Below are 557,252 nucleotides of genomic sequence, written 5' to 3' on the forward strand. Positions count from 1 at the left end.
GAGGCACCGCGCCTCTGGAGTTCCAGGGGCGGAGTCTGTTCCCTGAGGGCGGGGCCACAGCCTAGAACGGGCGGAGCTTGAGTGGTCGGAGGGCAGCGTAGCAACTCCCTCTGGCGGGACTCACTGTTCGGAGTTGCAACGCAAATTCGCCCATCTGACAGGGTCGGTTCCAGGCAAGGGAAGAGGTGCTCTGAGAGAAGGAGCTCTTTACTTGGTCCCTCTCCGCAAAAGAATGGGGCTCTCGAGTTGGAAGGTCTAGGAATGAGGCCACCGCTACAGGACTCTCCCCAGTCCTAAAAGCCTTTAATCATAATTTTTATCACATTTCTGGTCATCTTACTAATACCTGATGTCTGTAAGAGCGTCACAGTTTGCACAATGAATTCACAGACCCGTTTTGGACCGGGTGGTATAAGCAGAGTATATATGAGCTCTGTTTCATTGGTGGTGAAACTGAACCTTGGTTAAGTTCCTCAGATAAAAACTGGCAGATCCAGATCTAAGGAAACCAGATCATATTCTTTTTCTCTGGACCTTGCTGCCTAACACTTTCTTCCTTATCAGCTTCGTACAATTAGAGCTATTTATGCAATAGCTTTTCTCTCCTACCAGACTGTAAGGACTAAGATAGCATCTAATTTCTTCAGGTTTCATGTTGTGCCCTGTATGTTATAGGGACACAGTGATGTTGCATGAACAACATGGATTCTGCTGACTAGCTTAAGCCAGTTGCTTGTCACTTTGAGGAAGCAAGTTCAGATCAGTGGTTTGAAACCAGGGACGATTTTGCCCCTTTCCCACTCTCCTCGGACATTTGTCAACATCTGAATAAATTTTTGGTTGTTACACCTAGGGTGGGGTGGAGGTGGGAGTGCTGCTGGTGGATAAAGACCAGGAGGATTGTTCAACATCCAGCAATGAACAAGACAGTCCCCACAAGTTATCCAGCCCAAAATGTCAGTAGTGCTAACGTTGAGAAACCCCAGGTTAGATGATTTCTAAGTGCTTTTCAGATAGGTCTATGACTTGTCCTTTGTACTGGGGTTTAACCCAAGTTAAAAGTTAGTGCTGGAACAGTGCAATGATAAAGATTCCTTCTTTGAAGTCAGAAACCAACCCAGCTTTGAATCCAATCTTTACTACCTACTGCCCATGTGATGCAGAACCAGCGATGACTTAAGAATTTTTAAACTGAAGGGAATTAGAACCAGCAGTCTGGTTGCAGGGAGGACTGGTGGCCTTATCTTGAAGCTGAATTTTCATAGAAGGCACATTGTTTTAACTAGGCTGTGTTATAGACCAATAAAAATAGTCAAGTTTTAGCTCTGCCACTCACAAGTCATGGTACTTTGTAAAAGCTACTTAGCCTTTCTATGTCTTCATCTGAAAACTTAAGACCTTCCTAAAAGGACTATTGTGAGGGTTTAAATGAGTTATCATTATCACACATTAAGAACTTTGAACAGATGGACCTAAGAGAAGCACTCAATAAATAGTAAGAATATATCAGTATCACTACCACTGTGTGCATGCTAAGTCGCTTCAGTGGTGTCCAACTCTTTGCAACCCTATGAACTGTAGCCCCTCAGACTCCTCTGTCTGTGGGAGTCTCCAAGCAAGAATACAGAAGTGGGTTCCCATGCCCTCCTCCAAGGTATCTTCTTGACCTAGGGATCAAGTCCATATCACTTACATTTCCTGCATTGGCAGGTAAGTTCTTTACCACTACCGCCATCACTACCATTGTTTTTTTAACTTTTGTCTTATTTTTGTCTTGGCTGCATTGCAAGGTATGTGGGCTCTTGGTTCCCGACCAGGGATCAAACCCATGCACCTTGCAGTGGAAGTGTGGAGTCTTAACCACTGGACTGCAAGGAAAGTCCCATCACTGGGTTTTTTTAATTCTTAAGGTGACTTTGTGAGGCTGTTAGAGATTAAGATGGGCAGACCAGACTCCTCAAATCAACCTTTTGTACAGTGACTGTTGGGCAAATTGCGTCTTTTCACCAAGCCTTCAGTTCCTTATTTGTAGGTGACAATAATAGTGACAGTGTTGTTCTAAGGATTAAACGAGACAAAATAAAGCACCTAGCATAGCACTCAACAGATAGTAACTGTTTAATAAGTGGCAAATATTTATCATATAATTCGTTTTGTGACAGTAAGCTACTGGCAGGGACCCCTGGGGTTGGAGAGAGGAGTCTAGGCATCTCTTCATACTGCTAATTGGGCCACTGTGTTGGGAATCCAAGTGCCTGCAAGCTTATTCTTGAGCTGAGTTAGGCAACTCCGCAGCAGATGGAGCTTCATCCTGTCCAACCAAGTGTTCCGAATTTGAAGTAAAACCAGGATGTTTTCTGATAGCCTATGAAACAATGGCTTAAAAAAAAAAAAAAAAAAGCTAGGGACATCAGTGTTTGATTTTCCAAAAAAAGTTTACTTTCTAGACTGGCATCTTAAGAATTCTTTTCCCCTCTCAACTCACCTTAACACTGGAATCTAAATGCTGCTAGGTCCTTCCTGGGCTGCTCCATGACCCAGAAAAAAAATAAGATTTGGGATCAGGGCTATTTGTGCCTCAAATTATTGTTATTCCAGTAGTGTGCCTGACCCTAAGAAGTAGAGCAATGTGGTATGGTTATGTTTGAATGACCAGGCAAAATAAAGAGAAATTGGACCCTGCTCTGTAAACACACATTAAGCATTTAGGGAGGGAGAGAACAGAAGCCTATAAATAGTGGCCAAATGCACCCATGGCAGCACAAAGACCAGGATCATTACTTTCATACACATCTGCAGCTACCTGTTGGTGGACAGGTGGCTACAAACCATTACATAGAAAAAGGAAAATTTTTAAATATTTCCCTAGGAAGAATTTTGAGCTGCATAAACTACTGAAGTCCTAACACTTATTCATTTATCTATTCAACAAACTATGGGCAGGAGTCTGGGATACCAAAACAAATAAGTAGCTCACAGTCCAGGGAAGAAGGGATGAACAAATAAAAAGGCAATTGCAATGCATCACGTTGAGGAAGTAACCTCTCATAATGGTCAAGATCATGGACTCTGGCCTCAGACATGGGTTTGAATCTGACATGGCCATCTATCTGATCTTGGACAAAAGAGATCCTTAGCATCTCTAAGGCCCAGTTTTTTCATTTATGTGACAAGCATAGGTAGCAACCCATTCTCCTCTTATTCTTTACTAGCAAAACCTTAATTTTGTTCAGGCCAGAAATCTGCCTCGCTTAAAAGAAAAAGAAAAAAGGGCTTCCCTGGTGGTTTAGTGGTTAAGAATCCACCTGCTGGTGCAGGAGACACAGGTTCGATCCCCAGTCCGGAAAGATCCCACATGCTGTGGAGCGACTAAGCCTGTATACTACAGCTACTGAGCCAGAGCTCTAGAGCCCTCAAGCCACAGCTAATGAGCCCACATGCTGCAACTACTGAAGCCCAACACCTAGAGCCCAGGCTCCGAAACAAGAGAAACCCCTGCAATGAGAAGCCCAACCACTACAATAAAGAGTAGTCCCACGTTTGTCGCTACTAGAGAGAAAGCCCATTGCGAAGCAACAAAGACCCAGTGCAGGCCAGAAAAAAAAAAGAGGGAGAGAGAATTCTCAGGCTCCCTGGCAGGTAAATGTGGCCACCTGACACAGTTCTGGTCAGAGAGATGTAGACAAGGAAGAAGTATACCTTCTGGGCTAATAAAAACCACAAGAGGGAAAGGCTCTTTGCCCTTCACCTTTTGCTTTTTTGTCATTTATCCTTCCTCCCTCCTGGAACACAGACTGGCAAAATGACAGCCCTCTGGTGTCCACAGTAACAAAAACCAAAAACTACATGCTAAGAATGGTACCATGGTGTCACTATAGCAGCCCTAGCCCATTGTTATTTGAGCAAAATAAGTTTCCATTCACTTAAAGCACTATGGACAGGTTTCTGCGTGCAAACTCAACTCCTCACTGATACAATCTGTAAACTGAGGATAATAATAGTATCTCCCCCTGGGGTTCTTTTGAGCATTAAATAATGCATGTAAAGCACTTAGCATGACACCTGGCTCATAGACACACTCAATAAACAGTAACTTAGACCTTTTTACTACTATTATTACTCCTATTATCCTTATTAATATGGTTAGTAAATGTGCCAACAGCTCTAGAAGCCTATAGGAAGATGTAACTCCCCCTGCCTCAGGGAAACAGAACAAGCTTACCCTATAATGTTGTTTGATCTGGGTCTTTCAAAATGAGGAGTTTCCCACGATGTGGTTTCTGATCAAAAAGTGAGCACATTCCTGGGTGCCTGCAAGGGCTTAGGAGATGTTCATTAGTGTTCACCAGGAGAAAACTCTGATAAGGGGGTAATAGCGCTGGGCTGGAGGTCAGAGGGCCAGAGCTAGATTCAGTGGTCTTCAAACTGAGACTGGGAGAAGTAAGTAGGTGCAGGAGCACCCAGCCACAGGGCCATTGTGAGCCCATAGGAGATAACAGATCGTAATTCAAATACCAGTTATTGTTAACCCTGTACCCTGGTTCCCAACCACCATCAGAGGAGCTGATGTCACAAATCTCTGTATTTATAGGCTCTTTGAGAACACGAGTGCTTTCTTAATCCTCTCCTTGATTTCTGTGTATCCCTAGCTCCAAGCATACAGCTTGACACAAAACATGTGGCTATTCCAACAACCTTGAAAATATTCAGAACCACAGCCCTACATCTCACATCCCCCTGAAGACCAGATGAAGACCCAGAGCAGAGCAGAGGCTCTTAGAAATGCTGTCTTAACCGTGCACTTTCTAAATAGAGAACTGAAGTCCATCCCCAAACTGTATCATCTCTTTAATCAGAGGGAAAAGAGTAGATATAAATAGAAGAGAACGTTTTCTACTCCAAAACTTTCCTTTCCCAAAAAAGAAAGGTAGAGAATACCCTTGATAATTCATCAGCCGGATGAAGGGGAAACCACTCCTGCCATGTGGCTGGCTGATCCTGGAGCAGATACGGAGCCTAATCAGAAACCAAGTTCATCGCAGGAGGAACGTGTGATGTTTAAGCCTCATTAGGACTATAATACCAGCCGTCCAGACACAAACCCCACCGTTGACTTTGACCTCACTTCCCTACCTCCTGCTGCTCATGGCATTATTGAACCTGGGTTTTTCCTGTAGGCCAGAACCTTGCCAACCCCTTTGCCCTTCACATAGTGTGTTTGTCTGGTTTCTATTTCTGCAGCGTGATGAAGGATGATAGCAGGGTATTGAATGGTTGTTTTCATTTAGTGCCGTCGCCGCCCTAACTCTGTCCCTTACCCTCCGCCCTCCTCTCAAGTTGGCTTTTCATTGTCCATTTTGTGCTTTGTCCTCGGTTTTTATTGTTTCCTTACAGAGTAGGGAAGGCATTTTATTTTATTTTCCAGGCCCTGGTATACATAGCCTCCTGTATGCATCTTTCCCACAAAGAATCATCATGTTTTGAAAGTGGAAATGACCTCAGATGGGAAAGACAGGAAAGGTTCAGATATTCACTGAGCCCCTAATGTGTGCCAGGCCCTGAACCAGGGCTTTTTTTTTTTTTTTTTTTGCATTTAATCCTCACAACAAGTCTGTGAAGCAGGTAGTATTACATCTCATTTTACAGATGAGAAAACTGAGACCCAGAGAGGTGAAACGACAAGTTCAAGGTTGTATTGAATGGTTACTGACAAAGGAACTCCCATTTCCCCTACTCCAAGCCTACCCCCCCTTCCATGCCTTAGCTTGTCTTTGAGGACTTTTTAGGGTGTTTTAAAGTATAACATTTTTTGTTTTCTGAAACAGAAGGCAACTATCTTAAGCCTGCATTTGCCCAGGGTATAAACTCCTAGACCTCTGTTGGTCAATCAAGACATTGGGTCTTCACTGTCTCTGGCATCTGCTCAGGTGTCTTCTTCCAGGTCCTTGTCTGCCTGTGGATACCATGCCAGCTGGCCTCCGCTGAGCTGCCCTGTCTGGTCCTCCGTGGTTGATCCACAGAAAGAGCAGTTTACCCAGGGCCTCTACAGGCAAGGCTGTGTCTTGTCAGCTTCACATCTCTGTCAAGGGCAATGGAAAACCTCAGCTGTTCCCACACTGCTGCGGGGCCTTGGGAATCTCCCAGAGGCTGTCTCGAGTCCCTGCTGTATAAACATGGAGGAGGCATCCCTACCTCTCACACCCTTGCTGGAGATTGTTGTTGTTGTTTAGTTGATAAGTCATGTCCAGTTCTTGCAACCCTATGGACTGCAGCCCGCTAGGCTCCTCATTCCAGCAAGAATACTGGAATGGGTTGCCATTTCTCCAGGGGATCTTCCCAACCTAGGGATCGAACCCAGTCTCCTATATTACAGGGAGGTTCTTTGCTGCTGAGCCACTAGAGAAGCCCCCACCTTTGTTGGAGGGGAACCCTGCAAAGAAGACAAGACACAGACCTCCTCTCCTATCAGATGCCACAGTGACCCAGAGCTGCTTCTCCCTGTCTCTTCCCCAGGACTCCATCCAGGAGGAGGTAGGAGGCAGGGATCCTCAGAGAGCCACATCAGGCTCCTGCTCTGATCTCCTCAGGGTTAGCCTCTCTCTTCTCAACCCTTAACACATTTGCCTCTCCTGGGTTAGGGCAAGAGACTAGTCCTGGCTGAATCCAATTCTGGAAAAAGCCTCTAGATTTTGCAGGGTATAGATTTCATTACTGAGTCATTCAGGATTTAGAATTAGGGAATTAAAAAGACCAGGCTTTTAAGTCACAGAGATTTTTTTCTCAAGCTATATGTTTCAAAAGTCTTTTGAAGTTGAAAAGCTTAGTCTGGACTCTTCTTTCTCTTTGCTTTTCCACTGAAATAGCTGTGTTCCTGAAAGGAAGGGAGGGTGGGAATAGTGGAAGATACCAGGGAGATGGGGGAGAGAGAATATGAGTTAGTATTTTTGTGGCAAAGACAGTTGCTGCACTGTGTCTTCATCCTGGGAACCTAGAAACTGATCTCAACCTCTTCTGCAGTTAGGATGGGGACATATGACAACATTCTGGTCAATGGAATGTGGGTAAAAGTTTCAAGGCTGGCCTCTGAAAACATCCCAGTTGATCCTGTTGCCCCTCCACAGCAGCAGTGGAGACCATGAGCTAAAGAGAGTAACCTCAAAGGAGGAAAAAGGAGCCTGGATGCCCAAGTCATCAACTGAGGAGAGCTGCAAAAGAATGCAATGTGAGCAGAAATGAAACTTAATTGTACTGAGGCACTGAGCTTTACTTAGGTTTTTGTGTGGGGGTGTGTGTGTATCTTCTACAGCAGCTTACATTACTCACCCTAACAAAATAAGTAAATGTTGTTCTACCTCAGCACCAATGTGTAAAAAGATCAGAGATGGAGAATCAGAAATTTGAGCATTTTGATTAAAATCTGTTAAGCCGAAGTTATTTAAAATGACGCCAGCTTTAATAAAACATTATCTTTGGACAATATTCAAAGCTTGACATTGAAGAAGAAGTGATGGGAAAGAAAATAAGAATGAATAGATTAATAACAAGGACTAACTGCATAGCACAGGGAACTATATTCAATATCTTATAATAACTTATAATGGAAAATAATCTAAAAAAGAATGCATATAATATATATAGTATATAATTGTATATATGTAATATATAATGTTACATATAGCATATACATATTATATATATTACATAATATAATGTATAATACATAATGTATTATGTACAAATTATTATTATGTTATATATGTTGTATATATTATATATAGTATATATTTTATAATAGGGTTTCCCAGGTGGCTCAAGTGGTAAAGAACCTGCCTGCCAGTGCAGGGGAAGCAGGAGACACAAGTTTGATCCCTGGGTTGGGAAGATCCCCTGGAGGAGGGCATAGCAACCCACTCCAGTATTCTTGGCTGGAGAATCCCGTGGACAGAGGAGCCTGGTGTGCTACAGTCCACAGGGTCACAAACAGCTGGACATGATTGAAGTGACTTAGCATGCACATGCACATATTTTATAATATAATATACAATATAATGCTGCTGTTTAGTTGCTAAGTCATATTCAACTCTTTGTGACCCCATTGACTATGGCCCAGGCCCTCTGTCCATGGGATTTCCCAAGCAAGAGTACTGGAGTGTGTTGCCATTTCCTTCTCCAACACAATATAATATTATTAATATATTGTATATCATATACTATGTTGTATTGTATATATTATATACATTATATTATAGATAGTGTATATATTGTATATTACATATATATATATATCACTGAATCACTTTGCTGTATACCTGAAACATTGTAAATCAACTATACTTCAATTTTAAAAGTTTTTTTTAAATACCACAGTAAAAAAGTGATATCTCGAACCCTTTGTTTTGACCAGCCTGGCATAAATCCTGGCATACTGAAATGCTTAATAAGTAATGATTGAATGAATAAAAAATTCATTAACCTATCAACTCTGCTTACATCCAGAGTTTGATAGGGAAGAGGAAAGGAGGTAGAGATAAAGAAAACAGATGAAGAGGGAAAAAAAGTTGGGACTAGTGAGAAGGTGAAGTGGAAATAACTTTCCACAAGGCGGGCATCCTCCCCATCCCCACTGTGGGACTTAACATACTGCTTATCATCGAGAACTCCCTGTAACTTTGCTCTCTTCATGCTCACAGACACACAAAAGTAAGGTTACAATTCCTGTGTATTATTGATGTTAACATACAAAACGGCAAGTGCCACAATGAAAGGCAGCCAGAAGCTGTGGGTCACGGGAGGCGGGAATCTATTTTATCTCTGAGATTTGGAATCATGTACAAAGGCTTCTGAGGTTTGATGAAAGTGAAAGTGAAATTCGCTCAGTTGTGTCCCACTCTTTGCAACCTCATGGACTACACAGTCCATGGAATTCTCCAGGCCAGAATACTGGAGTGAGTAGCTGTTCCCTCCTCCAGGGGATCTTCCCAACCCAGGGACTGAACCCAGGTCTACCACATTGCAGGCAGACTCTTTACCAGCTGAGCCACCAGGGAAGCCCATAGGGCTCAATAAATTGTGAAAGTGTCAGTCGCTTCAGTTGTGTCCTATTCTTTGTGACCGCATGGACTGTAGCCCTCCAGGTTCTTCTGTCCATGGAATTCTCCAGGCAAGAATACTGGAGTGGATAGCCATTCCCTTCTCCAGGAGGTCTTCCTGACCAGGAGATCGAACCTGGGTCTCCTACATTGCGGGTAGATTTTTTTTTACTGTCTAAGCCACCAGGGAAACTCTTCCCTATCAAGTCAGGAACTGATTCACAGAAACATAGAGAAGAAATCAAAACCTTTATTACTGGTAAACACTAGGTTTGAGTGTGCAGCCAAACCTAGGGAGTGCTGGGAACCTCCACCCTTGAATTAGACAGACTCAACCACCAAGCCACTGGCATAGCTGGAAAGCCACAAGCTGCCCCCAGTAGGGACAGGCTCCCTACTGCACGGCTTGACCCTCTCAGACTCAAGCAGATTTGAAGAGAGAGTAAGGAAGTTGCTGAGTCATGTCCAGTTCTTCTTCCCAAATCACTAATAAGAGAAATCAGTCTCTGTCCAGTCGGCTTTGGCTAAGATATGTGACAGGAACAAATGCTTCTGATTTCTCAGGGGTGTAGAATTACAAGGATCTCTTGTTCACACATCCCTATGTGAACTATAGTGAAGTCGCTCAGTCGTGTCCGACTCTTTGCGACCCCATGGACCGAAATCTACCAGGCTCTCTGTCTATGGGATTTTCCAGGCAAGAGTACTGGAGTGGGTTGCCATTTCCTTCTCCAGGGGAATCTTCCCGACCCAGTGATCGAACCTGGGTCTCCCGCATTGCAGGCAGATGCTTTACCGTCTGAGCCACCAGGGAAGCCCATATTGGAAAAGACCCTGATGCTGAGAAAGATTGAGGGCAGGAGGAGAAGGGGGCAACAGAGGATGAGATGGTTGGATGACATCATCAGGTCAATGGACATGAGTTTGAGCAAGCTCCAGGAGATGGTGAAGGAGACGGGGAAGCCTGGTGTGCTGCAGTCCATGGGGTCACAAAGAGTCAGACACCACTGAGTGACTGATCAACAACAACAACAAAGCTGACTCACTTTGATGTACAGCAAAAACCAATACAACATTGTAAAGCAATTATACTCCAATTAAAAATAAAATTTAAAAAGCTGAATATAAACTCAGTGTAAACAAAAAATAAAATAACCATGTGAAGCTGGTACCATTATTATCATCCCTACTTTGTGGATGAGGAAACCAAGGCTCACGGAGGAGAGCCACCTCCCCCAGCACTTGCAGGGAAGCTTCTGACGCCTTGTCCAACCGCCATGACTCTGTGGCCATCTCAGCTGGTGTCAGCTGGTCTCCGACTTAGACATCTTGGTGCCTCTCTTTCTTTCCAGCCTGTAATTTAGGATTTCTCAATTGTCTCTGTGCAGCCACCATCGTGCCTCAGACACAGTTCATTCACATTCAGCAAGTGTTAGGCGGCTCCTAAGTGGCAGGATTGTTGTAAACACAGGGAATACGACAGTGAAGGTGACAGGCCAGGTCTCTGCTCTCCTAGGGCTTATTTTCTGGTGAGGAAAGAGGGAAAATCAGCTCTAGAAATGTTAGCTGGTGGTAAATGCTACTCAGAGAATCAGACCAGACTGATGGGATCGAGGGAGAGAAGGTGGCTAATTTTTTGCTGGGAGACCAGAGACGGCTGCTTTTCTGAGAGGGTCACTTTTAAGCCAAGAGCTGCATCACAAGAAGGTGTCAGCCACGGAAAGATATGGTGGAAGAATATTCCACGCAGACAGCACAGCATAAGCTGCTGCTGCTGCTAAGTCGCTTCAGTCGTGTCCGACTCTGTGCGACCCCATAGACGGCAGCCCACCAGGCTCCCCCATCCCTGGGATTCTCCAGGCAAGAACACTGGAGTGGGTTGCCATTTCCTTCTCCAATGCATGAAAGTGAAAAGTCAAAGTGAAGTCGTTCAGTCGTGTCCAACTCTTAGCGACCCCATGGACTGCAGCCCACCAGGCTCCTCCACCCATGGGATTTTCCAGGCAAGAGTACCGGAGTGGGCTGCCATCGCCATCCCCGCACAGCATAAGAGAAGTCCCTAAAGGGACTAGTGGCCCGAGGAGAGTGTCAATAAATAATAACCACTGACTCTGGCGGCTTAGCAGTCAAGAATCCACCAGTCAACACAGGAGTTGCAGGTTTGATCACTGGGTTGGGAATATCCCCTGGAGAAGGAAATGGCAATCCACTCCAGTATTCTTGCTGGGAAATCCCATGGGCAGAGAAGATTGGCAGGCTACAGTCCATGGGGTTGCAAAAGAGTCAGACGACTGAACAACAACAATAAATAATAACACTTGTTCAGGGCGTGTATGTTCTTTAAAATGTATTTTATTGCAGTATAGTTGATTTACAATGTTGTGTTAATTTCTGGTATACAGCAGAGTGATTTTATATACATATATATATTTTCATATTCTTTTCCATTCTGGTTTATCACAGGATATTGAATGCAGTTCCCTGTGCCATACAGTAAGACCTTGTTGTCTATCCATTCTGTATATAGTAGTTTGCGTCTGCTAATCTCAAACTCCCAACCCCTCCCTCTTCCACATGCTTTGGCAACCACCAGGCTATTTCTGTCTGTAAGTCTGTTTCTACTCCATAGAGCTTCCCAGGTGGCGCTAGTGGGAGATGCAAATTCCATCCCTGGGTCAGAAAGATCCCCTGGAGGAGGGCATGGCAACCCACGCCAGTATTCTTGCCTGGGGAATCCTCATAGACAGAGAAGCCTGACAGGCTACAGTTAGTAGGGTTGCAAAGAGTTGGACATGACTGAAGCGACCGAGCATGCATGCACATAAGTGACACGGAATTTGCCTTCTGTTTCTTGCTTCACTTGGCATGTAATCTCTAGGTCCATCCATGTTGCTGCAAATGGCATTATTTCATTCCTTTTTATGGCTCTGTATAGATATACTACATTTTCTTTACCCATTCCTCTGTCTGTGGGTATTTAGGTCGCTTCTGTGTCTTGGCTATCGTATATAGCGCTGCAGTGAACATTAGAGTGTATTTATCTTCTCAAGTCATAGTTTCGTCCTGACATATGCCCAGGAATGGAATTGCAGGATCACACGGCAACTCTATTTTTAGTTTTACTTTTGAAGAATGTCCATACCCTTTTCCATAGTGACTGCACCAATTTACATTCCCAGTAATAGCATAGGAGGGTTCCCTTTTCTTCATACCTCAAGAGGGTCACTTTTAAGCCTACAACTGAATCACAAGAAGGTTTGGGCCATGGAAGGGTGTGGGGGAAGAGCATTCCACACAGAGAGAGGAGCATCAGAGAAGGTCCTAAAGGGAGTAGTGGCTTGAAGAGGATATAAGTAGGTGGATGTTAATAAATAATAATACTTGCCTTCAGTGGGTATATGTTTATCAGAGGCAAGCCACACTGGAGTCCTGTGCTTTGAAGAATTAACACAGAGAGGGCAGACTCCCAGCTTAATCTGCCTCCCAACCCCTCCTGGTTTCCCCACCTGTTTCAGCTGATTCTCTGTCAACACTGCTTGGAATCTGGTCCAGTTCCTGACTTAGGTGAAATGAACTGTTTCTTCAAGACTCCACCAGGGCACCAGAGCACATGCCACAGACAGGGTACTGGACTTCTACATTAACTCCCGGCCGCCCTCCTACACCAGGGACTCGGAGGGAGCTGGAATCTCTCCCTCCCTCTCTCTTTTCCTCCCTCCCTCTCTCTTTTCCTCCCTCCCTCTCTCCTTCCCTCCCTCCCTACCCTTCCTGGTTGTGCAGCACTCACAGAAAATGTGCTAAGCATGTCCTCTTAGCACTTCGCAACAGTTCCAGTGAGTCTTTAACACATGGTTACTTATTAACCTAACTTCCTCTCCAGCTGTTCATCAAGGGTGGCAGACCCAAATGCCCAGAGGGACCAGGCGGGGAAGGGACATGACCCTAAGGACTGAAGGCTATTGGGAGGCAATGGCAAACTCACTTTCCTGGAATTCTGGAAACTTGGATTCTTAATGTGAACTCTCCAGATATTTACATGTTGACAATTATTTATTTGGAAAAGAAATGAGCTCTCAAGTGCATTTTAAGTGCATTTAAAATAAAATGCATATAGGTGCATTTTATTCATAAGGGTTTTCTCAGTATCTCACATACCAGATGACAAATAATATCTGCTCGATAATATTTGTTGAATGAATGAATGAAAAAGATAAACTTAATGGGAATTAATCAGATCTGCTCTTCTCATTGGAGTCCAAATTATCACTGACAATTTGTCACTGACACTCAAATTGTCATCAGCTGCCTTAGTCAAAACTGGATTCCAGATGAAATGTAGGGTGGGCTTAGTTTTCTTTGTTATATCATGTGTTGGGATCAAGTATGTTTACTTGATTGCTTTACTATACTAAATGACTCCAATGGCCCTGGGCTTTCTGGACAGGAGATCAAACATCTCCAAAGCAGGCTTATTTCCACACATGGCTCAGCTGGGTTCATACACTAATCAAAGAGACAACTGATAACTAAGTGCTTAGGATCCAGAAATGTTGACATAAGTAGAACTGTAGAATATTAACACTGGAAGCATCACCTAAGGTCTAGCCTCTAGGCAAGGAGCCCCACTGAGCAGAGGAAGAAACTCATTTGAAAACTGACCTCCTCAAGGTCACATGCTTCTCGGGCCTGAGGCATCCCTCTTCTTGCTTTCTCTGGCTCTGCTCAGAAGCCCCATGGACTCATCTTTCCCCATTTCTAACACAGTAGCCAGTCTCCGTGAGAAACACCAGCATACGTCATAGTCCTCCAGACTAGTTAACAGTATGGGCTGGCTGGACTAATCCCAGGACTGCTGCCTGAACAGTGATTCTAGAGAAACAGAATTAGATTGAATGTAAATATTCTACTAACAGAAGCCCAGAAGGCATCTGAGAGATGTGATTCAAGGAGAAGGATTAGGTCTTTCCTACTTTTGTATCCCCAGGAGCACCTAACAGAGGGTGTTCTGTGTAACAGACACTAGGTACATATTTGAGTGGTGCCAACTCTGTGCTGGGGTTTCCCAGGTGACTCAGTGGTAGAGAATCTATCTGCCAAGCAGGAGATGCAGGTTTGATCCCCGGGTCAGGAAGATCCTCCAGAGAAGGAAATGGCAACCCATTTTAGTATTCTTGCTTGGGAAATCCCATGGACAGAGGAGCCTGGTGGGCTACAGTCCATGGGGTCGAAAAGAGTAGGACATGACTTAGCAACTAAACCAACCAACAACTCTGTGCTGGGCATTGTTCCAAACAGTAGTTCTCAAAGCAGAGTTCTTGGCACTACGGGGGCCCCTAAAGCCCTTTCAGGGGGTCCTCAAGGTCAAAAGTGTTTTCATAACAATACCAAATGATATTTACCTCTGCATCCTCATTTTTTTCATGACTGTACAGTATTTTCCAGAATCTACATGATGTCTGACAGATTACAGAACGTGTGCTTGTGATCCTTGGGTTTTGAAAACTTCTCAGTGTTAACTTCAAATATAGTAAATATCAATAGATACAACCCACATAAGAGTGTTTTGAAGTTCAATAATATTTAAGAGCATAAAACAGATCTTGGAACCCCAAATTCTGAGATTCATTATTCCAGAGGATGTAAGAAGCTAATAAGTACCAAGAAAAAAAAGAAAGAAAAAGTAGAGCAGGCTAAAGGGAATTGGAAGAGCCTGAGGATGGGGGTGGGCGCAGGTGATGGAGGCAAGTAAGGGGTGATGGGTGAGGAGGGGCAGCTTCCAGTATTAAATGGGAATGATACAAGTTGGCCTAATTGAGAAATAAATCTACAAATCAAACATCTGACAACTCTGAGTTGCCATTTAAAATCCCTTCATTTACCCTGAATTTAAAATATTTATTGAAAATTGAATCATGAATATAGGACTTCCCTGATGGCTCAGCAGGTAAAGAATCTGCCTGCAAAGCGGGAGACACATGAGACTCCGTTCAATCCCTGGGTCAGGAAGATCCCCTGGAGGAGGAAATGGCAGCCGATTCTGGTATTCTTGCCTGGAAAATCCCATGGACGGAGGAGCCGGTAGGCTATAGTCCCAAGGGTTGCAAAGCACTGGACATGACTGGGCCATTAAGCAGCAATTATGTGCATGTGATTTAAAGAAATAGGTTAAGAAATAAGAATACTTCCAGTAGCTTTAAAATTCTACTGTGAAGATAGTGTCAGTCTCCTCACCAGGGAAAGCCTTATCCTATTTTTTTTTAATTGAAGTATAGTTGATATACCAGGTTGCGTTAGTTTCTGATATACAGCAAAGTGATTCAGTTATACATATACATATTCTTCTGATTTTTGAGTGAAGTATTCTTTCATATATTTTGGCAGTGTTACCATCTGCATAGGATATAGGATCTATACAATAAAGGAGGTCTTGTTTAATTTTGGAAAACCAAGAAGCAAACCAGCCCAAACCACTGTAAGGGAAGAGCAGTATTATTGCTAATAGATGAAGTCTTCCGGGAGAAAATGAACTGGACCAAGCAAGGCATCACAGAGTATTTCCTGTTATTTATAAGAGCTGCTTCCAGAGCAGTGAGCGAGTAACATCAGGGTGTCTGCAAGGACTGTAGGGCAAGCCATGCACCGTAGTCTGGCAAAAATACATTCACAGGGAGAGGGCTACTTCCTTTTTCACTTTATTTTGATTTGTTTTCATTTTTCAGCTCCACGATCTATCTCTAGGAGTGGGTCAAATCTGAACACATGCGAAGTTGAAGCAATTGCAACGCACCATTGGGAGGGCAGAGACTCCACCAACACCCAGTCAAAACAAGATCTAGAAAAGAATCAGGGCTCTGCGTATCTGGGCAGGCATTCTCTTCCTTCAGCTGGGATCTTGGTAATAATGCCCAAACATATCTGTCTTTATGCTCTAAGTTCCAGGTCTCCCTTGGGACTGGTTGAACTGGTTGCCTGCTGAGTCTGGGGCACAGCTGTCACTCAGTAGATCTCTGATTTACTGAACGCACACCTTTCTATTTAGTGATTTACATTCCGTTTTGGTGGAATTTAGCCCTGGGCACCCCGCTCCAGAACTCTTGCCTGGAAAATCCCATGGACAGAGGAGCCTGGTAGGCTGCAGTCCATGGGGTGGCTAAGAGTCGGGTACGACTGAGCGACTTTACTTTCACTTTTCACTTTCATGCATTGGAGAAGGAAATGGCAACCCACTCCAGTGTTCTTGCCTGGAGAATCCCGGGGATGGGGGAGCCTGGTGGGCTGCCATCTATGCGGTCGCACAGAGTTGGACACGACTGAAGCGACTTAGCAGCAGCAGCAGCAGCTGCTTGCTGAGACGAAGAAGGTAATGGCAACCCACTCCAGTACTCTTGCCTGGCAAATCCCATGGACGGAGGAGCCTGGTGGGCTGCCATCTCTGGGGTCACACAGAGTGGGACATGACTGAATCGACTTGGCAGCAGCAGCAGCTTGCTGAGAAAGGCTACACGGAAAAGAATTGGGATCTTAGCAATTTGAAAATGTTTCTGCCAAAACATCGTATGTGGCTAATACCTTCACTGAGAATAGAATTCTATTTTGAAGATTATTTTCATTCGGACTTCTGAAAGCATGGGGCCATCAGTACTGCTATGAGAAGTCTGAAGCTGTTCTAATTCTGTTTTAGTCTTTTATTATGTTTTTTTGTTTCTCTCCTGAAAATCATGAATCTTTCTTTTTTAAATCTCAGTGATCTGAAATTTTAGCAATATGCCTTGATTTGAGTATATTTTCATCCATTATAACAAGCTCTTGGCTCTTTCATTTTGGAAATTGGTTTCTGCAGGATTTCTTGAGTATTTTGTAAATAGTTTCCTCCTCTCCATTTTCTCTGTTCTCTTCTTCTGGAATACCAATTATTCTGATGTTAGGTCTCCTGGTCTCTCCTGGTCTGGACTTCCTTTCTTTTTTTTTTTTTCCTTTCCTGTTTTCAATCTATCTTTTTGCTCTAATTTCTAAATTGTTTCCTTAACTTGATTTTCCAACTCTTTTATGGACTTAAAAAAAATTCAACTATCCTATCTTTAGTATCTGAAGCTCTTCCTAAATCTTGGAATGTTTTCTGATGGTATCCTGTTTTTGCTTCAGTTCAGGGATGCATGAATGCTTTCTTACTTCTCTGAAAACAAAATATATTTTTAAAAACTCCCTGCACGTTATCTGTTTCTCCCAGGTTGCTTTATCCTGTTTGTTTTGGTCTCTCTGTCTTCCATGTTAAAGGTATTTAATCTGAGGCATTTCTTAGGTCTACTGTCAATGAAATACTAAAAAAAAAAAAGAAAAAAGAAAAAAAAATTGGAAGCTTTGGGTGCAAGAGAGATTGTCCACTTGGAGCTTCCCAGTAGGGTGATCTGCGGGTCTGCTGCTGCTAAGTCGCTTCAGTTGTGTCCGACTCTGTGTGCAGCCCACCAGGCTTCCCCATCCCTGGGATTCTCCAGGCAAGAACACTGGAGTGGGTTGCCATTTCCTTCTCCGATCTGTGGGTCTAGGTATTGGTAAATCCAGTATGTCAGTGTTTTTAAGTCTTTTCCTTATGCTAAACATCTTCCAACCTACTCCCTGGAGGGCAAGGTTTGATTTCAGGACTCTAGGAACCCAGCTGAGGGTGAAGGTTGGAGCCATGGGGGTGTGCTGTTTCCACATTCAGCATAAAAACACATGCTGTGTTGCTGTTGTTGTTTAGGCTCTAAGTCATGTCTGACTCTTTTGCAAACCTCTGGAATGTAGCCTGCGTCCATGAGATTCTCCAGGCAAGAATACTGGAGGGGGTTGCCATTTCCTTCTCCAGGGGATCTTTCTGACCCAGGGATCAAATCCTTATTTTCTGTGAAATGCCCATGCCTTAACTGTGCCTGGCATCTACCAATCCGGAGAAGATGTGCTTTACCATCTTCCAGGTGGCACTAGTGGTAAAGAACCCACCTGCAAACGCAGGAGGCTAAGAGACACAGGTCGGATCCCTGGGTCGGGAAGCTCTCCTGGAGGAGGGCATGGCAACCCATGCCAGTATTCTTGCCTGAAAAATCCCAAGGACAAAGAAGCCTGGTGGGCCACAGTCCATGGGGTCGCACAGAGTCAGACACCACTGAAGCTATTTAGCATGCACGCACCCTCTCCTGAGAATAATCTTGCAGACTTCTTCCAGTCTGAGGGAAAATCAGCTGCAAGGAAGTTGTGGGTAGGGAGGTTCGCCTGGAGTGGGGGTGGACCCAGGATCTAATTTCTTCTTAGATACTCCCTTAGTCCTTCCTATCTAGCCTCCGCCCCTCCCCCACCCGTTCACCCACAGAGAAACCTGGTACAGCCAGTTTCTTTGTCTTGGGCTGAGTCTACTGTGTAAATCTGGCTTGTGCTCCACCCTCCCCTTGACTGCCTTGGACTCTGCTTTCCCAGGACTGCACAGTAAATTACCACTGTCCTTTTCTTGCGGCTGTGGTTTCTGTTTTCTCAACATTGTGGGTTTCTTTTAAATTTTTGAAAAAATTCCTCTTCCGGAAATTCTAATGGGGTTTCAGGAAGAAGCAAAATTGGAGGCGTGTGTTCAATCTGTCCTTGTAACCTGAACACTACCCTAGACTTCTGAAGTCCAATCTGCTCCTTAAAATTTGGTGTGGGAGCTCCCTGTAGAGTTAAGGAAAAGTCATAAATTCCACTTATTCTGCAGACCTTGCTGTGTGCAGGCACTTTGTTGGAATCTGGGAATACAGATGTGTTTAGGACATGGTAGCATCCTCATGGATGTCAGTTAAGCAGAAGAGACACACTCACGGGAACATAGTGCTAGTCCACAATCCCTCACCCCAAACCCTCAGGAACCCAGTGGGTTTTGGATTTCAGAATTTATTAGAGTTTAGAAAGATGCATGCATTCTAAGTCACTTCAGTCATGTCCAACTCGCCAGGCTCCTCTGTCCATGGGATTCTCTAGGCAAGAATACTGGAGTGGGTTGCCATTTCCTTCTCCAGGGGATCTTCCTGATCAGGGACTGAACCGGCATCTCTTACTTCTGCGTTACATCTACTGCATTAACAGGTGGGTTCTTCACCACCAGTGCCACCTGCGATAACACAGGGCGCATATCGTAATTCCCATAGCACCCCAGTGGGTCCTGCAGCAATATCTGGGAATCAAACACATGTATATTGCTGCCATGAAGCATGCTGATATTTGTATTAAGTAGGGTAAAAAAAATAAGACTATAAATAGTCTCATGTACAACCAGGGCAGATTTTAAAAGTGAATGATTTAACAAACCAAGTCCAGTTTTCCGTTTGGGGGTTTCTGAGTTGATGAGGCCCTGTGACCCTCTACAGTGTACCAAGTTCTATAAATGAAGTATACCAAGTACTATGGATACAGGCTGGAGGGCTCAGGGAAGGCTTCACTGAGGAGGTGGTATTTGAGCTGGACCTTGAAGAATGAATAGGAGCTCCCCAGAAAAGAAAGGGGCTCTCACACTGATGGTGGGAATGTAAACTGGTACAGCCACTATGGAAAACAACATGGAGGTTTCTCAAAAAACAAAAACTAGAGTTACCAAATGACCCAGTAATCCCACGCCTGGGCACATACCCAGACACAACTCTAATTCAAAGATATACGCGCTCCTAGGTTCACTGCAGCACTATTTACAATAGCCAAGACATGGAAGCAAGCTAAATGCTCCTAGACAGAGGGATGGGTAAAGAAGATGCGGTACAGACATAATGGAATATTACTCAGCCACAAAAGTGATACAATGTCATTTGCAGGAACATGGATAGACCTAGAGATTATTGTACTAAGTGATGTAAGTCAGAAAGAGAAAGACACATGCCATATGACATCACTCACGTGTGGAATCTAAAATGCGACACAAATGAACATATCTGTGAAGAAGAAACAGACTCACAGAAGAAGACAACAGTTTTGTGGTTGCCAAGGGGAAGAGAAATGGGGGAGAGGTTGGGAGCTTGGGATTAGCAGATGTAAACTAGTATCTAGAGAATGGATAAACAGCAAGTTCCTACTGTATAGCACAGGAAACTATATTCAATATTCTGTGATAAACCAGAGCAGAAAAAAAAATATATATGTATAAGTGAGTCACTTTGGTGTACAGAAAATAACACTATATTATAAATCAGCTATACTTCAATAAAATTTTAAAACACGCACACACACACACACAAAGGAAAGGGAATTCTAGGCAGTGAGCAGTTCAAGCAAAGGCCCCAAGGTTGGAAGGATGAAAGAAAGTCACTTTGTTTCCTGCTCCAGGAGAAAATGAGCAGCTAGGCACCTTGGTTTGGGTTCTAGAGCCAGGTCTCTTCCCCTACAGGATGAACCCACTCTTACTTCAGCAGGGGTGGAACAATATGAGAGGGGACTGACGTTAGCAGGGGCAGTTCATGGACAGCTGTCTGGGCCACACCAAGAAGTTCAGGCTTCACTCTATAGGACAGCATTTCTCAAAGTGCTCCCCAAACCCTTTCAAGCTGTCTAAGAGGTCAAAAGCATTATCATAGTAACACGAACACATGATTTGCCTTTTTCGGGAAAAAAACAAAAACAAAACCAAAAGCTGTTGACATGTACAATGATGTGAAGCAATGTTGAATAAAACTGCTGACACCTTAAGCAGGAATCATGGTACCAAACTGCACTGTTAGTTATTATACGGTTCACCACAGGGCCCCTGCAAACATCATCACCATCAGCATCATCATTATTATTATCTTTTTGTGGTTGTGTTATGGCACATGATGTCTTAGTTTCCTGACCAGGGATTGAACCAGGCCCCTTGTAGTGGAAGCTTGGAGTCTTAACCAACAGGGAAGTCCCTGGGTCCCTTGCAATTAAAAAACAACAAAAAAGCTTCCTTTACTTACAAACATCCTTGCTGAAACAGTAAAATTATCATTTTTATTAAGGCTTGACTCTTGATTTTATGACTTTTCTAAATTCTGTTTGATGGAATGGGATATATCCATCAGGTAATTCTGTTCCATTAAGGTACCGTGGTTATTTCTAGGAAAAGCATTTAGACAGTTGTTTGAGTTGCACATGAAACCAGCTGTGTTTCAGGGAACACCATGTTTACTTGAAAGAACAACCACCAGTTTGGGTATTTGGCAGACATTTTCTTGAAAATGAAGGCAATGACTCTGTCACTTCAAGGAAAAAAAGTGACAGTACTTGATGCCAATAATAAAATTCAAGCTTCTGAGCAAAGATTAAAATGTTGGAAATTTCACAACATGGATTTGACAGCTTCCCATTGTTAAAATAACTTGCTGATGAGATCAATGGTAATAATATCAGTGATAATATTAATAATGAGATTTTTCATTATAGTATAAAGAAACATGTCAGTGTTTCAAAGATTTGCATATGTCAGTAACCCAGCATTTTTTACAGGATCGATGTATAATGTTACAAAATCATAGAGGGATAAAAGAACTACTGAACATGCAAGATAGATCAATGGATTTTAATGTAACAGAGTAAGAAAAGTTCATTGATATGGTTTCAGATTCCACATTACAACCCTTAAGAAACTATCACTCATTGAATTTTCATGTAGTATTAAAGAAGAATATTCAAAATTATTTGAAAGGACTATTAAAATACTATTAAATCCTTTTCCCACGTACATAGTTGTATGAGGTTCAATTTTCTTCATAAAATTCAACCGAAACAATATACTGCTACATACTGACTGTGGAAGCAAAGATGAGAATCAAGCTGTTTTCTATTTAAACAAGCAAGTAAAAAGATTTGCAAAGCTGTAAAACATTGCCACACTGCTCATTGGTAATTTTTGTTTGGGGAAATTTAGCCATTTTTTTCCTAAAAAAAAAAAATCATATGTAATGGGTTTGCTACTTTTGTTTTTTAATTACCAAAAAGTATTTTAAATATTCTCATTTTTAATTTCTAATATGGTAACTGTTGAGACATATAACCCACACTGATCTTTGGGATCTCAGTAAGTTTTAAGACTGCAAAGAGGACCTGCCTGAGGCCAAAAAATTTGAGAACATTGCTGCAAGTCAAGAGAAGTCACTGGCAGACTGGAACAAGAGGAGAGATTTTGTTAGAAAGACTTCTAAAAGCAGTGTGGAAGTGGGCTAGAGTGAAGCCAGGTTGCAGGTAGGTGCTTCTGTCAGGGAGTCAGAAGTGACAAAGAGAATGGGTGTGGCAATGGGGATGGGAGAGAAAAGGGTTTTTGCAGGAAACATTCCAGGAGTAGAAGTATCAAGATGTGTTGATTGTCTGCTCATCCTTGCCCCACCATTTCTCTTACTTCAGTGAGCATCACTTTCATCTACATTCCTTTTAGTCTTGGCTGATCGGCCTAATGGGCATCACGTTTCATGTTCTGCAAAATAGGCTCTTGGTTTCCCCAAACCCCAACCTGCTTGTCTTACAGATGAGGAAACTGAGGCTCACAGAACTTAAGAGCTAGCCAGGGTCATGGGTATAAACAGACAAGATTCCACTCTAGTTTCAGCTCAGCTTGTTTCTGAAACTCCAGTTAACTCCTTCCCTGACCCCAGCCTGGCTCTCTTCAAGCATAGAGTAGCCTCTGGGATCTGACTGGGGTGCACCATTCTCCTGAACTCATTGAAAGCCCCCTAGGGTCAGGGAATCCGGACTTCCTGTTGATCTCCCAGGCAGGACTGGAGTCTGAGGACACCAGCTTGGTCCAGAAACGCTGACTGGGGAGTTGGTAAAGGGGGAAGAATTTTTAACATAGTTCCAAGTAGTGTCCCTTTTTATCCTGATCTTTCCTATCTCTCCAGCTTGCTCTGGCCAGTGTCAGTCACTGCCACGTAAGTTAAACCTCATTAGCAGAGAGGCCGGCCAGAGATCCCCAAGTAATTTAACATAATAGCAGAGTCCTTTAAACACCAGACCCTGCGACCTGAACTCACAAGGGCTGCTTTCCAATCAGGCATCTCAGTGCGGTCTGTGGAGGCTAAATGAAGCTCCCTCCTACATCAGGGAAAAGGGAGACAGGCACAATCAAATCTAAAGACGTGCTTATTCAGGGACTAAAGTGAAGTGGGACAGAGGTCCAGCAATCCAAGAGACTCACAGCCCAGTTGGAAAACGGGACAGACTCACGTGACTGGTGTCCGTCTTCCGCCACCCCCCCACGCCATCCTCTTCCCACTTCGCCTCCCCTACCCCCTGGCTGCCAGTGCAATGAAATCGCGACCACAATAATACCCTGAATCACAAGTTCTCGAGGTCCCCACCCATTTCATCACAGGAAATGCAGTATTTTCCGTGAGGTTTCCAAGAACGCTCAGGGCTGCGGACACGTGCCCGAATTCTGCGAGCGGCGCGCCCTCTAGAGGCGGCCGGCTGACGGCTCCTTCCCACTGTGGACAGAGGTGCTGGGGCTCCACCTCTGTTTAGAGCGCCTGGTAGCCCAGAAAGCACCTTCCAAAAGACATCTTTTAAAGTGAATGCGAAAAGAAAACGTCTTTTCTTTGCGTTACTCTCTGTCCCATAGCAAAGCGGCTAGGGTCTCAAACCACTTTCCTTTCAGTTCCCTCTATTTCCTCTGGGGGGCGCGCGCTGCCAGGATTGGTTTGAGAGTGAGCTGTCCACTTGCTTAATGTCTGTTCTCCAGGCCTCTGGGCTGGCCTTGTGATGCTCAGACAGGGAAATCTACAGGCTCCTCTTAAGGGTGGTTGGAGATCTGGGAGCAGCCATCTCAACCACGCTGAAAGACCCGAGTTCCTGCATCCAGCATGGGGAGAGAGCACTAGAGAATATTTACTGAACCCTCGGTGTCCACCATCGTTCTAAGCACTGTTGCATGTTCTTGCCACTTTGATCCTGGTAGCAACCATGTGAGGCAGACACTATTATTATCCCCATTTCACAGTCGGACTTGGGAAGGTTTAGTTATCTGCCCAACGATCTATATAGCTCCTGATGGCAGGCCATGCTGTGCTGGGTTGTGAGGAGATGCACTGAACTGAGACACCCCAGGAGGCTGGTGGGGAGGATGGCTAGAGTGGAAATGATGATGGTGATGGTCAGATTTCTGCGTCAGTGGAAGGCTGTGGTCTCCGGTTAACCAAACACTAGATATTGCTATGAAGGTATTTTGTACATGTGGTTTGTCTATAATCGGTTTACTTGAGGAAGAGGAGATTACCCTATGTAATCTGAATGGACCTGACTTGATTAATTGAAAAGCTTTAAAAGCAGAACTGAAACTCCCTGAAGAAGAAATTGCGCCTGTGGAAGGTAGTTTCAGCTCACACTTGAGAGTTTCAGCCTTTCTGACAAACCTTCCCTGCAGATTTGGAACTTGCCTATCAGCTCTTGCGGGCTTCCCAGGTGGCTCAGTGGTAAAGAATCCACCTGCCAGTGCAGGAGATCTGCGCTTGATCCCTGGAGAAGAAAATGGCAACCCACCCCAATATTTGTGCCTGGGAAATCCCATGGACAGAGGAGCCTGGAGGGGTGCATGGGGTCGCAAAAAAGTCAGATACAACTCAGTGACTAAACAACAGCAACCAGCTCTCACAATTGCATAAACTAATTTCTTGCAATAAACCTCTTAGTATCTCCTACTGGTAATGTTTTTCCAGTTGAACCCTACCTGATACAAGGAATGAAGACCAGGCAGAGGCCTACGAGGGTGGATAATGATGCCCCTCCCTAGGACCTGATTCAGTGTGAGTCCCCTTCAATGGGTAGCTGCCATACTGAGACAGCTGGAAAATTCCAAATCGAATGAAATAGAAAAAAAATCTAGCTCACATATTGCACGATGAAGAAAGAGACATTTTTGCACTCCCAAGTGTATGCATGACGTAGATCCACACCTATGACACTTGTTAACAGCCTAGATCTCCTTCAGGGAGCACAGAAGAACAGAGACACAGTAACACTAACCAGACTCTCATACTAAGAGTTATAACTACCTTATGGTAAGAGATTACTGGGTGTCCGATATTGCACTTTGCGTACATTATCTAACTTAATGCTGGCAACGACCTTGTGAACTAGGGATGGTTGTTTTGTTGTTTAGTAGTTCAGTCACATCTGACTCTCTGCTTCCCCATGGACTGTGGTCTGCCAGGCTCCTCTGTCCATGGGATTTCCCAAGCAAGAAAACTGAATTGGGTTGCCATTTCCTTCTTCAGAACTCGGGGTGCTTAGGAATCCCGTATATAAAAGACAAACTGAGACCTGGAAAGATGAAATGATTACCCCAATGTTCCATGGCTGGTGAATGAGGGTCAAGATTCAACACCCCACCTGTTTGCCTTCGAGGTTGCACTTTAACTCTGATGCTATGCTGGTCTCTGGCATGAAGGATTGGAATTCCCTCTTTAGACCCACAATTTCTCCTTCAAAACTCCTGGAGACTTACAGGTTTTTTTCAGCTACGACCAGCAACCTCTTTTTCTCCCGCTTGTCTTCTGTCCTGTGTCCTTTGATCATCCCCACTGGGATGTGACCAGACTCTGTCAGTGTCTCTGCTCCAAGTTGAAGATGCTGTTTGCGTCATTGCCTACGGACTGCTTTCCTGCCGCTGCTCAACTGGGCTCCAGCCGTCTTAGCCAGTGATCACTCCCTCCTCATTCTTCCTGGCTAGCAGCATTATCCACAATAGCCAAAAGGTAAAGGAAACACGGACATCCATCAGCTGATGAGTGGATGAAGAAAAATGTGACCTGTTCACACTATTCAACCATAAAAAGGCATGAAGGACAGATACATGCCACAACGTGGATGAATCTCAGTGAAGGAAGTCAGACCCCAAGTGCCACATATCATATGATTCCGCTTGTATGAAATATCCAGAATATGTACATCAACAGAGAAAGAATGTAGACTAATGATTGCTAAATACCAGCAGGAGGAGGGTATGGGGCGTGATTGCTTCATGGTTACAAGGTGTCCTTTGGGGGTGATGAAAATGCTTTGGAACCAGAGATGATGGTTACACAACTGTGATCGTACTGAATGCCGCTCAACTGTATATTTTAAAAAGGACTAATTTTATGTTGTGTGATGTTGCCTCAGTAAAAATACATGCACACAGAAATAGATCAGCAATGCTAGTGTCTATCCAGTTATATCACCATGTCATCTGACTTTCTTTTATCTTCATGTCAGCCATCCTTATGAGATCCTGAGCTGGGGCTGGCCTGGCAGCATTGCCCTGGTCAGCCTGATGCTCCCCTCCCGCTAGTCCCCATTGTGTCAAGTGGGGAAAACTGCTCCTTCAAGGGACCTCTCCCATCTGGTGGCTGCCAAGGGTATCAGAGTATCTGTTAGCCAGGACTCTTTGCTACAAGTGGTAGAAACACACTCTGGCTGATTAGGCAGAAAAGGAACTTATTGAAAGGGTATGAACTCACGGAATTGGTTGAGGGGCTGGCAGACCTGACTTGAGGCTGTTTCCTGGATTGATGTCCCAAAATATCCGCTGCTGCAGCTCCTCAAGGACATTTTTGCACCAAAATTTCACCCTAAAGCTGAGCGACTGGAGCCACTCACCACTCAGAGCATCCTTCCTTTGCCTCATCTCCCCAGGTGAATCTGATTGGTAGAAACAGGTCACATGCTGGTACCTTAGCTGCAAGGAAGGCTGGGAAGTCAACATTTCTGTCTTCTGCCATGGCGGTGATGGGGCTCATAAGGTTGGAAATTTCTCAGATATTGCAAGGTGTTGAAAATGTGGCAGAAAACATGACAAACAGCAGACACAACGTTTATGATTCCTGAGCTGTTTGAAGGACTATGTGGCAGCCATAGCTCATTTGACGTCATCTTGAGGCAGCTGCAAGCTGCAAGCTGAGTCGTCTGCAAGCTGAGACCCAGCCTGGTGCATTCTGGTTTTTGACTGTCCAAAAACGTTACACCTTCCCCTTCACCTCCCATGAAGGGAGGTCTCATGGGGCTGTCGGTTATAAAGACCACTCATATCACTGACCCCTAGTTATGGGGTAGGTAAATAACTCAGACTGGATCAGCCTTTGTATCCCACTTCCTAAGAAGAGTGGTTGGTCCAAGGGGCCCATAATCAAAATCCCTAGGACTGATACAATGTTGTACCTATGGGTGGAGAAGCTCTCTTTTGCCCTGGAGTTGTTAATCTGGGAGAAATTTATTTATTGCAGCTGGTGGCTATCTTCCCTGGCCATTAAAAAACTATATGCAATAGGAGAAAACTAGTTCAGCCTAGAGTGAAGCAGAGATGAGAGATGATGAGACAGCTAGGAAAATATGGTTTCATCTCCTGGATCCAGCTAAGCCTGAAGTCATTTCATCTCTGTTTTTTAATTAAATGAGCCCATAAGTTCCTTTGTACAGCTTAAGCTACTTGGAGTTGGATTTCTATTATAACTGAGTATGTAATAAACCATCTAATCCCTAGTGGGAAATTTACTATGAAGCACTTTTCTGTCCATTATATTATTTGATTATGGATTTTAGAGTAAGGAGGAGAGAGTTTTAGTAAGAAAAAATAATGTTATTATCATCTCAATTTTACATAGAGGAAAATATGAGCTCAGAGAGGTTAAGGGACCTTGGGGTCACAGAGCTAATTGTGGTCTGACTTGAATTTGAACTTGGTTCTTTCTGCCTTAGTGTTCAGCACTTGTCTTACAATGTCTAGAGTCAAATTTTATTTTTAGAAATAATTCCATTCCTCACAGTTTTCTCTAAACCTTGGTACACTTGGGCCTTTCAAAGTCAGATCTCAGCTCCTGATAATGTGAAAAACTGAAAGAATTTATGAAGTTATTCTTCTTGGGGTGTTTTTATTTTCAAAACGTTGTAAAGGCCAAGATACAAAGCTTCAAAGGAGAAATTTCAGTCATTGATTGTGTGTGGACAAGAGGGACTCAGAGCCTCCAGAAACTCATTCCCCATATCAATAATTATGGGACATCCTGGCCTTTTCCTTAGGCCTTTTCCTAGATATAAGATTTTTTTTTTCCCCTGGCAAACCTAAGACTTTCTAGACAATGGGAAGACACAGTGTCAACATGTCTTTGTAGCCTGATATAATTCATGGGACCCTACTCTCACCAAATCAGGTCATCACCTGGAGGTTAGTTAGTTATTTGGGAAGGAAAGGTGATAGAGAAGCATCATGGGAATTAATATTCATTGAACTCATGCCAAGGATGGCAAACAGAGTTCATTTCCACCCTCAACTTCACTCATGCATTAACAAGAATGCCGAAGCAGCCTCTAGGCTCAATTAGTAATGTCTGCCCTGGGTGTAGAAAAGGACCTGGTAGCCCGGCTGCCAGTAATGTGCCCTTTCTGGCTATAAGCCCGGCTGCCAGTAATGTGCCCTTTCTGGCTATAAGCCAGGCTCTTTACCTCATTAACCCCACATTCTCACAACAGCCTCTGAGCTGGGAGTTACTTATTTTCCAGAGGAGGAAATTTGAGGTTTAGAGAGATTGTTGCTTACCCCTTGGGAAAGCTGTTAAGTGGGTGAGTCATTAAGAACTCACAAATAAAATAACACACCACCCCGACACACACAGCAACGTTATGTTTCCTTTACCGTGTGCTTTCTACATGCAAGACACTGCAATAAGCCTGTTGTATGTATTATCTTAGTTCGTGTCCCAAAAGGTTGATGGGGTAATGCGCTGTTTGACAGATGAGGACGCCAGGAAACAGAATCCAAGTGTCATGTCTAACGTCACCGGCTCATTGGAAGCAGAGCGGAGGTGGGTGCCGGGTGTGCCCGAGGCTCTGTTACATCACACTGGGTGATTTTCATCATGAGTTGGGGTTTGGTTGGGGAGGGATTTCTGAGAATGTGATGGACTAAAACACAACAATCGTGGCAAAAGCTGGCTCAAGTCACCTCTGGAGAGGTTTTCTAATAAATCCTACTGCAGGGACGGTTTCTGCACGTCAGGCTTGTTCAGAACCCACCCCTGTGGCCAGCCACCCCTTCAGGTTTTTCGAGCACCCGACTCCCCACCATGGTGCCCTCTGCCCTGCCTGCCCCAGCTTTTCCCCATCTGGGTGAGTCAGAGGCCTCTAGAACTTTCTGCATGAGGTGCGTGCCTTGGGGAAAATCTTCCAGCATTTTGTATCCAAAACACGCAGCAGCTTGGTACTGTGGCAGGAGTGAGGCCACTGCTCCTGGCTGGGTGGCCTTGAGCCAATGGAAGTCTCCTCCTCTAGAAAGCAAGAAGGGTGGCCAACATGACCACAAGTGACTCGGTTTCTCTAAACTATGTGAAAGGCCTGAGTCCACGGACCCTCTCTGTGGCCACACTCAGACCCTGTTCATCCTGTTCTCTCTCCTTCTCCCCTCCCCCAACACATGCTAATTTTTCCAACATCTTATTAAGAAAATTTTCAAATGAACACCAGAGTTAAAGCCATTTTACCCTGAGCACTCATAGACCCACCCATGGGATTCCATCTGGTTCTCTTCAGTTCGTTTCCCTGGTGACCACAGAGGCAGAAAGCCCCCCAGATGCACCTCCCTGAGCACAGGGAGGGATTCAGAACCCCTTCTTTCCCCAGAGTTCATATGTCTCACACATCCCCCTTGCTCCTGACTCCTTTCTCTGATGGTAGCGTCTCTGCTGCTAAGTCGCTTCAGTTGTGTCCGACACTTTGCGACCCCGTGGACTGTAGCCCGCCAGGCTTCTCTGTCCATGGGATTCTCCAGACAAGAATACTGAAGTGGGTTGCCATTTCCTTCTTCAGGGGATCTTTCCGCCCTAGGGATTGAACCTGAATCTCTTACGTCTCCTGCATTGGCAGGTGGGTTCTTTATCGCCACCAAGCTTCTCTCTGGCCAGCAGCAGTGACTTTGGATGAGACCCTGGGGGCCCTTCTCGCCGGGCTTCAGAGGGAAGGGCTTGCCAGCCGGGAGGTGGGGTGGGGTAATAGGTACCTATTTCTTAAGAGGTGACTTTGCACCGGGCACCTTCCCTATGCTTCTATTTGTATAACGTTTCTCCCCCAGAGATGCAGAAGTAATACATAATTGATGTAGAAACCTTGGGAAATCCCACAAAAGTCTAATAAAAACCTGAAAACCACCCATGAGCACCGTCCACAAACGCAGTACTTGCGGGCCCCTTATTGAGGGCCTGCTGTGTGTTGGGCATTGCGTGTCTTACCTGTATTTCCTCAGCAACCGTATTCAGTAGGTTGTTGTGGTCGTTTAGTCACTAGGTCATGTCTGACTCTTTTGTGACCCTGTGGACTGTAGCCCACCAGGCTCCTTCTGTCCATGGGATTTCCCAGGTAAAAATACTGGAGTGAGTAGCATTTCCCTTCTCTCTTTCTATTCATATATTAATCCTCAAAGTCACCCTCTGAAAATAGACAGTGTTATTCACATTTATAGATGAGAAAATGAAAGGCTACAGAATTAAAGATGGAAAGTAGAAATTCAGAGAGGGAAATTACTTTTCCAAGGCCGTGGTAAGCGATGTGATGGGGTTCAAATATTGGACTAAAGCTGGTAATCCTCACCCTTGCACCCCTGCCTCCCACACCCAGGGGTGGGGTGCAGCCTGCAGGTGGTTGAGGAATGCAACCGCAAATCATTTTCTTCAAACCTCCCTGTATTAGATCATGCTTAATTGCCAGCTGAAGCCTGGTTGCTTGCTTTCTCCTTCTCTCTGGAAGCTGCTTTGCTTGAAGTCTGTCCATCCAGGGAGGACACTTGCATGTCTGCCGGAGATGGAGGTAGGTCATTTCCCAGCAGAAAAAAAGACGAGTGCAAAAATTAAATGGAGGAATGTATCTATAAATTCTAACAGTGTAGGAGCGCAATAAATGATATCTAATCATCCTTATCATCATCATCACCATCACTGTGACAATAACAAAACTGGTCAGAACTGTGTCCGAGAGGGTGTCTTTATAAATTTCGCCACAAGGTGGCAGGTTGCTATCAGACTGCATATTTGCCAAAAGATAAAGTGAAAGTGAAGTCCCTCAGTCGTGCCCGACCCTTAGGCCCCATGGACTGCAGCCTACCAGGCTCCTCCGCCCATGGGATTTTCCAGGCAAGAGTACTGGAGTCGGGTGCCACTGCCTTCTCCAGCGAATTCACTAGTTTAGTATGCAATAAAATAACAGAGGCTTTGAATAAGTTAAACTGGCTAGTAACAACTAATCAGTTTTCTTCAGTGATTACTCTTCCTCTATATAGGCAGGATAATTAATTCACGGCTGGTCTTTCTGATCTATCTGCAACTATTCTTACACTACGTAATCAATTAGGGACATCTTTTTACAGATATATGAAGAGAACACAGGTAGCTTTACGTAAGCTGAGTCTGTTAAATCTATTTGTTATGAGAGGGGATTTCTGACACAAAACTTGCTCGCTGCACACTGAACCCCAGAGAAGTGCTGAAACAGGACAGCTGATGTTAGGAGGTATATGGGGGTGCGGTAGGGTGAGAAGTCATGGATAAATTAAAAACTGGCAAGTATCTGCTGAAGCAGAGCCACTTTTTAGGGGGCATAAGAATAACTGATAAGTCACCATTTTGGTCTCTTTACAGAAATCCATTTGTTGTTAAGAACTTAAGGCCATTTACTACCACTCACGCTACAAAATGCAGTAGTCACACTATTTCCAAAAGGATCCTAAAAACTGCAGTGCAAAAGAAATCTGAGAAAATAAATAATTACAAAACCATCAACAGTTTTCAAAGAAACGTGCTCAAAACCGTGACTTTTACAAAACATGTGAATTTGTTTTAAATGAAAAAAGAACAAGCCAGGCTTCAGCAATACGTGAACCGTGAACTTTCTGATGTTCAAGCTGGTTTTAGAAAAGGCAAAGGAACCAGAGATCAAATTGCCAACATCCGCTGGATCATCGAAAAAACAAGAGAGGTCCAGAAACACATCTATTTCTGCTTTATTGACTATGCCAAAGTCTTTGACTGTGTGGATCACAAGAAACTATGGAAAATGCTGAAAGAGATGGGAATACAAGACCACCTGACCTGCCTCTTGAGAAACCTATATGCAGGTCAGGAAGCAACAGTTAGAACTGGACATGGAACAACAGACTGGTTCCAAACAGGAAAAGGAGTATGTCAAGGCTGTATATTGTCACCCTGCTTATTTAACTTACATGCAGAGTACATCATGAGAAACGCTGGACTGGAAGAAGCACAAGCTGGAATCAAGATTGCCAAGAGAAATATCAATAACCTCAGGTATGCAGATGACACCACCCTTATGGCAGAAAGTGAAGAGGAACTAAAGAGCCTCTTGATGAAAGTGAAAGAGAGTGAAAAAGTTGGCTTAAAGCTCAACATTCAGAAAACGAAGATCATGGCATCTGGTCCTATCACTTCATGGGAAATAGATGGGGAAACAGGGGAAATAGATGGGGAAAGAGTGGAAACAGTGTCAGACTTTATTTTTCTGGGCTCCAAAATCACTGCAGATGGTGACTGCAGCCATGAAATTAAAAGATGCTTACTCCTTGGAAGGAAAGATATGACCAACCTAGATAGCATATTAAAAAGCAGAGACATTACTTTGCCAACAAATGTCCGTCTAGTCAAGGCTGTGGTTTTTCCAGTGGTCATGTATGGATGTGAGAGTTGGACTGTGAAGAAAGCTGAGTGCCGAAGAATTGATGCTTTTGAACTGTGGTGTTGGAGAAGACCCTTGAGAGTCCCTTGAACTGCAAGGAGACCCAACCAGTCCATCCTAAAGGAGATTAGTCCTGGGTGTTCATTGGAAGGACTGATGCTGAAGCAGAAACTCCAATACTTTGGCCACCTCATGAGAAGAGTTGACTCATTGGAAAAGACTCTGATGCTGGGAGGGATTGGGGGCAGGAGGAGAAGGGGACGACAGAGGATGAGATGGCTGGATGGCATCACTGACTCGATGAACATGAGTTTGGGTAAACTCTGGGAGTTGGTGATGGACAGGGAGGCCTGGCGTGCTGTGATTCATGGGGTCGCAAAGAGTCGGACACGACTGAGCGACTTGAACTGAACTGAACTGAAGCACGTGTGCATAGCAGTCTCTATGGGTCATCTGCGAAAGGGTGGGGGGCATATAAAAAATAACCTCACAATTATTATGTTGGGATTTAGCTCTTACTTCTCTTGGCCTGACTGGCTCCTGCTGGCCCCACTACATGTAGTTTTGAAAGCTTTCTCATGCCTCCCTGCCTTTGCTTAAGCTTTTCCTCTGCTTCCATTCTACTCTCGTCAGATCTGACATCATTCTGGAAACCTCTCCTGACCCCTCCACCTAGACCCCAGGTAGCAGACCCCAGGTAGCGTAGGCTCTGCCATCCATGCTCTCCACCATCACAGCCTTTGATTCCACCCCCTGTAGACTTCGATCTGCAGTAGGACTCGGGGGGCTGATGGTCATTCTATAAACATTTATTGTTCTCCCCCTCTGCACGAGGAATTAGGTGCCAGGGATCTGCTGGTGTTTTCTTTGAATAAAACAAACCAGGCCTGAAAAAGAGAGACTGCCAGGGGAAATCATCAGTGTTTGAAAATCAGAAGGACTCTGTTCCTCTTTTCCCTTCTTTATAGATGCAATATATAAGACATATTAAATAATAAAATAATAGGTCCTAAATATTTTTTTCTGTGTAATTAAAAAAAACTTTTGCACTGTAGGTAAAATGTGCATAAGATTTACCATTTTAACCATTTTCAAGTGTACAGTTCAATAGCATTAAGCACATTCACTTTGTGTACAGCTATCACTGCTATCCATCTCCAGAACTTGATTTCATCACCCCAAACTCAAACTCTGTACCCATTAAACAGTAACTCCCCGTTCATCCCCCCACCCCCCAGTCCTTGGTAACCACTATTCCACCTGCTGATGTGTATTTTATGACTATTCCACATACCTCATCTAAATGGAATCATGCAATAAATATTGTCTATATTCCATATAAGTGGAATAATAAAATAAGTATTACATATATGTCTTCTCATGTCTGCCTTATTTCACTTAGCATGATGCCCTGGAAGGTCGTCCATGTTGTAACTGTCTCGAGATTTTATTTCTTCTGAAGCCGAGAGCGCTTCATTGTTTGTATATGCTACGTTTCACGTATTATTTCATCAGTTGATGGGTATTAGGTTGTCTCCACTGTTTGGCTATATGAATAATGGTGCCATGTACATTCATGTACAAATTTTTGTGTTCAGACATCTGTTTTCATTTTTCTTGGGTTTATCCCTAGGAGTGGAACTGGTTAGTCATTTGGTGACATATGTTTTGCTTTTTGAACAACTGCCAAACTGCTTTCTATAGCAGCTGTATCATTTTTCTTTCCCAACAGCAATGTAAGAGAATTCCAATTTCTCCACATCCTCACCAACATTTGTTATTGTTCATTTGTTCCCCAGTGGGTATGAAGTATTATCTCATTGTGGTTTTGATTTGTGTATCCCTAAAGACTAATGATGTTGAGCATCTTCTCATATGCTTGTTGGCCGTTATCTCGATTAACATTTTAATTTTCGTGTTGATTTTTTTTTTGTTTGCTACATTTTCAAAGTCTTTTTTTAGAAGTTCTTCTGAGGATTATATTTAACATCTCAAAAACAATCTAGTTCAGATTAGTACTAACTTAATTTTAATCATAGACAAAAACTTTACTTCACTGTAGATCTATTCTCTCTCTCCACCCTTGTGGCATTGTTGTCATACAAATGACATCTTTATGCATTTTAAGTCAGTCTATAAACATAGCTTTATAATTGTTGCTTTTTGCATTTGTCTTTTAAGTCAATTAGAAGAAAATTGTTACAGATGAAAAAGTATGTATGCTGTCTTTCATATTCACCTACAGTTACTCATACTGGTTCTCTTAATCTCTCCTGCCTGCTCCAATCTGCTGTTGAGCTCCTCTTATGAAACTATTTCAGTGATTATGCTTTTTAGCTCCATAATTTCTATTTGTTTCTTTTAAAAACATTATTTCTTTAGTTGATTTTATTCTCCTAATTTCCCATCAGTTCAGTTCAGTCGCTCAGTCGTGTCTGACTCTTTTTGACCCCATGAACCGCAGCACACCAGGCCTCCCCGTCCATCACCAACTCCCGGAGTTCACTCAGACTCACGTCCATTGAGTCCGTGATGCCATCCAGCCATCTCATCCTCTGTCGTCCCCTTCTCCTCCTGCCCCCAATCCCTCCCAGCATCAGAGTCTTTTCCAATGAGTCAACTCTTTGCATGAGGTGGCCAAAGTATTGGAGTTTCTGCTTCAGCATCATTCCTTCCAAAGAAATCCCAGGGCTGATCTCCTTCAGAATTTCCCATACTGAATTTTTAATTAAAATTTTAATTTATTATTTTTAAAATTTGTTATACAATTAAAAAAAATTGTTGTTGTTCAGTCACTCAGTTGCATCCAACTGTTTATAACTCCATGGACTGCAGCACACCAAGCTTCCCCTGTCCTTCACTGTCTCCTGGAATTTACTTAATTGAGCTCATGTCCGTGGAGTTGATGATGCCATCCAACCATCTCATCCTCTGTCACCCCTTTCTCCTCCTGCCCTCAAACTTTCCCAGCATCTCTCTTTAAAAGATTATACTCCATTTACCGTTATTGAAAAATATTAGCTACATTCCCCCTGTTGTTTAATACTTCCTTGTAACCTATCTTACACCCAAAAGTTTAGTTGATATTCTTTATTTCGTGAGACATCTTTCTCATACTTTGTCTTTGGACATGGTTTTCTTTAGTTCTTTGAATACATTTATAATATAATAGCTGATTTAAAACTGACAGGTAGCTCTAACATCTGGGCTTCCTCAGGGATGGTTTCTATTGATGGTCTCTTCCTGGGTATGGTTTCAGTTTCAGTTCAGCTCCATAATTTCTATTTGTTTCTTTTAAAAACATAATTTCTATTTCTTTAGTTGATTTTATTCTCCTAATTTCCCTCAGTTCAGTTCAGTCGCTCAGTCGTGTCCAACTCTTTGTGACCCCATGAACCGCAGCACGACAGGCCTCCCTGTCCATCACCAACTCCCGGAGTCCACCCAAACCCATGTCCATTGAGTCGGTGATGCCATCCAACCATCTCATCCTCTTTCGTCCCCTTCTCTTCCTGCCCTCAATCTTTCCCAGCATCAGGGTCTTTTCCAATGAGTCAGCTCTTCACATCAGGTGGCCAAAGTATTAGAGTTTCTGCTTCAGCATCAGTCCTTCCAATGAATACTCAGGACTGATCTCCTTTAGAATGACTGGTTGGATCTCTTTGCAGTCCAAGGGACCCTCAAGAGTCTTCTCCAACACCGCAGTTCAAAAGCATCAGTTCTTCGATGCTCAACTTTCTTTATAGTCCAACTCTCACATCCATACATGACCCCTGGAAAAACCGTAGCCTTGACTAGATGGAACTTTGTTGACAAAGTAATGTCTCTGCTTTTTAATATGCTGTCTAGATTGGTCATAACTTTCCTTCCAGGAAGTAAGCGTCTTTTAATTTCATGGTGAAGAAGGAATTCATAGGTCCTGGACTCCATCTTAGGCCTGTTCATGCTGATCATGCTCGGCCACCTTTCCAATGGACTCTGAACTCTGTGTTTAGTGCCTATGAAAACAACAACAGAAGGATAAGACCCCCTCCAGACAGGGGAACCTTGAAGACTGTATCCAGGTTACTCATCACCTAAGAGAAAACATACACTAATCGCCCCTTCCTCCAGACAGGCCATAAATTTTTCTGTATCAATCGGAGTGTAACCTCGGGTTTATTGATTATTGGCTAACTGTTTGACTGGTTGAGCACATGAGCACATAGCATGTGAATGATGGGATTATTAGGATTGTATTTTCCTCGGTTTATGTAAGTCTCAAGGAATTTGGGGTGGTGGGTTCGGACACGTACACATGGGGTATAAAAGATTTTCACAAATGCTGGTCGGGGTCCTTGGCTAAGAGGAGACTCTGCCTTGGGCCCGCTGGTGTAATAAACTGAACTCCACTATCTGCACTGTCCTTCTGAGTGAGTTTGTTTCCTGGAACGCGTGGCTACAACAATGGCTGCAATCACCATCTGTGGTGATTTTGGAGCCCAGAAAAATAAAGTCTGACACTGTTTCCACTCTTTCCCCATCTATTTGCCATGAAGTGATGGGACCAGATGCCATGATCTTCGTTTTCTGAATGTTGAGCTTTAAGCCAACTTTTTCACTCTCCTCTTTTACTTTCACCAAGAGGCTCTTTAGTTCCTCTTCACTTTCTGCCATAAGGGTGGTGTCACCTGCATATTTGAGGTTATTGATATTTCTCCTAGTAATCTTGATTCCAGCTTGTGCTTCCAGCCCAGCGTTTCTCATGATGTCCTCTGCATAGAAGTTAAATAAGCAGGTATGGTGTCTATGTTCCCATTTGTTGTCTTGTTTGCAAGTCTCACAATGTTTTTGTTGAAAACCATACATTTAATACAATGTAGCAACTGTAGAAGTCTGCTACTCTCTCCCTCCCTAGCATCTATTGCTGTTACTATTTTGGTTGTCACTGTATTTGTTACAGTTGCCCTTGTTTGTTTAGTGATTTTCCTGGACTAATTCTGTATAGTCTGTATTCTGTGTGATGTGCATCCACGGATGCTTCTGCTGGGTAATTAATCTAGTAGTTGAAATGCTCAGCTAATGATTAGAGATTCCTTTGAGATACTTTAACCAATAAGCCTCATATCCTCTGTTGAAGGGCGCTCTGCTCTGTATGTTGGGCATGTCTTCAGTGCTCCATCCAGCAAGAGGTTTACAACTTTGCCTTGGCATCCATTTCCTGGTAGGTCAGCCAGAGGTGAAATATGAGCATCTTCTCAGGTCTTTTTGAGCATATGTATTTCTGTACATGTCTGTGGCCCTCTGGATTCCCAGGGTCATGTCAGAGCTTTTCAAAGCCCCTATGAACGTTATATCCCCAAAGGAAATGGCAACACACTCCAAAATTCTTGCCTGGAAAATTCTACAGACAGAGGAGTCTGGCAGGCTATAGTCCATGGTGTCGCAAACAGTTGGACGTGGCTGAGTGTGCACGCACACAGACACAATCTTTCTTTTAGGTTTTTCAAACACTCTTTCCTTTACCCCAACTGCAGTTGGCACCTCAGAGAGTTGTGATATTAAACAATCGCCACTGATTGTTCCAACAACAATCTCCACCCCCCCCCCCAAAAAAAAACAATCTCCCAAGACACAGGGTTTTTCTCAGTGAGCTCTGAGTCAAATCAATAAAGACAAACTAAATAGGGCTTTTCCTGGGAGCTGCCAAACAGGTAAAGTGAAGATCTTCTCAGTAGCTCCAAACCCACTCTGCCCCCTGTTGTGACTATTAATTAGGCTGCTGGTTTTCACAGCTATCTTGGTTACGAGTTGCTAGTTTTCAAGGCTATCATGGAGCTGAGGGAAGTAGATAGAAACAGGACAAGTTAAAACAGCACAAAGTTCATTGCTCTTATTGAGATTCAACTGTTTTTCTTGACTAAACACTCATCAGATTGTTACGAGCCTTTGATTAATTTACAGAATTCTAAAAAGTTGATGTTTTGCCAGTGTTTTCACTGCATTTATTTTCAGAGGTCCTTATTCTGCTATTCTGAAAGTGATCCTCAGGCTATACATTTTAAATACATTAAACCAATTAGCTGCCATTAAGCTAATTTCTTAAGAGCAGTACTTGAGAAAATAGGGAATATCTGGTCTATACTGGCTTGAAGGCAGGAACTCTATTTTATTATATCTGTATATTAATACAGAGGCCTGAAACAGTGGCTGATGTAGAGTAAGTAATTATTAACAATTTAAAAGAATAACTACAAATGTCTTATTTGAATTGTGATTTGAAATTTACAAAGTGCTTTCTTACAATCTTTTTTAATATAGTGCAATTTTTAATCCACGTATATTTCCTGTTCATTAACTACATACCAGTCAGTGTATCAAGTGTCAAGAACAGAGTGATAAGTAAGACAAAGTCTTGCCCTACAAGGTATTTTCAGGCTGGCTGAAGACACAAGATGCAAACACAGATATCAAAATAAATAATAATATGGAATGTAAATTCCATGGGGCTTCCCTGGTGGCTCAGTGGTTAAGAATTCACCTGCAATTCAGAAGACATGGGTTTAATCTCTGGGTCAGGAAGAGCCCCTGGAGAAGGAAACGGAAACCAACTCCAGTATTCTTGCCTGGGAAATCCTGGTGGGCTACAGACCATGAAGCCGCCAAAGAGTCAAACATGAGTTAGCAACTAAACAAGTTCCATGAGATTGGATATCATGTCTGTCTTGTACTACAATGTGTTTTCAGAGCATGGAAGAGTATCTGATATCGTGAAGATGTTTTTAAAGAGAAAAAGTGGGTTGCCTATAAAGAAACATGTTTTGATAGGGTCAGAAATTGAGTCAGCACCACTGAATGCTAAAGGACCATGGAACGATCCCTTCGAAGTTCTGCAGGAAAAGTGCTTGGAACTTAAAAGCCTCTGCCTAGCCACCAATCATTTATAAGAGAGGGGAAAATAAAGACATTTATAAACATGCCAGAGCCTAGATCCAGAGTCACTCTCAATCTAAAGGAAAAGTGGATCTAAGAATGAGGTTCGCAGTGCAGAAAGCAGGCAGCTAAGACCTCACCACTCTCGGGACTCTGCTCAATTCCTCTCTCTGTGTGCTGCTGACCCCTGCTGGTCCCCAGGGGTCTTGCTTCCCTCTGAATTATTAATTTCCCATCTCACCAACCTGACATTTGATCATGAGCTACCTTGAGAGATGGCTTACAAGGCCACAGCAAAGCCCTCTTGCTCTGCAGGTTCACTATTCATGTGTTTGCTTGGCCTTCCTGCCTGGATTACAAACTTTCATTAATAAGAACCGTATTTTGTACATAATCAATAAATAGTCACCAAACTTTAACAAATCAATCTCTCTCATTTCACACAGTATTGTGATTCCCTTTGTTCCCCAGCCTCTTTTTCCCCATCTAAGCTGCTCTAAACACCTTCTCAAAACACAGTCTGCTGTCTTTTACTTTCTCTTTCCCTTCTTTTCCCTTTCCAGCTCCATTTTTCTTTCTCCTACCCCTCAGTCCTTTCTTCTGCACACTGGTCTCTGTGATTTCCCGAGTATTATGCAGTCATTCTCCTGATCAGTGTTAATTAAAGCCAAGAGCCAAGGAGGTAGAAGGCTAATCAGGAGGCCGCCACGTGCCAAGCAGTGTTCTAAACTCTTTGGATGGGTTAATGAATTCCTGTCTCGCAGCCGTCCTATGGGATAAGGACAGTTATTTGTCCCATTTTTCAGATGGGAAAACCAAGGCAGAGAAAGGTGAAGTAACTTGCTTGAAAACTCACAGAAGTTCATACATGGACCTGGGATTCTGAATCAGGCAATCTTACTTGCTTTCAACCATAATAAATTTCAGAGGCATTGCTACGTTTTACCTCTTGTCAACCAGTAAAAGCCCAGAGGTTTAAAAACAAAGGGGATAGGGACTTCCCTGGTGGTCCAGCGGCTCACTCTGTGCTCCCAATGCAGGGGACCCAGGTTCAATCCCTGGTCCGGGAACTAGATCCCACATACTCCAACTAAAGATCCCTTGGGCCACAACTAAGACCAAATAAATATGTAAATGAATGCTTAGAAAACAAAAACAAGTGGGATATATTCAGGGGGCAGGGAGTGAATAAGAGAACAGAACTGGAGAATTAGAATTGGTGCTAATGGGTGACAAGTGAGAATTAGTTAGAAGATGGGATATACAACAGAGTGGCAATATGTGACATGTGACAGGTATAAGTTGTAGAGTTTACAAAGCATATGCTCATTTCATTGATCCCAATAATAATACTCAGAGAAAGGATTCGAGGGGATCATTGTTCTTGACATTTTACAGATTAAAGTCTGATGCTCAGAGAGGTTAAGTGACTCCTTCAAGGTCACACAGCCAAGAAATGGCAGAGCAGGCACTTGGACACTACAGATTCCTGACTTCAGACATGGATAACTGGAGCATAAATGCTGAGCAGAGGTGCAGAATGCCAGTCAGGGCTCATGAAATATTTACATGATTCTCTGCAGTTACAAAACATGCTGCTTCTATTAATACACCTACTGTTTGTCTTCTGGGGGAAAAAAACAGTATTTTTGGTTAGGGTTCCACAGAGGACGGATTTCTGTCTCTGCCCGTTCAAGCTGAATCGCTCCTGCCTAGGTGGCTGCCCACCCCTCTCCAAATAATCTGAGTTTGGAACAGATATTGGACAGAAGGCAGAGAAGAAAAGGGAGTCAGAAACCAGGAGACAGTCTTTGGAAAACTATTCCCATGACGCAGGAGTAACTTCCACTCCCATCTCATCAGGTAGTTTTAAGCTGCTCCACATCTTTCTCCAGTTACTTGGCGGTTTGCGTAGGTGGGGGCTTCCCTCATAGCTCAGTTGGTAAAGAATCCACCTGCAACGCAGGAGACCCTGGTTTGATTCCTGAGCTGGTGGGAAGGGAGGAGGGAGCCGACGTGGCGAGACCGAGGCAAAGGCCTACCTTGACATTTAAACATACCACGGGAGGCTTGTGTTTGCACAGAGAAGCTGCTAGAAAAAGAAATTGTGACCTGCACTCCCCCTGAAGCCAGAAAGCCTGCACCCAGAGCTTACCTTGGCCCTTTGTTTCCTCTTGGCCGTGGGACAGGGTCCTGTAAAGAATGAAGGCTGGGAGGCCAGGCCCCAGTGCTGCCTGGACCAGGCTGCCAGGGCCAAGCAGCCCCTGGTGCCATGTCCCTTCTGATCACAAGGGAAGGCCCCTTCAGCTGGCGCTTTGTGAGTGTCTGTGCTTGCCTGGCCCTGGGGAGGTGGAGATATATAATACCTGGTCTTCATCCTTGCCAACCTTGCTGTTGACCAGCGAGGCACGTGTGCATCTCATGGTTCTTATCTGGCCTCACGCTTGAAGCAGTGGCTCACAGGGGCCTGTGGGGCACAAGGAGATGAGGCCGGGCTAGCCCACAGGACAGACTTCTGCTGTCTTTGGGTCTGGAATTCTGGTGAGCCAGCTTCCTAGTGATGTGGCCGAGAGGAAAGCATCTGACTTCCTCAGTCTGGGCTGCCCCTGCTCGGAAATAGAAAACATAATAATACTCACCCTGCAAGTTGTTGAGAGAAGAAGCAGCACCATAGAGATGGGGGTTGGGGCTATTCACTACCCAGAGCAGAAAGGGGGACTGGAAGCCTGGGGAGAGAAGGGTTAAGCCAATGAAAGCGCCCCTCCTCCTAGTGGCTGGGAGCCAAGGAAAGGTTTGGAAAGGAGGGGAGGTGTGTTGGGCCCAGAGGGCAAGGGATTAGGGTCAGGGGCCCTCGTGTGTTGCCGACCGTGGACCCATGTCTGGGTCCACATTGCCCTCCCACCTCTGCCCAGGCAGGTAGCTTCCTGCCAGGTTGGGAAATCGCTTTGGCCTGGAATTTTTCTGCTGGGGTGGTGTGGGGTTGGGAATGCTTTTGGAGACAGGTTTAGAACCTCCAGTTACCAGCATTCCTGAGACAAATCCAGAGAAGGCGGGGCAAGGGCTGCACAGTCTCCGGTGGGAGTGGAGGAGGAGACCGGGGAAGCGAGGAGGAGATGGCCGTGCCAGACATGCCTTCCCAGCTCCAGAGCCACCCCCAGGGCCCTTTTCTGTGGCCGCCATCTCTCCTCCCATGCCGCTAGTGCAGACAACGCTAAAGTCCATAACAGGCACCCTGAATCCTGGAATGTCAGGGTTGGGAGAGCTTCTGATCAGCCCACTTACATTACAGATGAGGAGGAGAGAAAGGACCACATGAGGCCAGGCTCTCCTCCACCCGCGAGGGTCCCCACTGAGAGCAGATCTCATTAGCAAGCTGACTGGAGGTCCCAAGTGCTCCCTGGGACCTGACATGTCTCTCTGGGGAGTGTGCTAGACTCATAACAGCACCGACGCTTAGGATAGCGTATATTATCTTCCCCATTTTCCTGATGAAGAAATTGAGACTCTGAGAGGCTGGCTGACCTTGCCGAGGTCATGACTGTAGTTCATGGGGACCCAGGTTATTTTGCCTCAGGGACCCTGCCCGCCCAGTAGCTCTGGGAGCCTCTCTAAGGCGAGGGGTCACTGTGCTCCAACCTTAAAGACTCTTCTGCCTTTGGAAAGCAGCTGAAATCCCAGCAGGCCCCTGAGGACATCTCTTCTGGGCTGCAGGTGCAGATGTCTGTGTCTTCCCCTGGCTTTCTTCTGTGTCCCAGCAGCACCCCCGGATCGATTTAGGTTAAAACCACAGATTTATGTACCCTCTTGTGATGCTGGCAAAGGAGTTCAGGCTCATGGCTACAGATCTGGGTTTGAGTCCTGTCTTTGGCTCTTGATACTGAGTGACCCTGAAAGTGAAAAGTGAAAGTGAAGTTGCTCAGTCGTGTCTGACTCTTTGCAACCCCATGGACTGTAGCCTACCAGGCTTCTCCGTCCATGGGATTTTCCAGGCAAGAATACTGGAGTGGGTTACCATTTCCTTCTCCAGGGGATCTTCCCAACCCAGGGATCGAACCCAGGTCTCCCGCATTGAAGGGAGGCACTTTAACCTCTGAGCCACCAGGGAAGACCCTGGTTAGGTCTATTTCAATATCTGTTTTTGACCAAGTCATAAAAGTCCATGTTACAAAATTCAAAAATACATAAAATGAAAAATAAAGCTGTCTCTCAGCCTTACTCTCTCCCCTACCCCCGCCAAGTTCGTCAGGTGGTTCAGCTTGAAGGCCTCCTGGGTTTGGAAGGTGGGTAGTGCTCCTTTGGAGACAAACCGTCGCCAGCACCACCCCTCCCAAAGGCTGATGGTGCCACTCACTTCACCCCTCCCCTAGCCTTACTCAACCCCTATGATTAGACTTCCTTATGCAATGGTTCCTGGTTTTCCTACCCAAGCAGGATTAGCTCAGACAATTGCAGCAGAGACTCCATAATCCAAGACATAGGGGTCTGGGTGGGAAAGCCAAAGCAAAAGGATCAATTCCGATATCAAAAGCTGGCTTAAGAGGAATGCAACAACTAAACAAAACGTGTGATCCTGGGTTCATTTTTCCAAATGAAAATTTTGGCGGAAAAGCAAGAGCTGACTTAGGAAGCCAGGAAATCTGAGAAAGAGCAGGAGTGGACTAAAAGCCTGAGGGGTTGGACTGCTGCAGAGATGGCATCTCTGCTGTTGGTCTCAACATTTTAGGAAGGGTATGGGGTGCAGTCCAGCTAGGACACAAACCAGCCGAGTGCTGAAACTTTTCCCAGTAAATCCATCACTAGGTTCCTTACCCCTCTGTCTTGGGTGGCCCTACACAGCATGGCTCATAGTTTCACTGAGTCAGACAAGGCTGTGGTCCATGTGATCAGATTGGTTAGTTTTCTGTGATTGTGGTTTTCAGTCTGTCTGCCCTCTGCTGGAGAAAGATAAGAGGCTTATGAAAGAGAGTGGAGAGTACTGACAAAATGAGGTCCGCTGGAGAAGGGAATGGCAAAACACTTCAGTATTCTTGCCTTGAGAACCTCATGAACAGTATGAAAAGGCAAAAAGATAGGACAGCCCTATGCAAACAAGGAGCTGAAAGGAGATCTCCGAGACACTACTGGGGCCACCATGGGCTCAGAAGACCTGGGGGGCTGCTCAGGTAATCAGCTGTCTCTTCTCTGGCTGGTTCCTACTTGTGACCTGGAGTTGAAGTGGTGCCAACTGGCTGAATTAACCCAAGAAGAATCAAGAACCAAGAAGGGGATGAATAAGCAACCTCCAGCCGCCCGCAGGGGTCGGGGGAGTCCCGCAACCAGGAATCTGTCCCCAAGGCCTCCTTCTGGGCTGTCTACTCAGGGAGCCAAGTCCAAGGTGCTGACTTCCTCCCACCACCCAACAAGTGACTCATAAGTGAGGCCAGGACAGCTCACAGGGAGAGAGGACAGCAGAGGGAGTTCCCAAGGCCAGATAGGGCTTCTCCTGCCCTCTCCCTTTGGTCCAAATCTCCTCCTGCTCCCGGACCCTGGAGTGTCATCACAGAAGCTGTTTCTTTCAGCTCTTGCCCTGCCTCCAGCCCCAGCCACTCTGTGAAGGTCAGTGGACCTTGAACTGAACTCCAATCTGGCCTTTGCCATCTCTCACCTGTGTGACCTGGAGCACCTTACCTGCTCTCACCTGTAAAATGAGAAGACTATTTCCCTATACTTTTATGAGGATCAAATATCATGTGTGTCTGTGGCCTGGGCCAGTGCCTGCCACACAGTAGGTCCTGCCGAGTGTGGTGCTGTCCCCTCTACCTGGAATGGGTTAGTTTAGGTGGAAACCTCTCCCCTCCACTTGAATCCCTGCTTCCCTGTGCTATGTTAGGGCACCTGCCCAGCACTCTCATATAAAAGCACTTACTTACCAAATGTGACTGCCTCAGGCAGGTACTAGCTCAATTGATCTCAAGTGTTCCTCCTCAAGATTCCCCGAGGAGTGTTTTTTCTGTGTCATTTGCTGGCAGAGAATGTCCTCTGATTGAGAAAAGATGAAACCTACAAGGAAGGGGCAGGTTATGTGACCTTGGATAAGTTATTGAGCTGCTCTCTGCCTTAGTTTCCTCATCTGTTCAATTTTATTCTGAGGAAACTGAGATCACGCATGCAAAGTGCTTGGCATGATTGCTGATACATGTAGTGACTTCACACCGAATGATTCTCACAAACACACAGCATTATCAGAGGCAGCAAACGGAGAGCTCGCCAAAGAGACACTCTCGGAGAAAATGCTGAGTGCATATTTATTGCTAACTTATCTTGTAGTCTTTAACTAAGAGTAGTAGGCAAGGCAGAGACCAGAATTCTAGGATTAAGGAAGTCTTCTCCTGGAAGTCCAGAGGTAATCACATTCAGTTCAGTTCAGTCGCTCAGTCATGTCTGATTCTTTGTGACCCCATGGACTGGAGCACGCCAGGCTTCCCTGTCCATTACCAACTCGCGGAGCTTGCTCAAACTCATCTCCATCAAGTCAATGATGCCGTCTAACCATCTCATTCTCTGTTGTCCCTTCTTCTCCCACCTTCAATCTTTCCAAGCATCAGGGTCTTTTCAAATGAGTCAGTTCTTCACATCAGGTGGCCAAATTCAGGATTGATTTCCTTTAGGATTCACTAGCTGGATCTCCTTGCAGTCCAAGGGACTCTCAAGAGCCTTCTCCAACAGTCTGTCACTGTTTCCATTGTTTCCCCATCTATTTGCAATGAAGTGATGGGACCGGATGCCATGATCTTAGTTTTCTGAATGTTGAGTTTTAAGCCAGCTTTTGCACTGTCCTCTTTCATTTTCATCAAGAGGCTTTTTAGTTCCTCTTCACTTTCTGCCATAAGGGTGGTGTCATCCACATATCTGACGTTATTGCTATTTCTCCTGGCAATCTTAATTCCAGCTTGTGTTTCATCCAGCCCGGCATTTTGCATGATGTACTCTGCATATACGTTGAATAAGCTGGGTGACAATATACAGCCTGACATACTCCTTTCCCAATTTGGAACTAGTTCATTTTTTCATATCTGGTTCGAACCGTCGCTTTTGACCTGCATACAGATTTCTTAGGAGGCAGGTCAGGTGGTCTGGTATCCCCATTTCTTGAAGAATTTTACACAGTTTGTTGTGACCCACATAGTCAAGGCTTTGGCATAGTCAATAAAGCAGAAATAGATATTTTCTGAAACTCTCTTGCTTTTTCGATGATCCAACGGACGTTGGCAATTTGATCTCTGGTTTCTTTATGAATTATGTGATTAGAGTCATAAAGAAACGACTTTGAAGATAAGGGGGTTTGTTCTGTGTGCAGAACAGCATCTAACGAATGCCGACATGTCAGTCAGAATGTCTAACTTAAGAGAGGGGGGAAGAGCAAGCAAAGAAGAGAGAATGAGCAAGATTAAATTCCAGGAGACATTTCTGAGAAAGCAGTAAAACATGGTTCCCACAATTCCCCTCTTCTTATTTTCTTTAATGAATGTTTCTTTGATCTTCTTGTGGGAGGAATAGTGTTAGTATCACCTCAGTGCAGGTGAGTCAAGAAAATGAAACGATGTTCTGACTAGAAATGAAACACAAAGCAATATTATGAATAAGATGAAAGGAAAAAAAAACAAGATTTTAGATTTAGGGAGGAGAACCAGTTCTTTGCGTTGAGCCATGTGGCTTTATCTAAGAGGGTTTGAATAGTAACATCCAAACAGCATTGTTGAAGGGATTGAATTTGTTGACAAAGGATGAGTTGTAAGTGTAGGACAGAGTCATCGAGTATATCGTTTGATTTTGGATCTAGCTGTTGACGAAAATCATTCCAGGTTTCAGAATAATTATGAGAAAATAAGGTGTTACACACACATGAGAAAACATACTGTCACGGTCTAATTGTGACTGAGTCCAAAGAGCACGTTGACGTTCACTGAGCCATAAAACTGTGGTGTCCAAAGCTGCAAGTTGAGGTAAAATCATTAGATCAGTTTCTACTTGTTCAGTAAAGCCAGAAGTTATATTAGTCATAAAAGTCTGTACTTGGTCAACGGTTTTTGAGGATATAGAAAGGGCAGTGGCAGCAGTAGCTGCAATAACAGCTGCCGCAGTAACAGTTATTATGGATTATCAGGAGTAACAGGTGTGCCAGTACTAACGAGCTATTTCAGCTCTTCAAGTAATGTCAGTGGCTGGCGGATGACTATTTCTCTGTCTTTTTGGAGGAGACGTGCTAGGAGGAGTCTTTTGGGTGGTCAGCAGATGAAACTCTGGTAATGGATCTTGAAATCCTTAGTGCCTCATGATAAGGTTTCACATAACAGGCAAGGATCCAAAGTGGACCTGAGGAAGACAGAACGGCAGCGTATCCCCGTCCCCATGTTAGTAATTTAACAGGCCCTTGCCAAATAGGAGAGGGTGGTTGTTTAAAAAGTACCAGAGGGTATTCTTGTGAATGTGGAGGAGAAAAATGTCTAGCAGCAGCTGATTGTGAAGAATTTTTGGGAAATTGACTAGTGATTAAGAGTGAGTAGGGCAATATACAATCATTCCCCAGGAGAGGTTAATTATTTCCTTTTCTGTTTATTTAAAAATAATTTCAGTAGCCCATTTGTACATTCAATAATGGCTTGTCCAGTAGGGTTGTGAGGAACACTTGTGATGTTTAATATCCCATTCAGTTCAGTTCAGATCAGTTCAGTCGCTCAGGTGCGTCAGACTCTTTGTGACCCCACGGACTGCAGAATGCCAGGCCTCCCTGTCCATCACCAACTCCTGCAGTTTACCCAAACTCATGTCCATTGAGTCGGTGATGCCATCCAACCATCTCATCCTCTGTTGTCCTCTTCTCCTCCCACGTTCAATCTTTCCCAGTATCAGGGTCTTTTCCAATGAGTCAGTTCTTTGAATCAGGTGGCCAAAGTATTGGAGTTTCAGCTTCAATGTCAGTCCTTCCAATGAATATTCAGGCTGATCTCCTTTAGGATGGACTGGTAGGATCTCCTTGCAGTCCAAGGGACTCTCAAGAGTCTTCTCCAACACCACAGTTCAAAAGCATCAATTTTTCAGCCCTCAGCTTTCTTTATACTCCAACTCTCACATCCCTACAGGATTACTGGAAAACCATAGCCTTGGCTAGATGGATCTTTGCTGGCAAAGTAATGTCTCTGCTTTTTAATATGCTATCTAGGTTGGTCATAACTTTTCTTCCAAGGAGCAAGCATTCTTTAATTTCATGGCTGCAGTCACCATCTGCAGTGATTTTGGAGCCCAGAAAAATAAAGTCTGTCACTGTTTCCACTCTTTTCCCATCTATTTGCCATGAGGTGATGGGACTGGATGCCATGATCTTCGTTTTCTGAATGTTGAGTTTTAACCCAGCTTTTTCACTCTCCTCTTTCACTTTCATCAAGAGGCTCTTTAGTTCCTCTTCACTTTCTGCCATAGGGTGGTGTCATCTGCAAACCTGAAGTTATTGATATTTCTTCCGGCAATCTTGATTCCATCTTGTGCTTCATCCAGCAGAATCAGAGTTTCTCCTGATGTACTCTGCATATAAGTTAAATAAGCAGGGTGACAATATACAGCCTTGACATACTCCTTTCCTTATTTGGAACCAGTCTGTTGTTCCATGTCCAGTTCTAACTGTTGCTTCCTAACCTGCATACAAATTTCTCAAGAGGCAGGTCAGGTGACCTGATATTCCCATCTCTTTAAGAATTTTCCACAGTTTGTGGTGATCCACAGTAAAAGGCTTTGGCATAGTCACTAAAGCAGAAATAGATATTTTTCTGGAACTCTCTTGTTTTGTCAATAATCCAACGGATGTTGGCAATTTGATCTCTGGTTCCTCTGCCTCTTCTAACACCAGCTTGAACATCTGAAAGTTCATGTTTCACGTACTGTTGAAGCATGGCTTGGAGAATTTTGAGCATTATTTTACTAGCATGCAACATGAGTGCAATTGTGCGGTAGTTTGAGCATTCTTTGGCATTGCCTTTCTTTGGGATTGGAATGAAAAGTGGCCTTTTCCAGTCCTGTGGCCACTGCTGAGTTTTCCAAATGTGCTGGCATATTGAGTGCAGCACTTTCACAGTATCATCTTTTATGGTTTGAAATAGCTACTGGAATCCCATCACCTCTACTAGCTTTGCTCATAGTGATGTTTCCTAAGGCCCACTAGACTTCGCATTCCAGGATGTCTGGCTCTAGGTGAGTGATCACACCATCGTGATTATCCGGGTCGTGAAGATCTTTTTTGTACAGTTCTCCTGTGTATTCTTGCCACCTCTTCTTAATATCTTCTGATTCTGTTAGGTCCATACCATTTCTGTCTTTTATTGAGCCCATCTTTTCATGAACTATTCCCTTGGTATCTCTAATTTTCCTGAAGATATCTCTAGTCTTTCCCATTCTGTTGTTTTCCTCTATTTCTTTGCATTGATCGCTGAGGAAGGCTTTCTTATTTCTCCTTGTTATTCTTTGGAACTTTACATTCAAATGGGTTAATTGCAGTGTTAATATCTTCCAAGCCTCCAGTTTTCAATTTGTTGGTCAATAGCATTTTGATGCAAACACTTGACTTCTCAGAAAAGATCCTCATGCAGGGAAAGATTGAAGGCAGGAGGAGACAGGGACGACAGAGGATGAGATGGTTGAATGGCATCACCAACTCGATGGACATGAGTTTGAGCAAGCTCCAGGAGTTGGTGATGAACAGGGAAGCCTGGCATGCTGTAGTCTATGGGGTCACAGAGTCAGACGTGAATGAGTGACTGCACTGAACTGACTGAGCATTTTGTAATTTGTCTACAAAGCTCATGTAAGGTTCATTTGCTCCTGTCTTAGAGCAGGAAAGGATTCCTGTGGGACTGGAAGATGGGGTAAACAAAGACAAGCTTTATGAGCAGCTTTGGAGGCTTGTGTAAAAGCCTGAGTGTCCATTTTGGTTTGAGCAGCCACAGTTATGTATTGTCCTTCTCCCAAAAGCATATCTATATTAACAGAGATGCCATTTTGAAGGTTGTTTAAAGCAAGCATAGTACAATAATCTCTATATTCTTGAAACGATAAGGAATATTGAGCAGTAGGTAAACCATTTTTACAAGTGTCTTCCAATCCCAGGGTGTCATTTGTTATCCACCACCTATACTTTCTACAACCCCTTTAGTAAATGAACTAGAGATGCCATTGTCCTGCTGTGAAAAGACAGGGAAGGCATCTACAGTTCCTTCCTCCTCTAAACCTTCTCTGACCATGTTTTCTACCACTGGACCCTGAGAAACATTAGGAAGTGATTGAGCACGTCCTAGAGCAGATTCATGAGCTGGTAAAGTAGTCTTTGTTGATTCTATACAGCTGGTTTTAGACATAATAAAAGGAGATGGAGGAGGTGCTTCCAGCAGAGGAATAATATCAGCCCAAGGAATTTCTCACTGTTCTATAGCAGAAACCCAATATGACAAAATTCCAAGTATTTAGAGGCTGTACATTTGCAACACCTACACCATTTCTCAACCAATGACCTACTAGTTCCCATCAGACACTTTCAAAGCACCTTCTTGTGGATACGAAGGACACCGAGAAGAAGTTTCGTTAGAAAACTTAGAAACAATGGAAGAAGTTTCATTAAGTCTAAACCAGAAACCTTACAACCAGCGGCAGCAAGCAGAAAGGAAAGCTGACATTTATGCGCAAGCTTTTGAGAAGAAAGAGAATTAGAGCAGAAAGCAAAAGCAAAACTACTGCACGTCAGGAAGACTTCGTTCCATTGCTGGGCTTAGGGGCCGTAGCTCCTACCTGGATCAGCAGATGTCCTTTCCCCTTGCTTGGGCTTGAGGAACAGGTTAGAAGCAAATCATCAGGTGGTCTCTGTTCAGGTGCCAATTGTGGCGATGGCACATTGCATAATTCTCACTAACACATGGGATTATGAGAGTTTCTCCCAGAACAGACACTCTCTGAGATAATGCTGAGTGCATATTTATTGATAACTTATCTTATAATGTTTAACTAAGAACAGTAAGACAAGGAAGAGACCAGAATTCTAGGATTAAGGAAGCCTCCTCCTGGAGGTCCAGAGGTAATCACATTAGAGTCATAAAGAAAGGACTTTGAAGATAAGGAGGTTTGTTCCGTGTGCAGAACAGCATCTAATTAATGCTGCCGTGTCAGTCAGAATATCTAACTTAAGGAAAGGGGGAAGAGCAAGCAAAAGCAATAAACCATGGTTTCCACACATATGGATTCGCTGAGTTCTGCATCTCATGGTGGTTTTGCTTGAATGTCCAGATTAGCTCATGCTAATAGAAGAGAGAAGAATCAGTAGGAGGAAATTTTCTGGGGAAAAAAATAGTTGAAAACAAAAAGTAACTTTAAACAAGGAGTAGAGTTTCCAATAGGCAAATGACAACCTTGGTTTGAGCTGTGGCACCTACCGTGAGTTGCAGAAAGCAAGCCCCTACCTCGCCCCTCCCCTTTGTTGCCTTATCGGCAAAATCAGACCAGATTCCTGACCTAATTTCCAGGGTGACTGTAAGACCAAACTGTAGCGTGTGGTCCTCATGGGATACCATCCATCCGTCCTCTGGCCCTCCCTCGAAAGCGGACAGGAGGCGACCATGATGACCGGGGCCCTGTTCTGGGACGAAGCAGGCCTGATGTTGGCAGGTGGGTCTCTATGAGGGGTCCAAGTACATCGCTGCCCCTACTGCTTGGGGCAAAAAAGAAAAGTCACCAGCAGCCCAGCTGCATGACTCTCAGGATGCGGGGCCTGTTCTTCTGTTTCTTAATCTGAAAATGGAGCTGAAGCTTCCTAGAGCTGGTGTGAGAGTCTGGACAGGCATGGTGTGGATGGTGCCTGCACAGAGTCTGTGCATGCCCAGTCCTTGACACACCAAGGCTCTTTGCTCGGGAACCAAACAGAAATTCAGACTGGTTTTCTATTGTAGGCTTTTCTGAGTTGTCAGGTCACTAGCCTTCCTGTAAAAGTGCTCCATTTGAAGAAAAGAGAACTGTGTCAAGTAGAAATAATCCAAGGGAGTAAAGAGCAGCATGCTCTCAGCCCTTCCTACAAACTTGGCATCCATCCCAATGGCCTTAACCACCAAGGCTGGGCCTCCTCAGGTGAGTTGCTGGGACCTGAAGGCACTAGTTCTGTCCCTGTCAGCAGGGCCAAGTCCAGAGGGACTTGATCAAAGGGTGGAGGTGGGTATGGACAGAGTGGCTGAGGGGTAGCCTTAGGACCCTCTCCCAGGTACCACAGGAGCGCAGCAGGGGACTCAGCAGGGGAGGCCCTGGAGGGCTTCTCAGAGGAGGTGATGGGAGATTTTGGCTCTGCAGGGTGAGTATGATTTCTCCAGGTCGGTTGCAGCAGGTGTCCCTGGCAGTTGGATCTGCATGAGCAAATCCTAGTAGCCACATGGGCATAGCCCTCTGCAGCAGCAGTATGGCCATGTGCTGGTGGAGCAAAGGTGAATAAGGCAGGCAGGCTAACAACTGTGTTGGGGTGGAGAGGACTGAGCGGGTGGGAAGACGGCCATGGGCTGGGGGAGTGGGTCGCCAAGGGACTCACAATGTGCTGCTATCAGTTCTCCTTCAAGGAGCCGACTCAGGGAGGACTGTGTCAAGGTCATGAAATGTCAGGGCTGGGCTTGTTTTTCTAAGGGGTCAGCAGAAGGGTGAGATTTGTTCAAGGTGGGGCCAGGGTGGGCAGGGTGTTGTTAACTTGAGCAACTCAGAAAAGAAGTTTTCACTTTCCCTTTTGATTCTCTGGGTATATCTGGGCCCCGAAAGTGTGTGGTCATTGCAGAGACGCACAGAAGGAGGCTGCATCTGCAGAGCTGAGAATAACTGGATCTTGTTCACACTCGGCCAGAGGAAGATTCCTGGGTAAGCAGGGGAGGGTAGGAGCCCTGCCCATCTCCCCATTCTCAGGATGACTGTCTGAGAAAAGGATGACTGACACCACTTTACAGAAGGGAAATGGAAGCTCATGGAGGTGAGGTCATGGCTCAAGGCATAGGTTATGCAGGGGCAGAGCCTGGATGTGGAGACAGATGTGTCTGTGTTCAGCAAAAGCTTTCCTAAACCAAGATGGTGTAGAGAATAGACGATGTAGGTCTCACATCACAGTTTACTGGCAGAGGGTAATCTTCTGGAAAGTGCAGGATGCCCGTAAATGGAAACACTCAGAAATGTGATGACACAATCGGAAAGAACTTTTATCAAGACAGACAAGGAAAACAAATCTAAGTGCTCCACCGCAGGTGTGGTGCTGTGTTTTCATGACGCTGGTTGCTTCATGTCCCAGTAACGGGCTCCATACCTCGTATTCTAGCCAGGCTGTGCCCGGGAGGGTGGAGGGAGCCCCAGCGGCCCTGGAGCAGGGGGAGCAGCAGAGAAGAGACAGGGCACCTGCCCAGTGCTGGGAGCTGCAGAAACTCCGCACAAACAGACCCACAACCAGGAAAGTGCAAGATTCCAGGGGAGACTGGACAGGAACTGGGGGAGAGAGCCGGGGGGAGGAGGGAAAACTCTAATTACAGGTAACATTTCACCTGGTGAGGCAGGTGGGGAAAGGCCTTGCAGGGGAGGGGCAGCCTAAGCGAAGGCCTGGACGCTGGGGGAATCAGAGTCCAGGCAGCTGGGCGTCCTCCAGGCCCCTGGTCCAGGCCCGGTGGAGTCAGGAGGGTGCAGAGGACAGGAGCAGGAGCCTCGGGAGGGCCTGGCGATGGGCTAAGGACTTTGAATCTGACCCTGCCTTCACCCCTCCCATCCCTGCCCGTAGAGTATGAGCTGTACCATGTGGAGGGAGATGTTTGGTAGAATCTCTGTCTGCCCATGGGAAGATAAGGGCTCTGCGTCTGGCCATGTAGTTGGGTGGGGAAAGGCTTCCCCACAGTACTCCCTTTTCCCAGAAACAGCCTTTCCAGGAAGTGATCTGGAGGCTAACAGAGGAAGGCACTCACAATAGAAATCCAGCAGAAGGGAGCACCATCCAACATCCACACCCAGCTGAGGCCCAAGACAAGGGTCAGGACCAGGACACGAATGGGAGGGAAGGACAGAAGGATAAGTCAAAGGTCATGATACATTTACAGTTCTTTGGCATCATCCAGGAGCTGGCCCTTCTGCTGGAGCCCTCCTCTTCTTTCTGGCTTGAATTTTCCTTCTCTTGTTTCATGATTTCAATTGGCTGCCCCGGCTCCTGGGGTCCTGCAGCTTTGAGGCAGAGAAGGAGGCAGGGGAGCAGCCAGTTCTCTTCTCCCACCTGCTTGGAGGAAGGTCTACCTCTGTGAATACTCTCCCATCCACAAGGTCAGTGCCTCTAGCCTCTGCCACCAGGCACACAAGCTAGTGGCACAGGGTGATGGTTACTCTTCCTGAGGGACAATCCTGGGTGTCACAGAGAGGAGATGATAGAAAGATTCTAGGATGGGGCTTAGGGGAGGGGATGTGGGGGAGGCTCTAACGATATGGGGCAATTCTAGGCTGGGTGCTGCCGAGAACTGGGGTCAGCTCTACCAGTTTGAGTCTCAGCAACCCCATCTGTGGAATTGGGGACCAGAGTGAGGATAAAGGTGCAATTGGTAAAGAAGGAGCAGTCCTGCTTTTCAGCCCAGGGAGGGGGTGTTTTCTTGGTGGGGGCGCAGTGATGGGTGTTTGCTGTCTCCTTCACTCCTGCTCTCAGGGTGACCCTGTGTGAAGCTGGAGTTCTGTGAGAGCCTTTACATCCAAGAGGAAAAGAACATCACCCTGTCGTGATACCAGGCCAGCTTTGGGATGTCAGGGCTTCTTTCTTTCTCAATCCTTTATAAACATCCGTGTAAATAAACAGAAGGGAATATCCCCACAGACTTCAAGACTGCTCTTCTTATTAAATTTATTTCATAACAAAATATTTTCTATTATACTTTCTCTTCTTTGCCCCATGAAAAGAAAAGAAAAATACCAGCTCAGTCCTGTCCAACTCTTTGTAGCCCCATGAACTGTAGCCCACCAGGCTCCTCTCCATGGGATTTCCTAGGCAAGAATACTTGAGTGGGTTGCCATTTCCTTCTCCAGGGGATCTTCCCGACTTGGGGACTGAACCCACGTCTCTTGCATTTTTCATCTCCTGCATTACCACAAGTGCAGTTTTTAAACTTTATGTCTCCCTTTTTGGCCACACTTTATCCAAAGACCTCTCATTTGATTATTATTATGAACTCATGGCCTTTCACAGACTCAACAAGGCCCAACAAAATATATTTATGGTAACATTACCTTTTATTATTATTATTATTATTGTTATATGTGGGCGCCCCTTCTGACCACTTCTCTGAACATCTTCAAGAGCATCCTTGCCTCTACAGGAGCAGAGATGCTGGCCTGTGGATGCCCCCCCTGCAAGTTATCTTGCTTCCTTTGAGTGGACAGAAGCCCATGGGTGTACATGTGGGTGGGCTACTGGGTACGCTGGGTGTCCAGATATTTGTTTAAGGCCACAGTTCACTCTCATTATTCTGGTTTCACCCTGTTTTCATGTCTACTTTTCTAGGGAACTTGGTTTCATCAGCACGAACATGTTCCTACGCTGACAGTTGTCACAGCAAGACTCACACTTATTTCTTGTTGGCACTTAATTCAACTGCTTCCCTCATTTTTGAGGTGGTGGTGCTAGAAACCACCCCATTCTTGGGGGTTCCTGAATGCTATAAAGTGACTTCTGCTGTCTTAGTGCTTCCCTGGTAGCTCAGAAAGGAAAGCATCTGCCTGTAATGTGGGCGACCTAGGTTTGATCCCTGGGTCGGGGAGATCCCCTGGAGAAGGAAATGGCACCCCACTCCAGTACTCTTGCCTGAAAAATTCCGTGGATGGAGGAACCTGGTAGGTTACAGTCCATGGGGTTGCAGAGTCGGACACGACTGAGCAACTTCACTAGTAGCTGTCTTAGAGTTAAAACAATAAAAAATCATAAGTACATATGGTTAAAAAAATCAATTTGTGCAGAGGGTTCTACTCATTCCTTCCCAAGGAAAAGCTTCTTTCATTTCAGTTCAGTTGCTCAGTCATGTCCAACTCTTTGCTACCCCATGGACTGCAGCACACCAGGCCTCCCTGTCCATCACCAGCTCCCAGAGTTTACTCAAACTCACATCCACTGAGTTGGTGATGCCATCCAACCATCTCCTCCTCTGTCGTCCCCTTCTCCTCCTGCCTTCAACCTTTCCCAGCATCAGGGTCTTTTCAAATGAGTCAGCTCTTCACATCAGGTGGCCAAAGTACTGCGGTTTCAGCTTCAACATCAGTCCTTCCAATGAATATTCAGGACTGACTTCCTTTAGGATGGACTGATTGGATCTCCTTGCAGTCCAAGGGACTCTCAAGAGTCTTCTCCAACACCACAGTTCAAAAGCATCAATTCTTCAGCCCTCAGCTTTCTTTATAGTCCAACTCTCACATCCATACATGACTACTGGAAAAATCATTGCTTTGCCTAGACGGACCTTTGTTGGCAAAGAAATGTCTCTGCTATTAAATATGCTGTCTAGGTTGTTCATAACTTTTCTTCCAAGGAGCAAGCATCTTTTAATTTCATGGCTGCAGTCACCATCTACAGTGATTTTGGAGCTCCCCAAAATAAAGTCTGTCACTGTTTCCATTGCTAGCCCATCTATTTGCCATGAAGTGATGAGACCAGATGCCATGATCTTAGTTTTCTGAATGTTGAGTTTTAAGCCAGCCTTTTCACTCTCCTCTTTTACTTTCATCAAGAGGCTCTTGAGTTCTTTGCTTTCTGCTATAAGGGTGGTGTCATCTGCATATCTGAGGTTATTGATATTTCTCCCAGCAATCTTGATTCCTGCTTGTGCTTCTTCCAGCCCACCGTTTCTCATGATGTACTCTGCATATACATTAAATAACCAGGGTGACAATATACAGCCTTGACGCATTCTTTTTCCGATTTGGAACCAGTCTGTTGTTCCATGTCGAGTTCTAAGTTCCTGACTTGCATATCAATTTCTCAGGAGACAGGTCAGGTGGTCTGGTATTCCCATCTTTTATGAATTTTTCACAGTTTATTGTGATCCACACAGTCAAAGGCTTTGACATAGTGAACGAAGCAGAAGTAGATGTTTTTCTGGAACTCTGTTGTTTTTTCTATGATCCAACAGATGTTGGCAATTTGAGCTCTAGTTCCTCTGCCTTTTCTAAATCCAGCTATTTTTTAGATAGTTAATCAATGTCTTTAAATTATATTTGGAGAAGGAAATGGCAACACACTCCAGTATTCTTGCCTGGAGAATTCCATAGACAGAGGAGCCAGGTGGGCTATAGTCCAAGGGGTCACAAAGAGTCAGACACAGTGAGTGACTAATGCACACAGAAATGATATTACTACATTGGGAGGTGGAATCGTGTGAGAATGTGCTCAGGAGGCAGGAATCTGGACTTCGATTCTGACTCTAGCACTAGCTGTGTGTTTTGAGTAAATTATTTAACCTCTCTGAGCTTCAGTTTCCTTTCTTATATGATTATTGTGAGAACTAAAAGGAAGTGAATTCATACCAAGCAATTGGGAAGGTGACTGGTGCATAGTTGGGTATCCTCAACCACAATAGCTAATCAGTATTAGGTATTGCATTTTTTATTTTCTTGATTTAAAAATTTGTACATTATTCATTTCTTACTAGGAAAAATAAAGATTTCATTTATTTTTATACTTTTCTTATACCCTTCCCCATCTTCTGCTTGTATCATTATTTCTCTAGTTTTATATCCATTAGGAAGCTTTGCATTTGTAAACATTTTATTTACATATTTATTTGTTACACTCTCAACTGGAGCTACTATTTCTTTACTCCTAGCTTTGTAAACAACTCTTCCCTTCAGAGCTTCAGCTCCTAAGTTCTAGAAATGTATTTTAATTTTTATATTGATTAAATGAATTGTTAAATATTAAATATATCAACAATACTTCAGTTTTAAAACAGCATGCAAAATAATCAAAATGGGAAAACCAGGACTTGGACATACATTAATTTACCTTAGATTAAAAAAAAATCAAACAAGAGAGTTTAAATATTTATGACATTTTAATACATTTTTTTAGAGCTAACTTGTACCAAATAGCTGCACGTGCTTCTGGGCAGAACTTTAGTTTTTCCTGATGTTTCTAATTGGCTTCATTTTCACCCCTTGCACTGTTTATTTTCAACATTTCCTCCATTTCTTTCCACTGTTTATCTTCAACCTTTCCTCCATTTCTTTCCAACTGTGCCTCATGTGGTACCGAGTCCCCTGTCCCACAGACTCTGCACTTCTTATCCCATTCTGGACTGGTTTCTCTCTAGGTCTGCTGCGCGCCCAGCTGGGATCCTTGGATTCCCTTCCGGCTGGCTTGGTGTTCCTGACTCCTGGATCCCACGTCTATCTCTCTTGTGGGTATCCTTTATCTTCCTCCATAATTACACAAACACACCACCTATTGTTTTTCCCTGCACCTCAACTGCAAGTAACTTTCTGAAAAGCCTGGTGAAGGGTGAAGGCTGCTGAGAATGTGGGATGGGGTGTGGGGGTGTGGGCTTGTCCCCTGCTCTCCCCTCGGCCTCCCTCTCATCTTGCTCCCTCTCCGGGGCTCTGCTCAGCAGACCGTTCTCTCCTGTGAACACCCTCCCTGTTTCTCTCCCTCTGCTGCGCTCCTCTTCACTCAGCTATCACTTCTCCACCCAGTGAGTCTTCAAACATTTGTTGAAGACTCTGGTCTCCTGTTGCCCCCATGCTTGTTTTTATTAGCAGCAGAGGAAGAAGAGGGAGGCTATGGTGAGTGGGGTGAGCCCACTGAGTGGGGTGGAATCTAGTCTACCAGGGGCAAGACTTCTGACCTGGGCCAAATCATAAAACTTCTGTACTTCAGCTTCCTTATCAGCAGATGGGGATACAATGTACACATATCAAATGTTAATGGAATAACATCCAAGTTATCATAAGTAAAGTTTCAGAGCCAGTACCAATGCAGAGCGATGACCACAAACACGAGTCACTCTTACCAGTAGCTGTTTTTATACCTGTAAGTACCTCTACTATCATTTCAGTCAGGTCTCAGGAGGAGGAGTTGACAAAGGCTCTTTTGCTTTCTTAAAACAGTAGCTAGATGTAATCAACATCTGCTTTCCTATTTCTCCCATAGCGAGATAATCACATGCAGAACCAAAGTAAATTTTTTATATATAAAGACCTGAAGCCTTTTTTTAAAAAAGACCACTGAGAATGGGAAAGTCTGAAAGGATGGACACCCTCATATATTTATGAGTATGATCATAAATTATGACACTTTGCATAACAGTGTGGCTCTAGGTACGAAAATTTTTTAGGTACTGATTCCTTGTGATTTCGTAATTCTACTTCTAGAAATAGCGTAAGGGAACAGTCTCAAATGTGAGTGCAGTTTAATACAAGGAGAATGTTCTTTATTATTTACATATGGTATTAGAACCAACCTAAAGCCCAGTAGTCAGTAGAGGACAGCAGAGAGGACCGGACACCATCAGGGTCCTCAGCCACGCAGGGCAGGGACACAGGAAGTGCGGTGGGGCTGGCAGGACTCCAGGCCCTTGTGAGATGAAGGCTCTTGCAGAAGCAAGGAAGACCTGGGCTCTTGGAGTTGCACCACAGGAACTTTGTCAAGGCTGACTCTAGCCTGGGGGCAAGACATCATTTTAGAATGAGAAGCGTCATTTACCAATAAACATATATCCACAAGTAATTATTTTCATGTATTAAATGGAGTAGAGCACAGTCATCACAAACCTGGGATTTGGACCAGAAAGTCCAGGCTCTGGCACCCGTGTGGAAAACTGGGCTGACCCAAAGTTAGATTAGTTTCAGGAGCCTGCATGTCATAGACGCTGGACCAACATCACCTATTACCGGTTCGTAACAGACCTGCTCCAGCCTCACGTAATTTCCAGAGTGCTCCTTCCTGCCTGCTCTTCTGTCTCTGGCTTTATTACCCCTATAACTTCACAGATGGCTGTCTCCTCTGTCATTATCTTCTCCTCATACCCCAACAGGACTCTGACTTGGAGGAAGTTGGACGGAGGTGAGTAGCTTTCCTTAACTAGTGACCTGCAGAGCCCAGGGGACAGAGAGCCACGCTGGGTTAAGTTCCCGGTGGCCCTGGTGGCCGTCCCAGAAGAACCCCCCTGAGGCCTCAACCCGCACTGCTCCCTCAGCCGCGGCTCACTCGTGATCGAGCCCACAGTCTGTGTTTTCTCTCCCCAAGGGTGAGGTCACACCTCCTTCCAGCCTCACGCAGACCAGGAGCTGAAGGGAGATCTCTGAGACCGTGCTGCTGCCACCATGAGCTCAGAAAACCTCGGAGACCGCTCAGGTAGGCAGCTGCCTCTTTTCTGGCCAGTTCCTACATGTGACCCAGAGTTGAGAGTGGTTCCTCCAGGCAGAGTTAACCTACAGAGGAATCAAGAACCAAGAAGAGGATGGAAAAGCATCCTGGAGCCCCTCAGGGGGGCCATGTGAAGTTCCCCCAACGGGAGCGTGTCCACAGAGCCTCTTTCCCAGTCGTCTCCTTGGGGAGCCACTTGCTCGGTGCTCTCGTCCTCCCCCACTGCCCTCTTGCTAGTGACTCAGAAGTGAGGCCAGGACAGCCCATGGGGAGGGGGAGAGCAGAGGGAGTCCCCAAGGCCAAATGGGGCAGCAAGAGGAGGTCGCCCAGGGCCCCTGGAGCTCCTCCTGCCCTCTCCCTTGGCCTGAGCCTCCTCCTGCTCCCAGAGCCTGGGGCATCACCACAGACACCATTCCTTCAGCTCTCACCCTGCCGCCTGCCCAGCCGCTCTGCAAGACTCAGCGGACAGTGAACCGAACCCGTCTACCTTTGCCACCTTCCCCTTGGAGGGGAGGGGTGACAGGGTTGTGCACAGGGTCACATCTGGCTCCACCCCTCCTCTAGCTGGTGGATCCCCTCCCCTGCCCATTCTGAGTGTCTCTGGTTAGGATCCTCTCGCATAGTGGTCTTACTCAATGGTGGGTGGTCCTAAACCCTTTTTTAAAATTAGGTAACATTGGTTTATCATGTTCTAGAAGTTTCTTGTGAACAATGCTGCACTTCTACTTCTGTGTATGCTGCAGTGTGCTGCTATAGTCTCTGCTTAGATGCTCAGTCCTTGTTGACTCTTTGCAACCCCCATGGACTGCAGCCCACCCGGCCCCTCTGTCCATGGGGTTCTCCAGGGAAGAATTTTGGAGTGGGTTGCCATGCTCTCCTCCAGCTGCAGCATACTCACTACCAAAATTTAGTTGGAAAAATCCCTATGTCGCAGAATGAAGAAATCACAGGTTTAAATTGAGGAGGATTCACAGCCATGTCCAAGAAGTGTCTGACACTTGACCTTGGGTTCCACCTCTGAGCTTTCTGCTCACTGGCCTTGGGCTGTCCCTTCTCCTGTCTGAGTCTCACGTTCTTCTTCTGTGAAATAAGAATAATGCCTCTGTGTGTTCATGTACCAGGAAACACATCTTACATCGTGTCCCAGCCCCTCCCACATATATATATATCCTAGTTGCCTATGTCTTACCTTCAGTTCCGTAACCTCTAGATCCCTGAAATCACACAGGGATTTTGGTCACTAATTTGAGCAGTGATCTTGCCCTGTACTGATCCGAGGTTAGTTATTTTCATTACATTCTTTACCCCATTTCATGTGAATATTCTCTTGGTTCACTGCCAAAACATGGAGCACACATATGCAGGGTTTTGCCAGTCTCTGCTGGGAGCAGAAACTCACAAATCACACACGCCTGGATTCTTTCTCTGTGAGTGTGGGCTTGTGCTTGTTGGTTCAGTCGTGTTCAGTTCTTTGCAACCTCATGGACTGTAGCCCGCCAGACTCCTCTGTTCTTGGGATTTTCCAGGCAAGAATACTGGAGCGAGTTACCATCTCCTATTCCAGGTGATCTTCCCAACCCGGGGGTCGAACCCATGACTCCTGTGTCTCCTGCATTGGCAGACGAATTCTTTACCACTGTAACACCCTAGAAAGCCCTCGTTCTCTTTCTAAAAATTAAAATTGTACATTCCTGAAGACATCTAAATCCCAGGATTAGATAATGACTCTGGAGGGTTGGAAGCCCAAGATCATCAAGGTAGTGGCGGTTTCTGGTGAGACCTCTCCGCCTGGCTTGCAATTCTCAGCTGCCCTCTAACTGTGTCTTCACATGGCCTTTCCTCTGGAGGAGGGGGCAGGAAGAGAGAGAATCTGGTGTTTTCTTTTCTAATAAAGACAACACTCTTATTGGACTAGGGGCTCACACTTATGACTTCATTTTACCTCAATTGCCTCTTTAAAGGCCCAGTCTTCGAATACAGTCACTGGGGGTTAAAGCTTCAGCATATGAATTGGAGGGTGATGGTGGGAAAAGCAGTTCCACCAATAACCCCCGGTGACTCTACCAACAGTGCCCAGGTGATCACTACTCAGGAAGATGAATTTCAACAATTTATACTAAATAGCACTTAAAAAAATTTTTGCTCTAGAATTTGTTGCAGTTATCATATTATGATAACAAAAGCAGATCATTCTTAAGGCATGAACTTTGTTTATTAATTTAAATAAAAATATACGATCCCTGTCACACATAGATACAATTCTGAAAGGTTACTTCCATGAGTTGTGAGCGAATCTGGTATCCTTGGCCTCTAAAGAGAAGACTTCAACCTGGAGCCAGAGACAAGGTTGGATCACTCAGAGCTTTTTTGTAGTAGAGTTTTATTAAAGTGTAAATGGGGTAGAGAAACCTTCTAACATAGACTTCGGAAGGGGACAGAAAGAGTGCCCCCTTGCTAGTTTTTAGCAAGGCATTATATGCCTGATAGCAAGCTGCTGATCGTATAAAAGAAATGCCTCAGACAGAGAGTGCTGTACCAGGCTCCTCTCCCACAACATGCATTTTGAGATAGAATGTCACAAGGGGACTCACCTCTGGCCATAAAACAATTGACATGAATCTTGAAGAAAGGCAGATTTCCAAGCAAATGAATAGTTTCAATAACACAGCTTAAGAAAAACATTTCCATGAGAAATACACATTGGTTAGCTCAAGGTTTGAGAAAAAGTTAAGTTCAGGGGGCACCAGATGTCATCATGGCAACACAGGATTACAGGAGCCTTTCAATCTCATGTAGATAAGGGGGAAACGTCTGCCGCTAGCAGTTTATTTCCTCCTGCCACGTGGGGACCCCTGTCCTTCCTCCCCGACTGTAATCCTTTATTTCCCCCCTTTTCATTTAGGAGAATATGGCTACTAGGGAAAAAGGGTGGCAATTCTGTTCAGACTGCTTTGAGCTGGCCAGGGACACAGACCCTAAATTGTTGAGGCAGCATGTTCTGCTTACCCTCATATTGAGGATCTTTGATCCAGTAGGGCCCAGGTAATAGTTGGAGAAGGCTGTGGCATGTGCCATTTGTAACTTGAAAGCCTTCATGCGGCTAGAAACAAGTTGAACCAATCAGTGCGTATATATGTGGAAACCATGCACCTGATGTGCTGAGTCACTTCGTCCTGTGCGACTCTCTGCAGCCCTATGTACTGTATGTAGCCCGCCAGGCCCCTCTGTCCTTGGGATTCTCCAGGCATGAATACTGGAGTGGGTTGCCACGCCCTTCTCCAGGGGATCTTCCTGACCCAGGGGTCAAGCCCACATCTCCTACATCTCCTGCACTGGCAGGCAGAATCTGTACCACCAGCGCCTCCTGGGAAGCCCAACTACGCACCTAGTATCATATTACACCAGAGAGAAGGCTGATGTCCTCAGAGAGTACATGGATCATTGGTAGTTAGTGACTAACCTAGTGAATAGCATAAAATGCTGGGGAATATTGGAAAACTAACAGATTTCTCTGGACATGGTTTATCTTGCCCTTCTGAGACACCTGTAGATCTAGATGAGATTAGTTTAGAAAAGGGGTCTCATTTAGTTCAGAGAATCGTCAGAGTCCAGTATGGTTCTGGGCTAATCAGAGACTAAAGAACCTTTGTAAAGAGAAGTAGGCTTGGGAATCAAGAGTCCTATTTTGAATTAGCATGTTTTAGTCAAAGGTATGGAATTCATGATAAGCATTGGTTAGGAATTTCTGTAATGTCCTCCAGAGCCAAGTGACCACTAACATCCTATTTCCCACTATTCCTTGATGAGAGGTAGAAGGCATAAGAATATTCCCAGCTATAAAATAAACTGCACTCCAACGCCTATGAATCCTAAGATAAATATTTTTTTTAATGGAAGAAACTCACTGAATCAAACGATTGCTAAGCAGAGCAAATGCAGTGTACATAAAACTAAGGTAAGAAACCTCTTAATTACACAGGAAATCAATGGAAGGATTAATGATTTTAAGAGAAGAATCATTTTTCCTGTGGCGCCACTGCTGTGAATGATATATTCATGAGCCTGGGCCACCTTCTCCAGTGAATTCCGGGGATCTATTACTAGCCTCAACTAACCAATTCATTCCGGCTTGGAGGGCTGATGCAAACTTCTGGAATTCCTCCTTGGAGGATGAAGGGAGAGCTACTCCTCTTATGCTAGATTCCTTGTTATGGATCCTGTGGATTTATTTCAATAGGACCTCTGTGGCCAACAGCTATTACTTGTCCTCCATGTGACAAAAAATTTAAATCTTTGAGAAATTTGACATTAGCAAACATTTCAATAATCACATCAACTCTTTTTTCACCAACAGATTTCTTAGTTTTATCAATATTATTAGCTTCTTTGGGATTAAACACTTTGTGAGCTCCAATTTGCAACACAATCTTTTGTCCTTCCTCAGTAGTAGCTGTGCCCAAAATCTTTAAGCCGTAAGCTCTAACCATGTGGCATGCTGCTCTTCCAGCTCCTCCACCTACCCCAGAACACTTCCTCCAGCTTTCACGGGAACTGTGGAGCAGACTCGATAAGCAGTAAAGCACGAGATGCTGATGGCAGCTCCTTGTTTAAAGTCCAGTTTTTTGGGGAAGTGTGTAAACAGTGTGAAGGGCTTCCAGAGCAAACTCGGTGTAGCCCCCAGAGACCGTCCTGGTAGTGAATATCACCTTTCTTGAAAGCAGATACAATCTCTCCAGCAGCTTCTACTATCCCAGCCACATCTCAGCTAGGAGTATAAGGTAGAAGTGGTTTTATACTGTGAGTGCCAGAGTGGATATATGCGTCCACTGGGTTTACACCACATGCTTGGACTTTGTTGGAACCGGGTGGTCTTTCAGAATTGGTACAGCAACATCCGACTGGAGTTTCAGCACTTTGGGTCCACCAAATTCAAACACTCAATAGCTCTCTTCAACTTCTGTCGCCATGGTGATCTAGATACCTGTTCTAGAGTGGATTGTCATCATCTGCGAGCCCTCCCCCACGTTACACAGGGTTAAAAAAAAGAGCTACCCAATACCATTCATGATCCACCACAAAATCTTCAGCGCTTTCCCGGTGACTCAGACAGTGAAGAATCTGCCAGAAATGTGGTAGATCTGGATTTTATCCCTAGGTTGGGAAGATCCCCTGGAGGAGGCAATGGCTACTCACCCCAGTATCCTTGCTTGAAGAACCCCATGGACAGAGGAGCCGGCTACAGCCCATGGGGTCACAAAGAGTCAAATAAGACTCAGCGACTAACACTTTCCCTTTTTCTCTTCACAAATTCTTCTAACCTCATTCGCTTTCCTTTCATCTAGATATTGAGATCTTTTTTGAGGATGTTGCTGAGTGTCTCTGGAACATACTGAGCAGAGAGGAACTGCTTCTCCTGCTGACTAAATTCCTGAAGAAAATTGAGGCTAATGCTGGTTTGTCCAGGTAACCTGTACGGGTGTATTGGCATCAGGAAGGTCACCCACACCCTGCAGCACCAGACTACAGTTTTGCTAGCAGGCACACCTCCTCCAAGCAGGACCCTATGGTGGGGGTTGAGGATGTTCCTTCTCAATATCTCATGAGGAATGTTTCCTCCATGTCATTTGCTGGCATTGAACAACCTCAGGTTGAGAAACGATGAAACCTGCAAGGACGGGGCTGGTTATACAACCTTGGACAAATTACGGAGCTATTCTCTGCCTTAGCTTCCTCATCTGTTCAGTTTTATTGTGAGGATACTGAGATCATGCATGCAACGATCTTCCCATAATGAGTAATACAGAGTAGGTACTCAATCAATACTAACATTTAAAAAGCTTGTTGGGAAGAATTTTCTCTCTGGTGATGAGAACCAAGCAGAATTTCCTTTGGGGCAAGTCAGGAAATCCTGACACCATCGTTTGTATTACTCGGGCTTCTGCCTAGATAAAGGCTTTCTAGTCCCCATCTTGGGAACTGCACCAAGCCTGCAGGATCCTGCTGGCCCATAAAGCAGAGGGGCTGGAGAGGAACTGGGCGGAGCTGGTGGGATCCTGGATCTAGCCCTGCCTGGCTCCTCGGCTCTGGGCTTATGTGTTAGAGCTTCAGATTTGCATGTGTCCGTGGGAATAGCAATTCAGTCTGATGGACTATGGTGATGGCCTCAGAGTGAACTGCAGGTCAGAGGTGGGGAACCAAGTGCACTCATCTCGTCCAAAGGCCCAGGGAGGCCTGCACCAGGGTCCGACCCAGGGGTCAGGGTGGTGCAGAGGGTCCAGGCTGGAGGACGAGTAGGCAGGCTTGGGCAGCAGGGCCAGGACTAGAGTGAGGAGAGTGGGCCCTGAGGACACAGGACTGAAGGGTCTGTGACCCTAGCAGAGGCCCCCTGAGGGGGAGGGGGGACATTTCTTCCCTCCCTGACAGGATCCCCTCATGCTGGGCTAGAGGGCCCTGGGTGACCCTGTCTGCACAACCTGCCTGGGACCTGGGTTCTCACTCCATCTGGGACCCTCTTCTAATCCACATGGAGCCTCCCTGACATGGAAGGCCTTGTGGCTCAGTGAGCCCTCCAGGGTCACAGTGAGTGGCTGTGATTGTGTGTCATTTGAGGGATTCTGAGGAGCCGCACGCATCCCCACTGATGAGGAAAACACTTCCTCCACCCGCTGTGCAAGTGCCGGTCTCTTCAGGCTCAGCCGTTCAGATGGGCGTTTCCTCAAGTCTCTTGAACCTTTAGAGGATCCACAAAATTCCACATGGCCTTGGGGTACAGGCTCATGAGGCTGTCACAAATTAACATGTGACCCCTGAGAGGTCAGGGGTGCTGGGTGCTGGGTCAGGAGTCAGTGAGGTGGGCTGCAGAGACCAGGGGAACCAGCAACACGTCTCCCGATCTCCAGGCAGCTGGGGCAGTGGATGGACTCAGGGACCTGCTGCTGGGAAGGCCAAGGACACAAGCCTTAGAAGACAGCAGATGGCAGACTAAAGGACTGTTAAAGTGCCTTCTAGTTCTGACTTTGGGCTTTTTTTTTCTACAAATTCTAAGTCACAGAGACAGCCAGTCTGCAAAGGGTGAGGACACAGTGCCCAGGACTATGCTTTCATTTGAGCCAATGGCAAATTTAGGGGATCCCCAAAACCACCCTCAGGTTTGAGAATTCTCTATAGAGCAGATAGGACTCACTGAGAGCCATCCTGATCCCAGTGTATTACAGGAAGCCTGTGGGTTTCCGTCAGTCACAGGGCAGAGTCTGGGCGGATTTCACACCCAAAGCTTCGATTGTCCCCAGGATGCGTTACTGTTCTGGAACTCGGGGTATGGCAGGGAACAGGGAACACTGCCTGCCAGGGACACTCACCCATTAAAAAAAAACTTATCCTGACTGGTGGTCTCCAGCGCCTCCCTGAGGTCAGACTAATGTCCTAGAGTCCAGCTCCTCCAAGGCCCCATCACATGTCTCCTAGTCAGACTCAACAGTGGCCAAAAGGCCCAGGCAGACAAGGACACTCGTATCAGCAAGAATATTCTAGGGGCTTAGGGACCACTTCCCAGTAGCCAAGGGCAAAGATCAGGTTGACCCCTCACTACACAGCGAGGCCCTTGAATGCAGGCTTTCTGCTCTAATCCCTCTTCTCTTTGTTTCTCTGTGGAGTTCCCACTCACCAACTCTTCATCCCTACCAAATGCATTTTTTTTTTTTTGGCTGAGCCACATGGCTTGTGGGATCCTTGGTCTCTGACCAGGGACTAAGTCATGCCCGAGGCAGTGGGAGTGCAGAGTCATAACCTCTAGACCACCAGGGAATTCCATCAAATATCTCTCTTAAGTTACGCGTGTCCTAAGGCGACTTTTGTTCATCTGTTAGAGGATTGAAGAAGTATATGGAGCATCTACAAGGTAGAAAACCTGTGTTTAATGTTGAAAGAGGAAATTTTACTTTTGTAAATCTCTTTTCTAATTGATTTAGAGCACTGTCTCTGTATTTATGCAGAACAGACGTTTTTGAACCTATTTTACAGACAAGCAAACTGCCTTTCTAACCCCTTGACCTTCATTGTTACAGGGAAGACGTGAATGCACTACACGAATATCTGAATGAAATGAAAAGAGACTTGGCTGGGAAGGAGCAAGAAACGCTTCCAAAAGAGCATCTGGATAGGAAGAGGTTTCTGAAGAAGTTTCCTCAGGTGACACAGCAGCTGGTGGAGCTCAAAAACAAGCTCCTGGAGCTTGCAGACAGTGTTGGAAAAGTCCACAGGGACTGTACCATCTCCAATGTGGTGGCCCACAGCACCGGCGCTTTATCTGGCGCCCTGACCATCCTCGGCCTGGCTCTGGCACCCGTGACAGCGGGGGCCAGTGTGGCACTCTCAGCCACTGGAATAGGGCTGGGAGCAGCGGCTGCTGTGACCGCTGTGTCCACCAGCATCGTGGAACATGTGAGTAGGTCATCAGCAGAAAACAAAGCCAGTCAATTGATGGCAATTGGTGTCAAGAAGTGGAAGATGCTCCTAGAGGTACTCAAGAGCAACCCCCAAATTGTTCCCACAACAGATAAATTGGCAGAAGCCGAGAAACGCCTTGAAAGAAATATACATGCCATGGAGACAGGTGAAGCCATCCCTGACTCTGAAGTCAGTGCAAACGTCTACCTGAGCCCTGGGAGAATCGCAGCCCCAGCCATCCAGCAGGTAGAGGCAGGTTTCAAAGGCACGGCTTTGGCTGTTACCAAAGGAGCCCGGATCGCGGGGGCGGCCACCGCAGGGCTCTTCCTCCTGGTGGATGTGGGCTTCCTGGTGAAGGAGTCAATGCACCTGCACGATGGTGCAAAGGCAGCATCGGCTGAAACCCTGCGGCAGCGGGCCAGCGAGCTGGAGAGGAAGCTGGAGGAGCTCACCCAGATCTACAGGCGTCTGCAAGAGGAGCCCACTCCACCACCCCCAGAGAGTGAGGGTCCAGGGACACATTCAGGGTCCAGGTGCGGAGGCACATTCTCAGGGAAAAAAGGAGAGTGAGACAAACTTGTTGGAGCTGAGGGTTAGGAAACTGGCATTTCTGCAGCTGAGCACAGGAGGGGAGGGGTGAATGTAGGTGATAGATGGGGAGAGAGGAGGAGCCTGGATCAAGGGAGGAAGGGGGACTGGAGAATGGGCGGGGGCAAGGGAGAAACCTCTTATTTTTTTCACACTATGAACTTTCTATTTGTATTGGGGAATAGTCGATTAACAGTGCTGTGATAGTTCCAGGTGAACAGTGCAGGGACGCAGCCATTCACATACATGCATCCATTCTCCCCCTAACTCCCTTCCCTTCAGAAACCACTTACTTTGAACTAAAGACGACCCTGGGGGCAGAATAAAGGGAGAGGCAGGGGATCTAGCAACGAGACACAGAAATACGGAAGGGCTGAAAACGGGGGATAGTCAGAGAGGCAGGACCGTTGGGATCCAGGAGAAGTAGCAGGGGCTACTCTCTCTCGCCCTTCCCGGGGTCTGATGCCCCAGCCAGAACAGTCTCCCCCTGGTGGTGGCCTCTGGCCCGACTTCTCCAACAACTCGCCTTTGAACCCAGCATTTTATCTTAATTAGGCTGTGACTTCTTTTGTCTGCTTGCTTCTTTAATTGAAGTAGAGTTGATTTACAATATTCTGTTAGTTCAGGTGAACATCGAAGTGATTCAGTTATACATAATCTGTGTATACATCTATATTCTTTTTAATTTTTTTCATTACAGATTATTATAAGATACTATTATTCCCTGTGTTATACATAAAGTCCTTGTTTTTTTAATCTATTTTATGTATGGTAGTGTGCATCTGTTAATGCCATACTCCTAGTTTACCCCTCTCTCTCTTTTGTAACAACCAGTTATGTTTTCTATGAGTATGAGTCTATTTTGGTTTGTTCATAAGTTCATTTGGACTCTTTCTTTTTTTGGCCATGCCCAGCAGTTTGTGGGATCTCAGATGCCTAATGTGGGATAAACGTGGCCATAGCAGCAAAACCACCAAATTCTAGCCCCTAGAGCACCAGGGAACCATCTAGACTACTTCTTAGATTCTCCATACAAGTGATATTACATATCTGTCTTTTCTGCCAGACTTACTTCACTGAGCATGATCACCTCTAGATCCATGCATGTCACTACAAAAGGCATTCTTCCATCCTTTTTATGGCTGAGTGATATTCCACCGTGTGTATGGACCACATTGTCTCTATCCCTGCATCTGCTGACAGCATCTGGGTTGCTTCCACGCTTTGGCTATTGTGAATAGTGCTGCTGTGAACATGGGGTGCGTGTATTTTTTCCAATTGGAACTTTTTCTTTTCCAAATATATGCCCTGAATGGGATCGCTGGATCACAGGATAGCTCTATTTTTAGTTTGTAAGGAACTTCTTTACTGTTTTCCATAGGGCCACACCAATTTATATTCTCAGCAACAGTGTAGGAGCCTTATCTTTTCTCCACATCATCTCCAATACTTTTACTTGATGGCCCTTCAGATTGTTAAGGGGTGATCCCTTGTTGTAGTTTTGATTAGCATACACAGAAAATGAGCTGGTTGGATGGCATCACTGACTCAATGGAGATGAGTTTGAGTAGACTCCAGGAGGTGGTGATGGACAGGGAGGCCTGGCGTGCTGTGGTCCATGGGGTCGTGAAGAGTCGGATGCGACTGAGCGACTGAACTGAACTGAACTGAATAATCAGCGGTGTTCAGCCCCTTTACATATGCTGGCCAGCCATCTGTACATCTTCTCTGAAGACTGGTCTGTGTAGAGCTTCAGGCAGTGGCTTCCTGATGACCGTGGTGGTGATGGTGGTGGTGGCAGCAGGGGTGTGGCAACGCAGTGGGTGGAGCATCTGGCAAGCATCCAGGTGCCCTTTGAGTTCAGGGTGCACCAAGAGACCGACGAAATTCCCATGAAATTCCCAGTGTTGTGTAGGAACAGGGATTGATTTGGGAAAAACAGGAAGAAAGATGAAAGCAGAAGGCATCAACACGTCAAGGAACTATGCAGTGTGTCAAGGAGATCAACCAGCCTGGGGTCAACCGACAAGGCCTCTCTGACCCTCAGTTTCCTCCTCAGTTGGGGATGGAGCAGAATAAGATATTCTAGGGCCATCTGCCTCTCTCCACATTGTGTTCTACAGACTTTAGTTCAATAAATACGAGCTGATTCCCTGAGGCTTTCTTGCATTGATTGATGAGCTCAGCTGGGCTCCGGATGCCCAACCTCCTTCCCCATGAGCCTGTCTCCCAGGGTCTCAGGGAACACGTCCTCCATGGCTCCTCCTGCCTGCCCTCTGGGCTCCCATAAGTCGTTTCCCTCAGACCCTGGAGCCCCAGGCCCCAGGGACACCCGCGGGAGCCCATGTCGTCTGACTTGGGCTGAGCACGGGGATGGTCTTCCTCCAGCCCCCGGGGACCAAGATGGACACGGGGCACCTGAGGGTGATTGAGAGCCGAGGGCTTGTGTGCAGGTTTGAGGGGGGTTCAGCAGAGGGGTAGGGAGAGACAGCACACGCCTCACCCAGGCTGCTTTCATGTTTCACCAGGACTCCTGCAGGAACTTCCAGAATGGTCTTCATGTGTTTACCTTGGGGCACTGCCCCGCCTCACCTGTCTATTGCCCACACAGGGCTAGAATGACTCTTAAGAATATTGGTCTTAGCCCTACCTGCTTCCCCTCCTCCACGGCTGCCGATGACTCTGAGCACAGACACTCAAAGCCTCCCTGCAGCCTAGCCTGCTGGAGCCTGTGGTCCCCCAAGAGCAGAGCTGGATGCCAGGCTCACTCCATCCCCAGGAGCAGGACTGAGGGGCTGGGGGAAGTAGGCAGGAAGGAGGGAAAGTCCATCCAAGGCCATGGTCACCCATCTGGGATTGCACCTGCCACGACCTTCTGAGGAGCTGTAATGGGATGCCTCAGGCTCCTCCTATCCAGGGAGGAAAGGGCAGCATCTGGGTGTTGCTCTTACCCCCACGAGCCTGCTAAACGGGGCACCGACTCTCTGTGTTTCCATGTGTGGAGCATGGGAGCGCCTAACAGGATCCCACGCCTGGAGCCCAGCATAGGCAGCCAGAGACCCGGGACCTGGAAATGATCCCAGGACATCTCCTAAGCCCCTCCCCACATGCTGCAGAGCCTTCTCCACACTTTTGTCCAAACCTCCCTCAGAAGACTTTCCTCAGTGCAGGGGTCTCCCTCTCAGCCCGTGTTTCCCTGAGGCTTCAACCGGTCCTCTCATTCCTCCTTGAAGATGTCAGCAGTCATGGCCAGCGCCTGCCTGACCTTCAGAAATGTGGGTTCATTCCTTCATCGGTTCTTCTTCAGTTCCGGGGGAATTCCCATCCTGCCCAGACTTCTCTGGGCAGGGTTTCAGGCACTGGGTACAGAACCATTCTGTGTCCACCCCCATCTCCCCCTGAACCCTTAGAGCTGGACTCCAGTGAGCTGATTGTGCGGCTGATGCAATTCCACGGTGACCCGTGTCAGGTGAGATCCTTGTGGTTCTGAGCAACAGAAACTGTGTCTGGCTAAGTGAGCGCAGAAGAGGGTGCACTGAGAGGGAAGAAGTCAGGTCAGGGGACAGAAAGAAGCCCAAACGTGCACAATTCAGGGAGGACAGGAAGCAGGACATGTCCCCCTCCAGGATCCCACAGTCTGTCCCCTGAGGTCCCATGAGCAGGGGGCTTAGGTCCAAACACCTGGAATCCCAGTGTCAAGTTCCCAAGAGACAGAATAACTTGGGCCTGGGGACAGTATCCTTGGACTAATAGTTCAGGCTGAAGGATGAGGAAGATGAATGAGTAACAGGGACCCGAACCCTGGGGGAAATCTCAGGTAGAGAGGCTCCAGACTGAGCGATTCCTGATGCACACGTGCCCTCTGCCCAGACCAACAGACACGACTCTCCTCACGCTGTTCTGGGTCCCAGCACCCCACACAGCAAGTACACCGCCCACTTCCCCAGCTGGAGACAAACACGAATCACCTCCTCCTGCTGCATCTTGCAGGGATGTCAGGGTGAAGGGCCCCAGCGCGATGCCAGTGCTTCCCCTGGTCCATCGGGCGCCTTTCTCAGTACTCTGCACGTATGTTATGTATGTGCAGCAACAGGGAGTGCAGTACACACAAGGACCTCCAGGAGCGCTGCTTCCCGATCCCAGTCTTCGCTGGGTCCCACTCCCTGTTCCTCTTTCCTGCGGGGAAATTCTCCCCTGTGGAGCCTGGGCTGGGCCATCGCTGTGTCAGCACTGTCACCTGGGTCCTAATCAGGACCTCACTGCACCTCTGAGAGCAGGTGCCCGTCACCCCAATGGAGAACAAGAGGAAGCTGGGCCCAGGGACCAGGAGAGTGGCTGAGGCCCTGCCTGGGAAGGGCCATCCTGGGTGGGCCCTCTGGGTGCCTTGAGCCTCCTCCCTGATCCATGTTGAGCTGATTGGTCGGGAGAACGCAGGGTGTCCTGTTCCAGGAGGAAGTGAAGCCAGCATGTGGTATTTCTGTAACTCAGCTCACCCTGGGTCCAGCGCAGAGTGCCCAGCCCCGTGGGGTCCCAGACCATGCCGCTGCCTGTCCCCACCTGCTGTCCTGTCCCCTGTGGGGAGAGGTGGCCGGGATGTGTGCTGCACACACATGCCCGCCACCCAGGACCTGAGTGCCTCCGGGCAGAGCCTCTGTTGACAATTTCGCGTTTCTCTCATGCCTTGGTGCTGGGCATCTTTAAGATCCTGCTCCCATCTCTCAGAAATGCCTGGAAGTTCACATCAACTTGTTCTTTTTCAAAGGATGCTGTCCTGGACCTCATACCGGTGATGACCGCTGAGTCTGGGCAGAGCCCTCCCTCCAAAGATAGGGACATTGTTTTTGAAAGAGAGCAGATGTGTTATGCCCAACCATTCTTTAACCTGATAATTAAAGAAGCTGTATATTTCCTTATGAAAACACTACAACTAACAGTTCAGGCTCAGAAAATGGGGTAAAACTTGGAGAAGTAAAAGAATTCCCCCAGTAAGACTATTGGACATCTCCCTACAGTGCAGCTATGTTTCTAGAAGCAAATCTCAAAAATCTTGTCATTTCTTCTGTACATACTTCAGTTCATCCCTATATTTTAAAAAGGTCTTTGCCTGGTGGCCAGACCCTAAAGAGTCTGCCCGTAATGCGGGAGACCCGAGTTCATATCCCTGGGTTGGGAAGACTTCCTGGAGAAGGGAATGGCAACCCACTCCAGTATTCTTGCCTGGAGAATTTCATGGACAGAGGAGTCTGGCGAGCTACAGTCCATGGCTTCACAAAGACTTGAACACAAGTGAATGGCTAACACTTTGCAAATGTCTAAGTTCGCTCTGCCCATATTGTTGGAATTTAGGCTCTTGCAACTTTCTTCATTTTAAATAACACGGCAGTGAACATATTTGTCTATGAAGTTTTTCCCTCATCTTTGAGGCTGTTTTTCTGGGGGTGGGCCCTGCAGATGACATTGTTGCGGTAGGCTCCGCCGTCCCTGGGATTCTCCAAGCAAGAACACTGGAGTGGGTTGCCATTCCTTCTCCAATGCATGAAAGTGAAAAGTGAAAATGAAGTCACTGAGTTGTGTCCAACTCTTAGCGACCCCATGGACTGCAGCCTACCAGGCTCCTCCACCCATGGGATTTTCCAGGCAAGAGTACTGGAGAGGGGTAAGGGAATGAGTGCTTAAAGGCTCCCTATGTCTGACCCATCCCCCACACCCGCCCCTCGCCCCGGGTGTCCCTGCAGGCTGACTTCGCCATCAAGGTGTGGCCAAGGCCACCTATGAGCGCATGTTCACACCACCTGGCGCACAGCCTCCAGTGGCTGGATCCCAGGGCATGGAGCTAATTGAACAGGGGTGTCCTCAGTCTGTGGACATGCTGGCTTAGAAGAAAGCTGGTTCTTCTCAGCAAATTGTGTTGCTTGCGCAGAGTATCTAACAATTGGTTACATTCGGATGCTGGGTTATACCCAGTCTGGGCCCAGCCTCCTCATCAATGACAGTTGTTGATGAGAGACTTGCCCTGTCACAGCGCTGCTCCCAAGCCACTTGTGGCCCTTGCGCGCCATCCTGCACCTGGCCCCACTTTCTTGGCTTCCCCTCCTTTGCTCCTTAGCTTCCTAAGTATGTTGAAGCCCCTCTTGACTTTAAACTACCTGTTTAAAGAAACACTTTCTCTAATTACCTAGGGCAATGTACCAGAGCCCCGATGTCCACTGCCACCTTTGTTAGAAATGCACGGGGACAGAGATGCCAGCAGGTAAAATCCCTTCAGGGCCCAGGTTCTGTGTTTCTCTGCAAGTCTGACTCCTTACCTGTCCCGTGCTGGCCCCCACGTGCCCCCTTCCTGGCTTCCCTCCACCCCGTTTTCCCTGCACCAGAAGTCTGTCCGCAGAGCATTAAGAGCGATCCAGGGCCTTGGTCTTTCTCTAGGACTCCGTGGTGGCTGGGGTGGCATGTGGTCAGTGGCCAGCTCTCCTCTTCTAGATCAAGGCCCTGGAGATCAAGAGTAACCTGTACCACATGGGCAAGAGCAAGGTTTTCTTTGGGCTACCGTGCTAGCCCACCTGGAGGAGGAGTGGGAACTGAAGATCACTGACGTCATCATCGGCTTCCAGGCCTGATGCAGGGGCTACCTGGCCAGGAAGTGAGTCCTGGGATGCCCACCACCAGCTCAAGGCCCCCAGCTGTCCTGTGGTGGAGGCACTGAGGAAGCAGGGACTGGCCGCCCTCACCCAGGCAGGTGTCCCCTGGGGAGGCCCACATGACTTTCCTGTCCCCCTGCTTCCTGGAGTTCTGCCTGAGGTTTAAAGTGAGCAGGCGAGAGGGGTGACTGTGCTCCGATTTTGCTTGCAGAAAAACCCCTGCCTCCCACTGTTGCTCCCTGTGTCCCTTCTGTAGGTGTGACACCCAGATCTGGCTGTCCCCAGAGGACCCTGAGCTCTGGGGAAGAGGCATCTTTGAGTTCCAGCAGCTCCTGTGGGAGCAGACTTGTGCAGGTCAGTGGGCAGGGCAGCTGCCTGTTTGCCCCTTGACTCCTCTGTGTCTGGGCTCTGGGGCGTCTGTCCTGGCCTGAACCCTGAGCTCTAGAAACACGGTGTCAAATGAATGTTTGCAGGACGTGAGCTGCTGACATTCTCCCACCAAACACAAGTCCCTGAGTTGCTGGAAGAACACCCCCCTCTCCCCTCCTCTCAGCTCCCTTATCTGCAAAACACATCAGATACATAACAGTTGGCTTTAAGACCAAACTACAGTTGGCTATCCTCATGGAATAATCTCCTGTCCCTCCCTCCAACCTGGGGGGAGGGGACCACAATGGCCCAGGGACGTGTCCTGGGGTGAAGCCGCCCTGAGGGAAGGGCAGGCGGGCCTCCATGGGGCATCCAGGTCCACTGCAGTCACTTCTGCTTGAGGCAAACCAAGAAGTTCACCAGCAGTCCAGCAGCAGGCCTCTCAGACTGTGGGAACTTGAGCTGCTTTTCTTCATCTGTGAAACGGAGCCAGCACTCCTAGAGCTGACGTGAGATTCAACAGGAAAGGCGTGGATGGTGTGAGCACAGTGCCTGGCACTCGCTCAGCCCCGCCCACAGAGGCTCTTTGCTCAGGAACCAAATGGAGGCAGGGCCAGCTCTCTGTTGCAGACTTCTCTGAGTCGCCAGGACACTGGTTTTCTGATAAAAGTCTTCCATTTGGAGAGAAAAAAATCTGTTGTTAGGTGGAGATAAGCCGAGGTAGAAAAGGGCAGCGTGCTCTCAGCCCTTCCCACGAACTTCTGCATCCACCTTATGGCAGTGACCACCAAGGCTGGGCCTCCTCCTGTGGCCACCGGGACTAAAGGCGCTAGTTCCGTCTGTGCCAGCAGGGCTCAGTCCAGAGGGATCCGATCCTAGGGGTGGAGGCGGGGCTTAGAGTGGCTGAGGGATGACCTTAGGCCCCACTTCCAGGCACCATGGGCGCAGAGCAGGAAACGGTGGGCTCTGCAGGTGAGGTCACGGGGGCTTCTCAGAGGAGGCTGCTCAGATTTGGGCTTTGAGAAAGTGTTTCTCCCGGCAGGATGCAGCAGGTGTCCCTGACAGAAGAACCTGTGTGAGCGAATCCTGGCAGCCACATGAGCGTGGCCCTCCACAGCAGAATGTGACCAGCATGCACTGAGCACCTGGTGTGTTCTGGGCCGGTACCACGTGCTGGTGGCACAAAGGTGGCTGGCTGGTGAGTGTGGGGTTGGTGGGTGAGAAGATAGAAATATGTAGGAGTGATTTGCCAAGGGCCTCACGCGGTGTTGGTGGTAGGTCTTCCTTCAAGGAGCCCGAGGCAGGGTGGACTGTGTCAAGAAGGACGTGGAATGTCAGGACTGGACTTTTTTGTCTAGGGTGTCAGCAAGATGGTGGGAATAGCCCAGGGTGGGGCCTGGTGGACAGGATGTTTGTTTGACTTGAGTCACTCAGAAATAAGGGTTTGACTTTCACTTTTGCTTCCCAGAGTTTATCTGGGCCCAGAGGGTGTCTGTGTTCTCATTGCAGAGACTCACAGCTGGTGTTCTCACTGCAGAGACTCACAGCTGTGTTTTCATTGCAGAGACGCACAGCTGGCGGCTGCATCTGCACAGATGTGAACAACTGGATCTTGTTCACACTCGGACAGAGGAAGGTTCCTGAGTAAGCAGGTGGGTAAGACCCCGCCCATCCCCTCTTCCCATCCGAGGATGACTGTCTGAGGAAAGGATGATTGTACCTGATTGACAGAAGAAGGAAATGGAACCTCAGACAGGTGAGGTCAGCAGGTTAAGCAGGGGCAGAGCCTGGATGTGGAGGCAGGTGTGTCTGAGGGCTTCCTCCCAGCTGAGGGCCCCTAAACAGGGCAGAGGGAGGGCGGCACCTGCTCAGGTGGGCTCAGCTCAGGATGTGGACTCCTCAGACACGAGCAGCGACCCCAGAAGGAAGGTATATGTTCCAGGTACTCAGCCATTTAGGAAACTAAATGAAGCAGACGGGGTGGAGGAGGACAAGGAGTCAGAGCCTCTCCTCCTATGACCTGGCCACCTTGAAGCTGTCCCCAGGGTGCTAGGCTGGGGCTGATGGGAGAAAGGGGATTTTTTTCAGATACAAGGAATCAAGGTTTGTTGAAAAACCCTGCCTCTGAGTGCTAGATTCAGTGCCAGGCCTGGGGGACACTTGGCCTGGAGACAGACCGGACACCAAGTGGGGAGTCGAAGAGCGTTGGCTTCCTGTGTTTGCTAGGCCCTCTGTTCAGGATGTGGGTGATGTGTGGTCCATTGTGGGAAAGGTGGCGCTGCTGGAGGAAGTGAGAAGGGCTCATTGCACAAGGTCCACATACATCCCAGTGTTGCAATGTTAAGATAAAAAGCCAAACTCTACAGACATCAGTATAATATCCTTTTCTGAATCCAGCTTGAACATCTGGGAGTTCATGGTTCACATACCGTTGAAGCCTGGCTTGGAGAATTTTGAACATCGCTTTGCTAGCATGTGAGATGAGTGCAATTGTGCGGTAGTTTGAGCATTCTTTGGCATTGCCTTTCTTTCTGACTGGAATGAAAACTGACCTTTTCCAGTCCTGTGGCCACTGCTGAGTTTCTTTCAGTCCCTTCAGTTTTTTCTCTCTGGTTTACGTTGGATCCTTTAGAATGATTGATTGATTAGGATCTTTCGTTTCTTCTCCATTCTCTTCCTCTTTCTCCCCTTCTCCCCTCCCTCCCTTTCTAATTTTAACAGGGGGAACAGGGGTTGTGCTGTGTCATCAAGAAGCTGCTTGTTTCATGTCCCCATAAGGGGTCCCACCCCTCATATTTTGAACAGGCTGTGCCCAGGAGGAAGGAGGGTGCCCAGAGGCCCTGGACAGGAGGAGCAGCAGAGAAGAGACAGGGCCCCTGATGATGAGGGAAGGGTTCTCAGACCTGGAGAAACTGAGCAAAAAGGGACCACCCCCAGGAAAGTGCAGCCTCAAGAGGAGCTGGGGAGCAGCTAGGGGAAGGTGGCAGAGGGAGGCTTGGAGCTGGGCCTCCAGGGACAAGTAACCCGTCACACGTGGGGCCAGTGGGGAATCACATGCATGGGGAGGGGCAGCCTGTACCAGGGAGCTGTCAGTCTCCTGCAGCAGGCCCTGCGGAGACAGAGAGGGTGAGGAACATGGGAGCTCGGGCAGTCGGGAGAGTCCAGGTGCTCGGCCAGGGACTTTCCTAACGCCCCTTTCCCTTCCCAGGGAGGGTGATTGCAGGCTCATGAGGGACATGTTTGGGGAGAATCTGTCTGCCCACGAGGAGGGGAGGGATGCATGCCTGGCCATGCAGCTGGCCAAGGACAGGCTTCTCCAGGGTCCTCCCCTCTCCCACCAACAGCCTTTCCAGAAAGGGACCAATCAGAGGCTAACAGAGGAGGAAGCCCTGGTGAGGACTCCAGCAGAGGAAGCACCATCAGCATCCACACCCAGCTGAGGCCCCAGACAAGGGTCAGGGCCAGGCCAAGAATGGGAGGGAAGGATGGCAGGATGAGTCCAATGCTCAACGCATTTACAATTGTTTGTCATCACCCAGGAGCTGGCCCTTCTGCCTGAGCCCTCCTCTTCTTTCTGACTAGGCTCTGTTCTCATGTTTCATGATTTCAATAGGCTGACCTGGCTCCTGGGGTCCTGCAGCTTTGGGGCAGAGAAGGGGCAGGGGGCCGCCAGCTCTCCTCTTCCATCTACCTGGAGGAGGGCCTGCCTTTGTGACTTCTCTCCCATCCACATGACGGTGCCTCCAGCCTTCGCCATAAGGCACAATCCCTAAAAACAAGCTGATGGTTACTCTTCGTGAGGGAGAGCTGGGAACATCGCAGAGAAAGGTGCAGGACGAAAGATTCTAGGCTTGGAGCTTAGGTGAGGGGATGCGGGGGAAGCTCTAAGGCAATGGGGCTGCTCTAGATGGGGTGCTGCGGGGAATGGGAGGCAGCACTACCAGCGGGCTCTCAGTAACTCATCTATGGAGAGGGGGGAGCAGAGCGAGGATGAAGCTGTGATTGGTAAAGAAGGGGCAGTCTTGCTTTTCAGCCAGGGGAGGGTTGTGGTGTTGGTGGGGGCACAGTGACGAGTGTTTGCTGTCTCCTTCGCTCTCAGGGTGACCCTGTGTGAGTCTGGAGTTTTGTGAGAGCCTTTACATCCAACAGGTGAAGAGCAGCGCCCTGTTGTGACACCAGGCCAGCCTCCAGAAGTCAGAGGCTCGCTCTTTCTCAATCCTCTATAAACATTTGTGTAAATAAACAGAAAGGAATATACCCAGAGACTTCAAGACCCCTCTTATTATTAAATTCAATTCACAACAAAACAATTCCCATTACATTTACTCTTCTTTGCACCATAGAAACAAAAGAAAGACACCAGCTCAATTGTGTCCCACTCTCTGCAGCCTCACGGACTGGAGCCCTTCCAGATCCTCAGTCCATGGGACTTCGCAGGCAAGAATACTGCAGTGGGCACCCATTTCTTTCTCCAGGGGATGCTCCCTGCCCAGGCATCGATCCCATATCGCTTTCGTCTTGCGTCTCCTGCATAACCACTCGCATTCTTTTTAACCTTTATGTCTCTCTTTTTGGCCACACTTTTCTAAAGTCCTCTCCTTTGAATATTATTATGAACTCATGGCCATTCACAGACTCTGCCTGTCTCAATGAAACATTCATAGGAATCATTATCTTTTATTGTTATTATTATATGTGGGTGCCCCCTTATGACCACTTCTCTGATCACCTTCAAGAGCATCCTTGCCTTTGCAGGAGCGGAGATGCAGTCTCTGGAATTCACCTCCCCTGCAAGGGGTCTTCCTTCCTTTGAGTGGATAGAAGCCCATGGGTGCCCATGTGGGTGGGCAAGATGCTGCTGGACACTATCTGTTTAAGGTCACAGTTCACGCTCATCATTCTGGTTTCACCCTGTTTTCACGCCTGCTTTCCTAGAGAACTAGGCTTCATCTACACAAACATGTTCCTACACTGACAGTTGTCACAGCACGAGTCACACATTTCCTGTTGGCGTTTAATTCAGCCGCTTCCGTCATCTTTAAGGTGGTGGCACCAGAAACCACCCCATTCTTGTGGGTTACTGACTGCTGTAAAGTGACTTCTGTTGTCTTAGAGTTAAAACAATCCAGTCCTAAAAGTGCATATGGTTCAGTTCAGTTCCGTTCAGTCACTCAGTCATGTCTGACTCTTTGCGACCCCATGAATCGCAGCACGCCAGGCCTCCGTGTCCATCACCAACTCCCGGAGTTCACTCAAACTCACATCCAATGAATCGGTGATGCCATCCAGCCATCTCATCCTCTGTCGTGCCCTTCTCCTCCTGCCCCCAATCCCTCCCAGCATCAGAGTCTTTTCTAATGAGTCAACTCTTCTCATGAGGTGGCCAAAGTATTAGAGTTTCAGCTTTAGCATCATTCCTTCCAAAGAACATCCAGGGCTGATCTCCTTTAGAATGGACAGGATGGATCTCCTTGCAGTCCAAGGGACTCTCACGAGTCTTCTCCAACACCACAATTCAAAAGCATCAATTCTTCGGCACTCAGCTTTCTTCACAGGCTAACTCTCACGTCCATATATGACCACTGGAAAAACCATAGCCTTGACTAGATGGACCTTTGTTGGCAAAGTAATATCTCTGCTTTTCAATGTGCTATCTAGGTTGGTCATAATTTTCCTTCCAAGGAGTAAGCGTCTTTTAATTTCATGGCTGCAGTCAACATCTGCTGTGATTTTGGAGCCCCGAAAAATAAAGTCTGACACTGTTTCCACTGTTTCCCCATCTATTTCCCATGAAGTGATGGGACCAGATGATTAAAACAGATCAAGTTGTACAGAGGGTTCTGCTCTTTCCTTCCCAAGGAAAAGCTTCTTGTTTAGATAGTTAACCAACGTCTTTAAATGCTATCACCACATTGGGAGGCCGAATGGTGTGAGAATGTGTGCGCAGGAGACAGGAAGCCGGACTTGGAGTCTGGCTCTAGCACCAGCTGTGTGCTTTGAGTAAATTACTTCATCTCTCTGAGCTTCAGTTTCCTTTCTTATAGGACCATTGTGAGAACTAAAGGGAAGTGAATACATACCAAGCAATTGGGAAGGTGCCTGGTGCAAAGTGGGAAGTCATCAACCACAATAGCTAGGAAGTGGTAAGTATTGCGTTTTGCTTTTTCTTGACTTAAATTTGATAGTATTGATTTGCTTCTTATTGGGAAAAATAAGGATTTCATTTATTTTTATACTTTCTATTATACCTTTCCCCTTCTTCTCCTTTTATCATTATTCTAATTGTATATCCTCTGTTAGGAAGCTTTGTACTTGTAAGCACTTTATTTACATCTTCGTTCCTTATGCTCTCGACTGCACCTCCTCTATCTTGACTCCCAGCTTTGTAACCTGAGATGGTAGTCTTCCTCCTCCCTTCAGTGCTCGGCTCCCAAGCTCAAGAAGTGTGTTTGATTTTTAAGTTAACAAGCATATTTACTTCACATATTTAAATACTCTGTTTCATTTTAAAAGATAAAGGTTATTTTATTAAGATAAAGGTTATTTTATAATGACTATAAATGAAATAAAACTAAGATTTTTGAATCACTAATAAACTTGTGAGTTAATACACCTGTGAGTTATAATACACCTGTGAGTTATTTCATATTATATATATTAATATTACTTCAATTTTAAAACAGTCTCCAAAGGTCTTGGACATAGATATATTTACTTTAGATTTTTTTTTTTAAATCACACAAAAGTGTTTACGCTTTTTGTGATATTTTAATACATTTTTAAAGACCTAACTTGTACCATATAGCCGCACATGCTTCTCAGCAGTTCACTTCAGTTCAGTTCAGTCTCTCAGTCATGTCCAACTCTTTGCAACCCCATGAACTGCAGCACGCCAGGACTCCCTGTCCATCACCAACTCCCGGAGCCTACACAAACTCAAGTCTATTGAGTCAGTCACGCCATCCAACCATCTCATCCCCTGTCGTCACCTTCTCCTCCTGAGCTTTGGTTTTTCCTAATGTTTCTAATTGGCTTCATTTTCACCCCTTGCACTGTTTATCTTCAGCATTTCCTCCATTTCTTTCCAACTGTGCCTCATGTGATACCGAGTCCTTGTCCCACAGACTCTGCAGTTCTTATCCCATTCTGGACTAGTTTCTAGGTCTGCTGCGCGCCCAGCTGGGATCCTTGGATTCCTTTCCCACGGGGTTGATGTTCCTGACTCCTGGATCCCACGTCTATCTCTCTCGTGGGTATCCTTTACCTTCCTCCATAATTAAACAAACACGTAAACCTATTTTTTTCCCTGCATCTCATTCTCAAGTAACTTTCTAAAAGTCTGGTGGAGGGTGAAGGCTGCTGTGAATATGGGATGGGGTGTGGGGGTGTGGGCTTGTCCCCTGCTCTCCCCTCAGCCTCCCTCTCATCTTGCTCCCTCTCCGGGGCTCTGCCCAGCAGACCATTCTTTTCTCCTGTGAACACCCTCCCTGTTTCTCTCCCTCTACTGCGCTCCTCTTCACCCAGTTATCACTTCTCTGACCAGTGAGTCTTCAAACATTCTTGAAAGACTCCGGTCTCCTACTGCTCCCATGCTTGCTTTTATTAGCAGCAGAGGGAGGAGAGGCAGGCTATGGGTTCTTGGGCCAGTGATTGGGTGGAACCAGTGTACCAAGGGCAAGGCTTCTGACCTTAGGTAAGTCAGGTAACATCTATGTGTCAGCTTCCTTATTTGTGAATGAGGGCACAGTGGTACAGACCTCAGAAGCTAATGGAATAACATATGAGGGACCATTGGTAAAGTTTCAGAGCCAATACCAATGCAGAGCAAGGATCACAAGCACCAGTTGCTCTTCTCAGTGAAAGTGAAAGTTGCTCAATCATGTCTGACTCTTTGTGATCTCTTGGATGACACAGTCCATGGAATTCTCCAGGCCAGAATACTGCAGTGGGTAGCCGTTCCCCTCTCCAGGGGATTTTCCCAACCCAGGGATCGAACCCACGTCTTCTGAATGGCAGGTGGATTCTTTACCAACTGAGCCACAAGGGAAGCCCATGTGAAGCTGTTTCCACTTGATTCTGAACCAGGGCCCTTTTGTGTGTTAGGTGAATGTGATAACCACTACACTATGGAAACCACGCACTTTTATCAGTAGATGGTATTACACCCATATATACCTTTATCCTCATTTCAGTCATGTCTCAGGAGGAGTAGCTGACAGATGCTCTTTTGCTTTCTTAAAAATAGTAGCTCAACATCATCAACACTTGCTTTCCTTCCTCATCTCCCATGACAAGATAATCACATGCAGAACCAAAATAAATGATTTAATTATAAAGATCTGATTTTTTTTTAAGAAAGACCACTGAGAATGGGTATTACTGAAAGGATGGACACCCTCATATATTATAAGTGTGAACATTTTGCTACAGTTTGTTTGCAGAGCATGGTGGCTCTAGGTATGGAAATTTTTTAGGTGTTGATGCCATCTGATCTTAATTCTCCTTCTAGATATAGCTCAAGGATACAGTCTCAGACGTAGGTGAAGTTTTATACAAGCAGAATATTCTTTGCATTATTATTTACATAAAAGTTTAGAAACTACATCAAGTCCAATATTAAGGAGGGGAAAGCAAGGAGGACAGAAAGAACAGCTGCAGGGGTCTCAGCCACTCAGAGGAGGGATACAGAAATTGGGGCAGGGCTGGTGGTACTCCAGGCCCTTGTGGGGAAAAAGGCTCTTGCAGAAGCAGGAGGACCTGGGCTATGGTAGCCGTATCACCAGGAACTTTATCAAGGAGAGACTTGAGCACAGGGAGCTCATCATTTTGGAATGAAAAGAGTCATTTACCAATTAACATATATCCAAAAATAAATATTTTTGTATATTATAGGGAGTAGAGCATAGTCATCACACACATGTAATTTGGATCAGAAAGACTCAGGTTCTAGTCCAGACTCTGGCACCAGCATGACAATTTGGACTCAGCTAAGTCTGAGTGAGTTTCAGAAGCCTGCATGTCAAGGACACTGGATCAATGTTATCATTAATATTAGTTATTACCAATTCAAAAACACAGGTGTCCCAACCTCACTTCACTCCAGAGTATCTATCACCTCCTATCTGTTCTAGTCTCTGGTTTTATTGCTCCTATAACTTCGCAGGTGCCTGTCTCCTATCTGATACCTTCTCCTTGTGCCCCAACAGGAGAGCAGGAGTCTGACTTGGCTTGGAAGGAGCTGTAGGAGGTGAATGACTTTTCTTAACAACCAGCAGAGCCCAGGAGACAGAGAACCACACTGGGCTGGTGCCTGGAGGCACTGGTGGCCGTCCCGGGGGAACCCACCAGAGAATTTGTCCCTCACTGCTCCCTGCAGCTGCTGCTCCTTCACAGTGGAGCTCACAGTCTCTTTTATCTCCCCAAGGGTGAGGTCACACCCCCTTCCAGCCTGATGCAGACAAGGAGCTGAAGGGAGATCGCTGAGAGCCCCTGCTGTCACCATGAGCTCAGAAAACTTCGGAGACTGCTCAGGTAGTCAGCTCTCTCTTCTCTGGAAGGTTCCTACTTGTGACCCAGAATTGAGGGAGTTGTTTCCAGGCTGAGTTAAACTACAGAGGAATCAAGACCCATGAAGAGGATGGATAGGCATCCTTGAGCTTCCAAGAGAGACCGGGAGACTCCCTCACCCTGGGGTCTGCCCGCAGCCTCCTTCCCGGCCCTCCCCTCAGGGAGCCATGACCAAGGCGCTGACTTCCCGCCTCTCCCACCCCCAGCAAGTGACTCAGGATGGAGGCCGGGAGAGCGCACGCGGAGCACGGACCGCAGATGGGCGTCCCCAAGCCCAGGCAGGCCTGGAGAGGAGGTCCTCCAGCATCACAGGAACATCTCCGCTCCCCCTTGGCCCAAGCCTCCTCCCGCTCCCAGACCCTGGGGCATCGCCACAGAAGCTGTTTCCTCCAGCTCTTCCCAGCCATCAGCCCAGCCGCTATGCAAGGGTCCGTGGACCCTGCACTGAACCCCCATCTGGCCTTTGCCGCCTCCCACCTGGAGGGGAGGGGTGATGAGGATCACATCTGGCTCCACCCCTCCTCCACCTGGTTGATCCCCTCCCTGCCCATCCTAGAGTCTGTGGTCAGAAGCAGGAATCCTCTCACATGGTAGTTTTACTCAATGGCGAGTGGTCCTAAAGTCTTTTTTAAAATTAGGTGACATGAGTTTGTAACGTTTTCTAAGTTTTGTGTGTACAACATTATATTTCTACTTCTATATACGCTACTGCATGCTCACCACCAAAAATGAGTTGCAAAGAATCCCCATTGTGTGCTATAGAGCAGAATGAACAAATCACAGGAGTTTTAAATGTAAGGAGAATTCAAAGTCTTGTCCAAGAAATGTCTGACACTTGACCTTGGATTCAACCTCAGGGCTTTCGGCTCTGTGGCCTTGGGCTGTCCATTCGCCTGTCTAAGTTTCACTTGCCTCTTTTGTGAAATAAGGATAATGCCTCTTTGCGTGGATTTACCATGAAACACATTTGATATCAAGTCCCAGCCCACACACATATATATAGCCTGGCCATCAATATCTTACCTATAATTCCATAACCTCCAGATCTCTGAAATCACTCAGGGATTTTGATAACTCATTGAGGAGTAATCTTACCCTGTAGTGATCTGAGGCTCTTTGTAGTCATTACATTCTTTATCCCATTTAACGTGAGTATTCAATTGCTTCATTGTCCAAACAGGAAAGCATTCATTTATAGGGTGCTTCCAGTCTATTTTGGAAGTGGTAACTAACAAATCACACTTGCTCTTTCTTCTCTTTGTGTGTGTGTGTTCAGTTGCTCAGTCATGTTCAACTCTTTGCAACCGCATGAACTGCAGCCTGCCAGCCTCCTCTATCCATGGGATTCTCCAAAGAAGAATATTGGAGTGGCTTGCCATGCCCTCCTTCAAGGGATCTTCCTGACTCAGGGATCAAACCCGCCTCTCTTACATGTCCCGCATTGGCGGGCAGGTTCTTTACTACTAGAACTCCCTGGGAATCCCACCTATGGCCTCAATTTACCTGGGAATCCCGCCTAGGACCTCATTTCACCTAACCTCCTTACAAGCCCTATCTTCAAAAAGGTCACCAGGGGGTTAACTTTTCAACACAAATTGTGGGGGAGGACGGTCCATCCATAACCCTAGGTGACCTCACCAAGAGCACCCCAGTGACTGCTGCTCAGCAAGATGAATTTTAACTACTTTATACTCAATAACGTTTATGTCCCACCACAAATTCTTCTAATCTTACTCCCTTTTCTTTCATCTAGATATTGAGATCTTTTTTGAAGACGTCGTTGAATGTCTCTGGGACACACTGAGCAGAGACGAACTGCTGCTCCTTCTGAATGAATTCCTGGAGAAAATTAAGGCTGACGCCAATTTGTCCAGGTAACCTGCACAGGTACACCAGGAAGGTCACCCATGTCCCCCAGCACCAGGCTAGCTTCCTCCTGGCAGGAATGCCTCCTCCAGGCAGGACCCTACTGTGAGGGTCAAGAGTGTTCCTTCTCAAGATCCCTTCAGGAATGTTTCCTCCATGTCATTTGGTGACAGTGAATGATCTTAGGTTGAGAAGAGATGAAATCTGCAAGGAAGGGCAGGTTATGTGTCCCTGGACAAGTTACTGAACTGCTCTCAGCTTTAGTTTCTTCATCTTTTCATTTTTATTGTGAGGACACTGAGATCATGCATGTAAAGTGATTCCCATAATGACTGACACAGAGTAAGTACTCAGTCAATATTAACATTTAAAAAACTTGTTGGGAAGAGATAGAAGTCAAGGTCTTTTTCTGGTGATGAGAACCAAGCAGAATTTCCCTTGGGACAAGTTAGAAATTCTTGACACCACCATTTGTGTCCTGGATCTGCCTACAGTCTTTCTATTCCCCATGTTAGGAAATGAAATAACCCTGCAGGGTCCTGCTGGCCCATAAGGCAGAGAGGCTAGAGAGGAACTGGAGGAGCTGGTGGGATCCTGCATCTAGCCCTGCCCAACTCCTGGGCCTGTGGGCTTAAGACTGTGAATCTCAGCCCTGTTCTGTGTCCAGTGGGAATAGCAATTCAGTCTGATGGATCATGGTGATGGCCTCAGAGTGAACTGCAGGGTCAGAGGTGGGAAATCAAGTGCAATCATCTCGTCCAAGGGCCCAGGGAGGCCTGCACCAGGGTCAGACCCAGGGGTCAGGGTGGAGCAGAGGGTCCAGGCTGGAGGACGAGTAGGCAGGCTTGGGCAGCAGGGCCAGGACTAGAGTGAGGAGAGTGGGCCTGGAGGACACGGACCTGAAGGGGCTGTGACCCTAGCAGAGGTCCCCTGAGTGGGAGAGGGGACATTCCTTACCTCCCTGATGAGCTCCCCTCATGCTGGACTAGAGGGCCCTGGGTGACTGTGTCTGCACACCCTGCCTGGGACTTGGCTTCTCACTCCATCTGGGACCCTCTTCTAATCTATGTGGAGTCCTCCTGAAAGTGGGATGGCTGTATGGCTCAGGGAGCCATCCAGGGTCACAATGAGTGGCTGTGATTGTGTGACATTTGAGGGATTCTGAGGAGCCTCACACCTCCCCACCCAAGAGGAAAATGCTTCCTCCACCAGCTGTGTAAGAGCTGGTCTCCTCAGGCTCAGCTGTTCAGATGGGTGTTTCCTCAAGTCCCTTGAATCTTTAGGGGTTCCACAGGTTGCACACGGTCTTTGGGTGCAGGCAGGTGAAGCCAGGTAAATTGTGAGTTAGGTTGGTGACCCCTGAGTGGTTGAGGGTGCTGGGTGACAGGTCAGGAGTTAGTGAGTGAGGTGGAGAGTCCAAGGGAAATCAGGGCTCAGCACATCTCCCGCGTCCCTGTCCACTGGGGCAGCACGTGGACCCAGTGACCTTCTGCTGAGAAGGTCAAGGGCTCAATGCTTAGAAGACAGCAGATGGCAGGCCAAATGGCTATAAGGTGCCTTCTAGCTCTGACTTTGGGGGTATAAAAAATTCTAAGTCATAGAGACAGCCAGTCTGCAAAGTATAGGGCCACAGTGCCCAGGACTGCCCTTACTTTGACTTCAGTGGAAAATTAGGGGATCCCCAGAGCAACTCTCAGGTTCAAGAATTCCCTATAGAATAGACAGGACTCACTGAAAGCTTCATGATCCCAGCTACAGTTTACTACAGGGAAGGATAAAAGTTCCCACCAGCCACACGGCAGAGTCTGGGCAGGTTTCACATATGAAGCTCCCAGTGTCCTCAGGACACGTTAGTGAACTGGATTCGGTGTGTGACAAGATGCACGGAGTACTGCCCATCAGGGACACTCACCTTGCTTAAAAGCCAAATTACCCTGACCTGTCATCTCCAGCCCCTCCTGGAAGTCAGACTCCTGCCCTAGTGTCCAGCTCTACCAGATGGCAGAACTGATACCATGGGACCCAGAGACCTTGGGTCACTTGTCACCTTGTCAGACTGACCAGTGACCAAAGGCCCAGGCAGGCAAGGACACTATCAGCCAGAATTCTCAGGGCTTAGGGACCATTTCCCAGTAGCCAAGGGCAAAGAGCAGAGAAACTTTTCACTACACACTGAGGCCCTTGAATGAAGGTTTTCTTCTCCAGTCCTACATGTCTTTGTTTATCTGTGGAGTTCCCACTCCAAAAACTCTTTCAAAGTGATGGTGTAGACCCACCTGTGTGACGTCTTTACCACCTATCTTTTCTTTGGCTGAGCCATATGGCCTGTGGGATCCTCATTCCCCAACGAGGGATGGAGTCAAGGCCAGCAGTGGGAGTGCAGAGTTGTAACTTCTGGACCACCTGGGAATTCTCTCCAATACGTTTCTTAAGTTGCCAGTATCCTAAGCTGACTTTCGTTTACTATTCCAAGTTTAGCTTTTTCAAGATGGAGCATCTATAAAGTATGAAACGTGTTTAAGGTTGAAAGAGAAAATTTTACATTTATAAAATTCTTTTCTAATGATTTATAGGAACATATCTGTATTTGTGCAGAATAGATATTATGGAGCCAATTTTACAAACACACACTGCCTTTCTAATCCCTTGACCTTCACCGTTACAGGGAAGACGCGGATGAGCTACACAAATATCTGAAGGAATTGAAAAGAGCCTTGGGTGAGCTGGGCCAAGAAAGACTCCCCAAAGAGCAGCTGGACAGGAGGCGGTTTCTGAAAAAGTTTCCTTGGGTGAAACAGCAGCTGGAGGAGTTCATAGTCAAGTTACATGAGCTCGCAGACAAGGTTGAGAAGGTCCATAAGGGATGTACCATCTCCAACGTGATGGCCCACAGCACCGGTGCTGTGTCTGGCATTCTGACCATCATTGGCCTGGCTCTGGCACCCGTGACAATGGGGGCCAGTGTGGTGCTCTTGGGCACTGGGATAGGGCTGGGAGCAGCAGCTGCTGTGACCGGTGTGTCCACCACTATCATCGAACATGTGAATAGGTCATCAGCAGAAACCGAAGCCAGTCGCATGATGTCAACTGTTGTCAAGAAATGGAAGGTTCTCCTAGAGGTACTCAAGAGCAACCGCCACATTGTTGGCACAACAGAGAAAGTCACAGAAGCTGAACACTGCATTGAAATGCACACCCATGCCCTGGAGACAGGCAATGCCAACCCTGGCTCTGCAGCCAAAGCAAGCGTCTACATGAGCCCTGGGAGGATCTCAGTCCCAGCCATCGAGCAGATAGAGGCAGGTTTCAAAGCCACAGCTTCAGCAATTACAAAAGGAGCCCGGATCGCGGGCTTGGCCATTGCAGGGGTGCTCCTCCTGGTGGATGTGGGCTTCCTGGTGAAGGAGTCGAAGCACCTGTACGATGGTGCCAAGACAGTAGCAGCTGACAGCTTTAGGCAGCGGGCCTGGGAGCTGGAGAGGAAGCTGGAGGAGCTCACCCAGATCTATGAGAGTCTGCAGGAGGACCTGATTTAGCCACCCCCAGAGCATTGCAGGGTCCAGGACATGTGAGGGGCTAAAGTGCAGAGGTACCTTGTTAGAGGGAAGGAGAGGGAGACCACATTAAAGAAGCTGGGTGTTAGGAATTTGGCATTTCTGTGGTTGAGCACAGCAGGGAAGGAATGGATGTAGGTGATAGATGAGGAGAGAGAAGGAAGGGGCCTGGAGCCTGGATTAAGGGAGGAGGGGGACCAGAGAATGAGAGGCGGGGAGAAACCGCTGTTTTTCATATGAACAACTTTTTATTTTGCACTGGAGTATAGCCGATTAACAATGTCGTGATAGTTTCAGGTGAACAGCAAAGGGACTCAGCCACTCATACACACGTATCCATCCTGCCCCACACTCCCCTCCCATCAGAAACCACTACTTTGGACTAAAGATGACACTGGAGGTGGAATACAGGGAGCAGCAGGCGAACTGGCAGTGAGAGGCCAGGTGTTCGAAGGCGTTGAAAGTGGGAGAAAGTCAGTTAGGGTTGTTGGGATCCAGAAGTAGCAGGGGCTCCTCTCTCGCCCTCCACAGGCTGTGATGTCCCAGCAAGAAGAGTCTTCCCCTGGTGCTGGTCTCTAGACCTCTCCTCCATTATCAACTCACCTTTGGCCCTAGTTGATGTGCCTTATTTAGGCAGTGACTCTTGTTTGTTTGTTTTATTGAAGGATAATTGATTTATAATATTCTGTTAATTTCAGGTATACAGCAAAGTGCCTCAATTATACAGGTATCTATGTTTTTATCTTGACTTCCCAGGTGGTAAAGAATGTGTCTGCTAAGCAAGAGACACAAGTTTGATTCCTGGGTAGGAAAGATTTCCTGGAGGAGGAAATGATACCCCACTCCAATATTCTTGTCTGGGAGATCCCTTAGACAGTGGAGTCTGGCAGGCTACAGTCCATGGGGTTGCAAACAGTCAGACATGACAGAGCATCTGAGCATGTATATGTCTACATTTTTTTTGTTCATTTCCATTATAGTTTATTACAAAATATTGAATTCTGGTCCTATGCTACTACAGTAGGCAGGCTCTTGTTTATCTGGTGTGTATCTGTTAATCTCATCTCCTAGTTTGCCTATCCCCCCAAAGCTTTGGTAAAAAGTTCATTTTCTATGTCTATGAGTCTGTTTCTATTCTGTAAGTTCATTTGTATTATTTTCTGTATTCTACATATAAGTTAATATCACAGATTTGTCTTTTTCTGACTTACTTCACTCACTATAGTAATCTCTAGATCCATACATATTATTATAGATAATACTATTTCATCCTTCTTTATGGCTGCGCAGGATTCAATGGTCTGTATACATGTTCCACATTTGCTTTATTCATTAATCTGTCAACAGACATTTCAGTTAATATCGTATCTTGGCCGTTATGAATGGTACTGCTATGAATATCAGGGTACATGTATCTTTTCATACTAGAGCTTTAATTTTTTCTAGGTATATGCCCAGAAGTGGGATTGCTAAATCATATGGTAGCTCTATTTTCAGTTGTTGAAGAAAACTCCCTGTGGTCTTCCATAGTGGCTGCACCAGCTTACATTCCCGCCAGCAGTGTAGAGGGCTCCCTTTCTCCGCAGCCTCAGAGCACTGCAGATGGAGGTGGCGGCCCCTGTGATTGCTGTAGGGGAGATGACTTATTGTGGTTTGGCTTGCATTTCTCTAATAATCAGTGATGCTGAGTATGTTTTCATGTACCTGTTGGCCACGTGTACGTCTTCATGAAGAATTGTCTATGGAGAGCTTCAGGCGGTGGCTTCTTGATGACAATGGTGGTGATGTGTTGGTGGCAGCAGTGGTGTGACAGCACCGTGGGTGGAGCACACGACAAGGTGCCAGGGGCTCTTTGGGTCCAGAGTGCACTGAGAGACCAGTGGAGTTTCCATGAAAGTCCAAGTGTGGAGCAGGAACAGCGGTTGATTTTAAGAAAGAAAGTAGGAGAAACAAGGAGGCAGAAACAGGTCACGGAACTTTTCGGAGTGTCAGGAGATGAAACAGCCTGGGCCAACAGACACAACTCTCTGACCCTTGGTTTCTTCTTCAGCTGGGGGTGAGGCTGGATAAGATATTTCAGGTTGCTCTGGTTCTCTCCACCTTGTGTTCTCTAGACTCTGGTTCAATAAACACGAGCTGATTCACTGAGGCTTCCTTGCATTGACTGAGGGGCTCAGCTGGGCTCCAGGCGCCTGACCTTCTTCCCCGTGAGCCTGTCTCCCAGGGTCTCAGGGCGCACGTCCTCCATGGCTCCTCCTGCCTGCCCGCTGGGCTCCCATCCAGTCGTTTCCCTCAGACCCTGGATCCCCACAGGCCCTGTGGGATGCCCGGGGATACCCATGTCTTCTGACTTGAGCTGAGCTCGGGGATGCTCCTCCTCCAGCCCCAGGGACCAGGATAGACACAGGGCACCCAAGGGTGACTGAGAGTACAGGGCTTGTGTGCAGGTGTGAGGGGTGGGGGGTCAGCCGTAAACAGAGGGGAGAGAGAGACAGCACACGCCTCACCCAGGCTGCCTTCACGTTTCACCAGGACTCTTGCAGGAGCTTCTAGGACCCCATTCCTGTGTTTACCTTGGGGCACTGCCCTGCCCCACTCATATATTCCCTACACAGGGTTAGAATGACCCTTAAGTATATTGACCTTTGCAGTACTCACCTCCAGCTTTTCTCTGGCTGCCCATGACTCTGAGCACAGATGCCAAACCTTAACTGCAGACCAAAGCAGTGTGCAAGAGCCTGGGGTCTCCTGAGGGCAGAGCTGGAGGCCAGGCTCACTCCATCCTTAGGGGCAGGACTGAGGGGCTGGGAGATGGGAGCAGGGATGGAGGGAAAAGCCATCCAAGGCCATGTTCTGACCTGGTCACCCATCTGGGATTGCACCTGCCTGGACCTTCTGAGGAGCCTTCATGGGATGCCTCAGTCTCCTCCTCTCCAGGGAGGAAAGGGGAGCATCTGGGTGTGGCTCTCACCCCCATGGGCCTGCTCCACAGGGCACCGACTCTCTGTATTTCCACGTGTGGAGCATGTGAGCACCAAACAGGCTTCCACACCTGGAGCCCAGGGCAGGAAGCCAGAGACCCGGGACCTGGAAATGACCGCAGGACGTCTCCTCAGTCCCTCCCCACGTGCTGCAGAGCCTTCTCCCCACTGTTGTCCAAGCCTCCCTCAGGAGACTTTCCTCAGCGCCTCTGACTCTGACCCCTTCTCAGCCAGTGTTACCCTGAGGCTTCAACTGACCCTTCCATTCCTTCCTGAAGACGTCAGCAAAAAAAAAAAAAAAAAAAAGGCAAAGTAAGGTTGCTAGGTCATGTCAGTTTCTTTGCCACCCTAGCCTGCCGGCCTCTTCCATCCATGGGATTTTCCAGGCAAGAATACTGGATGGGTCTGGAGAAGGATCGATTCAGGGATCAAACCGTCAGCAGTCATGGCCATCGCCTGCCTGACCTTCAGAAATAGCTCATTTCTTCATCAGTTCCTGGAGAATTCCCATCCTGCACAGACTCCTGGGCAGGGTTTCAGGCACTGGATACAGAACCATTCAGTGTCCACCCCCATGTCTCCCTGAGCCCTTAGAGCGGGACCCCATTGAGCCCAATGTGTGGTTGATGCAATTCCACAGTGAGCCCTGTGTCAGGAGAGATCCCTGTGGTTCTGAGCAGCAGAAACTGAGTCTGACTAAGTGAGCACAGAAGAGGGTGCTGGGGGAAGCAGGGCAGGTCAGAGAAAGGAAAGAAGCCCCCAAACTCGCACAGTTCAGGAAGGACAGGAAGCAGGGCAGGGCCCCCTGCAGGAGCTCACGGTCCGTCCCCTGAGGCCCTGCCAGCAGGGGGCTTAGGTCCAGGCACCAGGAATCCCAGTGTCAAATTCTCAGGACACAGAATAGCTTGGGTCCAGGGACTAGATTTTTGGACCAGTGGGTCAGGCTGAAGGATGAGAAGATGAATGGGTAACAGGGACCCTGATCCCTGGGGGTAAAGTCTCAGGTCAAGAGGCTCCAGATGGAGTGCTTCCTGGATGCACATGTGCCCTCTTCACAGACCAACAGACATGACTCTCCTCACCCTGTTCTGGGTCAAGCAGCCCACACACGACAGGAAGTGCACCGCTCACTTCCCCAGCGGAGCCAAACTCGAATCACCTCCACCTGCTGCATCTGCAGGGATGCCAGGGGTGAAGGGCCCAGCGCGGTGCCAGTGCTTCCCCTGCTCTGTTGAGCCCCTTTCTCAGTACTCTGCATGTATGTTACATACGTGCAGGCAACAGGGAGGTGCAGGAGGGACCCGACCTCCAGGAACATTGCTCCCCTGATGCCAGTCTCCACTGGATCCCACTCCCTGTTCCTCTTTCCTGCGGGGAACTTCACTCCTGTGGAGCCTGGGTTGGGCCATCGCTGTGACAGCACTGTCACCTGGGTCCTCACTGGATCCTCACTGTACCTCTGAGAGCAGGTGGTATCACCCTACAGAGAACAGGAGAAAGCTGGGCCCAGGGTCAGGAACGTGGCCACGGCCCCTGCCTGGGAAGGACTGTCTGGGGTGGGGCCTCTGTGTGCTTCCAGCCTCTTTCCTGCATCCCGGTTGAGCTGATTGGTCGGGAGGACACAGGGCCCAGGAGGATGTGGAGCAAGCACGTGGTGTTTCTGTAGCACAGCTGTCCTGGGTCCGGGGCAGTGTACCTGCCTTCCTGGAGCCCAGCTCACACGGCTGTCTGTCACCACCTGCTGTCGTGTCCCACGTGGGGAGAGACGGGCAGGGGTCTGTGCTGCACACACGTGCCCACCGCCCAGGACCTGAGGCCCTCCCTGCAGGGCCTCAGGTGTGGTTTCTAGTTTCTCTGCAGGCCCTGGCACTGGGTGGCTTTAAGCTGCTGCTACCATGTCTCAAAGGTACCTTGTAAGTCACAGAGCCACCTTCACACCAGCTGCACACAACCTCCTGTTGTTCCTGGGGCTTAAACCTAACTGAGCAGTGTTGTGCTAAGTTGCAGAGGTCAGTATTTACACTAGAGCTGCTTCTTTTCAGCAAGCTGTGTTGCTTGCACAGAATATCTACCAAGTGTTTACACTCAGATGAGTGATGAGCGGGGCTGGGCCCTGTCTCCCTTCAATGACAATCGGTGATAAGAGACTTCTGTCACAGCCCTGCTTCCAAACCATGTGTAGTCCCAGCCGGCTCTCCTGCCTGTGGCCCCACCTGCTCAGCCTCTGCTGCTTAGCTCCTCTGTCTCGTAAGGCTGCTAAACCCACTCTTGACTTTACATTATCTGTTAAACATAAAAAATTAGAAGAGCTTTTTCTCTGTTTACCTAAGGTAAAGCTGCCTGAACACCAATGCCCACTGTGACCTTTGGTAGAAGTGCACGTGGGCAGAGACACCCAGATGTAAGATTCCTTCAGGGCGGAGGTTCTGTGTTTGTCTGCAAGTCTAACTCATTACTTCTCCTTTGCTGACCGCAGCTTGTCCCCTTCCAAAGCCCTTCTCCACTTTACCCCCAGGTCCCGCTTCCCCTGTATCTGGAAAAGCCCGCTCACAGTGCAGCAGGATAGACCCTGACTCCAGGCTTGGCCTTGCTCCAGAGCTCATGGTGGGTGCTGGTGCGAGGAGAAGGGTATGGTATGGGATAAGCATCCAGCTCTCCTCTTCTAGATCAAAGACCTGGACAGCAACATTTACCCCATTGGCCAGAGCAACATCAGCAAGGCAGGCAGTTATCACGTGGGAAAGGAGGAGAGAGGGAGGGGCTGGGAAGAAGCCCACAGGGTGGGAGAGTGATTTGCCAAGGGCCTCACAGTCTGTTGGTGGCAGGTCTTCCTTCACAGATCCAGGGAGGCATGTGCTGAGCCAAGAAGAACCTGGCATGTCAGAGCTGAGCTTGTTTCTCTAAGGGCTCAACAGGAAGGGGGCAATAGCCCAGGGTATGGCCCGGTGGGTGGGCAGGCCTGAGGGACTCAGATGTGAGGGCTTTCGCTTTCCCCTTTGCTTCCTGGTATATATCTGGGCCCAGAGGTGTGTGTGGTTTATTGAAGAGATGCACAGCTGGTGGCTGCATCTGCAGAGCTGAGAACAATAGGGTCTTGGTCACACTCAGGCCGAGGAAGACTCCTGGGCAAATAGGGGGTTAAGAACCCGCCTAACTCCCCATCCTCAGGATGAATGTCTGAGAAAAGGATGATTGCCACTAATTGACAGAAGGGAAATGGGAGCCCAGAGAGGTGAGGTCAGGGTCTGAGGCAGCAGGTTAAGCAGGGGCAGAGCCTGGATATGGGGGCAGGTGTGTCTGAGGGCTTCCTCCCATCCCCCGGGGCCCCTAAACAGAGCAGAGGGAGGGTGGCACCTGCTCAGGTGGGCTCAGCTCAGGATGTGCACTCCTGAGATGTGACTGGAGACCCGAGAAGGACGGGGATTTGGGGGGTGCTCTAGTCCTTTGGCCTAGAACACACAGAAGAACTATACAAAAAAGGTCTTAATGACCCAGATGTCCATGGTGGTGTGGTCACTCCCCTAAAGCCAGACATCTTGGAGTGTGAAGTCAAGTGTCCTTAGGAGCATCACTACGAACAAAGCTAGTGGAGGTGATGGAATTCCAGCTGAGCTATTTCAAATCCTAAAAGATGATGCTGTCAAAGTTTTGCACTCAAGATGCCAGCAAATTTGGAAAGTTCAGCAGTGGCTACAGGACTGGAAAGGTCAGTTTTCATTCCAATCCCAAAGAAAGGCAATGTCAAAGAATGCTCAAACTACCACACAATTACACTCATCTCACACACTAACAAGGTAATGCTCAAAATTCTCCAAGCTAGGCTTCAACAGTATGTGAACAGAGAAAATCCAGATGGTCAAGCTGGATTTAGAAAAGGCAGAGCAACCAGAGATGAAATTGACAACATTCATTGGATCATAGAAAAAGCAAGAGAATTCCAGAAAATATCTACTTCTGCTTCATTGACTACATGAAAGCCTTTGACTCTGTGGATCACAACAAACTGGAAAATTCTTCAAGAGATGGGAATACCAGACCACCTGACCTGCCTCCTGAGAAATCTGTATGCAGGTAAAGAAGCAACAGCTAGATCTGGACGTGGAACAACAGACTGGTTCCAAATTGGGAAAGGAGTCCATCAAGGCTATATATTGTCACCCTGCTTATTTAACTTATATGCAGAGTACATCATGAGAATTGCCAGGCTGGATGAAGTAAAAGATGGAATCAAGATTACTGGGAGAAATATCAATAACCTTAAATATGCAGATAACATCACCCTTATGGCTGAAAGCAAAGAAGAACTAAAGAACCTCTTGATGAAAGTGAAAGAGGAGAGTGAAAAGGCTGGCTTAAAACCCAACATTCAAAACACTAAGATCGTGGCATCCGGCCTCATCACTTCACGTGGCAAATAGACGGGGAAACAATGGAAACGGTGACAGACTTTATTTTCCTGGGGTCCAAAATCACTGCAGATGGTGACTACAGCCATGAAATTAAAAGACATTTGCTTCTTGGAAGGAAAGCTATGACCAACATAGACAGCATATTTAAAAGCAGAGACATTACTTCACCAACAAATTTCCGTCGAGTCAAAGCTATGGTTTCTCCAGTCGTCATGTATGGCTGTGAGCGTTGGGCCATAAAGAAGGTTGAGCGCTGAAGAATTGATTCTTTCAAACTATGGTGCTGGAGAAGACTTTTGAGAGTCTCTTGGACTGCAAGGAGTTCACACTGGTCAATCCTAAAGGAAATCAGTCCTGAATATTTATTGGAAGAACTTATGCTGAAGCTGAAGCTCTAATACTTTGACCACCTGATGCAAAGAACTGACTCATTGGAAAAGACCCTGATGCTAGGAAAGATTGAAGGCGGGAGGAGAAGGGGACAACAGAGGATGAGATGGTTGGATGTATCACTGACTCGATGGACATGAGTTTGAGCAAGCTCTGGAAGTGCTGAACACTGGAAGTGATGAACAGGGCAACATCTGGAAGTGATGAACAGGGAAGCCTGGAATGCTGCAGTCCACGAGGTTGCAAAGACTCAGACAGGACTGAAGGACTGAACTGAACTGAGGAGAGGCCAGGTATGGGATCTTGAGCCCAGAGAGTGAATTGGAACCCTGTCTACCATGAACAAGATTTCTGACCTTGGGCAAAACACATAATATCTATGCTTAACTTCCTTATCTTCAAACAGGGATATAATAGTACACACCTCAGGGTTATTGGAATGATATACCTTATAATTTATAAAATCTTAGAGCAACTGAAGTATGAGCAAAATCATAAACACTTGAGGCTCTCATCAATAGCTGTAGCTATAGCAATAAGGATCTTTACTATCATTTCAGTCAGGTCTCAGGAGGGGCAATTGATAAATGCTCTTTTGCCTTCTAAAAAGGGATTAAACAAAATCAACATTTGCTTTCTTTCTTTACCTCCCAGCACATGATAGTTACAACCAGAACCAAGAGAAAACTTCTCAATATAAAGATCTGCTTAAAAAAAAAAAAGACAACTGAGAACTGGCAAGATTGAAAGGATGGCACTCTCCTATATCGTGAGTCTGAATATAAATTGGGAGTTTCCTTGCATAACAGTGTGGCTCTAGGTATGAAAAAGTTTTAGGTGTTGATACCCTCAGACCCATTCATTCTACTTCCAGAAACAGCTTAAAGAAATATTATCAAATGAAGGCAAACTTTTCTACAAGAAAGGTGTTCTTTGCACTATTGTTTATGTAAATAATTAGAAACAGCCTAACAGTTCAGCAGTCAGGGGATGACAGCAGAGAGGACTGGGCACCACCGGGGTTGCTCAGCCGCCCAGGGCAGAGCTTCAGGGATTGGGCGGGGTTGGAGGGCCTGCAGGCCCTTGTGAGAGAAAGGCTGTTGCAGAAGCTAGGGGGGCATGGGCTGCGGGAGCTGCAGCATCAGGAAGTTTATCAAAGCAGAGACTGGAGCACAGGGAGCAAGACGTCATTTTAGAACAGAAACACTCGTTTGTTAATAAACATATCTATGAATAAGTATTTTTATATTAAAAAAGGCGTAGGGCATAGTCATCACAAATGTGGGATGTAGATTGGAAAGACCAGGCTCTGGCACCAGCATGCAGACTTGGGCTGACCTAATCCTAGGTGAGTCTCAGGAGCCTGCATGTCATAGACAGAGAATCAATGTTAGTTATTGCCAAGTAGTGCACACACGTGTTCCCTCACGGGATTTCCAGAGTAGCCCTTCCTGCCTGTTCGTCCATCTCTGGTGTTATTGCTCTAAAACTTTGCAGATGGCTGTCTCCTGTCTGATGACCTTCTCCTGGTACCCCAACAGGAGAGCAGGACTCTGACTCAGGGTGGAGAGGGCAGTGGGAGGATGCGTAACTTTCCCTAACTAGCGGCCAGCGGAGCCCAGGGGACAGAGAAGCACGCTGGGCTAAGTGCGTGGTAGCACTGGCGGCGGTCCTGGTGGAAACCGCTGGAGACCAGACCCCTCGCTGCTCCCTGCAGTCACTGCTCACTCATGATGGAGCCCACAGCCTGTTTCTCCTTCCCAAGGGTGAAGCCACACCTCCTTCCAGCCTGACGCAGACAAGGAGCTGAAAGGAGGTCTCTGAGATCCTGCTGCTGCCATGAACCCAGAAGACCTCTGGGACTGCTCAGGTAGTCAGCTGTCTCTTGTTTGGATGGTTCCTACTTATGACCCAGAACTGACATGCTGCCAAGTATCTGAATTAACCTGGAGAAGAATCGAGAATCAGAAGGGAATAGATAAGCATCCTTGCGTCCCATGGAGGCCAAGGAGACTTCCCCCACCCTGGGGTCTGTCCCCATAGCCTCCTTACTGGCTCTCTCCTCTGGGAGCCATGGCCAAGGGGCTTGCTTTCTCCCTCCCGGTCCCCCAGATCCCAGCTCATGACTCAGAAGTGAGGCCAGAACAGCCCACGGACAGATAGGACAGCAGAGGGGATCCCCAAGACCAGACAGGTCAGGGAGAGGAGGTCCCACAGTATCCCTGAAGCTTCTCCTGCCCTCTCTCCTGGTCCAAGCAGCCTCCTGCTCCCACATCCTGGGGCATCACCACAGAGGCTGTTTCCTCCAACTCTCTGCCCTGCTGCCTGCCCTGCTGCTCTGCAAGGATCACAGACCCTGAACTGAACCCCAGTCTGGCCTTGTCGTCTCCCCCTTGTGTGACTGGAGCACAGTCATCTGACCTCACCTGTAAAATGAGAAGAATATTTCCCTATATTGTTATGAGGATGAAATGTAATGTGGTCTGTGGCCTGGGCCACACAGTAGGTCCTGCCAAGTGTGGTGCTGTCCCCTCTACCCAGACTGTTAGATCCAGGTGGAAAACTCCCCCTCCCCCAGAATCCCCTCCCGCCCCCGCCATGCTGTGTCACCACACCCGCCCAGGGGCCTCATATATAAGCATGTGCTTACCAGGTCTGATACCTCAGGCAGGTACTGGCTCTACTGATCTCAGACACCCCTGCAGATACCAAGTGCTCTGTCATTTCCCGCACCCACCCACACCCCAATCAATAAATACACAGATTTAGTGCTCTGGGTTCCCTGCATATGAGACCTGGGTTCTTTTCACTCTTACTAAAACAGGAAAAAGAAAAAAAATTAACAACCCTTCACGCTGCAGGATAGACAGAGAGAGAGAGTGAGCTGGTATCGCTTCCTCTTCAAATAAGGACACAAATCTTCTTGGATTAGGGCCCCACACTTATGACCTCATTTCACTGTAATTTCCACCTTAAAGGCTCTGTCTTCAAATAGTCTTCATTGAGGAGGGGTGAGGCTATGGCTTCAACATATGATTGGGGTGGTTGCACACAGTCCACCCATAACCCCAGGTGAATCCGTCAACAGTACCCCCGGATGACTGCTGCTCAGGAAGGTTAACTTTAACCACTTCACCCTCAGTATCATTTACCATTACATTACACCATAATTTCTTCTCATCTTAGTCTTTTATCCACCTAGGGTAAAAGCTTTTTTGAGGATATCATTGAGTATATCCACAAGAGAGTAAGCAACGAAGAGCTGCAAAACCTGCTCATTAAGTCAAAACTTAGGAGAATTTTGTGACTGAGGCTGGTTTGTCCAGGTAACCTACACGGGTGTATCAGGAATGTTACCCGCATCCCCCCACCTCAGGCTAGCTTCCATCTGGCAGGCCTCCTCCAGGGGTCAGGGTGGAGCAGAGGGTCCAGGCTAGAGGGCTAGTAGGCAGGCTTGGGCAGCAGGACTGGGACTAGAGTGAGGAGAGTGGGCCCCGAGGACACAGACCTGGAGGGGTTGTGACCCTGGCAGAGGCCCCCTGAGGGTGAGGGGGGACATTTCTTCCCTCCCAGACGGGATCCCCTCAAGCTGGGCTAGAAGGCCCTGGGTGACCGTGTCCTCCACACCCTGCCTGGGACCTGGCTTCTCCCTCCATCTGGGACCCTCTTCTAGTCTGTATGGAGCTGCCCCGACAGTGGGAAGGCCGTGTGGCTCAGTGAGTCCTCCAGGGTCACAGTGAGTGGCTGTGATTGTGTGTCATTTGAGGGATTCTGAGGACCTCACACATCCGCAACAAAGAGGAAAGCACTTCCTCCACCAGCTGAGCAAGTGCTGGTCTCTTCAGACTCAGCAATTCAGATAGATGTTTCCTCAAGACTCTTGAATCTTTAGAGGCTCCATAAAGTTGCATACGGTCTTAGAGTGCAGGTATGTGAAGCTATCGCCAGGTAAGGTGTGTTAGGCTGGTGACCCCCGAGAGGTCAGGGATGCTGGGCACTGAAGGATGTCAGGATTCCAGTTATAGTTTATTGCAGAGCGGAATTCAGGTTCCCTTCAGCTCTAGGACAGAGCCTGGGCAGGTTTCACACATGAAATTTCAACTGTCCTCAGGACAAGTTACTGCCCTGGATTCAGTGTGTGGCAGGAACACAAGGCACTGCCCCCAGGGGTGCTCACACTGTTTAAAAACAAATTGTGACATTTTTTTTTAAAACGTTCATTTTGCCTGAAATATAACATCAAGTAAATTGGGGAGTTGTCATGGGATGAGATTTCTAGAGAGCTCTGGGTTTGTGTACTGTGTCTTTTGCTTCTTTGTGCAGTGTCTGCAGTGCTCAATTTGTGTCTCTCTTCGTATTGTCTCAGTCTTTCTTTTTTGTTAGTTGCCAGGAAGTTAACTCGGTGTTAAAGAATTTTAAATGCATGACAACAAAAACCATTTTGTGATGTTGAATGAGAATAGGACCAGGCTTGAATCTTTTGCTTATTATGGTGATGCTTTATTTGTCTATTACTGTTATTATTTCCAAGCTAAAAATATAAAAACTAATTATTAATACCCTGGCCTGTTGTCTCTGAATACTCCCAGAGGTCAGACTAATGCCCTAGTGTCTAAATCCTCTGGAGCTCAGTGCAGATATTACATGACCCAAAGCCACCATCATATGTCACTTTGTCAGACTGTCCAGTGGCCAAAGGCCCAGGCAGACAAGGACACTCCTATCAGCCAGAATATTCCGGGAGCTTAGGGACCACTTCCCAGGGGCCAAGGGTTAAGAGCAGGTTGACTCCTCACTATACACTCAGGCCCTTGAATGAAGTTTTTCTCCCCCAATCCCACTTCTGTTAGTTTCTCTGTGGACTTTCCACACTACCAGCCTTTGGAAGTGATTGTATTGACCTGCCTCTGAGGCATCTTCATCAAATACCTCTCTTAAGACTATCTTAAAATGGCTTTTGCTTGATTATTTCATGATCGAGTAATGGAGTATCCATGAAGTACAAACATGTGTTTAATGTTGAAAATAACTTACATTTGTAAAATTCTTCCCTTGTGATTTATAATAAAATCTCTGTGGTTTATGCAGAATAGATCCATTGAGCTTATTTTACAGACAAGCAAAGTGTCTTTCTTAATCCCTTGATGTCCCTTGTTACAGGGAAGAAGTGGAGGCATTATGTAAATTTCTGAATGAGTTGAAGACAGACTTGGCTATGGAAGACCAAGAGAGATTCCAACAGGACCTGCTAGACAGGCAGAGATTTTTAAAGGAGTTTCCTCAGGTGAAACAGGAGCTGGAAGAGAGCATAAGAAAGCTCTGTGCACTTGCAGACAGGGTTTGACAAGTTGCACAGGGACTGTACCATCTTCAAGGTGGTGGCCAACTCCACTGGCACTGTGTCTGGTGTTCTGAGCACCCTTGGCCTGGCTCTGGCACCCGTGACAGCAGGGGCCAGTTTGGAGCTCTCGACCACTGGGTTAGGGCTGGGAGCAGCAGCTGCTGTGCCCACTGTGTCCTCCAGCATCGTGGAACACTTTAGCAGGTCATCAGCAGAAACGGAAGCCAGTGGCCTGTTGTCAACTAGCGTCAAAGAAAAGGTGTCTGTGGGAGCTCGATGTCTGTGTGCACTTGGGATGGCTTTTCCTACAGCAAAAGTCTACATATCCATGCAAGGGGTTAGGAAACAAGTTTATGCTGCGAAGTTGGTGAAAGACAACTCTCAGTTAGCAGCCCATGCTAAAAGCTTCACGAGCACTGGGCAAGTCTCTGTCCAAACCAGCAAGGAGGTGAACGAAGCTTTCAAAGGCACGGCTCTGGTAATGACGAAAATGGCCTGGATCAGGCTTTGCAGGAATCTCCCCTCTAGTGGATGTGGGCTTCCTGGTAAGAGTCAGTGCACTTACATGAGAGGGCAAAGACAGAGTTGGCTGAGAAGCTGAGGCAGCCGGCCAGGGAGCTGGAGGAGGAGTTGAAGGAGGCCATACAGACCTATGAGAGGCTGAAGGAAGGCCCGACTCCCCCACCCCCAGAGCAGTGCAGGAACCAGGGACCCACGTGAGACCAAGGTTGAGAGCAGCTTGTTAGAGGGGAAGGGAGGGGAGACAGAACTGATGGAGCCAGGTGTTAGGAATCTGGCATTTCTGCAGCTGAGCACAGCAGGGGAGGAATGCATGCAGGTGGAAGAGGGGAGAGAGAAGGAAGGAGCCTGGGGCCTGGACTAAGAGGGGAGGCGGACTAGAGAGTGAGGGGAAGGGAGAAACCACTTATTTTGGACTAAAGAACACACTGGGGGCAGAGTAGAGAGGCAGGGGAACTAGCCACGAGAGGCCAGGAATATGAAAGGCTTTAAAATGGGAGAAAGTCAGAGAGGAATGATAGCTGGGATCCAGGAGTAGCCCGGGCTCCTCTATCGCCCTCCCCAGGGTTTGCTGTCCCAGCAAGAGTCTCCCCTGGTGGTGGTCTCCAGCCCTCCTTCTCCAGCATCAACTCACCTTTGATCCCAGCAGGTTTATCTTAATTAGGCAGTGACTTCTTGATGATGATGGTGGTGGTGGTGGTGGCAGCGATGACCACTCAGTGGGTGGAACATTTGTCGAGATGCAGGTGATGTTTGGGACCAGGATACACTGAGTGACTAATGAAGCTCCTATGAAATTCCAAATGCTGTGTGAGACAGAGGTTGATTTTAAAAAAAATTACAAAAGAAAGAAAAAATGACACCAGAAGGCAACAACAGAACTTTGTGGTGCATCAAGATCAACCGGCCTGGGGTGAAGAGGAAGCCTCTCAGACCCTCGGTTTCTTCTTCTGCTGTGGGTGGGGCTGGACAAGACATTTCAGGGTCCTTTGTCTCTCCCCACGTTTTGTTCTCCTGACTCTGGTTCAATAAATATGAGCTGATTCACTGAGGCTTCCTTGCATTGACTGAGGGGCTCAGCTGGGCTCCAGATGCCTGACCTCCTTCCAAGTGAGCCTGTCTCCCAGGATCTCAGGGAGCACGTCCTCCACGGCTCCTCCTGCCTGCCCGCTGGGCTCCCATCCATCGTTTCCCTCAGACCCTGGAGCCCCCAGGCCCATGGGATGCCCGGGGGAGCCCATGGCATCTGACTTTGGCTGAGCATGGGGATACTCCTCCTCCAGCCCTGGGGACTAGGATGGACATGGGGCACCCATGGGTGATTGAGAGCAGAGGGCTTGTGTGCAGGTGTGAGAGAGGGTCAGCCGTAAACAGAGGGGCAGAGAGAGAGCACACGCCTCACCCGGGCTGCCTCCACATTTCACCAGAACTCCTGCAGGAGCTTCCCTCTCCTCTTGGCAAGAGCCTGGACCTCAGAGGGTGGAGGTTGAGCTTTGGGACCTTGCTCTTTCTTATCATAAAAGAGAACAATTTGTTTTGCTGAAGGTTCACAGGGTATCATGACCTGACATCAAGAAAAAAGGCTCTGACACCAAGAAGGTTGCAACAACTAACCAGGACCCTCACTTACCTTTCCCATTAAAGGGCTTTGCTGAGAGCTTCAGGGAGCTTGGGATTTTTAACGCATGAGCCTCCCGTCTCTTTGCATGGCCCTGCAATGAACCTTCGTCCCTTCCAAACTCCAACATTTTGCTATTGTTCGGCCTCACTGTGTGTTGGGAACATGGACTTGCATTCAATAAAGCAGGCAGCCCAAAGTATTCTGCCAGAGCCTCAGGTCCCTCGAAGGCAGAGGTGGACGCTAGGCTCACTCCATCCCCGGAGGCAGGACTGAGGGGCTGGGGAAAGTGGGCAGGAAGGAGGGAAGGCCCATCCAAGGCCATGCTCTGACCCGGTCACCCATCTGGATTGCACCTGCCACAACCTTCTGAGGAGCCTTCATGGAATGGCCTCAGACTCCTCCTCTCCAGGAAGGAAAGGGGGGCATCTGGGTGTTGCTCTCACCCCCACGGGTCTGCTCCATGGGACACCAACTCTCTGTGTTTCCATGTGGAGCATGTGAGCACCTAACAGGCTCCCATCCCATGGTGACCCCTGTCTCAGGTGAGATTCCTGTGGTTCTGAGCAACAGAAACTGAGTCTGGCTAAGTGAGCACAGAAGAGGGCCCACTGGAGGGAACCACGGCAGATCAGAGAAAGGAAAGAAGCCCCCAAACCTGCATAGTTCAGGAAGGACTGGAAGCAGGACTGGGCCCCCTGCAGGAGCTCATGGTCTTGTCCCCTGAGGCCCCTGCCCACAGGGAGGCTTAGGTCCAGGCACCGAGAGTCTCAGAGTCAAAATCCCAGGACACAGAAGAGCTTGGGTTGGGAGACTGTATTCTTGGACCAATAGATCAGGCTGAAGGATAAGAAGGATGAATGGGTAATAAGGACCTGAACCCTGCGGGAAAGTCTCTGATCAAGAGGCTCCAGATTGAGTGCTTCCTGGATGCACACGGGCCCTCTTCTCAGACCAACAAAACGACTCTCCTCACCCTGTTCTGGGTCCAAGCACCCCACACACGGCAGTAAGTGCACCACCTTTTCATACGGTTCGCACTGCTCATGTTCCTGGGGTTCTTGCGGCAAGAATACTTTGGCCACCTGATGTGAAGGGTCGAGTCACTGGAAAAGAGCCTGATGCTGGGGAAGACTGAGGAGTGCTGGCAATTCTGGGCTTTTTGGCAGAAAATTGCCAATACTGGCAATTCCTTGGGGTTTTTTTCAGGCCAGAAGGGTAGCAGACTTATCAGAATTTCAGTCACTTCTATCCGTCCAAGAACTGCAGCTGCCTTCAAGGGAAATCCACAAAAAATGACTATCTCATCCTTTGCCCATCATTCAATCTGTCTTTGGCTCTCCTCAAAATCTTCCTGTTCTTCTCCTCCTGAGCCCACACGTGGCGGGTTTGCACTCTGTACTTCTGTGTTTTCTACTTTGTACCAGGTCTAGAGTGTGTGGTTGTTGCCTGCAGGAGAGTCTGCTTGTCAGGAGCTTGTCTGAAATGAGTTTTGAGCCTTAGTTCTTTCGCTGACTTGTGTGATCTGGAACAAGTCACGTCCCTGCCTTTGCCTGTTTCCCTATGTACATAATAAAATAATAACTCTGCCCCTCTTCAGAAGAATCACATGATAAAAAAGTAAATGAATTGCAAATGGCCAAGTGCTCTTCTGATAGAATCATACCCTTAGCTCCTCCTGGCCTTCCACAGGCTCTCCAGGGTCCAGGGTGCCCCATGACCTCTATCCTAGGGAAGCAGGCCCTTTCGGGGAGGGAGAATTGGACCTCAGTGTTTCAGCCCACCTCCCACCCCCTTCCCCTTGGACATAAATCAGGATGGTGAAGATCCCAACTTTAGAGTCAGACCTGGGCTTCTATTTCTCTTTACATCTCTGAGATCTCGGATAAGCCGTTTCCCTCTCCTTGATGAGCAAGGCTGCCCTTTGCCTCCTCCTTGATGGGGAACCCCCTGCTGACACAGTGCCTTTCACAAGCCTCGTGTGGTTCTCGCCCTCTGCTTCCACATCTGGCATGGCAATGCTTGTCCTCCTGCACTTGCTCCTCTGGCTCCTAATTATGTTAGGTCTCTCTTGACTTTGAACTGCCTCTTTACAAAAAGGCAATCCTGTTTCTCCAGTCACCTAAAGCAGTGTTACCTGAGCTCCCATGGCCACTGCCGCCTTTGTGAGAAGTGCGTGTGGGCAGAGACGTCCACAGGTGAGGTCCTATCTTAGGTGAACTCCCCAGGTTGGTAGGTTACCAATATGCTACTGGAGATCAGTGGAGAAAAAACTCCAGAAAGAATGAAGAAATGGAGCCAAAAGAAAAACAATACCCAGTTGTAGATGCGACTGGTGAGGGAAGTATAGTCCGACGCTGCAAAGAGCAATATTGCATAGGAACCTGGAAAGTCAGGTCCATGAATCAAGGCAAATTAGAAGTGGTCAAACAAGAGATGACAAGAGTGAACATCGACATTCTAGGAATCAGTGAACTAAAATGGACTGGAATGGGTGAATTTAACTCAGATGATCATTTTATCTACTACTGTGGGCAGGAATCCCTTAGAAGAAATGGAGTAGCCATCATAGTCAGCAAGAGTCTGAAATGCAGTACTTGGATGCAATCTCAAAAATGACAGAATGATTTCTGTTCGTTTCCAAGGCACACCATTCAATATCACAGTAATCCAAGTCTATGCCCCGACCAGTAATGCTAAAGAAGCTGAAGTTGAATGGTTCTATGAAGACCTATAAGACCTTCTAGAATTAACGCCCTTAAAAGATGTCCTTTTCATTATAGGGGACTGGAATGCAAAAACAGGAAGTCAAGAGATACCTGGAGTAACAGGCAAATTTGGCCTTGGAGTACAGAATGAAGCAGGGCAAAGGCTAATAGAGTTTTGCCAAGAGAATGCACCAGTCATAGCAAATACCCTCTTCCAACAACACAAGAGAAGAGTCTACTCATGGACAGCACCAGATGGTTAATACCGAAATCAGATTGATTATATTCTTTTAGCCAAAGATGGAGAAGCTTTATATAGTCAGCAAAAACAAAACTGGGAGCTGACTGTGACTCAGATCATGAACTCCTTATTGCCAAATTCAGACTTAAATTGAAGAAGTAGGGAAAACCACTAGACCACTCAGGTATGATCTAAATCAAATCGCTTACAATTATACAGTGGAAGTGAGAAATAGATTTAGGGGATTAGATCTGATAGACATAGTGCCTGATGAACTATGGACAGAGGTTCATGACATTGTACAGGAGGCAGGGATCAATATCATTCCCAAGAAAAAGAAATGCAAAAAGCAAAATGGCTATCTCAGGAGTCCTTACAAATATCTGTGACTAGAAAAGAAGCGAAAGGCAAAGGAGAAAGGGAAAGCTATACCCATTTGAATGCAGAGTTCCAAAGAATAGCAAGGAGAGATAAGAATGCCTTCCTCAGTGATCAGCGCAAAGAAATAGAGGAAAACAATAGAATGGGAAAGATGAGAGATCTGTTCCAGAAAATTAGAGATACCAAAGGAACAGTTCATGCAAAAAATGGGCTCAATAAAGGACAGAAATAGTATGGACCTAACAGAAGCAGAAGATACTAAGAAGAGGTGGTAAGAATACACAGGAAAACTATACGAAAAAGATCTTCACCACCCAGATAATCATGATGGTGTGATCACTCACCTAGAGCCAGACATCCTGGAATGTGAAGTCAAGTGGGCCTTAGGAAGCATCACTACAATCAAAGCTAGTAGAGGTGATGGAATTCCAGTGGAGCTAAAATCTTAGAAAATGATGCTGTGAAAGTGCTACACTCAGTATGCCAGAAAATTTGGAAAACTTAGCAGTGGCCACAGGATTGGAAAAGGTCAGTTTTCATTCCAATCCCTAAGAAAGGCAATGTCAAAGAATGCTTAAACTACCACACAATCGCACTCATCTCACATGCTAGCAAAGTAATGCTTAAAATTCTCCAAGCCAGACTTCAACAGTACATGAACTGTGAACTTCCAGATGTTCAAGCTGGATTTAGAAAAGTCAGAGTAACCAGAGATCAAATTGCCAACATCCATTGGATCATCGAAAAAGCAAGAGAGTTCCAAAACTCATCTACTTCTGCTGTATTGACTATGCCAAGTCTTTGACTGTGTGGATCACAGCAAACTGGAATATTTTTCAAGAGATGAGAATACCAGACCACCTGACCTGCCTCCTGAGAAATCTGTATGTATGTCAAGAAGCAACAGTTAGAACTGGACATGGAACAACAGATTGGTTCCAGATCGGGACAGGAGTGCATCGAGTGTCACCCTGCTTATTTAACTTCTATGCAGAGTACATCATGAGAAATGCTGGGCTGGAAGAAGCACAAGCTAGAATCCAGATTGCCGGGAGAAATGTCAATAACCTCAGATATGCATTGACACCACCCTTATGGCAGAAAGCGAAGAAAAACTAAAGATCCTCTTGATGAAAGTGAAAGAGGAGAGTGAAAAAGTTGGCTTAAAGCTCAACATTCAGAAACTAAGATCATGACATCTGGTCCCATCAGTTCAGTTCCGTCGCTCAGTCGTGTCTGACTCTTTGTGACCCCATGAATAACAGCACACCAGGCCTCTCTGTCCATCACCAACTCCCAGAGTCTACCCAAACCCATGTCCATCGAATTGGTGATGCCATCCAGCCATCTCATCCTCTGTCGTTCATTTCTCCTCCTGCCCCGAATCCTTCCCAGCATTAGAGTTTTTTCCAATGAGTCAACTCTTCGCATGAGGTGGCCAAAGTATTGGAGTTTCAGCTTCAACATCAGTCTTTCCAATGAACACCCAGGACTGATCTCCTTTAGGATGGACTGGTTGGATCTTCTTGCAGTCCAAGGGACCCTCAAGAGTCTTCTCCAACACCACAGTTCAAAAGCATCAACATCACTTCATGGCAAATAGATGGGGAAACAATGAAAACAGTGAGAGGCTTTTTTGAGGGGGCTCAAAAATCACTACAGATGGTGCCTGCAGCCATGAAATTAAAAGACGTTTGCTCCTTGGAAGAAACATTCTGACCAATTTTGACAGCATATTGAAAAGCAGAGACATTACTTTGCCAGAAAAAGTCTGTCTTGTCAAAGCTATGGTTTTTCCAGTAGTCGTGTATGGATGTGAGATTCGGACTATAAAGAAAGGTGAGTGCCAAAGAATTGATGTGTTTGAACTGTGGTGCTGGAGAAGACTGTTGAGAGTCCCTTGGACTGCAAGGAGACCCAACCAGTCCATCCTAAAGGAAATCAGTCCTGTATATTCATTGGAAGGACTGATGCTGAAGCTGAAACTCCAATACTTCGGCCACCTGATGCTAAGAGCTGACTCACTGGAAAAGCCCCTGATGCTGGGAAAGATTGAAGGTGGGAGGAGAAGGAGATGAGGATGAGGTGGTTGGATGGCATCACTGACTCAATGGACATGAGTTTCAGTAAACTCCGGGAGTTGGTGATGGACAGAGAGGCCTGGTATGTTGCAGTCCATGGGGTTGCAAAGAGACATGACTGAGCAACTAAGCTGAACTGAACTGAGGTTCCTGACAGCCACCAGGGGACAGCAGAGAAATACAAGGATCAGACTGTACAAGGTCAAATTGTGGTTTTAATGAGCATTTCTCACTTTTTAATGATCTCTTTTGGTCATTGTCTCTGAATGCCTCTTTGTGCCTTTTTTCTGTCTTTCTCTTAGTTTGTCTTTTCCTAATGATTTGAGGAATGCCGTTTATATTTTAGAGATTAATCTTATGTCCCTCAGGTGTTGAAAATATCTCTATCTAGTTTGAAATTTGTTTCTTTTTTCCTCCTCTTTTCATGGTGGGAAATTCATCTTCTGATTTATTTGTATGCATTCAAAGGTATTGATCTTGAATGATTTGTGCTTTTCATGTCTTCAGAAATCTGTGCCCTGCCACAAGAGCATAGAAATATTATTCTGTATTTTTCTTCTAAAAGTCTTTAAGTTTTGCCTTTCACATTATACCTGTAACTGATTTTTTTTATGGTGTGAGGTGGGGGTCTGTTTTCATTTTTTTCTTTGGGTACTTATCACATGTTTGCTGACCTGCTGGGAAACAGTCTCATGTTGGAGAAACCAAGCCAGGGCAGGCTGGGACACAGGGCTCCAGCAGTGAGCTATGGGAGGAGAGGTATATGTCATCCAAAGTGGTCCTGATGTAATGGTTGTGGAAGCATCTTCCCACCACACACAAAAGCAGAAGGTTTGACCAAGCCAGAGGTGGTCCTTAGGTTAAGCTGCAGGGAGATAGGAGGAGCTGAGTGAAGAATAGAAGATCCATACAGGAGGAAATATGGTTCCAGTCACCATGGTGACCCCACAGTGGCCTCTCAGACACTCAAGATAGTTGGTGAACTGAGCTGCTTTCCAAAGGCAGGCAGGAGTCAGGCTGGACAAAGCCTGGGGCCTGAGCAGAGACCCCCAGTCCACTCCTGCCTGCCTCTGCCCCAGCTTAGCACTGGCTGGACTAACAGGCTCTTCATCTTAATAAGGTTCCCACCTTGCCCTGGGTCTTAGCTCATCCATGCAGCTCGGAGCCCCCTTGACCTGGGGCAGGTCTGCTGGGAGAGAAGGATCTAATCACTGAGAAGGGGCCGTTAGAGAAGGCAGGTGTGAGGGGAGGGCTTATCACTTTGTGCAGAAGGAAGCCTGACCGCCCACAACTTGCAGGCACGAGACACGGGCTCTGGGCCAGACGCCTTGGCCCTACGGAACTAACTTCATTTCCAGAAGGTAAAAGTGAAAGACGCTCAGTTGTGTCCGACTCTTTGCCACCCTGTGGACTGTATAGAATGGCCTGAATTCTCCAGGCCAGAATACTGGAGTGGGTAGCCGTTCCGTTCTCCAGGGGATCTTCCCAACTCAGGGATCAGAGCCAGGTCTCCTGCACTGTGGGTGGATTCTTTACCAGTTGAGCCACCATCTCCGGGCTTCACTGTAAATGGAATTCTAATGGCAAGCTCCCCAAGGAAGTCATTGTAAGTTCTACAGATAATGAGGTAAACAGTTGATATTCAATACAGGAGTGAAATTCATCATTTGCATGAAGTTGCATAGCTGATAACCAAGCCCGATAGCAATTTCTCTACAACCTGTTTTTGTGGACTTATTTCTTATAACTTTCTCCATTTCTGCTACACTGAGCCACACTCACATGCTGTAACCATCTACTTTTGGGGTCTGGTTAGATACCTTATGGTTCATCCATAGAATGGAATACCATGTCACCATTAAAAAGGGGGTACACCTGAACCAGTTGATAAAAGACGTCCAGATATGTTATGAATTGGGTGAGACAAGGCACACAACCTGTGTAAAGTAGGATGATCTAATGCTGTACTTGGAAGGATATTGCTCAATGTATATCGGTGCACACGCACGCAGACACACATGTGTGTGTGCTGGTGTACGCATAGGTTATCTCCTGTATAGTTCCACGGGGAGCTGTTAACACAGATCCCTTTTGGGGAGAGGGCCCAGTAGAGTAGGTAGGCACTCGTTATTCTTCTTACTCTTTCTGTGCAATTGACACCCCCACCAGAAACAACAAACAGCCTCTGATGAATTGCTTCAGTATCTGTAATTCTTATTGTCCTTCCTGCCCATGGCCTGATGGGAGGCACAGGTGAGGGAAGAATGGGACTTTGGAAGTCCAGTGACCCCCATTCTCACCTCATCTCCACGCAAGTTCATCTCAGGATGACCTTGGCCCAGCCCCATCGCCTCCCTGCCCCCAGCCTCCATCTGGAGAGCTAGGATGATGCCAGAGCCTATGACCTCCATGGGTCCTCCTGCTCAAGGATTCTCTGGCTTTCTCTGGTCTATTTTTGTCTGACACCTCTCCCAGGGGCCTGTGGGTCTGAGCTAATTTCTCTGGCTGGCCCCGATCCAGGCAGCTCAGGTGAATAGTGCCGAGCTAATGAGGCCAAGGTCATGGGCCAGTTAGCGGCTCTTGGAGAAGCCCGCGGCCAGAGTGCAGCTGGACTGCAGCTCTCCCACCAGTCTCTGGGCTCAGGCACAGGGGGAAGTGATGAGAGCTGCCATGGGGCCCAGTCCAGTTACCTTTTGTGGCTGCAGCACACTGTCCCCCAGCCCTATGACAAAGAAGGGGGTATGTAGGGTGGGGGTGGGGAGAGGACCAGATGGTTTAAAAAAGTGCATTCCCCTGCCTGCAAGCAGGCCACACCTGATCAAGCCAGGAGGATGAGAACCAGTTTTATTTCTTTAAAGCCAAAGCAAGAGGGTATGCCCATATTCTCTCGGGTCCACCCACAGTGTATCTTTTCTCTCTCTTTCTGAGTCACATCCTTGCCTCCTAACCCAGGGTGAGGTAAAGGAGGGCTTCCTCTTTTATTACCTGTCATAAGGACAGGGGTTCTCTATTTTATTCAGTGCTGCATTCCTAGCACCTAGATGAATGCCTGGCATGCACAGTAGGAGCGCAATAAATGCTGCTCAAGTGCATCAACTCACCTTTGTTCAGAGAGGCTGCAGACTGCACTCAAAGGGGCCTGGCATCACCAATGGGTTCTACTCGATAGTTTTCAAATATTTCTATTTCAAAGAGTCTGTGGAAGCTTGATATTTAGAGAAAAACCCTATGAAGCCTCTAGGAAAAAAAGAATAATTCTTTTTACAGTAGGCCACCCCTTCCTAACTTGAATATTTGGCAAGTTTGAATTTTCTTCTTCCAGGTTTTTCAACTCAGTTCAGTGACTGTTTATTATTAGTTATTGTACTATATTATTAATTTTTAAGTTCATCTCATCAGCCAGGCTTCGGGCTAAGCACAAAACAAGTATTGATTTATTTAATTTTCATAACAACTGTGTGGGATGGGCACTGCAGTCATTCCCATTTTACAGATGAGAAAACTGAGGAATACAGACGTCAAGGAATTTGGTCAAGCTCACATGTACAGTGAGTCAAAACTCCAGAACCCATGCTCCTGATCACAACTAGTGCTGGGACTTATTTTGCATGCAAGTATCCATCTATGAGGTACTGGTGATTTAACAATGAATGAGGCCTTTGATAAGTGAGAGGTTAAACAGACAGTGATACATCTACATCGTGGAATATGACTCAGCAGTGAAAGAGAAGGGATGGTTAGTACACGCAGCAGTCTATGTGACTCTCCAGAGAATTATGCTGAGTGTGAAAAGGCAGCCCCCCAAAGTTTCATGCTGCATGATTCTGTTATATGACATTCTCAAAAAGACAAAATTATGGACATAAAGAGGAGACTGGGTAACGCCAAAGACTAGGGAGAGATGGAGCTGACAAAGAAGTAGGCTATGAAAGGGCAACACGGGGGATCCTTGAGGGGATGAAAAGACTGTATCTTGATTACATCAGTGTTGATATCCTGGCTGTGATAGCGAACAGGAGGCAAAAGAAGCAGTATTTGGTACAACAAAAGATAGCAGCCTTTAGTCCCAAAGCAGAGAACTGGCCGGATGTGTGCTAAAGCTTTGTGAGTGTGTGTGTTTGCATATACAGCATTTACACGTTTTTCTGCCAACATTTAAACATTTTGCAAGACGTTGCCATTGAAGGAAACTGGGTAGCTCAGATGGTAAAAGCATCTGCTTGCAATGCAGGAGACCCGGGTTCAGTCCCTGGGTGGGGAAGATCCTCTGGAGAAGGAAATGGCAACCCACTCCAGTACTCTTGCCTGGAAAATTCCATGGATGGAGGAGCCTGGTGGGCTACAGTCCATGGGGTCGCAAAGAGTCGGACCTGACTGAGTGACTTCCCAGAGAGGGGTAAAGTGTACATGGGATCTCCGTCTATTATGTGAAATACAGTTTCATTTTAAAAAAGAATGAGTGCATTCCTACCTGCAAGGAGTGCTCCTGTGTAACGAGTGAGACCTCATGCCACATGCCCAGGTAACTTCAGTACATCACAGTGGGGTGACGTGGCGGGCCTGAGAGGGCTTCCAATGCAATGACGGTGGAGCTGAGTTCTCAAGCATCAGCAGCTCAGAGCGGAGAGGAAGGGCATCCAAGGCAGGCAGGAGAGCATGAACAAGCAGGGCACCTGGGTCTTCTTTCCCCAAAGTTCCCTCTGGGGGCCACAAGATCTCAGACCATCCCATTGCAAAATGTGAAGTGACGGACAGAATTATCACCTTACATTTTTTGTTCAGCCTTTGGTACCTGCTGCCTATTATCCAGTAGAACCCAATCACATGAGAAAATGACGCCCTTGTCAAACATCACACCAGAGAGCAAGCATCTTTGTTCAGCCTGTCAAGATCAGTTTTCACATTCAATTTAGTAAAAAGGCAGATGTTAATGTTCTTCCTATTAAGAGATAATTTCTTTGTTAAATGTGTGGGTTTCTTTTTTCCTTGATAGGTCTAATTCTGCTTTACATGTAATAGCGGCTGAGTGGTGGAAAGAGTGAGGGCTTTGGGGTCAGAGGATCCTGCATTTGAATCTCAATTCTACCACTTACTAGCTATGGTCTTGACCATCATTCTCCCTGAACCTCTGTCCCCTGATCTCTGCAGTGAGACTATACTAAACAGCCCTGCCGTCCTGAATCCATAGTGAGGATTAATGAGGAAACATTTGCCAAAGAGCCTAGTAGAATGCCTGACACATAGTAAGCACTCTATAAATGACACTCATTACTATTGATAATTCTACTTTATGTAGAAATTTAAAAATAGGTACCTTTTACAGTGCTCTGCAAATAGTACTATATCTCCAGGGTTTTGCTTGTATCAGTCAGGATAGTCAAGGCTATGCTGTAGTAACAAACAACCCACGAATCTCAGTGGTTTACAACATTTATTTCTTGCTCACACTACATATCCACCGTGGGTCAGGTGCAATTCTGCTCCTGTAGTCTTCTCTCCTGGACCCAGCATAAGGGAGCAGCCAGTTGCTGGCACATCACTGGTGGTCATAGTAGAGGAGAAGGGTCTTCTAATCAAGATTAAATGCTATGTGGCTTAGAAATGACACATAACATTTGCATTCAAAACTCATAGGTCAGGGACTTCCCTGGCAGTTCAGTGGTTAAGACTTTACCTTCCAATGCAGGGGGTGTGGGTTTCATCCCTGATTCAGGGAACTAAGATGTCATATGCCTGGGGGCCCAAAAAACCAAACCATAAAGCAGAAGCAATACTGTAACAAATTCAATAAGACTTTAAAATATGGCCCACATTAAAAAAAAATCTTAAAAAAAAAAAACCTCATTGGTTAGAACTGGTGACACATTTCCACTGCACCGTAAGTAAGACAGGAAGTAGAATCCTCTCTTGTATCTGAAAGGCAGGGGAGTAATCACAAGAATATAGCCAACAGCTCTGCTGACAACCACAAAGATTTTGAGAACCACCACCCTGCCCAGAGGGACAGCTGGACATTGGGAAGGAGGCAGGAACCCCGGGGAGAAGGTAGAAATACACAGAGGGGTCCTACTCAGCAGGGAGTGGTGGGGCAGGCATCCTCACGTCAATGGGCAGGTCTGAGGCCAGAGGAGCTCTGGGTGCCTTTATCATCTGGACCCGACCCAAACGGAACGTGGCCTGTTCTCATCTCTGGGCAAACCAGCCCACCCTGCTGGGAGGTGCGAGTCCCACATGCCCAACATGAATGGTAAAGCTGCATGTAACCTGCTTCTCTGGCCCTGCAGGACTTCCCTGTGGTTCAGATAGTAAAGAATCTGCCTGCAACGCAGGAAGCCAGAATTTGATCCCTGGATCAGAAAGATCCCCTGGAGGGGGGCATGGCACCCCCCTCCAGTATTCTTGCCTGGGAAATCCCATGGACAGAGGAGCCTTGCGGGCTACAGTCCATGGGGTCACAAAGAGTTGGACACGACTGAGTGACTAACACTTCACACTTCACTTTCAGCTGTGGGCAAGACAGAGTCACAGAGCAGTATTTCTCTGGCTCCACTTTTCCTGTTTTGCTGGGTCCCAGCACCTATCGGATTCTTCTAGGAGTTTAGGGGAGCCCCCAGGGTCTCTTGTGTGCCCGCATCCTGCCCCGGGGCTCCTTCCTGGTGCCACCCTGGGTCCCTCCCTGCCCTACCTCTCCTTTAACAGCTAATGTCAGAAGCAGCCACTCAGCAGGCTTTGTCCTCCGGGTCCCCTGGGGCTGCAGACAAGCGGCTCCAACAGCAACGATGTTTGTGCCGACAGTGCCACCTCCCGTCCCTTCAGAGGCTGCTGGCAAAGTCCAGTGCTCACAAGGCAGCCCCTGCAGAGGATTCAGCACGAGTCCTGGTGTAGGGAAGCTGGGGTGGCCTGTGCGGCAGCCCCATCCATTCCCTTTCCGACCCCCACGAACTGGCTTCCAGATTTCTGACCTTGGGTCTTCTTCTGATCTTAACGGGTGCCGGGCCTCTGCTTTGAAACCTCTAACCACCACTTTCTTCTTCATCCTCCTCCACCCTCGCTCAGTCTTCAAATGTGAGCCCAGATGCCATTTCTTCAGGGAAGACTTCCTTGATTTCTCAAACTAAATGGAGTCCCCCAACATGAGATCTTTCCCCTACATGTTGGACTGGCAGGTAATAATGGAGGCACCAAAAGAAGAGACACACCTGCCCACCCAAAAGTATTTCCAGACAGCAAATTCTCCATATTGCTTGTGAGACTCGACACCTTGCCGGTGACAAGCTGCTCACACGTCCTTCGCAATCTTCAGGGGAGAGGTGTAGACCTGTTAGATGCACTGGCCTTGGTGAGAAGCCTCTGTGGGTTTCTAGTTTGCCCCCATACCTTAATGTAGGTTCATGGACATGTTGACCTGACTGGCTGGGAAAGGAATCTTCTGTGTTCTCTGTTTGCCATGGATGACTCACAGCTTCTCTGGATCAGGGGCAGCAGCTATTTTCTTGCCAATGGGGAACCTGGCGGAGGCCAGGAAAGGCAAACCTGGTGCTCTCGGGCATGGCAGTTTCCCAAGAGGCCCATGGTCTCCCAGAGCTGATTGCATTCCAGCATTGTTCCTACTCTATTTTTTTAAATTGAGGAAACCTAATAACAATACACACATTCAGGCATAGGTAGGTAAATTAGGTGTGGCCTTCCCTGGTGGCTCAGTGGTAAAGAATCCCCCTGCCAATGCAAGAGACACAGGTTCGACCCCTGGGTGGGGCAGGTTCCCTGAAGAAGGAAATGGCAACCCACTCCAGTATTCTTGCCTGGGAAATCCCATGGACAGAGGAGCCTGGCGGGCTACAGTCCATGGGGTCACAAAGAGTCAGACACTACTGAGCAACTAAACAGCAGCAGGTAAATTAAGGTCCATCCTTACGAGGGAGTACTGGTGCTGGAGGAAAGCATGAGCCCCACGGTTGTTGTCTTTGGGGGTCACCCGTCCATGCCCTGGGGGGTCTGGGAGCCCATGAGGAGCCTGGGCACCTCTTAGTCACCCCCACCCCTTACCCTTCAGAGGAGTGTGCTTGTGCTTGGTGGCGCAGTCAGGTCTGACTCTGCAACCCCATGGACTATAGCCCACCAGGCTCCTGCGCCCCTGGGATTTTTCAGGCAAGTATACTGGCATGGGTTTTCATGCCCTCCTCCAGGGATCTTCCAGACCCAGAGATCAAACCCATGTTCCCTGTGTCTCCTGCATTGCAGGTGGATTCTTTTACCTGCTGAGCCAGCGGGGGCATGGAAAGAGTAGTTCCGAATCCAGGCTCAGCTATCTTGGATCTGTTACCCAATCTTTCTGTGTCTCGGTCTCTCCATTTGTCAAATGGGGAAAATAATCCTGCTCTCACAGGCCATGTTCCCCTCCCCCGTCCCCATGTCCCCAGGACCGCTGATCAGTGAGGCCTGGCTGTTATCACCTCCGTAGATCCCAGTCCCCAGTCTGGGATCGTGGGTCGCCGAGTTATAACCCCACTCTCCCTCCAGTATCCAAGATACGCCCGAAAGGAGAACTGAGCTCGCACAGAGTAAGTCCCTGGGCACCAGCCTCAATGTCAGTCCCTCCCCTTGGCTGGCCAGCACAGAGGACGGTCCAGGTTCAGAACCGCTGTTCAGACCCAGTTTCAGTGGGTTCAGATCAGCTGGGGGTGCACAGGCCCTGGCACTTCGTGACTGTGCGACCTTAGTTACTTGTCCACTCTGGGCTCGTTCCCTGCTGCCCATTCTTCAACCCCAAACCCACTTCATCCCTGCTCTTGGCTTGCAGCCTGGGATGTAAGAGGTCCTCAGTGACACCATACATGACCTTTGTCGTTTGGCCTTTTTGTTTGTTTTTTTTGGTGTTTTTTTTTTTTTTTTAAACTCAAGTACCTCTAGTAGAATGATGTTGGTATGAAGTGGGTTTGTCAGTGCTCAGTGACAACCTAGAGAGGTGGGATTGTGTTTAGGTTGGGGTGGGAGGAAGGTTCATGAAGGAGAGAACATAGGTATACCTATGGCTGATTCATGTTGATGTATGGCAAAACCAATATAACATTATAAAGGAATTAGCCTCCAATTAAATAAATTAACAATAAATAAATAAAGGCAGGATTTAAAAAAGAAAAGCAGGGGTTGGTGGAGAATGATGCTCAAATGCACACCAAGGCTCCTGGGAGCCTGTTATAGGAAACTTGGACTTTTCTGCAGGGGCTTATCCCTGTTTGACCACACATCTTTTTCTCAAGAAACAGAGGAAGCTGAGAGAATGGCAAGGATTCAGCTCAGAAGGGACCGGAGGAAGGAAAGTAAATCCTGTTTCCTGCCTGGTGATTGTGGAGAGCAGTGATTCACTGCCAGAGCTTGTGATGCTAAGGGTTGTTTTTTTTTTTTTTCCAGTCACTCTTTGCAGCATGTAGGATCCTAGTTCCCTGACCGATGACCGAACCTATGCTTCTTGTGCTGGAAGTGCAGAGACTTAACCACTGGGTCACCAGAGAAGTTCGCTGAGGTCTGTATAAGCAGTTACAAATTTAAATTTAATTTTACATCCACTCCAGGAGGGAGGTACCCTATGTTGAAATGAAGACATCAAGGCTGAGCGACTTCACTGGACGAGCCACAGGTGGTCCAGTGGCTAAGACTCTGTGCTCGCAATGCTGGGGGCCAGGGTTCAATTTTTGGTCAGGGAGCTAGAACCCACATACTGCAACTAAGAGTTCACAGGCCACAGCTAAAAATCCCCCATGCCGTAGCAACTAAGACCTAGAGCAGCCAGGTAAATGTATAAAAAAAAGAAAGAAATCAAGGCTCAGAAGAGAAAGAACTTATCTAAGATCTCTGAGATATAAAGAAAAATAGAAGCCCAGGTCTGACTCTAAAGTCCTTTCTTCATCATTCCGATTTCTTTTCCGTGGGGAAGGTCTTGATCCCTGTCTCCTGTACAATGTCACAAACCTCCATCTATAGTTCATCAGGCACTCTATCTATCAGATCTAGTCCCTTAAATCTATTTCTCACTTCCACTGTATAGTCATAAAGGATTTGATTTAAGTCATACCTGGGCTGCGTGGGTGCAGGAGGGCCTAGAGGAGCCATCCCACGTTGAAGGTCAGAAAGGGCAGTGGTGAGGAGATACCCCTCAACCAAGATAAGGAGCAGCGGCTGCGCTTTGCTGGAGCAGCCGTGAAGAGATACCCCCTGACCAAGGTAAGAGAAACCCAAGTAAGATGGTAGGTGTTGCAAGAGGCCATCAGAGGGCAGACAAACTGAAACCATACTCACAGAAAACTAGTCAATCTAATCACACTAAGACCACAACCTTGTCTAACTCAATGAAACTAAGCCATGCCCATGGGGCAACCCAAGATGGATGGGTCATGGTGGAGAGGTCTGACAGAATGTGGTCCACTGGAGAAGGGAATGCCAAACCACTTCAGTATTCTTGCTTTGAGAACCCCATGAACAGTATGAAAAGGCAAAATGATAGGATACCAAAGAGGAACTCCCCAGGTCAGTAGGTGCCCAATATGCTACTGGAGATCAGTGGAGAAATAACTCCAGAAAGAATGAAGGGATGGAGCCAAAGCAAAAACAATACCCAGTTGTGGATGTGACTGGTGAAAGAAGCAAGGTCCGATGCTGTAAAGAGCAATACTGCATAGGAACCTGGAATCTCAGGTCCATGAATCAAGGCAAATTGGAAGTGGTCAAACAAGAGATGGCAAGAGTGAACATCAACATTCTAGGAATCAGCGAACTAAAATGGACTGGAATGGGTGAGTATTAACTCAGATGACCATTGTATCTACTACTGTGGGCAGGAATCCCTCAGAAGAAATGGAGTAGCCATCATAGTCAACAAAAGAGTCCAAAATGCAGTACTTGGATTCAGTCTCAAAAATGACAGAATGATCTCTGTCTGTCTCCAAGGCAAACCATTCAATATCACGGTAATCCTAGTCTATGCCCCAAGTAACGCTGAAGAAGCTGAAGTTGAACGGTTCTATGAAGACCTACAAGGCTTTTTAGAACTAACACCCAAAAATGATGTCCTTTTCATTATAGGGGACTAGAATGCAAAAGTAGGAAGTCAAGAAACACCTGGAGTAACAGGCACATTTGGCCTTGGAATGCAGAATGAAAAAGGGCAAAGACTAATAGAGTTTTGCCAAGAAAATGCACTGGTCATAACAAACACCATCTTCCAACAACACAACAGAAGACTCTACACATGGACATCACCACATGGTCAACACCGAAATCAGATTGATTTTATTCTTTGCAGCCAAAGATGGAGAAGCTCTGTACAGTCAGCATAAACAAGACCAGGAGCTGACTGTGGCTCAGATAATGAACTCCTTATTGCCAAATTCAGACTTAAATTGAAGAAAGTAGGGAAAACCGCTAGACCATTCATGCATAACTGAAATCAAATCCCTTATGATTATACAGTAGAAGTGAGAAATAGATTTAAAGGCCTAGATCTGATAGATAGAGTGCCTGATGAACTATGGAATGAGGTTCTTGACATTGTACAGGAGACAGGGATCAAGACCATTGCCATGGAAAAGAAATCCAAAAAGCAAAATGGCTGTCTGGGGAGGCCTTACAAATAGCTGTGAAAAGAAGAGAAGTGAAAAGCAAAGGAGAAAAGGAAAGATATAAGCGTTTGAATGCAGAATTCCAAAGAATAGCAAGAAGAGATAAGAAAGCCTTCTCCAGCGATCAATGCAAAGAAATAGAGGAAAGCAACAGAATGGGAAAGACTAGAGATCTCTTCACGAAAATTAGAGATACCAAGGGAACATTTCATGCAAAGAGGGGCTCGATAAAGGACAGAAATGGTATAGACTTAACAGAAGCAGAAGATATTAAGACGAGGTGGCAAGAATACACAGAACTGTACAAAAAGAGCTTCACAACCCAGATAATCAGGATGGTGTGATCACTCACCTAGAGCCAGACATCCTGGAATGTGAAGTCAAGTGGGCCTTAGAAAGCATCACTACGAACAAAGCTAGTGGAGGTGATGGCATTCCAGTGGAGCTATTTCAAATCCTGAAAGATGATGCTGTGAAGTGCTGCACTCAATATGCCAGCACATTTGGAAAACTCAGCAGTGGGCACAGGACTGGAAAAGGTCAGTTTTCATCCCAGTTCCAAAGAAAGGCAATGCCAAACAATGCTCAAACTATCGCACAATTGCACTCATCTCAAATGCTAGTAAAGTAATGCTCAAAATTCTTGAAGCCATGCTTCAGCAATACATGAACCATGAACTTCCTGATGTTCAAGCTGGTTTTAGAAAAGGCAGAGGAACCAGAGATCAAATTGCCAACATCTGCTGGATCATGGAAATAGCAAGAGAGTTCCAGAAACACATCTATTTCTGCTTTATTGACTAAGCCAAAGCCTTTGACTGTGTGGATCACAAGAAACTGTGGAAAATTCTTCAAGAGATGGGAATACCAGACCACCTGTCCTGCCTCCTGAGAAATCTGTATGCAGGTCAGGAAACAACAGTTAGAACTGGACATGGAACAACAGACTGGTTCCAAATAGGAAAAGGAGTACATCAAGGCTGTATATCGTCACCCTGCTTATTGAACCTATATGCAGAGTACATCATGAGAAACGCTGGACTGGAAGAAAACAAGCTGGAATCAAGATTGCTGGGAGAAATATCAATAACCTCAGATATGTAGATGACACCACCCTTATGGCAAAAAGTGAAGAGGAACTAAAAGCCTCTTGATGAAAGTGAAAGAGGAGAGTGAAAAAGTTGGCTTAAAGCTCAACATTCAGAAAACGAAGATCATGGCATCCGGTCCCATCACTTCATGGGAAATAGATGGGGAAACAGTGGAAACAGTGTCAGACTTTATTTTTTTGGGCTCCAAAATCACTGCAGGTGGTGACTGCAGCCATGAAATTAAAAGACGCTTACTCCTTGGAAGGAAAGCTATGATCAACCTAGATAGTTTATTCGAAAGCAAAGACATTACTTTGCCGACTAAGGTCCATCTAGTCAAGGCTATGGTTTTTCCAGTAGTCATGTATGGATGTGAGAGTTTGACTGAAAAGAAGGCTGAGCACCAAAGAATTGATGCTTTTGAACTGTGGTGTTGGAGAAGACTCTTGAGAGTCCCTTGGACTGCAAGGAGATCCAACCAATCCATTCGGAAGGAGATCGGCCCTGGGATTTCTTTGGAAGGAATGATGCTAGAGCTGAAACTCCAGTACTTTGGCCACCTCATGTGAAGAGTTGACTCATTGCAAAAGACTTTGATGCTGGGAGGGACTGGAGGCAGGAGGAGTAGGGGACGACAGGGGATAAGATGGCTGGATGGCATCACTGACTTGATAGGCATAAATCTGAGTGAACTCTGGGAGTTGGTGATGGACAGGGAAGCCTGGTGTGCTACAATTCATGGGGTCTCAAAGAGTTGGACATGACTGAGCGACTGAACTGAACTGAACCTAACTGAATGGTCTAGTGGCTTTCCCTACTTTCTTCAATTTAAGTCTGAATTTGGCAATAAGGAGTTCATGATCTGAGCCACAGTCAGTTCCTGGTCTTGTGTTTGCTGACTATATAGAGCCTCTGCATCTTTGGCTGCAAAGAATAAAATCAATCTGATTTTGGTGTTGACCATCTGGTGACTTCCATGAGTAGAGTCTTCTCTTGTGTTGTTGGAAGAGGGTGTTTGCTATGACTAGTGCGTTCTCTTGGCAAAACTCTATTAGCCTTTGCCCTGCTTCATTCTATACTTCAAGGCCAAATTTGCCTGTTACTCCAGGTGTTTCTTGACTTCCTACTATTGCATTCCAGTCCCCTATAATGAAAAGGACGTCTTTTTTGGGTGTTAGTTCTAAAAAGTCTTGCAGGCCTTCATAGAACCGTTCAACTTCAGCTTCTTCATCCTTAATGGTTGGGGCATAGACTTGGATTACTGTGATACTGAATGGTTTACCTTGGAAACAAACAGAGATCATTTTGTTGTTTTTGAGACTGAATCCAAGTACTGCATTTCAGACTCTTTTGTTGACTATGATGGCTACTCCATTTCTTCTGAGGGATTCCTGCCCACAGTAGTAGATACAATGGTCATCTGAGTTAAATTCACCCATTCCAGTCCATTTTAGTTCGCTGATTCCTAGAATGTTGATGTTCACTCTTGCCATCTCCTGTTTGACTATTTCCAATTTGCCTTGATTCTTGGACCTGACATTCCAGGTTCCTATGCTCTTTACAGCATCGGACCTTGCTTCTTTCACCAGTCACATCCACAAATGGGTGTTGTTTTTGCTTTGGCTCCATCCCTTCATTCTTTCTGGAGTTATTTCTCCACTGATCTCCAGTAGCATATTGGGCACCTACTGACCTGGGGAGTTCCTCTTTCAGTATCTTATCATACTGCACCATGGTGGCTGCGTGGGAGCAAGAGGGCCGAGAGGAGCTACTCCAAGTTCAAGGTCAGGAGGGGCTGCCATGAGGAGATACCCCTCGTCCAAGGTAAGGAGCAGCGGCGGTGCTTTGCTGAAGCAGCCGTGAAGAGATAGCCCACGCCCAAGGTAAGAGAAACCCAAATAAGATAGTAGGTGTTGCCAGAGGGCATCAGAGGGCAGACATACTGAAACCATAATCACAGAAAATTAGTCAATCTAATCACATGGACCACAGCCTTGTCTAACTCAATGAAACTAAGCCATGCTTAGTTTGGGGGCCACCCAAACTTGGGGTGGGTTGTGGTGGAGAGGTCTGATAGAATGTGGTCCACTGGAGAAGGGAATGGCAAACCACTTCAGTGTTCTTGCCTTGAGAACCCCATGAACAATATGAAAATATGAGGTGGAGGGACCCCTTATGGGGTCATGAAACATCCAGCTTCTCAAAGACACAGCACAGTCCCTGCTTTACCTGCAGCGCAGGAATTCCATACATTTTCCCTGTCTGTCTGGATGAAAAGCTCTTTCTGACAGACAGTATTATCAGATTTCTGAGTGTATTCCCTTTATAGGCATCCCCTGCTTTCCAAAAGATTAGCCTCTGCCAATAAACTGTGACCTGAGACCTAGATTGTCTATGCTCTATGCCATTTTGATTGCAAAATTTTCATAGGAACCCTGTACATTCAGGTGGCAGGAAGCACCCGTATTTCCTCATGTCTCCTGACTCCAGCCAAGATATTATTACATGAGGAGAGGAAGAGAGAATTGTGGAAAAACATGGGACTTATCTAAAATCTGATACATGCCTGACCCTTGATTCAGACATTCCAAAGCCTGGGACAGGCTTCTCCAAAGTCCTCCTGTTTCCCAGAAATACCCTTTCCAGGAAGTGGCTTATCAGAGACTAACAGAGAACGCCCCATATTGTAATCCAGGGCCAAGCATGGCTGTGGGGCCCAGCTCCCTGCAGCCTCTTGCTCTCTGTTCCCTAACTGCTGCTGGGGACTTTGGGGGAAGAGAGTGGAGTCATACCCTGACTGCCATGAAGGCTGCTTTGAAGACACAAGCAAGGGTGTGCTCCTTTTTGACTGAGTACTGGAGTGGGTTGCCTTGTCCTTCATCAGGGGATCTTCCCGACCCAGGGACTGAACCCACATCTCTCACGTCTCCTGCATTTGCAGGCGAGATCTTTACCACGAGCGCCACCTGGGAAGACCTTGACTGAGAAAGTGAAAAAGTGAAGTCGCTCAGTTGTGTCCAACTCTTTGCGATCCCATAGACTGTAGCCTACAAGGCTCCTCTGTCTATGGGATTTTCCAGGCAATAGTACTGGAGTGGACTGCCACTTCCTTCTCCATGACTGAGAAAAGTACCCATTAAATATGTCCTGCTTGAAAGAGAAGAAGGAGAAAAGGAGAAAGGGGAAGGAGGAGGAGGAAGAGGAAGAAAGAAAAAGCTTCTAATCAATCAATCAGCAAGTCCCAAAGAAATCTAAATGTAAGCCAGAAAGAACACACTACAAAGGCCCTAGAAAAAGTGTTAAAAATAAGATTGACTGAGGAAACCTTTCTAGTCAAGACACAAATCCCACAAGCCATAAAGGAAAGTCTGATTATTTGTCCTCTAAATATTAAAACATGCAAAGGACACCATAAACCAGGTCAGATTACAAGGAGAGACCAGCAGACACTGTTTGCAATACCTAGAGTCAACAGACTGGTTCCAAATAGGAAAAGGAGTACATCAAGGCTGTATATTGTCACCCTGCTTATTTAACTTCATTGCAGAGTACATCATGAGAAACGCTGGGCTGGAGGAAGCACAAGCTGGAATCAAGATTGCTGGGAGAAATATCAATAACCTCAGATATGCAGATGACACCACCCTAATGGCAGAAAGTGAAGAGGAACTAAAAAGCCTCTTGATGAAAGTGAAAGAGGGGAGTGAGAAAGTTGGCTTAAAGCTCAACATTCAGAAAACTAAGATCATGGCATCTGGTCCCATCACTTCATGGGAAATAGATGGGGAAACAGTGGAAACAGTGTCAGACTTTATTTTGGGGGGCTCCAAAATCACTGCAGGTGGTGATTGCAGCCATGAAATTAAAAGACACTTACTCCTTGGAAGGAAAGTTATGACCAACCTAGATAGCATATTCAAAAGCAGAAACATTACTTTCTCAACAAAGGTCAGTCTAGTCAAGGCTATGGTTTTTCCAGTGGTCATGTAAGGATGTGAGTTGGACTGTGAAGAAAGCTGAGCTCCGAAGAATTGATGCTTTTGAACTGTGGTGTTGGAGAAGACTCTTGGGAGTCCCTTGCACTGCAGGGAGATCTAACCAGTCCATTCTAAAGGAGATCATTCCTGAGTGCTCTTTGGATGGAATGATGCTAAAGCTGAAACTCCAGTACTTTGTCCACCTCATGCGAAGAGCTGACTCATTGGAAAAGACTCTGATGCTGGGAGGGATTGGGGGCAGGAGGAGAAGGCGATGACAGAGGATGAGATGGCTGGATGGCATCACCGACCCAATGGAGGTGAGTCTGGGTTGGTGATGGACAGGGAGCTCTGGTGTGATGTGATTCATGGGGTCGCAAAGAGTCGGACACAACTAAGTGACTGAACTGAACTGAACTGAACCGGGAGTCAACAAGGTGAAAATTCACTTGAGAGGGCCTAAAATCCACAGAAAAAGGCTGAGACCAGTTTTTAAAATTTAAGTAACGGGACTTCCCTGGTGGTTCAGTGGTTAAATCGCCTTGCAATGTAGGGCACACGGGTTTGCTCTCTGGTCAAGGAACTAAGATCCCGCATGCTGCAGCAACTCACCCCATTTGTTTCAACTAGGACCTGACACACTCAAATTAAAAGAAAAAGTATACACATATATATATGAAAAATTTGAGTAAGAAACTGAAGATTATCCATTTTAAATATTGGTGTGTATACATGTCCATTCAAAACTCCCTATCTGTCCTTTCCCCTCATTCTTCACCCCTCCAACAAATAAAACATGCTTTTTGATGTGCATTTATCTTTTTTTAATTATTAATATTATTTTTTACTTTACAATACTGTATTGGTTTACATGGAATTCAGCTCAACGTTATGTGGCTGTCTGGATAGGAGGGGAGTTTGTAGGAGAACAGATACATGTGTGTGTATGGCCAAGTCCCTTTGCTGTCCACCTGAAAGTATCACACCAATGTTAATCAGCTATACGCTTATAAAAAATAAAAAGTTAAATAATAAGATTTAAAAAAGAGAAAGAAACTGAAGAAACAATTCCAGGGGAGGTGATTGCCCAGGGTCACACAGCTCTCCATGGGCAGAGTGGAGGCCCACTCTGACTTTCTGACATGGATATGTGAGAGGGGAACATGGTTTTAGTAACCCAAAAGTTTCCAGCATTGTTTTTGCCTGTAAAACACATAGATCAAAGCCCATGTCCCTCCTGTTATACTGATGTGTTCACAGCGTGACTTTTCGTCTTAAAATTATAAACCGGGATCATAATGTGGGCCTTGTGTAGCAAGCCCTGCGTCTCCCCACTTGCTCTCCTGTTCCTCTCCTCTCAGGCCTCAGTTTCCCCTGCAGGGACTGGCACTGAGCAGGCATTCAAGAGACAAGGTGAGGATAAACCTGGATTCCTTGTATCTCAAGAGGAACCCTTTCCTCTATCAGCTGCAGCGCAGCACCTGCGGGCAGCCTCAAGGTGGCCAGGCCACAGCAGGAGAGGCTCTGACTCCTCTTTCCTCCTCCACCGGCTCCGTTTCCTCCAGTTTCCCAAAGGGCTGAGCACCTGCCACATACCTCTTCCTTCTGGGGTGTCGGCTCTCGTCTCAGGAGCCCATCTTCCAAGCTGAGCCCACCTGAGCAGGTGTCGCCCGCCCTCTGTGCTGTCCAGGGGCCCAGGGGAGGGAGGAAGCTGCCAAGCACACCTGCCTCCACATGCAGGCTCTGCCCCTGCTTACCTGCCGCCTCGGCCATGACCTCACTTCTCTGAGCTTCCATTCCTTCTTCTGTCAACTAGCGACAATCATCCTTTTCTCAGGCGGTTGTGAGGATGGGGAGATGGGTGGGGATCCTACTTCCCTGATAACCCAGGAATCTTCTCTGGCTGAGTGTGAACAGATCCAGTTGTTCTCAGCGTTGCAGGTGTAGCCACAAGCTGTGTGTCTCTGCAATAAACCACACATCCAGTGGGTCCAGATAAACCCGGAGAACCGAAGAGGGAAATTGAACACACTCAATTCTGAGTCACTTGCATCAAATACTCTGCCCACCAGGCCCCACCCTGGGCTTTTCCCACCCTCCCACTGCTCCCCTTAGAGAAACAAGCCCAGTCTTGACATTCTAGGTCTTTCTTGGCTCACTTCATCCTGCTCTGTGCTCCTTGAAAAAAGACCTGCCACCAACACACTGTGAGGCCCTTGGCCTCAGCCCATAGGCTTCTTCCCAGCCCCCTCTGCCTTCTCTACCCACCCACACTCGCTAGCCTGCTTGCCTTATTCAACTTCATGCCACCAGCATGGGACCCAATACCAGAAGATGCCACCCGCTCACTGTATACTGGTCATACTGCTGCTGCTGAGTGTCACGTCCATGTGGACTCCAGGCACTTACTTACAGAGGACCTTCTGCTAGGGTCACCTGCTGCAACCACCTGGAAGAGCATGTTCATGCAGCGAAGCCCAAATCTGACATCACGTCCTCTGAGAAACCCTCTAGGACCTTCCCCTGTGGAGTCCACAGTCCCCTGCCTTGCTCCCATGGTACCTAGGTGAGGGGCCTCAGGCCACTCCTCTGACACTCTGTCCATGCCCCTCCCACCCCTTTTGACCAGATCCCTCTCGACGTAGCCCTGCTGGGAGGGACGGAACTAGTGTCTTTGGTCCCAGTGGCCCATAGGAGGAGCCTGGCCTTGGTGGTCACTGCCATTAGGTGGACGCAGCAGTTCATGGGGAGGGCTGAGAGCACACTGCCTTTTTCTCCCCTGGCTTATCTCCATCTGACAACTTGATATTTTCTCTCCAAATGGAGGACTTTTCTCAGAAAACCAGTGTCCTGGCGACTCAGAGAAGTCTACAATGGAGAGCTGGCCCTGCCTCCATTGGGTTCCTGAGCAAAGAGCCTCTGTGGATGGGGGCTGAGCGAGTGCCAGGTGCTGCGCCTGCACCATCCATGCCTTTCCTGTTGAATCTCACGTCAGCTCTAGGAGTGCTGGCTCTGTTTTACAAAGAAATGGAGAAGAAAAGGTAACTCAGCCTGAGGGTCTTGCAACTCAACTGCTGTTGGACTTTTTCTTCTTTACCCCCAAGCAGAGAGGCTGCCATGGGCCTACGCCTGACCTTCCGTTGGTTGCTTCATCCTAAGAGATGTCCCTGGCCATCATGGTCACCTTCCCCCAGGTTCTGAGGGACGGTCAGTGATGCGTGTTATTCCATGAGGCCCACACACTGCAATTTGGTCTTACAATCACCCGTAACAAAGGCCAGGAGTTTTATCTGATTTTGCAGATAAGGCAGCCGTGGCCTGGGCAGAGGCGGGGGCTTTCTTCAAGCAACTCAGAAAACCACTGTCGTTCATGCAGCTCATGTCCTGCAAACATCCATCTATCCAAACACCACACTCTCACACTCTCTCCCCAGCGCTCAGGGCTCAGGCTAGAGGCACTGACACAGAGGGGTCAAGGCGCAAACGTGCAGCTGCCCCTCCTGCTGTCCTGCACGAGCCTGCCCCTGATCCCACAGGAGCTGTCAGGACTTAAGGGCTCCTCCTCCCTGGAGCTCGGGGTCCTCTGGGGACAGCCGGTTCTGGGTGTCTCCCCTACAGGAGGCACACAGGGAGGAAAGGCGGTGGCCAGGGGTTTTCCTGGAGGTAAAATCTGGGCACAGTCACCCCTCCCTCCTGCTCACTTTCAACCTCTGGCAGAAATCCAGGAAGCAGGGGGCAGGGAAAGCCACGTGGCCTCCGTGGGGGACACCTGCCGGCATGAGGGCGCCCAGGCCCGCTTCCTCAGTGCCCTCTGTTTCAGGAGAGCTGGGGGTCCCGAGCAAGGTGTGGGCGTACTGGGACTCACTTCCTAGCCAGGTAGCTGCTGCAGCAGGCCTGGAAGCTGATGATGATGTCCGTGATCTTCAGGTCCCGCTCCTCCTCCAGGTGGGCCAGCGTGGTGGCCTAGAAGAAGACCTTGCTCTGGCCGATGCGGTACACGTTGCTGCAGAGCTCCAGAGCTTTGATTCAGAGGATGAGAGCTGGCTGCTGACCATGGGGCCACCATGGAGCCCTGAAGCAAGGCCAAGGCAGGGGAGGGGCCTGGAGCGGGGGTTGGCCCTGATGAACATGGGCAGCCTCCTCCTGGTGCAGGGAGAGTGAGGGTAGGGGGGCGCCAAGAGGGGGCAGGTGGGGGCCAGCAAGGAGCAGGTAAAGAGTCAGACTTGCAGAGAAATGCAGAAACTCAGCCCTTAAGGACCTTACCTGTGGACGTCTCTGCCCACGTGCATTTCTCACAAAGGTTGCAGTGGACACGGGGGCTCAGGTAACACTGCTTTAGGTGACTGGAGTAACAGGATTGCTTTTTTGTAAAGAGGCAGTTCAAAGTCAAGAGTAACTTAACATAATTAGGAGCCAGAGGAGCAAGCGCAGGAGGAAAAGCGTTGCCAGCCTAGATGTGGAAGCAGAGGGCGAGAACCACACGAGGCCTGTGAACAGCACTGTGTCAGCAGGGGGTTCCCCATCAGGGAGGAGGCAAAGGGCAGCCTTGCTCATCAAGGAGAGGGAAACGGCTTATCCGAGATCTCAGAGATGTAAAGAGAAATAGAAGCCCAGGTCTGACTCTAAAGTTGGGATCTTCACCATCCTGATTTATGTCCAAGGGGAAGGGGGTGGGAGGTGGGCTGAAACACTGAGGTCCAAGTTCTCCCTCCCTGTTAAGGGCCTGCTTCCCTAGGATAGAGGTCATGGGGCACCCTGGACCCTGGAGAGCCTGTGGAAGGCCAGGAGGAGCGAAGGGTATGATTCTATCAGAAGAGCACTTGGCCATTTGCAATTCATTTACTTTTTTATCATGTGATTCTTCTGAAGAGGGGCAGAGTTATTATTTTGTTACTTAGATAGGGAAATAGGCAAAGGCAGGGACGCGAGTTGTTCCAGATCACACAACAAGTCAGCGGAAGGAGTAAGGCTCAAAACTCATTTCAGACAAGCTCCTGACAAGCAGACTCTCCTGCAGGCAACAACCACACTCAAGACCTTGTACAAAGTAGAAAACACAGAAGTACAGAGTGCAAACCCGCCACGTGTGGGCTCAGGAGGAGAAGAACAGGAAGATTTTGAGGAGAGCCAAACACAGATGGAATGATGGGCAAAGGACCAGATAGTCATTTTTTGTGGATTTCCCTTGAAGGCAGCTGCAGTTCTTGGACAGAGAGAAGTGACTGAAATTCTGATAAGTCTGCTACCCTTCTGGCCTGAAAAAAACCCCAAGGAATTGCCAGTATTGGCAATTTTCTGCCAAAAAGCCCAGAATTGCCAGCACTCCTCAGTCTTCCCCAGCATCAGGCTCTTTTCCAGTGACTCGTCTCTTCACATCAGGTGGCCAAAGTATTCTTGCCGCAAGAACCCCAGGAACATGAGCAGTGCGAACCGTATGAAAAGGTGGTGCACTTACTGCCGTGTGTGGGGTGCTTGGACCCAGAACAGGGTGAGGAGAGTCGTTTTGTTGGTCTGAGAAGAGGGCCCGTGTGCATCCAGGAAGCACTCAATCTGGAGCCTCTTGATCAGAGACTTTCCCACAGGGTTCAGGTCCTTATTACCCATTCATCCTTCTCATCCTTCAGCCTGATCTATTGGTCCAAGAATACAGTCTCCCAACCCAAGCTGTCCTGTGTCCTGGGATTTTGACTCTGAGACTCTCGGTGCCTGGACCTAAGCCCCCCTGCTGGCAGAGGCCTCAGGGGACAGACCGTGAGCTCCTGCAGGGGGCCCTGTCCTGCTTCCAGTCCTTCCTGAACTATGCAGGTTTGGGGGCTTCTTTCCTTTCTCTGACCTGCCCTGGTTCCCTCCAGTGGGCCCTCTTCCATGCTCACTTAGCCAGACTCAGTTTCTGTTGCTCAGAACCACAGGGATCTCACCTGAGACAGGGGTCACCATGGGATGGGAGCCTGTTAGGTGCTCACATGCTCCACATGGAAACACAGAGAGTTGGTGCCCCGTGGAGCAGACCCGTGGGGGTGAGAGCAACACCCAGATGCCCCCCTTTCCTTCCTGGAGAGGAGGAGCCTGAGGCCATTCCATGAAGGCTCCTCAGAAGGTTGTGGCAGGTGCAATCCAGATGGGTGACCGGGTCAGAGCATGGCCTTGGATGGGCCTTTCCTCCTTCCTGCCCACTTTCCCCAGCCCCTCAGTCCTGCCTCCGGGGATGGAGTAAGCCTGGTGTCCACCTCTGCCTTTGAGGGACCTGAGGCTCTGGCAGAATATTTTGGGCTGCCTGTTTTATTGAATGCAAGTCCATGTTCCCAACACACAATCAGGCCGAACAATAGCAAAATGTTGGAGTTTGGAATGGAAGAAGGTTCATTGCAGGCCATGCAAAGAGACGGGTGGCTCATGCCTTAAAAACCCCAAGCTTCCTGAAGCTCTCAGCAAAGCACTTTAATGAGAAAGGTAAGCGAGGGGCCTGGTTAGTTGTTGCAACCTTCTTGGTGTCAGAGCCTTTTTTCTTGATGTCAGGTCATTATATCCCTGTGAACCTCCAGCAAAACAAATTATTCTCTTTATGATAAGAAAGAGCAAGGTCCCAAAGCTCAACCTTCACCCTCTGAGGTCCAGGCTCTGGCCAAGAGGAGAGGGGAAGCTCCTGCAGGAGTCCTGGTGCAATGTGGAGGCAGCCCGGGTGAGGCGTGTGCTCTCTCTGTGCCCCTTTGTTTATGGCTGACCCTCTCTCACGCCTGTACACAAGCCGTCTGCGCTCAATCACCCATGTGTGCCCTGTGTCTATCTTGGTCCCCGGGGCTGGAGGAGGAGAATTCCCATGCTCAGCCCAAGTCAGATGACACTGGTGCCCCCGGGCGTCCCATGGGGCCTGAGAGCTCCAGGGTCTGAGGGAAACGACTGGATGGGAGCCCAGCAGGCAGGCAGGAGGAGCCGTGGAGGATGTGCTCCGTGAGATCCTGGGCGACAGGCTCACGGGGAAGGAGGGCAGGCATCTGGAGCCCAGCTGAGCCCCTCAGTCAATGCAAGGAAGCCTCAGTGAATCAGCTCGTATTTATTCAACCAGAGTCAGGAGAACAAAACGTGGGGAGAGACAAAGGACCCTGAAATGTCTTGTCCAGCCCCACCCACAGCAGAAGAAGAAACCGAGGGTCTGAGAGGCTTCCTTTTCACCCCAGGCCGGTTGATCTTGATGCACCACAAAGTTCTGTTGTTGCCTTCTGGTGTCATTTTTTCTTTCTTTTGTAATTTTTTTTTTTTTAAATCAACCTCTGTCTCACACAGCATTTGGAATTTCATAGGAGCTTCATTAGTCACTCAGTGTATCCTGGTCCCAAACATCACCTGCATCTCGACAAATGTTCCACCCACTGAGTGGTCATCGCTGCCACCACCACCACCACCACCATCATCAAGAAGTCACTGTCTAAACCTGCTGGGATCAAAGGTGAGTTGATGCTGGAGAAGGAGGGCTGGAGACCACCACCAGGGGAGACTCTTGCTGGGACAGCAAACCCTGGGGAGGGCGATAGAGGAGCCCGGGCTACTCCTGGATCCCAGCTATCGTTCCTCTCTGACTTTCTCCCATTTTAAAGCCTTTCATATTCCTGGCCTCTCGTGGCTAGTTCCCCTGCCTCTCTAGTCTGCCCCCAGTGTGTTCTTTAGTCCAAAATAAGTGGTTTCTCCCTTCCCCTCACTCTCTAGTCCCCCTCCCCTCTTAGTCCAGGCCCCAGGCTCCTTCCTTCTCTCTCCCCTCTTCCACCTGCATGCATTCCTCCCCTGCTGTGCTCAGCTGCAGAAATGCCAGATTCCTAACACCTGGCTCCATCAGTGCTGTCTCCCCTCCTTTCCCCTCTAACAAGGTGCTCTCAACCTTGGTCTCACGTGTGTCCCTGGTTCCTGCACTGCTCTGTGGGTGGGGGAGTCGGGCCTTCCTTCAGCCTCTCATAGGTCTGTATGGCCTCCTTCAACTCCTCCTCCAGCTCCCTGGCCGGCTGCCTCAGCTTCTCAGCCAACTCTGTCTTTGCCCTCTCATGTAAGTGCACTGACTCTTACCAGGAAGCCCACATCCACTAGAGGGGAGATTCCTGCAAAGCCTGATCCAGGCCTTTTTGGTCATTGCCAGAGCCATGCCTTTGAAAGCTTCGTTCACCTCCTTGCTGGTTTGGACAGAGACTTGCCCAGTGCTCATGAAATTTTAGCATGGGCTGCTAGCAGAGTTGTCTTTCACCAGCTTCGCAGCATGGACATGTTTCCTAACCCCTTGCATGGATTTGTAGACTTTTGCTGTAGGAAAAGCCATCCCAAGTGCACACAGACATCGAGCTCCCACAGACACCTTTTCTTTGACGCTAGTTGACAACAGGCCACTGGCTTCCGTTTCTGCTGATGACCTGCTAAAGTGTTCCATGATGCTGGAGGACACAGTGGGCACAGCAGCTGCTGCTCCCAGCCCTAACCCAGTGGTTGAGAGTGCCAAACTGGCCCCTGCTGTTACGGGTGCCAGAGCCAGGCCAAGGGCATTCAGAACACCAGACACAGTGCCAGTGGAGTTGGCCACCACCTTGAAGATGGTACAGTCCCTGTGTGATTTGTCAGCCTTGTCTGCAAGTGCGCAGAGCTTTCTTATGCTCTCTTCCAGCTCCTGTTTCACCTGAGGAAACTCCTTTAAAAACCTCTGCCTGTCTAGCAGGTCCTGTTGGAATCTCTCTTGGTCTTCCATAGCCAAGTCTGTCTTCAACTCATTCAGAAATTTACATAATGCCTCCACTTCTTCCCTGTAACAAGGAACATCGAGGGATTGAGAAAGACACTTTGCTTGTCTGTAAAATAAGCTCAATAGATCTATTCTACATAAACCACAGAGATTTTATTATAAATCACAAGGGAAAAATTTTACAAATGTAAATTATTTTCAACATTAAACATATGTTTGTACTTCATGGATACTCCATTATTCAATCATGAACTAAACAAGCAAAAGCCATTTTAAGATAGTCTTAAGAGAGGTATTTGATAAAGATGCCTCAGAGGCAGGTCAATACAATCACTTCCAAAGGACTGATAGGGTGAAAAGTCCATAGAGAAACTAACAGAAGTGAGATTGGGGGAGAAAACCTTCATTTAAGGGCCTGAGTGTGTAGTGAGGAGTCAACCTGCTCTTTGCCCTTGGCCGCTGGGAAGTGGTCCCTAAGTTCCCGGAATATTCTGGCTGATAGGAGTGTCCTTGTCTGCCTGGGTCTTTGGCCAATGGACAGTCTGACAAAGTGACATATGATGGTGGCTTTGGGTCATGTGATATCTGCACTGAGCTCCAGAGGATTTGGACACTAGGGCATTTAGTCTGACCACTGAGAGTACTCAGAGACAATAGGCCAGGGTATTAATAATTTGTTTTTAATTTCTTAGCTTGCAAATGATCACAGTTTAGTTCAGTCACTCAGTCGTGTCTGACTCTTTGCAACCCCATGAATCGCAGCACACCAGGCCTCCCTGTCCATCACCAACTCCCGGAGTTCACTCAGACTCACATCCAGCAAGTTAGTGATGCCATCCAGCCATCTCATCCTCTGTCGTCCCCTTCTCCTCCTGCCCCTAGTCCCTCCCAGCATCAGAGTCTTTTCCAATGAGTCAACTCTCCTCATGAGGTGGCCAGAGTACTGGAGTTTCAGCTCTAGCATCATTCCTTCCAAAAGAAATCCCAGGGCTGATCTCCTTCTGAATGGACTGGTTGGATCTCCTTGCAGTCCAAGGGACTCTCAAGAGTCTTCTCCAACCCCACAGTTCAAAAGCATCAATTCTTCAGTGCTCAGTCTTCTTCACAGTCCAACTCTCACATCCTTACATGACTACTGGAAAACCATAGCCTTGACTAGACGGACCTTGGTCGGCAAAGTAATGTCTCTGCTTTTGAATACGCTATCTAGGTTGGTCATAACTTTTCTTCCAAGGTGTAAGCGTCTTTTAATTTCATGGCTGCAGTCACCACCTGCAGTGATTTTGGAGCCCAGAAAAATAAAGTCTGAGACTGTTTCCACTGTTTCCCCATCTATTTCCCATGAAGTGATGGGACCACATGCCATGATCTTCATTTTCTGAATGTTGAGCTTTAAGCCAACTTTTTCACTCTCCTCTTTCACTTTCATCAAGAGGCTTTTTAGTTCCTCTTCACTTTCTGCCATAAGGATGGTGTCATCTGCATATCTGAGGTTATTGATGTTTCTCCGGGCAATCTTGATTCCAGCTTGTGTTTCTTCCAGTCCAGCGTTTCTCATTATGTACTCTGCATAGAAGTTAAATAAGCAGGGTGACCGTATACAGCCTTGATGTACTCCTTTTCCTATTTGGAACCAGTCTGTTGTTCCATGTCCAGTTCTAACTGTTGCTTCCTGACCTTCATACAGATTTCTCAAGAGGCAGATCAGATGGTCTGGTATTCCCATCTCTTTCAGAATTTTCCACAGTTTATTGTGATCCACACAGTCAAAGGCTTTGGCATAGTCAATAATGCAGAAACAGGTGTTTTTCTGGAACTCTCTTGCTTTTTCCATGATCCAGTGGATGTTGCCAATTTGATCTCTGGTTCCTCTGCCTTTTCTAAAACCAGCTTGAACATCAGGAAGTTCACGGTTCACGTGTTGCTGAAGACTGGCTTGGAGAATTTTGAGCATTCCTTTACTAGCGTGTGAGATGAGTGCAATTGTGCGGTAGTTTGAGCATTCTTTGGCATTGCCTTATTGGGATTGGAATGAAAACTGACCTTTTCCAGTCCTGTGCCCACTGCTGAGTTTTCCAAATTTGCTGGCATATTGGGTGTAGCACTTTCATGACATCATCTTTCAGGATTTGAAATAGCTCTACTGGAATGCCATCACCTCCACTAGCTTTGTTCGTAGTGATGCTTTCTAAGGCACACTTGACTTCACATTCAAGGATGTCTGGCTCTAGATGAGTGATCACACCATCGTGATTATCCAGGTCGTGAAGATCCTTTTTGTACAGTCCTTCTGTGTATTTTTCCCATCTCTTCTTAATATCTTCTCTTCTGTTAGGTCCATACCATTTCTGTCCTTTATTGAGCCCATCTTTGCATGAAATGTTGCCTTGGTATCTCTATTTTTCTTGAAGAGATCACAGTAATAGACAAATAAAGCATCACGATAATAAATAAAAGATTGCAGCCTGGTCCTATTCTCATTCAACATCACAAAGGGGTTTTTGTTGTCATGCATTTAAAATTCTTTAACACTGAATTAACTTCCTGTCAACTAACATAAATGAAAGACTAGGACGATACGAAGAGAGACACAAATTGAGCACTGCAGACACTGCACAAAGAAGCAAAAATACATCGACACAAACCCAGAGCTTTCTAGAAATCTCATCCTGTGACAATGCCCCAATTTATTTGATGTTATATTTCAGGCAAAATGAACATTTTTATTTATTTATTTATTTATTTTAAATTTTAAAATCTTTAATTCTTACATGCGTTCCCAAACATGAACCCCCCTCCCACCTCCCTCCCCATAACATCTCTCTGGGTCATCCCCATGCACCAGCCCCAAGCATGCTGCATCCTGCGTCAGACATAGACTGGCGATTCAATTCACATGATAGTATACATGTTAGAATGTCATTTAAAAAAAAAGTCACTGTTTGTTTTTAAACAGGGTGAGCACCCCTGGGGCAGTGCTCTCTGGGTCCTGCCACACATTGAATCCAGGGCAGTAACTTGTCCTGAGGACAATGGAAGCTTCATGTGTGAAACCTGCCCAGACTCTGTCCTGGAGCTGAAGGGAACCTGAATTCCACTCTGCAATAAACTGTAGCTGGAATCCTGACATCCTTCAGTGCCCAGCATCCCTGACCTCTCAGGGGTCACCAGCCTAACTCACACCTTGCCTGGAGACAGCTTCACATACCTGTACCCTAAGGCCATGTGCAACTTTATGGAGCCTCTAGAGATTCAAGAGACTTGAGGAAACATCTATCTGAATTGCTGAGCCTGAAGAGACCAGCACTTGCACAGCTGGTGCAGGAAGTGCTTTCCTCTTTGTTGTGGATGCGTGAGGTCCTCAGAATCCCTCAAATGACACACAATCACAGCCACTCACTGTGACCCTGGAGGGCTCACTGAGCCATACGGCCTTCCCACTGTTGGGGCAGCTCCATATAGACTAGAAGAGGGTCCCAGATGGAGGGAGAAGCCAGGTCCCAGGCAGGGTGTGGAGGACACGGTCACCCAGGGCCTTCTAGCCCAGCTTGAGGGGATTCCGTCTGGGAGGGAAGAAATGTCCCCCCTCACCCTCAGGGGGCCTCTGCCAGGGTCGCAGCGCCTTCAGGTCTGTGTCCTTGGGGCCCACTGTCCTCACTCTAGTCCCAGTCCTGCTGCCCAAGCCTGCCTACTCGTCCTCCAGCCTGGACCCTCCGCTCCACTCTGACCCCTGGAGTAGGCCTGCCAGGAGGAAGCTGGCCTGAGGTGGGGGGACGTGGGTAACATTCCTGATGCACCTGTGTAGGTTACCTGGACAAACCAGCCTCAGTCACAAAATTCTCCCAGGTTTTGACTTCAGTGAGCTGGTTTTGCCTTCAGTGAGAAGGTTTTGCAGCTCTTCGTTGCTTACTCTCTTGTGGATATACTCAATGATATCCTCAAAAAAGCTTTAACCCTAGGTGGATAAAAGACTAAGATGAGAAGAAATTATGGTGTAATGTAATGGTAAATGGTAGTGAGGATGAAGTGGTTAAAGTTAACCTTCCTGAGCAGCAGTCATCTGGGGGTACTGTTGACAGATTCACCTGGGGTTATGGGTGGACTGTGTACAACCGCCCCAATCATATGTTGAAGCCATAGCCTCACCCCTACCTCAATGAGTCTATTTGAAGATAGAGCCTTTAAGGTGGAAATTACAGTGAAATGAGGTCATAAGTGTGGGGCCCTAATCCAAGAAGATTTGTGTCCTTATTTGAAGAGGAAGTGATACCAGTTCACTCTCTCTGTCTATCCTGCAGCGTGAAGGGTTGTTAATTTTTTTTCTTTTTCCTCTTTTAGTAAGAGTGAAAGGAACCCAGGTCTCATATGGAGGGAACCCAGAGCACTAAATCTGTGTATTTATTGATTGGGGTGTGGGTGGGTGCGGGAAATGACAGAGCACTTGGTATCTGCAGGGGTGTCTGAGATCAGTAGAGCCAGTACCTGCCTGAGGTATCAGACCTGGTAAGCACATGCTTATATATGAGGCCCCTGGGCGGGTGTGGTGACACAGCATGGGGGGAGAGGGGATTCTGGGGGAGGGCGAGTTTTCTACCTGGATGTAACACACTCTGGGTAGAGGGGACAGCACCACACTCGGCAGGACCTACTATGTGGCCCAGGCCACAGACCACATTACATTTCATCCTCATAACAATATAGGGAAATATTCTTCTCATTTTACAGGTGAGGTCAGATGACTGTGCTCCAGTCACACAAGGGGGAGGCGACAAGGCCAGACTGGGGTTCAGTTCAGGGTCTGTGATCCTTGCAGAGCAGCTGGGCAGGCGGCATGGTGAGAGTTGGAGGAAACAGCCTCTGTGGTGATGCCCCAGGGTTTGGGAGCAAGAGGCTGCTTGGACCAGGAGAGACGGCAGGGGAAGCTTCAGGGATGCTGTGGGACCTCCTCTCCCTGCCTGTCTGGTCCTGGGGACCCCCTCTGCTGTCCCCTCTGTCCGTGGGCTGTTCTGGCCTCACTTCTGAGTCATGAGCTGGGATCTAGGGGACCAGGAGGGAGAAACCGAGCCCCTTGGCCAAGGCTCCCAGAGAAGAGGGCCAGAAAGGAGGCTATGGGGACAGACCCCAGGGTGGGGGAAGTCTCCTTGGCCTCCATGGGACGCGAGGATGCTTATCTATTCCTTCTGATTCTTGATTCTTCTCCAGGTTAATTCAGATACTTGGCAGCATCTCAGTTCTGGGTCATAAGTAGGAACCATCCAAACAAGAGACAGCTGGCTACCTGAGCAGTCCCGGAGGTCTTCTGGGTTCATGGCAGCAGCAGGATCTCAGATCTCCTTTCAGCTCCTTGTCCGCGTCAGGCTGGAAGGAGGTGTGGCTTCACCCCTGGGAAGGAGAAACAGGCTGTGGGCTCCGTCGTGAGTGAGCAGTGACTGCAGGGAGCAGCAAGGGGTCTGGTCTCCAGTGGTTTCCACCAGGACGGCCGCCAGTGCCACCACGCACTTAGCCCAGCGTGCTTCTCTGTCCCCTGGGCTCCGCTGGCTGCTAGTTAGGGAAAGTTACGCATCCTCCCACTGCCCTCTCCACCCTGAGTCAGAGTCCTGCTCTCCTGTTGGGGCACCAGGAGAAGGTCATCAGACAGGAGACAGCCATCTGCGGAGTTATAGGGCAATAACACCAGAGATGGACGAACAGGCAGGAAGGGCTACTCTGGAAATCCTGTGAGGGAACACGTGTGTGCACTACTTGGCAGTAACTAACACTGATTCTCTGTCTATGACATGCAAGCTCCTGAGACTCACCTAGAATTAGGTCAGCCCAAGTCTGCATGCTGGTGCCAGAGCCTGGTCTTTCCGATCTACATCCCACATTTGTGATGACTATGCCCTACGCTTTTTTAATATAAAAATATTTACTCATAGATATGTTTACTCACAAATGAGTGTTTTTGTTCTAAAATGACGTCTTGCTCCCTGTGCTCCTGTCTCTGCTTTGATAAACTTCCTGATGCTGCAGCTCCCGCAGCCCACGCCCCCCTAGCTTCTGCAACAGCCTTTCTCTCACAAGGGCCTGCAGTCCCTCCAGCCCCGCCCAATTCCTGAAGCTCTGCCCTGGGCGGCTGAGGACCCCTGATGGTGCCCAGTCCTCTCTGCTGTCATCCCCTGACTGCTGAACTGTTAGGCTGTTTCTAATTATTTATGTAAACAATAGTGCAAAGAACACCTTTCTTGTAGAAAAGTTTGACTTCATTTGATAATATTCTTTAAGCTATTTCTGGAAGTAGAATGAATGGGTCTGAGGGTATCAACACCTAAAACTTTTTCATACCTAGAGCCACACTGTTATGCAAGGAAACTCCCAGTTTACATTCAGACTCACGATATAGGAGAGTGCCATCCTTTCAATCTTGTCAATTCTCAGTTGCGTGTGTGTGTGTGTGTGTGTTTTTTTTTTTTTAAAGCAGATCTTTATATTGAGAAGTTTTCTTTTGGTTCTGGTTGTAACTATCATGTGCTGGGAGGTAAAGAAAGAAAGCAAATGTTGATTATGTTTAATCCCTTTTTAGAAGGCAAAAGAGCATTTATCAACTACCCCTCCTGAGACCTGACTGAAATGATAGTAAAGATCCTTATTGCTATAGCTACAACTATTGATGAGAGCCTCAAGTGTTTCTGATTTTGCTCTACACTTCAGTTGCTCTCAGATTTTATAAATTTTAATGTATATCATTCCAATAACCCTGAGGTGTGTACTATTATATCCCTGTTTGAAGATAAGGAAACTGAAGCATAGATGTTATGTGTTTTGCCCAAGGTCAGAAATCTTGTTCATGGTAGACTGGGTCTGATTCACTCTAAGAGCTCAAGATCCCATACCTGGCCTCTCCTCAGTTCAGTTCAGTCCTTCAGTCCTGTCTCACTCTTTGCAATCCCGTGGACTGCAGCATTTCAGGCTTCCCTGTTCATCACTTCCAGTGTTCAGCACTTCCAGAGCTTGCTCAAACTCATGTCCATCGCTTCAGTGATACCATCCAACCATCTCATCCTCTGTTGTCCCCTTCTCCTCCCGCCTTCAATCTTTCCTAGCATCAGGGTCTTTTCCAATGAGTCAGTTCTTTGCATCAGGTGGTCAAAGTATTAGAGCTTCAGCTTCAGCATAGTTCTTCCAATAAATATTCAGGACTGATTTCCTTTAGGATTGACCAGTGTGAACTCCTTGCAGTCCAAGGGACTCTCAAGAGTCTTCTCCAGCACCATAGTTTGAAAGAATCAATTCTTCAGTGCTCAGCCTTCTTTATGGCCCAACGCTCACATCATACATGACTACTGGAAAAACCATAGCTTTGACTCGACCACCTTTGTTGGTGAAGTAATGTCTCTGCCTTTAAATATGCTGTCTATGTTGGTCATAACTTTTCTTCCAAGAAGTAAACATCTTTTAATTTCATGGCTGTAGTCACCATCTGCAGTGATTTTGGACCCCAGGAAAATAAAGTCTGTCACCATTTCCATTGTTTCCCCATCTATTCGCCATGAAGTGATGAGGCTGTATGCCACGATCTTAGTGTTTTGAATGTTGGGTTTTAAGCCAGCTTTTTCACTCTCCTCTTTCACTTTCATCAAGAGGTTCTTTAGTTCTTCTTTGCTTTCAGCCATAAGGGTGGTGTTATCTGCATATTTAAGGTTATTGATATTTCTCCCAGTAATCTTGATTCCATCTTTTACTTCATCCAGCCTGGCATTTCTCATGATGTATTCTGCATATAAGTTAAATAAGCAAGGTGGCAATATACAGCCTTGATGGACTCCTTTCCCAATTTGGAACCAGTCTGTTGTTCCACGTCCAGATCTAGCTGTTGCTTCTTTACCTGCATACAGATTTCTCAGGAGGCAGGTCAGGTGGTCTGGTATTCCCATCTCTTGAAGAATTTTCCAGTTTGTTGTGACCCACACAGTCAAAGGCTTTCGTGTAGTCAATGAAGCAGAAGTAGATGTTTTCTGGAATTCTCTTGCTTTTTCTATGATCCAGTGAATGTTGTCAATTTCATCTCTGGTTCCTCTGCCTTTTCTAAATCTACCTTGAACATCTGGATTTTCTCTGTTCACATACTGTTGAAGCCTAGCTTGGAGAATTTTGAGCATTACCTTGTTAGTGTGTGAGATGAGTTTAATTGTGTGGCGGTTTGAGCATTCTTTGACATTGCCTTTCTTTGGGATTGGAATGAAAACTGACCTTTTCCAGTCCTGTGGCCATTGCTGAACTTTCCAAATTTGCTGGCGTCTTGAGTGCAGCACTTTGACAGCATCATCTTTTAGGGTTTGAAATAGCTCAGCTGGAATTCCATCACCTCCACTAGCTTTGTTTCTAGTGATGTTCCTAAGACCCACTTGACTTCACACTCCAAGATTTCTGGCTTTAGGTGAGTGACCACACCACCATGGACATCTGGGTCATTAAGACCTTTTTTGTATAGTTCTTCTGTGTGTTCTAGGCCAAAGGTCTAGAGCATTCACCAAATCCCCTTCCTTCTCGGGTCTCCAGTCACATCTCAGGAGTGCACATCCTGAGCTGAGCCCACCTGAGGAGATGCCGCCCTCCCTCTGCTCTGTTTAGGGGCCCCGGGGGACAGCAGGTAGCCCTCAGACACACCTGCCCCCACATCCAGGCTCTGCCCCTGCTTAACCTGCTGCCTCAGACCCTGACCTCACCTCTCTGGGCTTCCAGTTCCCTTCTTCTGTCAATTAGTGGCAATCATCCTTTCCTCAGACATTCATCCTGAGGATGGGGAGTTAGGCGGGGTCTTAACCCCCTACTTGCCCAGGAGTCTTCCTCGACCTGAGTGTGACCAAGACCCCATTGTCTCAGCTCTGCAGATGCAGCCACCAGCTGTGCATCTCTTCAATAAACCACACACACCTCTGGGCCCAGATATATACCAGGAAGCAAAAGAGAAAGCGAAAGCCCTCACGTCTGAGTCTCTCAGGCCTGCCCACCCACCAGGCCCTACCCTGGGCTATTGCCCCCTTCCTGTTGAGCCCTTAGAGAAACAAGCTCAGCTCTGACACACCAGGTCCTTCTTGGCTCAGCACATCCCTCCCTGGATCTGTGAAGGAAGACCTGCCACCAACAGACTGTGAGGCCCTTGGCAACTCACTCTCCCACCCCGTGGGCTTCTTCCCAGCCCCTCCCTCTTCCCCCTTTCCCACGTGATACTTGCCTGCCTTGCTGATGTTGCTCTGGCCAATGGGGTAAAGGTCCAGGTCTTTGATCTAGAAGAGGAGAGCTGGATGCTTATCCCATACCACACCCCGCTCCCTGCACCAGCACCCACCATGAGCTCCGGAGCAAGGCCAAGGCTGGGTGAGGAGCCTGGAGTCAGGGTCTATCCTGCTGCACTGTGAGCAGGCTTTTCCAGATACAGGGGAAGCGGGACCTGGGGGTAGAGTGGAGAAGGGCTTGGGAAGGGGACAAGCTGCGGTCAGCAAAGGGGAAGTGAGTTAGACTTGCAGACAAACACAGAACCTCCGCCCTGAAGGAATCTTACATCTGGGTGTCTCTGCTCACGTGCACTTCTACCAAAGGTCGCAGTGGGCATCGGGGTTCAGGCAGCTTTGCCTTAGGTAAACAGAGAAAAAGCTTTTTTTAATTTTTTATGTTTAGCAGGCAATGTAAAGTCAATAGTGGGTGTAGCAGCCTTAGGAGACAGAGGAGCTAAGCAGCAGAGGCTAAGGAGGGTGCGGCCACAGGCAGGAGAGGCGGCTGGGACTACAGGTGGTTTGGAAGCAGGGCTCTGACAGAACAAGTCTCTTATCACCGATCGTCATTGACAGGGAGACGGAGCCCAGCCCAGCTCATCACTCATCTGAGTGTAAACACTTGGTAGATATTCTGTGCAAGCAACACAGCTTGCTGAAAAGAAGCAGCTTTAGTGTAAATACTGACCTCTGCAACTTAGCACAACACTGCTAGTTAGGTTTAAGCCCCAGGAAGAAGCCAACAGGAGGTGGTGTGCAGCTGGTGTGAAGGTGGCTCTGTGACTTACAAGGTACCTTTGAGACAGGGGAGCAGCAGCTTAAAAGCACCCAGTGCCAGGGCCTGCAGAGAAACTAGAAACCACACCAGAGGCCCTGCGGGGAGGGACTCAGGTCCTGGGCGGTGGACACGTGCGTGCAGCACAGACCCCTGCCCGTCTCTCCCCATGTGGGACACGACAGCATGTGCCGACAGATAGCCATGTGACCTGGGCTCCAGGAAGGCAGGTACACTGCCCCGGACCCAGGACAGCTGTGCTACAGAAACACCACGTGCTTGCTCCACTTCCTCCTGGGACAGGACACCCTGTGTCCTCCAGACCAATCAGCTCACCCGGGATGCAGGAAAGGGGCTGGAAGCACACAGAGGCCCCACCCCAGACAGTCCTTCCCAGGCAGGGGCCGTGGCCACGTTCCTGACCCTGGGCCCAGCTTTCTCCTGTTCTCCGTAGGGTGATACCACCTGCTCTCAGAGGTGCAGTGAGGATCCAGTGAGGACCCAGGTGACAGTGCCATCACAGCAATGCCCAGCCCAGGCTTGACAGAAGTGAAGTTCCCCGCAGGAAAGAGGAACAGGGAGTGGGATCCCAGTGGAGACTGGCATCAGGGGAGCAATGTTCCTGGAGGTCGGGTCCCTCCTGCACCTCCCTGTTGCCTGCACGTATGTAACATACATGCAGAGTACTGAGGAAGGGGCTCAACAGAGCAGGGGAAGCACTGGCACCGCGCTGGGCCCTTCACCCCTGGCATCCCTGCAGATGCAGCAGGTGGAGGTGATTCGAGTTTGGCTCCACTGGGGAAGTGAGCGGTGCACTTCCTGTCGTGTGTGGGCTGCTTGACCCAGAACAGGGTGAGGAGAGTCATGTCTGTTGGTCTGTGAAGAGGGCACATGTGCATCCAGGAAGCACTCCCTCTGGAGCCTCTTGACCTGAGACTTTACCCCCAGGGGTCAGGGTCCCTGTTACCCATTCATCTTCTCATCCTTCAGCCTGACCCACTGGTCCAAAAATCTAGTCCCTGGACCCAAGCTATTCTGTGTCCTGAGAATTTGACACTGGGATTCCTGGTGCCTGGACCTAAGGCCCCTGCTGGCAGGGGCCTCAGGGGACGGACCGTGAGCTCCTGCAGGGGGCCCTGCCCTGCTTCCTGTCCTTCCTGAACTGTGCGAGTTTGGGGGTTTCTTTCCTTTCTCTGATCTGCCCTGCTTCCCCCAGCACCCTCTTCTGTGCTCACTTAGTCAGACTCAGTTTCTGTTGCTCAGAACCACAGGGATCTCCTCTGACACTAGGGTCACTGTGGAATTGCATCAACCACACATTGAGCTCAGTGGGGTCCCGCTCTAAGGGCTCAGGGAGACATGGGGGTGGACACTGAATGGTTCTGTATCCAGTGCCTGAAACCCTGCCCAGGAGTCTGTGCAGGATGGGAATTCTCCAGGAACTGATGAAGAAATGAACTCCTATTTCTGAAGGTCAGGCAGGCGATAGCCATGACTGCTGACGGTTTGATCCCTGAATCGATCCTTCTCCAGACCCATCCAGTATTCTTGCCTGGAAAATCCCATGGATGGAAGAGGCCGGCAGGCTAGGGTGGCAAAGAAACTGACATGACCTAGCAACCTTACTTTGCCTTTTTTTTTTTTTTTTTGCTGACATCTTCAGGAAGGAATGGAAGGGTCAGTTGAAGCTTCAGGGTAACACTGGCTGAGAAGGGGTCAGAGTCAGAGGCACTGAGGAAAGTCTTCTGAGGGAGGTTTGGACAACAGTGGGGAGAAGGCTCTGCAGCACGTGGGGAGGGACTGAGGAGACGTCCTGCGGTCATTTCCAGGTCCCGGGTCTCTGGCTTCCTGCCCTGGGCTCCAGGCGTGGAAGCCTGTTTGGTGCTCACATGCTCCACACGTGGAAACACAGAGAGTCAGTGCCCTGTGGAGCAGGCCCATGGGGGTGAGAGCCACACCCAGATGCTCCCCTTTCCTCCTGGGAGAGGAGGAGACTGAGGCATCCCATGAAGGCTCCTCAGAAGGTCTAGGCAGGTGCAATCCCAGATGGGTGACCAGGTCAGAACATGGCCTTGGATGGCTTTTCCCTCCATCCCTGCTCCCATCTCCCAGCCCCTCAGTCCTGCCCCTAAGGATGGAGTGAGCCTGGCTCCAGCTCTGCCCTCAGGAGACCCCAGGCTCTTGCACACTGCTTTGGTCTGCGGTTAAGGTTTGGCATCTGTGCTCAGAGTCATGGGCAGCCAGAGAAAAGCTGGAGGTGAGTACTGCAAAGGTCAATATACTTAAGGGTCATTCTAGCCCTGTGTGGGGAATATATGAGTGGGGCAGGGCAGTGCCCCAAGGTAAACAGAGGAATGTGGTTCTAGAAGCTCCTGCAGGAGTCCTGGTGAAACGTGAAGGCAGGCTGGGTGAGGTGTGTGCTGTCTCTCTCTCCCCTCTGTTTATGGCTGACCCTCTCTCACACTTGCACACAAGCCCTCTTCTCTCAATCACCCTTGGGTGCCCCGTGTCTATCCTGGTCCCCGGGGCTGGAGGAGGAGCATCCCCCTGCTCAGCCCAAGTCAGATAACACGGGTATCCCCGGGCATCCCACGGGGCCTGTGGGGATCCAGGGTCTGAGGGAAACGACTGGATGGGAGCCCAGCGGGCAGGCAGGAAGATCCATGGAGGACGTGCGCCCTGAGTCCCTGCGAGTCAGGCTCCCGGGGAAGAAAGTCAGCCATCTGGAGCCCAGGTGAGCCCCTCAGTCAATGCAAGGAAGCCTCAGTGTATCAGCTCGTATTTACTAAAACAGAGTCTGGTGAACACAAGGTGGAGAGAACCAGAGCAACCCGAAATATCTTATCCAGCCTCACCCCCAGCTGAAGAAGAAACCAACGGTCCGAGAGTCGTGTGTTTGGCCCAGGCTGTTTCATCTCCTGACACTCCGAAAAGTTCCTTGACCTGTTTCTGCCTCCTTGTTTCTCCTACTTTCTTTCTTAAAATCAACCGCTGTTCCTGCTCCCCACTTGGACTTTGATGGAAACTCCACTGGTCTCTCAGTGCACTCTGGACCCAAAGAGCCCCTGGCACCTTGTCGTGTGCTCCACCCACGGTGCTGTCACACCACTGCTGCCACCAACATATCACCACCATTGTCATCAAGAAGCCACCGCCTGAAGCTCCACATAGACAATTCTTCATGAAGACGTACACGTGGCCAACAGGTACATGAAAACATACTCAGCATCACTGATGATTAGAGAAATGCAAGCCAAACCACAATAAGTCATCTCCCCGACAGCAGTCACAGGGGCCACCACCTCCATCTGCAGTGCTCTGAGGCTGCGGAGAAAGGGAGCCCTCTACACTGCTGGCGGGAATGTAAGCTGGTGCAGCCTCTCTGGAAGACCACAGGGAGTTTTCTTCAACAACTGAAAATAGAGCTACCATATGATTTAGCAATCACACTTCTGGGCATATATCTAGAAAAAATTAAAGCTCTAGTTTGAAAAGATACATGTACCCTGATGTTCATAGCAGTAATATTCATAACGGTCAAGACACGATATTAACTGAAATGTCTGTTGAGAGATTAATGAATAAAGCAAATGTGGTACATGTATACATACCATGGAATCCTACACAGCCATAAAGAAGAATGAAATAATATTATCTGTAACAATATGTATGGATCTAGAGATTACTATCGGAGAAGGCAATGGCACCCCCCTCCCCCACTCCAGTACTCTTGCCTGGAAAATCCCATGGACGGAGGAACCTGGTAGGCTACAGTCCATAGGGTCGCTAAGAGGTGGACCCGACTGAGCAACTTCACTTTCACTTTTCATTCTCAGCCATTGGAGAAGAGAATGGCAACCCACTCCAGTGTTCTTGCCTGGAGAATCCCAGGGACGGGGGAGCCTGGTGGGCTGCCGTCTATGGGGTCACACACAGTCGGACACGACTGAAGTGACTTAGCAGTAGTAGCAGAGATTAGTTTACTGAGAGAAGTAAGTCAGACAAAGAAAATATGTGATATTAACTAATATGTAGATTCCAGAAAATAATACAAATGACCAAATGAATAGAAACAGACTCATACACTTAGAAAACAAACTTTTTACCAAAGTTTTGGGGGATAGATAAATTAGGAGATGGGATTAACAGACACATACCAGATAAACAAGGGCCTGCCTACTGTAGTAGCAAACGAACAGTATTCAACATCTTGTAATAAACTATAATGTAAAAGAATAAAAAAGAATATAGACATACACATGCTCAGATGTTCTGCCATGTCTGACTCTCTGCAACCCCATGGACTGTAGCATGCCAGGCTCCACTGTCTAAGGGATTTCCCAGACAAGAATATTGGAGTGGGGTATCATTTCCTCCTCCAGGGAATCTTCCCTATCCAGGAATCAAATCTGTGTCTCTTGCTTTGCAGACACATTCTTTACGACTAGTGCCACCTGGGAAGCCGAGATAAATACATAGATGCCTGTATAATTGAAGCACTTTGCTGTATACCTGAAATTAACAGAATATCGTAAATCAATTATCCTTCAATAAAACAAACAACCAAGAGTCACTGCCTAAGTAGGATACATCAGCTAGGGCCAAAGGTGAGTTGATGTTGGAGGGGAGGTCTAGAGACCAGCACCAGGGGAAGACTCTTCTTGCTGGGACATCACAGCCTGTGGAGGGCGAGAGAGGAGCCCCTGCTACTTCTGGATCCCAACAACCCTGACTGACTTTCTCCCACTTTCAACCCGTTGGAACATCTGGCCTCTCACTGCTAGTTCGCCTGCCTCTCCGTTTATTCCGCCTCCAGTGTCATCTTTAGTCCAAAGTAGTAGTTTCTGATGGGAGGGGAGTGTGGGGCAGGATGGATACCTGTGTATGAATGGCTGAGTCCCTTTGCTGTTCACCTGAAACTATCACAGCATTGTTAATCGGCTATACTCCAATGCAAAATAAAAAGTTATCAGTATGAAAAAACAGCGGTTTCTCCCCGCCTCTCATTCTCTGGTTGCCCCCTCCTCCCTTATTCCAGGCTCCAGGCCCCTTCCTTCTCTCTCCTCATCTATCACCTACATCCATCCCTTCCCTGCTGTGCTCAACCACAGAAATGCCAAATTCCTAACACCCAGCTTTATTAGTGTGGTCTCCCTCTCCTTCCCTCTAAAAAGGTACCTCTGTACTTGAGCCCCTCACGTGTCCTGGACCCTGCACTGCTCTGGGGGTGGCTAAATCACTTCTCTGTCCTCCTGCAGACTCTCATAGATCTGGGTGAGCTCCTCCAGCTTCCTCTCCAGCTCCCAGGCCCGCTGCCTAAAGCTGTCAGCTGCTACTGTCTTGGCACCATCGTGCAGGTGCTTCGACTCCTTCACCAGGAAGCCCACATCCACCAAGAGGAGCACCCCTGCAGTGGCCAAGCCCGCGATCCGGGCTCCTTTCGTAATTGCTGAAGCTGTGGCTTTGAAACCTGCCTCTATCTGCTCGATGGCTGGGCCTGAGATCCTCCCAGGGCTCATGTAGACGCTTACATTGGCTGCAGAGCCAGGGTGGCATTGCCTGTCTCCAGGGCATGGATGTGCATTTCAATGCACTGTTCAGCTTCTGTGACTTTCTCTGTTGTGTCAACAGTGTGGGGGTTGCTCCTGAGTACCTCTAGAAGAACCTTCCATTTCTTGACGACAGTTGACATCATGCTTCGGTTTCTGCTGATGACCTATTCACATGTTCGAAGATACTGGTGGACACACCGGTCACAGCAGCTGCTGCTCCCAGCCCGATCCCAGTGCCCAAGAGCACCACACTGGCCCCCATTGTCACGGGTGCCAAAGCCAGGCCAACGATGGTCAGAATACTAGACACAGCACCAGTGCTGTGGGCCATCACGTTGGAGATGGTACATCCCTTATGGACCTTCTCAACCTTGTCTGCGAGCTCATGTAACTTGCCTATGAATTCCTCCAGCTGCCGTTTCACCCGAGGAAACTTTTTCAGAAACTGCCTCCTGTCCAGCTGCTCTTTGGGGAGTCTTTCTTGGCCCAGCTCACCCAAGGCTCTTTTCAATTCCTTCAGATATTTGTGTAGCTCATCCGCGTCTTCCCTGTAACGGTGAAGGTCAAGGGATTAGAAAGGCAGTGTGTGTTTGTAAAATTGGCTCCATAATATCTATTCTGCACAAATACAGATATGTTCCTATAAATCATTAGAAAAGAATTTTATAAATCTAAAGTTTTCTCTTTCAACCTTAAACACGTTTCATACTTTATAGATGCGCCATCTTGAAAAAGCAAAACTTGGAATAGTAAATGAAAGTCACCTTAGATACTGGCAACTTAAGAGAGGTATTGGAGAGAATTCCCAGGTGGTCCAGAGGTTTCAACTCTGCACTCCCACTACCGGCCTTGACTCAATCCCTGGTTGGGGAATGAGGATCCCACAGGCCATATGGCTCAGCCAAAGGAAAGGTATGTGGTAAGGACGTCTCACAGGTGGGTCTACACCATCACTCTGAAAGAGTTTTTGGAGTGGGAACTCCACAGAAAAACAAAGACAAGTAGGACTGGAGGAGAAAACCTTCATTCTAGGGCCTCAGTGTGTAGTGAGAAGTCTCCCTGCCCTTTGCCCTTGGCTACTGGGAAGTGGTCCCTAAGCCCCGAGAATTCTGGCTGATAGGCGTGTCCTTGCCTGCCTGGGCCTTTGGCCACTGGTCAGTCTGACCAGGTGACGAGTGACCCAAGGTCTCTGGGTCCCATGGTATCAGTTCTGCCATCTGCTAAAGCTGGACTCTAGGGCAGGAGTCTGACTTCCAGGAGGGGCTGGAGATGACAGGTCAGGGTAATTTGGCTTTTAAGCAAGGTGAGTGTCCCTGATGGGCAGTACTCCGTGCATCTTGTCACACACCGAATCCAGTTCACTAACGTGTTCTGAGGACAATGGGAGCTTCGTATGTGAAACCTGCCCAGACTCTGCCGTGTGGCTGGTGGGAACTTTTATCCTTCCCTGTAGTAAACTGTAGCTGGGATCATGAAGCTTTCAATGAGTCCTGTCCATTTTATAGAGAATTCTTAAACTTGAGAATTGCTTTGAGGATCCCCTAAATTTGCCATTGAAGTCAAAGTAAGGGCAGTCCTGGGCACTGTGCCCTTATGCTTTGCAGATTGGCTGTCTCTATGACTTAAAATTAAACCCCCAAAGTCAGAGCTAGAAGGCACCTTATAGTCATTTGATCTGCCATCTGCTGTCTTCTAGGCATGTGCCCTTGACCTTCTCAGCAGAAGGTCACTGGGTCCACCCACTGCCCCAATTGACAGGGAAGCGGGAGATGTGCTCTGAGCCATGGTTTCCCTTGGACTCTCCAGCTCATCCCACTGACTCCTGAATTGTATCCCAGCACTCTCAACCACTCAGGGGTCACCAACCTAACTCCTTATTTACCTGGCAACAGCTTCACCTACCTGCACCCCAAGGCCTTGTGCAACTTTGTGGAACCTCTAAAGATTCAAGGGACTTGAAATATCCATCCTAATTGCTGAGCCTGAGAGACCGGGCCTTGCACAGCTGGTAGAGGAAGCGTTTTGCTCTTCAGTGGGGATGTGTGAGGCTCCTCAGAATCCCTCAAATGTCACACAATCACAGCCATTCATTGTAACCCTGGAGGGCTCCCTGAGCCATACGGTCATCCCACTTTCAGGGGGACTCCACGTAGACTAGAAGAGGGTCCCAGATGGAGTGAGAAGCCAGGTCCCAGGCAGGGTGTGCAGACACAGTCACCCAGGGCCCTCTAGTCCAGCATGAGGGGAGCCCATCAGGGAGGTAAGGAATGTCCCCTCTCCCACTCAGGGGACCTCTGTTAGCATCACAGCCCCTTCAGGTCTGTGTCCTCGGGGCCCACTCTCCTCACTCTAGTCCCGGTCCTGCTGCCCAAGCCTGCCTACTAGTCCACCATCCTGGACCCTCTGCTCCACCCTGACCCCTGGGTCTGACCCTGGTGCAGGCCTCCCTGGGCCTTTGGACGAGATGATTGCACTTGATTTCCCATCTCTGACCCTGCAGTTCACTCTGAGGCCATCACCACAATTCATCAGACTGAATTGCTATTCCCAGTAGACACAGGACAGATCTGAGATTCAAAGTCTTAAGCCCACAGGCCCAGGAGTTGGACAGGGCTAGATCCAGGATCCCACCAGCTCCTCCAGTTCCTCTCTAGCCTCTCTGCCTTATGGGCCAGCAGGACCCTGCAGGGCTGGTACATTTCCTAACATGGGGAATAGAAAGACTGCAGGCAGGCCCAGGACACAAATGGTGGTGTCAGGATTCTCTAATTTGTCCCAAGGGAAATTCTGCTTGGTTTCCTCACCAGAAAGAAGACCCTTGACCCCTGTCTCTTCCTAACAAGTTTTTTTTTTTTTATTAATTTAATTTAATTTTTTATTTTTTTATTTATTTATTTTTATTTTTCATTTTTTTTTATTTTTTTATTTTTTAAATTTTAAAATCTTTAATTCTTACATGCATTCCCAAACATGAACCCCCCTCCCACCTCCCTCCCCATAACATCTTTCTGGGTCATCCCCATACACCAGCCCCAAGCATGCTGCATCCTGCGTCAGACATAGACTGGCGATTCAATTCACATGATAGTATACATGTTAGAATGTCATTCTCCCAAATCATCCCACCCTCTCCCTCTCCCTCTGAGTCCAAAACTCCGTTATACACATCTGTGTCTCTTTCCCTGTCTTGCATACAGGGTCGTCATTGCCATCTTCCTAAATTCCATATATATGTGTTAGTATACTGTATTGGTGTTTTTCTTTCTGGCTTACTTCACTCTGTATAATCGGCTCCAGTTTCATCCATCTCATCAGAACTGATTCAAATGAATTCTTTTTAACTGCTGAGTAATACTCCATTGTGTATATGTATCAAAGCTTTCTTATCCATTCATCTGCTGATGGACATCTAGGTTGTTTCCATGTCCTGGCTATTATAAACAGTGCTGCGATGAACATTGGGGTACATGTGTCTCTTTCAATTCTGGTTTCCTCGGTGTGTATGCCCAGAAGTGGGATTGCTGGGTCATAAGGTAGTTCTATTTGCAATTTTTTAAGGAATCTCCACACTGTTCTCCATAGTGGCTGTACTAGTTTGCATTCCCACCAACAGTGTAGGAGGGTTCCCTTTTCTCCACACCCTCTCCAACATTTATTGCTTGCAGATTTTTGGATCGCAGCCATTCTGACTGGTGTGAAGTGGTACCTCATTGTGGTTTTGATTTGCATTTCTCTAATAATGAGTGATGTTGAGCATCTTTTCATGTGTTTGTTAGCCATCCGTATGTCTTCTTTGGAGAAATGTCAATTTAGTTCTTTGGCCCATTTTTTGATTGGGTCGTTTATTTTTCTGGAGTTGAGCTGCAGAAGTTGCTTGTATATTTTTGAGATTAGTTGTTTGTCAGTTGCTTCATTTGCTATTATTTTCTCCCATTCAGAAGGCTGTCTTTTCACCTTGCTTATATTTTCCTTTGTTGTGCAGAAGCTTTTAATTTTAATTAGATCCCATTTGTTTATTTTTGCTTTTATTTCCAGCATTCTGGGAGGTGGATCATAGAGGATCCTGCTGTGATTTATGTCTGAGAGTGTTTTGCCTATGTTCTCCTCTAGGAGTTTTATAGTTTCTGATCTTACATTTAGATCTTTAATCCATTTTGAGTTTATTTTTGTGTGCGGTGTTAGAAAGTGATCTAGTTTCATTCTTTAAGTCTGTCTGCTCCAGGGAGCGTGGCAGTGGTAAGAGCCCTGTGTGCCCCTCAGGCTTTACTAGAACTAATCAATGAATATAGTAAAGTTGCAGGATATAAAATCAACACACAGAAATCCCTTGCATTCCTATACACGAATAATGAGAAAGTAGAAAAAGAAATTAAGGAAACAATTCCATTCACCATTGCAACGAAAAGAATAAAATACTTAGGAATATATCTACCTAAAGAAACTAAAGACCTATATATAGAAAACTATAAAACACTGATGAAAGAAATCAAAGAGGACACTAATAGATGGAGAAATATACCATGTTCATGGATTGGAAGAATCAATATAGTGAAAATGAGGATACTACCCAAAGCAATTTACAAATTCAATGCAATCCCTAACAAGTTTTTTAAATGTTACTATTGACTGAGTACTTACTCTGTGTCCGTCATTATGGGAAGCACTTTACATCCATGATCTCAGTGTCCTCACAATAAAAATGAAAAGATGAAGAAACTTGTCCAGGGTCACATAACCTTCCCTTCCTTGGAGGTTTCATCTCTTCTCAGCCCAAGATCATTCACTGTCAGCAAATGACATGGAGGAAACATTCCTGATGGGATCTTGAGAAGGAACACCCTTGACCCCAGCGATAGTGTCCTGCTTGGAGGAGGCATTCCTGCCAGTAGCAAGCTAGCCTGATGCTGGCGAACGTGGGGGACCTTCCTGGTGCACCTGTGCAGGTTACCTGGACAAACTGGCCTCAGCCTCAATTCTCTCCAGGAATTCATTCAGCAGGAGTAGCAGTTTCTCTCTGCTCAGTATGTCCCAGAGACATTCAACGACCTCCTCAAAAAAAATCTCAATATCTAGATGAAAGAAAAGGGAGTAGATTAGAAGAATTTGTGGTGGGACATAAATGTTACTGAGTATAAAATAGTTAAAATTCATCTTGCTGAGCAGCAGTCACCTGGGGTGCTCTTGGTGAGGTCACCTAGGGTTATGGATGGACCGTCCTCCCCCCCAATTTGTGTTGAAGAGTTAACCCCTTGGTGACCTTTCTGAAGATAGGGTTTGTAAGGAGGTTAGGTGAAATGAGGTCCTAGGTGGGATTCCCAGGTAAACTGAGGCCATAGGTGGGATTCCCAGGGAGTTCTAGTGGTAAAGAACCTGCCCGCCAATGCGGGAGATGTAAGAGAGGTGGGTTTGATCCCTGAGTCAGGAAGATCCTTTGAAGGAGGGCATGGCAAGCCACTCCAATATCCTTGTTTGGAGAATCCCATGGATAGAGGAGGCTGGTAGGCTGCAGTCCATGCGATTTGCAAAGAGTTGGACATGACTGAGCAACTGAACTCACACAGACAAAGAGAAGAAAGAGCAAGTGTGATTTGTTAGTTACCACTTCCAAAACAGACTGGCAGCACCCTGTAAATGAATGCTTTCCTGTTTGGGCAGTGAAACAATTGAATACGTTAAATGGGATAAAGAATGGAATGACTATAAATAGCCTCAGATCACTACAGGGTAAGATTACTCCTCAAGGAGTTATCAAAATCCCTAAGTGATTTCAGAGATCTGGAGGTTATGGAATTGTAGGTAAGATATTGATGGCCAGCTATACATATGTGTGTGGGCTGGGACTTGATATCAAGTGTGTTTCTTGGTAAATCCACACAAAGAGGGATTATCCTTATTTCACAGAAGAAGCAAGTGAAACTCAGACAGGACAATGGACAGCCCAAGGCCACAGAGCCGAAAGTCCTGAGGTTGAATCCAAGGTCAAGTGTCAGACATTTCTTGGACATGACTTTGAATACTCTTTACATTTAAAACTCCTGTGATTTGTTCATTCTGCTCTATAGCACACAATGGGGATTCTTTGCAACTCATTTTTGGTGGTGAGCATGCAGTAGCGTATATAGAAGTAGAAATATAATGTGGTGCACACGAAACTTAGAAAACATTACAAACTCATGTCACCTAGTTTCAAAAAAGACTTTAGGACCACTCGCCATTGAGTAAAACTACCATGTGAGAGGATTCCTGCTTCTGACCACAGACTCTAGGATGGGCAGGGAGGGGATCAACCAGGTGGAGGAGGGGTGGAGCCAGATGTGATCCCCATTATCCCTCCCCTCCAGGTGGGAGGTGGCAAAGGCCAGACTGGGGTTCAGTGCAGGGTCCACGGACCCTTGCAGAGCGGCTGGGCTGCTGGCTGGGAAGAGCTGGAGGAAACAGCTTCTGTGGTGATGCCCAGCGTCTGGGAGCGGGAGGAGGCTTGGGCCAAGGCAGAGAGCAGGAGACGCTCCAGTGATGCTGGAGGACCTCCTCTCCAGGCCTGCCTGGCCTTGGGGACTCCCATCTGTGGTCCGTGCTCCGCGTGCACTCTCCCAGCCTCCGTCCTGAGTCACTTGCTGGGGGTGGGAGAGGCGGGAAGTCAGCGCCCTGGTCATGGCTCCCTGAGGAGAGGGCCAGGAAGGAGACTGCGGGCAGACCCCAGGGTGAGGGAATCTCCCGGTCTCCCTTGGAAGCTCAAGGATGCCTATCCATCCTCTTCATGGCTCTTGATTCCTCTGTAGTTTAACTCAGCCTGGAAATACCACCCTCACTTCTGGGTCACACATAGGAACCTTCCAGAGAAGAGAGAGCTGACTACCTGAGCAGTGTCCAATGTTTTCTGAGCGCATGGTGGCCACAGGGGCTCTCAGCGATCTCCCTTCAGCTCCTTGTCTGCGTCAGGCTGAAGGAGGTGTGACCTCACCCTTGGGGAGAGAAAAGAGACTGTGAGCTCCTCTGTGAGGGAGCAGCGGCTGCAGGGAGCAGCGAGGGACAAGTTCTCTGGTGGGTTCCCCCGGGACGGCCAACAGTGCCTTTAGGAACTAGCCCAGTGCGGCTCTCTGTCTCCTGGGCTCTGCTGGTTGTTAGTTAAGAAAAGTCATTCACCTCCTACAGCTCCTTCCAAGCCAAGTCACACTCCTGCTCTCCTGTTGGGGCACAAGGAGAAGGTATCAGATAGGAGACAGCCATCTGCGAAGCTATAGGAACAATAACACCAGAGACTAGAACAGATAGGAGGTGATACTCTGGAATGAAGTGAGGTTGGGACACCTGTGATTTTGAATTGTTAATAACTAATGTTAATGATAACATTGATCCAGTGTCCTTGACATGCAGGCTCCTGAAACTCACTCAAACTTAGCTGAGTCCAGATTGTCATGTTGGTGCCAAAGTCCGGACTAGAACCTGAGTCTTTGTGATCCAAATCACATGTGTGTGATGACTATGCTCTACTCCCTATAATATACAAAAATATTTATTTGTGGATATTTGTTAACTGATAAATGACTTTTCCTTCCACACTGATGTCTTGCTCCCTATCAAGTCTCTCCTTGATAAAGTTCCTGGTGATATAGCACCCATAGCCCAGGTCCTCCTGCTTCTGCAAGAGCCATTTTCCCCACAAGGACCTGGAGTCCCACCAGCCCTGCCCCAATTCCTGTATCCCTGCTCTGAGTGGCTGAGACCCCCCTGCAGCTGTTCTGTCCTCCTTGCTTTCCCCTCCTGAACATTGGACTTGATGTAGTTTCTAATCCTTTATGTAAATAATAGTGCAAAGAATATTCTGCTTGTATAAAACTTCACCTACATCTGAGACTGTATCCTTGAGCTATATCTAGAAGGAGAATTAAGATCAGATGGCATCAACACCTCAAAAATTTCCACACCTAGAGCCACCATGCTATGCAAACAAACTGTAGCAAAATGTTCACACTTATAATATATGAGGGTGTCCATCCTTTCAGTAATACCCATTCTCAGTGGTTTTTCTTTAAAAAAACCATATCTTTATGATTAAATCATTTATTTTGGTTCTGAATGTGATTATCTTGCCATGGGAGATGAGGAAGGAAAGCAAATGTTGATACGTTGAGATACTATTTTTAAGAAAGCAAAAGAGTGTCTGTTAACTCCTCCTCCTGAGACATGACTGAAATGATGATAAAGTATATATGGGTGTAATACCATCTACTTATAAGAGTGCGTGGTTTCCATAGTTTTCCATAGTTATCACGTTCACCTAACATGCAAAAGGCCCCGGTTCAGAATCAAGTGGGAACAGCTTCACTTGGGCTTCCCTTGTGGCTCAGTTGGTAAAGAATCCACCTGCCATTCAGGAGACGTGGGTTCGATCCCTGGGTTGGGAAGATCCCCTGGAGAGGGGAACGGCTACCCACTGCAGTATTCTGGCCTGGAGAATTCCATGGACCGTGTCATCCAAGGGATCACAAAGAGTCCGATGTGACTGAGCAACTTCCACTTTCACTGAGAAGAGCAACTGGTGCTTGTGATCCTTGCTCTGCATTGGTATCGGCTCTGAAACTTTACCAGTGGTCCCTCATATGTTATTCCATTAGCTTCTGAGGTCTGTACCACTGTATCCTCATTTACAAATAAGGAAGCTGACACACAGATGTTACCTGACTTACCTAAGGTCAGAAGCCTTGCCCTTGGTACACTGGTTGCACCCCACTCACTGGCTCAAGAATCCATAGCCTGCCTCTCCTCCCTCTGCTGCTAATAAAAGCAAGCATGGGAGCAATAGGAGACTGGAGTCTTTCACGAATATTTGAAGACTCACTGGTCAGAGAAGTGATAACTGGGTGAAGAGGAGCGCAGTAGAGGGAGAGAAACAGGGAGGGTGTTCACAGGAGAAAAGAATGGTCTGCTGGGCAGAGCCCGGAGAGGGAGCAAGAGAGGGAGGCCGAGAGGAGAGCAGGGGACAAGCCCACCACCCCCACACCCCATCCCATATTCACAGCAACCTTCACTCTTCACCAGACTTTTCAGAAAGTTACTTGAAAATGAGATGCAGCAAAAAAAAAAAAAAAAAAAAAGATTATGTGTTTGTTTAATTATGGAGGAAGGTAAAGGATACCCACGAGAGAGATAGACGTGGGATCCAGGAGTCAGGAACATCAACCCCGTGGGAAGGGAATCCAAGGATCCCAGCTGGGCACGCAGCAGACCTAGAAACCAGTCCAGAATGGGATAAGAAGTGCAGAGTCTGTGGGACAGGGACTCGGTATCACATGAGGCACAGTTGGAAAGAAATGGAGGAAATGCTGAAGATAAACAGTGCAAGGGGTGAAAATGAAGCCAGTAAGAAACATCAGGAAAAACTAAATTGCAAGAGGAGAAAGGGATGACAGAGGCCGAGGCGGATGGATGGCATCACCGACTCAAAGGACATGAGTTTGGGTGAGGCTCTGGTGATGGACAGGGAGTCCTGGAGTGCTGCAGTTAGTTCATGGGGTTGCAAAGAGTCAGACACGACTGAGCGACTGAACTGAAGTGAACTGCTGAGAGGCATGTGCAGCTATATGGCACAATTTAGCTCTTAAAAAATGTATTAAAATGTCACCAAAAATGTAAACTCTTTTGTTGATTTTTTAAAAAATATCTTAAGTAAATATATCTATGTCCAAGTCCTTTGGAGACTGCTTTTAAACTGAAGTAACATTAATATATATAATATGATATAGCTCACAGATGTATAATATAGTGATTCAAAAATCTTTGTTTTCTTTCATTTATAGTTACTATAAAATAACCTTATCTTTCAAAATAAAACAGTATTTAAATATCTGAAGTAAATGTACTTATTAAATTAAAAATCAAAATACACATCTAGAGCTTGGGAGCCGAAGCACTGAAGGAAGGAGGAAGATTAATATTTCAGTTTACAAAGCTGGGAGTCAAGAAATAGGAGGTCCAGTCGAGAGCATAAGAAACCAAGATGTAAATAAAAAGCTTAGAAGTACAAAGCTTCCTAACAGAGGATATACAATTAGTGGAATAATGATATAGGGAGAAGAGTAGGAAGGTAAAATAGAGAGTATATAAATAAACGAAATCCTTATTTTTCCTAATAAGAAGTAAATAAATACTATCAAATTTAAGTCAAGAAAAAGCTAAATGCAATACCTACTGCTTATTAGCTATTGTGGTTGATGACTTCCCACTTTGCACAGGCACCTTTCCAATTGTTTGGTATGAATTCACTTCCTTTTGGTTCTCACCATGATCCTATAAGAAAGGAAACTGAAGCTCAGAGAGGTGAAGCAATTTACTCACAGCACACAGCTAGTGCTAGAGCCAGACTCCAAGTCCAGGTTCCTGTCTCCTGTGCACACATTCTCACACCATTCCACCTCCCGATGTAGTGATACCATTTAAAGACATTGATGAACTATCTAAAGAAGAAGCTTTTCCTTGGGAAGGAACGAGCAGAACCCTCTGTACAAACTGACCTGTTTTAACCAAATGCACTTATAACTGGATTGTTTTAACTCTAAGACAACAGAAGTCACTTTACAGCAGTCAGTAACCCACAAGAATGGGGTGGTTTCTGGGGCCACCACCTTAAAGATGATGGAAGCAGCTGAATTAAATGCCAACAAGAAATGTGTGACTCGTGCTGGGACAATGTCAGTGTAGGAACATGTTCATGTAGATGAAGCCTAGTTCTCTAGAAAAGCAGGCGTGAAAACAGGGTGAAACCAGAATGATGAGAGTGAATGGTGACCTTAGACAGATACTGTCCAGGAGCATCTGGACACCCAGGGGCACCCATGGGCTTCCGTCCACTCAGAGGAAGGAAGACCCCTTGCAGGGGAGGTGAATTCCAGAGACTGCATCTCTGCTCCTACAAAGACAAGGATGCTCTTGAAGGTGATCAGAGCAGTGGTCATAAGGGGGCACCCACATATAATCATAACAATAAAAGATAATGATTGCTATGAATGTTTCATTGAGACAGGCTGAGTCTGTGAAAGGCCATGAGTTCATAATAATATTCAAAGGAGAGGACTTTAGAAAAGTGTGGCCAGAAAGAGAGACATAAAGGTTAAAAAGAATGCGAGTGGTTATGCAGGAGACGCAAGACCAAAGAGATGTGGGATCGACGCCTGGGCAGGGAGGATCCCCTGGAGAAAGAAATGGTTGCCCACTGCAGTATTCTTCCTGGGAAAGCCCATGGACTGAGGAGCTGGGAGGGCTCCAGTCCATGAGGCTGCAAAGAGTGGGACATTTCTGAGCTGGTGTCTTTCTCTTGTTTCTATGGTGCAAAGAAGAGTAATGCAATGGGAAGTGTTTCGTTGTGAATTGAATTTAAAAATAAGAGGAGTCTTGAAGTCTCTGGGTATATTCCTTTCTGTTTATTTACACGAATGTTTATAGAGGATTGAGAAAGAAAGAAGCCCTGACATCCGGAGGCTGGCCTGGTGTCATAACAGGGCGATGCTCTTCTCCCGTTGGATGTAAAGGCTCTCACAGAACTCCAGCCTCACACAGGGTCACCCTGAGAGCAGGAGCGAAGGAGACAGCAAACACCCGTCACTGCGCGCCCACCAACACCACGCCCCTCCCCTGGCTGAAAAGCAGGCCTGCCCCTTCTTTACCAACACAGCTTCATCCTCGCTCTGCTCACCCCTCTCCATAGATGAGTTACTGAGAGCCCGCTGGTAGTGCTGCCTCCCATTCCCTGCTGCACCGCATCTAGAGCAGCCCCATTGCCTTAGAGCTTCCCCCGCGTCCCTTCACCTAAGCTCCAAGCCGAGAATCTTTCTTCCTGCACCTTCCTCTGCGATGTTCCCAGCTTTCCCTCAGGAAGAGTAACCATCAGCTTGTTTTTAGGGAGTGTGCCTGGTGGCGGAGGCTGGAGGCACCGTCATGTGGATGGGAGAGAAGTCACGAAGGCAGGCCCCCCTCCAGGTAGATGGAAGAGGAGAGCTGGCGGGCCCCCTGCCCCTTCTCTGCCCCAAAGCTGCAGGACCCCAGAAGCCAGGTCAGCCTATTGAAATCATGAAACATGAGAATAGAGCCTAGTCAGAAAGAAGAGGAGGGCTCAGGCAGAAGGACCAGCTCCTGCGTGATGACAAACAATTGTAAATGCGTTGAGCATTGGACTCATCCTGCCATCCTTCCCTCCCATTCTTGGCCTGGCCCTGACCCTTGTCTGGGGCCTCAGCTGGGTGTGGATGCTGATGGTGCTTCCTCTGCTGGATTCCTCACCAGGGCTTCCTCCTCTGTTAGCCTCTGATTAGTCCCTTTCTGGAGAGGCTGTTGGTGGGAGAGGGGAGGACCCTGGAGAAGCCTGTTCCTGGCCAGCTGCATGGCCAGGCATGCATCCCTCCCCTCCTCGTGGGCAGACAGATTCTCCCAACCATGTCCCTCATGTGCCTGCAGTCACCCTCCCTGGGAAGGGAAAGGGGCGGTAAGAAAGTCCCTGGCCGAGCACCTGGACTCTCCCGACTGCCCGAGCTCCCGTGTTCCTCACCCTCTCTGTCCGCGCAGGGCCTGCTGCAGGAGACTGACACCTCCCTGGCACAGGCTGCCCTCCCCATGCATGTGCTTCCCCACTGGCCTCACCGTGTGGCGGGTTACTTGTCCCTGGAGGCCCAGCTCCAAACTTCCCTCTGCCACCTTCCCCCAGCTGCTCCCCAGCTCCTCTTGAAAGTTGCACTTTCCTGGTGGTGGTCCCTCTTTGCTCAGTTTCTCCAGGTCAGAACCCCTTCCCGCATCATCAGGGGCCCTGTCTCTTCTCTGCTGCTCCTCCAGTCCAGGGCCTCTGGGCACCCTCCGCCCTCCTGGGCACAGCCTGGCCAAAATATGAGGGGCGGGACCCCTTATGCAGACACAAAACAAGCAGCTTCTCTATGATACAGCAAAATCGCAGTTCCCCCTGTTAAAATTAAAAGGGAGGGAGGGGAGAAGAGGGAGAGAGAGGAAGAGAATGGAGAAGAAACGAAAATCCTAATCAATCAATCATTCAAAAGGATCCAACATAAACTAGAGAGAAAAAACTGAAGGGACTGAAAGCAGTGGCCACAGGCCTGGGAAAGGTCAGTTTTCCTACCAGTCAGAAAGACAGGCAATGCCAAAAAATGCTCAAACTACTGCACAATTGCACTCATCTCACATGCTAGCAAAGTGATGTTCAAAATTCTCCAAGCCAGGCTTCAATAGTATGTGAACCATGAACTCCCAGATGTTCAAGCTGGATTCAAAAAAGGCTATTATACTGATGTCTGTAGAGTTTGGCTTTTTATCTTAACATTGCAACACCGGGATGTATGTGGACCTTGTGCAGTGAGCCCTTCTCACTTCTTCCAGCAGCACCACCTTCCCCACATAGAACCTCCCATCACCCACATCCTGAGCAGAGGGCCTGGCAAACACAGGAAGCCAACGCCCTTCAACTCCCCGCTTGGTGTCCGGTCTGTCTCCAGGCCAAGTGTCCTCAAGGGCCTTGCACTGAGTTTGGCACTCAGAGGCAGGGTTTTTCAACAAACCTCGATTCCCTGTATCTGAAAAAAATCCCTTTCCCCCATCAGCCCGAGCCTAGCACCCTCAGGACAGCTTCAAGGTGGCCAGGTCATAGGAGGAGAGGCTCTGACTCCTTGTCCTCCTCCACCCCATCTGCTTCCTTTAATTTCCTAAATGGCTGAGTACCTGGAACATACACCTTCCTTCTGGGGTCGCTGCTCATGTCTCAGGAGTCCACATCCTGAGCTGAGCCCACCTGAGCAGGTGCCACCCTTCCTCTGCTCTGTTTAGGGGCCCTCGGCTGGGAGGAAGCCCTCAGACGCACCTGCCTCCACATCCAGGCTCTGCCTCTGCTTAACCTGTTGCCTCAGCCATGACGTCACCTCAGCCATGACGTCACCTCTCTGAGATTCCATTTCCTTCTTCTGTCAGTTAGTGACAATCATCCTTTTCTCAGACAGTTTTCCTGAGAATGGGAAGATGGGATGGGGCGGGGTCTTACCCACCTGCTTACTCAGGAATCTTCCTCTGTCCAAGTGTGAACAAGATCCAATTGCTCACATCTGTGCAGATGCAGCCGCCAGCTGTGAGTCTCTGCAATGAGGACATCAGCTGTGCTTCTCTGCAATGAGAACACACACATCCTCTGGGCCCAGATATACCCTGGGAAGGAAAAGTGAAAGTCAAAACCCTTATTTCTGAGTTCTCAAGTCAAACAAACATCCTGCCCACCAGGCCCCACCCTGGGGTATTACCACCATCCTGCTGACACCCCAGAGAAACAAGTCCAGTCCTGACATTCCACGTCCTTCTTGACACAGTCCACCCTGCCTCGGGCTCCCTGAAGGAAGACCTGCCACCACACCGCGTGAGGCCCTTGGCAAATCACCCCTCCATGTTTCCATCTTCTCACCCACCAACCCCACACTCACCAGCAGGCCTGCCTTGTCCACCTTTGTGCCACCACCACGTGGTACCGGCCCAGAACACACCAGTTGCTCAGTGCATGCTGGTCACACTCTGCTGTGGAGGGCCACGCTCAAGTGGCTGCCAGGATTCACTCACACAGGTTCTTCTGTCAGGGACACCTGCTGCATCCTGCCAGGAGAAACACTTTCTCAAAGCCTGAATCTGAGCAGCGTCCTCTGAGAAGCCCCCGTGACCTCGCCTGCAGAGCCCACCGTTTCCTGCTCTGCGCCCATGGTGCCTGGAAGAGGGGCCTAAGGCCACCCCTCAGCCACTCTAAGCCCCGCCTCCACCCCTAGGATCACATCCCTCTAGACTGAGCCCTGCTGGCAGGGACGGAACTAGCGCCTTTAGTCCTGGTGGCCACAGGAGGAGGCCCAGCCTTGGTGATCACTGCCATGAGGTGCAGGCAGAAGTTCCTGGGAAGGGCTGAGAGCACGCTGCCCTTTTCTACCTCGGCTTATCTCCACCTGACAACAGATTTTTTTCTCTCCAAATGGAAGACTTTTATCAGAAACCAGTGTCCTGGCAACTCAGAAAGTCTGCAACGGAGAGCTGGCCCTGCCTCCATTTGGTTCCTGAGCAAAGAGCCTCTGTGGGCGGGGCTGAGCGAGTGCCAGGCACTGTGCTGGCACCGTCCACGCCTTTCCTGTTGAATCTCACGTCAGCTCTAGGAGTGCTGGCTCCGTTTCACAGATGAAGAAAAGCAGCTCAAGTTCCCACAGTCTGAGAGGCCTGCAGCTGGACTGCTGGTGAACTTCTCGGTTTGCCTCAAGCAGAAGTGACTGCGGTGGACCTGGATGCCCCACGGAGGCCCGCCTGCCCTTCCCTCAGGGCGGCTTCACCCCAGGACACGTCCCTGGGCCATTATGGTCCCCTCCCCCCAGGTTGGAGGGAGGGACAGGAGATTATTCCATGAGGACAGCGAACCATTGGTTGGTCTTAAAGCCAACTGTTATGTATCTGTTGTGTTTCTCAGGTAAGGAGGCTGAGAGGAGAGGAAAGGTAGGGGTGTTCTTCCAGAAACTCAGGGACTTATGTTTGGTGGGAGAGTGTCAGCAGCTCATATACTGCAAACATTCATTTGACATTCTGTCCCCAGAGCTCAGAGCTCAGGCCAGAGCAGACACCCCAGAGCCCAGAGACAGAGGAGTCAAGGGGCAAACGGCAGCAGCCCTGCCCACTGACCTGCACAAGTCCGCTCCTGAACTTACTGGAGCTGCCGGGACTCAAGGATGCCTCCTTTCCAGAGCTTGGGGTCCTCTGGGGACAGCCGGCTCTGGGTGTCACCCCTATAGAAGGGACACAGGGAAGAACAGCGGGAGACAGGAGCTTTCCTGGAGGGAAAATCCAAGCACAGTCATCCCTCCTGCCTGCTTCCTTTAAACCTCAGGCAGAAATTCAGGGGCAGGGAAAGCCTTGTGGGCCTCCCTGGGGGACAACTACCAGCATGAGGTTGCCCAGGCCCCACTTCCTAAGTGCCCTCCACCACAGGATAGCTAGGAACCCCGAGCGAGGATCAGGCTGGGTGGGGTGTGTGTCCCGGGACTCACCTCCTGGCCAGGCAGCCCCAGCAGCAGGCCTGGAAGCCAATGATGACGTTCGTGATCTTCAGGTCCCGCTCCTTCTCCAGGTGGGCCAGCATGCCAGGCCGGAAAAAGACCTTGCTCTGGCCCATGCGGTACAGGTTGCTCTTGAGCTCCAGGGCTTCGATCCAGAGGAGGAGAGCCAGCTGCTAACCCCGGGGCACCCCAGCCACCACAGAGCCCTGGAGCAAGGCAAGGCCAGGGAAGGGGCCTGGAGCCTGGGTTGTCCCTGCTGCTCTGTGGACAGCCTCCTCCTGGTGCAGGGAGAGGGGGACTAGGGGATGCAGGCGGGGACAGCTGGGGGTTAGCATGGGACAGGTAATGGGTAAAAGCCGAAGAGAAATACAGAACCTCGGCCCTGTAGGGACCTTACCTGCTGGGTCTGTGCCCACGTGCATTTCTTACAAGGGTGGCAGTAGATAGTGGGGCTCAGGAGGCATTCCCTTAGGTAACTCGGGAAACAGCATCCCTGTGTGTTTATCTGACTGCCCGGGTCTTCACTGCTGTGCGGGCAGGGGCTGCTTTCTCTAGCTGCAGCGAGTGCGCTCCTCTTCGTCGAGTACATGGGCTTCTAATTGCAGTGGCTTCTGTTTCTGCAGAGCACGGGCTCTAGGGAGCGGGCTCAGTAGTTGTGGTGCACGGGCTTAGTTGCTCCGCAGCATGTTGGATCTTCTCGGACCAGGGATCAAACCCGTGTCCCCTGCATTGGCAGGCAGCTCCTTTACCACTGGACCACCAGGGAAGTCCCAAAGGTTTCTTTTGAAAAAGGTACTGTAAAGTCAAGACTGGCTTCAACGTCCTTCAGAAGCACACAAGCTAAGTAGGGGTGGCTGGGCAGTGTGGGGCCGTGTGCAGGGTGACGGGCAACATCACAGGTGGCTTGAGAGCCTCACTGGGACAGTACAAGGTGCTCCTCACCAAGTGTCCTTGTCGCAGAGGCTAGGTCCAGACCAGCTCCACAGGCATCTGAGTGTCACCAGTTGTTAGATATCCTGTGTCAGCAGCACAACGTCCTGAGATAACTGGTGGATTCTAAGTATGGACCTCTGCAGACTCAAGACTCCCCTGTTCTCTTAGGTCTGAGCCCCAGGAACAAGCCAGCTGGAGGCTGTGTGCCAGCTGGTATGAGGGCAGCTCTGTGAACTTCAGGGCATTTGTGAGAACTAGGAGCAGCAGCTAAAACCACCAAACTCAGGGCCAAGCGAGGAACTAGAAGCCTCCAAAACAGGCCCTGCCAGAAGGGACTCATGTCCTGGGTGGCGGCACAGACCTGTGCGCATCTCTCCCCACATTGGGAAGCACAGCAAGTGGCGACAGACAGCTCCGTGGCCTGAGCTCCAAGGAGGTGGGTCCACCGCCCTGGGCCCAGGATGAGCTGTGTTACAGAAACACCACGTGCTTGCTTCACTTCCTCCTGAAGCAGGACACCCTGCATCCTCCTGACCAATCAGCTCAACATGGATCCAGGGAAGAGGCTCAAGGCACCCAGACGCCCCACCCAGGATGGCCCTTCCCAGGTGGGGGCTGTGGCCACATTCCTGGACCCTGGGCCCAGCTTCCTCCTGTTCTCTGTTGGGGTGACAAGCACGTGCTCTCAGAGGGGCAGTGAGGTCTTGAGTAGCACCCAGGCGAGAGTGCTGACACAGTGATGGCCCAGCCCAGGCTCCACAGGGGTGAATTTCCCCGCAGGAAAGTGGAACAGGAAGTGGGATCCTTGTGAAAATCGGTATCATGGGAGAGGTGCTCCTGGAGGTCCTGGAGCCTACTGCACCTCCCTGTTGCTGCACATATATAATATACACGCAGAGTACTCGGACAGGAGCCCATGAACAGGAGAAGCACTGGCATCACACTGGTGCCCTTCACCCCTGACATCCCTGCAACACGCAGCAGGGGAGGTGATTCGTGTTTGTGTCCAGCTGGGGAAGTGAGCGGTACACTTACTGTTGTGTGTGGGATGTTGGACCCAGAATAGGGTGAGGAGAGTCATTTCCATTGGTCTGAGAAGAGGGCACATGTGCATCCAGGAAGCACTCAATCTGGAGTCTCTCTTCCTGAGCCTCTCCCCCCAGGGTTAGGGTCCCTGTTAACCATTCATCTTCCTCATCCTTCAGCCTGACCTATTGGTCCGAGAATGCAGTCCTCAGAGCCAAGCACCTCTGTCTCCTGCAAACCTGACACTGAGATTCCAGGTGCTTGGACCTAAGCTCCCTGCTGGAAGGGGCCTCTGGGGACAGACTGTGAGCTCCTGCAGGGGGACCTGCCCTACTTTCTGTCCTTCCTGAACTGTGCAGGTTTAGGGGCTTCTTTCCTTTCTCTGACCTGGCCTGCATCCCTCCAGTGCACGCTCTTCTGTGCTCACTTAGCCAAGCTCAGTTCTGTTGCTCAGAACCACAGGGATCTCACCTGACACAGGGGTCACTGAGGAATTGCGTCATCTGCTCATTGAGCTGAATGGGGAACAGCTCTAAGGGTTCAGGGGCACTTGGGGATGGACACTGAATGTTCCTGTATGCAGTGCCTGGAACCCTGCCCAGGAGAAGTTTCTGCAGGATTTGAATTCCCCAGGAACTTACAAAGAATTAAAGAAGGAATGAAACTCATGATTTGGGGATCAGACAGGTGCTGGCCATGACTGCTGACGTCTCCAGGAAGGAATGGAAGGGCCGATTGAAGCCTCAGGGAAACACGGGCTGAGAGGGAGTCAGAGGCACTGAGGAAAGTCCTCAGAGGGAGGTTTGGACAAAAGTGTGGAGAAGGCTCTGCAGCACGTGGGAGGGACTTAGGAGATGTCCTGGGATCATTTCCAGGTCCTGGGTCTCTGGCTTTGCCCTGTGCTCCAGGCGCGGGGAACTGTTTGGTGCTCACATGCTCCTCATGTGGAAACACATAGTTGGTGCCCTTTGGAGCAGGCCCATGGAGTTGAGAGCCACACCCAGATGCTCCCCTTTCCTCCCTGGAGAGGAGGCGCCTGAGGCATCCCGTGAAGGCTCCTCAGAAGGTCCAGGCAGGTTCAAGCCCAGATGAGTGACCAGATCAGAACATGGCCTTGGATGGGCTTTCTGTTCCTTCCTACCCACTTTCCCCAGCCCTCAATCCTGCCCCTGGTGTGGAGTGAGCCTGGTGACCAGCTCTGCCCTTTGGGGACCACAGGTTCCAGCAGGTTAGGCTGCAGGGAGGATTTGAGCATCTGTGCTCAGAGTCATGGGCAGCCGTGGAGGAGGGGAAGCAGGTAGAGCTAAGATCAATATTCTTAAGAGTCATTCTAGCCCTGCGTGGGGAATAGACAGATGCGGCAGGGCAGTGCCCCAAGGTAAACACAAGAAGATGGTCCTGGAAGCTCCTCCAGGAGTCCTGGTGAAATGTGAAGGCAGCCTGGATGAGGCATGTGCTGTCTCTCTGCCCCTCTGTTTATGGCTGACCAGCACCCCCCCTGCCCCGCCCCACCCCTGCACACAAGCCCTTTGCTCTCAATCAGCCTTGGGTGCCCCGTGTCCATCCTTGTCCCCAGGGCTGGAAGAGGAGTCTCCCCATGATTAGACCAAGTCAGATAACATGGGCTCCCCCGAGCGTCCCATGCGGCTTGGGGTCTCCAGGGTCTGAGGGAAACGACTGGCTGGCAGGAAGGAGGAGTCATGGAGGATATTCTCCCTGAGATGCTGGGAGACAGGCTCATGGGGATGGAGGTCAGGCATCTGGAGCCCAGGTGAGCCCGTCAGTCAGCACAAGGAAGCCTCAGTGAATCCGTGCTATTTATTGAAATAAAGTCTAGAGAACACAAGGTGAGGAGATCCGGTGTTCATCGTCAGTCGTGTCAGGCTCTTACTGACCTTATGGACTGTAGCCTGCCGGACTCCTTTCTCCATGGACTATTTCCAGGCAAAAATATTGGAGTGGATTGACATCTCCTTCTCCAGGGATCTTCCCAACACAGGAATCGAACACACGTCTCCTGAATTGGCAGGTGGATTCTTTACCACTGAGTCACCTGGGAAGCCTGTGGAAAAGCATGGAGTTTCCTTAAGAAACTAAATATAGACTTATTGTATGAGTCAGCACTTCTGGAAAAGACAGAAGCTCTAATTCAAAAAGTAACATGCACTCCAATGTTCATAGCAGCACTCTTTATAATAGCATAGAAGCAACCTAAGTGTCCATCAATAGAAGAAAAAAGATGCAAATAGTACCCAGCCATAAAAGCATAAAACAATGCTGTTTTTAGCTGCTTGGATTGACATAGAGATTATTGTAAATGAAGTAAGTCAGTCAGAGAAAGACAAATATTGTATGATCTCAATTATAGGTGGAATCTAAAAAGTAGTACAAATGAACTTATTTACAAATTAGAAACAGACTCACAGACAAAGAAAACAAAGTTATGGTACAAAAGAGGAAAGGGGAGGGTGGGTAAATAGGAATATGTGATTAACAGATGTGCACCACCATACCTAAAATAGACAAACAATAAGGCTTTACTGTTAGCGCACAAAACTACATGTGTGATCAATACATTTGGCTGTACACCAGAAACCCACACAATACTGTAAGTCAACTACACTTCAATAAAAACACACAATCAAACAATGGAGTCCCTGCCTAATTAATAAAAACCTGCTGGGATCGAAGGTGAGCTGATGCTGGAGACACAGGGCTGGAGAACACCACCAGGGGGAGACTCTTCTCGCTGGGACATCACACCCTGAGGAGGGCGATAGAGGAGTCCCAGCTACTTCTCCTGGATCCCAACAGTCCTCACTCTGACTTTCTCTCATTTTCAACCCTTTCATATTTCTGGCCTTCCACAGCTAGTTCCACTTGCCTTTCCCTTTATTCTACCCCTAGTGTGTTCTTTAGTCCAATATAAGTGTTTCTCCCCTCCCCTCATTCTTTAGCCCCGCTCCTCCCTTAGTCTGGGCTCCAGGCTCGCTCTTTGTCCTCATCTGCACCTGCATCTATCCCTCCCTTGCTGTGTTCAGCTCCAGAAATGCCAAATTCCTAACACCCAGGACCATCAGTGCTGTCTCCCCTCCTTTTCCTCTCTACCAAGCTGCCTCTGGGACACCCAACAAATGTCCCTGGTCCCTGCACTGCTGGGATCCAGCCCTGGTGGGTCCAGGGTAATTCAAAGCGGAGATGGAATCGGCATCCTAGGAAAACACTTATTTAATTATAGATATACAGAGAGATTAGAAACGGATAGTGTAGTAGGAAAATTAGTGGAGAAAAAGAGGCTGAATAAATTGGTTTACGTGGGATACCCATAAAATTCCAAGACAAGGAATTTGCACCATCTACATTGGGCCACTGGTGCCACTTGAATATCGGAAGGTGCCCCTCCTTGGGCTCCTTCTCACGTGGAACTTAAAAGCCAGGGCAAGTAAGTAGACGTGGCAAGCACCCATGCTCCAGATGGGAATTCAGCCAGATAAATGGGGAGCAAGAAAGAAAGGACACAGGGGAATCAGTCTTTCCAGAAACTGATCCGATCTCTTTATTTTTCAGGTTTACTTATATACTTTATGTTATGCATAGGGATGAATACAGAGTCACGCGGGGGTCAGCAGACCTGACCCTTGTCAAAATCAGGTGCTTCATATAAAATTATACAAAGGTCCTATGGGTTTTACATCATCTTATGGCCATGAGGCCTGCTGACATTTTATGGCCCTTTCTGATAATGGTCAGTCAACCAGAAAACTTATTTTTTCCAGGGGTGATTTTTTCTTAAACCAAGCGCCACCCTCCAAATAAAGTTGCATTCCTATAGGGTAATGGTGTAGGGGTTACAATCAAGAAAGGAATTTACTTAGCCTAACTATGCCAAAGCCTTTGACTGTGTGGATCACAATAAACTGCGGAAAATTCTTCAAGAGATGGGAATACCAGACCACCTGACCTGCCTCTTGAGAAATCTGTATGCAGGTCAGGAAATAACAGTTAGAACTGGACATGGAACAACAGACTGGTTCCAATAGGAAAAGGAGTCCATCAAGGCTGTATATGGTCACCCTGCTTATTTAACTTCTATGCAGAGTACATCATGAGAAACGCTGGACTGGAAGAAACACAAGCTGGAATCAAGATTGCCGGGAGAAATATCAATAACCTCAGATATGCAGATGACACCACACTTATGGCAGAAAGTGAAGAGGAACTAAAGAGCCTCTTGATGAAAGTGAAGGAGGAGAGCGAAAAAGTTGGCTTAAAGCTCAACATTCAGAAAACGAAGATCATGGCATGTGGTCCCATCACTTCATGGGAAATAGATGGGGAAACAGTAGAAACAGTGTCAGACTTTAGTTTTTGGGGGCTCCGAAATCACTGCAGATGGTGACTGCAGCCATGAAGTTAAAAGACGCTGACTCCTTGGAAGGAAAGTTATGACCAACCTAGATAGTATATTCAAAAGCAGAGACATTCCTTTGCCAACTAAGGTCCGTCTAGTCAAGGCTATGGTTTTTCCTGTGGTCACGTATGGATGTGAGAGTTGGACTGTTACAAAGGCTGAATGCCGAAGAATTGATGCTTTTGAACTGTGGTGTTGGAGAAGACTCTTGAGAGTCCCTTGGACTGCAAGGAGATCCAACCAGTCCATTCAGAAGGAGATCAACCTTGGGATTTCTTTGGAATGAATGATGCTAAAGCTGAAACTCCAGTACTTTGGCCACCTCATGTGAAGACTTGACTCATTGGAAAAGACTTTGATGCTGGGAGCGATTGGGCGCAGGAGGAGAAGGGGATGACAGAGGATGAGATGGCTGGATGGCATCACTAACTCGCTGGATGTGAGTCTGAATGAACTGCGGGAGATGGTGATGGACAGGGAGGCCTGGCGTGCTGCGATTCATGGGGTTGCAAAGAGTCGGATACGACTGAGCGACTGAACTGAACTAAAGGCTTAACATGATTAATCTTAAAGGTTAATACTTATTTTTCTTATATGCTAGTTATATTCATTATAAGGGCAAGGAATATGGAGATTTAGCAGTAAATATTGGCTCAACAAATGAAAACCCTTCACCAGTATTCCCCTTAAGATCTATTTAGTCTTAAGATAGTGATAAAGTTACATTTTTACATAGTAAGGACACAGATTTATAACAAAGTACAGTGATCTATAAGGGATTTGATTTAGGTCACACCTGAATGGTCTACCAGTTTTTCCTACTTTCTTCAGTTTGAGTCTGAATTTGATAATAAGGAGTTCATGATCTGAGCCACAGTCAGCTCCTGGTCTTGTTTTTGTTGACTGTATACAGCTTCTCCATCTTTGGCTGCAGAGAATATAATCAATCTGATTCAGTGTTGACCATCTGGTGATGTCCATGTGTAGAGTCTTCTCTTGTGTTGTTAGAAGAAGGTGTTTACTATGACCAGTGCATTTCCCTGGCAAAACTCTATTAGTCTTTGCCCTGCTTCATTCCGCATTCCAAGGCCAAATGTGCCTGTTACTCCAGGTGTTTCTTGACTTCCTACTTTTGCGTTCCAGTCCCCTATAATGAAAAGGACATCTTTTTTGGGTGTTAGTTCTAAAAGGTCTTGTAGGTCTTCATAAAACCGTTCAACTTTAGCTTCTTCAGCGTTACTGGTTGGGGCATAGACTTGGATAACTGTGATATTGAATGGTTTGCCTTGGAGACGAAAAGAGATCATTCTGTCATTTTTGAGATTGCATCCAAGTACTGCATTTCAGACTCTTTTGTTGACCATGATGGCTACTCCATTTCTTCTGAGGGATTCCTGCCCGCAGTAGTAGATATAATGGTCATCTGAGTTAAATTCACCCATTCCAGTCCATTTCAGCTTGCTGATTCCCAGAATGTCGACGTTCATCCTTGCCATCTCTTGTTTGACCACTTCCAATTTGCCTTGATTCATGGACCTGACATTTCAGGTTCCTATGCAATATTGCTCTTTACAGCACCGGATCTTGCTTCTATCACCAGCCACATCCACAGCTGGGTATTGTTTTTGCTTTGGTTCCATCCCTTCATTCTTTCTGGAGTTATTTCTCCACTGATCTCCAGTAGCATATTGGGCACCTACGGACCTGGGGAGTACCTCTTTCAGTATCCTATCATTTTGCCTTTTCATACTGTTCATGGGGTTCTCAAGGCAAGAATACTGAAGTGGTTTGCCATTCCCTTCTCCAGTGGACCACAATCTGTCAGACTTCTCCACCATGACCTGCCCATCTTGGGTTGCCCTGCAGGCATGGCTTGGTTTCATTGAGTTAGACAAGGCTGTGGTCCTAGTGTGATTAGATTGACTAGTTTCCTGTGAGTATGGTTTCAGTATGTCTGCCCTCTGATGCCCTCTTGCAACACCTATCATCTTACTTGGGTTTCTCTTACCATGGGCGTGGGGTATCTCTTCACGGCTGTTCCAGCAAAGCATAGCCACTGCTCCTTAACAAGACCAGGAGCTGACTGTGGCTCAGATCACGAACTCCTTATTATCAAATTCAGACTCAAATTGAAGAAAGTAGGAAAACCGCTAAACCATTCAGGTATGACCTAAATCAAATCCCTTATGATTATACAGTGGAAGTGAGAAATAGATTTAAGGGCCTAGATCTGATAGATAAGAGTGCCTGATGAACTATGGACTGAGGTTCGTTACATTGTATAGGAAACAGGGATCAAGACCATCCCCATGGAAAAGAAATGCAAAAAAGCAAAATGGCTGTCTGGGGAGGCCTTACATATAGCTGTGAAAAGAAGAGAGGTGAAAAGTAAAGGAGAAAAGGAAAGATATAGGCATCTGAATGCAGAGTTCCAAAGAATAGCAAGAAGAGATAAGAAAGCCTTCTTCAGAGATCAATGCAAAGAAATAGAGGAAAAGAACAGAATGGGAAAGACTAGAGATCTCTTAAGAAAATTAGAGATACCAAGGGAACATTTCATGCAAAAATAGACTCGATAAAGGACAGAAATGGTATGGACCTAACAGAAGCAGAAGATATTAAGAAGAGGTGGCAAGAATACATGGAAGAACTGTACAAAAAAGATCTTCACGACCCAGGTAATCATGATGATGAGATCACTAATCTAGAGCCAGACAACTTGGAATGTGAAGTCAAGTGGGCCTTAGAAAGCATCACTACGAACAAAGTTAGTGGAGGTGATGGAATTCCAGTTGAGCTGCTTCAAGATGCTGTTAAAGTGGTGCACTCAATATGCCAGCAAATTTGGCAAAGTCAGCAGTGGCCACAAGACTGGAAATGGTCAGTTTTCATTTCAATTCCAAAGAAAGCAATGCAAAAGAATGCTCAAACTATCGCACAATTGCACTCATCTCACATGCTAGTAAAGTAATGCTCAAAATTCTCCAAGCCAGGCTTCAGCAATACGTGAACCGTGAATGCCCTGATGTTCAAGCTGGTTTTAGAAAAGGGAGAGGAACCAGAGATCAAATTGCCAACATCCGCTGGATCATCGAAAAAGCAAGAGAGTTCCAGAAAAACATCTATTTCTGCTTTCTTGACTATGCCAAAGCCTTTGACTGTGTGGATCACAATAAACTGTGGAAAATTCTGAAAGAGATGGGAATACCAGGTCACCTGACCTGCCTCTTGAGAAATCTGTATGCAGGTCAGGAAGCACCAGTTAGAACTGGACAAGGAACAACAGACTGGTTCCAATAGGAAAAGGAGTACGTCAAGGCTGTATATTGTCAGCCTGCTTATTTAACTTCTATGCAGAGTACATCATGAGAAACGCTGGACTGGAAGAAACAAAAGCTGGAATCAAGATTGCTGGGAGAAATATCAATAACCTCAGATATGCAGATGACACCACACTTATGGCAGAAAGTGAAGAGGAACTAAGAAGCCTCTTGATGAAATTGAAAGAGGAGAGTGAAAAAGTTGGCTTAAAGCTCAACATTCAGAAAACGAAGATCATGGCATCCGGTCCCATCACTTCATGGGAAATAGACGAGGAAACAGTGGAAACAGTGTCAGGCTTTATTTTGGGGGGCTCCAAAATCACTGCAAATGGTGACTGCAGCCATGAAATTAAAAGACGCTTACACCTTGGAAGGAAAGTTATGACAAACCTAGATAGTATATTCAAAACCAGAGACAAAACCAGGCCAGAATACTGGAGTGGGTAGCAGTTCCCTTCTGCAGGGGATCATCCCAACCCAGGGATTGAACCCACGTCTCCTGAATGGCAGGTGGATTCTTTACCAACTGAGCCATAAAGGAACCCCAAGTGAATCTGTTTCCACTCGACTCTGAACCAGGGCCCTTTTGCGTGTTAGGTGAACATGATAACCACCACACTACAGAAACCATGTGCTCTCATCAGCAGATGGTATTACACCCATATATACCTTTACCATCATTTCAGTCAAGTCTCGGGAGGAGGAGTTGACAGATTCTCTTGCTTTCTTAAAAATAGTAGCTCAACATCATCAACACTTGCTTTCCTTACTCATCTCCCATGGCAAAATAATCACATGCAGAACCAAAATAAATGATTTAATTATAAAGATCTGTTGTTTTTTTTTTTTTAAAGAAAGACCACCGAGAATGGGTATATCTGAAAGGATGGACACCCTCATATATTATAAGTGTGAACATTTTGCTACAGTTTGTTTGCATAGCATGATGGCTCTAGGTATGAAAATTTTTTAGGTGTTGATGCCATCTGATCTTAATTCTACTTCTAGATATAGCTTAAGAATACAATCTCAGATGTAGGTGAAGTTTTATAGAAGGAGAATATTCTTTGCACTATTATTTACATAAAGGATTAGAAACTACATCAAGTCCAATATTCAGGAGTAGAAAACAAGGAGGACAGAACAGCTGCAGGGGTCTCAGCTGCTCAGAGCAGGGGTCTCAGCCTCACAGGAAGCAGGGCAGGGCTTGTGGGACTCCAGGCCCCTGTGAGAAAAAAGCTCTTGCAGAAGCAAGGAGGACCTGGGCTATGGGAGCTTTATCACCAGGAACTTTATCAAGAAAAGTTACGGCCAACCTAGATAGTATATTCAAAAGCAGAGACATTACTTTGCCAACTAAGGTCCGTCTAGTCAAGGCTATGGTTTTTCCTGTGGTCATGTAAGGATGTGAGAGTTGGACTGTGAAGAAGGCTGAGGGCCGAAGAATTGATGCTTTTGAACTGTGGTGTTGGAGAAGACTCTTGAGAGTCCCTTGGACTGCAAGGAGATCCAACCAGTCCATTCTGAAGGAGATCAACCCTGGGATTTCTTTGGAAGGAATGATGCTAAAGCTGAAGCTCCAGTACTTTGGCCACCTCAGGCAAAGAGTTGACTCATTGGAAAAGACTTTAATGCTGGGAGGGATTGGGGGCAGGAGGAGAAGGGGATGACAGAGGATGAGATGGCTGGATGGCATCACCGACTCGACGGACATGAGTCTGAGTGAACTCCGGGAGATGGTGATGGACAGGGAGGCCTGGCGTGCTGCAATTCATGGGGTTGCAAAGAGTTGGACACGACTGAGTGACTGAACTGAACTGAACTGAACTGCACAGTGGTCTGTAACAAAAGAGAAAATTCATTAACTCAAAAAATCTACTATTGCTAACATCAAAACTAGTACATTTCCTTTTCTATATTCCAAATACATTGATTAATATATTCCCAGGGGCCTAAGGATATGGAGGCCTGGCGGCAATCATTGACTCAACAAGGAGAAAAGCCCTATGCTAATTAAGACTTTCAAAATACTCCAAACTCTCTGTGCTGTTTATGGCTAAGAGGTAGTAAACAATCGTGTGTTTGGCAGGAGTATGGATAATCCTGTCACATAAGCTAGTTTGCCAGTAGAGAGGTTTGACCTGAGACACCCTTGTCACACCCAGGGCAGGGAATTAGCAGTAATTTTTGGCACAATAAATGAAAAACCCTTCACCAATATAATTCCTAAGCAACCCACTATACTATACTAATAATTTCCTAACTTTTCAAAAGAGTTTGTATATAGAAAGTTTAAAGCATCTTGTGCCTCTGATGGTTGGGAGGCTGTAAACATCACATGTGGCTGGACGAACCTGCTCAGGCAGGCTAGAGACCTTCAGAGGAGTTTGTAAGTTGAAACACTCTTGTCACGCCCACGAATTTTTATTAACTGGAGCTGCAAGTTAACTCCTTCTCCGAGAGAAATGGAGATGGAGGAGAGCCCCCTGTAAAGTCAGAGGTGTAGGTGAGAGCATAAATAAGACTCTGGTTTTGGGGGTAGATGCTCGGGAACAGGGGGTTTCCTGAGGCTCAATCTTGCCTTTGCGTATGCCGAAGCCTCTTTCCTCATGACCTTTGCCATGGGCAGAGTTCCTCACGCTGGCTTCTGGCACTGCACTCCTCTGGGGGTGGGGGAACTGAGCCCTCCTGCAGATTCTCATGGATCTCAGTGAGTAACTCCAATATGCTTTCCAACTCCTGGGCCTGCTGCCTCAGCTTTTCAGCTGACTCTGCCTTCGCTCCATCATGTAAATGTTTTGACTCTTTCACCAGGCAGCCCACATCTATCACAAGGCCGATACATGACAGGACTAGGCCAGTGATACGGACTTCTTTTGCCATTGCTAAAGCCATGCCTCCAAAAGTTTTCCGCGCCTGACTGCTGACATGGATGAAGGTTTTCCCTTTGGTTATGAAGAACTTGACTTTGGCTGCTAAGGCAGGGCTGGCCTTAATCACCTTGATAAATTGGACTTGCTTCTGAATGTATTCTAGGGCACTGACGAATGACTTCGTTGCAAAAATAATTTGAGGTGTCCTCTTCTTGAGTACATCCTTGACTACCTTCCATTTCTTCGTGTCAGGGGACAGCAGTTGAATGGTTTTGGTTTCTGCTGATGACATGTTTACTTGTTCCACGATGGTGGTGGACACATTGGTCACAGCAGCCGCTATGCCCAGCCCTAACCCAGTGGCCAAGAGAGGCAGAGTGGCCCCCATTGTCAGAGGTGCCAGAGCCAGGCCAACGATGCTGAGTATGCCAGACACAGCGCCAGTGGAGTGGGCCACCACCTTGGAAATCGTGCAGTCCTTGTGCACCTTGTCAACTTTGTCTGCAAGAGCATGGATCTTTTCTGTGTCTCCCTCCAGGTCCTGTTTCACCTCAGGAAACTCCTCCAAAAACTTCTCTGTGTCCAGCTGGTCTTCTTTGAGTGTGTCTGGGTCCTGTCCACTCAACTTTGTTTTCAGCCTATTCAGATATTCATGTAGTGCCTTTGCCTCCTCCCTGTAATAAAGAGGGTCAAGGAATTAAGACAATTGTTTGTCTGTAAAAATAGGCTGGACAGGATCTATTCTGCATAAATTACAGAAATTGTTTCATTAAAGGTTTATAAGTGTTTCTTTTTACATTAAGCACATATTTGGACATTGTAAATGCTCCATATACTTATTCAATGGTGGAAAACATATGCAAAAGTCATATTAAGATACAATTAAGGTAGGCATTTGGTAAAGACACTCGGGGGCAGGTCAAAACCATCACTTGCCAAGAGTTGGTAGGGTGGGCACTCCACAGAGAAACAAAGAGAAGTTTGATTGGAGCAGAAAACCCTTCACTCATGGACCTTAGTGTGTAGTGAGGAGTCAATTTGCTCTTAGCCCTTGATTCTGGGAAGTGGTCTCTAAGTCCCTAGAATGTTCTGGCTGATAGGAGTGTCCTCATCTGCTCTGGCCTTTGGCCACTGGACAAACAGAAAAGGTGACATTCGCGATGGGGCCTCTGGGTCACATGTTATCAGTTCTGACCTCTGGAGGAGCTGGACTTTAGGGCATTAGTCTGACCACCATAGGTTAGGATAATTGTTTTTAAGTGGGTGAGATTCCCTGGAAGACGGTGTCTGCGTGTCTTGCCACACACTGAATCCAAGGCTGGAAAGCATCCTGGGGACAGAAGCTTTGTGTGTGAAACCCGCCTAGACTATCCCCGTGACTGAAACGTCATCCTTTCCTGTAATAAACCATAACTGGGATGCCGATATCTACAGTGAGCTCTGAGAATCCTTCTAGGGAATTCTCAAACCTGACGGTGATTATGGGAACCCCCCAAACTTGCTACTGGTGTTAAATGTAAGGACAGTCCTTGGGTCTGTGTCCTCAGATTTTGCAGGTTGGCTAACTCTGCATACTTCAAAACAAAACAAAACAAAACAAAAAAAAACACACCAAAAGTCAGAGGTAGAAAGCACCTTAAAGATCAGTTTGCCTGGCATCTCCTCTCTTCCAAGGCTTGTGCCCTTGATCTTTCCATTGAAAACTCACTGGGCCCATCCACTTCCCCAGCTGACAGGGAAGCGGGAGATTTGCTGTGAGCCCTGGTTCCCTTGGACCCTCTGGCTCACCTCACTGACTCCTGACCCATCTCCCAGCATCCCTGACCTCTCGGATGTTACATGTTAGCTGGTAAACATGCCTGCTCCCCAAGGCCATGTGCAACTTCATACACCCTCTCCAAGACTCAAGAGACTTGAGGAGTCACCCATCTGAATTGTTAATCCTGAAGAGACCGGCACTTGCACAGCGGGTGGAGGAAGTGTTCTCCTCTTGGGTGGGGATGCGTGAGGTCCTCAGAATCCCTCAGATGACACGCAATCACAGCCACTCACTGTGACCCTGGAGGGCTCGCTGAGCCACACGGCCTTCCCACTGTCAGGGCGGCTCCACGGAGACTAGAAGAGGGTCCCAGATGGAGGGAGAACCCAGGTCCCAGGCAGGGTGTGGAGGACATGATCACCCAGGGCCCTCCAGCCCAGCGTGAGCGGATCCCATCAGGGAAGAAAGAAATATCCCCACTCCCACTCCCGGAACCTCTGTTAGCATCACAGCCCCTTCAGCTTTGTGTCCTCGGGGCCCACTCTCCTCACTCTAGTCCTGGCCCTGCTGCCCAAGCCTGCCTGCTCGTCCTCCAACCTGGACCTTCTGCTCCACCCTGACCCTGGGTCTGACCCTGGTGCAGGCCTCCCTGGGCCTTTGGACGAGATGAGTGCACTTGGTTCCCCACCTCTGACCCTGCAGTTCACTCTGAGGCCATCACCATAGTCCATCAGATTCAATTGCTATTCTCACTGGACACAGAACAGACCTGGGGCCCCAAGACATAAGCCCAGAGCCCCAGAGCCAGGCAGGGCTAGAGACAGGACCCCACTAGCTCCACCCAGTTCCTCTCCAGACTCTCTGCCATATGGGCCAGTTGGATCTTGCAGCGTTGGTACAGTTCCTAAGATGGGGAAGGAAAGGGCTCTAGTCAGAATCCCCAGCAACACAAAAGGATGTTGGCAGGATTTATTGACTTGTTCAAAAGTGAACCCTATTTGTCCTCCTCTCTAGGAAAAAGATCTTTGCCCCCTATCTCTTCTCAAGAAGTTATTTCAAAGTTAATATTAATTGAGCACCTACTCTGTGTCAGCCATCATGCAAAGCACTTTGCATGCATGATCTCAGTGTCTTCACAATAAAACTGAACAGATGAAGAAGCTAAGGCGGAGAGTAGTTCAGTAACATGTCCAAGGTCACATAACCTGACCCTGTAGCAGGTTTCATCTCTTCACAACCCGAGGCCATTCACTGCCAGCAAATGACATGAAGGAAAAACTGCTATTGGGATCTTGAGACAGAACATCCTTGACTCCAACTATAGGATGCCACCTGAAGGAGGTATGCCTGCCAGGAGGAACCTGGCCTGGGGCAGAGGAATCTGAGTGGCATTCCTGGTGCAGCCATGCATGTTACCTGGGTATATTGGCCTTAGCCACAAATCTCTCCCAGTTTTGGAGTAGGACATTCAGTTTCTGTTTTGTGACCTCGGAATGCTCAACAACAACTTGAGAAACAGTTTCACTCTCTAGATGGAAAAAGAAAAGAATAAAATTAAAAGAAATTGCGGTGGAATGGAAATGATATTGAGTAGTTTGCTCCTTGGAAGAAAAGTTATGACCAACCTAGACAGCATATTAAAAAGCAGAGACATTACTTTGCCAACAAAGGTCTGTCTAATCAAACCTATGGTTTTTCCAGTAGTCATGTATGGATGTGAGAGTAAGATTATAAAGAAAGCTGAGCATCGACGAATTGATGCTTTTGAACTGTGGTGTTGGAAAAGACTCTTGAGAGTCCCTTGGACAGCAAGGAGATCCAACCAGTCCATCCTAAAGGAAATCAGTCCTGAATATTCACTGGAAGTTCTGATGCTGAGGCTGAAACTCCAATACTTTGGCCACCTGATGTGAAGAGCTGATTCATTCGAAAAGACCCTGATACTGGGAAAGATTGAAGGCAAGAGGAGAAGGTGAGGACAGAGGATGAGATGGTTGGATGGCATCACCAACTCAATGGACATGAGTTTGAGTGAACTCTGTGAGTCTGTGATGGACAGGGAGCCCTGGAGTGCTGCAATTCATGGGTTGCAAAGAGTTGGACATGACTGAGTGACTGAACTGAATTGAACTGAAAATGTGTTTAAGGTCTCTTTCTGACCAAAGGTCCCTGGATTTATGGGTAGGGACATATGTGTCCCCTCTGTCCCAATTCATATGTTGAAGCTCTGACCACTCCTCCCTGAGGACTGAGGTGGCACAGTCCTGACCTGAGTTCAGTTCAGGGTCCCCTAACCCATGCAGAGTGGCTTAGGTGGGAGGGTGGCAGAGCAAGAACTGGAGGAAAGCCTCTGTGGTGGTACCCCAGGGTCTGGGAGCAGAAGGAGGCTTGGAGCAAGGGAGAGGGCAGGAGAAGCTCCAGGGATGTTGGGGGACCTCCTCTCCCTCTCCTGTCTGACCTTGGGGATCCCCATCAGCTGTCTCCCTCACCGTGGGCTGTCTTGGCCTCACTTCTGGGTCCCTTGCTGTATGGCGATGGAGGAGGAAGTAGACACCGTGCTGTGGTGCCCTGAGGAGAGGGTTGGGGTTGAGGCTGTACGGATGGAACCCTGAATGTAGGGGGCTCCCCTGGCCTCTCTGGAGGGCTCCAGAATGCTTAGCCACCCCCTTCTTGGTTTTTGATTCCTTTGTGGGTTGTCTCAGCCTGGAGGCACCACCCTCAATTCTGGATCACAAATGGAAACCAGCCAGACAAGAGATAGCTGACTACCTGAGCAGTAAACGAGGTCTGTGGAGCTCATGATGGCAGCAGCAGGGTCTCGGAGATGTCTCTTCATCCCTCCCGTCAAGTCAGGCTGGAAGGAGGTGTGGTTTCACCCTTGGGGAAGAGAAAACAGGCTGTGGGCTAGATCACGAGCGAACAGCGGCTGCAGGGAGCAGTGACGGGGGAGGCCTCTGGTGGGTTCCCCTGGGATGACCATCAGTGACACCACTTAACCCTCTGCGTTTCTCTGTCCCTTGGGCTCTGCTGGCTGTTAGTTAAGAAAAGTCACTCACCTCCTGCAGCTCCTTCCAAGCTGAGTCAGAGTCCTGCTCTCCTGTTGCGGCACAGGGAGAAGGCAATCAGAGAGGAGACAGCCATCTGCGAAGTTATAGGAGCAATAAAACCAGAGACAGGAGAACTCATAGAAAGGAACATGGAAAGGAATGCTCTGGAAAGTGTGTGAGGCTGGACACCTGCGTCACTAACTGGTAATAACTCATGTTGATTCAGTGTCTGTGACGTGCAGGCTCCTGAAACTCAGGTAAAGATGGGTCAGCCCAAGACTTCATGCTGGTGCCAGTGTCTGGATTTGAACCCAAGCCTTCCTGATTCAAATAGCAGGTTAATGATAACTATGCTGTACTCTCAACAATATACAAAAATACTTACCTGGGGATATATGTTTATTGGTAAGTGATTCTTTTTATTCCAAAATGATGTCTTGCTCCCTGTGCTTGAGTCTCTGCCTTGATAAAGTTTCTGGTGCTGCAGCTCCCACAGCCCACACCCTCCTTGCTTCTGCAGGAGCCTTTCTCCCACGAGCCCCCTCCCTGCAGCCCTGCCCTGGGCAGCTGGGTTCCTGGATGGCGCCCAGTCCTCTCTGCTGTCCTCCCCTGATGTTGTACTTTCCAGGCCATTCAGGCGGTCAGTCGTGTCCGACTCTGCGACCCCATGAATTGCAGCCTCCCTGTCCGTCACCAACTCCTGTAGTTTAGGTTGTTTCTAATTGTTTGTGTAAATAATAGTGGAAAAAATATTCTCCTTCTATAAAGCTTCACCTACATCTGAGACTGTATCTTTAAGGTATATCTAGAAGTAGAATTAAGATCAGATGGCATCAACACCTCAAAAATTTCCATACCTAGAGACACCACGCTATTCAAACAAATTGTAGCAATTTATGTTAACACTTATAATATATGAGGGTGTCCATCCTTTCAGATATACCCATTCTCGGTGGTCTTTCTTTAAAAAAAACCAGATCTTTATGATTAAATCATTTATTTTGGTTCTGAATGTGATTATCTTGCCATGGGAGATGAGGAAGGAAAGCAAGTGTTGATGATGTTGAGCTACTATTTTTAAGAAAGCAAAAGAGCATCTGTCAACTCCTCCTCCTGAGACCTGACTGAAGTGATGGTAAGGGTATATATGGGTATAACACCATCTGCTGATAAGAGTGCTGATTTCTGTAGTGTAGTGGTTATCAGGTTCACCTAACATGCAAAAAGTCCCTGGTTCAGAGTCGAGTGGAAACAGCTTCAAGTGGGCTTCCCTTGTGGCTCAGTTGATAAAGAATCCACCTGCCATTCAGGAGACATGGGTTCAATCCCTGGGTTGGGAAGATCCCTTGCAGAGGGGAACGGCTACCCACTGCAGTATTCAGGCCTGGAGAATTCCATGGACTGTGTCATCCAAGGGATCGCAAAGAGTTAGACATGACTGAGTAACTTTCACTTTCACTGAGAAGAGCAACTGGTGTTTGTGATCCTTGCTCTGCATTGGTATCGGCTCTGAAACTCTACCAATGGTCCCTCATATGTTATTCCATTAGCTTCTGAGGTCTGTACCACTGTATCCTCATTTACAAATAAGGAAGCTGACACATAGATGTTACCTGACTTACCTAAGAGCAGAAGTCTTGCCCTTGGTACACTGGTTGCACCCCACTCACTGGCTCAAGAATCCGTAGCCTGCCTCTCCTCCCTCTGCTGCTAATAAAAGCAAGCGTGGGAGCAATAGGAGATTGGAGTCTTTCATGAATGTTTGAAGACTCACTGGATGGAGAAGTGATAACTGGGTGAAGAGGAGCACAGCAGAGGGAGAGAAACAGGGAGGGTGTTCACAGGAGAGAAGAACGGTCTGCTGGGCAGAGCCCCGGAGAGGGAGCAAGATGAGAGGGAGGCTGAGAGGAGAGCAGGGGACAAGCCCACCACCCCCCACATCCCATCCATACTCACAGCAGCATTCACTCTTCACCAGGCTTTTAGAAATTTACTTGAAATTGAGATGCAGGCAAAAACATAGATTACCTGTTTGTTTAATTATGGAGGAAGGTAAAGGATACCCACGAGAGAGATAGACGTGGGATCCAGGAATCAGGAACATCAACCCCGTGGGAAGGGAATCCAAGGATCCCAGCTGGGCACGCAGCAGACCTAGAAACCAGTCCAGAATGGGATAAGAAGTGCAGAGTCTGTGGGACAGGGACTCGGTATCACATGAGGCACCTTTGGAAAGAAATGGAGGAAATGCTGAAGATAAACAGTGCAAGGGGTGAAAATGAAGCCAGTAAGAAACATTAGGAAAAACAAAGTGCAGGAGGAGAAGAGGACGACAGAGGATGAGATGGTTGGATGGCATCACAGATGCAATGGACATGAGTTTGGGGAGGCTCTGGGAGTTGGTGATGGACAGGGAGTCCTGGCCTGCTGCAGTTCATGAGGTCTCAAAGAGTCGGCCATGACTGAGAGACTGAACTGAACTGAAGTGAATTGCTGAGAAGCATGTGCAGCTATATGGTACAAGTTAGCTCTTAAAAAAAGGATTAAAATATCACAAAAAAAAATGTAACTCTTTTGTTTGAGTTTTTAAAAAAATCTAAAGTAAATATATCTATGTCCAATTCCTTTGGAGACTGTTTTAAAACTGAGGTAATCTTAATATATATAATATGATATAGCTCACAGATGTATAATATAGTGATTCAAAAATCTTAGCTTTATTTCATTTATCAGTTCAGTTCAGTTCAGTCGCTCACTCATGTCCAGCTCTTTGCAACCCCATGAATCGCAGCATGCCAGGCCTCCCTGTCCATCATCATCTCCCGGAGTTCACTCAGACTCACGTCCATCGAGTCCGTGATGCCATCCAGCCATCTCATCCTCGGTTGTCCCCTTCTCCTCCTGCCCCCAATCCCATCAGAGTCTTTTCCAGTGGGTCAACCCTTTGCATGAGGTGGCCAAAGTACTGGAGTTTCAGCTTTAGCATCATTCCTTCCAAAAGAAATCCCAGGGTTGATCTCCTTCAGAATGGACGGGTTGGGTCTCCTTCCAGTCCAAGGGACTTTCAAGAGTTATACTCATTATAAAATAACCTTTATTTTTTAAAGGGAAACAGAATATTTAAATATGTGAAGAAAAAGTACTTGTTAATTTAAAAATCAGAACACACTTCTGGAGCTTGGGAGCCGAGCACTGAAGGGAGGATGAGGACTAATATCCCAGCTTTCAAAGCTGGGCGTCAAGAAATAGTAGGTCCAGTCAAGAGCATAAGAAACGAAGATGTAAATAAAGTGCTTACAAGTACAAAGTTTCCTAACAGAGGATATACAATTAGTGGAATAATGATAAAAGGAGAAGAAGTGGAAAGGTATAATAGAAAGTATGTAAATAAACAAAATCTTTATTTTTCCTAATAAGAAGCAAATCAATACTATCAAATTTAAGTCAAGAAAAAGCTAAATGCAATACCTACTGCTTATTAGCTATTGTGGTTGATGACTTCCCACTTTGCACCAGGCATCTTCCCAATTGCTTGGTATGAATTCACTTCCTTTTAGTTCTCACAATGATCCTATAAGAAAGGAAACTGAAGCTCAGAGAGGTGAAGCAATTTACTCAAAGCACACAGCTAGTGCTAGAGCCAGACTCCAAGTCCAGGTTCCTGTCTCCTGCGCACACATTCTCACACCATTCCACCTCCCAATGTAGTGATATCATTTAAAGACATTGAAAAACTATCTAAAGAAGAAGCTTTTCCTTGGGAAGGAACGAGCAGAACCCTCTGTACAAACTGACCTGTTTTAACCAAATGCACTTATAACTGGATTGTTTTAACTCTAAGACAACAGAAGTCACTTTACAGCAGTCAGTAGCCCACAAGAATGGGGTGGTTTCTGGGGCCACCACCTTAAAAAAGATGGAAGCGGCTGAATTAAATGCCAAGAAATGTGTGACTTGTGCTGGGACAACTGTCAGTGTAGGAACATGTTCGTGTAGATGAAGCCTAGTTCTGTAGAAAAGCAGGCGTGAAAACAGGGTGAAACCAGAATGATGAGAGTGAACTGTGACCTTAAACAGATACGGTCCAGCAGCATCTTGCCCACCCACATGGGCACCCATGGGCTTCCGTCCACTCAGAGGAAGGAAGACCCCTTGCAAGGGAGGTGAATTCCAGAGACAGCATCTCTGCTCCTGCAAAGGCAAGGATGCTCTTGAAGGTGATCAGAGCAGTGGTCATAAAGGGGCACCCACATATAATCATAACAATAAAAGATAATGAGGAGACAGGCTGAGTCTGTGAAAGGCCATGAGTTCATAATAATATTCAAAGGAGAGGACTTTAGAAAAGTGTGGCCAAAAAGAGAGACATAAAGGTTAAAAAGAATGCGAGTGGTTATGCAGGAGACGCAAGACCAAAGAGATGTGGGATCGACGCCTGGGCAGGGAGGATCCCTGGAGAAAGAAATGGTTGCCTACTGCAGTATTCTTGCCTGGGAAGTCCCATGGACTGAGGAGCTGGGAGGGCTCTAGTCCGTGAGGCTGCAGAGAGTGGGACACAATAAGCTGGTGTCTTTCTTTTGTTTCTATGGTGCAAAGAAGAGTAAATGTAATGGGAAGCGTTTTGTTGTGAATTGAATTAATAATAAGAGAAGTCTTGAAGTCTCTGGGTATATTCCTTTCTGTTTATTTACACGAATGTTTATAGAGGATTGAGAAAGAAAGAGCCCTGACATCCGGAGGCTGGCCTGGTGTCACAACAGGGCGATGCTCTTCTCCCATTGGATGTAAAGGCTCTCACAGAACTCCAGCCTCACACAGGGTCACCCTGAGAGCAGGAGCGAAGGAGACAGCAAACACCCGTCACTGCGCCCCCACCAACACCACGCCCCTCCCCTGGCTGAAAAGCAAGACTGCCCTTCTTTACCAACACAGCTTCATCCTCGCTCTGCTCGCCCCTCTCCATAGATGAGTTACTGAGAGCCCGCTGGTAGTGCTGCCTCCCATTCCCCGCAGCACCCCATCTAGAGCAGCCCCATTGCCTTAGAGCTTCCCCCGCGTCCCCTCACCTAGGCTCCAAGCCGAGAATCTTTCTTCCTGCACCTTCCTCTGCGATGTTCCCAGCTCTCCCTCAGGAAGAGTAACCATCAGCTTGTTTTTAGGGAGTGTGCCTGGTGGCGAAGGCTGGAGGCACCGTCATGTGGATGGGAGAGAAGTCACAAAGGCAGGCCCTCCTCCAGGTAGATGGAAGAGGAGAGCTGGCGGCCCCCTGCCCCTTCTCTGCCCCAAAGCTGCAGGACCCCAGAAGCCAGGTCAGCCTATTGAAATCATGAAACATGAGAATAGAGCCTAGTTAGAAAGAAGAGGAGGGCTCAGGCAGAAGGACCAGCTCCTGGGTGATGACAAACAATTGTAAATGCGTTGAGCATTGGACTCATCCTGCCATCCTTCCCTCCCATTCTTGGCCTGGCCCTGACCCTTGTCTGGGGCCTCAGCTGGGTGTGGATGCTGATGGTGCTTCCTCTGCTGGATTCCCCACCAGGGCTTCCTCCTCTGTTAGCCTCTGATTGGTCCCTTTCTGGAAAGGCTGTTGGTGGGAGAGGGGAGGACCCTGGAGAAGCCTGTCCCTGACCAGCTGCATGGCCAGGCATGCATCCCTCCCCTCCTCGTGGACAGACATTTTCTCCCAACCATGTCCCTCATGTGCCTGCAGTCACCCTCCCTGGGAAGGGAAAGGGGGGTTAGGAAAGTCCCTGGCCGAGCACCTGGACTCTCCCGACTGCCCGAGCTCCCGTGTTCCTCACCCTCTCTGTCTCCGCAGGGCCTGCTGCAGGAGATTGACACCTCCCTGGCACAGGCTGCCCCTCCCCATGCATGTGCTTTCCCACTGGCCTCACTGTGTGACGGGTTACTTGTCCCTGGAGGCCCAGCTCCAAGCCTCCCTCTGCCACCTTCCCCCAGTTGCTCCCCAGCTCCTCTTGAGGCCACACTTTCCTGATCATGGTCCCTGTTTCTCAGTTTCTCCAGGTCTGAGAACCCTTCCCGCATCATCAGGGGCCCTGTCTCTGCTCTGCTGCTCCTCGTGTCCAGGGCCTCTGGGCACCCTCCGCCCTCCTGGGCACAGCCTGGCCAAAATATGAGGGGCGGGACCCCTTATGGGGACATGAAACAAGCAGCTTCTTGATGACACAGCACAACCCCAGTTCCCCCTGTTAAATTAGAAAGGGAGGGAGGGGAGAAGGGGAGAAAGAGGAAGAGAACGAGGTGGAGAAGAAACGAAAGATCCTAATCAATCAATCATTCTAAAGGATCCAACGTAAACCAGAGAGAAAAAACTGAAGGGACTGAAAGAAACTCAGCAGTGGCCACAGGACTGGAAAAGGTCAGTTTTCCTTCCAGTCAAAAAGACAGGCAATGCCAAAGAATGCTCAAACTACCGCACAATTGCACTCATCCCACATGCTAATAAAGCGATGTTCAAAATTTTCCAAGCCAGGCTTCAATAGTATGTGAACCATGAACTCCCAGATGTTCAAGCTGGATTTAGAAAAGCCTATTATACTGATGTCTGTAGAGTTTGGCTTTTTATCTTAACATTGCAACACCGGGAGGTATGAGGACCTTGTGCAGTGAGCCCTTCTCACTTCTTCCAGCAGCACCACCTTCCCCACATAGAACCTCCCATCACCCACATCCTGAGCAGAGGGCCTGGCAAACACAGGAAGCCAACGCCCTTCAACTCCCCGCTTGGTGTCCGGTCTGTCTCCAGGCCAAGTGTCCCCCAGGCCTGGCACTGAGTCTAGTACTCAGAGGCAGGGTTTTCAACAAACCTTGATTCCCTGTATCTGAAAAAAATTCCCTTTCCCCCATCAGCCCGAGCCTAGCACCCTCAGGACAGCTTCAAGGTGGCCAGGTCATAGGAGGAGAGGCTCTGACTCCTTGTCCTCCTCCACCCCATCTGCTTCCTTTAATTTCCTAAATGGCTGAGTACCTGGAACATACACCTTCCTTCTGGGGTCGCTGCTCATGTCTCAGGAGTCCACATCCTGAGCTGAGCCCACCTGAGCAGGTGCCACCCTTCCTCTGCTCTGTTTAGGGGCCCATGGCTGGGAGGAAGCCCTCAGACACACCTGCCTCCACATCCAGGCTCTGCCCCTGCTTAACCTGCTGACCTCACCTGTCTGAGGTTCCATTTCCTTCTTCTGTCAGTCAATGACAATCATCCTTTCCTCAGACAGTCCTCCTGAGGATGGGAAGAGGGGATGGGCGGGGTCTTACCCACCTGCTTACTCAGGAACCTTCCTCTGTCCGAGTGTGAACAAGATCCAGTTGTTCACATCTGTGCAGATGTAGCCGCCAGCTGTGCGTCTCTGCAGTAAGAACACAGCTGTGCATCTCTGCAATGAGAACGCACACACCCTCTTGGCCAAGATATACTCTGGGAAGCAAAAGTGAAAGTCAAAACCCTTATTTCTGAGTTCTCAAGTCAAACAAACATCCTGCCCACCAGGCCCCACCCTGGGCTATTCCCAACATCGTGCTGACACCCTAGACAAACAAGTCCAGTCCTGACATTCCACGTCCTTCTTGACACAGTCCACCCTGCCTCGGGCTCCCTGAAGGAAGACCTGCCACCACACCGCGTGAGGCCCTTGGCAAATCACCCCTCCATGTTTCCATCTTCTCACCCACCAACCCCACACTCACCAGCAGGCCTACCTCATCCACCTTTGCCACCACCACGTGGTACCGGCCCAGAACACACCAGTTGCTCAGTGCATGCTGGTCACCCTCTGCTGTGGAGGGCCACGCTCAAGTGGCTGCCAGGATTCACTCACACAGGTTCTTCTGCCAGGGACACCTGCTGCATCCAGCTGGGAGAAGGGCTTTCTTCAAAGCCCAAATCTGAGCAGCGTCCTCTGAGAAGCCCCCGTGACCTCGCCTGCAGAGCCCACCGTTTCCTGCTCTGCGCCCATGGTGCCTGGAAGAGGGGCCTAAGGCCACCCCTCAGCCACTCTAGCCCCGCCTCCACCCCTAGGATCGGATCCCTCTGGACTGAGCCCTGCTGGCAGGGACGGAACTGGCGCCTTTAGTCCCGGTGGCCACAGGAGGAGGCCCAGCCTTGGTGGTCACTGCCGTAAGGTGCAGGCAGAAGTTCGTGCGAAGGGCTGAGAGCACGCTGCCCTTTTCCACCTCGGCTTAGCTCCACCTGACAACAGATTTTTTTCTCTCCGAATGGAAGGCTTTTATCAGAAAACCAGTGTCCTGGCGACTCAGAAAGTCTGCAACAGAGAGCTGGCCCTGCCTCCATATGGTTCCTGAGCAAAGAGCCTCTGTGGGCGGGGCTGAGTGAGTGCCAGGCACTGTGCTGGCACCGTCCACGCCTTTCCTGTTGAATCTCACGTCAGCTCTAGGAGTGCTGGCTCCGTTTCACAGATGAAGAAAAGCAGCTCAAGTTCCCACAGTCTGAGAGGCCTGCAGCTGGACTGCTGGTGAACTTCTCGGTTTGCCGCAAGCAGAAGTGACTGCGGTGGACCTGGATGCCCCACGGAGGCCCCCTGCCCTTCCCTCAGGGCGGCTTCACCCCAGGAAACATCCCTGGGTCATTATGGTCCCCTCCCCCCAGGTTGGAGGGAGGGACAGGAGATTATTCCATGAGGATACTGAACCATAGTTGGTCTTAAAACCAACTGTTATGTATATGTTGCGTTTTGCAGGTAAGGGAGCTGAGAGGAGGGCAGAGGTAGGGGTGTTCTTCCAGAAACTCAGGGGCTTGTGTTTGGTGGGAGAGTGTCAGCAGCTCACATGCTGCAAACATCCATTTGACATTCTGTCCCCAGTGCTCGGAGCTCAGGCCAGAGCAGACACCCCAGGGCCCAGATACAGAGGATTCAAGGGGCAAACAGGCTGCTGCCCTGCCCGCTGACCTGCGCAAGTCTGCTCCTGACCTTACTGGAGCTGCAGGGACTCGAGGATGCCTCCTTTCCAGAGCTTGGGGTCCTCTGGGGACAGCCGGCTCTGGGTGTCACCCCTATAGAAGGGACACAGGGAAGAACAGCGGGAGGCAGGAGCGTTCCTGGAGGGAAAATCCAAGCACAGTCATCCCTCCCGCCTGCTTACTTTAAACCTCAGGCAGAAATTCAGGGGCAGGGAAAGCCATGTGGGGCTCTCTGGGGGGAAATTGCCAACCTGAGGGTGCCCAGGCCCCACTTCCTCAGTGGCCTCCACCACAGGATAGCTAGTGACCCCGAGCGAGGATCAGGCTGGGTGGGGTGTGTGTCCCGGGACTCACCTCCTGGCCAGGCAGCCCCAGCAGCAGGCCTGGAAGCCAATGATGACGTCTGCGATGTTCAGGTCCCACTCCTCCTCCAGGTGGGCCAGCATGCCAGCCTGGAAGAAGACCTTGCTCTGGCCCACGCGGTACAGGTTGCTCTTGAGCTCCAGAGCTTTGATCCAGAGGAGGAGAGCCAGCTGCTAACCCCGGGGCACCCCAGCCACCACAGAGCCCTGGAGCAAGGCAAGGCCAGGGAAGGGGTCTGGAGCCTGGGTTGGCCCTGCTGCTCTGTGGGCAGCCTCTTTCTGGTGCAGGGAGAGAGGGGCTAAGGGGTCGCAGGAGGGGGCAGGTGGGGGTTACCACAGAACAGGTAACGAGTAAAAGCCGCAGAGAAATACAGAACCTCGGCCCTGTAGGGACCTTACCTGCTGGGTCTGTGCCCACGTGCATTTCTTACAAGGGTGGCAGTAGATAGTGGGGCTCAGGAGGCATTCCCTTAGGTAACTCGGGAAACAGCATCCCTGTGTGTTTATCTGACTGCCCTGGTCTTCACTGCTGTGCGGGCAGGGGCTGCTTTCTCTAGCTGCAGCGAGTGCGCTCCTCTTCGTCGAGTACATGGGCTTCTAATTGCAGTGGCTTCTGTTTCTGCAGAGCACGGGCTCTAGGGAGCAGGCTCAGTAGTTGCGGTGCATGGGCTTAGTTGCTCCGCAGCATGTTGGATCTTCTCGGACCAGGGATCAAACCCGTGTCCCCTGCATTGGCAGGCAGCTTCTTTACCACTGGACCACCAGCGAAGTCCCAAAGGTTTCTTTTGAAAAAGGTACTGTAAAGTCAAGACTGATGGAACAAAATAGAAAGCCCAGAGATAAATCCACACACATATGGACACCTTATCTTTGACAAAGGAGGCAAGAATATACAATGGAGTAAAGACAATCTCTTTAACAAGTGGTGCTGGGAAAACTGGTCAACCACTTGTAAAAGAATGAAACTAGATCACTTTCTAACACCGCACACAAAAATAAACTCAAAATGGATTAAAGATCTAAATGTAAGATCAGAAACTATAAAACTCCTAGAGGAGAACATAGGCAAAACACTCTCAGACATAAATCACAGCAGGATCCTCTATGATCCACCTCCCAGAATGCTGGAAATAAAAGCAAAAATAAACAAATGGGATCTAATTAAAATTAAAAGCTTCTGCACAACAAAGGAAAATATAAGCAAGGTGAAAAGACAGCCTTCTGAATGGGAGAAAATAATAGCAAATGAAGCAACTGACAAACAACTAATCTCCAAAATATACAAGCAACTTCTGCAGCTCAACTCCAGAAAAATAAACGACCCAATCAAAAAATGGGCCAAAGAACTAAATAGACATTTCTCCAAAGAAGACATACGGATGGCTAACAAACACATGAAAAGATGCTCAACATCACTCATTATTAGAGAAATGCAAATCAAAACCACAATGAGGTACCACTTCACACCAGTCAGAATGGCTGCGATCCAAAAATCTGCAAGCAATAAATGCTGGAGAGGGTGTGGAGAAAAGGGAACCCTCCTACACTGTTGGTGGGAATGCAAACTAGTACAGCCACTATGGAGAACAGTGTGGAGATTCCTTAAAAAATTGCAAATAGAACTACCTTATGACCCAGCAATCCCACTTCTGGGCATACACACCGAGGAAACCAGAATTGAAAGAGACACATGTACCCCAATGTTCATCGCAGCACTGTTTATAATAGCCAGGACATGGAAACAACCTAGATGTCCATCAGCAGATGAATGGATAAGAAAGCTGTGGTACATATACACAATGGAATATTACTCAGCCATTAAAAAGAATTCATTTGAATCAGTTCTGATGAGATGGATGAAACTGGAGCCGATTATACAGAGTGAAGTAAGCCAGAAAGAAAAACACCAATACAGTATACTAACACATATATATGGAATTTAGGAAGATGGCAATGACGACCCTGTATGCAAGACAGGGAAAGAGACACAGATGTGTATAACGGAGTTTTGGACTCAGAGGGAGAGGGAGAGGGTGGGATGATTTGGGAGAATGACATTCTAACATGTATACTATCATGTGAATTGAATCGCCAGTCTATGTCTGACGCAGGATGCAGCATGCTTGGGGCTGGTGCATGGGGATGACCTAGAAAGATGTTATGGGGAGGGGAGGTGGGAGGGGGGTTCATGTTTGGTAATGCATGTAAGAATTAAAGATTTTAAAATTTAAAAAATAAAAAACTAAAAAAAAAAAAAAGTCAAGACTGGCTTCAACGTCCTTCAGAAGCACACGAGCTAAGTAGGGGTGGCTGGGCAGTGTGGGGCCATGTGCAGGGTGACGGGCAACATCACAGGTGGCTTGAGAGCCTCACTGGGACGGTACAAGGTGCTCCTCACCAACTGTCCTTGTCGCAGAGGCTGGGTCCAGACCAGCTCCACAGGCATCTGAGTGTCACCAGTTGTTAGATATCCTGTGTCAGCAGCACAACGTCCTGAGATAACTGGTGGATTCTAAGTATGGACCTCTGCAGACTCAAGACTCCCCTGTTCTCTTAGGTCTGAGCCCCGGGAACAAGCCAGCTGGAGGCTGTGTGCCGGCTGGTATGAGGGCAGCTCTGTGAACTTCAGGGCATTTGTGAGAACTAGGAGCAGCAGCTAAAACCACCAAACTCAGGGCCAAGCGAGGAACTAGAAGCCTCCAAAACAGGCCCTGCCAGAAGGGACTCATGTCCTGGGTGGCGGCACAGACCTGTGCGCATCTCTCCCCACATTGGGAAGCACAGCAAGTGGCAACAGACAGCTCCGTGGCCTGGGCTCCAAGGAGGTGGGTCCACCGCCCTGGGCCCAGGATGAGCTGTGTTACAGAAACACCACGTGCTTGCTTCACTTCCTCCTGAAGCAGGACACCCTGCATCCTCCTGACCAATCAGCTCAACATGGATCCAGGGAAGAGGCTCAAGGCACCCAGACGCCCCACCCAGGACGGCCCTTCCCAGGTGGGGGCTGTGGCCACATTCCTGGACCCTGGGCCCAGCTTCCTCCTGTTCTCTGTTGGGGTGACAAGCACGTGCTCTCAGAGGAGCAGTGAGGCCTTGATTAGGACCCAGGTGACAGTGCTGACACAGCGATGGCCCAGCCCAGGCTCCACAGGGGAGAATTTCCCCGAAGGAAAGAGGAGCAGGAAGTGGGATCCCAGTGAAGGTTGGTATCGGGGAGCAGCGCTCCTGGAGGTCCTGGAGCCTACTGCACCTCCCTGTTGCTGCACATATATAATATATACGCAGAGTACTCGGACAGGAGCCCACGGAGCAGGAGAAGCACTGGCATCGCGCTGGGGCCCTTCACCCCTGACATCCCTGCAACACACAGCAGGGGAGGTGATTCGTGTCCAGCTGGGGAAGTGAGCGGTGCACTTACTGTTGTGTGTGGGATGTTGGACCCAGAATAGGGTGAGGAGAGTCATTTCCATCGGTCTGAGAAGAGGGCACATGTGCATCCAGGAAGCACTCAATCTGGAGTCTGTCTTCCTGAGCCTCTCCCCCCAGGGTTAGGGTCCCTGTTAACCATTCATCTTCCTCATCCTTCAGCCTGCCCTATTGGTCCAAGAATATAGTCGTCAGACCCAGGCACCTCTGTCTTCTGGGAACCTGACACTGGGATTCCAGGTGCTTGGACCTAAGCTCCCTGCTGGAAGGGGCCTCTGGGGACAGACTGTGAGCTCCTGCGGGGTGACCTGCCCTACTTTCTGTCCTTCCTGAACTGTGCAGGTGTGGGGGCTTCTTCCCATTCTCTGACCTGGCCTGCATCCCTCCAGTTGCACGCTCTCTGTGCTCACTTAGCCAAACTCAGTTTTTGCTGCTCAGAACCACAGGGATCTCACCCGACACAGGGGTCACTGAGGAATCGCATCATCTGCACATTGAGCTGAACGGGGTGCAGCTCTAAGGGTTTAGGGGGACGCTGAATGGTTCTGTATCCAGTGCCTGGAACCCTGCCCAGGAGAAGTCTCTGCAGGTCTTGAATTCCCCAGGAACTTACAAAAAATTAAAGAAGGAATGAAACTCATGGTTTGGGGATCAGACAGATGCTGGCCATGACTGCTGACGTCTCCAGGAAGGAATGGAAGGGCCGATTGAAGCCTCAGGGAAACACGGGCTGAGAGGGAGTCAGAGGCACTGAGGAAAGTCTCCTGAGGGAGGTTTGGACAAAAGTGTGGAGAAGGCTCTGCAGCACATGGGGAGGGACTTAGGAGATGTCCTGGGATCATTTTCAGGTCCTGGGTCTCTGGCTTCCTGCCCTGGGCTCCAGTGTGGGAGACTGTTAGGTGCTCGCATGCTCCACATGTGGAAACACAGAGAGTCAGTGCCCTGTGGAGCAGGCTCATGGGGGTGAGAGCCACACCCAGATGCTCCCCTTTCCTCCCTGGAGAGGAGGAGCCTGAGGCATCCTATGAAGGCTCCTCAGAAGGTCGTGGCAGGTGCAATCCCAGATGGGTGACCAGGTCAGAACATGGCCTTGGATGGACTTTCCCTCCTTTCTGCCCACTTTCCCTAGCCCTCAGTCCTGCCCCTGATGATGGAGTGAGCCTGGCATCCAGCTCTGCTCTTGGGGGACCACAGGCTCCAGCAGGTTAGGCTGCAGGGAGGCTTTGAGTGTCTGTGCTCAGAGTCATCGGCAGCCGTGGAGGAGGGGAAGCAGGTAGGGCTAAGATCAATATTCTTAAGAGTCATTCCAGCCCCGTGTGGGCAATAGACAGGTGAGGCGGGGCAGTGCCCCAAGGTAAACACAAGAAGACGGTTCTAGAAGCTCCTCCAGGAGTCCTGGTGAAACCTGAAGGCAGCCTGGGTAAGGCGTGTGCTGTCTCTCTCTCCCCTTCTCTTTACGGCTGACCCTCTCTCACACCTGCACACAAGCCCTCTGCTCTCACTCACCCTCAGGTGCCCCGTGTCCATCCTGGTCCCCGGGGCTGGAGGAGGAGCATCCCTGTGCTCAGCCCAAATCAGACGACATGGGCTCCCCTGGGCGTCCCATGGGGCCTGGGGCTCTAGGGTCTGAGGGAAATGACTGGCTGGCAGGCAGGAGGAGCCATGGAGGACATGCTCCCTGAGATCCTGGGCGACAGGCTCACGGGGAAGGAGCTCAGGCATCCGGAGCCCAGCTGAGCCCATCAGTCAGCACAAGGAAGCCTCAGTGAATCCGTGCTATGTATTGAAATAAAGTCTAGAGAACACAAGGTGAGGAGATCCGGTGTTCGTCGTCAGTCGTGTCAGGCTCTTACTGACCTTATGGACTGTAGCCTGCCAGACTCCTTTCTCCATGGACTATTTCCAGGCAAAAATATTGGAGTGGATTGTCATTTCCTTCTCCAGGGATCTTGCCAACCCAGGAATTGAACACACGTCTCTTGTATTGGCAGGTGGATTCTTTACCACTGAGTCACATGGGAAGCCTGTGGAAAAGCATGGAGTTTCCTTAAAAAACTAAATATAGGGTTATTGTATGAGTCAGCACTTCTGGAAAAGACAGAAGCTCTAATCAAAAAGTAACCTGCATGCCAATGTTCATAGCAGCACTCTTTATAATAGCATAGAAGCAACCTAAGTGTCCATCAACAGAAAAAAAGAGATGCGAAATAACTGGAATAGTACCCAGCCATTAAAGCATAAAACAATGCTGTTTTTAGCTGCTTGGATTGACATAGAGATTATTGTAAATGAAGTAAGTCAGTCAGAGAAAGACAAATATTGTATGATCTCATTTATAGGTGGAATCTAAAAAGTAGTACAACTGAAATTATTTACAAATCAGAAACAGCCTCACAGACAAAGAAAACAAACTTATGGTACAAAAGAGGAAAGGGGAGTAAGGGTAAATAGGGATATGTGATTAACAGATGCGCACCACCATACATAAAATAGACAAACAATAAGGCTTTACTGTTAGCACACAAAACTACATGTGTGGTTTGGGAACGCATGTACCCCCGTGGTGGATTCATGTCAGTGTATGGCAAAACCAATACAGTGTTGTAAAGTAAAATAAAGTAAAAAAAAAAAAAGAAAAGAAAAACAAACAAACAAAATGATACATATATCATAACATATCAAGAATAATTATTTCAGAATAATAGATATCAAGATGTAGCCTATTTATACTATTGAACATCCAAGAAAATAATAATCAAAATAAATAAATCACGATAGGCATCAAGGAAAAAAAAACTACATGTGTGATCAATACATTTGGCTGTACACCAGAAACCCACACAATACTGTAAGTCAACTACACTTCGATAAAAACAAACAAACAAAGAAGTCCCTGCCTAATTAATAAAAACCTGCTGGGATCGAAGGTGAGCTGATGCTGGAGACACAGGGCTGGAGAACACCACCAGGGGGAGACTCTTCTCGCTGGGACATCACACCCTGAGGAGGGCGACAGAGGAGCCCCAGCTACTTCTCCTGGATCCCAACAGTCCTCACTCTGACTTTCCCTCATTTTCAACCCTTTCGTATTCCTGGGCTTCCACAGATAGTTCCACCTGCCTTTCCCTTTATTCTACCCCCAGTGTGTGCTTTAGTCCAACATAAGTGGTTTCTCCCCTGCCCTCACTCTTTAGCCCCCCTCCTCCCTTAGTCGAGGCTCCAGGCTCTTTCTTTGCCCTCATCTGCCACCTGCATCCATCTCTCCCTTGCTGTGCTCAGCTCCAGAAATGCCAAATTCCTAACACCCAGCACCATCAATGCTCTCTCCCCTCCTTTTCCCCTCTAACAATCTGCCTCTGAGACACTCAGCAAATGTCCCTGGTCCCTGCAATCCTCTGGGGTTGAGAGAATCAAGCCCTCCTGCCGGATTCTCAGGGATCTCAGTGAGTAACTCCAATATGCTTTCCAACTCCTGGGCCCGCTGCCTCAGCTTTTCAGCTGACTCTGCCTTCGCTCCATCATGTAAATGTATTGACTCTTTCACCAGGAAGCCCACATCTATCACAAGGCCGATACATGACATGACTATGCCAGTGATACGGACTCCTTTTGCCATTGTTGAAGCCATGCTGCCAAAAGTTTTTGGCACCTGAACGCTGCCATGAATGAAGGTTTTCCCATTGGTTATGAAGAACTTGACTTTGGCTGCTAAGGCAGGGCTGCCTTCTATCACCCTGATTAATTGGAAATTCTTCTCAATGGTTTGTAGGACACTGATGAATGACCTCGTTGCAGAAATAATTTGAAGTTTCCTGTTAAGGAGTATATCTTCGATTACCTTCCATTTCTTTCTGTCACGGGACAGCAGTTGAATGGTTTTGGTTTCTGCTGATGATGTGTTTACGTGTTCCATGACGCTGGTGGACACACTGGTCACAGTAGACGCTATGCCCAGCCCTAACCCAGTGGCCAAGAGAGGCAGAGTGGCCCCCATTGTCAGAGGTGCCAGAGCCAGGCCAACGATGCTGAGGATGCCAGACACAGCGCCAGTGGAGTGGGCCACCACCTTGGAGATCGTGCAGTCCTTGTGCACCTTGTCAACTTTGTCTGCAAAAGCACGGATCTTTTCTGTGTCTTCCTCCAGGTCCTGTTTCATCTCAGGAAACTCCTCCAAAAATGTCTTTCTGTCCAGCTGGTCTTGTTGGAGTGTGCATGGGTCCTTCCCACTCATGTTTTCCCATTTCAGGCTGTTCAGATATTCATGTAGTGCCTTTGCCTCCTCCCTGTAATAATGAAGGTCAAGGAATTAAGACAATTTGTTTGTCTGTAAAAATAGGCTGGACAAGATCTATTCTGCATAAATTACAGAAATTGTTTTTTAAAGGTTTATAAGTGTTTCTTCTTATATTAAGCACATATTTGGACATTGTAAATGCTCCATATACTTATTCAATGGTGGAAAAAATATGCAAAAATCATAATAGGATACAATTAAGGTAGGCATTTGGTAAAGACACTCGGGGCAGGTCAAAACCATCACTTGCCAAGAGTTGGTAGGGTGGGCACTCCACAGAGAAACAAAGAGAAGTTTGATTGAAACAGAAAACCCTTCATTCGTGGACCTCAGTGTGTAGTGAGAAGTCAATCTGCTCTTAGCCCTTGATTCTGGGAAGTGGTCTCTAAGCCCCTAGAATGTTCTGGCTGATAGGAGTGTCCTTAATTGCTCTGGCCTTTGGTCACTGGACAAACAGAAAAGGTGACATTCGCGATGGGGCCTCTGGGTCACATGGTATCAGTTCTGACCTCTGGAGGAGCTGGACTTTAGGGCATTAGTATGACCGCCGGGAGGAGCTGGAGACCACAAGTTAGGATAATTTGTTTTTAAGTGGGTGAGATTCCCTGGCAGGCAGTGCTCTGCGTGTCCTGCCACACACTGAATCCAAGGCTGGAAAGCATCCTGGGGACACGGAAGCTTTGTGTATGAAACCCGCCTAGACTATCCCCGTGGCTGAAACTGCATCCTTTCCCATAATAAACCATAACCGGGATGACAACATCTTCAGTGAGCTCTGAGAATCCTTCTAGGGAATTCTCAAACCTGACGGTGATTATGGGAACCCCCAAACTTGCTACTGGTGTTAAATATAAGGACAGTCCTGGAGACTGTGTCCTCAGATTTTGCAGGTTGGCTAACTCTTCATACTTAGGAAAAAAAAAAAAAAAACAAACACCAAAAGTCAGAGGGAGAAGGCACCTTAAAGATCAGTTTGCCTGGCATCTCCTCTCTTCCAAGGCTTGTGCCCTTGATCTTTCCATTGAAAACTCACTGGGCCCATCCACTTCCCCAGCTGACAGGGAAGCGGGAGATTTGCTGTGAGCCCTGGTTCCCTTGGACCCTCTGGCTCACCTCACTGACTCCTGACCCATCTCCCAGCATCCCTGACCTCTCGGATGTTACATGTTAGCTGGTAAACATGCCTGCTCCCCAAGGCCATGTGCAACTTCATACACCCTCTCCAAGACTCAAGAGACTTGAGGAGTCACCCATCTGAATTGTTAATCCTGAAGAGACCGGCACTTGCACAGCGGGTGGAGGAAGTGTTCTCCTCTTGGGTGGGGATGCGTGAGGTCCTCAGAATCCCTCAGATGACACGCAATCACAGCCACTCACTGTGACCCTGGAGGGCTCGCTGAGCCACACGGCCTTCCCACTGTCAGGGCGGCTCCACGGAGACTAGAAGAGGGTCCCAGATGGAGGGAGAACCCAGGTCCCAGGCAGGGTGTGGAGGACATGATCACCCAGGGCCCTCCAGCCCAGCGTGAGCGGATCCCATCAGGGAAGAAAGAAATATCCCCACTCCCACTCCCGGAACCTCTGTTAGCATCACAGGCCCTTCAGCTTTGTGTCCTCGGGGCCCACTCTCCTCACTCTAGTCCTGGCCCTGCTGCCCAAGCCTGCCTGCTCGTCCTCCAACCTGGACCTTCTGCTCCACCCTGACCCTGGGTCTGACCCTGGTGCAGGCCTCCCTGGGCCTTTGGACGAGATGAGTGCACTTGGTTCCCCATCTCTGACCCTGCAGTTCACTCTGAGGCCATCACCATAGTCCATCAGATTGAACTGCTATTCCCATTGGACACAGAAGAGACCTGGGGCCCCAAAACATAAGCCCAGAGCCCCAGAGCCAGGCAGGGCTACAGCCAGGACCCCACCAGCTCCACCCAGTTCCTCTCCAGCCTCTCTGCCATATGGACCACTTGGATCTTGCAGGGTTGTTACAGTTCCTAAGATGGGGAAGGAAAGGGCTCTAGTTAGAATCCCCAGCAACACAAAAGGATGTTAGCAGGATTTGCTGACTTGTTCAAAAGTGAACCCTATATGTCCTCCTCTCTAGGAAAAAGATCTTTGCCCCCTATCTCTTCCCAAGAAGTTATTTCAAAGTTAATATTAATTGAGCACCTACTCTGTGTTAGCCATCATGCAAAGCGCTTTGCATGCATGATCTCAGTGTCCTCATAAAAAACTGAACAGATGAAGAAACTAAGGCAGAGAGCAGTTCAGTAACATGTCCAAGGTCACATAACCTGACCCTGTAGCAGGTTTCATCTCTTCTCAACCCGAGGCCGTTCACTGGCAGCAAATGACATGAAGGAAACACTGCTTTTGGGATCTTGAGAAGGAACATCCTTGACTCCAATTATAGGATGCTGCCTGGAGGAGGTGTGCCTGCCAGGAGGAACCTGGCCTGGGGCAGAGGGATCTGAGTGGCATTCCTGGTGCAGCCATGCATGTTACCTGGGTAAACTGGCAGTAGCTACAAATTTCTTCGTATATTGGAGTACGACCTTCAGTTTCTGTTGTGTGACCTGGGAATGCTCAACAACAACTTTAAAAACAGTTTCACTCTCTAGATGGAAAAAGAAAAAAATAAAATTAGAAGAAATTGTGGTGAAATGGAAATGGCGTTGAGTAGTTTGCTCCTTGGAAGAAAAGTTATGACCAACCTAGACAGCATATTAAAAAGCAGAGACATTACTTTGCCAACAAAGGTCTGCCTAGTCAAAGCTACGGTTTTTCCAGTAGTCATGTATGGATGTGAGAGTAAGATTATAAAGAAAGCTGAGCACCGAAGAACTGATGCTTTTGAACTGTGGGGCTGGAGAAGACTCTTTAGAGTCTCCTGGACTGCAAGGAGATCCTACAAGTCCATCCTAAAGGAAATCAGTCCTGAATATTCATTGGAAGGTCTGATGCTGAGGCTGAAACTCCAGTACTTTGGCCATCTGATGTGAAGAACTGACTCATTCGAAAAGACCCTAATGCTGGGAAAGATTGAAGGCGGGAGGAGAAGGGGAAAACAGGATGAGATGGTTGGATAGCATCACTAACTCAATGGACATGAGTTTGAGTAAACTCTGGGAGTTGGTGATGGAGAGGGAGGCTTGGCATGCTGCAGGCCATGGGTTGCAAAGAGTTTGACACGACTGAGCGCCTGAATCGAACTGAACTGAAAAAGTGTTTAAGGTCCATCTTCCTGACCAAATGTCCCTGGTATTATGGGTGGGGACATATGTGCCCCCTCTGCCCCAGTTCATATGTTGAAGCTCTGACCATCTCTCCCTGAGGACTGAGGTGGCACAGTCCTGACCTGAGTTCAGTTCAGGGTCCCCTAACCCTTGCAGAGTGGCTGAGGTAGGAGGGTGGCAGGGCGAGAACTGGAGCAAACAGGCTCTGTGGTGACACCCCAGGGTCTGGGAACAGGAGGCTTGGAGCAAGGGAGAGGGCAGGAGAAGCTCCAGGGATGTTAGGGGACCTCCTCTCCCTCTCCTGCCTGACCTTGGGGATCCCCATCAGCTGTCCCCCTCACCATGTCTTGGCCTCACTTCGGAGACCCTTGCTGGACGGCGGTGGAGGAAGAAGTAGACACCGTGCTGTGGTGCCCTGAGGAGAGGGTTGGGGGTTGAGGCTGTCCGGATAGAACCCCGAATGTGGGGAGCTCCCCTGGCCTCTCTGGAGGGCTCCAGAATGCTTAGCCACCCCCTTCTTGGTTTTTGATTCCTTTGTGGGTTGTCTCAGCCTGGAGGCACCACCCTCAATTCTGGATCACAAGTGGAAACCAGCCAGACAAGAGATAGCTGAGTACCTGAGCAGTAAACGAGGTCTGTGGAGCTCATGATGGCAGCAGCAGGGTCTCAGAGATGTCTCTTCAGCCCTCCTGTCCAAGTCAGGCTGGAAGGAGGTGTGGCTTCACCCTTGGGGAAGAGAAAACAGGCTGTGGGCTAGATCACGAGTGAGCAGCGGCTGCAGGGAGCAGCGAGGTGGGAGGCCTCTGGTGGGTTCCCCTGGGACGGCCACCAGTGCCACCAGGGACTTAACCCTTTGCGTTTCTCTGTCCCCTGGGCTCTGCTGGCTGTTAGTTAAGAAAAGTCACTCACCTCCTGCAGCTCCTTCCAAGCTGAGTCAGAGTCCTGCTCTCCTGTTGGGGCACAGGGAGAAGGCAATCAGACAGGAGACAGCCATCTGCGAAGTTATAGGAGCAATAAAACCAGAGACAGGAGAACTCATAGAAAGGAACATGGAAAGGAATGCTCTGGAAAGTGTGTGAGGCTGGACACCTGCGTCACTAACTGGTAATAACTCATGTTGATTCAGTGTCTGTGACGTGCAGGCTCCTGAAACTCAGGTAAAGATGGGTCAGCCCAAGACTTCATGCTGGTGCCAGTGTCTGGATTTGAACCCAAGTCTTTCTGATTCAAATAGCAGATAACTATGCTGTACTCTCAACAATATACAAAAATACTTACCTGGGGATATATGTTAATTGGTAAATGACTCTTTTTATTCCAAAATCATGTCTTGCTCCCTGTGCCTGAGTCTCTGCCTTGATAGAGTTTCTGGTGCTGCAGCTCCCACAGCCCACACCCTCCTTGCTTCTGCAGGAGCCTTTCTCCCACGAGCCCCCTCCCTGCAGCCCTGCCCTGGGCAGCTGGGGACCTGGGTGGCGCCCAGTCCTCTCTGCTGTCCTCCCCTAACTGTTGCACTTTGGGGTTGTTTCAAATTGTTTGTGTAAATGGTAGTGTAAAGAACACTCTTCTTGTATGAAACTTTGCCTGTACTTGAGACCATTTCCTTAAGCTGTTTCTGGAAGTAGAATGATGTGGTCAGGGATCTAAACATTTTAAATGTTTTCATACCTAGAGTCGCTCTCTTGTGCCAAAAAATTGCACCAATTTCTTAGTTATGTTCATATATGAGGGTGTCAATTCTTTTAATCTTGCCAATTCTCAGAAGTCTCTACTTTAAAACAGATCTTTACTGAGAGAGAATTTTTTAATTCTCTTTGGGATTACATTGCCTTGGTAGATGATGAAAGAAAGCAAACATTGATTACATTCAGCAGTGTTGTAAGAAGACAAAAGTGCGTTTATCAACTCCTCCTCCTGAGACCTGACGGAAGTGATAGGAAACATGCTTGCAGTTATAATAATGGCTACTGATGGGGGAGTCTCTGTGCTTGTGGTCTTTGTTCTGTATGATAGTTGATCTAAGACTTTACCGAACATAATTTGGATTATTCCAGTAACCCTTGAGATATGCACCCCAACTCTCCTCCTTTTTTCATAGATGTTATGTGCCTTGTCCAAGGTCAGAAATCTTGTCCATGACAGACTAGGTTTCAACCCACTTACTGGGCTCAAGAGCCCATACCTCGCCTCTTGGTAATCTGCTGCTAATATAAAGCCAGGAATGTGGGCAACAGGAGCCCAGAGTCTTCAGCAATAGCTTGAAGACTGACTGGATGAAGAAGTGACTGCTGAATAAAGAGGAGAGGAGGGAAGAAATGGAAAGGAGGTGTACAGGCAGGAGGAGTGCTTGCTTAGAGCAAAATGAGGGTGACACAGAGGAGAAAGCAGGGGATAGTCCCAGCAACCCACATCCCATCACATATTCACCCAAATCCACACCAGACGGAGGAAAATCTTAGTTCAGAGACTCCAGAAAAAATACTTCTGTATTCTGGAATTGAGGGGTCCTCGGGCAAGCACACTACAGGGAAGCTTACCAGTCAACTTATTCCCTCTAAAATATGAATGGGTCATCCAGGATTAGATACGTGGAAATGATGGCAATGTGGAAAAGGGTGACTAAGATAAACAGATGAAAGATGACACCAGAAGGGATGGATGGACAATTTTGAAGAAGAAAATAATTTTTAAAACTTGAACCCAGGTCGTCAAGTCAATTAAAAGGGATTTTTATTCATAAAATGAGATTCACTGAGAAGTGGGAAAAAATGAAACAGACAAAAAAAATCTTGGGAATTAATAAGTGTTTACAAAATAAGTCTAAAGAAAGATTGGAAAAGAAGGTCAAAAAAAGTTTCCAGAAAAAATTTTTTTTAATGACAGAAGAAATGGAGCTAAATCGAGAATAGAAATGTTGCTATTCACAATTGTTCCTTAGCAAGTTACTTGAGAGTGAGGTGCAGAGGCAAAGAAAAGTGTGTGTGTGTGTGAGTGTGTGTGTGTGTGTGTGTGTGTGTGTGTGTGTGCGCGCGGTGATGCAAAGGATAACCAAGAGAAAGAAAGATTCCTGAATGTGATCCAGGAATCAGGAACATCAACCCAGAGAGAAGGGACTCTAAGCTGGGCACACAGAGAGAGAAACCAGAGAAACCAGAGAGAAACCAGTTCAGAATGGGGTAAAATGTCCAGAGTCTGTGGGGACAGAGGACTCAGTATCATATGAGGCACAGGGGCAAAGAAATGGAGGAAATTTGAAGATAGACAGTGCAAGGCGTGAAAACAAAGGCAATTCCAAACATCAGGAAAAACTAAAGCTATGCCAAAATGTGTGTGCAAATACGGAGTATTAATACAAGTTACTCAAGAGAAAATGTTTAAAACATCACAAAAATGTAAATTCTCTTCTTTGACTTTTAACTTTTAGAACAAAGCATTTAAATATGAGAACTAAATTTCTTTGCTGTCAATCAATGGGAATATTAAATCACACTTCTAGAATGTGGGAGCTGAAGCACTGAAGGGAGAAAGAGAATTACTCTCATTTTACAAAGTGGGGGACCAAGAAACACCAGCTGAACCTGAGGGCCTAAGAAATAATGGCACAAATAAAGTGCATATATCCACAAAGTCTTCTAATAGAAGATGTAAGATTAGTGATATAATGACATTAGGAGAAGATAGGGATGGATATAAGAAAAAGTATAAAAATAACTGAAATCATTACCTTCCCTGGTAAGAAGTAAGTTAATAGTATCATACTTTTTAAATTAGGAAAAGAAAAATATGATACTTAATATTTACTAGCTATTGTGGTTGACGACTTCCCACTTTCCATCAGGCAGCATTCTAAGTGCTTCTCAAGCATTCACTTATTTTTAGTTCTCTCAATGACCCTAAGTAAGGAAATTATCGAAGGATATTGCTAAAGCAAATAACTGAAAGTGCTTTTTACTACAAAGGGGTGTGCAGAACCCTCTGTATAAACTGATTTATTTTAAACTTATGCTTTTAGTCTTTTGGATTTTTTTAATTTTATAAAAGCAGAAGTCACTTCATAGTAGTTAGTAGAATGGGTTGATTTCTGGTGCCACCACATAAAACTGGAGGAAGCAATTGGATTAAGAGACAAAAAGAAACAAGCCTGAGACCTGATGTGACAACTGTCAGTGTAGGAGACGTGTTTGTGATGATGAAGCCAGGTTCTCTAGGGAAAGGAGGGACAATCACAGTGAAGTGTGGCCTTAAACAGGTCCATCATCCAGCAGCACCTTGCCCACAAACCTGTGCCCCCATGGGCTTCTGTCCACTCAGAGGAAGCCAGACTCCTCGAAGGGGAGGTCAGTTCCACAGGCCGGCCTCTATATCCACAGGTTGGCATCTATACACCCCCAAAGGCACAGATTCTCTTGGAAACGTTCAGAGCAGCATTTAGAAGGGGCACCCACATAAAATGAGCTTCCCTGGTGGTTGAGATGGTAAAGAATCTGCTTACAATGTGAGAGACCTGGATTCGAGCCCTGGGAAGATCCCCTGGAGAAGGAATGGCTACCCACTCCAGTATTCCAGTCTAGAGAATTCCATGGACAGAGGAGCCAGGCTCCTCTGACAGTCCATGGGATCACAAAGGGTTGGACCCGACTGAGCCACTGTAATGTAACTCACATATAATAATGCTGCTGACGATGGAAAGTGAATACTATGATCATGTTTCATTGGGCCAAGTTGATTCTGAGAAAGGCCATGAGTTCATAATAATTCAATGAGAAGAGTTTATATCAGGTGAGGCTAAGAAGGGAGACACAAAGCTTACAAAAGGTAGCTATGCTGCAAAGAGGAGAAACTGCAGTGGGAAAGAAAGAGGAGAAAGTGTAGTGGGAAATATTTCATTGTTAATTGAATTTAATGATAAGAGGAGTCTTAAAATCTATGGGCACATTGCCTTCTGTCTATTTATGTGACCATTATAAAGGACTGAGAAGGAAAGAATACCCCCGACATCCCAAGGCTGGCCTGGTATCACAACAGGGCGATGCTCTTCTCCCGTTGGATGCAAAGACTCTCACAGAACTCCAGCCTCACACAGGGTCACCCTGAGAGCTGGAGCAAAGGAGACAGCAATCACCCTTCACTGTACCCCCTCCCTGGGGTGAAAAGCATGACTGCTCCTTCTTTACCAATCACACGTTTATGCTCACTCTGGTCTCCCCTCTCCATAGATGAGTTACCGAGACCCCCACTGACAGAAGTGCCCATCATTTTCTGTGTCACCTAATCAGAGTGGACCCATTTCCTTAGTGAGAGAGTCAAAGTCTCTCAGTCATGTCCAACTCTTTGCAACCCCATGGACTATAGAGTCCCTGGAATTCTCTAGGCCAGAATACTGCAGTGGGTAGCCTTTCCCTTCTCCAGCGGATCTTTCCGACACAGGAATCCAACTGGGGTCTCCTGCATTGCAGGCAGATTCTTTACCAACTGAGCTATCAGGGAAGCCCCCATTTCCTTAGAGCCTCCCCCAAATCCCCTCACCTGAGCCCCCATCCTAGAATCTTTCTGTCACCTTCTCTCTGTGATGCCTGGGGTTGTCACTCAGGAAGAGTAACTTGTTCACTAGGGAGTGTGCCTGGTGGTGGAGGCTGGAGGCACTGCTTGTGTGGATGGCAGAGAATTCGCGCCAGCAGGTCTACCTTGAAGCAGGTGGGAGAGGAGAGCTGGCTGGTCCCGTGCTGCCCTCTCTGCCTGGAAGCTGCATGACCCAGGAGCCAGGGCAGCTGAATGACATCATGAAACACGAGGACCAGGAGCCAAGGCAGAGAGAAGAGGAGGGCTTGGGCAGAAAGAGCTGGGTCCTGGATGATGCCAAAACTTTGTAAATGCATCTGAACCCTCGACCTCATCCTTCCGCCCTTCCCTCCCATTCTTGGCCTTGTCCTGACCCTTGTCTGGGGCCTCAGCTGGGTGTGGATGCTGATGGTGCTTCCTCTGCTGGATTCCTCACCAGGGCTTCCTCCTCTGTTAGCCTCTGATTGGTCCCTTTCTGGAAAGGCTGTTGGTGGGAGAGGGGAGGACCCTGGAGAAGCCTGTCCCTGCCCAGCTGCTTGGCCAGGCATGCATCCCTCCCCTCCTCGTGGGCAGACAGATTCTCCCCAACATCTCCCTGTGTGCCTGCAGTCACCCTCCCTGGGAAGGGAAAGGGGCATTAAGAAAGTCCCTGGCCGAGCACCTGGACTCTCCCAACTGCCCGAGCTCCCGTGTTCCTCACCCTCTCTGTCTCCACAGGGCCTGCTGCAGGAGACTGACACCTCCCTGGCACAGGCTGCCCTCCCCATGCATGTGCCTCCCCACTGGCCTCACCGTGTGACGGGTTACTTGTCCCTGGAGGCCCAGCTCCAAGCCTCCCTCTGCCACCTTCCTCCAGTTGCTCCCCAGCTCCTCTTGAGGCTGCACTTTCCTGGGGGTGGTCCCTTTTTGCTCAGTTTCTCCAGGTCTGAGAACCCTTCCCGCATCATCAGGGGCCCTGTCTCTGCTCTGCTGCTCCTCGTGTCCAGGGCCTCTGGGCACCCTCCGCCCTCCTGGGCACAGCCTGGCCAAAATGTGAGGGGTGGGACCCCTTATGGGGACATGAAACAAGCAGCTTCTTGATGACACAGCACAACACCAGTTCCCCTGTTAAAATTAGAAAGGGAGGGAGGGGAGAAGGAGAAAAAGAGGAAGAGAACGAGGTGGAGAAGAAACTAAAGATCCCAATCAATCAATCATTCAAAAGGATCCAACGTACACCAGAGAGAAAAAACTGAAGGGACTGAAGGAAGCATTAAAAATGACATTGATTTGAGAAAGCCTTTCTAAATACACACATTTCACAAGATATAATGGAAATCCTGACTTACTGAACTCTTGGAAATAAAAATTGTCAAGGATCCCATAAACCAGGTCAGAAAAAAACATCTGCACCCAGAGGGAAAAATGGAAATCAGCTTTTAAAAACTTAGTAAGAGAATAGAACAAACAATTCCCCACGAGGTAGCTTGCCCAGGGTCACACAGCTCTCTGTGGGCAGGGAGGAGGCCAAGACCAGGCCTTGGGACATGGGTCCGAGGGAGGGGTGGGAATGTGATTTTAATAACCCAACATTTCTAGGGTTGTCTCTGCCGGTAAAAAACATAGATCTAAGCTCACGCCCCTCCTGTTATACTGATGTCTGTAGAATTTGGCTTTTTATCTTAACATTGCAACACAGGGATATATGTGGACCTTGTGCAGTGAGCCCTTCTCACTTCTTCCGGCAGCGCCACCTTCCCCACACAGGATTTCCCATCACCCACATCCCGAGCAGAGGGCCTGGCAAACACAGGAAGCCAAAGCCTTTCGACTCCCCACTTGGTTTCCTGTCTATTTCCAGGCCTCAGTGTCCCCCAGGGCCTGGCACTGAGCCTGGCTCTCAGAGGCAATGTTTTTCAACACACCTTGATTCCCTGTAACTGAAAAAAATCCGCTTTCCCCCATCAGCCCCAGCCTAGCACCCTGGGGACAGCTTTAATGTGGCCAGGCCATAGGAGGAGAGGCTCTGACTCCCCTGCCCTCCTCCACCCTGTCTGCTTCCTCCAATTTCTCAAAGTACTAAGCACACCCAACACCCACCTTCCTTCTGGGGTCACTGCTCATGTCTCAGGAGTCCACATCCTGAGCTGAGCCCACCGGAACGGGTGCCACCCTCCCTCTGCTCTGTTTAGGCGCCCTCAGCTGGGAGGAAGCCCTCAGACACACCTGCCTCCACTTCCAGGCTCTGCCCCTGCTTAACCTGCTGCCTCGGCCAGGACCTCACCTCTCTGAGCTTCTGTTTCCTTCTTCTGCCAACTAGTGACATCATCCTTTCTCAGACATTCATCCTGAGGATGGGGAGATGGGCAGGGTCCCTCCCCTCTGCTTACCCAGGGCTTTTCCTCTGGCTGAGTGTGAACAAGATCCAGCTGTTCTCAGCTGTGCAGACACAGCTGCCAGCCGTGCATCTCTGCAGTGACCACACACACCCTCTGTGCCTAGATACACCCTGGGAAGCAAAAGTGGAAGCAAAACCCTCACTTCTGAGTGGTTCAAGTCAGACAAACACCCTGCCCACCAGGCCCTACCCTGGGACTATCTCCACCTCCAGCTGACCCACTTAGAGAAAGAAGCCCAGTCGTGACATTCCACATCCTTCTTGACACGGCCCACTCTGTCTCAGGCTCCATGAAGGAAGACCTGCCACCAACACACCGTGAGTCCCTTGGCAAATCACTCCCCCCTCATTTCCATCTTCTCACCCCTCCAACGCCACACTCGCCAGCCTGCCTGCCTCATTCCCCTTCATGCCGGCAGCATGAGGTAGAGTCCCAGAACAGACCAGTTGCTCAGTGCATGCTGGTCACACTCTGCTGCTGACGGCCACGTCCAGGTGGCTTCTAGGATTTACTCACACTTCTAGGTTCTTCTGCCAGGGACACCTGCTGCATCCAGCCGGGAGAAATGCGTTCTGCAAAGCCCAAATCTGGCACCACCTCCTCTGAGAAGCCCTCTGCGTCCACTGTTTCCTGTTCTGCTCCCGTGGTGCCTGGAAGAGGGCCCTAAGGTCATCCCTCAGCCACTCTGTCCGTGCCCTTCGCCCCACCCCTTTTGATCAGATGTCTCTGGACTGAGCCCTGCTGGCAGGGACGGAACTAGCACCTTTATTCCCGGTGGCCCACAGGAGGAGGCCCAGCCTTGGTGGTCACTGCAGTAAGGTGGATACAGAAGTTCATGGGAAGGGCTGAGAGCACGCTGCCCTTTTCTACCTTGGCTTATCTCCACCTGACAACAGATTTTTTCCTCTCCAAATGGAAGACTTGTATCAGAAACCAGTGTCCTGGCGACTCAGAAAGTCTGCAATGGAGAGCTCGCCCTACCTCTGTTTGGTTCCTGAGCAAAGAGCCTCTGTGGGCGGGGCTGAGCGAGTGGCAGGCGCTGTGCTCGCACCGTCCGTGCCTTTCCTGTTGAATCTCACATCAGCTCTAGGAGTGCTGGCTCCGTTTCACAGATGAAGAAATGCAGGTCAAGTTCCCACAGTCTGAGAGGCCTGCTGCTGGACTGCTGGTGAACTTCTTGGTTTGCCTCAAGCAGAAGTGGCTGCAGTGGACCTGGATGCCCCACGGAGGCCCCCTGCCCTTCCCTCAGGGCGGCTTCACCCCAGGACACGTCCCTGGGCCATTGTGGTCCCCTCCCCCCAGATTGGAGGGAGGGACAGGAGATTATTCCATGAGGATAGCCAACCATAGTTTGGTCTTAAAGCCAACTGTTATGTATCTGATGTGTTTTGCATGTAAGGGAGCTGAGAGGAGGGAAGAGGTGGGAGCTTTGTTCCAGCAACTCAGGGACTTGCATTTGGTGGGAGAATGTCAGCAGCTCACGTCCTGCAAACATTCATTTGACACCGTGTTTCTAGAGCTCAGGGTTCAGGCCAGGACAGACGTCCCAGAGCCCAGACACAGAGGAGTCAAGGGACAAACGGGCAGCTGCCCTGCCCACTGACCTGCACAAGTCTGCCTCTGACCCCACAGGAGCTGCTGGAACTCAAGGATGCCTATTCCCCAGAGCTCAGCGTCCTCTGGGGACAGCCGGCTCTGGGTGTCACACCTACAGGAGGGACACAGAGAGGAACACTGGGAGGCAGGGGTTTTTCTGCAGGGAAAATTGGAGCACATTCACCCCTCCCACCTGCTCATTTTAAACCTCAGGCAGAACTCCAGGAAGCAGGGGGGCGGGAAAGCCATGTGGGCCTCCCCAGGGGACACCTGCCTGGGTGAGGGTGGCCAGGCCCTGCTTCCTCAGTCCCTCCACACAGGACAGCTGGGGGCCTTGAGCTGGTGGTGGGCATCCTGGGACTCACTTCCCAGCCAGGTAGCCCCTGCATCAGGCCTGGAAGCCAATGATGATGTCAGTGATCTTTAGGTCCCGCTCCTCCTCCAGGTGGGCTAGCACGGTAGCCCAAAGAAAGCCTTGCTCTTGCCCATGTGGTACAGGTTGCTCTCAATCTCCAGGGCCTTGATCTAGAAGAGGAGAGCTGGCCGCTGACCGCATGCCACCCCAGCCACCACAGAGTCCTAGAGAAAGACCAAGGCCCTGGATCGCTCTTAATGCTCTGCGCATAGACTTCTCCTGGTGCAGGGAAAGTGGGGTGGAGGGATGCCAGGAAGTGGGCACGTGGGGGCCAGCACGGGACTGGTAAGGAGTCAGACTTGAAGAGAAACACAGAACCTGGGCCCTGAAGGGATTTTACCTGCTGGCGTCTCAGTCCCTGTGCATTTCTAACAAAGGTGGCAGTGGATATCGGGGCTCTGGTACATTGCTGCTGCTGCTAAGTCACTTCAGTCATGTCCGATTCTGTGTGACCCCAGAGACGGCAGCCCACCAGGCTCCCCCGTCCCTGGGATTCTCCAGGCAAGAACACTGGAGTGGGTTGCCATTGCCTTCTCCAATGCATGAAAATGAAAAGTGAAAAGTGAAAGTGAAGTCGCTCAGTCGTCTGACTCCTAGCGACCCCATGGACTGCAGCCTACCAGGCTCCTCCATCCATGGGATTTTCCAGGCAAGAGTACTGGAGTGGGTTGCCATTGCCTTCAGTAATTAGAGAAAGTGTTTCTTTAAACAAGTAGTTTAAAGTCAGGAGGGGCTTCAACATACTTAGGAAGCTAAGGAGCAAAGCAGGGGAAGCCAAGAAAGCGGGGCCAGGTGCAGGATGGCACGCAAGGGCCACAAGTGGCTTGGGAGCAGTGCTGTGACAGGGCAAGTCTCTCGTCAACAACTGTCATTGACGAGGAGGCTGGGCCCAGACTGGGTGTAACCCAGCATCCGAGTGTAACCAGTTGTTAGATACTCTGCGCAAGCAACACAATTTGCTGAGAAGAACCAGCTTTCGTCTAAGCAAGGCCCTACACAGACTGAGGACACCCCCATTCAATTAAGTCCATGCCCTGGGATCCAGCCACTGGAGGCTGTGCGCCAGGCGGTGTGAACATGAGCTCATAGGTGGCCTTGGCCAAAGCTCGATGGCGAAGTCAGCCTGCAGGGACAACCGGGGCGGGTGGCGGTGGGGCGTGGGGGATGGGTCAGACACAGGGAGCCTTTAAGCGCTCATTTCCTTTACCCCAACAATGTCATCTGCAGGGCCCACCCCCAGAAAAACAGCCTCAAAGATGAGGGAAAAACTTCATAGACAAATATGTTCACTGCCGTCTTATTTAAAATGAAGGAAGTTGCAAGAGCCTAAATTCCAACAATATGGGCAGAGCGAACTTAGACATTTGCAAAGTGTTAGCCATTCACTTGTGTTCAAGTCTTTGTGAAGCCATGGACTGTAGCTCGCCAGACTCCTCTGTCCATGAAATTCTCCAGGCAAGAATACTGGAGTGGGTTGCCATTCCCTTCTCCAGGAAGTCTTCCCGACCCAGGGATATGAACTCGGGTCTCCCGCATTGCAGGCAGCAGCTTTAGGGTCTGGCCACCAGGCAAAGACCTTTTTAAAATATAGGGATGAACTAAAGTATGCACAGAAGAAATGACAAGATTCTTGAGGTTTGCTTCTAAAAACATAGCTTCACTGTAGGGAGATGTCCAATAATCTTACTGGGGGAATTTGAACCTGAACTGTTAGTTGTAGTGTTTTCATAATGAAATATACAGCTTCTTTAATTATCAGGTTAAAGAATGGTTGGGCATAACACATCTGCTCTCTTTCAAAAACAATGTCCCTATCTTTGGAGGGAGGGAGGTCTCTGCCCAGACTCAGCGGTCATCACCGGTATGAGGTCCAGGATAGCACCCTTTGAAAAAGAACAGGTTGATGTGAACTTCCAGGCATTTCTGAGAGATGGGAGCGGGATCTTAAAGATGCCCAGCACCAAGGCATGAGAGAAACGTGAAATTGTCAACAGAGGCTCTGCCTGGAGGCAGTCAGGTCCTGGGTGGTGGGCATGTGTGTGCAGCACACATCCCGGCCACCTCTCCCCACAGGGGACAGGACAGCAGGTGGGGACAGACAGTGGCATGGTCTGGGCTCCCACGGGGGTGGGTACACTGTGCTGGACCCAGGGTGAGCTGAGTTACAGAAACACCACATGCTGGCTTCACTTCCTCCTGGAACAAGACACCCTGTGTTCTCCCGGCCAATCAGCTCAACATGGATCAGGGAGGAGGCTCAAGGCACCCAGAGGGCCCACCCAGGATAGCCCTTCCCAGGCAGGGACTCAGCCACTCTCCTGGTCCCTGGGCCCAGCTTCCTCCTGTCCTCCATTGGGGTGACAGGCACCTGCTCTCAGAGGTGCAGTGAGGTCCTGATTAGGACCCAGGTGACAGTGCTGACACAGCGATGGCCCAGCCCAGGCTCCACAGGGGAGAATTTCCCCGCAGGAAAGAGGAACAGGGAGTGGGACCCAGCGAAGAGTGGGACCCAGCGAAGACTGGGATCGGGAAGCAGCGCTCCTGGAGGTCCTTGTGTGTACTGCACTCCCTGTCACTGCACATACATAACATACGTGCAGAGTACTGAGAAAGGAGCCCGATGGACCAGGGGAAGCACTGGCATCGCGCTGGGGCCCTTCACCCCCGACATCCCTGCAAGATGCAGCAGGAGGAGGTGATTCGTGTTTGTCTCCAGCTGGGGAAGTGGGCGGTGCACTTGCTGTCCTGTGTGGGGTGCTGGGACCCAGAACAGCGTGAGGAGAGTCGTGTCTGTTGGTCTGGGCAGAGGCCACGTGTGCATCAGGAATCGCTCAGTCTGGAGCCTCTCTACCTGAGATTTCCCCCAGGGTTCGGGTCCCTGTTACTCATTCATCTTCCTCATCCTTCAGCCTGAACTATTAGTCCAAGGATACTGTCCCCAGGCCCAAGTTATTCAGTCTCTTGGGAACTTGACACTGGGATTCCAGGTGTTTGGACCTAAGCCCCCTGCTCATGGGACCTCAGGGGACAGACTGTGGGATCATGGAGGGGGACATGTCCTGCTTCCTGTCCTCCCTGAACTGTGCACGTTTGGGCTTCTTTCTGTCCCCTGACCTGGACTTCTTCCCTCTCAGTGCATCCTCTTCTGCGCTCACTTAGCCAGACACAGTTTCTGTTGCTCAGAACCACAAGGATCTCACCTGACACGGGTCACCGTGGAATTGCATCAGCCACACAATCAGCTCACTGGAGTCCAGCTCTAAGGGTTCAGGGGGAGATGGGGGTGGACACAGAATGGTTCTGTACCCAGTGCCTGAAACCCTGCCCAGAGAAGTCTGGGCAGGATGGGAATTCCCCCGGAACTGAAGAAGAACCGATGAAGGAATGAACCCACATTTCTGAAGGTCAGGCAGGCGATGGCCATGACTGCTGACATCTTCAAGGAGGAATGAGAGGACCGGTTGAAGCCTCAGGGAAACACGGGCTGAGAGGGAGACCCAGGCACTGAGGAAAGTCTTCCGAGGGAGGTTTGGACAAAAGCATGGAGACGGCTCTGCAGCATGTGGGGAGGGACTTAGGAGATGTCCTGGGATCATTTCCAGGTCCCGGATCTCTGGCTGCCTATCCTGGGCTCCAGGTGTGGGATCCTGTTAGGTGCTCCCATGCTCCACACATGGAAACACAGAGAGTTGGTGCCCTGTGGAGCAGGCCCATGGGGGTGAGAGCTACACCCAGATGCTGCCCTCTCCTCCCTGGAGAGGAGGAGCCTGAGGCATCCCATTATAGCTCCTCAGAAGGCTGTAGCCGGTGCAATCCCAGATGGGTGACCAGGTCAGAACATGGCCTTGGATGGACTTTCCCTCCTTCCTGCCTACTTCCCCCAGCCCCTCAGTCCTGCTCCTGGGGATGGAGTGAGCCTGGCATCCAGCTCTGCTCTTGGGGGACCACAGGCTCCAGCAGGTTAGGCTGCAGGGAGGCTTTGAGTGTCTGTGCTCAGAGTCATCGGCAGCCGTGGAGGAGGGGAAGCAGGTAGGGGTAAGACCAATATTCTTAAGAGTCATTCCAGCCCCATGTGGGCAATAGACAGGTGAGGCGGGGCAGTGCCCCCAGATAAGCACAGGAAAACTGTTCTGGAAGTTCCTGCAGGAGTCCTGGTGAAACGTGAAGGCCGCCTGGATGAGGTGTGCACTCTCTCTCCCCCCTCTGTTTACGGCTGACCCCTCCTCACACCTGCACACAAGCCCTCGGCTCTCAATCACCCTTGGGTGCCCCGTGTTCATCCTTGTCCCCAGGGCTGGAGGAGGAGCATCCCCGTGCTCAGCCCAAGTCAGACGACATGGGCGCCCCCGTGTGTCCCATGGGCCTGGGGGCTCCAGGGTCTGAGGGAAATGACTTTATGTGAGCCCAGCGGGCAGGCAGGAGGAGCCATGGAGGACGTGCACCCTGAGACCCTGGGTAACAGGCTCCTGGGGAAGGAGGTCAGGCATCTGGAGCCCAGCTGAGCTCATCAGTCAATGCAAGGAAGCCTCAGTAAATCAGTTCATATTTATTGAACTAAAGTCTGTAGAACACAATGTGGAGAGAGGCAGATAGTCCTAGAATATCTTATTCTGCTTCATCCCCAACTGAGGAGGAAATTGAGAGTCAGAGAGGCCTTGTCTGTTGACCCCAGGCTGGTTGATCTCCTTGACACACTGCATAGTTCCTTGACCTGTTGATGCCTTCTGCTTTCATCTTTCTTTCTGTTTTCCCAAATCAACTCCTGTTCCTACACAACACTGGGAATTTCATGGGAATTTCGTCGGTCTCTTGGTGCACCCTGAGCTCAAAGGGCACCTGGATGCTTGCCAGATGCTCCACCCACTGCGTTGCCACACCCCTGCTGCCACCACCACCATCACCACCACGGTCATCAGGAAGCCACTGCCTGAAGCTCTACACAGACCGTTCTTCAGAGAAGATGTACAGATGGCTGGCCAGCATATGTAAAGAGGCTGAACACCGCTGATTATTCAGTTCAGTTCAGTTCAGTCGCTCAGTCGCATCCGACTCTTCATGACCCCATGGACCACAGCACGCCAGGCCTCCCTGTCCATCACCAACTCCCGGAGTCTACTCAAACTCCTCTCCATTGAGTCAGTGATGCCATCCAACCAGCTCATCCTCTGTGTATGCTAATCAAAACTACAATAAGGGATCACCCCCTACCAATCAGAATGGGCATCAAGTAAAAGTCTACAATCAATATTAGAGATGATGTGGAGAAAAGGCAAGCCTCCTACACTGTTGCTGAGAATATAAATTGGTGTGGCCCTATGGAAAACAGTAAAGAAGTTCCTTAAAAACTAAAAATTGAGTCATCATGTGATCCAGCGATCCCATTCAGGGCATATATTTGGAAAAGAAAAAGTTCCAATTCGAAAAGATACACGCACCCCATGTTCACAGCAGCACTATTCACAATAGCCAAAACATGGAAGCAACCTAAATGTCTGTCAGCAGATGCAGGGATAGAGACAATGTGGTCCATACACACGGTGGAATATCACTCAGCCATAAAAAGGATGGAAGAATGCCTTTTGTAGTGACATGCATGGATCTAGAGGTGATCATGCTCAGTGAAGTAAGTCTGGCAGAAAAGACAGATGTGTAATATCACTTGCATGGGAATCTAAGAAGGAGTCTAGGTGGTTCCCTGGTGCTCTAGGGGCTAGAATTTGGTGGGTTTGCTGCTATGGCCATGTTTATCCCACGTCGGGGATCTGAGATCCCACAAACTGCTTGGCATGGCCAAAAACAAAGAGTCCAAATGAACTTATGAACAAACCAAAACTAACTCATAGTCATAGAAAACATAACTTGCTACTAAAGAGGGAGAGAGGGGTAAACTAGGAGTATAGGATTAACAGATGCACACTACCATACATAAAATAGATTAAAAAACAAGGACTTTATGTATAACACAGGGAATAATAGCCAGTATCTTATAATAATCTGTAATGAAAAAATTAAAAAGAATATAGATATATACATAGACTATGTATAACTGAATCACTTCGATGTTCACCTGAACTAACAGAATATTGTAAATCAACTCTACTTCAATTAGAGAAACAAGCAGACAAAAGAACTCACAGCCTACTTAAGATAAAATGCTGGGTTCAAAGGTGAGTTGTTGGAGATGTCAGGCTAGAGGCCACCACCAGGGGGAGACTCTTCTTGCTGGGGCATCGGACCCCGGGAAGGGCGAGAGAGCAGCCCCTGCTACTTCTCCTGGATCCCAACAGTCCTGCCTCTCTGACTATCCCTCATTTTCAGTCCTTTTGTATTTCTGTGTCTCGTTGCTAGTTCCCCTGCTGCTGCTGTTAAGTCACTTCAGTCGTGTCCGACTCTGTGCGACCCCATAGACGGCAGCCTGCCAGGCTCCCCCATCCCTGGGATTCTCCAGGCAAGAACACTGAGCGGGTTGCCATTTCCTTTCCAATGCAGGAAAGTGAAAAGTGAAAGTGAAGTCGCTCAGTCGTGTCCCACTCTTGGAGACCACGTGGACTGCAGCCCCCCAAGCTCCTCTGCCCATGGGATTCTCCAGGCAAGAGTACTGGAGTGGGGTGCCATCGCCTTCCCCTGCCTCTCCCTTTATTCTGCACCCAGGGTCGTCTTTAGTTCAAAGTAAGTGGTTTCTGAAGGGAAGGGAGTTAGGGGGAGAATGGATGCATGTATGTGAATGGCTGCGTCCCTGCACTGTTCACCTGGAACTATCACAGCACTGTTAATCGACTATTCCCCAATACAAATAGAAAGTTCATAGTGTGAAAAAAATAAGAGGTTTCTCCCTTGCCCCTGCCCATTCTCCAGTCCCCCTTCCTCCCTTGATCCAGGCTCCTCCTCTCTCCCCATCTATCACCTACATTCACCCCTCCCCTCCTGTGCTCAGCTGCAGAAATGCCAGTTTCCTAACCCTCAGCTCCAACAAGTTTGTCTCACTCTCCTTTTTTCCCTGAGAATGTGCCTCCGCACCTGGACCCTGAATGTGTCTCTGGACCCTCACTCTCTGGGGGTGGTGGAGCGGGCTCCTCTTGCAGACGCCTGTAGATCTGGGTGAGCTCCTCCAGCTTCCTCTCCAGCTCGCTGGCCCGCTGCCGCAGGGTTTCAGCCAATGCTGCCTTTGCACCATCGTGCAGGTGCATTGACTCCTTCACCAGGAAGCCCACATCCACCAGGAGGAAGAGCCCTGCGGTGGCCGCCCCCGCGATCCGGGCTCCTTTGGTAACAGCCAAAGCCATGCCTTTGAAACCTGCCTCTACCTGCTGGATGGCTGGGGCTGCGATTCTCCCAGGGCTCAGGTGGACGTTTGCACTGACTTCAGAGTCAGGGTCGGCTTCACCTGTCTCCATGGCATGGATATTTATTTCAAGGTGTTTCTCGGCTTTTGCCAATTTCTCTGTTGTGGGAACAATTTGGGGGTTGCTCTTGAGTACCTCTAGGAGCACCTTCCACTTCTTGACACCGATTGCCATCAACTGACTGGCTTTGTTTTCTGCTGATGACCTACTCACACGTTCCACGATGCTGGTGGACACAGCGGTCACAGCGGCCACTGCTCCCAGCCCTATTCCAGTGGCTGAGAGTGCCACACTGGCCCCCGCTGTCACGGGTGCCAGAGCCAGGCCGAGGATGGTCAGGGCGCCAGATAAAGCGCCGGTGCTGTGGGCCACCACATTGGAGATGGTACAGTCCCTGTGGACTTTTCCAACACTGTCTGCAAGCTCCAGGAGCTTGTGTTTGAGCTCCGCCAGCGGCTGTGTCACCCGAGGAAACTTCTTCAGAAACCTCTTCCTATCCAGCTGCTCTTCTGGGAGTGTTTCTTGCTCCTTCCCAGCCAAGTCTCTTTTCATTTATTCAGATATTCGTGTAGAGCATTCACGTCTTCCCTGTAACAATGAAGGTCAAGGGGTTAGAAAGGCAGATGCTTGTCTGTAAAATAGGTTCAAAAACGTCTGTTCTGCATAAATACAGAGAGAGTGCCTTGAATCAATTAGAACAGTAATTTACAAAAGTAAAATTTCCTCTTTCAACATTAAACACAGGTTTTATACCTTGTAGATGCTCCATATACTTCTTCAATGCTCTAACAGATAAACAAAAGTCACCTTAGGATACTCGTAACTTAGGAGAGATACTTGATGGAATTCCCTGGTGGTCCAGAGGTTATGACTCTGCACTCCCACTGCCTCGGGCATGACTCAGTCCCTGGTCAGGGACCAAGGATCCCACGAGCCATGTGGCTCAGCCAAAAAAAAAAAAAAACAACAACAACACATTTGGTAGGGATGTCTCAGAGGCAGGGCGTCACCAGCACTTCGAAAGAGTTGGTGAGTGGGAACTCCACAGAGAAACAAAGAGAAGAGGGATCAGAGCAGAAAGCCTGCATTCAAGGGCCTCGGTGTGTAGTGAGGGGTCAACCTGATCTTTGCCCTTGGCTACTGGGAAGTGGTCCCTAAGCCCCTAGAATATTCTGGTTGATACGAGTGTCCTTGTCTGCCTGGGCCTCTTGGCCACTGTTCAGTCTGACAAGGAGACATGTGATGGGGCCTCTGGAGGAGCTGGACTCTAGGACATTAGTCTGACCTCAGGGAGGCGCTGGAGACCACAAGTCAGGATAAGTTTTTTTTATAGGTGAGTGTCCCTGGCGGGCAGTGTTCCGTGTTCCCTGCCATACACCGAGTTCCAGAACAGTAACACATCCTGGAGACAATCGCAGCTTCGGGTGTGAAATCCGCCCAGACTCTGCCCTGTGACTGATGGAAACCCACAGGCTTCCTGTAATACACTGGGATCAGGATGGTTCTCAGTGAGTCCTGTCTGCTCTATAGAGAATTCTCAAACCTGAAGGTGGTTTTGGGGATCCCCTAAATTTGCCATTGGTTCACATGAAAGCATAGTTCTGGGCACTGTGCCCTCATCCTTTGCAGACTGGCTGTCTCTGTGACTTAGAATTTGTAGGAAAAAAAAAAGCCCGCAGTCAGAACTAGAAGGCACCTTAACAGTCCTTTAGTCTGCCACCTGCTGTCTTCTAAGGCTTGCGTCCTTGGCCTTCCCAGCAGCAGGTCTTTGAGTCCATCCACTGCCCCAGCTGCCTGGAGATCAGGAGATGTGTTGCTGGTTCCTCTTGGACTCTCCAGCCCACCTCACTGACTCCTGACCCGCACTCAGCACCCCTGGCCTCTCGGGTACCACACGTTAATTTGTGACCGCCTCATGAGCCTGCACCCCAAGGATGCATAGTCCATCAGGTTGAATTACTATTCCCACTGGACACATGCAAACCTGAAACTCTAACACTTAAGCCCAGAACCCAGGAGCTGGGCAGCGCTAGATCCAGGGTCTACCCTTGTGGAACTTTGTGGATCCTCCAAAGGTTCGAGACTTGAGGAAACGCCCATCTGAACGGCTGAGCCTGAGGAGACCAGCACTTGCACAGCGGGTGGAGGAAGTGCTTTCCTCATCAGTGGGGAAGCTCTTGGCTCCTCAGAATCCCTCAAATGACACACAATCGCAGCCACTCGTTGTGACCCTGGAGGGCTCACTGAGCCACATGGCCTTCCACTGTCAGGGAGGCTCCATGGAGATTAGAAGAGGGTCCCAGATGGAGTGAGAACCCAGGTTCCAGGCAGGGTGTGCAGACAGGGTCACCCAGGGCCCTCTAGTCCAGCATGAGGGGATCCCATCAGGAAGGGAAGAAATGTCCCCCCCTCCCACTCAGGGGACCTCTGCTAGGGTCACAGCCCCTTCAGAACCATGTCCTCGGGGCCCACTCTCCTCACTCTAGTCTGGCCCTGCTGCCCAAGCCTGCCTACTCGTCGTCCATCCTGGACCCTCTGCTCCACCCTGACCCTGGGTCTGACCCTGGTGCAGGCCTCCCTGGGCCCTTGGATGAGATGAGTGCACTTGGTTCCCCACCTCTGACCCTGTAGTTCACTCTGAGGCCGTCACCATAGTCCATCAGATTGAATTTACTATTCCCATTAAAGTGAAGTGAAGTGAAGTCGCTCAGTAGTGTCCAACTCTTTGTGACCCAATAGACTGTAGCCCACCAGGCTCCTTGGTCCTTGGGATTTTCCAGGCATGAATAGCGGAGTGGGTTGCCATTTCTTTCTCCAGGGGATCTTCCCGACCCAGGGATCGAACCCAGGTCTCCCGCATTGTAGGCAGACTCTTTACCGTCTGAGCCACCAGGGAAGCCACTCAAATCTGAAACTCTAACACATAAGCCCAGAGCCGAGGAGCCGGGCAGGCTAGATCCAGGATCCCACCAGCTCCGCCCAGTTCCAATCTCCAGCTCTCTGCTTTATGGGGCAGCAGGATCCTGCAGGCTTGGTGCAGTTCCCAAGATGGGGACTAGAAAGGCTTTATCTAGGCAGAAGCCCGAGTAATACAAACGATGGTGTCAGGATTTCCTGACTTGCCCCAAAGGAAATTCTGCTTGGTTCTCATCACCAGAGAGAAAATTCTTCCCAACAAGCTTTTTAAATGTTAATATTGATTGAGTACCTACTCTGTATCACTCATTATGGGAAGATCGTTGCATGCATGATCTCAGTATCCTAACAATAAAACTGAACAGATGAGGAAGCTAAGGCAGAGAATAGCTCGGTAATTTGTCCAAGGTCACATAACCTGCCTCTTCCTTGCAGGTTTCATCTTTTCTCAACCTGAGGTTGTTCAATGCCAGCAAATGACATGGAAGAAACATTCCTCATGAGATGTTGAGAAGGAACATCCTCAACCCCCACCATAGGGTCCTGCTTCGAGGAGGTGTGCCTGCTAGTAAAAATCTAGTCTGGTGCTGCGGAGTGTGGGTGACCTTCCTGACTCACCAATACAGCTGTACAGGTTACCTGGACAAACCAGCATTAGCCTTAATTTTCTTCAGGAATTCAGTCAGCAGGAGAAGCAGTTCCTCTCTGCTCAGTATGTTCCAGAGACACTCAGCAACATCCTCAAAAAAGATCTCAATATCTAGATGAAAGGAAAGGGAATGAGGTTAGAAGAGTTTGTGAAGAGAAAAAGGGAAAGTGTTAGTCGCTGAGTCTTATTTGACTCTTTGTGACCCCGTGGGCTGTAGCCGGCTCCTCTGTCCATGGGGTTCTTCAAGCAAGGATACTGGAGTGAGTAGCTATTGCCTCCTCCAGGGGATCTTCCCAACCTAGGGATAAAATCCAGATCTACCACATTGCTGGCAGATTCTTTACTGTCTGAGTCACTGGGAAAGCGCAGAAGATTTTGTGGTGGATCATAAATGGTATTGGGTAGCTTTTTTTTTTTTTTTTTAACCCTGTGTAACCTGGGGGAGGGCTCACAGATTTTGACAATCCACTCTAGAACAGGTATCTAGATCACCATGGCAACAGAAGTTGAAGAGAGCTACTTGAGTTTTTTAATTTGGTGGACCCAAAGTGCTGAAACTCCAGTCGGATGTTGCTGTAACAATTCTGAAAGACCACCAGGTTCCAACAAAGTCCAAGCATGTGGTGTAAACCCAGTGGACGCATATATCCGCTCTGGCACTCACAGTATAAAACCACTTCTACCTTATACTCCTAGCTGAGATGTGGCTGGGATAGTAGAAGCTGCTGGAGAGATTGTATCTGCTTTCAAGAAAGGTGATATTCACTACCAGGACGGTCTCTGGGGGCTACACCGAGTTTGCTCTGGGAGCCCTTCACACTGTTTACACACTTCCCCAAAAAGCGGGACTTTAAACAAGGAGCTGCCATAAGCATCTCATGTTTTACTGCTTATCGAGCTCTGCTCCACAGTGTCTGTCTGAAAGCTGGAGAAAGTGTTCTGGGGCAGGTGGAGGAGCTGGAAGAGCAGCATGCCACATGGTTAGAGCTTACGGCTTAAAGATTTTGGGCACAGCTACTACTGAGGAAGGACAAAAGATTGTTTTGCAAAATGGAGCCCACAAAGTGTTTCATCCCAAAGAAGCTAATAATATTGATAAAACTAAGAAATCTGTTGGTAAAGAAAGAGGTGATGTGATTATTGAAATGTTTGCTAATGTCAAACTTAGCGAAGATTTAAATTTTTTGTCACATGGAGGACGAGTAATAGTTGTTGGCCGCAGAGGTCCTGTTGAAATAAACCCACAGGATCCGTAACAAAGGAATCTAGCATAAGAGGAGAAGCTCTCCCTTCATCCTCCAAGGAGGAATTCCAGCAGTTTGCAGCAGCCCTCCAAACCGGAATGAACTGGTTAGTTGAGACTAGTAATAGGTCCCCGATATTCACTGGAGAAGGTGGCCAGGGCTCATGAAGATATCATTCACAGCAGTGGGGCCACAGGAAAAATGATTCTTCTCTCAAAATCATTAATCCTTCCATTGATTTCCTGTGTAATTAAGAGGTTTCTTACCTTAGTTTTATGTACACTGCATTTGCTCTGCTTAGCAGTCGTTTCATTCAGTGAGTTTCTTCCATTAAAAAAAAAATTTATCTTAGGATTCATAGGTGTTGGAGTGCAGTTTATTTTAGAGCTGGGAATATTCTTATGCCTTCTACCTCTCATCAAGGAATAGTGGGAAATAGGATGTTAGTGGTCACTTGGCTCTGGAGGACATTACAGAAATTCCTAACCAATGCTTATCATGAATTCCATACCTTTGCCTAAAACATGCTAATTCAAAATAGGACTCTTGATTCCCAAGCCTACTTCTCTTTACAAAGGTTCTTTAGTCTCTGAATAGCCCAGAACTATACTGGACTCTGACAATTCTCTGAACTAAATGAGACCCTTTTCTAAACTAATCTCATAAAGATCTACAGGTGTCTCAGAAGGACAAGATAAACCGTGTCCAGAGAAATCTGTTAGTTTTCCAATATTCCCCAGCATTTTATGCTATTCACTAGGTTAGTCACTGACTACCAATGATCCATGTACTCTCTGAGGACATCAGCCTTCTCTCTGGTGTAATATGATACTAGGTGTGTAGTTGGGCTTCCCAGGAGGCGCTGGTGGTACAGATTCTGCCTGCCAGAGCAGGAGATGTAGGAGATGTGGGCTTGACCCCTGGGTCAGGAAGATCCCCTGGAGAAGGGCGTGGCAACCCACTCCAGTATTCATGCCTGGAGAATCCCAAGGACAGAGGGGCCTGGCGGGCTACATACAGTACATAGGGCTGCAAAGAGTCGCACAGGACGAAGTGACTTAGCACATCAGGTGCATGGTTTCCACATATATACGCACTGATTGGTTCAACTTGTTTCTAGCCACATGAAGGCTTTCAAGTTACAAATGGCACGTGCCACAGCCTTCTCCAACTATTACCTGGGCCCTACTGGATCAAAGATCCTCAATATGAGGGTAAGCAGAACATGCTGCCTCAACAATTTAGGGTCTGTGTCCCTGGCCAGCTCAAAGCAGTCTGAACAGAATTGCCACCTTTTTCCCTAGTAGCCATATTCTCCTAAATGAAAAGGGGGAAATAAAGGACTACAGTCAGGGAGGAAGGACAGGGGTCCCCACGTGGCAGGAGGAAATAAACTGCTAGCGGCAGACGTTTCCCCCTTATCTACATGAGATTGAAAGGCTCCTGTAATCCTGTGTTGCCATGATGACATCTGGTGCCCCCTGAACTTAACTTTTTCTCAAACCTTGAGCTAACCAATGTGTATTTCTCACGGAAATGTTTTTCTTAAGCTGTGTTATGAAACTATTCATTTGCTTGGAAATCTGCCTTTCTTTAAGATTCATGTCAATTGTTTTATGGCCAGAGGTGAGTCCCCTTGTGCCATTCTATCTCAAAATGCATGTTGTGGGAGAGGAGCCCGGTACAGCACTCTCTGTCTGAGGCATTTCTTTTATCCGATCAGCAGCTTGCTATCAGGTATATAATGCCTTGCTAAAAACTAGCAAGGGGGCACTCTCTGTCCCCTTCTGAAGTCCTTGTTAGAAGCTTTCTCTACCCCATTTACACTTTAATAAAAACTCTACTACAAAAAAGCTCTGAGTGATCCAGCCTTGTCTCTGGCTCCAGGTTGAAGTCTTCTCTTTGGAGGCCAAGGATACCAAATTCGCTCACAACTCATGGAAGTAACCCTTCAGAATTGCATCTATGTGTGACGGGGATCATATATTTTTATTTAAATTAATAAACAAAGTTTATGCCTTAAGAATGATCTGCTTTTGTTATCATAATATGATAACTGCAACAAATTCTAGAGCAAAATTTTTTAAAAATGCTATTTAGTATAAATTGTTGAAATTCACCTTCCTGAGTAGTGATCACCCGGGCACTGTTGGTAGAGGCACCGGGGGTTATGGATAGAACTGCTTTTCCCACCATTACCCTCCAATTCATATGCTGAAGCTTTAACCCCCAGTGACTGTATTTGAAGACTGGGCCTTTAAAGAGGCAATTGAGGTAAAATGAAGTCATAAGTGTGAGCCCCTAGTCTAATAAGAGTGTTGTTTTTATTAGAAAAGAAGACGCCAGATTCTCTCTCTTCCTGCCCCCTCCTCCAGAGGAAAGGCCATGTGAAGACACAGTTAGAGGGCAGCTGGGAATTGCAAGCCAGGCGGAGAGGTCTCACCAGAAACCACCACTACCTTGATGATCTTGGGCTTCCAACCCCCCAGAGTCATTATCTAATCCTGGGATTTAGATGTCTTCAGGAATGTACAATTTTAATTTTTAGAAAGAGAACGAGGGCTTTCTAGGGTGTTACAGTGGTAAAGAATTCGCCTGCCAATGCAGGAGACACAGGAGTCGTGGGTTCGATCCCTGGGTTGGGAAGATCACCTGGAATAGGAGATGGTAACCCGCTCCCAGTATTCTTACCTGGAAAATCCCAAGAACAGAGAAGTCTGGCGGGCTACAGTCCATGAGGTCGCAAAGAACTGAACACGACTGAACCAATGAGCACGAGCCCACACTCACAGAGAAAGAATCCAGGCGTGCGTGATTTGTGACTTCCTGCTCCCAGCAGAGACTGGCAGCACCCTGCACATGTGCGCTCCATGTTTTGGCAGTGAAACAAGAGAATATTCACATGAAATGGGATAAAGAATGTAATGAGAATAATTAACGTCAGATCAGTACAGGGCAACATCACTGGTCAAATGAGTGACCAAAATCCCTGTGTGATTTCAGGGATCTAGAGGTTACAGAACTGAAGGTAAGACATAGGCAACTAGGATATATATATATATATATATATATATATATATATATATATATATATATATATATATGGGGGGCTGGGACATGATGTAAGATGTTCCTGGTACATGAACACACAGAGGCATTATTCTTATTTCACAGAAGAAGAACGTGAGACTCAGACAGGAGAAGGGACAGCCCAAGGCCAGTGAGCAGAAAGCTCAGAGGTAGAACCCAAGGTCAAGTGTCAGACACTTCTTGGACATGACTTTGAATCCCCCTTAATTTAAACTCCTGTGATTTCTTCATTCTGCGGCATAGGGATTTTTCCAACTAAATTTTGGTGGTGAGTACGCTGCAGCTGGAGAAGAGCATGGCAACCCACTCCAATATTCTTCCCTGGAGAATCCCATGGACAGAGGGGCCGGGTGGGCTGCAGTCCATGGGGGTTGCAAAGAGTCAAAACGATTGAGCATCTAAGCAGAGACTACAGCAGCACACTGCAGCATACACAGAAGTACAAGTGCAGCGTTGTTCACAAGAAACTTCTAGAACATGATAAACCAATGTTACCTAATTTTAAGAAAGGGTTTAGGACCACCCACCATTGAGTAAGACCACTATGTGAGAGGATCCTAACCAGAGACACTCAGAATGGGCAGGGGAGGGGATCCACCAGCTAGAGGAGGGGTGGAGCCAGATGTGACCCTGTGCACAACCCTGTCACCCCTCCCCTCCAGGTGGGAGGTGGCAAAGACAGACTAGGGTTCAGTTCACTGTCCGCTGACTCTTGCAGAGTAGCTGGGCAGGCGGCAGGGTGAGAGCTGAAGGAATGATGTCTGTGGTGGTGCCCCAGGCTCTGGGAGCAGGAGGAGGCTCAGGCAAAGGGAGACGGCAGGAGGAGCTCCAGGGATGCTGGGGGATCCCCCTTGCTGCCCTGCCTGGCCTTGGGGACTCCCTCTGCTCTCCCCCTCCCCATGGGCTGTCCTGGCCTCACTTCTGCGTCACTTGCGAGAGGGCAGTGGGGGAGGAAGTGATCACCTTGAAAGTGGCTCCCCAAGGAGAGGACTGGGAAAGAGGATCTGTGGACACACCCTCATTGGGGGAATTATACATGACCCCTCTGGGGAGCTCCAGGATACATACACATCCCCTTCTTGGTTCTTGATTCCTCTGCATGTTAACTCTGCCTGGAGCCACCACCCTCAATTCTAGGTCACAAGTAGGAACTGCCCAGAGAAGAGGCAGCCGATTGCCTGGGGGGATAGATGTTAAAGTTCATTGGTGGCAGCAGCAGGGTTTCACAGATGTCCCTTCAGCTCTTTATCTGAATCAGGCTTGAAGGAGGTCTGGCTTCACCCTTGGGGATGAGAAAACGTGTGGTAGGCTCCATCACTAGTGAGCAGTGGCTGCAGAGAGCAGTGGCTGCAGAGAGCAGTGAGGGGCAATGTTTCCGGTGGGTTCCCCTGGGACGGCCACCAGTGCCACAAGGGACTTAACCCAGCATGGTTCTCTGTCTCCTGGGCTCTGCTGGCCACTGGTTAAGGAAAGTCACTCACCTCCCACCAGCTCCTCCAAGTCAGAGTCCTGTTGGGGCACAAGGAGAAGGTAATCAGAGAGGAGACAGCCATCTGTGAAGTCACAGGAGCAATAAAATCAAGAACTGATAGGAAGGAATACTCTGGACATTCCATGAGGTTGGGAACATTTTCTTTATTCTTCGGTAATAACTAATACTGATCCAGAGTTTATGACATGCAGGCTCCTGAAATTCACCAGAACTTCCGTTAGTCCAAGTTTTCATGCTGGTGCCAGAGCCTGGACTTGAACTCAAGCCTTTCTCATCCAAATCCCAGGTTTGTGATGACTATGCTTTACTGCCTTTAAAGTGGGCTTCCCAGGTGACCCAATGGTAAACAATCTGCCTGCCAAGGCAGAAGATGCAAGAGACTCAGATTGGACACCCGAGTTGAGAAGTCAGATCCCCTGGAGGAGGAATTGGAACCCACTCCAGTACTCTTGCCTGGACAGAGGAGCCTGGTGGGCTACAGTCCACAGTTCACAAAAAGGGACTGAGCTCACACTCCCTTTAATATAGAAAAATATTTGTTTGTGGATAGCTGTTAGTTGGCAAGTGACTCTTTTGATTCCCAAATGATAACTTCCTTCCTTTGCTTGAGCCTCTGCCTTGATAAAGTTCCTGCTTTATCAGGCACACAGCTCCCACAGCCCACTCCCTCCTTGTTTCTGCAAGAGCCTTTATGCCACAAGGGCCTGGAGTCGGCCCAGCCCTGCCCTGGATGCTCTGAACCTGGATAGGGCCAAGTCCTCTCTACTGTCCTCTGCAGACTGTTGAACTTTAGCTTGTTTCTAATTGTTTATGTAAATAATAGTGTAAGTAACACTCTTCCTATATAAAACTTTGCTTGCATTCTTTTCTTCTATGTCACATCTTATTATTCCCAAATTAAGTGAAAGGGAATATAGTTCCTCAAGGGCAATGAGGTCCTTGTTTCATCTACTCTGATCTCTAATTCTCTTCGGGCTCCTTTCTAGAAAGTTCCATGTGTGTTTCATTGGGAATGGGACTTAATCTTCACCACTCTCTTAGAGGTTTGTACCTTCATCTTGCTTGATGGAAGGAAAACCCAACTAAAATCCAAAAAAGCAAAATGGCTGTCTGGGGAGGCCTTACAAATAGCTGTGAAAAGAAGAGAAGTGAAAAGCAAAGGAGAAAAGGAAAGATATAAGCGTTTGAATGCAGAATTCCAAAGAATAGCAAGAAGAGATAAGAAAGCCTTCTCCAGCGATCAATGCAAAGAAATAGAGGAAAGCAACAGAATGGGAAAGACGAGAGATCTCTTTGAGAAAATTAGAGATACCAAGGGAACATTTCATGCAAAGATGGGCTCGATAAAGGACATAAATGGTATAGACTTAACAGAAGCAGAAGATATTAGGACGAGGTGGCAAGAATACACAGAACTGTACAAAAAAGAGCTTCACAACCCAGATAATCAGGATGGTGTGATCACTCACCTAGAGCCAGACATCCTGGAATGTGAAGTCAAGTGGGCCTTAGAAAGCATCACTACAAACAAAGTTAGTGGAGGTGATGGCATTCCAGTTGAGCTATTTTAAATCCTGAATGATGATGCTGTGAAAGAGCTGCACTCAATATGCCAGCACATTTGGAAAACTCAGCAGTGGGCACAGGACTGGAAAAGGTCAGTTTTCATCCCAGTTCCAAAGAAAGGCAATGCCAAAGAATGCTCAAACTATCGCACAATTGCACTCATCTCACATGCTAGTAAAGTAATGCTCAAAATTCTCGAAGCCATGCTTCAGCAATACATGAACCGCGAACATCCTGATGTTCAAGCTGGTTTTAGAAAAGGCAGAGGAACCAGAGATCAAATTGCCAACATCTGCTGGATCATGGAAAAAGCAAGAGAGTTCCAGAAAAACATCTATTTCTGCTTTCTTGATTATGCCAAAGCCTTTGACTGTGTGGATCACAAGAAACTGTGGAAAATGCTGAAAGAGATGGGAATACCAGACCACCTGCCCTGCCTCCTGAGAAATCTGTATGCAGGTCAGGAAACAACAGTTCGAACTGGACATGGAACAACAGACGGGTTCCAAATAGGAAAAGGAGTACATCAAGGCTGTATATTGTCACCCTGCTTATTTAACTTCTATGCAGAGTACATCATGAGAAACACTGGGCTGGAGGAAGCACAAGCTGGAATCAAGATTGCTGGGAGAAATATCAATAACCTCAGATATGCAGATGACACCACCCTTATGGCAGAAAGTGAAGAGGAACTAAGAAGCCTCTTGATGAAAGTGAAAGAGGAGAGTGAAAAAGTTGGCTTAAAGCTCAACATTGAGAAAATGAAGATCATGGCATCCGGTCCCATCACTTCATGGGAAATAGATGGCGAAACAGTGTCAGACAATTTTGGGGGGCTCCAAAATCACTGCAGGTGGTGACTGCAGCCATGAAATTAAAAGACTCTTACTCCTTGGAAGGAAAGTTATGATCGACCTAGATAGCTTATTCAAAAGCAAAGCCATTACTTTGCCAACTAAGGTCCATCTAGTCAAGGCTATGGCTTTTTCAGTAGTCATGTATGGATGTGAGAGTTGGACTGTGAAGAAGGCTGAGCACTGAAGAGCTGATGCTTTTGAACTGTGGTGTTGGAGAAGACTCTTGAGAGTCCCTTGGACTGCAAGGAGATCCAACCAGTCCATTTTAAAGGAGATCATCCCTGGGATTTCTTTGGAGGGAATGATGCTGAAGCTGAAACTCCAGTACTTTGGCCACCTCATGTGAAGAGTTGACTCATTGGAAAAGACTTTGATGCTGGGAGGGACTGGAGGCAGGAGGAGAAGGGGACGACAGGGGATAAGATGGCTGGATGGCATCACTGACTTGATGGGCATGAATCTGAGTGAACTCTGGGAGTTGATGATGGACAGGGAAGCCTGGTGTGCTGCAATTCATGGGGTCGCAAAGAGTTGGACTTGACTGAGCGACTGAACTGAACTGAACTGAACTGAATGGTCTAGTGGCTTTCCCTACTTTCTTCAATTTAAGTCTGAGTTTGGCAATAAGGAGTTCATGATCTGAGCCACAGTCAGTTCCTGGTCTTGTGTTTGCTGACTATATAGAGCCTCTCCATCTTTGGCTGCAAAGAATAAAATCAATCTGATTTCAGTGTTGACCATCTGGTGACTTCCATGAGTAGAGTCTTCTCCTGTGTTGTTGGAAGAGGGTGTTTGCTATGACTAGTGTGTTCTCTTGGCAAAACTCTATTAGCCTTTGCCCTGCTTCATTCTATACTTCAAGGCCAAATTTGCCTGTTACTCCAGGTGTTTTTTGACTTCCTACTTTTGCATTCCAGTCCCCTATAATGAAAAGGACGTCTTTTTTGAGTGTTAGTTCTAAAAAGTCTTGCAGGTCTTCATAGAACTGTTCAACTTCAGCATCTTCATCCTTAATGGTTGGGGCATAGACTTGGATTACTGTGATACTGAATGGTTTGCCTTGGAAAAAAACAGAGATCATTTTGTTGTTTTTGAGACTGAATCCAAGTACTGCGTTTTGGACTCTTTTGTTGACTATGATGGCTACTCCATTTCTTCTGAGGGATTCCTGCCCACAGTAGTAGATAAAATGGTCATCTGAGTTAAATTCACCCATTACGGTCCATTTTAGTTCGCTGATTCCTAGAATGTCAACGTTCACTCTTGCCATCTCCTGTTTGACTATTTCCAATTTGCCTTGATTCTTGGACCTGGCATTCCAGGTTCCTATGCTCTTTACAGCATCGGACCTTGCTTCTTTCACCAGTCACATCCACAACTGGGTGTTGTTTTTGCTTTGGCTCCATCCCTTCATTCTTTCTGGGGTTATTTCTCCACTGATCTCCAGTAGCATATTAGGCACCTACTGACCTGGGGAGTTCCTCTTTCAGTATCTTATCATACTGCACCACGGTGGCTGCATGGGAGCAAAAGGGCCGAGAGGAGCTACTCAAAGTTCAAGGTCAGGAGGGGCTGCCATGAGGAGATAACCCCTTGTCCAAGGTAAGGAACAGGGGCGGTGCTTTGCTGAAGCAGCCGTGAAGAGATAGCCCACACCCAAGGTAAGAGAAACCCAAATAAGATAGTAGGTTTGCCAGAGGGCATCAGAGGGCAGACATACTATAACCATAATCACAGCAAATTAGTCAATCTAATCACATGGACCACAGCCTTGTCTAACTCAATGAAACTAAGCCATGCTTAGTTTGGGGCCACCCAAACTTGGGGTGGATTGTGGTGGAGAGGTCTGATAGAATGTGGTCCACTGGAGAAGGGAATGGCAAACCACTCCAGTATTCTTGCCTTGAGAACCCCATGAACAATATGAAAATATGAGGTGGAGGGACCCCTTATGGGGTCATGAAACATCCAGCTTCTCAAAGACACAGCACAGTCCCTGCTTTACCTGCAGTGCAGGAATTCCATACATTTTCCTCGTCTGTCTGGATGAAAAGCTCTTTCTGACAGACAGTATTATCAGATTTCTGAGTGTATTCCCTTTATAGGCATCCCCTGCTTTCCAAAAGATTAGCCTCTGCCAATAAACTGTGATGTGAGACCCAGATTGTCTATGCTCTATACCATTTTGATTTGCAAAATTTTCATAGGAACCCTGTACATTCAGGTGGCAGGAAACACCTGTATTTCCTCATGTCTCCTGACTCCAGCCAAGATATTATTACATGAGGAGAGGAAGAGAGAATTGTGGGACTTATCTAAAATCTGATACGTGCCTGACCCTTGATTCAGACATTCCAAAGCCTGGGACAGGCTTCTCCAAAGTCCTCCTGTTTCCCAGAAATACCCTTTCCAGGAAGTGGCTTATCAGAGACTAACAGAGAACGCCCCATATTGTAATCCAGGGCCAAGCGTGGCTGTGGGGCCCAGCTCCCTCCAGCCTCTCGCTCTCTTTCCCTAACTGCTGCTGGGGACTTTGGGGGAAGAGAGTGGAGTCATACCCTGACTGCCATGAAGGCTGCTTTGAAGACACAAGCAAGGGTGTGCTCCTTTCTGACTGAGTACTGGAGAGGGTTGCCTTGTCCTTCATCAGGGGATCTTCCCGACCCAGGGATTGAACCCACATCTCTCACGTCTCCTGCATTCGCAGGCGAGATCTTTACCACGAGCGCCACCTGGGAAGACCTTGACTGAGAAAGTGAAAAAGTGAAGTCGCTCAGTTGTGTCCAACTCTTTGTGATCCCATAGACTGTAGCCTACCAGGCTCCTCTGTCTATGGGATTTTCCAGGCATTAGTACTGGAGTGGACTGCCACTTCCTTCTCCATGACTGAGAAAAGTACCCATTAAATATGTCCTGCTTGAATGAGAAGAAGGAAGAAAGGAGAAAGGGGAAGGAGGAGGAGGAAGAGGAAGAAAGAAAAAGCTTCTAATCAATCAATCACCAAGTCCCAATGAGATCTAAATGTAAGCCAGAAAGAACACACTACAAAGGCCCTAGAAAAAAAGTGTTAAAAATAAGATTGACTGAGGAAACCTTTCTAGTCAAGACACAAATCCCACAAGCCATAAAGGAAAGTCTGATTATTTGTCCTCTAAATATTACAACATGCAAAGGACACCATAAACCAGGTCAGATTACAAGGAGAGACCAGCAGACACTGTTTGCAATACCTAGAGTCAACAGACTGGTTCCAAATAGGAAAAGGAGTACATCAAGGCTGTATATTGTCACCCTGCTTATTTAACTTATATGCAGAGTACATCATGAGAGATGCTGGGCTGGAGGAAGCACAAGCTAGAATCAAGATTGCTGGGAGAAATATCAATAACCTCAGATATGCAGATGACACGACCCTAATAGCAGAAAGTGAAGAGGAACTAAAAAGCCTCTTGATGAAAGTGAAAGAGGGGAGTGAGAAAGTTGGCTTAAAGCTCAACATTCAGAAAACGAAGATCATGGCATCTGGTCCTATCACTTCATGGGAAATAGATGGGGACACAGTGTCAGACTTTATTTTGGGGGGGCTCCAAAATCACTGCAGGTGGTGATTGTGGCCATGAAATTAAAAGACGCTTACTCCTTGGAAGGAAAGTTATGACCAACCTAGATAGCATATTCAAAAGCAGAGACATTACTTTGTCAACAAAGGTCCGTCTAGTCAAGGCTATGGTTTTTCCAGTGGTCATGTAAGGATGTGAGAGTTGGACTGTGAAGAAAGCTGAGTGCTGAAGAATTGATGCTTTTGAACTGTGGTGTTGGAGAAGACTCTTGAGAGTCCCTTGGACTGCAAGGAGATCCATCCTGTCCATTCTAAAGGAGATCAGTCCTGGGTGTTCTTTGGAAGAAATGATGCTAAAGCTGAAACTCTAGTACTTTGGCCACCTCATGTGAAGAGATGACTCATTGGAAAAGACTCTGATGCTGGGAGGGATTGGGGGCAGGAGGAGAAGGGGACGACAGAAGATGAGATGGCTGGATGGCATCACCGACTTGATGGAGGTGAGTTTGAGTTGGTGATGGACAGGGAGCTCTGGTGTGCTGTAATTCATGGGGTCGCAAAGAGTCGGACACAACTAAGAGACTGAACTGAACTGAACTGGGAGTCAACAAGGTGAAAATTCACTCGAGAGAGACTGAAATCCACAGAAAAAGACTGAAACCAGTTTTTAAAATTTAGTAACGGTACTTCCCTGTTGGTTCAGTGGTTAAATCGCCTTGCAATGTAGGGCACACGGTTTGCTCTCTGGTCAAGGAACTAAGATCCCACATGCTACGGAGCAACTCACCCCATTTGTTTCAACTAGGACCTGACACACTCAAATTAAAAGAAAAAGTATATACATATATATATGAAAAATTTGAGTAAGAAACTGAAGATTATCCATTTTAAATATTGGTGTGTACACATGTCCATTCAAAACTCCCAATCTGTCCTTTCCCCTCATTCTTCACCCCACCAACAAATAAAACATGCTTTTTGATGTGCATTTATCTTTTTTTAATTATTATTATTATTTTACTTCACAATACTGTATTGGTTTACATGGAATTCAGCTCAACGTTATGTGGCTGTCTGGATAGGAGGGGAGTTTGTAGGAGAACAGATACATGTGTGTGTATGGCCAAGTCCCTTTGCTGTCCACCTGAAAGTATCACAGCAATGTTAATCAGCTATACGCTTATAAAAAACAAAAAGTTAAATAATAAGATTTAAAAAAGAGAAAGAAACTGAAGAAACAATTCCAGGGGAGGTGATTGCCCAGGGTCACACAGCTCTCCATGGGCAGACTGGAGGCCCACTCTGACTTTCTGACATGGATATGTGAGAGGGGAACATGGTTTTAGTAACCCAAAAGTTTCCAGCATTGTTTTTACCTGTAAAACACAAAGATCAAAGCCCATGTCCCTCCTGTTATACTGATGTGTTCACAGCGTGACTTTTCGTCTTTAAATTATAAACCGGGATCATAATATGGGCCTTGTGTAGCAAGCCCTGCGTCTCCCCACTTGCTCTCCTGTTCCTCTCCTCTCAGGCCTCAGTATCTCCCGCAGGGACTGGCACTGAGCAGGCATTCAAGAGACAAGGTGAGGATAAACCTGGATTCCTTGTATCTCAAGAGGAACCCTTTCCTCCATCAGCTGCAGCGCAGCACCTGCGGGCAGCCTCAAGGTGGCCAGGCCACAGCAGGAGAGGCTCTGACTCCTCTTTTCTCCTCCACCCCCTCCGTTTCCTCCAGTTTCCCCCAGTTTCCCAAAGGGCTGAGCACCTGCCACATACCTCTTCCTTCTGGGGTGTCGGCTCTCGTCTCAGGAGCCCATCTTCCAAGCTGAGCCCACCTGAGCAGGTGTCGCCCTCCCTCTGTGCTGTCCAGGGGCCCAGGGGAGGGAGGAAGCTGCCAAGCACACCTGCCTGCACATGCAGGCTCTGCCCCTGCTTACCTGCCACCTCGGCCATGACCTCACTTCTCTGAGCTTCCATTCCTTCTTCTGTCAACTAGCGACAATCATCCTTTTCTCAGGCGGTTGTGAGGATGGGGAGATGGGTGGGGATCCTACTTCCCTGATAACCCAGGAATCTTCTCTGGCTGAGTGTGAACAGATCCAGTTGTTCTCAGCGTTGCAGGTGTAGCCACAAGCTGTGTGTCTCTGCAATAAACCACACATCCAGTGGGTCCAGATAAACCCGGAGAACCGAAGAGGGAAATTGAACACACTCAATTCTGAGTCACTTGCATCAAATATTCTGCCCACCAGGCCCCACCCTGGGCTTTTCCCACTCTCCCACTTCTCCCCTTAGAGAAACAAGCCCAGTCTTGACATTCTAGGTCATTCTTGGCTCACTTCATCCTGCTCTGTGCTCCTTGAAAAAAGACCTGCCACCAACACACTGTGAGGCCCTTGGCCTCAGCCCATAGGCTTCTTCCCAGCCCCCTCTGCCTTCTCTACCAACCCACACTCGCTAGCCTGCTTGCCCTATTCACCTTCATGCCACCAGCATGGGACCCAATACCAGAAAATGCCACCTGCTCACTGCACACTGGTCATACTGCTGCTGCTGAGTGTCACGTCCATGTGGACTCCAGGCACTTACTTACAGAGGACCTTCTGCTAGGGTCACCTGCTGCAACCACCTGGAAGAGCATGTTCATGCAGCGAAGCCCAAATCTGACATCACCTCCTCTGAGAAGCCCTCCAGGACCTTCCCCTGTGGAATCCACAGTCCCCTGCCTTGCTCCCATGGTACCTGGGTGAGGGGCCTCAGGCCACTCCTCTGACACTCTGTCCATGCCCCTCCCACCCCTTTTGACCAGATCCCTCTCGACTTAGCCCTGCTGGGAGGGACGAAACTAGTGTCTTTGGTCCCAGTGGCTCATAGGAGGAGCCTGGCCTTGGTGGTCACTGCCATTAGGTGGACGCAGCAGTTCGTGGGGAGGGCTGAGAGCACACTGCCTTTTTCTCCCCTGGCTTATCTCCATCTGACAACTTGATATTTTCTCTCCAAATGGAGGACTTTTCTCAGAAAACCAGTGTCATGGCGACTCAGAGAAGTCTACAACGGAGAGCTGGCCCTGCCTCCGTTTGGTTCCTGAGCAAAGAGCCTCTGTGGACGGGGGCAGAGCGAGTGCCAGGTGCTGTGCCTGCACCGTCCACGCCTTTCCTGTTGAATCTCACGTCAGCTCTAGGAGTGCTGGCTCTGTTTTACAAAGAAATGGAGAAGAAAAGGTAACAGCCTGAGGGTCTTGCAGCTCAACTGCTGTTGGACTTTTTCTTCTTTGCCCCCAAGCAGAAGAGGCTGCCATGGGCCTACGCCTGACCTTCCGTTGGTTGCTTCATCCTAAGAGATGTCCCTGGCCATCATGGTCACCTTCCCCCAGGTTCTGAGGGACGGTCAGTGATGGGTGTTATTCCATGAGGCCCACACACTGCAATTTGGTCTTACAATCACCCATAACAAAGGCCAGGAATTTTATCTGATTTTGCAGATAAGGCAGCCGTGGCCTGGGGAGAGGCGGGGGCTTTCTTCAAGCAACTCAGAAAACCACTGTCATTGGGCAGAAGAATATCAGCAGCTCATGTTGCAAACATCCATTTATCCAAACACCACATTCTCAAGCTCTCTCCCCAACGCTCAGGGCTCAGGCTAGAGGCACTGACACAGAGGGGTCAAGGCACAAATGTGCAGCTGCCCCTCCTGCTGTCCTGCACGAGCCTGCCCCTGACCCCACAGGAGCTGTCAGGACTTAAGGGCGCCTCCTCCCTGGAGCTCGGGGTCCTCTGGGGACAGACGGCTCTGGGTGTCTCCCCTACAGGAGGCACACAGGGAGGAAAGGCGGTGGCCAGGGGTTTTCCTGGAGGTAAAATCTGAGCACAGTCACCCCTCCCTCCTGCTCACTTTCAACCTCTGGCAGAAATCCAGGAAGCAGGGGGCAGGGAAAGCCACGTGGCCTCCGTGGGGGACACCTGCCGGCATGAGGGTGCCCATGCCCCGCTTCCTCAGTGCCCTCTGTTACAGGAGAGCTGGGGGTCCCGAGTAAGGTGTGGGCGTACTGGGACTCACTTCCTAGCCAGGTAGCTGCTGCAGCAGGCCTGGAAGCTGATGATGACGTCCGTGATCTTCAGGTCCTGCTCCTCCTCCAGGTGGGCCAGTGTGGTGGCCTGGAAGAAGACCTTGCTCTGGCCGATGCGGTACAGGTTGCTGCAGAGCTCCAGAGCTTCGATCCAGAGGATGAGAGCTTGCTGCTGACCATGGGGCCACCATGGAGCCCTGAAGCAAGGCCAAGGCTGGGGAGGGGCCTGGAGCGGGGGTTGGCCCTGATGAACATGGGCAGCCTCCTCCTGGTGCAGGGAGAGTGAGGGTAGGGGGGCGCCAAGAGGGGGCAGGTGGGGGCCAGCAAGGAGCAGGTAAAGAGTCAGACTTGCAGAGAAATGCAGAAACTCAGCCCTGAAGGACCTTACCTGTGGATGTCTCTGCCCACGTGCATTTCTCACAAAGGTTCCAGTGGACACGGGGGCTCAGATAACACTGCTTTAGGTGACTGGAGAAACAGGATTGCTTTTTTGTAAAGAGGCAGTTCAAAGTCAAGAGTGACCTAACATACTTAGGAGCCAGAGGAGCAAGCGCAGGAGGACAAGCGTTGCCAGGCCAGATGTGGAATCAGAGGGCGAGAACCACACGAGGCTTGTGAACAGCACTGTGTCAGCAGTGGGTTCCCCATCAAGGAGGAGGCAAAGGGTAGCCTTGCTCATCAAGGAGAGGGAAACGGCTTATCCGAGATCTCAGAGATGTAAAGAGAAATAGAAGCCCAGGTCTGACTCTAAAGTTGGGATCTTCACCATCCTGATTTATGTCCAAAGGAAAGCGGGTGGGAGGGGGGCTGAAACACTGAGGTCCAATTCTCCCTCCCCGAAAGGGCCTGCTTCCCTAGGATAGAGGTCATGGGGCACCCTGGACCCTGGAGAGCCTGTGGAAGGCCAGGAGGAGTGAAGGGTATGATTCTATCAGAAGAGCACTTGGCCATTTGCAATTCATTTACTTTTTTATCATGTGATTCTTCTGAAGAGGGGCAGAGTTATTATTTTATTATGTACATAGGGAAACAGGCAAAGGCAGGGACGTGACTTGTTCCAGATCACACAAGTCAGCGAAAGAACTAAGGCTCAAAAATCATTTCAAACAAGCTCCTGCCAAGCAGACTCTCCTGCAGGCAGCAGCCACACACTCAAGACCTGGTACAAAGTACAAAACACAAAAGTACAGAGTGCAAACCCGCCACGTGTGGGCTCAGGAGGAGAAGAACAGGAAGATTTTGAGGAGAGCCAAAGACAGATTGAATGGTGGGCAAAGGACCAGATAGTCATTTTTTGTGGATTTCCCTTGAAGGCAGCTGCAGTTCTTGGACGGATAGAAGTGACTGAAATTCTGATAAGTCTGCTACCCTTCTGGCCTGAAAAAAACCCCAAGGAATTGCCAGTATTGGCAATTTTCTGCCCCAAAGCCCAGAATTGCCAGCACTCCTCAGTCTTCCCCAGCATCAGGCTCTTTTCCAGTGACTCGTCCCTTCACATCAGGTGGCCAAAGTATTCTTGCCACAAGAACCCCAGGAACATGAGCAGTGCGAACCGTATGAAAAGGTGGTGCACTTACTGCCGTGTGTGGGATGCTTGGACCCAAAACAGGGTGAGGAGAGTCGTTTTGTTGGTCTGAGAAGAGGGCCCATGTGCATCCAGGAAGCACTCAATCTGGAGCCTCTTGACCAGAGACTTTCCCACAGGGTTCAGGTCCTTATTACCCATTCATCCTTCTCATCCTTCAGCCTGATCTATTGGTCCAAGAATACAGTCTCCCAACCCAAGCTGTCCTGTGTCCTGGGATTTTGACTCTGAGACTCTCGGTGCCTGGACCTAAGCACCTCTGCGGGCAGGGGCCTCAGGGGACAGACCGTGAACTCCTGCAGGGGGCCCTGTCCTGCTTCCAGTCCTTCCTGAACTATGCAGGTTTGGGGGCTTCTTTCCTTTCTCTGACCTGCCCCGGTTCCCTCCAGTGGGCCCTCTTCTGTGCTCACTTGGCCAGACTCAGTTTCTGTTGCTCAGAACCACAGGGATCTCACCTGAGACAGGGGTCACCATGGGATGGGAGCCTGTTAGGTGCTCACATGCTCCACATGGAAACACAGAGAGTTGGTGCCCCGTGGACCAGGCCCGTGGGGGTGAGAGCAACACCCAGATGCCCCCCTTTCCTTCCTGGAGAGGAGCAGCCTGAGGCCATTCCATGAAGGCTCCTCAGAAGGTTGTGGCAGGTGCAATCCCAGATGGGTGACCGGGTCAGAGCATGGCCTTGGATGGGCCTTCCCTCCTTCCTGCCCACTTTCCCCAGCCCCTCAGTCCTGCCTCCGGGGATGGAGTGAGCCTGGCGTCCACCTCTGCCTTCGAGGGACCTGAGGCTCTGGCAGAATACTTTGGGCTGCCTGCTTTATTGAATGCAAATCCATGTTCCCAACACACAATCAGGCCGAACAATAGCAAAATGTTGGAGTTTGGAATGGAAGAAGGTTCATTGCCTGGCCATGCAAAGAGACAGGTGGCTCATGCCTTAAAAACCCCAAGCTTCCTGAAACTCTCAGCAAAGCCCTTTAATGAGAAAGGTAAGCGAGGGTCCTGGTTAGTTGTTGCAACCTTCTTGGTGTCAGAGCCTTTTTTCTTGATGTCAGGTCATTATATCCCTGTGAACCTCCAGCAAAACAAATTATTCTCTTTATGATAAGAACGAGCAAGGTCCCAAAGCTCAAGCTCCACCCTCTGAGGTCCAGGCTCTGGCCAAGAGGAGAGGGGAAGCTCCTGCAGGAGTTCTGGTGAAACGTGGAGGCAGCCTGGGTGAGGCGTGTGCTCTCTCTCTGCCCCTCTGTTTACGGCTGACCCTCTATCACACCTGCACACAAGCCCTCTGCTCTCAATCACCCATGGGTGCCCCATGTCCATCCTGGTCCCCAGGGCTGGAGGAGGAGTATCCCCATGCTCAGCCCAAGTCAGATGACACGGGCACCCCCGGGCATCCCATGGGGCCTGGGGGCTCCAGGGTCTGAGGGAAACGATCGATGGGAGCCTAGCGGGCAGGCAGGAGGAGCCGTGGAGGACATGCGCCCTGAGATCCTGTGAGACAGGCTCACATGGAAGGAGGGCAGGCATCTGGAGCCCAGCTGAGCCCCTCAGTCAATGCAAGGAATCCTCAGTGAATCAGCTCATATTTATTGAACCAGAGTCAGGAGAACAAAACGTGGGGAGAGACAAAGGAACCTGAAATGTCTGGTCCAGCCCCACCCACAGCTGAAGAAGAAACTGAGGGTCTGAGAAGCTTTCTCTTCACCCCAGGCCGGTTGATCTTGATGCACCACAAAGTTCTGTTGTTGCCTTCTGGTGTCATTTTTTCTTTCTTTTGTAATTTTTTTTTTTTAAATCAACCTCTGTTTCACATAGCATTTGGAATTTCATAGGAACTTCATTAGTCACTCAGTGTATCCTGATCCCAAATATCACCTGCACCTCGACAAATGTTCCACCCTTTGAGTAGTCATCGCTGCCACCACCACCACCACCACCATCATCAAGAAGTCAGTGCCCAATTAAGATAAACCTGCTGGGATCAAAGGTGAGTTGATGCTGGAGAAGGAGGGCTGGAGACCACCACCAGGGGAGACTCTACCTGCTGGGACAGCAAACCCTGGGGAGGGCGAAAGAGGAGCCTGGGCTACTCCTGGATCCCAGTTATCATTCCTCTCTGACTTTCTCCCATTTTAAAGCCTTTCATATTCCTGGCCTCTCGTGGCTAGTTCCCCTGCCTCTCTACTCTGCCCCCAGTGTGTTCTTTAGTCCAAAATAAGTGGTTTCTCCCTTCCCCTCACTCTCTAGTCCCCCTCCCCTCTTAGTCCAGGCCCCAGGCTCCTTCCTTCTCTCTCCCCTCTTCCACCTGCATGCATTCCTCCCCTGCTGTGCTCAGCTGCAGAAATGCCAGATTCCTAACACTCAGCTCCATCAGTGCTGTCTCCCTTCCTTTCCCCTCTAACAAGGTGCTCTCAACCTTGGTCTCACGTGTGTCCCTGGTTCCTGCACGGCTCTGGGGGTGGGGGAGTTGGGCCTTCCTTCAGCCTCTCATAGGTCTGTATGGCCTCCTTCAACTCCTCCTCCAGCTCCCTGGCCGGCTGCCTCAGCTTCTCAGCCAACTCTGTCTTTGCCCTCTCATGTAAGTGCACTGACTCTTACCAGGAAGCCCACATTCACTAGAGGGGAGATTCCTGCAAAGCCTGATCCAGGCCATTTTCATCATTACCAGAGCCGTGCCTTTGAAAGCTTCGTTCACCTCCTTGCTGGTTTGGACAGAGACTTGCCCAGTGCTCGTGAAGCTTTTAGCATGGGCTGCTAACTGAGAGTTGTCTTTCACCAACTTCGCAGCATAAACTTGTTTCCTAACCCCTTGCATGGATTTGTAGACTTTTGCTGTAGGAAAAGCCATCCCAAGTGCACACAGACATCGAGCTCCCACAGACACCTTTTCTTTGATGCTAGTTGACAACAGGCCACTGGCTTCCGTTTCTGCTGATGACCTACTAAAGTGTTCCACGATGCTGGAGGACACAGTGGGCACAGCAGCTGCTGCTCCCAGCCCTAACCCAGTGGTCGAGATCGCCAAACTGGCCCCTGCTGTCACGGGTCCCAGAGCCAGGCCAAGGGTGTTCAGAACACCAGACAGTGTCGGTGGAGTTGGCCACCACCTTGAAGATGGTACAGTCCCTGTGCGACTTGTCAGCCCTGTCTGCAAGTGTGCAGAGCTTTCTTATGCTCTCTTCCACCTCCTTTTTCACCTGAGGAAACTCCTTTAAAAACCTCTGTCTGTCTAGCAGGTCCTGTTGGAATCTCTCTTGGTCTTTCATAGCCAAGTCTGTCTTCAACTCATTCAGAAATTTACATAATGCCTCCACTTCTTCCCTGTAACAAGGAACATTAAGGGATTAAGAAAGACACTTTGCTTGTCTGTAAAATAAGCTCAATGGATCTATTCTACATAAACCACAGAGATTTTATTATAAATCACAAGGGAAAAATTTTACAAATGTAAATTATTTTCAACATTAAACATATGTTTGTACTTCATGGATACTCCATTATTCAATCATGAACTAAACAAGCAAAAGCCATTTTAAGATAGTCTTAAGAGAGGTATTTGATGAAGATGCCTCAGAGGCAGGTCAATACAATCACTTCCAAAGGACTAGCAGGGTAGAAAGTCCATAGAGAAACTAACAGAAGTGAGATTGGGGGAGAAAACCTTCATTCAAGGGCCTGAGTGTGTAGTGAGGAGTCAACCTGCTCTTTGCCCTTCGCTGCTGGGAAGTGGTCCCTAAGCTCCTGGAATATTCTGGCTGATAGGAGTGTCCTTGTCTGCCTGGGCCTTTGGCCACCGGACAGTCTGACAAACTGACATATGATGGTGGCTTTGGGTCATGTGATATCTGCACTGAGCTCCAGAGGATTTGGACACTAGGGCATTAGTCTGACCTCTGGGAGTACTCAGAGACAACAGGCCAGGGTATTAATAATTTGTTTTTAATTTTTTAGCTTGGAAATGATCACAGTTCAGTTCAGTTCATTTCAGTCACTCAGTCGTGTCTGACTCTTTGCAACCCCATGAATTGCAGCACGCCAGGCCTCCCTGTCCATCACCAACTCCCGGAGTTCACTCAGACTCACATCCAGCGAGTTAGTGAGGCCATCCAGCCATCTCATCCTCGGTCGTCCCCTTCTCCTCCTGCCCCCAATCCCTCCCAGCATCAGAGTCTTTTCCAATGAGTCAACTCTTCACATGAGGTGGCCAGAGTACTGGAGTTTCAACTTTAGCATCATTCCTTCCAAAGATATCCCAGGGCTGATCTCCTTCAGAATGGACTGGTTGGATCTCCTTGCAGTCCAAGGGACTCTCAAGAGTCTTCTCCAACACCACAGTTCAAAAGCATCAATTCTTCAGCACTCAGCCTTCTTCACAGTCTAACTCTCACATCCATACATGACCACCGGAAAAACCATAGCCTTGGCTAGATAGACCTTAGTCGGCAAAGTAATGTCTCCGCTTTTGAATATACTATCTAGGTTGGTCATAACTTTTCTTCCAAGGAGTAAGCGTCTATTAATTTCATGGCTGCAGTCACCATCTGCAGTGATTTTGGAGCCCCCAAAAACAAAGTCAGCCACTGTTTCCACTGTTTCTCCATCTATTTCCCATGAAGTGATGGGACCGGATGCCATGATCTTCATTTTCTGAATGTTGAGCTTTAAGCCAAGTTTTTCACTTTCCTCTTTCACTTTCATCAAGAGGTGTTTTAGTGCCTCTTCACTTTCTGCCATAAGCGTGGTGTCATCTGCATATCTGAGGTTATTGATATTTCTCCCAGCAATCTTGCTTCCAGCTTGTGTTTCTTCCAGTCCAGCGTTTCTCATGATGTACTCTGCATAGAAGTTAAATAAGCAGGGTGACAATATACAGCCTTGATGTACTCCTTTTCCTATTTGGAACCAGTCTGTTGTTCCATGTCCAGTTCGAACTGTTGTTTCCTGACCTACATACAGATTTCTCAAGAGGCAGGTCAGGTGGTCTGGTATTCCCATCTCTTGAAGAATTTTCCACAGTTTCTTGTGATCCACACAGTCAAAGGCTTTGGCATAGTCAATAATGTAGAAACAGGTGTTTTTCTGGAACTCTTTTGCTTTTTCCATGATCCAGTGGATGTTGGCAATTTGATCTCTGGTTCCTCTGCCTTTTCTAAAACCAGCTTGAACATCAGGATGTTCACGGTTCACGTATTGCTGAAGACTGGCTTGGAGAATTTTGAGCATTCCTTTACTAGCGTGTGAGAGGAGTGCAATTGTGTGGTAGTTTGAGCATTCTTTGGCATTGCCTCATTGGGATTGGAATGAAACTGACCCTTTCCAGTCCTGTGGCCACTGCTGAGTTTTCCAAATTTGCCGGCATATTGGGTGTAGCATTTTCACAGCATCATCTTTCAGGATTTGAAATAGCTAAGCTGGAATTCCATCACCTCCACCAGCTTTGTTCATAGTGATGCTTTCTAAGGCCCACTTGACTTCACATTCCAGGATGTCTGGCTCTAGATGAGTGATCACACCATCGTGATTATCCAGGTCGTGAAGATCCTTTTGGTACAGTTCTTCTGTGTATTCCTGCAACCTCTTCTTAATATCTTCTGCTTCTGTTAGGTCCATACCACTTCTGTCCTTTATTGAGCCCATCTTTGCATGAAATGTTGCCTTGGTATCTCTAATTTTCTTGAAGAGATCACAGTAATAGACAAATAAAGCATCACGATAATAAATAAAAGATTGCAGCCTGGTCCTATTCTCATTCAACATCACAAAAGTGTTTTTGTTGTCATGCATTTAAAATTCTTTAACACCGAATTAACTTCCTGGCAACTAACAAAAAAGAAAGACTGTGACAATACGAAGAGAGACACAAACTGAGCACTGCAGACACTGCACAAAGAAGCAAAATACATCGACACAAACCCAGAGCTCTCTAGAAATCTCATCCTGTGACAACGCCACAATTTATTTGATGTTATATTTCAGGCAAAATGAACATTTTTAAAAAACGTCACAATATGTTTTTAAACAGGGTGAGCACCCCTGGGGCAGTGCTCTCTGGGTCCTGCCACATGCTGAATCCAGGGCAGTAACTTGTCCTGAGGACAATGGAAGCTTCATGTGTGAAACCTGCCCAGACGCTGTCCTGGAGCTGAAGGGAACCTGAATTCTGCTCTGCAATAAACTGTAGCTGGAATCCTGACATCCTTCAGGGCCCAGCATCCCTGACCTCTCGGGGGTCACCAGCCTAACTCACACCTTACCTGGCGACAGCTTAACATACGTGTACCCTACGGCCCTGTGCAACTTTATGGAGCCTCTAAAGATTCAAGAGACTTGAGGAAACATCTATCTGAATTGCTGAGCCTGAAGAGACCAGCACTTGCAAGGCTGGTGCAGGAAGTGTTTTCGTCTTTGTTGTGGATGCGTGAGGTCCTCAGAATCCCTCAAATGAAACACAATCACAGCCACTCACTGTGACCCTGGAGGGCTCACTGAGCCACACAGCCTTCCCACTGTTGGGGCAGCTCCATATAGACTAGAAGAGGGTCCCAGATGGAGGGAGAAGCCAGGTCCCAGGCAGGGTGTGGAGGACACAGTCACCCAAGGCCCTCTAGTCCAGCTTGAGGGGATCCCACAGGGAAGAAAGAAATGTCCTGCCTCCCACTCCCGGAACCTCTGCTAGCATCACAGCCCCTTCAGGTCTGTGTCCTTGGGGCCCACTCTCCTCACTCTAGTCCTGGCCCTGCTGCCCAAGCCTGCCTACTAGTCCTCCAGCCTGGACCCTCTGCTCCACCCTGACCCCTGGGTCTGACCCTGGTGCAGGCCTCCCTGGGCCTTTGGACGAGATGATTGCACTTGATTTCCCATCTCTGACCTGCAGTTCACTCTGAGGCCATCACCATGATCCATCAGACTGAATTGCTATTCCCACTGGACACAGGACAGATCTGAGATTCAAAGTCTTAAGCCCACAGGCCCAGGAGTTGGGCAGGGCTAGATCCAGGATCCCACCAGCTCCTCCAGTTCCTCTCTAGCCTCTCTGCCTTATGGGCCAGCAGGACCCTGCAGGGTTGGTACATTTCCTAACACAGGGAATAGAAAGACTGTACACAGGCCCAGGACACAAATGGTGGTGTCAGGATTCTCTAATTTGTCCCAAGGGAAATTCTGCTTGGTTCTCCTCACCAGAAAGAAGACCCTTGACCCCTGTCTCTTCCTAACAAGTTATTTAAATGTTACTATTGATTGAGTACTTACTCTGTGTCCGTCATTGTGGGAATCACTTTACGTGCATGATCTCAGTGTCCTCACAATAAAAATGAAAAGATGAAGAAACTAAAGCTGAGAGCAGTTCAGTAACTTGTCCAAGGTCACATAACCTGCCCCTCCTTGCAGGTTTCATCTCTTCTCAACCCACAATCATTCACTATCAGCAATTGACATGGAGGACACATTCCTGATGGGATCTTGAGAAGGAACATCCCTGACCCCAACAATAGGGTCCTGCCTGGAGGAGGCATTCCTGCCAGGAGGAAGCTAGCCTGGTGCTGGGGGACATGGGTGACCTTCCTGGTGCACTTGTGCAGGTTACCTGGACAAACTGGCCTCAGCATCAATTCTCCCCAGAAATTCATTCAGCAGGAGTAGCAGTTCGTCTCTGCTCAGTGTGTCCCAGAGACATTCAACGACCTCTTCAAAAAAGATCTCAATATCTAGATGAAAGAAAAGGGAGTACGATTAGAAGAACCTGTGGTGGGACATAAACGTTATTGAGTATAAAGTACTTAAAATTCATCTTGCTGAGCAGCAGTCACCTGGGGTGCTCTTGGTGAGGTCACCTAGGGTTATGGATGGACTGTCCCACCCCCCTCCCCCAAAATGTGTTGAAGAGTTAACCCCCTGGTGACCTTACTGAAGATAGGGCTTGTAAGGAGGTTAGGTGAAATGAGGTCCTAGGCGGGATTCCCAGGGAAACTGAGGTCATAGGTGGGGTTCCTGGGGAGTTCTAGTGGTAAAGAACCTGCCTGCCAATGCGGGAGATGTAAGAGAGGCGGGTTTGATCCCTGAGTCAGGAAGATCCTTTGAAGGAGGGCATGGCAAGCCACTGCAATATTCTTGTTAAGAACCCCATGGACAGAGGAGGTTGGCAGCTGCATTCCATGCGATTTGCAAAGAGTTGAACATGACTGAGCAACTGAATATAAACAGACAAAGAGAAGAAAGAGCAAGTGTGATTTGTTAGTTACCACTTCCAGAATAGACTGGCAGCACCCTGTAAATGAATGCTTTCGTGTTTGGACAATGAAACAATTGAATACTCACGTTAAATGGGATAAAGAATGTAATGACTATAAATAGCCTCAGATCACTACAGGGTAAGATTACTCCCCAATGAGTTATCAAAATTGCTGTGTGATTTCAGAGATCTGGAGGTTATAGAATTGTAGGTAAGATATTGGTGGCCAGGCTATATATATGTGTGTGGGCTGGGACTTGATATCAAATGTGTTTCTTGGTAAATCCATACAAAGAGGCATTATCCTTATTTCACAGAAGAAGCAAGTGAAACTCAGACAGGAGAATGGACAGCCCAAGGCCACAGAGCCGAAAGCCCTGAGGTTGAATCCAAGGTCAAGTGTCAGACATTTCTTGGACATGACTTTGAATCCTCTTTACATTTAAAACTCCTGTGATTTGTTCATTCTACTCTATAGCACACGATGGGGATTCTTTGCAACTCATTTTTGGTGGTGAGCATGCAGTAGCGTATATAGAAGTTGAAATACAATGTGGTGCACACGAAACTTAGAAAACATTACAAACTCATGTCACCTAATTTTAAAAAAGACTTTAGGACCACTCGCCATTGAGTAAAACTACCATGTGAGAGGATTCCTGCTTCTGACCACAGACTCTAGGATGGGCAGGGAGGGGATCAACCAGGTGGATGAGGGGTGGAGCCAGATGTGATCCCCATTATCCCTCCCCTCCAGGTGGGAGGTGGCAAAGGCCAGACTGGGGTTCAGTGCAGGGTCCACGGACCCTTGCAGAGCGGCTGGGCTGCTGGCTGGGAAGAGCTGGAGGAAACAGCTTCTGCGGTGATGCCCAGCGTCTGGGAGTGGGAGGAGGCTTGGGCCAAGGGAGAGAGCAGGAGACGCTCCAGTGATGCTGGAGGACCTCCTCTCCAGGCCTGCCTGGCCTTGGGGACTCCCATCTGTGGTCCGTGCTCCGCGTGCGCTCTCCCGGCCTCTGTCCTGAGTCACTTGCTGGGTGGTGGGAGAGGCGGGAAGTCAGTGCCCTGGTCATGGCTCTCTGAGGAGAGGGCCAGGAAGGAGGCTACGGGCAGACCCCAGGGTGAGGGAATCTCCCGGTCTCCCTTGGAAGCTCAAGGATGCCTATCCATCCTCTTCATGGTTCTTCATTCCTCTGTAGTTTAACTCAGCCTGGAAACACCTCCCTCACTTCTGGGTCACACATAGGAACCTTCCAGAGAACAGGCAGCTGACTACCTGAGCAATGTCCAATGTTTTCTGAGCTCATGGTGGCAGCAGGGGATCTCAGCGATCTCCCTTCAGCTCCTTGTCTGCGTCAGGGTGAAGGAGGTGTGACCTCAACCTTGGAGAGAAAAGACTGTGAGCTCCACTGTGAGGGAGCAGCAGCTGCAGGGAGCAGCGACGGACAAGTTCTCTGGTGGGTTCCCCCGGGACGGCCACCACTGCCTCCAGGAACTAGCCCAGTGCGGCTCTCTGTCTCCTGGGCTCTGCTGGTTGTTAGTTAAGAAAAGTCATTCACCTCCTACAGCTCCTTCCAATCCAAGTCACACTCCTGCTCTCCTGTTGGGGCACAAGGAGAAGGTATCAGACAGGAGACAGCCATCTGCGAAGCTATAGGAACAATAACACCAGAGACTAGAACAGATAGGAGGTGATACTCTGGAGTGAAGTGAGGTTGGGACACCTGTGATTTTGAATTGGTAATAACTAATATTAATGATAACGTTGATCCAGTGTCCTTGACATGCAGGCTCCTGAAACTCACTCAGACTTAGCTGAGACAAATTGTCACGCTGGTACCAGAGTCTGGACTAGAACCTGAGTCTTTCTGATCCAAATCACATATGTGTGATGAATATGCTCTATTCCCTATAATATACAAAATATTTATTTGTGGATATATGTTAATTCGTAAATGACTCTTCATTCCAAAATGATGTCTTGTTCCCTATCAATCTCTCCTGGATAAAGTTCTTGCTGATACAGCTCCCATAGCCCAGGTCCTCCTTGCTTATGGAAGAGCCTTTTTTCCCACAAGGGCCTGGAGTCCCACCAGCCCTGCCCCAATTCCTGTATCCCTGCTCTGAGTAGCTGAGACCCCTGCAGCTATTCTGTCCTCCTTGCTTTCCCCTCCTGAATACTGGGCTTGGTGTAATTTCTAATTCTTTATGTAAATAATAATGCAAAGAATATTCTGCTTGTATAAAACTTCACCTACATCTGAGACTGTATCCTTAAGCTATATCTAGAAGTAGAATTAAGATCAGATGGCATCAACACCTCAAAAATTTCCACACCTAGACCACCATGCTATGCAAACAAACTGTAGCAAAATGTTCACACTTATAATATATGAGGGTGTCCATCCTTTCAGATAAACCCATTCTCAGTGGTCTTTCTTAAAAAAAAATCAGATCTTTATAATTAAATCATTTATTTTGGTTCTGCATGTGATTATCTTGCCATGGGAGATGAGGAAGGAAAGCAAGTGTTGATGATGTTGAGCTACTATTTTTAAGAAAGCAAAAGAGCATCTGTCAGCTACTCCTCCTGAGACCTGACTGAAATGATGGTGAAGGTATATATGGGATAACACCATCTGCTGATAAGAGTGCTGGTTTCTGTAGTGTAGTGGTTATCACGTTCACCTAACATGCAAAAGGGCCCTGGTTCAGAGTTGAGTGGAAACAGCTTCACGTGGGCTTCCCTTGTGGCTCAGTTGGTAAAGAATCCACCTGCCATTCAGGAGACGTGGGTTCGATCCTTGCGTTGGGAAGATCCCCTGGAGAGGGGAATGGCTACCCTTCCAATATTCTGGCCTGGAGAATTCCATGGACTGTGTCATCCAAGGGATCACAAAGAGTCGGACACGACTGAGCAACTTTCACTTTCACTTAGAAGAGCAACTGGTGTTTGTGATCCTTGCTCTGCATTGGTATCGGCTCTGAAACTTTACCAATGGTACCTCATATGTTATTCCATTAGCTTCTGAGGTCTGTACCACTGTATCCTCATTTACAAATAAGGAATCTGACACATAGATGTTACCTGACTTACCTAATGTCAGAAGTCTTGCCCTTGGTACACTGGTAGCACCCCACTCACTGGCTCGAGAACCCATAGCCTGCCTCTCCTCCCTCTGCTGCTAATAAAAGCAAGCATGAGAGAAGTAGGAGACCGGAGTCTTTCACAAATGTTTGAAGACTCACTGGGTGGAGAAGTGATAGCTGAGTGAAGAGGAGCGCAGTAGAGGGAGAGAAACAGGGAGGGTGTTCACAGGAGAGAAGAACGGTCTGCTGGGCAGAGCCCCGGAGAGGGAGCAAGATGAGAGGGAGGCCGAGGGGAAGCAGGGGACAAGCCCACACCCGCACACCCCATCCCATATTCACAGCAGCCTTCACTCTTCACCAGGCTTTTCAGAAAGTTACTTGAGAATGAGATGCAGGGAAAAAAATAGATTACATGTTTGTTTAATTATGGAGCAAGGTAAAGGACACCCACAAGAGAGATAGACGTGGGATCCAGGAGTCAGGAACATCAACCCCTTGGGAAGGGAATCCAAGGATCCCAGCTGGGCGCGCAGCAGACCTAGAGAGAAACCAGTCCAGAATGGGATAAGAAGTCCAGAGTCTGTGGGACAGGGGACTCGGTATCACATGAGGCACAGTTGGAAAGAAATGGAGGAAATGTTGAAGATAAACAGTGCGAGGAGTGAAAATGAAGCCAATTAGAAACATTAGAAAAAACCAAAGCTCAGGAGGAGAAGGTGACGACAGGGGATAAGATGGTTGGAGGGCGTCACTGACTCAATAGACTTGAGTTTGTGAGGGCTCCGGGAGTTGGTGATGGACAGGGAGTCCTGGCGTGCTGCAGTTCATGGGGTTGCAAAGAGTTGGACATGACTGAGAGACTGAACTGAACTGAACTGAAGTGAACTGCTGAGAAGCATGTACAGCTATATGGTACAAATTAGCTCTTAAAAAATGTATTAAGAAATCACAGAAAATGTAAACACTTTTGTTTGACTTAAAAAAAAAAATCTAAAGTAAATATATCTATGCCCAAGTCTTTTGGAGACTGTTTTAAAACTGAAGTAGTATTAATATATATAATATGATATAACTCCAAGTGTATTAACTCACAGGTTTATTAGTGATTCAAAAATCTTAGTTTTATTTCATTTATAGTCATTATAAAATATCCTTATCTTTAAAAATGAAACAGAGTATTTAAATATGTGAAGTAAGTGTACTTGTTAACTTAAAAATCAAAATACACTTCTAGAGCTTGGGAGCCGAGCACTGAAGGGAGGAGGAAGACTAACATCTCAGCTTACAAAGCTGGGAGTCAAGAAATAGGAGGTCCAGTCGAGAGCATAAGAAACCAAGATGCAAATAAAGTGCTTACAAATACAGAGCTTCCTAACAGAGGTATACAATTAGAATAATGATAAAAGGCGAAGAAGGGGAAAGGTATAATAGAAAGTATATAAATAAATGAAATCCTTATTTTTCCTAATAAGAAGCAAACAAATACTATCAAATTTAAGTCAAGAAAAAGCAAAATGCAATACTTACCACTTCCTAGCTATTGTGGTTGATGACTTCCCACTTTGCACCAGGTACCTTCCCAATTGCTTGGTATGAATTCACTTCCTTTTAGTTCTCACAATGATCCTTTAAGAAAGGAAACTGAAGCTCAGAGAGGTGAAGCAATTTACTCAAAGCACACAGCTAGTGCTAGAGCCAGAGTCCAAGTCCAGCTTCCTGTCTCCTGCGCACACATTCTCACACTACTGCAGCTCCCAATGTAGTGATATCATTTAAAGACATTGATGAACTATCTAAAGAAGAAGCTTTTCCTTGGAAAGGAATGAGCAGAAAGCAAATGAGCAGAACCCTCTGTACAAATTGATCTGTTCTAACCATATGCATTTTTAGGACTGGATTTTTTAACTCTAAGACAACAGAAGTCACGTTATAGCAGTCAATAGCCCACAAGAATGGGGTGGTTTCTGGTGCCACCACCTTAAAGATGATGGAAGCGGCTGAATTAAATGCCAACCAGAAATGTGTGACTCGTGCTGTGACAACTGTCAGTGTAGGAACATGTTCGTGTTGATGAAGCCTAGTTCTCTAGAAAAGCAGGCGTGAAAACAGGGTGAAACCAGAATGATGAGAGTGAACTGTGACCTTAGACAGATGCTGTCCAGCAGCATCTTGCCCACCCACATAGGCACCCATGGGCTTCTGTCCACTCAAAGGAAGGAAGACCCCTTGCAGGGGAGGTGAATTCCAGAGACTGCATCTCTGCTCCTGCAAAGGCAAGGATGCTCTTGAAGGTGATCAGAGAAGTGGTCGTAAAGGAGCACCCACATATAATAATAACAATAAAAGATAATGATTGCTATGAAAGTTTCATTGAGACAGGCAGAGTCTGTGAAAGGCCATGAGTTCATCAGTCAGTCAGTTCAGTCGGTCAGTCATGTCCGACTCTTTGTGACCCCATGAATCGCAGCACGCCAGGCCTCCCTGTCCATCACCAACTCCCAGAGTTCACTCAGACTCACGTCATGTACTTATTGCCAGTTTATTAAATGTTTTCCAGTTCTTCTGTGTTTTCTTCTTGTTTCAATTTCTTTCCTTCTAGTTTGATGGTCTTCATTGGTGGTATGTCTGTTTTCCCTTCTCTCCAGGTTATCTGTATCTACTGTGGGTTTTTGATTTGTGGTTACCATTGGGGTTCATATATGTTGACCTAAACTTATCTACTTTTTCTAAATTGGCAGTCATTTACACATTCCAAGAAAATTTTTACTCCCTTCCACAACATTTTTTTTGATACCATATTTCATATCTTCCTGTGTAAATATCTATTCACTATTTTTTATATTATATTTCACATCTCCGTGTGTATAATATTCAAAGGAGAGGACTTCAGAAAAGTGTGGCCAAAAAGAGAGACATAAAGGTTAAAAAGAATGCGAGTGGTTATGCAGGAGACGCAAGACCAAAGAGATGTGGGATCGACGCCTGGGCAGGGAGGATCCCCTGGAGAAAGAAATGGTTGCCCACTCCAGTATTCTTGCCTGGGAAGTCCCATGGACTGAGGAACTGGGAGGGCCCCAGTCCATGAGGCTGCAAAGAGTGGGCACATCTGAGCTGGAGTCTTTCTTTTGTTTGTATGGTGCAAAGAAGAGTGAATGTAATGGGAAGTGTTCTGTTGTGAATTGAATTTATTTATTTTTTTTTTTTTTTTTTTTTTTTTTTTTTTTTTTCCTTTTTTTTTCCTCCATGTCTCCCCATTCACAATACAGACCAGGTAAAGGGCCTGCCTGGGCTGAGGTGTATATGGGGTGGGTTTACTCTGCCTCCTCTTTCTATACAGTCAGTGTAAGAACACAGCCTGTGGTAAGCATCAGGAGGCCGTGAATTGAATTTAAAAATAAGAGGAGTCTTGAAGTCTCTGGGTATATTCCTTTCTGTTTATTTACATGAATGTTTACAGAGGATTGAGAAAGAAAGAAGCCCTGACATCCGGAGGCTGGCCTGGTGTCACAACAGGGCGCTGCTCTTCTCCCGTTGGATGTAAAGGCTCTCACAGAACTCCAGCCTCACACAGGGTCACCCTGAGAGCAGGAGCGAAGGAGACAGCAAACACCGGTCACTGCGCCCCCACCAATACCACGCCCCTCCCCTGGCTGAAAAGCAGGCCTGTCCCTTCTTTACCAATCACAGCTTCATCCTCGCTCTGCTTGCCCCTCTCCATAGATGAGTTACTGAGAGCCCGCTGGTAGAGCTGCCTGCCATTCCCTGCTGCACCCCATCTAGAGCAGCCCCATTGCCTTAGAGCTTCCCCCACATCCCCTCACCTAAGCTCCAAGCCGAGAATCTTTCTTCCTGCACCTTACTCTGCGATGTTCCCAGCTCTCCCTCACGAAGAGTAACCATCAGCTTGTTTTTAGGGAGTGTGCCTGGTGGCAGAGGCTGGAGGCACCATCATGTGGATGGGAGAGAAGTCACAAAGGCAGGCCCTCCTCCAGGTAGATGGAAGAGGAGAGCTGGCGGGCCCCCTGCCCCTTCTCTGCCCCAAAGCTGCAGGACCCCAGAAGCCAGGTCAGCCTATTGAAATCATGAAACATGAGAACAGAGCCAAGTGAGAAAGAAGAGGAGGGCTCAGGCAGAAGGACCAGCTCCTGGGTGATGACAAACAATTGTAAATGCGTTGAACACTGGGCTCATCCTTCCGCCCTTCCCTCCCATTCTTGGCCTGGCCCTGACCCTTGTCTGGGGCCTCAGCTGGGTGTGGATGCTGATGGTGCTTCCTCTGCTGGATTCCTCACCAGGGCTTCCTCCTCTGTTAGCCTCTGATTGGTCCCTTTCTGGAAAGGCCATTGGTGGGAGAGGGGAGGACCCTGGAGAAGCCTGTCCCTGCCCAGCTGCATGGCCAGGCAAGCATCCCTCCCCTCCTTGTGGGCAGACAGATTCTCCCCAACCATCTCCCTGTGTGCCTGCAGTCACCCTCCCTGGGAAGGGAAAGGGGCTTTAAGAAAGTCCCTAGCCCAGGGCCGGTCCTAAGATGGCGTAGGAATAGGACGGGGAGACCACTTTCTCCCTGACAAATTCATCAAAAGAACATTTTAACACCGAGCAAATTCCACAGAACAACTTCTGAATGCTGGCAGAGGACATCAGGCACCCAGAAAGGCAGCCCATTGTCTTCGAAAGGAGGTAGGACAAAATATAAAAAGATAAAAAGAGAGACAAAAGAGGTAGGGAAGGAGATATGTCCTGGCAAGAGAGTCTTTAAAAAAAAAAGAGAGAGAGAAGTTTCCAAACACCAGGAAACACTCTCTCTGGTGGGTCTGTGGTGAGCCTTGGAATCTCAGAGGGCAAAATAACTGGGAGGAAAAATAAATAAATAATGAAAAGCCACAGATTAGGTGTCTAACAGTAACTCCCAGCAGAGCAGCAGCCCGGAGGCTAGCATCCCCCACTAGCAAGCGGGGGAGGGACAGGGAGGAGTGGGCTGCATTGCTTAGGGCCTGAATGCGCTGAGGGCAATCTGAGGGAACTAGCTTGAGATTGCAACCCAGACTGTGGGATAACTATCTGAGAAAAGCCCTAACCTAAGACACCTCCAGGCACACTCAGAGAACAAAGGACTAAGCAGAGCTAGCTGGCTGCGGACGGGCCCATCCCCCACTGGAGACAGGCAGGTGAGGGCAGCCAGAGCCGGAAGGAGGCAATCGCAGCCCCAGAGACAGCTGCTGCTTCTACGGAGAAGGCAATGGCACCCCACTCCAGTACTCTTGCCTGGATCGCGGCCCCAGAGATGGCATCCTCTATCAAACTGAAAGCAGGCTTCATCGCTAACCAAGACTTCTTGGGATTCTGGACAGTCAACATCCACTGGGAGGGTTGCAACCAGAGATCAGCTCCCCAGAAGAGACACACAGCACACCTGAGAATGTGTGCCAGTTGTACACCCAGAAAACCGAGTGGTTGGGACATGGGAGGGGATAAGTTGCAGCCTTCAACTGGGGGTGACTCCGCACGCCAAGCACCCGGTCACCTGAGCTGCTTGGACCTGGGACGGGCGCAAAACGCAGGCCCAACCAAGTCTGCACCTTTGTGGAGTACCCAGGAACCTAGAGCTGAGTGGCTTAGACCTGGGAAGTGCATGCAAACCAGGGCCTGCATCAGACAGTTCCCGGGAGAGCAACCTAGAGTCTGAGCAGTGTAGACTGGTCAGAAAGCACACACGCCATGAGCGGGGGCAAACCCAGTGTGGCTGAATCACTGTGAGCACACGCCAGTGATATTTGTTTGCACTGTTCCTCCCTACCCAAAGCACGACTGAACAAGTGAGCCTAAAAAAAGTGACCAACACCGCGCCCCTTGAGTACTGGACTGGGTTGCCATTTCCTTCTCCAGGGAATCTTCCTGACCCAGGGATAGAACCCAGGACTCCCACATTGCATGCAGACGCTTCCCTGTCTGAGCCACCAGGGAAGCCCTAAGACAGCAGAAGTCACTTTATAGCAGTCAGGAACCCACAAGAATGGGGTGGTTTCTAGCACCACCACCTCAAAGATGAGGGAAGCAGTTGAATTAAATGCCAACAAGAAATAAGTGTGACTCTTACTGTGACAACTGTCAGCGTAGGAGGCATGTTCGTGTTGATGAAACCAAGTTCTCTAGAAAATTAGGCATGAAAACAGGGTTAAACCAGAATAATGAGAGTGAACTGTGACCTTAAACAGATATTGTCCAGCAGCATCTTGCCCACCCACATGGGCACCCATGGGCTTCCATCCACTCAAAAGAAGGAAGACCCCTTGCAGGGGAGGTGAATCCCACAGGCTGGCTTCTCTGCTCCTGTAGAGGCAAGGATGCTCTAGAAGATGTTCAGAGAAGTGGTCAGAAGGGGCACCCACATATAACAGTAAAAAAAAAAAAAATGAAAGGTAATGTTACCATAGATATATTTCATTGGGCCTTGTTGAGTCTGTGAAAGGCCATGAGTTCATAATAATAATCAAATGAGAGGACTTTGGATAAAGTGTGGACAAAAAGGGAGACATAAAGTTTAAAAACTGCACTCGTGGTAATGCAGGAGATGAAAAATGCAAGAGATGTGGGTTCAGTCCCCAAGTCAGGAAGATCCCCTGGAGAAGGAAATGGCAACCCACTCAAGTATTCTTGACTAGGAAATCCCATGGAGAGGAGCCTGGTGGGCTACAGTTCATGGGGCTACAAAGAGTTGGACAGGACTGAGCTGGTATCTTTCTTTCTTTTCTTTTCATGGTGTAAAGAAGCATGAGTATAATAGGAAATATTTTGTTATGAAATAAATTTAATAAGAAGAGCAGTCTTGAAGTCTGTGGGGATATTCCCTTCTGTTTATTTACACGGATGTTTATAAAGGATTGAGAAAGAAAGAACCCCTGACATCCCAAAGCTGGTCTGGTATCACAACAGGGTGATGTTCTTTTCCTCTTGGATGTAAAGACTCTCACAGAACTCCAGCTTCACACAGGGTCACCCTGAGAGCAGGAGTGAAGGAGACAGCAAACACCCATCACTGCACCCCCACCAAGAAAACACCCCCTCCCTGGGCTGAAAAGCAGGACTGCTCCTTCTTTACCAATTGCACCTTTATCCTCACTCTGGTCCCCAATTCCACAGATGGGGTTGCTGAGACTCACACTGGTAGAACTGACCCCAGTTCTCGGCAGCACCCAGCCTAGAGTTGCCCCATATCGTTAGAGCCTCCCCCACATCCCCTCCCCTAAGCCCCATCCTAGAATCTTTCTATCATCTCCTCTCTGTGACGCCCGGGATTGTCCCTCAGGAAGAGTAACCATCACCCTGTGCCACTAGCTTGTGTGCCTGGTGGCAGAGGCTAGAGGCACTGACCTTGTGGATGGGAGAGTATTCACAGAGGTAGGCCTTCCTCCAAGCAGGTGGGAGAAGAGAACTGGCTGCTCCCCTGCCTCCTTCTCTGCCTCAAAGCTGCAGGACCCCAGGAGCCAGGGCAGCCAATTGAAATCATGAAACAAGAGAAGGAAAATTCAAGCCAGAAAGAAGAGGAGGGCTCCAGCAGAAGGGCCAGCTCCTGGATGATGCCAAAGAATTGCAAATGCATCATGACCCTTGACTTATCCTTCTGTCCTTCCCTCCCATTCGTGTCCTGGTCCTGACCCTTGTCTTGGGCCTCAGCTGGGTGTGGATGTTGGATGGTGCTCCCTTCTGCTGGATTTCTATTGTGAGTGCCTTCCTCTGTTAGCCTCCAGATCACTTCCTGGAAAGGCTGTTTCTGGGAAAAGGGAGTACTGTGGGGAAGCCTGTCCCCACCCAACTGCATGGCCAGACGCAGAGCCCTTATCTTCCCATGGGCAGACAGAGATTCTACCAAACATCTCCCTCCACATGGTACAGCTCATACTCTATGGGCAGGGATGGGAGGGGTAAAGGCAGGGTCAAATTCAAAGTCCTTAGCCCATCGCCAGGCCCTCCCGATGCTCCTGCTTCTGTCTTCTGCGCCCTCCTGACTCCATGGGGCCTGGTCGAGGGGCCTGGAGGACGCCCAGCTGCCTGGATTCTGATTTCTCCCAGCGTCCAGGCCTTCGATCAGGCTGCCCCTCCCCCTGCAAGGCCTTTCCCCACCTGCCTCACCAGGTGAAATGTTACCTGTAATTAGAGTTCCCCCTCCTCCCTCTGCTGTCTCCCCCAGTTCCTCTCCAGTCTCCCCTGGAATCTTGCACTTTCCTGGTTGCAGGTCTGTTTGTGTGGAGTTTCTGCAGCTCCCAGCACTGGGCAGGTGCCCTGTCTCTTCTCTGCTGCTCCCCCTGCTCCAGGGCCTCCGGGGCTCCCTCCACCCTCCTGGGCACAGCCTGGCTAGAATACGAGGTGTGGGGCCCGTTACTGGGACATGAAGCAACCAGCTTTGTGAAAACACAGCACCACACCTGCGGTGGAGTACTTAGATTTGTTTTCCTTGTCTGTCTTGATAAAAGTTCTTTCTGATAGACAGTGTCATCACAGTTCTGAGTGTTTCCATCTGTGGGCATCCTGCACTTTCCAGAGATCACCCTCTGCCAGTAAACTGCAATATGAGACCTACATTGTCTATGCTCTATATCATCTTGGTTTAGGAAAGCTTCTGTAGGAACATAGACACACCTGCCTCCACATCCTGGCTCTGCCCCTGCTTCACCTGTGCCTCAGGCCATGACCTCACCTCCCTGAGCTTTCATTTCCCTTCTTCTGTAATGAAGATCACCCTTTTCTCAGACAGTCGTCCTGAGGATGGGGAGATGGGCGGGGTCCTACCCACCCCCTGCTTACCCAGGAGGCTTCCTCTGGCTAAGTGTAAACAAGATCCAGCTGTTCTCAGCTCTGCAGATGCAGCTGCCTTCTGTGTGTCCCTGCAATAAACCATGCACACCTTCTGGTCCCAGATATATTCAGAGAATCAAAAGGGAAGTAAACCCTCACTTGTGAGTGGCTCAAGTTACCAACACTCTACCCATCAGGCCCCTCCCAGACCTATTTCCACCCTCCTGCTGCCCCCATAGAGAAACCACCCCAGCCCCGACCTCCCATGTCCTTCTGACACAGCCCACCCTGCCTCGGCTCCTTGAAGGAGACCTGCCACCAACACACTGAGAGTCCCTTGGCCAACTACTCCCCCACCCCATGGCCGTCTTTCCACCCACTCAGCCCTCCCCGCCCACCCACTCACCAGCCTGCTTGCTTTATTCACTCTCATGCCACCAGCACGTGGCATGTTCCAGAACACACCAGCTCCTCACTACATCCTGGTCATATTGCTGCTGCCAAGGGTCACATCCACGTGGCTTCTAGTGTTTGTTCATGCAGGTCCTTCTGCCAGGACACCAGCTGCATTGAACGTGGAGAAATCATCCTCACCCTGTAAAGCCAAAGTCTGGCATCACCTCCTCCGAGAAGCCCTCCAGGACCTCCCCTGCAGAGTCCAATGTCTGCTCCTTTGGTACCTGGGACAGGGGCCCAAGGCCACCCCTCAGCCACTCTCTTCATGCCTGCCCCCACTCTTTCGATCAAGTCGCTCAGACTGAGCCCTGCTGACAAGGATGACACCAGTGCCTTCAGGTCCAGCAACTTGCCTGAGGAGGCCCAGCCTTGGTGGTCAAGGCCATTTGGATGGATGCCAAGTTTGTGGGAAGGGCTGGGAACACGCTACTCTTTTCTACCCTGGCTTATTTCTACTTGACCATAGATCTATTTCTTTCCAAATGGAGGACTTTTACAGGAAGGCTAGTGACCTTGCAACTCAGAAAAGTTACAACAGAAAACCAGTGTTATTTCCTGTTTGGTTCCTGATCAAAAAGCCAAAGTGTATGGAAGGCTGAGAGTGTACAGACTGTGTGCAGGCTCTGTCCACACCATTCTTGTTTTAATCACATCAGCTCTAGGAAGCATCAGCTCCATTTTTCAGATAAAGAAACAAGGAAAGGTCTCACAGCCTAAGAGTCGTGCAGCTAGACTCCTGGTGGACCTAAGTGGTGCCACCATAAGTCCTGGTGGACTGCTGGTGCCCAAGCAGAAGGGGCAGCAGAGAGCCTGGACCTTCCATGGAGGCCCGCCCGCTCTTCCATCAGGGCTGTTTCAGCCTAAATGCCCCGGTCATCATGGTCACCTCCTGTCAGCTTTTGAGGGAGAGACAGAGGAGTGATGGATGTTATCCCACAAGGACCACTCACTACAGTTCGGTCTTAAAATCACTCTGGAAATTAGGCCAGGAATCTGATTTGATTTTGCTGATAAGGCAGCCAAGGGGAGCGGTGAGGAGGGAGCTTTCTTCCTGCAACTCAGTGGAAGAGCCAAGATTCAAACCAAGGTTGTCATTTGCCTACTGTAAAGTCCACTCCTTGTTTAAAGTTGCTTTTTGTTTTTCATCCTTTTCTCTTTCCAGTAAACTCTCTCCTACGGATTCTTCTCTCTTCCACTAGCAAGAGTTTATCTTTTTTACTTCCCTGTCTAGGGAAGTTTTACTTTCCATAAAACCACTGCCAGATGCAGACCTCAGCTAATCCACATGCTGTGTCCAGTTGTCATGAAATTCCTCTGTGAGAAGGCAGAATGGATGCTGGACATTCGTGGACTCAATAACACAAGCTCATGGGAGAGCAACCATGGGAGCTGCAGACTCAAATCAAAGTGAGGATTCAGCAAGACCTCAATCCAGGGACATGAGGTGAGACCACCCATTTGGAGACCCTAAAGAGTCAGTGACTATAAAATTGGGCTCCACTTGACCCCAGCATCCCAGGAGAAGTCCCTCAGGATGGCTACAGAGACCCGCTTGCCTGTCATTGTCCCCTTTTATAGGATCAGTGGGAGTGGGTAGGAAGCTTCAGGTTGAGCATGTGACTACAGAGGCTTTAGAGTCATCCAAGCAGAGGGGATACCTGAGGTCATCTGTTACCTGAGGTCATGCTGACAGCACAGATGACCTCAGGGGAACTGGTCTCGGCCACTCGCTGCCAGGCTGCCTTTGTCACCATAGCAAGGATGTGGAAGCAAGAAAAATAATATAAGAATAATGTGGTTTATATGTAAAGTGGAATATCATTCACTTTAAAAAGGAAGATTTTTTTCTTTTATTTTAAAAGGAAGACTGTGGCTTTGTAGTAGAGCCTGAAGTCAGGCAAGTTGATTCCTCCAGTTCCATTCTTCTTTCTCAAGATTGCTTTGGCTACTTGAGGTTTTTTTGTATTTCCATACAAATCTTGAAATTATTTGTTCTAGTTCTGTGAAAAATACTGCTGGTAGCTTGATAGGGATTGCATTGAATCTGTAGATTGCTTTGGGTAGTATACTCATTTTCACTATATTGATTCTTCCAATCCATGAACATGGTATATTTCTCCATCTATTAGTGTCCTCTTTGATTTCTTTCATGAGTGTTTTATAGTTTTTGATATATAGGTCTTTAGTTTCTTTAGGTAGGTATATTCCTAAGTATTTTATTCTTTTTGTTGCAATGGTGAATGGAATTGTTTCCTTAATTTCTTTTTCTACTTTCTCATTATTAGCATATAGGAATGCAAGAGATTTCTGAGTGTTGACTTTATATCCTGCAACTTTACTATATTCATTGATTAACTTGCCTGACTTCAGGCTCTACTACAAAGCCACAGTCATTAAGACAGTATGGTACTGGCACAGAGACAGACATATAGATCAATGGAACAAAATAGAAAGCCCAGAGACAAATCCACACACCTATGGACACCTTATCTTTGACAAAGGAGGCAAGAATATACAATGGAGTAAAGACAATCTCTTTAACAAGTGGTGCTGGGAAAACTGGTCAACCACTTGTAAAAGAATGAAACTAGATCACTTTCTAACACCGCACACAAAAATAAACTCAAAATGGATTAAAGATCTAAATGTAAGGCCAGAAACTATAAAACTCCTAGAGGAGAACATAGGCAAAACACTCTCTGACATAAATCACAGCAGGATCCTCTATGATCCACCTCCCAGAATATTGTAAATAAAAACAAAAATAAACAAATGGGATCTAATTAAAATTTAAAAAATAAAAAACTAAAAAAAAATAAATTAAAAAAATAAAATTAAAAGCCTCTGCACAACAAAGGAAACTATAAGTAAGGTGAAAAGACAGTCTTCTGAATGGGAGAAAACAATAGCAGATGAAGCAACTGACAAACAGCTAATCTCAAAAATATATAAGCAACTTATGCAGCTCAAGTCCAGAAAAATAAATGACCCAATCAAAAAATGGGCCAAAGAACTAAATAGGCATTTCTCCAAAGAAGACATATGGATGGCTAACAAACACATGAAAAGATGCTCAACATCACTCATTATCAGAGAAATGCAAATCAAGACCACAATGAGGTACCATTTCACACCAGTCAGAATGGCTGCGATCCAAAAATCTGCAAGCAATAAATGCTGGAGAGGATGTGGAGAAAAGGGAACCCTCCTACACTGTTGGTGGGAATGCAAACTAGTACAGCCACTATGGAAAACAGTGTGGAGATTCCTTAAAAAATTGCAAATAGAGCTGCCTTATGACCCAGCAATCCCACTTCTGGGCATACACACCAAGGAAACCAGAATTGAAAGAGACACATGTACCCCAATGTTCATCGCAGCACTGTTAATAATAGCCAGGACATGGAAACAACCTAGATGTCCATCAGCAGATGAATGGATAAGAAAGCTGTGGTACATATACACAATGGAGTATTACTCAGCCATTAAAAAGAATACATTTGAATCAGTTCTAATGAGGTGGATGAAACTGGAGCCGATTATACAGAGTGAAGTAAGCCAGAAAGAAAAACACCAATACAGTATACTAACACATATATATGGAATTTAGAACGATGGTAATGATGACCCTGTATGCGAGGCAGCAAAAAAGACACAGATGTGTAGAGTGGACTTTTGGACTCTGAGGGAGAGGGAGAGGGTGGGATGATTTGGGAGAATGGCATTGTAACATGTATACTATCATGTAAGAAACGAAGTGCCAGTCTATGTTTGATACAGGATACAGGATGCTTGGGGCTGGTGCATGGGAATGATCCAGAGAGATGATATGGGGTGGGAGGTGGGAGGGGGATTCAGGATTGGGAGCTTGTATACACCCATGATGGATTCATGTCAATGTATGGCAAAACCAATACAGTATTGTAAAAGTAAAATAAAGTAAAAATAAAATTTAAAAAAAAAATAAAAAGAAGAAAATTCTGACACATGCTCTAGCCTGGATGTGCCTTGAAGACATTATGCTCAGTGAAATAAACCAGTCACAAATGACTTACTGTATTTTCTGTTTTAGTTAGGTAGGCAGTGTAGTCAGATTGATACAGACAGGAAGTAGGATGGTTGCCAGGGGTGGTGGGAGGGGGGAGTGGGGCGTTATGGTCTAATGAAGTTTCGGGTTTTTAGGATGAAAGAATATGGAGATGGATGGTGGTGATGGCTGCACAACATTTGAAAGCATTTGATACCACTCACCTGTACACTTGAAAATGGTTAAGTCGTAAATTTTACGTGGTATATATTTTGCCACAGGAAGTAAACAAGAAAGAAAAAAAATCTCATTACAAGGGACAAATACTATATGTTTCCACTCACATGAGGTCCTGAGAGGAGCAAGTTCACGAAGACCAGGGGTAGAGTGGTACTTGCCAGGGATGGAGGGTAGAGAGGATGAGGTATTAGTATATAACTGGGACAGAGTTTCATTTTTGATGTAAAACATTCTGTGGATGGTGATGCTAGTTGTACAGCTATGTGGGTGTCCTTAATACCACTGAATTGAACACTTAAGAAATGGCTAAAATGGTAAGTCTGATGACTTTTGAAATTAATAAAAAATTTTTAAAAAGCTGAAACTTTGTGGAAAAACAGCAGCACCTGAACCCTTTCTAGTCTGCAAAACACTTTCACACACATCATTGTGGAAGCTCCCACAACCTTGTGATGAAAATAGTTATTATTCCCATATCACCCAGGAAAACTAAGGTTCAGACTTGCCCTCCAAATGGGGAAATTGGGCTGGTCTTTCTGCCTCTTGTTGGGTCTATTTTCTGGACTATGTCATTTCCTTAGAGGAAAAGAAATCCTTAAACCCTCCAGTAGTCTAAAAATGTAATTTTCTTCCATAAATGATCCCTATTAGCTTGAGATGAGTCATAAACATCAAATACTGCTTGGTCTATGAAGTGAGTCCAAAGACCCTAGTCCCAAGTGGGCATAGGGAGTCTGGCTGGCCCCACAGGGCCTCACTGTGACTGGTGCCAAGTGCTAACTCACTCCTGCAACACTCCACCTCAGGGAGAAAGCTGCCTGAACTCTTCCGTCACAGGGGCTCTGAGCCCCTTTCTGCTGTGTGCATGTCTCCCTGTCTTCTGTGAGTGACGAGAGGATTTGCCATCATGCAGCCCTCCTGGAATTCATCTCCTCTACCTTTATGCTGTGACTTGATGTCCTTGCTCATGGAAAGAGTGAGTAGCCTGCAGAGTCACTGATAGGATGAGTGAGAGAAGGCAGGGACTGGGCTTGGCGAACAGTAGGTGCTCAGTCAACAGGAACAGCTGTTTTCTGGGCTCACCATGTCGACATCACCTCCTTTCCTCTTTCAAAGCCCCAGCAAGTTGTCTGCCGTTCTCGTCATTCCTGTGCATGGATGAGAAAGCAAACGTAGAGGATTCATTCATTTCCCAAGGTCACAAAGCTGGCCTCACCTCCTTTTCTTTTACCCACTGATCCTTGCCTCCAAAATTCAGCTCTTGAATCAGAGACTTAAAAAAAAACAAAAAACAGTAAGTATAGACTCATAGACAAAACCACACAGTTGCAAAAATACTACAGAGAGGTCCCGTGTGTCTTGCACCCACTTTTCCTACAGTGGTGGTAACTTATGTAGCTACAGTCACTATCAGAATACAACTAACTAGACTACAGACCTCCTTGAATTTCACCAATTGCTGCATGCTCTTGTTGTTATGTTTTGGTGCATCTTATCATATGTGCAGATTCCCCATTTAACCAACATGACAATTGACATACAGAGTGTTCTGTCACTAGAAACTCTCTGTGCTGGGCCTTTCAGGTCACCCTTCCTGGGTCTTCCCTAACTCTTGGCAAAACCACTGGTCTGTTCTCCATCCCTAGAATTTTGGCATTTTACGAATATTTTATAAGTGGACTTAGGCAGTGTGTAACACTTTAAGACTGACCTTTTAAAACATTCACTCAACAAAACTGTCCTTGTGACCCACCCAACTGGCTGTGAGTATTTGCTTTTTGTGGATAGGTGATCCTAGACCCATAAGAAAGGATCTTGGAGGCCTCTCCCAACTCATCCACTCTGCCGGGATCCCCTCGAGAGCCCCTGAATGTGCTTCACCTTCAGGAACCAGCTGCTCCAAGCATGACCCCTGTCACTTGTCACTTTGCTTTCTGCAGGAAGAGATTTGGTCATGGCTTCCTCCTCTCTACCCTGTCCTCTCTCCATCTGACCCTCCTGAAAGGTTGTTGCTGAGCCATGAAAGACACTGGGATTCTTGGCCTCCAGAGGAGAGGAATTCAAGCTGAGGCCAGTGGCAAGGCTTGATCACTCAGAGCTTTTGTGTAATAAAGATTAATTAAAGTATAAAAGAGATAGAGAAAGCTTCCAACATAGACATCAGAAGGGGGCAGAAGTAGTACCCTCCTGCTAGTCTTTAGTAGAAAGTTATATACCTACTAGAAGGCTGCTAATTAGAGAAAGGAAATGTCTCAAAACTCAGAGACTGGCACCAGACCCCTCACCTACAACACGCATTTTGAGATAACATTGGTACAAGGTGAGTTTTCCTGGACCATAAAACAATTAACATGAATCTTGAAGAAAGGCAGTTTTCCAAGCAAAGACATAGTCTCATTAACATAGCTTAGGAGAACATTTGCATGAGTAAAACATACTGGTTTGTAATGTCATTTCTGAGTCTTAGGCAAACCAGAACTGGAGCCGATTTGAAGAAAGACAGAATCTAGGGTAAATACATAGTTCATTAACATAGTTTAAGAGAAACATTTCCATGAGAAAAATGCACTGGTTAGTTCAAGGTTTGAAGAAAGTTAAGTTCAGGTAGAACCAGGCATCGTCATGGCAACACAGAATTTTAAAAGAAACCTCCTTTTAAATTTGTGCAGAGAAGGGAAAAAATCTCACCCTTGTAGTTTAAAGAACGTCTGGCACTTGCAGCCTATTTCCTCCATTTGGAGACCTCTAGCCTTCCTGGCTGTTACCCTCTCACTCCCTGTCCCTTCTCAGGATGTGCTCTTCTGAATCTCTTCCCCTATCATCTCCACAGCTTTCTAAAACGTAACATTAAAAAAAATTGAGATATAAGTCCCATAACATACAATCACAATTGAAAAGTAGTTTTTAGTATATTCACTATGTGTATAAATATCACCACTACATAATTCCAGAATCTTTCCATCACCCCAGAAAGCATGCCCATACTTATTACAAGTTAATCCTAGTTCCTCCTGCCACCTTGCCTTGGGATGGCTGAGGGATGGGAGTTTATAGGGACTGGTTCTTAATCTTGTTTGATATCGTGGCTAGGCTGGGCCAGTCTGGGAACTGAGTCTTGGAAGCCTGAAGAGGTCACTGATTCACAGGCCACAGTGTTGGGATCTCCAGGAGATGGGAGGGCTCAGACATGGGACCTGGGAGAAGTCAATGTCACAGCCACTGATGATCCAAGCAATGGTCAACTCACAGGGTCTGAACAGAGAGACAGAGTTCTGAAAGGATGAGAAGACTCTAAGTCTAGAGGAGGGATGAAGCCTAGGCAAGGTCTTGTATTGGTTGGGATGGGGATGCTGAGCTGCTGTAACGAAGGGCTCACAAAATATATTGGTATTATCAACAAACAATGTAGATTTTTTTCATTTCAAATATGAAAATCCAAGCTGCTAGGTATTTGGGAGGTAGGTGGAAGGTAGGTTGACTGTTATTGCTCTGCCATCATTCCCAGGGGGTTGTACATGGAAGCTGGTTCTCATCACACATTCCAGCCCAAAGGAAGGACAAAAGAGGACATGGAGCACAGGAATTTCCCCTCATCAATGTGTCTTAGAAGATCCACACATCATTCCCCTCACCTTTGATTAGTCAGAATTTAGCAGTGAGGTTACATGGAGGTACAGGAGAGTCTGGGCTGCCACAAACCCACCTAAAATTCAGTGTCTTCTGTATAAAAAATAAGGACACTAAAAATGGTTAAAGTGGCCAATTTTATGTTATGTATATTTTACTACATTAAGAAAAAGTTTTAAGCTTTTTTATTTTTTTAAAAAGGAGGGAAGGATGAAAATTTGGGGACAATTATTAGACTCTTCTACAACCACCAATGCAGAAAAAGCATGGCATTTTTGTGGGAAAAAAACTACAAGATATTACCTGGTCACTGTTCAAAAATTATTCAAAAAGCACAGAATAAGTGTCACCTTTTTTGCTGATCTCTCTAGATTAATCTCTATTCAATATTTTAAAAACCTTCTGGGAAACAAAATTTTTTTATTTGCCCAGCAGTCAGATAGTAAAGCTCAGTGGCCTGCCGCCACCTCGTCCTCTGTCTCTAAACGCCCATTGTCGCCATATACAGGGGAGACGCTGTGACGCAGCGTCAGATGTGACCTCTCCCAATCTCTTACAGTTCTTTAATCTCAGTGGAGCCCCTCTGAGCACCTCACCATCGCCCCAAGGGGACCACAGCCAGAAAATGATCATAGACATTTCTGGGTTTTGTATTCACAACCACAATCTGAAAGTAAGATTTGGAATTACTTGGAAGAATAAGCATCAGGGTGGAATTAAGAATGAGGAGGTGTCTAATGCCAGTAGTCAGAGACCAGTGGGAAAGTCAACAGCTCAGTGGAGGCAAGTGAAGAGGTGAGCACTTGCTGGGACCAGGGTGGGCGGTCCACCTCAGGGGCCAGCAGTGAGGAAGGATGAGCATGGGGAACGAGAGAGGCTGGACAAGGAGGGGTATTAGCATGCTTTAGGCTCCAAAGACACATGTGGATGGCCGGAGAGGGAGCAAGGACCCCTCTCTTCCAAAAGGGAGTCTGCGATCAGTGGCCCTTGGCTTTCATGCTCATGTGTGGTGGGCGGTCAGGCAGCCCTGGGGACTGCTCCCTCCCCCTGGGTGGGCAGACATGGGCACCCTCCAGCACTGCTCCTGCACAAGGTGAACAGTCAATCCACAGGACCTTAAGGGGGAGAACTGATATTTGTGGGTCCTATAGTGGGTTAATTGGTGGCCCCCTGAAAAATATGTCCATGATGTAATCTTTGCAACTGTGTATGGGACCTTATGTGGAAAAGGGTCTTTGAAAATTCTTTAAGTGAAACATCTTGTAATGAGATCATTGCAGCTTATCTGGATGGATCCTAAATCAACTAGCATCCCCGTAAGATACACACAGAGACAACAGAGAGTAGGGGGAGAAGGCAATGAAAAGACAGAGGCAGGATGCAGGGATGCAACCACAAGTCAGGGAATGCTGCAGCTACCACCAGCTGGGAGAGGCAGGGAAGGCCCCCCAGGACTCCTACTGGAGTGGGCCCTGCTGACAGGAGGCAGCACTCCAGACTCCAGCACTGGCTCCCCCCACCTCTCCCATCACCTCCTGCTGCTCCCTCCCGAGGCCACAAATGTGCACCTGCTTGGAGGCTGGACGGGTCAGCTGCTGGAAGCCTGGCAAGCGTTCTGTCTAGAAGCTTGCAGTTCTCTTGAGCAACCGTGAGATGTTAGTGGTGACCCCAGAAAGAAGAGGGGCCTTATGTGGAAAAGGGTCTTTGAAAATCCTTTAAGTGAAACATCTTGTAATGAGATCATTGCAGCTTATCTGGGTGAGTGTGTTGAGGGTACACAGTCTGTTCGGCAATTTGTAGGAGGCAGAGGGGATGGAGGAGGTCAGACCCTTTCTCCTGTGCGTTGGCCACCTTGAGGTTGCCCCTGGGTGCTGTGCTGAGGCTGATGGGGAAGGGGTTCTTTCTGAGATACAAAGAATCCAGGTTTATCACCACCCTGTCTCTCAGGGCCTGTTCAGTGCCAGGCTCTGAGGGGACACTGGGACCTGAGGGGGAAAGGACAGGTGACCTAGTGGGGAGACCCAGGGCTTTGTCTTCCTGTGCTCTCTGGGGCCTCAGTTCAGGACTGTGGGCGATGAGTGGTCCTGCGCAGGGGAGGCCGGCCCGGATGGAGGAAGTAAGAAGGGCTTACTGCACTGTCTGTGTTATGATCTTGGTTTTGCAATATTAAGATTAAAAAAAAGCCAAACTGTAGGCATGTCAATATAACAAGAGGGGCATGACCTTAGATCTTTTTGTTTAGGCAGGCAGAGACCAAACCTAGAAACTTTGGGATTTTTAAATTCGCATTCCTAGGACTTTCCTGGAAGTCCCATGGTTAAGACTCTACACTTCCACTGAGAATATTGTGGGTTTCATCCCTGGTCAGGGAACTGAGATCCCACATGCCAGGAGGCCCAGCTGAAACAAAAAATAAAGAGAAAAAATAAAAAAAAGAATAAAATGTACAATTTGATCAGTTTAAAATATTTATAATAAAATCTCATTCCCCACCTATATATTCATATCTTAAGGTCTGGACTTGGCCTCCGCTCTGCCCACAGAGAGCTAAGTGACCCTGGGCAAGTCACCTCCCAGGGAATTTTTTGTTCTGATTTCTTGTTTTTAAAAGCTGATTTCAGTCTTCCCGTGTGGGTTTGTAGCCTCCTCAACACACATAGGAGTTTGTAGCTCCTATGTGTGTTGAGGATGTTCACCCGTATCTACTGTAAATATTGCAAACACTATCTCCAGGTCTCTTGTATTCTGATCTGGTTTATGGTGTCCTTTGCAATTTTCAATTTTTAAGAGGTTCAGTGGTTTCTGGGATTTGTGTCCTGGTGGGAAAAGTTTCCTCAACTCAGCAGTATTTTTCCAGTATGTTTTCACTTTGTCCAGTACGTTTGCAGTTAGCTTTTTTTTTTTTTTTTCTTTCAGGTTTACATTTAGGTCACTTCGGGATTCAGAATTGATTATATTTTTTTGTTTCTTCTTCCTAATTTTCTTCTACATCCTGCCTTCCCCCTCCCTCCTTTGCTTCTCCTCTCCTGCTCTCCCTCCCTCCCTGCCTGTCTCTTTCTTCTCCTTAAAGCAGGGCATGTTTAACAGGCACCTACTGCAGTCAGAAAGGAGCACACTCTTCTTTTTTCTCTCTCTCTCTCTTTTTTTATTTTTTAAATTTTAAAATCTTTAATTCTTACATGCGTTCCCAAACATGAACCCCCCTCCCACCTCCCTCCCCATAACATCTCTCTGGGTCATCCCCATGCACCAGCCCCAAGCATGCTGCACCCTGCGTCAGACATAGACTGGTGATTCAATTCTTACATGATAGTATACATGTTAGAATTCCCATTCTCCCAAATCATCCCACCCTCTCCCTCTCCCTCTGAGTCCAAAAGTCCGTTATACACATCTGTGTCTTTTTTCCTGTCTTGCATACAGGGTCGTCATTGCCATCTTCCTAAATTCCATATATATGTGTTAATATACTGTATTGGTGTTTTTCTTTCTGGCTTACTTCACTCTGTATAATTGGCTCCAGTTTCATCCATCTCATCAGAACTGATTCAAATGAATTCTTTTTAACGGCTGAGTAATACTCCATTGTGTATATGTACCACAGCTTTCTTATCCATTCATCTGCTGATGCACATCTAGGTTGTTTCCATGTCCTGGCTATTATAAACAGTGCTGCGATGAACATTGGGGTACATGTGTCTCTTTCAGTTCTGGTTTCCTCAGTGTGTATGCCCAGAAGTGGGATTGCTGGGTCATAAGGTAGTTCTATTTGCAATTTTTTAAGGAATCTCCACACTGTTCTCCATAGTGGCTGTACTAGTTTGCATTCCCACCAACAGTGTAGGAGGGTTCCCTTTTCTCCACACCCTCTCCAGCATTTATTGCTTGCAGATTTTTGGATCGCAGCCATTCTGACTGGTGTGAAATGGTACCTCACTATGGTTTTGATTTGCATTTCTCTAATAATGAGTGATGTTGAGCATCTTTTCATGTGTTTGTTAGCCATCCATATGTCTTCTTTGGAGAAATGCCTATTTAGTTCTTTGGCCCATTTTTTGATTGGGTCGTTTATTTTTCTGGAATTGAGCTGCATAAGTTGCTTGTATATTTTTGAGATTAGTTGTTTGTCAGTTGCTTCATTTGCTATTATCTTCTCCCATTCAGAAGGCTGTCTTTTCACCTTGCTTATATTTTCCTTTGTTGTGCAGAAGCTTTTAATTTTAATTAGATCCCATTTGTTTATTTTTGCTTTTATTTCCAGAATTCTGGGAGGTGGATCATAGAGGATCCTGCTGTAATTTATGTCTGAGAGTGTTTTGCCTATGTTCTCCTCTAGGAGTTTTATAGTTTCTGGCCTTACATTTAGATCTTTAATCCATTTTGAGTTTATTTTTGTGTGCAGTGTTAGAAAGTGATCTAGTTTCATTCTTTTACAAGTGGTTGACCAGTTTTCCCAGCACCACTTGTTAAAGAGATTGTCTTTACTCTATTGTATATTCTTGCCTCCTTTGTCAAAGATAAGGTGTCCATATGTGTGTGGATTTATGTCTGGGCTTTCTATTTTGTTCCATTGATCTATATGTCTGTCTTTGTGCCAGTACCATACTGTCTTGATGACTGTGGCTTTGTAGTAGAGCCTGAAGTAAGGCAAGTTGATTCCTCCAGTTCCATTCTTCTTTCTCAAGATTGCTTTGGCTATTCGAGGTTTTTTGTATTTCCATACAAATCTTGAAATTATTTGTTCTAGTTCTGTGAAAAATGTGGCTGGTAGCTTGATAGGGATTGCATTGAATTTGTAAATTGCTTTGGGTAGTATACTCATTTTCACTATATTGATTCTTCCGATCCATGAACATGGTATATTTCTCCATCTATTAGTGTCCTCTTTGATTTCTTTCATCAGTGTTTTATAGTTTTCTATATATAGTTCTTTAGTTTCTTTAGGTAGATATATTCCTAAGTATTTTATTCTTTTCTTTGCAATGGTGAATGGAATTGTTTCCTTAATTTCTTTTTCTACTTTCTCATTATTCGTTATAGGAATGCAAGGGATTTCTGTGTGTTGAAATATCCTGCAACTTTACTATATTAATTGATGAGCTCTAATAATTTTCTGGTGGAGTCTTTAGGGTTTTCCATGTAGAGGATCATGTCATCTGCAAACAGTGAGAATTTTACTTCTTCTTTTCCAATTTGGATTCCTTTATTTCTTGTTCTGCTCTGATTGCTGTGGCCAAAACTTCCAGAACTATGTTGAATAGTAGCGGTGAAAGTGGACACCCTTGTCTTGTTCCTGGCTTTAGGGGAAATGCTTTCAATTTTTCACCATTGAGGATAATGTTTGCTGTGGGTTTGTCATATATAGCTTTTATTATGTTGAGGTGTGTTCTTCTATTCCTGTTTTCTGGAGAGTTTTTATCATAAATGGATGTTGAATTTTGTCAAAGGCCTTCTCTGCATCTATTGAGATAATCATATGGTTTTTATTTTTCAATTTGTTAATGTGGTGGATTACATTGATTGATTTGCGGATATTGAAGAATCCTTGCATCCCTGGGATAAAGCCCACTTGGTCATGATGTATGATCTTTTTAATGTGTTGTTGGATTCTGATTGCTAGAATTTTGTTGAGGATTTTTGCATCTATGTTCATCAGTGATATTGGCCTGTAGTTTTCTTTTTTTGTGACATCTTTGTCAGGTTTTGGTATTAGGGTGACGGTGGCCTCATAGAATGAGTTTGGAAGTTTACCTTCCTCTGCAATTTCTGGAAGAGTTTGAGGAGGATAGGTATTAGCTCTTCTCGAAATTTTTGGTAGAATTCAGCTGTGAAGCCGTCTGGACCTGGGCTTTTGTTTGCTGGAAGATTTCTGATTACAGTTTCAATTTCCGTGCTTGTGATGGGTCTGTTAAAATTTTCTATTTCTTCCTGGTTCAGTTTTGGAAAATTGTACTTTTCTAAGAATTTGTCCATTTCTTACACAGGAACACACTCTTCTTTAGTGAGGCTTCGCATCTGGCCATACAGTTGGGCGGGGAAAAGTTTCTCCAGGCTCCTCTCTTCCCCCTACCAACAGACTTTCCGGAAGCGATCAATCAGAGGCTAACAGAGGAGGACACTCCAGATAGTAATCCAGCAGCAGAAGCACTGTCCAGCATCCACAGGCAGCTGAGGCCCCAGACAAGGGTCAGGACCAGGACAAGAATGGGAAGGAAGGACAGAAGGATGAGGTCAAGGGTGCAGCCACGTTTACAAGTGTTTGGCAGGATCCAAGAGCAGTCTCTTCTGCTGATACCCTCCTCCTCTCTCTGCCTTGGCACTCGGTCCTCGTGTTTCATGATTTCAGTTGGCTACCTAGCTCCTGGGCTTATAAAGCTTCCAGGCAGAGAAGGAGGCAGAGGACCAGCCAACTCTCCTCTCCCACGTGCTTCAAGGGGGGCCTGCCTGTATGAATTCTCTTCCACCCACATGTCAGTGCCTCCAGTCTCTGCCACCAGACACATTTCCTAGTGAACAAGCCGAGGGTTAGGTTACTCTTCCTGAGGGAGAACCCTGGGTATCGCAGAGGAAGATGTAGAAAGGAAGATTCTAGGATGGGGCTCAGGTGAGGCGATTTGTGGGAGGCTGTAAGGAAACAGGACCACTCTAGGTTGAGTGCTGCAGAGAATGGCTGCAGTGGGGGTGCGGCAGGAGTCAATGAGAGTTTCAGTAACTCCGTGTATGGAGACCAGAGTGAGGGTGAACGTGTGATTGGTAAAGAAGGAGCTGTGTTGCTTTTCAGCCAAGGGAGGAGGTGTGGTGTTGGTGGGGCACAGTGATGGGTCTCTGCTGTCTCCTTTACTCCTGCTCTCAGGGTGACCCTGTGAAGGCTGGAGTTCTTTGAGAGCCTTTACATTCAACAGGAGAAGAGCAGCACCCTGCTGTGACGACAAGCCAGTCTTGGGGTGTCAGGTATTTTTCTTGTTTTATTTCTCAAAACTTTATAAATGCTCACGTGAATAAACAGAAGGGAAAATAGCCATAGAATGCAAGACTCCTCTTCTTATTAAATTCAATTAAGAATTAAATACTTCCCATTATACTAATTCTTATTTGCAACTACTATGTTATATCTAACTTTGGTGGTGTATAATATATATAACTTTTATTTTGTATTGAGTACCGTTGATTAACAGTGTTGTTGGCTTCAGGTGTGCAGTGATTTAGTTATACACATATACATATCTATTCTTTTTCAAATTCTACTCCCATTTAGGTTACTAGAGAACACTGAGCAGAGTTGTGTGTGCTATGCAGTAGGTCCCTGATGGCTATCTATTCTACATTTAGCAGTGTGTACATGTGAATCCTTTTTGGATATATTTTTTCTAAAACGTTCTAATTTTAATATTATTATGGACTAATGTCCTTTAACAGACTCAGCCTGGTCCAATTAATAATATTTATTTTCCGTTATGATTCTGTGTGGGTGCGCCTGGTAACCACTGCTCTGAGTATCTTCAAGAGCATCCTTGCCTTTGCAGGAGCAGAGATGCCAGCCTATGGAGTTCACCTCCCCTTGCAAGGGGTCTTCCTTCCTCTGAGTGGACGGAAGCCCATGGGTGCACATGTGGGTGGGCAAGATGCTGCTGGACAGTGTGTCTCTTTAAGGTCACAGTTCACTCTGATTATTCTGGTTTCTGTGTGTTATCCACCCCTATGTTTGTAGAGAACTTGGTTTCATCAACATGAACGTGTCTCCTACACTGACAGTTGTCGCAGCAGCAGTTAGCCTTCTTATTTGCGCTTCATCTGGTTGCTCCCACCATTTTAAGGCGGTGGCACCAGACACTACCCCATTCTTGTGGATTACTAACTACTATAAAGTTATTTCTGCTGTCTTAAACTTTAAAAAATCCGAGTGCTAAGTGCGTATTGTTAAAATAAATCAATTTCTACAGAGAATTCTGCTCATTTCTTCCCAAGGAAATGCTTCTTTCTTTAGATAATTAATGTCTTTAGATGATATTCTTATCTTGGGGGACAGAATAGTGTGAGAGTGTTTGCTCTGGAGATAGGAGCCTGGACTCGAATTCTGGCTGTGGCACTAGCTGGGCACTTTGAGTAATTACTTAACTTCTCTGAGCTTCAGTTTCCTTTCTTAAAGGGTCATTGTGAGAACTAAAAGTAAGTGAAAGCCTACCAAGCACTTGGAATGTTGCTTGGTGCAAAAAGGGGAGTCATCAATCACAATAGCTAATAAATGCTAGGTATTGCATTTTTCTTTCTCTTGATTTAAAATTTTTAATATTTAATTACTTACCAGGAAAGAATTTCAGTTATGTTAATCCATTTTCTCATACCTTTCCCCATCTTCTCATAATATCATTATATTACTAAATTTATATCCTGTATTAGAAATCTTTGTAGTTATAAGCACTTGATTTAAACTTTTATTTCTGAGGTCCTCAGGTGCAGCCAGTGTTTCCTGACTCCCCTCTGGTGGAAGAACTTTAAAAATGGAAAATTTTTGAAAACTCAAACCCACATCTCAATAAGATTAGAAAGATATTTTATTCATAAAGTGAGAACAAGATGCATGGAAAAGGGAGATAAATAATGAAGCAAACAAGAAAAGGAAATATTAATCCTTTCCTTCCTTCGGGGCTTCATCTCCCAACTTCTAGCAGTGTACTTTAATTTTCATATTGATCGACAACAAATCCATTAGTTCTCATGTTTAAACGCTCTGCTTTGGGAATATTCTGGCAGTCCAATGGTTAAGACTCCACTTTTACTGCCATGGACCAGGGTTTGATATCTGGTCATGCAGTGCATCCAAATATATATATATGCTGCTGCTGCTGCTGCTGCTGCTGCTAAGTCGCTTCAGTCGTGTCTGACTCTGTGTGACCCCATAGACGGCAGCCTACCAGGCTCCTCTGTCCATGGGATATTCCAGGCAAGAGTACTGGAGTGGGTTGCCATTTCCTTCTCCAATGCATGAAAGTGAAAAGTGAAAGTGAAGTTGCTCAGTCATGTCTGACTCTTAGTGACCCCACGGACTGCAGCCTACCAGGCTCATTTGTCCATGGGATTTTCCAGGCAAGAGTACTGGAGTGGGTTGCCATTGCCTTCTCTGAAATGCTCAGTTTTGTTCAAAAAGTTAGAAATCAAACAAGAGCGTTAACATTTTTTATCTCCAATATTTCCTCCATTTCTTTCAAACAATTTGTCATATGATATCATGTCCCCTGTCCCCACAGATTCTGGACTTCTTATCCCATTCTGGGCTGGTTTCTCTCTAGGTCTGCTGCATGCCCAGCTAGGATCCTTGGATTCCCTTCTCTCTGGTTGATGTTCCTGATTCCTGGATCCACATCTTTCATGGTTATGTCTTATCTCACTCTATAAAAACACACACACCTTTTTCCCCTCTGCAGCTCATTCCCAAATAACTGTCTCAGAAACAACTTTGATGGTAACCTTTCTATTCCCATTTAGCTCCATTTCTTCAGTCATTTGTTTGTTCAATTTTCTGCAACCTTTCTCTGATTTTCTTTTCCATCCTATCTTTACAGTCATTTTGTAAACACTTTATTAATTTCCAAGATCTATTTTTGTTTGTTTCATTATTTATTTCCCTTTTCCAGGCATCGTGTTCTCATTTTATGAATGAAATATCTTTCTAATCTTCTTGAGACATGGGTTTGAGTTTTCAAATTTTTTCAATTTTCAAAAATCTCTGTCTTGTGACTTCTCTGGTGGTCCAGTGGCTAAGACTCCATGCTCCCAATGCAGGTGGTCCCAGTTCCATCCCTTGTCAGGGAACTAGATTCCACAAGCTCAACAAAGAGTCATATGCCACAGCTAAAATATCCCACTGCCACAACTAAGATCCAGCTTGGCCAAATAAATAATTTTAAAAAATTATCTGTTTCTTCTGACATCATTTTTATGTTTTTTTTTCCTCCAGGTTGTCATATTTCTCATATGTCTGATCCTGGATTGCCCATTCAAATTAAGATGGAGAAGGGTTGACGGGAGAATTTTTATAAAGTGATTGGATGAGGACCTGTGATTTCCATAAAATGGAAGTTTTTTTCTGGTGTCTTTCCATTCTGATTTCCCCACTTTGTTGCAGACGTAAGGCTGCTGTGAATATGGGGTGCACCATGGGATTGGTGAGCTTGTCCCCTGATCTCCCCTCTGGCTCCCTCTCATCTTGGTCCCTCTCTGGGGCTCTGCCCAGCAGACCATTTTTCTCGCCTCTACTCACTCTTGCTGTTTCTCTCCCTCTACTCCTCTCTATTCAGCTATCACTTCTCCATTCACTCAGTCCTCAAATACGTGTTGAAGACTCTAAGCTCCTATTGCCACCATTCAGGCTTTTTTTTTTTTTTTTTTTTTTAATTAGCCACAGAGTGAGGAGAGGCAGAGTATGGGTTCTTGAGCCCAAGAGTGGGTTGGAACCCAGTCTATGTTGAACAAGGTTTCTGACCTTGGGCAAATCACAAAGCATCTATGCTTCAGCTTCCTTAGTATAAACCGGGATACATGGGTACAGACTTCCAGCTTATTAGCATTATAAATATGCTTTATAATTTGTGAACTCTTAGAGCAAATACCAGTGTAGAACAAAGTCAGAAACACAAACCACTCTCATCAATAGCTGTTACTGTAACTATAAGGACCTTTACTATCATTTCAGCCAGGTTTTAGTAGGGGTAGTTAATAAACGCTTTTTAAAATTCTTAAAATAGCACATAAACATAAGCAACATTTGCTTTCTTTCGTTATCTCCCAGCACAAGATAGTCACAACCAGAATCAAAAGAGATTCTATCAATATAAAGATCTGCTACTGAAACAGCTGAGAACTGGCAAGACTGAAAGGCTGGACACACCACCTATCATGAGTGTGAATGTAAATTGGTGTGGTTTCTTTCCAAAGCAGTGCGGCTCTAAGTAGAAAAGAATTTGAGATGTTGATCCACTCAGACACAGTTATTCTACTTCTGAAATAAGGAAGCGGTCAAATGCATGCAAAGTTTTCCACAAGGAGGGTGTTCTTTGTATTATGTTTACATAAATAATTAGAAAGAGCCCCAAATTAAACAGTCAGGGGAAGACAGCAGAGAGGACAGAGCACCATTCAGGTCCTCAGCCACCCAGGGCGGGGCTGAGGGATGGGGTGGGGCCGGTGGGACTCCAGGTCCTTGTGGGATAAGGACTCTTGCAGAAACAAGGAGGACATGGGCTGTGGGAGCTGAAGCCCCAGGAACTTTATCAAGGCAGAGACTTGAGCACAGGGAGCAAGACATCCTTTTAGAATGAATGAGAAGAGTTATTTACTGACAAACATATGTCCACAAGTATATATTTTTGTATATTAAAGGGCACAGAGCATAGTCATCACAAACCTGGGATTTGGATCAGAAAGACTTGGGTTGAAGTCCAGGCTCTGGAATCAGTGTGAAAACTTGGGCTGACCTAAGTTTAGGTGAGTTTCAGAAGTCTGCACGTCATAGATGCTAGATCAATATCTCCTATTACGAGTCAGTGACACAAGTGTTCCCAGTCTCAATTTCCAGAGTATTCCTTCCTGTTTGTTCTTTCTCTGGTTTTATTGCTCCTATAACTTTGCAGATGACTGTCTCCTGTCTAATTACCTTCTCCTTGTGCCCCAACAGGAGATCAGGACTCTGATTTGGCCTGGAGGGAACTGGTGGGATGATGAGTAACTTTCCTTAACTAGTGGCCAGCAGAGCCCAGGAGACAGAGAACCACGCTGGGTTAAGTCCCTGGTGGCACTGGTGGCCGTCCCAGGGGAACCCACCAGAGAGCTCGCCCCTCACTGCGCCCTGCAGTCACTGCTCACTCATGATCGAGCCAACTGTCTGCTTTTTCTTCCCCAAGAGTGAAGCCACACCTCCTTCCAGCCTGACGCAGACAAGGAGCTGAAGGGACATCTCTGAGACCCCCTGCTGCCACCATGAGCTCGGAAGACCTGGGGACTACACTGGTAGTCAGCAGTCTCTTATCTGGCTGGTTCCTACTTGTGACCCAGAACTGAGGTGGTGCCAACTGCCTGAATTAACCTAGAGAAGAATCAAGAACCAAGAAGGGACTGGATAAGCATCCTCGGGGCCCCCAGAAGAGTCAGGGGATTCCCCCACCCAGGGATCCATCCAGGACCTTCCAGGACCTCTACTCAGGGAGCCAAGTCTAAGGTATTCACTTTCTCGCCCTGTTGTCCTGTAAGTGACTCAGAAGTGAAGCCAGGACAGCCATCGGGAGGGGGACAGCAGAGGGAGTCCCCGAGGCCAGGTGGGGTGTGGAGAGGAAGTTCCGCAGCATCCCTGGAGCTTCTCCTGTCCTCTTCCTTTGTCCAAGCTTCCTCCTGCTCCCAGATCCTGGAGTGTAACCACAGAGGCCGTTTCCTCCAGTTCTCTCTCTGCCTCCAGCCCAACCACCCTGCAGGCGTCAGCAGACTCTGAACTGAACCCCAGTCTGTTGCCACCTGTCACCTATGTGATGTGGAGTGCCTTACCTGACCTCACCTGTAAAATTGGAAAAGTATTTCCCTATGTGGTGATGAGGATCAAATATAGTGTGTGTCCATGGCCTGGGCCACATAGTAGGTTCTGCCAAGTGTGGTACTATCCCCTCTACCTGGAATGTATTCATTTAGGTGGAAACCTCTCCCCTCCTCCTGAATCCCCCCTTTCCTGTTCTGTGTTTAGACACCTGCCAAGTGCTCTCATATATAAGCACCTGCTTATCAGGTGTGATACCTCAGGCAGGTGCTGACTCTATTGATCTCAAAGGCTTCCCTGCAGACACCCAAGTGCTCAGTTATCCCCCCATCCACCCCCACCCAAATCAATCAATACACAGATTTAGTGTTTTGTATTCCCTCCACGTGAGCGCTGTATTCCTTTCTCCCTTAGTGACACAGGAAAAAGAGAAAAATTAAAAGTCTTCATGCTGCAGGACAGAGAGAGGAAGAGAGATTTGGTTTTTCTTCTAATAAGGGCACTGATCTTAGTCGATTAAGGCCATACACTTATGGATGGTGTCACATCATTATAATTACCACCTTAAAGTCCCTATCTTCATATAGTCATTGCAAGGGTGGAGGAGCATTCAGGGCTTCATCTTATGAATTTGGGAGGATGAACAGTCCACCCAAAGCCCCAGATGAATCCATCATCAGTACCTAAGATGACTACTGCTCAGGAGGATGAACTTTAACCACTTTAAACTCAGTACCATTTACCTTCCATCATAATTTCTTCTGATCCTTTAATTTTTCTGTCTAGAAGGCAAAAACTTTTTTAAGGATGTCATTGAACATTTCCGGAAAGAGTGAGCAAGGAAGAACCGCATTTCCTACTCACTAAAGAGAAACCCTGAGAGAGTTTTGTGGCTGAGGCTGATTTGTCCAGGTAACCCACACAGGAGTGTCAAGAACTTCACTTAAGTCACCCAGATCCCCCAAAGAAGATCTCACCCAGGCTAGCTTCCTCCTGGCAGGCACATCTCCTCCAGGGAGCATCCTATGAATGGGGTTGAGGATGTTTCAGCTCAAGAATGCATGAGGAATATTTCCTCCATGTCATTTGCTGGCAGTGTATAACCTCAGGTTGAGAAGAGATAGAAACCTGCGAGAAGAGCAGGTTATATGACCTGGGCCAGTTACTGAACTACTCTCTGCTTTAGTTTCTTTATCTGTTCAGTTTTATTGTGAGGACGCTGAGATCATGCATGCAAAGTGTTACATATGATAGCCGGTATAGAGTAGATACTCAACTAATGTTAAAATTTAAAGGCTTGTTGGAAAGACACAGGGGTCAAGAGCCTTCTTCCTGGAGATGAGAACCAAGAAGGATATCCTTTGGGACAAGTCAGGAAATCTTAACACCAGCATCACTTTGTGTTCCTGGGGATTCTGACTAGAGTGCTTTCATTCCCCATCTTAGGAACTGTACCAACCCTGCAGGATCCTGCTGGCCCATATGGCAGAGAGGCTGCAGAGGAACTGGGTGGAGCTGGTGGGATCCTGGCTCTAGCCCTGCCCAGCTCTGGGGCTCTGGGCTTATGTCTTGAAGCCCCGGTCTGTCCTGTATTCAATGGGAACAGCAATTCAATTTGATGGACTATGGTGATGGCCTCAGAGTGAACTGCAGGGTCAGAGGTGGGGAACCAAGTGCAAAGATCTCATCCAAAGGCCCAGGGAGGCCTGCACCAGGGTCAGACCCAGGGTCAGGGTGGAGCAGAGGGTCCAGGTTGGAGGACGAGCAGGCAGGCTTGGGCAGCAGGACCAGGACTGGAGTGAGGAGAGTGGGCCCCGAGGACACAGAGCTGAAGGGCCTGTGACGCTAACAGAGGTTCCAGGAGTGGGAGGCGGGACATTTCTTTCTTCCCTTATGGGATCCGCTCACGCTGGGCTAGAGGGCCCTGGGTGATCCTGTCCTCCACACCCTGCCTGGGACCTGGGTTCTCACTCCATCTGGGACCCTCTTCTAGTCTACGTGGAGCTGCCCTGAGAGTGGGAAGGCCGTGTGGCTCAGGGAGCCTCCAGGGTCACAGTGAGTGGCTGCGATTGTGTGTCATTTGAGGGATTCTGAGGAGCCTCGCATGTCCCCACCCAAGAGGAGAACACTTCCTCCACCCGCTGTGCCAGTGCCGGTCTCTTCAGACTCAGCCGTTCAGATGGGCGTTTCCTCAAGTCTCTTGAATCTTTAGAGGATCCACAAAGTTGCACACAGCCTTGGGGTGCAGACTGGTGAAGCTGTCACAGGTAAAGTGTGAGTTAGGCTGGTGATACCTGAGATGTCAGGGTGCTGAGTCAGGAGCAGGGAGGCGGGCTGGAGCGTCCAAGAGGAACCAGGGCTCCCAGCACAGCTCCTGCTTCCCTGTCAACTGGGCCAGTGATGGACCCAGTGATCTTCCTCTGGGAGGGTCAAGGAAATCAGGCTTGGGGGAGAGCAGATGCCAGGCAAAATGATCATTCGGGGTCCTTTTAGCTCTGAGTTTTGATATTTTTAAACATTCCAAGTACAGAGAGTTAGCCAATCTGAAAACTCTGGGGGTACAATTCCCAGGACTGTCCTTACATTTGACACCAATGGCAAATTTGGGAGATTCCCACAACTTACTCAAGTTTAAGAACTCCCTCAAGGGATGCACAGACTCACTGAAAGCTGTCATGATCCCAGTTACAGTTTATTACATGGAGGGATGCAGTTTCCCATCAGCCACGGGGCAGAGTTTGGGCAGGTTTCACACACGAAGCTTCCATTGTCCCCAGGACATGTTAATGTCCTGGATTCAGTGTGCGGCAGGGCACACAGAACACTGCCCTCCAAGGACACTCACCCTGTTTAAAAAATTATCCTGACCTGTGGTCTCCAGCCCCTCCTGGAGGTCAGCCTAATGCCCTAGAGTCCAGCTTCTCCAGAGGTCACAGAACTGATAACCACATGACCCAGAGGCTACTCATCACCTTGTTAGACTGTCCAGTGGCCCAGGCAACAAGGACACTTGTATCAGCCAGAATATTCTAGGGGCTTAGGAACCACTTCCCAGTAGTCAAGGGCAAAAAAATGTTGACTCCTCACTACACTCTCAGGCCCCTGAGTGACAGTTTTTCTGCTCTAATCCCACTTGCCTTTGTTTTACCTGTGGAGTTCCCACTCTACACACACTTTAGAAGTGATGGTGTTGATCTGCCTGTGAGATGTCTTTATCAAATACTTCTCTTAAGAGTATCCTAAGGTGACTTTTGCTGCTTTATTTCAGGATTGAATATGTACATGGAGCATCTACAATGCCCAAATATGTGTTTAATGTTGAAAAAATGTTTGCATTTGTAAAATTCTTTCCTGGTGATTTATAATAAAATCTGCAGCTTATGCAGAATAATTCTTGCTGAACCTATTTTACCGACTAACATAGTCTTTCTTAATACCTTGACATTCACTGTTACAGGGAAGAGGCAGATACGCTACGTAAATATCTGAACAAGCTGCACAGAAACTTGGCCGTGGGGGACTAAGACAGGCTCCAACGAGGCCAGTTGGACAGAAAGAGGTTTTTGGAGACGTTTCCTCAGGTGAAACAGAAACTTGAGGAGGGCATAAAAAAGGTCCGGGCGCTGGCAGACAAGGTTGACAAAGTGCAGAGAGGCTGCACCGTCCCCAAGGCGGCAGCCGCCCCTGCTGGCTCTGGGTCTTGCTTCCTGAGCACCTTTGGCCTGGCTCTGGCACCCATGTCAGCAGGGGCCAGTCTGACACTGTGTTGGTGGGGCAGGGCTGGGAGAAGTGGCTGCTGTGACTGGTGTGTCCACCATCATGTTGCAAAGTAAAAGCAGGTCATCGGCAGAAACTGAAGCCAGTCGCCTTGTGTCAACTGGCATCAACGAAAAGGAGGTGACTTTGGGGCTTCTACATAAGATCACAGCCCAGATTGTTTCCTCTACAAAGAAGCTCTACCAAGCTATGAAAGGCCTTGGGAAGAATGTCCAAAACATCAAGCTGGCCAAAGCTGACCCTCAGTTAGCAGCCAGTTCTCAGTGCTTCATGACCACTACTCAAGTCTCAGTCCAAATTGGCAAAGTCAGGAAAGCTTTGGGAAGCATAGCTCTTGCAATGTCCAAAGGAGCCCAGATGGTGCGTGCAGTCACTGTAGATGTCTTCCATTTGACGGGTGTGTCCTTCCTGGTAAAAGAGGAGCGGGCAAAGACAGAGTCAGTTGAAAAGCTGAGGCAGCAGGTGCAGGTCCTGGAGAAGAATTTGGAAGAGTTCACTCGCACCTATGAGAGCCTGCGACAGGGCCTGACACCCCCACCCCAGGACAGTGCAGGGACCAGGCACACGTGTGAGGTGAAGGTTCAGAGTACCTTGTTAGAAGGAAAAGGAGGGGCAGACAACACTGATGGAGCTGGGTGTTAGGAATCTGGCATTTTTGCAGCTGAGCACAACAGGGGAGGAATGCATACAGGTGGAAGACGGGAGAGAGAAGGAAGGAGCCTGGAGCCTGGACTAAGGGAAGAGAGTGACCGGAGGGGAGATCCACTTATTTTGGACTAAAGAACACACTGGGGGCAGAACAGAGAGGCAAGGGATGTTGGTGATTACGAGTGAAATGACACAGAACATACAAGACACACAAGAGACAGACAGGACACCACTCTGGCCAGAGGAACAGAACTGCGCAAGCAAGCTTACGGTTTATTTTATATAGCTTCCCTGGGCAGAATTCCAGATTGTATGATGAAGCCTTCTCAGTATAGCGCATGTGCATAATTGTTATCGTACAGCAAAAGGGAGTGAAATTCCGGCCTACTGCAGAATCTGTCCAGAGCCCTTATCACAAGAAGGGAATGTTCCCTTATTTGCAAGGGACCATTAATCTCAAGGCTGTGTCCATCTCCTTGGCAGAACATCCTGTTTGCAAGCAGCACATCTCCCCTTTCCCTATTGTGACCGCATTAACCCTTCAAGGGAACTAGCAATGAGAGGCCAGGAATATGAAAGGGTTTAAAACGAGAGAAAATCAAAGAGTTACGATTACTGAGGTCCAGGAGAAGCATCTGAGGCTCCTCCATCGCCCTCCCCAGGGTTTGCTGTCCCAGCAAGAAGAGTCTCCCCCTGGTGGTGGTCTCTAGCCCTCCTTCTCCAGCATCACCTTCGATCCCAGTAGGTTTATCTTAATTAGGCAGTGTCTTCGTTCTTTCTTTTTTTTTCTAATTGAAGTACAGTTGATTTACAATATTCTGTTACTTTCACATGTACAGTAAAGTGATTCCGTTTGACATGTACCTGTACATGTGTACATGTGGGCTTCGCAGGTGGCTTAGTAGTGAAGAGTCTGCATACCAATGCAGGAGAGGTGGGTTTGCTCCCCGAGGAGAAACATCAATAACCTGAACTATGCAGATGACACCACCCTAACAGCAGAGATTGAAGAGGAACTAAAGAGCCTCTTGATGAGGTGAAAAAGAAGAGTGAAAAAGCTGGCTTAAAACTCAACATTCAAAACACTAAGATCATGGCATCTGGTCCCATCACTTCATAGCAAATAGATGGGGAAAAAAGTAGAAATAGAGACAGACTTTATTTTCTTGGGCTCCACAATCACTGCATATGGTGACTGCAGCCATGAAATTGAAAGAAGCTTGCTCCTTGGAAGAAAAGCTATGACAAACTTAGACAGCATATTAAAAAGCAGAGACATCACTTGGCTGACAATGGTCTATATAGTCAAAACCATGGCTTTTCCACTGGTCACATAAGGATGTGAGAGTTTAACCATAATGAAGGCTGAGTGCCAAAGAATTGATGCTTTTAAACTGTGGTGCTGAAGAAGACTCTTGAAAATCCCCTGGACAGCAAGGAGATCAAACCAGTCAATCCTAAAGGAAACCAACCCTGAATACTCATTGGAAGGACTGATACTGAAGCTAAAGTTCCAATACTTTGGCCACTTGATGGGCCAACGCATTGGGAAAGACCCTAACACTGGGAAATCGAGGAGGAGAAGGGTGCAGCAGAGGAGGAGATGGTTGGATGACATCTTGGAGTCAATGGACATGGGTTTGAGCAAACTCCAGAACACAGAGATGGACAGGGAAGGCTGGCGTGCTGCAGTCCATGGGGTTGCAAAGAGTCAGACACAACTGAGCAACTGAACAACAACAAATGACCCATCAGCCCCACTACTGGGCATATACCCTGAGAAAACTGTAATCAAAAAATGCACGTATATGCTAAGGTACATAGCAGCACTATTTACAATAGCCAGAACATTGAAGCAACTTTGATGTCCATTGACAGATGAATGGATCAAGAAGATATGGTACATTTATACAATGGAATATTACTCAGCCATAAAAAGAGTGAATTTGAGTTAGTTCTAGTAAGGTGGATGAACCTAGGACCTGTTATACTTAGTGAAGTAAGTCAGAAAGAGAAAAACAAATATATTAATGCTTATATATATGAAACCTAAAAAATAATGGTATTGAGGGACCTAGTTACTGGGAGGGAATGGAGACACAGATGTAAAGAATGGACTTGTGGACACAGTGGAGGAGGGAGAAAGTGGGAGGAATGAGACAATAGTGTCCGCCTGTGTCCACTATCAGGTATAAGATGGACAGCTGCTGGGAAGTTGTGGTGTAGCTCAGGGAGCCCAGTCTGGCACTCTGTGTTGACCTAAAGGGATAGGATGGGGGGAGGGGATGTATGTTTAATTATGGTGATTTGCATTGTTGAATGGCAGAAAACAACACAACATTGTAAAAAATATTTTTTCTATATTTAAATAAATTTTTTAAAAGGAAAAAAATAAAGTGAGTGGGTGGGAGGGGTGACTATGCTAGAATTTCCCACCAAGAAAGCACCTGCCCACCACTGTCCCTCTTTTAGGGATGACACCCAGAGCCAGCTGTGTCCAGAGGACCCCAAGCTCCAGGCAGTTGGCGTCCTTGAGTCCCAGCAGCTCCTGTGGAGTCAGGGACTACAAGACGGGGTGGGGCGGGGTGGGGGGGGGCAGCTGCACATTTGTCCCCTGACCCCTGTGTGTTTGTGCTCAGGGGCATCTATTCTAGCCTGAACTCTGAGTGCTGGGGGACGGAACATGAGTGTGCAGTATTTGGCCAAATGGACATTTGCAGGACACGAGCTGCTGCTGCTGCTGTTTGCAGGACAAGTTCTGCTGCCAAGCAAAAGCCCCGAGGTTGTGGCTGGCACAAGGGTGGGCAGTTGCAGTCGACAGATGGACTTGCTGACTACTGTCTGGAGTATTTTTGCAACTGCTTTTTTTGTCTTATGAGTCTGCAATTGCTAATTTTGAGATGTCTCTGATTCAAGAGCTGAATGATGGTGGTGAGAATCAGTGGGTAAAAGAAGGGGAGGCGGTGAGTCCAGCTTTGTGACTTTGGGCACAAATGATTCAGTGACTGAATCCTCTAAGTCTGCTTTCTCATCCTTGCACAGGAATGAAGAGAATAGCAGGCAATCCAATGGGGCTTTGGAAAAAAAGAGAAGGTAATGCAGACACCTGGAGCCCAGAAAGTAGCGCTTCTTGTTGACTGAGCACTACTGAATGCCAAGCCTTGTCTCTACTTGTCTTATTCATACACTCAGTGACGCTGGAAGCTACACACTCTTTCTATGAATAAGGAAACCAAGTCACAGCAAAAACCTGGGGGAGGTGAATTCCAGGAGGTCTGCATGATCGCAAATTCTCTCCCCACTCACATACAAGGTGGAGACATGGACACAGCAGAATGGGGCCCAGAGTCTCTGTGGGCAGAGATTGTGGGAAGAGTTCAGGCAGCTTCCCCCCGAGGCTGGGGCTGTTCCAGGAGTGAGCTGACACTCGGTGCCAGTTGCAGTGGGTCCCCATGGACCTGGAGCATATCTACTCCCTATGGCCACTAGGGACTCGGGCCACCAGACTCACCTCATATGCCAGATAAATTGGACAAGTTTAGTGATATTTAATGTTTGTGACTCAGATCAAGCTGACAGGGAGGATTTACAGAAGAAAATAATATTTTTTGCATATCTGAAGATTTAAGAATTTCTCTTCTGCTGGGGAAATAGCATAGTCCAGCAAAGATACCAAAATGAGATTCATAGAAACCAGTCAGCTTCCCCTGATAGCTCAGTTGGTAAAGAATCCACCTGCAATGCAGGAGACTCCGGTTCAATTTCTGGGTCGGGAAGATCTGCTGGAGAATAGATAGGCTACTCACTCCAGTATTCTTAGGTTGCCCTGGTGGCTCAGATGGTAAAGAGTCTGCCCACAATGAGGGAGACCTGGGTTCGATCCCTGGGTCGGGAAGATCCCCTGGAGAAGGGAAAGCCCGCCTACTCCAGTCTTCTGGCCTGGAGAATCCCATGGACTGTATAGTCCCTGGGGTCGCAAAGAGTCAGACACGACTGAGCGGCTTTCACTCACTTCATTTCAGCCTGCTTCCCCACTTTGGGTCAAGTCTGAACCTTGGTTTTCTCTTGTGACACAGGACTAATAAATGCTTCCACCACTGGGTGTTGTACCATACATCGTTATGTGTGTGAAAATGCTTTGCAAATTGTAAAGGGTTGAGGTGCTGTTGTATTTTTCCACAAATGTTGGGCTTTTCAAGGATTTTTTTTTTAAGTTTGATTATGATAAAATGTACATAACACCAAATTTACCATTTTAGCCATTTTAAAGTATACAGCTTGGCAACTAGACCCATAACCCCTCCACAGAACATATTACATTTTGCAGAATGGAAACGCTGCCCCCATTAAACATTAACCCCCTCTTTCCCCTTCCCACAACTCCTGGAAGTTACCTTACTAATTTTCTCTTTGGACCTGCTTACTCTTAGTGACCTCATATAAGCAGATTCATACTGTGCTTATCATTGTGTGACTGCCTCATTTCACTTAGTGTAATGTCCTCAAATTTCATCATGCTGTAGCGTATGTCAGAATTTCCTTCTTTTTCAGTGTGACTAAAATTCCATTGTATGTATTTGAAAGTGAAAGCCGCCCATTATTGTCCGACTCTTTGTGACGCCATGGACTATTCAGTCCATGGAATTCTCCAGGCCAGAATACTGGAGTGGGAAGGCTTTTTCTCCTGGGGATCTTCCCATAGTATGTATATATGGCGTCTTTTCTTATCTATTCACCCACTGATGGACGCTTCGGGTACTTCTCCCTTTTGGTCACTGTGAGTAGTGCTGCTATGAACAGGAGTGTATAAATGTCTCTTCCAGAGTCTTTTTCAGTTCTCTTGCTGAAGTTGCTGGATCATAGGCTGATACCAAATTTAATTTTCCACAGTGGCTAGATGGTACTTTTTAAGACCATATCTTAGCACTACAGTGACAGCAGACAAGAATTCCCTTGGTCTCCTGATTGCCAGGAGGACAGAAGTGGCTGGTGCCCTCTGGCACATGTCCCAGGATGTCTGGTGTGGTTTTCGGGGCTCCCGCTCCACCCCCACCCACTACTCCTCACCCCTCTTGTTTTGCGATCTGCTGAACTTGACTCTGCTTCCTCTCTCCAGGTAAAGCTTGTTTGCAATATCTTTAGAACCTAGTAGTGTACCTTTCAGCTTCAAACCTCTAATCCAAATCAATTACTCAAGTACCTGTCTTTTAGGGTTCAAAATCTTTTTTTTAAATAGGGAGGAAAATTAGGAAGAAAGGAGTCTACAGAAAAAAAAAAAAAGACAAGATTCAAACCAAATCTGACATTGGACATTTAACACTTGCAAACACCACACCCAGGCCCAGGCCCTCCTGATGCTCCAACTCCTGTCTTCCTCACCCTTCTGCTTTCTTGGGCCTGATCCAGGGGCCTGGAGGACTACTTGCTTTATATTCTTGGGCTCCAAAATCACCACAGCAATCTCTTTTTAGCAAAGCAAAGACTGGGTCTCAGCCTGGAACCCTTGCGCAAGATCTCTGACAGGTGGCTGCTTCCACTAGGAAGATTGAAGGCAAAAGGAAAAGGTTGCAATAGAGGATGAGATAGTTAAATTACATCATTGATTCAATGGACATGAACTTGAGCAAACTCCAGGAAATAGTGAAGGACAGAGAATCCTGGTCTGCTGCAGTTCATGGCATTGCAAAGAGTCGGACACCACTGAAGGACTGAACAACAACTGTTCACCTGGGGAGGCAGGTGGAAATGCAATGCAGGGGAGGGGCAGCCTGAGCAAAGGCCCGAAGATTGTGGATAGTGACTGCAGCCATGAAATTAACAGATGCTTTGGTGCGGTCACCACAATGATCTGAAGGGGGTCTTTGGCAATCATGTGGGAACACGAAACTGCGGGGAAGAGAAGGGCTGACTGTGAGCCTAGTGGAAGCAGCCGCCCATCAGAGCTCTTGCCCAAGAGCTAAAGAGATTGCTGCGGTGATTTTGGAGCCCAAGAATATAAAGCAAGAAGTCCTCCAGGCCCCTGGATCAGGCCCAGGATCTTTTCCAATGAGTCAGCTCTTCGCATCAGGTGGCCAAAGTTATGGAGCTTCAACTTCAGCATCAGTTCACTGGAGTGAATATTCAGGACTGATTTCCTTAAGAATTGACTGATTTGATTTCCTTGCTGTCCAAGGGACTCTCAAGCACCACAGTTTGATAGCATTGATTCTTCAGTGCTCAGCCTTATCTCTCACTGTTAGGCAGGGTGGTCGGCTCAATGAGGTGCATAACAGCGCCTGGGACCTGAGTCATGTTTCCTGTTTTCTTGAAGAACATTCCTTAACCAAATAAGGAAAATTTTCTATATGCGATAGCATAAGGAAGGCGTTGCATGAGCTCATTCTGCCTGTCCAATCAGGTATCGCCAAGTACCCTGTAACTGAGACAAAGAACTGACTGTATATAAATCGCCATACTGCTTTGTTCGAGGCTCTCGTCTGATTCCGCTGCGTCGGATGAGGCTTGAGCCCTAGGGCGCTAGAAATAAAAATTCCCTTCTTGCCTTTGCATTACCACGATGGACTTGTTCACTCTCTCGGTTGGTTTGGAGATATGGGCTCGGTGCATAACACTCACATCCATACATAAATACTGGAAAAACCATAGCTTTGACTATATGAATGTTTGTTAGCAAAGTGTTAAATGTCCAATGTCAAATTTGGTATGAATCTTGGCTCCTCTCTCAACTTCCTCCCTTTCAGCTGTTTTATCTGCAAAATCAGATCAGGTTCCTGGCCTGCATTATGGGAGGGAGCCGCAATGCCCCAGGGTCATGTCCTGGAATGAAGCAGCCCTGATGAAAGGTCAGGTTGACCTCCATGGGGGTCCAGGCCCACTCCAGCCCCTTCTTTTTGAGGCAAAACAGGAAAGTAATGGCCGTCCACCTGCATGGTTTATAAGGTATGGACATTTTCAACCCAGTTTCTTTAACTGCAACATGAAGCCAACAATTCCTAGAGCTGATGTGAGACTTAACTAGGAAATGTGTGTACAGTGCCAACGCAGACCCTGACACACTCAACCCTCTGTTTATGGTGGCTCTTTGCTTGGGAACCAGACAGCACACAGGACTGACTTTCTGTTTTAGGGCTTTCTGTGAGATCTGTTATCAAGGAAAAATAAACCAAGGTCTAAAAGAACAGCATGCAGTCAGCCTATCCCACAAGCTCCTACACTGAACCAAATGTCATTAACCACCAAGGATTTGAGCCTCAGGTGAGTCACAGGGACCTGAAGGTACTGGTTCTGATGACCATGATATAAGGGACAAGCCTAGAGATATCTGATCAAAACAAGTGGAAGGACATGGACACAGTGGCTGAGAGGTGGACTTAGGTCCCTCTCCCAGGTACCATGGGAGCAGAGCCTGGAATGGTGATCTATGCATGGGAGGGTCCTGGAGGGCTTCTCAGAGGAGGTGATGCCAGAGTTGGGCTTTACAGGATGAGTGTGACTTTTCAGCTGGTAGGGCCAGGTGTTTCCGGCAGAAAGACCTCTGTGAGAAAATGTCTAGAACTGGCATGGATGTGGCACTCAGCGGCAGCAGTATGACCAGTACACAATGAGCAGCTGGTATGTTTGGGGACTGTGCCATGTGCTGGTGGCACAAAGGTGAATGAGGCAGGCAGGAAGTGAGTAAGGATGAGAGCAGAGGGCAAAGGAGCCTGGAAAGGTGCTTATGGGGTAGGGAAGTGGTTTGCCAAGGGCCTCACAGTGTGTTGGTGACAGGTCTACATTCAGGGAGTGTTGAGGTCCTTTAATGTACTGGAACCTGGTGGTCTGGAGTTGATGATAAGAAAGTAAAGGAGAGAGAAAGAGGCTGATATTCCTTGGTTTACACAAAGCCAATAAAGTCCCTGACACAGGACTTGCTCTGTTCACGAAGGCCTCAGGCGCCTTCTCGAGGGGGTGAAGGTGCAGAGCACCTTCTCAAGAGGGTCTTAGAACCCCAGGCAGGAAAGTGAACCCAGAAAGCTTCTGCACTCCAGAAATTAGCCTGAAAAAGGGAGAGAGAGAGAGAGAAAGACAAGGGGACCAAAACTCTGATGGAGCAAAGGTGTTTTAATCAACATGGTGTGGGCATATATACTGTCTTACAAGGTAGTTATTCTGAGCAAAGATAAAGATTAAAATTCCAGACTTACAAAACATAGGCAATCCATATAAAAGAGAGAGAGTTGTAAACAGTCACTTTTACCATATGGTTCATAAGAAGGAAGAGGGTACTTATCACTGTATTAAAAAACTAATGAAGGAAATGCCTGGATCCCTCAGAACCAACAGAGGGTCTTGCCTGTCTTCTTAATTCCTAAATATTCAGGAATTGATAAGGAACAGAGGATTCTTTGACAGATCCAAAACAGCACACAGGAAGCCTCCTGTTAAATGCTTCCTGACAATTCCCCCTATTTTATTATATTTGTAAAATGAAATTTGATTTGTTTTCAGTTGTAGGCACTATGATTAAAATGAATCAAGAGTAGCACAAAATTGAAGCAAGTCTGGCCATGGGACCTTCTTCCCAGGGTCGTTGGAGATTTACTGGTAACCACAAATTACATCCAGATCGAAGAATCGAAAGAGAATCATTTCTTAAAGAGATAGAGGAGTTAAGCTAAGTATATAGTTTGCAATTAATACAAGTTACAGAACGTAAAGTGTTATTAAATTGTAAATTTCCTATGGCTATAACAAAAGGAAGTGGGACACAGGCCTGTATAAATTATGACTGATTATAGCGAAAGACCACAATTGGTCCCTGTGAAATGTCCAGTCCAAGTTCCAGGTTATTCGGTGCTCACTGAAAGTTTCTAAATGTCCCTGTTCAGGCGCCACTTGTTGAGGTCCTTTAATGGACCGGAACCTGGTGGTCTGGGGTCGACGATAAGAAAGTAAAGGAGGGAGAACGAGGCTGATATTCCTTAGTTTACACATAAAGCCAATAAAGTCCCTGACAAGGCACTTGCTCTGTTCACGAAGGCCTCAGATGCCCTCTCGAGGAGGTGAGGGTGCAGAGTGCCTTCTCAAGAGGGTCTTAGAACCCTGGGCAGGAAAGTAAACCCAGAGAGCTTCTGCACTCCAGAAATTAGCCTGAAAAAGAAAGAGAGTGAGAGAGAGAGAGACAGAAAAACATGGGGACCAAAGCTCTGATGGAGCAAAGGTGTTTTAATCAACATGGTGTCGGCATATATACTGTCTTCAGTTCAGTTCAGTTCAGTTCAGTCGCTTAGTCATGTTCGACTCTTTGTGACCCCATGAATCGCAGCACGCCAGGCCTCCCTGTCCATCACCAACTCCCAGAGTTCACTCCGACTCACATCCAGTGAGTCAGTGATGCCATCCAGCCATCTCATCCTAGGTCGTCCCCTTCTCCTCCTGCCCCCAATCCCTCCCAGCATTAGAGTCTGTCGGCGACGGAATGACACACCAACACTGCAGAGTGGTTTAAATCTTTATATTTTAACACTTGCTTTTTACAGCTGCTTAATTTTTATATCTTTTGCACAACCCCCTACAGGACAAGCTGCCAAGCACTATGATTCAGAGACTATACAGTGCGCAGGCGCAGGGCGAGATAACCTTTACCTTGGCTTATTTACTGCAGCTAAGACTTTGTTTTGGGGAACATCCTTATCAACTTAGAATCCGTTTTGTCCCAAGGTCTGTTCCTTTTGAGGAATCAGAGAAACATCCTTGTGTGTAAGCAATGTTCTTTTCCCATGGGAACAAACAGGATTTTTAGCTGAGCATCTCGTTAGCAAGCACTTCTCAACCTTCTTTAAATCTAGTTCCCTACACTGGGCAGAACATCTCGTTTGCAAGAATGTCCAGCCCTGGTTGAGAGTCTCGTTTGCAAGCACTTCTCAACCTTCTTTATACCTTGTTCCCTACATCTCCCCCTTTCTTTTTTTGTAGATGCTGAATAAGCGCTTGAATACGCAAAGCTTCTTTTTTCAATTGTTTTCCTTTTTGCCAGCGCCTGTAGACTATAAAAGCAATAAAACATAAAGCAACAATTAACAAAGTATTCACAAAGGATGTTGTTAACAATGTAGATACATGCCCTAAAGGATTAAGGTTGTCTAATCCTTTTTGAAGACTTTTTAGTATATCAGAACCAAGAATATCAGGCAGCGTCTTACTAAAAGTTGACAATATAGTTTGTTCCAATTCCATAATTTCAGCAGTTAAATTCTGGTGTCCCACTAAAGACCTTTTCACTTTTTCCCAACCCTCACTCATATTAAAGGGAACAGGGGTTACACATAGGTGAGATGAGTTCCAATCACATTTTAACACACTCTTTGTAGCTAACACAGTCACTTGATCTCCTAACCAGGAAACTGTGTGTTGTAAATTCAATACATCAGTAGCCAATTGAGCGTCCAAATCATGCTGTTGTTGCCACAATAAATGAGCATCTTTATGCCATTCCCTGACAAAATCAGCAGTCTGTATGCCTTGATGCAAAGCAAGACCTGCTACAGTTGCTGTTGCTGTTACTGAAGCCACGGCGAGAATTGATGCGATGACAATGCCAAGCATTCTTCGAGATCGATGGAGAAGAGTTTGTACAGCATTCACAAGATGAGTGACAGCAAAAGAGTCCGACCAAGGTCGAGTAAGATTAACAGGCAACCAAAGTTCAGTCCGTGCTTTCACAATGACCAAAGAATAATTACTGGAATGGACCATCTTGTTTTCAACATTTTCCCACCAAGAACGATTTATACATTGAGTCAAGTTACAATCAGAACATGATATAACTCCCAAAATTTCATTCCAAATCCATTGCCCATACAGTAAAGAATAAGGAAATTTTACACATGCTATAGCAGAGTAAGATTTATTAATATGCAAATGAACTTGAAATGGCCCCTTAGTGATATCATACATTTTTCCCCCTTTCTTATTTTTTCAATGTATTCTCGAAGAGTCCGATTAGCTCTTTTAATTATAGCTTGTCCTTGACTATTATAAGGAATACCAAAAGTGTGCTTAATATGATATTGTTCTAAAAATTGAGATAATTTAGAGGATTGATATGCGGGAGCATTATCAGTTTTTAATTCTATAGGTATGCCCATAATAGCAAAACAAAATAATAAATGAGTAATAACAGAATCTGCCTTTTCTGAACTTAAAGCTGTAGCCCATTGAAAATGAGAATAAGTATCTATAGTATGATGAACATATTTCTGTTTACCGAATGAAGAAATAAAAACAACATCCATTTGCCAGATTTGGTTAGATTGTAGTCCTCTGGGATTTACTCCAGGAGGGCAAAGGGCAAAATAAACGGTGCACATATGGAACAAGAACGAACAATGCGTTGAGCTTGTTTTCGTGTTAACGAATAAGTTTTTTGTAACCCTTTAGAATTAGTATGATGTAAACAATGTTCTTGTGTTGCAGACTGTAAAGGATAAAGTAAGGCATCAATATTTGCATTTCCTTGAGATAATGGTCCGGGGAGAGAAGAATGAGCTCGTATATGAGTAAAAAAGACAGGGTTAGTTCGCCTAATTAATAATTGTTGAACCTGAAAAAATAATTTATCAATATTAGTTTTTAAAGTTACCAGTAGAGTGGCTTCAGGAAGATAAATACATGAAAAGACTGCATATTTAGAATCAGAAACAATATTAATAGGAATATCAAAAAAATCCTGTAATGCCAAACAAATGGCCCAAAGTTCAGCAGGCTGCACAGAAGAAAAGGAATGTGGAACAACTTTAGAAGTAGTATCAGTCCAATAGCCAGCAGTATTTTTATTGGCATCTGTAAAAATAGTTTTTCCTTCAACTGGAATATTAGATATAGGAGATTTACAAACCATTGATGTATGTCGAAGGAAATCTATCATTTTAGATTGAGGATATTGATTAGAAAAAGTCCCTGAATAAGATGCAAGAGCTATCTGCCAATTTTCATTAAACTGTAAGCAATTAGAAATTTGGGTGGAAGTAAGTTGAGTAATAATTGTTTGAGGGTCACTTCCAATTAACTGAATAATATGGCCTCGACCTTTCAAAATAAGGAAAGCAATTTTATCCGTATAAGTAGTAAGCTTTTTTGTATAATTATTGGGTAAAAATACCCACTCAATCAACCCTGCAGATTGAGCAATAACTCCAGTAGGAGAATAGGGAGTATGGAACACTATGAAATATATAGGTTGATCCTGTTGTAGATAAGTAAGAAACCCTTCATTTAACCGTTGCTCTACAAAGTGTAATTCCTCTTTTGCTTGAGAAGTAAGAGATCGAGGACTGTTAAGAGCAGTATCACCCTCTAAAGTAGAAAATAAATGACGCAATTGATGTGTAGGAATCCCTAACATGGGACGTAACCAGTTAATATCACCCAAAAGCTTCTGAAAATCATTAAGAGTTTTCAAATTATCTCGTCTAATTTGGACCTTTTGAGGTTTTATTCTTTGTCGTTCCAAAATAGCACCTAAATATGAAATAGGAAATTCAGTTTGAATTTTTTCAGGAGCAATTTGAAGATTAAAATCACTTAAAGCTTTCTTTACATGAATAAAAAATGTATCTCGTTCCTCTTTACTAGGAGCTGCCAATAGAAGATCATCCATATAATGATAGAGAAGACAATTAGAAAATTGTTGTCTCACAGTAATAAGAGCACGATTAACAAACTCCTGACAAAGTGTAGGGCTATTAATCATTCCTTGAGGCAACACTGTCCATTGATAACGTTTTACGGGCTGCCCATGATTATACACTGGAATAGTAAAAGCAAATTTATTTTTATCTTTTATTTGCAAAGGAATATTAAAAAAACAATCCTTCAAATCTAAAACCATCAAAGACCAATCCTGTGGAATCAAAGCAGGAGAAGGGAGACCTAATTGCAAAGCTCCCATAGGTTCTATACATTTGTTAACTGCCCTTAAATCAGTTAACATTCTCCATTTACCAGATTTTTTTTAATGACAAAAACAGGAGAATTTCAAGGAGACGTAGTAGGTTCAATATGGCCAGATTGAAGCTGTTCTTTTACTAATTGTTCTAAAGCCTCGAGCTTCACTTTTGGAAGCGGCCACTGCTCAACCCATTTAGGGACATTAGTTAACCATTTCAATGGGAGAGCTCAAGGAGAGCAGTGGCTACAAGTTTTCCGACGAGATGGTGAGTGTTGTTCCTAAAGAAAATAAAAGATCTCTTCCCCAGATATTAATAGGTATATTAACAATGTAAAAAGAAATAGATACTTTCTTTCCATTAGACAATTGGCATGACAAAGGTTGAGTGCTTCTCCACACATCTGCTATTGATCCTAAGCCTGTTAAAACAAGAGGAATGTTTTTTTTTTTTCCAGTCATTAGGCCACTGCTGGAGAGAAATAACCAAAACATCTGCTCCTGTATCCACTAATCCTTCAAACTGTATACCTTCAATAATCAGTGACATTAAAGGTCGAGAGTCATTAATAAGCATTTCCCAAAATATACTTTTTCCCGTACTTCCAAAACCACCGACTCTCTCTCCCTACCTCAGCCTTGTCAGCAGCTACTAGAAATAGGGAGGCGTAAGGTGGTGCAGAAGGGTTAACAGCCTTGGAAGTTCATTTTTTATTTAATAAAACCTTTCAAAAGGCAGCAGTCATTCCTTTTACAGAATTTGAATCCTCCCCAGAACTCACATCTCTATCTGGCTCAGTGGATGAATCTGTACTATCATCCGGAGGTTTGGGCGGAGGCCGAGGTGAAGCCCCCTCCTCAAGATAACATGAGACGGCCTCACTATTAGCAGCCATTAATTTTAAAGCCTGCGTTATAGCGCTACATAGAGTCCACAGCCTTAAAGGAATCACATTTCCTTTTTGATGCTGCCTTCTTAACTCTTTCTGCACCACTTTCCGTTCCTTCAAATTCAGCTGTACTTCTGTTTGATATTGAAACCAATAACAATGCTGCTCTATAAGACAGAACAACTCACTCAAGCGGCGAGTAGACATTTTAATTTCTATAGAATGCAGGAGCCCCTTAACCAGCTCCATATATTGTGACTTTAAAGACGGGGAATTCCCCATAGTTTTTTCTTTTTCTTTTTTCTTTTTTCTGTTCTTTTTCTCTTATTTTTCTTATTTTCTCGAAAGTCCCCCTTTCAGCGTTTTGCTCCGGGGTGCTCTCCCTTTCGGATTTTTATTTTTCTCTTTTTCTCGAAAGTCCCCCTATCAGCCTTTTGCTCCGGGGTGTTTACCCTTTCGGATTTTTATTTTTTTTTTTTCTCGAAAGTCCCCCTTTCAGCTTTTTGCTCTGGGGTGTTTACCCTTTCGGATTTTTATTCTTTTCTCTTTTTCTCGAAAGTCCCCCTATCAGCCTTTTGCTCCGGGGTGTTTACCCTTTTGGATTTTTATTCTTTTCTCCTTTTCTCTATTTCCCAAAAGTCCCCCTTTTAGCCTTTTGCCCCGGGGTGCTTACCCTTTCGGTTCCGTCGAGCCCCACGTTGGGCGCCAGATGTCGGCGACGGAATGACACACCAACACTGCAGAGTGGTTTAAATCTTTATATTTTAACACTTGCTTTTTACAGCTGCTTAATTTTTATATCTTTTGCACAACCCCCTACAGGGCAAGCTGCCAAGCACTATGATTCAGAGACTATACAGTGCGCAGGCGCAGGGCGAGATAACCTTTACCTTGGCTTATTTACTGCAGCTAAGACTTTGTTTTGGGGAACATCCTTATCAACTTAGAATCCGTTTTGTCCCAAGGTCTGTTCCTTTTGAGGAATCAGAGAAACATCCTTGTGTGTAAGCAATGTTCTTTTCCCATGGGAACAAACAGGATTTTTAGCTGAGCATCTCGTTAGCAAGCACTTCTCAACCTTCTTTAAATCTATTTCCCTACACTGGGCAGAACATCTCGTTTGCAACAATGTCCAGCCCTGGTTGAGAGTCTCGTTTGCAAGCACTTCTCAACCTTCCTTAAATCTAGTTCCCTACACTGGGCAGAACATCTCGTTTGCAAGAATGTCCAGCCCTGGTTGAGAGTCTCGTTTGCAAGCACTTCTCAACCTTCTTTATACCTTGTTCCCTACAGAGTCTTTTCCAATGAGTCAATTCTTCGCATGAGGTGGCCAAAGTACTGGAGTTTCAGCTTTAGCATCATTCTCTCCAAAGAAATCCCAGGGCTGATCTCCTTCAGAATGGACTGGTTGGATCTCCTTGCAGTCCAAGGGACTCTCAAGAGTCTTCTCCAGCACCACAGTTCAAAAGCATCAATTCTTCGGGGCTCAGCCTTCTTCACAGTCGAACTCTCACATCCATACATGACCATGGGAAAAACCATAGCCTTGACTAGACGGACCTTAGTCGACAAAGTAATGTCTCTGCTTTTGAATATACTATCTTACAAGGTAGTTATTCTGAGCAAAGATAAAGATTAAAATTCCAGACTTACAAAACATAGGTGATCCGTATTAAAGAGAGAGTTGTAAACAATCACTTTTACCATATGGTTCATAAGAAGGAAGAGGGTGCTTATCACCGTATTGAAAAATATTGAATATTCAGGAATTAATAAGGAACAGAGAGTCCTGACAGATCCAAAACAGCACACAGGAAGCTTCCTGTTAAATGCTTCATGACAAAGGAGCCCAAAACAGGATGTGCTGAGCCAGGAAGGATCTGGCATGTCAGGGCTAGGCTTATTTCTCAAAGGGGACCAGCAGGAGGGCTGGTCCCTGGTCCCTAATCCCTGGAGGGATTAGGCCAGGGTGGGGTGTGGTGGGCAGGATGTTTGTTTGATGTGAGTGACAGATGTGAGGGTGTTCACTTCCCCCTTTTCTTCTCTGGGTATATCTGGGCCCAGGGAGTGTGTGTGGTCATTGCAGAGACACACAGAAGGCGGCTGCATCTGCAGAGAAGCGAACAACTGGATCTTGTTCACACTCAGCCAGAGGAAGTTTCCTGGGTAAGCAGGTGGCATAGGATCCCCACCCATCTCCCCATCCTCAGGATGAATGTCTGAGAAAAGGATGATTGACACTAATTGACAGAAGGAAACAAAGCTCAGAGAGGTGAGGCCATGGCCCGAGGCAGCAGGTTAAGCAGGGGCAGAGCCTGGATGTGGAGGCAGGTGTGTCTGAGGGCTTCCTCCCACCTTGGGGCTCCTAAACAGAGCAGAGGGAGGGTGGCACCTGCTCAGGTGGGCTCAGCTCAAGATGTGGACTCCTGAGACGTAAGCACCCCAGAAGGAAGGTGCATATTCGGGGTGCTCAGCCCTTTAGGCATTTGAAGAAAGTAGAGGGGGTGGAGGAGGATGAGAGAGTCACACCCTCTCTTTCTGTGGCCTCCTTGAAGCTACCCTCAGGGTGCTGTGCTGATGCTGATGCCGAGAAAAGGGTTTCTTCTGAGAGGCAAGGAATGACGGTTCATTCACCCACCCTGTCTCTGAAGAGGGGCATGAAACCAAGCAGGGGGGTGCAGGGCTCTGCCTTCCTACACTTGCTGGATCCTCTGCTCAGGATGTGGTTTTGAGTGATGGGAGGTCCTATGTGGGGAAGACAACCCAGATGGAGTGTTTCCAAGCCAATTCGGGTGCTCTCAGCCATGCACCTTCAAGCCAACCTACTGACACTGGGTTGTGGTAAAGGAAACTGCAACATTTATTGCAGGGCATCAAGCAAGGAGTACTGTCGGTTCATTTCAGTTCAGCAGCTCAGTCGTGTCCGACCCTTTGTGACCCCATGGACTGCAGCATGCCAGTCTTCCCTGTCCATCAGCAACTCCCAGAGCTTGCTCAAACGCATGTCCATGGAGTCGGTGATGCCATCCAGCCATCTCATCCTCTGCCATCCCCTTCTCCTCTTGCCTTCAATCTTTCCCAACATCAGGGTCTTTTCAAATGAGTCAGTTCTTCTCATTAGGTGGCCAAAGTATTGGAGCTTCAGCTTCGGCATTAGCCCTTCCTATGAATATTCAGGACTGATTTCCTTTAGGATTGACTGGTTTGATCTCTTTCCAAGGGATTCTCAAGAGTCTTCTCCAGCACCACAGTTTGAAATTATCAATTCTTTGGAGCTCAGCTTTCTTTATGGTCCAACTCTCACATCCATACATGACTACTGGAAAAACCATAGCTTTGACTAGATGGACAATTGTCACCAGAGTAACGTGTCTGCTTTTTAATGTGCTGTCTAGGTCTGTCATAGCTTCTCTTCCAAGGAGCAAGCTCCTTTTAATTTCATGGCTGCAGTCACCATCTACAGTGATTTTGGAGCCCAAGAAAATAAACTCTGTCACTGTTTCCATTGTTTCCCCATCTATTTTCCATGAACTGCTGGCGAATAGATTGGACTGGGTGCCATGATCTTAGTTTTTTGAATGTTGAGTTTTAAGCCAGCTTTTTAACTCACCTCTTTCACTTTCATCAAGAGGCTCTCTAGTTCTTCTTCTCTTTCTGCCATAAGGGTGGTGTCATCTGCATATCTGAGGTTATTCATATTTTTCCTGGCAATCTTAATTACAGTTTGTGCTTCATCCAGCTCGGCATTTCACATGATGTACTCTACATATAAGTTAAATAAGCAGGGTGACAATATACAGCCTTGACGTATTCCCTTCCCAATTTGGAATCAGTCTGTTGTTCCATGTCCAGTTCAAACTGTTGCTTCTTGACCTGCATACAGATTTCCTAGGAAGCAGTTAATATGGTCTGGTATTCCCATCTCTTTAAGAATTTTCCACAGGAGTCCTGGTAGCTAGTGCTTAAAGGGCCCAAATTCCTGAATATCTTCCCAAAAAAGATTTTCAGAAACAGGGTAAGGGAGAGCATTGTGAGTGTGTGATCAGCTCATGGATATTCTTTTGATGAGTAAGTGATGAGGTAACCAGGATCAACATCCTCAATCTTCTGGTTTCAACTGGTCTGGGGTCTACATCCTTGCAGTTAACATGCAGTAAACTTCTTTCACCTGGTGGTACTTTTGGTATCTGCAAGACAGCTCAAATGACATGATTCAGAATATTATCCATAGCCTTTGAGAAGGAAATAAAAGTTCTTGAATTTGTTTAATGGCTAAACAATTATTATTTCGTCTTGCTAACTCTTCTGTTTTGTTTGTTTCTACCTTTTCTCATTTCTCTGAATTAATCTATTCTTTGGAACTTGGGGGAGGCCTAGGATGCTAACGTGCTTTTATGAAAATAACGCAGGCAGAGGACACGGGGTGGAGGAGAGTTCTGTCCTGGGAAGGTCTCTCTGGGTCCTGCTTGATCACATCCCTCTGTCCCCGGCCCCCTTTTTCAATACTTCTCACTTGTGAGGAGGAACAGGAATGGAACAGGAAAGGGAATAAAATTTTGGAAATAGAAGTTAATTATAAACCTGCCGGAGGAACTCATTTTTAGTTTCCACTCTCTTCTCACCTTTCCCCAAATTTTGAGGGAATAAAGCAAGGACCGCTTTGGCTGCCTCCTGCTGAAATGCGGTGTGGTCCTGCCTCAATTTGGGGAACGGACACAGTGTTGGAAATAGTCCCCAGACCCAAGCTTAGCACCAATATTTTGTATCATAAAAACAAAACACATTTCTCTTTGATTGCTTTGTTATAGCACCTGAACAAATATTTGAAAATTAGTAGGTAAGGTACTGAACTGAACTGAGGTAAGGCAAGGATAATGCTGAAAATGCCCTATATGTTATTTTCTAAATATATTCTACTATTTTAGATGTCAACCAGGAAAGTAATTTTTCAGTATTTTCTCTTTATGCACCTTCTAGTAACCAAGTAACATCTTCAGTTCAGTTCGGTTCATTTCAGTCAGTCAGTCATGTCCAATTCTTTGCAATCCCATGAAGCACAGCACGCCAGGAATCCCTGTCCATCACCAATTCCCAGAGTTCACCCAAACTCATGTGCATCAAGTCGGTGATGCCATCCAGCTATCTCATCCTTTGTTGTCCCCTTCTCCTCCTGCCCCCAATTCCTCCCAGCATCAGGGTCTTTTCCAATGAGTCAACTCTTTGGATGAGGTGGCCAAAATATTGGAGTTTCAGCCTCAGCATCAGTCCTTCCAATGAACACTCAGGACTGGTTTCCTTTAGAATGGGCTGGTTGGGTCTCCTTACAATCCAAGGGACTCTCAAGAGTCTCCAACACCACAATTCAAAAGCATCAATTCTTTGGTGCTCAGCTTTCTTCACAGTCCAACTCTCACATCCATATACATGACCACTGGAAAAACCATATAGTCTAAATTTTGGTTTTAACTTTTTCGAGGGTATTAATCAAATATAACAGGAGCTATTGGCCACTCCACGTGTCTCTTTTTCAAAAATAAAAATACAATTTAAAGCAATTTTATTATCTTATACAGGTGCTGCTGCTGCTAAGTCACTTCAGTCGTGTCCGACTCTGTGTGATTCCATAGACGGCAGCCCACCAGGCTCCCCTGTCCCTGGGATTCTCCAGGCAAGAACACTGGAGTGGGTTGCCATTTCCTTCTCCAATGCATGAAAGTGAAAAGTGAAAATGAATTCGTTCAGTCATGTCCGACCCTCAGCGAACCCCTGGACTGCAGCCTGCCAGGCTCCTCCGTCCATGGGATTTTCCAGGCAGGAGTACTGGAATGGGGTGCCATTGCCTTCTCCCTATCTTATACTATTCTGGCTAAATAATCTAGTGTCTTCTTCTTGGGGGCAGTAGCTTGAGATATTTCATTTGCCATTCAGTTCAGTTCAGTTCAGTTCAGTTCAGTTGCTTGGTCATGTCTGACTCTTTGCAACCCCATGAATCGCAGCACGCCAGGCCTCCCTTGTCCATCACCAACACCCGGAGTTCACTCAAACTCACATCCATCAAGTCAGTGATGCCATCCAGCCATCTCATCCTCTGTCGTCTCCTTCTCCTCCTGCCTCCAATCCCTCCCAGCATCAGGGTCTTTTCCAATGAGTCAACTCTTCACATGAGGTGGCCAAAGTACTGGAGTTTCAGCTTCAGCATCATTCCCTCCAAAGAAATCCCAGGACTGATCTCCTTCAGAATGGACTGGCTGGATCTCCTTGTAGTCCAAGGGACTCTCAAGAGTGTTCTCCAACACCACAGTTCAGAAGCATCAATTCTTTGGTGCTCAGCTTTCTTCACAGTCCAACTCTCACATCCATACATGACCACTGGAAAAAAAACATAGCCTTGACTAGACAGACCTTTGTTGGCAAAGCCATTACCATTCCTAAAGTAAGAGAAAGTTTTTATAATTACAAGATGAGATCTTGACGCTGTCAGGTTGCAGTTGGCAGCTGCTAGCAGATATTGTTTTCAGAACAGATGGTGGTATCTTTAAATCTGTTACAGTTTAGGAACCTCAAGTTCTTAGTAATAATACGTCTAAAACCATGTCCACAATGGCCATTAGCTCCATTTTCGATGTTTGAACCACAGTTACTCCATTTTAACTTTTAAGTGTATTTTTTTATTTTAATGGTTAAAGAATATAACAATGTATGTTTAATAGGTCATAAGCATGCTGTTTTGTTTAGCCTAAAGTTTAAATTAAATTCTGTATAAGCCAGAAAGTTTTTCCCATACTTAAGTATGTGAACATTTTCCCCATCATTTTGCCCTGTTGATTGCAAAATTTTCCATAGAAAGCACTGATAATCAATATATTTGTTCCTCGTTACCAGAGTGGTTGCTGCCTTCCATGAGTCCATCATATTCCTTGGTGCTAGGCCTACTTTTTATTTATATGTATATATTTGCTTAATTATCCATGTTTGGGAAAAATTAATCAGACATAGCAAACAAGTACAGAAGTATGCAGATGGGGAAGTACTATACTTAATATTGATGACTCTAAAGGTGTGTCTATTAATTAACAAACTTAAACCACAAACTTTAACTTTAGTACCAGAGATTAATTTAATCCTGAATATTGTTCAGGTCACAAAAACCTAAAATTCATTTGCATTAATTTCTATTGTATTTTAAAATGTTTGATTTGCATGCTTTTACTTTTCTTTACCAGTTAAACAGAGCTGTATGAACAGAGTATAAACAGTATAAACAGGCAGTAGCTTGAGATATTTCATTTGCCATTCAGTTCAGTTCAGTTGAATCACTCGGTCGTGTCTGACTCCTTGCGACCCCATGAATCGCAGCATGCCAGGCCTCCCTGTCCATCACCAACTCCCAGAGTTCACTCAGACTCACGTCCATTGAGTCGGTGATGCCATCCAACCATCTCATCTTCTGTTGTCCCCTTCTCCTCCTGTCCTCAATCTTCCCCAGCATCAGGGTCTTTTCAAATGAGTCAGCTCTTCGGATAAGGTGGTCAAAGTATTGGAGTTTCAACTTCAGCATCAGTCTTTCCAATGAACACCCAAGACTGATCTCCTTTACGATGGACTGGTTGGATCTCCTTGCTGTCCAAGGGACTCTCAAGAGTCTTCTTCAACACTATAGTTCAAAAGCATCAATTCTTCGGAGCTCAGCTTTCTTTATAGGCCAACTCTTACATCCATACATGACTACTGGAAAAACCATAGCCTTGACAAATAGAACTTTGTTGACAAAGTGATGTCTCTGTTTTTTAATATGCTATCTAGGTTAGTCATAACTTTCCTTCCAAGGAGTAAGCGTCTTTTAATTTCATGGCTGCAATCACCATCTGCAGTGATTTTGGAGCACCCCAAAATAAAGTGTGACACTGTTTTCACTGTTTCCCTATCTATTTCCCATGAAGTGATGGGACCGGATGCCATGATCTTCTTTTTCTGAATGTTGAGCTTTAAGCCAACTTTTTCACTCTCCTCTTTCACTTTCATCAAGAGGATCTTTAGTTCTTCACTTTCTGCTATAAGGGTGGTGTCTTCTGCATATCTGAGGTTAGTGATATTTCTCCTGGCAATCTTGATTCTAGCTTGTGCTTCCTCCAGCCCAGCGTTTCTCATGATGTACTCTGCATACAAGTTAAGTAAGCAGGGTGACAATATACAGCCTTGATGTACTCCTTTTCCTATTTGGAACCAGTCTGTTGTTCCATGTCCAGTTCTAACTGTTGCTTCCTGGCCTGCATACAGATTTCTCAAAAGGCAGGTTAGGTGGTCTGGTATTCCCATCTCTTGAAGAATTTCCCACAGTTTCTTATGATCCACACAGTCAAAGGTTTTGGCATAGTCAATAAAGCAGAAATAGATGTTTTTTTCTGGAACTCTCTTGCTTTTTCAATGATTCAGCAGATGTTGGCAATTTGATCACTGGTTTCTCTGCCTTTTCTAAAACCTGCTTGAACATCTGGAAGTTCACAGTTCACATACTGTTGAAGCCTGGCTTGGAGAATTTTGAGCATTACTTTACTAGTGTGTGAGATGAGTGAAATTGTGTGGTAATTTGAGGATTCTTTGGCATTGCCTTTCTTTGGGATTGGAATGAAAACTGACCTTTTCTAGTCCGGTGCCCACTGCTAAGGTTTCCAAATCTGCTGGCATATTGAGTGCAGCACTTTCACAGCATCATCTTTCAGGATTTGAAATAGCTCCAGTGGAATTCCATCACCTCCACCAGCTTTGTTTGTAGCGATGCTTCCTAAAGCCCACTTGAGTTCACATTCTAGGATGCCTGGCTCTAGGTGAGTGATCATACCATTGTGATTATCTGGATTGTGAAGATCTTTTCTGTCCAGTTCTTCTGTGTATGCTTGCCACCTCTTCTTCATATCTTCTGCTTCTGTAAGGTCCATACAATTTTTGTCCTTTATTGAGCCCATCTTTGCATGAAATGTTCCCTTGGTATCTCTAATTTTCATGAAGATATCTCTAGTTTTTCCCATTCTGTTGTTTTCCTCTATTTCTTTGCACTGATCAGTGAGGAAAGCTTTCTCTCTTTTTTAAATTTATTTATTTTAATTGGAGGCTAATTACTTTACAATATTGTATTGAGGAAGTCTTTCTTACCTCTCCTTGCTATTCTTTGGAACTCTGCATTCAAATGCTTATATCTTTCCTTTTCTCCTTTGCTTTTCACTTCTCTCCTTTTCACATCTATTTGTAAGGCCTCCCCAGACAGCCATTTTGCTTTCTTGCATTTCTTTTTCTTGGGGATGGTCTTGATCCCTGTCTCCTGTACAATGTCACAAACCTCTGTCTATAGTTCATTAGGCACTCTATCAGATCTACACCCTTAAATCTATTTTTCACTTTCACTGTATAATCATAAGGGATTTGATTTAGGTTATAGCTGAATGGTCTAGCGGTTTTCCCTACTTTCTTCAATATAAGTCTGAATTTGGCAATAAGGAGTTTATGATCTGAGGCACAGTCAGCTCCTGGTCTTGTTTTTGTTGACTGTATAGAGCTACTATATCTTTGGCTGCAAAGAATATAATCAATCTGATTTCAGTGTTGACCATCTGGTGATGTCCTGTGTAGAGTCTTCTCTTGTGTTGTTGGAAGAGGGTGTTTGCTATGACCAGGGTATTCTCTTCGCAAAACTCTATTAGCCTTTGCCCTGCTTCATTCTGTACTCCAAGGCCAAATTTGCCTGTTACTCCAGGTGTTTCTTGATTTCCTACTTTTGCTTTCCAGTCCCCTACAATGAAAAGGACATCTTTTCTGGTGTTAGTTCTCTAAGGTCTTGGAACACAAAGTGATGTTGTTATCAGAATTTTCTGACATATCCCAAAAGAAGTCCAGCTTGGTTCTTATCTTTAGGGAAAATAACTTTGATCCCATCTCTTCACAACAAGTGTTTTTTAAGTTAGCATTAATTGAGCACCTGCTCTGTGTCAGCCATCATGTGAAGCACTTTGCATGCATGATCTCAGTTTTCTCCACAATAAAACTGAACAGATGAAGAAACTAAGGCCAAAAGTAGTTCAGTAACTTGTCCAAGGTCACATAACCTGCCCCTTCCTTATGGGTTTCAACTCTTCTCAACCTGAGGCTGTTTGCTGCCAGCAAATGACATGGAAGAAACATTCTTGGTGGGATCTTGAGAAGGAAGAACCTCTATCCTAACCTTAGGATCCTGCCTGGAGGAGGTGTGTCTGCCAGGAGGAAGCTAGCCTGGGGAGATCTTCCCAAGGGATCTGGGTAAAATTCTTGGCACACTTGTGTGGTTTACCTGGACAGTTTGGCCTCAGCCACAAAACTCTCCCAGGCATTGTCTTCAGTGAGCAGGAACGGCAGTTCTTCCCTGTTTACTCTCTCTGGGAAATACTCAGTGACAACGTCAGTAAAGTTTTGGCTCTCTACACAGAAAAAAAAGGAAAAAGATTACAAGAAATTATGGTGGAACATAAATGGTATTGAGTTTAAAGTGGCTCAGCAGTAAAGAATCTGCCTGCAATTCAGGAGACACATAAGACGCGGGTTCCATCCCTGGGTAGGAGTATCCCCTGGAGGAGGAACTGGAAGCCCACTGCAGTATTCTTGCCTGGAGAATCCCATGGAAAGAGGAGCCTGGCAGGCTACAGTCCATGAGGTTGCAAAGTTTGGACACGACTGAGTGACTGAGCAAACAAGAGCACACACAAACTGGCTCAAGTTCACCTTCCTGAGCAAAATCAACTGGGGTACTGTTCATGGATTCACCTGGGGTTACAGGTAGTCCGTTCCCCTGCCCCTAATTCATAAGTTGAAATCCTGATGCCTCCTTCCCCCTGCAATGACTGTATTAGGAGATAAGGCCTTTAAGGCAGTAATTAGGTAAAAAGAGACCATATGTGCAGAGTCCTAATCCAGTAAGATTGGTGCCCTTATCAGAAGAGTCATCGGATTTCTTTCTCTCTCTACCCCCGAGCAGGAGGGCTTCTAAATTTTTCTCTTTTCCCTGCATCACTAAGGGAGAAAGGAAACTTGAACTTGCCTGGAGGGAACCCGCACAAGTAACTCTGTATTGATTGGTTGGGGGGGAGGTGGGTGGGGGAAACAATGGAGCACCTGGGTGTCCTCAGGGGTGCTTGAGGTCCATAGGACCAGTATCTGCCTAAGGCAGTCACACCTGGTAAGCAGGTGCTTATATATGGGAGCACTGGGAAAATGCCCTAACACAACATGGGGCAGGAGGGATGCTAAAGAGAGGGAGATGTTTCCACCTGAAACTAACACATTCCAGGTAGAGGGGACAGCAGCACACTGGCAGGACCTACTGTGCGGCAGGCACTGGCCCAGGCCACGGACATGCGTGGTATTTTACCCTCATGAACACATAGGAAAACACTATTTCTATTTTACAGGTGAGGTCAGTTAAGGAGCTCCAGGTCACACAGGTGGGATGTGGCAAAGGCCAGTCTGGGGTTTAGCTCAGGGTCCGCTGACCCTTGCAGAGCAGCTGGGTGCACAGCAGGGCAAGAGCTGGAGGAAGCAGCCTCTGTGGTGATGCCCCAGGGCCTGCGAGCAAGAGGAGGCTGAGACCAAGGGAGAGGGCAGGAGAAGCTCCGGATGCTGGGAGGCCACCTCCCCTGCCCCTCCTGTCCTTGGGGACTCCCCCTGCTGCCCCCTCCCGGTCCTGCCCGCACTTCTGAGTCAGTTGCTAATGACAGCGGGAGAGGAAGTGGGCGCCTTAGCTGATGCTCTCTTGAGAGAACAAACCCTATTTCCTCTTAGGTTCCCCGGAAAAGAGTCCCCATGGGCAGAGGAAACAGGGTTGGCCCTGTCTGGTAGACTTTCCTGAGTCACTAAGACTCTGGACTTCCTATAAAAGTCCTCCCAAATAGACCTATTGTCAGGTGGAAATAAGTTGAGGTAGAAAAGAGCAGTGTGCTCTCAGCCCTTCCTGTGAACTCTGCATCCATCCAAATGGCCTGATCACCCACGCTGGGCCACTGGGACCAAAGTCACTGGTGTCGTTGTTACCTTCATGGACAAGACTACAGACATCACCCACTCAATGGACATGAGTTTGAGCAAGCTCCAGGAGTTGGTGATGGACAGGGAAGCCAGGCGTGCTGCAATCCATGGGACTGCAAAGAGTTAGACACACGACTGAGTGACTGAATGGAACTGAACTGAGACTACGAGGGTTGTAGGTGACATGCTCAGAATGGCTAAGCGGTGGGCTTAGGGCCCTCTCCCAGGGACCATGGGAGCAGAGCAGAGGCTTTCCCGGGGGTTTCTCAGATGAAGTGTTGCCAGGATTGGGCGTTGAAAGATGAGCATAACTTTGCCACGTGGTAGGAGCAGGTGTTTCTGGAAGAAAGATCTGAGGGAGGAAGTGCCTAGAACCTGCATGAGTGTGCCCCTCAGCAGCCCGAGTATGACCAGTATGCAGTGAGCAGCTGGTATCTTCTGGGACTGTGCCAAGTGCTGGCAGTGCGAAGGTGAGTAAGGCAGGCAGGCTGGAGAGTGACGGTGGATGGAGGGGGCGGAGGGGCTGGAAAGAAGGCCATGGAGCAGACGGAGCACTATTGGCAAAGGACCTCACAGTCTGGTTTCAGTCGGCTGATATGGGTTTGTAGCTTCTCTGTGTGTTGGGGACATTCACCTTTATCTTCTCTAAGTATTGCAGACATTGTCTCCAGATCTCTTGCATTTTGATTTGGTTTACGGAGTCCTTAGCAATTTCTAATTTTTAAGAGGTCATTGGTTTCTGGGATTTGTGTCTTGGTGAGACAGTTTTCTCCAATATGTTTTCATTTCTTCCAGTATGTTTGTAGATTTTTTTTCATTCTGGTTTACCTTTAGATCCCTTTAGGGTTCACTAATGGATTAGAGCTTTTTGTTTCTTCTTCTTCCTCCTTTTATCTGCCTTCTACCTTCTCCCTCTTTCCTTTTTTCTCCTCCTCCTCTCCTGCTCTCCCAGACTCCCTACCTTCCTTCCTGCATGTCTGCTGCTTTATCTCCTTAAAGCAGGATTTACTTAACAGGTACCTACTGCAATCAAAAAGGAATACACTGTTTTTTCCTGCCTTTAAAGGACCCTCTAGTGCAGTAAGGCATTATTCAGATTTTAGCAGGAGCCCATGTCTTTCCACAATTCTCTCTTCCTCTTTCTTCTGCTGTAAAAATATCATGGCTAGAGTAAGGAGACATGAGGAAATACAGGTATTTCCTGCCACCTGAAAGTACAGTATTCCTACAAAAGCTTTCCTAAACCAAGATGCCCTAGTGTGAAGAAGATATAGGCCTCACTTCACAGTTTACTGGAGAGGCTGACCTTTTGGAAAGCAAGGGACGCCCATAAATGGAAACGCTCAGAAACCTGATGGCACTCTGTGTCAGAAAGAGCTTTTATCAAAACAGAAAAGGAAAAGAAATGGAATCACCCAACTGCAGGTAAAAGTGGTGTGCTGCTGTGTTTTCACGAAGCTGGTTGCTTCATGTCCCAGTAACGGGTCCCACACCTCGTATTCTAGCCAGGCTGTGCCCAGGAGGGTGGAGGGAGCCCCAGAGGCCCTGGAGCAGGAGGAGCAGCAGAGAAGAGACAGGGCCCCTGCCCAGTGCTGGGAGCTGCAGAAACTCCACACAAACAGACCTGCAACCAGGAAAGTGCAAGATTCCAGGGGAGACTGGAGAGGAACTGGGGGAGACAGCAGGGCGGGGAGGCTTTGGAGAGGGAACTCTAAATACAGGTAACATTTCACCTGGTAAGGCAGGTGGGACAAGGCCTTGAAGGGGGAGGGGCAGCCTGAGCAAAGGCCTGGAGGCCGGGGGGAATCAGAGTCCAGGCAGCTGGGAGTCAACCAGGCCCCGTGGAGTCAGGAGGGTGCGGAAGATAGGAGTAGGAGCATCAGGAGGGCCTGGTGATGGTCTAAGGACCCTGCACTTGATCCTGCCCTAACCCCTCCTTTCCCTGCCCAAGGCGGATAACTTGCAGCCACATGGACAAGACGTTTGGTGAGAATCTCTGCACACATGGAGGGGAGGCCTCTGCATCTGGCCATATAGTTGGGCGGGGAGTCTTTTCAGGGTTCTCCTCTCTCCCACTGATAGGCTTTTCGGGGAGTAACCAATCAGAGGCTAACAGAGGAGGATGCCCTGGATATTAATGCAGCAGCAGAAGCACTGTCCAGCATCCACACCCAGCTGAGGCCCCAGACAAAGGGTAGGACCAGGACAAGAAGGGCAGGGAAGGACAGAAGGACGAGGTGGAGGGTCCAAATGCATTTTCAAGTGTTTGGCATCATCCAGGATCTACTCTTTCTGCCGAAACCATCCTCGTCTCTCTGCCTTGTCTCTTGGTCCTTGTGTTTCCCAATTTCAATTGGCTTCCCTGGCTCCTGGGTCCTACAGTTTCGAGGCAGAGAAGGAGGCAGGGGACCAGCCAGCTCTCCTCTCCCACGTGCCTGGAGACGGGCCTGTCTGTGTAAATTCTCTCCTATCCACACAGTCAGTGGCCACAGCCTCCGTCACCAGGCATTCTCCCTAGTAATCAAGCTGATGGTTACTATTCTTGAGGGAAACCCTGGGCATTGCAGAGGGAAGGTGATAGAAAGAAAGATTCTAGGATCTGTCCTCAGGTTAGGGGTTTGGGGGAACACTAAGGAAGTTGGGCCACTCTAGACTGGGTGCTGTAGAGAATGGCAGGGGCAGTTTTACCCATGATTGTCTCAGTAACTCCATCTACTGAGAGGGGAGATCAGAGCAAGGATAAAGGTGCAACAGGTAAATAAAAAGCAGTCATAATTTTCAGCCGAGGGAGTGAGGGTGAAGACTCTGTGTTCCTGTCGCCTCCATCCCTGCTCTTTATTTATTATTGTTGTTAGCAGCAAAGTGACAAGAAGCTGGGCATGGGATCTTGAGCCCAGAGAGTGGGGTGGGATCCAGTTCTCCATGAACAAGGTTTCTGACTTTGGGCAAATCACAGAACGTCTATGCTCCAGCTTCCTTAGCTGCAAACAAGGATACAGTGGTACACACCTCCTGGTTATCAGAACAATATGGATTATAATTTACAAAGTCTTAGAGTAAGTACCAGTGCAGAGCAAAATCAGAAATACAAGCCACTCTCACGAGTAGCTGTTACTATAACTATAAGGACCTTTACTATCATTTCAGTCAGGTCTCAGCAAGAATACTAAATAAGTACTCTTTTGCCTTCTTAAAATACTGCCTAAGTGTAATTAACATGCTTTCTTTTCTCATCTCCCAACTCAAGATAGTCACAACCAGAACCAAAAGAAGTTCTCTCTATATAAAGATCTGCTATTTAAATAATAACAGAGACAAGACGAAGGATGGGCACCATCACCTCTGATACGTGTGAATGTAAATGTGTACAGCTTCTTTGCATAACAAAGTAGCTTAAGTAGGAAAAAATGTTAGGTGTTGATACCCTTGGATCCAGTCATTCTACTTCTAGAAACAGCTTAATGAAAGAATCTTAAATGAAGGCAAAGTTTTATGCAAGAAGAGTATTCTTTGCACTACTATTTACATAAAGAATTAAAAACAGCCTGAAGTCCAACAATCAGGAGTGGACAGCAAAGATGACACCAATCAGGGCCTCAGCTGACCAGGGCAGGGCTGCGGGGATTGGAGTGGGGCTGGTGGGACTCCAGAAAAAAGGTCTGTGGGATAAAGGCTATTGTAGAAGTGAGGAAGATGTGTGCCGTGGGAGCTATAGCACCGGGGACTTTATCAACGCAGAGACTCGAGCACAGAGTGCATGACAACATTTTGCAATAAAAAGAGTCATTTTCCAATTAACCTGCATCCACAAAGAGACATTTTTGTACATTAAAGCAAGTAGAGCATAGTCATCACCAACCTGGGATTTGGATCAGAAAGATTTGGGTTCAAGGCTGGGCTCCAGCAGATATGTGAAAACTTGGACTGACCTAAGTTTAGGTGGGTTTCAGGAGCCTGCACATCATAGACAGTGGATCAATATCACCTATAACCAATTAGTAACACAAGCGTTCCCAACCTCATGTAATTTCCAGAGTATCCCTTCCTACCTGTTCTGCTGTCTCTGGTGTTATTGCTCCTGTACTTCGCAGATGGCTCTCTCCTGTCTGATTATCCTCTCTTGTACCCCAGCAGGAGAGCAGAGCTCTGACTGGGGAGGACGGCGGGAGGATGAGTAACTTTCCTTAACAGGTGCTCTGCAGAGCCCAGGGGACAGAACCACGCGGGGCTAAGTCCCCGGTGGCCCTGGCGGCTGTCCCAGGGGAAACCACCCAGGACCTCACCCCTCGCTGCCCCCTCAGCCACCGCTCACGCGTGATCAAGCCCACATCTGTTTTCTCTTCCCCAAGGGTGAAACGTCACCTTCTTCCAGCCTGACACAGACCGGTGAGCTGAAGGGAGATCTCTGAGACCCTGCTGCTGCCACCATGAGCTCAGAAGATCCCAAGGACTGCTCAGGTAGTCAGCCACCTCGTCTCTGGCAGGTTTCTACTTGTGACCCAGAATTGAGGGTGCTGGCTCCAGGCCCAATTAACCTGCCGAGTAATCAAGAACTGAGAAAGGCGTGGATGAGCATCCCCCAGAGAGGCAAGGGGAAGTCCCCTAACACTTGGCGGTCTGTCCCCACAGCCTCTTTCCTGGTCCTCCCCTCAGGGAGCCACAGGCAAGATGCTAACTTCCTCCCCCTGCCTCCTGACCCCCAGCTATAGACTCAGAAGTGAGGCCAGGACAGCCCAGGGAGGGGGGCGGCACAGCAGAGCAAGTCCCCAAGGCCAGGCGGGACAGGGAGAGGAGGTCCCCTGGAGCTTCTCCTGCCCTCTCCCTTGGTCCAAGCCCCCTTCTGCTCCCAGACCCTGGGGTGTCAACACAGAGGCTGTTTCCGCCACTTCTCACCCTGCTGCCCACCCAGCTGCTCTGTGAGGGTCAACAGAGTCTAAACTGAACCCAGTCGGGCCTTTGCTGCCTCCCACACCTGTGTGACCTGGAGCACCTTACCTGACCAAACCTGTAAGATGAGAAGAATATTTCCCTATGTTATGATGAGGACCAAATATAATGTGTGTCCGTGGCCTGAGTCAGGGCCTGCCACATAGTAGGGCCTGCCTAGTGCTGTGCTGTCCCCTCTACGTGGAATGTGTTAGTTCCAAGTAGAAACCTCTCCCCTTCTCTAGACTCCCCTCTCCTCTTCTCTAGAATCCCCTCTCTCGAGTGCTGTGCTAGGGCACCTGCCCAGTGCTCCCATATATAAACATCTGATTACCAGGTGACTGCCTCAGGCAGGAACTAGTTCTATCCTTCTCAAATGCCCATGCAGACACCCAGTTCAGTTCAGTCGCTCAGTCGTGTCCGACTCTTTGTGACCCCATGAATCGCAGCATGCCAGGCCTCCCTGTCCATCACCAACTCCTGGAGTTCATCCAAACTCATGTCCATCGAGTCGGTGATGCCATCCAGCCATCTCTTCCTGGCATTCCCCTTCTCCTCCTGCCCCCAATCCCTCCCAGCATCAGAGTCTTTTCTAGTGAGTCAACTCTTCACATGAGGTAGCCAAAGTATTGGAGTTTCAACTTCAGCATCAGTCCTTCCAAAGAACTGCCAGGACTGATCTTTAGGGTGGACTGGTTGGATCTCCCTGCAGAACAAGGGACTCTCGAGTGTCTTCTCCAACACCACAGTTCAAAAGCATCAATTCTTCAGCGCTCAGCTTTCTTCACAGTTCAACTCTCACATCCATACATGACTACTGGAAAAACCATAACCTTGACTAGACAGAACTTTGTTGGCAAAATAATGTCTCTGCTTTTGAATATGCTATCTAGGTTGGTCATAACTTTCCTTCCAAGGAGTAGACGTCTTTTAATTTTATGGCTACCATTATCATCTACAGTGATTTTGGAGCCCCCCAAAATAAAGTCTGACACTGTTTCCACTGTTCCTCCATCTATTTCACATGAAGAGATGGGACCAGATGCCATGATCTTTGTTTTCTGAATGTTGAGCTTTAAGTCAGCTTTTACACTCTCCACTTTTACTTTCATCAAGAGGCTTTTTAGTTCCTCTTCACTTTCTGTCATAAGGGTGGTGTCATCTGCATATCTGAGGTTATTGATATTTCTCCCAGCAATCTTGATTCTAGCTTGTGCTTCTTCCAGTCCAGTGTTTCTCATGATGTACTCTGCATAGAAGTTATGTAAGCAGGGTGACAATATATAGGCTTGATGTACTCCTTTTCCTATTTGGAACCAGTCTGTTGTTCCATGTCCAGTTCTAACTATTGCTTCCTGACCTGCATATAGGTTTCTCAAGAGGCAGGTCAGGTGATCTGGTGTTCCCATCTCTTTCAGAATTTTCCACAGTTTCTTGTGATCCACACAGTCAACGGCTTTGGCATAGTCAATGGAGCAGAAATAGATGTTTTTCTGGAACTCTCTTGTTTTTCGATGATCCAGCGGATATTAGCAATTTGATCTCTGGTTCCTCTGCCTTTTCTAAAACCAGCTTGAACATCTGGAAGTTCATGGTTCACATATTGTTGAAGCCTGGCTTGGAGAATTTTGAGCATTACTTTACTAGTATGTGAGATGAGTGCAATTGTGTGGTAGTTTGAGCATTCTTTGGCATTGCCTTTCTTTGGAACTGGGATGAAAACTGACCTTTTCCAGTCCTGTGCCCACTGCTGAGTTTTCCAAATGTGCTGGCATATTGAGTGCATCGCTTTCACAGCATCATCTTTCAGGATTTGAAATAGCTCCACTGGAATGCCATCACCTCCACTAGCTTTGTTCGTAGTGATGCTTTCTAAGGCCCACTTGACTTCACATTCCAGGATGTCTGGCTCTAGGTGAGTGATCTCACCATCCTGATTATCTGGATCATGAAGATCCTTTTTGTACAGTTCTTCTGAGTATTCCTGCCATGTCTTCCTGATATCTTTTGCTTCTGTTCAGTCCATACCATTTCTGTCCTTTATCGAGCCCATCTTTGCATAAAGTGTTCCCTTGGTATCTCCAACTTTCTTGAAGAGATCTCTAGTCTTTCCCACTCTGTTGTTTTCCTCTATTTCTTTGCATTGATCACTGAGGAAGGCTTTCTTATCTCTCCTTGCTATTCTTTGGAACTCTGCATTCAGATGCTTATATCTTTCCTTTTCTCCTTTGCTTTTCACTTCTCTTCTTTTCACAACTGTTTGTAAGGCCTCCTCAGACAGTCATTTTGCTTTTTGCATTTCTTTCCCATGGGGAAGGTCTTGATTCCTGTCTCCTGTACAATGTCACAAAGCTCCATCCATAGTTCATCAGACACTCTATCAGATCTAGTCCCTTAAATCTTTTTCTCACTTCCACTGTATAATCATAGGGATTTGATTAGGTGGCTTAGACGCTAAAGCATCTGCCACAATGCGGGAGACCCGGGTTCAATCCCTGGGTCGGGAAGATCTCCTGGAGAAGGAAATGGCAACCTACTCCAGTATTCTTGCCTGGAGGATCCCATGGACAGAGAAGCCTGGTAGGCTACAGTCCATGGGGTCGCAAAGAGTCGGACATGACTGAGCGATTTCACTTCACTTCTGAATGGTCTAGTGGTTTTCCCTACTTTCTTCAATTTAAGTCTGAATTTGGCAATAAGGAGTTCATGATCTGAGCCACAGTCAGCTCCTGGTCTTGTTTTGCTGACTGTATAGAGTTTCTCATTCTTTGGCTACAAAGAATATACTCAGTCTGATTTCAGTGTTGACCATCTGGTGATGTCCATGTGTAGAGTCTTCTCTTGTGTTGTTGGAAGAGGGTGTTTGCTATGACCAGTGCGTTCTCTTGGCAAAACTCTATTAGTCTTACCCTGCTTCATTGTGTACCTCAACACCAAATTTGTCTGTTACTCCAGGTGTTTCTTGACTTCCTACTTTTGCATTCCAGTCCCCTAGAATGAAAAGGACATTGTTTTTGGGTGTTAATTCTAAAAGGTCTTGTAGGTCTTCACAGAACTGTTCAACTTCAGCTTCTTCCACGTTACTGGTTGGGGCATAGACTTGGATAACTGTGATATTGAATGGTTTGCCTTGGAAACAAACAGAGATCATTCTGTCATTTTTGAGACTGCATCCAAGGACTGCATTTCAGACTCTTTTGTTGACTATGATGGCTACTCCATTTCTTCTGAGGGATTCTTGCCCGCAATAGTAGCTATAATGGTCATCTCAGTTAAACTCGCCCATTCCAGTCCATTTTATTTCGCTGATTCCTAGAATGTCGACGTTCACTCTACCATCTCCTGTTTGACCACTTCCAATTTGCCTTGATTCATGGACCTAACATTCCAGGTTCCTATGCAATATTACTCTTTACAGCATCGCACCTTGCATCTATCACCAATCACATCCACAGCTGGTTATTGTTTTTGCTTTGGCTCCATCCCTTCATTCTTTCTGGAGTTATTTCTCCACTGATCTCCAGTAGCATATTGGGCACCTGCCAACCTGGGGAGTTCTTTCAGTATCCTATGAGTTTGCCTTTTCATACTGTTCATGGTGTTCTCAAGGCAAGAATACTGAAGTGGTTTGCCATTCCCTTCTCCAGGTGACCACCACATTCTGTCAGACCTCTTTGCCATGACCTCTCCGTCTTGAGTGGCCCCACTCGGCATGGCTTAGTTTCACTAAGTTAGACAAGGCTGTCCTCGATGTGATCAGATTGGCTGTTTTTCTGTGATTATGGTTTCAGTCTGTCTGTTCTCTGATGACCTCTCGCAACACCTACCGTCTTACTTGGGTTTTTCTTACTTTGGACATGGGGTATCTCTTCACAGCTGCTGCAGCAAAGCGCAGCCGCTGCTCCTTACTTGGGCGAGTTGCCCCTCCTGATCTTGAATGTGGAGTAGCTCCTCTCAGCCACTCTTCCTGCGCTGTCTGTCGCAGCCACCGCACTTCCGGAGTGGGTAGCATTTCCCTTCTCCAGGGGATCTTCCCAACCCAGGGATCGAACCCAGGTCTCCTGCATTGCAGGCGGATTCTTTACCAGCTGAGCCACAAGGGAAGCCCTAAGTAAGTGTTACTTGCTCAGTCGTGCCCGACTCTTTGTGACCCCATGGACTGCAGCCCACCAGGTTCCTCTGTCCATGAGATTTTCCAGGCAAGGATACTGGAGTGGGTTGCCAGTTCCTTCTCCAGGGAATCTTCCCAACCCAGGGATCTTCCCAACCCAGGGATCGAACTCGGGTCTCCTGTAATACAGGCAGATTCTTTGCCAACTGAGCTACAAGGGAAGCCCACAGAAACCCAGGTGCTCAGTTATTTCCTCCACCCACAGCACCCTCAGCAGTCAACACACAGATCTAGTGCTGTGGGTTCCCTCCATGTGAGCCCTGAGTTCATTTCGCCCTTAGTGATGCATGAGAAAAAGGAAACCTAAGAACACTTAGTACTTCAGGGAAGAGAGAGAAAGAGATCTGACGTCTCTTCATTTAATAAGGACACTGATATTACTGAATTAAGGGCCCACACTGAAGGCCTCATTTCACCTAATTACTGCCTTGAAGCCCCCTGTCTTCTAATACAGTCATTGCAGAGTGGGTGGGTCTGGGCGTTAACTTATGAATTGGGGCTGGTGCATACAGTCCACCTGAGACCCCAGAGAAATCCATCAACAGCATGCCAGATGAATGCTGCTCAGAAAGGTGAACTTTAACCACTTATACTCGATACCGTTTACATCACACCATAGTTTATTCGAATCTTCAATTTTTATTTTTCTGTCTAGAGAGCCAAAGCTTTGTTGAGGATGCCATTGACTATTTCCAGAAGAGTGTGAGTTGGGAACACCTGCAATTCCTGCTCACGGAAGACAAACCCTGGGAAAATTTTGTGACCAAGGCCAATTTGTCCAGGTAACAATGCAGGTACACCAGGAATGTCACCAACATGCCCCCACTGGCTAGTTTCCTCCAGGCAAGATCCTATGGTTGGGGTCGAGGATGTTCCTCCTCAAGATCCTATGTGGAATGTTTCCTCCGTGTTATTTGTTGGCATTGAATGACGTTGGGTAGAGAAGAGACGAAACCTGCAAGGAAGGGCAGGTCATATGACCTTGGACAAATTACGGAACTACTCTCTGCTTCATCCTCTGTTCAGTTTATAGTGAGGACTCTGAGAAAATGCATGCAAGCACTTTTCATGATTGCTAACACAGAGTAGGTGCTCAATCAATGTTAATTTTAAAATAAGCTTGTTGGGAAGAATCAGGGACCTTCTCCCTGGAGATGAGAACCAAGAAGGACTTCCTTGGGTCAAGTTGGAAAATCCTGACCCAAACATCATTTTGTGTTCCTGGGATTCTGACTAAAACTCCTTCACTCCCTATCTTAGGAATTATACCAACACTGCAGGTTCTTGCTGGCCAATGAGGCAGAGAGGCTGGAAGGGAACTGGTTAGAGCTGGTGGGATCCTGGATCTAGCCCTGCCCAACTCTGGGCCTGTGGGTTTAAGACTTTGAGTCTCAGATTTGTTGTGTGTTATATGTCCAGTGGGAATAGCAATTCAGTCTATGGATTGTAGTGATGGCCTCAGAGTGAACTGCAGGTCAGAGGTGCAATCATCTCGTCCGAAGGCCCAGGGAGGCCTGCACCAGGGTCAGACCCAGGGGTCAGGGTGGAGCAGAGGGTCCAGGTTGGAGGACGAGTAGGCAGGCTTGGGCAGCAGGGCCAGGACTAGAGTGAGGAGAGTGGGCCCCGAGGACACAGGACTGAAGGGGCTGTGACCCTAGCAGAGGTCCTGGGAGAGGGAGGGGGGACATTTTCTTCCCTCCCTGATGGGATCCCCTCATGCTGGGCTAGAGGGCCCTGGGTGACCATGTCCTCCACACCCTGCCTGGGACCTGGATTCTCACTCCATCTGGGACCCTCTTCTAATCCACATGAAGCCGCCCTGACAGTGGGAAGGCTGTGTGGCTCAGGGAACCTCCAGGGTCCTAGTGAGTGGCTGCAATTGGGTGTCATTTGAGGGATTCTGAGGAGCCTCGCATGTCTCCACCCAAGAGGAAGACACTTCCTCCATTCGCTGTGCAAGTGCCGGTCTCTTCAGGCTCAGCAGTTCAGATGTGCGTTTCCTCAAGTCTCTGGGATCTTCAGAGGTTCCATAAGGTTGCACAGAGCCTTGGGGTGCAGGCTCATGAAGATGTCACAAATTAACATGTGACCCCTGAGAGGACAGGGGTGCTGGGTGCTGGCTCAGGAGTCAGTGAGGTGAGCTGGAGGGCCCATGGGAACAGGGCGCACAGCTCATCTCCTGCTTCCCAGTCAATATGGGCAGTGACAGACCCAGTGTCCTTCTGCAGAGAAGGCCAAGGGTATCAGGCTTGGGTGAGAGCAGATGCCAGGCAAAACGATCGTTAAGGGTCCTTTTAGCTGAGTTTTGATTAAAAAAAAAAAAAATCTAGACGCACAGTTAGCCGATCTGAAAAGTATGAGGGCACAGTCCCAGGACTGCCCTTACATTTTCCATCAAGGGCAAATTTGGGGGGTCCTACAACCACCCTCAGATTTTAGAACTCCATAGAAGGATGCACAGACTCATTTAAAGCATCAGGATCCCAGTTATGGTTTATTACAGGGAAGGATGCAGTTTCCCACCAGCCACAGGGTCTGGGCAGGTTTCACACACGAAGCTTTCATTGTCCCCAGGATACATTACTGTCCTGGATTCAGTGGGGCAGGACACACGGAGTACTGCCCGCCAGGGACGCTCACCCTATTTAACAGCACATTACCCTGACCTCTCATCTCCAGCCCCTCCCAGAGGTCAGACTAATGCCCTAGCGTCCAGCTCCTCCAGAGGTCAGAAGTGATACCACGTGACCCAGAGGCCCACCACATGTCAACTTGTCAGACTGTCCAGTGGCCAAAGTCCCAGGCAGACGAGGACATGCCTATCAGCCAGAATATTCTTGGTGCCTAGGGACCACATCCTAGCAGCCAAGAGCAAAGAAAAAGAGGACTCCTCACTATACACTAAGGTCCCTGAATGAAGGGTTTTCTGCTCTAATCCCAATTCCCTGTTTATCTGTGACGTTCCCATTTTACACACATTCTGGAAGTGATGGTATTGGTCTGCCTTTGAGGTGTCTTTATCAAATATCTCTCTTAAGTTAAAGGTCTCCTAAGCTGACCTTTGCTTATTTATTCCATGATTGAATAAGTACATGAAGCACTAACAATATCCAAATGAGGGTTTATGGTTGGAAAAATTTTTACATTGGTAAAATATTGTAATTTACAATAAAATTTCTGTGGTTTATGCAGGATAGAGCTTGTTGAGCCTGTTTCATAGACAAGCAAACTGTCTTTCTAAGACTTTAATGTTCACTGTTACAGGGAAGAGGCAGATGGACTCCGTGAATATCTGATCAAGGTGCAAACTGTCTTGGCCGGGGAGGACCAAGACAGGCTCCTGCAAAAATACCAGCAGGAAAAGGAGAGGTTTTTGAAGGAGTTTCCTCAGGTAAAACAGGAGCTGAAGGAGAACATAAAAAAGCTCCGGGAGCTCGCAGACAGTGTTGACAAGGTGCACAGGGACTGCACCATCTCCAATGTGGTAGCCTCCTCCACTGGTATTGCGTCTGGTGCCCTGAGCATCCTTGGCCTGTTTCTGGCACCCTTTACAGCAGGCCTCAGTCTGGGACTCTCAGCTGCTGGAATAGGGCTGGGAGCAGCATCTGCTGTGACAGGTTTGTCCACCATGGTGGTGGAAAATGTGAACACGTCATCAGCAGAATCCCAGGCCAGTTCCCTTAACACAGACAAAGTAAAATGCTGTCTAAGTGATCTCTACCAAGTTAAAGACTTGCGGAGGCATATTCATGCCATCAGGGAGGCCAGACGCAACCCTCAATTAGTAGCGACTGCTCAGTCCCACATAGAAACCTGGCAGCTCTCTGACCCAGCTCCCCAAGAGGTGAGCACACATTTCGGAGGCACACCTCTGGCAATGACTAGAGCAGCCCGCATCGGGAGTGGAGTCCTCTCAGGTGTATTCATAGGGCTGGACGTGTACTCCCTGGTGAAAGACGCACAGGACTTGCAGGAGGGGGCAAAGACAGCATCGGCTGAGAACATGAGGCAGAAAGCCCAGGAGCTGGAGAAGAAGTTGGAGGAGCTCACCTGGATCTATGAGAGTCTGCAATAGGGCCCGGCTGGGCCACCCCTAGAGCAATGCAGGGACCAGGGACGTGTGCAGGGTCAAGAGAAGAAACCACTTATTTTGGACTGAAGAAGACACTGAGGGAAGAATAAGGAGAGAAAGGGAGACTAGCATTGAGAGGCCAGGAGTAGGGGAGCTTTGAAAATGGGAGAAAGCCAGAGAGTTAGGATTGTAGAGATCCAGCACAAGTAGCAGGGGCTCCTCTATCGCCCTCCCCAGTGTCTGATATTCCAGCAAGAAGGGTTTCCCCTGGTGATGGTCTCTAGCCCTGCTTCTCCAGCATCAACTCACATTTGAACTCAGTAGGGAGTGACTTGTTTGTTTCCGTGTTTTATTAAAGTATAGCTGATTTACAATATTGTATTAGCTTCAGGTGAATAGCAAAGTGATTCCATTATACATGTATCTATCTACAGATTTATCCTTTTGAAATGTTTTATACGTTCTTCAGTTCTGTTCAGTTAGTCGTTCAGTCTTTGCAGCCCCATGGACTGCAGCACGCCAGGCCTCCCTGTCCAACACCAACTCCCAGAGTTTACCCAAACTCATGTCCATTGAGTTGGTGATGCCATCCAACCAGCTCATCCTCTGTTGTCCCCTTCTCCTTCCACCTTCAATCTTTCCCAGCATCGGGGTCTTTTCAAATGAGTCAGCTCTTCACATCCAGTGGCCAAAGTATTGAAGTTTCAGCTACAGCATCAGTCCTTCCAATGAAAATTCCCAACTGATTTCCTTTAGGATGGACTGGTTGGATCTCCTTGCTGTCCAAGGGACTCTCAAGAGTCTTCTCCAACACCACAGTTCAGAAGCATCGATACTTCAGTGCTCAGCCTTCTTTATGGTCCAACTCTCACATCGAAACATGACTACTGGAAAAATCATAGCTTTGACTATAGGGGACTTTGTCAGCAAAGTGATGTCTCTGATTTTTAATACGCTGTCTAGGTTGGTCATAGCTTTTCTTCAATAAGCAAATGTCTTTTAATTTCATGGCTGCGGTCACCTTCCACAGTGATTTTGGAGCCCAAGAAAATGAAGACTGTCTCTGCTTCCATTTTACCCCCATCAAGGAGGGCTGCATGATGCCAAATCTCCCCTACTCATGGAAGACAGAGAGATGGGGACACAGCAGAGTGGGTCCCAGAGTCTCTGTGAAGGAAGAGTTCAGGCAGCTTTCCCCCCAAGGTGGGGCTGTTCCAGAAGTGAGTTGACACTTGATGCCAGTCACAGAGGGTCCCCATTGGCCCCGCCAGAATCAGCACTCTTTGGCCCCTGGAACTCAAGCCTCTGAGCTCGCTTCTTTGGACAAGAGGTAATTGATGTTTATGACTCATCTCAAGCTCACAGGGAGCATTTATGGAAGGAAAGTACATTTTTTAGACTACTGGAAGGTTGAAGGATTTCTCTTCCTCTAAGGAAACGGCATAGTCCAGAAAACAGACCAACCTGCCAGTTTCCCCATTTGGGAGCAAGTGTGAGCCTTAGTTTTCCCAGGTGACATTGAGATAGTAAATGTCCCATCACAGGCCTGTGGTAACTTGCACAGTGTTGAGTGTGAAAGTGTTTTACAGACTGTAAAGTGTTCAGGTGCTGCTATGTTTGCCCACAAAGGTTCAGCTTTTCAACAATTTGTTTTAATTTTTGAAAATCATCAAATTTACCATCTTACCCACTTTTAAGTGTACAGTTGAGTGGTATTAAGGACACTCACATCATTGTACAACCAGCGTCACCATCCAGCCACAGATTGTTTTACATCAAAAATGAAACTATGTCCCAATTATGTGCTAATACCTCATTCTCCCTCCTCTCCAGCCCTGGCAAGCACAGTGTACCCCTGATTTTTATGAATTTGCCTCCTCTCAGGACCTCATATGAGTGGAATCATACAATATTTGTCCTTTGTGATGGGTTTTTTTCCCTTTCTTTTTTCCTTCCTGTGGTGAAATAAACACAACATAAAATTGACCACTTAAGCATTTTTAGTGCACAGGTGAGTGGCATCAAGTCCATTCATCTCTTGTGCAGCCATCACCACCATGCATCTCCATCTTCTTTCTTCCTGAAACCTGAGGCTCCACTGGACTGAACTCGCCTCCCCCTCCCACAGCCCCTGACAACCACCACCCCGCTTTCTGTCTTTATCCATTTGCCTACTCTGCAAACCTAATAAACACAGAAAATGCAATAAGTTTTTTGTGACTGTTTTATTTCACTGAACACAATGTCTTCAAGGCGTGTGCACGCTGTAGCATGTGTCTACATTTTCGTCCTTTTAAAATAATATGTTTAAAAAGAACTTTCTTCCTTTTTTACATCAGTATTAGTCTGTGGTATGTATAGACAGAATCTTTCTTCTGTTATTTTCCTTTCTTCCACACTTTTGCTATTGTGATGAGAGCAGCCTGGCAGAGAGTGGCCGAGACCAGTTCCCCTGAGGTTTGTCAGCCTGGAGGGGATCCCCTGTGCTCTGTCAGCCTGGTGCCCATCTCCATCAGCAATTCTGATGACTCTGAAGCCCTCAGGCCACATGCTCAGTCTGAAGCTCCCTACTCACTCCCACTGATCCTATCAGCCTGGAGGGGATCCCCTGTGCTGTCAGCTTGGAGGGGATCCCCTGTGCTCTGTCCCCTGGTGCTGTCAACTGGAGGGCATCCTCTGCGCTCTGGCCCTTGGTGCCCATCTCCATCAGCAACTCTGATGACTCTGAAGCCCTCGGGTCACATGCTCAGTCTGAAGCCCCCTACTCACTCCCACTGATCCTATATAAAGGGACAAGGACAGGCAGGTGGGTCGCTGTAGCCATCCTGGGGTACTTCTCTTTTGACGCTGGGGACAAGTGGAGCCCAATTTCATCATCACTGACTGTTTAGGATCTGCAGATGGGGTGGTCTCTCTCCTGCCCCTGGACTGAGGTCTTGCTGAATCCTCACCTTGATCTGAGTCTGCGGCTCCCATGGTTGCTCTCCCGTGAGCTTGTGTTACTGAGCCCAGGATGGTCTGGCATCTCTTGGGCATTCTCAGCAGAGGACCTTCATGACAGCTGGACAGAGTTCCTCTGGACTAGCTGAGTTCTGCATCTCAGGGTGCTTTTGCTTAACTTCCAGATAAACTCATGCTAGTGGAAGAGAGAAGAATCAGTAGGAGGGAGTTTACTGGGGAAAAAATGATTTAAAGGAAAAAAAAAAAAAGGAACTTTAAACAAGGAGTGGTGTTTACAATAGGCAGTGACAACCTTGGTTTGAATCTTGGCTCCTCCCCTGAGTTGTTGGAAGAAAGCCCCCTCCTCGCCCCTGCCATCAGCTGCTGCTGCTGCTACTGCTGCTAAGTCACTTCAGTCGTGTCCGACTCTGTGTGACCCCATAGACGGCAGCACACTAGGCTCCACCGTCCCTGGGATTCTCCAGGCAAGAACATTGGAGTTGGTTGCCATTTCCTTTACCAATGCATGAAAGTGAAAAGTGAAATTAAAATCATTCGGTCATGTCCGACCCTCAGCGACCCCATGGACTGCAGCCTACCAGGCTCCTCCATCCATGGGATTTTCCAAGCAAGAGTACTGGAGTCTTTACTGCAAAAATCAGGTCAGATTCCTGGTCTGTGTTCCAAGGTAATTGTCAGACCAAACTGTAGAGTGTGGTCCTCATGGAGTAACACCTGTCACTCCTCTGTTCCTCCCTCTAAGATGGGTAGGTGACCATGATGCCCGGGCATTTTCTGGGATGAAGCACCCCTGAGGGAAGAGCAGGTGGGCCTCCGTGGGGGGTCCAGCCCCACTGCTGCCCCTTGTGGTGGGGGCAAAGAAGAAAAGGCCACCAGGACTGTAGGCTGTAGGGCCTTTTCTTCTGTTTCTTTATCTGAGAAATACAGCTGACACACCCTAGAGCTGATGTGAGACTACAACAGGAAAGGTATGGACAGAGCCTGCACAGAGGGTGGCCTATGCTCACCCCCCACACACTGCGGCTCTCTGCTCAGGAAGCAAGCAGAAAAGGAGACTCGTTTTCTGTTGTTGACTTTTGAGGTGCCAGATCACCAGCCTTCCTCCAAAGGCCCTCCATTTCGAGAAAAGAAACTGTGCAACTAGAAATAATCCATGGTAGAAAATAGCAGCATGCTCGCAGCCCTTCCCATAAACTGGCATCCATCCACTCACCTTGACCGCCAAGGCTGGGCCTCCTCAGGTGAGTTGCTGGGATCTGAAGGCACTAGTTCTGTGCCTGTCAGCAGGGCCAAGTCTAGAAGGACTTGATCAAAAGGAGGTGGGTGGGGCGTGGACACAGAGGCTGAGGGGCAGCCTTAGGCCCCTCTCCCAGGTACCAAGGGAGCAGAGCAGGGACAGGGGACTCGGCAGGGGAGGTCCTGGAGGGCTTCTCAGAGGAGGTGATGCCAGACATTGGCTTTACAGGGTGAGTATGATTTCACCAGATTTGATGCAGCAGGTGTCCCGGCAGAAGGAGCTGCATGAACAAACCCTAGAAGCCACGTGGGTGTGACCCTGCTACTGCTGCTGCTGCTAAGTCGCTTCAGTCTTGTCCGACTCTGTGTGACCCCAGAGACAGCCGCCCACCAGGCTCCCCCGTCGCTGGGATTCTCCAGACAAGAACACTGGAGTGGGTTGCCATTTCCTTCTCCAATGCATGAAAGTGAAAAGTGAAAGTGAAGTTGCTCAGTCGTGTCCAACTCTTCCCAACCCCCGGAACTGCAGCCTACCAGGCTCCTCCATCCATGGGATTTTTCAGGCAAGAGTACTGGAGTGGGGTGCCATTGTGACCCTAAGCAGCAGCAATATGACCAGGATGTGGTGAGGAGCTGGTGTGTTCCGGAACTGTACCACTTGCTGGTGGCATGAGGGTGCGTAAAGCAGGCAGGCTGGTGAGTGGGTGAATGGGAGGGCTGAGGGGGTGGAAAGACGGCCATCGGGTGGGGGAGTGGTTGCCAAGGGGCTCACAGTGTGTTGGTGGCAGGTCTCCTTCAAGGAGCCGAGGCAGGGTGGGCTGTGTCAGAAGGACATGGGATGCCGGGGCTGGGGTTGTTTCTCTAAGGGGGCAGCAGGAGGGTGGCAATAAGTCTGGGCGGGGCCTGGTAGGCAGGGTGTTGGTAACCTGAGCCACTCAGAAGTGAGGGTTTCACTTCCCTTTTTGTTCTCCGACTATATCCGGGACCAGAAGGTGTGCATGGTTTATTGCAGAGACACACAGAAGGCAGCTGCATCTGCAGAGCTGAGGACAGCTTTTTCACACTCAGCCAGAGGAAGACTCCTGGGTAAGCAGGGGGGAGGACCACCGCCCATCTCCCCATCTTCACGACGACTGTCTGAGCAAACCTTGATTGTCACTAGTTGACAAAGGAAGGGAAATGGAAGTTCAGAGGGGTGAGGCCATGGCCCGAATGACAGAGCCGGGATGTGGAAGCACGTGTTTCTGACGGCTTCCTCCCACCCCTTGGACCCCTAAACAGTGCAGAGGGAGGTAGCCGCCTGCTCAGGTGGTCTCAGCCTGGGATGTGGACCCCTGAGACAGGAGCAGTGACCCCAGAAGGAAGGTGCATGTTGTGGGTGCTCAGTCCTTTGGGAAATTTCAAGAAAGCTGCGGGGATGGAGGAGGGCAGCGGGGCTAGAGTCCTTCTTCCCTGTGGCCTGGCCACCTTGAGTATGCCCCTGGGTACTGTGTGGGGGCTGATAGGGGCAAATGGTTTCTTTTGAGATACAAGGAATCAGCTTTCATCCCCCACCCTGTCCTGAGTGCCTGCTCAGTGCCAGGTCCTGGGGAAAAACGAAGGCCTGAGAGAGGAAGGACGGGAGACCACGTGGGAGACGCAGGCCCTGCTGCGCAACGCCCACATGATGATACAGGGTTTACAATCTTACGACAAGAAGCCAGACTGTAGATATATCAGTATAGCAAGAGGGGCGTGAGATTAGATCTGCATGTTTATAAAGGCAGAGACAAACCTAGAAATTTCTGGGTTATTAAAATCACATTCCACTCCCCTCCCTTACATACCCATGTCAGAAGGTCTGGACTTGGCCCCACTCTGTCCCTGAAGAGCTGTGTGACCCTGGGCAAGTAGCCTCCCCGGGAAATGTTTCCGGGAATTGTTCCCGGGAATTGTTCATTCACATCTCTTACCAATTTGTGGGTTACAAAAAATTAGCATAAAATTTCACAAACTAAAGAAACTTCAGCTCAAAGAGCTGAACTCAGAGCTGTTATGGAGGCTTTTGTTATGTTTCCAGAAGAGGAACTTAACCTTTACTCTCACTCTCAGTGTGGTCAGGATGTTTCCACACATTGAGACTGCAGTTCTGCCAGAAAACAAAACTACTATATTTCACTTGTTAACTAAGTTGCAGCAGCAAATTTGGAAAAGAAACAGAGTATTCTTCATTGGCCACATTCGAGCTCATTCTGGACTGCCTGGACCTTTAAATGCTCTAAATGTGTTGGCAGATTCACTAACCAGGGCTATAGTGGCCTCTGTTTTTGAAGAAGCCCGAGCCTCTCACTCACGTCATCATCAAAATGCTACTGCATTAAGATATCAGTTTCAAATTCCTCGAGAGTCAGCTCCAGAGATTGTTCGTTCCTGCTCACACTGTCCCACTATTATAAATAATTTCCCTATGGGAGTTAGCCCTCGCAGTCTCAGACCTAATGCACTCTGGCAGATGGATGTAACTCAAGTCTCCTCATTTGGAAAAGTGCCCTTTGTTCATGTAACTGTAGATACTTTTTCTCATTATTGCAACTGCTCACACAGGAGAGGCGTATAAAGATGTAATACAACATCTCTTTACTTGTTTTTCATATCTGGGTCTGCCAAAGGCTTTAAAAACTGATAATGCCCCTGCTTACACTTCTAAGTCTTTCTAGGAATTTTGTACAAAGTTTCAAATAAAGCATAACACAGGCATCCCCTATAATCCCCAGGGACAAGCTATAGTAGAAAGAGCACACCAAACATTAAAAATACAAATTCAAAAATTAAAGGAAGGGGAATTTAAGTATAGTTCCCCCCCATCAGATTTTACAACATGCTCTCTTTGTAATAAATAACTTGAGTGTTGGTTTGTCTGGAACCACTGCAATGCTTCATCATCTGTGTTCAGAGCAACAGAATGCAAAGCCGCTGGTGAAATTGAAGGACCTCCTCTCCAGACACTAGAAGGGTCCTGACCCATTGTTAACTGGCGGCCGAGGATATGCTTGTGTTTTTCCACAGGACGCAGACTCTCTGATTTGGGTTCTTAACAGACTGATTCATCATGTCACAGCTTCCCAGACACCTGGTTCCTCCACTGCCATGACCACAAAAAAGGAAGGGGCCTCTTCTACTTCTACCCCCTCCGCCAATACGGAAGATCCCGCTGACCTTGAGATGACTGACACCGGAGATCCCAGATGAGCAGGAAGCAGACCCACCCACCAGACAGATGCCACAACTCCGTATAAAAAATATTGTTCCGAGGGAGAGAAGAAAGATGGCGGAGGAATAGGATGGGAAGACCACTTTCTCCCTCACAAATTCCTCAAAAGAACATTTCAACGCCGAGCAAACTCCACAAAACAACTTCTGTAGGCTGGCAGAGGACATCAGGCAACCAGAAAAGCAGACCATTGTCTTCAAAAACAGGTCACTCCACTGCACTCCAGAGAGAAGAAACCCAGCTCCACCCACCAGAACTCCAACACAAGCCTCCCTAACCAGGAAACCTTGACAAGCCACTGATAGAACCCCACCCACAGTGAGGAAGCTCCAGAATAAAGAGAACTCCACAAATTACCAGAGCATAAAAAGGCCACCCCAAACGCAGCAATATAACCAAGATGAAGAGACAGAGGAATACTCAGCAGGTAAAGGAACAGGAGAGTTGCCCACCAAACCAAACGAAAGAGGAAGAAGTATGGAATCTACCTGAGAAGGAATTCCGAATATTGATAGTGAAAATGATCCAAAATCTTGAAATCAAAATGGAATCACAGACAAATAGCCTAGAGACAAGGATTGAGAAGATGCAAGAAAGGTTTAACAAGGACCTAGAAGAGATTAAAAAGAGTCAAAATATAATGAATAATGCAATAAATGAGATCAGAAACACTCTGGAGGCAGCAAATAGTAGAATAACGGAGGCAGAAGATAGGATTAGTGAAATAGAAGACAGAATGGTAGAAATAAATGAATCAGAGAGGAAACAAGAAAAACAAATTAAAAGAAACGAGGACAATCTCAGAGACCTCCAGGACAATATGAAACACTCCAACATTCGAATTATAGGAGTCCCAGAAGAAGAAGACAGAAAGAAAGATCATGAGAAAATCCTTGAGGAGATAATAGTTGAAAACTTCCCTAAAATGGGGAAGGAAATAATCACCCAAGTCCAAGAAACACAGAGAGTTCCAAATAGGATAAACCCAAGGCGAAACACCCCAAGACACATATTAATCAAATTAACAAAGATCAAACACAAAGAACAAATATTAAAAGCAGCAAGGGGAAAACAACAAATAACACACAAGGGGATTCCCATAAGGATAACAGCTGATCTTTCAATAGAAACTCTTCAGGCCAGGAGGGAATGGCAAGACATACCTAAAATGATGAAAGACAATAACCTACAGCCCAGATTACTGTACCCAGCAAGGATCTCATTCAAATACAAAGGAGAAATCAAAAGCTTTACAGACAAGCAAAAGCTGAGAGAATTCAGCACCACCAAACCAGCTCTCCAACAAATTCTAAAGGATATTCTCTAGACAGGAAACACGAAAGGGTGTATAAACCCGAACCCAAAACAATAAAGTAAATGGTAACGGGATCATACTTATCAATAATTACCTTAAACGTAAATGGGTTGAATGCCCCAACCAAAAGGCAAAGACTGGCCGAATGGATACAAAACAAGACCCCTCTATATGCTGCTTATGAGACCCACCTCAAAACAAGGGACACATACAGACTGAAAGTGAAGGGCTGGAAAAAGATATACCATGCAAATAGAGACCAAAAGAAAGCAGGAGTGGCAATACTCATATCCGATAAAATAGACTTTAAAACAAAGGCTGTGAAAAGAGACAAAGAAGGCCACTACATAATGATCAAAGGATCAATCCAAGAAGAAGATATAACAATTATAAATATATATGCACCCAATATAGGAGCACCACAATATGTAAGAGAAACGCTAACAAGTATGAAAGGGAAAATCAACAATAACACAATAATAGTGGGAGACTTTAATACCCCACTCACACCTATGGACAGATCAACTAAACAGAAAATTAACAAAGAAACGCAAACTTTAAATGATACATTAGATCAGTTAGACCTAATTGATATCTATAAGACATTTCACCCCAAAACAATGAATTTCACCTTTTTTCAAGTGCTCATGGAACCTTCTCCAGGATAGATCACATCCTGGGCCATAAATCTAAACTTGATAAATTCAAAAAATCAAAATCATTCCAAGCATCTTTTCTGACCATAATGCATTAAGATTAGATCTCAATTACAGAAGAAAAACTATTGAAAACTCCAACATATGGAGGTTGAACAACACACTTCTGAATAACCAACAAATCACAGAAGAAATCAAAACAGAAATCAAAATATGCATAGAAACTAATGAAAATGAAAACACAACAACCCAAAACCTGTGGGACACTATAAAAGCAGTGCTAAGAGGAAAGTTCATAGCAATACAGGCATACCTCAAGAAACAAGAAAAAAGTCAAATAAATAACCTAACTCTACAACTAAAGCAACTAGAAAAGGAAGAATTGGAGACCCCAGAGTTAGTAGAAGGAAAGAAATCTTAAAAATTAGGGCAGAAATAAATGCAAAAGAAACAAAAGAGACCATAGCAAAAATCAACAAAGCCAAAAGCTGGTTCTTTGAAAGGATAAATAAAATTGACAAACCATTAGCCAGACATATCAAGAAGCAAAGAGAGAAAAATCAAATCAATAAAATTAGAAATGAAAATGGAGAGATCACAACACAACAGACAACACAGAAATACAAAGGATCATAAGAGACTCCTATCAGCAGTTATATGCCAATAAAATGGACAAGGTGGAAGAAATGGACAAATTCTTAGAAAAGTACAATTTTCCAAAACTGAACCAGGAAGAAATAGAAAAGCTTAACAGACCCATCACAAGCACGGAAATTGAAACGGTAATCAGAATCTTCCAGCAAACAAAAGCCCAGGTCCAGACGGCTTCACAGCTGCATTCTACCAAAAATTTCGAGAAGAGCTAACACCTGTCCTCCTCAAATTCTTCCAGAAAATTGCAGAGGACGGTAAACTTCCAAACTCATTCTATGAGGCCACCATCACCCTAATACCAAAACCTGACAAAGATGTCACAAAAAAAGAAAACTACAGGCCAATATCACTGATGAACATAGATGCAAAAATCCTCAACAAAATTCTAGCAATCAGAATCCAACAACGCATTAAAAAGATCATACACCATGACAAAGTGGGCTTTATCCCAGGGATTCAAGGATTCTTCAATATCCGCAAATCAATCAATGTAATTCACCACATTAACAAATTGAAAAATAAAACCCATATGATTATCTCAATAGATGCAGAGAAGGCCTTTGACAAAATTCAACATCTATTTATGATAAAAACTCTCCAGAAAGCAGGAATAGAAGGAACATACCTCAACATAATAAAAGCTATATATGACAAACCCACAGCAAACATTATCCTCAATGGTGAAAAATTGAAAGCATTTCCCCTAAAGTCAGGAACAAGACAAGGGTGTCCACTTTCACCGCTACTATTCAACATAGTTCTGGAAGTTTTGGCGACAGCAATCAGAGCAGAAAAAGAAATAAAAGGAATCCAAATTGGAAAAGAAGAAGTAAAACTCTCACTGTTTGCAGATGACATGATCCTCTACATGGAAAACCCTGAAGACTCCACCAGAAAATTGCTAGAGCTCATCAATGAATATAGTAAAGTTGCAGGATATAAAATCAACACACAGAAATCCCTTGCACTCCTATACACTAATAATGAGAAAGTAGAAAAAGAAATTAAGGAAACAATTCCATTCACCATTGCAACGAAAAGAATAAAATACTTAGGAATATATCTACCTAAAGAAACTAAAGACCTATATATAGAAAACTATAAAACACTGATGAAAGAAATCAAAGAGGACACTAATAGATGGAGAAATATACCATGTTCATGGATCGGAAGAATCAATATAGTGAAAATGAGTATACTACCCAAAGCAATTTACAAATTCAATGCAATCCCTATCAAGCTACCAGCCATATTTTTCACAGAACTAGAACAAGTAATTTCAAGATTTGTATGGAAATACAAAAAAACCTCGAATTGCCAAAGCAATCTTGAGAAAGAAGAATGGAACTGGAGGAATCAACTTGCCTGACTTCAGGCTCTACTACAAAGCCACTGTCATTAAGACAGTATGGTACTGGCACAAAGACAGACATATAGATCAATGGAACAAAATAGAAAGCCCAGAGATAAATCCACACACATATGGACACCTTATCTTTGACAAAGGAGGCAAGAATATACAATGGAGTAAAGACAATCTCTTTAACAAGTGGTGCTGGGAAAACTGGTCAGCCACTTGTAAAAGAATGAAACTAGATCACTTTCTAACACCGCACACAAAAATAAACTCAAAATGGATTAAAGATCTAAATGTAAGACCAGAAACTATAAAACTCCTAGAGGAGAACATAGGCAAAACACTCTCAGACATAAATCACAGCAGGATCCTCTATGATCCGCCTCCCAGAATTCTGGAAATAAAAGCAAAAATAAACAAATGGGATCTAATTAAAATTAAAAGCTTCTGCACAACAAAGGAAAATATAAGCAAGGTGAAAAGACAGCCTTCTGAATGGGAGAAAATAATAGCAAAGAAAGCAACTGACAAACAACTAATCTCAAAAATATACAAGCAACTTATGCAGCTCAATTCCAGAAAAATAAATGACCCAATCAAAAAATGGGCCAAAGAACTAAATAGGCATTTCTCCAAAGAAGACATACAGATGGCTAACAAACACATGAAAAGATGCTCAACATCACTCATTATCAGAGAAATGCAAATCAAAACCACAATGAGGTACCACTTCACACCAGTCAGAATGGCTGCGATCCAAAAATCTGCAAGCAATAAATGCTGGAGAGGGTGTGGAGAAAAGGGAACCCTCCTACACTGTTGGTGGGAATGCAAACTAGTACAGCCACTATGGAGAACAGTGTGGAGAGTCCTTAAAAAATTGCAAATAGAACTACCTTATGACCCAGCAATCCCACTGCTGGGCATACACACCGAGGAAACCAGTATTGAAAGAGACATATGTACCCCAATGTTCATCGCAGCACTGTTTATAATAACCAGGACATGGAAACAACTTAGATGTCCATCAGCAGATGAATGGATAAGAAAGCTGTGGTACATATACACAATGGAGTATTACTCAGCCATTAAAAAGAAATTCATTTGAATCATTCTGATGAGATGGATGAAACTGGAGCCGATTATACAGAGTGAAGTAAGCCAGAAAGAAAAACACCAATACAGTATAGTAACACATATATATGGAATTTAGGAAGATGGCAATGACGACCCTGTATGCAAGACAGGAAAAAAGACACAGCTGTGTATAACGGACTTTTTGGACTCAGAGGGAGAGGGAGAGGGTGGGATGATTTGGGAGAATGGCATTGAAACATGTATACTATCATGTAAGAACTGAATCGCCAGTCTATGTCTGACACAGGATACAGCATGCTTGTGGCTGGAGCATTGGGATGACCCACAGAGATGTTATGGGGAGGGAGGTGGGAGGGGGGTTCATGTTTGGGAACGCATGTAAGAATTAAAGATTTTAAAATTAAAAAAAGAAAAAACTAAAAAAAAAAATTGTTCCCCCTAATCCTTTACCCTGCAGGGAGGCGCCAGGACGTCCTACCCAGGCAACTCAGCAAGCCTCCATACCCACTTGGGGACAAATTAAGACGCTCTGTCACCAAGCACAGGGAATAGCTTCTTTACAGGGATCTTCAACCTCCCCTGAGAAAATGTTTATTGCCATGCTTGCCTTACTATCTTGCCATGTAAGCGCCTCCTCTCCCACTCCAGAAAAATATTGGATATATTTCCCAGACCCTCCGACCTTCCAAGTAGTTACTTGGACCAGTGACCTTATATGAGTCCATACAAACCAGCCTCATCTTTTGGGAGGATCATATGCTTCCTATATGAAAGATAAATACCCCATTAATTTCAATTATACCTTTAGAGGATTAACTGATGATCTTCCTGTTTGCTTTAATTTTCCCGTTAGTCATACAGGAAACTTTATTACTCCCACTAAAGAGGGATGTATTGGAGCTTCTAAGAAAGTAATTCTGACAGACTCCCCAAACTCAAAACTTAAATTTAAAGGGCATCAGTCAGTTTGGATACTTCAAGCTCATATGCCCGGGGTCCTTGACCCCTACAAATCCTTGTTTCTTAAAGCTCCACCAGATTATCCAAGTTGTAATAAGGTTGCTCCCTCAGATGTCATATGGAACACTATAGATGATCATTCAGGGTATCCGATTTGGAAATCTTGTACTTACAATTTGAGAATTGATTACAGAATTCCAGGAGGTGGAAATTATACAATTCAGGACTGGAGCAACCCAAATCCAAGCGGTGACCCAAGTGCCACCCTTGTTGACTCCGATAGAATTGGAAATTGGAGAGCAGACTCTGTTCCTTGGCCATTGTCTGCACTAGATGGCATCATGATCGATTTGATCCCCCATGCTGTCTTCTACAGCTAAAAATAGAACCTTTCGGCAGCCAGAAATTTGGAGAGCGCTTGCCGCTACTGCTGCTGTTAGTTTAACTCTCCCAGAAAATGATTCTACTTATTCTATTCTAGCTTGATTATCCTATCCCTGTTTTTCTCTTTACCAATGAATCCGGAAGACTTAATATACGAATGAATTATTCAGGCAGACCTAATGCAATGTCTTGTAAACAATGCATGCTCTCATCTTGTTTGACCCCTCAATGCGATGCTTGTTCTTTTGTGGTGCTGTGACGCCCACCCTATCTTATGGTGCCTGTGGCTGTGGCCGCTTATTGGTATGACAACTATGGTCTTGCTGTGCTGCAACATTCACAAGATTTAATGCGATCGCGACGGTTTGTGGGCTTACTTACTTTGGGGATATCAGCTTTAATAGCTGCAATTACTTCTATTACTGTGGCAGCAATATCATTGAGTCAACAAGTACATACTGCCAATATGTTGATACTATGTCAAAAAATGTTTCTTTAGCACTGGCAACACAGGAAGCTACAGATAGGAAATTAGAAATGATGGTAGATGCCTTAGAAGAAGCTATAATACATATTGGGACTGAACTACAGGCATTAAAAACAAAATTGGCACTGTCCTGTCATGCTGACTATCGGTGGATATGTGTAACGCCCCTAAAACTAAACGAGACAGATTATAATTGGGATAAAATTAAAACTCATATTTCAGGTGTTTGGAATAGCTCAGATATTAGTTTAGATTTAGGGAAACTTCATAATCAGATACAGACCATGGAACACTCCCGATTAGATTTTACTGCCGCCGGACTTGCAAATGACTTTTTTCGTACATTCTCTAACTTTATTTCAGGAAAATACATTCTGTCTACTGTCTTTAGCTATGCTGCTGTGGGAGCTCTAATCTTACTTCTCATAATTATTCTTCCTTGTATTGTCAGGATTCTCGATAGAGCATTCAGAAGCTCATGACTGAACTACATCTGGCTGCCTTAAGAAATAAAAAAGGGGGAGATGCCAGGAGCCAGCACGGGAGATCCCACCCATGGCAAAGGTCATGAGGAAGAGACCTGACTGGGCAAAGGCAAATCAGGCCTCGAGGGACCCGCCCTGGACCTGCCCGAGCATCTACTCCAAAACCAAAATCTGTCTGTTTACTGTCTGCTATACTACACTCTTCTGGCGTTAACAGGGGCTATCCCCGACCACCTTTCTCTGGAAAATTAACTTAGAGCTCCAGTTAATAGTCTCCTGCATGTAAAAGGAGTGTCTGAGCCCAAACCTCTCTGCTGGCAGTCTTGCTTGTGTGACAGGATTATCCACACTCCTGCTACTATGCACATGATTGTTTACAACCTCTCAACCATAAACAGCACAGAGAGTTGGAGTATTTTGAAACTCTTAGTTAGCATCGGGCTTTTCTAAAGATAAAAATCATGTTGGTGAAGGGTTTCGTTGCTGAGTTGATTGCCGCCAGGCCTCCATATCCTCAGGCACCTAGGAGTACAGTAATCAATTAAATTGGAATGTAGAAAAAGAAATATAGAAGTCTTGATGTTAGCAATATTAGACTTTTGAGTTAATGAATTTTCTCTTTGTTATAAATCACAGTACTTTTCTTTCTTTGTTATAAATCGTTGTATCCTTGCTATGTAAAAATGTAACTTCATCACGATCTTAAGACTAAGCAGATCTTAAGGGAAAACAAGTTTTCTGATTGACTAACCTTTATCAATAGAAACAAAGATGGGGCCATAAAATGTTATTCGGTCTCCAGACAAGAAGATATTGTAAACAAACATCAGACCCTTGTAAGAACAAAGGTATGCAAAGAACACTCTGTCTTTAGATAAGGGTCAGAGCAGCTGACCCTGCGTGACTCTGCTTCTCACACTTATCTCTATGTACAACTTAAAGTATAAAAGCCCCCCTGAAAAATAAAGAGACGGACCAGTTCCTGGAAAGACTGGCTCCCCCCATGTCTTCTTTTCTTTCTCTCCTCTTTTTCAGGCTAACTCCTGTCTGGAGCACAGAGGCTCGCCATGTCTACTTCTTTGCCCGGGCTTCTAAGACCCACGTGAGAGGGAGCCCAAGGCGGGACACCCTCTGCTATTCAAGTGGGCGCCTGTGGCCTATGTAGACGGTGCAAGTCCCTTGTCCGGGGGCTTTATTGGCTTCCTGTGTAAACCATGGAATTTCAGCCTCTTTCTCTCCTCTGTTTTCCTAACTTCTATATTCCTTCTTTATCTCTCTCTATATTTCTAAATAAAACTCTTATTTAGGATGCCAACGCCATCTCCCTGAGGATACCCTGGATCTAACTGGGGCTGGACCCCGGTAATGGGTGTATGCTGTCTCCTTTGATCCTGCTCTCAGGGTGACCTGGTGTGAGGCTGGAGTTCTGTGAGAGCCTTTACATCCAACAGGAGAAGAGCATCGCCCTGTTGTGATACCAGGCCAGCCTCAGGATATCAGGGCTTGTTCTTTCTTTCTCAATCCTTTATAAACGTTCATGTAAATAAACAGAAAGGAATATACCTATAGACTTCAAGACTCCTCTTCTTTTTAAACTTAATTAACAGTGAAATATTTCCCATTATACTTACTCTTCTTGGCAACATAGAAAGAAAAGAAAGATACCGACTCAGTCGTGTCCAGCTCTTTGTGACCCCATGGACTGTAGCCCACCGGGCTCCTCTGCCCACTGGATCTCCCAGGCAAGAATGCTGGAGTGGGCTGCCATTGCCCTCTCCAGGGGATCTTCCCAACCCCAGGACTGAATCCCACATCTCTTGAGTCTTCCGTCACCTGCATCACCACTAGCACACTTTTGAACCTTTGTGTCTCCCTTTCTGACCACACTTTATTTAAAGTCCTCTCCATGTAACATTATTTTGAACTCATGGCCTTTCACAGACTCAGCTTGGCCCAATGAAACATCCTTATAGTAATCATTATCTTTATTATTATAATCATATCATAATCATTATTATTTATGTGGGTGCCCCTTCTGACCTCTTCTCTGATCATCTTCAAGAGCATCCTTGTCTTTGCAGGAGCAGAGATGCCAGCCTGTGGGATTCATCTGCCCTGCAAGGGGTCTTCCTTCCTCTGAGTGGATGGAAGCCCATGGGTGCCCATGTGGATGGGCAAGATGCTGCTGGACAGTGTGTCTGTTTAGAGTTACTGTTCATTCTGATTATTCTGGTTTAACCCCAGTTACCATCCCTACTTAGAGAATTTAGAGGGCTTCCTTAGTGGCTCAGAAGGTAAAGAATCTGCTCGCAATGCAGGAGACCTCATTCCATCCCTGGGTTGGGAAGATCTGGAGGAGGTAATGCCCACCAGTATTCTCACCTGGAGAATTTCCTCCAGAAGAGCTTGGAGGGCTACAGTCCTGGGCTTGCAGAGTCAGACATGACTGAGTGACTAACACTTCCACTTTCACTTTCACTTTCTTAGAGAACTTAGTTTCATCAAAACGAATATGTTTCCCATACTGACAGCTGTCACAGCAGGAGTCACACTTATTTCTTCTTGGCATTAAATTCAACCGCTTCCATCATCTTGAGGGTGGCAGCACTAGAAACCACCCCATTTTGTGGGTTACTGACTGCTGCTGTCTTGGAGTTGAAACAATCCAGTCCTAAGTACAGATCAATTTGTACAGAGGGTTCTTCTCTTTCCTTCCCAAGGAAAAGCTTAGATAGCTAATCATGGTCTTTAAATGCTATTACTACATTGGGAGGTGGAATGGTGTGAGAATGTGTGTGCAGGAGACAGGAACCTGGACTTGGACTCTGACTCTAGCACTAGCTGTGTGCTTTGAGTAAATTGCTTCACCTCTCTGAGCTTCAGCTTCCTTTCTTATAGGATCACTGTGAAAACTAAAAGGAAGTGAATTCATACTAAGCAATTGGGAAGGTGCCTGGTGCAAGGTGGGGAGTCATCAACCACAATAGCTAGTCAATATTTAGGGTTGCATTTTTCTTTTCTTTGACTTAAAAATTTGATATTGGGGAGGGTATTGGGAGGGGGTCCAGGATGGGAACATGTGTACACCCATGGCGGATTCATGTTGATGTATGGCAAAACCAATACAATATAGTAAAGTAGCCTCCAATTAAAATAAATAAATTTTAAATGTTTTTATATTGTTTCCTTACTTCTGACTTGGAAAATTAAGGATTTCTTTATTTTTTACTTTTTCTTACACCTTTCCCCATCTTCTGTTTATATCATTATTTCACTCATTTGATATCCCCTATTAGGAAGCTTTGTACATGTGAGCACCTTATTTACATCTTCCTTTCTTATGCTTTCAACTGGACCCACTATTTCTTGATTCTTAGCTTTGTAAACTGAGATATTAATTCTCCTCCTCCCTTTAGTGCTTCAGATCCCAAATTCTAGAAGTGTACTTTAATTTTTATATTGATTAACAAGTGCCTTGATCATGGAGGAAGGCTTTCTTGCCTCTCCTTGCTATTCTTTGGAACTCTGCATTCAAATGGGTGGATCTTTCCTTTTCTCCTTTGCCTTTCACTTCTCTTCTTTTCACAGCTATTTGTAAGGCCTCCTCAGACAATTGTTTTGCCTTTTTGCATTTCTTCTCCTTGGGGGTGGTCTTGATCCCTACCTCCTGTACAATGTCACGAACCTCAATCCATAGTTATTCAGGCAGTATCAGATCTAATCCCTTGAATCAATTTGTCACTTCCACTGTATGTTAGGGATTTGATTTAGGTCATACCTGAATGGTCTAGAGGTTTTCCCTACTTTCTTCAATTTAAGTCTGATTTGGCAATAAGGAGTTCATGATCTGAGCCACAGTCAGCTCCCAGCCTTGTTTTTGCGTACTGTATAGGACTTCTCCTTTGGCTGCCAAGAATATAATCAATCTGATTTCAGTATTGACCATCTGGTGATGTCCATGTGTAGAGTCTTCTCTGGTGTTGTTGGAAGAGGGTGTTTGCTAAAACCAGTGTATTCTCTTGGCAAACTCTGTTAGCCTTTGCCCTGCTTCATTCTGTACTCCAAGGCCAAGTTTGCCTGTTACTCCAGATGTTTCTTGACTTCCTACTTTTGCATTCCAGTCCCCTATAATGAAAAGGACATCTTTTTTGAGTGTTAGTTCTAGAAGGTCTTGTAAGTCTTCATAAAACCATTCACCTTCAGCTTCTTCAGCATTACTGGTCGGGGCATAGACTTGGATTACTGTGATAGTGAATGGTTTGCCTTGGAAACAAAGATCATTCTACCGTTTTTGAAATTGCATCCAAGTACTGCATTTCAGATTCTTGTTGACTATGATGGCTACTCCATTTCTTCTAAGGGATTCCTACCCACAGTAGTAGATATAATGGTCATCCTGAGTTAAATTCACCCATTCCAGTCCATTTTAGTTCGCTGATTCATGAAATGTCGATGTTCACTCTTGCCATCTCCTGTTTGACCACTTCCAATTTGCCTTGATTCATAAACCTAACATTCCAGGTTCCTATGCAATATTGCTCTTTACAGCATCGGACTTTTTTTCCATCACCAGTCACATTGACAAGTGGGTATTGTTGTTGCTTTGGCTCCGTCTCTTCATTCCTTCTGGAGTTATTTCTCCACTGATCTCCAATAGCATATTGGGCACCTACCAACCTGGGGAGTTCATTTTTCAGTGTCCTATATTTTGCTTTTTCATACTGGACTGGAAAAGGTCAGTTTCATTCCAATCTCGAAGAAAGGCAATGTCAAAGAATGTTCAAACTACCACGCAATTGTAATCATCTCTCATGCTAGCAAAGTAACGCTCAAAACTCTCCAAGCCAGGCTTCAACAGTACGTGAACCATGAACTTCCAGATGTTCAAGCTGGATTTAGAAAAGGCAGAGGAACCAGAGATCAAATTGCCAACATCCGCTGGATCATTGAGAAAGCAAGAGAGTTCCAGAAAAACATCTACTTCTGCTTTATTGACTATGCCAAAACTTTTGACTGTGTGGATCACAACAAACTGTGGAGAATTCTGAAAGAGATGGGAATCCCAGACCACCTGACCTGCCTCCTGAGAAATCTGTATGCAGGTCAGGAAGCAACAGTTAAAACTGGACATGGAACAACAGACTGGTTCCAAATCTAGAAAGCAGTACTTTTCGGATATACAAATATACAAAGGCTGTATATTGTCACCCTGCTTATTTAACGTATATGCAGAGTACATCATGAGAAATACTGGGCTGGAAGAAGCACAAGCTGGAATCAAGATTGCCAGGAGAAATACCAATAACCTCATATGTGCAGATGACATCACCTTTTGGGCAGAAAGTGAAGAACTAAAAAACCTCTTGATGAAAGTGAAAGAGGAGAGTGAAAAAGTTGGCTTAAAGCTCAATAGTCAGAAAACTAAGATCATGGTATCCAGTCCCATCAATTCATGGCAAATAGATCAGGAAACAGTGGAAACAGTGTTACATGCTTTTATTTTTCTGGGCTGCAAAATCATTGCAGATGGTGATTGCAGCCACGAAATTAAAAGATGCTACTCTTTGGAAAGAAAGTTATGATCAACCTAGACAGTATACTAAAGAGCAGAGATGTTACTTCGCCAACAAAGGTCCATCTAGTCAAGGCTATGGTTTTTCCAGTAGTCATGTATGGATGTGAGAGTTGGACTGTAAAGAAAGCTGAGCACCAAAAAATTGATGCTTTTGAAAGACTCTTGAGAGTCCCTTGGACTGCAAGGAGATCCAGCCAGTCCATCCTAAAGGAGATTAGTCCTGGATGTTCATTGGAAGGATTGATGTTGAAGCTGAAACTCCGATACTTTGGCCACCTGATGTGAAGAGCTGACTTGTTTGAAAAGACCCTGATGCTGGAAAAGATTGAGGGCAAGAGTGAAGGTGAAGACAGAGGATGAAATGGTTGGATAGCATCACCGACTCAACGGACATGAGTTTGGGTGAACTCCATGAGTTTGGAGTTGGTGATGGACAGGGAAGCCTGGCGTGCTGCAGTTCATGCGGTCACAAACAGTCAGACACAACTGAGCAACTGAACTGAACAGGTATACATCAACAACACTTCAGTTCTAAACAGTCTCCAAAACAATCAAAATAGGAAAACCAGGACTTGAACATAGATAAATTTACCTTATATTAAAAAAAAATCAAACAAAAGAGTTTAGATTTTTCTGTTATTTTAATGCGTTTTTAGAGCTAACTTGTTACCTTATAGCGGCACATGCTTTTCAGCATAGCTTCAGTTTTTCATGATGTTTCTAATTGGCCTTGTTTTCACCCCTTGCACTGTTTATCTCCCACATTTCCTCCATTTCCTTCCAACGGTGCCTTATATGATAGCGAGTCCCCTGTACGCACAGACTCTGGACTTCTTATCCTATTCTGGACTGATTTCTCCCTAGGTCTGCTGCACACCCAGCTGGGATCCTTGGATTCCATTTCTTCTGGGTTGGTGTTCCTGATTCCTGGATCCCACGTCTATCTCTCTCTTAGGTACCGTTTACTTTTCTCCATAATTATACAAACACACCACCCTTTTTTTTTTTTTTTTTCCTGCAACTCATTCTCAAGTAGCTTTCTGAAAAGTCTGGTGAAGGGTGAAGGCTGCAGTGAATATGGGATGGGCCGTGGTGTTGGTAAACTTGTCTCCTGCTCTCCCATCGGCCTCCCTCTCATCTTGCACCCACTCTGGGGCTCTACCCAGCAGACTGTTCTTCTCTCCTGTCAGCTCTCTCTCCCTGTTTCTCCTCCTCCACTGCGCTCTTCTTCACTCAGCTATCACTTCTCCATCCAGTGAGTCTTCAGATACTTGTTGAAGCCTCTGGTCTCCATTTGCCCCCGTGCTTGTTTTTACTAGCAGCAGAGGGAAGAGAGGCAGGCTATGGGTTCTTGAGCCCAGATTGTCGGGTGGAGCTCAGTTCCAGGGGCAAGACTTCTGACCTTGGGCGAGTCATGTAACATCTGTACTTCAGCTTCCTTATTTCTAAATGAGGATATAACGCTACACATCTCAAAGGCTAATGGAATAAAATACAAGTAATCATTTGTAAAGTCTTAGAGCAAATACCATTGCAGAGCAAATACCACTGCAAAGCAAAGACCTCAAACACAAGTCACTGTTATCAGTAGCTGGTATTATAACTTTAAGTATCTCTACTGTCATTCAGTCAGGTCTCAGGAGGCGTAGTTGACAAAGGCTCTTTTGCTTTCTTGAGACAGTACTTAAATGTCATCAATATTTTCTTTCCTTCCTCATCTCCTATGACAAGATAATCACAAGCAGAACCAAAATAGATTGTTTATATATAAAGATCTGAACCGCTCTTTTTTTTGAAGAACACTGAGAATGGACGGAGAAGGCAATGGCACTCCACTCCAGTACTATTGCCTGGAAAATCCCATGGACGGAGGAGCCTGGTGGGCGGCAGTCCCTGGGGCCGCTAAGAGTCGGACACAACTGAGCAACTTCACATTCAGTATTCACTTTCATGCATTGGAGAAGGAAATGGCAACCCACTCCAGTGTTCTTCCCTGGAGAATCCCAGGGATGGGGGAGCCTGGCGGGCTGCGATCTATGGAGTTGCACAGAGTCGAACACGACTGAAGAGACATAGTGCAGCAGCAGAGAATGGGAAAGTCTGAAAGGATGGACACCCTTATGTATCATGAGTGTGAACATAAATTGCTGCAATTTCTTTGCATAACAGTGTGTCTCTAGGTATGAATAGTTTTTAGGTGCTGATGCCTTGTGGTCTAGCCTAGATAGCTAAACCCTAGATCCTACATCCTACATCCTAGATAGCTATCTAGCTACGTCCTACTCCTAGATGTAGCTTAAGGGAACAGTCTCAAATGTAGTTTTATACAAGGAGAATGTTCTTTACACTATTATTTGCATAAGGAATTAGAAACAACCTAAAGCCCAGTAGTCAGGGGAGGACAGCAGAGGGATGGGGCGCCATCGGGGTCCTCAGCCACACAGGGCAGGGATACAGGAAGTGGGGTGGGGACGATGGAACTCCAGGCCTTTGTGAGATAAAGGCTCTTGCAGAAGCAAAAAGGGCATGGGCTGTGGGAGCTGTATCACCAGCAACTTTATCAAGGCAGAGAATTAAGCACAGAGAGCAAGACATTATTTTGGAATGAAAGCACTCATTTAACTGATAAATATATATCCACAAATAAATATCTTTGTATATTAAAGGGAGTAGAGCATAATCATCACAAACCTGGGATTTGGCTCAGAAAGACTGGGTTCAAGCCCAGGTTCTGGAATCAGCTCAAAAACTTAGGCTGATGTGAGTTCAGGTGAGCTTCAGGAGCCTGCATGTCATAGATAATGGATCAATATTAGTTATTACCAATTAGTAAACACAAGTGTTCCTAGCCTCACGTAATTTCCAGATTATTCTTTCCTATCTGGTCTTTTCGCTGGTTTTCTTGCTCCGATAACTTTGCAGATGGGTGTCTCCCATCTGATTATGTTCTCCCTGTGCCCCAACAGGAGAGCAAGACTCTGACTTGGGGGGAGTGGCTGGGGATAAGTAACGTTCCTTAACTAGTGACCTGCAGAGCCCAGGGGACAGAGAACCACAGTGTGTTAAATTCCCCATGACAGTGGTGGCCGTCCCAGGGGAACTCACCAGAGACCTCACCACCCCCTGCTTCCTGCAGCTGCTACTCACTGTGATCGAACCCACAATCTGTTTTACATTCCCCAAGGGTGAGGTCACACCTCCTTCCAGCCTGACGCAGACAAGGATCTGAAGGGAGATCTCTGAGACCCCGCTGCTGCCATCGTGAGTTCAGAAAACCTTGGAAAATGCTCAGGGAGGCAGCTGCCTATTTTTCTGTCCAGTTCCTGCATGTGACCCAGAATTGAGGGTGTTTCCCCCTGGCAGAGTTAACCTCAGAGGAATCAAGAACCAAGAAGAGGATGGATAAGCATCCTGGAGCCCCTCAGGGGGGCCACGTGGAGTACCCCCAATGGGAGTGTTTCCACAGAGCCTCTTTCTCAGCTCTCTCCTTAGGGAACCTCTTGCTAGGTGCTTACTTCCTCCCCCACTGCCCTCTAGCAAGTGACTCAGAAGTGAGGCCAGGACAGCCCTTGGGGTGGGGGACAGCAGAGGGAGTCCCCAAGGCCAGACAGGGCAGTGAGGCGAGATCCCCCAGCATCCCTGGAGTTCCTCCTGCCCCCTCCCTTGGCCTGAGCCTTCTCCTGCTCCCAGACCCTGGGGCATCACCACAGACACCTTTCGTCCAGCTCTCGCCCTGCCATCTGCCCAACTGCTCTGCAAGAGTCAGTGGACACTGAACTGAACCCCAGTCTGACTTTTGCCACCTCCCACCTAAAGGGGAGGGGTGACGGGGTTTTACACGGATCACATCTGCCTCCACCCCTTCACTGCCCATCCTGAGTGTCTCTGATCAGCAAGATGAAGCCTCTCACATGGTAGTCTTACCCCCATGGCAGGTGGCCTCAAACCCTTTTTAAAAATTAGGTAGCATCCGTTTATAACATTCTATAAGTTTCATGTGTACAACATTATATTTCTGCTTCTGTATACGCTGCAGTGTGCTCACCACCAAAAATCACTCGCAAAAATCCCCCTAGGTGTACTGCATGGTAGAATGAAGAAATCACAGGAGTTCAAACTAAGGAGGATTCAAGTCATATCCAAGAAGTGTCTGATACCTGAGCTTGGATCCCACCTCTGAGCTTTCTGCTCACTGGCCTTGGGCTGTCCCTTATCCTGTCTGAGTCTCACTTTCCTCATCTGTGAAATAAGAATAATGTATCTGCGTGTGCATGTATCAGGAAACACATCTCACATTGTGACCCAGCCCCACCCTCCATATATATATATATATCCTAGTTGCCTATGTCTTACCTACAATTCCATAACCCCTGGGCTTCCGTGGTGGCTCAGACAGTAAAAGAATCTGCCTGCTGTGCAGGAGACCCAGGTTCCTTTCCTGGCTCGGGAAGATCCTCTGAAGAAGGAAATTGCAACCCACTCCAGTATTCTCGCCAGGAGAATTTCCTGGATAGAGGAGACTTGCAGGCTACTGTCCATGGGGTCACAAAGAGTTAGACAGGACTGAGCTACTAACACTGAGCAATTCCATAACTTCTAGATCCCTGAAATCACACAGGGATTTTGGCAACTCATTTGAGCAGTGATCTTGCTCTGTACTGATCTGAGGCTATTTATTGTCATTACATTCTTTCTCACATTTAATGTGAATATTCTTTTGTTTCACTGCCAAAACATGAAAGCAGTCGTTTTTAGGGTGCTGCCAGTCTCTGCTATAAGTAGTAACCAACAAAACACCTCCCTTGTATTCCTTCTGTTTATGTGTGTGTGAGTGCGCTGAGTTGTTCCGTTGTGTCCGAATCTTTATGGCCTCATGGACTGTTGTCTGCCAGGCTCCTCTGTTCTTGGGATTTTCCAGGCAAGAATGCTGGAGGGAGTTGCCATCTCCTACCCCAGGGGATATTTCCGACCCAAGGATCGCAACGCATGACTCTTGCATCTCCTGCATTGGCAGCCAAATTTTTACCACTGCATCTCCTGGGAAGCCCTCCTTCTCTTTCTGAAGGTTTAAAATTGTAGATTCCTGAAGACACCTAAATCCCAGCATTAGATCATTATTTCTGGAGGTTTGGAAGTCCAAGATCAAGGTAGTAGAGAGGTGAAACTCTCCCCCTGTTTTGTAAATTCTAAATTTTGTAAATTCTCTCTCTCTGTCCTCACATGGCCTTTCCTCTGGGGGAGAGGGAAGGAATAGAGAGAAAATCTGGTGTCTTCCTTTCTAATAAAGACATTTAACTTATTGGACTAGGGCCCCACACTTATGACCTCATTTTACCGTAATCACCTCTTTAAAGGCCCAGTCTTCAAATATAGTCACCGGGGGGTTAAATCTTCAACATATGAATTGGTGGGTGGGGGGAAAACAGTTCCATCCATAACCCCAGGTGACTCTGCCAAGAGTGCCCAGGTGATCGCTGCTCAAGAAAGTGAATTCTAACTAATTTATACTAAATACCATATTTTTAATGTGCTGCAGAATTTATTGCAGATACCATGTTATGACAACAAAAGCAGATCATCCTTAAGGCATCATTCGTTTATTAATTTAAACAAAAATATATGATCCCTGTCACACAAAGAGATGATTTTAAATTTACTTTGAAACTGAACTAATCAACACATATATATGTGGAAACTATGCACCTGATGTGCTAAGTCCTTTCAGTCACGGCTCACTCTTCGTGACCCCATGGGCTATAACCCACCAGGCTCCTCCGTCCATGGGATTCTCCAGGCAAGAGTACTGGAGTGGGGTGCCATTGCCTTCTCCAGCTGTGGGCTAACCAGAGACTAAAGAAACTTTATAAGGAGAAGTAGGCTTGGGAATCAAGCAGTCCTATTTTGAATTAGCATGTTTTAGTTAAAGGTATGGGATTCATGATAAGCATTGGTTAGGAATTTCTGTAACGTCCTCCAATGCCAAGTGACCACTAGCATCCTAGTTCCCATTATGATGATTCCTTGATGAGAGGTAGAAGGCATAAAGAATATTGCCAGCTATAAAATAAACTACACTCAATGCCTATGATTGCTAAAAAGAAATATTTTTTTTTCAATAGAAGAAACTCACTGAATCAAATGAAAGCTAAGCAGAGCAAACGCAGTGTACTCAAAACTGAGGTAAGAAACCTCTGATTACACAGGAAATCAATGCAAGCATTAATCATTTTAAGAGAAGAATCATTTTCCCATAGCCCCATAGTTATGAAAGATATCTTCATGAGCCTGGGCTGCCTGGGCCAGTGAATACCAGAGGCCTATTACTGGTCTCAACCAACCAATTTCCATTCCGTCTTGGAAGGCTGCTGCAAACTGCTGAAATTCCTCCTTGGAGGATGAAGGGAGAGCTACTCCTCTTATGCTAGATTCCTTCGTCATGGATCCTGTGGGTTTACTTCAGGAGGACCTCTGTGGCCAACAACTATTTCTCGTCCTCCATGTGACAAAAAATTCAAAGCATCGCTAAGATTGACATTAGCAAACATTTCAATAATCACATCAACTCTTTTCACCAACAGATTTCTTAGTTTTATCAATATACTTAGCTTCTTTGTGATTAAATACTTTGTGGGCTTCATTTTGGAAAGCGATCTTTTGTCCTTCCTCAGTAGCAGCTGTGCCCGAAATCTTTAAGCCGTAAGTTCAAGCCATTTGACATGCTGCTCTTCCAGCTCCTCCACCTGCCCTAGAACACTTCCTCCAGCTTTCACGGGCACTGTGGAGCAGACTCGTTAAGCATTAAAGCACGAGATGCTGATGGCAGCTCCTTGTTTAAAGTCCAGTTTTCCTGGCAGAGTGTCAACAGTGTGATGGGCTTCCAGAGCAAACTCGGTGTAGCCCCCAGAGACCGTCCTGGTAGTGAATGTCACCTTTCTTGCAAGCAGATACATTCTCTCCAGCAGCTTCTACTATCCCAGCCACATCTCAGCTAGGAGTATAAGGTAGAAGTGGTTTTATACTGTGAGTGCAGGAGCGGATATATGCATCCACTGGATTTACACCACATGCATGGACTTTGTTGGAACCGGGTGGTCTTTCAGAATTGGTACAGCAACATCCAACTGGAGTTTCAGCACTTCGGGTCCACCAAATTCAAAAACTCAAGTAGCTCTCACCAACTTCTGAACTGTCACCATAGTGATCTAGATACATGTTCTAGGCTGGAAAATTAAAATCTGCAAGCCCTCCCCCAGATTCCACAAGGTTAAAAACACAAAAAAGCTACTCAACACCATTTATTATCCATCACACATTTTTCTTGGCTTTCTCAGTGACTCAGACAGTAAAGAATCTGCCTGCAACATAGGAGACTTGGATTTGATCCCTGGGTCAGGAAGATCCCCTGGAGGAGGGAATGGATACCCACTCCAGTATTTTTGCCTGAAGAATTCCATGGACAGAGGAGCCTGGCGGGCTATAGTCCATGGGGTCGCAAAAAACCAAAGACCACTGAGCGACAAACGCTTTCCCTTTTTTACTTCACAAGTTCTAACCTGATTCCCTTTCCTTTCATCTAGATATTGAGATCGTTTTTGAGGATGTCACTGAGTATCTCTGGGACATACTGAGCAGAAAGGAACTGCTACTCCTGCTGACTGATTGCCTGAAGAAATTGAGGTTAAGGCTGGATTGTCCAGGTAACCTGCACAGGTGTATCAGGAAGGTCACCCGCACCCCGAAACACCAGGCTAGTTTCCTCCTGGAAGGAACACCTCCTCCAAGCAGGATCTTATGTTGGGGGATGAGGATGTTCCTTCTCAACATCTCATGAGGAATGCTTCTTCCATGTCATTTGAACCTTGAATTGAGAAAAGATGAAACCTGCAAGGAAGGGGCAGGTTATATGACTTCGGACACGTTACAGAACTGCTCTCTGCTTTAGTCCTTTTCTGTTCAGTTAAATTGTGAGGACACTGTGATCATGCATGCAACGAGCTTCCCATAATGACTGACACAGAGTAGGTGTTCAGTCAATATCAACATTTTAAAATCTTATTGGGAAGAGACAGGGGCCAAGAGTCTTCTTTCTGGTGATAAAAATCAAGCAGAATTTCCTCTGGGGCAAGTCAGAAAATCCTGATGCCGTTGTTTGTATTACTCAGGCTTCTGCCTAGACCCTTTCTATTCCCCATCTTACGAACTGTACCAAATGATTGTATCAAACCAAACGGCAGGATCCTGCTGGCCCTTAAGGCAGCGAGGCTGGAGAGGAACTGGTTGGAGCTGGTGGGATCCTGGATCTAGCGCTGCCCAGCTCTGGGGCTCTGCGCTTATATGTTAGAGTCTCAGACTTGCCTGTGTCTAATGGGAACAGCAATTCAGTCTGATGGACTATGTTCACGGCCTCAGAGTGAACTGTATGGTCAGGGAGTCCTGGACCAGGGTCAGACCCAGGGGTCAGGGTGGAGCAGAGGGTCCAAGTTGGAGGACTAGTAGGCAGGCTTGGGCAGCAGGACGGGGACTAGAGTGAGGAGAGTGGGCCCCGAGGACATGGAACTGAAGGGGCTGTGAGCCTAGCAGAGGTACCCTGAGTGGGAGGGATGGCATTTCTTCCCTCCCTCACGATCCCTCAAGCTGGGCTAGAGGGCCCTGGGTGACCGTGTCTGCACACCCTGCCTGGACCTGGCTTCTCACTCCATCTGGGATCCTCTTGTAGTCTCCGTGGAGCCTCCCTGACAGTGGAAGGCCTTGTGGCTCAGTGAGCCCTCCAGGGTCACAGTGAGTGGCTGTGATTGTGTGTCATTTGAGGGATTCTGAGGAGCCTCACGCATCCCCACCGATGAGGAAAGCACTTCCTCCACCTGCTGTGCAAGTGCTGGTCTCTTCAGGCTCAGCCATTCAGATGGATGTTTCCTCAACTCTCTTGAATCTTTAGAGGATCCACAAAGTTCCACATGACCTTGGGGTGCAGGCTCATGAGGCTGTCACAAATTAACATGTGACCCCTGAGAGGACAGTGTTGGTGGGCACTGGGTCAGGAGTCAGTGAGGTGGGCTGCAGAGACCAGGGGAACCAGCAACACGTCTCCCGATCTCCAGGCAGCTGGGGCAGTGGATGGACTCAGGGACCTGCTGCGGGGAAGGCCAAGGGCACAAGCCTTAGAAGACAGCAGATGCAGATTAAATGACTGTTAAGGTGCCTTCTAGTTCTGACTTTGGGTTTGTTTGTTTTTTTTTTTTTTCCCTACAAATTCTAAATCACAGAGACAGTCAATCTGCAAAGGGTGAGGGCACAGTGCTCAGGACTATGCTTTCGTTTGAACCAATGGCAAATTTAGGGGATGCCCAAAAGCACCCTCAGGTTTGAAAATTCCCTATACAACAGACAGGACTCACTGAAAGCCCTAGTGATCTCAGCGTATTACAGGAAGCCTGTGGGTTTCCATCAGCCACAGGGCAGAGTCTGGGTGGATTTCACATCCAAAGCTTTGATTGTCCCCAGGATGCATTACTGTTCTGGAACTCAGTGAGTGGCAGGTCACACGGAACACTGCCTGCCAGGGACACGCACCCATTTAAAACAAATTCTCCTGACTTGTGGTCTCCAGCACCTCCCAGGTGTCAGACTAATGTCCTAGAGTCCAGCTCCTCCAGAGGTCAGAACTAATACCACGTGACCCAGGGGCCCCATCATACATCTCATCAGACTGTCCAGTGCCAAGAGGCCCAGGCAGACGAGGACATTCATTTCAGCCAGAATATTCTAGGGGCTTAGGGACCACTTCCCTGTAGCCAAGGGCCAAGAAATGACTCCTCACTACACACCGAGGCCCGTGAATACAAGTTTCCTGCTCCAATCCCACTTTTCTTTATTTGTGGAGTTCCCAACTTACCAGCTCATTGGAAGTGATGATGTTGACCTGTCTCTGAGGCGTCTTTACCAAATACCTATTTTTTCTTTTTGGCTGAGCCACATGGTTTGTGGGATCCTAGTTTCACAATCAGGGATTGAGTCATATCCTGGGCAGTGAGGGTGCAGAGTCCTAACCTCTGGATCACCGGGGAATTCCGTCAAATACCTCTCTTAACTTACCAGTATCCTAAGGGGACATTTGCTTATCTGTTCCAGGATTAAATGGGGCTTCTCTGGTGGCTCAGATGGTAAAGAGTCTGCCTGCAATGTGGGAGACCTGGGTTCAATCCCTGGGCCAATAAGATCCCCTGGAGAAGGGAACGGCAACCCTCTCCAGTATTCTTGCCTGGGAAATCCCATGGACAGAGGAGCCAGGCAGACTACAGTCCATGGGTCGCAAAGAGTCAGACACCACTGAGCGACTTCACTTTCTTTTCTTTCTTTCTTTCCAGGATTGAATAAGTCTATGAAGGATCTACAAGGTACGAAACTTGTGTTTAATGTTGAAAGAGAAAAGTTTACATTTGTAAAATTCTTTTCTAATAGGTTTATAATGCTAAATCCATATTTATGCAGAATAGACATTATGGAACCTATTTTGCAGACAAGCAAACTGCCTTTCTAATGACTTGACCTTCATTGTTACAGGAAAGACGTGGTTGCACTACACAAACATCTACACGAATTGGAAGGAGACCTGATAGGGAAGGACCAGGACACGCTCACGAAATGGCAGCTGGACAGGAGGAGGTTTCTGAAGGTGCCTCGGGTGAAGCAGCAGCTGGAGGAGCGCACAGGAAAGCTCCAAAGCTCGCAGACAAGGTTGACAAGGGCCACAAGGAGCACACCATCTCTAACATGGTGGCCCACACCCCTGGCGCTGTATCTGGTGCCCGGACCCTCCTGGCCTGGCTCTGGCATCCGTGACAGGGGGGGCAGCCTGGCATTCTGAGCCGCTGGGTTAGGGCTGGGAGCAGCAGCTGCTGTGACAACTGCATCCACCAGCTACAAGGAAAACGCAAGCAGGTCAGCAGCCGAAACTGAAGCCAGTAGCCTGATGTCAACTGGCATCAAGAAATGGAAGGTGCTCCCAGAGGCACTGAGGAGCAACCCCCGAACTGTTGATACAACAGAGAAATTGGCAAAAGCTGTGCAACACATTCAAAAAAATACGCGTGCCATGGAAACAGGCAAAGACATCCTGAATTTGCAGCCAATGTAGGCGACTACTCTGGCCCTGGGAAAACCACAGTCAGCCGGCTGGTAAGGAAGGCCTGTCCGCTACCATGGCTCCGGCAGCTGTCACGGGAGCCCGGATCGCGGGTGCAGCCTCCGCAGGGCTCTCCCTCCTCGTGGATGTGGGCTTCCTAGTGAAGGAGCCAACACACCTGCATGATGGCGCAAAGGCAGAGTCTGCTGAGAACCTGAGGCAGCGGGCCAGGGAGCCGGAGAGGAATTCGCAGGAGCCCAACCAGATGTATGAGCTTCTGCAGTAGGGCCTGACTCAGCCACCCCCAGGACAGTGCAGGAGCCAGGATACACACGGGTCAAGGTGCAGAGGTACCTTGTTAGAGGAAAAAAGGAGAGGGAGAGAAAATTTTTGGAGCTGAGTCTCAGGAATTTAGGGTTTCTGCAGCTGAGCACAGCAGGGGAGGGCTGGATGTTGGTGATGACTCAGGGAGAGTGAAGGAAGGAGCCTGGAGCCTGGATTGAGGGAAGAGGGGAACTAGAGAAGGGTGGGGGGTGGGGGGAGATAAACCCCTTTTTTCCTTCATACTATGAAATTTTATTTTGTATTGAGGGATAGCCAGTCAACAATGTTGTGATAGTTTCAGGTGAACAGTGAAGGGACTCAGCCATACACATACATGTATCCATTCTCCCCCAAACCCCCTCCCATCAGAAACCACTTATTTTGAACTAAAGAAGTCCCTAGGGGCAGAAGAAGGGGAGAGGCAGGGGAACTAGCAATGAAAGACGAGGAACATGAACGGGCTGAAGATGAGAGAAAGTCAAAGAGTTAGGATTGTTGGAATCCAGAAGTAGCAGGGGCTCCTCTATCACCCTCACCACGGTCTGATGCCCCAGGAAGCCTGTTGGTGGTCTCTAGCCCTACCTCTCCAGCATCAACTCACCTTCGATCCAGCAGCTTATCTTAATTAGCCAGTGCCTTCTTTTGCTTGCTTCTTTAATTGAAGTACAGTTGATTTACAATATTGTATTAGTTTCATATATACAGCAAAATGTTTCAGTTATCACGTACCTATGTATATATCTGTTCTTTTTAATTTTTTCATTACAGGTTATTACAAGATACTGAATATTTTCCCCTGTGCTATACATTAAGTTCTTGGGTGGTTTTTTCAATCTATTTTATATATGGTAATGTGCACCTTTTAATCCCATACTCCTAATTTACGCCTCTCTCCCTTTGGTAACAATAAATTTATTTTCTGTGACTCTGAGTCTGTTTTGATTTGTTAAGAAGTTCATTTGTATTCCTCTTTTTTTTTTTTTTTTGTTGCCCATGCCAAGCAGCTTTTGGGATCTCAGTTCCCCCACCAGGGAATGAACAGGGCTTCCCTGGTGACTCAGCTGGTAAAGAATCCACCTGCAATGTGGGAAACCTGGGTTTGATTCCTCAGTTGGGAAGATCCTCTGGACAAGGGGAAGGCTACCCATTCCAGTATTCTGGCTTGGAGAATTCCATGCACTGTATAGTCCATGGGGTAAAAAAGAGTCAGACACAACTAAGTGACTTTCACTTTCAATTTCATAGCAGTAAAAACACCAAATTCTAAACACTAGACCACCAAGGTACCCCCTTGCTATTTTTTAGGTTCTCCATATAAGTGATATTATATATTTGTCTTTCCTGTCTCCGTTACTTCACTTAGTGTGATCATAGAACTCTTGCCTGGAAAATCCCATGGACGGATGAGCCTGGTAGGCTGCAGTCCATGGGGTCACTAAGAGTAGGACACGACTGAGCGACTTCACTTTCACTTTTCACTTTCATGCATTGGAGAAGGAAATGGCAACCCACTCCAGTGTTCTTGCCTGGAGAATCTCAGAGCCGGGGGAGCCTGGGGGGCTGCCATCTATGGAGTCGCACAGAGTTGGACGCGACTTAGCAGCAGCAGCAGCAGGAACATTGAGGTGCATGTATCTTTTTGATTTGGAGCCTTTGTCTTTTCCAGATATATTCCCTTAAGTGGGATTGCTGGATCACTCGATAGTTCTATTTTTAGTTTAAAGAAACTTCCATTCTGTTTTCCATAGCAGCTGCCCCAATTTACATTCCCACCAGCAGTGCAGGAGGCTTCCCTTTTCCCACATATTCTCCAAAATTGTTTATTTGTAGACTTTTAGACAATGGCCCTTCTGACAGATAGGCGGTGATGCCTTATTGTAGTTTTATTATTTTTCTAACTATTAGCAATGGTGAGCATCTTTACTTATTCCTGTTGACCGTCTGTATGTCTTCATGAAGAATGGTCTATGTACAGCTTCAGGCAGTGACTTCTTGATGACGACGGTGAAGATAATGGTGGTGGCCTCAGTGGGGATGACAACAAAGTGGATGGAACATCTAACAAACTGCAAGGTGCTGTTTGGGTCCAGAGTGCACTGAGAGATCAGTGCACTGGTCGGGAAATTCCCATGAAATTCCAGACGTTGTGCGGTAACAGAGACTGATTTGGAAGAAACAAAAAAGAGAAAAAATGAAACCAGTTGGCTGCAACATGTCAAGGAACTTCAGGGTGTGTCAAGGAGATCAACAAGCCTGGGGCAAACAGACATAGCCCATGGGACATCCAGGGGAGCCCGTGTCATCTGACTTGGGCTGAGCATGGGGATACTCCTCCTCCAGCCCCGGGGACCAGAATGTACACGGGTCACAGGGAAATGGAGAGCAGAGGGCTTATGTGCAGGTGTGAGAGAGGGTCAGCCGTAAACACAGGGGCAGAGAGAGAGCACACACCTCACCCAGGCTGCCTTCACATTTTTTCTAGGACTCTTGCAGAAGTTTCCAGAACCATCTTCCTGTGTTTACCTAAGGCACTGCCCTGCCCCCACCTGTCTATTCCCCAAGGGGCTAGAATGACCCTGAAGAATATCGACCTTAGCAGCACCTGCCTCCAGCTCTTCCCCGGCACCCATGACTCTGAGCACAGATGCCCAAAGCCTCCCGGTGTAATAGGGGCGGGGTCCTACAGCCGTTAGCTCGAGACAGTGAGGCAGTGAGACTGTTGGCAGACCAGGAGTAGGTGGTCGCAGAGCCCTCCCTCCAACACTCAGCCTGGCAGCAGTGTCCTCACAGTGTAGAGTGTTATAAGAAGGGGATGGCTGCCTTCTCCCCCGCCCTCCAGGCCTTCCAGCATCAGGCCTGAAGGTGAGCTGAAGGTGGGGGACAGGCTGGGGACCATGACCGGCAGAGCTCCAGATCCCTCGCTTGGCCACCCACTGGCCGGGCCCATTCTTGGGAAGACAGTGAACCTCTCATCCATCCCCACCTGTGAGAACTGAGGTGGTGGAGGTCTCCATGGGTCCCAGTCCACAGAGGTCTCAGCAACTGGAGTAATTGGACACTGCCACTAAGGTGACAGATTTAACCAGCTTCATTCACTCCATTCAAGTTCCAAGAACTGGTCCAGCTGAGGTCAGTTGTTGACCCCAAGAAGGTGCCAGAGGTCAGGGTTAAGTGGCAAGGACATTGCACAGCATTACTTCAAGGCCATTCTATGGTGGGGGCTGTTCTAAGAAGGGCAACAACTGGGGGTTAGGGATTAACCTGAAGGGCATTTGCTACAACACATGTCCCTGCGGATCCCATGCAATGATCTCTCCATGTTGAATGTGAAGCCTGAGGGACAGCTGGGTCTGGGTGCCCGGCTCCCTCAGTGATGACGGCTGGACAGGGCCTAGGGGCCTGATGGTGTTGTCAGCTGAAATCTGCCTCCTTATTGGGGCCTGGGCATGGGTGGGAGGACCTAGACTGGGTGCTGGAAGAAGGCTCTGGGCAGGGTAACCAGCCCATACGGGATCCTCTCCTCTTACATAGGGCCTGGACCTCAGAGAGCAAAAGTTGAGGCTTGGGAATTTGCCCTTTCTTGTCTGAACAGAAAATAACATTTCTATCATGGAGGTTTTGACAAACATCATGAGCTGACAGTGACCTGACCTTAAGAACAAAGGATCTGACAACAAGAAGTCTGCGAAAACTAGCCACTCCCCTCCCACATCTTTCCAGTCCAAGGGCTTTGCTGAGAGATTTCAGGGACTTCAGGATGTTTACGGAATGAGCTACTTCTCATCTCCTTGCCTGGCCCAGCAGTAAACCTTTCTGGGCCCCAAACTCTGATATTTTGCTATTGTTTGGCTCACAGTATGTCAGGCTCTCGGACTTGCATTCTGTAACACATGCAGCCCAAACTATTCTTCTGGACCCTGGGGTCCCCCGAGGGCAAAGCTAGATGCCATGTGGAGCCCTATACCACGGCCACAGATACAGAGCTCCACACCAAGCTCATCTCCCAAACTGACTGTGCCCCATAGCAACCGTTGCCATGAGCCCAGTAATCTAAACCAGCCAGCTCCCCGACCCCATAGTAGGTGAAAAAAAACCCTCACTCTAAAGAATCACCTAATGCCCTTCCAACAGGAATTTCCTATGTGTTGAGGCTATAGGAATTGGCCACTGGCCCACAAAGAGCATCAAGCACGCCGGCTGATCAAATGATCGGCTGTCCCTGGTCCATCAGGAGGTCTGCCCACTGTGAGCAGCGCTCCTCACTCCCTCTGCCCTTTGTTCCCAATACTTACTCTCTTCTAAATACCCTGTATCTGGAAATCCTTTCCAACCCTCCACCACCACATTGTTGTGGCCCATATAAGGACTCTGAGAGGCTTTAGCAGCAGCCCCGGCTTCTCCCCACCAGAGGGCAGGAGCGCCCTCCCTACTTGTGACAACCAGAAATGTCCCCAGACATCCTGGAACATCTGCTGGGTGGGTGGGGGTTCGGGGTGCTGGTGACACAGTTCCCTGGGTGAGGTCACACCACTGGATCTTAGCTCTGGAAAAAACCCGGGAGCAAGGTCAGGACTGTGGGCAGGGAGGTTGGCCGGCCCCCGCCCGGAGGCGCTGACCATGACCCTCGCCCCACAGGGCCTTCGCCAAGTGGCGACAGCAGCTGGCGGCCATGAAGGTCTTGCAGACGAACTGCGCCGCCTACCTCAAGCTGCGCACCCCGTGGCGGCGGCTCTTCACCAAGGTGGGTCTGGAGGGCTCCGCGTGGCACAGGGACGAGCGGGCCTCACGCTGGCCTCCTGCGGGGCTCAGGCCCCGGGGCTGGCACTTGACCCTTGTGTCCCCGGGCCCAGAACTTGAGCCGGGAAGGGTCCTGCCCTGAGGATCTCGAGGGGTATGAGCTGGGGCATGTGTCCAGCATGGATGTCCGAGGTATTGTCGACCCGCGTCCCCATGTCAGCTCCATGTAGAGACAGCACTGCCTACTCAGGAAACATGGCTCCGGATCTGCATCTGACTAGGTCCTGCCTAGGCTTTACAAACATCCCTTAATTATTAAAGTGTGTCAGGCTGCTTTGTTCATAAAAAATAATCTGTGTTAGTTGCAAACTTTTTTACTTTTTCTATTTTTAATTTTAAAAAACGCTGTCTTTTCTCCTCCTCCTGTAAAATGGTAAAATTCCTAGTCTCTATCACTGTCCTTCCATGTCTGCACCCTTCGGTAGCTCAGCTGGCAGAGCAGAGGACTGTAGGGGTGGTTAGCTGCTGTTATCCTCAGGTAGCTGGTTGGATTCTGGCTCCAAAGACGTGGTTCAAGTTTTGGGCTTCGTTGGTGGCTCAGCTGGTAAAGAATCTGCCTGCAATGAGGGAGACCTGGGTTCTGTGCCTGGGTGGGGAAGATCCCCTGAAGAAGGGAATGGCTACCTACACCAGTATTCTGGCCTGGAGAGTTCCATGGACTGTATAGTCCACGGAGTCGCAAAGAGTCTGACAGGACTGAATGACCTTCACTGTCACTTCCACATCTAGAAGAGAGTAGCTTGTCCTACCAGGTCTACACTGGTGGCTCCATTTCCCTGTATTCCTCACTGTTTTGTATATGCTGGGTTTAGACATATTTATGGCAAAGAAGGCATGTTTTGCACTTGGGCACCAGGCCTGCACGCTGGCCCCCGGGTCTCTCTTTGGCCAGCCTAGTTGCTCAGGAGAGCTGCAGGCTCCTAGACCAAACGCTTGCCAGGCCTCCAGCTGCTGACCCGTCCAGCCACCAAGCAGGTACACTTTCGGGCCCTGGGAAGGAAGCGGCAGGAGGTGATGAGAGAGGTGGGGGCCAGCACTGGAGCTGGGGTGCTGCTTCCTGTCAGTGGGGGCCCACTCCCATAGAAGTTCTGGGGGGCCTTCCCCGCCTCTCCCAGCTGCTTGGACAGGACTGGGCTGTGGCTGCACACCTCCATCCTGCCCCCGTCTCTTCATGAACTTCTCCCCCTACTCTCTGCTGTCTCTGTGTGTCTTACAAGGATGCTAGTTGATTTAGGGCCTACTCAGATAAGCCACAATGCCCTCATTACAAGATGTTTCACTTAAAGGGTTTTCAGAGACCGTTTTCCACATAAGGTCCCATACACAGTTGCAGAGATTAGGTCGTGGATGTACTTTTGGGGGAGCTATCATTTAACTCACTCCAGGACCCATGAATATCACTTCCCCCTCTTAAGGTCCTCTGGACTGATGTTCACCTTGTGCAGGAGAACTGCTGGAGGTGCCCATGTCTGCCCACCAAGGGGGAGGGAGCAGTCCCCAGGGCTGCATGAGCATGAGCGCCCAGGGGCCACTGATCCCAGAGTCCCTTGTGGAAAGGAGGGGTCCTGGCTCCCTTTCCAGCTGGCCATGTGTGTCCGTGGAGCCTCAATGCTAATGCCTCTCTTTGCCCAGCCTCTCTTGTTCCCCCTGTTGATCCCTCCTCACTGCTGGCCCCTGAGGTGGACCGTCCACCCTGGTCCCCGCAAGTGCTCACCTCTTCACTTGCCTCCACTGAGCTGTCGACTTTCCTACTGGTCTCTGATTCCTGGCATTAGCAATCCCCTCATCCCTAATTTTATACAGTTGCTTGTTTTTCCAAATGATTCTGAAGTTTCCTCCCAGACTATGATTGTGAATACAAAACTAGAAATGTCTGTTAATTTTCTGGCTGTGGTCCCCTGGGGTGATGGTGAGATGCTCAGAGGGGCACCGTGGAGGGATAAATAAATTCAAGAGCAAGCGAGATCACATCCGATGCTGTGTCCCAGCATCTCCCCTTTATATGCCAGCAACAGGCATTTAGAGACATAGGACAACGTGGTGGCCAGGCCAATGAACTTTGTTCTCTGATTGTTGGGCAAATAAAAGGGCTTTAGCTTCCTATTAAGGTTCTATAAAACACTACAGTGAGGACAACCTAGAGAGATCAACAGAAAAGATGACACTGATTCTGTTTTTTGAATAATTTTTCAACAGTGACCAGGTAATATCTTTTAGTTTTTTTCCTGCAAAAAATGTCATACTTTTTTCTGAATTAGCAGCTGTAGCAGAGACCAATAGAAAGGAAAGTGAAGCTACTCCGTTGTGTCCGACTCTTTGTGACCCCATGGACTGTAGCCTCGTGGGATTCTCCAGGCAAGAATACTGGAGTGGGTTTCCATTTCCTTCTTCAGGGGATCTTCCTGACCCAGTAATCAAACCCAGGTCTCCTGCATTGCATCGAATTCTTTACTGTCTGAGCCACCAGGGAAGCCCTGAAGAGACCAAATAATCATTCCCAAATTTTCATCCTTCACTCCTTTAAAAAAAAAAAACACAAAAAACATTTTTTTTAAAGTTTCTAATTATAGGAAAAATACACACCATAAAATTAACCACTTTAGCCATTTCTAGTGTCCTTATTTTTTATAGAAAAGACAGTGAGTTTAGCCCTGCCTCCTTTGTAGCTCCATGTAACCTCATTGCTAAATTTTGACTAATCAAAGGTGAGAGGAATGATGTGTGGATTTTCTAGGTCATGCCTTTGAAGGGAAATTATGAGCTCTGTGTCCTTCTCTGCTCTATTTTGGGCTGAAATATGTGATGAAAACCAGCTTCCACATTGAATAAGACTCCTCACTGGATATGATGGCTGAGCAATAACAGGCTGGACTTCTGGTCGACTTACCTACCACCTACCTCCTAAATGCCTAGAAACTTGGACTTTCGTGTCTGAAATGAATACATCTACATTGTTTGAGTCAATATGTTAGTATCTTGTGAGCCCTTTGTTACAGCAGCTCAGCATCCACGTCCTAACCAATACAAAACATCCCTAGGCTTCATTCCTCCTCTTGGCTTTGAGTCTTCTCATCCTTTCAGAACGCTGCCTCTCTGTTCAGCCTCTGGAAATTGACCATTGCTTAGGTCGCCTGTGGCTTTGACATTGACTTCTCCCAGGATCCCATGTCTGAGCCCTCACCTCTCCAGGGGATCCCAACACTGTGGCCTGTGAATCAATGACCCCTTTAGGCTTCTAAGACTCAGTTCCCAGACTGGCCCAGCCCAGCTCTTATATTAGACAAGATTAAGGATCACCCCTCCACCTCCACACCCATCCCTCAGCCTTCCTGTTGACTTCTACACTTAACTGGTGAAATAGACAAGAATGAGAGGATGGCAACTATAGGACCAAGGCCAGGGGGTAAGAAGTTTTGGGACTAACTTCTAATAGGTATGGGCATTGTTTTGGGGATGATGGAAAAGTTCTGGGATTATGTAGTGGTGATGTTTGTACACATAGTGAATATACTAAAAGCTACTTTTCAATGGTGAATTGTATGTTATGTGACTGATATCTCAATTCTTTTAAAGGGTACTTTTTAGAAAGCTGTGGAGATGGTAGGGAAAGAGTTTCAGAGAGTACATCATGAAAAGGGACAAGAAAGGGGTAGCGGAGAGTCAGGTGGAGAGAGGACAGGGCAGAGGGGAGGAAGCCGTGACCAGCTGTCTTCCTACAGAAATCAAGGTGACAAGTGACAAGGGTCCTGCGTGGAGATGCCAGTGTCCAGCCCCAGTGGATCCAGGGTCATTTGAAGGGGAGATGGAGTCGAAATCTGGGAAAGGACTCTTTAATTAGAAAAGAGAGATTAGGAAAAGATAGTGTAGTAGGAAAAATATCAGAGAAAAGAGGCTAAATAACTTGGTTTACATGGAAAGCTAATAAAGTCTCAAGACAAGAAATTTGCACCATCTACATAGGCCACTGGCGCACACTTGAATAGGGGAGGGTGCCCTGTCTTCAGGTCCCTCTCGCATGGGTCTTAGAAGCCAGGGCAAGTAAGTAGACATGGTGAGCCTCCACACTCCAGATGGGAATTCAGCCAGAAAAGAAAAGAAGGAGAAAAGACCACACGGGGGAAACCAGCCTTTCCAGTGGCTGGTCCATCCTTTATTGTTCTGGAAACGTTTTTATACTTTTGGTTGTACATAGAGATCGATGGATAATACAAAATTATGCAAGGTCAGCGGCCCTGACTCTTATCGAGACCAGGCTTTCTCTCTGCATACCTAGCTGTATACACAAGTCTTAGGTGATTTACATCATCTTCTGGTCAGGAGGCCTATTAGCATTTTATGGCCCTTTTCTGATAAGGGTCTATCAACCAGAAAACTTATTTGCCTTAATAATGTTGTTCTTACTAAAGTCTGGTGCCACTCTCAGACAGCACTAATTAAGGTTACATTCTTACATAGCAAGGACACAACAATTTATAACAAGGAAAGAGGAGTACAGTGGTTTATAACAAAGAGACAGTTCATTAACTCAAAAGTCTAGTATTGCTAACATCAAAACTGCTATATTCTTTTTCTACATCCCAATTACATTGATTAATATCCTCCAGGTGCCTAAAAGATAAAGAATATGGAGGCCTGGCAGCAGTCATTAACTCAACAATGAAAACTTACACTAATATAATTCTTAGCTCTTTAAAAAAGGCTCTGTATCTTTAAGACGTTTTAAGCTTCATGCTTCTCGCGGTTGGGGGGCTGTAAACAATCACATGCGTAGTTGTAAAAGTCCGGACATACCAGTCAGGTAAGTTAGAAAGCTATCAGAGGGGTTTAAGCTGAGACTTTCTTTTTACGCCCAGGAGACTTATTGACTGGAGCTCTAAGTTAATTCCTATTAGAGGAAGGTGGTGGGGGACAGCCCCCTGTTAATGTCAGAGGAGTTGGTGAAAGCATAATGCAGTAAGGCAGGCAGACTCTGGTTTTGGGGGTAGATGCTTGATAAAATCCAGCGAGGTTCCCTTAAGGCCAGACTCGCCTTTGCCTGTCGGACCCCTTAACCTAATGACCTTTGCCACGGGCAGGACTCCTCATGCTGGCTCCCGGCATCTCCCCCTTTTTTAATTTCTTAAAGCAGCCAGATGCAGTTCAGTCGCGAGCCTCTGAAGCTCTGCCGAAGAATCCTGACAATACAAGGAAGAATGATTATGAGGAGCAAGATTAGAGCACCCACAGCAACATACCTAAAAACAATAGGCAGTATAGTCTTTCCAAAAATGAAGTTAGAGAATGTATGGAAAAAGTCATTGGCTGCTCCGGCTTCAGTAAAATCTAATCGAGAGTGTTCCATAGTCTGTATCTGATTATGAGTTTCCCTAAGTCTAAACTAATATCTGAGTTATTCCAAACACCTGAAATATGATTTTTCAACATATTGGGCATTTGCACTTGTTGAGTCAATGACAGTAACAGTAACAATAAGAGTAATAGTAACAATAACAGTAGTAGTAACATAACAGTAGTAATTGTTGTTCAGTTCAGTTCAGTCGCTCAGTCGTGTCCGACTCTTTGCGACTCCATGAATCGCAGCACGCCAGGCCTCACTGTCCATCACCGTCTCTCGGAGTTCACTAAGACTCACATCCATTGAGTCCATGATGCCATCCAGCCATCTCATCCTCGGTCGTCCCCTTCTCATCCTGCCGCCAATCCCTCCCAGCATCAGAGTCTTTTCCAATGAATCAACTCTTCACATGAGGTGGCCAAAGTACTGGAGCTTCAGCTTTAGCATCATTCCTTCCAAAGAAATCCCAGGGCTGATCTCCTTCAGAATGGACTGCTTGGATCTCCTTGGAGTCCCAGGGACTCTTGAGAGTCTTCTCCAACACCAGAGTTCAAAAGCATCAATTCTTCGGTGCTCAGCCTTCTTCACAGTCCAACTCTCACATCCATTCATGACCACAGGAAAAACCATAGCCTTGACTAGACAGACTTTAGTCAGCAAAGTAATGTCTCTGCTTTTGAATATGCTATCTAGGTTGGTCATAACTTTTCTACCAAGGAGTAAGAGTCTTTTAATTCCATGGCTGCAGTCACCATCTGCAGTGATTTTGGAGCCCAGAAAAATAAACTCTGACACTGTTTCCACTGTTTCCTCGTCTGTTTCCCATGAAGTGATGGGACCGGATGCCATGATCTTCGTTTTCTGAATGTTGAGCTTTAAGCCAACTTTTTCACTCACCTCTTTCACTTTCATCAAGAGGCTTTTGAGTTCCTCTTCACTTTCTGCCATAAGGGTGGTGTCATCTGCACATCTGAGGTTATTGATATTTCTCCCGGCAATCTTGATTCCAGCTTGTGTTTCTTCCAGTCCAGCATTTCTCATGATGTACTCTGCATATAAGTTCAATAAGCAGGGTGACAATAGACAGCCTTGATGGAGTCCTTTTCCTATTTGGAACCAATCTGTTGTTCCATGTCCAGTTCCAAGTGTTGCTTCCTGACCTGCATACAGATTTCTCAAGAAACAGGTTAGGTGGTCTGGTATTCCGACCTCTTTCAGAATTTTCCACAGCTTATTGTGATCCACACAGTCAAAGGCTTTGGCATAGTCAATAAAGCAGAAATAGACGTTTTTCTGGAACTCTCTTGCTTTTTCCATGATCCAACGGATGTTGGCAATTTGATCTCTGGTTCCTCTGACTTTTCTAAAACCGGCTTGAACATCAGGGAGTTCATGGTTCACGTATTGCTGAAGCCTGGCTTGGAGAATTTTGAGCATTACTTTACTAGCATGTGAGATGAGTGCAACTGTGCGGTAGTTTGAGCATTCTTTGGCATTGCCTTTCTTTGGAATTGGAATGACAACTGACCTTTTCCAGTCCTGTGGCCACTGCTGAGTTTTCCACATTTGCTGGCATATTGAGTGCAGCACTTTCACAGCATCATCTTTCAGGGTTTGAAATAGCTCCGCTGGAATTCTATCACCTCCACTAGCTTTGTTCATAGTGATGCTTTCTAAGGTCCACTTCACTTCACATTCCAAGATGTCTGGCTCTAGATGAGTGATCACACCATCGTGATTATCCGAGTCATGAAGATCTTTTTTGTAAAGTTCCTCTGTGTATTCTTGCAACCTCTTCTTAATATCTTCTGCTTCTGTTAGGTCCAGACCATTTCTGTCCTTTATGAAGCCCATCTTTGCATGAAATGTTCCCTCGGTATCTCTAATTTTCTTGAAGAGATCTCTAGTCTTTCCCATTCTGTTCTTTTCCTCTATTTCTTTGCATTGATCGCTGAAGAAGGCTTTCTTATCTTCTTGCTATTCTCTGGAACTCTGCATTCAGATGCTTATAGCTTTCCTTTTCTCCTTTGCTTTATACCTCTCTTCTTTTCATAGCTATTTGTAAGGCCTCCCCAGACAGCCATTTTGCTTTTTTGCATTTCTTTTCCATGGGGCATCCGAGGTCAGGGGCGACCGGGAGAAGCCACCTCACGCCTGAGGCCAGGGGCAGTGACCCTGAGGAGCCACCCCAAGCCCGAGGCTAGGAGCGGCAGCTGGGAGGAGCCACCCACACCCAAAGCCAAGGCCGGTGGCGGGGAGGAGCAACCCGAGGAGCGGTGGCTACGCAGGCACAGCAGGGCATAGAGGAGCTATCCCACGTTGAAGGTGAGGAACGGAGGCGGTAAGTAGATACCCCTCGTCCAAGGTAAGGAGCAGCAGCTGTGCCTTGCTGGAGCAGCTGTGAAGAGATACCCCACGCCCAAGGTAAGAGAAACCCAAGTAAGATGGTAGATGTTGCAAGAGGGCATCAGAGGGCAGACACACTGAAACCATATTCACAGAAAACTAGTCAGTCTAATCACACTAGGACCACAGCCTTGTCTAACTCAATGAAACCAAGCCATGCCCATGGGGCAACCCAAGACAGCCAGGTCATGGTGAAGAGGTCTGACAGAATGTGGTCCACTGGAGAAGGGAATGGCAAGCCACTTCAGAATTCTTGCCTTGAGAACCCCATGGACCGTAAGAAAAGGCAAAATGATAGGATATCAAAGAGGAACTCCCCAGGTCATTAGGTGCCCAATATGCTACTGGAGATCAGTGGAGAAATAACTCCAGAAAGAATGAAGAGATGGAGCCAAAGCAAAAGCAATACCCAGCTGTGGATGTGACTGGTGATAGAAGCAAGATCCGATTCTGTAAAGAGCAATATTGCATAGGAACCTGGATGTCAGGTCCATGAATCAAGGCAAATTGGAAGTGGTCAAACAAGAGATGGCAAGGGTGAACGTCGACATTCTAGGAATCAGTGTGCTAAAATGGACTGGAATGGGTGAATTTAACTCAGATGACCATTATATCTACTACTGTGGGCAGGAATCCCTCAGAAGAAATGGAGTAGCCATCATGGTCAACAAAAGAGTCCAAAATGCAGTACTTGGATGCAATCTCAAAAATGACAGAATGATCTCTGTTCATCTCCAAGGCAAACCATTCAATATCACAGTTATCCAAGTCTATGCCCCAACCAGTAACGCTGAGGAAACTGCAGTTGAATGCTTTTACGAAGACCTACAAGACCTTTTAGAACTAACACTCAAAAAAGATGTCCTTTTCATTATAGGGGACTGGAATGCAAAAGTAGGAAGTCAAGAAACACCTGGAGTAACAGGCAAATTTAGCCTTGGAGTACAGAATGAAGCAGGGCAAAGGCTAATAGAGTTTTGTGAAGAGAGCGCACTGGTCATAGCAAACACCCTCTTCCAACAACACAAGAGAAGACTCTACACATGGACATCACCAGATGGTCAACACCGAAATCAGGTTGATTATATTCTTTGCAGCCAAAGATGGAGAAGCTCTATACAGTCAACAAAAACAAGACCAGGAGCTGACTGAGGCTCAGATCATGAACTCCTTATTACCAAATTCAGACTGAAGTTGAAGAAAGTAGGGAAAACCGCTAGACCATTCAGGTATGACCTAAATCAAATCCCTTATGATTATACAGTGGAAGTGAGAAATAGATTTAAGGGCCTAGATCTGATAGATAGAGTGCCTGATGAACTATGGACTTAGTAATTGTTGTTAATAAAGCTGAATTCCCTAAGATTAGTAAGCCCATAAATTATCCTGCTGGCATGAAATCTTGTAGTTGTTTTAACACAGCGAGACCATAGTTATCATACCAATAAGTAGTTACAGTTACAGGCACCATAATGTAGGATGGACGTTTTAGTACCACAAAGGAACAAACATTATATTGAGGAGTTAAGCAAGATGAAAGCATACATTGTTCACGGGACACTACATTAGGGCCACCTGAATAATTCATTTGTACATTGAGTCTTCCGGAATCACTGGCAAAGAGAAAACCATAAGGAGCGTGTAAACAAGCCAAATCAGAAGAAGTAGAATTATTTTCTGTCGGAGTTCACGCTGCAGCAGCTCTCAGTCCCCCTGGGATCTGGATGCTTATCTTGCCTCTCCTGCCGGCGGGCGGGGCGGCCCTCGCCCTGCCCTCCGCTGAACTGGCCTTGGGCTCAGCGGCGGCCAAGCAAGCACAGACAGATGCTGGCGGGGCTACCGGCTGCGACTGTTCCGTGTGGTGGCAGCGGCAGAGGAGTGCCCTTTCTTTTTTTTTTTTGGTGGTCGCAGCAGTGGAGGAACCAGGTGCCTGGGGGGCTGTGACATGACGAATCAGCCTGCCCGGGATCCAAATTGGCGAATCTGCGTCCTGTGGAAAAATACAAGCACATCCTCGACCGCTAGTTAATAATGGGTCAGGACCCCTCCATTGTCCGGAGAGGAGGTCCTTCCATTTCACCAATGGCTTTGCATTTTGTTGTTCCAGACGAATCAGCATTTAGATTATTACAAAGAGAGCTGTGGTAAAATCTGATGGGGGAAAACTATACTTAAATTCCCTTTCCTTAATTTTTGAATTAACAAAGCATGTGAGGGTAAATGATGCAAAATTTGACCACAATAGTTTCCTATAGCAATCTGCCAGTTTTCATCAAACATTAAAAGTGCGTCAATCTGTTCCTTGTTATATGGAATCACCATCTCTGATGGCTCTTTTCCAAATAATTCAATGATCCGTTTCCTCCCTTTTGATATCAATGTTGCTATCAAGCCTGGATAGAAGCCACTACTTTTTTAGCTTGAGCGAGAAGGTGGACCCATTCTAGGGGGCCGTTTTGCCATAAACCTAATTTTTTTTTTTTTTTGGTCTGGCTACCCCAATTACACCTACGGGGGTTTTATGGCAAAGGAATTATCAAGCAGTTGTCAATTTAATTTTTTAAATTTTTAAAATTTATGTTTTAACAACATAAATTTAGGGATATGTTAATTTAGGTCTAAACTCCTTATCTCATTTAGGTATACAGATATACCTAAATGCAAACTGTATTTATATATGACAACAAGTATAAACTTATTGACATATAATATATATAAATCAATATACTTGAATTAATCTTTATAATTAATATATTAATTAATATATATTACAGCAATACAACATGTGCACAACTAATACCAACCAACACAAACCAATGTACTGTAATAATACATGTCACACGTATATAATTATACAGTATACATAATATATGTTATCACAGCACACCAATCTATACCAATCAATATCAGCCACATACACATTATATTACTGCAATATATATATAATTATACAGTATATATATAATATGTCTATATAGTATACATATTAATTCATATACAAAAAATTAAGTATAGATTTATAAATAGAATTAGGAATACCTTTATTATATTTTATTTATACCCATACCTAATTAAGCAAGCAGTAATTAGGCAAATATATTTATATTCTGCTTTTATAACAATATATAAAGTATTGTTAATTGTTCCACCTATTGATAACTAAGAAATTGAGAAAATCCTTCTCCAAGCAACTCCTATTTGAGACAACACGTCCCTCCCCCATAGGGTAAAGGGGAGCATAGGAACTACACAGGGTTGGAAAGTTCCACAGGTATCCTCAAACCGCCAATCAAATATTTTTGAACTTTTAACTACTGTGGGGGCTTGAGGGCAAATGAAACAAAATTTGACCCCTGAAATCTATCAGGGCAACTTGCCAACATCACTGTTTTGTAAAAGACTTGCAGTTGATCCTCATTGAATGGAATTAATATATTTGCTACTTCTTTTCAAAAAGTTCCACACCACCTTTTTTTTTAATATATAATTAATTGTGCCACCAAGCTGGGATAAGATAAAATTATTTTTCTTGGGGTCACTGGTAGATGGAACCAATGGGCCTTCTTGTCACAAAAATCCTGTAGCTGTATGTTTTGTGGCAAGAATAATTTAATCTCAATTTTGGTAATATTAATCCTAATTAACTGATCATTTAAAGCCTCATCCACTTTAATAAGAGCCGACTGTCTCATTAGTCAACTTTCTCTTAGAACTGGGATTAGGATCGCTTTTTAAGCAATCAAAGGCTTTAAATCTGCAGTAGTCCATTTTAAATGTTGGTCAGTTCAGTCGCTCAGTTGTGTCCGACTCTTTGTGACCCCATGAATCGCAGCACGCCAGGCTTCCCTGTCCATCACCAACTCCCAGAGTTCACTCAGACTCATGCCCATTGAGTCAATGATGCCATCCAGCCATCTCATCCTCTGTCGTCCCCTTCTCCTCCTGCCCCCAATCCCTCCCAGCATCAGAGTCTTTTCCAATGAGTCAACTCTTCGCATGAGGTGGCCAAAGTACTGGAGTTTCAGCTTTAGCATCATTCCTTCCAAAGAACACCAAGGGCTGATCTCCTTCAGAATGGACTGGGTGGATCTCCTTGCCGTCCAAGGGACTCTCAAGAGTCTTCTCCAGCACCACAGTTCAAAAGCATCAATTCTTCGGCACTCAGCCTTCTTCACAGTCCAACTCTCACATCCATACATGACTACTGGAAAAACCATAGCCTCGACTAGACGGACCTTTGTTGGCAAAGTAATGTCTCTGCTTTTGAATATGCTATCTAGGTTGGTCATAACTTCCAAGGAGTAAGCGTCTTTTAATTTCATGGCTGCAATCACCATCTGCAGCGATTTTGGAGCCCAGAAAAATAAAAAGTCTGACACTGTTTCCCATCTATTTCCCATGAAGTGAATGGACCGGATGCCATGATCTTCATTTTCTGAATGTTGAGCTTTAAGCCAACTTTTTCACTCTCCTCTTTCACTTTCAAAAGGCTTTTTAGTTCCTCTTCACTTTCTGCCATAGGGGTGGTGTCATCTGCACATCTGAGGTTATTGATATTTCTCCTGGCAATCTTGATTCCAGCTTGTGTTTCTTCCAGTCCAGCATTTCTTATGATGTACTCTGCATATAAGTTCAATAAGCAGGGTGACAATATACAGCCTTGACATACTCCTTTTCCTATTTGGAACCAGTCTGTTGTTCCATGTCCAGTTCTAACTGTTGCTTCTTGACCTGCATGCAGATTTTTCAAGAGACAGGTCAGGTGGTCTGGTATTCCCATCTCTCTCAGAATTTTCCACATTTTCTTGTGATCCACACAGTCAAAGGCTTTGGCATAGTCAATAAAGCAGAAATAGATGTTTTCTGGAACTCTCTTGCTTTTTCCATGATCCAGTGTCGTGGGTGTATCTAATTAATATCACCTAATAATTTCTGGAAATCATTTACAGTTAGTAAACAATCTCTCCACAGCTTCAAACGGGCATTATCAGTTTTCAAAACTTTTGGCAGACCTGAATATGAGAAGCAAGTAAAGAGGTGTTGCACAATATCTTTGTAAGCTTCTCCAGTTATCCTTCTGTAACCTAAATCTGGTGTATAGTTTTTTAGATGACCAGCTACCATCTAATCTTTGATTGAATACCTCCAGCAACGGAGAACTCACTACTCTCCAAGGTTCTAAACTCTCCCTCACCTTTTTCTCTGCAGCACCCCCATCCTGCCTACCACTTTCTCTAATCCCACCAACTCATTTTCAGTAGTAAGCGTGGGCCAGAAGCTGGGCCAGTCTTTCCCAGCAATGCAAGAGACATCTGCTCTAGTGTCTAACAGCCCTGACATTTTATTTCCTTGAATTAAAAAATCTTTTAAAGGCCTAGAAGCTGTAACCTTTCTGCATGCAAAAAGCTAGATCACTAGATCCAAATCCTCTGGGGCCCCTAGCTTGAGAAGTCAAGGTTTTTCTTGTATGATAATAACGTAAAAGCAAAAGCTGTGTTATTCTTTAACCTTTATTAATTTGCACACTTTTAGGAGGCAGTGAGATTAAAACTTTAATTTCCTCAGTATAATCAGAATCTGCTACACCAGGCACCACTGAAATTCTTGAAAAGAAAGTGAGCTATGCCCTAACACAAGTGCAGAATGTCCTCAGGCAGGGGGCCAGTCACTCCCCTTGAAACTGGAGTAACCGCACGTCAGGGGTTAATATTGTTGCCATGTCTGCTTTCCGCTCCCTTCTCTCCTAGCCTGGGTGAGGCCCCCCCCTGGGGGGTTTTCTCCAAGGAGCATGCTCTGCATATTGTGTCATGTCCGCTTTCAAAGTTACTTTGTACAAAAAAACTTTTTATCTTTTTCAGCCTTAGGCATTGCTCTGGGAGGTTTTGGAGGCAAAGTGGGGAATTCTTAAGCCCTGGGGAGGCGCAAGTGGAGATGGCGGTAGTCGCCTTAAATCAGAAAGTGTTGGATAAATTGTTAAAGGTTTGTGTAGAGGGGGAGGGGGCTCGCCAGGGCGCCCAGCCACCGCATCCTGTAAGCCCTCTCCTTCCTCGGGAGGTAAAGCACAGTCTCCTCCCTTTTATTCGTCAAGGGCAGAAAATATGATCTGCGTAGAAGGTGGAGACCCACCACCATCCACCGCCATAGCCTCTCCCATAGGCTATCTAACAGCCTCATGACAGGGGTCCAGAACATTTCTAATCATATTCCACAGATCAAAAGCATAGTAAGTTTTTAGCTGTTTCCCTGCCTTCACCCAAGTATCTAAAGTAACAGTGCCCTTTTCTGGAAGCCAAGGACATTGTTCTTATACAAATTTTAAAAAAGGACTTGAACACTAGCCTTTTTAACTTTAATTTATCTTTTGTTTTTCAGTTGCAAAATTAGTTCTACAAAGAGTTGTCATTCTTTTGACTCATTGTTACCCATGTCAGAAAATTAAGTTTAGTAAAGAAGATTCTGTTTCTACCTTGCCAAGGTTTCTAACTTAGCCAAGGGGGTTTCTTTCAACCCGTCGGTTTCTTTCAACATTTAAAACACTTCCCACTCCTTCTAACCCTACCTATCTTATGCAGGGGGGTCCTAGGAACCCGAGTGGCATCCTATACATCCCGAATTACTGCGCACTTCTGAGACCTACCTTCGAATAGCCTGTTCCAGGCATCACTTGCCGGGGTCCAGCCCCGGTGGATCCAGGGTAATTCGAAGAGGAGACAGAGTCGGCGTCTAGGAAAGGACTATTTAATTAGAAAAGAGAGATTAGAAAAGAATAGTGTAGTAGGAAAATTAGCGGAGAAAAGAAGCTGAATAACTTGGGTTACGTGGAAAGCTAATAAAGTCTCAAGACAAGAAACTTGTGCCATCTACGTAGGCCACCGGCGCCCACTTGAATAGCGGATGGTGCCCCGCCTTGGGCTCCCTCTCACGTGGGTCTTAGAAGCCAGGGCAAGTAAGTAGACATGACGAGCCTCCACACTCCAGATGGGAATTCAGCCAGAAAAGAAGAGAAGGAGAAAAGACCACACGGGGGAAACCAGCCTTTCCAGTGGCTGGTCCATCCTTTATTGTCCAGGAAACGTTTTTATACTTTTGGTTGTACATAGAGATCAATGGATAATACAATGCAGGGTCAGCAGCCCTGACTCTTATCGAGACCAGGCTTTCTCTCTGCATACCTAGCTGTATGCACAAGTCTTAGGTGATTTACATCATCTTCTGGCCAGGAGGCCTATTAGCATTTTATGGCCCTTCTCTGATAAGAGTCCATCAACCAGAAAACTTATTTGCCTTAAAAGTGTTGTTCTTACTAAAGTCTGGTGCCACTCTCAGAAAGCACTAATTAAGGTTACATTCTTACATAGCAAGGACACAACAATTTATAACAAGGAAAGAGGAGCACAGTGATTTATAACAAAGAGACACTTCATTAACTCAAAAGTCTAGTATTGCTAACATCAAAACTGCTAAATTCTTTTTCTACATCCCAATTACATTGATTAATATCCTCCAGGTGCCTAAAAGTTAAAGAATATGGAGGCCTGGCAGCAGTCATTAACTCAACAATGAAAACCTACACTAATATAATTCTTAGCTCTTTAGAAAAGGCTCTGTATCTTTAAGATGTTTTAAACTTCGTGCCTCTCGCGGTTGGGGGGCTGTAAACAATCACATGCATAGTTGTAATAGTCCGGACATACCAGTCAGGTAAGTTAGAAAGCTATCAAAGGGGTTTAAGCTGAGACTTTCTTTTTATGCCCAGGAGACTTATTGACTGGAGCTCTAAGTTAATTCCTATTAGAGGAAGGTGGTGGGGGACAGCCCCCTGTTAATGTCAGAGGAGTTGGTGAAAGCATAATGCAGTAAGGCAGGCAGACTCTGGTTTTGGGCATAGATGCTTGAGAAAATCCAACGAGCCCCCTAAAGGCCGGACTCACCTTTGCCTGTCGGACTCCTTAACCTTATGACCTCTGCCATGGGCAGGACTCCTCGTGCTGGCTCCCGGCATGGAGCTGCTGGTTCCTGGAGGTGAAGCACATCTGGGGGCTCTGGAGGGGATCCCGGCACAGTGGAGGAGGAGGGTGTTGCCTCCAAAATCCTTTCTTATGGTCCAAGGATTACTTATCCACCAAAAGCAGTGAACTACTGATACTCACAGCCCATTGGGTGAATCTCACGAGCAGTTTTGAGTGAACTTAAAAGGACCAGTCTTGGGACTTGCCCGGGGATCCAGTGGTTAAGACTCTGCACTTCCTCTGCCAGAGCCACAGGTTTGATCCTGCATGCCACATGGCACAACTGAAAAATAAAAGTAAAAAAAGCAATGGCCAGTCTTAAAGGGTTACATGCTACATGATTCCACCTATAAAATATTTGCAGAATGCCAAAATTCTAGGAATGGAGAACAGATCAGTGGTTGCCCAGAATTAGAGAAGGCCCAGAAAGAGGTGACCCCAAGGGATCAGCACAGGTAGTTCCTTCGTGGGGACAGAACACTCTGTATATCAGTTGTCATGATGGTTAAATAAATCTGCACATGTGATACAATGTGGTAGGAACATCTCAAAGACATGAAAGTGAGAGCATGCAAAAACTGGTAAAATTTGAGTGCAATCTATATTCTAGTTGTATTTTGATAGCGACTGCAGTTACATAAAATATCACCACTGCAGGGTAATTGGGTGAAGGGTACACAGGACCTCTCTGTAGCAATTTTACAACTGTCTGATTTTGTCTGTGAGTCTATATTTATCATTATATTTTTAGTCTCTGACTCAAGAGTTGAGTTGCGGAGGTAAGGATCATTGGATAAGTGAAGGGGAGGTGAGGCCAGCTTTGTGACCTTGGGAAATGAAGGAATGAATCCTCTAAGTCTGCTTTCTTAGCCACGCACAGGAATGATGAGAATGGCAGGCAACTCAGGGAGGTTTTGAAAGAGGAAATGAGGTGATGCTGACATGGTGAGCCCAGAAAACAGCACTTCCTGCTGACTGAGCACCTACAGTTCGCCAAGCCCAGTCCCTGCCTTGTCTCACTCATCCTCTCAGTGACTCTACAGGCTGCTCACTCTTTCTATGAGGAAAGAAACCAAGTCACTGCAAAACCTGGGGTAGCCTAAAAGGGCTGTGTGATGGCAAATTCTCTCCCCACTCACGGAAGATGCAGAGTCATGGACGCAGCCAAACAGGGCCCAGAGGCTCTGTGACAAAAGAGTTCAGGCAGCTTTCCCCCTGAGGTGGGGCTGCTCCAGGAGTGAGTTAATGCTTGGTGCCAGTTGCAGTGGGTCCCCATGGGCTCGGTTGGACCCGGCTCCCAGTGCCCACTCAGGCCTAGGCAGCTGGGCTCACTTCTTAGGCCAAGTGGTATTTGACATTGTGACTCATCTCAAGCTAACAGGGAGCAATAGTGGAAGAAAACTACATTTTTAGACTCTTCAAGGATTTAAAGATTTCTCTTCCTCTAAGGAAAAGGCATAGTCCAGAAAACTGACCAAAACAAGAGGCAGGGAGAGCCGCCCATTTTCTCCACTTGAGGGGCAAGTCTGAACCTTCGTTTTCCCTTGTGACTCGGGGATAATAAAAGTTGTCAGCAGAGGGCTGTGGTAGCTTACACAACAATGTGTGTGAAAGTACTTTGCAGATTGTAAAGGGTTCAGGTGCTGCTATGTTTTTCCATAAATGTTCAGCTTTTTAACAATTTATTTAAAATTTTTAAAATCATCAGTTACCATTTTAGCCATTTTTACAATTTTTATTTATTCACTTATTTGATTTTTCACTTGGCTGGGTTCTCCTTGCTTTGATGTGCATGCTCAGTCCCATCTGACTCTTTGTGACCCCATGGACTGTAGCCTACCAGGCTCTGTCCATGGGATTTTCCAGGCAAAAATACTGGAGTGGACTGCCATTCCTTGCTTGGGGCGTGCTTTCTCTAGTTGTGGCCTGCGGGGCCTCCTCTTTATTACACTGCTCAGGCTTCTCATTGCGATGGCTTCCCCTGTTGCAGAGCACAGGCCCTAGCCATGTGTGACTCACGTGCTCTAGAGCACAGGCTCAGCACAGGCACCCGGGCTTAGTGGCTCCCCAGTATGTGGAGTCTTCTTGGACCAGGGATTGAACCTGAATCCCCTGCATTAGCAGGAGGAGTCTTATCTGCACCACCAGGAAGTCCTAGACTAGCCATTGCTGAGTGTGGAGTTCAGCGGTGTTAAGGACACCCACACTGTCATGCACTTAGCATCACCTTCCACTCACGGAATGTTTTAAGTCAAAAGTGAAACTCTGTCCCCATTAAACAGTAACACCCTGCTCTCCCTCCCTTCCACCCCGACAGGCGCCTCTGCATCCTGGGTCTGTGAGTCTGACTGCTCTCGGGACCTTACTTGAGTAGAGTCATGCAGTGTCTGCCTTTTGTGACAAGCTTTTCTTCCTCGTGACTGTGGCGAAAGGGCGTGCGGATCCTCACCTTGATTTCAGTCTGCAGCCCCCTTGGTGGCTCTCCTGTGAGCTGGTGTCTATCGAGTCCAGGAACACCCAGTGTCCATTCTGCACTCTCATCAGAGGACCTTTATGATCACCTTCCCATCACTTAAATGGATGTTGAACTGAGTTCTTCTTCTCATTGTGGTTTTGCTTGGCTGTCAAACTAAAGTCATGCTAGTGAAAGAGAGAAGAGTTTATTGGGGGAAAAAGGGACAGAAAAAGAACTTTAAACTAGGAGTGGTATTTGCAAGTGGCAAATCTCAAACTTGGTTGAAATCTTGGCTCTTCCCCTGAGTTGCTGGAAGAAATCCCCCGCCTCACCGCTCCCCTCTTATTTGCAGAATCCGATCAGACTCCTGGCCTTTGTTCCAGGGTGATTGTAAAACCAAAGCATAGTGTGTGGTCCTCATGGGTGACACCCGTCACTCCTCTGTGCCTCCTTCTAAGGCTGGGGGAGGTGACCACGACAACACAGGGACATTTCCTGGGATGAAGCAGCCCAGATGGAAGGTCAGGCAGGCCTCCATGGTAGGGGCAATCCAGCCCCACCGCCGTTCCTTCTGCTTGGGGCAAAGCAGAAAAGCCCACCAGCAGTCCAGCTGCATGACTCTCGGGCTCTGGGACCCTTTCTTCTGTTTCTTTATCTGAGAAATGGAGCCGACACTTCCTAGACCTGATGTGAGAGCAAAACAGCAAGGTGTGGACGGCGCCTGCACAGAGTGTGGCACACGTTCAGCCCTCCATACACCTCGGCCCTTTGCTGAATATCCGAACAGGAATTAAGACTGGCTTTCTGTTGTAGACTTTCTGAGTTGCCAGGTCACTAGCCTTCCTCCATTCGGAGAAAAGAGGCCTGTAGTCAAGTGCAAATAAGTCAGGGAACAAAGAGCAACGTGCTCTCAGCCCTTTGCACGAACTTGGCATCCATCCACATGGCCTTGACCACCAAGGCTGGGCCTCCTCAGGTGAGTTGCCTGATGGCACTAGCGCCTGAAGATACTAGTAATGTCGCTGTCGGCAGGGTTCAATTTAGAGGGACGTGATCAAAAAGGTGGGATTGGGGTGTGGACAGAGTGGCTGAGGGGTAGACTTGGGCCCCTCTCCCAGGTACCCTGTGAGCAGAGCTGGGGACAGTGGACTCTGCAGGGAAGGATCCTGGAGGGTTTCTCAGAGGAGGTGATAACGTATTTGGGCTTTCTAGGAAGTATTATTTTTCTAGGTGTTAGGAGTAAATGTCCCTGGCAGAAGGAACTGCATGAGCAAATGCCTAGAACCCACATAGTTGTGGCCCTCAGGAGCAGCAGTATGACCAGTGTTCAGTGAGCAGCTGGTATGCTCCGGGAGACTGTGCCAAATGATTCTGGTGCAAAGAGGAATAAGGCAGGCAGGCTGGTGAGTGGGTGGAAAGGGTGGAAGGAGCCAGGAAGAAGTTCACAGAGTGGGGGAGTGATTGACCAAGGGTTTCACAGGGTGGCAGGTGGCATCGTGAAGCCTGAGACAGGGTGGACCATGCCCAGAAGGACCTGGATGTCAGGACTGGGCTTGTTTCTCTAAGAACATCAGCAGGGAGGGTGAGAATAGCCCAGGGCGGGGCCTGGTGCACAGGGTGTTTGTTTGACATGAGCCACTTAGAGATGAGAGTTTCACTTTCCCTTTCAGTTTTCCAGGTACATCTGGGCTCAGAGGTTGTGTGTGGTTATTGCAGAGTCAAAAAGCTGGTAGCTGCTTTGCATAGCTGAGAACAACTGGATCTTGTTTATATTCAGCCAGAGAAGACTTCTGGGTAAGCAGGCAGGGTGGGACCCCCCCACCCCGCATCTCCCCATCCTCAAGACGACGGTCTGATGATGGTCACTAATTGACAGAAGAAGGGAAAATGGAAGCTCAGAGAGGTGAGGTCATGGCCGACATGGTGGGTTAAGCAGGAGCAGAGCTTGGTTGTGGAGGGAGGTGAGTCTGATGGCTTCCTCCCACCCCTTGGGCCCCTAAACAGTGCAGAGGGAGGGTGACACCTGCTCAGATGGGCTCAGCTCAGGATGTCAACTTCTGAGATATGAGCAGTGACCCCAGAAGGAAGGTGAGTGTTGGGGGTGAGTGTTGGGAAATTTGGAGGAAGCAGAGGGGGTGAAGGAGGGCAGGGGGGTCAGAACCCTTCCTCCTTGTGGCCTGGCCACCTTGAGGCTTCCCCCAGGGGGCTGTGCTGAGGCCAATGGGGCATAGGATTTCTTTTGAGATATAAGGAATCCAGGTTTCATCACCTACCGTCTGATCCCTGCTTCCTAACTGCCTGCTCTGAGCCGGACCCTGGGGGGAAACTGAGGCCTGGAGAAGCACAGGAGAGCAAACAGGGAGACGCAGGGCACTGTCTTCCTGTGCTTAGTGGGCCTCAGCTCAGGATGTAGATGATGAGTGGCCCTGTGTAGGGATGATGGCCCAGCAGACAAAGTGAGAAGGGCTCACTGCACGATGCCCACATTAAGATCCTGGCTTTGCCATCTTAAGATAAAAACCCAGACAGTAGACAGGTCAGTGTAACAGGAGGGGCATGAGCTTAGATCTATGTGTTTTACAGGCAGAAACAATCCTGTAAACTTTTGGTTTATTAGAACCACAGTATTCCTCTCACATACCCATGTCAGAAGCACTGGTCTTGGCCTCCTTTCTGCCCACCGAGAGCTGTGTGACCCTGGGCAAGTCAGCTCCTCGGGAATCATTTGCTCAGATCTCTTATTCAATTTTTAAAAACTGATTTCAGTCTTTTCATGTGGATTTCAGGCTGTGTGTTGGGGATGCTCACCTTTGTGTACTGTAAATACTGCAAAAAGCGTCTGTTGCCCTCCCGTTGTATTCTGACCTGCTTTATGGTGTCCATGGCAATGTTTAATTTTTAAGAGGTCATATAAATCAGACTTTTCTTTATGGCTCTGGGATTTGTGTCTTGATGAGAAAGGTTTCGTCAAATCAACATTATTTCTAAGATTTCTTTTCCAGTACCTTTGTAGTCTTTTTCTTTCTGGTTTACATTTAGATCCCTCTTGGAGTCACTGATTGATTAGAATCTTTTCGTTTCTTCCTCTTCCTCCTTCCCCTCCTCTTTCCTCCTTCCCTCCTTGGCATTTGCTTCTTTTCTGTCTTCTTCTCATTCGAAAGAACATATTTAATGGGTACATTTCACAGTCACACATGAACACACCCTTTTATGTGCCTTCAAAAGCGCATTCATTGCAGTCAGGATATGACTCCTCCCTCTTCCCCTCGCAAAGTTTTAGACAGCAGTTAGGGAGCAGAGAGCAAGAGGCTGGAGAGAGCTGGGCTGCACACCCAGACCTGGCCCAGACACCCTGTGGGAGCAGAGACTTTGGAATGTCCGGCTCAAGGCTCAGGCCGGCATCAGATTTTAGATAAGACCCATATTTTCCCCCAATTCTCTCTTCCTCTTTCTCCTCCTATAAAAATGTGTCTGGAGTAAGGAGACATGAGGAAATACAGGTGTCTCCTGCCACCTGAAAGTACAGTGTCCCTACAAAAGCTTCCCTAAACCACAATGGCCTAGGGAATAGGCCATTCAGGTCTCACTACACAGGGTGATCTTTTGGAAAGCAAGGATGCCCATATATGGAAACACTCAGAAATCTGATAGTGCTGTCTGTCAGAAAGGGCCTTTCATCAAGACAGACAAGGAAAACAAATAGAATCACTGCCACGCAGGTAAAACAAGAGCTGCGCTGCGTCTTTGAGAAGCTGGTTGTTTCACGTCCCTGTAACAGGTCCTACACCTTGTGTTTCAGCCAGGCTGTGCCCAGGAGGGTGGAGGGAGCCCCAGCGGCCCTGGAGCAGGAGGGGCAGCAGAGAAGAGACAGGGCCCCTGCCTGGTGCTGGGAACTAAAGAAACTCCACACAAACAGACCCACAGGCAGGAAAGTGCAAGATTCCAGGGGGCCCGAGAGAGGAACTGGGGGAGACAGCAGGGGGAGGAGGATTTGGAGCTGGGCCTCCAGGGTCAGGGAACATTTCACCTGGTGAGACAGATGGGGAAATGTCTCACCACCTGCAGGGGAAGGGGTGGCCTGAGCGAAGGCCTGGAAGCTGGGGGGAAATCAGAGTCCAGGGAGCTGGGAGTGCTCAAGGCCCCTGGATCACGCTCTGAGAAGGCAGGAAGGTGAGGAAGACAGGAGGGCCTGGGTGCTGGGCTAAGGACTCTGAACTTGATCTTGCCATAACCGCTCCTTTCCCTGCCTGAGGATGATGCCCTGAAGTCACGTGGAGGGAGATGTTTGCTGGAATCTCTGTCTGAGGACTTCCCTGGTGGCTCAGACAGTAAAGCGTCTGTCTACAATGCGGGAGACCTGGGTTTAATCCCTGGGTCAGGAAGATCCCCTGGAGAAGGAAATGGCAATCCACTCCAGCACTATTGCCGGGAAAATCCCATGGACAGAGGAGCCTGGTAGGCTACAGTCCATGGGGTCGCAAAGAGTCGGATATGACTGAGCAACTTCACTTTCACTTTCTGTCTGCCCACGGGAAGAGAAGGGCTGTGTCCAGCCACGCAGTTGGGCAGGAATGGGCTTCTCAGCAGTCCTCCCTTTTCTCAGAAACAGCCTTTTGGGAAAGGGGCCAATCAGAGGCTAACAGAGGAAAATGCTCCGGATAGGAATCCAGCAGAGGGAGCACCATCAGCATTCACAGGCAGCTGAGGCCCCAGACAAGGGCCAGGACCAGGACAAGATTGGGAGGGAAAGACGGAAGGATGAGGGGCAGGGTCCACATGCCTTTACAAGTGTCTGGCATCATCCAGGATCAGCCCTTTCTGCCCGCACCCTCCTCCTCTCTCTGCCTTGGCTCCTGGTCCTTGTGTTTCAGCTTCAGTTGGCTGCCCTGGCTCCCAGGGTCCTGCAGCTTCGAGGCAGAGAAGGAGTCAGAGGCCAGCCAGCTCTCCTCTCCTTCCTTCCCTTACAGCAGGAGCCCCCAGACCCCTCAGCTGTCTTCCCCTGTGTGTCCTTCAGCAGGACAGAGTCATATAGACACCCTTCACCATAGAGCAGCCCAGAAAACATCCCTGAGGTCCAGGCCCTGAGACGTGAGGCAGAAGGGTCCAGGGTGAAGGCAAGTGGCATTGGAGGAGGTAGAATTTCAGGAGAGCAGGTGGGCATGAGGAGCATTCAAGGCCAAAGGAACATTGTGTGTTGAGATCTAGGCTGAGAACAAAGAGCAGCAGCTGCAAATGAAGCAGTCAGGGAATAAGAGCAGAGGTGGCTTGGACAGAGAAAGGAAGCTGCTTGGAGGTGGGCCTGCCTATGTGAATTCTCTCCCATCCACACAGTCAGTGCCTCCAGCCTCCACCACCAGGCATACTCCCTAGTGAACAAGCTGATGGTTATTCTTCCTGAAGGGTAACCCTGGCTATTGCAGAGAGAAAGTGTTAGAAAGAAAGATGCTAGGATGGGGGCTCAGGTAAGGGGATTCGGGGGAGGCGCTAAGGAAATAGGACGGGTCTAGATTGGACACTGCAGAGTAGGGACCGGCAAGAATACTGGTTCGGGTTGCCATTTTCTTCTCCAGGGGTTCTTCCCAACCCAGGGACTGAACCCACGTCTCTTGAGTCTTGCGTCTCCTGCATTGCCACTGAAAGTGAAAGTCTCTCAGTCGTCTCCAATTCTTTGAGACCCCATGGACTGTAGCCTGCCAAGCTCCTCAGTCCATGGGATTTTCAGGCAAGGATACTGGAGTGGGTTGCCATTCCCTTCTCCAGAGGATCTTCGTGCTTTCTAACCTTTATGTCTCCCCTTCTGGCCACACTTTCTCTAAAGTCCTCTCATTTAAATATTATTATGAACTCATGGCCTTTCACAGACTCAACCTGGCCCAATGAAACATATTTATGGCAATCATCATCTTTTTATTTCTTATCATCGTTATATGTGGGCACCCCTTTGAGTAGCAGAGATGCCAATCTGTGGGCCTCACCTCCCCTGCAGGGGGTCTTCCTTCCTTTGAGTGGACAGAAGGAAGCCCATGGGTGCACATGTGCGTGGGCAACACACATCTCCCTGCTTTCCTAGCAGAAGTGCTTTCATCAACTTTTGTTGTTCCTAACCACAACAGGCAGCTTCAGGCTTTGTTTGTAACAACCACCTTCAATCATCTTTTAGGTGGCAGCACTAGAAACCACCCCATTTTGTGGGTTACTGACTGCTATAAAGTGACTGCTGCTGTCTTAGATTTAAAACAATCCAACATCCTAAGTGCGTATGTTTAAAACAGATCAATTTGTACAGAAGGTTCTGCTCATTCCTCCCCAAAAAAGCTACTTCTTTAGATTGTTAATCAATGTTTTTAAATGATATTTCTACATTGGGAAGTGGAATAGTGTGAGAATGTGTGCTCAGGAGACAGGAACCTGGACTTGGATTCTGGCTCCAGCACTAGCTGTGTCCTTGGAGTAAATTGCTTCACCTCTGTGAGCTTCTGCTTTCTTTTTTACAGACAAGGTCATTATGAGAACAAAAAGTGAGTGAATGCCTACCAAGCACTTAGAATCCTCTTGTCCATGCAAAGAAAATCATCCACCACAATAGCTAATACATATTCAATTCAGTTCAGTTCAGTTCAGTTGCTCAGTCATGTCAAACTCTTTGCAACCCCATGAATCGCAGCACGCCAGGCCTCCCTGTCCATCACCATCTCCCGGAGATCACTCAAACTCATGTCCATCAAGTCAGTGATGCCATCCAGCCATCTCATCCTCTGTCGTCACCTTTTCTTCTGCCCCCAAATCCCTCCCAGCATCAGAATCTTTTCCAGTGAGTCAACCCTTTGCATCAGGTGGCCAAAGTACTGGAGTTTCAGCTTTAGCATCATTCCTTCCAAAAGAACACCCAGGGCTGATCTCCTTCAGAATGGACTGGTTGGATCTCCTTGCAGTCCAAGGGACTCTCAAGAGTCTTCTCCAACACCGCAGTTCAAAAGCATCAATTCTTCAGCACTCAGCTTTCTTCTCAGTCCAACTCTCACATCCATACATGACTACTGGAAAAACCATAGCCATGACTAAACGGACCTTTGTTGGCAAAGTAATGTCGCTTCTTTTCAATATGCTATCTAGGTTGGTCATAACTTTTCTTCCAAGGAGTAAGTGTCTTTTAATTTCATGGCTGCAGTCACCATCTGCAGTGATTTTGGAGCCCAAAAGATAAATTCTGACACTGTTTCCACTGTTTCCCATCTATTTCCCATGAAGTGATGGGACCAGATGCCATGATATTCGTTTTTTGGAAATTGAGCTTTAGGCCAACTTTTTCACTCTCCTCTTTCACTTTCATCAAGAGGCTTTTAGTTTCTCTTCACTTTCTGCCATGAGGGTGGTGTCATCTGCATATCTGAGGTTATTGATATTTCTCCTGGCAATCTTGATTCCAGCTTGTGCTTCTGCCAGCCCCTCATGATGTACTCTGCATAGAAGTTAAATAAGCATAGTGACAGTATACAGCCTTGACGTACTCCTTTTCCTATTTGGAACCAGTCTGTTGTTCCATGTCCAGTTCTAACTGTTGCTTCCTGACCTGCATACAGGTTTCTCAAGAGGCAGGTCAGGTGGTCTGGTATGCCCATCTCTTGAAGAATTTTCCACAGTTTCTTATGATCCACACAAAGGCTTTGGCATAGTCAATAAAGCAGAAATAGAGGTTTTTCTGGAACTCTCTTGCTTTTCCGATGATCCAGCGGATGTTGGCAATTTGATCTCTGGTTCCTCTGCCTTTTCTAAAACCAGCTTGAACATCTGGACATTCACGGTTCACGTATTGCTGAAGCCTGGCTTGGAGAATTTTGAGCATTACTTTATTAGCATGTGAGATGAATGCAATTGTGCGGTAGTTTGAGCATTCTTTGGCATTGCCTTTCTTTGGAATTGAAATGAAAACTGACCTTTTCAGTCCTGTGGCCACTGCTGAGTTTTCCAAATGTGCTGACATATTGAGTGCAACAATTTCACAGCATCATCTTTCAAGATTTGAAATAGCTCATATTAGATATTGTATTTTTCTTTTTCATGATTTAAAAATTTTGTTATTATTTATTTCTTATTGGGAAAAAAATAATTATTTCATTTGTTTGTATGCTTTTTCTTATGCCTTTCCCCACTTTCTCCTAATATCATTTTTTATCACTAAGTTTATACCCTCTGTTAGAAAACTTTGTAATTGTAAGCTCTTTGTTTACTCCTTTATTTCTTAAGCCCTCAACTGAAGCCAGGATTTCTTCACTCCCTGTTTTGTAAAATGAAATATCAATCCTCATACTCCCTTCAGTGCTTCAGCTCCCAACTTGTAGCAGTGTTCCTTAATTTTTATACTGATTAACAAGTAGATTTATTTCTAATGTTTAAATAGTCTTTTATCTTAAAAGATAAAAATCAAAAACTAATGAATAGAAATGAAATACCAACTGTAAAATTTTGAATCACTTATTGTAGATTTCTGAAAAGTCTGGTGAAGAGTGAAGGCTGCTGAGAATATGGGATGGGGTGTGGGGGTGTGGGCTTGTCCCCTGCTCTCCCCTCGGCCTCCCTGTCATCTTGCTGCCTCTCTGGGGCTCTGTGCAGCAGACCGTTCTCTCCTGTGAATGCGCTCCCTGTTTCTCTCCCTCTACTGCACTCCTCTTTATTCAGCTATCACTTCTCCACCCAGTGAGTCTTCAAACATTTGTTGAAGACTCTGGTCTCCTGTTGCCCCCATGCTTGTTTTTATTAGCGGCAGAGGGGGGAGAGGGAGGCTATGGGTTCTTGAGCCCAGTGAGGAGGTTGGAATCCAGTCTACCAAGGGCAAGACTTCTGACCTTGGGCAAGTCAGGTAACATCTGTGAGTCAGCTTCCTTCTCTGTAAATACTGATACAATGTACATATCTCAAAAGGTAATGAAATGAAATACGAGTTATCATTGGTAAAGTTTTATGGCAAATAATAATGCAGAGCAAAGACCACAAACACAAGTCACTCTTATCAATAGCTGTTATTATACCTATAAGTATCTTTACTATCATTTAATTCAGGTCTCAGCAGAGGTAGTTAATAAGTGTTCTTAAAAATGTGGCTAAATATAACCAACATTTGCTCTCAACCTTCACTTCCCAAGGCAACACAATCACAAGAAGAACCAAACTAGTCTCTATATAAATATCTAGGGTTTTTTTTATTTTATTATCCAAAATTTAATCTTTTATTTAATATTATATATTCTGATTCAATAATAATCTTATGTGTTTACCATGGGTAAAATTTTAAATTAATTTAAAGTATAACTGAATTTATAATAACATTAGGATTTAGCACTAATCAAAGAATGGACATCACAGATTGAGCTAAACATAAATAGAATTGAAATATATCCCAAAATATCTGGATTTTTGTTTGTTTGTTTTAATAAGTCCACTGAGAATGAGTACGTTTGAAAGGATGGGTACTCTCATATATTATGAGTATGAATGTAAATTGCTATAATTTGTTTGCATAACAGTTTGGAGCTAGGTACGAAAATTTTTTAGGTGGTCATGCCTTCTAATCTGGTAGTTATACTTCTAGAAATAGCTTAAGGAAACAGGCTCAAATACAGGTGAAGTTTTTACAAGGAGAATGTTCTTTGCACTATTATTTCATAAAAGAGTTAGAAATAGCCTAAAAGTCCACCAGTCAGGGGAGGACAGCAGAGGGGGTAGGGCACCATCGGGGTCCTCAGCCACCCAGGAGAGGAATGCAAGATTTGGGGCAGGGCCAGAGGGACTCCAGGCTCTGGTGGGATAAACGGCCTTGTAGAAGCACAGAGGGTGCAGACTGTGGGAGCTGTATCATCAGGAACTTTATCAAGGCAGAGACTCAAGCACAGGAGCAAGACATCATTTTAATTAAGAAGAGCTATTTTCCAATAAGCATACATCCACAATTATATATTTTTTTTACATTAAAGGGAGTAGAGCATAGTCATCACAAACCTGGGATTTGGATCAGAAACACTTGGGTTCAAGTCCAGGCTCTGGTAGCAGCATGCAAACTTGGGCTGACCCAAGTTTAGGTGAGTTTCAGGAGCCTGCACGTCATAGACAATGGACTGATATTAGTTATTACCAATTAGTGAGCACAAGTGTTCCCAACCTCACATAATTTCCAGAGTGTTCCCTCCCCATCTGTTTTTCTGCCTCTGGTTTTATTGCTTTGATAACTTCACAACTGGCTGTCTCCTGTCTGATTATCCTCTCCTTGTGCCCCAACAGGAGGGCAGGACTTTGAGTTGGCTTGGAGGGAGCTGGGAGGAGGATGAGCAACTTTTCTTAGCTAGCAGCCAGCAGAGCACAGGAGATAGAGAGACATGCCAGGTGAAGTCCCCAGTGGCATTTGTGGTCATTGCAGGGGAACCTGCCAGAGACCTCGCCCCTCACTGCTCCCTGAGCTCACTATTGATGGAGCCCACGGACTGATTTCTCTTCCCCAGGGGTCAAGCATCACCTCCTTTCAGCCAGACCCAGACAAGGAGCTGAAGGAAGATCTCTGAGAACAAGCTGCTGCCACCATGAGCTCAGAAGACCATAGGGGAAGCTCAGGTAATCAGCTGCCTCGTCTCGGACTGGTTTCTACTTGTGAGAGTGGTGTTGAAAGATTGTTGCTGAGCCATTAAAGACACCAGGATTCTTGGCCTCTGGAGGAGAGGAATTCAATCGGGGGCCAGTGACAAGGCTTGATGGCTCAGAGCTTTAGTGTAATAAAGATTTATTAAAGTATAAAAGAGATAGAGAAAGCTTCTGACATAGACATCAGAAGGGGGCAGAGAGAGTACTCCCCTGTTGTCTTTAGCAGGAAGCTATATACATACTCAGTTCTGTTCAGTTCAGTTGCTCAGTCCTGTCCGACTCTTTGCGACTCCATGAATTGCAGCACGCCAGGCCTCCCTGTCCATCACCATCTCCCGGAGTTCATTCAGATTCATGCCCATCGAGTCAGTGATGCCATCCAGCCATCTCATCCTCTGTTGTCCCCTTCTCATCCTGCCGCCAATCCCTCCCAGCATCAGTCTTTTCCAAAGAGTCAACTCTTCACATGAGGTGGCCAAAGTACTGGAGTTTCAGCTTTAGCATCATTCCTTCCAAAAGAACACCCAGGGCTGATCTCCTTCAGAATGGACTGGTTGGATCTCCTTGCAGTCCAAGGGACTCTCAAGAGTCTTCTCCAACACCACAGATCAAAAGCATCAATTCTTCAGCGCTCGGCCTTCTTCACAGTCCAACTCTCACATCCATACACGACCACAGGAAAAACCATAGCCTTGACTAGACAGACCTTAGTCGGCAAAGTAATGTCTCTGCTTTTGAATATGCTATATAGGTTGGTCATAACTTTTCTTCCAAGGAGTAAGTGTCTTTTAATTTCATGGCTGCAGTCACCTTCTGGAGTGATTTTGGAGCCCCCAAAAATAAAGTCTGACACTGTTTCCACTGTTTCCCCATCTATTTCCCATGAAGTGATGGACTGGATGCCATGTTCTCAGTTTTCTGAATGTTGAGCTTTAAGTCAACTTTTTCACTCTCCTCTTTCACTTTCAAGAGGCTTTTTAGTTCCTCTTCACTTCCTGACATAAGGGTGGTGTCATCTGCATATCGGAGGTTACGGATAATTCTCCCAGCAACCTTGATTCCAGCTTGTGCTTCTGGCAGCCCAGTGTTTCTCATGATGCACTCTGCATAGAAGTTCAATAAGCAGGGTGACAGTATACAGCCTTGACGTACTCCTTTTCCTATTTGGAACCAATCTGTTGTTCCATGTCCAGTTTTAACTGTTGCTTCCTGACCTGCATACAGATTTCTCAAGAGGCAGGTCAGATGGTCTGGTATTCCCATCTCTTGAAGAATTTTCCACAGTTTCTTGTGATCCACACAGTCAAAGGCTTTGGCATAGTCAAGAAAGCAGACATAGATGTTTTTCTGGAACTCTCTTGCTTTTTCCATGATCCAGTGGATGTTGGCAATTTGATCTCTGGTTCCTCTGCCTTTTCTAAAACCAGCTTGAACATCAGGGAGTTCACGGTTCACGTATTGCTGAAGCCTGGCTCGGAGAATTTTGAGCATTACTTTACTAGCATGTGAGATGAGTGCAATTGTGTGATAGTTTGAGCATTCTTTGGCATTGCCTTTCTTTGGGATTGGAATAAAAACTGACTTATTGTAGTCCTGTGGCCACTGCTGAGTTTTCCAAATGTGCTGGCTTGTTGAGTGCAGCACTTTCATAGCATCATTTTTCAGGATTTGAAATAGCTCAACTGGAATTCCATCACCTCCACTAGCTTTGTTCATAGTAATGTTTTCTAAGGCCCTCTTGACTTCACATTCCAGGAGGTCTGGCTCTAGATGAGTGATCACACCATCGTGATTATCCAGGTCATGAAGATCTTTTTTGTACAGTTCCTCTGTGTATTCTTGCCACCTCTTCTTAACATCTGCTGCTTCTGTTAGGTCCATACCATTTCTGTCCCTTATCGAGCCCATCTTTGCATGAAATGTTCCCTTGGTATCTCTAATTTTCTTGAAGAGATCTCTAGTCTTTCCCATTCTGTTGTTTTCCTCTATTTCTTTGCATTGATCTCTGAAGAAGGCTTTCTTATCTCTTCTTGCTATTCTTTGGAACTCTGCATTCAGATGCTTATATCTTTCCTTTTCTCCTTTGCTTTTTGCTTCTCTTCTTTTCACAGCTGTTTGTAAGGCCTCCCCAGACAGCCATTTTGCTATTTGGATTTCTTTTCCATGAGGATGGTCTTTAATCCTGTCTCCGGTACAATATCACGAAACTCATTCCATAGTTCATCAGGCACTCTATCTATCAGATCTAGGTAGGCCCTTAAATCTATTTCTCACTTCCACTGTATAATCATAAGGGATTTGATTTAGGTCATACCTGAATGGTCTAGCGGTTTTCCCTACTTTCTTCAATTTCAGTCTGAATTTGGTAATAAGGAGTTCATGATCTGAGCCACAGTCAGCTCCTGGTCTTGTTTTTGTTGACTGTATAGATCTTCTCCATCTTGGCTGCAAAGAATATAATCAATCTGATTTTGGTGCTGACCATCTGGTGATGTCCATGTGTAGAGTCTTCTCTTGTGTTGTTGGAAGAGGGTGTTTGCTATGACCAGTACATTTTCTTTGCAAAACTCTATTAGCCTTTGTCCTGCTTCATTCCGCATTCCAAGGCCAAATTTGCCTGTTACTCCAGGGGTTTCTTGACTTCCTACTTTTGCATTCCAGTTCCCTATAATGAAAAGGACATCTTTTGGGGGTGTTAGTTCTAAAAGGTCTTGTAGGTCTTCACAGAACCATTCAACTTCAGCTTCTTCAGCGTTACTGGTTGGGGCATAGACTTGGATAACTGTGATATTGAATGGTTTGCCTTGGAGACGAACAGAGATCATTCTGTCGTTTTTGAGATTGCATCCAAGTACTGCATTTCAGACTCTTTTGTTGACCATGATGGCTACTCCATTTCTTCTGAGGGATTCCTGCCTGCAGTAGTAGATATAATGGTCATCTGAGTTAAATTCACCCATTAAGGTCCACTTTAGTTTGCTGATTTCTAGAATGTTGACGTTCACTCTTGCCATCTCTTGTTTGACCACTTCAAATTTGCCTTGATTCATGGACCTAACATTCCAGGTTCCTATGCAATATTGCCCTTTACAGCATCGGACCTTGCTTCTATCACCAGTCACACCCACAGCTGGCTATTGTTTTTGCTTTGGCTCCATCCCTTCATTCTTCCTGGAGTTATTTCTCCACTGATCTCCAGTAGCATATTGGGCACCTACTGACCTGGGGAGTTCCTTTTCAATATCCTATGATTTTGCCTTTTCATACTGTTTATGGTGTTTTCAAGGCAAGAATATTGCAGTGGTTTGCCATTCCCTTCTCCAGAGGACCACATTCTGTCAGACCTCTCCATCATGACCCGCCCATCTTGGGTTGCCCCACGGGCATGGCTTAGTTTCATAGAGCTAGACAAAGCTGTGGTCCTAGGGTGATTAGATTGACCAGTTTTCTGTGAGTATGGTTTCAGTGTGTCTGTCCTCTGATGACCTCTCGCAACACCTACCATTTTACTTGGGTTTTTCTTACCTTGGACATGGAGTATCACTTCACGGCTGCTCCAGCAAAGCGCAGCCACTGCTCCTTACCTTGGACGAGTTGCCCCTCCTGACCTGAATGGGGAGGAGCTCCTCTCGGCCCTCCTGCCATGCAACCGCCGCTCCTTGGATGTGGGGTAGCTCCTCTCGGCTGCTCTTCCTGTGCTGTCCATCAAGCCACAGTGCTTCTGGAGAGGGTAGGCTTTCTCTTCTCCAGGGGATCTTCCCAACCCAGGGATCGACCCAGGTCTCCCACACTGCAGGCGGATTCTTTACCAGCTGATCCACAAGGGAAGCCCTAAGTAAGTGTTACTTGCTCAGTCATGCCTGACTCTTTGTGACCCCATGGACTGCAGCCCACCAGGCTCCTCTGTCCATGAGATTTTCCAGGCAAGGTTACTGGAGTGGGTTGCCAGTTCCTTCTCCAGGGAATCTTCCCAAGCCAGGGATCTTTCCAACCCAGGGATCGAACTCGGGTCTCCTGCACTGCAGGCAGATTCTTTACCAACTGAGCTAAAAGGGAAGCCCACAGACACCCAGGTGCTCAGTTATTTCCTCCACCCACACCACCCTAAGCAGTCAACACACAGATCTAGTGCTGTGGGTTCCCTCCATGTGAGCCCTGAGTTCATTTCGCCCTTAGTGATGCATGAGAAAAAGGAAACCTAAGAACACTTAGTACTTCAGGGAAGAGAGATACAGGAAGTGATCTGACGTCTCTTCATTTAATAAAGACACTGATATTACTGAATTAAGGCCCACACTGAAGGCCTCATTTCACCTAATTACTGCCTTGAAGCCCCCTGTCTTCTAATACAGTCATTGCAGAGTGGGTGGGTCTGGGCATTAACTTATGAATTAGGGCTGGTGCATACAGTCCACCTGAGACCCCAGAGAAATCCATCAACAGCGTGCCAGATGAATGCTGCTCAGAAAGGTGAACTTGAACCACTTATACTGAATACCGTTTACATCACACCATAGTTTATTTGAATCTTCAATTTTTATTTTCCTGTCTAGAGAGCGAAAGCTTTTATAAGGATGTCTTTGAGTATGTCCAGAAGAATATGAGTTTGGAAGAACTGCTATCCCTGCTCACTGAAGATGAACCCTGGGAGAATCTTGTGACCGAGGCCAATTTGTCCAGGTAACCATACAGGTACACCAGGAATGTCACCAACATGCCCCCGGGAAGATTTCCTAGGCTAGTTTCCTCCAGGAAGATCCTATGGGTGGGGTCGAGGATGTTCCTCCTCAAGATCCTATGTGGAATGTTTCCTCCATGTTATTTGTTGGCATTGAATGACATTGGGTTGAGAAGAGACGAAACCTGCAAGAAAGGGCAGGTCATATGACCTTGAACGAGTTACAGAACTACTCTCTGCTTCATCCTCTGTTCAGTTTTACTGTGAGGACACTGAGATCGGGTATACAAGTGCTTTTCATGATTGCTGACACAGAGTAGGTGCACAATCAATGTTAAATTAAAATAAGCTTGTTGGGAAGAATCAGGGACCTTCTCCCTGGAGATGAGAACCAAGAAGGACTTCCTTTGGGTCAAGTCGGAAAATCCTGACCCAAACACCATTTTGTGTTCCTGGGATTCTAAAACTCTTTGACTCCCCATCTTAGGAATTATACCAACACTGCAGGTTCCTGCTGGCCAATAAGGCAGAGAGGCTGGAGGGGAACTGGTTGGACCTGGTGGGATCCTGGATCTAGCCCTGCCCAACTCTGGGCCTGTGGGTTTAAGACTTTGAGTCTCAGATTTGTTATGTGTTATGTGTTCAGTGGGAATAGCAATTTAATCTGATGGTTGTGGTGATGGCCTCAGAGTGAACTGCAGAGTCAGAGGTGGGGAACCAAGTGCAATCATCTCGTCCAAAGACCCAGGGAGGTCTGGACCAGGGTAAGACCTAGAAGTCAGGGTGGACCAGAGGGTACAGGTTGGAGGACGAGTAGGCGGGCTTGGGCAGCAGGGCCATGACTAGAGTGTGGAGAGTGGGCCACGAGGACACATGACTGATGGGGCTGTGACCCTAGCAGAGGTCCTGGGAGTGGGAGAGGGGACATTTCTTCCCTTCCTGACGGGATCCCCTCAAGCTGGACTAGAGGGCCCTGGGTGACGGTGTCCTCCACACCCTGCCTGGGACATGTATTCTCACTCCATCTGGGACCCTTTTGTAGTCTAGGTGGATCCGTCATGACAGTGGGAAGGCTGTGTGGCTCAGGGAGCCCTCCAGGGTCACAGTGAGTGGCTGCAATTATGTGTCATTTGAGGGATTCTGAGGAGCCTCGCGCGTCCCCAGCCAAGAGGAGAACACTTCCTCCACCCGCTGTGCAAGTGCCGGTCTCTTCAGGCTCAGCCTTTCAGATGGGCGTTTCCTCAAGTCTATTGAACCTTTAGAGGTTCCATAAAGTTGCACACAGCCTTGGGGTGCAGGCTCATGAGGCTGTCACAAATTAACATGTGACCCCTGAGAGGACAGGGGTGCTGGGTGCTGGCTCAGGAGTCAGTGAGGTGGGCTGGAGGGCCCACGGGAACAGGGCGCACAGCTCATCTCCTGCTTCCCAGTCAATATGGGCAGTGACAGATCCAGTGTCGTTCTGCAGAGAAGGCCAAGGGTATCAGGCTTGGGTGAGAGCGGATGCCAGGCAAAATGATCATAAAGGGTCCTTCTTGCTGAGTTTTGATTAAAAATTAAAATAAAATCGAGACACACAGCTAGCCGATCTGAAAAGAATGAGGGCACGGTCCCAGCACTGCCCTTACATTTTCCATAAAGGGCAAATTTGGGGGATCCCACAACCACCCTCAGATTCTAGAACTCCATAGAAGATGCACAGACTGACTTAAAGCTTCAGGATCCCAGTTATGGTTTATTACAGGGAAGGGTGCAGTTTCCCATCAGCCACAGGGCAGAGTTTGGGCAGTTTTCACACATGAAGCTTCCATTGTACCCAAGATGCATTACTGTCCTGGATTCAGTGGGGCAGGACACATGGAGCACTGTCCGCCAGGGACGCTCACCCTATTTAACAGCACCTTACCCTGACCTGTCATCTCCAGCCCCTCCCAGAGCTCAGATTACTGCCCTAGCGTCCAGCTCCTCCAGAGGTCAGAAGTGATACCACGTGACCCAGAGGCCCATCACATGTCAACTTGTCAGACTGTCCAGTGGCCAAAGTCCCAGGCAGACGAGGACATTCCTATCAGCCAGAATATCTTTGGGGCCTGGTGACCACATCCTAGCAGCCAAGAGCAAAGAACAAGAGGACTCCTCAAAGGTCCTTGAATGAAGGGTTTTCTGCTCTAATCCCAATTCTTTGTTTATCTGTGAAGTTCCCATTTTACACACATTCTGGAAGTGATGGTATTGGTCTGCCTTTGAGGTGTCTTTATCAAATATCTCTCTTAAGTTAAAGGTCTCCTAAGCTGACCTTTGCTTATTTATTCCATGATTGAATAAGTACATGAAGCACTAACAATATCCAAATGAGGGTTGAAGGTTGGAAAAATTTTTACATTAGTAAAATTCTTGTGATTTACAATAAAATCTCTGGTTTATGCAGGATAGAGCTTGTTGGCCTGTTTCATAGACAAGCACACTGTCTTCTAAGACTTTAATGTTCATTGTTACAGGGAAGAGGCAGATGGACTCAGTGAATGTCTGATCAAGCTGCTAACAATCTTGAACAGGAAGAACCAAGAGGGGTCCCAAAAATACCAGGAGAAAAAGCAGAGGTTTTTGAAGGAGTTTCCTCAGGTAAAACAGGAGCTGAAGGAGAGCATAAAAAAGCTCCGGGAGCTCGCAGACAAAGTTGACAAGGTGCACAGGAACTGCACCATCTCCAATATGGTAGCCTCCTCCACCAGTATTGCGTCTGGTGCCCTGGGCATCCTTGGCATGGGTCTGGCACCCTTTACAGCAGGCCTCAGTCTGGGACTCTCAGCCACTGGAATAGGGCTGGGAGCAGCAGCTACTGTAACAGGTTTGTCCACCATGGTGGTGGAAACTGTAAACACGTCATCAGCAGAAACCCAGGCCATGCGCCTTAGCAAAGCCACAGCAAAATCCGTAAGTCTTCTCAAAAAAGTTAAAGACTTTGCGAAGCATATTCAAGCCATTAGGGTGGCCAGACGCAACCCTCAATTAGTAGCCACTGCTCAGCGCTTTGTAAAGACTGGGCGACTCTCTGCCCAAAGTGCCCAGCAGGTGACAAGAAATTTCGGAGGCACACCTCTGGCAGCGACTAAAGCAGCCCGCATAAGGAGTGGAGTCCTCTCAGGTATATTCATAGGGCTGGACGTGTACTCCCTGGTGAAAGACGCACAGGACTTGCAGGAGGGGGCAAAGACAGCATCAGCTGAGAACATGAGGCAGGAAGCCCAGGAGCTGGAGAAGAAGTTGGAAAAGCTCACCCGGATCTATGAGAGTCTGCAATAGGGCCCGGCTGGGCCACCCCTAGAGCAATGCAGGGACCAGGGACGTGTGCAGCATTAAGGGGAGAAACCACGTATTTTGGACTGAAGAAGCCACTGAGGGAAGAATAAGGGAGAGACAGGAAGACTAGCAATGAGAGGCCAGGAGTAGGGGAGCTTTGAAAATGGGAGAAAGCCAGAGAGTTAGGATTGTAGAGATCCTGCACAAGTAGCAGGGGCTTCTCTATCGCCCTCCCCAGGGTCTGATATTCCAGCAAGAAGGGTTTCCCCCTAGTGATGGTCTCTAGCCCTACTTCTCCAGCATCAACTCACCTTTGAACTCAGTAGGAAGTGACTTGTTTGTTTCCATGTTTTATTAAAGTATAGTTGATTTACAATATTGTATTAGCTTCAGGTGTGTAGCAGAGTGATTCCATTATACGTGTATCTATCTACAGATTTATCCTTTTGAACTTTTTTATCAGTTCTTCAGTTCTGTTCAGTTAGTCGTTCAGTCATGTCCAACTCTTTGCGACCCCATGGACTACAGCACGCCAGGCCTCCCTGTCCATCACCAAGTCCCAGTCAGTTCAGTTCAGTTCAGTCGCTCAGTCGTATCTGCCTCACCAACTCCCAGAGTTTACTCAAACTCATGTCCATTGAGTCGGTGATGCCATCAAGCCAGCTCATCCTCTGTCATCCTCTTCTCCTTCCACCTTCAATCTTTCCCAGCATCAGGGTCTTTTCAAATGAGTCAGCTCTTTGCACCAGGTGGCCAAACTATTGAAGTTTCAGCTTCAGCATCAATCCTTCCAATGAATATTCCCTACTGATTTCCTTTAGGATGGACTGGTTGGATCTCCTTGCAGTCCAAGGGACTCTCAAGAGTCTTCTCCAACACCACACTTCAGAAGCATCAATACTTCAGCGCTCAGCCTTCTTTATGGTCCAACTCTCACATCCAAACATGACTACTGGAAAAATCATAGCTTTGACTATAGGGGACTTTGTCAGCAAAGTGATGTCTCTGCTTTCTAATACGCTGTCTAGGTTGGTCATAACTTTTCTTCCAAGAAGCAAATGTCTTTTAATTTCATGGCTGCGGTCACCATCCACAGTGATTTTTGAGCCCCAGAAAATGAAGTCTGTCACAGCTTACATCTTATCCCCATCAGGGAGGGCTGCATGATGCCAAATCTCCCCCCACTCATGGAAGACACAGAGATGGGGACACAGCAGAGTGGCTCCCAGAGTCTCTGTGAAGGAGGAGTTCAGGCAGCTTTCCCCCTGAGGTGGGGCTGTTCCAGAAGTGAGTTGACACTTGATGCCAGTCACAGAGGGTCCCCATTGGCCCCGCCAGAATCAGCACTCTGTGGCCCCTAGGGACTCAGGCCTCTGAGCTGGCTTCTTTGGACAAGAGGTAATTGATGTTTATGACTCATCTCAAGCTCACAGGGAGCATTTATGGAAGGAAAGTACATTTTTTAGACTACCGGAGGGATGAAGGATTTCTCTTCCTCTAAGGAAATGGCATGGTCCAGAAAACAGACCGACCTGCCAGTTTTCCCATTTGGGGGCAAGTCTGAGCCTTAGTTTTCCCAGGTGACATTGAGATAGTAAATGTTCCCATCACAGGCCTGGGGTAGCTTGCATGGCGTTGAGTGTGAAAGTGTTTTACAGACTGTAAAGCATTCAGGTGCTGCTATGTTTGCCCACAAAGGTTCAGCTTTTCAACAATTTGTTTTAATTTTTGAAAATCATCAAATTTACCATCTTACCCACTTTTAAGTGTTCAGTTGAGTGGTATTAAGGACACTCACATCATTGTACAACAAGCAATACCATCCAGCCACAGATTCTTTTACATCAAAATTGAAACTATGTCCCAATTATGTGCTAATACCTCATTCTCCCTCCTCTCCAGCCCTGGCAGGCACAGTGTACCCCTGATTTTTATGAATTTGCCTCCTCTCAGGACCTCATATGAGTGGAATTCTGACGGGGTTTTTCCCTCTCTTTTTTCCTTCCTGTGGTGAAATATACACAACAGAAAATTGACCACTTAAGCATTTTTAGTGCACAGGTGAGTGGCATCAAGTCCATTCATCTCTTGTGCAGCCATCACCATCATGCATCTCCATCTTCTTTCTTCCTGAAACCTGAGGCTCCACTGGATCAGACTCACCTCCCCCTCCCACAGCCCCTGACAACCACCACCCTGCTTTCTGTCTTTATCGATTTGCCTACTCTGCAAACCTAATAAACACAGAAATTGCAATAAGTTTTTTGTGACTGTTTTATTTCGTGAACACAATGTGTTTAAGGCACATCCAGGCTGTACAATGTGTCTGAATTTTCCTCCTTTTAAAATAATTTTTAAAAAAGAACTTTCTTCCCTTTTCACGAGAGTCATAGTCTGTGGTGTGTATACACAGAATTTTTCTTCTCTTATTTTCCTTTCTTCCACACTTTGGCTATTGTGACGAGAGCAGCCTGGCAGAGAGTGGCCGAGACCGGTTCCCTGAGGTTTGTCAGCCTGGAGGGGATCCCCTGTGCTCTGTAGGCCTGGAGGGGATCCCCTGTGCTCTGTCAGCCTGGAGGGGATCCCCTGTGCTCTGTCAGCCTGGAGGGGATCCCCTGCGCTCTGCCCCCTGGTGCCCATCTCCATCAGCAACTCTGATGACTCTGAAGCCCTCAGGTCACATGCTCAGTCTGAAGCCCCCTACTCACTCCCACTGATCCTATATAAAGGGAAAAGGACAGGCAGGTGGGTCGCTGTAGCCATCCTGGGTACTTCTGTGATGCTGGGGTCAAGTGGAGCCCAATTTCACCATCACTGACTCTTTAGGGTCTGCAGATGGGGTGGTCTCTCTCCTGCCCCTGGACTGAGGTCTTGCTGAATCCTCACCCTGATCTGAGTCTGCGGCTCCCATGGTTGCTCTCCCGTGAGCTTGTGTTACTGAGCCCAGGATGGCCTGGCATATCTTGGGCATTCTCAGCAGAGGACCTTCATGACACCTGGACACAGTTCCTCTGGACTAGCTGAGTTCTGCATCTCAGGGTGCTTTTGCTTAACTTCCAGATAAACTCATGCTAGTGGAAGAGAGAAGAAACAGTAGGAGGGAATTTACTGGGGAAAATATGATTTAAAGGAGGAAAAAAAAGGAACTTTAAACACAGAATGAAGTTTACAATGGGCAGTGACAACCTTGGTTTGAATCTTGGCTCCTCCCCTGAGTTGCTGGTAGAAAGTCCCCTCCTCGCCCCTGCCATCAGATATCTTACAGCAAACATCAGGTCAGATTCCTGGTCTTCGTTCCAGGGTAATTGTCAGGCCAAACTGTAGAGTGTGGTCCTCATGGAGTAACACCCATCACTCGTCTGTCCCTCCCTCTAAGATGGGGATGGTGACCATGATGACCAGGCCATTTTCTGGGATGAAGCACCCCTGATGGGAGAGGATGTGGGCCTCCATGGGGGGGCCCAGCCCCACTGCTGCCCCTTGTGGTGGGAGCAAAGAAGAAAATGCCGCCAGGACTGTAGGCTGCAGGACCTTTTCTTCTGTTTCTTTCTCTGAAAAATGGAGCCGACGCTTCCCAGAGCTGATGTGAGACCACAACAGGAACGGCGTGGACAGAGCCTGCACAGAGGGTGGCCGATGCTCAGCCCTCCATACACTGTGGCTCTCTGCTCAGGAAGCAAGCAGAAAAGGAGACTGGTTTTCTGCTGTTGGCTTTTGAGGTGCCAGATCACCAGCCTTCCTCCAAAGGCCCTCCATTTTGAGAAAAGAAACTGTGCAACTAGAAATAATCCAGGGTAGAAAATAGCAGCATGCTCTCAGCCCTTCCCACAAACTAGCGTCCATCCACTGACCTTGACCGCCAAGGCTGGGCCTCCTCAGGCGGGTTTCTGGGACCTGAAGGCCCTAGTTCTGTGCCTGTCAGCAGGGCCAAGTCTAGAAGGACTTGATCAAAAGGAGGTGGGTGGGGCGTGGACACAGAGGCTGAGGGGTGGCCTTAGGCCCCTCTCCCAGGTACCAAGGGACCAGAGCAGGGACAGGGGACTCTGCAGGGGAGGTCCTGGAGGGCTTCTCAGAGGAGGTGATGCCAGACTTTGGCTTTACAGGGTGACTATGATTTCTCCAGGTTCGATGCAGCAGGTGTCCCGGCAGAAGGAGCTGCATGAACAAACCCTAGAAGCCACATGGATGTGACCTTAGGCAGCAGCAATATGACCAGGATGCGGTGAGGAGCTGGTGTGTTCTGGAACATGCCATGTGCTGGTGGCATGAGGGTGAATAAAGCAAGCAGGCTGGTGAGTGGGTGGGTGGGGAGTGCTGAGGGGGTGGAAAGACGGCCATGGGGTTGGGGAGTGGTTGGCCAAGGGACTCTTGGTGTGTTGGTGGCAGGTCTCCTTCAAGGAGCCAAGGCAGGGTGGGCTGTGTCAGAGGACGTGGGAGGTCGTGGCTGGGGTTGTTTCTCTAAAGGGGCAGCAGGAGGGTGGAAATAGGTCTGGGTGGGGCTTGGAAGGCAGGGTGTTAGTAACGTGAGCCACTCAGAAGTGAGGGTTTCACTTCCCTTTTGGTTCTCCGACTATATCCAGGACCAGAAGGTGTGCGTGGTTTACTGCAGAGACATACAGAAGGCGGCTACATCTGCAGAGCTGACGACAGCTGGATCTTATTCATGCTCAGCCAGAGGAAGACTCCTGGGTAAGCACGGGGGGTAGGACCCCCGCCCATTTCCCCATCTTCAGGACCACTGTCTGAGCAAACCTTGATTGTCACTAGTTCACAAAAGAAGGGAAAAGGAAGGTCAGAGGGGTGAGGCCATGGCCCGAGGGACAGAGCCTGGATGTGGAGGCACGTGTTTCTGACGGCTTCCTCCCATCCCCGGGACCCCTACACAGTGCAGAGGGAGGTAGCTGCCTGCTCAGGTGGTCTCAGCTTGGGATGTGGACCCCTGAGACTGAGCAGCGGCCCCAGAAGGAAGGTGCATGTTGTGGGTGCTCAGTCCTTTGGGAAATTTCAAGAAACCTGCGGGGATGGAGGAGGGCAGGGGAGCTAGAGTCCTTCCTCCTTGTGGCCTGGCCGCCTTGAGTCTGCCCCTGGGTGCTGTGCAGGGGCTGATGGGGGCAAACCTTGTATCTTCTTTTGAGATACAAGGAAACAGCTTTCATCACCCACCCTATCCTGAGTGCCTGCTCATTGCCAGGTCCTGGGGAAAAACGAAGGTCTGAGAGAGGATGGACAGGAGACCAAGTGGGGAGACACAGGCTCTGCTGTGCAACGCCCACATGATGATACAGGGTTTACGATCTAAAGACCTTCTAAAGAAGCCAAACTGTAGATACATCAGTATAGCAAGAGGCACGTGAGATTAGATCTATGTGTTTATAAAGGCAGAGACAAACCTAGAAATTTCTGGGTTATTAAAATCACATTCCACTCCCCTCCCTTACATACCATGTCAGAAGGTCTGGACTTGGCCCCAATTCTGTCCACGGAGAGCTGTGTGACCCTGGGCAAGTCGCCTCCCCGGGAATGGCTCGTTCACATCTCTTGCCCATTTGTGAGAAACGGCATTCAGTCTTTTCATGCGGATTTTAGGCTCTCTCTGTGTTGGGAATGTTCATCTTTGTCTACTATAAATATTGCAAACAGTGTCTTCCTGGCTCTCCTTCTTTTCTGACTTGGTGTGTGGCTTCCTTTTGAAATATTTAGTTTTCAAGAGGTCAAATACATCAGACCTTCCTTGGGGCTCTGGCAATTGTGTCTTGATGAGAATGGTTGGCCCAACTCAAAACTATTTCTAATGTGTTTCCTAGTATGTTTGCAGTTCTTGTTCTTCTCCATTTTCATTTAGACCCTTTGGAATCGATTGATTGATTGAGTAGAATCTTTGTTTCTTCCTCTTTCTCTTCGTCCCCCCTTCCTTTTTTCCTTCTGCTCCTTCTCCTCATTCAAGCAGGACATGTTTAATTGGTACTTTTCTCAGTCAAAGAGGAGCACACCCATTTCTGTGCTTTCAAAATTGCCTCCATTGCAGTCAGGAAATGACTCCACGCTTTCCCCCTCAAAGTCCCAGGCAGAGCAGTTTGGGAGCAGGGAGCGAGAGGCTGGAGGAAGCTGGGCCCCACAGCCAGACCAGACCTGGGCTGGACATCCTGTGGGAGGGGAGGTTTAGGAAAGTCCTGCTCAAGTCTTCAAGTCTCAGCACAGTGTAGCAGATTTCAGGTAAGCCTCATGTTTTGCCACAGTTCTCTCTTCCTCTTTCTCCTCTGATAAAAATATCATGGCTGGGGTAAGGAGACATGAAAAATGCAGGTTTTCCTGCTACCTGAGATACAGTGTTCATACAAAAACTTTCTTAAACCAAGATGCTGGAGAGCATAGACCATGTAGGTCTCACATCCTGGTTTACTGGCAGAGGAAGATCTTCTGGAAAAGCGTGGGATGCCCATCAATGGAAACGCTCAGAAATCTGATGGCACTCTCTATCAGAAAGAGCTTGTATGAAGACAGACAAGAAAAACAAATGGAATTACTGACCTGCAGGTGAAAGAGGTGTGGTGCTATGTCTTTGAGAATCTGGTTGATTCATGCCCCAGTAACAGGTCCCACACCTCGTACTTTAGCCAGGCTGTTCCCAGGAGGGTGGAGGGAGCCCCAGACACCCTGGAGCAGGAGGAGCAGCAGAGAAGAGACAGGGGCCCCGCCCGGTGCTGGGAGCTGCAGAAACTCCACACAAACAGACCCACAGGCTGGAAAGTGCAAGATTCCAGGGGAGACTGGAAGAAAAACAGAGGACGACAGCAGGCAGAGGAAGCTTTTGAGATAGGCCTCCAGGGACAAGTAACATTTCACCTGGTGAGGCAGGTGGGGAAAGGCCTTGGAGGGGCAGCCTGAGCGAAGGCCTGGAGGCTGCGGGCGAACCAGCGTCCAGGCAGCTGGGAGTCCTCCAGGCCCCTGGTCCAGGCCCCGTGGAGTCAGGAAGGCGCGGAAGACAGGAGGTGGAGCATTGGGAGGGCCTGGCGATAGGCTAAGGACTTTGAATTTGACACTGCCTTCACCCCTGCTGTCTCTGCCCATAGAGTATGAGGTGTACCACGTGGAGGAAGAGGTTTGGTAGAATCTCTGTCTGCCCACGTGGAGGGAAGGTCTCTGTGTCTGGCCATGTAGTTGGGCAGGGACAGGCTTCTCTAGGGTCCTCCCCTCTCCTACTGGCAGCCTTTCCAGGAAGTGGCCAGTCAGAGGCTAACAGAGGAGGACACCCAGATAGGAATCCAGCAGAACGGAGAACCATTCAGCATCGACACCCAGTGAGGCCCCAGACAAGGGTCAGGACCAGGACAAGAATTGCAGGGGAGGACAGAAGAATAAGTCAAGGGTCATGACACATTTAGAAGTGTTCAGTATCATCCAGGATCCAGCCCTGTCTGCCCGAGCCCACCTCTTCTCTCTGCCTTGACCCTTCATCTTCATGTTTCGTGATTGCAACTGGCTGCCCTGGCTCCTGGGCTCCTGCAGCTTCTAGGGAGAGAAGGAGATAGGAGACCAGTGAGGGCTCCTCTCTCACCTGCTTGGAGGTGGGTCTGCCTCTATGAATTCGCTCCCACCCACATGGTCAGGGCCTCCAGCCTCCACCACTGGGCACACTCCCTAGTGAGCAACCTGATGGCTACTCTTCCTGAGGGACAGCCCTGGGGATCGGAGAGAGAAGTTGTTACAAAGAAAGATGCCAGGATAGGGCTCGGGTGAGTGGATTTGAAGGAGACTCTAAGGAAATGGGGACAGTCTAGATTGGGTGCTGCAGAGAATTGGGGTCAGTTCTACCAGTGAGAGTCTCAGTAACTCCCTGTATGGAGACCAGAGTGAGGATAAATGTGTGATTGGTAAAGAAGAAGCCGTGTTGCTTTTCAGCCAAGGGAGAAGGTGTGGTGTTGGTGGGGGCACCATGACAGGTGTTTGCTGTCTCCTTCGATCCTGCTCTCAGGGTGACCCTGTGTGAGGCTGGAGTTCTGTGAGAGCCTTTAAACCCAAAAGGAGAAAAGCATCGCCCTGTTGTGATACTAGACCAGCCTCCAGATGTCAGGGCCTGTTCTTTCTTTCTCAGTCCTTCATAAACATTCATGTAAATAAACAGAAACATACTAAAGACTTCAAGACTTCTCTTCTTTTTAAACTTAATTAACAATGAAATATTTCCCATTATACTTACTCTTCTTGGCAACATAGAAAGAAAAGAAAGATACCGACTCAGTCGTGGCCAACTGTTTGTGACCCCATGGACTGTAGCCCACAGGGCTCCTCTGTCCATTGGATTTCCCAGGCAAGAATACTGGAGTGGGCTGCCATTGCCTTCTCCAGGGGATCTTCCCCACCCCAGGACTGAACCCACGTCTCTTGAGTCTTGCCTCACCTGCATCACCACTAGCACACTTTTTAACCTTTGTGTCTCTCTTTCTGACCACACTTTATTTAAAGTCCTCTCCATGTAACATTATTTTGAACTCATGGCCTTTCACAGACTCAGCTTGGCCCAATGAAACATCCTTATAGTAATCATTATCTTTTATTATTGTTATTTATGTGGGTGCCCCTTCTGACCTCTTCTCTGATCATCTTCAAGAGCATCCTTGTCTTTGCAGGAGCAGAGATGCCAGCCTGTGGGATTCACCTCCCCTGAAAGGGGTCTTCCTTCCTTTGAGTGGGTGGAAGCCCATGGGTGCCCATGTGGGTGGGCAAGATGCTGCTGGACAGTGTGTCTGTTTAGAGTTACTGTTCATTCTGACTATTCTGGTTTAACCCCAGTTACCATCCCTACTTAGAGAATTTAGAGGGCTTCCTTAGTGGCTCAGAAGGTAAAGAATCTGCTCGCAATGCAGGAGACCTGGTTCCATCCCTGGGTTAGGAAGATCTCCCGGAGGAGGTAATGCCCACCAGTATTCTCACCTGGAGAATTTCCTCCAGAAGAGCTTGGAGGGCTACAGTCCTGGGCTTGCAGAGTCAGACACGACTGAGTGACTAACACTTCCACTTTCACTTTCACTTTCTTAGAGAACTTGGTTTCATCAAAACGAACATGTCTCCCATACTGACAGCCGTCACAGCAAGAGTCACACTTATTTCTTGTTGGCATTAAATTCAACCGCTTCCATCATCTTGAGGGTGGCAGCACTAGAAACCACCCCATTTTGTGGGTTACTGACTGCTGCTGTCTTACAGTTGAAACAATCCAGTCCTAAGTACAGATCAATTTGTACAGAGGGTTCTGCTCTTTCCTTCCCAAGGAAAAGCTTAGATAGCTAATCATGGTCTTTAAATGCTATTACTACATTGTGAGGTGGAATGGTGTGAGAATGTGTGTGCAGGAGACAGGAACCTGGACTTGGACTCTGGCTCTAGCACTAGCTGTGTGCTTTGAGTAAATTGTTTCACCTTTCTGAGCTTCAGCTTCCTTTCTTATAGGATCACTGTGAGAACTAAAAGGAAGTGAATTCATACCAAGCAATTGGGAAGGTGCCTGGTGCAAGGTGGGGAGTCATCAACCACAATAGCTAGTCAATATTTAGGGTTGCATTTTTCTTTTTATTGACTTAAAAATTTGATATTGGGGAGGGAAGTGAGAGGGGAGTTCAGGATGGGAACACGTGTACACCCATGGCGGATTCATGTTGATGTATGGCAAAACCAATACAATATCGTAAAGTAATTAGCCTTCAATTAAAATAAATAAATTTAAAATTTTTGATATTGTTTCCTTACTTCTGACTTGGAAAAATAAGGATTTCTTTATCTTTTACTTTTTCTTACACCTTTCCCCATCTTCTGTTTATATCATTATTTCACTCATTTGATATCCCCTATTAGGAAGCTTTGTACTTGTGAGCACCTTATTTACATCTTCCTTTCTTATGCTTTCAACTGGACCCACTATTTCTTGATTCTTAGCTTTGTAAACTGAGATATTAATTCTCCTCCTCCCTTTAGTGCTTCAGATCCCAAATTCTAGAAGTGTACTTTAATTTTTATATTGATTAACAAGTGCCTTGATCATGGAGGAAGGCTTTCTTGCCTCTCCTTGCTATTCTTTGCAACTCTTCATTCAAATGGGTATATCTTTCCTTTTCTCCTTTGCCTTTCACTTCTCTACTTTTCACAGCTATTTGTAGGGCCTCCTCAGACAATCGTTTTGCCTTTTTGCATTTCTTCTCCTTGGGGGTGGTCTTGATCCCTACCTCCTGTACAATGTCATGAACCTCGATCCATGGATATTCAGGCAGTATCAGATCTAATCCCTTGAATCAATTTGTCACTTCCACTGTATGTTAGGGATTTGATTTAGGTCATACCTGAATGGTCTAGTGGTTTTCCCTACTTTCTTCAATTTAAGTCTGAATTTGGCAATAAGGAGTTCATGATCTAAGGCACAGTCAGCGCCCAGCCTTGTTTTTGCTTACTGTATAGAACTTCTCCTTTGGCTGCAAAGAATATAATCAATCTGATTTCAGTATTGACCATCTGGTGATGTCCATGTGTAGAGTCTTCTCTGGTGTTGTTGGAAGAGGGTGTTTGCTAAAACCAGTGCATTCTCTTGGCAAACTCTGTTAGCCTTTGCCCTGCTTCATTCTGTACTCCAAGGCCAAGTTTGCCTGTTACTCCAGATGTTTCTTGACTTCCTACTTTTGCATTCCAGTCCCCTATAATGAAAAGGACATCTTTTTTGAGTGTTAGTTCTAGAAGGTCTTGTAAGTCTTCATAAAACCATTCACCATCAGCTTCTTCAGCATTACTGGTCGGGGCATAGACTTGGATTACTGTGATAGTGAATGGTTTGCCTTGGAAACAAAGATCATTCTACCGTTTTTGAAATTGCATCCAAGTACTGCATTTCAGACTCTTGATGACTATGATGGCTACTCCATTTCTTCTAAGGGATTCCTGCCCACAGTAGTAGATATAATGGTCATCTGAGTTAAATTCACCCATTCCAGTCCATTTTAGTTCGCTGATTCCTAAAATGTCGATGTTCACTCTTGCCATCTCCTGTTTGACCACTTCCAATTTGCCTTGATTCATAAACCTAACATTCCAGGTTCCTATGCAATATTGCTCTTTACAGCATCGGACTTTTTTTCTATCACCAGTCACATTGACAAGTGGGTTGCTTTGGCACATTGTTGCTTTGGCTCCGTCTCTTCATTCCTTCTGGAGTTATTTCTCCACTGATCTCCAGTAGCATATTGGGCACCTACCAACCTGGGGAGTTCATCTTTCAGTGTCCTATATTTTGCTTTTTCCTACTGGACTGGAAAAGGTCAGTTTCATTCCAATCTCGAAGAAAGGCAATGTCAAAGAATGTTCAAACTACCACGCAATTGTAATCATCTCTCATGCTAGCAAAGTGACGCTCAAAATTCTTCAAGCCAGGCTTCAACAGTACATGAACCATGAACTTCCAGATGTTCAAGCTGGATTTAGAAAAGACAGAGGAACCAGAGATCAAATTGCCAACATCCGCTGGATCATCGAGAAAGCAAGAGAGTTCCAGAAAAACATCTACTTCTGCTTTATTGACTATGCCAAAACTTTTGACTGTGTGGATCACAACAAACTGTGGAAAATTCTGAAAGAGATGGGAATCCCAGACCACCTGACCTGCCTCCAGAGAAATCTGTATGCAGGTCCGGAAGAAACAGTTAAAACTGGACATGGAACAACAGACGGGTTCCAAACCCAGAAAGTACTTTTCGGATATACAAATATACAAAGGCTATATATTGTTAACCTGCTTATTTAACGTATATGCAGAGTACATCATGAGAAATACTGGGCTGGAAGAAGCACTAGCTGGAATCAAGACTGCCAGGAGAAATACCAATAACCTCATATGTGCAGATGACATCACCTTTTGGGCAGAAAGTGAAGAAGAACTAAAAAACCTCTTGATGAAAGTGAAAGAGGAGAGTGAAAAAGTTGGCTTAAAGCTCAATATTCAGAAAACTAAGATCATGGTATCCAATCCCATCACTTCATGGCAAATAGATCAGGAAACAGTGGAAACAGTGTCACATGCTTTTATTTTTTCTGGGCTCCAAAATCACTGCAGATGGTGATTGCAGCCATGAAATTAAAAGATGCTACTCCTCGGAAAGAAAGTTATGATCAACCTAGACAGCATACTAAAGAGCAGAGACATACTTTGCCAACAAAGGTCCATCTAGTCAAGGCTATGGTTTTTCCAGTAGTCATGTATGGATGTGAGAATTGGACTGTAAAGAAAGCTGAGCACTGAAAAATCGATGCTTTTGAAAGACTCTTGAGAGTCCCTTGGACTGCAAGGAGATCCAGCCAGTCCATCCTAAAGGAGATCAGTCCTGGATGTTCATTGGAAGGATTGATGTTGAACCTGAAACTCCGATACTTTGGCCACCTGATGTGAAGAGCTGACTTGTTTGAAAAGACCCTGATGCTGGAAAAAATTGAGGGCAAGAGTGAAGGTGAAGACAGAGGATGAAATGGTTGGATAGCATCACCGACTCAATGGACATGAGTTTGGGTGAACTCCATGAGTTTGGAGTTGGTGATGGACAGGGAAGCCTGGCGTGTTGCAGTTCATGGGGTCACAAACAGTCAGACACAACTGAGCGACTGAACTGAACAGATATATATCAACAACACTTCAGTTCTGAACAGTCTCCAAAACAATCAAAATCGGAAAACCAGGACTTGAACATAGATAAATTTACCTTATATTAAAAAAACAATCAAACAGAGTTTAGATTTTTGTGTTATTTTAATACGTTTCTAGAGCTAACTTGTACCTTATAGTGGCACATGCTTTTCAGCATAGCTTCAGTTTTTCCTGATGTTTCTAATTGGCCTTGTTTTCACCCCTTGCACTGTTTACCTCCAACATTTCCTCTATTTCTTTCCAACGGTGCCTCATATGATAGCGAGTCCCCTGTACGCACAGACTCTGGACTTCTTATCCTATTCTGGACTGATTTCTCCCTAGGTCTGCTGCGCACCCAGCTGGGATCCTTGGATTCCCTTTCTTCTGGGTTGGTGTTCCTGATTCCTGGATCCCACGTCTATCTCTCTCTTAGGTACCCTTTACTTTTCTCCATAATTATACAAACACACCACCCTTTTTTTTTCCTGCAACTCATTCTCAAGTAGCTTTCTGAAAAGTCTGGTGAAGGGCAAAGGCTGCTGTGAATATGGGGTGGGCCGTGGTGTTGGTAAACTTGTCCCCTACTCTCCCTTCGGCCTCCCTCTCATCTTGCTCCCACTCTGGGCCTCTACCCAGCACACTGTTCTTCTCTCCTGTCAGCTCTCTTTCCCTGTTTCTCCTCCTCCACTGTGCTCTTCTTCACTCAGCTATCACTTCTCCATCCAGTGAGTCTTCAGACATTTGTTGAAGCCTCTGGTCTCCTGTTGCCCCCGTGGTTGTTTTTATTAGCAGCAGAGGGAGGAGAGGCAGGCTATGGGTTCTTGAGCCCAGATTGTCGGGTGGAGCTCAGTTCCAGGGGCAAGGCTTCTGACCTTGGGCGAGTCATGTAACATCTGTACTTCAGCTTCCTTATTTCTAAATGAGGATACAATGCTACACATCTCAAAGGCCAATGGAATAAAATACAAGCTATCATTTGTAAAGTTTTAGAGCAAATACCATTGCAGAGCAAATACCACAAACACAAGTCACTGTTATCAGTAGCTGGTATTATAACTGTAAGTATCTCTACTGTCATTCAGTCAGGTCTCAGGAGGAGTAGTTGACAAAGGCTCTTTTGCTTTCTTGAAACAGTAGTTAAATGTCATCAATATTTTCTTTCCTTCCTCATCTCCTATGACAAGATAATCACAAGCAGAACCAAAATAGATTGTTCATATATAAAGATCTGAACTGCTCTTTTTTTTTTTTTTGAAGAACGCTGAGAATGGATGGAGAAGGCAATGGCATCCCACTCCAGTACTCTTGCCTGGAAAATCCCATGGACGGAGGAGCCTGGTGGGCTGCAGTCCATGGGGTCACTAAGAGTCGGACACGACTGAGCAACTTCCCTTTCACTTTTCACTTTCATGCATTGGAGAAGGAAATGGCAGCCCACTCCAGTGTTCTTCCCTGGAGAATCCCAGGGACGGAGGAGCTTGGCGGGCTGCGATCTATGGGGTTGCACAGAGTCGGACACGACTGAAGCTACTTAGCTGCAGCAGCAGAGAATGGGAAAGTCTGAAAGGATGGACACCCTTATGTATCATATGGACATCCTTATGTATCATGAGTGTGAACATAAATTGCTGCAATTTGTTTGCATAACAGTGTGTCTCTAGGCATGAATAGTTTTTAGGTGCTGATGCCTTGTGGTCTAGCCTAGATAGCTATATCCTAGATCCTATATCCTACATCCTAGATAGCTATCTAGCTATGTCCTACTCCTAGATGTAGCTTAAGGGAACAGTCTCAAATGCAGTTTTATACAAGGAGAATGTTCTTTACACTATTATTTGCATAAGGATTTAGAAACAACCTAAAGTCCAGTAGTCAGGGGAATACAGCAGAGGGGTGGGGCGCCATCGGGGTCCTCAGCCACACAGGGCAGGGATACAGGAAGTGGGGTGGGGACGATGGAACTCCTTGTGAGATAAAGGCTCTTGCAGAAGCAAAAAGGGCATGGGCTGTGGGAACTGTATCACCAGCAACTTTATCAAGGCAGAGAATTAAGCACAGAGAGCAAGACATTATTTTGGAATGAAAGCACTCATTTAACTGATAAATATATATCCACAAATAAATATCTCTGTATATTAAAGGGAGTAGAGCATAATCATCACAAACCTGGGATTTGGCTCAGAAAGACTGGGTTCAAGCCCAGGTTCTGGAATCAGCTCAAAAACTTAGGCTGCTGTGAGTTCAGGTGAGCTTCAGGAGCCTGCATGTCATAGATAATGGATCAATATTAGTTATTACCAATTAGTAAACACAAGTGTTCCTAGCCTCATGTAATTTCCAGATTATTCTTTCCTATCTGGTCTTTTCGCTGGTTTTCTTGCTCTGATAACTTAGCAGATGGGTGTCTCCCATCTGATTATGTTCTCCCTGTGCCCCAACAGGAGAGCAAGACTGTGACTTGGGGGGAGTGGCTGGGGATAAGTAACTTTCCTTAACTAGTGACCTGCAGAACCCAGGGGACAGAGAACCACAGTGTGTTAAATTCCCCGTGACACCGGTGTCTGTCCCAGGGGAACTCACCAGAGACCTCACCACCCCCTGCTCCCTGCAGCCGCTGCTCACTTGTGAACCAACCCAAGGGTGAGGTCACACCTCCTTCCAGCCTGACGCAGACAAGGATCTGAAGGGAGATCTCTGAGACCCCGCTGCTGCCATCATGAGTTCAGAAAACCTTGGAAAATGCTCAGGGAGGCAGCTGCCTATTTTTCTGTCCAGTTCCTGCATGTGACCCAGAATTGAGGGTGTTTCCTCCTGGCAGAGTTAACCTACAGAGGAATCAAGAACCAAGAAGAGGATGGATAAGCATCCTGGAGCCCCTCATGGGGGCCACGTGGAGTACCCCCAATGGGAGTGTGTCCTCAGAGCCTCTTTCCCAGCTCTCTCCTTAGGGAGCCTCTTGCTAGGTGCTTACTTCCTCCCCCACTGCCCTCTAGCAAGTGACTCAGAAGTGAGGCCAGGACAGCCCTTGGGGAGGGGGACAGCAGAGGGAGTCCCCAAGGCCAGACAGGGCAGCGAGGCGAGATCCCCCAGCATCCCTGGAGCTCCTCCTGCCCCCTCCCTTGGCCTGAGCCTTCTCCTGCTCCCAGACCCTGGGGCATCACCACAGACACCTTTCGTCCAGCTCTCGCCCTGCCACCTGCCCAACCGCTCTGCAAGGATCAGTGGACACTGAACTGAACCCCAGTCTGACTTTTGCCACCTCCCACCTAAAGGGGAGGGGTGATGGGGTTTTACACAGGATCACATCTGCCTCCACCCCTTCACTGCCCATCCTGAGTGTCTCTGATCAACAAGATGAAGCCTCTCACATGGTAGTCTTACCCCCATGGCAGGTGGCCTCAAACCCTTTTTAAAAATTAGGTAGCATCCGTTTATAACATTCTATAAGTTTCATGTGTACAACATTATATTTCTGCTTCTGTATACGCTGCAGTGTGCTCACCACCAAAAATCACTCTCAAAAATCCCCCTAGGTGTACTGCATGGTAGAATGAAGAAATCACAGGAGTTCAAAATAAGGAGGATTCAAGTCATATCCAAGAAGTGTCTGATACCTGAGCTTGGATTCCACCTCTGAGCTTTCTGCTCACTGGCCTTGGGCTGTCCCTTATCCTGTCTGAGTCTCACTTTCCTCATCTGTGAAATAAGAATAATGTATCTGTGTGTGCATGTACCAGGAAAAACATCTCACATTGTGACCCAGCCCCACCCTCCATATATATATATATATATATATATATATATATATATACACACACTAGTTGCCTATTTTATATATATATACATATATATATATATATATATATATATATATATATATATATATATCTCCTAGTTGCCTATGTCTTAGCTACAATTTCATAACCCCTGGGCTTCCGTGGTGGCTCAGATGGTAAAAGAGTCTGTCTGCAATGCAGGAGACCCAGGTTCGATTCCTAGGTCAGGAAGATCCTCTGAAGAAGGAAATTGCAACCCACTCCAGTATTCTCACCAGGAGAATTTCCTGGATAGAGGAGACTTGCAGGCTACTGTCCATGGGGTCACAAAGAGTTAGACAGGACTGAGCTACTAACACCGAGTAATTCCATAACTTCTAGATCCCTGAAATCACACAGGGATTTTGGTAACTCATTTGAGCAGTGTTCTTGCTCTGTACTGATCTGAGGCTATTTATTATCATTACATTCTTTCTCACATTTAATGTGAATATTCTTTTGTTTCACTGCCAAAACATGAAAGCAGTCGTTTATATGGTGCTGCCAGTATCTGCTATAAGTAGTAACTAACAAAACACCTCCCTTGTATTTCTTCTCCTTGTGTGTGTGTGTGTGTGCGCGCGCTCTCTTGTTCAGTTGTGTCCGAATCTTTATGGCCCCATGGACTGTTGTCTGCCAGGCTCCTCTGTTCTTGGGATTTTCCAGGCAAGAATGCTGGAGGGGGTTGCCATCTCCTACCCCAGGGGATCTTTCCGACCCAAGGATCGAACGCATGACTCTTGAATCTCCTGCATTGGCAGGCGAATTTTTACCACTGCATCTCCTGGGAAGCCCTCCTTCTCTTTCTGAAGGTTTAAAATTGTAGATTCCTGAAGACACCTAAATCCCAGGATTAGATCATTATTTCTGGAGGTTTGGAAGCCCAAGATCAAGGTAGTGGTGGTTTCTGGTGAGACATCTCCACCTGTTTTGTAAATTCGAACTGCCTTCTCTCTGTGTCCTCACATGGCCTTTCCTCTGGGGGAGAGGGAAGGAATAGAGAGAAAATCTGGTGTCTTCCTTTCTAATAAAGATATTTAACTTATTGGGTAGGGCCCCACACTTATGACTTCATTTTACTGTAATTACCTCTTTAAAGGCCCAGTCTTCAAATATAGTCACCAGGGGGTTAAATCTTCAACATATGAATTGAGGGGTGGGGGGAACACTGTTCCATCCATAACCCCAGGTGACTCTGCCAAGAATGCCCAGGTGATTGCTGCTCAAGAAAGTGAATTTTAACTAATTTATAATAAATACCATATTTTTAATGTGCTGTAGGATTTATTGCAGATACCATGTTATAATAACAAAAACAGATCATCCTTAAGGCATCAAATTTGTTTATTAATTTAAACAAAAATATATGATCCCTGTCACACAAAGAGATGATTTTAAATTTACTTTGAAATTGAACCAATCAACACATATATATGTGGAAACTATGCACCTGATGTGCCAAGTCCTTTCAGTCACGTCTCACTCTTTGTGGCCCCATGGACTATAACACACCAGGCTCCTCCGTCCATGGGATTCTCCAGGCAAGAGTACTGGAGTGGGGTGCCACTCCCTTCTCCAGGGGATCTCCCCGACCCAGGGACCAAACCCGCATCTCCTACATCTTCTGCATTGTCAGGCAGATTCTTTACCACCAGCGCCACCTGGGAAGTCAGCTGTGCTCCTAGTATCATATCATCCCAGAGATAAGGCTGCTGTCCTCACAGAGTACATGGGTCACTGGTAATCAATCCTTAACCTAGTGAATAGCATAAAATATTGTGGAATATTGGAAAGCTAACAGATTCCTCTGGACATTGTTTATCTTGCCCCTCTGAGAGACTTGTAGATCTAGATGAGATTAGTTTGGAAAAGAGGTCTTGTTTAGTTCAGAGAATCATCAAGGAGTCCAATATAGTTGTGGGCTGCTGCTGCTGCTGCTGCTGCTGGCTGCCAAGTCTCCTCAGTCATGTCCAACTCTGTGTGACCCCATACACGGCAGCCCACCAGGCTCCCCCGTCCCTGGGATTCTCCAAGCAAGAACATTGGAGTGGGTTGCCATTTCCTTTTCCAATGCATGGAAGTGAAAAGTGAAAGTGAAGTTGCTCAGTCATGTCTGACTCTTCGTGACCCCATGGACTGCAGCCTACCAGGCTCCTCCATCCATGGGGTTCTCCAGGCAAGAGTGTTGGAGTGGGGTGCCATTGCCTTCTCCAGCTGTGGGCTAATCAGAGACTAAAGAAACTTTATAAGGAGAAGTAGGCTTGGGAATCAAGCAGTTCTATTTTGAATTAGCACGTTTTAGTCAAAGGTATGGGATTCATGATAAGCATTGGTTAGGAATTTCTGTAATGTCCTCCAATGCCAAGTGACCACTAGCATCCTAGTTCCCATTATGATGATTCCTTGATGAGAGGTAGAAAGCATAAAGAATATTGCTGGCTATAAAATAAACTGCACTCCAATACCTATGATTGCTAAAAAGAAACATTTTTTTTTTCAATAGAAGAAACTCACTGAATCAAATGAAAGCTAAGCAGAGCAAACGCAGTCTGCTCAAAACTGAGGTAAGAAACCTCTAATTACACAGGAAAACAATGCAAGCATTAATCATTTTAAGAGAAGAATCATTTTCCCACAGCCCTATAGTTATGAAAGATATCTTCATGAGCCTGGGCTGCCTGGGCCAGTGAATACCAGGGGCCTATTACTGGTCTCAACCAATCAATTTCCATTGCAGCTTGAAAGTCTGCTGCAAACTGCTGGAATTCCTCCTTGGAGGATGAAGGGATAGCTACTCCTCTTACGCTAGATTCCTTCATCATGGATCCTGTTGATTTATTTCAGTAGGACCTCTGTGGCCAACAACTACTTCTCGTCCTCTATGTGACAAAATTTGAATTTTCACTAAGATTGATATTAGCAAACATTTCAATAATCACATCAACTCTTTTTTCACCAACAGATTTCTCAGTTTTATCAATATACTTAGCTTCTTTGGGATTAAACACTTTGTGGGCTCCATTTTGGAAAGCAAACTTTTGTCCTTCCTCAGTAGTAGCTGTACCCAAAATCTTTAAGCCGTAAGCTATAACCATGTGGCATGCTGCTCTTCCAGCTCCTCCACCTGCCCCAGAACACTTCCTCCAGCTTTCACGGGCACTGTGGAGCAGACTCGATAAGCAGTAAAACATGAGATGCTGATGGCAGCTCCTTGTTTAAAGTCCAGTTTTTCTGGCAGAGTGTCAACAGTGTGATGGGCTTCCAGAGCAAACTCGGCGTAGCCCCCAGAGACCGTCCTGGTAGTGAACGTCACCTTTCTTGCAAGCAGATACATTCTCTCCAGCAGCTTCTACTATCCCAGCCACATCTCAGCTAGGAGTATAAGGTAGAAGTGGTTTTATACTGTGAGTGCAGGAGCGGATATATGCGTCCACTGGGTTTACACCACATGCTTGGACTTTGTTGGAACCGGGTGGTCTTTCAGAATTGGTACAGCAACATCCAACTGGAGTTTCAGCACTTCGGGTCCACCAAATTCAAAAACTCAAGTAGCTCTCACCAACTTCTGAACTGTCACCATAGTGATCTAGATACCTGTTCTAGGCTGGAAAATTAAAATCTGCAAGCCCTCCCCCAGATTCCACAAGGTTAAAAAACAAAAAAGCTACTTAACACCATTTATTATCCATCACACATTTTTCTTGGCTTTCCCGGTGACTCAGACAGTAAAGAATCTGCCTGCAACATAGGAGACTTGGATTTGATCCCTGGGTCAGGAAGATCCCCTGGAGGAGGGAATGGATACCCACTCCAGTATTTTTGCCTGAAGAATTCCATGGACAGAGGAGCCTGGCGGGCTATAGTCCATGGGGTCGCACAAAATCAAAGACCACTGAGCGACAAACACTTTCTCTTTTTCACTTCACAAGTTCTAATCTTATTCCCTTTCCTTTCATCTAGATATTGAGATCATTTTTGAGGATGTCACTGAGTATCTCTGGGACATACTGAGCAGAAAGGAACTGCTACTCCTGCTGACTGATTGCCTGAAGAAAATTGAGGTTAAGGCTAGTTTGTCCAGGTAACCTGCACAATGTATCGGGAAGGTCCCACACCCCGAAGCACCAGGCTAGTTTCCTCCAGGAAGGAACACCTCCTCCAAGCAGGACCTTATGGTGGGGGATGAGGATGTTCCTTCTCAACATCTCATGAGGAGTGTTTCCTCCATGTCGTTTGCTGGCAGTGAACAACCTTGAATTGAGAAAAGATGAAACCTGCAAGGAAGGGGCAGGTTATGTGACCTCGGACATGTTACAGAACTGCTCTCTGCTCCAGTTTCCTCATCTGTTCAGTTAAATTGTGAGCACACTGTGATCATGCATACAACAAGCTTCCCATAATGACTGACACAAGTAGGTGTTCAGTCAATATCAACATTTTAAAATCTTGTTGGGAAGAGACAGGGGCCAAGAGTCTTCTTTCTGGTGATAAAAATCAAGCAGAATTTCCTTTGGGGCAAGTCAGAAAATCCTGATGCCATTGTTTGTATTACTCAGGCTTCTGCCTAGAGCCTTTCTATTCCCCATCTTAGGAACTGTACCAAACGATTGTATCAAACCAAACAGCAGGACCCTGCTGGCTCATAAGGCAGACAGGCTAGAGAGGAACAGGTTGGAGCTGGTGGGATCCTGGATCTAGAGCTGCCCAGCTCTGGGGCTCTGTCCTTATATGTTAGAGTCTCACATTTGCCTGTGAAAACCTTCTTCGGTGATCAATGCAAAGAAATAGAGGAAAAGAACAGAATGGGAAAGACTAGAGATCTCTTCAAGAAAATTAGAGATACCAAGGGAACATTTCATGCAAAGATGGGCTCGATAAAGGACAGAAATGGTATGGACCTAACAGAAGCAGCATATATTAAGAAGAGGTGGCAAGAATACACAGAGGAACTGTACAAAAAAGATCTTCATGACCTGGATAATCACGATGGTGTGATCACTCATCTAGAGCCCAACATCCTGGAATGTGAAGTCAAGTGGGCCTTAGAAAGCATCACTAAGAAAAAGCTAGTAGAGGTGATGAAATACTAGTTGAGCTATTTCAAATCCTGGAAGATGATGCTGTGAAAGTGCTGCACTCAGTATGCCAGCAAATTTGGAAAACTGGCCACAGGAATGGAAAAGGTCAGTTTTTATTTCAATCCCAAAGAAAGGCCATGCCAAAGAATGCTCAAACTCCAACACAATTGCACTCATCTCACACGCTAGCAAAGTAATGCTCAAAATTCTCCAAGCCAGGCTTCAGCAGTACGGGAACTGTGAACTTCCTGATGTTCAAGCTGGTTTTAGAAAAGGCAGAGGAACCAGAGATCAAATTGCCAACATCCTCTGGATCATGGAGATTGCAAGAGAGTTCCAGAAAAACATCTATGTCTGCTTTATTGATTATGCCAAAGCCTTTGACTGTGTGGATCACAAGAAATTGTGGAAAATTCTGAAAGGGATGGGAATACCAGACCGCCTGACCTGCCTCTTGAGAAATCTGTATGCAGGTCAGGAAGCAACAGTTAGAAATGGACATGGAACAACACACTGGTTCCAAATAGGAAAAGGAGTACATCAAGGCTGTATATTGCCACCCTGCTTATTGAACTTATATGCAGAGTACATCATGAGAAACGCTGGACTGGAAGTAACACAAGCTGGAATCAAGATTGCCAGGAGAAATATCAATAACCTCATATATACAGATGATACCACTCTTGTGGCAGAAAGTGAAGAGGAACTCAAAAGCCTCTTGATGAAAGTGAAAGAGGAGAGTGAAAAAATTGACTTAGAGCTCAACATTCAGAAAATGAAGATCATGGCATCCGGTCCCATCACTTCATGGGAAATAGATGAGGAAACAGTGTCAGAGTTTATTTTTGGGGACTCCAAAATTACTGCAGATGGTGATTGCAGCCATGAAATTAAAAGACCCTTGCTCCTTGGAAGAAAAGTTATGACCAACCTAGATAGCATATTCAAAAGCAGAGACACTACTTTGCCAACTAAGGTCCGTCTAGTCAAGGCTATGGTTTTTCCTTTGGTCATGTATGGATGTGAGAGTTGGACTGTGAAGAAGGCTGAGCGCCAAAGAATTGATGCTTTTGAACTGTGGTGTTGGAGAAGACTCTTGAGAGTCCCTTGGACTGCCAGGAGATCCAACCAGTCCATTCTGAAGGAGATCAGCCCTGGGATTTCTTTGGAAGGAATGATGCTAAACCTGCAGCTCCAGTACTTTGGCCACCTCATGAAGAGTTGACGCATTGGAAAAGACTCTGATGCTGGGAGGGATTGGGGGCAGGAGGAGAAGGGGACGACAGAGGATGAAATGGCTGGATGGCATCACTGACTTGCTGGATGTGAGTCTGTGTGAACTCCGGGAGTTGGTGATGGACAGGGAGGCCTGGCGTGCTGTGATTCAAGGGGTCGCAAATAGCCAGACACGACTGAGCGACTTAACTGAACTGAACTGAATGGGAATAGCAGTTCAGTCTCATGGACTCTTTTCATGGCCTTAGAGTGAACTGTAGGGTCAGAGGTGGGAAAGCAAGGCCCAGGGAGGCCTGGACCAGGGTCAGACCCAGGGTCAGGGTGGAACAGAGAGTCCAGGTTGGAGGACTAGAAGGCAGGCTTGGGCAGCAGGACCAGGACTAGAGTGAGGAGAGTGGGCCCCGAGGACACAGGACTGAAGGGACTGTGACCCTGGGAGAGGTCCCCTGGGTGGGAGGGGCAGCATTTCTTCCCTCCCTGATGATTCCCCAAGCTGGGCTAGAGGGCCCTGGGTGATTGTGTCTGCACATCCAGCCTGGGACCTAGGTTCTCACTCCATCTGGGACCTTCTTCTAATTTGCGTGGAGTCACCCTGACAGTGGGACAGTATGGCTCAGGGAGCCCTCCAGGGTCACAGTGAGTGGCTGTGATTGTGTGTCATTTGAAGAATTCTGAGGAGCCTCGTGCATCCACACCGATGAGGAAAGCACTTCCTCCACCCGCTGTGCAAGTGCTGGTCTCCTCAGGCTCAGCTGTTTAGATGGGCGTTTCCTCAAGTATTGAACCTTTAGAGGATCCACAAAGTTCCACATGGCCTTGGGGTGCAGGCTCATGAGGCTGTCACAAATTCACAAGTGACCCCTGAGAGGTCAGGAGTGCTGGGTGCTGGGTCAGGAGTCAGTGAGGTAGGCTGCAGAGACCAGGGGAACCAGCAACACATCTGATCTCCAGGCAGCTGGAGCAGTGGATGGACTCAGGGACCTGCTGCTGGGAAGGCCAAGGGCACAAGCCTTAGAAGACAGCAGGTGGCAGATTAAATGACTGTTATGGTGCCTTCTTGTTCTGACTTTGGGTTTGTTTTTTTTCTACAAATTCTAAGTCACAGAGACAGCCAACCTGCAAAGGGTGAGGGCACAGTGCCCAGGGCTATGCTTTCATTTGAACCAATGGCAAATTTAGGGGATCCCCAAAACCACCCTCAGGTTTGAGAAATCACTATAGAACAGACAGGACTCAGAGAAAGCCATCCTGATCCCAGTGTATTACAGGAAGCCTGCTGGTTTCCATGAGCCACAAGGCAGAGTCTGGGTGGATTTCACACCTGAAGCTTCGATTGTCCCCAGGATGCATTACTGTTCTGGAACTCAGTGAGTGGCAGGTCACACGGAACACTGTCTGCCAGGGACACGCACCCATTTAAAAACAAATTATCTTGACTTGTGGTCTCCAGCACCTCCCAGAGGTCAGACTAATGTCCTAGAGTCCAGCTCCTCCAGAGGTCAGAACTGATACCATGTGACCCAGAGGCCCCATCATACGTCTCATTAGACTGCCCAGTGCCAAGAGGCCCAGGCAGACAAGGACATTCATTTCAGCCAGAATATTCTAGGGGCTTATGGACCACTTCCCTGTAGCCAAGGGCCAAGAAATGACTCCTCACTACACACCGAGGCCCTTGAATACAAGTTTTCTGCTCCAACCCCACTTTTTTTATTTGTGGAGTTTCCAACTTACCAACTCTTTGTAAGTGATGATGTTGACCTGTCTCTGAGGCATCTTTACCAAATACCTATTTTTTCTTTTTGGCTGAGCCACATGGTTTGTGGGATCCTAGTTTCACAATCAGAGACTGAGTCATATCCTGGGCAGTGAGGGTGCAGAGTCATAACCTCTGGACCACCGGGGAATTCTGTCAAATACCTCTCTTAACTTACCAGTATCCTAAGGGGACATTTGCTTATCTGTTCCAGGATTAAATGGGGCTTCTCTGGTGGCTCAGATGGTAAAGAGTCTGCCCGCAATGCGGGAGACCTGGGTTCAATCCCTGGGTCTATAAGATCCCCTGGAGAAGGGAATGGCAACCCTCTCCAGTATTCTTGCCTGGGAAATCCCATGGACAGAGGAGCCAGACAGACTACAGTCCATGGGTCGCAAAGAGTCAGACACCACTGAGTGACTTCACTTTCTTTTCTTTCTTTCTTTCCAGGATTGAATAAGTCTATGAAGGATCTACAAGGTACAAAACCTGTGTTTAATGTTGAAAGAGAAAAGTTTACATTTGTAAAATTCTTTTCTAATAGGTTTATAATGCTAAATCCATATTTATGCAGAATAGACATTGTGGAACCTATTTTGCAGACAAGCAAACTGCCTTTCTAATCCCTTGACCTTCCTTGTTACAGGAAAGACGTGGTTGCACTACACAAACATCTACACGAATTGGAAGGAGACTTGATAGGGAAGGACCAGGAAACACTCACGAAATGGCAGCTGGACAGGAGGAGGTTTCTGAAGTTGCCTCGGGTGAAGCAGCAGCTGGAGGAGTGCATAGGAAAGCTCCACATGCTCGCAGACAAGGTTGACAAGGACCACAAGGAGCATACCATCTTCAACACGGCGGCCCACACCCCTGGCGCTGCATCTGGCACCTGGACCCTCCTTGGCCTGGCTCTGGCATCTGTGACAGGGGGGGCAGTCTGGCATTCTGAGCTGCTGGGTTAGGGCTGGGAGCAGCAGCTGCTGTGACAACTGCATCCACCAGCTACAAGGAAAACACAAGCAGGTCAGCAGCCGAAACTGAAGCCAGTAGCCAGTCAACTGGCATCAAGAAATAGAAGGTGCTCCCAGAAGCACTCAGGAGCAACCCCTGAACTGTTGATACAACAGAGAAATTGGCAAAAGCTGTGCGACACATTCAAAAAAATACACGTGCCATGGAAACAGGCAAAGACAGCCCTGAATTTGCAGCCAATGTAGGCGACTACTTGGGCCCTGGGAAAACCACAGTCCCAGGCACCCGGCTGGTAAGGAAGGCCTGTCCGCTACCATGGCTCCAGCAGCTGTCACGGGAGCCTGGATCGCGGGTGCAGCCTCCGCAGGGCTCTCCCTCCTGGTGGACGTGGGCTTCCTAGTGAAGGGGCCAATGCACCTGCATGATGGCACAAAGGCAGAGTCTGCTGAGAACCTGAGGCAGCGGGCCAGGGAGCTGGAGGCGAATTCACAGGAGTGCAACAAGATGTATGATCTTCTGCAGTAGGGCCTGACTCAGCCACCCCCAGGACAGTGCAGGAGCCAGGATACACACGGGTCAAGGTGCAGAGGTACCTTGTTAGAGGAAAAAAGGAGAGGGAGAGAAAATTTTTGGAGCTGAGTCTCAGGAATTTAGGGTTTCTGCAGCTGAGCACAGCAGGGGAGGGCTGGATGTTGGTGATGACTCAGGGAGAGTGAAGGAAGGAGCCTGGAGCCTGGATTGAGGGAAGAGGGGAACTAGAGAAGGGTGGGGGCAGATAAACCCCTTTTTTCCTTCATACTATGAAATTTTATTTTGTATTGAGGGATAGCCAGTCAACAATGTTGTGATAGTTTCAGGTGAACAGTGAAGGGACTCAGCCATACACATACATGTATCCATTTTCCCCCAAACCCCCTCCCATCAGAAACCACTTATTTTGAACTAAAGAAGTCCCTAGGGGCAGAAGAAGGGGAGAGGCAGGGGAACTAGCAATGAAAGACGAGGAACATGAACGGGCTGAAGATGAGAGAAAGTCAAAGAGTTAGGATTGTTGGAATCCAGAAGTAGCAGGGGCTCCTCTATCACCGTCACCACGGTCTGATGCCCCAGAAAGAAGAGTCTCCCCCTGTCGGTGGTCTCCAGCCCTACCTCTCCAGCATCAACTCACCTTCGATCCAGCAGCTTATCTTAATTAGCCAGTGACTTCTTTTGCTTGCTTCTTTAATTGAAGTACAGTTGATTTACAATATTGTATTAGTTTCATATATACAGCAAAATGTTTCCATTATCATGTATCTATGTATATATCTGTTCTTTTTAATTTTTTCATTACAGATTATTACAAGATACTGAATATTTTCCCCTGTGCTATACATTAAGTTCTTGGGATTTTTAAAAATCTATTTTATGTATGGTGATGTGCACCTTTTAATCCCATACTCCTAATTTTTCCCTCTCCCCCTTTGGTAACATTAAATTTGTTTTCTGTGACTCTGAGTCTGTTTTTATTTGTTAATAAATTCATTTGTATTCCTTTTTTTTTTTTTTTTTTTTTGGCCATGCCAAGCAACTTTTGGGATCTCAGTTCCCAGACCAGAGAATGAACAGGGCTTCCCTGGTGACTCAGCTGGTAAAGAACCCACCTGCAATGTGGGAAACCTGGGTTTGATTCCTCGATTGGGAAGATCCCCTGGACAAGGGAAAGGCTACCCATTCCAGTATTCTGGCTTGGAGAATTCCATGGACTATATAGTCCATGGGGTCAAAAAGAGTCGGACACAACTAAGCAACTTTCACTTTCAATTTCATAGCAGTAAAAACGCCAAATTCTAAACACTAGACCACCAAGGTACCCCCTGTGCTATTTTTTAGGTTCTCCATATAAGCGATATTATATATTTGTCTTTTCTGTCTCAGTTACTTCACTTAGTGTGATCATAGAACTCTTGCCTGGAAAATCCCATGGACAGAGGAGCCTGGTAGGCTGCAGTCCATGGGGTCACTAAGAGTCGGACACGACTGAGTGACTTCACTTTCACTTTTCACTTTCATGCATTGGAGAAGGAAATGGCAACCCACTCCAGTGTTCTTGCCTGGAGAATCCCAGAGACCGGGGAGCCTGGTGGGCTGCCATCTATGGGGTCGCACAGAGTTGGACAGGACTGAAGCAACTTAGCAGCAGCAGCAGCAGCAGCAGGAACATTGAAGTGCATGTATCGTTTTGAATTGGAGCTTTTGTCTTTTCCAGATATATTCCCTGAAGTGGGATTGCTGGATCACACGATAGTTCTATTTTTAGTTTTTAAGAAACTTCCATTCTGTTTTCCATAGCAGCTGCCCCAATTTACATTCCCACCAGCAGTGCAGGAGGCTTCCCTTTTCTCCACATATTCTCCAAAATTGTTTATTTGTAGACTTTTAGACAATGGCCCTTCTGACTGGTAGGGGGTGATGCCTTATTGTAGTTTTATCATTTTTCTAACTATTAGCAATGTTGAGCAACTTTACTTATTCCTGGTGGCCGTCTGTATGTCTTCATGAAGAATGGTCTATGTAGATCTTCAGGCAGTGACTTCTTTTTCTTTTTTAATTTTTATTTTTACTTTATTTTACTTTTACAATACTGTATTGGTTTTGCCATACATTGACATGAATCCACCACGGGTGTACATGCGTTCCCAAACATGAACCCCCCTCCCACCTCCCTCCTCATAACATCTCTCTGGGTCATCACCTTGCACCAGCCCCAAGCATGCTGTATCCTGCGTCGGACATAGACTGGCGATTCGATTCTTACATGATAGTATACCTGTTACAATGCCATTCTCCCAAATCATCCCACCCTCTCCCTCTCCCTCTGAGTCCAAAAGTCCGTTATACACATCTGTGTCTCCTTTGCTGTCCTGCATACAGGGTCATCATTGCCATCTTTCTAAATTCCATATATATGTGTTAGTATACTGTATTGGTGTTTTTCTTTCTGGCTTACTTCACTCTGTATAATCGGCTCCAGTTTCATCCATCTCATCAGAACTGATTCAAATGAATTCTTTTTAATGGCTGAGTAATACTCCATTGTGTATATGTACCACAGCTTTCTTATCCATTCATCTGCTGATGGACATCTAGGTTGTTTCCATGTCCTGGCTATTATAAACAGTGCTGCAATGAACATTGGGGTACATGTGTCTCTTTCAATTCTGGTTTCCTTGGTGTGTATGCCCAGCAGAGGGATTGCTGGGTCATAAGGTAGTTCTATTTGCAATTTTTTAAGGAATCTCCACACTGTTCTCCATAGTGGCTGTACTAGTTTGCATTCCCACCAACAGTGTAGGAGGGTTCCCTTTTCTCCACACCCTCTCCAGCATTTATTGCTTGCAGATTTTTGGATCGCAGACATTCTGACTGGTGTGAAGTGGTACCTCATTGTGGTTTTGATTTGCATTTCTCTAATAATGAGTGATGTTGAGCATCTTTTCATGTGTTTTTTAGCCATCCATATGTCTTCTTTGGAGAAATGTCTATTTAGTTCTTTGGCCCATTTTTTGATTGGGTCATTTATTTTTCTGGAATTAAGCTGCATAAGTTGCTTGTATATTTTTGAGATTAGCTGTTTGTCAGTTGTTTCATTTGCTATTATTTTCTCCCATTCAGAAGGCTGTCTTTTCACCTTGCTTATATTTTCCTTTGTTGTGCAGAAGCTTTTAATTTTAATTAGATCCCATTTGTTTATTTTTGCTTTTATTTCCAGAATTCTGGGAGGTGGATCTTAGAGGATCCTGCTGTGATTTATGTCTGAGAGTGTTTTGCCTACGTTCTCCTCTAGGAGTTTTATAGTTTCTGGTCTTACATTTAGGTCTTTAATCCATTTTGAGTTTATTTTTGTGTGCGGTGTTAGAAAGTGATCTAGTTTCATTCTTTTACAAGTGGCTGACCAGTTTTCCCAGCACGACTTGTTAAAGAGATTGTCTTTACTCCATTGTATATTCTTGCCTCCTTTGTCAAAGATAAGGGGTCCATATGTGTGTGGATTTATCTCTGGGCTTTGTATTTTGTTCCATTGATCTATATGTCTGTCTTTGTGCCAGTACCATACTGTCTTGATGACTGTGGCTTTGTAGTAGAGCCTGAAGTAAGGCAAGTTGATTCCTCCAGTTCCATTCTTCTTTCTCAAGAATGCTTTGGCTATTCGAGGTTTTTGTATTTCCATACAAATCTTGAAATTATTTGTTCTACTTCTGTGAAAAATATGGCTGGTAGCTTGATAGGGATTGCATTGGATTTGTATATTGCTTTGGGTAGTATACTCATTTTCACTATATTGATTCTTCCGATCCATGAACATGGTATATTTCTCCATCTATTAGTGTCCTCTTTGATTTCTTTCATCAGTGTTTTATAGTTTTCTATATATAGGTCTTTAGTTTCTTTAGGTAGATATATTCCTAAACAGAAAATTAACAAAGAAACACAAACTTTAAATGATACATTAGATCAGTTAGACCTAACTGATATCTATAGGACATTTCGCCCCAAAACTATGAATTTCACCTTTTTTTCAAGTGCTCATGGAACCTTCTCCAGGATAGATCACATCCTGGGCCATAAATCTAAACTTGATAAATTCAAAAAAATCGAAATCATTCCAAGCATCTTTTCTGACCATAATGCATTAAGATTAGATCTCAATTACAGGAGAAAAACTATTAAAAATTCCAACATATGGAGGTTGAACAACACACTTCTGAATAACCAACAAATCACAGAAGAAATCAAAAAAGAAATCAAAATATGCATAGACACTAAGGAAAATGAAAACATAACAACCCAAAACCTGTGGGACACTATGAAAGCAGTGCTAAGAGGAAAGTTCATAGCAATACAGGCATACCTCAAGAAACAAGAAAAAAGTCAAATAAATAACCTAACTCTGCAACTAAAGCAACTAGAAAAGGAAGAACTGGAGAACCCCAGAGTTAGTAGAAGGAAAGAAATCTTAAAAATTAAGGCAGAAATAAATGCAAAAGAAACAAAAGAGACCATGGCAAAAATCAACAAAGCCAAAAGCTGGTTCTTTGAAAGGATAAATAAAATTGACAAACCATTAGCCAGACTCATCAAGAAGCAAAGAGAGAAAAATCAAATCAATAAAATTAGAAATGAAAATGGAGAGATCACAACAGACAACACAGAAATACAAAGGATCATAAGAGACTCCTATCAGCAGTTATATGCCAATAAAATGGACAAGGTGGAAGAAATGGACAAATTCTTAGAAAAGTACAATTTTCCAAAACTGAACCAGGAAGAAATAGAAAATCTTAACAGACCCATCACAAGCATGGAAATTGAAACTGTAATCAGAAATCTTCCAGCAAACAAAAGCCCAGGTCCAGACGGCTTCACAGCTGAATTCTACCAAAAATTTCGAGAAGAGCTAACACCTATCCTCCTCAAACTCTTCCAGAAATTGCAGAGGAAGGTAAACTTCCAAACTCATTATATGAGGCCACCATCACCCTAATACCAAAACCTGACAAAGATGTCACAAAAAAAGAAAACTACAGGCCAATATCACTGATGAACATAGATGCAAAAATCCTCAACAAAATTCCAGCAATCAGAATCCAACAACACATTAAAAAGATCATACACCATGACCAAGTGGGCTTTATCCCAGGGATGCAAGGATTCTTCAATATCCGCAAATCAATCAATGTAATTCACCACATTAAAAAATTGAAAAATAAAAGCCATATGATTATCTCAATAGATGCAGAGAAAGCCTTTGGCAAAATTCAACATCCATTTATGATAAAAACTCTCCAGACAGCAGGAATAGAAGGAACATACCTCAACATAATAAAAGCTATATATGACAAACCCACAGCAAACATTATCCTCAATGGTGAAAAATTGAAAGCATTTCCCCTAAAGTCAGGAACAAGACAAGGGTGTCCACTTTCACCGCTACTATTCAACATAGTTCTGGAAGTTTTGGCCACAGCAATCAGAGCAGAAAAAGAAAGAAAAGGAATCCAAATTGGAAAAGAGGCAGTGACTACTTGATGACGACGGTAAAGATAACGGTGGTGGCCTCAGTGGTGATGACAACAAAGTGGATGGAACATCTAACAAACTGCAAGGTGCTGTTTGGGTCCAGAGTGCACTGAGAGATCAGTGCACTGGTCGGGAAATTCCCATGAAATTCCAGACGTTGTGCAGTAACAGAGACTGATTTGGAAAAAACAAAAAAGAAAAAAATGAAACCAGTTGGCTGCAACATGTCAAGGAACTTCAGGATGTGACAAGGAGATCAACAAGCCTGGGGCAAACAGACATAGCCCATGGGACATCCAGGGGAGCCCATGTCATCTGACTTGGGCTGAGCATGGGGATACTCCTCCTCCAGCCCCGGGGACCAGAATGGACACGGGTCACTCAAGGGTGATGGAGAGCAGAGGGCTTATGTGCAGGTGCGAGAGAGGGTCAGCCATAAACAGAGGGACAGAGAGAGAGAACACGCCTCACCCAGCCTGCCTTCACATTTTTTCTAGGACTCTTGCAGAAGTTTCCAGAACCATCTTCCTGTGTTTACCTAAGGCACTGCCCTGCCCCCACCGTCTATTCCCCACGGGGCTAGAATGACCCTTAAAAATATCGACCTTAGCAGCACCTGCCTCCAGCTCTTCCCCGGCACCCATGACTCTGAGCACAGATGCCCAAAGCCTCCTAGTGTAATAGGGGCAGGGTCCTATAGCTGTTAGCTCGAGACAGTTAGGAGACTGTTGGCAGAGCAGGAGTAGGTGGTCCCAGAGCCCTCCCTCCAACACTCAGCCTGGCAGCAGTGTCCTCACAGTGTAGAGTGTTATAAGAGGGGGATGGCCGCCTTCTCCCTGGCCCTCCAGGCCTTCCAGCCTCAGGCCTGAAGGTGAGCTGAAGGGTGGGGGACAGGCTGGGGACGGTGACCGGCAGAGCTCCAGATCCCTCGCTTGGCCACCCACTGGCCGAGCCCATCCTCGGGAAGACAGTGAACCTCTCATCCATCCCCACCTCTGAGACCTGAGGTGGTGGAGGTCTCCATGGGTCCCAGTCCACAGAGGTCTCAGCAACTGGAGTAACTGGACACTGCCACTAAGGTGACAAATTTAACCAGCTTCATTCACTCCATTCAAGTTCCAAGAACTGGTCCAGCTGAGGTCAGCTGTCAACCCCAAGCAGGTGACAGAGGTCAGGGTTAAGCGGCAAGGACATTGCACAGCATTACTTCAAGGCCATTCTATGGTGGGGGCTGTTCTAAGAAGGGCAACAACTGGGGGTTAGGGATTAAGCTGAAGGGCATTTGCTGCAACACATGTCCCTGTGGATCCCATGCAATGATCTCTCCATGTTAAATGTGAAGCCTGAGGGACAGCTGGGTCTGGGTGCCCGGCTCCCTCAGTGATGACGGCTGGACAGGGCCTAGGGGCCTGATGGTGTTGTCAGCTGAAATCTGCCTCCTTATTGGGGCCTGGGCATGGGTGGGAGGACCTAGACTGGGTGCTGGAAGAAGGCTCTGGGCAGGGTAACCAGCCCATATGGGATCCTCTCCTCTTACATAGGGCCTGGACCTCAGAGAGTGAAAGTTGAGGCTTGGGAATTTGCCCTTTCTTGTCTGAACAGAAAATAACATTTCTATCCTGGAGGTTTTGACAGACATCATGAGCTGACAGTGACCTGACCTTAAGAACAAAGGATCTGACAACAAGAAGTCTGCGAAAACTAACCACCCCTCCCACACCTTTCCAGTCCAAGGGCTTTGCTGAGAGATATTAGGGACTTCAGGATGTTTACAGAATTAGATATTTCTCATCTCCTTGCATGGCCCAGCAGTAAACCTTTCTGGGCCCCAAACTCTGATATTTTGCTATTGTTTGGCTCACAGTATGTCAGACTCTTGGACTTGCATTCTGTAACACATGCAGCCCAAACTATTCTTCTGGACCCCGGGGTCCCCCGAGGGCAAAGCTAGATGCCATGTGGAGCCCTATACCATGGCCACAGATACAGAGCTCCACACCAAGCTCATCTCCCAAACTGACTGTGCCCCATAGCAACCGTTGCCATGAGCCCGGTGATCTAAACCGGTCAGCTCCCCGACCGCATAGTAGGTTAAAAAAAAAAAAAAAAAGCAACCCTCACCCTAATGGAGCACCTAGTGCCCTTCCTGCAGGAATTTCCTATGTGTTGAGGCTATAGGAATTGGCCACTGGCCCACAAAGAGCACCAAGCACGCCGGCTGATCAAATGATCAGCTGTCCCTGGTCCATCAGGAAGTCTGCCCACTGTGAGCAGCGCTCCTCACTCCCTCTGCCCTTTGTTCCCAATACTTACTCTCTTCTAAATACCCCGTATCTGGAAATTCTTTCCGACCCTCACACCACCACATTTTTGTGGCCCCTATACGGACTCTGAGAGGCTTTAGCAGCAGCCCCGGCTTCTCCCCACCAGAGGGCAGGAGCGCCCTCCCTACTTGTGACAACCAGAAATGTCCCCAGACATCCTGGAACATCTGCTGGGTGGGTGGGGGTTCGGGGTGCTGGTGACACAGTTCCCTGGGTGAGGTCACACCACTGGATCTTAGCTCTGGAAAAAACCCGGGAGCAAGGTCAGGACTGTGGGCAGGGAGGTTGGCCGGCCCCCGCCCGGAGGCGCTGACCATGACCCTCGCCCCACAGGGCCTTCGCCAAGTGGCGACAGCAGCTGGCGGCCATGAAGGTCTTGCAGACGAACTGCGCCGCCTACCTCAAGCTGCGCACCCCGTGGCGGCGGCTCTTCACCAAGGTGGGTCTGGAGGGCTCCGCGTGGCACAGGGACGAGCGGGCCTCACGCTGGCCTCCTGCGGGGCTCAGGCCCCGGGGCTGGCACTTTACCCTTGTGTCCCCGGGCCCAGAACTTGAGCCGGGAAGGGTCCTGCCCTGAGGATCTCGAGGGATATGAGCTGGGGCATGTGTCCAGCATGGATGTCCGAGGTATTGTCGACCCGCGCCCCCACATCAGCTCCACGTGTAGGCAGCACTGCCTACTCAGGAAATCTGGCTCCGGATCTGCATCTGACTAGGTCGTCCCTAGGCTTTACAAACATCCCTTTATTATTAAAGTGTCTCAGGCCGCTTTGTTCATAAAAAATAATCCGTGTTAGTTGCAATTTGTTTTAATTTTTCAGTTTTTAATTTTTAAAAACGCTGTCTTTTCTCCTCCTCCTGTAAAATGGTAAAATTCTAGTCTCTATCACTGTCCTTCCATGTCTGCACCCTTCGGTAGCTCAGCTGGCAGAGCAGAGGACTGTAGGGGTGGTTAGCTGCTGTCATCCTTAGGTAGCTGGTTGGATTCTGGCTCCAAAGACGTGGTTCAAGTTTTGGGCTTTGTTGGTGGCTCAGCTGGTAAAGAATCTGCCTGCAATGAGGGAGACCTGGGTTCTATCCCTGTGTGGGGAAGATACCCTGGAGAAGGGAACTGCTACCCCCTCCAGTATTCTGGCCTGGAGAATTCCATGGACTGTATAGGCCACAGAGTCGCAAAGAGTCTGACAGGACTGAATGACCTTCACTGTCACTTCCACATCTAGAAGAGAGTAGCTTGTCCTACCAGGTCTACACTGGTGGCTCCATTTCCCTGTATTCCTCACTGTTTTGTATATGCTGGGTTTAGACATATTTATGGCAAAGAAGGATGTTTTGCACTTGGGCAGCAGGCCTGCATGCAGGCCGCCGGGTCTCTCTTTGGCCAGCCTAGTTGCTCAGGAGAGCTGCAGGCTCCTAGACCAAACGCTTGCCAGGCATCTACCTGCTGACCCGTCCAGCCACCAAGCAGGTACACTTTCGGACCCTGGGAAGGAAGCAGCAGGAGGTGATGAGAGAGGTGGGGGCCAGCACTGGAGCTGGGGTGCTGCTTCCTGTCAGCGGGGGCCCACTCCCATAGAAGTTCTAGGGGGCCTTCCCTGCCTCTCCCAGCTGGTTAGATAGGACTGGGCTGTGGCTGCACACCTCCATCCTGCTCCCATCTCTTCATGGACTTCTCCCCCTACTCTCTGCTGTCTCTGTGTGTCTTACAAGGAGGCTAGTTGGTTTAGGGCCTACTCAGACAAGCCACAATGCTCTCATTACAAGATGTTTCACTTAAAGGGTTTTCAGAGACCGTTTTCCACATAAGGTCCCATACACAGTTGCAGAGATTAGGTCGTGGATGTACTTTTTTGGGCGCTATCATTTAACTCACTCCAGGACCCACGAATATCAGTTCTCCCTCTTAAGGTCCTCTGGACTGATGTTCACCTTATGCAAGAGAAGTGCTGGAGGTACCCAAGTCTGCCCACCAAGGGAGAGGGAGCAGTCCCCAGGTCTGCATGAGCATGAGCGCCCAGGGGCCGCTGATCCCAGAGTCCCTTGTGGAAGGGAGGGGTCCTTGCTCCCTTTCCAGCTGGCCATGTGTGTCCGTGGAGCCTCAGTGCTAATGCCTCTCCTTGTCCAGCCTCTCTTGTTCCCCCTGCTCATCCCTCCTCACTGCTGGCCCCTGAAGTGGACCGTCCACCCTGGTCCCAGCAAGTGCTCACCTCTTCACTGGCCTCCACTGAGCTGTCGACTTTCCTACTGGTCTCTGATTCCTGGCGTTAGCGATCCCCTCATCCCTAATTTTATACAGTTGCTTGTTTTTCCAAATGATTCTGAAGTTTCCTCCCAGACTATGACTGTGAATACAGAACTAGAAATGTCTGTTAATTTTCTGGCTGTGGTCCCCTGGGGTGATGGTGAGATGCTCAGAGGGGCACCGTGGAGGGATAAATAAATTCAAGAGCAAGTGAGATCACATCCGATGCTGTGTCCCAGCATCTCCCCTTTATATGCCAGCAACAGGCATTTAGAGACAGAGGACGATGTGGTGGCCAGGCCAATGAACTTTGTTCTCTGATTGTTGGGCAAGTAAAAGGGCTTTAGCTTCCTATTAAGGTTCTATAAAACACTACAGTGAGGACAACCTAGAGAGATCAACAGAAAAGATGACACTGATTCTGTTTTTTGAATAATTTTTCAACAGTGACCAGGTAATATCTCTAAGTTTTTTTCCTGCAAAAATGTCATACTTTTTTCTGAATTAGCAGCTGTAGCAGAGACCAATAGAAAGGAAAGTGAAGCTACTCCGTCGTGTCCAACTCTTTGTGACCCCATGGACTGTAGCCTTGTGGGATTCTCCAGGCAAGAATACTGGAGTGGGTTTCCATTTCCTTCTTCAGGGGATCTTCCTGACCCAGTGATCAAACCCAGGTCTCCCACATTGCATCGAATTCTTTACTGTCTGAGCCACCAGGGAAGCCCTGAAGAGACCAAATAATCATTCCCAAATTTTCATCCTTCACTCCTTTAAAAAAAATTTTTTTAAGTTTCTAATTATAGGAAAAATACACACCATAAAATTAACCACTTTAGCCATTTCTAGTGTCCTTATTTTTTATAGAAAAGACAGTGAGTTTAGCCCTGTCTCCTTTGTAGCTCCATGTAACCTCATTGCTAAATTTTGACTAATCAAAGATGAGAGGAATGATGTGTGGATCTTCTAGGTCATGCCTTTGAAGGGAAATTATGAGCTCTGTGTCCTTCTCTGCTCTATTTTGGGTGGAAATGTCTGATGAAAACCAGCTTCCACATTGGATAAGACCCCTCACTGGAAATGATGGCTGAGCAGTAACAGGCTGGACTTCTGGTCGACTTCCTACCACCTGCCTCCCAAATGCCTAGCAACTTGGACTTTCAGGTCTGAAATGAATACATCTACATTGTTTGAGTGAATATGTTAATATCTTGTGAGCCCTTTGTTACAGCAGCTCAGCATCCACGTCCTAACCAATACGAAACCATCCCTAGGCTTCATTCCTCCTCTAGGCTTTGAGTCTTCTCATCCTTTCAGAACGCTGACTCTCTGTTCAGCCTCTGGAAATTGACCATTGCTTAGGTCGCCTGTGGCTTTGACATTGACTTCTCCCAGGATCCCATGTCTGAGCCCTCACCTCTCCAGGGGATCCCAACACTGTGGCCTGTGAATCAATGACCCCTTTAGGCTTCTAAGACTCAGTTCCCAGACTGGCCCAGCCCAGCTCTTGTATTAGACAAGATTAAGGATCACCCCTCCACCTCCACACCCATCCCTCAGCCTTCCTCTTGACTTCTACACTTAACTGGTGACATAGACAAGAATGAGAGGATGGCAACTATAGGACCAAGGCCAGGGGGTAAGAAGATTTGGGACTAACTTCTAATAGGTACGGGCATTGTTTTGGGGATGATGGAAAAGTTCTGGGATTATGTAGTGGTGATGTTTGTACACATAGTGAATATACTAAAAGCTACTTTTCAATGGTGAATTGTATGTTATGTGACTGATATCTCAATTCTTTTAAAGGGTACTTTTTAGAAAGCTGTGGAGATGGTAGGGAAAGAGTTTCAAAGAGTACATCCTGAAAAGGGACAAGAAAGGGGTAATGGAGAGTCAGGTGGAGAGAGGACAGGGCAGAGGGGAGGAAGCCGTGACCAGCTGTCTTCCTACAGAAATCAAGGTGACAAGTGACAAGGGTCCTGTGTGGAGATGCCGGTGTCCAGCCCCAGTGGATCCAGGGTCATTTGAAGGGGAGATGGAGTCGAAATCTGGGAAAGGGCTATTTAATTAGAAAAGAGAGATTAAGGAAAGATAGTGTAGTAGGAAAAATATCAGAGAAAAGAGGCTAAATAACTTGGTTTACATGGAAAGCTAATAAAGTCTCAAGACAAGAAATCTGCACCATCTACATAGGCCACTGGTGCCCACTTGAATAGCGGAGGGTGCCCCGCCTTGAGCTCCCTCTCGCATGGGTCTTAGAAGGGCAAGTAAGAAGACATGGCGAGCCTCCACACTCCAGATGGGAATTCAGCCAGAAAAGAAGAGAAGGAGAAAAGACCACACAGGGGAAACCAGTCTTTCCAGTGGCTGGTCCATCCTTTATAGTCCAGGAAAGGTTTTTATACATTTGGTTGTACATAGAGATCGATGGATAATACAAAATTATGCAAGGTCAGCAGCCCTGACTCTTATCGAGACCAGGCTTTCTCTCTGCATACCTAGCTGTATACACAAGTCTTAGGTGATTTACATCATCTTCTGGCCAGGAGGCCTGTTAGAATTTTATGGCCCTTTTCTAATAAGGGTCCATCAAGCAGAAAACTTACTTGCCTTAAAAATGTTGTTCTTACTAAAGTCTGGTGCCACTCTCAGAAAGCACTATTTCAGGTTACATTCTTACGTAGCAAGGACACAACAATTTATCACAAGGAAAGAGGAGTACAGTGATTTATAATAAAGAGAAAGTTCATTAACTCAAAAGTCTAGTATTGCTAACATCAAAACTGCTATATTCTTTTTCTACATCCCAATTACATTGATTAATATCCTCCAGGTGCCTAAAAGTTAAAGAATATGGAGGCCTGGCAGCAGTCATTAACTCAACAATGAAAACTTACACTAACATAATTCTTAGCTCTTTAAAAAAGGCTCTGTATCTTTAAGACGTTTTAAGCTTCGTACCTCTCACGGTTGGGGGGCTGTAAACAATCACATGCGTAGTTGTAAAAGTCCGGACATACCAGTCAGGTAAGTTAGAAAGCTATCAGAGGGGTTTAAGCTGAGACTCTTTTTATGCCCAGGAGACTTATTGACTGGAGCTCTAAGTTAATTCGTATTAGAGGAAGGTGGTGGGGGACAGCCCCCTGTTAATGTCAGAAGAGTTGGTGAAAGCATAATGCAGTAAGGCAGGCAGACTCTGGTTTTGGGGGTAGATGCTTGATAAAATCCAGCGAGGTTCCCTTAAGGCCAGACTCGCCTTTGCCTGTCGGACCCCTTAACCTAATGACCTTTGCCACGGGCAGGACTCCTCATGCTGGCTCCCGGCATCTCCCCCTTTTTTAATTTCTTAAAGCAGCCAGATGCAGTTCAGTCGCGAGCCTCTGAAGCTCTGCCGAAGAATCCTGACAATACAAGGAAGAATGATTATGAGGAGCAAGATTAGAGCACCCATAGCAACATACCTAAAAACAATAGACTTCCAAAAATGAAGTTAGAGAATGTATGGAAAAAGTCATTGGCTGCTCCTGCTTCAGTAAAATCTAATCGAGAGTGTTCCATAGTGTGTATCTGATTATGAAGTTTCCCTAAGTCTAAACTAATATCTGAGCTATTCCAAACACCTGAAATATGATTTTTCAACATATTGGGCATTTGCACTTGTTGAGTCGATGATATTGCTTCCCCAGTAAGAGTAACAATAACAATAAGAGTAATAGTAACAATAACAGTAGTAGTAACATAACAGTAGTAATTGTTGTTCAGTTCAGTTCAGTTCAGTCGCTCAGTCGTGTCTGACTCTTTGCAACCCCATGAATCACAGTAGGCCAGGCCTCCCTGTCCATCAACATCTCTCGGAGTTCACTAAGACTCACGTCCATCGAGTCCATGATGCCATCCAGCATTCTCATCCTCGGTCGTCCCCTTCTCCTCCTGCCCCCAAACCCTCCCAGCATCAGAGTCTTTTCCAATGAGTCAACTCTTCACATGAGGTGGCCAAAGTACTGGAGTTTCAGCTTTAGCATCATTCCTTCCAAAGAAATCCCAGGGTTGACCTCCTTCAGAATGGACTGGGTGGATCTCCTTGCAGTCCAAGGGACTCTTGAGAGTCTTCTCCAACACCACAGTTCAAAAGCATCAATTCTTCGGTGCTCAGCCTTCTTCACAGTCCAACTCTCACATCCATACATGATCACCGGAAAAACCGTAGCCTTGACTAGACGGACTTTAGTCAGCAAAGTGATGTCTCTGCTTTTGAATATACTATCTAGGTTGGTCATAACTTTTCTTTCAAGGAGTAAGCGTCTTTTAATTTCATGGCTGCAGTCACCATCTGCAGTGATTTTGGAGCCCAGAAAAATAAACTCTGACACTGTTTCCCCATCTATTTCCCATGAAGTGATGGGACCGGATGCCACGATCTTCGTTTTCTGAATGTTGAGCTCTAAGCCAACTTTTTCACTCTCCTCCTTCAATTTCATCAAGAGGCTTTTGAGTTCCTCTTCATTTTCTGCCAAAAGAGTGGTGTCATCTGCATATCTGAGGTTACTGATATTTCTCCCAGCAATCTTGATTCCAGCTTGTGTTACTTCCAGTCCAGCATTTCTCATGATGTACTCTGCACAGAAGTTCAATAAGCAGGGTGACAATAGACAGCCTTGACGGAGTCCTTTTCCTATTTGGAACCAGTCTGTTGTTCCATGTCCAGTTCTAACTGTTACTTCCTGACCTGCATACAGATTTCTCAAGAGGCAGGTTAGGTGGTCTGGTATTCCCACCCCTTTCAGAATTTTCCACAGCTTATTGTGATCCACACAGTCAAAGGCTTTGGCATAGTCAATAAAGCAGAAATAGATGTTTTTCTGGAACTCTTGCTTTTTCCAAGATCCAGCGGGTATTGGCAATTTGATCTCTGGTTCCTCTGCCTTTTCTAAAACCAGATTGAACATCAGGGAGTTCACAGTTCACGTATTGCTGAAGCCTGGCTTGGAGAATTTTGAGCATTACTTTACTAGCATGTGAGATGAGTGCAATTGTGCAGCAGTTTGAGCATTCTTTGGCATTGCCTTTCTTTGGGATTGGAATGACAACTGACCTTTTCCAGTCCTGTGGCCACTGCTGAGTTTTCCACATTTGCTGGCATATTGAGTACAGCACTTTCACAGCATCATCTTTCAGGATTCGAAATAGCTCCACTGGAATTCCATCACCTCCACTAACTTTGTTCATAGTGATGCTTTCTAAGGTCCACTTGACTTCACATTCCAAGATGTCTGGCTCTAGATTAGTGATCACATCATCATGATTATCTGGGTTGTGAAGATCTTTTTGTACAGTTCTTGTGTGTATTCTTGCCACCTCTTCTTAATATCTTCTTATTCTGTTAGGTCCTGACCATTTCTGTCCTTTATCAAGCCCATCTTTGTATGAAATGTTCCCTTGGTATCTCTGATTTTCTTGAAGAGATCTCTAGTCTTTCCCATCCTGTTCTTTTCCTCTATTTATTTGCATTGATCGCTGAAGAAGGCTTTCTTATCTTCTTGCTATTCTCTGGAACTCTGCATTCAGATGCTTATAGCTTTCCTTTACTCCTTTGCTTTACACCTCTCTTCTTTTCATAGCTATTTGTAAGGCCTCCCCTGACAGCCATTTTGCTTTTTTGCATTTCTTTTCCATGGGGCATCCGAGGTCAGGGGAGACCGGGAGAAGCCACCTCGCGCCCGAGGCCAGGGGTGGTGACCCTGAGGAGCCACCCCGAACCCAAGGCCAGGGGCGGCAGCTGGGAGGAGCCACCCATGCCCGAGGCCAAGGCCAGTGGCTGGGAGGAGCAACCCGAGGAGCGGTGGCTACGCAGGCACAGCAGGGCCTAGAGGAGCTATCCCACGTTGAAGGTGAGGAACTCTGGCGGTAAGGAGACACCCCTCGTCCAAGGTAAGGAACAGTGGCTGTGCTTTGCTGGAGCAGCCGTGAAGAGATACCCCACGCCCAAGGTAAGAGAAACCCAAGTAAGATGGTAGATGTTGCAAGAGGGTATCAGAGGGCAGACACACTGAAACCATACTCACAGAAAACTAGTCAATCTAATCACACTAGGACCACAGCCTTGTCTAACTCAATGAAACCAAGCCATGCCTGCAGGGCAACCCAAGACAGGCGGGTCATGGTGGAGAGGTCTGACAGAATGTGGTCCACTGGAGAAGGGAATGGCAAGCCACTTCAGTATTCTTGCCTTGAGAACACCATGAACAGTAAGAAAAGGCAAAATGATAGGATACCAAAAGAGGAACTCCCCAGGTCATTAGGTGTCCAATATGCTACTGGAGATCAGTGGAGAAATAACTCCAGAAAGAATGAAGGGATGGAGCCAAAGCAAAAACAATACCCAGCTGTGGATGTGACTGGTGATAGAACCAAGAGCCGATGCTGTAAAGGGCAATATTGCATAGGAACCTGGATGTCAGGTCCATGAATCAAGGCAAATTGGAAGTGATCAAACGAGATGGCAAGGGTGAACGTCGACATTCTAGGAATCAGTGTACTAAAATGGACTGGAATGGGTGAATTTAACTCAGATGACCATTATATCTACTACTGTGGGCAGGAATCCCTCAGAAGAAATGGAGTAGCCATCATGGTCAACAAAAGAGTCCAAAATGCAGTACTTGGATGCAATCTCAAAAACGACAGAATGATCTCTGTTCATTTCCAAGGCAAACCATTCAATATCACAGTTATCCAAGTCTATGCCCCAACCAGTAATGCTGAGGAAGCTGCAGTTGAACGCTTTTATGAAGACCTACAAGACCTTTTAGAACTAACACCCAAAAAAGATGTCGTTTTCATTCTAGGGGACTGGAATGCAAAAGTAGGAAGTCAAGAAACACCTGGAGTAACAGGCAAATTTGGCCTTGGCATGCGGAATGAAGCAGGGCAAAGACTAATAGAGTTTGCCACGAAAATGCACTGGTCATAGCAAATACCCTCTTCCAACAACACAAGATAAGACTCTACACATGGACATCACTGGATGGTCAACACTGAAATCAGATTGATTATATTATTTGCAGCCAAAGATGGAGAAGCTCTATACAGTCAACAAAAACAAGACCAGGAGCTGACTGTGGCTCAGATCATGAACTCCTTATTACCAAATTCAGACTGAAATTGAAGAAAGTAGGGAAAACCGCTAGACCATTCAGGTATGACCTAAATCAAATCCCTTATGAGTATACAGTGGAAGTGAGAAATAGATTTAAGGGCCTAGATCTGATAGATAGAGTGCTTGATGAACTATGGACTTAGTAATTGTTGTTATTAAAGCTGAATTCCCTAAGATTAGTAAGCCCATAAATTATCCTGATCGCATGAAATCTTGTAGTTGTTTTAACACAGCAATACCATAATTATCATACTAATAAGTAGTTACAGTTACAGGCACCATAATGTAGGATGGACGTTTTAGCACCACGAAAGAACAAACATTATATTGAGAAGTTAAGCAAGATGAAAGCATACATTGTTCACGGGACACTACATTAGGGCCACCTGAATAATTCATTTGTACATTGAGTCTTCCGGAATCACTGGCAAAGAGAAAACCATAAGGAGCGTGTGAACAAGCCAAATCAGAAGTAGAATTATTTTCTGTCGGAGTTCGCGCTGCAGCAGCTCTCAGTCCCACTGGAATCTGGATGCTTATCTTGCCTCTCCTGCTGGTGGGTGGGGCGGCCCTCGCCCTGCTGTCTGCTGAACTGGCCTTGGGCTCAGCAGCAGCCAAGCAAGCACAGACCGATGCTGGCAGGGCTACCGGCTGCGACTGTTCCGTGAGGTGGCAGCAGCAGAGGAGTGCCCTTTCTTTCTTTCTTTTTTTTGTGGTCACGGCAGTGGAGGCACCAGGTGCCTGGGGGGCTGTGACATGACGAATCAGCCTGCCCGGGATCCAAATTGGCGAATCTGCGTCCTGCAGAAAAATACAAGCACATCCTTGACTGCTAGTTAATAATGGGTCAGGACCCCTCCATTGTCCGGAGAGGAGGTCCTTCCATTTCACCAATGGCTTTGCATTTTGTTGTTCCAGACGAATCAGCATTTAGGTTATTTATTACAAAGAGAGCTGAAGAATCAAAGCTACTCCATTTTGTAAGGTTCCGGGAAAAGAGCCTTTGGAAATCCCCTGACCTCACCCCACCCCACCACCTGCGAACCAATCAGAACCCTTGGCCAGCCCGGGAAATTTGAGTCAAGCCCGGGAAAGGAGAACCAATCAGAACTCAACACCTAACCGTTCACCAGAAGGTGACCAATCAGACCCGGAGACTCCCGTTTTTTTAATTTTTCGCGCAATAATACCCTATATAAGCAATGTAACCCAGAGCTCAGGGCTCCTCCCTATAGCTGCTGCGTCGGTATCGGTGGGAGCCCCAGCTCGAGCTTGGTAATAAAAACTCTCTTGCTTTTGCATCGGATATCGGCTCCCTGGTGGTCATTGGGAGATTTCGCGACTTGGGCATAACACTTGGGGTCTCGTCCAGGATCTCCCACCGGCTCCACGGGAAGACCGATCCGGAGAGTCATCTGCAGCCGGTAAGCTTCTTTCTGTGTTTCTTTTCACTCCTGGCAGGGCCTGGTATCTGAGACTGGTGTATGACTCAGGCGGAAGTGCTGGAGAGTCACCGGTGGGGGTCGTTGGGAGACGTCCCTGACCCCGGCGTGGGGGGACGGAGTGCCCCTGTTCTCTGTAGATGATAGCGGGTCGCTCCCGCTGAACGGCCGGAGGCCGTCGTCGTTCGGTTTTACCTCCGGATTCCCGGAGGTGTATTTCTCCTGTCTCTCTTTCTGTTTGTGTGGCTGTTTGTATTGTCTGTGTTAATTTACCAACATCTGACTGATCCAGGGATGATGGGGCAACACCATTCTAGCCCCACACCTCTATCCTTGGTTACTGATAATTTTAAGGAGGTCAAGATGCGCGCTTATGACCTCAGTGTAGAAATTAAAAGGAATAAAGTAATCACTTTTTGCAGCACAGAATGGCCGACCTTCTATGTAGGCTGGCCCTCAAAAGGCACCTCTGACTTGGGAACTTTACACCAGGCTCTGACCGCGGATCGGACACCTGACCAAGTTCCCTTTGTCAGCACATGTGTCTCCTCGGACAATTCATTTCCGAGTGTTAGACAAGAGCCCAGTTTCGGGCCCTGGAAGGGGTCCCTCTTCCTGCAACAAATGGCGACTCTGGCTTGGACTCTTCTTCGCCGAGACTGACATCCTGACCACTCGGGGTACTCAGGGGCCAGCTTGCCTGCCAATGGACCAGACCCAGCGGCCGCAACTGGGACCCTTTTGTCCCTGGTCTCCTCCTGACGCGGACAACTGGCCAGAGTGCCCTGACCGGTAAGGAACAAGAGACTTTATTGATCTCTCTCCCCTTCCCTCTCTGTCTCCTCTCCTTAACCCTTCCTATCCTTCCCTGTTTTTCTAGTCCCCCAGTCCTGGACACAGGAATCTGGTCAAAGGGCCCTCAGCCTGAGCTGAGGATTGGAGACTGATCACCTCCTCTTGGCAGAGAACTCGAATTCTGGTTCTGATTTCTGGTAGGGCCGAGTTCCAGCCCTCCCTTCTCTGGAGGCCCAGGGAAAAGTCCTGTAACGCCTGAGTATCTGTAGGTGGCAGGAGACGTCTGTAAGGCCTCCCCTTTTGCCCCCCCTCTCCTGCCTCCTCTCCCTTCTTTTTCAACCTGGCTTCCTTTCCTTCCTTGAAATCTTTGATGTTAGTACTTGGATCTGAAGTTCTGTGTCTCTATAAGAGGTTTTCTGAGAGACTGTATTTTTGTATTTAATGGCTTCTCTGGTGGAGCCGAGGTTAAAGCGTCTGCCTGCAATATGGGAGACCTGAGTTCGATCCCTGGGTCGAGAAGATCCCCTGGAAAAGAAACTTTTGCTTTGTCTGACAACCATGTGGTTTAGACCTGCCGCCATTTCGTTAAAACTTGATTTTCTTTCCCTGTGCCTTGAGACCAGGGCTCTCAGGAACACTTATCTAGACCATCTCTAACTCCTGACACTGAGGGAAAAAAAAAGACTTAAAGCTAGATCTTACACTGTGTCTGTCTAAATATGTCTTGGTAATATTCTTGTATATGATCTCTATTTATTTGGCTTAAAAAAAGGTAAGTGCTTACAAATCAAGTAATTCTAAATTAAACAATAAATTCCAGGTTTATGTAAACTGGGAAATATTCAGTGTTAAATACCTGATATTAATGTTTGTTTGTTGACCTATTTAATATAGACATGTCTTAGAGTACTTAACGTTAAGTAAAATATTTTCATTGTACCTAGGTTTAATATGAGTTAAATATTATATCTGTTACAAGTTTGTCAACAAGAAAATTGCCTCAAGTAAGAAAAACTTCTAAAAAATGTAAATGAGATATGAGCATTTAGATAAACTCTATTAAAAATAATTATGCTTTAGAAATGTCTGTCTGAAATAGTCTGTCCAAATTGGGGTAACTTAAATTGGGTTGTGCTAAACTAAGTGGTGGAAGTTCACTGACTAGCTAGCTCATTTCCAAATAGAGTAAAATTTTAAAACATTTATTACTAAACATTAGTTTCCTCTTACAAAGAAGCTAAAAAATTTGGGACTGTTAATGACTAAAAATAAGCTGGTGCAAGAACTTAAATTTGGCTTTTCTCTCTGTTAAAAGGACACACTTTCTTCAGATGTTGAACTGCATTTGACAATAGATTTAAGTTCATTTGCCTCTTAAATGGTCTGTTCTGTATTTGCCTCTGAAATCCCATATTGTTACTTTGGCTGAGTGAATAGCTATTGTTTCACAGTGACCTATAGTCCCATCTGACTGAGTGCTCAAAACCTTTCTGATATTTGTTGACAAAACTTCCTAAATCATTCTATGAAGCACTTTTGGCTTTTAGCTAACTTTGGGGTGCTTCAGAGGGCCCCTGAAGCATCCCAAAGAGATATTAAACTGTGTTTATTTGGCTGGTTAAATTACATTAAAAAAAGATTATCAAATGAGTAATAAATCTGCTCATATTATAATGTAGGGTAAAGTTACTAATACAGATATCCTAAAAATTATATAGAGTTTTTAACATTCTGATATGTCCTGGTATTTTAATGAAAAACCTGATGACTTCACAAAAGTTAGCAAAAGGACTAAATAAACCAGTGAATATGCTTATAACTTTTATGGTTTCTATCTGAAAAATTATGGGGTTGAATCTTACGTTTTCAGGGAGTAGCGGAAATCTTCCTCTCAAACTAATTATGACAATACTTTGGTAAAATTAAACGTTATAAACAAAACAATTATATTTTCTATCTGACTCCTCCAAAAATTAGAAGTTCTTAGGTTTCCAGTAAGTTTATCAAATGAGTTAGAAAGGTTTTCTAATGGATACAAAAATCTCAAGAAATTTTTGAGACCTTAAAAGGGAAAAATTCACCTAGATTTGTTATGCAAAAATCTGTGATAAGCCTTTGGTGTGAGTTTCCTATTTTATTTTAAAAGTTTTTTTATTTTTATTTTAGCCCTGTTTTATTTTAAAAGTTCAATCCGAGACTCTAAATGTTTCAGCAAAATAAAAGCCTATAATCAATTATGGTTATAGAAATCATCAGACCAAAATTAGTGAAAACAGACCTATTTTGCAAACAAACTAGCCTTAATTTGGTTATATTTAATAAAAATAAGGGTAACTTTAAGGAAAAAAGATATTTCGAAATGTTAAATACCAGTTTGTTAATGGAGGTCTGCATCTAGTAAGACTCATCTCTTAAATAGTTCTTTGCTGTTATGTAATGTTAATGTAAAATTTAATTGAATTCTTGAAGAACACCCTAAGTTTGTTTCTGAAGCTTATCTCAGTAATCTATCTTTGGATAAAGATCAGATGCCTCATGACCTGCAACCAGGACTGGAAAAAGACATAATTTAAGGGACTGTCTCCAACATGGATGGAAAGACTTTTTTTTATCAGGAGAAACTACACTACACCAGGATGAGAAGACGACGACATCAGAGGTAGACAGCTTCCCCAAGATGCAGGACCTGATTCATATGATCATTTATGTTTTCTTGACTTCTTAGACCTTTGCATATAAGTCAAATGCTTTTCTATCATAGGCCTGATCCTATGCTACTTTCAAAATCAATCCAATTGTTGGGTTTGTGGCCAATAACCTGTGTCTAGTTCTGGGTTACCTTGGTAAATTTCTCTATTACCAGACTCTAACTGGTTGGCCCTGAAAAAATTTACTTAAAAAATTAAATCAAACTAAAGATAATGAGTCTAGTGACACTGAAAAACTGGGCTATGTTCCTTATAGATGGTGCCAATATATAATTTCCCTGGAAGATAAAGATTCTACAGGGCAGACTAAGTCAGATAACCTGAAGATATACTGGGCTACATCCAATGGAAGTTCTTAACATAAGTCTTACTTGTGACGTTACTAATACTGCTGGCTATGTTATTTGTATTTCACCTGTTTTACAAAATTGCTGTTTCTTACACTGTATGTGTGTGAGGCCTCTAACAGAATAATATATAGTCCCGTATGAGATCAATGATGGTAACAGTGTAACTCTAGATATGGCAAGAAGCAACAAGAGGGAATATTCTCCTGGACCAAAAAGCTAGTAAGACAGGTGGTCCAGAGAATTTTAGATACTGTTTTATGGCCTAGTCCAGTAACAGCACATTGAGTGGCCTGTTTTCCTGAGAATGGACACTCTCAGCACCATGGGATAAAATGGTCATGAACTGCCCCCCTCATAATCATGATCAAGTTTATGAGCAAAAAGGGGCTCTGCCAACTGAAGACTGACACTCGCCATCTGCATCTACAAAGATTAAACCATGGCCGCTGCAACTGCTGACTTTCAATGCCCCTGAAAAAGGAGTTCAGGGTGAAAATCAAGAATAAGGCACTCTGTGCTCTGGGAAAAACTGGCAAAACAGGCCTTCAGATAGTTAGATCTTTTCAGGAAAAGATTTTATGAGTCCCAATTCTTGCATCTTCTCATACCTAGAGAAACTGACGTCATTAACAGTGAAATCTGCTTTGGCTATTAAGGAAAAGTTTACAATTAAAAGTCAAAATAGAATAGCTATGGTTCAGATAATCCTGGGAAATAACTAGGTGATGCTATGAGTGTACTTTCAGATTAGACCTTGTGTTGCTAAACCCTTGAGTTTTCTGAATCGTGTCAGGCTTGGATGCCACCATTTTCAAAACAATGTCTGCTGGAAGCTACTAACCTGACTTTTTATAAAACTAGGCAACTGGCTACATGGCTACAAGTCTCCCTGAAGTGCCAGGTCCAGACTGGGTTTCAGACCTATTCTTCTAAAAAGAAATGAGATTAAGATTTTAATCATACAAGACTCAGATCTAAAACTTGAAACTCAGAAATACTTCCAATTCAGTGTCTATACTCCAAGCTGGGGCAGTCCTATGCCCCATTTTGACAAAAAGTTATCACAGTCACAGTTTCCTAGTTCCCTAAAATTAAAACTGAGCAGGACTCTGGGGCTCTGGAGTGCAGATTTGTTCTGTGTTCTCTATTTCTTATCTGTAGGATATAGACTTTGTTCAGCCTCCTTGGCCTTCGCTGAATTCCAAAGCATGGATTCAAACAATTGCTAAGCAGGGAAGGGAGGGTCTACAAAAACAGAAACAATCAAAGGTTGGTACAGCCTCCAGACAGAGTCCTGGTTCCTACTCAAAGAAATATGCATAACAATGTCTTTGAGTCCCCATTCAGGTGGAAGATGGTAACTTCAGACTGAACACAAGATTCCTGGAGCACAGCTCTGTTGCCTCACCACCAACCCATCAGAAGGGGTCACAAAGCCTGCAACCCTCACCCCAAATGTTGCCTTCTGTTTCCGGGGACCAGAGATGACCATCCTGTTAGGTCTCCTGTTTGGCCCTTGTCTATTTCATCTCTGAGAGGGGCCAACTAAATTGCTGTTACTACAAGGGTAGAAGCTGGTTTCAGATGTGGAAAACCCCAACTTAGATCAGGTAGAGAGAGACTTCTGCTCTATTAGGCAGGTGCACATGCACAGCAGGAAGAAGTTACAGGAGAAAGAGACCTCCACCCCAATTCCCAAAAAGTATCTTGAGTATGAAGTCTCTCAGAGGGCCTATGTGCTGCGTTAGGGGAAAAACGTTGTTTTTATGTGAATCACTCAGGGGTAGCCAAGGAGTCCCTGGCCAAGATAAGAAAAGAGCTGAGTCAAAAAAAAAAAAAAAAACAAACAGAAATGTCTCAAAATTGGTTTGAATCCTGGTTCAACTCATTCCCCTGGTTCACAACTCTCATATCCTCCTTGGTGGGGCCCCTGATTATCTTGTTACTGCTACTCACCCTCAGGCCATGCTTATTAAACTAACTAGTGGCCTTCATTAAAAACTGCATCAACACAGTGCAGCCCATGGTACTCAGATCCCAATATGCCGCCCTGCCATCGGTCCCCTTAGCAGGAGACAATATAGACCTGACCTCAGACCCATGATTGGGTCTGTCCTGGATCCTAGAGAAGGGGGGAATGAAGAATCAAAGCTACTCCATTTTGTAAGGTTCCGGGAAAAGAGCCTTTGGAAATCCCCTGACCTCACCCCACCACCTGCGAACCAATCAGAACCCTTGGCCAGCCCGGGAAATTTGAGTCAAGCCCGGGAAAGGAGAACCAATCAGAACTCAACACCTAACCGTTCACCAGAAGGTGACCAATCAGACCCGGAGACTCCCGTTTTTTTAATTTTTCGCGCAATAATACCCTATATAAGCAATGTAACCCAGAGCTCAGGGCTCCTCCCTATAGCTGCTGCGTCGGTATCGATGGGAGCCCCAGCTCGAGCTTGGTAATAAAAACTCTCTTGCTTTTGCATCGGATATCGGCTCCCTGGTGGTCATTGGGAGATTTCGCGACTTGGGCATAACAGAGCATCTTGTAAAATCTGATGGGGGAAAACTATACTTAAATTCCCTTTCCTTAATTTTTGAATTAACAAAGCATGTGAGGGTAAATGATGGAAAATTAGACCACAATATTTTCCTATAGCAATCTGCCAGTTTTCATCAAACATTAAAAGTGCGTCAATCTGTTCCTTGTTATATGGAATCACCATCTCTGATGGCTCTTTCCCAAATAATTCAATGCTCTGTTTCCTCCCTTTTAATATCAATGTTGCTATCAAGCCTGGATAAGAAGCCACTACTTTTTTAGCTTGAGCGAGAAGATGGACCCATTCTAGGGGGCCATTTTGCCATAAAACTACATTTGGGGGGGGGTCTGGCTACCCCAATTACACCTATGGGGGTTTTATGGCAAAGGAATTATCAAGCAGTTGTCAATTTAATTTTTTAAATTTTTAAAATGTATGTTTTAACAACATAAATTTAGGGATTTGTTAATTTAGGTCTAAACTCCTTATCTCATTTAGGTATACAGATATACCTAAATGCAAAATGTATTTATATATGACAAGTATAAACTTATTGACATATATATAAATTAATATACTTGAACTAATCTCTATAATTAATATATTAATTAATATATATTACATCAATACAACATGTGCACAACTAATACCAACCAACACAAACCAATGTACTGTAATAATACATGTCACACGTATATAATTATACAGTATACATAATATATGTTACCACAGCACACAAATCTATACCAATCAATATCAGCCACATACACATTATATTACTGCAATATATATATAATTATACAGTATATATATAATATGTCTATATAGTATACATATTAATTCATATACAAAAAATTAAGTATAGATTTATAAATAGAATTAGGAATACCTTTATTATATTTTATTTATACCCATACCTAATTAGGCAAGCAGTAATTAGGCAAATATATTTATATTATGTTTTTATAACAATATATAAAGTATTGTTAATTGTTCCGCCTATTGATAACTAAGAAATTGAGAAAACCCTTCTCCAAGCAACTCCTATTTGAGACAACACGTCCCTCCCCCATAGGGTAAAGGGGAGCATAGGAACTACATAGGGTTGGAAAGTTCTGCAGGTATCCTCAAACCGCCAATCAAATATTTTTGAACTTTTAACTACTGTGGGGGCTTTAGGGCAAATGAAACAAAATTTGACCCCTGAAATCTATCAGGGCAACTTGCCAATCATCACTATTTTGTAAAAGACTTGCAGTTGATCCTCGTTGAATGGAATTAATATATTTGCTACTTCTTTTCAAAAAGTTCCACACCACCTTTTTTTTTTTAATATATAATTAATTGTGCCACCAAGCTGGGATAAGATAAAATTATTTTTCTTGGGGTCACTGGTAGATGGAACCAATGGGCCTTGTTGTCACAAGCATCCTGTAGGTGTATGTTTTGTGGCAAGAATAATTTAATCTCAATTTTGGTAATATTAATCCTAATTAACTGATCATTTAAAGCCTCATCCACTTTAACAAGAGCCGACTCTGTCTCATTAGTCAACTTTCTCTTAGAACTGGGATTAGGATCGCTTTTTAAGCAATCAAACAAAGGCTTTAAATCTGTAGTAGTCCAGTTTAAATGTTGGTCAGTTCAGTCGCTCAGTTGTGTCCGACTCTTCGTGACCCCATGAATCGCAGCACGCCAGGCCTCCCTGATCATCACCAACTCCCAGAGTTCACTCAGACTCACTCCCATTAAGTCAATGATGTCATCCAGCCATCTCATCCTCGGTCATCCCCTTCTCCTCCTGCCCCCAATCCCTCCCAGCATCAGAGTCTTTTCCAATGAGTCAACTGTTCACATGAGGTGGCCAAAGTACTGGAGTTTCAGCTTTAGCATCATTCCTTCCAAAGAACACCCAGGGCTGATTTCCTTCAGAATGGACTGGGTGGATCTCCTTGCCGTCCAAGGGACTCTCAAGAGTCTTCTCCAACACCACAGTTCAAAAGCATCAATTCTTCGGCACTTAGCCTTCTTCACAGTCCAACTCTCACATCCATACGTGACTACTGGAAAAACCATAGCCTCGACTAGACGGACCTTTGTTGGCAAAGTAATGTCTCTGCTTTTGAATATGCTATCTAGGTTGGTCATAACTTTTCTTCCAAGGAGTAAGCATCTTTTAATTTCATGGCTGCAATCACCATCTGCAGTGATTTTGGAGCCCAGAAAAATAAAAAGTCTGACACTGTTTCCACTGTTTCCCCATCTATTTCCCATGAAGTGATGGGACCGGATGCCATGATCTTCATTTTCTGAATGTTGAGCTTTAAGCTAACTTTTTCACTCTCCTCTTTCACTTTCAAGAGGCTTTTTAGTTCCTCTTCACTTTCTGCCATAAGAGTGGTGTCATCTGCATATCTGAGGTTATTGATATTTCTCCCGGCAATCTTGATTCCAGCTTGTGTTTCTTCCAGTCCAGCGTTTCTCATGATGTACTCTGCATATAAGTTCAATAAGCAGGATGACAATATACAGCCTTGACATACTCCTTTTCCTATTTGGAACCAGTCTGTTGTTCCATGTTCAGTTCTAACTGTTGCTTCTTGACCTGCATACAGATTTTTCAAGAGACAGGTCAGGTGGTCTGGTATTCCCATCTCTCTCAGAATTTTCCACAGTTTCTTGTGATCCATACAGTCAAAGGCTTTGGCATAGTCAATAAAGCAGACATAGATGTTTTTCTGGAACTCTCTTGCTTTTTCCATGATCCAGTGTTGTGGGTGTATCTAATTAATATCCCCTAATAATTTCTGGAAATCATTTACAGTTAGTAAACAATCTCTCCGCAGCTTCAAAGGGGCATTATCAGTTTTCAAAACTTTTGGCAGACCTGAATATGAGAAGCAAGTAAAGAGGTGTTGCATAATATCTTTATAAGCTTCTCCAGTTATCCTTCTGTAACCTAAATCTGGTGTATAGTTTTTTAGATGACAAGCTACCATCTAATCTTTGATTGAATACCTCCAGCAACAGAGAACTCACTACTCTCCAAGGTTCTAAACTCTCCCTCACCTTTTTCTCTGCAGCACCCCCATCCTGCCTACCACTTTCTCTAATCCCACCAACTCATTTTCAGTAGTAAGTGTGGGCCAGAAGCTGGGCCAGTCTTTCCCAGCAATGCAAGAGACATCTGCTCTAGTGTCTAACAGCCCTGACATTTTATTTCCTTGAATTAAAAAATCTTTTAAAGGCCTAGAAGCTGTAACCTTTCTGCATGCAAAAAGCTAGATCACTAGATCCAAATCCTCTGGGGCCCCTAGCTTGAGAAGTCAAGGTTTTTCTTGTATGATAATAACGTAAAAGCAAAAGCTGTGTTATTCTTTAACCTTTATTAATTTGCACACTTTTAGGAGGCAGTGAGATTAAAACTTTAATTTCCTCAGTAAAATCCGAATCTACTGCCCCAGGCACCACCGAAATTCCTTGAAAAGAAAGCGAGCTACGCCCTAACACAAGTGCAGAATGTCCTCAGGCCGGGGGCCAGCCACTCCCCTTGGAACTGGAGTAACGGGCACGTCAGGGGTTAATATTGTTGCCATGACTCCTTTCCGCTCCCTTCTCTCCTAGCCTGGGTGAGGCCCCGCCTGGGGGGATTTTCTCTGAGGAGCATGCTCTACATATTGTGCACATGTCCGCTTTCAAAGTTACTTTGTACAAAAAAACTTTTTATCTTTTTCAGCCTTAGGCATTGCTCTGGGAGATTTTGGAGGCAAAGTGGGGAATTCTTAAGCCCTGGGGAGGCGCAAGTGGAGGTGGCGGTAGTCGCCTTAAATCAGAAAGTGTTGGATAAATTGTTAAAGGTTTGTGTAGAGGGGGAGGGGGCTCGCCAGGGCGCCCAGCCACTGCATCCTGTAAGCCCTCTCCTTCCTCAGGAGGTAAAGCATAGTCTCCCCCCTTTTATTCGTCAAGGGCAGAAAATATGATCTGCGTAGAAGGTGGAGACCCACCACCATCCACCACCATAGCCTCTCCCATAGTCTATCTAACAGCCTCATGACAGGGGTCCAGAACATTTCTAATCATATTCCACAGAGCAAAAGCATAGTAAGTTTTTAGCTGTTTCCCTGCCTTCACCCAAGTATCTAAAGTAACAGTGCCCTTTTCTGGAAGCCAAGGACATTGTTCTTATACAAATTTTAAAAAAGGATTTGAACACTAGCCCTTTTAACTTTAATTTCTCTTTTGTTTAACAGTTGCAAAATTAGTTCTATAAAGAGTTGTCATTCTTTTGGCTCATTGTTACCCATGTCAGAAAATTAAGTTTAGTAAAGAAGATTCTGTTTCTACCTTGCCAAGGTTTCTAACGAAGCCAAGGGCGGTTTCTTTCAACCCGTAGAAAGTCTGCCTTGTCAAGGGTTTTACCCTTGCCAAGGGGGGTTTCTTTCAACCCGTCAGTTTCTTTCAACATTTAAAACACTTCCCACTCCTTCTAACCCTACCTATCATATGCAGTGGGGGTCCTAGGAACCCGAGTGGCATCCTATCCATCCCGAATTACTGAGCACTTCTGAGACCTACCTTCGAATAGCCTGTTCCAGGCATCACTTGCCAGGGTCCAGCCCCGGTGGATCCAGGGTAATTCGAAGAGGAGACAGGGTCGGCGTCTGGGAAAGGACTATTTAATTAGAAAAGAGAGATTAGGAAAGAATAGTGTAGTAGGAAAATTAGCGGAGAAAAGAAGCTGAATAACTTGGGTTACGTGGAAAGCTAATAAAGTCTCAAGACAAGAAACTTGCGCCATCTATGTAGGCCACCGGCGCCCACTTGAATAGCGGACAGTGCCCCGCCTTGGGCTCCCTCTCACGTGGGTCTTAGAAGCCAGGGCAAGTAAGTAGACATGACGAGCCTCCACACTCCAGATGGGAATTCAGCCAGAAAAGAAGAGAAGGAAAAAAGACCACATGGGGGAAACCAGCCTTTCCAGAGGCTGGTCCATCCTTTATTGTCCAGGAAACGTTTTTATACTTTTGGTTGTACATAGAGATCAATGGATAATACAATGCAGGGTCAGCAGCCCTGACTCTTATCGAGACCAGGCTTTCTCTCTGCATACCTAGCTGTATACACAAGTCTTAGGTGATTTACGTCATCTTCTGGCCAGGAGGCCTATTAGCATTTTATGGCCCTTCTCTGATAAGAGTCCATCAACCAGAAAACTTATTTGCCTTAAAAGTGTTGTTCTTACTAAAGTCTGGTGCCACTCTCAGAAAGCACTAATTAAGGTTACATTCTTACATAGCAAGGACACAAGAATTGATAACAAGGAAAGACGAGCACGGTGATTTATAACAAAGAGACAGTTCATTAACTCAAAAGTCTAGTATTGCTAACATCAAAACTACTATGTTCTTTTTCTACATCCCAATTACATTGATTAATATCCTCCAGGTGCCTAAAAGATAAAGAATATGGAGGCCTGGCAGCAGTCATTAACTCAGCAATGAAAACCTACACTAATATAATTCTTAGCTCTTTAGAAAAGACTCTGTATTTTTAAGATGTTTTAAACTTCGTGCCTCTCACGGTTGGGGGGCTGTAAAAAATCACATGCATAGTTGTAATAGTCCGGACATACCAGTCAGGTAAGTTAGAAAGCTATCAAAGGGGTTTAAGCTGAGACTTTCTTTTTACGCCCAGGAGACTTATTGACTGGAGCTCTAAGTTAATTCCTATTAGAGGAAGGTGGTGGGGGACAGCCCCCTGTTAATGTCAGAGGAGTTGGTGAAAGCATAATGCAGTAAGGCAGGCAGACTCTGGTTTTGGGCATAGATGCTTGAGAAAATCCAACGAGGCCCCCTAAAGGCCGGACTCGCCTTTGCCTGTCGGACCCCTTAACCTCATGACCTTTGCCACGGGCGGGACTCCTCGTGCTGGCTCCGGCATGGAGCTGCTGGTTCCTGAAGGTGAAGCACATCTGGGGGCTCTGGAGGGGATCCCGGCATAGTGGCGGAGGAGGGTGTTGCCTCCAAAATCCTTTCTTATGGCTCCAGGATTACTTATCCAGAAAAAGCAGTGAACTACTGATACTCGCAGCCCATAGGGTGAATCTCAAGAGCAGTTTGCTGAGTGAATTTAAAAGGACCAGTCTTGGGACTTGCCTGGGGGTCCAGTGGTTAAGACTCTGCACTTCCTCTGCCAGAGCCACAGGTTTGATCCTGCATGCCACATGGCACAACTGAAAAATAAAAGTAAAAAATTCAAAGGCTGGTCTTAAAGGGTTACATGCTATATGATTCCACCTATAAAATATTTGCAGAATGCCAAAATTCTAGGAATGGAGAACAGATCAGTGGTTGCCCAGAATTAGAGAAGGCCCAGAAAGAGGTGACCCCAAGGGATCAGCACAGGGAGTTCCTTCGTGGGGACAGAACACTCTGTATATCAGTTGTCATGATGGTTCCATGAATCTGCACATGTGATACAATGTGGTAGGACCATCTCAAAGACATGAAAGCGAGAGCATGCAAAAACTGGTAAAATTTGAGTGCAATCTATATTCTAGTTAGTTGTATTTTGATAGTGGCTGCAGTTACATAAAATATAACCACTGCAGGAAAATTCGATGAAGGGTACACAGGACCTCTCTGTAGCAATTTTACAACTGCCTGATTTTGCCTGTGAGTCTATATTTATCACTATTTCTTTAGTCTCTGATTCAAGAGTTGAGTTGTGGAGGTAAGGCTCGTTGGATAAGTGAAGGGGAGGTGAGGCCAGCTTTGTGACCTTGGGAAATGAAGGAATGAATCCTCTAAGTCTGCTTTCTTAGCCACGCACAGTAATGATGAGGACGGCAGGCAACTCAGGGAGGTTTTGAAAGAGGAAAGGAGGTGATGCCGACATGGTGAGCCCAGAAAGAGCACTTCCTGCTGACTGAGCACCTACAGTTCACCAAGCCCAGTTCCTGCCTTGTCTCACTCATCCTCTCAGTGACTCTACAGGCTGCTCACTCCTTCTTTAGGAAGGACACCAAGTCACTGCAAAACCTGGGGTAACCTAAAAGGGCTGTGTGATGGCAAATTCTCTCCCCACTCACGGAAGATGCAGAGTCATGGAAGCAGCCAAACGGAGTCCAGAGGCTCTGTGATGAAAGAGTTCAGGCAGCTTTCCCCCTGAGGTGGGGCTGTTCCAGGAGCGAGTTAACGCTTGGTGCCAGTTGCAGTGGGTCCCCATGGCCTCAGTTGGACCCGGCTCCCAGTGCCCACTCGGGCCTCTGGCAGCTGGGCTCACTTCTTAGGCCAAGTGGTATTTGACATTGTGACTCATCTCAAGCTAACAGGGAGCAATTGTGGAAGAAAATTACATTTTTAGACTATTCAAGGATTTAAAGATTTCTCTTCCTCTAAGGAAAAGGCATAGTCCAGAAAACTGACCAAAACAAGAGGCAGGGAGAGCCGCCCAGTTTCCCCACTTGAGGGGCAAATCTGAACCTTCGTTTTCCCTTGTGACTCAGGGATAATAAAAGTTGTCAGCAGAGGGCTGTGGTGGCTTACACAACAATGTGTGTGAAGTACTTTGCAGATTGTAAAGGGTTCAGGTGCTGCTATGTTTTTTCCATAAAGTTCGGCTTTTTAACAATTTATTTAAAATTTTTAAAATCATCAAAGTTACCATTTTAGTCATTTTTTAAATTCTTATTTATTCAGTTATTTGATTTTTCACTTGGCTGGGTTCTCCTTGCTTTGATGTGCATGCTCAGTCCTGGCCGACTCTTTGTGACCCCATGGACTGTAGCCTACCAGGCTCTGTCCATGGGATTTTCCAGGCAAAAATACTGGAGTGGGCTGCCATTCCTTGCTTGGGGCGGGCTTTCTCTAGTTGTGGCCTGCGGGGCCTCCTCTTTGTTATGCTGCTCGGGCTTCTCATTGCGATGGCTTCCCCTGTTGCAGAGCACAGGCTCGAGACGCATGTGACTCACGTGCTCTAGAGCACAGGCTCAGCACAGGCACCCGGGCTTAGTGTCTCCCCTGTATGTGGAGTTTCCTTGGACCAGGGATTGAACCTGAATCCCCTGCATTAGCAGGAGGAGTCTTATCTGCACCACCAGGAAGTCCTAGACTAGCCATTGCTAAGTGTAGAGTTCAGTGGTGTTAAGGACACCCACACTGTCATGCAATTAGCATCACCTTCCACTCACAGAATGTTTTACATCAAAAGTGAAACTCTGTCCCCATTAAACAGTAACGCCCCGCCCTCCTCCCTTCCACCCCGACAGGTGCCTCTGCATCCTGGGTCTGTGAATCTGACTCCTCTCGGGACCTTACTTGAGTAGAGTCATGCTTTGTCTGTCCTTTTGTGACACACTTTCTTCCTCATGATGGTGGTGAAAGGGCAGCTGATCCTCACCTTGATTTCAGTCTGCAGCCCCCTTGGTGGCTCTCCTGTGAGCTGGTGTCTATCGAGTCCAGGAACGCCCAGTGTCCATTCTGCACTCTCATCAGAGGACCTTTATGATCACCTTCCCATCACTTAAATGGATGTTGAACTGAGTTCTTCTTCTCATTGTGGTTTTGCTTGGCTGTCAAACTAAAGTCATGCTAGTGAAAGAGAGAAGAGTTTATTGGGGGAAAAAGGGACAGAAAGAGAACTTTAAACTAGGAGTGGTATTTGCAAGTGGCAAATCTCAAACTTGGTTGAAATCTTGGCTCGTCCCCTGAGTTGCTGGAAGAAATCCCCCGCCTCACCGCTCCCCTCTTATTTGCAGAATCCGATCAGACTCCTGGCCTTTGTTCCAGGGTGATTGTAAAACCAAAGCATAGTGTGTGGTCCTCATGGGTGACACCTGTCACTCCTGTGTGCCTGCTTCTAAGGCTGGGGAAGGTGACCACGACAACACAGGGACATTTCCTGGGATGAAGCAGCCCAGATGGAAGGTCAGGCAGGCCTCCATGGTGAGAGGGAATCCAGCCCCACCGCCGTTCCTCCTGCTTGGGGCAAAGCAGAAAAGCCCACCAGCAGTCCAGCTGCACGACTCTCGGGCTCTGGGACCTTTTCTTCTGTTTCTTTATCTGAGAAATGGAGTTGACACTTCCTAGAGATGAGAGTAAAACAGGCAAGGTGTGGACGGCGCCTGCACAGAGTGTGGCACGCGTTCAGCCCTCCATACACCTCAGCCCTTTGCTGAATATCCAAATAGGAATTAAGACTGGCTTCCTGTTTTAGACTTTTGTGAGTTGCCAGGTCACTAGCCTTCCTCCATTTGGAGAAAAGAGGCCTGTTGTCAAGTGCAAATAAGTCAGGGAACAAAGAGCAACATGCTCTCAGCCCTTTGCACGAACTTGGCATCCATCCACATGGCCTTGACCACCAAGGCTGGGCCTCCTCTGGTGAGTTGCCTGAAGGCACTAGCGCCTGAAGATACTAGTAATGTCGCTGTCAGCAGGGTTTAATCTAGAGGGATGTAATAAAAAATGTGGGGTTGGGGTGTACACAGAGTGGCTGAGGGGTGGACTTGGGTCCCTCTCCCAGGTACCCTGTGAGCAGAGCTGGGGACAGTGGACTCTGCAGGGAAGGATCCTGGAGGGTTTCTCAGAGGAGGTGATAACAGATTTGGGCTTTCTAGGAAGTATGATTTTCTAGGTGGTAGGAGTAAATGTCCCTGGCAAAAGGAACTGCATGAGCAAATGCCTAGAACCCACATAGTTGTGGCCCTCAGGAGCAGCAGTATGACCAGTATTCAGTGAGCAGCTGGTATGTTCCGGGAGACTGTGCCAGTGATTCTGGTGCAAAGATGAATAAGGCAGGCAGGCTGGTGAGTGGGTGGAAAGGGTGGAAGGAGCCAGGAAGAAGTTCACAGAGTGGGGGAGTAATTGACCAAGGGTTTCGCAGTCAGTTGGTGGCAGGTGGCATCGTGAAGCCTGAGACAGGGTGGACCATGCCCAGAAGGACCTGGATGTCAGGACTGGGCTTGTTTCTCTAAGAACATCAGCAGGGAGGGTGAGAATAGCCCAGGGCACGGCCTGGTGGACAGGGTGTTTGACCTGAGCCACTCAGAGATGAGAGTTTCACTTTCCCTTTCAGTTCGCCAGGTATATCTGGGCTCAGAGGTTGTGTGTGGTTATTGCAGAGTCAAAAAGCTGGTAGCTGCTTTGCATAGCTGAGAACAACGGGATCTTGTTTACATTCAGCCAGAGAAGACTTCTGGGTAAGCAGGCAGGGTGGGACCCCCCGCCCCGCATCTCCCCATCCTCAGGACGACAGTCTGATGATGATCACTAATTGACAGAAGAAGGGAAAATGGAAGCTCAGAGAGGTGAGGTCATGGCCGACATGGTGGGTTAAGCAGGAGCAGAGCTTGGTTGTGGAGGGAGGTGAGTCTGATGGCTTCCTCCCACCCCTTGGGCCCCTAAACAGTGCAGAGGGAGGGTGACACCTGCTCAGATGGGCTCAGCTTAGGATGTCGACTTCTGAGACATGAGCAGTGACCCCAGAAGGAAGGTGAGTGTTGGGGGTGAGTGTTGGGAAATTTGGAGGAAGCAGAGGGGTGAAGGAGGGCAGGGGGGTCAGAACCCTTCCTCCTTGTGGCCTGGCCACCTTGAGTCTTCCCCCAGGGGGCTGTGCTGAAGCCAATGGGGCATAGGATTTCTTGTGAGATATAAGGAATCCAGGTTTCATCACCTACCCTCTGATCCCTGCTTCCTGACTGCCTGCTCAGAGCCAGGCCCTGGGGGGAAACTGAGGCCTGGAGAAGCACAGGAGAACAAATGGGGAGACGCAGGGCACTGTCTTCGTGTGCTCAATGGGCCTCAGCTCAGGACGTAGGTGATGAGTGGCCCTGTGTAGGGAAGATGTCCCAGCAGACAAAGTGAGAAGGGCTCACTGCACGATGCCCACGTTAAGATCCTGGCCTTGCCATCTTAAGATAAAAACCCAGATAGTAGACAGGTCAGTGTAACAGAAGGGGCATGAGCTTAGATCTATGTGTTTTACAGGCAGAAACGATCTTGGAAACTTTTGGTTTATTAAAACCACAGTATTCCTCTCACATACCCATGTCAGAAGCACTGGTCTTGGCCTCCTCTCTGCGCACCGAGAGCTGTGTGACCCTGGGCAAGTCAGCTCCTCGGGAATCGTTTGCTCAGATCTCTTATTCAATTCTTAAAAACTGATTTCAGTCTTTTCATGTGGATTTTAGGCTGTGTGTTGGGGATGCTCACCTTTGTGTACTGTAAATACTGCAAAAAGCGTCTGTTGCCCTCCCGTTGTATTCCGACCTGCTTTATGGTGTCCGTGGCAATGTTTAATTTTTAAGAGGTCATATAAATCAGACTTTTCTTTATGGCTCTGGGATTTGTGTCTTGATGAGAAAGGTTTCGTCAAATCAACATTATTTCTAAGATTTCTTTTCCAGTACCTTTGCAGTTTTTTTCTTTCTGGTTTACGTTTAGATCCCTCTTGGAGTCACTGATTGATTAGAATCTTTTTGTTTCTTCCTCTTCCTCATCACCTCCTCCTTCCTCCTTCCCTCCTTGGCATTTCCTTCTTTTTTGTCTTCTTCTCATTCAAAAGAACATATTTAATGAGTACATTTCACAGTCACACATGAACGCACCCTTTTATGTCCCTTCGAAAGAGCATTCATTGCAGTCAGGATATGACTCCTCCCTCTTCCCCTTGCAAAGTTTTAGACAGCAGTTAGGGAGCAGAGAGCAAGAGGCTGGAGAGAGCTGGGCTGCGCACCCAGACCTGGCCCAGACAACCGGTGGGAGCAGGGACTTTGGAATGTCCGGCTCAAGGCTCAGGCCAGTATCACATTTTAGATAAGACCCATATCTCTCCCCAATTCTCTCTTCCTCTTTCTCCTCCTATAAAAATATCATGTCTGGAGTAAGGAGACATGAGGAAATACAGGTGTCTCCTGCTACCTGAAAGTACAGTGTTCCTACAAAAGCTTCCCTAAACCACGATGGCCTAGGGAATAGGCACGTAGGTCTCACTACACAGGGTGACCTTTTGGAAAGCAAGGATGCCCATATATGGAAACACTGAGAAAACTAATAGTGCTATCTGTCAGAAAGGGCCTTTCATCAAGACAGACAAGGAAAACAAATAGAATCACTGCCACGCAGGTAAAACAAGAGCTGCGCTGCGTCTTGGAGAAGCTGGTTGTTTCACGTCCCTGTAACAGGTCCCACACCTAGTGTTTCAGCCAGGCTGTGCCCGGGAGGGTGGAGGGAGCCCCAGCGGCCCTGGAGCAGAAGGGGCAGCAGAGAAGAGACAGGGCCCCTGCATGGTGCTGGGAGCTAAAGAAACTCCACACAAACAGACCCACAGGCAGAAAGAGCAAGATTTAGGGGGCCTGAGAGAGGAACTGGGGGAGACAGCAGGGGGAGGAGGATTTGGAGCTGGGCCTCCAAGGTCAGGGAACATTTCACCTGGTGAGGCAGGTGGGGAAATGTCTCACCACCTGCAGAGGGAGAGGCAGCCTGAGCGAAGGCCTGGGAGCTGGGGGGAAATCAGAGTCCAGGGAGCTGGGAGTGCTCAAGGCCCCTGGATCACGCTCTGAGAAGGCAGGAAGGTGAGGAAGACAGGAGTAGGAGCATCAGGAGGGCCTGGGTGCTGGGCTAAGGACTTTGAACTTGATCTTGCCATAATCGCTCCTTTCCCTGCCTAAGGATGATGCCCTGAAGTGACATGGAGGGAGATGTTTGGTAGAGTCTCTGTCTGAGGACTTCCCTGGTGGCTCAGACGGTAAAGCGTCTGTCAACAATGTGGGAGACCTGGGTTCGATCCTTAAGTCAGGAAGATCCCCTGGAGAAGGAAATGGCAATCCGCTCCAGTACTATTGCTTGGAAAATCCCATGGACAGAGGAGCCTGGTAGGCTACAGTCCTTGGGGTCGCAGAGTCAGATATGACTGAGCAATTTCACTTTCACTTTCTGTCTGCCCAGGGGAAGAGAAGGGCTCTGTGTCCAGCCATGCAGTTGGGCAGGAATGGGCTTCTCAGCAGTCTTCCCTTTTCTCAGAAACAGCCTTTTGGGAAAGGGGCCAATCATAGGCTAACAGAGGAAAATGCTCCGGATAGGAATCCAGCAGAGGGAACACCATCAGCATTCACAGGCAGCTGAGGCCCCAGACAAGGGCCAGGACCAGGACAAGATTGGGAGGGAAAGATGGAAGGATGAGGGGCAGGGTCCACATGCCTTTACAAGTGTCTGGCATCATCCAGGATCAGCCCTTTCTGCCCACACCCTCCTCCTCTCTCTGCCTTGACTCCTGGCCCTTGTGTTTCAGCTTCCTTGGCTGCCCTGGCTCCCAGCGTCCTGCAGCTTCGAGGCAGAGAAGGAGTCAGAGGCCAGCCAGCTCTCCTCTCCTTCCTTCCCTCCCTTACAGCAGGAGCCCCCAGACCCCACAGACTCAACCTGGCCCAATGAAACATATTTATGGTAATCATCATCTTTTTATTTATTATCATCATTATATGTGGGCACCCCTTTGAGTAGCAGAGATGCCAATCTGTGGGCCTCACCTCCCCTGCAGGGGGTCTTCCTTCCTTTGAGTGGACAGAAGGAAGCCCATGGGTGCACATGTGCGTGGGCAACATGCTGCTGGACAATATGTCTGTTTAAGGCCACAGTTCACACTGATTACTCTGGTTTAACCCTGTTATCATCCCTACTTTTCTAGAGAAGTTGGTTTCATCAACACAAAGACGTCTCCTACACTGACAGTTGTCACAGCAGGAGTCAGGCTTATTTCTTGTTGGCACTTAGTTCAACCACCTTCAATCATCTTTTAGGTGGCGGCACTAGAAACCACCCCATTTTGTGGGTTACTGACTGCTATAAAGTGACTGCTCCTGTCTTAGAGTTAAAACAATCCAACATCCTAAGTGCATATGGTTAAAATAGATCAATTTGTACAGAAGGTTCTGCTCATTCCTCCCAAAAAAAGCTATTTCTTTAGATAGTTAATCAATGGTTTTAAATGATATTTCTACATTGGAAAGCGGAATACTGTGAGAATGTGTGCTCAGGAGACAGGAACCTGGACTTGGATTCTGGCTCCAGCACTAGCTGTGTCCTTGGAGTAAATTGCTTCACCTCTGTGAGCTTCTGCTTTCTTTTTTACAGACAAGGTCATTATGAGAACAAAAAGTGAGTGAATGCCTACCAAGCACTTAGAATCTTGCCTGGTGCAAAGAGAGAAGTCATCCACCATGATAGCTAATACATATTCAATTCAGTTCAGTTCAGTTCAGTTGCTCAGTCATGTCAAACTCTTTGCAACCCCATGAATCACAGCACGCCAGGCCTCCCTGTCCATCTCCATCTCCCAGAGGTCACTCAAACTCATGTCCATCAAGTCGATGATGCCATCCAGCCATCTCATCCTCTGTTTTCACCTTTTCTTCCTCCCCCAAATCCCTCCCAGCATCAGAATCTTCTCCAATGAGTCAACTCTGCATGAGGTGGCCAAAGTACTGGAGTTTCAGCTTTAGCATCATTCCTTACAAAGAACACCCAGGGCTGATCTCCTTCAGAATGGACTGGTTGGATCTCCTTACAGTCCAAGGGAATCTCGAGAGTCTTCTCCAACACCAGAGTTCAAAAGCATCAATTCTTTGGCGCTCAGCTTTCTTCACAGTCCAACTCTCACATCTGTACATGACCACAGGAAAAACCATAGCCTTGACTAGATGGACCTTAGTCGGCAAAGTAATGTCGCTGCTTTTCAATATGCTATCTAGGTTGGTCATAACTTTTCTTCCAAGGAGTAAGCGTCTTTTAATTTCATGGCTGCAGTCACCATCTGCAGTGATTTTGGAGCCCAAAAGATAAATTCTGACACTGTTTCCACTGTTTCCCCATCTATTTCCCATGAAGTGATGGGACCAGATGCCATGATCTTCGTTTTTTGAAAGTTGAGCTTTAGGCCAACTTTTTCACTCTCCACTTTCACTTTCATCAAGAGACTTTTTAGTTTCTCTTCACTTTCTGCCATAAGAGTGGTGTAATCTGCATGTCTGAGGTTGTTGATATTTCTCCTGGCAATCTTGATTCCAGCTTGTGCTTCTGCCAGCCCCTCATGATGTACTCTGCATAGAAGTTAAATAAGCAGGGTGACAGTATACAGCCTTGACGTACTCCTTTTCCTATTTGGAACCAGTCTGTTGTTCCATGTTCAGTTCTAACTGTTGCTTCCTGACCTGCATACAGGTTTCTCAAGAGGCAGGTCAGGTGGTCTGGTATTCACATCTCTTGAAGAATTTTCCACAGTTTATTGTGATCAAACCAAAGGCTTTGGCATAGTTAATAAAGCAGAAATAGATGTTTTTCTGGAACTCTCTTGCTTTTTCGATGATCCAGCGGATGTTGGCAATTTGATCTCTGGTTCCTCTGCCTTTTCTAAAACCAGCTTGAACATCTGGAAGTTCGCGGTTCACGTATTGCTGAAGCCTGGCTTGCAGAATTTTGAGCATTATTTTACTAGCGTGTGAGATGAGTGCAATTGTGCAGTAGTTTGAGCATTCTTTGGCATTGCCTTTCTTTGGAATTGAAATGAAAACTGACCTTTTCCAGTCCTGTGGCCACTGCTGAGATTTCCAAATGTGCTGGCATATTGAGTGCAGCACTTTCACAGCATCATCTGTCAAGATTTGAAATAGCTTATATTAGATATTGTGTTTTTCTTTTTCATGATTTTAAAATTTTGTTATTATTTATTTCTTATTGGGAGAAAATAATGATTTCATTTGTTTGTATACTTTTTCTTGTACCTTTCCCCACTTTCTCCAAATATCATTTTTATCACTTAGTTTATACCCTCTATTAGAAAACTTTGTAATTGTAAGCTCTTTGTTTACTCCTTTATTTCTTAAGCCCTCAACTGAAGCCAGAATTTCTTGACTCCCTGTTTTGTAAAATGAAATATTAATCCTCATCCTCCCTTCCGTGCTTCAGCTCCCAACGTGTAGCAGTGTGCCTTAATTTTTATACTGATTAACAAGTAGATTCATTTCTAATGTTTAAATAGTCTTTTATCTTAAAAGATAAAAATCAAAAAATAATGAATAGAAATGAAATACCAACTGTAAAATTTTGAATCACTTACTGTAGCTTTCTGAAAAGTCTGGTGAAGAGTGAAGGCTGCTGTGAATATGGGATGGGATGTGAGGGTGTGGGCTTGTCCCCTGCTCTCCCCTCAGCCTCCCTCTCATCTTGCTGCCTCTCTGGGGCTCTGTGCAGCGGACCGTTCTCTCCTGTGAATGCACTCCCTGTTTCTCTCCCTCTACTGCACTCCTCTTTATTCAGCTATCACTTCTCCACCCAGTGAGTCTTCAAATATTTGTTGAAGACTTTGGTCTCCTGTTGCCCCCATGCTTGTTTTTATTAGCAGCAGAGGAGGAGAGGTTCTTGAGCCCAGTGAGCTGGTTGGAATCCAGTCTACCAAGGGCAAGACTTCTGACCTTGGGCAAGTCAGGTAACATCTGTGAGTCAGCTTCCTTCTCTGTAAATACTGATACAATGTACATATCTCAAAGGTTAATGAAATGAAATACGAGTTATCATTGGTAAAGTTTTATGGCAAATAATAATGCAGAGCAAAGACCACAAACACAAGTCACTCTTATCAATAGCTGTTATTATACCTATAAGTATCTTTACTATCATTTAATTCAGGTCTCAGCAGAGGTAGTTAATAAGTGCTCTTAAAAATGTGGCTAAATATAACCAACATTTGCTCTCTTCCTTCACCTCCCAAGGCAACACAATCACAAGAACCAAACTAGTCTCTATATAAATATTTGGGCTTTTTATTTTACTACCCAAAATTTAATCTTTTATTTAATATTATATATTCTGATTCAACAATAATCTTATGTGTTTACCATGGGTAAAATTTAAATTAATTTAAAGTATAACTGAATTTATAATAACATTAGGATTTAGCACTAATCAAAGAATGGATATCACAGATTGAGCTAAACATAAATAGAATTGAAATATATCCCAAAATATCTGGAGTTTTGTTTGTTTGTTTGTTTTAAAAAGTCCACTGAGAATGAGTACGTTTGAAAGGATGGGTACTCTCATATATTATGAGTATGAATGTAAATTGCTATAATTCGTTTGCATAACAGTTTGGAGCTAGGTACGAAAATTTTTTAGGTGGTCATGCCTTCTAATCTGGTAATTATACTTCTAGAAATAGCTTAAGGAAACAGGCTCAAATACAGGTGAAGTTTTTACAAGGAGAATGTTCTTTGCACTATTATTTCATAAAAGAGTTAGAAATAGCCTAAAAGTCCACCAGTCAGGGAAGGACAGTAGAGTGGGTAGGGCACCATCGGGGTCCTCAGCCACCCAGGAGAGGAATGCAAGGTTTGGGGCAGGGCCAGAGGGACTCCAGGCTCTTGTGGGATAAAGGGCCTTGTAGAAGCATGGAGGGTGCAGACTGTGGGAGCTGTATCATCAGGAACTTTATCAAGGCAGAGACTCAAGCACAGGAGCAAGACATCATTTTAATTAAGAAGAGTTATTTTCCAGTAAGCATACATCCACAATTATATATTTTTTTACATTAAAAGGAGTAGAGCATAGTCATCACAAACCTGGGATTTGGATCAGAAACACTTGGGTTCAAGTCCAGGCTCTGGTAGCAGCATGCAAACCTGGGCTGACCCAAGTTTAGGTGAGTTTCAGGAGCCTGCACGTCATAGACAATGGACCGATATTAGTTATTACCGATTTGTAAGCACAAGTGTTCCCAACCTCACATAATTTCTAGAATGTTCCCTCCCCATCTGTTTTTCTGTCCCTGGTTTTATTGCTTTGATAACTTCACAACTGGCTGTCTCCTGTCTGATTATCCTCTCCTTGTTCCCCAACAGGAGAGCAGGACTTTGAGTTGGCTTGGAGGGAGCTGGGAGGAGGATGAGCAACTTTTCTTAGCTAGCAGCCAGCAGAGCACAGGAGACAGAGAGACATGCCAGGTGAAGTCCCCAGTGGCATTTGTGGTCATTGCAGGGGAACCTGCCAGAGACCTCGCCCCTCACTGCTCCCTGAGCCACTGCTCACTATTGATGGAGCCCACGGACTGATTTCTCTTCCCCAGGGGTCAAGCCTCACCTCCTTCCAGCCCGACCCAGACAAGGAGCTGAAGGAAGATCTCTGAGACCCAGCTGCTGCCACCATGACCTCAGAAGACCATAGGGGAAGCTCAGGTAATCAGCTGCCTCATCTCTGACTGGTTTCTATTTGTGAGGGTGGTGTTGAGAGATTGTTGCTGAGCCGTTAAAGACACCAGGATTCTTGGCCTCTGGAGGAGAGGAATTCAGTCCAGGGCCGGTGACAAGGCTTGATGGCTTTTGTGTAATAAAGATTTATTAAAGTATAAAAGAGATAGAGAAAGCTTCTGACATAGACATCAGAAGGGGGCAGAGAGAGTACTCACCTGCTGTCTTTAGCAGAAAGCTATATACATACTCAGTTCTGTTCAGTTCAGTTGCTCAGTCCTGTCCGACTCTTTGAGACTCCATGAATTGCAACACGGCAGGCCTCCCTGTCCATCACCAATTCCCGGAATTCACTCAGATTCGCGCCCATCGAGTCAGTGATGCCATCCAGCCATCTCATCCTCGGTCGTCCCCTTCTCCTCCTACCTGCAATCCCTCCCAGCATCAGTCTTTTCCAAAGAGTCAACTCTTCACATGAGGTGGCCAAACTACTGGAGTTTCAGCTTTAGCATCATTCCTTACAAAGAACACCCAGGGCTGATCTCCTTCAGAATGGACTGGTTGGATCTCCTTGCAGTCCAAGGGACTCTCAAGAGTCTTCTCCAACACCACAGATCAAAAGCATCAATTCTTCAGCGCTTGGCCTTCTTCACAGTCCAACTCTCACATCCATACATGACCACAGGAAAAACCATAGCCTTCACTAGACAGACCTTAGTCGGCAAAGTAATGTCTCGGCTTTTGAATATGCTATCCAGGTTAGTCATAACTTTTCTTCCAAGGAGTAAGCGTCTTTTAATTTCATGGCTGCAGTCACCATCTGCAGTGATTTTGGAGCCCAAAAGATAAATTCTGACACTGTTTCCACTGTTTCCCCATCTATTTCCCATGAAGTGATGGGACCAGATGCCATGATCTTCGTTTTTTGAAAGTTGAGCTTTAGGCCAACTTTTTCACTCTCCACTTTCACTTTCATCAAGAGACTTTTTAGTTTCTCTTCACTTTCTGCCATAAGAGTGGTGTAATCTGCATGTCTGAGGTTGTTGATATTTCTCCTGGCAATCTTGATTCCAGCTTGTGCTTCTGCCAGCCCCTCATGATGTACTCTGCATAGAAGTTAAATAAGCAGGGTGACAGTATACAGCCTTGACGTACTCCTTTTCCTATTTGGAACCAGTCTGTTGTTCCATGTTCAGTTCTAACTGTTGCTTCCTGACCTGCATACAGGTTTCTCAAGAGGCAGGTCAGGTGGTCTGGTATTCACATCTCTTGAAGAATTTTCCACAGTTTATTGTGATCAAACCAAAGGCTTTGGCATAGTTAATAAAGCAGAAATAGATGTTTTTCTGGAACTCTCTTGCTTTTTCGATGATCCAGCGGATGTTGGCAATTTGATCTCTGGTTCCTCTGCCTTTTCTAAAACCAGCTTGAACATCTGGAAGTTCGCGGTTCACGTATTGCTGAAGCCTGGCTTGCAGAATTTTGAGCATTATTTTACTAGCGTGTGAGATGAGTGCAATTGTGCAGTAGTTTGAGCATTCTTTGGCATTGCCTTTCTTTGGAATTGAAATGAAAACTGACCTTTTCCAGTCCTGTGGCCACTGCTGAGATTTCCAAATGTGCTGGCATATTGAGTGCAGCACTTTCACAGCATCATCTGTCAAGATTTGAAATAGCTTATATTAGATATTGTGTTTTTCTTTTCATGATTTTAAAATTTTGTTATTATTTATTTCTTATTGGGAGAAAATAATGATTTCATTTGTTTGTATACTTTTTCTTGTACCTTTCCCACTTTCTCCAAATATCATTTTTATCACTTAGTTTATACCCTCTATTAGAAAACTTTGTAATTGTAAGCTCTTTGTTTACTCCTTTATTTCTTAAGCCCTCAACTGAAGCCAGAATTTCTTGACTCCCTGTTTTGTAAAATGAAATATTAATCCTCATCCTCCCTTCCGTGCTTCAGCTCCCAACGTGTAGCAGTGTGCCTTAATTTTTATACTGATTAACAAGTAGATTCATTTCTAATGTTTAAATAGTCTTTTATCTTAAAAGATAAAAATCAAAAAATAATGAATAGAAATGAAATACCAACTGTAAAATTTTGAATCACTTACTGTAGCTTTCTGAAAAGTCTGGTGAAGAGTGAAGGCTGCTGTGAATATGGGATGGGATGTGAGGGTGTGGGCTTGTCCCCTGCTCTCCCCTCAGCCTCCCTCTCATCTTGCTGCCTCTCTGGGGCTCTGTGCAGCGGACCGTTCTCTCCTGTGAATGCACTCCCTGTTTCTCTCCCTCTACTGCACTCCTCTTTATTCAGCTATCACTTCTCCACCCAGTGAGTCTTCAAATATTTGTTGAAGACTTTGGTCTCCTGTTGCCCCCATGCTTGTTTTTATTAGCAGCAGAGGGAGGAGAGGTTCTTGAGCCCAGTGAGCTGGTTGGAATCCAGTCTACCAAGGGCAAGACTTCTGACCTTGGGCAAGTCAGGTAACATCTGTGAGTCAGCTTCCTTCTCTGTAAATACTGATACAATGTACATATCTCAAAGGTTAATGAAATGAAATACGAGTTATCATTGGTAAAGTTTTATGGCAAATAATAATGCAGAGCAAAGACCACAAACACAAGTCACTCTTATCAATAGCTGTTATTATACCTATAAGTATCTTTACTATCATTTAATTCAGGTCTCAGCAGAGGTAGTTAATAAGTGCTCTTAAAAATGTGGCTAAATATAACCAACATTTGCTCTCTTCCTTCACCTCCCAAGGCAACACAATCACAAGAACCAAACTAGTCTCTATATAAATATTTGGGCTTTTTATTTTACTACCCAAAATTTAATCTTTTATTTAATATTATATATTCTGATTCAACAATAATCTTATGTGTTTACCATGGGTAAAATTTAAATTAATTTAAAGTATAACTGAATTTATAATAACATTAGGATTTAGCACTAATCAAAGAATGGATATCACAGATTGAGCTAAACATAAATAGAATTGAAATATATCCCAAAATATCTGGAGTTTTGTTTGTTTGTTTGTTTTAAAAAGTCCACTGAGAATGAGTACGTTTGAAAGGATGGGTACTCTCATATATTATGAGTATGAATGTAAATTGCTATAATTCGTTTGCATAACAGTTTGGAGCTAGGTACGAAAATTTTTAGGTGGTCATGCCTTCTAATCTGGTAATTATACTTCTAGAAATAGCTTAAGGAAACAGGCTCAAATACAGGTGAAGTTTTTACAAGGAGAATGTTCTTTGCACTATTATTTCATAAAAGAGTTAGAAATAGCCTAAAAGTCCACCAGTCAGGGAAGGACAGTAGAGTGGGTAGGGCACCATCGGGGTCCTCAGCCACCCAGGAGAGGAATGCAAGGTTTGGGGCAGGGCCAGAGGGACTCCAGGCTCTTGTGGGATAAAGGGCCTTGTAGAAGCATGGAGGGTGCAGACTGTGGGAGCTGTATCATCAGGAACTTTATCAAGGCAGAGACTCAAGCACAGGAGCAAGACATCATTTTAATTAAGAAGAGTTATTTTCCAGTAAGCATACATCCACAATTATATATTTTTTTACATTAAAAGGAGTAGAGCATAGTCATCACAAACCTGGGATTTGGATCAGAAACACTTGGGTTCAAGTCCAGGCTCTGGTAGCAGCATGCAAACCTGGGCTGACCCAAGTTTAGGTGAGTTTCAGGAGCCTGCACGTCATAGACAATGGACCGATATTAGTTATTACCGATTTGTAAGCACAAGTGTTCCCAACCTCACATAATTTCTAGAATGTTCCTCCCCATCTGTTTTTCTGTCCCTGGTTTTATTGCTTTGATAACTTCACAACTGGCTGTCTCCTGTCTGATTATCCTCTCCTTGTTCCCCAACAGGAGAGCAGGACTTTGAGTTGGCTTGGAGGGAGCTGGGAGGAGGATGAGCAACTTTTCTTAGCTAGCAGCCAGCAGAGCACAGGAGACAGAGAGACATGCCAGGTGAAGTCCCCAGTGGCATTTGTGGTCATTGCAGGGGAACCTGCCAGAGACCTCGCCCTCACTGCTCCCCTGAGCCACTGCTCACTATTGATGGAGCCCACGGACTGATTTCTCTTCCCCAGGGTCAAGCCTCACCTCCTTCCAGCCCGACCCAGACAAGGAGCTGAAGGAAGATCTCTGAGACCCAGCTGCTGCCACCATGACCTCAGAAGACCATAGGGAAGCTCAGGTAATCAGCTGCCTCATCTCTGACTGGTTTCTATTTGTGAGGGTGGTGTTGAGAGATTGTTGCTGAGCCGTTAAAGACACCAGGATTCTTGGCCTCTGGAGGAGAGGAATTCAGTCCAGGGCCAGTGACAAGGCTTGATGGCTTTTGTGTAATAAAGATTTATTAAAGTATAAAAGAGATAGAGAAAGCTTCTGACATAGACATCAGAAGGGGGCAGAGAGAGTACTCACCTGCTGTCTTTAGCAGAAAGCTATATACATACTCAGTTCTGTTCAGTTCAGTTGCTCAGTCCTGTCCGACTCTTTGAGACTCCATGAATTGCAACACGGCAGGCCTCCCTGTCCATCACCAATTCCCGGAATTCACTCAGATTCGCGCCCATCGAGTCAGTGATGCCATCCAGCCATCTCATCCTCGGTCGTCCCCTTCTCCTCCTACCTGCAATCCCTCCCAGCATCAGTCTTTTCCAAAGAGTCAACTCTTCACATGAGGTGGCCAAACTACTGGAGTTTCAGCTTTAGCATCATTCCTTACAAAGAACACCCAGGGCTGATCTCCTTCAGAATGGACTGGTTGGATCTCCTTGCAGTCCAAGGGACTCTCAAGAGTCTTCTCCAACACCACAGATCAAAAGCATCAATTCTTCAGCGCTTGGCCTTCTTCACAGTCCAACTCTCACATCCATACATGACCACAGGAAAAACCATAGCCTTCACTAGACAGACCTTAGTCGGCAAAGTAATGTCTCGGCTTTTGAATATGCTATCCAGGTTAGTCATAACTTTTCTTCCAAGGAGTAAGCGTCTTTTAATTTCATGGCTGCAGTCACCATCTGCTGTGATTTTGGAGCCCAAAAACATAAAGTCTGACACTGTTTCCACTGTTTCCCCATCTATTTCCCATGAAGTGATGGACTGGATGCCATGTTCTCAGTTTTCTGAATGTTGAGCTTTAAGCCAACTTTTTCACTCTCCTCTTTCACTTTCAAGAGGCATTTTAGTTCCTCTTCACTTCCTGACATAGGGGTGGTGTCATCTGCATATCGGAGATTATGGATAATTCTCCCAGCAATCTTGATTCCAGCTTGTGCTTCTGGCAGCCCAGTGTTTCTCATGATGTACTCTGCATAGAAGTTCAATAAGCAGGGTGACAATATACAGCCTTGACGTACTCCTTTTCCTATTTGGAACCAGTCTGTTCCATGTCCAGTTTTAACTGTTGCTTCCTAACCTGCATACAGATTTCTCAAGAGGCAGGTCAGATGGTCTGGTATTCCCATCTCTTGAAGAATTTTCCACAGTTTCTTGTGATCCACACAGTCAAAGGCTTTGGCATAGTCAAGAAAGCAGACATAGATGTTTTTCTGGAACTCTCTTGCTTTTTCCATGATCCAGTGGATGTTGGCAATTTGATCTCTGGTTCCTCTGCCTTTTCTAAAACGAGCTTGAACATCAGGGAGTTCACGGTTCATGTATTGCTGAAGCCTGGCTTGGAGAATTTTGAGCATTACTTTACTAGCATGTGAGATGAGTGCAATTGAGCAATAGTTTGAGCATTCTTTGGCATTGCCTTTCTTTGGGATTGGAATAAAAACTGACTTTTTGCAGTCCTGTGGCCACTGCTGAGATTTCCAAATGTGCTGGCTTATTGAGTGCAGCATTTTCACAGCATCATCTTTCAGGATTTGAAATAGCTCCACTGGAATTCCATCACCTCCACTAACTTTGTTCATAGTAATGTTTTCTAAGTCCCTCTTGACTTCACATTCCAGGATGTCTGGCTCTAGATGAGTGATCACTGCATCGTGATTATCCAGGTCATGAAGATCTTTTTTGTACAGTTCCTCGGTGTATTCTTGTCACCTCTTCTTAATATCTGCTGCTTCTGTTAGGTCCATACAACTTCTGTCCTTTATCGAGCCCATCTTTGCATGAAACGTTCCCTTGGTATCTCTAATTTTCTTGAAGAGAACTCTAGTCTTTCCCATTCTGTTGTTTTCCTCTATTTCTTTGCACTGATCTCTGAAGAAGGCTTTCTTATCTCTTCTTACTATTCTTTGGAACTCTGCATTCAGATGCTTATATCTTTCCTTTTCTCCTTTGCTTTTGCTTCTCTTCTTTTCACAGCTATTTGTAAGGCCTCCCCAGACAGCCATTTTGCTTTTTTGCATTTCTTTTCCATGGTATGGTCTTTAATCCTGTCTCCGGTACAATATCACGAAACTCATTCCATAGTTCATCAGGCACTCTATCTATCAGATCTAGGTAGGCCCTTAAATCTATTTCTCACTTCCACTTTATAATCATAAGGGATTTGATTTAAGTCATACCTGAATGGTTTAGCGGTTTTCCTACTTTCTTCAATTTCAGTCTGAATTTGGTAATAAGGAGTTCATGATCTGAGCCACAGTCAGCTCCTGGTCTTGTTTTTGTTGACTGTATAGAGCTTCTCCATCTTTGGCTGCAAAGAATATAATCAGATTTCGGTGTTGACCATCCAGTGATGTCCATGTGTAGAGTCTTCTCTTGTGTTGTTGGAAGAGGGTGTTTGCTATGACCAGTGCATTTTCTTGGCAAAACTCTATTAGCCTTTGCCCTGCTTCATTCCGCATTCCAAGGCCAAATTTGCCTGTTACTCCAGGGGTTTCTTGACTTCCTACTTTTGCATTCCAGTTCCCTATAATGAAAAGGACATCTTTTTGGGGTGTTAGTTCTAAAAGGTCTTGTAGGTCTTCACAGAACCATTCAACTTCAGCTTCTTCGGCGTTACTGGTTGGGGCGTAGACTTGGATTACTGTGATATTGAATGGTTTGCCTTGGAAATGAACAGAGATCATTCTGTCATTTTTGAGATTGCATCCAAGTACTGCATTTCAGACTCTTTTGTTGACCATGATGGCTACTCCATTTCTTCTGAGGGATTCCTGCCCGCAGTAGTAGATATAATGGTCATCTGAGTTAAATTCACCCATTACGGTCCACTTTAGTTTGCTGATTTCTAGAATGTTGACGTTCACTCTTGCCATCTCTTGTTTGACCACCTCCAATCTGCCTTGATTCATGGACGTAACATTCCAGGTTCCTATGCAATATTGCTCTTTACAGCATCGGACCTTGCTTCTATCACCAGTCACACCCACAGCTGGCTGTTGTTTTTGTTTTGGCTCCATCCCTTCATTCTTTCTGGAGTTATTTCTCCACTGATCTCCAGTAGCATATTGGGCACCTACTGACCTGGGGAGTTCCTCTTTCAGTATCCTATCATTTTGCCTTTTCATACTGTTCATGGTGTTCTCAAGGCAAGAATATTGAAGTGGTTTGCCATTCCCTTCTCCAGAGGACCACATTCTGTCAGACCTCTCCACCATGACCCGCCAGTCTTGGATTGCCCCACGGGCATGGCTTAGTTTCATAGAGCTAGACAAAGCTGTGGTCCTAGGGTGATTAGATTGACTAGTTTTCTGTGAGTATGGTTTCAGTGTGTCTGTCCTCTGATGACCTCTCGCAACACCTACCATTTTACTTGGGTTTTTCTTACCTTGGACGTGGAGTATCTCTTCACGGCTGCTCCAGCAAAGTGCAGCCACTGCTCCTTACCTTGGACGAGTTGCCCCTCCTGATCTTGAACGTGGAGGAGCTCCTCTCGGCCCTCCTGCCATGCAGCTGCCACTCCTTGGATGTGGGGTAGCTCCTCTCGGCTGCTCTTCCTGTGCTGTCCGTCAAGCCACAGTGCTTCTGGAGTGGGTAGGCTTTCTCTTCTCCAGGGGATCTTCCCAACCCAGGGATCGACCCAGGTCTCCCGCATTGCAGGCGGATTCTTTACCAGCTGATCCACAAGGGAAGCCCTAAGTAAGTGTTACTTGCTCAGTTGTGCCCAACTCTTTGTGACCCCCATGGACTGCAGCCCACCAGGCTCCTCTGTCGATGAGATTTTCTAGGCAAGGTTACTGGAGTGGGTTGCCAGTTCCTTTTCCAGGGAATCTTCCCAACCCAGGGATCTTCCCAACCCAGGGATCGAACTTGGGTCTCCTGCACTGCAGACAGATTCTTTACCAACTGAGCTAAAAGGGAAGCCCACAGACACCCAGGTGCTCAGTTATTTCCTCCACCCACAGCACCCTAAGCAGTCAACACACAGATCTAGTGCTGTGGGTTCCCTCCATGTGAGCCCTGAGTTCATTTCGCCCTTAGTGATGCATGAGAAAAAGGAAACCTAAGAACACTTAGTACTTCAGGGAAGAGAGAGACAGGAAGAGATCTGACGTCTCTTCATTTAATAAGGACACTGATATTACTGAATTAAGAGCCCACACTGAAGGCCTCATTTCACCTAATTACTGCCTTGAAGCCCCCTGTCTTCTAATACAGTCATTGCAGAGTGGGTGGGTCTGGGCGTTAACTTATGAATTGGGGCTGGTGCATACAGTCCACCTGAGACCCCAGAGAAATCCATCAACAGCGTGCCAGATGAATGCTGCTCAGAAAGGTGAACTTTAACCACTTATACTCGATACCGTATACATCACATCATAGTTTATTTGAATCTTCAATTTTTATTTTCCTGTCTAGAGAGCCAAAGCTTTTATAAGGATGTCTTTGAGTATGTCCAGAAGAATATGAGTTTAGAAGAACTGCTCTCCCTGCTCACTGAAGATGAACCCTGGGAGAATCTTGTGACCGAGGCCAATTTGTCCAGGTAACCATACAGGTACACCAGGAATGTCACCAACATGCCCCCGGGAAGATTTCCTAGGCTAGTTTCCTCCAGGAAGATCCTATGGGTGGGGTCGAGGATGTTCCTCCTCAAGTTCCTATGTGGAATGTTTCCTCCATGTTATTTGTTGGCATTGAATGACCTTGGGTTGAGAAGAGATGAAACCTGCAAGAAAGGGCAGGTCATATGACCTTGAACGAGTTACGGAACTACTCTCTGCTTCATCCTCTGTTCAGTTTTACTGTGAGGACACTGAGATCGGGTATACAAGTGCTTTTCATGATTGCTGACACAGAGTAGGTGCTCAACCAATGTTAAATTAAAATAAGCTTGTTGGGAAGAATCAGGGACCTTCTTCCTAGAGAGGAGAACCAAGAAGGACTTCCTTTGGGTCAAGTTGGAAAATCCTGACCCAAACACCATTTTGTGTTCCTGGGATTCTAAAACTCTTTGACTCCCCATCTTAGGAATTATACCAACACTGCAGGTTCCTGCTGGCCAATAAGGCAGAGAGGCTGGAGGGGAACTGGTTGGACCTGGTGGGATCCTGGATCTAGCCCTGCCCAACTCTGGGCCTGTGGGTCTAAGACTTTGAGTCTCAGATTTGTTATGTGTTATGTGTCCAGTGAGAATAGCAATTTAATCTGATGGATAGTGGTGCTGGCCTCAGAGTAAACTGCAGAGTCAGAGGTGGAGAACCAAGTGCAATCATCTCGTCCAAAGGCCCAGGGAGGTCTGGACCAGGGTAAGACCTAGAAGTCAGTGTGGAGCAGAGGGTCCAGGTTGGAGGACAAGTACGGGCTTGGGCAGCAGGGCCAGGACTAGAGTGTGGAGAGTGGCCCTGGAGGACACAGGACTGAAGGTGCTGTGACCCTAGCAGAGATCCTGGGAGTGGGAGAGGGGACATTACCTCCCTTCCTGATGGGATCCCCTCAAACTGGGCGAGAGGGCCCTGGGTGACTGTGTCCTCCACACCCTGCCTGGGACATGTATTCTCACTCCATCTGGGACCCTTTTCTAATCTATGTGGAGCCGTCATGACAGTGGGAAGGCCATGTGGCTCAGGGAGCCCTCCAGGGTCACAGTGAGTGGCTGCGATTGGGTGTCATTTGAGGGATTCTGAGGAGCCTCACGCATCCCCACCCAAGAAGAAAACACTTCCTCCACCCGCTGTGCAAGTGCCGGTCTCTTCAGGTTCAGCCGTTCAGATGGGCGTTTCCTCAAGTCTCTTGAATCTTCAGAGGTTCCATAAAGTTGCACACAGCCTTGGGGTGCAGGTTCATGAGGCTGTCACAAATTAACATGTGACAACTGAGAGGACAGTGGTGCTGGGTGCTGGCTCAGGAGTCAGTGAGGTGGGCTGGAGGGCCCACGGGAACAGGGCGCACAGCTCATCTCCAGCTTCCCAGTCAATATGGGCAGTGGCAGACCCAGTGCCCTTCTGCTCAGAAGGCCAAGGGTATCAGGCTTGGGTGAGAGCGGATGCCAGGCAAAATGATCGTTAAGGGTCCTTCTATCTGAGTTTTGATTAAAAATTAAAATAAAATTGAGACACACAGTTAGCCGATCTGGAAAGTATGAGGGCACAGTCCCAGCACTGCCCTTACATTTTCCATAAAGGGCAAATTTGGGGGATCCCACAACCACCCTCAGATTCTAGAACTCCATAGAAGTTGTACAGACTCACTTAAAGCTTCAGATTCCCAGTTATGGTTTATTACAGGGAAGGGTGCAGTTTCCCATCAGCCACAGGGCAGAGTCTGGGCAGTTTTCACACACACAGCTTCCATTGTCCCCAGGATGCATTACTGTCCTGGATTCAGTGGGGCAGGACACATGGAGCACTGCCCGCCAGGGACGCTCACCCTATTTAATAGCACATTACCCTGACCTCTCATCTCCAGCCCCTCCCAGAGGTCAGATTACTTCCCTAACGTCCAGCTCCTCCAGAGGTCAGAAGTGACACCACGTGACCCAGAGGCCCACCACATGTCAACTTGTCAGACTCTCCAGTGGCCAAAGTCCCAGGCAGACAAGGACATTCCTATCAGCCAGAATATTCTCGGTGCCTAGGGACCACATCCTAGCAGCCAAGAGCAAAGAACAAGAGGTCTCCTCACTATACACTAAGGTCCTTGAATGAAGGGTTTTCTGCTCTAATCCCAATTCTTTGTTTATCTGTGAAGTTCCCATTTTACACACATTCTGGAAGTGATGGTATTGGTCTGCCTTTGAGGTGTCTTTATCAAATATCTCTCTTAAGTCAAAGGTCTCCTAAGATGACCTTTGCTTATTTATTCCATGATTGAATAAGTACATGAGGCACTAACAATATCCAAATGAGGGTTTAAGGTCGGAAAAATTTTTACATTAGTAAAATTCTTGTGATTTACAATAAAATCTCTGTGGTTTATGCAGGATAGAGCTTGTTGGCCTGTTTCATAGACAAGCAAACTGTCTTCTAAGACTTTAATGTTCATTGTTACAGGGAAGAGGCAGATGGACTCAGTGAATGTCTGATCAAGCTGCTAACAATCTTGAACAGGAAGAACCAAGAGGGATCCCAAAAATACCAGCAGAAAAAGCAGAGGTTTTTGAAGGAGTTTCCTCAGGTAAAACAGGAGCTGAAGGAGAGCATAAAAAAGCTCCGGGAGCTCGCAGACAAAGTTGACAAGGTGCACTGGGACTGCACCATCTCCAATATGGTGGCCTCCTCCACCAGTATTGCGTCTGGTGCCCTGAGCATCCTTGGCCTGGGTCTGGCACCCTTTACAGCAGGCCTCAGTCTGGGACTCTCAGCCGCTGGAATAGGGCTGGGAGCAGCAGCTACTGTAACAGGTTTGTCCACCATGGTGGTGGAAACTGTAAACACGTCGTCAGCAGAAACCCAGGCCAAGTGCCTTAGCAAAGCCACAGCAAACTCTGCAAGTCTTCTCAAACAAGTTAAAAACTTTGGGAAGCATATTCAAGCCATTAGGGTGGCCAGACACAACCCTCAATTAGTAGACACTGCTCGGCGCCTCATAAACACAGGGCGACTCTCTGTCCAAAGTGCCCAGCAGGTGACAAGAAATTTCGGAGGCACACCTCTGGCAGCGACTAGAGCAGCCCGCATCGGGAGTGGAGTCCTCTCAGGTGTATTCATAGGGCTGGACGTGTACTCCCTGGTGAAAGACGCACAGGACTTGCAGGAGGGGGCAAAGACAGCATCGGCTGAGAACATGAGGCAGGAAGCCCAGGAGCTGGAGAGGAAGTTGGAGAAGCTCACCCGGATCTATGAGAGTCTGCAATAGGGCCCGGCTGGGCCACCCCTAGAGCAATGCAGGGACCAGGGATGTGTGCAGGGTCAAGGGGAGAAACCACGTATTTTGGACTGAAGAAGACACTGAGGGAAGAATAAGGGAGAGACAGGAAGACTAGCAATGAGAGGCCAGGAATAGCATAGTTTTGAAAAAGGGAGAAAGCCAGAGAGATAGGATTGTAGAGATCCAGCACAAGTAGCAGGGGCTCCTCTATCACCCTCCCTGGTGTCTGATATTCCAGCAGGAAGGGTTTCCCCCTGGTGATGGTCTCTAGCCCTACTTCTCCAGCATCAACTCACCTTTGAACTCAGTAGGAAGTGCCTTGTTTGTTTCCATGTTTTATTAAAGTATAGTTATTTACAATATTGTATTAGCTTCAGGTGTCTAGCAAAGTGATTCCATTATACGTGTATCTATCTACAGATTTATCCTTTTGAACTTTTTTATCAGTTCTTCAGTTCTGTTCAGTTAGTCGTTCAGTCATGTTCAACTCTTTGCGACCCCATGGACTGCAGCACGCCAGGCCTCCCTGTCCATCACCAAGTCCCAGTTCAGTTCAGTCGCTCAGTCGTGTCCGCCTCACCAACTCCCAGAGTTTACTCAAACTCATGTCCATTGAGTCGGTGATGCCATTAAGCCAGCTCATCCTCTGTCATCCTCTTCTCCTTCCACCTTCAATCTTTCCCAGCATCAGGGTCTTTTCAAATGAGTCAGCTCTTCGCATCAGGTGGCAAAAGTATTGAAGTTTCAGCTTCAGCATCAATCCTTCCAATGAAAATTCCCTACTGATTTCCTTTAGGATGGACTGGTTGGATCTCCTTGCTGTCCAAGGGACTCTCAAGAGTCTTCTCCAACACCACACTTCAGAAGCATCGATACTTCAGCTCTCAGCCTTCTTTATGGTTCAACTCTCACATCCAAACATGACTACTAGAAAACTCATAGCTTTGACTATAGGGGACTTTGTCAGCAAAGTGATGTCTCTGATTTGTAACACGCTGTCTAGTTTGGTGATAACTTTTCTTCCAAGAAGCAAATGTCTTTTAATTTCATGGCTGCGGTCACCATCCACAGTGATTTTGGAGCCCGAGAAAATGAAGTCTGTCACTGCTTCCATCTTATCCCCATCAAGGAGGGCTGCATGATGCCAAATCTCCCCCCCACTCATGGAAGACACAGAGATGTGAACACAGCAGAGTGGCTTCCAGAGTCTCTGTGAAGGAGGAGTTCAGGCAGCTTTCCCCCCAAGGTGGGGCTGTTCCAGAAGTGAGTTGACACTTGATGCCAGTCACAGAGGGTCCCCATCGGTCCCGACAGTCTGAGCTCTCTGTGGCCCCTAGGAAATCAGGCCTCTGAGCTCGGTTCTTTGGACAAGAAGTAATTGATGTTTATGACTCATCTCAAGCTCACAAGGAGCATTTATGGAAGGAAAGTACATTTTTTAGACTACTGGAAGGTTGAAGGATTTCTCTTCCTCTAAGGAAATGGCATAGTCCAGAAAACAGACCGACCTGCCAGTTCCCCCATTTGGGGGCAAATCTGAGCCTTAGTTTTCCCAGGTGACATTGAGATAGTAAATGTTCCCATCACAGACCTGGGGTAGCTTGCACGGCGTTGAGTGTGAAAGTGTTTTACAGACTGTAAAGTGTTCAGGTGCTGCTATGTTTGTCCACAAAGGTTCAGCTTTTCAACACTTGGTTTTAATTTTTTAAAATCATCAAATTTACCATTTTACCCACTTTTAAGTGTACAGTTGAGTGGTATTAAGGACACTCACATCATTGGACAACCAGCATCACCATCCAGCCACAGATTGTTTTACATCAAAAATGAAACTATGTCCCAGTTATGTGCTAATACCTCATTCTCCCTCCTCTCCAGCCCTGGCAAGCACAGTGTACCCCTGATTTTTAAGAATTTGCCTCCTCTCAGGACCTCATATGAGTGGAATCATACAATATTTGTCCTTTGTGATGGGAAATTTTTTCTTTCTTTTTTCCTTCCTGTGGTGAAATATACACAACAGAAAATTGACCACTTACGCATTTTTAGTGCACAGGTGAGTGGCATCAAATCCATTCATCTCTTGTGCAGCCATCACCACCATGCATCTCCATCTTCTTTCTTCCTGAAACCTGAGGCTCCACTGGACTGAACTCGCCTCCCCCTCCCACAGCCCCTGACAACCACCACCCTGCTTTCTGTCTTTATCGATTTGCCTACTCTGCAAACCTAATAAACACAGAAAATACAATAAGTTTTTGTGACTGTTTTATTTCACTGAACACAATGTCTTCAGGGCGCATCCAGGCTGTAGCATGTTTCTGAATTTTCTTCCTATTAAAATAATATTTTTAAAAAGAACTTTCTTCCTTTTTTACATGAGTAATAGTCTGTGGTATGTATGGACAGAATTTTCTTATATTATTTTCCTTTCTTCCACACTTTGGCTCTTCTGATGAGAGCAGCCTGACAGAGAGTGGCTGAGACCAGTTCCCCTGAGGTCACCTGTGCTGTCAGCCTGGAAGGGATCCCCTGTGCTCTGTGCCCTGGTGCCCATCAGTCATCAGCAACTCTGATGACTCTAAAGCCCTCAGGTCACATGCTCAGTCTGAAGCCCCCTACTCACTCCCACTGATCCTATATAAAGGGACAAGGACAGGCAGGTGGGTCGCTGTAGCCATCCTGGGGTACTTCTGTGATGCTGGGGTCAAGTGGAGCCCAATTTCACCATCACTGACTCTTTAGGGTCTGCAGATGGGGTGGTCTCTCTCCTGCCCAGGACTGAGGTCTTGCTGAATCCTCACCCTGATCTGAGTCTGCGGCTCCCATGGTTGCTCTCCCGTGAGCTTGTGTTACTGAGCCCAGGATGGCCTGGCATCTCTTGGGCATTCTCAGCAGAGGACCTTCATGACACCTGGACACAGTTCCTCTGGACTAGCTGAGTTCTGCATCTCAGGGTGCTTTTGCTTAACTTCCAGATAAACTCATGCTAGTGGAAGAAAGAAGAATCAGTAGGAGGGAGTTTACTCGGGAAAAATGATTTAAAGAAAAAAAAAAACGGAACTTTAAGCAAAGAGTGGTGTTTACAATAGGCAGTGACAACCTTGGTTTGAATCTTGGCTCCTCACCTGAGTTGCTGGAAGAAAGCCCTCTCCTCACACCTGCCATCAGCTGCTGCTGCTGCTACTGCTGCTAAGTCACTTCAGTCGTGTCTGACTCTGTGTGACCCCATAGACAGCATCACACCAGGCTCTGCCGTCCCTGGGATTCTCCAGGCAAGAACACTGGAGTGGGTTGCCATTTCCTTCTCCAATGCATGAAAGTGAAAAGTGAAATTGAAGTCACTCAGTCGTGTCCGACCCTCAGCAACCCCATGGACTGCAGCCTTCCAGGCTCCTCTGCTCATGAGATTTTCCAGGCAAGACTACTTGAGCCTTTACTGCAAAAATCAGGTCAGATTCCTGGTCTGCATTCCACGGTAATTGTCGGACCTAACTGCAGAATGTGGTCCTCATGGAGTAACACCCATCACTCCTCCGTCCCTCCCTCTAAGATGGGTAGGTGACCATGATGCCCAGGCATTTTCTGGGATGAAGCACCCCTGATGGAAGAGCAGGTGGGCCTCCATGGGGGGTTCAGCCCACTGCTGCCCCTTGTGGTGGGGCAAAGAAGAAAAGGCCACCAGGACTGTAGGCTGTAGAATATTTTCTTCTGTTTCTTTACCTAAAATATGGAGCCGACACTTCCTAGAGCTGATGTGAGACCACAACAGGAAAGGCGTGGACAAAGCCTGCACAGAGGGTGGCTAAGGCGCAGCCCTCCACGCACTGTGACTCTCTACTCAGGGAGCAAACAGAAAAGGAGATTGGTTTTCTGTTGTTGGCTTTTGAGGTGCCAGATCACCACCTTCCTCCAAAGGCCCTCCATTTTGAGAAAAGAAACTGTGCAACTGGAAATAATCCAGGGTAGAAAATAGCAGCATGCTCGCAGCCCTTCCCACAAACTGGCATCCATCCACTGACCTTGACCGCCAAGGCTGGGCCTCCTCAGGCGAGTTTCTGGGACCTGAAGGCACTAGTTCTGTGCCTGTCAGCAGGGCCAAGCCTAGAAGGACTTGATCAAAAGGAGGTGGGTGGGGCGTGGACACAGAGGTTGAGGGGTGGCCTTAGGCCCCTCTCCCAGGTAGCAAGGGAGCAGAGCAGGGCCAGGGGACTCTGCAGGGGAGGTTCTGGAGGGCTTCTCAGAGGAGGTGATGCCAGACTTTGGCTTTACAGGGTGACTATGATTTCTCCAGGTTCGATGCAGCAGGTGTCCTGGCACAAGGAGCTGCATGAACAAATCCTGGAAACCACATGGATGTGACCTTAGGCAGCAGCAATATGACCAGGATGCGGTGAGGAGCTGGTGTGTTCTGGAACATGCCACGTGCTGGTGGCATGAAGGTGAATAAAGCAGGCAGACTGGTGAGTGGGTGGGCGGGGAGTGCTGAGCGGGTGGAAAGATGGCCATGGGGTGGGGGAGTGGTTGGCCAAGGGACTCTCAGTGTGTTGGTGGCAGGTCTCCTTCAAGGAGCCGAGGCAGGGTGGGCTGTGTCAGAAGGACGTAGGATGTCGGGGCTGAGGTGGTTTCTCTAAGGGGGCAGCGGGAGCGTGGAAATCGGTCTGGGCGGGGCCTGGTGGGCCGGGCGTTGGTAATGTGAGCCACTCAGAAGTGAGGGTTTCACTTCCCTTTTGGTTCTCTGAATATATCTGGGACCAGAAGGTGTGCGTGGTTTATTGCAGAGACACACAGAAGGCAGCTACATCTGCAGAGCTGAGGACAGCTGGATCTTGTTCACAGTCAGCCAGAGGAAGACTCCTGGGTAAGCAGGGGGTGGGTAGGACCCCGCCCATCTCCCCATCTTCAGAAGGACTGTCTGAGAAAAGTGTGATCTTCATTACAGAAGAAGGGAAATGGAAGCTCAGGGAGGTGAGGTCATGGCCTGAAGGACAGAGCCTGGATGTGGCAGCACGTGTTTCTGATGGCTTCCTCCCACCCCTGGGACCCCTACACAGTGCAGAGGGAGGTAGCCGCTTGCTCAGGTGGTCTCAGCTTGGGATGTGGACCCCTGAGACATGAGCAGCGGCCCCAGAAGGAAGGTGCATGTTGTGGGTGCTCAGTCCTTTGGGAAATTTCAAGAAAGCTGAGGGGATGGAGGAGGGCAGGGGGGCTAGAGTCCTTCCTCCTTGTGGCCTGGCCACCTTGAGTCTGCCCCTGGGTGCTGTACCGGGGCTGATGGGGGCAAACCTTGTATCTTCTTTTGAGATACAAGGAATCAGCTTTCATCACCCACCCTGTCCTGAGTGCTTGCTCAGTGCCAGGTACTAGGGAAAAACGAAGGCCTGAGAGAGGAAGGATGGGAGACCACGTGGGGAGATGCAGGCCCTGCTGCACAACGCCCACATGATGATACAGGATTTCCAGTCTTAGGACAAGAAGCCAGACTGTAGATACATCAGTATAGCAAGAGGGGCGTGAGATTAGATCTATGTGTTTATAAAGGTAGAGACAAACCTAGAAATTTCTGGGTTATTAAAATCACATTCCACTCCCCTCCCTTACATACCGTGTCAGTAGGTCTGGACTTGGCCCCACTCTGTCCACCAAGAGCTGTGTGACCAGAGCTGTGTGACCCTGGGCAAGTTGCCTCTCTGGGAATTGTTGGTTCACATCTCTTACCCATTTGTTGGTTACAAAAAATAGTTACAAAAAGTCAGCATAAAATTTTACAAACTAAAGAAGCTTCAGCTCAAAGAGCTGAACTCAGAGCTGTTATGGAGGCTTTTGTTATGTTTCCAGAAGAGGAACTTAACCTTTACTCTCACTCTCAGTGTGGTCAGGCTGTTTCCACACACTGAGACTGCAGTTCTGCCAGAAAACAAAACTACTATATTTCACTTGTTAACTAAGTTGCAGCAGCAAATTTGGAAAAGAAACAGAGTATTCTTCATTGGCCACATTCGAGCTCATTCTGGACTGCCTGGACCTTTAAATGCTCTAAATGTCTCGGCAGATTCACTAACCAGGGCTACAGTGGCCTCTGTTTTTGAAGAAGCCCGAGCCTCTCACTCACTTCATCATCAAAATGCTACTGCATTAAGATATCAGTTTCAAATTCCTCAAGAGTCAGCTCAAGAGATTGTTCGTTCCTGCTCACACTGTCCCACTACTATAAATAGTTTCCCTATGGGAGTTAGCCCTCGCAGTCTCAGACCTAATGCACTCTGGCAGATGGATGTAACTCGAGTCTCCTCATTTGGAAAAGTGCCCTTTGTTCATGTAACTGTAGATACTTTTTCTCATGTCATTATTGCAACTGCTCACACAGGAGAGGCGTATAAAGATGTAATACAACATCTCTTTACTTGTTTTTCATATCTGGGTCTGCCAAAGGCTTTAAAAACTGATAATGCCCCTGCTTACACTTCTAAGTCTTTCTAGGAATTTTGTACAAAGTTTCAAATAAAGCATAACACAGGCATCCCCTATAATCCCCAGGGACAAGCTATAGTAGAAAGAGCACACCAAACATTAAAAATACAAATTCAAAAATTAAAGGAAGGGGAATTTAAGTATAGTTCCCCCCATCAGATTTTACAACATGCTCTCTTTGTAATAAATAACTTGAGTGTTGATTCGTCTGGAACCACTGCAATGCCTCATCACTGGTGTCTGGAGCAACAGAATGCAAAGCTGCTGATGAAATTGAAGGACCTCCTCTCCAGACAATGGAAGGGTCCTGACCCATTGTTAACTAGCAGCCGAGGATATGCTTGTGTTTTTCCACAGGACGCAGACTCTCCAATTTGGGTTCTAGACAGACTGATTCATCATGTCACAGCTTCCCAGACACCTGGTTCCTCCACTGCAGCGACCACAGAAAAGGAACGGGCCTCTTCTACCTCCACTACCTCCACCCCCTTCACCACGACCACAAAAACAGAAGGTGCCTCTTCTACTTCTACCCCCTCCACCAACCCAGAAGATCCCGCTGACCTTGAGATGACTGACACCAGAGATCCCGGATGAGCAGGAAGCGGACCCACCCACCAGACAGATGTCACAGCTCCGTATAAAAAATATTGTTCCCCCTAATCCTTTACCCTGCAGGAAGGTGCCAGGACGTCCTACCCAGGCAACTCAGAAAGCCTCCATTCCCGCCTGGGGACAAATTAAGATGCTCTGTCACCAGGCACAGGGAATAGCTTCTTTACAGGGATCTTCAACCTCCCTTGAGAAAATGTTTATTGCCATGCTTGCCTTACTATCTTGCCAGGTAAGCACCTCCTCTCCCACTCCAGAAAAATATTGGGTATATTTCCCAGACCCTCCGACCTTCCAAGTAGTTACTTAGAACAGTGACCCTATATGAGTCCATACAAACCAGCCTCATCTTTTGGGAGGATCATATGCTTCCTATATGAAAGATAAATACCCCATTAATTTCAATTATACCTTTAGAGGATTAACTGATGATCTTCCTGTTTGCTTTAATTTTCCCGTTAGTCATACAGGAAACTTTATTACTCCCACTAAAGAGGGATGTATTGGAGCTTCTAAAAAAGTAATTCTGACAGACTCCCCAACCTCAAAACTTAAATTTAAAGGGCATCGGTCAGTTTGGATACTTCAAGCTCATATGCCTGGGGTCCTTGCCCCCTACAAATCCTTGTTTCTTAAAGCTCCACCAGATTATCCAAGTTGTAATAAGGTTGCTCCCTCAGATGTCATATGGAACACTATAGATGATCATTCAGGGTATCCGATCTGGAAATCTTGTACTTATAATTTGAGAATTGATTACAGAATTCTAGGAGGTGGAAATTATACAATTCAGGATTGGAGCAACCCAAATCCAAGCGGTGACCCAAGTGCCACCCTTGTTGACTCCGATAGAATTGGAAATTGGAGAGCAGACTCTGTTCCTTGGCCATTGTCTGCACTAGATGGCATCATGATCGATTTGATCCCCCATGCTGTCTTCTACAGCTAAAAATAGAACCTTTCGGCAGCCAGAAATTTGGAGACCACTTGCCGCCACTGCTCCTGTTACTTTAACTCGCCCAGAAAATGATTCTACTTATTCTATTCTAGCTTGTTTACCCTCTCCCTGTTTTTCTCTTTACCAATGATTCCAGAAGACTTAATATACGAATGAATTATTCAGGCGGACCTAATGCAATATCTTGTAAACAATGCATGCTCTCATCTTGTTTGACCCCTCAATGCGATGCTTGTTCTTTTGTGGTGCTGTGACACCCACCCTGTCTTACGGTGCCTGTGACTGTGGCCACTTATTGGTATGACAACCATGGTCCTGCTGCGCTGCAACATTCACAAGACTTAATGCGATCGCAACGGTTTGTGGGCTCACTTACTTTGGGGATATCAGCTTTAATAGCTGCAATTACTTCTATTACTGTGGCAGCAATATCATTGAATCAACAAGTACATACTGCCAATATGTTGATACTATGTCAAAGAATGTTTCTTTAGCACTGGCAACACAGGAAGCTATAGATAGGAAATTAGAAATGAGGGTAGATGCCTTAGAAGAAGCTATAATACATATTGGGACTGAACTACAGGCATTAAAACAAAATTGGCACTGTCCTGTCATGCTGACTATTGGTGGATATGTGTAATGCCCCTAAAAGTAAACGAGACAGATTATAATTGGGAGAAAATTAAAAATCACATTTCAGGTGTTTGGAACAGCTCAGATATTTAGATTTAGGGAAACTTCATAATCAGATACAGACCATGGAACACTCCCGATTAGATTTTACTGCCGCAGGACTTGCAAATGACTTTTTTCATACATTCTCTAACTTTATTTCAGGAAAATACATTCTGTCTACTGTCTTTAGCTGTGCTGCTGTGGGAGATCTAATCTTACTTCTCATAATTATTCTTCCTTGTATTGTCAGGATTCTCGATAGAGCATTCAGAAGCTCGCGACTGAACTACATCTGGCTGTCTTAAATTAAAAAGGGGGAGATGCCAGGAGCCAGCACGGGAGATCCCACCCATGGCAAAGGTCATGAGGAAGAGACCTGACTGGGCAAAGGCAAATCAGGCCTCAAGGGACCCGCCCTGGACCTGCCCGAGCATCTACCCCAAAACCAAAATCTCTTTACTGTCTGCTATACTACATTCTTCTGATGTTAACAGAGGCTATCCCCGACCACCTTTCTCTGGAAAATTAACTTAGAGCTCCAGTTAATAGTCTCCTGCATGTAAAAGGAGTGTCTCAGCCCAAACCTCTCTGTTGGCAGTCTTGCTTGTGTGACAGGATTATCCACACTCCTGCTACTACACACATGATTGTTTACAACCTCTCAACCATAAACAGCACAGAGAGTTTGGAGTATTTTGAAACTCTTAGTTAGGATAGGGCTTTTCTAAAGATAAAAATCATGTTGGTGAAGGGTTTCATTGCTGAGTTGATTGCCCCCAGGCCTCCATATCCTCAGGCACCTGGGAGTATGTTAATCAATGTAATTGGAATGTAGAAAAAGAAATATAATAGTCTTGATGTTAACAATATTAGACTTTTGAGTTAAAGAATTTTCTCTTTGTTATAAATCACTGTACTCCTGTTTCTTTGTTATAAATCGTTGTATCCTTTCTATGTAAAAATGTAACTTTATCACAATCTTAAGACTAAGCAGATCTTAAGGGAAAACAAGTTTTCTGATTGACTAACCTTTATCAACAGAAACAAAGATGGGGCCATAAAATGTTAATCAGTCTCCAGACCAGAAGATATTGTAAACAAATGTAAGACCCTTGTAAGAACAAAGGTATGCAAAGAACACTCTGTCTTTAGATAAGGGTCAGAGCAGCTGACCCTGCATGACTCTGCTTCTCACACTTATCTCTATGTACAACTTAAAGTATAAAAGCCCCCCTGAAAAATAAAGAGATGGACCAGTTCCTGGAAAGACTGGCTCCCCCCGTGTCTTCTTTTCTTTCTCTCCTCTTTTTCAGGCTAATTCCTGTGTGGAGCACAGAGGCTCGCCTGGGCTTCTAAGACCACGTGAGAGGGAGCCCAAGGCGGGGCACCCTCCACTATTCAAGCGGGTGCCTGTGGCCTACGTAGACAGTGCAAGTCCCTTGTCCCGGGGCTTTATTGGCTTCCTGTGTAAACCACGGAATTTCAGCCTCTTTCTCTCCTCTATTTTCCTAACTGCTATATTCCTTCTTTATCTCTCTCTATATCTCTAAATAAAAACCTTATTTAGGACGCCAACGCTATCTCCCTGAAGATACCCTGGATCCAACCAGGGCTGGACCCCGGTAATGGGTGTATGCTGTCTCCTTCGATCCTGCTCTCAGGGTGACCTGCTGTGAGGCTGGAGTTCTGTGAGAGCCTTTACATCCAATAGGAGAAGAGCATCGCCCTGTTGTGATACCAGGCCAGCCTCAGGATGTCAGGGCTTGTTCTTTCTTTCTCAATCCTTTAAAAACTTTCCTGTAAATAAAGAGAAAGGAATATACCTATAGACTTCAAGACTCCTATTCTTTATAAAGTTAATTAACAATGAAATATTTCCCATTATACTTACTCTTCTCGGCAACATTGAAAGAAAAGAAAGATACCGACTCAGTCGTGTCCAGCTCTTTGTGACCCCATGGACTGTAGCCCATCAGGCTCCTCTGCCCACTGGATTTCCCAGGCAAGAATACTGGAGTGGGCTGCCATTGCCCTCTCCAGGGGATCTTCCCAACCCCAGGACTGAACCCACGTCTCTTGAGTCTTCCGTCACCTGCACTACCACTAACACACTTTTGAACATTGTGTCTCCCTTTCTGACCACACTTTATTTAAAGTCCTCTCAATGTAACATTATTTTTAACTCATGGCCTTTCACAGACTCAGCTTGGCCCAATGAAACATCCTTATAGTAATCATTATCTTTTATTATTGTTGTTTATGTGGGTGCCCCTTCTGACCTCTTCTCTGATCATCTTCAAGAGCATCCTTGTCTCTGCAGAAGCAGAGATGCCAGCCTGTGGGATTCACCTCCCCTGAAAGGGGTCTTCCTTCCTATGAGTGGATGGAAGCCCATGGGTGCCCATGTGGGTGGGCAAGATGCTGCTGGACAGTGTGTCTGTTTAGAGTTACTGTTCATTCTGATTATTCTGGTTTAACCCCAGTTACCATCCCTACTTAGAGAATTTAGAGGGCTTCCTTAGTGGCTCAGAAGGTAAAGAATCTGCTCACAATGCAGGAGACCTCATTCCATCCCTGGGTTGGGAAGATCTCCTGGAGGAGGTAATGCCCACCAGTATTCTCGCCTGGAGAATTTACTCCAGAAGAGCTCAGAGGGCTACAGTCCTGGGCTTGCAGAGTCAGGCACGACTGAGTGACTAACACTTCCACTTTCACTTTCACTTTCTTAGAGAACTTGGTTTCATTAAAACGAATATGTCTCCCATACTGACAGCTGTCACAACAGGAGTCAAGCTTATTTCTTGTTGGCATTACATTCAACTGCTTCCATCATCTTGAGGGTGGTGGCATTAGAAACCACCCCATTTTGTGGGTTACTGACTGCTGCTGTCTTGGAGTTAAAACAATCCAGTCCCAAGTACAGATCAATTTGTACAGAGGGTTCTGCTCTTTCCTTCCCAAGGAAAAGCTTAGATAGCTAATCATGGTCTTTAAATGCTATTACTACATTGGGAGGTGGAATGGTGTGAGAATGTGTGTGCAGGAGACAGGAACCTGGACTTGGACTCTGGCTCTAGCACTAGCTGTGTGCTTTGAGTAAATTGCTTCACCTCTCTGAGCTTCAGCTTCCTTTCTTATAGGATCACTGTGAAAACTAAAAGGAAGTGAATTCATACCAAACAATTGGGAAGGTGCCTGGTGCAAGGTGGGGAGTCATCAACCACAATAGCTAGTCAATATTTAGGGTTGCATTTTTCTTTTTATTGACTTAAAAATTTGATATTGGGGAGGGAAGTGGGAGGGGAGTTCAGGTTGGGAACACATGTACACCCATGGCGGATTCATGTTGATGTGTAGCAAAACAAATACCTATTGTAAAGTAATTAGCCTCCAATTAAAATAAATAAATTTTAAAATTTTTTGATATTATATACTTACTTCTGACTTGGAAAAATAATGATTTCTTTATTTTTTACTTTTTCTTACACCTTTCCCCATCTTCTGTTTATATCATTATTTCACTAATTTGATATCCCCTTTTAGGAAGCTTTGTACTTGTGAGCACCTTATTTACATCTTCATTTCGTATGCTTTCAACTGGACCCACTGTTTCTTGATTCTTAGCTTTGTAAACTGAGATATTAATTCTCCTCCTCCCTTTAGTGCTTCAGATCCCAAATTCTAGAAGTGTACTTTAATTTTTATATTGATTAACAAGTACCTTGATCATGGAGGAAGGCTTTCTTGCCTCTCCTTGCTATTCTTTGGAACTCTGCATTCAAATGGGTATATCTTTCCTTTTCTCCTTTGCCTTTCACTTCTCTACTTTTCACAGCTATTTGTAGGGCCTCCTCAGACAATCATTTTGCCTTTTTGCATTTCTTTTCCTTGGGGGTGGTCTTGATCCCTACTTCCTGTACAATGTCATGAACCTCCATAGTTACTCAGGCAGTATCAGATCTAATCCCTTGAATCAATTTGTCACTTCCACTGTATGTTAGGGATTTGATTTAGGTCATACCTGAATGGTCTAGTGGTTTTCCCTACTTTCTTCAATTTAAGTCTGAATTTGGCAATAAGGAGTTCATGATCTAAGGCACAGCCAGCGCCCAGCCTTGCTTTTGCTCTCTGTATACAACTTCTCCTTTGCCTGCAAAGAATATAATCAATCTGATTTCAGTATTGACCATCTGGTGATGTCCATGTGTAGAGTCTTCTCTGGTGTTGTTGGAATAGGGTGTTTGCTAAAACCAGTGCATTCTCTTGGCAAACTGTGTTAGCCTTTGCCCTGCTTCATTCTGTACTCCAAGGCCAAGTTTGCCTGTTACTTCAGGCGTTTCTTGACTTCCTGCTTTTGCATTCCAGTCCCCTATAATGAAAAGGACATCTTTTTTGAGTGTTAGTTCTAGAAGGTCTTGTTAAGTCTTCATAAAACCCATTCACCTTCAGCTTCTTCAGCATTACTAGTCTGGGCATAGACTTGTATTACTGTGATAGTGAATGGTTTGCCTTGGAAACAAAGATCATTCTACCGTTTTTGACACTGCATCCAAGTACTGCATTTCAGACTCTTGTTGACTATGATGGCTACTCCATTTCTTCTAAGGGATCCCTGCCCACAGTAGTAGATATAATGGTCATCTGAGTTAAGTTCACCCATTCCGGTCCATTTTAGTTCACTGATTCATAAAATGTCAACGTTCACTCTTGCCATCTGTTTGACCACTTCCAATTTGCCTTGATTCATAAACCTAACATTCCAGTTCCTATGCAATATTGCTCTTCACAGCATCAGACTTTATTTCTATCACCAGTCACATTGACAATTGGGTATTGTTGTTGCTTTGGCTCCATCTCTTCATTCTTTCTGGAATTATTTCTCCACTGATCTCCAGTAGCATATTGGGCACCTACCAACCTGGGGAGTTCATCTTTCAGTGTCCTATATTTTGCTTTTTCCTTCTGGACTGGAAAAAGCCAGTTTTCATTCCAATCTTGAAGAAAGGCAATGCCAAAGAATGTTCAAACTACCACACAATTGTAGTCATCTCTCATGCTAGCAAAGTAATGCTCAAAATTCTCCAAGCCAGGCTTCAACAGTACGTGAACCATGAACTTCCAGATATTCAAGCTGGATTTAGAAAAGGCAGAGGAACCAGAGATCAAATTGCCAACATCCGCTGGATCATCGAAAAAACAAGAGAGTTTCAGAAAAACATCTACTTCTGCTTTATTGACTATGCCAAAGCTTTTGACTGTGTGGATCACAACAAACTGTGGGGAATTCGTCAAGAGATGGGAATCCCAGACCACCTGACCTGCCTCCTGAGAAATCTGTATGCAGGTCCGGAAGAAACAGTTAAAACTGGACATGGAACAACAGACGGGTTCCAAATCTAGAAAGCAGTACTTTTCGGATATACAAAATATACGCAGAGTGAGAAATACTGTAGAAGAAGCATGGAAAAGATGACATAAAAGTGAAGAAGAACCATAACTCATGAATCATGATATCCAGTTTCATGGCAAAAACCAATGTCAGACTATTGACCAAAATCTACATGAGCAGAAAAGACAGTTACTTTTGCCAACAAAGGTCCATCTAGTCAAGGCAATGGTTTTTCCAGTAGTCATGTATGGATGTGAGAGTTGGACTGTAAAGAAAGCTGAGCACCGAAAAACTGATGCTTTTGAAAGACTCTTCAGAGTCCCTTGGACTGCAAGGAGATCCAGCCAGTCCATCCTAAAGGAGATCAGTCCTGGATGTTCATTGGAAGGACTGATGTTGAAGCTGAAACTCCAATACTTTGGCCACCTGATGCGAAAAGCTGACTTGTTTGAAAAGACCCTGATGCTGGAAAAGATTGAGGGCAGGAGGAGAAGGGGATGACAGAGGATGAAATGGTTGGATAGCATCACCGACTCAATGGACATGAGTTTGGGTGAACTCCATGAGTTTGGAGTTGGTGATGGACAGGGAAGCCTGGCGTGCTGCAGTTCATGGGGTCACAAACAGTCAGACACAACTGAGCGACTGAACTGAACAGATATATTTCAACAACACTTCGGTTCTAAACAGTCTCCAAAATAATCAAAATGGGAAAACCAGGACTTGAACATAGAAAACTTTACCTTACATTAAAAAAATTCAAACAAAAGAGTTTAGATTTTTGTGTTATTTTAATATGTTTTTAGAGCTAACTTGTACCTTATAGCGGCACATGCTTTTCAGCATAGCTTTAGTTTTTCCTGATGTTCCTAACTGGCTTCGTTTTCACCCCTTGCACTGTTTACCTCCAACATTTCCTCCATTTCCTTCCAACGGTGCCTAATATGATACAGAGTCCTCTGTACCCACAGACTCTGGACTTCTTATCCTATTCTGGACTGATTTCTCCCTAGGTCAGCTGCACGTCCTGCTGGGATCCCTGGATTCCTTTGCTTCTGGGTTGATGTTCCTGATTCCTGGATCCCACGTCTATCTCTCTCTTGGGTACCCTTTACTTTTCTCCATAATTATACAAACACACCACCCATTTTTTTTCCTGCAACTCATTCTCAAGTAGCTTCCTGAAAAGTCTGGTGAAGGGTGAAGGCTGCTGTGAATATGGGATGGGATGTGGGGGTGGTGGGCTTGTCCCCAGCTCTCCCTTTGGCCTCCCTCTCATCTTGCTCCCGCTCTGGGGCTCTACCCAGCAGACTGTTCTTCTCTCCGGTCAGCTCTCTCTCCCTGTTTCTCTCCCTCCACTGCTCTCTTCTTCACTCAGCTATCACTTCTCCATCCAGTGAGTCTTCAGACATTTGTTGAAGCCTCTGGTCTCCTGTTGCCCCCGTGGTTGTTTTTATTAGCAGCAGAGGGAGGAGAGGCAGGCTATGGGTTCTTGAGCCCAGATTGTCGGGTGGAGCTCAGTTCCAGGGGCAAGACTTCTGACCTTGGGCGAGTCATGTAACATCTGTACTTCAGCTTCCTTATTTCTAAATGAGGATACAATGCTATACATCTCAAAGGCCAATGGAATAAAATACAAGCTATCATTTGTAAAGTTTTAGAGCAAATACCATTGCAAAGCAAAGACCACAAACACAAGTCACTCTTATCAGTAGCTGGTATTATAACTGTATCTCTACTGTCATTCAGCCAGGTCTCAGGAGGAGTAGTTGACAAAGGCTCTTTTGCTTTCTTGAAACAGTAGTTAAACATCATCAATATTTGCTTTCCTTCCTCATCTCCTATGACAAGATAATCACAAGCAGAACCAAAATAGAATGCTTATATATAAAGATCTGAACTGCTCTTTTTTTTTTTTTTTTTTTGAAGAACACTGAGAATGGACGGAGAAGGCAATGGCACCCCACTCCAGTACTCTTGCCTGGAAAATCCCATGGATAGGGGAGCCTGGCGGGCTGCGATCTATGGAGCTGCACAGAGTCGGACACGACTGAAGCGACTTAGCAGCAGCAGCAGAGAATGGGAAAGTCTGAAAGGATGGACACCCTTATGTATCATGAGTGTGAACATAAATTGCTGCAATTTCTTTGCATAACAGTGTGTCTCTAGGTATGAATAGTTTTTAGGTGCTGATGCCTTGTGGTCCAGCCTAGATAGCTATATCCTAGATCCTGTATCCTACATCCTAGATAGCTATCTATCTATGTCCTACTCCTAGATATAGCTTAAGGGAACAGTCTCAAACGTAGCTTTATACAAGGAGAATGTCCTTTACACTATTATTTGCAAAAGGAATTAGAAACAACCTAAAGTCCAGTAGTCAGGGGAATACAGCAGAGGGGTGGGGCACCATCAGGGTCCTCGGCCACACAGGGCGGGGATACAGGAAGTGGAGTGGGGATGATGGGACTCCAGGCCTTTGTGAGATAAAGGCTCTTGCAGAAGCAAAAAGGGCGTGGGCTGTGGGAGCTCTATCACCAGCAACTTTATCAAGGCAGAGAATTAAGCACAGAGAGCAAGACATTATTTTGGAATGAAAGCACTCATTTAACTGATAAATATATATCCACAAATAAATATCTTTGTATATTAAAGGGAGTAGGGCATAATCATCACAAACCTGGGATTTGGCTCAGAAAGACTGGGTTCAAGCCCAGGTTCTGGAATCAGCTTGAAAACTTAGGCTGATGTGAGTTCAGGTGAGCTTCAGGAGCCTGCATGTCATAGATAATGGCTCAATATTAGTTATTACCAATTAGTAAACACAAGTGTTCCTACTCTCATGTAATTTCCAGATTATTCTTTCCTATCTGGTCTTTTCGCTGGTTTTCTTGCTCCGATAACTTTGCAGATGGGTGTCTCCCATCTGATTATGTTCTCCCTGTGCCCCAACAGGAGAGCAGGACTCTGACTTAGGGGGAGTGGCCAGGGATGAGTAACTTTCCTTAACTAGTGACCTGCAGAGCCCAGGGGACAGAGAACCACAGTGTGTTAAATTCCCCGTGGCACTGGTGGCCGTCCCGGGGGAACTCACCAGAGACCTCACCACCCCCTGCTCCCTGCAGCCGCTGCTCACTTGTGATCGAGCCCACAATCTGTTTTACGTTCCCCAAGGGTGAGGTCACACCTCCTTCCAGCCTGACGCAGACAAGGATCTGAAGGGAGATCTCTGAGACCCCGCTGCTGCCATCAGGAGTTCAGAAAACCTTGGAAAATGCTCAGGGAGGCAGCTGCCTTTTTTCTGTCCAGGTCCTGCATGTGACCACGAATTGAGGGTGTTTCCTCCTGGCAGAGTTAACCTACAGAGGAATCAAGAACCAAGAAGAGGATGGATAAGCATCCTGGAGCCCTTCCGGGGGGCCACATGGAGTACCCCCAACGGGAGTGTGTCCACAGAGCCTCTTTCCCAGCTCTCTCCTTAGGGAGACACTTGCTAGGTACTCACTTTCTCCCCTACTGCCCTCTAGCAAGTGACTCAGAAGTGAGGCCAGGACAGCCCTTGGGGAGGGGGACAACAGAGGGAGTCCCCAAGGCCAGACAGGGCAGCGAGGGGAGGTCCCTCAGCATCCCTGGAGCTCCTCCTGCCCCCTCCCTTGGCCTGAGCCTCCTCCTGCTGCCAGACCCTGGGGCATCACCACAGACAACTTTCGTCCAGCTCTTGCCCTGCCACCTGCCCAGCCGCTCTGCAAGGATCAGTGGACACTGAACTGAACCCCAGTCTGACTTTTATCACCTCCCACTAGAGGGGAGGGGTGACGGGGTTTTACACAGGATCACATCTGCCTCCACCCCTTCACTGCCCATCCTGAGTGTCTCTGATCAGCAAGATGAAGCCTCTCACATGGTAGTCTTACCCCCATGGCAGGTGGCCTCAAACCCTTTTTAAAAATTAGGTAGCATCCATTTATAACATTCTATAAGTTTCATGTGTACAACATTATATTTCTGCTTCTGTATACGCTGCAGTGTGCTCACCACCAAAAATCACTCACAAAAATCCCTCTAGGTGTACTGCATGGTAGAATGAAGAAATCACAGCAGTTTAAAATAAGGAGGATTCAAGTCATATCCAAGAAGTGTCTGATACCTGAGCTTGGATTCCACCTCTGAGCTTTCTGCTCACTGGCCTTGGGCTGTCCCTTATCCTGTCCCTTATCCTGTCTGAGTCTCACTTTCCTCATCTGTGAAATAAGAATAATGTATCTGTGTGTGCATGTACCAGGAAAAACATCTCACATTGTGACCCAGCCCCACCCTCCATATATATATATATATATATATATATATATATATATATATATATATATCCTAGTTGCCTATGTCTTAGCTACAATTCCATAACCCCTGGGCTTCCGTGGTGGCTCAGACAGTAAAAGAATCTGTCTGCAATGCAGGAGACCCAGGTTCGATTCCTAGGTCGGGAAGATCCTCTGAAGAAGGAAATTGCAACCCACTCCAGTATTCTCACCAGGAGAATTTCCTGGATAGAGGAGACTTGCAGGCTACTGTCCATGGGGTCACAAAGAGTTAGACAGGACTGAGCTACTAACACCGAGTAATTCCATAACTTCTAGATCCCTGAAATCACACAGGGATTTTGGCAACTCATTTGAGCAGTGATCTTGCTCTGTACTGATCTGAGGCTATTTATTGTCAGTACATTCTTTATCACATTTAATGTGAATATTGTTTTGTTTCACTGCCAGAACACGAAAGCAGTCATTTATAGGGCGCTGCCAGTCTCTGCTACAAGTAGTAACTAACAAAACACCTCCCTTGTATTCCTTCTCTTTGTGTGTGTGTGTGTGTGTGTGTGTGCACACTGAGTTGTTCAGTTGTGTCCGAATCTTTATGGCCTCATGGACTGTTGTCTGCCAGGCTCCTCTGTTCTTGGGATTTTTCCAGGCAAGAATGCTGGAGGGGGTTGCCATCTCCTACCCCAGGGGATCTTTCCGACCCTAGGATCGCAACGCATGACTCTTGCATCTCCTGCATTGGCAGCCGAATTTTTACCACTGCATCTCCTGGGAAGCCCTCCTGCTCTTTCTGAAGGTTTAAAATTGTAGATTCCTGAAGACACCCAAATCCCAGCATTCGATCATTATTTCTGGAGGTTTGGAAGTCCAAGATCAAGGTAGTGGTGGTTTCTGGTGAGACCTCTCCACCTGTTTTGTAAATTCTAACTGCTTTCTCTCTCTATCCTCACATGGCCTTTCCTCTGAGGGAGAGGGAAGGAATAGAGAGAAAATCTGGTGTCTTCCCTTCTAATAAAGACATTTAACTTATTGGATTAGGGCCCCACATTTATGACCTCATTTTACCGTAATTTACCTCTTTAAAGGCCCAGTCTTCAAATATAGTCACCAGAGGGTTAAATCTTCAACATATGAATTGAGGGGTGGGGGGAAAACAGTTCCATCCATAACCCCAGGTGACTCTGCCAAGAGTGCCCAGGTGATCACTGCTCAAGAAAGTGAATTTTAACCAATTTATACTGAATACCGTATTATTAATGTGCTGCAGGATTTATTGCAGATACCATGTTATGATAACAAAAGCAGATGATATTTGAGGCATCAAATTTGTTTATTAATTTAAAATATATGATCCCTGTCACACAAAGAGATGATTTTAAATTTACTTTGAAATTGAACCAATCAACACATATATATGTGGAAACTATGTACCTGATGTGCCAAGTCCTTCAGTCACGGCTCACTCTTGTGGCCCCATGGACTATAACACACCAGGCTCCTCCGTCCATGGGATTCTCCAGGCAAGAGTACTGGAGTGGGGTGCCATTCCCTTCTCCAGGGGATCTCCCCGACCCAGGGACCAAACCCGCATCTCCTACATCTTCTGCATTGTCAGGCAGATTCTTTACCACCAGCGCCACCTGGGAAGCCAGCTGTGCTCCTAGTATCATATCATCCCAGAGATAAGGCTGCTGTCCTCACAGAGTACATGGGTCACTGGTAATCAATCCTTAACCTAGTGAATAGCATAAAATATTGTGCAATATTGGAAAGCTAACAGATTCCTCTGGACATTGTTTATCTTGCCCCTCTGAGAGACTTGTGGATCTAGATGAGATTAGTTTGGAAAAGAGGTCTTGTTTAGTTCAGAGAATCGTCAAGGAGTCCAATATAGTTGTGGGCGGCTGCTGCTGCTGCTGCTGCCAAGTCGTCTCAGGCGTGTCTGACTCTGTGCGACCCCATAGATGGCAGCCCACCAGGCTCCGCCATCCCAGGGATTCTCCAGGCAAGAACACTGGAGTAGGTTGCCATTTCCTTCTCCAATGCATGGAAGTGAAAAGTGAAAGTGAAGTCGCTCAGTCATATCTGACTCTTAGCGACCCCATGGCCTGCAGCGTAACAGGCTCCTCCATCCATAGGACTTTCCAGGCAAGGGTACTGGAGTGGGGTGCCATTGCCTTCTCCAGCTGTGGGCTAACCAGAGACTAAAGAAACTTTATAAGGAGAAGTAGGCTTGGGAATCAAGCAGTCTTATTTTGAATTAGCATGTTTTAGTCAAAGGTATGGAATTAATGATAAGCATTGGTTAGGAATTTCTGTAATGTCCTCCAATGCCAAGTGACCACTAGCATCCTAGTTCCCATTATGATGATTCCTTGATGAGAGGCAGAAGGCATAAAGAATACTGCCAGCTATAAAATAAACTACACTCCAATGCCTATGATTGCTAAAAAGAAGTATTTTTTTTCAATAGAAGAAACTCACTGAATCAAATGAATGCTAAGCAGAGAAAACGCAGTGTACTCAAAACTGAGGTAAGAAACCTCTAATTACACAGGAAATCAATGCAAGGATTAATCATTTTAAGAGAAGAATCATTTTCCCATAGCCCCATAGTTATGAAAGATATCTTCATGAGCCTGGGCTGCCTGGGCCAGTGAATACTCGGGGCCTATTACTGGTCTCAACCAACCAATTTCCATTCCAGCTTGGAAGGCTGCTGCAAACTGCTGGAATTCCTCCTTGGAGGATGAAGGGAGAGCTTCTCCTCTTATACTAGATTCCTTCATCATGGATCCTGTGGATTTATTTCAGTAGGACCTCTGCGGCCAACAACTATTTCTCGTCCTCCATGTGACAAAAAATTCAAAGCATCGCTGAGTCTGACATTAGCGAACATTTCAATAATCACATCAGCTCTTTTCTCACCAACAGATTTCTCAGTTTTATCAATATACTTAGCTTCTTTGGGATTAAACACTTCGTGGGCTCCGTTTTGGAAAGCAATCTTTTGTCCTTCCTCAGTAGTAGCTGTGCCCAAAATCTTTAAGCCATAAGCTCTAACCATTTCCCATGCTGCTCTTTCAGCTCCTCCACCTGCCTCAGAACACTTTCTCCAGCTTTCACACAGACACTGTGGAGCAGACTCAGTAAGCAGTAAAGCACGAGATGCTGATGGCAGCTCCTTGTTTAAAGTCCAGTTTTTCTGGCAGAGTGTGAACAGTGTGATGGGCTTCCAGAGCAAACTCAGTGTAGCCCCCAGAGACCGTCCTGGTAGTGAACGTCACCTTTCTTGCAAGCAGATACAATCTCTCCAGCAGCTTCTACTATCCCAGCCACATCTCAGCTAGGAGTATAAGGTAGAAATGGTTTTATACTGTGAGTGCAGGAGCGGATATATGCGTCCACTGGGTTTACACCACATGCGTGGACTTTGTTAGAACCTGGTGGCCTTTCAGAATTGGTACAGCAACATCCAACTGGAGTTTCAGCACTTCGGGTCCACCAAATTCAAAAACTCAAGTAGCTCTCACCAACTTCTGAACTGTCACCATAGTGATCTAGATACCTGTTCTAGGCTGGAAAATTAAAATCTGCAAGCCCTCTCCCGGATTCCACAAGGTTAAAAAGACGAAAAAGTTACTCAACACCATTTATTATCCATCACACATTTTTCTTGGCTTTCCCGGTGACTCTGGCAGTAAAGAATCTGCCTGCAACATAGGAGACTTGGATTTGATCCCTGGGTTGGGAAGATCCCCTGGAGGAGGGAATGGATACCCACTCCAGTATTTTTGCCTGAAGAATTCCATGGACAGAGGAGCCTGGCGGGCTATAGTCCATGGGGTCGCAAAAAACCAAAGACCACTGAGCGACAAACGCTTTCCCTTTTTTACTTCACAAGTTCTAACCTTATTCCCTTTCCTTTCATCTAGATATTGAGATCTTTTTTGAGGATGTCGCTGAGTATCTCTGGGACATACTGAGCAGAAAGGAACTGCTACTCCTGCTGACTGATTGCCTGAAGAAATTGAGGTTAAGGCTGGTTTGTCCAGGTAACCTGCACAGGTGTATCAGGAAGGTCACCCGCACCCCGAAGCACCAGGCTAGTTTCCTCCTGGAAGGAACACCTCCTCCAAGCAGGACCTTATGGTGGGGGATGAGGATGTTCCTTCTCAACATCTCATGAGGAGTGTTTCCTCCATGTCGTTTGCTGGCAGTGAACAACCTTGAATTGAGAAAAGATGAAACCTGCAAGGAAGGGGCAGGTTATGTGACCTCGGACATGTTACAGAACTGCTCTCTGCTCGTTTCCTCATCTGTTCAGTTAAATTGTGAGGGCACTGCGATCGTGCATGCAACGAGCTTCCCGTAATGACTGACACAGAGTAGGTGTTCAGTCAATATCAACATTTTAAAATCTTGTTGGGAAGAGACAGGGGCCAAGAGTCTTCTTTCTGGTGATAAAAATCAAGCAGAATTTCCTTTGGGGCAAGTCAGAAAATCCTGATGCCATTGTTTGTATTACTCAGGCTTCTGCCTAGAGCCTTTCTATTCCCCATATTATGAACTGTACCAAACGATTGTATCAAACCAAATGGCAGGATCCTGCTGGCCCATAAGGCAGCAAGGCTGGAGAGGAACTGGTTGGAGCTGATGGGATCCTGGATCTAGAGCTGCCCAACTCTGGGGCTCTGTGCTTATATGTTAGAGTCTCAGACTTGCCTGTGTCTAATGGGAACAGCAATTCAGTCTGATGGACTATGTTCACGGCCTCAGAGTGAACTGTATGGTCAGGGAGTCCTGGACCAGGGTCAGACCCAGGGTCAGAGTGGAGCAGAGGTCCAGGTTGGAGGACTAGAAGGCAGGCTTGGGCAGCAGGACGGGGACTAGAGTGAGGAGAGTGGGCCCCGAGGACATGGAACTGAAGGGGCTGTGAGCCTAGCAGAGGTACCCTGAGTGCGAGGGACGGCATTTCTTCCCTCCCTCACGATCCCTCAAGCTGGGCTAGAGGGCCCTGGGTGACCGTGTCTGCACACCCTGCCTGGACCTGGCTTCTCACTCCATCTGGGATCCTCTTGTAGTCTCCGTGGAGCCTCCCTGACAGTGGAAGGCCTTGTGGCTCAGTGAGCCCTCCAGGGTCACAGTGAGTGGCTGTGATTGTGTGTCATTTGAGGGATTCTGAGGAGCCTCACGAATCCCCACCCAAGAAGAAAACACTTCCTCCACCTGCTGTGCAAGTGCCGGTCTCTTCAGGCTCAGCCGTTCAGATGGGTGTTTCCTCAAGTCTCTTGAATCTTTAGAGGATCCACAAAGTTCCACATGACCTTGGGGTGCAGGCTCATGAGGCTGTCACAAATTAGCATGTGACCCCTGAGAGGTCAGGGGTGCTAGGTGCTGGGTCAGGAGTCAGTGAGGTGGGCTGCAGAGACCAAGGGAACCAGCAACACATCTCCCGATCTCCAGGCAGCTGGGGCAGTGGATGGACTCAGGGACCTGCTGCTGGGAAGGCCAAGGGCACAAGCCTTAGAAGACAGCAGATGCAGACTAAATGACTGTTATGGTGCCTTCTAGTTCTGACTTTGGGTTTGTTTTGTTTTTTTTTTTTTTTCCTACAAATTCTAAGTCACAGAGATAGTCAATCTGCAAAAGGTGAGGGCACGGTGCCCAGGACTATGCTTTCGTTTGAACCAATGGCAAATTTAGGGGATCCCCAAAAACACCCTCAGGTTTGAAAATTCCCTATACAACAGACAGGACTCACTGAAAGCCCTAGTGATCTCAGCATATTACAGGAAGCCTGCTGGTTTCCATCAGCCACAGGGCAGAGTCTGGGTGGACTTCACATCCAAAGCTTTGATTGTCCCTAGGATGCATTACTGTTCTGGAACTCAGTGAGTGGCAGGTCACACGGAACACTGCCTGCCAGGGACACGCACCCATTTAAAAACAAATTATCCTGACTTGTGGTCTCCAGTGCCTCCCAGAGGTCAGACTAATGTCCTAGAGTCCAGCTCCTCCAGAGGTCAGAACTGATACCACGTGACCCAGAGGCCCCATCATACATCTCATCAGACTGTCCAGTGCCAAGAGGCCCAGGCAGACGAGGACATTCATATCAGCCAGAATATTCTAGGGGCTTAGGGACCACTTCCCTGTAGCCAAGGGCCAAGAAATGACTCCTCACTACACACCGAGGCCCTTGAATACAAGTTTTCTGCTCCAATCCCACTTTTCTTTATTTGTGGAGTTCCCAACTTACCAGCTCATTGGAAGTGATGATGTTGACCTGTCTCTGAGGTGTCTTTACCAAATACCTATTTTTTCTTTTTGGCTGAGCCACATGGTTTGTGGGATCCTAGTTTCACAATCAAGGATTGAGTCATATCCTAGGCAGTGAGGGTGCAGAGTCCTAACCTTTGAACCACTGGGGAATTCCGTCAAATACCTCTCTTAACTTACCAGTATCCTAAGGTGACATTTGCTTATCTGTTCCAGGATTAAATGGGGCTTCTCTGGTGGCTCAGATGGTAAAGAGTCTGCCTGCAATGTGGGAGACGTGGGTTCAATCCCTGGGCCGATAAGATCCCCTGGAGAAGGGAACGGCAACCCTCTCCAGTATTCTTGCCTGGGAAATCCCATGGACAGAGGAGCCAGGCAGACTACAGTCCATGGGTCACAAAGAGTCAGACACCACTGAGAGACTTCACTTTCTTTTCTTTCTTTCTTTCTTTCCAGGATTGAATAAGTATATGAAGGATCTGCAAGGTACAAAACTTGTGTTTAATGTTGAAAGACAAAAGTTTACATTTGTAAAATTCTTTTCTAATAGGTTTATAATGCTAAATCCATATTTATGCAGAATAGACATTGTGGAACCTATTTTGCAGACAAGCAAACTGCCTTTCTAATCCCTTGACCTTCATTGTTACAGGAAAGACGTGGTTGCACTACACAAACATCTACACGAATTGGAAGGAGACTTGATAGGGAAGGACCAGGACACGCTCACGAAATGGCAGCTGGACAGGAGGAGGTTTCTGAAGGTGCCTCGGGTGAAGCAGCAGCTGGAGGAGCGCACAGGAAAGCTCCAAAGCTCGCAGACAAGGTTGACAAGGGCCACAAGGAGCACACCATCTCCAACATGGCGGCCCACACCCCTGGCGCTGTATCTGGTGCCCGGACCCTCCTGGCCTGGCTCTGGCATCCGTGACAGGGCGGGCAGTCTGGCATTCTGAGCCGCTGGGTTAGGGCTGGGAGCAGCAGCTGCTGTGACAACTGCATCCACCAGCTACAAGGAAAACACAAGCAGGTCAGCAGCCGAAACTGAAGCCAGTAGCCTGATGTCAACTGGCATCAAGAAATGGAAGGTGCTCCCAGAGGCACTCAGGAGCAACCCCCGAACTGTTGATACAACAGAGAAATTGGCAAAAGCTGTGCGACACATTCAAAAAAATACACGTGCCATGGAAACAGGCAAAGACAACCCTGAATTTGCAGCCAATGTAGGCGACTACTTGGGCCCTGGGAAAACCACAGTCCCAGGCACCCGGCTGGTAAGGAAGGCCTGTCCGCTACCATGGCTCCAGCAGCTGTCACGGGAGCCTGGATCGCGGGTGCAGCCTCCGCAGGGCTCTCCCTCCTCGTGGATGTGGGCTTCCTAGTGAAGGAGCCAACGCACCTGCATGATGGCGCAAAGGCAGAGTCTGCTGAGAACCTGAGGCAGCGGGCCAGGGAGCCGGAGAGGAATTCGCAGGAGCCCAACCAGATGTATGAGCTTCTGCAGTAGGGCCTGACTCAGCCACCCCCAGGACAGTGCAGGAGCCAGGATACACACGGGTCAAGGGGCAGAGGTACCTTGTTGGAGGGGAAAAGGAGAGGGAGAGAAAATTGTTGGAGCTGAGTCTCAGGAATTTAGGGTTTCTGCAGCTGAGCACAGCAGGGGAGGGCTGGATGTTGGTGACAGCTCAGAGAGTGAAGGAAGGGGCCTGGAGCCTGGGTTGAGGGAAGAGGGGAACTAGAGAAGGGTGGGGGGTGGGGGAGATAAACCCCTTTTTTCCTTCATACTATGAAATTTTATTTTGTATTGAGGGATAGCCAGTCAACAATGTTGTGATAGTTTTAGGTGAACAGTGAAGGGACTCAGCCATACACATACATGTATCCATTTTCCCCCAAACCCCCTCCCATCAGAAACCACTTATTTTGAACTGAAGAAGTCACTGGGGGCAGAATAAGGGGAGAGGCAGGGGAACTAGCAATGAAAGACCAGGAACACGAAAGGGTTGAAGATGAGAGAAAGCCAAAGAGTTAGGATTGTTGGAATCCAGAAGTAGCAGGGGCTCCTCTATCACCGTCACCAAGGTCTGATGCCCCTAGCAAGAAGAGTCTGCCCCTGTTGGTGGTCTCTAGCCCTATCTCTCCAGCATCAACTCACCTTCGATCCCAGCAGCTTATCTTAATCAGCCAGTGACTTCTTTTGCTTGCTTCTTTAATTGAAGTACAGTTGATTTACAATATTGTATTAGTTTCACATATACAGCAAAATGTTTCAGTTATCACGTATCTATGTATATATCTGTTCTTTTTAATTTTTTCATTACAGATTATTACAAGATACTGAATATTTTCCCCTGTGCTATACATTAAGTTCTTGGGATTTTTTTAAAATCTATTTTATGTATGGTAATGTGCACCTTTTAATCCCATACTCCTAATTTATCCCTCTCCCGCTTTGGTAACATTAAATTTGTTTTCTGTGACTCTGAGTCTGTTTTGATTTGTTAATAAATTCATTTGTATTCCTCTTTTTTTTTTTTTTTTTGGCCGTGCCAAGCAGCTTTTGTGATCTCAGTTCCCAGACCAGAGAATGAACAGGGCTTCCCTGGTGACTCAGCTGGTAAAGAACCCAACTGCAATGTGGGAAACCTGGGTTTGATTCCTTGATTGGGAAGATCCCCTGGACAAGGGAAAGGCTACCCATTCCAGTATTCTGGCTTGGAGAATTCCATGGACTATATAGTCCATCGGGTCAAAAAGAGTCAGACACAACTAAGCAACTTTCACTTTCAATTTCATAGCAGTAAAAATACCAAATTCTAAACACTAGACCACCAAGGTATTCCCTGTGCTATTTTTTAGGTTCTCCATATAAGTGATATTATATATTTGTCTTTCCTGTCTCAGTTACTTCACTTAGTCTGATCATCTCTAGATCCATACATGTTACTACAAATGGCATTATTTCATCCTTTTTATGGCTAAGTGATATTCCATTGCATGTACGTGCCAAGTTGTCTTTATTCCTTTGTCTGTTGACAGAGATTAAGTTACTACATGTCTTTCTATTGTAAACAGTGCTGCTAGGAACATTGATGGAGAAGGCAATGGCACCCCACTCCAGTACTCTTGCCTGGAAAATCCCCTGGGAGGAGGCTGGTAGGCTGCAGTCCATTTTGTCGCTTAGAGTCGGACATGACTGAGCGGCATCACTTTCACTTTCATTTATTGCAGAAGGAAATGGCAACCCACTCCAGTGCTCTTGCCTGGAGAATCCCAGAGACGGGGGAGCCTGGTGGGCTGCCGTCTATGGGGTCGCACAGAGTCAGACACGACTGAAGCAACTTAGCAGCAGCAGCATCAGGAATACTGAGGTGCATGTATCTTTTTGATTTGGAGCTTTTGTCTTTTCCAGATATATTCCCTGAAGTGGGATTGCTGGATCACACAATAGTTCTATTTTTAGTTTTTAAGAAACTTCCATCCTGTTTTCCATAGCGGCTGCTCCAAGTTACATTCCCACCAGCAGTGCAGGAGGCTTCCCTTTTCTCCACATATTCTCCAAAATTGTTTATTTGTAGACTTTTAGACAATGGCCCTTCTGCCTGGTAGGGGGTGATGCCTTATTGTAATTTTATCATTTTTCTAACTATTAGCAATGTTGAGCATCTTTACTTATTCCTGTTGACCGTCTGTATGTCTTCATGAAGAATGGTCTATGTACAGCTTCAGGCAGTGACTTCTTGATGACGATGGTGAAGATAATGGTGGTGGCCTCAGTGGTGATGACAACAAAGTGGATGGAACATCTAACAAACTGCAAGGTGCTGTTTGGGTCCAGAGTGCACTGAGAGATCAGTGCACTGGTCGGGAAATTCCCATGAAATTCCAGATGTTGTGCGGTAACAGAGACTGATTTGGAAAAAACAAAAAAGAAAAAAAATGAAACCAGTTGGCTGCAACATGTCAAGGAACTTCAGGGTGTGTCAAGGAGATCAACAAGCCTGGGGCAAACAGACATAGCCCATGGGACATCCAGGGAAGCCCGTGTCATCTGACTTGGGCTGAGCATGGGGATACTCCTCCTCCAGCCCCGGGGACCAGAATGGACACGGGTCACTTAAGGGTGATGGAGGGCAGAGGGCTTATGTGCAGGTGTGAGAGAGGGTCAGCCGTAAACAGAGGGGCAGAGAGAGAGCACACGCCTCACCCAGGCTGCCTTCACATTTCACCAGGACTCTCGCAGTAGCTTCCAGAACCATCTCCTGTGCTTACCTAAGGCACTGCCCTGCCTCCACCCGTCTATTCCCCATGGAGCTAGAATGACACTTAAAAATATCGACCTTAGCAGCACCCGCCTCCAGCTCTTCCCCGGCACCCATGACTCTGAGCACAGATGCCCAAATCCTCCCGGTGTAATAGGGGCGGGGGATGCACAGCCGTTAGCTCGAGACAGTGAGGAGACTGTTGGCAGACCAGGAGTAGGTGGTCCCAGAGCCCTCCCTCCAACACTCAGCCTGGCAGCGGTGTCCTCACGGTGTAGTGTTATAAGAGGGGGATGGCCGCCTTCTCCCCCGCCCTCCAGGCCTTCCAGCCTCAGGCCTGAAGGTGAGCTGAAGGGTGGGGGACAGGCTGGGGACGGTGACCGGCAGAGCTCCAGAGCCCTCGCTTGGCCGCCCACTGGCCGGGCCCATCCTTGGGAAGACAGTGAACCTCTCATCCATCCCCACCTCTGAGAACTGAGGTGGTGGAGGTCTCCATGGGTCCCAGTCCACAGAGGCCTCAGCAACTGGAGTAATTGGACACTCTCATTAAGGTGACAGATTTAACCAGCTTCAGTCACTCCATTCAAGTTCCAAGAACTGGTCCAGCTGAGGTCAGTTGTTGACCCCAAGAAGGTGCCAGAGGTCAGGGTTAAGTGGCAAGGACATTGAACAGCATTACTTCAAGGCCATTCTATGGTGGGGGCTGTTCTAAGAAGGGCAACAGCTGGGGGTTAGGGATTAAGCTGAAGGGCATTTGCTACAACACATGTCCCTGAGGATCCCATGCAATGATCTCTCCATGTTGAATGTGAAACCTGAGGGACAGCTGGGTCTGGGTGCCCGGCTCCCTCAGTGATGACGGCTGGACAGGGCCTAGGGACCTGATGGTGTTGTCAGCTGAAATCTGCCTTCTTATCAGGGCCTGGGCATGGGTGGGAGGACCTAGACTGAGTGCTAGAAGAAGGCTCTGGGCAGGGTAACCAGCCCATACGGGATCCTCTCCTCTTACATAGGGCCTGGACCTCAGAGAGCAAAAGTTGAGGCTTGGGAATTTGCCCTTTCTTGTCTGAACAGAAAATAACATTTCTATTGTGGAGGTTTTGACAGACATCATGAGCTGACAGTGACCTGACCTTAAGAACAAAGGATCTGACAACAAGAAGTCTGCGAAAACTAGCCACTCCCCTCCCACATCTTTCCAGTCCAAGGGCTTTGCTGAGAGATTTCAGGGACTTCAGGATGTTTACGGAATGAGCTACTTCTCATCTCCTTGCCTGGCCCAGCAGTAAACCTTTCTGGGCCCCAAACTCTGATATTTTGCTATTGTTTGGCTCACAGTATGTCAGGCTCTCGGACTTGCATTCTGTAACACATGCAGCCCAAACTATTCTTCTGGACCCTGGGGTCCCCCGAGGGCAAAGCTAGATGCCATGTGGAGCCCTATACCATGGCCACAGATACAGAGCTCCACACCAAGCTCATCTCCCAAACTGACTGTGCCCCATAGCAACCGTTGCCATGAGCCCAGTGATCTAAACCGGCCAGCTCCCCGACCCCATAGTAGGTGAAAAAAGAGCCCTCACTCTAAAGAATCACCTAATGCCCTTCCAGCAGGAATTTCCTGTGTGTTGAGGCTATAGGAATTGGCCACTGGCCCACAAAGAGCATCAAGCACGCCGGCTGATCAAATGATCGGCTGTCCCTGGTCCATCAGGAGGTCTGCCCACTGTGAGCAGCGCTCCTCACTCCCTCTGCCCTTTGTTCCCAATACTTACTCTCTTCTAAATACCCTGTATCTGGAAATCCTTTCCAACCCTCACACCACCACATTGTTGTGGCCCATATAAGGACTCTGAGAGGCTTTAGCAGCAGCCCCGGCTTCTCCCCACCAGAGGGCAGGAGCGCCCTCCCTACTTGTGACAACCAGAAATGTCCCCAGACATCCTGGAACATCTGCTGGGTGGGTGGGGGTTCGGGGTGCTGGTGACACAGTTCCCTGGGTGAGGTCACACCACTGGATCTTAGCTCTGGAAAAAACCCGGGAGCAAGGTCAGGACTGTGGGCAGGGAGGTTGGCCAGGCCCTGCCCGGAGGCGCTGACCATGACCCTCGCCCCACAGGGCCTTCGCCAAGCGGCGGCAGCAGCTGGCGGCCGTGAAGGTCCTGCAGACGAACTGCGCCGCCTACCTCAAGCTGCGCACCCCGTGGCGGCGGCTCTTCACCAAGGTGGGTCTGGAGGGGCTCCGCGTGGCACAGGGACGAGCGGGCCTCACGCTGGCCTCCTGCGGGGCTCAGGCCCCGGGGCTGGCACTTTACCCTTGTGTCCCCGGGCCCAGAACTTGAGCCGGGAAGGGTCCTGCCCTGAGGATCTTGAGGGATATGAGCTGGGGCATGTGTCCAGCATGGATGTCCGAGGTATTGTCGACCCGCGTCCCCATGTCAGCTCCATGTAGAGGCAGCACTGCCTACTCAGGAAATCTGGCTCAGGATCTGCATCTGACTAGGTCGTCCCTAGGCTTTACAAACATCCCTTTATTATTAAAGTGTGTCAGGCTGCTTTGTTCATAAAAGATAATCTGTGTTAGTTGTAATTTGTTTTACTTTTTCTATTTTTAATTTTAAAACGCTGTCTTTTCTCCTCCTCCTATAAAATGGTAAAATTCTAGTCTCTATCACTGTCCTTCCATGTCTGCACCCTTTGGTAGCTCAGCTGGCAGAGCAGAGGACTGTAGAGGTGGTTAGCTGCTGTCATCCTTAGGTAGCTGGTTGGATTCTGGCTCCAAAGGCATGTTTCAAGTTTTGGGCTTTGTTGGTGGCTCAGCTGGTAAAGAATCTGCCTGCAATGAGGGAGACCTGGGTTCTGTCCCTAGGTTGGGAAGATCCCCTGGAGAAGGAAACGGCTACCTACTCCAATATTCTGGCCTGGAGAATTCCATGAACTGTATAGTCCACGGAGTCGCAAAGAGTCTGACAGGACTGAATGACCTTCACTGTCACTTCCACATCTAGAAGAGAGTAGCTTGTCCTACCAGGTCTACACTGGTGGCTCCATTTCCCTGTATTCCTCACTGTTTTGTATATGCTGGGTTTAGACTTATTTATGGCAAAGAAGGGATGTTTTGCACTTGGGCAGCAGGCCTGCACGCAGGCCCCCGGGTCTCTCTTTGGCCAGCCTAGATGCTCAGGAGAGCTGCAGGCTCCTAGACCAAACGCTTGCCAGGCCTCCAGCTGCTGACCCGTCCAGCCACCGAGCAGGTACACTTTCCGGCCCTGGGAAGGGAGTGGCAGGAGGTGATGAGAAAGGTGGGGCCAGCACTGGAGCTGGGGTGCTGCTTCCTGTCAGTGGGGGCCCACTCCCATAGAAGTTCTGGGGGGCCTTCCCCGCCTCTCCCAGCTGCTTGGACAGGACTGGGCTGTGGCTGCACACCTCCATCCTGCCCCCGTCTCTTCATGGACTTCTCCCCCTACTCTCTGCTGTCTCTGTGTGTCTTATAAGGATGCTAGTTGATTTAGGGCCTACTCAGATCAGCCACAATGCTCTCATTACAAGATGTTTCGCTTAAAGGGTTTTCAGAGACCATTTTCTACATAAGGTCCCATACACAGTTGCAGAGATTAGGGCATGGATGTGCTTTTTGGGGAGCTATCATTTAACTCACTCCAGGACCCACAAATATCAGTTCTCCCCCTTAAGGTCCTCTGGACTAATGTTCACCTTGTTCAGAAGAAGAGCTGGAGGTGCCCGAGTCTGCCCACCAAGGGAGAGGGAGCAGTCCCCAGGGCTGCATGAGCATGAGCACCCAGGGGCCACTGATCCCAGAGTCCCTTGTGGAAGGGAGGGGTCCTGGCTCCCTTTCCAGCTGGCCATGTGTGTCCGTGGAGTGCCGGGAGCCCGGGTGAGGAATCCCACCCGTGACAAGGTCATGAGGAAGGAAGCCTGACAAAACACAAGGACGTGTTCAGGCTTCAGGGGTTCCCCCTGGAACTTCCTGATCATGTACCCCCAAAACCAAAAATCTGCTAGCCTTTGTACTCTGCTTTTCCACTCTTCTGACATTCTCTGGAAAAAGTTAATTCAGAGCTTTAGTCTCCTGCAAAAGAATGTCTTGGCTTAAAACCCACTCTGATAGCTCTCTAGCTAACAGGTTCCCCCAGACCTCTTACACGTTGTGAATTGCTTGCGGCCCCCAACTGGGAGAGGCACATAGCTTAAAACATCTTAAAGATACAGAGCCTTTTCTAGAGAGCTAAAAATCATATTGGTGACAGGTTTTCACTGTTGACTCAATGATTGCTGCCAAGCCTCCATATTCTTTATCTTTTAGGCACCTGGGAAGATGTTAATCAATGTAAACGGAATACAGAAAAAGATATATAATAGTTTTGATGTTAGCAACACTAGACTTTTGAGTTAATTACTTTTCTCTTTGTTATATATCACTGCACTCCTCTTGTGTCCTTGCTATGTAAGAATGTAACTTTATCTAGTGCTTTCTGAGAGTGGCACCAGACTTTGAGAAGAAAAACACAAATAAGTCTTCTGGTTGACAAACCTTTATCAGAAAAAAGGCTGTAAAATGTTAATTGGCCCTCTTGGCCAGAAGATGATGTAAATCACCTAAGACTTGTGTATACAAGTAGACATGCAGAGAAAAAAGCCTGGTTTTGATAAGAGTCTGGCCTGTAACGCTGCATAACTTTGTGTTACCCATTGATCTCTATGTATAATCAAAAAGTATAAAAGGCCTTCTGAACAATAGAGGATGGGCATGTCGCTGGACTGGTTTCCCCCGTGTCTCCTCTTTACTTTTTACAGGCTGAATTCCCATCTGGGGCGTGGAGGCTCACCATGTCTATTTACTTGTCCTGGCTTCTAAGATCCGTAAGAGAGAGAGCCCAAGGCGGAGCACTCTCTGATATTCAAACGGATGCCAGTGGCCCAACATAGATGGTGCAAGCTCCTGTCTGGAATTTTATTGGCTTTCCACGTAAACCAAGTTATTCAGCCTCTTTTCTCCACTTAATTTTCCTACTACACTATTTCTTCCTAATCTAATCTTATATTATAAATAAATAAGTTTTTTTCCCTCACCAATGCCGTCCCCGCTTCGAATTCCCTAGATCCACCAGGGCTGGACCCCAGCATTGGAGCCAAAATGCTAATGTCTCTCCTTGTCCAGCCTCCGTTGTTCCCCCTGCTCATCTCTCCTCACTGCTGGCCCCTGAAGTGGACTGTCTACCTTGGTCCCAGCAAGTGCTCACCTCTTCACTTGCCTCCACTGAGCTGTCGACTTTCCTACTGGTCTCTGATTCCTGGCATTAGCAATCCCCTCATCCCTAATTTTATACTGTTGCTTGTTTTTCCAAATGATTCTGAAGTTTCCTCCCAGACTGTGATTGTGAATACAAAACTAGAAATGTCTATGTTAATTTTCTGGCTGTGGTCCCCTGGGGTGATGGTGAGATGCTCAGAGGGGCACCGTGGAGGGATAAATAAATTCAAGAGCAAGTGAGATCACATCCAATGCTGTGTCCCAGCATCTCCTCTCTATATGCCAGCACCAGGCATTTAGAGACAGAGGACGATGTGGTGGCCAGGCCAATGAACTTTGTTCTCTGATTGTTAGGCAAATAAAAGGGCTTTAGCTTCATATTAAGGTTCTATAAAAAACTACAGTGAGGACAACTTAGAGAGATCAACAGAAAAGATGACACTGATTCTGTTTTTTGAATAATTTTTCAACAGTGACCAGGTAATATCTTTTAGTTTTTTTCCTGCAAAAATGTCATACTTTTTTCTGAATTAGCAGCTGTAGCAGAGACCAATAGAAAGGAAAGTGAAGCTACTCAGTCGTGTCTGACTCTTTGTGACCCCATGGACTGTAGCCTTGTGGGATTCTCCAGGCAAGAATACTGGAGTGGGTTGCCATTTCCTTCTCCAGGGGATCTTCCTGACCCAGTAATCAAACCCAGGTCTCTGCATTGCATCGAATTCTTTACTGTCTGAGCCACCAGGGAAGCCCTGAAGAGACCAAATAATCATTCTCAAATTTTCATCCTTCACTCCTTTAAAAAAAAAAAAAAACCTAAAAATTCAAAAAAAGTTTTTAACTATAGAAAATATACACAACATAAAATTAACCACTTTAGCCATTTCTAGTGTCCTTATTTTTTATAGAAAAGACAGTGAGTTTAGCCCTGACTCCCTTGTAGCTCCATGTAAGCTCACTGCTAAATTTTGACTAATCAAAGGTGAGAGGAATGATGTGTGGATCTTCTAGGTCATGCCTTTGAAGGGAAATTATGAGCTCTGTGTCCTTCTCTGCTCTATTTTGGGCTGAAATGTGTGATGAAAACCAGCTCCCACATTGAATAAGACCCCTCACTGGAAATGATGGCTGAGCAATAACAGGCTGGACTTCTGGTCGACTTACCTACCACCTACCTCCCAAATGCCTAGCAACTTGGACTTTCGTGTCTGAAATGACTATATCTACATTGTTTGAGTCAATATGTTAGTATCTTGTGAGCCCTTTGTTACAGCAGTTCAGCATCCACGTCCTAACCAATACGAAACATCCCTAGGCTTCATTCCTCCTCTAGGCTTTGAGTCTTCTCATCCTTTCAGAATGCTGCCTCTCTGTTCAGCCTCTGGAAATTGACCATTGCTTAGGTCGCCTGTGGCTTTGACATTGACTTCTCCCAGGATCCCATGTCTGAGCCCTCACCTCTCCAGGGGATCCCAGCACTGTGGCCTGTGAATCAATGACCCCTTTAGGCTTCTAAGACTCAGTTCCCAGACTGGCCCAGCCCAGCTCTTATATTAGACAAGATTAAGGATCACCCCTCCACCCCCACACCCAACCCTCAGCCTTCCTGTTCACTTCTACTGGTGAAATAGACAAGAATGAGAGGATGGCAACTATAAGACCAAGGCAAGGGGGTAAGAAGATTTGGGACTAACTTCTAATAGGTATGGGCATTGTTTTGGGGATGATGGGAAAGTTCTGGAATTATGTAGTGGTGATGTTTGTACACATAGTGAATATACTAAAAGCTGCTTTTCAATGGTGAATTGTATGTTATGTGACTGATATCTCAATTCTTTTAAAGGGTACTTTTTAGAAAGCTGTGGAGATGGTAGGGAAAGAGTTTCAGAGAGTACATCCTGAAAAGGGACAAGAAAGGGGTAATGGAGAGTCAGGTGGAGAGAGGACAGGGCAGAGGGGAGGAAGCCGTGACCAGCTGCCTTCCTGCAGAAATCAAGGTGACAAGTGACAAGGGTCCTGTGTGGAGCTGCCAGGCGTCTGGGAAAGGACTATTTAATTAGAAAAGAGAGATTAGGAAAGAATAGTGTAGTAGGAAAATTAGGGGAGAAAAGATGCTGAATAACTTGATTTACGTGGAAAGCTAATAAAGTCTCAAGACAAGAAACTTGCACCATCTATGTAGGCCACTGGTGCCCACTTGAATAGCAGAGGGTGCCCCGCCTTGGGCTCCCTCTTGCGTGGGTCTTAGAAGCCAGGGCAAGTAAGTATACATGGTGAGCCTCCACGCTCCAGATACGAATTCAGCCAGAAAAGAAGAGAAAGAGAAAAGACCACACAGGGGAAACCAGTCTTTCCAGTTACTGGTCCATCCTTTATTGTCCAGGAAACCTTTTTATACTTTTGGTTGTACATAGAGATCAATGGATAATACAAAATTATGCAGGGTCAGCAGCCCTGACTCTTATCATGACCAGGCTTTCTCTCTGCATACCTAGCTGTATACACAAGTCTTAGGTGATTTACATCATCTTCTGGCCAGGAGGCCTATTAGCATTTTATGGCCCTGTTCTGATAAGGGTCCGTCAACCAGAAAACTTATTTGCCTTAAAAGTGTCGTTCTAACTAAAGTCTGGTGCCACTCTTAGAAAGCACTAATTAAGGTTACATTCTTACATAGCAAGGACACAACAATTTATAACAAGGAAAGAGGAGTACAGTGATTTATAACAAAGAGAAAGTTCATTAACTCGAAAGTCTAGTATTGCTGACATCAAAACTACTATATTCTTTTTCTACATCCCAATCACATTGATGAATATCCTCCAGGTGCCTAAAATATAAAGAATATGGAGGCCAGGCTGCAGTCATAACTCAACAATGAAAACCTCCAGTTCAGTTCAGTTCAGTCACTCAGTCGTGTCTGACTCTTTGCCACCCCATGAATTGCAGCATGCCAGGCCTCCCTGTCGATCACAAAATCTTGGAGTTCACTCAAACTCACGTCCATCAAGTCAGTGATGCCATCCAGCCATCTCATCCTCGGTCATCCCCTTCTCCTCCTGCCCGCAATACCTCCCAGCATCAAAGTCTTTTCCAATGAATCAACTCTCCGCATGAGGTGGCCAAAGTACTGGAGCTTCAGCTTTAGCATCATTCCTTCCAAAGAACACCCAGGGCTGATCTCCTTCAGAATGGACTTGTTGGATTTCCTTGCAGTCCAAGGGACTCTCAAGAGTCTTCTCCAACACCACAGTTCAAAAGCATCAATTCTTTGACCCTCAGCCTTCTTCACAGTCCAACTCTCACATCCATACATGACTAGTGGAAAACCATAGCCTTGACTAGACAGTCCTTAGTCAGCAAAGTAATGTCTCTGCTTTTGAATATGCTATCTAGGTTGGTCATAACTTTTCTTCCAAGGATACACTGATATAATTCTTAGCTCTTTAAAAAAGGCTCTGTATCTTTAAGATGTTTTAAGCTTCGTGCCTCTCGCGGTTGGGAGGCTGTAAACAATCACAGGCATAGCTGTAAAAGTCCGGACATACTGGTCAGGTAAGTTAGAAAGCTATCATAGGGGTTTAAGCTGAGACTTTCTTTTTACGCCCAGGAGACTTATTGACTGGAGCTCTAAGTTAATTCCTTTTAGAGGAAGGTGGTGGGGGACAGCCCCCTTTTAATGTCAGAGGAGTTGGTGAAAGCATAATGCAGTAAGGCAGGCAGACTCTGGTTTGGGGGGTAGACGTTCGAGAAAATCCAGCGAGGCCCCCTTAAGGCTTTGCCTGTCAGACCCCTTAACCTCATACCTTTGCCACAGGTGAAATCCTCGTGCTGGCTCCCAGCATGGAGCTGCTGGTTCCTGGAGGTGAAGCACATCTGGGGGCCTTGGAGGGGATCCCGGCATAGTGGAGGGAGGGCGAGGCCTCCAAAATCCTTTCTTATGGCTCCAGGATTACTTATCCACAAAAAGCAGTGAACTACTGATACTCACAGCCCATTGGGTGAATCTCAAGAGCGGTCTGCTGAGTGAATTCAAAAGGACCAGTCTTGGGACTTGCCTGGGGGTCCAGTGGTTAAGACTCTGCACTTCCTCTGCCAGAGCCACAGGTTTGATCCTGCATGCCACATGGCACAACTGAAAAATAAAAGTAAAAAATTCAAAGGCCGGTCTTAAAGGGTTACATGCTACATGATTCCACTTATAAAATATTTGCAGAATGCCAAAATTCTAGGAATGGAGAACAGATCAGTGGTTGCCCAGAGTTAGGGAAGGCCCAGAAAGAGGTGACCCCAAGGGATCAGCATAGGGAGTTCCTTCGTGGGGACAGAACACTCTGTATATCAGTTGTCATGATGGTTACATGAATCTGCACATGTGATACAATGTGGTAGGACCATCTCAAAGACATGAAAGCGAGAGCATGCAGAAACTGGTAAAATTTGAGTGCAATCTATATTCTAGTTAGTTGTATTTTGATAGCGACTGCAGTTACATAAAATATCGCCACTGCAGGAAAATTGGATGAAGGGTACACAGGACCTCTCTGTAGCAATTTAACAACTGTCTGATTTTGTCTGTGAGTCTATACTTACCATTATTTTTTTAGTCTCTGACTCAAGAGTTGAGTTGTGGAGGTAAATATCGTAGGATAAGTGAAGGGGAGGTGAGGCCAGCTTTGTGACCTTGGGAAGTGAGGGAATGAATCCTCTAAGTCTGCTTTCTTAGCCATGCACAGGAATGATGAGAATGCCAGGCAACTCAGGGAGGTTTTGAAAGAGGAAAGGAGGTGATGCTGACATGGTGAGCCCAGAAAACAGCACTTCCTGCTGACTGAGCACCTACAGTTCGCCAAGCCCAGTCCCTGCCTTGTCTCACTCATCCTCTCAGTGACTCTACAGGCTGCTCACTCTTTCTATGAGGAAAGAAACCAAGTCACTGCAAAACCTGGGGTAGCCTAAAAGGGCTGTGTGATGGCAAATTCTCTCCCCACTCACGGAAGATGCAGAGTCATGGACGCAGCCAAACAGGGCCCAGAGGCTCTGTGACAAAAGAGTTCAGGCAGCTTTCCCCCTGAGGTGGGGCTGCTCCAGGAGTGAGTTAATGCTTGGTGCCAGTTGCAGTGGGTCCCCATGGCCTCAGTTGGACCCAGCTCCCAGTGCCCACTTGGGCCTCTGGCAGCTGGGCTCACTTCTTCGGCCAAGTGGTATTTGACATTGTGACTCATCTCAAGCTAACAGGGAGCAATTGTGGAAGAACACTACATTTTTAGACTATTCAAGGATTTAAAGATTTCTCTTCCTCTAAGGAAATGGCATAGTCCAGAAAACAGACCAAAACAAGAGGCAGGGAGACCAGCCCAGTTTCCCCACTTGAGGGGCAAGTCTGAACCTTCGTTTTCCCTTGTGACTCAGGGATAATAAATGTTGTCAGCAGAGGGCTGTGGTAGCTTACACAACAATGTGTGTGAAAGTACTTTGCAGATTGTAAAGGGTTCAGGTGCTGCTATGTTTTTCCATAAATGTTCGGCTTTTTAACAATTTATTGAAAATTTTAAAATCATGAAATTTACCATTTTAGCCGTTTTTACAATTTTATTTATTCACTTATTTGATTTTTCACTTGGCTGGGTTCTCCTCGCTTTGATGTGCATGCTCAGTCCTGTCCGACTCTTTGTGACCCCATGGACTGTAGCCGACCAAGCTCCTCTGTCCATGGGATTTTCCAGGCAAAAATGCTGGAGTGGGCTGCCATTCCTTGCCTGGGGCAGCTTTCTCTAGTTGTGGCCTGCGGGGCCTCCTCTTTGTTATGCTGCTCGGGCTTCTCATTGCCATGGCTTCCCCTGTTGCAGAGCACAGGCTCTAGATGCGTGTGACTCTCGTGCTCTAGAGCTCTGGCTCAGGAGTTGTGGCACCCGGGCTTTGTGGCTCCCCAGTGTGTGGAGTCTTCTTGGACCAGGGATTGAACCTGAATCCCCTGCATTAGCAGGAGGAGTCTTATCTGCACCACCAGGAAGTCCTAGACTAGCCATTGCTGAGTGTGGAGTTCACCGGTGTTAAGGGCACCCACACTGTCATGCACTTAGCATCACCCTCCACTCACGGAATGTTTTACGTCAAAAGTGAAACTCTGTCCCCATTAAACAGTAACACCCCGCTCTCCCTCCCTTCCACCCCGACAGGTGCCTCTGCATCCTGGGTCTGTGAGTCTGACTGCTCCCGGGACCTTACTTGAGTAGAGTCATGCAGTGTCTGTCCTTTTGTGACACGCTTTTCTTCCTCTTGACTGTGGTGAAAGGGCGTGCGGATCCTCACCTTGATTTCAGTGTGCAGCCCCCTTGGTGGCTCTCCTGTGAACTGGTGTCTATCGAGTCCAGGAACGCCCAGTGTCCATTCTGCACTCTCATCAGAGGACCTTTATGATCACCTTCCCATCACTTAAATGGATGTTGAACTGAGTTCTTCTTCTCACTGTGGTTTTGCTTGGCTGTCAAACTAAAGTCATGCTAGTGAAAGAGAGAAGAGTTTATTGGGGGAAAAAGGGACAGAAAAAGAACTTTAAACTAGGAGTGGTATTTGCAAGTGGCAAATCTCAAACTTGGTTGAAATCTTGGCTCTTCCCTTGAGTTGCTGGAAGAAGTCCCCTACCTCGCCCCTCCCCTCTTATTTGCAAAATCTGATCAGACTCCTGGCCTTTGTTCCAGGGTGATTGTAAAACCAAAGCATAGTGTGTGGTCCTCATGGGTGACACCCATCACTCCTCTGTGCCTCCTTCTAAGGCTAGGGGAGGTGACCACGACAACACAGGGACATTTCCTGGGATGAAGCAGCCCAGATGGAAGGTCAGGCAGGCCTCCATGGTGAGAGGGAATCCAGCCCCACCACCGTTCCTCCTGCTTGGGGCAAAGCAGAAAATCCACCAGCAGTCCAGCTGCACGACTCTCGGGCTCTGGGACCTTTTCTTCTCAGTTTCTGTATCTGAGAAATGGAGCTGACACTTCCTAGAGCTGAGTGTAAAACAGGCAAGGTGTGGACGGCACCTGCACAGAGTGTGGCACGCATTCAGCCCTCCATACACCTCGGCTCTTTGCTGAATATCCGAACAGGAATAAAGACTGGCTTTCTGTTGTAGACTTTTCTGAGTTGCCAGGTCACTAGCCTTCCTCCATTTGGAGAAAAGAGGCCTGTTGTCAAGTGCAAATAAGTCAGGGAACAAAGAGCAACATGCTCTCAGCCTTTTGCATGAACTTGGCATCCATCCACATGGCCTTGACCACCAAGGCTGGGCCTCCTCTGGTGAGTTGCCTGAGGGCACTAGTGCCTGAAGATACTAGTAATGTCGCTGTCAGCAGGGTTCAATCTAGAGGGACATGATCAAAAAGGTGGGATTAGGGTGTGGACAGAGTGGCTGAGGGGTAGACTCCGGCCCCTCTCCCAGGTACCCTGTGAGCAGAGCTGGGGACAGTGGACTCTGCAGGGAAGGATCCTGGAGGGTTTCTCAGAGGAGGTGATAACAGATTTGGGCTTCCTAGGAAGTATGATTTTTCTAGGTGGTAGGAGTAAATGTCCCTGGCAGAAGGAACTGCATGAGCAAATGCCTAGAACCCACATAGTTGTGGCCCTCAGGAGCAGCAGTATGACCAGTATTCAGTGAGCAGCTGGTATGTTCCGGGAGACTGTGCCAAGTGATTCTGGTGCAAAGGTGAATAAGGCAGAAAGGCTGGTGAGTGGGTGGAAAGGGTGGAAGGAGCCAGGAAGAAGTTCACAGAGTGGGGGAGTAATTGACCAAGGGTTTCACAGGGTGGCAGGTGGCATCGTGAAGCCTGAGACAGGGTGGACCATGCCCAGAAGGACCTGGATGTCAGGACTGGGCTTGTTTTTCTAAGAACATCAGCAGGGAGGGTGAGAATAGCCCAGGGCGGGGCCTGGTGCATAGGGTGTTTGTTTGACGTGAGCCACTCAGAGATGAGAGTTTCACTTTCCCTTTCAGTTTTCCAGGTATATCTGGGCTCAGAGGTTGTGTGTGGTTATTGCAGAGTCAAAAAGCTGGTAGCTGCTTTGCATAGCTGAGAACAACTGGATCTTGTTTACATTCAGCCAGAGAAGACTTCTGGGTAAGCAGGCAGGGTGGGACCCCCCGCCCCGCATCTCCCCATCCTCAGGACGACAGTCTGATGATGATCACTAATTGACAGAAGAAGGGAAAATGGAAGCTCAGAGAGGTGAGGTCATGGCCGACATGGTGGGTTAAGCAGGAGCAGAGCTTGGTTGTGGAGGCAGGTGAGTCTGATGGCTTCCTCCCACCCCTTGGGCCCCTAAACAGTGCAGAGGGAGGGTGACACCTGCTCAGATGGGCTCAGCTTAGGATGTCGACTTCTGAGATATGAGCAGTGACCCCAGAAGGAAGGTGAGTGTTGGGGGTGAGTGTTGGGAAATTTGGAGGAAGCAGAGGGGGTGAAGGAGGGCAGGGGGGTCAGAACCCTTCCTCCTTGTGGCCTGGCCACCTTGAGGCCTCCCCCAGGGAGCTGTGCTGAAGCCAATGGGGCATAGGATTTCTTGTGAGATATAAGGAATCCAGGTTTCATCACCTACCCTCTGACCCCTGCTTCCTAACTGCCTGCTCTGAGCCGGGCCCTGGGGGGAAACTGAGGCCTGGAGAAGCACAGGAGAGCAAACGGGGAGACGCAGGGCACTGTCTTCCTGTGCTCAATGGGCCTCAGCTCAGGACGTAGGTGATGGGTGGCCCTGTGTAGGGAAGATGGCCCAGCAGACAAAGTGAGAAGGGCTCACTGCATGATGCCCACGTTAAGATCCTGGCCTTGCCATCTTAAGATAAAAACCCAGACAGTAGACAGGTCAGTGTAACAGAAGGGGCATGAGCTTAGATCTATGTGTTTTACAGGCAGAAACAATCCTGTAAACTTTTGGTTTATTAAAACCACAGTATTCCTCTCACATACCCATGTCAGAAGCACTGGTCTTGGCCTCCTCTCTGCCCACCGAGAGCTGTGTGACCCTGGGCAAGTCAGCTCCTCGGGAATCGTTTGCTCAGATCTCTTATTCAGTTTTTAAAAACTGATTTCAGTCTTTTCATGTGGATTTCAGGCTGTGTGTTGGGGATGCTCACCTTTGTGTACTGTAAATACTGCAAAAAGCATCTTTTGCCCTCCCGTTGTATTCCGACCTGCTTTATGGTGTCCGTGGCAATGTTTAATTTTTAAGAGGTCATATAAATCAGACTTTTCTTTATGGCTCTGGGATTTGTGTCTTGATGAGAAAGGTTTCGTCAAATCAACATTATTTCTAAGATTTCTTTTCCAGTACCATTGTAGTTTTTTTTTTTTTTTTTCTGGTTTGCATTTAGATCCCTCTTGGAGTCACTGATTGATTAGAATCTTTTTGTTTCTTCCTCTTCCTCCTCACCTCCTCCTTCCTCCTTCCCTCCTTGGCATTTCCTTCTCTTTTGTCTTCTTCTCATGCAAAAGAACATATTTAATGAGTACATTTCACAGTCACACATGAACGCACCCTTTTATGTCCCTTCGAAAGAGCATTCATTGCAGTCAGGATATGACTCCTCCCTCTTCCCCTCGCAAAGTTTTAGACAGCAGTTAGGGAGCAGAGAGCAAGAGGCTGGAGAGAGCTGGGCTGCGCACCCAGACCTGGCCCAGACAACCGGTGGGAGCAGGGACTTTGGAATGTCCGGCTCAAGGCTCAGGCCAGTATCACATTTTAGATAAGACCCATATTCTCCCCAATTCTCTCTTTCTCTTTCTCTTCCTATAAAAATATCATGTCTGGAGTAAGGAGACATGAGGAAATACAGGTGTCTCCTGCCACCTGAAAGTAAAGTGTTCCTACAAAAGCTTCCCTAAACCACGATGGCCTAGGGAATAAGCATGTAGGTCTCACTACACAGGGTGACCTTTTGGAAAGCAAGGGATGCCCATATATGGAAACACTGAGAAAACTAATAGTGCTATCTGTCAGAAAGGGCCTTTCATCAAGACAGACAAGGAAAACAAATAGAATCACTGCCACGCAGGTAAAACAAGAGCTGCGCTGCGTCTTGGAGAAGCTGGTTGTTTCACGTCCCTGTAACAGGTCCCACACCTTGTGTTTCAGCCAGGCTGTGCCCGGGAGGGTGGAGGGAGCCGCGGAGGCCCTGGAGCAGAAGGGGCAGCAGAGAAGAGACAGGGCCCCTGCCTGGTGCTGGGAGCTAAAGAAACTCCACACAAACAGACCCACAGGCAGAAAGTGCAAGATTCCAGGGGGCCCGAGAGAGGAACTGGGGGAGACAGCAGGGGGAGGAGGATTTGGAGCTGGGCCTCCAAGGTCAGGGAATATTTCACCTGGTGAGGCAGGTGGGGAAATGTCTCACCACCTGTAGGGGAAGGGGCAGAATGAGCGAAGGCCTGGAAGCTGGGGGAAATCAGAGTCCAGGGAGCTGGGAGTGCTCAAGGCCCCTGGATCACGCTCTGAGAAGGCAGGAAGGTGAGGAAGACAGGAGTAGGAGCATCAGGAGGGCCTGGGTGCTGGGCTAAGGACTTTGAACTTGATCTTGCCATAACCGCTCCTTTCCCTGCCTGAGGATGATGCCCTGAAGTCATGTGGAGGGAGATGTTTGCTGGAATCTCTGTCTGAGGACTTCACTGGTGGCTCAGACGGTAAAGTGTCTGTCTACAATGCGGGAGACCTGGGTTCGATCCCTGGGTCAGGAAGATCCCCTGGAGAAGGAAATGGCAATCCACTCCAGTACTATTGCTTGGAAAATCCCATGGTCAGATGAGCCTCGTAGGCTACGACTGAGCAACTTCACTTTCACTTTCTGTCTGCCCACGGGAAGAGAAGGGCTCTGTGTCCAGCCATGCAGTTGGGCAGGAACGGGCTTCTCAGCAGTCCTCCCTTTTCTGAAAAACAGCCTTTGGGGAAAGGGGCCAATCAGAGGCTAACAGAGGAAAATGCTCCGGATAGGAATCCAGCAGAGGGAGCACCATCAGCATTCACAGGCAGCTGAGGCCCCAGACAAGGGCCAGGACCAGGACAAGATTGGGAGGGAAAGATGGAAGGATGAGGGGCAGGGTCCACATGCCTTTACAAGTGTCTGGCATCATCCAGGATCAGCGCTTTTGCCCGCACCCTCCTCCTCTCTCTGCCTTGGCTCCTGGTCCTTGTGTTTCAGCTTCAGTTGGCTGCCCTGGCTCCCAGAGTCCTGCAGCTTCGAGGCAGAGAAGGAGACAGAGGCCAGCCAGCTCTCCTCTCCTTCCTTCCCTTACAGCAGGAGGCCCCAGACCCCTCAGCTGTCTTCCCCTTGTGTCCTTCAGCAGGACAGAGTCATATAGACACCCTTCACCATAGAGCAGCCCAGAAAACATCCCTGATGTCCAGGCCCTGAGACGTGAGGCAGAAGGGTCCAGGGTGAAGGCGAGCGGCATTGGAGGAGGTAGAATTTCAGGAGAGCAGGTGGGCATGAGGAGCATTCAAGGCCAAAGGAACATTGTGTGTTGAGATCTAGGCTGAGAACAAAGAGCAGCAGCTGGAAATGGAGCAGTCAGGGAATAAGAGCAGGGTGGCTTGGACAGAGAAAGGAAGCTGCTTGGAGGTGGGCCTGCCTATGTGAATTCTCTCCCATCCACAGAGTCAGTGCCTCCAGCCTCCACCACCAGGCATACTCCCTAGTGAACAAGCTGATGGTTACTCTGTCTGAAGGGTAACCCTGGCTATTGCAGAGAGAAAGTGTTAGAAAGAAAGATGCTAGGATGGGGGCTCAGGTAAGGGGATTCGGGGGAGGGGCTAAGGAAATAGGGCAGGTCTAGATTGGACACTGCAGAGTAGGGACCGGCAAGAATACTGGTTCGGGTTGCCATTTTCTTCCCCAGGGGTTCTTCCCAACCCAGGGACTGAACCCACGTCTCTTGAGTCTTGCATCTCCTGCATTGCCACTGAAAGTGAAAGTCTCTCAGTCGTGTCCAATTCTTTGAGACCCCATGGACTGTAGCCTGCCAAGCTCCTCAGTCCATGGGATTTTCAGGCAAGGATACTGGAGTGGGTTGCCATTCCCTTCTCCAGAGGATCTTCGTGCTTTCTAACCTTTATGTCTCCCCTTCTGGCCACACTTTCTCTAAAGTCCTCTCATTTAAATATTATTATGAACTCATGGCCTTTCACAGACTCAACCTGGCCCAATGAAACATATTTATGGTAATCATCATCTTTTTATTTATTATCATCATTATATGTGGGCACCCCTTTGAGTAGCAGAGATGCTGATCAGTGGAGCTCATCTCCCCTGCAAGGGGGCTTCCTTCCTTTGAGTGGACAGAAGGAATCCCATGGGTGCACATGTGCGTGGGCAAGATGCTGCTGGACAATGTGTCTGTTTAAGGCCACAGTTCACACTGATTACTCTGGTTTAACCCTGTTATCATCCCTGCTTTTCTAGAGAGTTGGTTTCATCAACACAAAGACGTCTCCTACACTGACAGTTGTCACAGCAGGAGTCAGGCTTATTTCTTGTTGGCACTTAATTCAACCATCTTCAATCATCTTTTAGGTGGCGGCACTAGAAACCACCCCATTTTGTGGGTTACTGACTGCTATAAAGTGACTGCTCCTGTCTTAGAGTTAAAACAATCCAAAGTCCTAAGTGCATACGGTTAAAACAGATCAATTTGTACAGCGGGTTCTGCTCATTCCTTCCCAAGGAAAAGCTATTTCTTTAGATAGTTAATCAATGTATTGAAATGATATTTCTACATTGGGAGGCGGAATAGTGTGAGAATGTGTGCTCAGGAGACAGGAACCTGGACTTGGATTCTGGCTCCAGCAGTAGCTGTGTGCTTTGAGTAAATTGCTTCACCTCTCTGAGCTTCTGCCTCCTTTTTTACAAACAGGGTCATTATGAGAACTAAAAGTGAGTGAATGCCTACCAAGAACTTGGAATGTTGCCTGGTGCAAAGAGAGAAGTCATCGACCATGATAGCTAATACATATTCAGTTCAGTTCAGTCGCTCACTCATGTCCGACTCTTTGCGACCCCATGAATCACAGCACGCCAGTCCTCCCTGTCCATCGCCATCTCCCGGAGATCACTCAGACTCAAGTCCATCGAGTAGGTGATGCCATCCAGCCATCTCATCCTCTGTCGTCCCCTTTTCCTCCTCCCCCAAATCCCTCCCAGCATCAGAGTCTTTTCCAATAAGTCAACTCTTTGCATGAGGTGGCCAAAGTACTGGAGTTTCAGCTTTAGCATCATTCCTTCCAAAGAACACCCAGGGCTGATCTCCTTTAGCATGAACTGGTTGGATCTCCTTGTAGTCCAAGGGACTCTCAAGAGTCTTCTCTAACACCACAGTTCAAAAGCATCAATTCTTCAGTGCTCGGCTTTCTTCACAGTTCAACTCTCACATCCATACATGACCACTGGAAAAACCATGCTTCTGCTAAGTCGCTTCAGTCATGTCCGACTCTGTGCGACCCCATAGACGGCAGCCCACCAGGCTCCCCCGTCCCTGGGATTCTCCAGGCAAGAACACTGGAGTGGGTTGCCATTTCCTTCTCCAATGCATGAAAGTGAAAAGTGAAAGTGCATTCGCTCAGTCGTGTCTGACTCTTAGCGACCCCATGGACTGCAGCCTACCAGGCTCCTCCGTCCATGGGATTTTCCAGGCAAGAGTACTGGAGTATAGCCTTGACCAGACGGACCTTTGTTGGCAAAGTAATGTCTCTGCTTTTGAATATGCTATCTAGGTTGGTCATAACTTTTCTTACAAGGAATAAGCATCTTTTAATTTCATGGCTGCAGTTACCATCTGCCGTGATTTTGGAGCCCAAAAAGATAAAGTCTGACACTGTTTCCCCTGTTTCCCCATCTATTTCCCATGAAGTGATGGACTGGATGACATGATCTTCATTTTTTGAATGTTGAGCTTTAAGCCAACTTTTTCACTCTCCACTTTCACTTTCATCAAGAGGCTTTTGAGTTCCTCTTCACTTTCTGCCATAAGGGTGGTGTCATCTGCATATCTGAGGTTGTTGATATTTCTCCTGGCAATCTTGATTCCAGCTTGTGCTTCTGCCAGCCCAGCGTTTCTCATGATGTACTCTGCATATAAGTTAAATAAGCAGAGTAACAGTATACAGCCTTGATGTACTCTTTTTCCTATTTGGAACCATTCTGTTGTTCCATGTCCAGTTCTAACTGTTGCTTCCTGACCTGCATACAGGTTTCTCAAGAGGCAGGTCAGGCGGTCTGGTATTCGCATCTCTTTCAGAATTTTCCACAGTTTGTTGTGACCTACACAAAGGCTTTCGCATAGTCAATAAAGCAGAAATAGATGTTTTTTCTGGAACTCTCTTGCTTTTTCCATGATCCAGCAGATGTTGGCAATTTGATCTCTGGTTCCTCTGCCTTTTCTAAAACCAGCTTGAACATCAGGGAGTTCACAGTTCACATATTGCTGAAGCCTGGCTTGGAGAATTTTTGAGCATTACTTTACTAGCGTGTGAGATGAATGCAATTGTGCGGTAGTTTGAGCATTCTTTGGTATTGCCTTTCTTTGGGATTTGAATGAAAACTGACCTTTTCCAGTCCTGTGGCCACTGCTGAGTTTTCCAAATGTGCTGGCATATTGAGTGCAGCACTTTCACAGCATCATCTTTCAGGATTTGAAATAGCCCATATTAGATATTGCATTTTTCTTTTTCATGATTTAAAAATTTTGTTATTCTTTATTTCTTACTGGGAAAAAATAGTTATTTGTTTGTATACTTTTTCTTATACCTTTCCCCACTTTCTCCTAATATCATTTTTTTATCACTAAGTTTATACCCTCTATTAGAAAACTTTGTATTTGTAAGCTCTTTGTTTACTCCTTTATTTCTTAAGCCCTCAACTGAAGCCAGGATTTCTTGACTCCCTGTTTTGTAAAATGAAATATTAATCCTCATCCTCCCTTCAGTGCTTCAGCTCCCAACTTGTAGCAGTGTGCCTTAATTTTTATACTGATTAACAAGTAGATTCATTTCTAATGTTTAAATAGTCTTTTAAAAGATAAAAATCAAAAAATAATTAATAGAAATGAAATACCAACTGTAAAATTTTGAATCACTTATTGTAGCTTTCTGAAAAGTCTGGTGAAGAGTGAAGGCTGCTGAGAATATGGAATGGTGTGTGGGGGTGTGGGCTTGTCCCCTGCTCTCCCCTTGGCCTCCCTGTCATCTTGTGCCCTCTCTAGGGCTCTGTGCAGTGCACAGTTCTCTCTTGTGAACGCGCTCCCTGTTTCTCCCCTCTACTGCGCTCCTGTTTATTCAGGTATCACTTCTCCACCCAGTGAGTCTTCAAACATTTGTTGAAGACTCTGGTCTCCTGTTGCCCCCATGCTTGTTTTTATTAGCAGCAGAGGGAGGAGAGGGAGGCTATGGGTTCTTGAGCCCAGTGAGGAGGTTGGAATCCAGTCTACCAAGGGCAACACTTCTGACCTTGGGCAAGTCAGGTAACATCTGTGAGTCAGCTTCCTTATCTGTAAATACTGATACAATGTTCATATCTCAAAAGGTAATGAAATGAAATACGAGTTATTGTTGGTAAAGTTTTATGGCAAATAATAATGCAGAGCAAAGACCACAAACACAAGTCACTTATCAATAGCTGTTATTATACCTATAAGTATCTTTACTATCATTTAATTCAGGTCTCAGCAGAGGTAGTTAATAAGTGTTCTTAAAAATGTGGCTGAATATAACCAACATTTGCTCTCTTCCTTCACCTCCCAAGGCAACACAATCACAATAAGAACCAAACTAGTCTCTATATAAATATCTGGGCTTTTTATTTTATTACCCAAAATTTAATCTTTTATTTAATATTATATATTCTGATTCAATAATAATCTTATGTGTTTACCATGGGTAAAATTTAAAGTAATTTAAAGTATAATTGAATTTATTATAACGTTATGATTTAGGATTAATCAAAGAATGGATATCACTGATTGAGCTAAACATAAATAGAATTGAAATATATCCCAAAATATCTGGAGTTTTTGTTTTAAAAAGTCCGCTGAGAATGAGTACGTTTGAAAGGACGGGTACTCTCATATATTATGAGTATGAATGTAAATTGCTATAATTTGTTTGCATAAAAGTTTGGCACTAGGTATGCAAATTTTTTAGGTGTTCGTGCCTTCTAATCTAGTAATTATACTTCTAGAAATAGCTTAAGGAAACAGGCTCAAATACAGGTGAAGTTTTTACAAGGAGAATGTTCTTTGCACTATTATTTACATAAAAGAGTTAGAAATAGCCTAAAGTCCACCAGTCAGGGGAGGACAGCAGGGCGGGTAGGGCACCATCAGGGTCCTCAGCCACCCAGGAGAGGGATGCAAGATTTGGGGCAGGGCCAGAGGGACTCCAGGCTCTTGTGGGATAGAGGGCCTTGTAGAAGCATGGAGGGTGCAGACTGTGGGAGCTGTATCATCAGGAACGTTATGAAGGCAGAGACTCAAGCACAGGAGCAAGACATCATTTTAATTAAGAAGAGCTATTTTCCAATAAGCATACATCCACAATTATATATTTTTTTACATTAGAGGCAATAGAGCATAGTCATCACAAACCTGGGATTTGGATCAGAAACACTTGGGTTCAAGTCCAGGCTCTGGTAGCAGCATGAAAACTTGGGCTGACCCAAGTTTAGGTGAGTTTCAGGAGCCTGCACGTCATAGACAATGGACTGATATTAGTTATTACCGATTTGTAAGCACAAGTGTTCCCAACCTCACATAATTTCCAGAGTGTTCCCTCCCCATCTGTTTTTCTGCCTCTGGTTTTATTGCTTTGATAACTTCACAACTGGCTGTCTCCTGTCTGACTGTCCTCTCCTTGTGCCCCAATAGGAGGGCAGGACTTTGAGTTGGCTTGGAGGGAGCTGCGAGGAGGATGGGCAACTTTTCTTAGCTAGCAGCCAGCAGAGCACAGGAGACAGAGAGACATGCCAGGTGAAGTCCCCAGTGGCATTTGTGGTCATCGCAGGGGAAGCTGCCAGAGACCTGACCCTCACTGCTCCCTGAGCCACTGCTCATTATTGATGGAGCCCACAGCCTGATTTCTCTTCCCCAGGGGTCAAGCATCACCTCCTTCCAGCCCGACCCAGACAAGGAGCTGAAGGAAGATCTCTGAGAACAAGCTGCTGCCACCATGAGCTCAGAAGACCGTAGGGGAAGCTCAGGTAATCAGCTGCCTCGTCTCGGACTGGTTTCTACTTGTGAGAGTGGTGTTGAGAGATTGTTGCTGAGCCGTTAAAGACACCAGGATTCTTGGCCTCTGTAGGAGAGGAATTCAATAGGGAGCCAGTGACAAGGCTTGATGGCTCAGAGCTTTAGTGTAATAAAGATTTATTAAAGTATAAAAGAGATAGAGAAAGCTTCTGACATAGACATCAGAAGGGGGCAGAGAGAGTACCCCCCTGCTGTCTTTAGCAGGAAGCTATATACATACTCAGTTCTTTTCAGTTCAGTCGCTCAGTCCTGTCCGACTCTTGGCGACCCCATGAATCGCAGCACGCCAGGCCTCCCTGTCTGTCACCAACTCCCAGAGTTCACTCAAACTCACATCCATCGAGTTAGTGATGCCATCCAGCCATCTCATCCTCTGTCGTCCCCTTCTCCTCCTGCCCGCAATCCTTCCCAGCATCAGAGTCTTTTCCAATGAGTCAACTCTTCACATGAGGTGGCCAAAGTACTAGAGTTTCAGCTTCAGCATCATTCCTTCCAAAGAAATCCTAGGGCTGATCTCCTTCAGAATGGACTGGTTGGATCTCCTTGCAGTCCAAGGGACTCTCAAGAGTCTTCTCCAACACCACAGTTCAAAAGCATCAATTCTTTGATGCTCAGCCTTTTTCACAGTCCAACTCTCACATCCATACATGACCACAGGAAAAACCATAGCCTTGACTAGATGGACCTTAGTCGGCAAAGTAATGTCTCTGCTTTTGAATATACTATCTAGGTTGGTCATAACTTTTCTTCCAAGGAGTAAGTGTCATTTAATTTCATGGCTGCAGTCACCATCTGCAGTGATTTTGGAGCCCAAAAAATAAAGTCTGACAATGTTTCCACTGTTCCCCATCTATTTCCCATGAAGTGATGGGACCGGATGCCATGACCTTCGTTTTCTGAATTAGGAGAGTTTAAATTTAGAAATTGAGAACAATCATGATCAGGTGTTTCATTTTCCTTCTCAGGAAGGAAAGTGGGAGCATTTAAGTTTCCACAGACTTTAAGATTAGTTATTGGTCCTTCTAACAACAATGACTGATATTTAAGAAGCTGACTGTCTACCATCCAAATATTAGCCTTAGAGTTTAAGATTCCACTCACATCATGAGAAGTCAGTACAGTAAATTTCACCCATTAATAATTTTAAGAGCTTCACATCCCAATCAATCTGATTTCGGTGTTGACCATCTGGTGATGTCCATGTGTAGAGTCTTCTCTTGTGTTGTTGGAAGAGGGTGTTTGCTATGACCAGTGCGTTCTCTTTGTAAAACTCTATTAGCCTTTGCCCTGCTTCATTCAGTATTCCAAGGCCAAATTTGCCTGTTACTCCAGGTGTTTTTTGACTTCCTACTTTTGCATTCCAGTCCCCTATAATGAAAAGGACATCTTTTTTGGGTGTTAGTTCTAAAAGGTCTTGTAGGTCTTCATAGAACCGTTCAACTTCAGCTTCTTCAGCATTACTGGTTGGGGCATAGATTGGATTACTGTGATATTGAATGGTTTGCCTTGGAAACGAACAGAGATCATTCTGTCGTTTTTGAGATTGCATCCAAGTACTGCATTTCGGAATCTTTTGTTGACTATGATGGCTACTCCATTTCTTCTAAGGGATTCCTGCCTGCAGTAGTAGATATAATGGTCATGTGAGTTAAATTTACCCATTCCAGTCCATTTTAGTTCACTGATTCCTAGAATGTCGACGTTCACTCTTGCCATCTCCTGACTGGTTCCAAAAAGGAAAAGGAGTACGTCAAGGCTATATATTATCACCCTGCTTATTTAACTTCTATGCAGAGTACATCATGAGAAATGCTGGGCTGGCAGAAGCACAAGCTGGAATCAAGATTGCCAGGAGAAATATCAATAACCTCAGATATGCAGATGATACCACCCTTATGGCAGAAAGTGAAGAGGAACTCAAAAGCCTCTTGATGAAAGTGAAAGTGGAGAGTGAAAAAGTTCGCTTAAAGCTCAACATTCAGAAAACGAAGATCATGGCATCTGGTCCCATCACTTCATGGGAAATAGATGGGGAAACAGGGGAAACAGTGTCAGACTTTATCTTTTTGGGCTCCAAAATCACGGCAGTTGGTGATTGCAGCCATGAAATTAAAAGATGCCTATTGCTTGGAAGAAAAGTTATGACCAACCTAGATAGCATATTCAAAAGCAGAGATATTACTTTGCCAACAAAGGTCCGTCTGGTCAAGACTATGGTTTTTCCTGTGGTCATGTATGGATGTGAAGAAAGCTGAGCACCGAAGAATTGATGCTTTTGAACTGTGGTGTTGGAGAAGACTCTTGAGAGTCCCTTGGACTCCAAGGAGATCCAACCAGTCCATTCTGAAGGAGATCAGCCCTGGGATTTCTTTGGAAGGAATGATGCTGAAGCTGAAACTCTAGTACTTTGGCCACCTCACGCGAAGAGCTGACTCATTGGAAAAGACTCTGATGCTGGGAGGGATTGGGGGCAGGAGGAGAAGGGGACGACAGAGGATGAGATGGCTGGATGGCATCACTGACTCGATGGATGTGAGTTTGAGTGAACTCTGGAAGTTGGTGATGGACAGGGAGGCCTGGCGTGCTGCGATTCATGGGGTCGCAAAGTGTCGGACATGACTGATTGACTGAACTGAACTGAACTCACGTCCTAATAAAGCAATTTCAGAAATTACTCTTAGATAGTGTGGCCACCCACGAGCCACTACATCTAACTCTCTGCTCAGGTATCCTATAGGCTGCTGGTGAGGCCCTTGGGATTGTGTCAAAACTCCCAAGGCCATACCTTTTCTTTTAGTGACAAATTAAATTCTGACCCTGTGGGCAAACTCATAGCAGGAGCTTGCAGGACAGCAGTCTGAAGAGCCTTAAAAGCCTTAGATTATATGGAGGCCAAACCAGTTTGTTGGTTTGGGCTAGCTGAGTGTCAGTTATAAGTTTATATAAAGGCTGGGCAAGTTCCCCGTAGCCTGGAATCCAAGTGCAGCAGTAGCCTGTGATTCCTAAAAGTCCTTTCAATTGTCTTAAAGTTATAGGTAGGGGATGATTTTAAAATATTTGGCTCATTCAGAAATTTCAGACAGCAGAGTATAAGGATTAGGTACCACAGGGTGTAAAGGAACTACAGCCTCATTTATTATTCGTAAATCCTGAACTAGTCTCCATTTATCATTTGACTTCTTTACACCCGAAATAGGAGTGCTGCATGGACAATTACAGGGGATTAATATCCCCTGCTCCTTTAAATTCTCACTAATTGGTTATGACCCTTGCTTAACCTTGGGCTTTAGTGAATACTGTTTTTGATGTGGAAATAAGTGTCGGTCTTTGAGCTTGATAACTACAGGAATAGTTTGTGCTTGACCCAGTTTTGTGTTTTTCCATCAGCCCACACTCTAGGATTTACATTTTGTTCAATTAATGGGATGGAAAGGGAGGACTCCATATTCATGAAAATAGAGACATGGACCTTGCTTAGTAGATCCCTCCCCAAAAGCGGTGAGGGAGAATCTGGCATGATCAGAAACTCATGTGAAAATAGCACAGAGTCCCAGTTACAGCTTAGAAGATGACAGAAATAATAGTTTGGCTAATCCAGACAGCTCCATTATGGAAGTGGATCGGGGAGAAAGTGGGCCAGGGGCTTCAGTAAGCACAGAATAAGCTGCCCTGGTGTCCAAAAGGAAATCAACAGATTGGGCCCCCACAGTTATTAATACCTGGGGTTCCTCAGGTATAATTAGGATGGGAGCTTGTGTGGAGATCCCCAGGCACCTTCAGTCCTGATTGTCTTGAGAGTGTGACCTCTGGGACCTACACCTCTGAAGGCAGTCTCTCCTCCAGTGTGGTCCCTTGCAGACCAGACATGGAGCCTGGGGTGGCTTAGATGCCTGAGGGCAATCCCAATTGAGGTGCCCCTCCTTTCCACAGTAATAGCAAGCCATCCCTTTTCACCTAGGTCCCTCCTGGTATTTTTCTCAAGCTGTTAAAGAGCAGTTCTGACAGACATGACAAGGGCTTCCACCTGTTCCTTGGTCTTTCTCTGCTTTTCCTTTCCTCATATTCCTGCCATAATAGACTGTCTGAGCCAGTTGCATCAGATTATCTAAAGACTGACTTGGTCCATACACCTGTTTTAGTAGCTTAGGGTGGATATCTGGAGCCAACTCAGTGAGAAATCTATCCTTCAAGATCGCTCTTCCGTCTTCACTTTCAGGATCAGTCTCAGTGAATCTGCAAAGGGCTTCCTCAGTCTATCGAGGAATTTACCAGGAGCTTCCTTCTCTTCCTGTTCTGTTTGCCAATTCGGCATAGTTTAAAGTCTTAGCACTCACTCACCTGAGTCCTTCAAGAACACATCTCACAGAATGACTCTGATCCCATCTTCCTTTAGCTGTGTTATAATCCCAGTCTGGTTCTATAGTTGGGACCACCTGATTCCCAGTGGAGAGGGCAGCTATCTCATCCTCCCTCTTCCCTACTGATTCATTACCAAATCATTCATCTCCATAGGCTACAGCTTTCCCCCAAACTTGAGTTTTTGAGTCAGGAGTTAGCATCTGTCCCAGAATATACATTACATCTTTCCAGGTAAAGTCTTAAAGCAGAGCAGGGAGCTGAAAGTTTCATACCTAAATTGATACCCTTAGGACATAAATCTGGCAAGTCTCACAGAGAGAAAAAGGGCAACACATATGCTACTTCTACCCATTTCTCTTTTCTACAGAACCTGTTAATTGTAAGACAGTATTATAATTAAGAGACCCTCCAACCAGTTACCGTTCGCCATCCTCCAATGAATACCATGGCCATGCAGTATCTCATAGGAAGATCAGGCGTGTCTTCTTTAAGCTCTGGGGATCAAATCTATCCCAGTTTTTCAAAGGAGTGAGGCTTGGAGTTGTTAGCTCCCATCTGTAAGAGAGAAATAAGTGACCAGCACCATCTTTCTACTGGAGGCAACCCTTCCTGCTCTAGATGGGGATGGAGACAGGTCTTCCACCTAAGCTTCCTTTCCTGGCCAGAGTCAACCTTTCTCTTACTGGTGCAGGTATGCCACTACCATCCCTCCCCATTCTACCACTGAGGCGGGGTGGAGATGCACTAGGGGTAGACCTGATGGCATCCCAGACTAATACCCGGTTCTTCGCCATTAAAGCCTTTGCTTGCCTCTGATGCCAACCGAGGTGCAATCAGAGTAACCTTCTGGAATGCCTCCCAACCTAAGACCAGTAGGGGAAACTCATCTCCTGAGTGCCTGTGCGCAACCCTGAGTATATTCCTGAACACAAAACCAGTAAATCATAAAGGGCTGAACACAAAATCAAGATGTTCCTTCCAAGCATCACCACACCAACATAAGTAATAGCAGAAGAGATGGTGAAGGGCTGGCCAGAGAGGAAAAAGTGACTTTGTCCTCTAGTTATTGGGGCCAATCCTTCCAGTTCATTCCCACAGTTTCCACAGAAAGAATATCTAAGGAGTTGGGACAAAAGCCACTGGAGAGCCTCCTCTGGTTCACTAAAAGCTAGCGTTACCAAAGGAAGAAGCCTGCTATACTTCCCATCTGCTGCTGCTGCTGCTGCTAAGTCGCTTCAGTCGTGTCCGTCTGTGCGACCCCATAGACGGCAGCCCACCAGGCTCCCCCATCCCTGGGATTCTCCAGGCAAGAACACTGGAATGGGTTGCCATTTCCTTCTCCAATGCGTGAAAGTGAAAAGTGAAAGTGAAGCCGCTCAGTCGTGCCCGACTCTTCACGATCCCATGGACTGCAGCCCACCAGGCTCCTCCGTCCATGGGATTTTCCAGGCAAGAGTACTGGAGTGGGGTGCCATTGCCTTCTCCAACTTCCTATCTGAGTAACCTTTAACTGAGAGATGCTCTTGGAGCTAGAGCTCCATCTAGCTTCCAAACTTTGGACTCCTAGCAAGGCTAGGCACTTCCTAACTACCAATCTAAATTTGCAAACTAAGTAACAGTAACAGCATAGATTACGAGTCGCTTAAAAGTCTATGATCCTACAGATTAGGTTAGTAGTTCTAATTCCCAAGAAGTTATGAAACGGTCAAAGAGACTGGAAAGTTTGACGGAGAAAGGTGAATTCGGTCCACACAATTTGTCCATCTCTGGCCGTTCCCCTGAAGGAGACATTGGGCGCCTCTTGACATTAGCAGGTCGGTATAATCCCCCAGTGGGGTTTCTGCCATAAACTGTGTGAGGTCACCTTGGAACCACAAATTAGGACACAGCTCTTGCTTCACACGTGTATATCTCTTTCAGTCAATCACACACACAAGTACACCATAGAGTTATTAAAGTACAGCAGAAAATGTGTTTGCTAGGAGAAGAAAGAACTAGAGCTCCAAGCATCCTTACCTTGTCCTGAAGAATCCCAGATGAGCCCCCAAGATGAAAAGTTGCTGACCATGAAAGATGCTGGGATTGTTGGCCTCCGGAGGAGAGGAATTCAATCCGGGGCCAGTGACAAGGCTTGATTGCTCAGAGCTTTTGTGTAGTAAAGTTTTATTAAAGTATAAAAGAGATAGAGAAAGCTTCTGACATAGACATCAGAAGAGGGCAGAAAGAATACCCCCTGCTAGTCTTTAGCAGGGAATTTTATACATACATCCTCCTGCCGCTTAAGAGAGATTAAAAATGTCTGACACTTGCAGCCTATTTCCTCCATTTGGGGGCTTCTAGCCTTCCTGCCTGTTACCCTCTCAGTGTCTCCAGCCTGAGTTAACCTACAGAGGAATCAAAAAATCAAGGGGATAGATAAGCATCCTCGAGTCCCTTAGAGTCCAAGGGGTCTGTTTCCTCAGAGAGCCACAGCCAAGGTACTCACTTCCTCCTTCTCCAGCCCCCTAAGCCCAGCTAATGACTCATAAGTGAGGTCAGGACAGCCCACAGGGAGGGGGGACAGCAGATGGAGTCCCAGAGGCCAGGCAGAATGTGGAGAGGAGGTCCCCCAGCATCTCTGGGCCTTCTCCTACCCTCTCCCTTTTCAGATCCTCCTCCTGCTCCCAGACCCTGGGGCATCACCACAGAGGCTGCTTCCTCTGGCTCTCCCCCTGCCACCAGCCTAGTCTCTTTTCAAGGGTCAGTAGACTCCGAACTGAACCCCAATCTGAGCTTTGCCACCTCCCACCTGTGTGACATGGATTGCCTTACCTGAACTCACCTGTAAAATGAAAAGAATATTACCTTTCGTTGTTATGAGGATCAAATACAATGTGTGTCCATGGCCTGGGCCATTCTGACAAAGGTTTGTATAGTCAAAGTTATGGTTTTTCCGGTAGCCATGTATGGATGTGAGGGTTGGACCATAAAGCAGCCCCAAAGACTTGATGCTTTCAAACTGTGGTGTTGGAGAAGAGTCTTGAGAGTCCCTTGGACTGCAAGGAAATCAAACCAGTCAATCCTAATGGAAATCAGTCCTGAATATTCATTGGAAGGACTAATGCTGAAGCTGAAGCTTCAATACTTTGTCCTCTGTTGCAAAAGCTGACTCATTTAAAAAGACCCTGTTGCTGAGAAAGTTTGAAGGCAGAAGGAGAAGGGGGTGACAGAGGATAAGATGGTTTGATGGCATCACTGATTCCATGGATATGAATTTGAGAAAACTTCAGGAGATCGTGGAGGACAGAGGAGCCTGGCATGCTGCAGTACCTAGGGTTGCAAAGAGTCGGACAGGACCTACCGACTGAACAACAATGTGTGTGGCCTGGGCCACATACTGGGCCCTGCCTAGAGCAATGCTGTCCCTTCTACTTGAAATATGTTAGTTCCAGGTGGAAACCTCTGCCCCTCCTCCAGGGTCCTCCTTCCTCCATGCTGTGTTCAGGCATCTGTTCAGTGCTCCCATATATAAACACCTGTTTACCAGGTGTGACTGCCTCAGGCAGTACTCAGTACTGGCTCTATTGATCTCAAACACCCCTGCAGAGACCCAGGTGCTCAGTTATTCCTCCCACTCCCTCCCACCCCAATCAATCAATACACAGTTAGTGCTGTGGGTTCCTTCCATATGTGCCCTGGATTCCTTTCACTCTTAGTGAAGCAGAATAAATAAGAAAAATTAACAGCTCTTTATGCTACAGGAAAGAGAGGAAGGAAGATTTCTGGTATCTCTTCTTCAAATAAGGATACCAATCTTATTGGATTAGGGCCCCCCACTTGTTATTTCACTATAATTATCTCCTTAAAGGCCCTATCTTCTACTAGTCATGGGGGTGGGGAGTTTGAGCCTCAACTTATGAACTGGATAGGAGGTGGACACAGTCCACCCATAACCCCAGGTGAATCCATCAGCAGGAACCCCAGATGACTGCTACTCAGGAAGATTAACCAGTTTATACTTAATACCATTTAGATTCTGTCATTATTTCCTCTAATCTTATTTTTTTTCCTTCTAGACAGTGAAGACATTTTTGAGGATATCATTCAGTATTTGCAGGACACAATGAGCAGAGAACAGCTGGAACTCCTGCTCACTGAAAAGGAGGCCTGGGAGAGTTTTGTGGCTGAGGCTGATTTGTCCAGGTAACATGCACAGGTGCATCAGAAATGTCACCTGTATCCCCCTGCACCAGGGTAGCTTCCTCCTGGCAAGCACACCTCCTCCAGGCAGGACTATGGTTGGTGTCAAGGATGTTCCTTCTCACGATTCCATGAGGAAGGTTTCCTCCATGTCATTTTCTGGTAGTGAACAGTCTCAGGTTGAGAAGAGATGAAACATGCAAAGAAGGGGGCAGGTTACATGGCCTTGGACAAGTTATCGATCTACTCTTGGACTTAGTTTCTTCATCTGTTCAGTTTTATTGTGAGGACACTGAGATCATGCATGCAAAGTGCTTCCATAATGACTGACACAGAGTAGGTGTGCTGTGCAATGCTTAGCTGCTTCAGTTGTGTCCAACTCTTTGCAACCCCACAGGCTATAGCCCACCAGGCTCCTTTGTCCATGGACTTCTCCAGGCAAGAATACTGGAGTGGGTTGCCATGCCCTCCCTCCAGGGGATCTTCCCAGCCCAGGGATCTAACCCAGGTTTCCTGCATTGCAAACAGATTCTTTATTGTCTGAGCTACCAGGGAAGCCCAAGAATACTGGAATGGGTAACCTATCTCTTCTCCGGGAGATCTTCCTGACCTGGAAATCAAACTGGGGCCTCCTGCATGGCAGGCAGATCCTTTACCAGCTGAGCTACCAGGGAAGCCCACAGAGTAGGTGCTCAACGTTAACTTTTAAAATAAGCTTTTTGGGAAGAGACAGGGGCCAACGTCCTTTTTCCTGGTGATGAAAACCAGATGGGACCCTATTTAGGATAAGTCAGAAAATCCTGACACCATCACTTTCTGTTCCTGGGGATTCTGACTAGAGTGCTTTCATTCCCTATGTTAGGGACTGTACCAACCCTGCAGGATCCAACTTGCTCGTATGGCAGAGAGGCTGGAGAGGAACTGGATGGAGCTGGTGGGGTCCTGGCTCTAGCCCTGCCCAGCTCTGGGCCTCTGGGTTTATGTCTTAGAGCCCCAGATCTGTCCTGTGTCCAATGGAAATAGCAATTCAATCTGATGGATTGTGGTGATGGCTTCAGAGTGAACTGCAGGGTCAGAGGTGGGGAACCAAATGGAATCATCTCACCCAAAGGCCCAGGGAGGCCTGGACCAGGGTCAGACCCAGGGGTAACGGTGGAGCAGAGGGTCCAGGTTGGAGGACTAGTAAGTAAGCTTGGACCGCAGGGCCAGGACTAGAGTGAGGAGAGTGGGCCCCGAGGACACAGAACTGAAAGGACTGTGACCTTAGCAGAGGTCCCCTGAGTTGGGGTGGGGAGACATTTCTTCCCTCCCTGACAGGATCCCCTCATGCTGGGCTAGAGGGCCCTGTGACCATGTCTGCACACCCTGCCTGAGACCTGGGTTCTCGTTCCATCTGGGACCCTCTTCCAATCTACATGGAGCCGCTCTGACAGTGGAAGGATGCGTGGCTCAGGGAGCCCTCCACAGTCACAGTGAGTGGCTGTGATTGTGTGTCATTTGAGGGATTCTGAGGAGCCTCGCGCATCCCCACCCAAGAGGAAAACGCTTCCTCCACCCGCTGTGCAAGGGTCGGTCTCTTCAGGCTCAGCCGTTCAGACGGGCATTTCCTCGAGTCTCTCGAATCTTTTGAGGTTCCATAAAGTTGCACACAGCCTTGGAGGGCAGGCAGTTGAAGTTGTCACAGATAAAGTGTGAGTTAGACTGGTGACCCCCAAGAAGTCAGGGTGCTGGGTGCTGGGTCAAGAGTCAGGGAGGTGGGCTGGAGAGTCCAAGGGAAACAGGTTCACAGCGAATCTCCTGGTTCTCTGTCACTTGGGCCCAGTGGACCTGCCGCTGGGAAGGCCAAGGGTATCAGGCTTGGGGGAGAGCAGATGCCAGCCAAAATGACCTGTAAGGGTCCTTATAGCTCTGAGTAATGTGTTTCCAAAAAATTCTATGTACACGGAGTTAGCCAATCTGTAAATTGCAAGGGCACAGTCCCCAGGACTGTCCTTACATTTGACACCAATGGCAAGTTTGGGGGTTCCCAAAGCTACTTGAAGGTCTGAAAATTCCCTAGAGGGATGCACAGAACTCACTGAAAGCTTCATGATCCCAGTTACAGTTTATTACAGGGAAGGATGAAGGTTCCCATCAGCCACAGGGCAGAGTCTGGGCAGGTTTCACACACAAAGCTTCCATTTTCATCAGGATGCATTACTGTCCTAGATTCCGTGTGTGGCAGGACACACGGAACACTGCCCACCAAGGACCCTCACCCTATTTAACAACAAGTTATCCTGACCTGTTTTCTCCAGCCCCAACCCAGAGGTCAGACTAATGCCTTAGAGTCCAGCTCTTCCAGAGGTCAGAACTGATACCGTGTGAGCCAAGGCCCCATTACGTCACTTTGTCAGACTGCCCAGTGTCTGAAGTCCCAGGCGGAGGAGGACACTCCTATCAGCCAGAATAGTCTAGGGGCTTAAGGACCACTTTCCAGTAGCCAAGGGCAAAGAGCAGGTTGACCTCACTAGCCACTGAGGCCCTTGAATGAAGGTTTTCTCCTCTAATCCCACTTCTCTTTGTTTCTCTGTGGCCTTCCCACTCTAGAAACTCTTTGGAAGTGTTGGTGTTGACCTGCCTCTGAGGAATCTTTATCAAATACCTCTCTGAAGTTAAGCATATTCTAAGATGACCTTTGCTGATTTTTCCCATGACTGAATAAAGTATATGGAGCGTCTACAATGTCCAGACATGTTTAATGTTGAAAAACATTTTACTTTTGTAAAATTCTTTCCTTGTGATTTGTAATAAAGTATCTGTGGTCTACGCAGGATAGCTCTTGTCAAGCCCATTTTATGGACTCGCTTGATGTTCACTGTTACAGGGAAGAGGCAGACGCACTACACAGATATCTGCTGGAGCTGAAAACAGACTTGGCAAAGGAAGACCAAGATGGGCCACAACAAGACCAGCTGGACAGGAAGAGGTTTTTGGAGGAATTTCCTCGGGTGAAACGGGAGCTGGAGGAGAGCATAGCAAAGCTCCGTGAGCTGGCAGACAAGATCGACAAGGTGCACAGAAACTGCACCATCTCCAACGTGGTGGCCAACTCTGCCGGCGCTGTGTCTGGCGTCCTGACCGTCCTTGGCCTGGCTCTGGCACCCATGACAGCAGGCATCAGTCTGGGACTCTCGGCCACTGGGTTAGGGCTGGGAGCGGCAGCTGCCGTGACCAGTGTGTCCACCAGCATTGTGGAACACGTAAGCAGGTCATCAGCAGAAACCGAAGCCAGTCGCCTTGTGCCAACAGGTATCAATGAAGAGGAGGCGTTTGCAGAGGTTTTACGTAAGAGGACAAGCCAGATCATTTCCTCTACAAATAACTTCATCCAAGCCTTGAAAGGCATTGGGAAAAATGTTCGTGCCATCAAGCTGGCCAAAGTCAACCCTCGCTTAGCATCCCACGCTAAGCGCTTCATGACTGCGGGGCAAGTCTCCGCCCGAACTGGCAAGCAGGTGCAGAGAGCATTTGGAGGCACGGCTCTGGCAATGACCAAAAGCGCTCGGATTGTGGGTGCAGCCACGGCAGGTGTTGCCCTCCTGTTGGATGTGGCCTTCCTGGTGAAAGAGGCAAAGCACTTGCATGAAGGGGCAAAGACAGAGTCAGCGGAAAGGATGAGGCAGCTGGCCACGGAGCTGGAGAAGAAATTGGAAGAGCTCATCCGGACCTATGAGAGTCTGTAGGAGGGCTGGACTTGGCCCCTCCCAGGACAGTGCGGGGCCAAGAGAAGAAGGCACCTTGTTAGAGGGGAAGCAAGACAAAGAGGGGAAACTGGGCTGGTCTCCTGACTTGTTTTAGTCTGTTGTCTGGACTATGCCATTTTCCCAAAGGAAGAGAAATCCTTAAACCCTCTTGTATTCAAAACATGTCATTTTCTTCCCTTAATTCTCCCTCTTGGCTCAAGATGAGTCACAAAGCTTCAAGTACCACTGTTCAAAAAGTATTTTTTAAAACATACAGAATAAGTGTCACCAATTTGTTCATGTCTCTAGATTTGTTTCCTCTGCATTTATCTTTAAAAACCTTAATAGGAAACCGACACCTTTTTATTTGCCCAACAATCACATGATCAGGGAGCCTAGTTCATGACACCAGCCCTGACCTCTTGCTGTCTCTCCAACTGTCCTTTGTTGGCATGTAGAGGGGAGAGGCTGTGACACCACGTCACGTATGACCTCTCTTGCTCTGATTTCTGCATCCCTCCATGGCGCCCCTCTGAGCATTTCACCAAAGATCTGCATCACCTCAAGGGGACCCCAGGCAGAAAACAAACAGAACTTTTTAGCGTCTGTGTTCCTCGAGTTTTCTAAATTGAAGAGTGGTTGATTTCCAACATCATGTTAGTTTCAGGTATATAGTACAGTGATTCTGCTATGTATATATACAAAGAGTATGTATTTTTCAGATTCTTTTCTCTTATAGGTTATTACAAAATATTGAGTATAGTTCCCTGTGCTTTACAGTAGGTCCTTGTCAGTTATCGATTTTATATATAGTAGTGTTTATCTGTTAATTCTAAACCTCTAATTTATCCCACCACACCCCTTCCCCTTCAGTAACCATAAATTTTTGATTAGCAGTAATTATTTGATGTTCTACTACCTGTTTCCACCCCCCTACCCCTGAGAGGGGATTGGGGGCTGTTTCTTTTTTCAGCAAAAATTCCTATACATCCTGTCTCCTCCTTAACCTCTTTGGAACAGCCCTGCAGAGCTCCCGAGAGACTGGCTCTTGGACTTATCTCAGTAAGGTCACTGAATTAATAGAAAGTAATTCTCAGCTTTTAGGTTGTGCTTTTCTTCAGTGGACAGTACTGAGTGATGGATGGCTTGATGGTGAGGAACTGGCTTCTGCAGCTGTGGGAGGGCCAGACAGGTCTGAAGTCTGCCAGGCAGGCTGTCAGGAAGGGATGGCAGAACCTTCAGGTCCAGGATGAATCTGCAGTCCAGGGCAGAATTTCCTCCTATCACCAGATCCTTAATGTAAACACTCCTGCAAGGAATCATTTGCCTTTGAAGGCAACATGTTCACAGATTTCCCAGAGTAGGGTGTGGACATCTCTGGAAAGCTGACAACAGCCCCTGAGTGGCCACCACCCTTCCTGTTCATGCATTCATTCTCTCATTTTTCCCCGCATGGCCCACCTAAGGGCTAGGCCTGTGCTGAGGACTGGGGGCATAGAGGGTGGCCACGTGGAGGCTAAGGCAGTCAGAGAAACAAATGGCTGCGGTACAGAGTGGAGGTCGGGTTCAGAGGACTTTGGTGACACGTGGGGGGGTACAATCCAGGAGGAGAGGATGGGAAGGCTGCCTTAAGGAGGGGGGCACATGTCTGTGGGGACAGGGACTGTGCCAGGGCCTGAGGGAAGCCATGGCTAGAAAGGAAGGGGATGCTCTCTGCCGTCAGATGTACTCCTTGGTGGCAGGAGGGGAGGGAATCGGGTTCTAGGAAATCAGACTCTGATGTACCAAGGAGTGAAAAGTAAAATTCCCAAGGCTTCTGAAGAAAACAGTGGAGACCTGAAGTGATTGCTGAGGGGCCTCTGGTTAACCCTTGACCCCCTCCCCACTCCCACCTACTCCTTTTATGATCAGGTGTGTGTGGGTTTGAGAAGCAGAGACAGGTGGAGAGTTCAGGCTCGTTTGCTCAGCCCTTCGAACCACAGAGAGTGGCTGGAGAGGGGCCCACTGGAGGCTGGGGTGCTGCCGAGGGCCACTGGGCTGGGCCTCACTGCACGGGTGATGCCTATAAAGGCCTCTCCTCTCATCGGCCTTCTCTGCAGCTCTCCGAACTCACTTCCTCCAACTGCTAAGTGCTAGGGGTGCCACTTACAGGGAAGCCTGTAAGCAGATTCAGGCTCCCACCACTGAAGCTGAGTGAATGGGGTGGGGAGAGGCTTGGGAGGGCTGTGGAGTTCCAAGCCTCCTCTCCTCTGCTGTCACATCAGGGTGCTTCCCACCCTCGGCCCTGACCCAAGGCCGTCAGCTTGGGAGAAACCCTGCCCATAGTTACAAAGCCCTGGCCACTTCACTTCTTGCTGCCATTAACCACATCTGCAGCCCATTCGAGAAAAATCTCCAGAAAAGCAACAACTATGTCTGCCGGTTCGCCACACTATCCCCAGTGTCTCCACAGGCCTGGCACTCGTTGGGGGCACAGTAAATGCCCCTCTTCCTTCCTCCAATTGTTGCACATTAAGTAGTCTACAGTGTGGCAGGTGGGTGCTAGGCTGAGACTTGAGCCTTTTAGACCTTTCTTCACTTTACAGCCGAGGAAAGGGAGACTCAGAGAGGCTAAGTGACTTGCCCAAGGTCACACAGCAGGTAACAGAGTAGATATTTGGACCTACTTCTTCTGCCTGACTTTTTTCCACTTGACACAAAGTATTGCAGTGTGAAAGTGTGGAGGCGAGGAGAGGGGGTGGCCTACTGGGGTGATGGCCAGAACAGCAGAAGATGAGGTGGGACAAATGGGCTGGGGCAGGGTTATGATGAGCACCGAAGGTCAAGGGAGGGACCCATAGGATTTGGCCTTCATCTAGTGGGCCACCGGGACCAGGAGTTTGTTTCTGCTTCAGGTCCTTATTCAACTAAAGTAGTCTCAGGGAGGGGCTTGTCACAGTGTTCTCATCTGAAAAACAGTATAAGTATATGATGTTTTAGTAATCCCAGTGGAAAGTCTGAGTGAAACATACCAGGGCTAAAATCCACGTTTGTGTTTTTTGCAGTTTATTTACTGTAGCTGATTTCTAGTATCATAGTGTCGTGGTTGGAAAGATGCTTGATATGATTTCAGTTTTCTTAAATTTTCCAAGGCTTGCTTTGTAATCCAGCATGTGATCTGTCCTGGAGACAGTTGCGTGTACATTTGAAAAGAGTTCATTTTCTGCTGCTTTCAGACGGAATGCTTTATAAAGTCCATCTGGTCTAATGTGCCATATAAGGCCTGTGTTTCCTTATTAATCTTCCGTCCGGATGACCGGTCCATTGGTGTAAGTGGAGTCTTAAAGTCCCCCACTAGCTCAGATGGTAAAGAATCTGCCTGCAATGCAGGAGACCCACGTTTCATCCCTGGGCTGGCAAGATCCCCTGAAGAAGGGAATGGCTAGCCACTCCAGTATTCTTGCCTGGAGAATTCCATGGACAGAGGAGCCTGGTGGGCTACAGTCCATGGGGTCACGAAGAGTCAGACACGACTGAGCGACTGACACACGCACGTTATTCTGTTACTGTCAGTGTCTCCTTTTATGTCTGATTAAAGTACTTTTGCCTTATATGTTGAGGTGCTCTTACACTGGGTGCATATACATTTACAGTTCTTATATCTTCTTGGATTGAATCCTCAATCATATGTAGTGTTCTTCTCACTGCTATATTTAAATGGATAACCAACAAGGACCTGCTGCATAGCACATGGAACTGGGCTGGATGTTATGTGGCAGTCTGGATGGGAGGAGAGTTTGGGAGAGAATGGACACATGTATATGTATGGCTGAATCCCTTTGTTGTTTACCTGAAACTATCACAACATTGCTAATTGGCTACACCTCAATACAAAATAAAAAGTTAAGAAAATCATGTGTGGTGTCCTTCTTTGTCTCTTGTAACAGTCTTTATCTTAAAGGCTATTTTGTCTGATGTGAGTATTACTACTCCAGCTTTCTTGTTCGTACGTATATATTTCTATTCATTCGTTTCTTTTATTTCTGGTTGTGCTGGGTCTTTGTTGCCAGGAGGGCTGTCCTCTAGCTGCAGCGAGTGGGGACAGCTCACTAGTGGTGTGCAGGCTTCTCACTGTGGCACCTTGCCTTGTCGGGGGCCGCAGGCTCTAGGGCACGTGGGCTTCAGTGGGCTCTGCACAGCTCGCGGACTCTCTAGGGCTCAATAGTTGTGATACACCGGCTAGTTGCTTCACAGTATGTGGGATCTTCCCGGATCAGGTACCGAACTTGTGTCTCCTGCATTGGCAGGCAGTCTTTACCACTGAGCCACCAGGGAAGCTCCCACACTCCAGCTTTCTTTTGCTTTCCATTTGCATGGAAAACCTTTTTCCATCCCCTCACTTTCAGTCTACGTGTGTCTCTAGATCTGAAGTAGGTCTCTTGTAGACAGCATAAATATTGGTCTTGTTTTTCTATCCATTCAGCCAAGCTATGTCTATTGGTGGAGCATTTAATCAGTTTACATTTAAAGTAATTATTGAGATGAGTGTTCTTATTTTGTTGTTTTGAATTTGTTTCAATAGGTCTTTCTTTTCCCTTTTCCTCTTTTGTTCTCTTATGATTTGATGCCTATCTTCAGTGTTCTGTTTTGATTCTTTTTTCTTTTTTGTGTGTAAACTCGTTATAGATTTTTGATTTGTTACCTTTAGGTTTTGGTATAGCAGGCTATATATATATATATATATATATATATATATATATAATCATTTTAAGGTGGTCTCAATTTCAAATACATTTAAATACCTTGCATTTGTACCCTCCTCCTATCATGATCATTCATTTTGATATCATATTTGTATGTGAATAGTTTCCTGCCTTTACTGTATGTTGGCATTTACCAGTGAGCTTTTCCATAATTTTTCTTGATTCCTAATTGTGGTCTTTTGTTTTCCGTTGAGAAATTCTTTAGTACTTGTTGTAAAGCTGGATTGTTGGTATGAATCCTTTTAGCTTTTGCTTGTCTGTGAAGATTTTTACTTCTCCAACAAGTCTGAATCAGAGCCTTGCTGGGAGGAGTATCCTTGGTTGTAGGTTTTCCCTATCATAACTTTAAATATACAGTGGCACTCCCATCTGGCCTGCAGGGTGTCTGCTAAAAGATTAGCTGATAGTCTTATGAATATTCCCTAGTATATGCATATTTTTTCTCATAGTGATGCATCCTGAAACAGGTCTGTCTCTCCCGTCTCCCCTCAGACTGTGGCTCCTTGATAGCAGTGCTGTGTTGTCCTTTTATAATTTATTATTATTACTGCTTTGGCTGCACTGGGTTTTTGTTGTTGTGTGCAGGTTTTCTCCAGTTGCAGCGAACAAGGGCTGCTCTTCCTTGTGGTGTGTGGGCTTCTCACTGCCGTGGCTTCTTCTGTTGCAGAGCATGGCCTCAGTACTTGTAGTGCATGGGCTCAGTTGCCTCACAGCAAGAATCTTCCCAGATCAGGGATTGAATCCATGTCCCCTGCATGGGAAAGCAGATTCTAAGCTATCAGACCATCAGGGATGTCCTCCTTGTATATTATTTGTAGCTTTCAATATTTTCTCTTTGTTTTTCATTTTTTTCAGTGTAATTATTATGTGTCTCAGCATGTTCCTCCTAGTTAATCCTGTATGGGACTCTCTATTTCTATTTCTAAATTTCTATTTGTATTCTTATGTATATAGTGGGTGAGTTATGTTTCACTCTGAACTTGAGTAACTGTTACCTTTCCCATGTTAGGGAAGTTTTCAGCTGTTATCTCGTCAAATATTTTCTGAGGTCCTTTCTCTTCTCCTTCTGGGAGTCCTATAATGCAAATGTTGCTCCATCTGATATGGTCCCAAAAGTCCATTAAACTCTCATTTCTTTTCGTTCTTTATTCTGCTCTAAAGCAGTGGTTTCTACCTCTCTTCCAGCTCACTGATTCATTTTTCTGCCTCACTTATTCTGCTATTGATTCTTTTTAGTGTATTTTTCATTTCGGTTATCGTATTCTTCAACTCTGATTGTTTTTTTTTTCTTTTCTAATTCTTTGCTAAAAATTTCTTGTAACTTCTCATTCGGTTTATCCATTCTTTTCCCAAGTTCTTGGATCACCTTTACAATCATCACCCTGAACTCTTTCTCGGGTAGATTGCCTATCTCCACATCACTTCGTTCTTCTGGGATTTTATCTTTTTCCTTCATCTGGAACGTATTTCTTTGCCATCTCACTTTGTTTAAATTTCTACTTGTATGTAGTGGGTGAGTTATGTTTCTCGACTTTGGAGAACTGGCCCTTTGTGAGTGACTGAACTGAACTGCAATGTCCTGAGTCCCAGCAATATACTCCCCTCTCATCACCCAAGGGCCAGGAACCAGCTGGTGCAGGTAGTTCTGACCTGCATTTGCACACTCACTTCCACAGGCTACAAGATCAGTTTTCCTGCTTCTGGTGTCTGCCCCCTGGTGGATGAGGCTGGTGGAGAGGCTTGTGCAGGCTTCCTGCAGGGAAGGGCCCGCGTCTGCCCACTGATGTGTGGAGCCAGGTCTTGGCCCTCCGGTGGGCAGGGCTCTGTCAAGAAGTGGCTGTGGGCTCAGGAAGTCTGGGAAACCTGTGTGCTGATGGGTGGGCCTGTGTTCCCAACCTGTTGGCTGTCTGGTCTGAGGATTTCTAGTAGCAGGATGAGATCAGGTCTCAGTGCCAAGGACCCAGGATACCTGCCTGCAGCAAGTTCACATAGGTGAACACTCCCCGCTTTGTGCACCACCAGATTTTATGACCCCAGAGAGAGCCACAGCTGCCCCCACCTCCCCAGGAGATACTCCAAGACCAGCAGCTAGGTCTGGCCCAGGCTGCTATGGAGTCACTGCTTTTGCCCTGGGTCCTGGTGTGTGACATCTTGCATGCACCCTCTAAGAGTGGAGTCTTTCCCTCAGTCCTGTGGAGCTCCTACAATCAAGCGCCACTGGCCTTGAAAGCCAAGGGTCTGGGGGCTCGTCCTCCTGAGGCTGGACCCCTGGGCCAGGAGGATGGGGGCTCGTCCTCCTGAGGCCAGACCCCTGCGCCGGGAAGATGGGGGCTCCTCCTCCTGAGGCCGGACCCCTGCGCCGGGAAGATGGGGGCTCCTCCTCCTGAGGCCGGACCCCTGTGCCGGGAAGACTAGCGCAGGGCTCAGAGCTCTTGCTCCTGTAGGACTTCTGCAATATCGTCATTCTCCAGTTTGTGAAGTGCTCACCGGGTGAGATGGGATTTGACTATATTGTAAACACACACCTTCTACTGTCTCGTGATTTCTCCTAATTTAGGTCTTTGGATGTACCTTTGTTGTGTGTGTGTGGTTTTCTTTCTTTTTTTTTTTTTTTTTTGGGTAGATTCCAGTCTTTTTTGTCAATAGTCGTTCAGCAGTTAGTCATGATTTTTGGTGTGCCCCTGAGGGGAGGTGAGTTCAAGGTTCATTCTACTTTACCAACTTGTCTCCCTTCCAGTGGTTCATCGATTTTAATTGTCCACATGCCCATCCTTTCCATTAGTAGTCAAGATTTAACTGATAAACTTCTAAAAACAGACTCTTCCAATACCAGAAATCACCAGTGTCACTGGCAAAGCCCACTGGGGTCCCCAGGAAAAATAAGATGGAATCTAGGTGATAAGGTCTACCCTCTTTTTTTGTGATTAGTGTAGTTTGACTTAGGTACAGAGGGCCCTGTGCAGGGGCCTTGCACGTAGCACATTGGATTAACATTCTCAGCACAGAACCACTGGGCCAGACACTTGCCAGCCATGTGCAGAAGCCGGCTTTTGTGTTCATAACCATAGTCTGGATGCAAGATTTGGAATTTTCTGGAAAAAATAAGCAATTGAGCAGAGTTAGGGATGAAGAGGTCTCTAATGCCAGCAATCAGAAACCACTGGGAAAGCTGATTGCTCAGTGGAGGCAAATGAAGAGGTGAGCACTTGCAGGGACCAGGGTGGATGGTCCACTTTAGGGGCCAGCAGTGAGGAGGGATGAGCAGGGGGAACAAGAGAGGCTTGATGAGGGGAGGCATTAGCATGCTTTAGGCTACACAGACACAGGTGGATGCCTGGAGAGGGAGCCAGGACCCCTCCCTTCCACAAGGGACTTTGGAATCTGCAGACCCTGGGCTCTCATGCTTGTGCATGGTGGGCGGTCAAGCAGCCGACTGCTCCCTTCCTCCTGATGTGCAGCGGCGGGCACCCCCCAGCACTTCCCAGGCACAAGGTGAACAGCCAATCCACAGGACCTCAAGGGGG

The 557,252-nt window shown here is 46.8% G+C and overlaps 8 protein-coding genes, 5 long non-coding RNA genes, 1 other non-coding gene and 8 pseudogenes across 65 annotated transcripts; 8 read left to right on the plus strand and 14 right to left on the minus strand.

The window, feature by feature from the left end:
- Positions 1-30,431: 30,431 nt before the first annotated feature.
- LOC121819155 (uncharacterized) lies at positions 30,432-51,615 on the minus strand. 10 transcript variants are annotated; one of them, XR_006059395.2, is made up of 7 exons: positions 51,453-51,615; positions 45,554-45,683; positions 43,281-43,531; positions 42,284-42,370; positions 42,011-42,111; positions 41,800-41,837; positions 30,432-41,599 (listed from the first exon to the last, which is right to left on the minus strand). It is a non-coding gene; the product is annotated as an uncharacterized LOC121819155 (long non-coding RNA). The 10 variants fall into 10 exon arrangements; XR_006059394.2 differs by lacking the exon at positions 41,800-41,837; XR_006059393.2 differs by having other exon boundaries at positions 30,432-41,837.
- Positions 51,616-52,680: 1,065 nt separating this feature from the next.
- Positions 52,681-72,232, plus strand: LOC114113800 (apolipoprotein L3-like). 2 transcript variants are annotated; one of them, XM_042247202.1, is made up of 4 exons: positions 52,681-52,995; positions 53,448-53,543; positions 60,922-61,029; positions 69,105-72,232. In XM_042247202.1, the coding sequence occupies exons 1-4, from the start codon at positions 52,973-52,975 to the stop codon at positions 70,054-70,056; spliced, it is 1,179 nt and encodes a 392-aa protein (XP_042103136.1). In that variant the 5' UTR covers positions 52,681-52,972; the 3' UTR covers positions 70,057-72,232. The 2 variants fall into 2 exon arrangements, with proteins under 2 accessions (XP_042103136.1, XP_042103138.1); XM_042247204.1 differs by lacking the exon at positions 52,681-52,995 and adding an exon at positions 66,384-66,504 and having other exon boundaries at positions 53,460-53,543.
- On the minus strand, positions 63,311-66,008 carry LOC114113799 (zeta-crystallin-like; annotated as a pseudogene).
- Positions 72,233-78,580: 6,348 nt separating the features above from the next.
- LOC105605766 (apolipoprotein L3-like) lies at positions 78,581-94,209 on the plus strand. 4 transcript variants are annotated; one of them, XM_042247217.2, is made up of 6 exons: positions 78,581-78,730; positions 83,123-83,221; positions 86,285-86,325; positions 86,503-86,609; positions 88,399-88,519; positions 91,177-94,209. In XM_042247217.2, exons 4-6 carry the CDS (start codon positions 86,579-86,581, stop codon positions 92,045-92,047), a joined length of 1,023 nt encoding a protein of 340 aa, XP_042103151.1. In that variant the 5' UTR covers positions 78,581-78,730; positions 83,123-83,221; positions 86,285-86,325; positions 86,503-86,578; the 3' UTR covers positions 92,048-94,209. The 4 variants fall into 4 exon arrangements, with proteins under 4 accessions (XP_042103151.1, XP_042103150.1, XP_027823533.1 ...); XM_042247216.2 differs by having other exon boundaries at positions 86,285-86,609; XM_027967732.3 differs by lacking the exon at positions 86,285-86,325.
- Positions 94,210-98,095: 3,886 nt separating this feature from the next.
- On the plus strand, positions 98,096-332,340 carry LOC101102047 (apolipoprotein L3-like). Of its 3 annotated transcripts, none has more exons than XM_060413195.1 (4): positions 98,096-98,172; positions 321,315-321,423; positions 326,718-326,844; positions 329,327-332,340. In XM_060413195.1, exons 2-4 carry the CDS (start codon positions 321,393-321,395, stop codon positions 330,135-330,137), a joined length of 969 nt encoding a protein of 322 aa, XP_060269178.1. In that variant the 5' UTR covers positions 98,096-98,172; positions 321,315-321,392; the 3' UTR covers positions 330,138-332,340. The 3 variants fall into 3 exon arrangements, with proteins under 3 accessions (XP_060269178.1, XP_060269179.1, XP_027823545.1); XM_060413196.1 differs by lacking the exon at positions 98,096-98,172 and adding an exon at positions 307,000-307,373; XM_027967744.3 differs by lacking the exon at positions 98,096-98,172 and adding an exon at positions 307,000-307,086.
- On the plus strand, positions 101,919-105,906 carry LOC101105566 (apolipoprotein L2). The gene is given in 7 exon segments (XM_027965969.3): positions 101,919-101,978; positions 103,048-103,135; positions 103,138-103,171; positions 105,006-105,186; positions 105,188-105,681; positions 105,683-105,733; positions 105,735-105,906. Coding segments are annotated over 7 exon segments (1,080 nt in total).
- On the minus strand, positions 137,101-142,268 carry LOC114113802 (apolipoprotein L2-like; annotated as a pseudogene).
- LOC121819157 (uncharacterized) lies at positions 142,506-144,634 on the minus strand. The gene is made up of 2 exons (XR_006059403.2): positions 144,506-144,634; positions 142,506-143,512 (listed from the first exon to the last, which is right to left on the minus strand). It is a non-coding gene; the product is annotated as an uncharacterized LOC121819157 (long non-coding RNA).
- Positions 150,926-167,864, minus strand: LOC105605863 (apolipoprotein L2-like; annotated as a pseudogene).
- LOC105605770 (apolipoprotein L3-like) lies at positions 179,741-215,416 on the minus strand. 24 transcript variants are annotated; one of them, XM_060413185.1, is made up of 8 exons: positions 194,415-194,536; positions 192,202-192,450; positions 190,608-190,706; positions 188,758-189,289; positions 187,145-187,185; positions 186,858-186,965; positions 185,505-185,616; positions 179,741-183,003 (listed from the first exon to the last, which is right to left on the minus strand). In XM_060413185.1, the coding sequence occupies exons 6-8, from the start codon at positions 186,922-186,924 to the stop codon at positions 182,064-182,066; spliced, it is 1,119 nt and encodes a 372-aa protein (XP_060269168.1). In that variant the 5' UTR covers positions 186,925-186,965; positions 187,145-187,185; positions 188,758-189,289; positions 190,608-190,706; positions 192,202-192,450; positions 194,415-194,536; the 3' UTR covers positions 179,741-182,063. The 24 variants fall into 24 exon arrangements, with proteins under 24 accessions (XP_060269168.1, XP_060269165.1, XP_060269167.1 ...); XM_060413182.1 differs by having other exon boundaries at positions 187,145-187,229; XM_060413184.1 differs by lacking the exon at positions 192,202-192,450 and having other exon boundaries at positions 189,164-189,289.
- LOC101105321 (apolipoprotein L3-like) lies at positions 201,620-215,416 on the minus strand. 3 transcript variants are annotated; one of them, XM_060413174.1, is made up of 5 exons: positions 208,292-210,054; positions 208,000-208,108; positions 206,652-206,763; positions 203,697-204,141; positions 201,620-201,913 (listed from the first exon to the last, which is right to left on the minus strand). In XM_060413174.1, the coding sequence occupies exons 2-5, from the start codon at positions 208,028-208,030 to the stop codon at positions 201,755-201,757; spliced, it is 747 nt and encodes a 248-aa protein (XP_060269157.1). In that variant the 5' UTR covers positions 208,031-208,108; positions 208,292-210,054; the 3' UTR covers positions 201,620-201,754. The 3 variants fall into 3 exon arrangements, with proteins under 3 accessions (XP_060269157.1, XP_060269155.1, XP_060269156.1); XM_060413172.1 differs by having other exon boundaries at positions 201,620-204,141; positions 208,292-215,416; XM_060413173.1 differs by lacking the exon at positions 206,652-206,763 and having other exon boundaries at positions 201,620-204,141; positions 208,292-210,036.
- On the minus strand, positions 221,862-228,365 carry LOC101105069 (apolipoprotein L3-like; annotated as a pseudogene).
- On the plus strand, positions 228,630-231,429 carry LOC101104820 (zeta-crystallin-like; annotated as a pseudogene).
- On the minus strand, positions 249,093-264,454 carry LOC114114030 (uncharacterized). The gene is made up of 4 exons (XR_009599975.1): positions 264,392-264,454; positions 258,548-258,646; positions 253,289-253,409; positions 249,093-251,376 (listed from the first exon to the last, which is right to left on the minus strand). It is a non-coding gene; the product is annotated as an uncharacterized LOC114114030 (long non-coding RNA).
- Positions 260,205-261,802, minus strand: LOC121819156 (uncharacterized). Its single transcript, XR_006059402.2, has 3 exons — positions 261,251-261,802; positions 260,842-261,091; positions 260,205-260,598 (listed from the first exon to the last, which is right to left on the minus strand). It is a non-coding gene; the product is annotated as an uncharacterized LOC121819156 (long non-coding RNA).
- On the minus strand, positions 260,262-260,397 carry LOC114114254 (small nucleolar RNA SNORA51). Its single transcript, XR_003589084.1, has one exon. It is a non-coding gene; the product is annotated as a small nucleolar RNA SNORA51 (small nucleolar RNA).
- A 24,435-nt stretch (positions 332,341-356,775) lies between the features above and the next one.
- Positions 356,776-357,748, minus strand: LOC114113653 (zeta-crystallin-like; annotated as a pseudogene).
- Positions 357,749-360,615: 2,867 nt separating this feature from the next.
- On the plus strand, positions 360,616-362,920 carry LOC132659630 (uncharacterized). The gene is made up of 2 exons (XR_009600277.1): positions 360,616-360,946; positions 361,113-362,920. It is a non-coding gene; the product is annotated as an uncharacterized LOC132659630 (long non-coding RNA).
- Positions 362,921-422,681: 59,761 nt separating this feature from the next.
- Positions 422,682-423,654, minus strand: LOC101104972 (zeta-crystallin-like; annotated as a pseudogene).
- Positions 423,655-437,883: 14,229 nt separating this feature from the next.
- Positions 437,884-552,880, plus strand: LOC101121414 (apolipoprotein L3-like). Of its 9 annotated transcripts, XM_042247220.2 has the most exons (6): positions 516,312-516,406; positions 527,438-527,561; positions 532,341-532,558; positions 536,566-536,674; positions 545,138-545,264; positions 548,128-552,880. In XM_042247220.2, exons 4-6 carry the CDS (start codon positions 536,644-536,646, stop codon positions 548,984-548,986), a joined length of 1,017 nt encoding a protein of 338 aa, XP_042103154.1. In that variant the 5' UTR covers positions 516,312-516,406; positions 527,438-527,561; positions 532,341-532,558; positions 536,566-536,643; the 3' UTR covers positions 548,987-552,880. The 9 variants fall into 9 exon arrangements, with proteins under 9 accessions (XP_060269175.1, XP_042103154.1, XP_060269173.1 ...); XM_060413190.1 differs by lacking the exon at positions 532,341-532,558 and having other exon boundaries at positions 527,438-527,727; XM_060413189.1 differs by lacking the exon at positions 532,341-532,558.
- LOC101104893 (apolipoprotein L3-like) lies at positions 464,847-495,760 on the plus strand. Of its 4 annotated transcripts, none has more exons than XM_042247225.2 (8): positions 464,847-465,097; positions 472,621-472,722; positions 472,845-472,953; positions 481,764-481,890; positions 484,397-489,341; positions 489,508-489,676; positions 489,995-490,074; positions 492,042-495,760. In XM_042247225.2, the coding sequence occupies exons 3-5, from the start codon at positions 472,923-472,925 to the stop codon at positions 485,199-485,201; spliced, it is 963 nt and encodes a 320-aa protein (XP_042103159.1). In that variant the 5' UTR covers positions 464,847-465,097; positions 472,621-472,722; positions 472,845-472,922; the 3' UTR covers positions 485,202-489,341; positions 489,508-489,676; positions 489,995-490,074; positions 492,042-495,760. The 4 variants fall into 4 exon arrangements, with proteins under 4 accessions (XP_042103159.1, XP_042103156.1, XP_042103161.1 ...); XM_042247222.2 differs by having other exon boundaries at positions 464,847-464,931; XM_042247227.2 differs by lacking the exon at positions 472,621-472,722.
- On the minus strand, positions 506,215-507,191 carry LOC114113654 (zeta-crystallin-like; annotated as a pseudogene).
- Positions 552,881-557,252: the final 4,372 nt, after the last annotated feature.

Source organism: Ovis aries, chromosome 3 (genome assembly GCF_016772045.2).
Source record: "Ovis aries strain OAR_USU_Benz2616 breed Rambouillet chromosome 3, ARS-UI_Ramb_v3.0, whole genome shotgun sequence".
NCBI classification, from domain to species: domain Eukaryota; kingdom Metazoa; phylum Chordata; class Mammalia; order Artiodactyla; family Bovidae; genus Ovis; species Ovis aries.

Coding starts and splice junctions, on each gene's coding strand:
- LOC101121414 (XM_060413192.1), top strand. CDS start 536,644: ATGAGCTCAGAAGACCGTAGGGGAAGCTCAG. Junction 536,675..545,137: donor AGACCGTAGGGGAAGCTCAG/GTAATCAGCTGC, acceptor TTTTCCTTCTAG/ACAGTGAAGACATTTTTGAG. Junction 545,265..548,127: donor GCTGAGGCTGATTTGTCCAG/GTAACATGCACA, acceptor TCACTGTTACAG/GGAAGAGGCAGACGCACTAC.
- LOC101102047 (XM_060413195.1), top strand. CDS start 321,393: ATGAGCTCAGAAGATCCCAAGGACTGCTCAG. Junction 321,424..326,717: donor AGATCCCAAGGACTGCTCAG/GTAGTCAGCCAC, acceptor TTTTCTGTCTAG/AGAGCCAAAGCTTTGTTGAG. Junction 326,845..329,326: donor ACCAAGGCCAATTTGTCCAG/GTAACAATGCAG, acceptor TCACTGTTACAG/GGAAGAGGCAGATGGACTCC.
- LOC105605766 (XM_042247216.2), top strand. CDS start 86,579: ATGAGCTCAGAAAACTTCGGAGACTGCTCAG. Junction 86,610..88,398: donor AAACTTCGGAGACTGCTCAG/GTAGTCAGCTCT, acceptor TCTTTCATCTAG/ATATTGAGATCTTTTTTGAA. Junction 88,520..91,176: donor GCTGACGCCAATTTGTCCAG/GTAACCTGCACA, acceptor TCACCGTTACAG/GGAAGACGCGGATGAGCTAC.
- LOC105605770 (XM_027967742.3), bottom strand. CDS start 186,924: ATGAAGAGACATCTCCGAGACCCTGCTGCTGCCATCATGAGCTCCACA. Junction 185,617..186,857: donor AGACCTCGTTTACTGCTCAG/GTAGTCAGCTAT, acceptor TTTTCCATCTAG/AGAGTGAAACTGTTTCTCAA. Junction 183,004..185,504: donor GCTAAGGCCAATATACCCAG/GTAACATGCATG, acceptor TCTTTATTACAG/GGAGGAGGCAAAGGCACTAC.
- LOC101105321 (XM_060413172.1), bottom strand. CDS start 208,030: ATGAGCTCCACAGACCTCGTTTACTGCTCAG. Junction 206,764..207,999: donor AGACCTCGTTTACTGCTCAG/GTACTCAGCTAT, acceptor TTTTCCATCTAG/AGAGTGAAACTGTTTTTAAA. Junction 204,142..206,651: donor GCTACTGCCAGTTTACCCAG/GTAACATGCATG, acceptor TCATTATTACAG/GGAGGAGGCAAAGGCACTAC.
- LOC101104893 (XM_042247225.2), top strand. CDS start 472,923: ATGACCTCAGAAGACCATAGGGGAAGCTCAG. Junction 472,954..481,763: donor AGACCATAGGGGAAGCTCAG/GTAATCAGCTGC, acceptor TTTCCTGTCTAG/AGAGCCAAAGCTTTTATAAG. Junction 481,891..484,396: donor ACCGAGGCCAATTTGTCCAG/GTAACCATACAG, acceptor TCATTGTTACAG/GGAAGAGGCAGATGGACTCA.
- LOC114113800 (XM_042247202.1), top strand. CDS start 52,973: ATGGGAGATTTTGGCTCTGCAGG. Junction 53,544..60,921: donor GGCCAGAGGAAGATTCCTGG/GTAAGCAGGGGA, acceptor TCTCTCCCCAAG/GGTGAGGTCACACCTCCTTC. Junction 61,030..69,104: donor AAACCTCGGAGACCGCTCAG/GTAGGCAGCTGC, acceptor TCATTGTTACAG/GGAAGACGTGAATGCACTAC.